Source organism: Nycticebus coucang, chromosome 16, assembly GCF_027406575.1.
Source record: "Nycticebus coucang isolate mNycCou1 chromosome 16, mNycCou1.pri, whole genome shotgun sequence".
In the NCBI taxonomy this organism is placed as follows: Eukaryota; Metazoa; Chordata; class Mammalia; order Primates; family Lorisidae; genus Nycticebus; species Nycticebus coucang.
The window spans coordinates 49,226,329-49,803,044 of record NC_069795.1 but is presented as its reverse complement, the minus strand read 5'-3'; the positions used below and the strand labels follow the sequence as shown (position 1 = coordinate 49,803,044).

Below are 576,716 nucleotides of genomic sequence, written 5' to 3'. Positions count from 1 at the left end.
TCTGCCTATCAGTCTATGTCTACATCAAACAGCAACATGAGAGAAGGTCTCTCTTAAGCATCATTACAACTGTTTCTAGCAAAAATCTTAATACTGACAAATGTTCAATTCATTTTCTAAAAAAATGTTAGTAGAACATTAAATTTTAGTTAAACTGATATATTCAGGAGTGGTGGCATAGATACGGAGTGTGTAATTAGGTTATTTGTAGAATCTTGTCTTTCTAAATTCTTTCCAAATGCCAGTAACCCAACAAAAGGACCCCCACACTGTGCCCTTGGCCTTAGCTAATGTCAAAAATAAAAAAAGACTATCTTAAATAAACTAGTACCATGAATTATAACTATATGAAGAAAGTTAACTAGAGATATTAATTTTTTCTAAGGCCTATGACATTTTATTTAAATTATTTTCCTTAAAAGGAGATAAAACTAATACATGACAAACTTCAAGAATATGTCCAGTGCTAAAATTCCCACTCAAATTTGCAATCTAAATTTAGTTTTTGGATGTAAGTTCCTCCCTCTCCTCTCTGTCAACAGTGTTCCTAGATAAAGCAGGACTTCTGTTTTGAAGTTTACAGTTGAAGAAACTAAGCACAGTGAAAGAAGAGAAGCAGGGGACACAGGCACAACATGTCACTTTTATTTAAAAAACTAAAAGTGCATGAACCAATCCTGGGTGTCTATTTACTTTAACATGACCCGTAGACAAGTTTCTACAGAATTATGCATATGTGACTTTTTGGGAGAAAAGGCATTTCTCAAAAACATCAAATATGGAATAAATAATGCTATAAGACATGAAATAAGATAGAAGGGGAATTATAAAATAATTGGAGTGACGTCAGCAAGATGGTTGGCTAGGAGTTTCCAAAGCTTGTTCTTTCCCAGCAACATTAACCTGAACCACAGTCTACAGATGCTGATCTGTGCTCTGCCCTTACACTGACTGTGGGCTTGAAACAGCTACAACCCCCACCTGGCTGGGGAGAAATGGAGAAACCCCAGAACGCATCTGGGCAGTGTCCTCCATCCTGTTGCAGGCTACTGTGAGATCAACTCTCAAGCAAACTGTGCTCCTTAGAGTTTCTTGCCAACGCAGCCTGCTGGAAAAGGGACCCACCCTCTCTGATCACAGGCCTAAGGCATGGCTTGCTAGTTTGAAGCTGGGCAGCACCTCCCCTGCTGAACACAGGCCGATGTAGCCCCACCAAGCTGAGGAGGGACAGCGGAGCCCAAGCTCTCCTACATACACCTAGGACAATTCCCATCATCCTGCTACAGCCTGCCCTGAGCCCAACATGTGAATGGACAGCATTCTCCCCATTCTGTCCCCCACTGCATCTTGCATGCATGGTTTGCTTGGAAGTGGCCCCCCCTCTGGTCGGGGGCCCAAGGTACCATATTGGGAGTTTATATTGCCACATTGGACAGTGCCGCGCTATCTGTCAGAGTTTACGGTGATGGCATTGCAGCTGCCACCCAGCTGAGGAGCAATGGGGAGCCCAAGTTCTCCTGCACACACCTCCTGGTACCAGTTCCGCCACCCTGCTTAAGCTGCAGTGAGACTGAGACATGAGTGGATAGCACCCCACTCAACATCTTGCCCATGCTGTTTGTCTGGAAGAGGCCCCATCCTCCCTGTTCACAGGCCCAGTTTAAAGCAGGGCAGCCCAGGGAAGGGATGTGGAGAAGAGGACCTCCCCATTTCCATACACTCAGTGCTGTGTACATGGCATGAACTTTTGGTCTGGTGAGGTTCAGGATGTCCAATTCTGGGGGTGGGGTACAGCTTACCACACCCAGGTTCTACACAGAGGGCAAGGCTACAGCCATCTTGGGCATCAGGGGATCCTAGGGTAACCATGTGTCTCCATTCAGGGCAGGTAGCTCTTAGCCAAGAAGAGACTACAGCAACCCAGAAGCCCCTCAGAACAAAGGGGACCAGGGCACCAGTACCCACCATCCAGGCTGTCTCCTCCTTCTCCTCCCCTCCCCCACCCACTGCTGCTGAGGCAGCCATGGCTGTCTCCATTCAGAAATGGCAAGAATTCCACCTGCCATAATTAAACCATGTCACCTGGGAGCAGCTGTTCCACCTTTAACAGAGTCCTTGTCATAGCCCAGGATTCCACAGAGCGTGGGGATCACTCCTTTCTCTCTAAAAAGCTTCAACAAGCAATTCTGTGTGCCCCAAGTATAAAAGCAACCCTGTCACTGGGGCAGGGCAGGGCAAGGCTAGAATTTTCTTCCCTGCTGCATGTTTCCTTTGGGAGGAGCCTTCCTTCCTAGAGGCAAGTCCCTGGTACAACCACTGGAGTATTTCAACAAGAAAAATATTAGCCTACTTTTAAAATGTGCAAGTAACTTGAACAGACATTTCTTAAAAGAAGACATACAGGATTTTTAACAGGTACGTGTATATGAAAAAATGTTCAACATCGCTAATCATGAAGGAAATTCAGATTAAAAGAATAATGAGGTATCACCTAACACCTGTTAGAATTGCTGTTATCAAAATGACAAAGACAAGTACTGAAGAGTCTGTGAAGGAAATCCTTGTACACTGTTTTTTGGGGATGTGATTGTATAGTCATTATGGAAAACAGCATGGAAGTTTCTCAAAAAAATAAAAGGAGAACTACCATACGATCCAGCAATTCCACTTCTGAGTATATATACAAAGGAATTGGAATCAGTATGCTTGAGAGATCTGCATGCTCATATTCACTGTACCATCACTGACAATAGCTAAGATGTGGAAGTAACATCAGTGTCTAGCATAGAATGATGGATAAAGAACATGGTGTGTATACATACACACTGAGGGCACTTTGTCATCTTTGGTAGAGTGCCAAAGCCTCAAATCTCACAGCAACCTCAAACTTCTGGCCTTAAGCGATTCTCTTGCCTCAGCCTCCCAAGTAGCTGGGACTACAGGTGCCTGCCACAGTGCCCAGCTATTTTTAGAGACAAAGTCTCCCTGTGGCTCAGGCTAGAACACTATAATATAATTCCTCTTTTAAAAAGAACAAAACTGGGCAGAGACTAGATGGCTGACTGAAGCCAGCTTTCTACAGAGGCTCCCGTCCAGAAGGAGAGTTAAAGGACAGAAATTTAGCAAGTAACCTGGCGGGTTAGAGCTGAGCCAGAGGGAAGGTTGAAGAACACACATCAACCCTGCTGAGGCCAAATGTGACCCCAAGGATACAAACCTTAAAAAGAAAAGCCTGGGACCAGATGGCTTCATGTCAGAATTCTACCAAACCTTTAAAGAGGAACTAGTACCTATATTACTTAACCTGTTCCAAAATGTAGAAAAAGAAGGAAGACTACCCAACATGTTCTATGAAGCAAACATCACCCTGATCCCCAAACCATGAAAAGACCCAACAAGAAAAGAAAATTATAGACCAATATCACTAATGAATATAGATGCGAAAATATTCAACAACATCCTAACTAATAGAATCTAGCAATGCATCAAACAAATTACACATCATGACCAAGTTGGTTTTATCCCAGGGTTTCAAGGCTGGTTCAATATCTGTAAATCTGTAAGTATAATTCAGCACATAAACAAATGAAAAAACAAAGACCATGTGATACTCTCAATTGATGCAGAAAAAGATTTTGATAATATCCAGCATCCCTTCATGATCAGAACACTTAAGAAAATTGGTATAGAAGGGACCTTTCTTTCTTTTCTTTCTTTCTTTCTTTCTTTCTTTCTTTCTTTCTTTCTTTCTTTCTTTCTTTCTTTCTTTCTTTCTTTCTTTCTTTCTTTCTTTCTTTCTTTCTTTCTTTCTTTCTTTTGTTAAATCATAGCTGAGTACATTTGTGCAATCAAGGGGTACAATGTGCTGGTTTCATATACAATTTGAAATATCCTCATCAAACTGTTCAATGTAGCCTTCATGGCATTTTCTTAGTTATTGTATGTAGACATTTGTAATCTGCATTTAGTAGGTTTCTTAAATTGATAGAGGCCATCTACAGTAAACCCACAGCCAATATCGTATTGAATGGAGTTAAATTGAAATCATTTCCACTCAGATCAGGAATCAGACTAGGCTGCCCATTGTCTCCACTGCTCTTTAATATTGTAATGGAAGTTTTAGCCATCACAATTAGGGAAAAAAAGGCGATTAAGAGTATCCGTATAGGGTCAGAAGTGGTCAAACTTTCGCTCTTCACAGATGATATGATTGTGTATCTGGAAAACACCAGGGATTCTACTGCAAAACTCTTAGAACTGATCAAGGAATACAGCAGCCTCTCAGGTTACAAAATCAACATTCATAGATCGGTAGCCTTTATATATACCAACAATAGTCAAGCTGAAAAAACAGTTAAGGACTCTATTCCATTCACAGTAGTGCCAAAGAAGATGAAATATTTGGGAGTTTATCTAACAAAGGATGTGAAAGATCTCTATAAAGAGAACTATGAAACTCTAAGAAAAGAAATAGCTGAAGATGTTAACAAATGGAAAAACATACCATGCTCATGGCTGGGAAGAATCAACATTGTTAAAATGTTCATACTACCCAAAGCAATATACAGTTTTAATGCAAACCCTATTAAAGCTCCATTGTCATACTTCAAAGATCTTGAAAAAATAATACTTCATTTTATATGGAATCAGAAAAAACCTCGAATAGCCAAGACATTACTCAAAAATAAAAACAAAGCAGGAGGAATCACGCTACCGTACCTCAGACTATACTATAAATCGATAGTGATCAAAACAGCATGGTACTGGCACAAAAACAGAGAAGTAGATGTCTGGAACAGAATAGAGAACCAAGAGATGAACTCAGCTACTTACCGTCATTTGATCTTTGACAAGTCAATTAAAAACATTCAGTGGGGAAAAGATTCCCTATTTAACAAATGGTGCTGGGTGAACTGGCTGGCAAACTGTAGAAGACTGAAACTGGACCCACACCTTTCACCTATAACTAAGATAGACTCTCACTGGATTAAAGATTTAAACTTAAGACATGAAACTATAAAAATACTAGAAGAAAGTGCAGGTAAAACTCTTGAAGAAATCGGTCTGGGCGAGTATTTTATAAGGAGGACACCCCGGGCAATTGAAGCAGCTTCATAAGTACACTACTGGGACCTGATCAAACTACAAAGTTTCTGCACAGCCAAGAACACAGTAAGTAAAGCAAGCAGATAGCCCTCAGAATGGTAGAAGATACTTGCAGGTTATGTCTCCGACAAAGGTATAATAACCAGAATCCACAGAGAACTCAAACGTATAAGCAAGAAAAGCACAAGGGATCCCATTGCAGGCTGGGCAAGGGACTTGAAGTGAAACTTCTCTGAAGAAGACAGGCACATGGCCTACAGACATATGAAAAATGCGCATCTTCCTTAATCATCAGAGAAATGCAAATTGAAACTACTTTGAGTATCATCTAACTCCAGTAAGATTAACACATATCACAAAATCCCAAGACCAGAGATGTTGGCGTGGATGTGGAGAAAAGGGAAGACTTTTACACTGCTGGTGGGATTGCCAATTAATGCACTCCTTTTGCAAAGATGTTTGGAGAACAGTTAGAGATCTAAAAATCGATCTGCCATTCAATCCTATAATTCCTCTACTAGGTATATACTCAGAAGACCAAAAATCACATTATAACAAAGATATTTGTACCAGAATGTTTATTGCAGCCCAATTCATAACTGCTAAGTCATGGAAAAAGCCCAAGTTCCCATCGATCCACGAATGGATTAATAAATTGTGGTATATGTACACCATGGAATATTATGCAGCCTTAAACAAAGATGGAGACTTTACCTCTCTCATGTTTACATGAATGGAGCTAGAGCATATTCTTCTTAGTAAAGTATTTCAAGAATGGAAGAAAATGTATCCAATGTACTCAGCCCTACTATGAAACTAATTTATGGCTTTCATATGAAAGCTATAGCCCAGTTATAACCTAATGTGTGGATGGAGAAGTGGGAGGGGGGAGGCTGGGTGGAGGGAGGGTGATTGGTGGGATTACACCTACGGTGCATCTTATCAGGGTATATGTGAAACTTAGTGAATGTAGAATATAAATGTCTTAACACAATAATTAAGAAAATGCCAGGAAGGCTATGTTAATCAGTGTGATGAAAATAAGTGAAATGGTTTATAAAACCAGTGTATGGTACCCCATGATCACATTAATGTACACAGCTATGATTTAATAATAAAAATAAATAAATAAATAAATAAATAAATAAATAAATAAAAGAACAACACTGGAATTTGTGACAATATGGGTGAACCTGGTCGTTATGCTAAGTGAAATGAGGTACTGAAAGAGCATCACTGCATGATCTCACTTACATGCAGAATTGAAAAAAGTTCAACTCATAGGAGCAGAGATAAAGTGGTTTCTAGAGTTTGGGGTTGAAGTGTGGGGAAAATCAGGAGGTGTTGGCCAAAAGATACACGGTTTCAGTTGGACAGGAGTAGATCTGCATTCTATAGATCTAAGGTAAACAGTGTTAACTATCGTTAATAATACTATAGTTTATATTTGGAATTTCCTGAATATTTTTAAAATTTCTAAATATTATGGATACATAGTAAATGTATATGAGATATAATTTCTAGTGAAGAGATCACATTGTAGAACAGTCTGTGTAAAGAAAGTTTAGAAGTATATAGAACACCAATCTAGACCTACAACATTTCTAAAAGGATACACAGGAAACTTAGAATTCTTACTTTTATGGAGGAGAAAAAAAGATAGGAAAGGTAAAGAAAACTTTTACATATTATTAAAATACTCTTTGATCCTGGTGAAATTTTTATGAGTACTATTTTTTGTAAAAATAAAAAAGGGACTCTTCCCATAAGTCCTAAAAAGAATAATACCTATGTAGGCCTGGTGTTCATTGGGGTATAGTGTATTTCCACAGGAAGCAAGATGAAACCGCAGCAGCAGCAACAAACACAAGGAGATCTGACCTGTTCCTGGTTGGGTTTTGATTTTTGATATCTTTATTTATCTGTGTAATTTTGTATATCAGCCCTTTTTGATGCCATCCCTGTCTATGCTTCTACCATTTCCTCCCTGAAGCAGCACAGAGAGTAAATCTTAAATATTCTCACCACATCACACAAAAAAGGTAACCATGTGAGGTGACAGATGTGTTAGTCAGCTTGATAGTGGTAATTGTTTCACAAGGTACGTGTATATCAAAACAGCATGCTGTACACCTTAAATATATATAATTTTTATTCATCAGTCATACACATATCTTACTAAAGCTGGAGGGACATAATAAACCTTTAAAAATGCAATAGGAAAGTAATTGTCCATAAGATATTTAACTGAAAATAGGGATACTCACCTATTTTTTTTTGTAGAGACAGAGTCTCACTTTATTGTCCTTAGTAGAGTGCCGTGGTGTCACAGCTCACAGCAACCTCTAACTCCTGGGCTTCGGCGATTCTCTTCTCTCAGCCTCCTGAGTAGCTGGGACTACAGGCACCCGCCACAATGCCCAGCTATTTTTTAGTTGCAGTTTGGCTGGGATCAGGTTTGAACCCACCACCCTCGGTATATGACGCTGGCACCCTACCCACTGAGCCACAGGCGCTGCTGGAATACTGACCTATAAAGAAGCTGTTGGAGTAATCTAAGCATGAAGTAATAGTGCCAGTCTAGACTCCACTCTAGACCAGTGGTTACTGAACTCCATTAACCATTAGAATCACCTGGAGAGCTTGCTAACAGATAAAATACAGATTCAAACTGACAGAGTCTGGGAGGGGACAAAGGATTTGCATTCCTAAAAGGCTCCCAGATGGTACTGATGTGATTGACCTACAGACCACACTCTGAGTAGCACTGCTATAAACTACTGAAGTAAAAACAAGAAAACCCAAACCAGTTTTCACTGAGAATCAAAATTATCTAAGGAAAAAGACACTAAAAATTCTAGGACACTATTGGTGTTGTTCACCTGCATGGAAATTGGGGGAAAACTTCCTTGTTGAGAGTGTGAAAGGTGAGGTCTTCATAAATGCTTGCTTTGAGATGACATCAGGGTACTGATGTTTGCTTGACTTGTAGGGACCAGGAAGTGTCTGTCACAGGTACATAGTTAGAATTCAGATTTAAAGGTAAAGATCCATGAGTTTCATTAATCCAGTAATAAATCTCAAGTGAGGAAAAAGATTGAGTTATGAGAAGAAAGCAAAGAGCCACTCACAGAACCTCAAAGCATTTCAGTATCATTAGGAAAGAGGGTGAGATACTCCAAAGGAAAGAGAAGAAGGCTTGGTTACCGCAGCAGAAAAGGAGTTGGCGGGTGAGTGTTTCGCACATTTAAAGTAGAGAGTTGTATTTCCTTTATTAATAAGTTGTCTGTGATGAATACTTTAAAGAGATCAGGGAAAAATGAAAACCAGGGAGAGATGTTCCAGGATTGATATGCTCACTGTAGTCATTTTATCACTACCATGGAGCAGAAGCCAGACAGGAAATAGTTAAAGAAAAAATGAGAAAAAAAGTGGGCAATTAGCGTGAATGAAAATTTAAATTTTGTTTACTGAACTAAGATTCAAGGTCATCTAAGATGTTTACAACTTCCATTTATTGTTTCTTTTAATATTGTCCAACAGTCACGTGTAGGTTGTGGTAGGCAGAAAAATGGTTCTCCAAAAGATACCCACATTCTAACTCCTGGAATCTCTGAATGTTGTCTTATCTGGGAGGAAAAGGGATCTTTATAAATGTGAATAATTTAAAGATCTTGAGATGCAGAGTGTATCTTGGATTATCCAGGTGTGTCCTAAAATGCAGCACAGGTATTATTATAAATGGGAGGCAGAGCAAGTTATCACACACCCAGAACAAAAGATCAATGTGACCACTGATGAAAGATGCTATGCTGCTGGCTCTGAGGATGATGGAAGGGGCCATGCACCAAGGAATGCAAGGAACGCTGCTCTGGAAGCTGGAAAAGACAAGAAAACAGATTCTCCCTTTGAGCCTCCAGAGGGAGCACAACCCTGGCAACACCTTACTTCTAGCACAATGAAACTGTTTTTAGAAATCTTAAGCTTAAAAACCGTAAAAGAATGAACTTATTATGTGACTTGAAGCTACCAAGGTTGTGGTGACTTGTTAAAACAGCCATAGGAAACTAATACATAGGTTAATAATTAATTGTACTTGGTCAATAAATTTAGTATATCAAGTCATCTGTTTACTCTTAGACAATAACAAGTGATTATGAAATATTACTCAGTGGAGGGTCATAATATTTTGCTACTCTATTTCGGCAATAAATTTAGTGTATCAAGTCATCTATCTACTCATGGACAATAACAATCACTCTAAGTGATTACGAAATACTACTCAGTGGAGGGTCACAATATTTTGCTACTCTTCTTACATCCAATTTAGTAAGAAGCAATTTTCTGTATTATAAGAACTTGTAGGATATCACTATTTAAAGAATTTGGAAAATTAGTTAAGAGAAATAAATTTTATCCACTAAAATGTTAAATTTATAAAATATAGTTTGGACTAGCCAAACTAGCCAAAGTGAGTTGTCCAACTAGCAAATAAATTAGAATACATTCCAGAAAGTACAGTCATCAGCATTTCATAACACAGATGCCAAGAAGAAAATACCAATATCTCAGTAACCATAAAAGTCCTTTGACAAAATCCTAAGAGGCATAGGAAGAAAATTCCAGAAAATCAACATTATGTGGCAGCTGGGAGCTTTGTCTACAAAGATACTTTGTATTCAATTGTGTCACTTTTTGAAAAATGCCTTACAGCATTGAAAAATGACATTCAACAGGATTGAAAGACATATCTCCAAAGAAACTAATGGATAATAAGCACATGAAGAGATACTCAGTGACTAATGGTTAGGCAAATGCAAATGCAAATCCAAACCACCATGAAACACAATTTCATACTCATCAAGATGGCTATTATCATACCAAAAAAAATGCCCCCAAACAGAAAATAGATGTTGGCAAAAATGTAGAGACATTGAACTCTCATGTATTGTTGGTGAGAATATAAAATGCTATAGCACAGGAGTGTCTGACCTGTGGCCCATGGGTTAGTCACATGCTGGTTATTTGAGGACCATTCTGCTTATCTGTAGTGTCAGATATGGTGAAAAGTATGCACAGAACTATTTTTTTTTTCTGTGCTCATCAGCTTTCATTAGTGTTTGTGTGTTTAATGTGTGGCCCAAGACACATTCTTCCAGTTTGCACTAGAGAAGAAAGAGATTGAATAACCTTGTGCATAGCAGTTTTGGAAAACAGTTTGGCAGTTCTTCAAAAAATTAAACATGGAATTAACATACAATCCAAATCTCTTTGGGGTACAGGAATACTCTATTTTGTTGTGCTTTGTTTTATTACATGTCACAGATAATCTGTTTTGACAAATTGAAGGTATGTGGCAAACTTGCATCAAGCAAGTCTACCAGCACAAATTTTCCAACTACATGTGCTCACTCCACGCCTCTGTGTCACATTTTGGTAATTCTCCCAATATTTCAAACTTTTTTCATATTATTATATCTGTTATGGTACATGATCATGATCTTTGATGTTACTGTTAGGATTGTTTTGGGGCATCACAGACTGCACCACATATGATGGGGACTTAATGGATAGATTTTGTGTGTGTTCTGACTTCTCTACCGACAGCCATTGCCCATCTCTCTTCCTTTCCTCAGGTCTCCTAATTCCCTGAGATATGACAATATTGGAATCAGGTCAATAACTCTATGGCGGTCTTTAAGAGTGATAATCAAAGAAAGAGTGGCACATCTCTCACTTTAAATCAAAAGCTGGAAATGATTAAGCTTATTAAGGAAGGCGTAGGTCTAAAGCTGAGATAGGTCAAAAGCTAGCCCTCTTGCACTGAACAGCCAAGTTGTGAATGCAAAGGACAAGTTCTTAAAGGTAATTAGAAGTACTACTCCAGTGAACACAAGGGTGAAAAGAAAATTAAAAGCCTTATTGATGATGCGGAGAAAATTTTAGAGGTTGGATGGAAGATCAAACCAGCTACAATATTCCCTTTTGCCAGAGCCTAATCCAGAGCAAGGCCATAAGTCTCTTAAATTCTATGAAGGCTGAGAGAGGTGAGAAAGCTACAGAAGAAAAGTCTGTAGCTAGTAGACATTGGTTCATGAAGTTTAAGGAAAGAAGTAGACCATGGCTAAAAATAAGTGCAAGGTGAAGCGGAAAGTATAGATGTAGAAACTGCAGTAAGTTTTCTAGATCCAGCTAAAATCATTGACAAAGGTGTCTACACTAAAAGAACAGATTTTCAGTGTAGACCAAACAGCCTTTCTGTTGGAAGAAGATGCCAACAACTTTCATAGGTAAAGGGTAAAAATCAATGCCTGGCTTCAAAGCTTCAAAGGATAGATTGCTTCTGTTAAGGGCTGACGCAACTGGAGACTTAAATTGAAGTGCATGTTCATTTACCATTTCAAAAATCCTTAAGAAGTTTGAAAAATAATTTCTGTCTATGTCTGTAAATGGAACAACAAAGAGTAGATGACAGGACATCTGTTTACAGCATGGATTACTAAATATTTTAAGCCCATTGTTGAGACCTAATGCTCAGATAAAAAATGATTACTTTCAAAAATGTTACTGTTCATCAACAATGTGCCTACTCACTTAAGAGCTCTGATTATGTTTTTTTAAGATTAATGTTTTTTTCATGTGTGCTAACACAACATCCATTCTTCAACCCATACATCAAAGAGTAATTTTGACTTTGAAGTTAAATTTCTGCTGAAATTTTCCTTTCCCTCTTAAGTTCTGTTTCTAATACAGCACACTAAACTTGTAGTTCACACGACTGTAGTATACTTTTTGGTATGTCTACTGCTACCACCAGTTAAGTTCTTATTTGTTTCAAAATCTGTTTAATCCAGTTCGCTTTTATTATAAATCTAATACATATTTATTATAATTATATTATTTAATCAGGCACTCTATAAATCAAAATAAATGTTTGAGAATTATTTCTATGAAAACTAAGGCAAACTCTTTGAGGGGTTGATAAAAATATGGCCCCATGCTCGCTGTGTAAAAAGGTGTGAATTGAGGTTGAGGTTGGAGGGAGGGGTCATACCACTCTAAAAAGTGTTTGTGCTCACCATACTTGATAAGGTACCCTGTTTTCTTTTCTGATCTGAGACTAATTAGAAATTTGAATGTGATATTGTGATAGTTTGCCTATATCTGAGGATTGTTAAATGAATGTATATTTATATATTTTAGTTAAAATGTTAATGTACTAATCAATTTTTGATTGTCTATATTAACTAACTTTTACTTTAACCAGCCATCTGCTGGTCCTGAGTATGTTATGTAAGAGGGAATCTACTGTACCTTCAACCTGTCCCATTACCTCTTTGGTGTGAGCTGGGAAAAAAAATAATAGGGCTAAGAGAGAAATTCAGTTTTCTCACAAGAGCTTTTCTAAAACGAGTCCTAGTGCTTGCTTTCTGTTTTTTAAAGAAGACAAATTTAACTATTTTGGTCCTTGAGGAGGTAGAGGAAGATCCAAATATGTTGTAGATGTAACATTGTTCTCTACTCACTGAAGATTGAATGTACAGACCAGATGGGCTCCAAATGGTTAGAGCCAACCCATTTGTTTTAAAATTTGTAAATGTTAATCAGTTTTTCTTATTTCTTTTTGAGGCTGAGGTTTGAATATTTGTATTTCTGTCCCTTCTTATTTTTCTGACTTGTGCCAGAGTGAACTGTCTGAATGGGAGGCTCTCTTTTTACATATTAATGGCCACAGAGAGATTGAAGCTGCTCTTGACTAAGGTCTTGGCCTTGAAAGAGATGCTTAGGTGATGTTTAGGATTCCATAATCACACTTGTCTTCTCAGTCAGCCCAGGCAGGTTTAACACCTGTGTAAGTATTTGAGGAAGTGCTGGCCTGTGATCTGCTTACGTAATAAACAGAAAGTTCTGTAGACTTGCAGCAAAGAGCTTTTAAGCATTTCTAAACTCTACTGAAAAATAAATATGCACATGATTCACCGTGTACAAATGCAAGGTACTTTTTGCTCATGTTGGAAATCAGTGGAGTTTCTCCAACTCCTTAGTTTACTTTTCATAAGCTATAATATCACAGTTTTGAGAGTTCCCAGTAACCCAAATTATAGCACAGCTGCACAGTTCCGAAAGCAGCTGCCAGACTGGAGTGGATCTTGTTATGCTTCTTTGAAAGGATGTTTGTGGTTATTTGACAAAATAAAGAGCTTAATCAAGGATAAAGCTTTTTATTCTGTCTCTCCCTTTTCTGTATGCCATCTAATATATTTTATGAGATGATTTATCTAATTGTTACAAAGAGTTGATTAATGATAAAAGTATTTTGGTACTTAGTTAAACAAATTGAATTTTTCTTTTCCTCCTCACCCCTCACTTCTTGTTAGTAAATTGAAGCAGCTTGAAATATATCCCTTTGCAATTAATGTAACTATTTTGTTGAATGCATTTTGTGGTAGTCATTATAATCACTTTGAAAAGAATTTTTTTAAAGCCTCTTTTGTGCGATTTTTTTTTTAAACTATTTTTAAGAGCAGTTTTAGCTTCAAAGCAAAATTGGGCAGAAAGGATAGAGTACCAAGATTTCCCTCTGTTTCCACATGTGCACAGTCTCTCCCACTATCCACATCGTGCACCAGAATGGTGTGTTTGTTATAGTTGATGAACCTGCTTTCACACACCATTATCACCTGAAGTTCACAGTTGACATTAGAGTTCACTCTTGGTGCTGTGTATACTGTAGGCTTTGACAAATGTATAATGACATATATTTACCATTATAGTGTCACAGGATAGTTTCACTACCTTAATATGCTCTGCCCATTCTTCCCTTCCTACCCATGATCACTGCTAGCCACTGGTCTTTTTATTGCTTCCATAGGTTTCCCTTTTTTAGACTGTCGTGGAGTTGGAATCATACAGTATGTAGCCTTTTCATCTTGGCTTCTTTCACTTAGCATATGTTATTCATTTAAGGTTCAGCCACGTTTTGTAGTGGCATAATAGTTCATTTCTTTTTACTGCTGAATAATATTCCATTGTATGAATGTACCACATTTTATTTGTTTATTTATCTACTAAAGAACATCTTGGTTGCTTCAAGTTTTGTCAATTATGAATAAAGTTTCTATAGACATTAATATACAGGTGTTTGTGTGGGCATAAGTTTTTGATTCATTTGCATAAATACCAAGAAGTGTGATTGCAAGACGGAATAATACAATTGGTAGAGTTTTGTAACAATGTGCCAAATGGTCTTTCAAAAGGGCTGTTCCATTTTACATTCCAAACAGTAAAAAAATAGAGTTCTTGGTGTGATCTATTTTAATATGCGTTTACTTCAAATTTTATAATAATCTCATAAAATGGATACTGATAAAGTTAATATGCAAAAGTGATCAGATACACAAAAGTGAGTGTAAGTGAGTGTAAGTCTCTCTCTCTGACCATCTGAGACTAAGAAACTAGTCTGAAGTCTATCCTTGGTCAGAAGTTTATACTATTTCTTCTTTTCTTCTGCACCATATTACCTCCCCTAGATACCAATCACAATGGAACAAATGAAACATTTATAAATCTATTACCTTGAACCATAATATAATCTTTCTAAACATTTTTAATTATTATGGGTACATAATACTTGTATATTTTTATATGGTACATGAGACATTATGATATAGGCATACAGTGTGTATTAACCAAATTAGAGTAATTGGGGTATCCATCACCTCACACATTTATTATTTCTTTGTGCTAGGTGAAAGGTTACAGAGCCAAAGATGAAAGATTATTCCAAGGTGTAAGATGAAAGGAAAACAGAGGCCTGGTTTGTGCAATTAAATGGCTTTATTTCACCTGGGTGCAGGTGGGGAGGATCTCCAACCAGGCCTGGAAGAAATCCACCTGTGAGTAATGGTGAACGGAGGTTTTAAAGATCAGGAAGGTGGGAGTTGGGACATTCCCTTTCCTGGGTTGTAAGGGTGGGGGTTGGCCCATTTACCTTTTCCAGGTGGGACATCCGGTGGGAGAGGGTAGAGGGTTGATTCTTTTAGGTGGGTCCACCCTATTTGGGTGGAATTTGAACCTATCACTAGGAAGATACCAATTTCCACTATGCTATTTATTTTTAAGCATACCATAACTTATTGTTGATTATAGTCATTTTGTTGTGCTATCAAATATTGCTCATTCTATCTATCTAACTCTATTTTTGCACCCATTATCTCGCTCTTTTCCCTTTCCCCTTCCCAGCCCATCATTCTACTGTCTCCATGAGATCAATTGTTTTTAGTATTTACCTCAAACATATGAATGAGAACAGGTGAGATTTGTCTTTCTGTGCTTGGCTTATTTCACTTAACATAATGTTCTCTAGTCTCATCCATGTTGTTGCAAATGACAGGACGTCATTCTTCTTTTGTGGCAATAAATATTCCATTGTATATATGTCCCATAATTTCTTTATATATTCATATATTGATGGACACTTAGGTTGATTCCAAATCTTGGCTATTGTGAATAGTGCTACAATAAACATGAGAGTAGATTTTTTTTGATATTCCAAATTTCCTTGCACTGAGTGTACACCTAGGAGTGGAGGTTAGTTGCTGAGTCATATGACATTATAGTTCTATTTTTAGTTTTTCAAGGAACCTCCATAGTGTTCTCCACAGTTGTTGCACTAATTTATGTTCCCAAAGTGTATGAGAATTCTCTTTTCTCCACTTTCTTACCAGCATTTGTTATTGTCTGTATTTTTTTTTTTATAAAAGCCATTTTAACTGAGGTGAGATATTTCATTGTCATTCTGATTTGCATTCTCTGATGCCTAATGATTTTAAACTTTTTTTCATATACCTGTTGGGCATTTGTGTATCTTGTATTTGCACTGCACACTGTTAAGTATCGGATCCTTTGCCATTTTCTAATCAGATCATTTGACTTTTTTCCTGTTGAGTTGTTATTAATCCCTTATCAGATGAATCATTTGAAAATGTTTTCTCCCAGGTGCCCCGTTAGCATAGTAGGTAGTGTGTCAGTCCCATAATCTGAAAATGTTTTCTCCCATTCTGTGGGTTTTATCTTCACTTTGTTGATTGTTTCCTATGTGCAGAAGCTTTTTAGCTTGATGTGATCCTATTTGTCCAATTTTGCTTTGGTTGCCTGTAACGTGGGGGTATTATGGAAAAAATCATTGCCCAGACTAATGTTCTAAAGCATTTCCCTAATATTTTCTTTTAGAAATTTTGTAGTTTCAGGTCTTAGACTTAAAATTTCAATCCATTCTTATTTGATTTTTATATATGGTAAAAGGTAAGGGTCTGGTTTCAGACTTCTGCATATGGATATTCCGTTTTCTCAGAACCATTTATTGAAGAGACTGCACTTTTCCCACTGTGTGTGGCCTTTAAGGAAATTAAGTTCACTGTAGATGTGGGAATTTTCTTCTGTGTCCTTTGTTCTGTTCTAAGTGTCTATGTGTCTGTGTTGCCTGCATCACTCCAGGCTTGCTCACTGGTATTTTATTAGTTTGGTCATGTTTCCTGGGAGTTCTTCATTCTATAGATGTGCATCAGTGTCTGGGCATTTATTTTAATCTTCAGAGTAAGGGCTTGTTTGAGCCTGTCCTTCTTGGGAAGGCTTACTAGATATTCAAAGAGAATTAAATGTTGTGAACAGCACTGAGGGTGCCCCAAGTGCAGTAATGCTGTGACTCTCACAGACTCCTGGTGGTACCACCTTAATAGATGTGGGTAAGTTATGGGAGAATCCCCTCGATTAGTGGGCAAAGTCTTCCACTCTTTTTCCCTCATTTTCTGTGCTGGGTTGCTAAAATTAGGGGAGGGGTGACATGGAGACTTTCTGTGGTCACTAGTGTCAGGTCATACCTGAACAGCCCAGTCGCATCCCAAAGTCCACCATGACTATTGCCTGACTACCAGTGATGTTTATGCAAAGCTCAAGCCCCCTCTCCCCAAGGGCTTTTTTAGTTAGCAGGTGGTGAATCTTTCCGGGACTGGGTCCTTCTCTTCAGGATAGTATGTTTCCCTCTGACCCTGGGTGGGTCCAGAAATGCCTCCAAGAATTATGGCCTCGGCTTGGGCTTCAGGAGTCTTCCTGGTACTTTATTTTACTGCGGCCGAGCTGGCATCCATGTTGTAAAACAAAGTTCTTTGAACCCTTCCCTTTTCTCTCCCCAAGTGAAGAAGACTCCCCAGGTTGCATTGCCTGTAGTTGGGCTAGGGGTGACACAGGCACTGGCAGGGCCACTAACTCTTGTGTCTCACTGGGTCATGTTCAACCCAAGTTTATTGGTCCTGAGCCAGCACAGCTATAGGAATTGCCAAGGGCTACAGCCTTTGTAACCTGCCTGCCATACAAATTTACTCCAGGCTCTGGGCTGCTTTTTGTCAGCTGGAGATGGGGCTAGCTACACATTGATTTTCAGTTTTAGGGTGGAGGATTTCCCACCGGCTATGTTGGTAAATGCTCTTTTTCTGGGCACTAGCAGACTTCTGTCCTGTGCTGTGTTCCTTGTGCCAGGGCACCCCCGACTTTCAAGGCAAAGCCATAGTCCCTTCATTTATCCTCCTGGCACACAGAGTCTTTTTCCACTGAGTGTGCTGGCCTGGCACTGGTGGGGAGTAGTGGGGGTGGGGGCATGGGCAATGAACGATTGTCTTTTCTGTTCTCTTCAGTGCCTCTTTCCTTGAAATTATGTTAAAACCAGGTAGCGTAATTGCTTTTCTGATTTGGGGTTCTTCGGACAGTGATGGCTTGTGTGGATAGTTGCTGTATTTTATTGGCCATCTTGCTCTGCCTTCCCCAGCAAATAATCTTAAAATATAATCAGCAATATCACACAATGGCTTTATATATGTTAAACCTGAAGTCCTCCTTGATGGTATGTTCCAAGTAACACAGCTGATGGTAGAACCAATTTTGTACTGAGGTCTCTTAACTTCAGATTTTAGGGATTTTAGGACTGGAAAGCCTGATTTTCATATGCTGTTTATGTCTTGCTGCATTAAATTTGCTTTCATTTTCAAGGAGTTTTATTCAGTCTGTAGTTTGTTTTTAAAAAAGTTTTGCTCTATTTGGTCACATATATTATTGAATTAACAGGCAAATTCAGACTTGAGTAACTTGGAAAACTGGAGTGTTTTAAAATGAGAACTCACACAGAAAGGTTTTTAGTGTATGTGTCATAAAATGAAGGGAATTTATTACAGTGGCCACAATGTATCCTTCCCTTTACCTGGAATTCCTCCAATGCAGCTAGTGCTTAAATAGCAACCAAATTCTCGCCTTTAACTCTCGTCCTGCTCTCTGCTCCTCACATCCAGGTTCAAGAAATATTTACTGAGGGCAGTGCCTGTGGCTCAGTCGGTGAGGCGCCGGCCCCATATACCGAGGGTGGCGGGTTCAAACCCGGCCCCGGCCAAACTGCAACCAAAAACTAGCTGGGCGTTGTGGCGGGTGCCTGTAGTCCCAGCTGCTTGGGAGGCTGAGGCAAGAGAATCGCTTAAGCCCATGAGTTGGAGGTTGCTGTGAGCTGTGTGAGGCCACGGCACTCTACGGAGGGCCATGGAGTGAGACTCTGTCTCTACAAAAAAAAAAAAAAAGAAATATTTACTGAGCATCTGCATGTGCCAGGCTGCAAGTGGGTGAAAGTACATGGCTCAGGGTATGTCTTACTCAGTTTCCATTGTAACCTGTAGAATGGACATTAAACACACATGTGTCCTCTCTTCTGATCCTTAACTGCTAGCTCCTCCTTCTCTTCTTGTTACTAGACTTTTAGTCAGTAGTTTCTGGCTAAATATAGCATCATTATCCTCCCATAAAATATATACCTACCTTGATTTTGGATTACTGAACCTCTAAAATACCCTATGCTTTTTTTTTTCTGTTTCTGTGTCTCTCCTCTCTGTCCTCCAAGCCAGCTTACTTCTACCATGTAGCATTTGATCAACACATTAGGATTATGACTTGTAGAAAAAACCTTCCATAATGATGATGGTCAATGTCATTTAAAAATGACTTTTAGAGAAAAACTGAAAAATAAAAGATTGTTGTGTCATCTAAGAATCTTCAAGTATAAAAGACTAATTTTCTGTTGGAAGAATGAGATAGGGAAGTTTAGTGGTCGTACCAACTCTATTCTCATAGAACAAGGTGTCCCAATGTAGGTGAGTTCCCCGCTAGATTGAGTACTAGTTAGGCAAGCAATAGTGTCTGAAGCTCATGTCTATTCTAACCTCAGCTTCTTAGTGGATGCTCCTTGGAAATAAGTTCTTACTGTCCCAGGTCCCTCTCTTCCTTCCACCCAAGTGTTGCATGGCTGTTACGCTATCAAAATCCAGGGACTTGAGATTCTCAGACTGGCCATGTGTACAGTTGAGGCAAACTGTAATGTGTCTGAACTTGCTGGTGAAATTGAGATAGAGGAGACCTGTATTTCTTGAACCAATGGTAGGTCTCCCTACAACTATATATTTTTCTAATTTCAAAGTATTTTTTACAGTGTTGTAAGAGAAAGAAATGTGGCTATTATTTCATAATCTAAGTAGATGATCCTGAAAACATAGTTACATTTCTATGAGTTTCTATGAATTTTTTTTAATTTAGAAAAACAGAAAAAATGGGTGTGTATTCATGCATGAGTGAATGACAGTATCTGTCTCAACCCTGTGCCTTCCCCTAAAAGGTTACACTCCCGGGCACCTTGGCCTATGATCCTACTATCTCTTTAAGTAGATGTCTTGTAAGGGGCTTTGCAGATCTTCAATCTCCATAGCCCTCACCCTGCCCACACTGGTGTCTCCCCTCTTCCCCATCCTCATACTGCTCTCCATTGGTCAGTTCCTTTCTATACCACATATTCTATTATATTACATCATATCTATTGATTTAGCCTAAATGGGCCTCAGAAGAAAAGACTTTCACCCTCCCTTATTCCTTCTGTTTTAGTGTTTGGCACAGTGTCTTGCCCAGAAACAGTGTAGGAGCCAAAATAATAGCATGGAGACTATCTCCTGTGAGAGCAGAGCCCTCACAATCTTCAAATGTGTGTGTATCCGCTGAGGATTTGCTCGTATGCATGTGCACACATGGTCCTTATCAACGCTAATGCCTTCTGGGACCAAAGGAAAAATGTTAAATTTCTTTCAAATTATTTGCAAAACATGAAACATCACAGCTAATCAAAATCTATAATCATATTTCAAATTTTTCTTTGTTTTGGTCGTTCTTGTGAGGTATAAAAAAAACTGAGTACTGCATTTACAGAGTCTCAAATTAGTATAATGGAAATAAAAAGCTAACACACCAAGTTAACTCAGATATGGTGCCTGTCTTAACATTTTAGAAATAGGAAACCATCCCATAGCATAGTAGAATGTTCTAGGTTTAAGGTTAATATAGGTGATCCCATAGTATATGATTACTGAATTGAAGACAATATACTAGGCTTCTATTGAGCATTAAATTAAAACCTCTCAGGAAGCCCCTAGTTAACCAGAGACTATTCACTTCCAAGGGGGTCATGCCACTGGTTCTGGAAGCTCACATATTTTCCCTGTGGGTCACAGCATAGGGCCTGAGCAGGTGAAGATACTGTACCCAATCTTGGCAGTGTTTCAAAGTGTTCTAGCTGGGCAGTGCTTTACAGGGAGTTCTTAGGCTTAAAATAATTTGAGGAAAAATATGGTACGGGGATGATTCTTAATACTTTATAATTTTAGACTTAATAAATAATTTTTGTAAATTAATTAGGCAAAAATGTTTTCAAGTGTCTTGTTTATTCTTAGAAGCAAAGGGAAGAGGCTGGTGACCTTTCTTTTCTTTTGTTTTTTAGAGACAGAGTGTCACTTTGTTGCCCTTGGTAGAGTGCTGTGGCATCACAGCTCACAGCAACCTCCAGCTCTTGGGCTCAGGTGATCCTCCTGCCTCAGCCTCCTGAGTAGCTGGGACTATAGGCGCCCACCACCATGCCTGGCTATTTTTTGTTGCAGTTTTGCTGGGGCTGGGTTTGAACCCACCACCCTCAATATATGGGGCTGGCGCCCTACTCACTGAGCCACAGGTGCTGCCCAAGGCTGGTGACCTTTCTATATTTTCTCATGAACAGCCATGAGACATTTTGATTTGAGGGGGATATAAAATCTGTGACCCAGTTTTGAACAATTGAGACTGATTAACCTCTGTTAACATTCAACTAACTTAAACAATCTGAAAATAAATTCTTTGACATTTTTCGGCAGGAAGCAAAGAAGGTAGTAGTGTAAAAAAGTGAAAAGAGGTGTTTACTGCATTGTTGCTGGTATGAATTGTTTCTTTTAAAAAATGTCCCTTTATATAGAGGCCTGATACTCTTTTGTGCTAGTTTCAACAATGGATTATGTTTGCACATGTTTGAAATTAAAAAGTGTATTAGCAAGTGAGTATATTTTGCATCTGTATGACTTTACAAGGAAAACACATAGTTGTTCTCTGTGGAAGTAGGAATATATTTCACTTCCTTCTCCAAAGTATAGCGAATCTGTCATAGTGCAAGATACAGACTAGGTGGACCAGGCTGATCTGAGAAGCTCGTAACCTGGATGCCCAGGGGCCTGAATTCTCTTATTGGAGGCATAGTTTGATTGTGTGCGGCATTTTTCATAGTGTTCTCGCTTGCACAGTTTTTGGCTACGGTGGTTTATAAACTGTCCTAGATCAGGAGTCAGGAGCCTTGACTAAGCTATTAACGAACTGTATAACTTGGGCAAGCTACTTAACTTCTCCATGTCTGTTTCTGTCAGAAAGTAGAAAAGAAACTGCCTTTGCTGGGGCAAAAGTTGGATATGAGAAAACATGTTTTAAGTCATATACTTCTATAAAAACTCAGGTAGAATTAAGACACAAACATTGAAGAAGTTGACTTAGGTAATGATACTACTATGAAATTCTATGGCAACACAAACATCCTAAACTTTATCTTTAAAAATTACAAGTCCATAATGATTCCCTTAAAGAAAAAAGAATTAATACATTTTGTTGATAGAACATAATGCATTTATAATTCTAAATTATTATGTATTTAGTGCTTATCAAATATCTAATTAATTTATTTAATGATTAGCATTTTATATCACTATTAGGATTGTTATTCTATTCCAGATAGTCAAGACTAGTTTCAGTTTGGAAAGAACTGAGACTGTTGTGTATTGAATTTTTTTTTGTCTTAAGTTACTCTAATTTTCCTTAGATGAGTATTGTTTTAACCAAGCCTTCTGTAGGCTTTTCTTCATAACTATTTAAAATGTAGTTCTGTTTTAAATCTGTTTGAAAGACATTTATACTCTACTCTTAATAGATTTGACATGTACCCTTGCAATATGCACCATAGGTGATAAATGTCTTAACACAACAATTAAGTAAGCAAGGTGAAGGCTCTGTTAACCAGTTTGATTAAAGCATTCCAAATTGTATATAAAATCAGCACATTGTACCCTATAAATGCATTAATGAACATGGTTATGATGTAATAAAAAAATAAAATACACTATAGAAGAAACTAAAAAAAAATAAATCTGTTTGGAATTTATCAAAGACTTTTGAAACATAACTCAACAACACATAATTACTTATTAGCCCTCACTTATAACAGAATGAATTATAGATTGATTTAATCTTTTGTAAAAAATTAGGTTTATGTAAAAGAAAGTAGAAAAGATGAAACAAGAATTGTAGATCCTTTAGAAACAACAAATTGTTTAACTTTCCTTGGGAAAGACAAGGATGAGCTGGCAGGGAGGAAAAAGAATTTTCCATCCACTCACGGACCTTCCAGAGGACCTTGGATCTTTCCCCATAACCTGTTGCTCGTATTGCTCTCTTTGTGAGTTTCATTAGCCCCTCTATCTTAGCTTTGCTAGGTGTGCATTTCACTTATCTTTTTTCATGACCAGTCACATTTTTAATGCACCCCCAGTAGTTGTGTTAATTTCCTATTGTCGCCGTAACAGATTATCACAAAATTAGTATGACAAATTTGTTATTTTAAATTTGAGTCTAAAATAGGTTTGTAGGGATGTGCTCCTCCTGGAGGCTCTAGGAAGAATTCATTCCCTTGTCTTTTCCAGTTTCTAGATGTTGCCTACATTCCGTGGCTCAGGATTACATCACTCTGAACTCCCACCCCTATTGTCACATTGCCTTCTCTGACTCTGATACTTTGGCCTTCTTATTAGAAGGATCCTTGCTATTATATTGGGCTTACCCTAGGATGTAGTTTGAATGTTTGTGTCTCTTTAAAAATTCACATTGAAACTTGATCTCCAACACAATCATATTAAGAAATGGGGTCTTTAGGAGGTGATTATGTCATGACAGCTTTTCTTTCCCTTCATAGTTGGAATTAGTGCCTTATGAAATAGCTGGGAACCCGTTTGCCCTTCTGTTCCTTCCACCACATGAAGACACAGTGTTTATCTCCTTTGGATGCGGCAGCAAGAAGCCATCTTGAAAGCAGAGAGCAGCCAGTCACACACTGACCTGCCAGTGCTTTGATCTTGGACAGCCTAGCCTCTAGAACTGTGAGGCATAAATTTCTGTTTTTATAAATTGCCCAGTGTCAGGTTGTGATACAGCATCAAAAATGGACTTAGATACTCAAATAATCCAGTTAATTTTCCCATCTCAAAATCTTTAATTTAATCGCATGGCAAAGTCCCTTTGATCATCCAGGGTGGCATAGTCACAACTTTCAGAGCTTGGGATATGTACATTTTGGAGTACAGGCATTACAGTGTTTGTTACTATAGCACATTATAAGACTCATAGTAGATATAGGGAGTTTCAGTGGTTATAATAATGCTCGTAATTAACCAGGCATGAAAACAAAAGTTCATGCTGTTATGACATGTAAGTAAGTAAATGATGACTATGTCTTTTATGATTAATAGTTTTAGGGTCTCTTGACAGCGTCATTTAAAAGTACAATGTCAACTTAATGTTGCAGTTCCAGTGAAATCCAGCAACAAGATTTTAACATGCCTTTATTTTCTCATGGGGATTTATTTGTTCACATGTACCTATATTTATTGATTGATAATTATAGCAAACTATGCACCAGAGCCTGTGTCCTAGAGGCTTACAAAGCAACGTAGAGGTAGATGTTGGTGAAGTTACTACGTGGGATGACTGATATGATTACAGATGCTAGTGCTAGGAACGAGGGGTCTAGAGGGCCTGGTGAGAGTGTAAATGGAGTTTCTAACCTGGTTTAGGGATTAAGGTAGATTTCAGAAGGCATAGAAATAAATGGCCAGAAGTTCTTGGAAAAGAACAGGTTCACTTTTAGGCATCCATGTTTTAGGCATTAATACCATGAGAATGCTAACTATAAAAACTGGTAATAGCTGTTTTTCTTTTTTTCCCTTTAAAAAAAACTTTAAAGGTATCTGACAGCCCTTCCATCAGCACACTGGCTTTCCAGCCTTTTGTTATGAGCATGTTCCCATCTTCCTTTGCCTGAAATACTTTCTTCCATAACAAACTGCACCTCTACATCCTCTTTTGTGTGTGTGTGTGTGTGTGTGTGTGTGTGTGTGTGTGTGTGTGTGTGTCTGGGATTCATTAAGGGTACAAAGAATTAGGTTACACTAATTGCATTTGTAATAGGTGTTTTTAACCACCCGGGACATTTTCTATCAAAAATGTTTGTTGTGAATTTTTCTTAGAAATTCATCTCTGGTGCCACTTTTAGACAATGCTCTGATGACCATAAGGGAAGGAAGAACTCTTAGCCCTTTGATGAGGATCAGGTAGTCTAGAGGGGAAACTATATCGTCATTTTTTAGGTTATTGCCTCAGTGATACTAGTGACTGCCTGACCATATCATTAAAAAAAAGGCTTTCAGTGTGATCATACACCAGAGATGGTGTAAGAAATTCTGGGCTTTCGGGGGCAAGAGCTTTCACACTGTTGAAGGCAGCCATTGACTGGCACAGGGATACCTTCCTTAATGCCCAGCAGCTATTGGATCCTGACCCTTGTTACATTTTGAGGAATGCAGACTGTTGGGCACTGATTCTCTTTCTATTTATGGTATTTGGACTATCATTGGTTACTGAATAGTAATAATGTTGGGGTAACTATTACAATACAACATGCCACCTGCAGAAATTAATAAGTCATAGTTATTACTTGAAATCCCATCTATCTCCATATTCATGACTTAAACTGTGCTGAGTACAATGTTCTTTAAGCATTGTTTCCCTCCCCCCCATGCCTATACCTATAATTTTGTTTTTTCACTATTCTGCAGCCCTTGAAGCTTTTGTTCTAGACTTCTGTCTTGTGCTGTAACTGGATTATAGATTTGGTGTCAGTGTGCCAGGAAGTTTGGACCATTACAAAACGTACCTAAATACTTCTTCAGTTGACTGCATTGTTAGGATTAGCTGCACTGGAGCTACTGGCTCAAAGAGATAAATAATATATGACAAACGAGAAAACTTTCATAAGAATCTAAGCTCTGATAGACCATACATTCTCATAGAGATTACATTTGTGGGGAAACAGCCTGTAGAATTCCAAAGGTGGCACTATATTGACCTTAGGTATTATTTCTATAGGCTTTGTTGTTAAATGCCTTTTAAAAAATCTATCTTTACTCTCTATGGTTGTCAGTGTTTTGGTTTTGATTATTCTACTATAGAATTTTGCTCTATTAAGAAACTACTGTTAAGGCATACCTATGTTCTGTTTAAGTCTAACAACCCATCTTTTTTATAGCCATTTTTTACTTTAAGAGGAAAACATTGCTTCTTTATTCTTTATTTTTAGCCCAATACTCTTAAATATATATCTCTATGAAGCTATAACAATAATTTAGGGGAAGAATTTAGAAGTTTCTAAAAAGAGAGTTATTTTAGGTTTTATAAACTTTCACACAAGTTACTTGCGATTAGACAAACACTCTAGAAGGTTATTTTTCTTAGATTATTTTGAGTTCTAACTTGCTGCTTTCTGGCAATCCTTTGGACACTTGAATTGACGTATTAGACCAAGTTATTCAAGTAAACAGGAAAATTAATAAATTTCTTAATTAAAATGCAAAACTTTTTTTCTCTATAGTTTGAACTTTCTTATAATAAAAGCAATTAAAACATACAATTTTGATCCCAGACTTATTTAGGATAAACATAGAAAGTTAATTTCTGGCAACCTATGTTGTTCTTTTTTATAAAGCTAATTATTGCTTTTCTTTGCTATACCATGAAAGTAAGCACATGACACTGCAAACACTTTTTTTTTCTTTCAAACACACATAACAATCTAAGAGATGGACTTAATTTGGGTATTGATACTCTCTCTTGATTTGCCTGTTCTCTTTCTCCAATCTTGCAATATTAAACAAAAAAATATTTTTTGTGCTGAGCTTTAGAATGAAGTGTTTATGTCCTAGTGGCATTAAGAAGCATTACTGAGCAGTACTTTGTTTTATCAACCCAGTGTCAGGTCCTAGAGAAACTAAGAACGATGATTCCTTTTAGCAGTGGTCTGTTTTGTAATGTCTTGTTTAAGATACTTAACCTGTATCAGCATGGAGACATGATGGTGGAGATTCTCTCAGTAATTCCCCAAATTAAAAGCCACGCAGATAAATTAAATGAGTCCTGTGGATTAGCTGATGATTTTTGCATATGAGAAGATATTTACTTTATGTAATTTTGAGATATGGGGCCAGATATTCTAATTCTTCCTTTTTTATTTCAGATTGATATGGATACAAATGTTTAGGTTTCATTGTTTTCATTTCTAAGGTAAAGTTCAAGTTGTACTTGAGCCCTTCACTCAGGGGGTGTGCTAAGCTTCCTCACTTTGTGCATATTAGGCGAGATCCCACCAATCATCCTTCCTCCTTTGTCCTCCCCCTCACTAGACTACACTTGTGTTTTTTGTTTCATGTGTATAGTTGTTTATATATTGGTTTCATAATAGCAGTGAGTACATTGGATACTCCCGCCCCCGCCCCATTCTTATGATACTTTACTAAGAAGAATGTGCTTCAACTCCATCCATGTGAACACAAGAGATGTGAAGTCTCCATCTTTTCTTATGGCTGAATAGTACTCTGTGGTACACATATACTGCAGTTTGTTAATCCATTCATGGGTTGATGGGCACTTGATTTGCTTCCACGTCTTGGCAATTGTGAATTGAGCTGCAATAAACATTCTAGTGCCAAAGTCCTTGTGGTAAAATACTAGGTAACTAGTTCTTTCAGAATAAGTAAAAGTCTGAATTTTTTATATTAAGTGTATTATTTAAGGTTAGCAATGAAGTAAATGAAAACATAGCAGAACAAATAATACACAAGGGCAGAACAGGCTGCCAGATTGAGACCTCTGAAGTAAATGACATCTAGCTAACATCTAGCTACAAAGCTCTAAGAAGTGTCTAGTCGGTGAAGTGCCATTTGCAGGCTTTGGACCACTTTTTGCAAAGAAAAAATATTTGATTCTCAACAAGCGAAAAAACACCTTTTACAATTTCATCACCACTCACTTTCCAGACTTCTTCATTGCAGGCATAAACAAGCTACTGTTAGATGGCAAAACTGTGTCAATAGCTTAGGTGCACACTTTGATCGATTGTACTGCCTCTTATTTGAGATATAATCAACTAAATGTTTGATTTGAAATCAAACATTTCCTCTTTGATGACCTAATATTTCCTGTTCCATTCCCTTTTGTTATTGGATCAATACAATTTCATTCATTAAATAAGATACCAGGGAAAGTTATATAAGTAACTTGGTTGTTTGGTTATGTTTTCCTGCCTTAGTGTCCCCAGATTGTTGGTTTAGTAACATGATACTTATGAATGGGTTCAAATTTCTGCCTAAATTATGCTAATTAGAGCATTGGGGTGGGTTCCTTTTGGTAGGATAATTTATTTCATTATCAGAATAGGTACAAATATGAATATGAATTTTTGCTTTTAAGTATGCTATTGTATCTAGCCAGGGAACCAGGTTTTCAGCTAATGCAGACCTAACTAATAAAATTAATCAGAAAGCACAGTGAGTTTTGTTTTAGGATTTTTTTGGTTACAGAAAACTTGGTATCTAACTCTTACAGGGACTGGTAACTCTTTAGGGAAGGTTTGTAATAAGGAGGGAAAAAAGATGCTGGACTAGAAGTAGCTCAAGTATTAAGGAAAGAAAAGTGAACTACTTCACCCAAGGGTCAAAGGGCAGAATAGTTTTCTGGGTGATATTTTTTTTCCACACAACCCTATCCAGTATGACATGGCCTACATTTCACACTCAACTTTCTGAATTATAAAATCTAGCTCAGGGTAATAGTATGCTATGTTTCATTACTATGTGACATACCATAGTATCTTCTTCCTTCCTTCCTTTTGCTGGCCCAAAAGCCATGTCTAGTAAACTTTGATTTTTCCTTTCTCAGTCAGTTTTTCTTTCTTTGAGTATTGTTTCTAAATAGCCATGATATTACATGTACATAGAATCATCAAATAAGGAGAAGCCACTCAAAAGAAAGTCTAACACTTTATAAAGTGAGCAGCAATGGCATTAGTTAAGTCTAGGTAATAGTTGAAGTACGTCTGATTCCTTCCTAGGGTCTTGCAAGCTACCTGCTTGCCTCCCACATCTATGTATGTGTCCTTTCCATTCTTCTTTAACATCTTCCAAAAGAATCTTGAACTCAATCACACTTACCTGTGAATGACTGATACTAAAAGAAATTTTCCAGGTTCTCAGTGCTTCTTCAAACAAGTATTTCCCATCCAGCAGTGAAGACTTAAAACTGATTAGGGAGCCATTTCTTTTCCTTTTTGACAGGAGTTTCTACAAGTTACTTTATTTCTAATAGAGAGTCCAATATAAGAGTTGAACATCAATATGAGATATTTTGAAGTAAATCTATAATTCTATTTTTGGATGCTGAAATTCTGATTTATTTTTTCTCCCAGTTATGTACTCTATCTTCTTATTTTTCCCCATGTGCACTTTAATCTTGTCAAATGTAACACCCTCTTACCTCCCCCGCCACTGAGTGACCCACATTGCTTCTCTGTGATTTCACAATGTTCCTTCTGAGAAGAGCTATCCACAGGTAATCACCTAAGGCCACCCAGGCCCAAGCTGCACCCCAGTCCTGAGACCCAAGTGAGTGCTGCCAGCCTACCTGGCACTGTCAGCTCTGGGATACTCTGTTGCTGTTGAGAAGGCAGAAGGTGCCAAGGAAGTTGCTAGCACTCCTTTTTGTCTGGGGAAAGTTTCCCATATCTGCCAGAGGGAGTTGGTGCTGGGTCCAGCCACCAATGCTGGAAGAGTGTATCCTGAAGCCACTATCAGAATGTCTCTCAAGAAAAGCTTTGTACCTCTGGACTCAAAGGGAAAGACACCAGTTGAAGGAGAATGATTTTAGGCTTACAAAAAAAATATTTATTCCGAAAGTACAGAGGAAGATGGTGATCTAGAAGCAGGCTGTGAGCACATCACTCCCAAGGAAAGTAGTGTAAATTACAGGCAAAATGTGGAAACAGCCTAAATGCCCACCAAGTCAAGAATGGGACATACCTTTCTACTTAAGTACTTCTACTTTCTACTTATACTTTCTAATTAAGTATAAGAGTTCCCAGCAAAGCATAGGTATCCTGCATCCCATCCCTCTTACCCCCAAAGCAAGGAAAAGGTTTCAGATGAGAAGAAACTAGCAAAAGAATTCTGGCAACTTAAAAAACCAAAATAGTTCAATATCCTGAAAGAATGATTATGGCACTACAGTAGTGAACTCCAATCACAAAGAAATTGCCAAAATGACATAAATGGAATTCATAATATGGATGGCAAGGAAGATGAATGGAATTGAAGAGAAATTTGAAAGACAGCAAAAAGAAGCCAAAAAATTATTTCAGTAAGTTAATGTAAAAGTCACTAAAGACCTAGACAAAACAAGAAAGGACATAATAGAACTTAAAGAAATGAGGCATTTAGGAAATTTCAAAATATAGCAGAAAGCTTAGCAACAGATTATAACAAGGAAAAGAAAGAATCTCAGAGATTGGTGACAAGGCTCTGAAACTAACCCAGTTGTTTAAAGAGGCAGAAACAAGAACAAAAAAGGCAAAGCAATAAATTAGATATGGGACTATATGAAGCAAATTAATTTATGAATTATAGTTATCCCTAAGGGAGAAGCAGAAAGACTAAAGGCTTGGAAAATTATTCAAGGGTTTATTGAGGAAAACTTTCCTGGTATTGCTAGAAATCCAGACATCCAGATACAAGATGGTCATTGAACCCCAGGAAGATTCATAGCAAATATGACATCCCTAAGACACAGTGTAATCAACCTGGTCAAAGTCAAAATGAAAGAAAATTCTGCAAGCATTTAGATGAAAGCAACATCTAACCTACAAAGGAAAAATCCATCAGGCTAATAGACCTTGTAAGGTCTCAGTGGGGACCTTACAAGCCTGAAGGGATTGGCGTCCCATCTTCAGTGTTCTTAAACGGAACAATAACCAGCCAAGAATTTTGTATCCTGCGAAACCAAATTTCATAAATGATAGAGAAATAAAGACTTTTCCAGAGAAGCAAATACGAAGAAATTTGTCACAATTAAATCTACCCCATAGGAAATAGAATAGCATTATACATGGATTAGCACCAGTGTAAAATCACCCCAAATCTAAACCTTACAGCTTATATAAAACAATAGCACACACACAAAAAAGCAATAAGGTACCACTCAACATGATGAATAGAACAGCATCCCACATACAAATTCTGTCATTCAATGTCAATGGTCTCAATGACAGACACCGGCTGAATGAATGAAAAATACAACTCAAGCATCTGCAGTCTCCAAGAGATACATCTAACCACAAGGCCTCACACAGACTCAAAGTGAAGGGATGGAAGAAAAAATTCCACACAATTGGAAACCAAAAGAAAGCAGGCGTAAGTCATTTTCATATCAGACAAAATTGACTTTAAATCAACAATAATAAAGAAAAAGATGGTTGTTATATAGTGGTAAAGGGGGTAATTCAACCAGAGTAACACTTAAATCTACATAAAGCCATGGAAATTAACCAACTGCTGCTGAATCAATGATGAAATTAAGATGAAAATTGAAAGATTCCTCACACTGAATGACATAGGGATCACAAGCTATCAAAATGTGTGGGATTCGGGCGGCGCCTGTGGCTTAGTCGGTAAGGCGCTGGCCCCATATACCGAGGGTGGCAGGTTCAAACCTGGCCCCGGCCAGAACTGCAACCAAAAAATAGCTGGGCGTTGTGGCAGGTGCCTGTAGTCCCAGCTACTTGGGAGGCTGAGGCAAGAGAATCGCTTAAGCCCAGGAGTTGGAGGTTGCTGTGAGCTGTGTGATGCCATGGCACTCTACCAAGGGCCATAAAGTGAGACTCTGTCTCTACAAAAAAAAAAAAAAAAAAATGTGTGGGATTCACCAAAAGCAGTCCAAAGGAGAAAATTCATAGCCTTAAATGCCTAGATCATAAAGACAGAAAGAGGTCAAGGCACAGCGTTGGCTCATGCCTATAATTCTAGCATTTCGAGAGGCTGAGGCAGGAGGATCACTTGAGGTCAAGAGTTCAAGACCAGTCAAGAGTTCAACATCTCTACCAACAAAAAAAAAAAAAAAAAAAGAGCTAGGTGCAGTAGTGTGTGCTTGTAGTCACAGCTTCTTGAGAGGGTGAGGCAGAAAGTTCACTTGAGCTCAGGAGTCTGAGGTTGCAGCAAGCTATGATGATGCCACTGCACTCTACCCAAAGCAACAGAGAAAGACTGTCTCAAAAAGTAAAATAATTAGAAGTATCATATATTACCCTCAATGAATCCCCAACAATAAAAAAAAAAATACAAAAAAAAAAAAAAGTTTGAGGACCCCTGGTAGACCACAATTTATTCACCTTCTGAAGGACATCTTAGTTGCTTCTAAGTTGTGTGGTTATTAATAAAACTACTGAAAACACAAACAACAAAAAAAGAAATATCATATATTAAAAACCTTATGTCTCATATCAAGAAACTAGAAAAGGAAGAGCAAACCAAAACCCAAGGCAGTTGAAGAAAAAGAAATAACTAAGCTTAGAGCAGAACTAAATGAAATGAAAACAGAATTACAAAGGATCAACAAAACCAAAAGTTGATACTTCGGAAAGATAAATATAATTGATAGAATTTTGCTGGATTAACTAGAAATAGAAGTGAAAAGACCCAAATAAGCTCAACTGGAAATGAAAATAGAGCTATCCCAAATTCTTTATATACATAAGCCAGAAAATTTAGTGGATATGGACAAATTCCTGGAACACACAACCTCTCTAGACTCAATCATGAAGAAATATAAAACCTGAATAGACCATTAACAAAGAGTGAGATGGAAGCCGCAATAAAAAAATTTCCCAATAAAAATGAGCCCTTGATCAGATGGCTTTACCACAGAATTCCAGCAGATCTACAAAGAACTGGTACCCATCCTACAGAAATTTTTCCATAACATCAAGAAGGGGGCAATCCTCCCTAAGTCAGTCTATGAAGCCAATATTACCCTGATACCTAAGTCAGGAAAGCACACAACAAAAAAGGAAAACTGCAGGCCACCATCCCTTATGAATATAGATGCAAAATCCTTAACAAAATAATAGCAAACCAAATTCAAAAGTACATCAAAAAATAATTCACCATGAGCAAGTGGGCTTCATCCCAGGGATGCAAGGTTGGTTCAACATACATAAGTTGATAAATGTAATTTACTACATAAACAAAAACAAAAAGAGATTATATGATCATCTCAATACATGCAAAAAGAACATTTGACAAAATTCACCATCCTTTCATGATAAAAACATTCAACTAACTAGATGTAGAAGGAACGTACCTCAAAATTCTAAAAGCCATATTCGATAAGCTCACAGCCAACATCATACTGAATGGTGAAAAGTTGGGCGGCGCCTGTGGCTCAAGGGGTAGGGTGCCGGTCCCATATGCCGGAGGTGGCGGGTTCAAACCCAGCCTCGGCCAAAAACCAAAAAAATAAATAAATAAATAAATAAGAAAAGTTGAAAGCATTCTCCTAAAAACTGGAACAAGATTAGGGTGTCCACTGTCACCATTCATATTCAACATAGTGCTGAAATTCTTATCAGGCAAAAGAAAGAAATAAGGGGTATCCAAGTCTAGAAAGAGGTGGTCAAAGTATTGCTTATCACTGATGTCATGATCTAGTATTTAGTAAATCCTAAAGACCACCAAAATACTGATAAAACAAATTCAGTGAAGTCTCAGGTTACAAAGTCAAATTCACACATATCAACAACATTTCTGTGTACTAATAACAGTTAAGCAGAGAGTCAAAGCTACAAATAAAATACCTAGGAATATACTTAACTAAGGATATTCCTTCAAAAATTCTATAAGGAGAACTATGAAATAATTATTAAAGAAATCACAGATGACACAAATGAATGGAAAAACATCTCATGCTCATTTATTGGTAGAATCAACATTTATAAAATGTCCATACTTACCAAAGTGGTTCATAGATTCCCCATCAAAATACCAATGTCACATTTCACAGACCTAGAAAAAATAATTCTGCTCTTTGTTTGAAACTAAAAAAGAGCCTAACTAGCCACAACAAACTTAAACAAAAAGAACAAATCTGGAGGCATCATATTACCTGACTTCAAATTATACTGTAAGGCTATAGTAACCAAAATAGCATGGTTTGATTTAAAAGTAGACATAGACCAAGGGAACAGAAGAGAGAACCCATATATAAAATCATCTACCTATAAGCAACTGATCCTTGACAAAGTCAGCAATATACACTGGGGAAAAGAAGGCCTATTTGATAAATGGTGATGGGAAAACTGGATAGCCACATGCAGTATAATGAAACAGCACCTTTATGCACCATATACAAAAATTAATTCAAGATGGATTAAAGACTTAAATGTCAGTCATAAAACCATTAAAATTCTGGAAGGAAATGTAGGAAATACTCTTCTAGACATCAGCCTAAACAAAAAATTTATAATTAAGATCACAAAGGCAATTGCAACAACAAAAATAAATAAATGGGACTTGATTAAACTAGAAAGCTTCTGCACAGCCAAGGAAATAATAAACAGAGTAAATAGACAACCTATAGGGTGAGAGAAAATATTCACAAACTATATATCCAATAAAGGGCTAATATCCAGGATCTATGAAGAATTCAAACAACACAGGAAGAAAAAAGCAAAGAAAAAGATAAGAACAGAAGCTTTTCAAAAAAAGAGAGAACAATAGCCAACAAATATATTAAAAACGCTCAGCATCATTAATCATCAGGGAAATTCAAATTAAAACCACAATGAGAGGGCGGCGCCTGTGGCTTAGTCAGTAAGGCGCCGGCCCCATATACCGAGGGTGGCAGGTTCAAACCTGGCCCCGGCCAAACTGCAACCAAAAAATAGCCGGGCATTGTGGCGGGCGCCTGCAGTCCCAGCTACTCGGGAGGCTGAGGCAAGAGAATCGCTTAAGCCCAGGAGTTGGAGGTTGCTGTGAGCTGTGTGAGGCCACGGCACTCTACCGAGGGCCAGAAAGTGAGACTCTGTCTCTACAAAGAAAAAACAAAAAAAGCCCCACAATGAGATATCACCTTACCCTAGCTAGATGTGTTTTTTAAAAAAATTCTGATTAATATGAGGGTACAAACTATTAGGTTATAATCCTAGTTAGATGGGGTTTTTTTTTTTTAAGTCCAAAAACAAAAGATGCTGGCATGAATGTGGAAGGAAAGAAAAGCTTATACACTGTTGGTGAGACTGCAAGTTAGTACAACCTCTATGGAAAACAATATGGCAATTCCTCAAAGAAATAAATGTAGACCTACCAGTCAATCCAACAATATCACTGCTAGGCATCTACCAAAAGAAAAAAAAGTCATTTTATCAAAAAGTGACCTGCACTCGAATGTTTACTGCAGCACAATTCTCCATGGTAAAGATCTGGAATTAACCTAAGTGCTCATTAATTCATGAGTGCATAAATAACAGGTAGTATATATACACTATGAATTGCTATTAAGTCATAAAAACGAATGAGTCAATGTCTTTTGCAGCGATTTGGATGGATTGGAAACCATTTTCCAGAGAAGTTATCTCAGGATGGAAAAATGCATACCACATGTATTCTCTAGTAATTTGGAACAAATTGATGGGTACACATAGGCATAAAGAGAAGTAAAATTCACTTAAAATCAGGCAGGGAAGGAGGGCTAGGAGTGGAGGGTAAAACCTACTTAACAGGTTTAATGAACACTATTCTGGTGATGTACACACTACTAGCTCTGACTGAAACATTATAAAAGCAATCAAGTAACAAAAGCATTTGTACTTGCTTAATATTTTGAATTTCAAGAAAAAAAGCTCTGCAGCATTTTACTTCCTTTCCTATACTTTAATAATTCCATATCTTAAAAATCTTGGTGGGAGAATCTACCCACAGTAGAAGCAAAATATTCCTTTCCACCATAGAAAAAGAAAATTCTCAGAAATTGCTTTTCTACCTCCCATGGGACTAGGTTAACTGAATATGGTGGCTGGAATTTTCAACCTGGACTTAATGAAGTGAAGCCAGAGGCACAGGTTGGGAGGAGTTTCCTGAGGGCAGCATCAGGAGTGTCTCCATGATGGATCTGGTCCTGCTTGGGGGCTTCAGTAAGGGGAGCATGTTACAGGAGGTTCTGTGCTGCAACTCAGGTTGTGACGGAAAGAAGAGCTTCAGAGCTTTCTTTTGTTTCTGACTATTTGAGCCTGATTTTCCAACCTTTCCCATGTTCATGAGATTCCAAAATCCTTCAGTATTAAATTTTTTGCTTAAGTCAGGTAGAGTTAGTTTCCATTCTTTACATTAATTAATACACAAGGGAATCACGAACCTTCCAATCAGCCCCTGAAGAAGAGAATGTGATGGAGTCTAGAGAACTAAAAATTAAATTGGGGTTTTAATTATACCAAGTTACACTCTGGGAAGGGAAACAAGAAAGAAAGGAGAAGTTAATTCTGTATGATAACTCAGGAACTCAGGAGCAGGGCAAAGTGCTGGAATCTGGATAAATAAGATTGCCTAATCACTTATCGTTACACATAAAGTTGTTTATATCTTCTCTTGTTTACCTTATGGCTCATTATGGCAGCTTTTTGCTTCTCTTATACTCAGTCTATTGTAAACTCTGGTTCTAAATGGGACCTGGCAAAGAGTAGTTGTTGGAAGATTTGTTGTATCCATTTTCACAGTCCTATAGTTTTTTGACTCTTAGAAATAAGTAGACAAAATAAAGTTTCAAAGAATGATATATGTTTTGTTTATTTCTTTCTAAATGCCATAAAATCACTCCCTAATTAGAAAGTAGACTATTACTTTTCACGAATTTCTAAGCAATTCCTTTACATTTCTTCTACTTTGGGGACAATCCTTTTGCTACTGCAAACTTGTTCCTTGTGGTTTGATTTTTGAGGGATCAACATGGGATAAGGGAGTCTTCATGAAGGATTTACTTGTGAACTCAGAATGTAAATGTGTCAATGCAAGAATTGCCACTGTGGGGAGAGTCCTAAAGCAAAATAAAGCTTGGAAACTTGAGAGCAAAATGGCAGGACTTTGTTTTATTTAAAAAAAAAGAGAAAAGAAAAGAAAAGAATTTTATGGCAACATAATTGGAGCTCATCGTGCTTGGAGCCAGACGCCTTGCCCTTGGCTTTGGAGTCCAGCAGGCTAATTTCCAAACATCACAGCCTAAGACAATCTTATAATCAAAAAGGAAAATAACTGAGGAAAATTTTGGAAAACCCCTAGTCTCTGTTTCTGTTTTTTCCTTTGCCTATCTGCTATTAAGACTTTTTCCATTCTTTTTGCAGTGTTTGAAATGGTTCTCCAAATCCTAACACTTATCTTTGTCCATATGCATATCAGATAAACTCCAACAAAAAGAGATTATAGACAATTAGCTTAATATTTTGCTTTAGGTTTGGAACATTAATCTGTAATTACAAGGGAGTTGGCAATTAACCTTCACTGAGGCCACTCTCAGACACATGTGACTCTTGTTTAAAGTCACATGTAATGTTATTGAAGTTTGAAGCATGGAGTTAAAAAAATAGCCAAAATAAGTATTTTTTTTCTTTTTCTTTGTAGAATCTTTCTCTCTCTCTCTTTTAATTAAATCATAGCTGTGTACATTAATACAATCATGGGGCATCATACACTGATTTTATATACCATTTGAAATATTTTCATCACATTAGTTAACATAGCCTTCATGGCATTAATTTCTTAGGTATTACGTTAAGACATTTATATTCTACATTTAGTAAATTTCACATGTACCCTTGTGAGATGTGCTGTAGGTGTGTCCCACCAATTACCCTCCCTCCCCTTATTCTCCCTCTCCTCCATGTCATTTTTCCCTATATTCTTGGACTATAATTGGGTTATAGCTTTCACATGAAAGCTATAAATTGGTTTTGGAGTAGGACTGAGTACGTTGGATACTTTTTCTTCCATTCTTGAGATACTTTGCTAAGAAGAATATGTTCCAGCTCCATCCGTGTAAACATGAAAGAGGTAACGTTTCCATCTTTCTTTAATGCTGTATAATATTCCATAGTGTACATGTACCACAATTTATTAATCCATTTGTGGGTCAGTAGGCACTTGGGCTTCTTCCATGACTTAGCAATTATGAATTGGGCTGCAATAAACATTCTGGTACAAATATCTTTGTTATAATGTGATTTTTGGTCTTTTGGGTATATACCTAGTAGAAGAATTGTAGGATCGAATGGCAGGTCTATTTGTAGATCTCTAAGTGATCTCCAAACATTGTTCCAAGAGGAAAGTATTAGTTTGCATTCCCGCCAGCAGTGTAGAAGTGTTCCCTTTTCTCCATATCCATACCAACATATCTGGTTTTGGAATTTTGTGATATGGGCTAATCTTACTGGAGTTCGATGATATCTCAAAGTAGTTTTGATTTGTATTTCTCTGATGATTAAGGATGATGAGCATTTTTTTCACATATCTGTAGGCCATGTGCCTGTCTTCTTCAGAGAAATTTCTCTTAAAGTCCCTTGCCCATCATGAGATGGAATCACTTGTTCTTTTCTTGCTAATACGTTTGAGTTCACTGTGGATTCTGCTTAGTAAATGTTTGTTGGAGACATAACCTGTAAATATCTTCTCCCATTCCGAGAGCTGTCTGCTTGCTTTACTTACTGTGTTCTTGGCTGTGCAGAAGCTTTTTAGTTTGATAAGGTCCAAATAATGTATTATTGGTGTTGCTTCAATTGCCCAGGGGGTCCTCCTCATAAAATATTCACCCACACCGATTCGCTGTACTTTCTTCTAGTATTTTTATAGTTTTATGCATAGGTTTAAGTCTTTAATCCAGTGAGAGTCTATTTTAGTTAATGGTGAAAGGTGTGGGTCTGGTAGTCTTCTACAGGTCGCCAGCCGGTTCACCCAGGTCCCAGTAGTGTATTTTTGAAGGGGATTCAATTGTCCACGGAGTCCGCCTCATAAAATACTCACCCAGACTGATTTCTTCAAGAGTTTTCCCTGTACTCTCTTCTAGTATTTTTATAGTTTCATGTCTTAAGTTTAAATCTTTAATCCAGTGAGAGTCTATCTTAGTTAATGGTGAAAGGTGTGGGTTCAGGTTCAGTCTTCTACAGGTCGCCAGCCAGTTCACCCAGCACCATTTGTTAAATAGGGAATCTTTTCTCCACTGAATGTTTTTAATTGGCTTGTCAAAGATCAAATAACGGTAAGTAGCTGGATTCATCTCTTGGTTCTCTATTCTGTTCCATACATCTACCTCTCTGTTTTTGTGCCAGTACCATGCTGTTTGATCAGTATCGGTTTATAGTATAGTGTGAGGTCTAGTAGCATGATTCTTCCTGCTTTGTTTTTATTTCTGAATAATGTATTGGTTATTTGAGGTTTTTTCCTAATTCCATATAAAATGAAATATTATTTTTTTGAGATCTTTAAAGTATGATAGTGGAGCTTTAATAGGGATTGCATTAAAATTGTATATTGCTTTGGGTAGTATGGACATTTTAACAATGTTGATTCTTCCCAGCCTTGAGCATGGTATGCTTTTTGATTTTTCGACGTCTTCAGCTATTTCTTTTCTTAGAGTTTCATAGTTCTCTTTATACAGATCTTTCATGTCCTTTGTTAGGTAAACTTCCAAATATTTCATCCACTTTGGCACTACTGTGAATGGAATAGAGTCCTTGACTGTTTTTTTAGCATGACTATTGTTGGTACATATAAAGGCTACCGATTTATGAGTGTTGATTTTGTAACCCGAGACGCTGCTGTATTCCTTGATCACTTCTAAGAGTTTTGTGGTAGAATCCCTGGTGTTTTGCAGATATACAATTATATCATCTGCAAAGAGCGAAAGTTTGATCTCTTCTGACCCTGTATGGATACCCTTGATTGCCTTTTCTATCCCTAATTGCAATGGCTAAAAGTTCCATTACAATGTTAAAAAGCAGTGGAGACAATGGGCAGCCTTGTGTGGTTCCTGATCTGAGTGGAAATGATTTCAATTTAACTCCATTCAATGCGATATTGGCTGTGGATTTCCTGTAGATGGCCTCTATCAGTTTAAGAAATGTCCCTTCTATACCAATTTTCTTAAGTGTGCTGATCATGAAGGGATGCTGGATATTATCAAAAGCTTTTTCTGCATCAATTGAGAGAATCATATAATCTTTGTTTTATAATTCGTTTATGTGCTGAATTACACTTATAGATTTACATATATTGAACCAGCCTTGAGACCGTGGGATAAAACCGACTTGGTCATGATGTATAATTTGTTTGATGTGTTGCTGGAATCTGTTTGTTAGGATCTTGTTGAATATTTTTGCATAAATATTCATTGGTGAGATTGGTTTATAATTTTCTTTTCTTGTTGTTTTTTTTCCTGGTTTGGGGATCAAGGTGATGTTTGCTTCATAGAATGTGTTGGGTAGTATTCCTTCTTTTTCTATATTTTGGAATAGGTTGAATAATAGAGGTACTAGTTCCTCTTTAAAGGTTTGGTAGAATTCTGATGTAAAGGCATCTGGTCCTGGGCTTTTCTTTTTAGGGAGATTTTGTATAATTGATGCTATCTCAGGACTTGATATAGGCCTATTTAACATTTCCACTTTATTCTGGCTAAGTCTAGAAAGGTTGCGTGTTTCCAAGTATTAGTCTATTTCCTTTAGATTTTCGTGTTTCTGAGAACAGTTTCTTGTAATATTCTTTAAGAATGTTTTGAATTTCTGAGGAGTCTGTTGTTATTTCATCTTTACCATTTCTGATTGATGAAATTAGAAATTTTACTCTTTTTCTCCTGGTTAGGTTAGCCAAAGTTTCATCTATCTTATTGACCTTTTCAAAAAACAACTTTTTGATTTATTGATCTATTGTATAATTCTTTTGTTTTCAATTTCAATTAATTCTGCTCTAATTTTGGTTATTTATTTCCTTCTTCTCAGTTTGGGATTGGAATGTTCTTCCTTTTCCAGTTGCTTTAGATGTCCCATTAAGTTGTTAACTTCCTCTCCTTCCCTTGTCTTGAGGAAGGCTTGCAGTGCTATAAATTTACCTCTTAGGACTACCTTTGTGGTATCCCAGAGGTTCTGGTAATTCATGTCTTCATTGTCATTTTGTTCCAAAAATTTGGTAATTTTCTTCCTAATCTCATCTATGACCCAGCTATTATTCAGCATAAAGTTATTTCGTTTCTATGTTTTTGTATGAGTATGCAGATTCCTGTTGTTATTGAGTTCAAGTTTTATTATATGATGATCTGAGAAGATGCGAGGAATGATTTCTATTCTTTTAAATTTAGTGAGGTTAGACTTGTGACCTAAGATGCGATCAATTTTGGAGTATGTTCCATGGGTCGATGAGAAGAATGTGTATTCAGTTTTGTTAGGATGAAATGTTCTATAGATCTCTGTTTAATCCAATTGTTGAATGGTTAAGTTTAAATGTCAAATTTCTTTGCTGAGCTTCTTTTTTTTTAATTAATTAATTTATTTTTTTTATTGTTGGGGATTCATTGAGGGTACAATAAGCCAGGTTACACTGATTGCAATTGTTAGGCAAAGTCCCTCTTGCAATCATGTCTTGCCCCCATAAAGTGTGACACACACCAAGGCCCCACCCCCTCCCTCCGTCCCTCTTTCTGCTTTTCCTCCCTCCCCATAACCTTAATTGTCATTAATTGTCCTCATATCAAAATTGAGTACATAGGATTCATGCTTCTCCATTCTTGTGATGCTTTACTAAGAATAATGTCTTTCACTTCCATCCAGGTTAATACGAAGGATGTAAAGTCTCCATTTTTTTAAATAGCTGAAGAGTATTCCATGGTATACATATACCACAGCTTGTTAATCCATTCCTGGGTTGGTGGGTATTTAGGCTGTTTCCACATTTTGGCGATTGTAAATTGTTTGCTGAGCTTCTTATTGGAGGATCTGTCCAACATTGCCAAGGAGTGTTAAAATCTCCGCCTATTATTGTGCTGGAGGAAATCAAGTTGCTCGTGTCTCTTAGAGTCTCTCTTATAAATTGAAGCAAATTCTGGTTGGGTGCATAAATGTTAATAATTAAAAGGTCATCATGTTGAGTGTTACCCTTAACAAATATGAAGTGACAACCCTTATCTTTCCTTACTTTTGTTGGTTTAAAGCCTATTGTATCTGCAAAGAAAATTACAACACTTGCTTTTTTCTGATGTCCATTTGCCTGAATTATAGATGACCATCCCTTCACCCTGAGTCTATGTTTATCTTTTAAGGTAGGGTGAGATTCTTGAATGCAGCGGATTCGGGCCTGAGTTTTTGTATCCAGTCAACCAACAAGAGGGTAATTTAAGCCATTCACATTAATGAAGAATATTGATAAGCCTGGTAGAATTTTGGGTATCAAGTTTTTTGAAAGTCCAGTGGACATTTTTAATCCTTCCACCACTGTGGAAGTTGGAGTTTGATCAAAAGTTTCTGAGTGAGTTTACTTTTGTGGTGGAGGATTGTGCTTGTCATTATGGGGAATGGGTCTGAGAATATCCTGAAGAGCTGGATTAGTTATGGCAAATTTCTTCAACATGTGAATGTCATTAAAGTATTTAATTTCTCCATCATAAATGAAAGTCAGTTTAACTGGGTACAGGATCCTGGGTTGGAAGTTATTTTTTTTTAGGAGATTAAAACTCGATGACTACCCTCTTCTGGCTTGAAAAGTTTTAGCAGAGAGATCTGCAGTCATTCTAATATTCTTCCCCTTGTAGGTTATGGTTTTCTTATGTCTGGCTGCTTTCAGAATTTTATCCTTCATTTTAACTTTGGTAAAGTTAATTATAATGTGCTTCGGAGGTGTCTTATTTGGGTTGAGTCATCTTGGTGTTCTGAAACTGTCTAGTATCTGAATTTCAGAATCTCTTGGCATGTCTGGAAAGTTCTCCTTCATTATCTCATGAAGAAGAGCCTCTATGCCTTTTGAAACTACCTCGTTGCCTTCAGGAACTCCTATAAGGTGAATATTAGTTTTCTTTGAATTATCCCAGAGCTCTCTGAGAGAATGATCTGTTTTTGCTCTCCACTTTTCTTCCACATTGAGTGGGAGAGTTCAAAAGCTTTGTATTTAATGTCAGAAATTCTTTCTTCTGCCTGCTCCATTCTGTTACTGAGGGATTCTACTGTATTTCTCAGATCTTTGAGAGCTGTAAATTCTTGTCTTGATATGTCAACATCTTTGGTGAGTTTGTGTTTGAATTCATTGAATTCTTGAGACAACTTTTGAAATGCTCCTCGAATTTATAATTCCAAGTTTACATCCATTCTATTAATCTTATTTGCAATCCAAGTTCTGAATTCAATTTCTGACATCTCGGCATCTGTTTATGAATGGGATCTTCAGTTGTGTTTGCCATATCATTCCTTGGGGGAGTTGATCTACTCTAGTTATTCATGTTACCGGAGTTTTCCCACTGATTCCACCCCATGATTATTTTACACCATTTGGCTAGATGAGCAGAGGAGGTGAAGTTTGGTTGGGGGCTCCTGGAGTAGTGATTAACCAACCCTTTGCCCAAGTGCTGGGACTGGTGTCTGTACTTTTTCCCCTAGAGCTTTGCAAAGGACCCGTACAGGGCTATGGCCTGAGAAACTGGGGACCTGCTTGGTGTGGTGGGGCTAAGTGGCTCTGTCTTGTTTTCAGCTGGTCTCTGTCCTACCCTATTGAATCAGTTACTCTGGGTTGAAGTCTCAGCTTTGGAGAAATACCAACAATTAAGTCACCCCACTCCCCCATGGGCAATAACTAGAAAAGGAAAATCAAATCTTCCCACAACCACGCACCCAGTGTACAACTTTGGATAGTCCTCAGGTGATTGGCCTAGTTCAAGTGTTCCAAATTGATTGTCCCTGTCAGCACTGGTCTCAGGTGGGAGAGTTCAAAAGGTCTCCAGCAACTGGATAGCAGGGGTCTGCTGGCAGCTCAAGTATGACTTTCTCTGGTGCTGCTTGAGGTCAGAAGGACACACTCAGCAAATGAATTAGTTTGGGAAGGTTGGTGCCTCCTCCCCACCTTGCAGCTCAGTCACACCCAGTTACTGGTAACCCCACAGGGCTGTGACCCAGTTTCCTCCAATGAGCTGATGCTCCATGGGTTTTCGCCTGCCTGAGTCACAGTGAGATCTATGTCTCCTTGGCCAGGCTGCCAGTCTATGCCAGTATCCTGCATGGAGAGCTGAGGCCCGACAATCTGGGGTGCTTAATGGAGGCTGGGGTGGTTCACTCAGTTCCAGCCCTGCCCCTGATTGATGTTGCTGACAGAACTGAACAGTTTCACAGAATTTGTTTCTGTACCGGCTGTATTCCCCTGTGCATCAGATGCTGTTTAGTTCACAAAAACTGTGACTCAGCTCCGGTCTGTGCCATTGCCTGCAGCTGGCATGTCTGTCTTGGCTGCAGTCTGTGTTGGGGTGGGTGCAGTTTGAGCTCACACTCAGTAGTGAGCCTGCCTTTGTCTCAGTTATGATCCCCTGAGGGCCAGGTGCTTCTTAGGCTCACTAGAGCAGTCCTTCTGGCTCAGCCCCACCCTGGGAGTATGCTGTCTCTGTGCGCGTCCCCACTGCACCCACCCAGGCAGGTACTGCCTTAGGCATACCCTTTACCCATGGGGCCTGTGTTTCTGTCCCATATCTGTTACGCTAGTGGGTGCCACTGGAAAAGATGCCCAGCTTCCTCTGGCTGCCCAGAGAGGCAGTGAGTGTCTCTCCAAAATATCCCCAGGGGTGTGCGCCCTAGGTTCCTGCCACTGCCACTGCTGCTCTGTGCCGTGGGGCACCACCTCTCCCTCTCCAGTATGGTTCCCTCAGTTCACCATCTTCTCTTTACCTCCATGCTGCAGAATCAGCACAGACCAGGAATAGTCCACACCTTGTCCACACCTCTCGAGAAAATGCCCAAGAATCGGGACTCCATGGGAGACTGGCCTCTAAACCTTGGTGTGAGATTGGAGGGGAGTGCTGAGAGTTCAGAACTGCAGGTAGAGAATATGTACAGTTTTATACAGTTTTATGCTGGTGGGAGAGTGCCATGGCACTCTTGTAAGTCCTCTCTAGGGAAGGAGTTCCGGTTTTTAGAGGGTTTCTCCCATGGGATAAAATAGGAGAGGATCTGAACTCTGCTTGCTTATTTATATAGAGTATAATGTGAGCTGTTCTCATGGGGGAAGGGACTCCCATCCACTTGGCTATGGATTTTGTACCTATTGCTTCTTTCCTTGGGGGCACAGCTCACTTAGCAGGGTTGATGTGTGTTCTTCGACCTTCTCTCTTGGCTCAGCTCCAAACCATTGGCTTACTTGCTAAACTTCTATCCTTTAACTCTCCTTCTGGATGGGAGCCTCTATGGAAAGCTGGCTCTAGTTAGTCATCTTGCCTCTGGCCCCCCCCCCCAAATAAGTATTAAATAAACAAATTGCTTCTGGTTTCCTTGAGATTACTCTCTGAAATGACCAGTTTTGCATTCCAGCTACTTAGTACAGGGTATAAGCCTACCTTAAAATTTTGCATGCAGCAATGAAGCATAAATGTTTTTCAAACTAACAGGACATATGAATTAGAAGATCCTTAGACATTAGATGTGGTGGAAAGTATATTTGTAAGTGAATATAAAATAAATTACAAACATAAATTTCTTCCTAAGTTGGTGATTCTTACCTTGGCTGCAATTGAAATCACCTGAGAAGCTTTAAATACTGTTGATACCTGCATCCCATCCCTAAGTCTGACATATCTAGTCTTGGGTGTATACCAAACATCAGGACTTTCAAAGGCCGCCTTTCTTGACAAACTGAAATGAATTAGAGTGTATTAACTTTCTTTAGGTGTTTTATAAAGTTAAACAATATTATAATCATATACAGTAATCAGTTGGTGAGAAGCAGAATAGTGTTTAATCCTTAATTTGTTGTTTCCTTAAATTCAATTACAGATTGTGTACTTTATTTAATGTCTGTCCTACCCTCAAAACTGTAAGCTCTCTGAACATAGGGAACACCCCTGTGTTAGTCTCTGTCGTTTATTCCTGAGGCTTTGTACAATGTTGGCCACACTGTAGTCCCTGAAATAGAATAGGAATAAGGAAATACTTATAAAGAGATCTGGGTAATAAATATCCACTGAAAAGCACCAGTTCATGCCAAAATTTCTTCTGTGGTCATTAATTGCCCTTTCTTCTTTTCAATTCAAAGCCCTAATTTTCTATTAAATAAACTTCTTCTTAAGAAAACAAGCTAAGCAATTGATTTTTCACACTTCACTGTCTTGTGAGAATGTAAGCTCCATGAAGGCATCCTTCATTGATGTATCTTCTATTCCCCTAACAGGAAGGTCTCAAACATTTGAACAGAGTGTATTATATATTGGCACATTTTATACTTGCATTCCCAGGAAATCCAGGACTCTCCAGATATACACCAGACTTGACAGTCACAGTGGTAAATAAGGGAGAGAAAGGCTAAGCAGTTGGGGTTAGACTCTATTGCATGTTCACATCAGTAAGAACAGCGTATTAATTCATCGTGTCTCCTCCTTTTTTTTTTTTTTTTAAAAGCTTGATAGTCACTGACATGCACTATTTCAGAGGGACATTTCTATAAAAAATTATGTCTCTGAAATTTTATTTTAAAAATAAAAAAATTTTTAACCTTGTAATTACATAGTATAACACATATACGTAGACATGTACATATGTAATATATTCATAAAAAAAAACAAATACCAACGTAAATGGCAAGGTCAGGGGACAGAAGACTGTCAGCATACCAGAAGCCTCTTTTTTTTGTCCCTTCTGAAACAATTGTTCATTACCCCCAAGGAAATCTTTATCCTGACTCCTAACATTCTAATTTTCCTGCTTAAAGTGTTATGTGAAAAAAAACAACAACAATACTCTGTATCTTCTTTTCATATACTTTTCTCAATATGGTTTTTTTCTTAGCATTGCGTTTAAAATAACTCCATGTGGTTTCATTTGACTCATTTTTAGCCTACTGTATTAAAATATCACAATTTGTATATCTATTCTACTGATTTATGATTATTGGACTGTTTCCAGTTTTTTTCATACTCAATTTTTGTTTATTATGTTTAAAAATGTATAACATAAAATTTGCCATCTTAACCATTTTTGAGTGTAGAATTCAGTGGCATCAGTTATATTCACAATGTTGTGTAACACCTATCCATGTCCGAGACTTTTTCATCATTCCAAACAGAAACTCTATTCCTATTAAATAATATCTCTGCCTCCCACACTCATAGAACCACTGTTCTACTTTCTGTGCCTACCTATTCTATTCTAGGTGGAATTGTACAATATTTGTTCTTTGGTATCTGGCTTATTTCACTTAGCATAATGTTTTCAAGGTTCATCAATGTTTTTTTGTTATAATTTATTTTTATTGTTACATCATAGCTGTGTACATTAGTGCAATCAAGGGGTACAATGTGCTGGTTTCATATGCAATCTGAAATATTCTCATCAAACTGTTCAATGTAGCCTTCACGGCATTTTCTTACTGTACGTAGGCATTTGTATTCTGCATTTAGTAAGTTTCACCTGTAACCATTCTAGGATGCACCGTAGGTGTGGCCTCACACATTACCCTCCTTCCAACATAACCTCCCCCCTCCCTTCCACTTCCTTGGTCCTTTCCCCATAGTCTTATGCTATAGTTGGGTTATAGTCTTCATGTGAAAGCTATAATTTAGCTTCATAGTAGAGCTGAGCATATTGGATACTTTTTCTTCCATTCCTGAGATACTTTGCTAAGAAGAATATGTTCCAGCTCCATCCATGGAAACATGAAAGAGGTAAAGTCTCCATCTTTCTTTAAGGCTGCAGAATATTCCATGGTATACATGTACCACAATTTGCTAGTCCATTCGTGGATCAATGGGCACTGGGGCTTCTTCCATGACTTAGCAATTATGAATTAGGCTGCAATAAACATTCTGGTACACATGTCTTTGTTATATTGTGATTTTTGGTCTTCTGGGTATATACCTAGTAAAGGAATTATAGGATCGAATGGCAGGTCTATTTTTAGGTCTCTAAGTATTCTCCAAACATCCTTCCAGAAGGAACGTACTAGTGTGCATTACCACCAGCAGTGTAGAAGCGTGCCCTTTTCTCCACATCCACACCAACATCTCTGGTTTTGGTATTTTGTTATGTGGGCTACTCTTACTGGGGTTAGGTGATATCTCAAAGTAGTTTTGATTTGCAGTTCTCTGATGATTAATGATGATGAGCTTTTTTTCATGTGTTTGTAGATTGTGCGTCTATCTTCTTTGGAGAAGTTTCTCTTCAAGTCCCTTGCCCACCCTGAGATGGGGTCACATGTTCTTTTCTTGCTAATATGTTTGAGTGCTCTGTGGATTCTGGTTATTAGACCTTTATCGGAGTTATAACCTGCAAATATTTTCTCCCATTCAGAGGGTGGTCTCTTTGCTTTACTTACTATGTTCTTGGCTGTGCAGAAGCTTTTTAGTTTGATCAGGTCCCAGTAGTGTATTTTTGATTCTGCTTCAATTGCCTGGGGAGTCCTCCTCATAAAATATTCACCCAGGCCGATTCCTTCAAGAGTTTTCCCTGCACTTTCTTCAAGTATTTTTATAGTTTCATGTCTTAAGTTTAAATCTTTTATCCAGTGAGAGTCTATCTTAGTTAATGGTGAAAGGTGTGGGTCCAGTTTCAATCTTCTACAGGTCGCCAGCCAGTTCACCCAGCACCATTTGTTAAATAGGGAATCTTTTCCCCACTGAATGTTTTTAATTGGCTTGTCAAAGATCAAATAACGGTAAGTAGCTGGATTCATCTCTTGGTTCTCTATTCTGTTCCAGATATTTACCTCTCTATTTTTGTGCCAGTACCATGCTGTTTTGATCCCTATCGATTTATAGTACAGTCTCAGGTCTGGTAGCGTGATTCCTACTGCTTTGTTTTTATTGCTCAGTAATGTTTTGGCTATTCGAGTTTTTTTCTGATTCCATATAAAACGAAGTATTATTTCTTCAACATCTTTAAAGTATGACAAAGGAGCTTTAATAGGAATTGCATTAAAATTATATAGTGCTTTGGGTAGTATGCACATTTTAACAATGTTGGTGCTTCCCAGCCATGAGCATGGTATGTTTTTCCATCTGTTAACATCTTCAGCTATTTCTTTTCTTAGAGTTTTGTAGTTCTCTTTGTAGAGATCTTTCACATCCTTTGTTAGGTATCCTCCCAAATATTTCATCTCTTTGGCATTACTGTGAAAGGAATGGAGTCCTTGACTGTTTTTTCAGCTTGGTTATTGTTGGTATATACAAAGGCTACAGATTTATGGGTGTTGATTTTGTAGCGTGAGACATTGCTGTATTCCTTGATCACTTCTAAAAGTTTTGTAGCAGAATCCCTAGTGTTTTCCAGATATACGATCATATCATCTGCGAAGAGTGAAAGTTTGATCTCTTCTGACCCTATGTGGATAACCTTGATCGCCTTTTCTTCCCTAATTGCAATGGCTAAAACATCCATTACATTGGTAAAGAGCAATGGAGACAATGGGCAACCTTGCCTGGTTCCTGATGTAAGTGGAAATGATTTCAATTTAACTCCATTCAATATGATATTGGCTGTGGGTTGGCTGTAGATGGCCTCTATTAGTTTAAGAAATGTCCCTTCTATACCAATTTTCTTAAGTGTTCTGATTATGAAGGGATGCTGGATTTTATCAAAACCTTTTTCTGCATCAATTGAAAGAATCATATGGTTCTTATTTTTTAGTTTGTTTATGTGTTGAATTACATTTAGAGATTTACGTATATTGAACCAGCCTTGAGACTCTGGGATAGATCCCACTTGGTCATGGTGTATAATTTTTTGGATGTGTTGTTGGATTCTGTTTGTTAGGATCTTATTGAGTATTTTTGCATCAATATTCATTAGTGGCATTGGTCTATAATTTTCTTTTCTTGTTGGGTCTATCCCTGGTTTGGGGATCAAGGTGATGTTTGCTTCGTAGAATGTGTTGGGTAATATTCTTTCTTTTTCTATATTTTGGAAGAGGTTTAGTAGTATAGGTACTAGTTCTTCTTTAAAGGTTTGGTAGAATTGTGATGTAAAGCCATCTGGTCCTGGGCTTTTCTTTTTAGGGAGATTTGTATAGTTAATGCTATTTCAGAACTTGATATAGGCCTGTTCAACATTTCCACTTCATTCTGCCTAAGTCTTGGTAGGTGGCGCACTTCCAGGTATTGGTCGATTTCTTTCAGATTTTCATATTTGTGAGAGTAGAGTTTCTTGTAGTATTCGTTAAGGATTTTTTGAATTTCTGAGGGGTCTGTTGTTATTTCATCATTACCATTTCTGATTGATGAAATTAGAGATTTTACTCTTTTTTTCCTGGTTAGGTTGGCCAAAGGTTTATCTATTTTATTGATCTTTTCAAAAAACCAACTTTTGGATTTATTGATCTGTTGTATAATTCTTTTGTTTTCAATTTCATTTAATTCTGCTCTGATTTTGGTTATTTCTTTTCTTCTGCTGGGTTTGGGGTTGGAGTGTTCTTCTTTCTCCAGTTGCTTGAGATGTCCCATTAAGTTATTAACTTCCTCTCTTTCCGTTTTCTTGAGGAAGGCTTGCAGTGCTATAAATTTCCCTCTTATGACTGCCTTTGCAGTATCCCACAGATTCTGGTAATTCCTGTCTTCATTGTTGTTTTGTTTCAAAAATTTGGTGATTTCCTTCTTAATCTCATCTATACCCCATCTATCCTTCAGCATAAGGTTGTTTAGTTTCCATGTTTTTGTATGGGTATGCAGGTTCCTATTGTTGTTGAGTTAAACTTTTATTCCATGATGGTCTGAGAAGATGCAAGGAATAATTTCTATTCCTTTAAATTTTTGAGGTTAGATTTGTGGGCTAGGACGTGGTCGATTTTGGTGTATGTTCCATGGGCTGATGAGAAGAATGTGTATTCAGTTTTGTTGGGATGAAACGTTCTGTGAGATGTCTGTTAAGTCCAGATGTTGAATGGTTGAGTTTAAATCTAAAATTTCTTTGCTTAGCTTCTTTTTGGAGGATCTGTCCAGCACTGCTAAAATCTTGGTGTGTGTCACACTTTATGGGGGCAAGATATGATTGCAAGAGGGACTTTACCTAACAATTGCAATCAGTGTAACCTGGCTTATTGTACCCTCAATAAATCCCCAACAATTAAAAAAAAAAATCTCCAACTACTATGGAAGTGGAGGAAATCGAGTTGCTTATGTCTGTTCGAGTTTCTCTTATAAATTGAGGTGTGTTGTGGTTGGGTGCATAAATATTAATAATTGAGATCTCATCATTTTGAGTATTACCTTTAACAAATAAGAAGTGTCCATCCTTGTTCTTAATTATTTTGGTTGGTTTAAAGCCTATCGTGTCTGCGAAGAGGATTGCAATGCCCGCTTTTTTTCTGCTTTCCATTTGCCTGGCATATAGATGACCATCCCTTCACCTTGAGTCTATAATTGTCTTTTAATGTTTGATGCGAATCTTGTATGCAGCAGATATCTGGCTTGAGTTTTTGTATCCAGTCAGCCAACCTCTGCCTCTTTAGAGGACAGTTTTAACCATTCACATTAATTGAGAATATTGATAAGCCTTTCGAGAGTCCAGTAGATATTTTTAATCCTTTTGAGACTGTGGAAGTTGGAATTTGATCAAAATTTTTTGGGTGGGTTTAGTTTTGTGGTGTAGAATTATGCTGGTCTTTATGGAGGATAGGTCTGAGAATATTCTGGAGAGCTGGTTTAGTTATGGCAAATTTCTTCAACATGTGAATGTCATTGAAGTATTTAATTTCTCTGTCATAAATGAAACTCAGTTTAGCTGGGTACAGGATCCTGGGTTGAAAGTTATTTTGTTTTAGGAGATTAAAAGTTGATGACCATCTTCTTCTAGCTAGAAAGGTTTCAGCAGTGAGATCTGCAGTTATTCTGATATTCTACCCCTTGTAGGTGATGGTTTTCTTTTGTCCGGCAGCTTTCAGAATTTTCTCCTTCATGTTAACTTTAGTGAAATTGATTATGATGTGTCTGGGGGATGTCTTATTTGGGTTGAGTCATGCTGAAGTTCTGAAACTGTCTGCTATCTGTATTTCAGAATCTCTTGGCATGTCTGGAAAGTTCTCCTTCATAATCTCATTGACAAGAGACTCTGTGCCTTGTGAAGCCACTTCATCGCTTTCAGGGATCCCTATAAGATGAATATTGGTTTTCTTCTAATTATCCCAGAGCTCTTTGAGAGAGAGATCTGTTTTTGCTCTCCATTTCTCTTCCTCTTTGAAAGTTTGGGAGCATTTGAAAGCTTTGTCTTCAATGTCAGAAATCCTTTCTCCTACTTGCTCCATTATGTTACTGAGGGATTCTACTGTGTTTCTCAGATCTTTGAGAGATGCAACTTCTTGTCTCAATGTGTCAAAATCTTTGGTCATTTGGTCTTTGAATTCATTGAATTCTTGATATATCTTTTGGTTACTGCTTGGAGTTCTAATTCGATCTTATTTGCTATCCAGATTCTGAATTCGATTTTCTGACATCTCAGCTATTTTTTTGTGTCTGGGATCTTGTGCTGTATCTGCCCCATTGATCTTTGGGGGAGTTGTTCTACTCTGATTGTTCATATTGTCAGAGTTTTTCTGTTGATTTTGCCTCATGATTGTTTTTCACCTTTGCCTCTGGCTGTCCTCAGTGTTCTGGTGGTGTCTCTCCAAGATTAGACCCCAGAAGGATCACTCTATTGTTGCTAGATCTTTGTAGGGAGTGACCCTGTGCAGTTCTTCTGGGGCTGCCCCAGCTAGGGAGTTTTGGTTGTGGAAACAGCTCCATCATGTGACACACCCGGATCCAGCGGCTGGGCAGGAGGTGGTTTGCACGGTTCTGGGAGTGCCTGGCACCCAGTGACTTTGGCACAGAGAGCCCAAGGCTCCAGCAGTCTTTGGCCAGGGGAAGGGCTTTTTGCAGAGGCAGGGAGGGCTTCAGAGGGCACGCAGCTACCAGTATCCCTGGCCAGACTAATGGGCTAGTGTGGAGACCTGGAGGACACAGGGTTGCGTGGCTTCTGAAGTTCCTGGTTAGGGCATGCAGAGGCCCAGTGGGTGCGTGTCGTGGGTCGGGGGTTGTGGTACAGCTCTTATGGAGGTCCTGGCAGAACTGAGCCCAGGAGTTTGCGGTTGCTATGAGCTGTGACGCCACAGCACTCTACCCAGGTCAACAGCCTGAGTCTCCAGTGTGCCAAAACCCAGTCTTACTCTTCCCCTGAGGATTAAGGCTATAAGGCAGCTCAGTCTCTGCCTTTAGGCTGCTCAGTCACTAGGTTACTAGGTTCCTCCTGATCCTTGCTCTGGGACCCTGAGGGCGGAGCTTGCTGGGGCAGTTCTCTCATAATGGCTCCCTGTGACCCAGCTCAGCAGCTCGGTCTGGGGCCCTAGACAATGCCCAAAGTTCTCTGCACTCCTGCTCAAGCTCTACCCTAGGCCGTTCAACTGAGTGCCAAGTCCAACAACACCGAAACAGTTCACAGGTAAGGCCTTTCTGGTTTGCAGTCACTGCTGCTTGTACTTACGGTTGCCGGCGGGATTAGGTTGATTGAACACATGCAACCACTTGCTAGTTTTCCACTGTTTTTGTCCTCCTTTTGGGGTCCAGAAGTCCCTTGCTGACTCCCTGTATCCTCAAAGGGATGATTATAGGCAGATACCACCAGCCAGCGATGCCTGGAGTCTTATCTTCCCCTGTTTCCAGTTTTGACTACTATAAATAGTATTGCTCTAGGGAGTATTTTTGTTCCTCTTTTTGATGTACATGTGCATGCATCTCATTGGGTCTGTAACTAGGAGTTAAATTGCTAATTATAAGATATGAATAATCCTATATATCAACTTTATTTGATACTGCCAAACAATTTTCTAAGTTTATTATTCTAATATCCAATCTCATGAGCAGCATATGAACATTCATAGACTTTCCATTATCCCTTCTATACACCAATAGTTTGTATTTTCAGTCTCCTAAGTTTATCCGTCCTGGTGATGTGTTATAGTATCTCAGCATGGTTTTTGTCCTTAGCTAGTGAAGAGTAAACTCCTTTGGTATCCTCTTTTTAAAGTGTCTATTCAATCTCTTGTCCATTTTACCCTTAAGTTGTCTCTTTGCTGATTTGTATGAGTTCACTGCACATTTTGGATATAAGCCCTTTGTTGATTGTATGTACATATTACAAATGTCCATTTCCATCTGCAGCTTTCTTTTTCATTCTCTTAGTGGTGTCTTTTGATGAATAGAACTTCTTAGATTTAATATAGGCCAATAGAACTTCTTATATTTAATATAGGCCAAAAAGAGATCATTCTTTTTCTTTATGATCAATTTTTTTGTATGCGTTCAGTTTAAAATTTTCCAGCACTGATATTATTATTTTTTTGAATTTACTTATTTATTCATTTTTCTTTTCTTTTCTTTTTTTTCTTTTTTTATTGTTGGGGATTCATTGAGGGTACAAGAAACCAGGTTACACTGATTGCATTTGTTAGGTAAAATTCCTTTTACAATTGTGTCTTGCCTCCAAAAGGTGTGACACACACCAAGACCCCACCAGCCTCCTTCCTTCCCTATCACCACTCTTCCTTTCCTCATCCCTCCCTCCTTCTTTCTCTCTCTCCTCTCCCCTTCCTCACCCCCACAATGTCCTTAATTGTCATTAATTGTCCTCATATTAAAATTGAGTACATAGGATTCATGCTTCTCCATTCTTGTGATGCTTTACTGTGAATAATGTGTTCCACTTCCATCCAGGTTAATACAAAGGATATAAAGTCTCCATTTCTTCTTAATGGCTCAATAGTATTCCATGATGTACATGTACCACAGCTTGTTTTTATTATTATTATTATATCATCACTGTGTACATTAATGCAATCATGGGGCACCATACACTGGTTTTATAGACCGTTTGACACATTTTCATCACACTGGTTAACATAGCCTTCCTGGCATTTTCTTAGTTATTGTATTAAGATATTTCTATTCTACATTTACTAAGTTTCACATGTGCCCTTGTAAGATGCACTGCACGTGTAATCCCACCAACCACCGTCCCTCCGCCCATCCTCCTCCTTCCTCTCTTCCCTCTCCCCCTTCGCCCTATTCTTAGCTTGTAACTGGGTTATAGCTTTCTTGTGGAAGCCATGAATTAATTTCATAGTAGGGCTGAGTACATTGGATACTTTTTCTTTCATTCTTGAGATACTTTATCAAGAAGAATATGTTCCAGCTCCATCCATGTAAACATGAAAGAGGTAAAATCTCCATCTTTCTTTAAGGCTGAATAATATTCCATGGTGTACATACAACACAATTGATTAATCCACTTGTGGATCAAAGGGCACTTGGGCTTTTTCCATGATGTAGCAATTATGAATTGGGCTACAATAAACATTCTGGTACAAATATCTTTGTTATAATGTGATTTTTGGTCTTCTGAGTATATACCTGGTAGAGGAATTATAGGATTGAATGGCAGATCAATTTTTAGATCTCTAAGTGTTCTCCAAACATCTTTCCAAAAAGAATGTATTAATTTGTATTCCCACCAGCAGTGTAGAAGTGTTCCCATTTCTCCACATCCATGCCAACATCTCTGGTCTTAGGATTTTGTGATATGGGTTAATCTTACTGGAGTTAGATGATACTCAAAGTAGTTTTGATTTGCATTTCTCTGATGATTAAGGATTGTGCGCATTTTTCATATGTCTGTAGGCCATGCACCTGTCTTCTTCAGAGAAGTTTCTCTTCAAGTCCCTTGCCCAGCCTGCAATGGGATTGCTTGTTCTTTTCTTGCTTATACGTTTGAGTTCTCTGTGGATTCTGGTTATTAAACCTTTGTTGGATACATAACCTGCAAATATCTTCTCCCATTCTGAGGGCTGTCTGCTTGCTTTAATTACTGTATTCTTGATTGTGCAGAAGCATTTTAGTTTGATCAGGTCCCAATAGTGTATTTTTGAAGCTGCTTCAATTGCCTAGTGGGTCCTCCTCATAAAATACTCACCAAGACTGATTTCTTCAAGGGTTTTACCTGCACTTTCTTCTAGTATTTTTATAGTTTCATGTCTTAAGTTTAAATTTTTTATCCAGTGAGAGTCTATTTTAGTTAATGGTGAAAGGTGTGGGTCCAGTTTAGGTCTTCTACAGTTTGCCAGCCAGTTCACCCAGCGCCATTTGTTAAATAGGGAATCTTTTCCCCACTGAATGTTTTTAATTGGCTTGTCAAAGATCAAATAATGTTAAGTAGCTAGGTTCATCTCTTGGTTCTCTACTCTTTTCCAGACATCTACTTCTCTATTTTTATGCTGTTTTGATCACTATCAATTTATAGTATAGTCTGCGATCTGGTAGTGTGATTCCTCCTGCTTTGTTTTTCTTTCTGAGTAATGTCTTGGCTATTCGAGGTTTTTTCTGATTCCATATAGAACGAAGTATTATTTTTTCAAGATCTTTAAAGTATGACAGTGGAGCTTTAATAGGGATTGCATTAAAATTGTATATTGCTTTGGGTAGTATGGACATTTTAACAATGTTGATTCTTCCCAGCCATGAGCATGGTTTGTTTTTCCATTTGTTAACATTTTCAGCTATTTCTTTTCTTAGAGTTTCATAGTTATTTTTATAGAGATATTTCACATCCTTTGTTAGATAAACTCCCAAATATTTCATCTTCTTTGGCACCACTGTGAATGGAATAAAGTCCTTAACTGTTTTTTCAGCTTGACTATTGTTCGTATATATAAAGGCTAGCGATGCATGAATGTTGATTTTGTAACCTGAGATGCTGCCGTATTCCTTGATCACTTCTAAGAGTTTTATAGTAGAATCCCTGGTGTTTTGCAGATATACAATTATATCATCTGTGAAGAGCGAAAGTTTGATCTCATCTGACCCTATATGGATACCCTTGATTGCCTTTTCTATCCCTAATTGCGATGGCTAAAAGTTCCATTACAATGTTAAAGAGTAGTGGAGACAATGGGAAGCCTTGTCTGGTTCCTGATCTGAGTGGAAATGATTTCAATTTAACTCCATTCAATATGATATTGGCTGTGGGTTAGCTGTTGATGGCCTGTACTGGTTAAGAAATGTCTCTTCTATACCAATTTTCTTAAGTGTCCTGATCATGAAAGGATGCTGGATATTATCAGAAGCCTTTTCTGCATCAATTGAGAGAATCATATAATCTTTGTTTTTTAATTTGTTTATGTGCTGAATTATAGTTATAGATTTACATATATTGAACCAGCCTTGAGACCCTGGGATAAAACCAACTTGGTCATGATGTATAATTTGTTTGATGTGTTGCTGGATTCTGTTTGTTAGAAGCTTGTGGAATATTTTTACATATATATTCATTAGTGATATTGGTCTATAATTTTCTTTTCTTATTGGGTCTTTTCCTGTTTTGGGGATCAGGGTGATGTTTGTTTCATAGAACATGTTGGGTAGTCTTCCTTCTTTTTCCACATTTTCCAACAGGTTGAGTAATATAGGTACTAGTTCCTCTTTAAAGGTTTGGTAGAATTCTAACGTGAAGCCATCTGGTCCCAGGCTTTTCTTTTTAGGGAGATTTTGTATGGTTGATGCTATTTCAGAACTTGATATGTACCTGTTCAATATTTCCACTTGTTTCTGGCTAAGTCTTGCAAAGTGATGTATTTCCAAGTATTGGTCAATTTCCTTCATATTTTCATATTTCTGAGAATATAGTTTCTTGTAATATTCATTAAGGATTTTTTGAATTTCTGAGGAGTCTGTCATTATTTTGTCTTTGTCATTTTTGACTGATGAGATTAGAGATTTTACTCTTTTTTTCCTGGTTAGGTTAAGCCAAAGGTTTATCTATTTCATTGACCTTTTCAAAAAACCGACTTTTTGATTTATTGATCTGTTGTATAATTCTTTTGTTTTCAATTTCATTTAATTCTTTTCCAATTTTGGTCATTTCTCTTCTTCTACTGGGTTTGGGGTTGGAATGTTCTTCCTTTCCCAGTTGCTTGAGATGACCCATTAAGTTGTTAACTTCCTCCTTTTCCGTTCTCTTGTGTAAGGCTTGCAGTGCTATAAATTTCCCTCTTAGGACTGCCTTTGTGGTATCCCAGACGTTCTGATAATTCATGTTTTGATTGTCATTTTGTTCCAAAAATTTGGCAATTTCCTTCTTAATCTCATCTCTACCCAGCTATCATTCAGCATAAGGTTATTTAACTTCCATGTTTTTGTATGAGTATGCAGATTTCTGTTGTTATTGAGTTCAACTTTTATTCCATGGTGGTTCAAGAAGATGCAAGGAGTAATTTCTATTCCTTTAAATTTACTGAGGCTAGACATGTGATCGATTTTGGAGTATGTTCCGTTGGCTGATGAGAAGTATGTGTATTCAGTTTTGTTGGGATGAAATGTTCTGTAGAGGTCTGCTTAATCCAAATGTTGGATGGTTATGTTTAAATCTAAAATTTCTTTGCTCAGCTTCTTACTGGAGGATCTATCCAACAGTGCCAAAGGAGTGTTCAAATCTCCAACTATTATGGATTTGGAGGAAATCAAGTTTCTCATGTCTGTTAGAGTTTTTCTTATAAATTGAGGCGCATTCTGGTTGGGTGCATAAGTATTCATAATTGAAATCTCATCATATTGAGTATTATCCTTAAGAAATATGAAGTGACCCTTCTTATCTTTCCTTACTTTTGTTGGTTTAAAGCCTACTGTTTCTGCAAATAGAATTGCAACACCTGATTTTTTCTGATTACCATTTGCCTAAAGTATGGATGACCATCCTTTCACTCTGAGTCTATATTAGTCTTTTAAGGTAAGATGTGATCTTGTATGCAGCAAATATCTGGCCTGAGTTTTTGTATCCAGTCAGCTAATCTGTGCCTCTTTAGAGGAAAGTTTAAGCTGTTCACATTAATGGAGAATATTGATAAGTCTGGTAAAATTTGGGGTATCAAGTTTTTCGAAAGTCCAGTGGACATTTTTAATCCTTTCAACACTGTGGAAGTTGGAGTTTGATCAAAAGTTCTGAGTGAGTTTACTTTTGTGGTAGAGGATTGTGCTGGTCATTATGTAGGATAGGTCTGAGAATATCCTGAAGAGCTGGTTTGGTTGTGGCAAATTTCTTCAACATATGAATGTCATTAATGTATTTAATTTCTCCTTCATAAATGAAACTCAGTTTAGCTGGATACAGGATCTGGGGTTGAAAGTTATTTTGCTTTAGGAGATTAAAAGTCGATGACCAACCGCTTCTGGCTTGAAAAGTTTCATCAGAGAGATCTGCAGTCATTCTAATATTATTCCTTTTGTAGGTAATGGATTTCTTCTGTCTGGCTGCTTTCAGAATTTTCTCCTTCATATTAACTTTAGTGAAGTTAATTATGATATGCCTGGGGGATTTCTTATTTGGGTTGAGTCATGCTGGGGTTATGAAACTGTCTGCTGTCTGAATTTCAGAATCTCTTGGCATGTCTGAAAAATTCTCTTTCATAATTTCATGGAGAAGGGCCTCTGTGCCTTGCAAGTCCACTTCATCAGTTTCAGGGATTCCAATGAGGCAGATATTAGCCATCTTCGAATTATCCCAGTGCTTTCCGAGAGAATGATCTGTTTTTGCTCTCCATTTCTTTTCCTAATTGAGAGTTTGGGAGCATTCAAAGGCTTTGTCTTCAATATCAGAAATCCTTTCTTCTGCTTGATCCACTCTGTTACTGGGGGATTCTACTGTATTTTTCCGATCTTTGAGGGCTGCACATTCTTCCTTCAGTGCGTCAAAAATCTTTGGTGGTTGTGTCTTTAAATTCGTTAAATTCTTGAGAAAACTTTTGATTTTTTCCTCAAATTTCTAATTCCAACTTTTGAATTGCTTCTCAAATTTCTAATTCCAAATTTTCTTCCATTCTATTAATCTTGTTTGCAATCAAAATTCTGAATTTGATTTCTGACATCTTGGCCAGCTGTTTATGAGTAGGATCTTCAGTTATATCTGCCATATTTTTCTTTGAGGAGGTTGATCTATTCTGGTTATTTATGTTACCAGAGGTTTTCTGCTGATTCTGTCCCATGTTTATTTTACACCATTTGATTTTTCCCCTGGGGCTTTCTCGAGGACCCATACAGTGCTATGGCCTGAGAAACTGGGACTTGTTTGGTATGGTGGAGCTAAGTGGTTCTGTCTTGTTTTTAGCTGGTCTCTGTCTGACCCTAGTGAAACAGTTACTCTGGGTTGAAGTCTGAGCTGTGGAGAAATACCAGCAATTAAGTCATCCCCCCCCCCACAGGCAATAATTGGAAAAGGAAAATCAAACCTTCCTACAACCACATAGCTAGGGCACCACTTGAATAGTCCTCGAGTGATTGGTTCAGTTCAAAAGGTCCAAATCAATTGTCTCAGTCAGTACCTGTCTCAGGTGAGAGGGTTTAAAAGGTCTCTGCCAACTGGATTGCAGGGGTCTGGTAACAACTCAGATATGACTTGTTGTGGTGCTCTGTGAAGTCAGGAGGACCCTCCCCAGCAAATAGATTAGTCTGGGATGGCTGATGCCTCCTTCCCCATCTTGCATCTCTGTCACACCCAGTTAGCCTGCAGGGCTGTGACCCAGTTGCCTGTAGTGAACAGATACTCCAGGAGTTTGCACGTGCCTGAATCACAAGGAAATCTTTATCTGCTCAGCCAGGCCACTGCGCTCTGCCTGTATACAGCAGGGGGAGGTGAGGCCTGACAACCTTGGGCACTTGATGGAGGCTGCGGGGCTTTCACTCAGTTCCAGCCCTGCCCCTTATTGATGTTACTGACAGAACAGAACAGAGGGATTTTGTTTCTGTCCCTGCTAAATTCCCCTGCAGAAGAGAAGCTGTTTTGAGTTCGCAGAGTCTATGCCTCAGGTCCTGTCTTTGCTCCTACAGGTTTGTATTCAGTTAATTGTCAGTTCTAGCCTCCTGCCTTCCTTTGTCTATAGGCTGATGAATCCCTGAGGGCCAGGTGCGTCTTAGGAACAGTAAAACAGTCCTCTGTGTCAACCCCACCCTGGGAATTTCCCGGCTCTGCGTGTGCATTTTCTAGTCCCCTTGTTCCACCCAGGCGGTTATCACCTCAGGCAAACCCTTTACTCACAGGGCCTGAGTTTCCATCCCAGATCTGTTCCGCAGTGGTTGCCACCTGAGAAGATGCCCGGCCTCCTCTGGTTGCCCAGGGAGACAGGTGGTGTATCTTTGAAATATCCAGGAGTGAGCCATATTGTTGCCCAAAACGGCTGCTGTTCTGCACCTTGGGGCACCGCCGCTCCGGTGTGGTTCCCTCTCAGCCGAACATCCTCTCCTCCCTCCCATGCCGCAGAATCAGCCCTGATCAGCTGCAGTCTAGGCCCTGTCTACATCTCTCAAGAAATCACCCAAGAATCTGGACTCCTGGGGGATAGGCCTCCAGACTTCAGAGTGAGAGTGGAGCAGAGTTCTGGGAGTTCAGAATTGCAGGTAGAGAATATATACAGTTTTATACAGTTTTATGCCTGGCAGGAGAATGCCATGGTACCCTAGTAGCAGAGGTAGGTCCAGTTTTTAGAGGGTCTCTCCGTGGAGTGTAGTGGGAGGACCTTTGAACTATGCTCGTTTGTTTATGGGGCACTCCGAGCTGTTCTCATGGGGAAGGGGACTCCTGTCTGCTTGGTGATGGATTTTGTACCTTTTGTTTGTATCCTCGCCTCAGCGGGGTTGATGCGCATTTTTCAACCTTCTCTCTTGGTGCAGCTCTAATCCACCAGGATACTTGCTAAATTTCTGTCCTTTAACTCTCCTTCTGGATGGGAGCCTTTGTAGAAAGCTGGCTTTAGTCAGCCATCTTGTCTCCATTCTCAATCCCATAGCTTGTTAATCCATTTCTGGGTTCGTGGGCATTTAGGCTATTTCCATATTTTAGTGAAACTTCAATAAACAGCCTAGTGCAAGTGTCCTTATGATAAAAGGATTTTTTTTCCTCCTGGGTAGATGCCCAGTAATGGGATTGCAGGATCAAATGGGATGTCTAGCTTGAGTTCTTTGAGGTTTCTCTATACTTCCTTCCAAAAAGGTTGTATTAGTTTGTAGTCCCACCAGCATTGGAAAAGTGTTCCCTTCTCTCCACATCCAGGCCAGCATCTTCAGTTTTGAGATTTTGTGATGTGGGTTAGATGGTATCTCAGGGTGGTTTTGATTCCAGCACTGATATTATGAACAGCTCTAGGAACTTCCTAAATAATGGAAATGGTCTGTATCTGTGCTGCCAAATGCTATTTCAAAGTGCTATTGGATATTTATTTTATTATTATTATTTTTTTTAAAAGTAGAGAATGTTTTTTATTTTTTTATTTTTTTTTTTGTAGAGACAGAATCTCACTTTATGGCCCTCGGTAGAGTGCCGTGGCCTCACACAGCTCACAGCAACCTCCAACTCCTGGGCTTAAGTGATTCTCTTGCCTCAGCCTCCCGAGCAGCTGGGACTACAGGTGCCCGCCACAACGCCCGGCTATTTTTTGGTTGCAGTTTGGCCGGGGCTGGGCTTGAACCCACCACCCTTGGCATATGGGGCCGGCGCCTTACTGACTGAGCCACAGGCGCCGCCCTGCTATTGGATATTTAAAATGTGGCTGGTTGGACTGAGAAACTGAAATGTAAATTAAATTTAATTAATTTAAATTTATGTTAAAATTGTCCTGTATGACTAGTGGCTACTATATCAAACAGAGAAATGCTAGTCCCCCCCACCCCATCTTCATTGTCTTAATCAATTATTTATTTCTTGCATACTATAATCTCTATATTCTCTTCAGTCTGTTCTTATATGTCATAATACTATTATATAATATTATATACAACAATAGTACAACAGTAAACAGTATTATTATCAAAGTAGTACTTTGATTAAAATATATTCTAGTATTTGGTTCGATTGCTTTCCTTTTTTAATATTACTACTTTGTTAAAAATTTCTTTTGTTTTTCTGACTGTTTTTTTCCATCCCAAATTAACCTTAGAATTGGTAAATTTAAAAATTCTCTTGTTGGGCGATGCCTGTGGCTCAGTAAGTAGGGTGCTGGCCCCATATACCAAGGGTGGTGGCTTCAAATCTGGCTCTGGCCAAACTGCAACAACCAAAAAAAAATAGCCAGGCATTGTGATGGATGCCTATAGTCTCAGCTCCCTGGGAGGCTGAGGCAAGAGAATCACCAAAGCCCAAGAGCTGAACATTGCTGTGAGCTATGATGCTATGGCACTCTACCAAGGGTGACAAAGTGAGATTCTGTCTCTTAAAAAAAAATTCTCTTGTTTATATTCTCAGCATTTGTTTATTTTATAGGATTTTATGTTTATTTTATAGAATTCATTCTTTGTCAATTAGACATGTCTGTCCATTCTGTGATTTTTTTTGTATTTCAGTGCTTTCTGCCCTTTTCCCCTATCTTTATAGATTTCTGCTATAATTTAATGGTTAACTAATTCTTTCTCATTTTTCAAGGTCAGTGCTTTATTTTTAATTTTAATAGAATGAGATGGTCTAAGTGTTGCTTGTTACATGGATAAATTGTGTAATGCTATAGCCTATAGGTTTTGCCATATTGGGATCTGATCTGAGTTTTATACTGCCTGACTAATCTTTGGCATATTTTACTTATTGACATTTTAACTATATGGGAAGTTGGGTTTTTTACATAGCTTCTATTTTATGTATCAACTGAAAGCCTGGGGTTTATACTGAAGTCCCCCCACCCTACTTTAGCGGGTGGTGAATTCTAATTTCTGTCTCTGGCATTGATAGACTGCTAAAATCTTGGCTTCACAGTTTGGCATCTCAGCTAGGTTTTTTGCTTGTTTTTTCTCATTCTGTATGGTTAAAATTTAGGAGTGTTAAAGGCCTCAGAGCAAATCTCTGTAACATTTCAGGATATTCTTTCTGTGTTCTCTCCACCCTGTTATGTTCTGGCCTCTTTGGTCTATATCTCCCCAGCCTGGGAAAACTGCTGACAGCCCCAAGTTACCATTTTCTGCTTAGAAGTGGTGGTTCCAAATCACCAGCACCTCCGAGAGTAAAAACGATCATAAAATTAGATTTTTCTTAGTCTATCCCCTTATGTATGGGACATTTGACCCTTAACTTCTGATAGTCTTGGTTGTTTTCAGACAGTCTTTCTTTGTCTTTTATTTGGCATTTTATAATTGTTTCTGATAAACAAATTGGTAATGACCAGAGCACAAGATTTTCCTCTGAATTTAATGAATTCTTTTCTGATATTGGTCAATTCCTTTTTAATTTTAATCTTAGCTTTTATTTTGGTTTATTTTATTTTAAACTCATCTCTTTAGTAACCTTATTATAACAGGCTGTTTTAATTTGTTAACATACAAAGTAGATAATTTCTAAAAATATCTTCAGTTTCTTTTGGTTAATTATTTTATGTGTTTATTCCATATTCCTAACTCAGTTCTTCCTTTCCTTAGGTTTTTCAGTATTGGTTTACTCATCTTTGAAAAAGAGAAAAAAAAAATCTGTCCAGGTTCTGTGTTTAGAAAAAATGAGCAATTTTAAATTTCTCTAAGTTTCCTGTTCTGTTCATTAGGGTGTGGAGTAAATCTCTCTTCTCTTAAACTGAAATGGATTGTTTTTATTAGACTTCTGCTAGCCAGGTTTCCAAGGTCAATGAATCATTGGTTTAGGATAGCTTTTCTAGTTTTCTTTTGCCATTCAGCTGAATTTACTGACTCAGAAGGGAGTTTATTCCTGCATAGTCTGAGAACAACTGCTGTTTTCCCAAAGGCATTGATTCCCTCTCCTCTTTCTTTATTTTACCTGTGCTTGTCAAAGACTTCACATCATTGTATACCTCCACTTACATTTTGTGTAAGTCCCAGCTACCTTGGGTTATGGTCGATGTGAGTTTGGGAGGAAGGATGTCTTGAAATGCCTTGAAAGTTGTTCTCATATTGTAGGCGAATGACTGTGAAGTGCGGGATAAGAAGAGGTCAGGGTTTCCATGTCAGGTAGTCCCTGAGCTTTAATCCTGCTAACCCTACTTTAAGCTGCTCAATGGTAGGAAAGAACATTTACCTTTCTCAGTAGTAAAACTGGTAAAAGTAGTACCCCCACTAAAGGATTATTGTGAGGCCAGGCATGGTGACATCTACCTGTAGTCCCAGCTACTCGGGAGGCTGAGGTGAGAGGATCACTTGAGCCCATGAGTTTGAGGCTGCAGTGAACTATGATTGTACCACTGCAATCCAGCCTGGGTGACAGAGGGAGATCCTGTCTGTAAAAAAAAGGATTATCATAAGGGCAAACATACATAATGTAATCAGTATATTCTTGGTACAAAGAAAGTGTTCCTGAATATTTATTATTATTGTTATTCTTATTTTCCTTTAAATAAAGATTTGTATTGTTTATTCCATTTAGGGGACCAGATTCTTTTGGGGAATCCATGTGTCTTCTGCATTAAGCAAGGTTTTGTAATGTTTCTAACTTGGTGAGGTGGGAGACAGGGCCAAGTGGAAACTAGGGTGTAGCCCTGAAAAAAGAAGTCAGGTGGGAGGTTCCTTATGCTAGTTTTGTAATATTAGTGATCCTGCCCAATTATTCATGGAGTGGGTTGGGAACTTCCACATTAAAGCCTGGGCAAAACTCCATTATAATCAACTATCTTACCTGCTTTCCTGAACTCTGGATTTAAAATGTCAGTACCATGTTTAAGGGTACTATGAGAAGAACACTAGAGGCGAGTTAGGAGAGCTCTGCTCTAGTCCTGGGCCAGTCATTCTTAAGCTACACAATCCTAGGTGTATCACATCATCTCTCTGTGCTTTGGTTTCCTCATTTGTGAAGTGAGGAGGTTGGACTAGGTGCTTTCTAGGGCTCATCTTGTTCTAAAAATGACAGTTCTAGGAGGAGAGGCGTGTATATTAACTTGAGTAGATCTGCCAAGGGTAACATCCTAGGGCATATTCTTAATTTACTGCTGTTCATTTTCTCTTCTTCTGACACCATTTCAACCACCTACTCATTCTGATATAAGGAATGTGATTTCAGAGTGAGACATTAATAGCTCATAGTGTCATAGTTTAGATATGTGATCTTGGAAACACATGAAGTCCCCACTACACATAGTGCACACAAAAAAGCCTTTAATTAAATATGCAAAATGTATTATCATATGCTTTTGAGAAAACTATAAAAAAAAAGACCCATCCCAGGCCCAGATGTGCCCTTGGAAAGAATTGGGCCAGCAAAAGAGATGGAGGAGTGGGAGTTTTCACTGTGATTACTCCCATCTGTTCTTCTTAAAAAGATTTCCTAAATGAACACTAGATGTGGGAAAAATTGTAAGAAGCTGATAACAAAGCTGGACCAAATATGTAGAGTTAATAGGTTAATAGTACTAAAATTTGAAATCTAAAATTCTCACTACTTGTTGCTTTTTTCCTCCTTGACTTTGTTCTCCCTCGACTTTGATACTTCTGGCATGATCCAGAGCATACCATTATATTATGGCAAATAAATCCACTCCATAAAGCTTTATGTGATCAGAATTTTCCACACAAACTTTTGGACACTTATTGTAGTCATCCAAACATGTTTGGAGGAAAGTGACATCAATTTTCCTAATTTATTTGAAGAATGGAGACTATCCCAGTTTGTTGGGGAGAACTCAGTTGAAGGTATATTAACCAATCTAAGTTTGATGTTCCACCATTTAATTTAACATGGAGACATGCTAGAACAATGGACAGATCTTACATTATTAGCTATTCTATTTTTCTAGATGATAGCAGAGTTTATAAAAGTTGACATTTCATGACTGTGAGTGTTAATAAATAACCAAATGAACTGATTAAAATCTCATAGATATGTTAATAAAATATACAGTTGTTGATGTTAGAGATTGTACTAAGGGACTAAGTGCAGATATTTTTACTCTTTGATTTAAATTTCTACTTTGTTACTGTCCCATAAAACTTGAGGTCTTACTATACATTTATATAATCTTAAGATGATAGTTTTATGATTGTAGTTAACCTTTTTTGATGTAATTTCATTCAAGGCAGTTAATGAAAAGTTTTAACTTATTTGTTCTACACAGTTGAAAAAAAAATCACCATTTAAAAGCAAATAATAGTTCTCCTGAGGTACTTTGAACCCTTAGGAAATGTGGAATCTCTGAATATTTTTTAAATGTGAAACTTTTAAAGATAAATATTGGGTTTTTTAAATTCATGTGATCACACACAAAAAATAATAAGCCAAAGGACAATACGTTTTCTTCTCTGCTGTTTCCAACATTCAGTCAGACTTAGAGGCCTCATTCATTACAGCTGTAGATAATCACCCTGAAGCGAAAGGCTGCTACATCAAGTCATGGGAAATGTGAACAATTCCAAGTGAATTAGGATGTTCTTTCCAAGGCCAGTTTATAGCAAGGGTCAGGGTCATAATTTAACTATTAGAACAATTAGGTTCTTGTTTGTTTCTTCTTTCTTTTGTATATCTGAGAGAAATGTGACAATTTATTTTTAATGAGTTTTTATGTGTTCCTAGTGGGTATCTTAACAAAGATTAAAAATCCCTGCATTTCTGGGGACAAAAAATATAAACACACTTGGCACTCACACAATTTGCTTAGTGAATCAGTAAGTGAACCAATGATTCGAATATTTTCCATTGTGCTAGACCAGTGATACCTTTCCAAATGTCATCTTAAAGTTGTCTGACATGTGACAAGCTGAGCTTTGAGGAAACATGGCTCCCCTAGCTCTCAAACATAGAATATTTGAGAAAAAATGAAAGAAAAATATGTTTCGAATGAATAGTTCAAAAAAATAAAAGGAATGCTTCAGGGAGAAAAATTAAAGGAAAACATACTCAACTGAGAGAGAGGAACACAGCTAAACTAAATTGAAAGTCAAAAGACTAATGGGAAAAAGAGATTTGCAACACAGATAGGAGAGATTAGGATTTAGAATACTGTATATGTTGAAATACAAGGGGATATATTTCCTCTGAAATGACCACTCAGATAAAAAAGGGCTTATCAGAGTTTTTCAAGTCTCTGAAACATATGGGCAGTCTGAAACTTCCCACTCACTGTTTCTGCAAATTTATAGAAGATCCCAGATGGAGTCAATAAAACATCAACCCCCCCAAAAAAGAATAAAAAGGAAATTAATATAGATCATTTATTCCTGGGGTATGACCTTAAATTGCAAGCATTGTATGCTCTGGCAAGCCTTCTGAAGATTACTTTAAAAGTATCAGAGTCAATTATAACCCAAGGAAAACCAGGAGCCACCAGGAGCTGGAAGAGGCAAGGAAGAACCCTTCCCTGCACCCTACCATTTCCCAATGGCAAGTTAATCACATGTTCACATTAGGATAATTCAAGGAGGGTTTATTAATCAGTACACCAATTATAAAGGTGTGGTTGGGTGGCAGTGGAAGAACGAGGACAGTGCAGGGACCTAGGGCTAGCAGACCAGAACTCTGACCACTCCTAAGTCTGCAAAGATAAGGTGAGGGGATGGATAGGTTTCTGGATTTGACACTAGAGAGTCATAAGGTGCAGTGACCTTGAGGGGATCAATGACTTCCTTAGTGATGCATCACTAATGTAGGGGTATATGGCACACTTAGTGATGTAGAGGTATATGGCTTATCCTTAGTGATGCAGGCAGATAAAGGTGACCTTTGAGAGTGTAATTCAGAGGAATAAATACCGCAACTTCACTGTCCTACCACCCTCTCATCTCCTGCCAGGGCTCCCATTGGCTGACTTTCACAGGAAGCCAGAGTTAACGGATCCTAGTGATAAAGCCCAGAGAGGTCAGCCTTCCAGAGCACAAAGCACAGTGGAGAAGAAAGGGGAGTGGATCTGAAGGGGTAAATGGAAGGTAACTGGCACATAAAATAACTTATCATGGGATCCTATTTTGTGACGATCATGAATAACCAATAGTACTTGGTAGCTTAGAACAAAGTTTGTGAGTATATCAAGTAGATTCAACATTTACGTGAATAGAAATAAAGGTGACCTACTCCGGAAAAATGTAAACAATGCAAAAAGTGGCTCAATGACAATGCATCTTTTTCATTTGTTTCTTTGGGGTGGGGGTGGCATTTAACATGAGGGCATATACAATTAGGTTACATTGTATTTGTAAGGTAAAGTCTGACTCCTGATTGAGTCTTTCACCCAGGAAGTGTGCCATATACCCCTACATTGTACCTGTTAGGTGGGAACTTACTGAATCCTCTCCACCCACCTTCTTGAAATTAATTGTGTTTTTCTCTTGTTTGGGCCAATAGTTGTTGATCTACTAGTTTCAGCTTAGTATTGAGTACATGGGATGCTTGTTTTTCCATTCTTGTGATACTTAGGAGAATGTTCTCCAAATCCATTCAGGTAAATACAAAAGATGAAAAATCTCCCTCTTTTTTATGGCTGAATAATATTCCATGGTATACATGTACCATAGTTTATTAATCCATTCATGGGTTGACAGACAGTAATGTCGTTTCCACATCTTTGTGATTGTGATTAAGTTTCTATAAACATTTGAGTGCAAATGTCCTTATAATAAAATGATTTTTTTTTCTTCTGGGTAGATACCTAGTAATGGAATTGCAAGAGCAAATGGAGGTGTACTTTTGGTTCTTTCAAGAGTCTCCATGCTTCTTTCCAAAAAGGCTGTACTATTTTGCACTCCCACCAAAAGTGCATATGTGTCCCTCTCTCTGCACCCATACGAGCATCTATAACTTTGGGATCTTATAATGTGAGCTATACTCACTGGGGTGAGGTGCTGCCTCAAAGTAGTTTTGATTTGCATTTCTCTTATGATTAGGGATAATGAGCATTTTTTCATGAGTTTGTTAGCCATTTGTCTGTCTTCTTGGGAAAAGTTTCTGTTCAAGTTTCTTGCCCAATAATTAATGTGCTTATTTGCTCCATTCTTGTTGATTATCTTGAGTCCTTTGTAGATTCTGGTTTGATGTTGGATATGCTCATTAGAAGTTTGAATAAAGGTGTTTAATGAAATGTGAGTGAGGGGGAAAGCAATGTTTCTAAAATAATTTATTATATAAAATAGGATTGTTTTTTAAGATAGAGTCTCCAGGGTGGCACCTGTGGCTTAGTGGGTAAGGGGCCAGCCCCATATACCAAGGGTGGCGTGTTCAAACCTGGCCCCGGCCAAACTGCAACAAAAAAATAGCCAGGTGTTGTGGCAGGTGACTGTGGTCCCAGATACTCGGGAGGCTGAAGCAAGAGAATTGCCTAAGCCCAGGAGTTGGAGGTTGCTGTGAGCTGTGTGATGCCATGGCACTCTACGGAGGGTAATAAAGTGAGAGTCTGTCTCTACCAAAAAAAAAAAAAAAAAAAGAAAGAAAGAAAAAAAAAAGATAGCGTCTCCCTTTGTCACCCCCAGTAGAGTACCCTGGCATCATAGTTCAAGCAACCTCAGACTCCTGGGCTCAAGCGATTATCTTGCCTCAGTCTCCTAAGTAGCTAGGCTTCCAGGCATCCACCACAGCATCTGGCTCTTTTTAGAGGTGGGGTCTCACTGTAGTGCAGGCTAGTCTTGAACTTGTGACCTCAGGCAATCTGCCTGCCTAGACCTCCCAGAGTGCTGGGATTACAGGCATGAGCCACTGTGCCTGGCCTAAAATATGATTTAAAATGTGCATGTGAAATGACATTAACATAAATTATGGTCACAAACATTTGATTATTTTATTTGTTTTTATATTCAAGGTATACACATTTTTTTGTATCTCATTTGCAACTGGGAGATAGTCTTACATCTGAAGCCACTTTGTGTACAAACACATGTAGTATATAAAGAATTCTGGAGAAAAATCACAGGTAACTATAAAAATGGATAAAATATATGAGCTAGCAGTTCAAAAAAAAGGCACACAAAATGAACAGTAAACATAAAAAGGACATTTATCTAGAAATCAGGGAAAGTTAAAATAATATCTCATTGAGATGTTGACAAGCGTCAGAGAGTTAAAAATGTTTTCAAGTATGTGTGTAAAAAGATCTTATCCACTATTGCTAAAAGGGGCAAAGGTTCCCACTACTTGTTGGGACATTTGTTAATATTAGTGAAGTCTCAATCTAGACTGATGTAAACTGATCTGAAACCTCTTGTTCATGTACACAGGAACATATATAAGATATATTCATTGCTGTCTTTTTGTAATAGTGAAAGATTGAAAGTAATCTGATATCAATCAATGGGGAAATGGATAAGAGGTGGTTTATTCATATCGTTAGAAAACTAACAGCAGTTAAAGCAGTACATACTACATATCAGGATGGAGAAATCTTAAAGGTGAAACAAAAAGCAAGCTTCAGAATGATTCATATTATAAAATAGTATTTACATAAATTAAACCCAAAGTATATATTGTTTTTATATTCATAAATGTAGGAAAAGTATAAAAGCTAAACTGGAAGGGACATGCCAATTTCCTCTGAGTAGCTGCCTTTGGATCTAAAGGGAGGAGAATGGAACTGGGTGAGTACTGGTAGTACCAACTCATGTAATGGCTTGGCTTGAAATACTTGAGTTTATATTCTGATTGGACTTAGATTCAGTTCCTTTTATGTCTGAACATATTTCCAAGAATTTCAACAGAGTTGCTTATTATTGGGAAGGGGAGTGGAGATTTGTGTTCTTAGTGTTTTCAGTGTTATGATTTTTTCAGGGCAAGTTATAAAATGGTTGATTGGATTAATGATACCTATTTTCTACATTTTGTTGCCCCATTAGTCTGTAGTCCAGGGGGGGATTTTTTAAATGAAATAATTTTATCCATAGCTAATGAAGGAGTAGGAAGACAAATATAGTCATGAATATGGCCAGCTGGGAGCAGATTATTTTTTAAATTAATGAGCCTATTGTTCACCAACTTGAAGGTGACATGTTTCTAAAATGGAAACAGTATATGGAAGAGAATATAAAACTTGAATAACTTTCCAATTTGTATCGTCAATTATATTATGTCACAATATTTTTATTAAATACTGGCTTATTTTATTTTCTGTGGTATCTTCAAGGTTTATCCATGTTGTAGCATATGTCTGAATTTATTCCTTTTAAAGGCTGAATCATATTCTATTTCATGCATATGCTTCATTTTGTTTATCCATTTATCTTTCAATGACCAGTTATGTTGCTTTCTCCTTTAGGCATTTGTGAATATGCTGCTAGGGGTGTAATAGACAGATGTCTTTTTGTTGTTGTTGTTGTTGTTAAAGAGAGTCTCATTTTGTCACCCTTGGTAGAGTGCCACAGCAACCTCCAGCTCTTGGGCTTAGGTGATTCTCTTGCCTCAACCTCCCAAGTAGCTGGGTTACAGGTGCCTGCCACAATGCCCGGCTATTTTTTGTTGCAGTTTGGCTGGGGCCAGGTTGGAACCCACCACCCTCCGTATATGGGGCTGGCACCCTACTCACTGAGCCACAGGCGTTACCCCAGACATGTCTTTATGAAATTCTGCTATAACATGGTCTCCTCGCCCCTGTACTCCCCCGAACAGTAGAATAAACTTGGTCTCTGGATCAAGTAAACCTGAGTTACAACCCTGGTTTCTCTTTAGGTGCTGTGCAATCTTGGGCAAGTTACTACTCTGAGCTTGTTTTATTTTCTGTAGTAAAGGAATAATGATATTTACACAGAGTTGTTTTAGGGGTTAAAAGAGACATCTTAGGAAGCCTTTACACAACGTTTAATACATAGTAAGAATTTGATAAAGGCATGTCCCTCTTTTCCTCTTGAATGTATCATCTCTTTTGATTGCATATGACTATCTCCTTCCTTAATTCTTGCTTTATTACAAGGAGATCCACAAACATATCCATTAGGCCTGCATTTGGTTTGTGCTGTTAACACTATAAAAAAATTTCCTCCCAATAGAATGTCCCAGTAGAATTGATCCAACATTGCTTAACTAAACAAATATTGCTTAGAATTTTTGGGTTCTTTTGAATGAGTATTGATGTATCTAAGAAGTCTTATGATTGTATCTTTAAGTTGCCTTTCTTAAAAGCAAGAAATAGTATTTGTTTCAAAAGTTTTAACAAAAACTTTGAGGGAGTGCCAAATCTGACCCAAATGTGTTGCCCATTGCATAACTCAGTTGAGTCCCCTTGTTTGATTTTGATCATAGTACAGGAAATAGGACACTTACATGTTCATGCTGGCAGCTAGCATTTGATATCATTTCCTTTGGATGGTATCATTGAGATAAATGCTTTCTTGTGATCCATCCCAAATAACATTATGGTATAGTGGCTTTAGTTGTAATAGTCTGTTTATTCAAACTTGATTTTTTTGTATAAATATTATAAATATCAGCAAAAATGCATTTTTAAATATTTGGAAAAGTGAACAGGAAGATTTTGTAATTTTAGATTTTGGCAAACACTATAAAGGAAAAAATGTGTGGAATTGGTTCTGCTGAAAAATTAAATTTAATGATTATTTTATTTTGAGGAAAAAATAAGAGAAGGACTTGAACTTTGGTTCAGAAAATACTGTAAAATAGAAGAAAATTTTGTATATAAGACATCAAAATTGGACAGACTCTCTCATACTTGTTTTTAGAATTCTGCACATCAAAAAAAAAAAGTCTGCACATCAGCCTGGGGAGTGGCCCACCCAGTCACTGGCCACAACCTCTGCTGATGTTCATGCATGCTGCTTTGGAATTCTCATGGAATTCTCATGTCTGAGGGTTGATGTGCCATGGCTATTGTCACTACCAACTGCCCATCTACCCAGCTCAATGCTGGTACTGCTGGCACCTGAGAAACCTGCCTGGAAGCCCAAGGATTGGCCTTCTCAGACATGCTCCTACCAGTGCCCACCCATACCACATGAATTCCCGGGGTGAACCTGGCCTGCTACTGCCACCACTGGTTCTTAAGGACCAGTCCACCTGGTGTTTCTGTCCCTAGCAAAGCCTCACCATAGCCTCCCCTAATAACCTCAGCCTAAACCACTGAGGAACTGACAGATACCACTGGCACTAATCAGAAGAAATCATATAAAGACTACACTAAATGCACCCATCCCAAAATCAAAGCCAAAGTGCCCTAAGTAGCTAACACTGTAGGTACATCTTTAGGAAAAAGTCTTTCCCTACAAAAACCAATCCATAAAATTGGAAGAAGTGACTGTTATACCAGATATGCAATTATCAACATAAGAAGAAAAGAATCATAAAAGGTGAGGAAACATGACATCTACCAAAAAACAATATTTTTCAAGGAACAAAATCCAAAAAATTCTATGAAATGCCTAAAAAAGATACTAAAGAAACCAAGTAAGCTACAGGAGAATACAGATATGCAGTGCAAATAAATCAGGAAAATAATCCATGATCTGAATAAGAAATTCAACAAAGAGACAGATATAAAAAAAGAGCCAAACAAATTCTGGAAGAGAAAATTCTGTAAATAAAAAATACAATCAAGAACTTCAAGTCTAGCCTAGATCAAAGTGAAAAAAGAATTTCAGAACTTGAAAATGGATCTTTTGAAATAATCCAGTCAGAAAGAAAGAGAAAAAGAAAAAGAAAACAAACAAAAAAGAAAACCAAAGAAAAAAGCCTACATGACAAATGGGACATCATAGAGTAACCAAATATTAGAAATTTTGGAGTTACAGAAGGAAAAGAGATAGGCAAAGGCATAGAAAATCTATGCAACAGGTGGCGCCTGTGGCTCACAGGAGTAGGGTGCTGGCCCCATATACCAGAGGTGGTGGGTTCAAACCCAGCCCCAGCCAAAGAAGAAGAAGAAGAAAAAAGAAAATCTATGTAACAAAATAATAGCTGAAAACTTCTGAGGTCTTCTAAAAGCTATAGACAGTCAGATACAGGAAACTCAAATATCCCCAAATAGATTTAACCCCAAAACATCTCTAAGGCACATTATAGTCACACTTTCAAAAGTCAAAGACAAAGAGAGAATTCCAAAACCAGCAAGAGAAAAGTATCAAATCACATATAAGAGAATTTCCATAAGACTAATGGTAGATTTCTCAGCAGAAACCTTACAAGCCTGGAGAGAATGGGATGATATATTCAAACTTCTGAAAGAGAACAAAACTTCCAGACAAAAATATACTCAGCAAAGCTATTTATCAAAAATAAAAAATAAATATAGTCTTTCTCATATAAGCAAAAGCTGAGGAAATTTATCACCACTATAAAAAATGCTCAAGGGAGTCCTAAATCTGGAAGTGAAAGAATGATAGCTACTATCATGAAAACACTTGGCTCATCCCAGTAATACTAGCATTCTGGGAGGCCAAGGCAGGTAGATTGCCTGAGCTCAAAGGTTTGAGACCAGCCTGAACTAGACTGAGACTTTCTCTCTAAAAATAGCCAGATGTTGTGATGGGCATCTGTAGTCCCAGCTACTTGGGAGGCTGAGGCAAGAGAATTGCTTAAGCCCAAGAGTTTGAGGTTGCTGTGAGCTGTGACACCATGGCACTCTACCAAGGGCAGCAAAGTGAGAGTCTGTCTCAGAATTAAAAAAAAAAGAAAAGAAAAGAAGAAAGAAAAGGAAAAAGAAAATATAAAACTCATTGATACAGCAAACATACATACATACAGCAAACAGGAAAGAGAAAGGAGTCAGACATTATCAATATATAAAACCACCAAACTGTAATGTTAAGCAACAAAAGAGGAAGAAAAAAGCCCAAGAATATATAAAACAGTCAGAAAACAATTTTAAAAATGACAGAAATTAGTTCTCACTGATGAATAATGAGCTAATGTGTAGGTAGGTTAAATTCTTAAAAGATATAGACTAGCTAAATTAATAAAAAAATTATGACCTAACTATATGCTGTCTACAAGAAACTCACTTCACTTGTAAAGACAAATAGACTGGAAGTCAAGGAATGGAAAAAGATATTATATGCAAATAGAAACCCAAATCAAGCAGGGTGGCTATATTTATATCAGAGAAAACAGTCTTTAAGTCAAAAACAGTGAAAAGAGATGTAAATGGTCATTATACAATGATAAAGAGCTCAATTCAGTAACAGAATATAAAACATATATGTACCCAACACCAGAGTAACCAGATAATAAAGTTAATATTATTAGATCTAAAGAGAGAGAGAGAGACTCTACTATAGTAATGTGAACATCAACAACACATATAAGTATTGGAAAGATAATCTAGACATAATGTCAACAAGAAACATTGGATTTAAGCTGCACTTTAGACCAAATGGACTCAACAGACATTTCCAGAACATTTTATTCAACAGTTGCAAATTATATATATTATATATATATAAATAAATATTTTTTTTTCATCAGCACATGAGATATTCTCTACTATAGACCATATTTTAGGCCATAAAACAAGTCTCAACAAAATTTAAAGAATCAGAATTATATCAAGTATCTTCTCAGATGACAATGGAACAAAACTAGAAATCAATGACAAGAGGAACTTTGGAAATTGTACAAGTACACAAAAATTAAATGACATGCTCCTGAAATGCCATTGGATACATGAAGAATGAAAGAAGAAAATCAAAACATTTCTTGAAACTAATGGAGATGGAAATACAACATAGCAAAAGCTATGGGATTCAGCAAAGCAGTGCTTAAAGGGAAGTTTATAGTACTAAATACATCACAAAAGAAGAAAGATTTCTTTTTTTCTTTTTTTTTTTTTTTTTTAACAGAGCACTACTTGTAGAGAATATTATTAAGAACTCTATGAGAAATGATTTCCACAGTCAACCAGATATGGGTAAGATAGGCTAAAGCTGGAGGCTTCTTTTCTGTAAAACTTCTGGAAGGTTACTAAGTTAACAGTGATAATTTCCATTTAGTGGTAGCTTATTATTAGTGAATGTATTATTATGGTTTAGCCAGTATCCTAAACATTTGGCATTCCAATAAGGTAGTTACTCATTACCTTCATTTTTATGAAATATCAAATAGAATCTCTAAGGGGTTAAGGGTTTGCCCAAGGTCACACAGCTGGCAAATAGCAACACCAGGCCTCAAACCCAGATTTTCCAACTCTGAATTGTCCTGCATTTTAGTTAATGTGCATGGTGAATTTCCAGGTGTTTCCTTAATTCACTGAGTCACAAAGCCAAGGGAAATACTGGATTAGGAGGAAAAGGAAAAGCTACAGTCTCTGGAACCTAGTGGTACCCACTATCCCCTCTCCTCTACCCATGAAATCATCTGGTGAGCAGATACCCAGAGCAGATGTCTGTATCATCTTTGAGTTGATGGAAAGAGTGTCCTCTGTCATGGAACTCTCAGCTGCTTAGGATGTGGCCTGGCTGCAGAAGATGTTGTTTTCATATAGCCCCATCTTAGAGAACTGGATGCTCTGGGTATCTCCATGGTCCCAGCCACTCTGTGGGTGTTTCTGTTTTTATTGGTGCTATAGGGAGCAGATCCCCTCTTGGGCTGCATGTATAGCTCTTCCAGGTGAGGCAGTCACCCACTGGGAAAGAAGACATTGTCCTGGTGATCAGCCACTACAGACCCTGGCCCCTGGCTGAGGCCTACACTTAGACATTTTTCTCTCTCACCCTTGGCAGAACCTGCCAGCTGCTTTGCCAACAGCCAAAACTGCCAGAAGCTGCAGGCCACAGACCACAGAGGCCATCCTTTTGTGGTGTGAGTTGACTATAGTGGGCACAGGAACCACTGCAGAAACCCAAGTGTGGCCCGGGCAGCAGCCAGCAGCCCCAGGAGGAAGGCCAAGAAGAAACATTTTATATAAATAATGCAAAAATGCACCTCAAAGAGCCGGAAAGCAAGAACAAGCCAAACTCAAAATTAGAAGGAGATGGTGGCATGTTAATTTATGCTCTTTTGGGAGACCAAGGCAACAGAATTGCTTGAGGCCAGGAATTTGAGACAAGTCTGAGCAACAAAGACTCTACAGAAAAACAAAACAAAAACAAATTTACACAGAGAAAAGAAAAGAATAAGTAGCTCGTTGTGGTGGTAAATACTTGTAGCCCAGATAATAGGAAGATTGCTTGAGCCCAGTCGTTTGAAGTTGGAGTAAGCTATGATGACACCACACTGCATTCTAGCCCAGCCAACAGAGCATGACCCTATCTCAAAATAAAAATCAGTAAAAGGAAATAAATCATAAAGCTCACAGTAGAGCTAAACAGAAACTAAAAAAAAAAAAAAATCAACAAAAATGGAAAGGTTTTTTAAAAAAGGATAAAAATGAATTTCTGTCTGTATTATAGAACCTGTTCCTTTGACAAGGAAGGTACCCTCCCTAACTCCTTCTGTAAAGTAAATATAACCCTGATATCAACAAGCAGGAAAGAATCCAACAGAAAAAGAAAACTATAGACCTATATTATTAATAAATATCGACACAAAAGTATCAGCAAACAGAATACAGCTGCACATTAAAAAAAAATTGTACATCATGATCAGGTAGATTTTATCCCAGGGATGTAAGGTTGGTTCAAAATACCTAAGTCCATATGTGTAATTCACCACATAAATAGAAGCAAAAAAAGACCATACCATCCTCTGAATAGACGCAGAAAAAGTATTTGACAAAATTCAGCATCATTTTCTGATAAAAACACTTAGGAAAATTGGCATAGATGGCACATTTTTTAAATTGACAGAAGACTTCCATAACAAACCCACAGCCAATATCATATTGAATGGAGTAAAATTTGAAACTGGAACCAGACAAAGATGTCCACTCTCACCACTACTATTGAACACAGTGCTGGAAATTCTAGCCAATGCAATCAGGGACTCAACCATAGGACTTCTGGAAGTGATCAAGAAATACAGTAACATCTTGGGCTATAAAATTAATGTCCACAAATCAATAGCCTTCGTATATGCCAATAGTCAAAGACAAACACCATACCAGAATAACAACAAAGACATAATACCCTTCACAGTATCTTCCAGAATATAAAATATCTAGGAATAAATCTAACAAAAGAAATGAGGGATCTCTGCAGAGAGAACTTTAAAACCCTGAGAAAAGCAATAGCAGAAGATGTTAACAAATCAAAGAACACATGCTCATGGCGTGGAAGAATAAACATTATAAAAAAGTCCATACTACCCAAATGAATCTACAGATTTAATGCAATTTCCTTTAATGCACCAACATCATACTTTGAAGACCTTGAGAAAATAGTACTTTTTTTTGTGTGTGTGATTTTTTTTTTGTTTTTGGCCGGGGCTGGGTTTGAACCCACCACCTCCGGCATATGGGACCGGCGCCCTACTCCTTGAGCCACAGGTGCCGCCCAAGAAAATAGTACTTTGTTTCATAAGGAACCAGAAAAAAAAAAAAAAAGCCAACACAATTCTAAGAAATAAAAATAAATCAGGAGGATCATGTTATCAGACTACAAGTTATACTGCAAGTCTACAGTGATCAAAACAGCATAGTGCTAGCACAGAAATAGAAACATAGATCTATGGAACGGAATAGAGAACCTACAGATGAAACCAGCCACATATCAGTATCTGATCTTCAATAAACCAAACAAGCACACGCTGCAGGGAAAAGGCCCTATTTAATAAATGTTGTTGAGAGAACTGGTTAGCCACACGTAAAAAATCGAAATTACCTGCTCCTCTCACCACTTATAAAAAACTGACTCATGCTGGATAAAAGATTTAAATTTAAGACATGAAACAATAAAAACTCTAGAAGAAAGTGCTGGGAAAACTCTTGAGAAAATCAGCCTGGGAAAAGATTTTATGAAGACCCCATTGGCAGGAACATCAAAAATAAATAAATAAAGCTTGACATGATCAAGCTAAGGGCACAACAACTAAAGCAGACAACTTTGAGAATGGGAAAAGACAATTGCATGCTATGAATCTGATAGCTAGAATCTACAGAGAACTCAAACTAATTAACAAGAAAAGAGCAAACAATACCATTTACCCATGAGCAAGGCATATGAACAGAACCATCCCTGAAGAAGACAGACAAATGACTAACAAACACATAAAAAATGGTCAAATTACAAAGTCTCAAATCTGCCAATGCTGGCCTGGATGTGGACAGAAGGGAACACTTTTACACTGTCGGTGGGATAATGTAAGGGTATATTACACATCTCGGGTGAAGAGGTTTGCGCTTTAGCTAACAAACACAAATAATGTAACCTAATTATTTGTACCCTCATATTAATCTGAAATTTAAAAAAGTGAAAAAAAGATCATCTTAATCATCAAAGAAATGCAAATCAAAACCTCCTTGAGATATCACTTAACCTCAGTGACAATAGCCCACATCGCAAAGTCAGAAAGCTGCCAATGCTGGCATGGATATGGAGAAAAGGGAACACTTTTACACTGTTGGTGGGATTGCAAACTAATATAACCTCTATGGAAAGAAGTATGGATAATACTCAAAGAGCTAAAAGTAGACCTTCCATTTGACCCTGCAATGTCTTTACTTGGTATCTACAAAGAAGAAAAAATTTTTTACCTTATGGACATTTTCACTAAAATGTTTATTCAGCTCAATTCACAATTTCTAAAATGTAGAATCAACACAAGTGCCCATTAACCCATGAACAGAATAATAAACTATAGTATATGTATACCATAGAATACTATTCAGCCATAGAAAAGATGAAGACTTTATATCTTTTGTATTTACCTGGATGGAGTTGAAGAATATTCTCTGCAGTAAATTATCATAAGAATGGAAAAGAAAGCATGTAGGGGAGAGGAAAGGAGGGAGGGAATTTGGTAAGCTCTCACCTAATGGGAATAATGTAAGGGTATATTACACATCTCCTGGGTGAAGAGTTCAAGTACAACTTGGACTTTAGCTAACAAACACAAACAATGTAACTTAATCATTTGTACCTTCATATTAATCTGAAATTTTAAAAAGTGAAAAAAGATAAACAAAATTGATAAACTTATAGCTAAACTAAACAGAAAAAAGGTGATAAGGGCAAATAAATAAAATCAGAAATGACCAAGCAAACATTGCTGCTGATGCTACAGAAATACAGGGGATCATTAGCCACTGTTAATACAATCAAGATATTAGAGACTATTATGAACAAGTATACACTAACAAATTGTAAAACCTAGATGAAATGGATTAATTCTTGGGCACATAAAACTTATCAAGAAGAAGCAGAAAGAAATAGAAAACCTAAACAGACCAATAACAAGCAATAAGATTAAATCAGTAATAAACTCTTCCATCAAAGAAAAGCCTAGGATTAGATGGCTTTAGGGTTGAATTCTACCAATTTTCTAAAGAATAATTAATGCCAATTCTTCTCAAGTCATTCCAAAGAATTGAAGAGAAGGGAACTTTTCCTAATTCATTCTACAATGTCTAGTTTACCCTGATATGGAAACCAGACAAAGAAACAACAACAAAACTGTAGGCCAGGGCGGCGCCTGTGGCTCAAAGGGGTAGGGCGCCAGTCCCATATGCCGGAGGGGGTGGGTTCAAACCCAGCCCAGGCCAGAAACTGCAAAAAAAAAAAAAGAACTATTTAAAACAACAACAACAACAACAAAAAAAAACTGTAGGCCAATATACCTGATTAACACTGATGTAAAAACTTCAACAAAATGCTAGCAAATCAAATCTAACAACATATCAAACAGATAATACATCACAATCAAGTGATATCTATATCCTAAGGATGCAAAGATATTTCAACATATGCACTTCAATAAACGTGATACAGCATATCAACAGAATGAAGAACAAAAATCATCTTAATAGACACAGAAAAAGCATTTGATAAAATTCAACATCTCTTAATGATAAAAGCCTCTCAATTAGGCATAGAAGGAACATACTTCAAAATAATAAAGGGCATGTGTGCAAAACCACAGCTAACCTCAAAGCAAATAGGGAAAAACTAAAAGCCTTTCCTCTGAGAACAGAAACTACATAAGAATGCTCCCTTTCACCACTCTTATTTTACATAGTACTGGAAGTCCTAGATGAAACAATAAGGCAAGAGAAGGAAACAAAAGGCATCCAAATTGGAAAAAAGGAAGTCCAATTATTTCTCTTTGAAGATGACATGATATTATATATAGAAAACCTAAAGACTGTGAAAAAATTCTTAGAACTGATAAATTAAGTAAAGTTTGAGGATACAAAAATCAAGATAAATCAGTAGCATTTCTATACACCAATAATAAACTAGTTGAAAAAGAAATAAAGAAAACAATTCCATTTTGTCTTGGTCTATTTGTATTACTATAAATAAATGTTTGAAGTTGGGTAATTTATTTTTTATTTATTTATTTTTTAATTTCAGGTTACTGTGAGGGTATAAACAACGAGGTCACAATTTTTTTTTTCTTTTCTTTTTTTTTTTTTTTCCTTCTTCTTCTTTTTTCTTTTTTTCCTAGGTCACAATTTTTGAATTTGTTAGATAGAGTTGCTCTTGTATTTGTGTCCCACACCCAAAAGATGTGCTGTTCACTCTATCTTGTAACCTTTAAGTGGGAGCACACTGATGCCCTGTTCTCCTATCCCCCTCCACCCAATTTGAATAGAATTAAGATTTTTCTACTATGTGGGCATGTGTTACATCATACTGGCTTCATGGTAAAATTGAGTACATTAGATACTTGCTTTTCCATTCTTGTGATACTTTACTAAGAAGAATGTTTCAACTTCAGATTAATGCAAAAGATGTAAAGTCACCATCTTTTCTTAAGGCTGAGTAGTACTTCATAGTATACATGTGCCACAGTTTGTTAACTCATTCCTGGGTTGATGGGTATTTAGATTGTTTCCACATCTTGGTAATTGTAAATTGAGCTGTGATAAACATTATAGTTATGATAAAATGATTTTTTTTCTTCTGGGTAGATGCCCTAGTAGTGGGATTGGGGGATCAAATGGGAGGTCTACTTAGAGTTCTTTGAGGACTCTCCGTACTTCTTTCCAAAGAGGCTATATGAGTTTGCAAGATCACCAACATTGTAAAAGTGCTCCTCTTTCTCCACACCCATGCCAGCAACTGCAACTCTGGGATTTTGTGCTGTGAGCTATTCACACTGGGGTTTAGGGATATCTCAAGGTAGTTTTGATTTGCATTTTTCTGATGATTAGGAATGATGAGCATTTTTAAATATGTTTGTGAGCCATTCATCTGTCTTCCTCATAGAAGGTTCTGTTCATCTTCTTGCCCAATGATAGATGGGATTGTTTGCTTTTTTTGTTGATTAATTTGAGTTCTGTATAGATCCTAGTCATCAAGCCTTGTCACATTTGTAATATGCAAATATATTTACCCATTCTGAAGGCTGTCTATTTGATTTGCTTATTGTGTCCTTAGCTGGGCAGAAGTTTTTCAGTTTAATTAAGTCTCATTTGCTTATTTTTGTTGTTATTGTGACTGCTGCTGACAGCTTCTTCATAAAATCTTTCCCCATGGCAACATCCTCAAGAGTTTTTTCTTCTAGGCATTTTAACATTTCATGTCTTAGATTTAAATCTTTTACCCATCTTAAGTCAATTTTTGTCAGTGGTGAAAGATGCGAGTCTAATTTCAGTCTTTTACATGTGGTATCTGGTTCTCCCAGCACCATTTATTGATAGATGTTCTTTTCCCCAGCATATGCTTTTGTTTGGTTTATCGAAGATCAGATGGTTATAAGAAACTGGTTTCATCTCTTTGTTTTCTGTTTGGTTCCATATTTCTTTGTCTCTCTATTTTTGTGCAAATACCATGCTGTTTTGATCACTGTGGACTTGTAATATAACCTGAAGTCTGGTAGAGTGAATCTTCTAGCTTCATTTTTATTACTAAGAATTTCCTTAGCTACATGTTTTTTTTTTCCTGGTTCCATACAAAATGAAGTGCTATTTTTCCCAGTTATTCAAAGTATAATATTGGCATTTTAAAGGGGATTGCATTGAATCTGTAGATTGCTTTGGTTAGTAAAGACATTTTAACAATGTTGATTCTTCCCAGGCAAAAGCATGGTATATTCTTCCATTTGTTGATGTCAATTCACTTCATAGAGGTCCTTCAGCTCTTTTGTTAGGTATTTAATTTTTTTGAAGCTACTGTGAAGGGAATTTGTATTGTTGATTAGCTTTTCAACTTGGCTCTTATTGGCATATACAAAGGCTTCTGATTTGTGGACATAGATTTCATACACTGAGATATTAGTGTATTTCTTGATCACTTCTAGGAGTCTTGTGCTTGAGTCTCTGGGGGTTTCTAAGTATAAGATCTTAAGATCATATTGTCACAAAAGAGCAGCATTTGCACTGGGTTGAATAGTAGCGGATGATAGAGGACATCCTTGTTTGGTTCCCCTTTTAAGTAGAAAAGCTTTCAGTTTTACTCCATTCAGTATATTAGCTGTGGGTTTGTCATAGGTGGATCCAATTGTTTTAAGAAATGTCCCACTTATACCTATATTCTTAAGTGTTCTTGTTAGAAAAGGATGCTTGGCTAGGTGCATTGACTCACTTTTGTAATCCTAGCATTCTGGGACACTGAAGCTGATTACTTAAGAGAACAGCCTGAGCGAAAGTGAGACCCTGTCTCTACTAAAAATAGAAAAAACTAAGACAAGAGGATTGCTTGAGCCCAAGTTGGAGGTTGCTGTGAGCAATGATGCCACAGCACTCTACCCAGGGCAGCCGCTTGAGACTCTGTCTCAAAAGAAAAAAAAAGAAAAAAGATGTTGAATTTTATCAAACGCTTTTTCTCCTCTATTGAAAGGATAATATAAGCTTTGTTTTTCTTCTATTAATATGGTGAATTACATTGATGGATTGTGAATGTTAAATCAGCCTTGCATCCTGAGATGAAGCCTACTTGATTGTGATGTATAATTTTTTTGATGTATATATTTTTAATGTGTAATCTGTCATCTATTGGCTAAGATTTTATTGAGTATTTTTGCATCAATATTTATTAGTGAAATTGGCCTGTAGTTTTTTTTTTAAGTTGGGTCCTTTCCTGGATTTGGAATGAGGGTGAAGTTTGCTTTACAGAACATGCTGGGGAAGTTTCCTTCCTTCTCAATGTTTTGGAATTGGTTCTGAAGTGTAGATACAAGCTCATCTTTGAATGTTTGATAGGATTCTGGTGTGAAGCATCTGGTCCAGTGCTTTTTTTTTGTTGGAAGATTTTTTTTTTTTTTTTTATTGTTTCTTCAATCTCAGTGCTATTGTTTCTTCAATCTCAGTGCTTGATATTAGTCTGTTCAAGAGATCTATTTCTTTCTGGTTAAGTCTAGGGAGATAGTATAATTCCAGATATTGGTCTCTTTCCTCCACATTGTTAAATTTCTTGGAGTAGATTTTCTTGTAGTAGTCACAGGTAATCTCTAATTGTTGTATTGTATCGATGTACTGTTTCCTTGATCAATATGAAGTGACCATCTTTGTCTTTCTTTAGTTACTTCAAATCCAGTTGTATCTGAAAATAAGATTGCAACCCTCCTTTCTTATTGTTTCCATTTGCCTGAAATATTTTTTCACCCATTTACCTGGAGCCTTGTTTTGTCATTCAAGGTTATGTGTGTTTCCTGGAGATAATGTATGTATGGTGTGTGTGTGTGTGTGTGTGTGTGTGTGTGTGTTTTATCCAATTGGCCAGCCTGTGTCTCTTCAGTGGGGAATTCAAGCCATTAACATTTATTGAAATTCAATTTTGATATGAGGACAATTAATGACAATTAAGGTTATGGGGGGGAAGCAGAAAGAGGGATGGAGGGAGGGGGTGGGGCCTTGGTGTGTGTCACACTTTATGGGGGCAAGACATGATTGCAAGAGGGACTTTACCTAACAATTTCAATCAGTGTAACCTGGCTTATTGTACCCTCAATGAATCCCCAACAATAAAAAAAAAAAAAGAAAAGAATTGCTAAGTATGGTAGAGGTCTAGTCATCTTATTTTGTGAAGGTTTTTTGCTTTGTTTTACCCTTTGTGTCATTATGGAAGTTAGGTTTTGGCCTTTAGTTTGTGGGTGTTTACTTTGCTGGTGGTCCATCATGATGTTCAGTGTGGAGAAGAGGTCTAAGTATTTCTTGTAGAGATGGTCTTGTTATGACAAATTTCTTCAGTGTTTGTATATCAATAAAAGATTTGATTTGTCTATCAATTTTGAAAATTAGTTTAGTAGGATACAAAATTCTGAGCTGAAAATTGTTTTGTTTAAGATGGTTATGGGTATCTCCCCATTCTCTTCTGGCTTGGAAATTTTCAGCTGAGAAATTCGCTGTTACCCTGGTTTATCTGCCCCTGTAGGTCAATTGGCACTTACTCCTGGCTGTTTGCAGTATTTTCTTTTTTGTCTTGACTTTGAACAGGTTTGTTACAATGTGTCATGGAGATGCTCTATTTGTGTTGAGATGACCCATGTTTGATATCCCTCTAAAAGGAATATTTTGGAATCCTTAGTGATATTTGATCAGTTTTTGTTTATGATATCCTCCAGTAGGCCTTCCATTCCTTTGAGGTATTCTTCAGGAATACCTATAATTCATATGTTTGAATGCTTCATGGTGTCCCATAACTCTCTGAGTGAATATTCTTCTTTTTCTCTCCTCTTTTCTGCCTCTTTAACTGCCTGGATTAGCTCAAGAGCTTTACCCTCTATCTCTGAGATTCTTTCTTCTCCATGCTGTAATCTGTTATTTATACTTTCTTACTGCATCTTTAAGTTCCCTGATTGATTCTTTCAATTCTTTAAGCTGTGCCATTTCCTTTCTATATTCTTCACATCTTTCATCCATTTGGGGGTTCTATTTTTCCACTTTCTCATTAACTCCCCTTTTTTGACATCCATATTTTAAATTTCCTTTCTGTCATTGCCATTATTATTCTATAGGTGGAATCTTCTGTGTTAGCTATTTCATGATCCCTTGCATGGGTTGCTCTATTCTGGTTTTTCATGTTGCCAGCATTTTTCTGTTGGTGCTTCCTTATGTGTGTTTTCTTCTTGTTCAATTCCTTCCCCCACTTTTTCCTTCTCACTACCTCCTTTGATTAAAATTAGCATATGTCAGAGCCTTGGGATTGAAGTAGCCTTTTAGTATCAGGCCATAAGGAAGATAAAGGTAAAGAGAGAGAGAGGGGAAAAAGAAAATAAAAGATAAAGAGAGAGAGAGAAAAAAAGAAGAGTGGAAGGAAAGAATTAAAGAAAAAGAGAGAAAAAGTATAGTGTAGGGATTACACTGAAACCTACCCTTTTCCCTTTATTGGCTTGTTGAAAGATCAACTCACAATTACAGTAGATTAATAAGAGAAACACTTATTTCTAAAAACCATACATATGGGGGGAACCATAAGAATGATTACTCAGGCTTGGAGCCTATGGCTCAAGCAGGTAAGGTGCCAGCCACATACACCTGAGCTGGTGGGTTTGAATCCAGCCCGGGCCCACCAAACAACAATGATGGCTGCAACCAAAAAATAGCTGGGTGTTGTGGTGGATGCCTGTAGTCCCAGCTACTTGGGAGGTGGAGGCAGGAGAATCTCTTGAGCCCAGGAGTTGGAGGTTGCTGTGAGCTGTGATGCCATGGTACTCTACCCAGGGTGACAGGTTGAGGCTCTGTCTCAAAAAAAAAAAGAATGATTACTCAAAGTCTCAGAGACTTTTTATAGATGGTCAGAGACCTTTTGTAGATGCCTTTTGGAAGGGAGAGGGGAGAAGGTGGATAGTATAGGTGCAGCAAGTTGTTGCTAGGGGGGATGTCTGTAGACACAGGGAAACAGATTGATTTGTTGATTAACCTCAGAGACAGGTATCTGCTTCAAATGCCCCTGGGGCCAGGTCTATTAGCATGTAATAAGGAAGTCAGTAGCTCCTTTTTGATTCTCAATTAGGGTTTTATGTAGATAGAGGAAAGGCATCTTCCAATGCTTCCTGATCATGAATTGCCTTTAATTCAAAATATTCTTTATGCCAAAAAGTCATATTTTGGAGCAAAATTTCCTTAGCTCCTTCACAGTAAGCAAGAAAGGAAATTTCTCATAACTAAACCAGCTCTCCAAGAAATACTCAGACCCATTTTCCATAATGACCAGAACAGTGGTCTACCATCAAGGTAAACTCACCCAGATTTTATCAACAAAACCAAACTTCCACAATGATGAAATAATTAAAAATGTCCACTGGACCTTTATTAAACATGACAGCCAAAACATTACTATACCTATCAATTCTCTCAATTAATGTGAATGGCTTAATTGTCCTCTAAAGAAGCACAGGTTGGCTGACTGGATGTAACAGTTCAGGTCAGGTATCTGTTCCTTACAAGAGACTCATCTTACCTCAAAGGATAAAAAAAGAGTCAGAGTAAAGGGATAGATATCTATAATATAGGCAAATGAAAATCAAAAAAGCAGGGGTTGTAATTTTATTTGCAGATACAATAGAATTTAAACCAATAAAGATAAGGAAAGAGAAGGATGAACACTACATATTTGTCAAGAGAAACATTCAACACAAAGAGATTTCAATAATTCACATTTAGATGCCCTACTTAAATGCTCCTAAATTTATAAAGCAAATCTTCACAGATATGAACAATTTGATATCTTCCTGCACTATAATAGTTGAAGATTTCAGTGCCCTTTTGTCAGTTCTGAAAATATCCTTAAAGAAGTAACTAACCATAGAAATAATAGACTTAATTTGACCCTAGCACAAATGGACTTAACAGACATCTATAGAACATTTCATTGTAATAAAACTGAATATACATTCTTCTCATCATCACATGGATCATCCTCCAAAATTGATCATATCTTAGGACACAAATCTAATCTTAACAAATTTAAAAGAATAGAAATTATTCCTTGTACATTTTCAGACTGTCATGGAATAAAAATAACAGCAACAGAAATCTTCACACTCAAACAAAGTCATGGAAACTAAATAAATGTAGGCTGAATGACAGCTGAGTCAAATACAAGATTAAGAAGGAAATCATCAAATTTTTGGAAAAATATAATGATAAAGACACAAATTATCAAAACCTGTGAGATACTACAAAGGCAGTCCTAAGAGGGAAGTGTATAGCATTAGAAGCTTTCATCAAGAAAACAGAAAGATAGAGCTAGGAGCAAGATGGCAGCCGAGTAACAGCTTTCCTGAAACTTGGCACGGTGTGTCTGGGGAGATAAGACTCCAGGCATCTCTGGCTGGTGGGATCTGCCTATAATCATCCCTTTGAGGATACAGGGAGTCAGCAAAGGACTTCTGGACCCCAAGAGGAGGACAAAAACAGTGGAAAACTGGCAAGTGGTTTTGTGTGTTCGATTGACCTAATCCCACCGGCAACCATAAGTATAAGCAGCAGTGACTGCAAACCAGAAAGGCCTTACCTGTGAACTGCTTCAGTGTTTTTGGACTTGGCACTCAGTTGAACTGCCTTGGGAAGAGCTTGAGCAGGAGTGTGGAGAACTTTGGGCATTGTCTAGGGCCCCAGACTGAGCCGCTAAACCGGATGGAGCTAATAGTATTTGGCTGTGGGCCGCAGGGAGCCATTGTGAGAGAATTGCCCCAGCAAATTCTGCCCTCAGGGTTGCAGACCAAGGATTGGGCAGGAGCTAGTAACCTAGTGACTGAGTAGCCTGAAGGCAGGAACTGAGCTGCCTTACAGCCTTAACCCTCAGGGGCAGAGTGAGACCAGTTTTGGCACATTGGAGCCTCGGGCTGTTGCCTTTGGTAGAGTGCCATGGCATTACAGCTCATAGCAACCTCAAACTCCTGGGCTTGGTGCCGCCTGGACCTCCATAAGAACTGTGCTGTGACCACCGACCTGTGATCCGTGCCCACCAGGCCTCTGCATGCCCTGACCAGGAACTGTGGGAGCGTGCAACCCCACATCCTCCTTTCAGTACCCTCCCTGCCTCCACACTGGCCCACTCGTCTGGCCGTTGACACTGGTAGCTACTTGCCCTCCAGAGCCCTCCCTGCCTCTGTGTAGAGCCCTTCTCCTGCCCACAGACTGCTAGAGCCTTGGGCTCTCTGTGCCAAAGTCAATGGGACCCAGGCACACCCAGAACCGTGCGCACCACATCCCTCCCTGTTGCTGGATCCGGGTGTGTCACACTCCGGAGCTGCTTCCACAACCAGAACTTCCCCCCAAAGGAACTACACAGGGTCACTCCCTACAAAGATCCAGCAATAATAGAGTGATCCCACTGGGGTCTAATCTTGGAGAGACACCTCCCCAACTCTGAGGATGGCCAGATGCAATGGTGAAAACATTCATGAGGTGAAATCAACAGAAAAACTCTTGCAATATGAATAATCAGAGCAGATCAACTCCCCCAAATATCAATGGGGCAGACACAGCACAAGATCCCATGCACAAATAGCTGAGATGTCAGAAATCGAATTCAGAACCTGGATAGCAAATAAGATTGAATTAGAATTCCAAGCAGTAACCCAAAAGGTATCTCAGGAATTCAATGAATTCAAAGACCAAATGACCAAAGATTTTGACACATTGAGACAAGAAGCTGCAACCCTCAAAGATCTGAGAAACACAGTAGAATCCCTCAGTAACAGAAGGGAACAAGCAGGAGAAAGGATTTCTCACATTGAAGACAAAGCTTTCAAATGCTCCCAAACTCTCAAAGAGGAAGAGAATTGGAGGGCAAAAACAGATCATTCTCTCAGAGAGCTCTGAGATAATTCAAAGAAAACCAATATTTGTCTTATAGGGATCCCCAAAAGCAACGAAGTGGCTTCACAAGGCACAGAGTCTCTTCTCCATGAGATTATGAAGGAAAACTTTCCAGACATGCCAAGAGATTCTGAAATTCAGATAGCAGACAGTTTCAGAACTCCAGCATGACTCAACAAAATAAGACATCCCCCAGACACATCATAATCAATTTCACTAAAGTTAATATGAAGGAGAAAATTCTGAAAGCTGCCAGATGAAAGAAAACCATCACCTACAAGGGCAAGAATTTTAGAATAACTGCAAATGTCTCTGCTGAAACCTTTCAAGCTAGAAGAGGATGGTCATAGACTTTTAATCTCCTAAAATTAAATAACTTTCAACCCAGGATCCTGTACCCAGCTAAACTGAGTTTCATTTATGACAGAGAAATTAAATACTTCAATGACATTCACATGTTCAAGAAATTTGCCATAACTAAACCAGCTCTCCAGGATATTCTCAGACCTATCCTCCATAAAGACCAGCATAATCCTCCACCACAAAAGTAAACCCACCCAGAAAATTTTTATCAAATTCCAACTTCCACAGTCACAAAAGGATTTAAAATGTCCACCGGACTCTTGAAAGGCTTATCAATATTCTCAATTAATGTGAATGGTTTAAACTGTCCTCCAAAGAGGCACAGGTTGGCTGACTGGATACAAAAACTCAAGCCAGATATCTGCTGCATACAAGAATTGCATCTTACATTAAAAGACAAATATAGACTTAAGGTGAAGGGATGGTCATCTATGTTCCAGGCAAATGGAAAGCAGAAAAAAGCAGGCATTGCAATCCTATTCACAGAAGCAATAGGATTTAAACCACCGAAATAAGGAAGGATAAGGATGAAGTATTGCCTTCATATTTGTTAAAGGCAATACTCAATATGATGAGATCTCAATTATTAATATTTATGCACCCAACCACAACACACCTCAATTTATAAGAGAAACTCTAACAGACACGAACAACTTGATTTCATCCAGTTCCATAGTAGTTGGAGATTTTAACACTCCTTTAGCAGTGCTGGATAGATCCTCTAAAAAGAAGCTAAGCAAAGAAATTTTAGATTTAAACTTAACCATTCAACATCTGGACTTAGCAGACATCTACAGAACATTTCATCCCAACAAAACTGAATACGCATTCTTATCAGCCCATGGAACATACTCCAAAATCGACCACATCCTAGGCCACAAATCTAACCTCAAAAATTTAGAAAAAATAAAAATTATTTCTTGCATCTTCTCGGACCATCATGGAATAAAAGTTGAACTCAATAACAACAGGAATCTGCATACCCATACAAGAACATGGAAGCTAAATAAACTTATGCTGAAGTATAGATGGGTTATAGATGAGATTAAGAAGGAAATCACCAAATTTTTGGAACAAAACAACAATGAAGACACTAATCATCAGATCCTCTGGGATACTGCAAAGAAAGTCCTAAGAGGGAAAGTTATAGCACTGCAAGCCTTCCTCAAGAAAACAGAAAGAGAGGAAGTTAATAACTTAATGGGACATCTCAAGCAACTGGAGAAGTAAGAACATTCCAACCCAAAACCAGCAGAAGAAAAGAAATAACCAAAATCAGAGCAGAACTAAATGAAATTGAAAACAAAAGAATTATACAACAGATCGATAAATCCAAAAGCTGGTTTTTTGAAAAGATCAGTAAAATAGATAAACCTTTGGCCAACCTAACCAGGAAAAAAAGAGTAAAATCTCTAATTTCATCAATCAGAAATGGTAACGATAAAATAACAACAGACCCCTCAGAAATTCAAAAAATTCCTAACAAATACTACAAGAAACTCTACTCTCAGAAATATGAAAATCTGAAAGAAATCGGCCAATACCTGGAAGTACACCACCTACCAAGACTTAGGCAGAATGAAGTGGAAATGTTGAACAGGCCTATATCAAGTTCTGAAATAGCATCAACTATACAAATCTCCCTAAAAAGAAAAGCCTAGGACCAGATGGCTTTACGTCAGAATTCTACCAAACCTTTAAAGAAGAACTAGCACCTGTATTACTAAACCTCTTCCAATATATAGAAAAAGAGGGGGGAGGTTAAGGTGGAGGGAGAGTAATGGGTGGGGCCATACCTATGGTGCATCTTAGAATGGGTACAGGTGAAACTTACTAAAGGCAGAATACAAATGTCTACATATAATAACTAAGAAAATGCCATGAAGGCTACGTTGAACTTTTTGATGAGAATATTTCAGATTGTATATGAAACCAGCACATTGTACCCCTTGATTGCACTAATGTACATAGCTATGATTTAACAATAAAAAAATAAATAAATAAAGAGAGACAGAAGAAAAAAGATCAGTGAAGTTTTCAATTATGAGGGTCCCTTTTAGGTCAAATAAAAAAATATAAATAAGAAAACAGAATGAGAGGAAGTCAACAACCTAACGGGTCATTTTAAGCAACTAGAAAAGGAAGAACAATTCAACCCCAAACCCTTCAGAAGGAAATAAATAACCAAAAGTAGAACAGAATTAAATGAAATTAAACACGAAAGAATCATTCAGAAGTTTGACAGAACAAAAACTTGAATGAATCTTTGAAAAGATTAATGAAATTGATAAACCTGTGGCTAGCCTAACCAGAAACAGAAAAGTAAAATCTCTAATAACATCAATCAGACATGATGAAGGAGAAATAATAACAGATTCTGCAGGAATTTAAAAAGTCCTCAATAATTGCTACAAAAAACTATTCTCAGAAATATGATCATCTGGGAGAAATGGATCAATTCTTGGAAGGATACCACCTTCCTGGACTCAACCAGAAAGAATTAGAAATTTTGGATAAACCTATATCAAGCACTGAAATACATCAACTATACAAAATCTCCTATAAAAGAAAAGTCTGAAACCAGATGCCTTCACATCAGAATTCTATCAAACCTTCAAAAGGAACTAGTACCTATATGACATAACCTTTTCCATAAAATAGAAGAAGAAGGAATTCTCCTCAAGTCATTCTATGAAGCAAATATCACCTTGATCCCCAAACCAGGACAGGACCCAACAAATAAAGAAAACCACAGACCAAAATCATTAATGAATATCAATGCAAAAATATTCAATAAGATCCTAACAAACAGAATTCTATGGTACATCAAAAAAATTATACACCATGATCAAGTTGGTTTTATCACAGAGTTTCAAGGTTGGTTCAACATATGTAAATCTTTAAATATAATACACCACATAAATAAAATAAAAAACAAACACATATGATTCTATCAATTGATGCAGAAAAATCTTTTGATAATATCCAGCATTCTTTCATGATCAGAATACTTAAGAAAATAGGCTTAGATGGGACATTTTTTAAACTCACAGAGGCCATATACAGCAAAAGTACAGCCAATATCATATTGACTGGAGTAAAATTGAAAACATTACCATTCAGATGTGGAACTAGACAAGGATGCCCACTGTCACCACTGCTATTCAACATAGTAATGGAAATCCTAGCTATTGCAATCAGGCAAGAGAAGGGGATCAAGCATATTCAAATGGTATCAGAGGAGGTCAAACTCTCACTCTTCACAGATGACATGATTTTATACTTAGAAAACCCCAGAGACTCACTACAAAGCTCTTGGAAGTGATCAGGGAATACAGCAGTGTCTCAGGATACAAAATAAATACTTACAAATCAGTAGCTTTTATATATGCCAACAATAGTCAAGCTGAAAATATAGTCAAGGACTCTATCCCTTTTACAGTAGTGCCAAAGAAGATAGAATACCTGGGAATTTATCAAACAAAGGAAATGAAAGATCTCTATAATAAGAACTACGAAACCCTGAGAAAAGAAATAGCTGAAGATGTTAACAAATGGAAAAACATACTATGCTCATGGCCAGTAAGAATCAAAGACTCAACATTGTTGAAATGTCCACACTACCCATAGTGATCTACAGACTTAATGCAATACCTGTCAAAGCACCAATGTGATAATTTAAAGAGCTTGAAAAACTAGTGCTTCATTTTATATGGAATCATAAAAAACCTCAAATAATAAATACATTATTTAGAAATAAAAACAAATTAGAAGGGATAATGTTACCAGACTTTAGATTATACTATAAAGCTGTAGTGATCAAAATAGCTTGGTACTGGCACAAAAATAGAGATGAGATATATGGAACAAAATAGAGAACCCAGAGATGAACCCAACCACATACTGTCATTTGATCTTTGATAAGCCTAACAAAAACATACATTTGGGAAAATGTTCCCTATTTAACAAACAATGCTAGGAGAACTGGCTAGCGACCTGTAGAAGACTGAAACTGGACCCTCACCTTTTACCTGAAAAGGTAAAGGTTTCAATTACTAACAGAAATTGATTCTCACTGGATAAAAGATTTAAACTTAAGATATGAAACTAAAAATACTAGAAGAGTGTGCAGGTATTGGCCTGGGAAATTATTTTATGAGGAGACCCCCCCCCCCCGGCAATTGAAGCAACACCAAAAATATATTACTGGGATCTGATCAAGCTAAAAAGCTTCTGTACAGCTAAGGGCACTGTAAGTAAAGCAAACAGACAGCCTTTGGAATGGAAAAAGATTTTTGCATGTTATGTTTCTGACAAAGGTCTGATAACTAGAATCGACAGAGAACTCAAATTAATCAATAAGAAAAGAACGAAAAACCCATTTCTTTGTGGGCAAGAGACTTGAACAGAAACTTCTCTGAAAATGACAGGCAAATGGCCAAGAAACACATGAAAAAAATGCTCATCATTTTTAATCATCAGAAAAATGCAAATCAAAAGTCAAAATCACTTTGAGATATCACCTAACCCCAGTAATATTAGCCCACATCACAAAATCCCCAAATCGCAGATGTTGGCATGGATGGGAGAGAAAGGAATACTTCCACACTGCTGGTTGGACTGCAAACTAACACAGCCTTTTCGGAAAGAAGTATAGAGAATTCTCAAGGAACTAAAAGTTGACCTACCACTTGATCCTACAATATTATTACTAGGTATCTGCCCAGATGAACAAAAATCATTTTACAACAAAGACACTTGCACCAGAATATTTATGGTGGCCCAATTCACAATAGCTTAGTCATGGAAGCAGCCTATATATATCCATCAACCCATGAATGGATAAACAAATTGTGGTATATGTATACCATGGAATACTATGCAGCCATAAAAAGGATGGAGACTTTACATCTTTTATGTTCACATGGATGGAGCTGGAACATATTCTTCTTAGTAAAAAGAATGGGGAAAAAAGTATCCAAAAAAGTATCCAATGTACTGTATACTATTGAGAAGCCAATCTTCACACATTCTTTACACATTCATACAACAAAAAGAAAGTTGATAAAACAAAAAGAAAGTCTAGAAAGCAAGAGGGGACAGGAGGGAGAGGGGAGGGAAAGGAGAGGGAGAAGGGAGGGCGAGTGGAGGGACGGTATTTGGTGGGGTCTCACCAAATGTACACAATGCAAAGGTACATTTCAAAACAACTAAGAGTATATTATAAACGTCCTACCACAAAAATAAGTAAGAGGTGATGGCTATGTTAATTAGTGTGATTTAAGCATTCCACATTGTATATCAAATCATCACATTGTACCCCATAAATGTATACAGTTATGATTTAATAAAAATTAAGTAAAAAGAAAAAACTGTAGGCAAGAAAGAGAGCAACAGAAGAAATGGTGGTGCTTGGCAGGGTGTTTTAACCACACCTGCAGGCTCTAGGACTTTGGGGGGGCCATGCTTGGTGGGTTGCTCTAAGTCAGTAGCTCCTTACCATCCTGGCAAAAGCAACACCCTACCTCTACCAAAATTAGGGGCCTACCAATCAATACCTTCTTTCCAAAGGCCAAAGCTAGAAGGACACCCAAGACTGTGAGCTCATGGCCTCCTTGAGCCAGATGAATGCCGTGACCCTCCAACCCTCAGAGAAGAGAAAAAAATGAAAAAAAGATTTAAAAATTAAAAATATGATCATATATGTTAAAGAAGGTAAAAAGGGAATACCTTAGCTGTTGTATGGGAAATTTATGTGGGAAATACGAGAAAAGTAGAAAAAATACTTACAAAAAGAGAAAAAGGAGAGAAATAAAAAAGAAAGAATAAAAGGGGCTGAAAGACTGTAACAAAAATGAAGGAGCCCTTGGTATTGAAAAAATAAAAGTGAAAAAAATAAAAATACAACCAAACCAAAAAATAAATTAAACAAATAAATAATAAAAACAAGAGGGGAGGGGAGACAAGATGGCGGACTGAAGCCAGCTTTCAACAAAGGCTCCCGTCCAGAAGGAGAGTTAAGGGACAGGAATTTAGTAAGTATCCTGGTGGACTTGAGCCTCACCAAGAGAGAAGGCTGAAGAACGCACATCAACACCGCTGAGGCAAGTTGTGATCACAAGGACGCAAACAAAAGGTACAAAATCCACCACCAAGCGGACGGGAGTCCCCCTCCCCCATGAGACCGGCTCTGGAGCCCCACAATTGAACAAGTGGGCAGAAATTAAAGCCCCTCCCACTACACTCCACGGGAGAGACCTTCTAAAAACTGGACCTACCTCCCCTACTGGGGTGCCGTGGCGTTCTCCTGCCGGACATAGGGCTGAATAAAACTTTGGGAATCCTTTGCCGGCAACCCTGAATCCCTGGCGCTCCCCTCCCGCCCACTGAGGTCTGGAGGCCTGTCCCCTAGGACTTCGGATCCTTGGGTGATTCCTCAAGGGGAGTGGACAGTCCCCGAGTTGCGACTGGTCAGCATTGACTCTGAGGCGCGCTGAGTGAGGAGAGGGCACCGGGCTGAGGGGGAGTCACGCCTCGCGGCACTTCCCTGCGGTGCAGTGCACCAACCCTCCCCGGGCATAGGGGGCCCAAGACTGAATAAGACTCTGGCCTCCCCGCTGAGAGCTGAGAACCCCTACTCTCACTCGGGGTCTGAGGGACTATCCCCCAGGAGTTCGAATCCTTGGGTGATTTCTCAAGGGGAGTGGACAGTCCCCGAGTTGCGACTGGTCAGCATTGACTCTGAGGCACGCGAGTGAGGAGAGGGCACCGGGCTGAGGGGGAGTCACGCCTCGCGGCACTTCCCTGCAGTGCAGTACAGCAACCCTCCCCGGGCATACGGGGCCCAAGACTGAATCAGACTCTGGCCTCCCCGCTGAGAACTGAGAACCCCTACTCTCACTCGGGGTCTGAGGGCCTATCCCCCAGGAGTTCGGCTCCTTGGGTGATTTCTCGAGGGGAGTGCACAGTGCCTGAGCTGCGTCAGGTCAGCGCTGACTCTGGGACACGTGAGCGAGGAGAGGGCACTCTGCTGAGGGGAAATCAAGCCTTGGCAGCACTTCCCTGCGGTGCAGTGCAGGAGCCCTCCCCGGACCGTAGTATTGCGTGAAACTGAATGAAACTCTAGCTTCCCCCCGCCCCACTCCCAATCCGAGTCTGGGGGCCCATCCCCCAAGAGTTCTGATTCTTGGGGGATCTCTTAAGGGGTGTGGACCCAGCACAAACTGCGGCCGCTCAGTGCTGACTCTGGGGCGCGGGACAGAGGAGAAAAGGGTCGCCCGAGTGCCCACACCAGAGCAGCAGTTCCCTGGAGGTAGATCAACAGCCGTTTTTTCTTTAACGGCAGAACGCTCACTTCTGGATATTCTGAGGCCACACCCCCTGTCTCCCTGGGCAACCAGAGGAGGCCACCGGTGACACGGCTCACAAACCCAGAAGCCTCCAGGGCGGGGCCGACCCAGAGAGGTGTTCAGACGCAATTCTCCAGCAGCAAAGACGTTTGAACTCAAAACAGCCCGTCTCCTGTAGGCGACGACAGGAACAGAGACAGAACCTCACAAAGTTGTCTGTTCTGTTCTGTTCTGTTAGCAGCATCCATCAGGGACGGGGCTAAGCCTGAGTGAACACCTCCTTCCCATCACCTGCATCAAACACTCAAAGATGTCAGGCCCCATCTCCTCCTGCTAGATAGCGGCAGTCTGCGGGGGCCTGGCAGACTTCCTCGCGATTCAGGCAGGTGCAAACCCCTGGAGTGTCTGTTCACTGCAGGCAACTGGGTTAGCCATCTGCAGAGATACCAGTGACTGGGTCCGACGGAGGGGCAAAGTGGGGAAGGAGACGTCAACCTTCCCAGACTGCTCTGTTTGCAGGGTGGCTCCTCCTGACTCCACGCTGCACTGGGGTGAGCTGTCTCAGAGGAGTCACCAGGCCCCTGTGATCCAGTTCCCAGAGACCTCTTGAACCCTTCCACCTGAGACAAGTGCCGATTGAGACAGTTGATTCGGACCTTTTGAACTGGGCTAATAGACTGAGGACTTTTCAGGTGGTGCCCTGGGTGTGCGATTGTAGGAAGGTTTGATTCTCCTTTTCCAACTGGGGCCAGAGGTGGGCAGGCGGGGTGACTTAATTGCTGATTTTTCCACACAGCTGAGACTTCAAGCCAGAGTAGAAGTTGCAATAGGATCGAACAGAAACCAGCTGAAAACAAGACAGAACCACTTTGCTCCACCACACCAGACAGGGCCCCAGTTTCTCAGGCCACAACACTGTACGGGCCCTCGATAAAACCCCAGGGGAAAAACCAAAGGGAGTAAACCATGGGGCGGAATCAGCGTAAAAACTCTGGTAACATGAATAACTAGAATAGATCAACCCCCCCAAGAAAAGATACGGCAGATGTGATTGAAGATCCCATTCATAAACAACTGGCTGAGATGTCAGAAGTCGAATTCAGAATTTGGTTTGCAGACAAGATTAATAAAATGGAATTAGGAATTCGAGGAGAAATTCAAAAACTGTCTCAAGAATTTAACGAATTTAAAGACAAAACCACCAAAGACTTAGACACACTGAAACAAGAACTTACAGCCCTCAAAGATATGAAAAATACAGTAGAATCCCTCAGTAACAGAATGGAGCAAGCAGAAGAAAGGATTTCTGACATTGAAGATAAAGTCTTCGAACGCTCCCAATCTCTCAAAGAGGAAGAGAAATGGAGAGCAAAAAAGGATCACTCACTCAGAGAGCTCTCAGATAATTCGAAAAAAATTAACATAAGAGTTATAGGAATTTCGGAGACTGATGAAGTGGCAGCCAAGGGCACAGAGGCCCTTCTACATGAAATTATGAAAGAAAATTTTCCAGACATGCCTAGAGAATCTGAAATTCAGATAGCAGACAGCTTCAGAACCCCAGCACGATTCAACCCCAATAAGCCATCTCCCAGACATATCATAATTAGCTTCACTAAAGTTAACATGAAAGAGAAGATTCTCAAAGCAGCCCGGCGAAAGAAAACTATAACGTACAAAGGTAAGAATATTAGAATAACTGCAGATCTCTCTGCTGAAACTTTTCAAGCAAGAAGAGGCTGGTCATCAACTTTTAATCTCCTAAAGCAAAAAAACTTTCAACCCAGGATCTTGTATCCAGCTAAACTGAGTTTCATCTATGATGGAGAAATTAAATACTTCAATGACATTCATATGTTGAAAAAATTTGCCATAAGTAAACCAGCTCTTCAGGATGTTCTCAGACCTATCCTCCACAATGACCAACCCAATCCTATACCACAAAAGTAAACTCAATCAGAAACTTCGGATCAAACTCCAACTTCCACACTGGCGAAAGGATTAAAAATGTCCACTGGACCTTTGAAAAACTCGATACCCAAAATTCCACCAGACTTATCCTTACTCTCCATCAATGTGAATGGCTTAAACTGTCCTCTAAAGAGGCATAGGTTAGCTGACTGGATACAAAAACTTAAGCCAGATATTTGTTGCATACAAGAGTCACATCTCAACTTAAAAGACAAATACAGACTCAGGGTGAAAGGATGGTCATCCATATTTCAGGCAAATGGTAATCAGAAAAAAGCAGGTGTTGCAATTTTATTTGCAGATACAGTAGGCTTTAAACCATCAAAAGTAAGGAAGGACAAGAATGGTCACTTCATATTTGTTAAGGGTAATACTCAATATGACGAGATCTCAATTATTAATATCTATGCACCCAACCAGAATGCACCTCAATTTATAAGAGAAACTCTAACAGACATGAGTAACTTGATTTCCTCCAGCTCCATAATCGTTGGAGATTTCAACACTCCCTTGGCAGTGTTGGATCGATCCTCCAGAAAGAAGCTGAGCAAAGAAATCTTAGATTTAAACCTAACCATCCAATATTTAGATTTAGCAGACGTCTACAGAACATTTCATCCCAACAAAACTGAATACACATACTTCTCATCAGCCCACGGAACTTACTCCAAAATTGATCACATTTTAGGTCACAAGTCTAACCTCAGTAAATTTAAAGGAATAGAAATTATTCCATGCATCTTCTCGGACCATCATGGAATAAAACTTGAATTGAGTAACAACAGGAATCTGCATACCCATACAAAAACATGGAAGTTAAATAACCTTATGCTGAATGATAGCTGGGTCAGAGATGAGATTAAGAAAGAAATCACCAATTTTTTGGAACAAAACGACAATGAAGACACAAACTATCAGAACCTCTGGGACACTGCAAAGGCAGTTCTAAGAGGGAAATTTATAGCACTGCAAGCCTTCCTCAAGAGAACGGAAAGAGAGGAAGTTAACAACTTAATGGGACATCTCACGCAACTGGAAAAGGAAGAACATTCCAACCCCAAACCCAATAGAAGAAAAGAAATAACCAAAATTAGAGCAGAATTAAATGAAATTGAAAACAAAAGAATAATACAACAGATCAATAAATCAAAAAGCTGGTTTTTTGAAAAGGTCAATAAAATAGATAAACCTCTGGCCAACCTAATCAGGAAAAAAAGAGTAAAATCTCTAATATCATCAATCAGAAACAACAAAGACGAAATAACCACAGACTCATCAGAAATCCAAAAAATCCTTAATGAATATTACAAGAAACTTTATTCTCAGAAATATGAAAATCTGAAGGAAATAGACCGATACTTGGAAGCACGCCACCTTCCAAGACTTAACCAGAATCAAGTGGAAATGTTGAACAGACCCATATCAAGTTCAGAAATAGCATCAACTATACAAAACCTCCCTAAAAAGAAAAGCCCGGGACCAGATGGTTTCACGTCAGAATTCTACCAAACCTTTAAAGAGGAATTAGTACCTATATTACTCAACCTGTTCCAAAATGTAGAAAAAGAAGGAAGACTACCCAACACGTTCTATGAAGCAAATATCACCCTGATCCCCAAACCAGGAAAAGACCCAACAAGAAAAGAAAATTATAGACCAATATCACTAATGAATATAGATGCAAAAATATTCAACAAGATCCTAACAAACAGAATCCAGCAACACATCAAACAAATTATACATCATGACCAAGTTGGTTTTATCCCAGGGTCTCAAGGCTGGTTCAATATACGTAAATCTATAAATGTAATTCAGCACATAAACAAATTAAAAAACAAAGACCATATGATTCTCTCAATTGATGCAGAAAAAGCTTTTGATAATATCCAGCATCCCTTCATGATCAGAACACTCAAGAAAATTGGTCTAGAAGGGACTTTTCTTAAACTGATAGAGGCTATCTACAGCAAACCCACAGCCAATATCATATTGAATGGAGTTAAATTGGAATCATTTCCACTCAGATCAGGAACCAGACAAGGCTGCCCATTGTCTCCATTGCTTTTCAACATTGTAATGGAAGTTTTAGCCACCGCAATTAGGGAAGAAAAGGCGATCAAGGGTATCCATATAGGGTCAGAAGAGATCAAACTCTCGCTCTTCGCAGATGATATGATTGTGTATCTGGAAAACACTAGGGACTCTACTACAAAACTCCTAGAAGTGATCAAGGAATACAGCAGCGTCTCAGGTTACAAAATCAACATTCATAAATCGGTAGCCTTTATATACACCAACAACAGTCAAATTGAAAAAGCAGTTAAGGACTCTATCCCATTCACAGTAGTGCCAAAGAAGATGAAATATTTGGGAATTTACCTAACAAAAGACGTGAAAGATCTCTATAAAGAGAACTATGAATCTCTAAGAAAAGAAATAGCTGAAAATGTTAACAAATGGAAAAACATACCATGCTCATGGCTAGGAAGAATCAACATTATCAAAATGTCCATACTACCCAAAGCAATATATAATTTCAACGCACTCCCTATTAAAGCTCCACTGTCATATTTTAAAGATCTTGAAAAAACATTACTTCGTTTTATATGGAATCAGAAAAAACCTCGAATAGCCAAGACATTACTCAGAAATAAAAACAAAACAGGAGGAATCACACTACCAGACCTCAGACTTTACTACAAATCGATAGTGATCAAAACAGCATGGTATTGGCACAAAAACAGAGAAGTAGATATCTGGAATAGAATAGAGAACCAAGAGATGAATCCAGCTACTTACCGCTATTTGATTTTTGACAAGCCAATTAAAAACATTCAGTGGGGAAAAGATTCCCTATTTAACAAATGGTGCTGGGTGAACTGGCTGGCAACCTGCAGAAGACTGAAATTGGACCCACACCTTTCACCATTAACTAAGATAGACTCTCATTGGATTAAAGATTTAAACTTAAGACATGAAACTATAAAAATACTAGAGGAGAATGCAGGGAAAACCCTTGAAGAAATTGGTCTGGGTGAGTATTTCATGAGGAGAACCCCCCGGGCAATTGAAGCAGCTTCAAAAATACACTACTGGGACTTGATCAAACTAAAAAGCTTCTGCACAGCTAAGAACACAGTAAGCAGAGCAAGCAGACAGCCCTCAGAATGGGAGAAGATATTTGCAGGGTATAACTCTGACAAAGGTTTAATAACCAGAATCCACAGAGAACTCAAACGCATCAGCAAGAAAAAAACAAGGGATCCCATCGCAGGCTGGGCAAGGGATTTGAAGAGAAACTTCTCTGAAGAAGACAGGCGCAAGGCCTTCAGACATATGAAAAAATGCTCATCATCTTTAATCATCAGAGAAATGCAAATCAAAACTACTTTGAGATATCATCTAACTCCAATGAGACTAGCCTATATCACAAAATCTCTAGACCAGAGATGTTGGCGTGGATGCGGAGAAAAGGGAACACTTCTGCACTGCTGGTGGGAATGCAAATTAATACACTCCTTTTGGAAAGATATATGGAGAACACTCAGAGATCTAAAAATAGATCTGCCATTCAATCCTGTAATTCCTCTGCTGGGCATATACCCAGAAGACCAAAAATCACAACATAACAAAGATATTTGTACCAGAATGTTTATTGCAGCCCAATTCATAATTGCTAAGTCATGGAAAAAGCCGAAGTGCCCATCGATCCACGAATGGATTAATAAATTGTGGTATATGTATACCATGGAATACTATGCAGCCTTAAAGAAAGATGGAGACTTTACCTCTTTCATGTTTACATGGATGGAGCTGGAACATATTCTTCTTAGTAAAGTATCCCAAGAATGGAAGAAAAAATACCCAATGTACACAGCCCTACTATGAAACTAATTTGGGACTCTCACATGAAAGCTATAACCCAGCTACAACTTAACAACAGGGGGAAGTGGGAAAGGGGTGGGTGGGTAGAGGGAGGGGAATCGGTGGGATCACACCTGTGGTGCATATTACAGGGGTATTTGCGAAACTTGGTAAATGTAGAATATAAATGTTTTGGCACAGTAACTGAGATAAAGCCGGAAAGGCTATGTTAACCACTCTGATAAAAAAGTGTCAAATGGTTTATGAAGTGAGTGTATGATGCCCCATAATCATATCATTGTATACAGTTATGATTTAATAAAAAAATTGAAAAAAAAATAAAAATAAAAATAAATAATAAAAACAAAAGAGAAAGTGAATTCTGGGAAGATGACCGACTAGTAGGAACCCTTGGGAAAGGGATCCAGAGGAACAAATACTAGACTGAATCAGACTCTATGAAGCCAAACACATGGATGTGAGCCAAGAAAGAAGTTTGGCAAGTGGTAACTCCAAGAAAGAGCATTCAAGAAACCAAATTACGCATACAAAGCCTATCATCTAGAGGACGGGAGACCCTTCCACCAAGCAGGGGGCCTGCCACAGGCTATCTGCAAACAAGCAAGGAACCAAGACCTGAGGGCTAGGGCATGGCCCACTGTCTCCAGTGGGGCTGGTGCGCAGCGGCTTACCAGGTGAGGACTGAGACCTGTGGGCAGAGTGCGGTGCCTTGACTCTAATAGAACCTGCAAACAGAGGCTTGCCAGACAGTGGACTGAGACTGGCAGGCAGGGGCATGGTCCTCTGACTCAAAGTGGTCTGGCAAGCAGAGGCTAGCTGTGTGTGGACTGAGACTGGAGGCCGGGGCTGGTCCCTGACTCCAGCAGAACCTGCAAATAGAGGCTTGCCATGCTGTGGACTGAGACTTGCAGGCAGGGGCATGATCCCCTGACCCCAACTGGTCTGGCAAGCAGAGGATAGTTGGATGTGGACTGAGTCTGGTGGGCGGGAGTGGGAATTCCTGGCTCCAATTGTGCTATTGGAGACCCTTGAATCCATCTCTGTTGGGCAGGGTTTCCACTCCCTAAGACATTTTGGTTGGAACCTGTGTCTGGGGCTGTCCACTCGGGGACATTCTGAGTTTGACCTTTGAGTTCTGTAGCAGAAAAGAACTGAAGGTTGGGGGCTGGGTGCTGCAGCTATTTGTATCTCTTCACAGTCGAGATTTAAACCTAATACTGTGGTTTCTTAGGATAGGATAGAGGTTGGCTGATATCAAACAGAACTTGCGCTATCTCAACAGGTCCTCAGAGTCTCTGGCTAAAACTCTGAAAGGGGCCTTTGTAAAGTTGTAGGAGACAAGCCACAATCACAAAGCCTAGCGCTTTGGTAAGGTGCTATATCTACCACCTAGGAACCCCAATTCAATCTCACCCTACCAGTTCTATAACCAAATGGTGGAAAATAAACATGGTATGGATCCAACAGAAGAACTCTGGCAACATGAATAACTAGAGTAGATCAACCCCCCCAAGAAATGACAAAGGAGATACAACTGAAGATGTCATGCATAAACAAATGGCAGCAATGTCAGTCAGAATATGGATTGCAAATAAGATAAATAGAATGAAAGAAAAGATGGAAATTGAATTCCAAAGAGTAGTTCTAAAGTTGTCTCAAGAAATTAATGAATTCAAAGCCCAAAGATACTGACATAATGAGAAAAGAGATAGCAGAACTCAAGGAAATGAAAAAGTTAGTTGAGAAGCTCCAAAACACAGTAGAATCCCTTAGTAATAGAGTTGATCCGGCAGAAGAAAGGATCTCTGAAACTGAAGACAAAGCTTTTGAACATTCCCAAACGCCAAAGAGGCAGACAAATGGAGAGTAAAAACTGATCATACCCTGAGAGAGTTGTGGGATCACTCCAAAAGATCAAAAATCTGTCTTGTAGGAATTCTGGAAGAAGAAGATGGTCCTAAAGGTATAGATGCTCGACTCCAAGAGATTTTGGAGGAGAATTTCCCAAGCATTGCAAGAGATACAGAACTTCAGATAGCAGACAGTTTCAGAACCCTAGCAAGACTCAATCCAAATAAAGCATCTCCTAGACACATTGTGATTAAGTTTGCCAAAGTTAAGATGAAGGAGAAAATTCTGCAAGCAGCCAGACATAAGAAAATCATCGCCTACAAAGGGAGAAATACCAGAATGACTGAAGATCTCTCAGCTGAAACGTTTCAAGCCAGAAGAAGATGGTCATTGACCTTTAGTCTCCTAAAACAAAACAACTTCCAGCCCAGGAGCCTGCATCCAGCTAAAGTTAGTTTCATTTGTGATGAAGAAATCAAATACTTTAATGACATAGACATGTTGAAGAAATTTGCCATAACTAAACCAGCTCTCCAGGATATTCTCAGACCCATCTTCCTCAATGATTAGTGCAATGCTCTACCTCCAAAGTAAACTCACCCAGAAATTTGTGAACAAACCCAACTTCCACAATGGTGAAAGGATTAAAAATGTCCACTGGACATCCGAAAATCATGACACCCAAAATACAACCAGGCTTATCAATTCTGTCAAATAATGTGAATGGTTTAAATTGTCCTATAAAGAGGCACAGGCTGGCTGACTGGATACATAAACTCAAACTGGATATGTGCTGTATACAAGAATCTCACCTTACCTTAAAGGATAAAAATAGCCTAAGGGTGAAGGGATGGACTTGTATAATATGGGCAAGTGGAAACCAGAAAAAAGCAGGGGTTGCAATTTTAGTGGCAGATACAATTGGTTTTAAACCAACAAAGATAAAGAAAGATAAGGAAGGTCACTACATATCTGTCAAGGAAAACACCCAACATGAAGAGATTTCAATAATTAACATTTATGCACCCTACCAGTACGCTCCTCACTTCATAAAGCAGACCCTAATGGATTTGAACAACTTTATATTTTACTGCACTATAATAGTTGGGGATTTTAACACCCCTTTGACAGTTTTGTATAGATCCTCCGAGAAGAAACTAAACAAAGAAATATTAGACTTACACCTGACCCTAGATCAAATGGACTTTACAGACCTCTACAGAACATTTCATCCTAATAAAACTGAATATACATTCTTCTCATCAGCCCACAGGTCATCCTCCAAAATAGATCATATCCTAGGACACAAATCTAACCTCAGCAAAAAGTGTAGAAATTATTCCTTGTATCTTCTAGGACCACCATGGAATAAAAGTTGAACTCAACAGCAACGGGAATCTTCATACTCATACAAAGTCATGGAAGCTAAATAATCTTAGGCTGAATGATAGCTGGGTCAAAGACAAGAGTAAGAAGGAAATCCAAATTTTTGGAACAAAATTACAACGAAGACACAAATTACCAAATCTGTGTGATATTGCAAAGGTAGTCTTAAGAGGGAAATTTATAGCATTGGAAACCTTTATCAAGAAAACAGAAAGAGAGGAAGCCAACAACTTAATAGATCATCTCAAGCAACTAGAAAAGGAAGAACAGTGCAACCCCAAACCCAGCAGAAGAAAAGAAATAACCAAAATTAGGGCAGAATTAAATGAAATTGAAAACAAAAGAATTATTCAGAAGATCAATGATACAAAAAGTTGGTTTTTGGAAAAGATTAACAAAATTGATAAACCTTTGGCCAACCTAACCAGAAAGGTAAAATCTCTAATATTGTCTATCAGAAATGATAAAAGAGAAATAACAACAGACACTTCAGGAATTCAAAAAATCCTCAATGATTACTACAAAAATCTCTATTCCCAGAAATACGAAAATCTGAAGGAAATGGACCAATACCTGGAAGCACACCACCTTCTTAGACTCAACCAGAATTAGAAACCTTGAATAGGCCTATATCAACCACTGAAATAGCATCAACAATACACAATCTCCCTAAAAAGAAAAGTCCAGGACCAGATGGGTTCACATCTGAATTCTATCAAACCTTTCAAGAGGAATTAGTACCTATATTATACTATGTTTTCCAAAGCATAGAAAAAGAAGGAATACTTCCCAACACATTCTATGAATCAAATATCACTCTGATCCCCAAACCAGGAAAAGATCCAACAAAGAAAGAAAATTATAGACCTATATCATTAATGAATATTGATGCAAAAATATTCAATAAGATCTTAGTAAATAGAATTCAACAACACATCAAAAAAAATTAGGCACCATGATCAAGTTAATTTTATTCCAAAGTTATAGGGTTGGTTCAACATATGTAAATCTATAAATATACATCACATCAATAAAATAAAAAAAGACCATATGATTCTCTCAATTGATGCAGAAAAAGCCTTTGATAATATCCAGCATCCTTTCATCATCAGAATTCTTAAGAAAATAGGCATAGAAGGAACATTTCTTAAACTAATAGAGGCCATCTATAGCAAACTCACAGCCAATTTGATATTAAATAGAGTAAAATTAAAAACATTTCCCCTCAGATCAGAAATGAGGCACGGATGCCCACTGTCTCCACTGCTTTTTAACATTGTAATGGGAGTCTTAGCCACTGCAATCAGGCAAGAGAAGGCAATCAAGGGGATCCAAATAGGACCAAAGGAGATCAAATTGTCACCCTTCACAGACGATATGATTATATATCTGGGAAACCTCACAGAATCAACTACAAAACTCCTAGAAGTGATCAAGGAATATAGTAACATCTCAGGATACAAAATTAACACTCATAAATCTGTAGCCTTTATATACACCAACAATAGTCAAGGGGAAAAAACAATCAAAGATTCTATTCCCTTTACAATAGTGCCAAAGAAGATGAAATATCTTCTTTGTAGAGTGTATCTAACGAAGGACGTGAAAGACCTCTATAAAGAGAACTATGAAACTCTGAGAAAAGAAATAGCTGAAGATGTTAAGAAATGGAAAAACATACCATGCTCATGGCTGGGAAAAATCAACATTGTTAAAATGTCCATACTACCCAAAGCAATTTACAGATTTAGTGCAATCCCTATTAAAGTAGCATTGTGATACTTCAAAGAACTTAGAAAAATAGTACTTCCTTTTATATGGAATCAGAAAAAACCTTGAAAAGAAAATACATTACTCAGAAATAAGAACAAATCAGGAGGTTTCACATTACCAGACTTCAGGCTATATTATAAATCTATAGTGATCAAAACAGCATGCTACTGGAGTAACACAGAGCAGTAGATTTATGGAACATAATAGAGAACCAAGAGATAAATCCTGCTACTTATCACCATTTGATCTTCAACAAGCCTATCAAAAATATTCAGTGGGGGAAAGACTCCCCATTTGGGTCATTTCACCCAAATGGTGCTGGGTGAACTGGCTGGTGACCTGTAGAAGACTGAAACTGGATCCCCACCTTTCACCATTAGCAAAAATTGATTCTCACTGGATAAAAGATTTAAACTTAAAACATGAACCTATAAAAATACTAGAAGAGAGTGCAGGGGAAACACTTGAAGAAATCGGCCTGGGTGAGGAGGACCCCATGGGGCAATTGAAGCAACACCAAAAATACATGACTGGGGTCTGATCAAATTAAAAAGCTTTTGCACAGCCAAGAGCACAGTAAGTAAAGCAAACAGACAACCATCCGAATGGGAGAAGATTTTTTCAGGTTATGCTTCTGAAAAGGGTCTGATTACTAGAATCTACAGAGAACTCAAACTAATCAATAAGAAAAGAATAAATAACCCTATTTCTATGTGGGCAAGAGACTTGAACAGAAATTTCTCTGATGGAGACAGGCGCATGGCCTACAAACACATGAAAAAATGCTCATCATCCTTAATCATCAGAGAAATGCAAATCAAACTACTTTGAGATATCATCTAACTCCAAAAAGATTAGCCCAAATCACTAAATCCCAAAACTACAGATGTTGGTGAGGATGTGGAGAGAAGGGAATGCTTCTACACTGCTGGTGGGAATGCAAGCTAATACGACCTTTTTGGAAAGAAGTTTGGAGAACACTCAAGGAACTAAAAGTAAACTTACCATCTGATCCTGCAATTCCTCTACTAGGTATATACCCAGATGATCAAAAATTATTTTACAACCAACACATTTGTACCAGAATGTTTATTGCAGCCCAATTCTTAATAGCCAAGACATGGAATCAGCCCAAGTGCCCATTGACCCATAAATGGATTAACAAGTTGTGGTATATATACACGATGGAATACTATACAGCCATGAAAAGGAAGGAGACTTCACATCTTTTAAATTTTAAGTTTACCTGGATGGAGCTGGAACATATTCTTCTTAGTAAAGTATCTCAAGAATGGGGAAAAAAGTATCCAATATACTCAATACTACTATGAAATTAATATATAACCACCTACACACTCATATGAATGGCAAAACATAACTATAGTGCAGAAAGTAGAAGGGACGAGGAGAGAGAGGAGAGGGGAGGGGAATTTGGGAGTAGGGAGTGTATTTGGGGGGACATCAACTAATGTGCATGATGCAATGGTACATTTCAAAACTATTAAGAAATGAGTATAATTGCAATGGATGTGTTAGTTCAATGTAAGCATTTCATATTGTATATTAAAGCAGTACCCTGAACCCCATAAATGCATCAATGTACAAAGTTATGATTTAATAAAAAAAATTAAAAAAAAAGAACAAACTAAAGATAACTAACATTTTATATATTTTTTCGACCTTTTCAAAAAACCAACTCTTTGATTGGTTGATCTGTTGTATGATTCTTCTGTTTTTCATTTCATTAAGTTCTGCTCTAATTTTAGTTATTTCTTTTCTTCTGCTGAGTTTAGGGTTGGAAAGTTCTTCCTTTTCCAGTTGCTTGAGATGACCCATTAAGTTATTGACTTCCTCTCTTTCCGTTCTCTTGAGGAAGGCTTGCAATGCTATAAATTTTCCTCTTAGGACTGCCTTTGCTGTATCCCAGAGGTTTTGATAGTTTGTTTCTTCATTATTGTTTTGTTCCAAAAATTTGGTAATTTCCTTCTTAATTTCATCTATGACCCGCTATCATTCAGCATGAGGTTATTTAGTTTCCATGTTTTTGTATGCGTGTGGAGATTCCTGTTGTTACTGAGTTCAACTATTATTCTGTGGCGGTCCAAGAAAATACAAGGAATGATTTCTATTCTTTTAAATTTGCTGATGTTAGACTTGTGACCTAAGATGTGATCAATTTTGGAGGATGATCCATGGGCTGATGAGAAGAATGTGTATTCAGTTTTGTTAGGATGAAATGTTCTATAGATGTCTATTAGATGCAAATGTTGAATGGTTAAGTTTAATTCTAAAATTTCTTGGCTTAACTTCTTTTTTGAGGATCTATCCAACACCGCCAGAGGAGTGTTAAAGTCTCCAACAATTATGGTGCTGGGGGAAATCAAATTGCTCATGTCAGTTAGAGTTTCTCTTACAAATTGAGGCGCATTCTGGTTGGGTGCATAGATATTGATAATTGAAATCTCATCATGTTGAGTGTTGCCCTTAACAAATAAGAAGTGACCATCATTGTCTTTTCTTACTCTGATTGGTTTAAAGCCTATTGTATCTGTGAATAAAATTGCTGCAGCACCTGCTTTTTTCTGATTTCCATTTGCCTGAATTATAGATGACCATCCCTTCACCCTGAGTCTATGTTTATCTTTTAAGGTAAGGTGAGATTCTTGAATGCAGCAGATGACTGGCCTGAGTTTTTGTATCCAGTCAGCCAACCTGTGTCTCTTTAGAGCACAATTTAAGCCATTCACATTAATTGAGAGTAATGATAAACCCAACAGAGTTTTGGGTATTGAATTTTTCAAAAGTCTAGTGGACATTTTTAATCCTTTTGCCACTATGGAAGTTAGAATTTGATCAAAAGTTTCTGAGTGATTTTACTTTGGTGGTGGAAGATTGTGTTGTTCATTATGGAGGATAGGTCTGAGAATTTCCTGAAGAGCTGGTTTAGTTATGGCAAATTTCTTCAACATGTGAATTTCATTAAAGTATTTCATTTCTCCATCATAGATGAAACTCAGATTAGCTGGATATAGGATCCTGGGTTGAAAGTTATTTTGTTTAAGGAGATTAAAGGTCAATGACTACCCTCTTCTAGCTCGAAAGGTTTCAGTGGAGAGATCTGCAATCACTCTAATGCTCTTCCCCTTATATGTAGTGGTTTTCTTATGTCTTACAGCTTTCAGAATTTTCTCCTTCATATTAACTTTAGCAAAATTAATTATAATGTGTCTGTGAGAATTTTTATTTGGGTTGAGTCATGCCAGTGTTCTGAAACTGTCTGCTATCTGAATTTCAGTATCTCTGGGCATGTCTGGAAAATTCTCTTTAATTATTTCATGAAGCAAAGCATCTGTATCCTTTACAGCAACCTCATCACTTTCAGGTATTCCTATAAGGCAAATATTAGACCTCTTCAAATTATCCGCAAGCTCTCTGAAAGAATGATCCATTTTTGTTCTCCACTTTTTTTCCTCTTTGAGTGTTTGGGAGCATTCAAAAGCTTTGTCTTTAATATCGGAGATCCTTTCTTCTGCCTGCTCCATTCTTTTACTGAGGTATTCTACTGTATTTTTTAGATCTTTGAGGGCTGCAAATTCTTGCTTTAATGTGTCAAAATCTTTGGTCATTTTGTCTTTAAATTTGTTAAATTCTTGAGACATCTTTTGAATTTCTGCTTTAAATTCTAATTTCATCATTTCCTCCATTTTGTTGATCCTATTTGCTATCCAAATTCTGAACTCAATTTCTGTCATCTCATCCATTTGTTTGGGAATAGGATCTTGTGCTATATCTGCTTTATCGTTTCTTGGGGAAGTCAATCTACTCTGATTGTTCATGTTGCCAGAATTTTTCCACTGATTCCACCTCATGATTGTTTTCACTGTTGGCTAGGTGGTCTGGTAAGGTGAGATTGGATTGGGGTTTCCTGGGGTTGTGGTTAACCAGCCCTTTGTTAAGGATCTGGGACTGAAGATTGCAGCTTTTTCCCCTTAAGCTTTGCAAAGGACCTGTACAGTATTACAGTCTGAGGCTGGGGAAACCTGCTTGGTGTGGTCCAGTATCTTTTGTATACATGAACAACAAACTAAAGAAATGACTGGAGAACCAAGATGTTGTATTCTTCCAACAAATCTTTTTGCATGTTTATGTTTTTGAGAATGCCTAAAAGTATTGGCAAACTGGATTAACCTAAAACAGGTTAAGGGCACAATCCAAATTCTGAAGCCCATTTAAACTTCATTGCAGACATTTTGGTTCTAATGTTACTCTTAATGTACTTCATTCTTGAACATTGTTGCTCATAAATGTAGGCACTGCCAAAAAGTGATTACATGAATAAGCTGTGACTGTGAGGCCAGGGATGTTTGTCTCAGGAAGAGAGGACCTGACTCCTAAATGACATTAAACTCCTAATGTTGCATTGTTGGGATAATTGCTGCCTCACTAAGTCACCACGAGCACATGGAACCTCTGACACTGTCAATTCAAGTGTCTGCACTAGTAAGATGACACACTGGACACACGGTTCTGGCACAGTGTAGAACCGAGGCTGTTCCTCTGCTTCTTTTTGAATCATAAATTCCATCTTTAGTTGATTCCTTTGCTGCCATATCTGATTGTAAGCTATTAAAAGCAATCATTCCACTTCTTGAATTTCTTCCACTAGATACCCACTAGGTTATCACTTTTAAGTTCGGCCTCCCACAAAGCCCCAGGACACAGACATGATGAAGCCAAGTTCTTTACTACCCCACATCAAGGGTAATCTTTGCTTCAGTTTCTCATTTATATCTGAGACTTCATCAGAAGTAGGAAGCGGACAGGATAAAGTGAGAATAATTAATGGATCTGAAAATATAGTCAGATAGATAGAATAAACAATATTTGATAGCACAACAAAGCAATATAAATAACAATAAGTTAGAGAATTCTTTAAAATAATAGAATAGAATCAAAATGTTCATAACACAAAGAAATGATAAATGATTGATTTATATTATATACCTGTATCAAAACATCACATGTGCATATAAAGATAAATAACTACTATGCACCCATAATAATAAAAAAACATGCAAAATAATATTAAATACTTTTAAAAACACTTACTAAATGAATCAAATATGCAGATAATACATTTGCAAATAGAAAATTCAGAATAGGTATTTACTCTGGGAAGGGAAGAAGAAGAATGGGCTTAGGGAAATTATCCTTAATGTTCTATTTAAAATAAACTTCAGTCTCCCCTATCTGTCAGTGCTGGATCCATGGATTCAACCAAGTGTCAAATGAAATATTACTAAAAGAAATTCCACAAAATTCCAAAAACCAAAGCTTAAATTTATCATAATCTGAGTCCTATGTTGAATCAATACAAATGCAGTGATGTGCAGGATTATATTAGGTATTACAAGTAATCTAGAGATGATTTAAAGTATACAGGGGGATGTGCAAAGGATATTCAATACTGTGCCATTTTATGTAAGGGACTTGGACATCCATGGATTTTGGTTTTTGTGGGGGGTCCTGGAACCAATCTCTCAAGGATAACGAGGGATGACTATACAATAAAGACACTTAATTACTCTGACAAGCAAATGATACTAATTAACCAGACTTCTAGTAGTATTGTATACAGAAGAATGAGAATAAATAATAAAAATTGAGATTGAAATAGTAAAAAATAAAAATGCATTATTGGAAGGTATGAGGACAGAGTAAACTCAATGCCTTATGTAATTATGGGTGGGCACTTAAACAATTTTTGGTTTTGACTCATTCACAAAGACCTTTTGGCTTTCTCTGCTATCAGAGAAAGTGTTGAAAACACTGTCTGCTAGGACTTCCTGGCTGTGCCCTATTGTAATAGTGCCATGTAAACAACCTCACTGGCATTTTCAAGGAGTGCTCTAATACCAAGGCAACCTATTACACAATTCCCTCATGGTCCTTTGCTAACTCATTCCTTTTCTACCTGACCTTTAAATGTTTTAGTTTCTCATGACTCCATCCTCAGGGCTCTGTTTCTTTCCTAAGTAATTCCATCTATTTCCACATTTATATCTCAAGTTCAGATAGCCCTTTTAAGCTTCATACCTCAAATTGGCCACTGCTCACTTAATACCCATTGGACATCTCACAGAAAACTCAGTAGTGTCAAAGTCTAATACTGAATTCATGCTCTTCCCATGCCCCACCTCCAAAATATTTCTGCTGTGTTTTCTTCCCTCGGGTACAGTGTCAGCATCCAGCCAACCTTCCAGAAACTAAGGAGTCATTTTTGACACCTCCCTCTTCTTTATTTTTATATCCAATACACAAGTTCTATTGATTCTGTTGTAAACATGTCTTAAATGCACTGACTTTCATACATATTTATTGCTACTTATCTCCTAACCTTTGCATCTTCATCGTCTTCTCTATAGTTATCATCCCTACCTCCCCCTCATATTTAATTAGCCCCCACTGCATTAAGCCATTTTCCATGCTATGTCCAGAGTGACTCCTTCAAAATGTAAATCTGAATGTATCACCCCTGTTTAAAATGTCTCCTTACTTGCCATTGCTCAGGAGTCCATCCCAGAATTTCACAAGCTCTGCAGGATCTATTCTCTTCCCATCTTGGAAGCCTCATCTCAATTCAGCTTTCTCCTCTTCTCACTCTTCCCAAATGCAGCTCCTGATCACACTTAACTCCTCAAATGTGTCAAGCTCCTTCCTCCTTCAGGGCTTTGCAAGATCCTACTCACTCTGCCTGTAAAACTGACTCCCCATTCACCATTTCTTAATCCCTCCACCTAAGACATGTCTCTTCATTCTGTAGCTCTTAGTTCAAACATGACTTTCTCAAGAAATCCTTCCATGATCACCTCATTATAGGTTCTGTAATAGCCCAAATCTCTACTTGTCAAGAACATTTGACAAAAAAGTAATTAAATTCTCATATAATTGTTTGTTTGCCCCACAAGACTGTGAATTGACAGGCAAGTCCTTGCTGTTTCCCACTGTGTTCACAGCACCCACCCTGTGTACCCAAGTAGTACTTGAGTGAAAGGCTGAGCTTCTGGAATGGTTACAGACAAAGAGGATGGGTCACTTTCTACTTCCAGAAGCTACAAGATACTCTACAACATTTGGAAATCAGTTCTTTTTTATTATTTCAGAAAATTGGTCTGGGATAACTGTTTTAAATGTTTTTAAAATTTCTAAGGATTGAAGGGACATTTCTTAAACTGATAGGGGCCATCTACAGCAAACCCACAGCCAATATCATATTGAATGGAGTTAAATTGAAATAATTTCCACTCAGATCAGGAACCAGACAAGGCTGCCCGTTGTCTCCACTGCTCTTTAACATTGTAATGGAAGTTTTAGCCACCACAATTAGGGAAGAAAAGGCGATCAAGGGTATCCACATAGGGTCAGAAGAGATCAAACTTTTGCTCTTTGCAGATGATATGATTGTATATCTGGAAAACACCCAGATTCTACTACAAAACTCTTAGAAGTGATCAAGGAATATAGCAGCGTCTCAGGTTACAAAATCAACGTTCATAAATCTGTAGCCTTTATATATACCAACAATAGCCAAGTTGAAAAAACAGTTAAGGACTCTATTCCATTCACAGTAGTGCCAAAGAAGATGAAATATTTGGGATTTTATCTAACAAAGGATGTGAAAGATCTCTATAAAGAGAACTATGAAACTCTAAGAAAAGAAATAGCTGAAAATGTTAACAAATGGTAAAACATACCATGCTCATGGCTGGGAAGAATCAACATTGTTAAAATGTCCATACTACCCAAAGCAATATATAATTTTAACACAATCCCTATTAAAGCTCCACTGTCATACTTTAAAGATCTTGAAAAAACAATACTTTGTTTTGTATGGAATCAGAAAAAACCTCGAATAGCCAAGACATTACTCAGAAATAAAAACAAAGCAGGAGGAATCATGCTACCAGACCTCAGACTATACTACAAATCGATAGTGATCAAAACAGCATGGTACTGGCACAAAAGCAAAGAAGTAGATGTCTGGAACAGAATAGAGAAGCAAGAGATGAATCCAGCTACTTACCATTATTTCATCTTTGACAAGCCGATTAAAAACATTCAGTGGAGAAAAGATTCCCTATTTAACAAATGGTTCTGGGTGAACTGGCTGGCAACCTGCAGAAGACTGAAATTGGACCCACACCTTTCACCATAAGCAAAAATTGATTCTCACTGGATAAAAGATTTAAACTTAAAACACGAACCTATAAAAATACTAGAAGAGAGTGCAGGGAAAACCCTTGAAGAAATCCGTCTGGGCGAGTATTTTATGAGGAGGACTCACCAGGCAATTGAATCCCCTTCAAAAATACACTACTGGGACCTGATCAAACTAAAAAGCTTCTGCACAGCCAAGAACACAGTAAGTAAAGCAAGCAAACAGCCCTCAGAATGGGAGAAATATTTGCAAGTTATGTCTACGACAAAGGTTTAATAACCAGAATCCATAGAGAACTCAAACGTATAAGCAAAAAAAGAACAAGTGATCCCATCGCAGGCTGGGCAAGGGACTTGAAGAGAAACTTCTCTGAAGAAGACAGGCATGCAACCTACAGACATATGAAAAAATGCTCATCATCTTTAATCATCAGAGAAATGCAAATCAAAACTACTTTGAGATATCATCTAACTCCAGTAAGATTAGCCTATATCACAAAATCCCAAGACCAGAGATGTTGGCATGGATGTGGAGAAAAGGGAACACTTCTACACTGCTGGTGGGAATGCAAATTAATACATTCCTTTTGGAAAGATGTTTGGAGAACACTTAGAGATCTAAAAATAGATCTGCCATTCAATCCTATAATTCCTCTACTAGGCATATACCCAGAAGACCAAAAATCACATCATAACAAAGATATTTGTACCAGAATGTTTATTGCAGCCCTATTCATAATTTCTAAGTCATGGAAAAAGCCCAAGTGCCCATCGATCCACGAATGGATTAATAAATTGTGGTATATGTACACTGTGGAATATTATGCAGCCTTAAAAAAGATGGAGACTTTACCTCTTTCATGTTTCCATGGATGGAGCTGGAAAATATTCTTCTTAGTAAAGTATCTCAAGAATGGAAGAAAAAGTATCCAATGTACTCGGCCCTACTATGAAACTAATTTATGGCTTTTACATGAAAGCTATAACCTAAGAATAGAGGGAAGGGGGAAAGGGAGGGGAGCGAAATTGGTGGGATTACACCTGTGGTGCATCTTACAAGGGTATATATGAAACTTAGTAAATGTGGAATGTAAATGTCTTAGCACAATAACTAAGAAAATGCCAGGAAGGCTGTGTTAACCAGTGTGATGAAAATGTGTCAAATGGTCTATGAAACCAGTGTATGGTGCCTCATGATCACATTAATGTACAGAGCTATGATTTAATAAAATAAATAAATAAATAAGAAAATTTCTAAGGAATCAAATATGTGGCTATGTTAGCATTTTGTGCTTGAGATTTCCTAAGCTGGAAATGCATTCCCTTGAAAATTGATCAGATCCTTGTGCATGTTAGATAGGTTTGGTTTCAAATGCTGTGGAATTAGTGACTGGGAATCTTTTGAGAACACTTCAAAACCCTCAAAAAATCATTAGCCAAACAGTCTTAGAAAGAAAATGATTTTTCCTATGAAAGCGTGAATAGAGTGTCTTTGGTATAGAAAGAATGGATTTTGGATTCAGCTCTATAGTAGAATCTCAATTCTTTCACTCTAACTTTGACCACATTTTTTCTTTACTCCAAACTTTAGTTTCTTCATTTATATAATTGAGATCAGATAGACTCAATTATATAAATTGAGATACCTTTACATAAACACAGATATCTTCGATTCATCAAGATGACATTGATCATGCTTTTAGCACAGTGCTTGTTGCTAGTGGAGACTTGATAGACTCTTGTTCTTTTCACTTTTCTGCCAATATACATAAACTGCTCAGTTGTCTTTGATATGGAATTCAGGCCCTCAGACAATTGAAATTAGAGTTTTGACAGTCTAAAACTTCCCCTTCCTAGAGCTTATTCATAGAAATTATTTTGATAGACTCGAATGAAGAATTGTATGATTATAGTACCCACCAGTCAGGCATTCCTTCTGGAAAAAGCTGATAGCAGAGCAAGGAAAAGGGAAGAAATTTTATATGTAGAGGTAGTATATGCTAGCAATATACTACCTCATTACAACAGGGAAATAAGCAAAGCTTCTCTATCAGGGAGGGGTGCCATACCATCATGACTTTCCAGGAATATGTCAGTAGATGTGTCCTGAACAGTGCCTGGGAGAAGGACCAATGTGTATTTCCTTGAAGAAGAGATGGTTCATCCATTCTTCAGTCCATTCATCTGATGGGTGTTTTGAACTGACTCCCCCATCTGACCAAGTGTCAGGCACTGTCATAGCTCCCATAGTCCAACAATAAATAAGATACATCTCTATTCTGGTGGAGGAAAGGAGAGTAGGGGACTAAAAAATACTGGTTCAGTATCTCTTATCAGAAATATTTGGGAGAAAAAGTATTTCAAATATGAATCTTTTTTAATTTTGGAATATTTGCATCATATTTACTAGATAGGTATCCCTAGTCCAAAAACCTAAAATCCAAAATGCTTCAATGAGCAATTTCTTTGAGCGTCATAGTGGCACTCAAGCTGTTTCAGATTTTGGAGCAATTTTGGATTTGGGGGTAAATCCAATAAGCAAATATATATGATGTCAGGTGGAACTAAATATAATAACATATAGAAACCAATAAGGAGAAAAAGAGGGTGTATGTGTGTTGGGGGTGCAGTGGTGTACTCTTTTACATAAGGTGGTCTGCACAAGTTTTTAGCAAAGAGATTAGAATAGAGGATTGAATGTCATGAGGGACCAATGCTTAGAGGTCTTTGAGGGATAGGCTTCTAAGCAGAGGTGACAATAAGCATGAGAGTCCTAAGAAGGATGTTTGGTGCATCTGAGGGATGACAAGGGAGCTGGTGCAGGGAGAGCAGAGTGAGTGAGGGGGAACAGGAGGAGGCAAGGTCAGAGGCATGGTGGGGTCAGAGCAAAGGGATGAGCATATCATGGATGAGATTTTGGCTCTGAGTCCAAGAGAAATGGGAAACGATGAGGCAGTTTTGAACATGATCTTATTTACCTTCTAACAGGATTGCTCTGGCTGCCATCAGCAAATAGTTTTCAGGGAGTGGGAAGGATTGACAGAAAAGGCCTAGACTAGAATAATAATAGTGGTGAAGAATAGTGGGATGTTGGATCTACTTCAAAGGTGCGGTGGACAGGATTTGATGGTGGACTAGATGAGGGGTATGAAAGGAAGAGGAACAAAGCGTGACAGAAATTGGGCCTGAGCAATTGGATGTGTGGAAGAGAAGGCTAAAAGAGAGGCCGGAGCTGGGAATACTGTAAGGTCTTTTTAATTATCTGAGAATCTGACATTCCAACACAGTTTCTGGAAGGAATCCTACCTCAGCTTATCAGGTCTCAACTTCCTACAATTCAGTTAATTGCTGAAGGTTGACTTTGTGGGATATAAGAGAATGTCCTGGCATTCTCTGAAAGAGAATGGTATTCTGAAAGAGAAATTGGAAGGAGCATAAAACACAAATTGAATGGTATTCAATGAATGGTATTCTGAAAGAGAAATTGGAAGGAGCATAAAACACAAATTGTACCTAGTTGTCTGCTTAGCCACGGGCTAGCCCTGTTTCTTAAGAACTGATCCTGATTGTCTCCCTAGAAGCCCAAAGCTGGAGTAACATCTGTAGGTAATTCCCAACTTGGCAGAGGTTGCAGTGGCTATTAAGTCTTCAAAACTGAATCTTGCACTTTTCCAAGTCTTAGTCAAAGCATAGGGCTACTAGAGGGAAGGACTCGGAAGTTTACAGCTGGAAGAGACTTTAGCTAAAGTCTAAGCAAAAACTCAGAGAGAGATATGAGACTTGGGAGAGGATATATGACTTCTGAAAGTGATGTGAATAGTAGCTGGAACAGGTCTAGAACCTCGGTCTCTGACTCTCAGTCCAGAGCTCTCTTTGCTGTACCATGCTGGAGGGAATTTGAAAGTCCTGAGTATGCGCTGTAGCAAATCATAATTTACTCTAGGAAGACTAGAGATCAACAAAGACTTCATAGTACACTACTTTGAATCCTGAGGAGGAAACTGGTGTTTGGTTTGGTTTTCTGGACTAAGCAAAGAAAGAATGGCAAAAATAGTTCTTACTTTCCTCGAGAGATAGAATATTACTTTCATGTTCAGGAAGTAATAGATTGCAAGTATAATGGCTGAAAAAGGACAGTGGTGTAATGAGCAGATGTTACCACCATGAGTGTGGGGATAATTAAAATTCACCTACAGATAATTACTATGTATTACAGATAATTACTACAGATAAATAATATTATTACTATGAAAATAAATTTGTGATATTGACTTTTCAAACTGGCAGTTTAAGGCAAAATGGCTTGACCTGAATTTCATCCATTTTTTTTCAGAATGCTGAGGTAAATGCTGAGAGGTAGTAAAAGATCCAGAGTAAATTGCTAGAGAGAAAGAGAGAGGGAGAAATGAAATTCAAGGAGCCAGCCCCTCAAAGATTGAGATTTGGCTGTTTATTTCCACTGAACTATTTTTTAAAATACAGGTGGAGGATTGTTGACACTTCACACTGGGATCAAAATTATCTTTGAACTGATCAACAACAAATTATGTGAGTGTGTGTGTGTATGTGTGTGTGTAGATAGGTAGGTAGGTAGATAGATAGATAGATATAAAAGATTTATCATAGAAATTGACTCATGATTATGGAGACTAAGAAGCTCCCAATTTGTCATCTGCAAGGTGGAGAACCAGGAAAGCTGTTAGTATTAGTCAGCCCAAGTCCAAAGAACTTGGAGACCATGATCATAGATGTCTGAGGGCAGGAGAGGTTGGATGTACCAGCTCCAACAATCAAAACAAATTCTCCCTTTCTCTACTTTTTTGTTCTATTTGGGCCTTCAACAAATTGAATATGCTCACTCACCTTTGTGAAAGTAATTTTTTACTCAGTATACCCATTTAAATGCTAACTTCTTCCAATAAAAATCATCACAGACAGACCCAGAAATAACATTTTCCCAGCTATCTGGGCATCCCTTAGCTAAGTCAAGTTAACAGATAAAATTAATCATCATAAATCTACTCCTTGTCCACTTGGCAACCATGTTCATCTCCTTAAGCCATATTTAATATTCAAATAAAGATGAAAACAAAATCATAATTTCACCTAACATGATATAAGTATTCTGTGTACAACCAAAAATATAGTGACCCTCTTCCCCAGAAGAGAAAGTAAAGTCCTTGAGTAATGTTTATTCTTCTCCTGGTATTTTGTAACTTAAATACCATGATGTAATATTAACAATACTTAAATACTGGTACACAATTAACACATATTGTGTTATATAATAAAGGGATAATAGAAGAAGAATAATAAAAGTATTTTCATAATATATGTACTATGTATATATACAAATGTATTCACAACAAAATAAGAAAATGTTCATAATAATTATAGTTCTTTATTTTACAACATGTAATCATACCTGGTATTTACACCTACCTGCTTCTGCTACCCAATCTGTCTTCCCTTTACTTTCAGCAAGAATCACCTCAGCTGGTTGTGATGTTTTACCTGGTGGGGTGACCCCAAACTTCATTCCTGCAGAGGCTGGGCCATTCTTAGTCCTGTCTGGATTGGGTTGTTATAGTTTTCCATTGACCTTAATCACAGGCCATGATAATACTAAGAGATGCCCTAAGCAACCTCCTGTATTCCATACATACTCTTCCTTATTTCTACTGTGCAGTAGTAGTCCTATTTTCCCTTAGTATTCAGCATCAGTCACCTCAGTCAGCATGTAACTCTCTTCTCACCTGTTTATTCACAGGCACAAGGAGCCCAAAGTGTCCAGGTGGCAGGCTTAACTTCCAGTTCAATAGAATCATTGTTGTATCTCCTGGTGGAAGCATTTTTCCTTCTGGGACTAACATCTCTAGGCCAGCGGAGCATAAAGTCTCAGAAACGGGAAGCAAAAATTTTGCTAGTGAGTTACTAGGGGTAATACCAAATGGAGCCCCTCCCATTTCCATTCCTTGATTCCTAGACCCATGAACTCTGGCTATGAGAGAAACAGCTCCATGTATCGGATGCTGATTCAGAGCACACACAGCCTCCTGGAGACCGGTACACCAGACTTGCAAGGTCTTTCCACCTGTTGGGCAATCACTAGGTCTTTAAAGGGCCATTCCACCATCTTATCAAGCCAGCTGCATCCAGATGGTGGGGAACATAGTAAGACCAGTGAATTTCAAGAGCCCATCGCCACACTTATTTTATGTTCTAGAATGGAACATTTAAAAAAATTCATCCTGGCTCACTGCTCTGAGCTCTGAGGTTTCTAAGATACCAGTCCCCAAGGATTCATGAAGAGTCAATACTTCTGTGGAAGCTGAATGCTAGATTTTTGATGATTAAAAACACTGACCTACTTTTCTAGGAAGTCTGACTGTTATTTCCCTCCTTAATCTGGTGGTATCTGTAGGGTGAGTTACATAAAACAACTCACAGGTTAAAGTTTCAGTGACTTTTCTCCCTGTTTTATCTACCTGACTTTATTCTCTCTCTTCATATTTGACTATTGTACTAATTGATTTAGCTCCTACCCTCTGCACGGGAGTACACAAAACAGATAAGTATGACATATTTTCCCAGTGCTTCAGTTTTGTTCTGAGATATGGGATTGGGGTCTGTTGAATTTTTACATTCCTAAAAAGTTTTGTGACTCACATGTGGGGAGGCAAAACCAATGGAATTCTGCTTTCCTGTGGATGTGTTATGGACTAAATTAAAAAATTCACTTAGGATATTTTCTTTTTTAGACAGAGTCTAATTCTGTTGCTCAAGCTAGAGTGCTATGATGTCAGCCTAGCTCACAGCAACCTCAAGTGACCTACCTACCTCAGGGTTCAAGTGACCTACCTCAGCCTCCCAAGTCTCCTGGGAGACTACAGATGCTTGTCATAGCACCCAGATATTTTTTTCTATTTTTAGTAGAGACTAAGTATCACTCTTGCTAATGCTGATCTTGAACTCTTGTGCTCAAGCAATCCTCCTGCCTCAGCCTTCCAGAGTGCTGGGATTACAGGTGTGAGCCACTGTGCCCAGCTGAGGTTTTTAATATAAAATAAAAAACTAGAGAATTCTGAGTCTGTGGCAAGTGCTTCAGTTAAGGCCAGGCTCCCTGCTCATCATGCTGGGCCTTTGGGTCCTTCATTGGAAACGGAGAGCTTTATCATGTCTCTTGCAATAACTTGCCACACGAATGAAGGGATACTATAATCCCAATTTTGTGCTGAAGTAATTTATTATTTTCTTTGGAGTCTGTTTGTCCATTTGACCTTGGTCCCATTGTCACTTTTTCTCCTTGTTTAGAACAGTTACATGCATTTGGTTGGAAGTGAAACAAAACATGGATATCAATTTTTAAGGCATTGTGAAAGTTATCCTCTCAATTCATTATCCAAGTAAATGAGCTGCATTGTTCGCTGCATTATAAATAATTTCTTCTGCTGCGCTTTAAAACTCTCTGTGTTCTAGAATCAACTAATAATAAACACATGGTTTGGCAATTCTTTCCCAAGATGAAATTGATCCTGTGCCAGCTGAATGACTGTTGTGAGAAAGGCAGTAATGATGTGGCTAGGGGTGTAGAACCTGATGAGATTTAGAAGCTAACAGCTGAAGCCACCACTGCTCTCCAGATTATGCCATATCAAATCTATGTTTCCATGTGAAAGCAGAGAGGAGATGTTGCTTAGTCCACTGTTGCTTCTAAGGCAGCCTCAGAACCAGTTAGATAGATGCTTGCACAGGACATGGTTGCCGAGGATCTTTTCCTCTTGGTGAAAAAGGTCTTTTGATGCCTAAACTGTGCTCACTTTTAGGGAAGTTCTGAGAGGCATGGTGGATTATCTATAGATCTTTTAGTCATTATGTGGAATGCATTATAGCCATGGTCTTTGTATCATTTTGTAGTTTTGCACATATAACAAAACTATTTACTTTGTATACTTTACTGAGCTAGGGGACATTGTTGTCCAGTGAAAGCTGTTTCATGCTGCCAGACTCACATAGGAGTAGGTTTCATTACGTGTGTCTGTGTGTGCTGTGTGAGATTCTAACACATATACACATATACAAATGAAGAAATCAAGCTTACCTCACAGTTTTATCACTTATTTGAGGGAACGTGTTAGAAAAAACTACTTGAAAAATGAAAACAAAACTACAATCAGAATGATTCTTGAGGAACAGGGAATCTGAGAGGAGAGAATTGAGATCCTTGTGCAGTTCGGGTGACTTGGTGACACACTTTTCCCCAGCCTGGAGACCCTCCCCCTTATGAGGAATTGAATCTACATTTCCCTGCCCAGGCAGGCTCACTGGCCCAAGATAGCACTCCAAAATCTCATTTATTTCTGTTTCGACTATGAGAGACTTTTAAAAAATCTTGATCTTCGGGTGATGTCTGTGGCTCAGTGGGCAAGGCACCGGCCCCGTATACCGAGGGTGGCAGATTCAAACCCAGCCCTGGCCAAACTGCAACAAAAAAATAGCTAGGTGTTGTGGCGGGTGCCTGTAGTTCCAGCTACTCGGGAGGCTCAGGCAGGGGAGGAGCCTAAGCCCAAGGAGTTGGAGGTTGCTGTGAGCTGTGTGATGCCACGGCCCTTTACCGTGGGTGATAAAGTGAAACTCTGTCTCTACTAAAAAAAAAAATCTTGATCTTCATAGCTTACCATTTTCACAATTCCGTGAATTTTTATAGCAAGGTCTTGATTTGTTTCAAACCCATTAGTGATTTATGTAAATATCTAAGGAAGCAATCTAATCTCACCAGCCTTTACTCTCTGGACTAGGTATTTATTTATAATTATTTTGCTATAAGCCTTCTTAGTAATATTGGTGGAAGCAATCCTATCTTTAATTGATTAACCTTGAGTTAAACCAGGTGTTCTGCTAGGCTTAGGTTCCCTGACTTCTTTTCCTGAGTTTTCTCTACATCAATGGTTTTTGTATTATACAATATTTTTACATGCAAAAATATTGTTCTGAAGCAAATATATAATGAATGTTTATGAATCTACTGTCAAATTTAGAACTAGAACATTAGCAATGCATGCATATACATATTGTGTACGCATGTGTGTTTTCTCTCTGTTCATCACTTTGCCTCTAATAAGTGATGACAACTATCTTGAAGCTTATTTTACTAATGCCATCCTTTTAAAAAAATTATTTTAGATTTCTTTTTGATACATGTGGATGCACACATGTTTGGAGTACATGTAACATTTTGATTCATTCATATAATGTATAATGATCAAATCAGAGTTATTGGGAGATCCATCATCTTAAACACTTTTTCTTTATGCTGAAAACATGTGAATTATTCTCTTCTAGCTATTTTGAAATATACAATAGGTTATTGTTATAGTTATTCTAATCTGTTGATAGGTCAGAATAACTAGTTCTTATTTCTTCTATATAACTGTATTTTTGTACCTATTAATCAATCTTTCTTCATCCTCTCCCCTTCTCTTTCTGGCCTCTGGTAATTACTAGTCTACTCTTTGAAGAGATCTATTTTTTTTAGCTCACACATGTGAATGAGGACATGTGATGTTTATTTTTCTGTGTCTAGTGTATATCACTTAACACAATGACTATCTATGTTATTGCAAATGACAAGATTTCATACTTCTTTCATCGTTGAATAATATTCCATTGTGTCTATTTATCCTTTCATCCACTGATAAACACCGATTCTATATTTTAGCTATTGGGAAGAGTACTATAATAAACATGGGAGTGCAGCTCTTTGAGGTGTCGGCTGATTTCCTTCCTTTTTGATATATACCTAGCAGTGAGATTGCTAGATCATAGGGTAGTTCTATACTTTGTTTTTGAGGAACTTCCATACAATTTTACATAGTGGCTATTGTAAGAAGAAAATAGCATAGATCATTCATTAAGGAAAGTTATTCCATAAGCGAGGACATGCAAATTATTCCTATTCCTATGTCTACCATAGATACTTGCAAATTATCCATCTGACAAAGGATTAATAACCATAATATACAAAAACTCAACTCAGTAGCAAAACTAAAGCCTATCCCATTTGACACTAAGAATGAATTACAAGTTTATCTCACAGGAAACAGAACTAGAGATAAGACATAATTAGACATTGTTCCACCTACCCAGGGACATCTACATAAATGATGCTTCTTTCACTCCCTTAATTTATGTAAAATGTGGCTTTCTTGGGCTTCACAAGAATGAAGCTACTACCTCATCAGCTTTGCCCACGTCCACCTTTTTCCTTCCCTCTTTATGCCTTTATAATGCTGGAGGTCCCAACCTCTCCTTTGGAAAAACAACCACAGGTTGTCTGTGGTTTGTGTTTTTCCTGGGTCAGTCTTCAAAATGTTGGCTTACTAAACCTCCATTGATTGAGATTTTTGCTTTATTCATTTATTTGTGTTGACAGTGTACTAATTTACATTCCCATAAAAAGTGTATGAAGGTTATCCTTCTCCACACCCTCCTCTTTAGCATTTCTTCTCTATTCTCTTTCTTTTTGATAAAAGCCATTTTTAACTTGGGTGGTTTGACTTGTGTTTCTCTAATGATTAGTGACACTGAACATTTTTTCATATACCTGTTGGTCATTTGTATGTCTTCTTAAAAATGTCTATTCAGATCTTTTGTCCATTTTATAACCAGATTGTTTATTATTTTGCTACTGAGTTGAGATTTTTGTATATTATGGTTATTAATCCTTTGTCAGATGGATAGTTTGCAAGTATTTTCTCTCATTTTGTGGGTTATCTTTTCACTTTGTTAATTATTTCCTTTGTTGTATGAAAGCTTTTCGGTTTGATATGATCCCAGTTGTCTATTTGTGCTTTTGTTGCTTGTGCTTTTGAGGTCTTACTCAAAAGATCTTAGCCCAGACTAATGTCCTGGAGTGTTTCTCCAATGTTTTCTTCTAGTAGTTTCATAATTTCATTTCTTAGATCTTATCCTTTTTTTGCCGTTTTCTTTTTAGCAGTTGTTATATATGTGTAATCTTAAAAATATTTTTTTGAGCTATGTTTGAGCTTTGTTGAGATGCTTTAATTCTCAGTATAGCCTTTTTCAACCTGGTTTTGTCAATCAACTTTACAATTCCTCTGTGTTATTCTTACCGGAATTTCTTCTCTCTGCTAAGTCCTTGATCTTGGAGATTCAAAGAATGAACGCATAGACCATAGGGATAAGTGACCAGACAGAGTTTATAGACAGAGAAAGGAATAATGAAGGAAAGAAGGGCAACAGAACCTTTAGAAGCTGAGGGGAGAACCCAAGTGGAAAGCCTCTCTCCCCACTTCCTGTCTTCAGTCTAGACTCTAGACTCTAGGGGTTTAAATACTGCTCTTAATAGCCTACAGGGAGGGGTTTGGCGGAAGTATGCTACAATTGGCTAAGAATATAACGGCAGAAAATAATCCTAAAATTAGCACAAGAATTTGGTCCTTGCAGTTCTTGCCCCAGGCATTAGGGTGTGAGTTCCCTATTCAAGCAGGAACCACCCAGAACTCATCTGGCTGTATTTTCATGACCTTGTTTGACTATGGCCTGGAAAAGGCCTGTTTGTGCCTCAGGATGGGAGTCTATTACAAGACTAATTTCTGAACTCACCCAGGCTTAGAAAATGGGGGTCCCTCTCTATCCCTGAGCAGGGAAAAACCCTGTATCATTGTTGCATGGCATTGTAGTTCGCTCATATTAACTGTTGTACAATATTGCTTTTAAGACTATACAAAAATGTTTCTATATCCTATTGATGAACTTTCAGATTATTCCCATGTTTTCTTTTTTTTTTTTTTTTTGTGGTTTTTGGCTGGGGCTGGGTTTGAACCCGCTACCTCCGGCATATGGGACCGGCGCCGTACTCCTTGAGCCACAGGTGCTGCCCTATTCCCATGTTTTCAAGTTATGAGCTTAGCCACCATGAACATTCTTATATATGCCTTTCATGGTGGATGTGTAATTGCTATTGCTAGGTCATAGTGTATGCTAATATTTAACATTGTAGGATAAGGCCCAGTTGTTTTCTGAAGTGGTTCTTCAAGTTTATAGATCTATGAGCATGTATGTAATGATTCCTTTTGATCCACATCCCTGCCAGTACTTGTATTGCTAAGCTTCATAGGTTTTGCGAATCTAATAGGTATAAAATGGCATTTTATTAGTAGCCAAGAAAATGCATAGTAAGACGCCAATGAAGTCAGGCATTTGCTATATTTTATTAGCTATTTCTCATTTTTCTTTTGAGAAATAACTAGTCAAATCTGTTGTTCATTTTTTCCTAATGGTTGTCTTTTCCTTATTGAGTTGTAAGACTTATATATTTTAGTTAATCAAGCTTTGTCAAATGTATGTGTTGCAGTTAACATTTGGTTTGTAACCTTTCACTTTGTTAATGGCATCTGTTAAAGAGCAGACATTCTTAATTTTTTTTTTTTTTTTTGTAGAGACAGAGTCTCACTTTACTGCCCTCGGTAGAGTGCCGTGGCGTCACACAGCTCACAGCAACCTCCAGCTCTTGGGCTTATGTGATTCTCTTGCCTCAGCCTCCCGAGCAGCTGAGACTACAGGCGCCTGCCACAACACCCGGCTATTTTTTTTGTTGTTGTAGTTCAGCCGGGGCTGGGTTTGAACCCACCACCCTCGGTATATGGGGCTGGCGCCCTACTCACTGAGCCACAGGCGCCGCCCAGACATTCTTAATTTTAACATAAATGAATTTAATAATTTTTTTCATGGTTAGTGCTTTTTATATCTTAAGAAAACCTCTCCTGTCCTGAGTTTATGAAGATATTCTTCCATGTTTTCTTCTAAAATCTTAAAATTTTGCCACTTAAAAAAAAGAAAAACAAATTTTTGCCACTTAAAATGGTGTCCTTAATCCACCTGGGATTGACTTTTGTATATGGTATGAGGTAAGAGGTTCCAATTCCAATTAGTTCTCTCAGCACCATTCATTGGGTAGCTCTTTTCTTTCCCCAGTGATTTGCATAGTAATATTTATAGCATTTCAAATTTCTGTTTGTGTCTCTCTACCTCAGGGCTCTGTTCCATTTTGAGAAAAATGTTTAATTTCAAACAAACAAAATTTCATATTTTGAATTGATATCAGATATTATTGAGAGATTTTTTTCCTTGCAAAGTTAAAATCATATGGTTTTTCTCCGTTAATCTGTTAATACTGTAAAAGACGTTTATAGACTATTAAACCACCCTTGAATTCCTGAGATAATCCCAATTTAGTCATGATGTTATTTATACTATTTTAACTGTGGGGTTTGGCTTAGTAATATTTTACTTAGGGCTTTTGTATATGGGTTTCTGAGTAAACTTTCTCTATTATTTTCCCTTTCAACTGTCCTTTTCTGATTTTGGCATCAATAAAATATTAGCCTCATAAAAAGCATTGGGAAATGTTCCTCTTTCCTTCTTCTCTAGAAAAGCTTGAAATGACCTGTTCTTTGGAAGTTTCATAGAATTCACCTTAGAAATTTTTTTTTTTTTTTTTACTGGAAAATATTTTAAATGGCTGATTACATTTCCTTTTTTTTAATTTTTATTGTTAAATCATAGCTGTGTACATTGGTGTAATCAAGGGGTACAATGTGCAGGTTTCATATACAATCTGAAATATTCTCATCAAACTGTTCAACATAGCCTTCACGGCATTTTCTTAGTTACTGTATGTAGGCATTTGTATTCTACACTTAGTAAGTTTCACCTCTACCCAGTCTAAGATTCACTGTAGGTGTGGCCCCACCTATTACCCTCCCTTCACCAAAACCTCCCCCCTCCATACCCCTTCCTTGGCCCTTTCCCCATATTCTTGTGCTATAGTTGGGTTATAGCCTTCATGTGAAAGCTATAAATTAGCTTCAAGTAGAGCTGAGTACATTGGATACTTTTTCTTCCATTCCTGAGATACTTTGCTAAGAAGAATATGTTCCAGCTCCATCCATGTAAACATGAAAGAGGTAAAGTCTCCATCTTTCTTTAAGGCTGCATAATATTCCATGGTATCATGTACCACAATTTGCTAGTCCATTCGTGGGTTGATGGGCACTTGGGCTTCTTCCATGACTTAGCAATTATGAATTGGGCTGCAATAAACATTCTGGTACAGATGTCTTTGTTATCTTGTGACTTTTGGTCTTCTGGGTATAAACCTAGTAAAGGAATTATAGGATCGAATGGCAGGTCTATTTTTAGGTCTCTAAGTATTCTCCAAATATCCTTCCAGAAGGAACGTATTAGTGTGCATTCCCACCAGCAGTGTAGAAGTGTGCCCTTTTCTCCACATCCACACCAACATCTCTGGTTTTGGGATTTTGTTATGTGGGCTACTCTTACTGGGTTTAGGTGATATCTCAGATTGTTTTCATTTGCATTTCTCTGATGATTAAGGGTGATGAGCTTTTTTTCATGTGTTTGTAGATCGTGCATCTGTCTTCTTTAGAGAAGTTTCTCTTCAAGTCCCTTGCCCACCCCGAGATGGGGTCACATGTTCTTTTCTTGCTAATATGTTTGAGTTCTCTGTGGATTCTGGTTATTAGACCTTTATTGGAGGTATAATCTGCAAATATTTTCTCCCATTCTGAGGGCTGTCTGCTTGCTTTACTTACTATGTTCTTGGCTGTGCAGAAGCTTTTTAGTTTGATCAGGTCCCAGTAGTGTATTTTTGATACTGTTTCAGTGGTCTGGGGAGTCCTCCTCATAAAATGTTCACCCAGGCCGATTCCTTCAAGAGTTTTCCCTGCACTTTCTTCAAGTATTTTTATAGTTTCATGTCTTAAGTTTAAATCTTTAATCCAGTGAGAGTCTATCTTAGTTAATGGTGAAAGGTGTGGGTCCAGTTTCAATCTTCTGCAGGTTGCCAGCCAGTTTACCCAGCACCATTTGTTAAATAGGGAATCTTCTCCCCACTGAATGTTTTTAATTGGCTTGTCAAAGATGAAATAATGGTAAGCAGCTGGATTCATCTCTTGGTTCTCTATTCTGTTCCAGACATCTACTTCTTTGCTTTTGTGCCAGTACCATGCTGTTTTGATCACTATCGATTTATAGTACAGTTTCAGGTCTGGTAGCATGATTCCTCCTGCTTTGTTTTTATTGCAAAGTAATGTTTTGGCTATTCGAGGTTTTTTCTGATTCCATATAAAATGAAGTATTATTTTTTCAAGATCTTTAAAATATGATAATGGAGCTTTAATAGAAATTGCATTAAAATTCTATAGTGCTTTGGGTAGTATGGACATTTTAACAATGTTGATTCTTCCCAGCCTTAAACATGGTATGTTTTTCCATCTGTTAACATCTTCAGCTATTTCTTTTCTTAAAGTTTCATAGTTCTCTTTGTAGAGATCTTTCACATCCTTTGTTAGGTGTACTCCCAAATATTTCATCTTCTTTGGGACTACTGTGAAAGGTATAGAGTCCTTGACTGTTTTTTCGGCTTGGTTATTATTGGTATATATAAAGACTACAGATTTATGGGTGTTGATTTTGTAGCCTAAGACATTGCTGTATTCCTTGATCACTTCTAAAAGTTTTGTAGTAGAATCCCTAGTGTTTTCCAGATATACGATCATATCATCTGCGAAGAGTGAAAGTTTGATCTCTTCTGACCCTATGTGGATACCCTTGATCGCCTTTTCTTTCCTAATTGCTATGGCTAAAACTTCCATTACGTTAAAGAGCAATGGAGACAATGGACAACCTTGCCTGGTTCCTGATGTAAGTGGAAATGATTTCAATTTAACTCCATTCAATACGATATTGGCTGTGGGTTTGCTGTAGATGGCCTCTATTAGTTTAAGAAATGTCCCTTCTATACCAATTTTCTTAAGTGTTCTGATCATGAAGGGATGCTGGATATTATCAAAAGCTTTTTCTGCATCAATTGAAAGAATCATATGGTCCTTATTTTTTAGTTTGTTTATGTGTTGAATTACATTTATAGATTTACGTATATTGAACCTGGCTTGAGACCCTGGGATAAATCCTACTTGGTCGTGGTGTATAATTTTTTTGATGTGTTGTTGGATTCTGTTTGTTAGGATCTTATTGAGTATTTTTGCATCAATATTCATTAGTGATATTAGTCTATAATTTTCTTTTCTTGTTGGGTCTTTCCCAGGTTTGGGGATCAAGGTGATGTTTGCTTCGTAGAATGTGTTGGGTAATAGTCCTTCTTTTTCTACATTTTGGAAGAGGTTTAGTAGTATAGGTACTAGTTCTTCTTTAGAGGTTTGGTAGAATTCTGATGTGTAGCCATCTGGTCCTGGGCTTTTCTTTTTAGGAAGATTTTGTATAGTTGATGCTATTTCAGAACTTGATATAGGCCTGTTCAACATTTTCACTTCGTTCTGGCTAAGTCTTGGTAGGTGGTGTACTTCCAGGTATTGGTCGATTTCTTTGAGATTTTCATATTTGTGAGAGTAGAGTTTCTTGTAGTATTCGTTAAGGATTTTTTGAATTTCTGAGGGGTCTGTTGTTATTTCACCGTTACCATGGGTAATGGTGAAATTACCATGGGTAATTTCTTTCACCGTTACCATGGGTAATGGTGAAATTACCATGGGTAATTTCTTTCATGGTTATGGTAGTCTTGTTATTGTTTAATACAGTAATAAGTTGTATTTTTTCCCCCAGGAAAATGTCCCTTTAGGATATCTGAATTTGTTGCTATTCCAAGGCTTCATCTCCTGGTTTTAGAGCTACATCCTCCAAAGACAATGCTTTTTAAAATAGTGTGCACAAAGACATTGTTTGATGCTTTTACAGTATATTTGCAGTGTCCTTGTAGATCATACAGCTGATACTGGGATTTATTCTATAGGACAGAACCTCTATTCTAACTTATAACACATAGCTCATGATTTTCAGAGATATCTGGGAAGATTCTGATTTTGGTTTGTGTGATTTCCAGATGTCCCAATTATAGGAGCAGCATTCTCCTCTGTTTTGTCCCTGGAGGGAAAATTCTTCACTTGGCCAGCTTCTCTCTCTTGTATAGCTTCTGGGATGCCACCCAAATGATGAACATCTCACTAGTTAAGAAGCATTGTGTACTATATGTGAGCATGAGGGTATTTGGTGGATATAAGGAATGCATTTCCTTCACTATAAGAACAATAAATTCATGGTTATTATTTTTTACAAGTACTTATATACCAAACTGGTATATTGTACATCTGAAAGATATCTGTGTTGCTCAACTGCTGCATTTGCCAATAATAACCATGTGGGGAAACCCAGCAGACATTTCCAGCGCCACATATCTATTGCAGCCTGTGCATGCTTCTCATTTTATTAACAATCTGCTAACATTAGAGGAAGACTCAACAAAAAAGCAAGTTGATGTTTTTGAGGAGCTAGAGCTAGGCTGCCAAGAGTTTGACAGCTTCCTTCCTAAAGGCCATTTGCCTTACTGTGTCTCTTATTGCAAACTTTAGCAAGTGGTGGTAACGGAGGAGTAACAGGGTCTGCCTGACTCAGAAGGTATGACAGGCTATATTCACAATATGCTGAGTGAAGAGGCTTCTAGGGAGGAAAGAGCAAGATCTGATTGCTGAGCTTTTCTTATCCCATGCCATCCCTGCCTGCATCTGCTCTTTCCAAAGCCCTGAACTCCTTTGTTTCATGGTATCTTGCCAGCAAAACTCATTATTTGTTCCCAGGAAATACTTCTTCTAGAAGACTAAATGGAAAACCTAGAAAATAACTTCTAACTTATCCTATATCCATGTTTTCTGCTCTAAACCATAAATGGTATGTCAGTTGGGAAATATTTTCTTCCCCCGGTGCAAGTCATAACTGAATATAATTTCTTAAATCTTAAGATCAGGAGAGTAGTATGAGTATTTTACATCAGGATTGGCAACTTTCTCTGTAAACAGCCAGATAGAAAATATTTTAGGGTTTGTGGGCCAGATGGTCTCTTTTGCAACTACTCCTCTCTGCTGCAAAAGCAGCTGTAGGCAAAGTGGCAATATGTAAATAAATAGGTATGGCGATACTCCAATACAATTTTATTTATAAAAATAGGCAGTAGGCCAGATTTGGCCCCTGGCCCATAGTTTGCCAAATTTGTTTTAGCAGCGCTATTTTAAAGGGATTTCCCTCAGGGTTTGCTGCATATAAGTTATTATTATTTATTTATTTAAAGTAAAACTTCTCAACTATTATACTATTGACACTTAGGCTGATTAATTTTGATGTGAGGGGTGTCCTATGCACTACAGGATCTTTAGCAGCATCTGGCCTCCGCCCAGTAAGTGCCAGTAGCACCTTCCGAGTTATGATAGCCAGAAACGTCTCCAGATGTTGCCAAATGTTGCAAGGGGCAAAATTGCCCTCAGTGGAGAATCACTGATCTGAAGCCTTGGGATGACAGAGCACAGGAGGGAGTATCAGGGATTAAGGTGAAAAGGTAGTGAAGGGAAGATTATTCTGAGCCATTTAGACTTTTGTTTGAAGGTACTTGGATGATGCTAAAGGGTTTTATGGAGTGGGATATGGAATGTTCAATTTTATGTTTTAGAACAGTCCCTTTTGCATCAAGGAAAAAAAAATGAGTCGGGCAGAACAAGATTAGAGATAGGAAGATCAATAAGAAGACCCAGCTTCCAACATTTTGACTGTTAAATCATTTAATATTTGACTGTTAAATGCTGGTCTGGTTGCTGGTTATTTTCATGTATGTATTTTTTTTAGAGACAGATTCTCACTTTGTCGCCATCGGTAGAGTGCTGTGGCATCACAGCTCACAGCAACCTCCAGCTCTTGGGCTTAGGTGGTTCTCTTGTCTTAGCCTCCCAAGTAGCTGGGACTATAGGCACCCACCACAATGCCCGGCTATTTTTTGCTACCGTTGCCACTGCTATTTTAGCTGGCCGGGGCCAGGTTTGAACCTACCTCCCTCAGTATATGGGACCAGCGCCCTACCCACTGAGCCACAGGCACTGCCCTAGGAACAAATTTTAAAAGGTAGACTAGTCAAGTTAACTGTTAGCTTAACAGTTATGAAGAAAATTTACGTTTCCTTTTTGTCTGCTGTGCTCCCTTTTAGATGCTGTAAAAACAGAACTCTCTGGGGTGCCTGGCAGCTGGTCAGTTAAGGAAGGGGAAAAAAAAGCAGAGAGAGATTTATTTTAGCTCTTCATAAAACTGAGTTAATAATTTTTCTGTTATTTCACTATCAACCAACCATTCTTTCATTTCCCCCCTTTCTGTTGTTAAAATTAAAATATTGATTTAAATGACTCAGGAGCAGGGAAAATGGGTAGAGTTTTCTTCTTCTATGGCTGCTTTCCACTGAGAAGGTAATTAAGAAAAAAAATTGATGGAGTGAGTTCATTTCAATTATTAAGAGGTAGGGGTTGGAAACAGACAGTCTTGAAACTAGATTAGAGGCAAGATGGAGTTTTCAGTCCAGAGAAATAGCAAGGGACTGAATTCAGTTTTGCGTGAATGTTATTAGGTAGAGAAAAATGCAGGGTCTGGGAATGAGAACCCAAAGCAAAAATACTAGGGACCCAGTCAGAGGGGCGAACCAAGAGAACTGGAATAACACATGGATTTTAAACTCCCACCAGTCAAATTCAACAGAAATTGCTTGTTCATGACATGTATTAGTCTTTTTTTTAGAATTTTTTTTTTTTATTAAATCATAACTGTATACATTGATATGATCATGGGGCATCATACACTCGCTTCATAAACCATTTGACACATTTTTATCACAGTGGTTAACATAGCCTTTCTGGCGTTATCTCAGTTACTGTGCCAAAACATTTACATTCTACATTTACCAAGTTTCGCAAATACCCCTGTAAGATGCACCACAGGTGTGATCCCACCGATCCCCCTCCCTCTACCCCCCCCTTCCCACTTCCCCCTATTGTTAAGTTGTAGCTGGGTTATAGCTTTCATGTGAGAGTCCCAAATTAGTTTCATAGTAGGGCTGTGTACATTGGGTACTTTTTCTTCCATTCTTGGGATACTTTACTAAGAAGAATATTTTCCAGCTCCATCCATGTAAACATGAAAGAGGTAAAGTCTCCATCTTTCTTTAAGGCTGCATAGTATTCCATGGTATACGTATACCACAATTTATTAATCCATTCGTGGATTGATGGGCACTTGGGCTTTTTCCATGACTTAGCTATTATGAATTGGGCTGCAATAAACATTCTGGTACAAATATCTTTGTTATGTTGTGATTTTTGGTCTTCTGGGTATATGCCCAGCAGAGGAATTACAGGATTGAATGGCAGATCTATTTTTAGATCTCTGAGTGTTCTCCATATATCTTTCCAAAAGGAATGTATTAATTTGCATTCCCACCAGCAGTGCAGAAGTGTTCCCTTTTCTCCGCATCCACGCCAACATCTCTGGTCTTGAGATTTTGTGATATAGGCTAGTCTCATTGGAGTTAGATGATATCTCAAAGTAGTTTTGATTTGCATTTCTCTGATGATTAAAGATGATGAGCATTTTTTCATATGTCTGAAGGCCTTGCGCCTGTCTTCTTCAGAGAAGTTTCTCTTCAAATCCCTTGCCCAGCCTGCGATGGGATCCCTTGTTTTTTTCTTGCTGATGCGTTTGAGTTCTCTGTGGATTCTGGTTATTAAACCTTTGTCAGAGTTATACCCTGCAAATATCTTCTCCCATTCTGAGGGCTGTCTGCTTGCTCTGCTTACTGTGTTCTTAGCTGTGCAGAAGCTTTTTAGTTTGATCAAGTCCCAGTAGTGTATTTTCGAAGCTGCTTCAATTGCCCGGGGGGTTCTCCTCATGAAATACTCACCCAGACCAATTTCTTCAAGGGTTTTCCCTGCATTCTCCTCTAGTATTTTTATAGTTTCATGTTTTAAGTTTAAATCTTTAATCCAATGAGAGTCTATCTTAGTTAATGGTGAAAGGTGTGGGTCCAATTTCAGTCTTCTGCAGGTTGCCAGCCAGTTCACCCAGCACCATTTGTTAAATAGGGAATCTTTTCCCCACTGAATGTTTTTAATTGGCTTGTCAAAAATCAAATAGCGGTAAGTAGCTGGATTCATCTCTTGGTTCTCTATTCTGTTACAGATATCTACTTCTCTGTTTTTGTGCCAATACCATGCTGTTTTGATCACTATCGATTTGTAGTAAAGTCTGAGGTCTGGTAGTGTGATTCCTCCTGTTTTGTTTTTATTTCTGAGTAATGTCTTGGCTATTCGAGGTTTTTTCTGATTCCATATAAAACGAAGTAATGTTTTTTCAAGATCTTTAAAATATGACAGTGGAGCTTTAATAGGGAGTGCATTGAAATTATATATTGCTTTGGGTAGTATGGACATTTTGATAATGTTGATTCTTCCCAGCCATGAGCATGGTATGTTTTTCCATTTGTTAACATTTTCAGCTATTTCTTTTCTTAGATTTTCATAGTTCTCTTTATAGAGATCTTTCACGTCTTTTGTCAGGTAAATTCCCAAATATTTCATCTTCTTTGGCACTACTGTGAATGGGATAGAGTCCTTAACTGCTTTTTCAATTTGACTGTTGTTGGTGTATATAAAGGCTACCGATTTATGAATGTTGATTTTGTAACCTGAGACGCTGCTGTATTCCTTGATCACTTCTAGGAGTTTTGTAGTAGAGTCCCTAGTGTTTTCCAGATACACAATCATATCATCTGCGAAGAGCGAGAGTTTGATCTCTTCTGACCCTATATGGATACCCTTGATCGCCTTTTCTTCCCTAATTGCGGTGGCTAAAACTTCCATTACAATGTTGAAAAGCAATGGAGACAATGGGTAGCCTTGTGTGGTTCCTGATATGAGTGGAAATGATTCCAATTTAACTCCATTCAATATGATATTGGCTGTGGGTTTGCTGTAGATAGCCTCTATCAGTTTAAGAAAAGTCCCTTCTAGACCAATTTTCTTGAGTGTTCTGATCATGAAGGGATGCTGGATATTATCAAAAGCTTTTTCTGCATCAATTGAGAGAATCATATGGTCTTTGTTTTTTAATTTGTTTATGTGCTGAATTACATTTATAGATTTACGTATATTGAACCAGCCTTGAGACCCTGGGATAAAACCAACTTGGTCATGATGTATAATTTGTTTGTTGTGTTGCTGGATTCTGTTTGTTAGGATCTTGTTGAATATTTTTGCATCTATATTCATTAGTGATATTGGTCTATAATTTTCTTTTCTTGTTGGGTCTTTTCCTGGTTTGGGGATCAGGGTGATATTTGCTTCATAGAACGTGTTGGGTAGTCTTCCTTCTTTTTCTACATTTTGGAACAGGTTGAGTAATATAGGTACTAATTCCTCTTTAAAGGTTTGGTAGAATTCTGACGTGAAACCATCTGGTCCCGGGCTTTTCTTTTTAGGGAGGTTTTGTATAGTTGATGCTATTTCTGAACTTGATATGGGTCTATTCAACATTTCCACTTGATTCTGGTTAAGTCTTGGAAGATGGCGTGCTTCCAAGTATCGGTCTATTTCCTTCAGATTTTCATATTTCTGAGAATAAAGTTTCTTGTAATATTCATTAAGGATTTTTTGGATTTCTGATGAGTCTGTGGTTATTTCGTCTTTGTTGTTTCTGATTGATGATATTAGAGATTTTACTCTTTTTTTCCTGATTAGGTTGGCCAGAGGTTTATCTATTTTATTGACCTTTTCAAAAAACCAGCTTTTTGATTTATTGATCTGTTGTATTATTCTTTTGTTTTCAATTTCATTTAATTCTGCTCTAATTTTGGTTATTTCTTTTCTTCTATTGGGTTTGGGGTTGGAATGTTCTTCCTTTTCCAGTTGCGTGAGATGTCCCATTAAGTTGTTAACTTCCTCTCTTTCCGTTCTCTTGAGGAAGGCTTGCAGTGCTATAAATTTCCCTCTTAGAACTGCCTTTGCAGTGTCCCAGAGGTTCTGATAGTTTGTGTCTTCATTGTCGTTTTGTTCCAAAAAATTGGCGATTTCTTTCTTAATCTCATCTCTGACCCAGCTATCATTCAGCATAAGGTTATTTAACTTCCATGTTTTTGTATGGGTATGCAGATTCCTGTTGTTACTCAATTCAAGTTTTATTCCATGATGGTCCGAGAAGATGCATGGAATAATTTCTATTCCTTTAAATTTACTGAGGTTAGACTTGTGACCTAAAATGTGATCAATTTTGGAGTAAGTTCCGTGGGCTGATGAGAAGTATGTGTATTCAGTTTTGTTTGGATGAAATGTTCTGTAGATGTCTGCTAAATCTAAATATTGGATGGTTAGGTTTAAATCTAAGATTTCTTTGCTCAACTTCTTTCTGGAGGATTGATCCAACACTGCCAAGGGAGTGTTGAAATCTCCGACGATTATGGAGCTGGAGGAAATCAAGTTGCTCGTGTCTGTTAGAGTTTCTCTTATAAATTGAGGTGCATTCTGGTTGGGTGCATAGATATTAATAATTGAGATCTCATCATATTGAGTATTACCCTTAACAAATATGAAGTGACCATTCTTGTCCTTCCTTACTTTTGATGGTTTAAAGCCTACTGTATCTGCAAATAAAATTACAACACCAGCTTTTTTCTGATTACCATTTGCCTGAAATATGGATGACCATCCTTTCACCCTGAGTCTGTATTTGTCTTTTAAGTTGAGATGTGACTCTTGTATGCAACAAATATCTGGCTTGAGTTTTTGTATCCAGTCAGCTAACCTATGCCTCTTTAGAGGACAGTTTAAGCCATTCACATTGATGGAGAGTATTGATAAGTCTGGTGGAATTTTGGGTATCGAGTTTTTCAAAGGTCCAGTGGACATTTTTAATCCTTTCGCCAGTGTGGAAGTTGGAGTTTGATCCGAAGTTTCTGAGTGAGTTTACTTTTGTGGTATAGGATTGGGTTGGTCATTGTGGAGGATAGGTCTGAGAACATCCTGAAGAGCTGGTTTACTTATGGCAAATTTTTTCAACATATGAATGTCATTGAAGTATTTAATATCTCCATCATAGATGAAACTCAGTTTAGCTGGATACAAGATCCTGGGTTGTAAGTTTTTTTGCTTTAGGAGATTAAAAGTTGATGACCAGCCTCTTCTTGCTTGAAAAGTTTCAGCAGAGAGATCTGCAGTTATTCTAATATTCTTATCTTTGTATGTTATAGTTTTCTTTCGCCGGGCTGCTTTGAGAATCTTCTCTTTCATGTTAACTTTAGTGAAGCTAATTATGATATGTCTGGGAGATGGCTTATTGGGGTTGAATCGTGCTGGGGTTCTGAAGCTGTCTGCTATCTGAATTTCAGATTCTCTAGGCATGTCTGGAAAATTTTCTTTCATAATTTCATGCAGAAGGGCCTCTGTGCCCTTGGAGGCGACTTCATCATTCTCAGAAATTCCTATAATCGTTATGTTGCTTTTTTTCGAATTATCTGAGAGTTCTCTGAGTGAGTGATCCGTTTTTGCTCTCCATTTCTCTTCCTCTTTGAGAGATTGGGAGCGTTCGAAGACTTTATCTTCAATGTCAGAAATCCTTTCTTCTGCTTGCTCCATTCTGTTACTGAGGGATTCTACTGTATTTTTCATATCTTTGAGGGCTGTAAGTTCTTGCTTCAGTGTGTCTAAGTGTTTGGTGGTTTTGTCTTTAAATTCGTTAAATTCTTGAGACAATTTTTGAATTTCTCCTCGAATTCCTAATTCCATTTTATTAATCTTGTCTGCAATCCAAATTCTGAATTCGATTTCTGACATCTCAGCCAGTTGTTTATGAATGGGATCTTCAATCACATCTGTCGTATCTTTTCTTGGGGGGGGTTGATCTATTCTGGTTATTCATGTTACCAGAGTTTTTCCGCTGATTCCGCCCCATGGTTATTTTACTCCCTTTGGTTTTTCCCCTGGGGTTTTATCGAGGGCCCGTACAGTGTTGTGGCCTGAGAAACTGGGGCCCTGTCTCGTGTGGTGGAGCAAAGTGGTTCTGTCTTGCTTTCAGCTGGTTTCTGTTCGATCCTATTGCAACTTCTACTCTGGCTTGAAGTCTCAGCTGTGTGGAAAAATCAGCAATTAAGTCACCCCGCCTGCCCACCTCTGGCCACAGTTGGAAAAGGAGAATCAAACCTTCCTACAACCGCACACCCAGGGCACCGCCTGAAAAGTCCTCAGTCTATTAGCCCAGTTCAAAAGGTCCGAATCAGCTGTCTCAATCAGCACTTGTCTCGGGTGGGAAAGTTCAAGAGGTCTCTGGGAACTGGATCACAGGGGCCTGGTGACTCCTCTGACACGGCTCACCCCAGTGCAGCGTGGAGTCAGGAGGAGCCACCCAGCAAACAGAGCAGAAGGTTGACGTCTCCTTCCCCACTTTGCCCCTCCGTCGGACCCAGTCACTGGTATCTCTGCAGATGGCTAACCCAGTTGCCTGCAGTGAACAGACACTCCAGGGGTTTGCACCTGCCTGAATCACAAGGAAGTCTGCCAGGCCCCCGCAGACTGCCGCTATCTAGCAGGAGGAGATGGGGCCTGACATCTTTGAGTGTTTGATGCAGGTGATGGGAAGGAGGTGTTCACTCAGGCTTAGCCCCGTCCCTGATGGATGCTGCTAACAGAACAGAACAGAACAGACAACTTTGCGGGGTTCTGTCTCTGTTCCTGTCGAAATCGCCTACAGAAGACGGGCTGTTTGGAGTTCAAACATCTTTGCTGCTGGAGATTTGTGTTCGAACACCTCTCTGGGTCGGCCCCGCCCTGGAAGTTTCCTGGGTTTGTGAGCTGTGTCAGGAAATCCCCCGCTCACCGGTGGCCTCCTCTGGTTGCCCAGGGAGACAGGGGGTGTGGCCTCAGAATATCCAGAAGTGAGCGTTCTGCCGTTAAAGAAAAAACGGCTGTTGATCTACCTCCAGGGAACTGCTGCGCTGGTGTGGGCACTCAGGCGACCCTTTTCTCCTCTGTCCCGCACCCCAGAGTCAGCACTGAGCGGCCGCAGTTTGTGCTGGGTCCACACCCCTCAAGAGATCCCCCAAGAATCAGAACTGTTGGGGGATGGGCCCCCAGACCCCGATTGGGAGTGTGTGGGGGGGAAGCTAGAGTTTCATTCAGTTTTACGCAACACTACGGCCCGGGGAGGGCTCCTGCACTGCACCACAGGGAAGTGCCGCCAAGGCTTGATTTCCCCTCAGCAGAGTGCCCTCTCCTCGCTCACGTGTCCCAGAGTCAGCGCTGACCTGACGCAGCTCAGGCACTGTGCACTCCCCTTAAGAAATCACCCAAGGATCTGAACTCCGGGGAGATAGGCCCTCAGACCCCGAGTGAGAGTAGGGGCTCTCAGCTCTCAGCGGGGAAGCTAGAGTCTTATTCAGTCTTGTGCCCCGTAATGTTGCCCGGGGAGGGTTGGTGCACTGCACCGCAGGGAAGTGCCGCCAAGGTGTGACTCCCCTTCAGCCCGGTGCCCTCTCCTCACTCACGCGCCTCAGAGTCAATGCTGACCAGTCGCAAGTCGGGGACTGTCCACTCCCCTTGAGAAATCACCCAAGGATCCGAATTCCTGGGGGACAGGCCTCCAGACCTCAGTGGGCGGGAGGGGTGTGCCGGGGATTCAGGGTTGCCGGCAAAGGATTCCCAAAGTTTTATTCAGCCCTATGTCCGTCAGGAGAACGCCACGGCACCCCAGTAGGGGAGGTAGGTCCAGTTTTTAGAAGGTCTCTCCCTGGAGTATAGTGGGAGGGCCTTTAATTTCTGCCCGCTTGTTCAATTGTGGGGCTCTTAGCCGGTCTCATGGGGGAGGGGGACTCCCGTCCGCCTGGTGGTGGATTTTGTACCTTTTGTTTGCGTCCTTGTGATCACAGCTTGCCTCAGCGGTGTTGATGTACGTTCTTCAACCTTCTCTCTTGGTGAGGCTCAAGTCCACCAGGACACCTACGAAATTCCTGTCCCTTAACTCTCCTTCTGGACGGGAGCCTCTGTTGAAAGCTGGCTTCAGTCCGCCATCTTGTCTCCCTCCCCCTCTAGAATGTTTTGAATGTTAGTTTGTGTTTTTCTTCAGTTGGTTGACAAAGAAACAGTAATCTTCTCCCAGCATGGCTCAGGTGCCTCGGTGACTGGCAGTGTAGAGGTCACAGCTCTTCTGTAAGACAACTCCTGCCAGGGAGTTTAGCTGTTGTTGTAATATAGTATTTGTTAGGTTGATGCTATGGCACATTGGCCTATTTCTAAAGACAGTCTCTGTGCCAAAAAGATTGAATTAAGTATATCAGTGGTGCCAACAGATAGTCCAGCTATTACTTCAATTACTGCCAGGATGACAGAGGCCTCGCACTTGGTTTGGTGCTATGAGGGACAAATGGAAAGAGGCAGAGTCTTGTTGGCAAGAGTGAGGCCAAAGTGTGAGTTCCATATAGCTGGCCAGGAGGCATAGATATGCATTTGATCCACAGAGAAAACAAGTTCAATTTTGGGGATCTAGACAAATATCTATGGATATATTTGAAATAAGCCCTCATAAAGTAGTCTGTAAAGTGGAAGCTAGAGTCAGTCCAGCCAATGGGAAGGAAACATAAGATATCCCCAGGAACGGTGGAGGGATTACATGCCCAATTTGAAAAAGGAATAATAGGGTTCCTATCTCATAGGCCTGAGGGGTTTTTAGTTTCCAGCATTCCTGGACATTACCATTACTGGGTCAAAACCAAAAGTTATGTCCCTTATAGGGGCATCAATGTGGAGATAAAGGACAAATGGGATTTTCTGAGCTATAGGTTTGATCCCAATTGGTGGCAACATGATGGGGTTTAGGAAAGTATATGCTGTGAAAAGGAAAACACGGTCAATAGATAACTAGAAAGTGTGATTGCAAATCTGGGAGCCCCTGGAAAACTTTCCCACCAGAGGCCTGGGCGAGATGAACTAAGAAGGCAGAGCGGAGTGTGGTACCAATGAAAGGTGAACATTGCTCCCTGGAGGTTAAGGTTATGCTCTTATACAGATGACTTAGGAGAAGTTGATCTATTTTGAGTCAAGATATGGGTTCATAGTCCACCCCAGGCTATCAGAGAAGAGGGGATTACACAGGACTTTAGCTGATTCCATTCACGAGTGAGACAGGAATGACAAACCCCTTTTATGGAGAAATAGTGATGCATATCCAACAACTTGAATAGGATTGAGAAGGGTCTGCAGTTCTCAGAAACTGGAGGTCTCTCTTTTGTCTGAGTTGTGACAATAGCCTATCTTGCCCTGCAATGACCATCTTGAATGCAGCCACCCCTGTTAATGTAACAAACATGATCTGGGGAAGGGAATGGGGAATCAGAGGTCTGGTCTTACTGTAGCCAATTCCTCCTGAATCTCTAGACAAAAATGTTCCAGGAGCTCGGGAGAAATGGGAAATACGGTAGCAGGCTTTAAGGCTGAACACAGAGGAAGGGTGACAGAAGAGTTATTTATAAGGAAGGCTTGATACTGGATAATATGGTTGGAAGTTGGGAAGTAATGAGTTGTGCTGTTTAAGATCCAAGAGCCCGAAGAGGGGCATAAACCCAAGTTGGGTGTCTGTCAGTCATTTTGTTAGCTTCTTGGACAAGGAAGGCTGTGGCTGCTACGACTTTCACACAGGAAGCCAATCCCTTGGCAGGGTTATCCAAATTATTAGAAAAACAAACGACAGACTTGAAATCAGGTCTTGACTTTTGTCATAATATTGTAAGAGCAACTGCCCACCTTTCATGTATATAAAAATAGAAAAGTTTGTTAAGGTCAAGGTTAGAAAGGGCTAGAATGGGAGCTTCTACCAATGCATGATCAAGCTTTTAAAGGCTTACAGAAGAGGGGACTTCCAATCTAAGGCTTTCTTTTCTAGGTCTCAGAGCCGGGGTGGTGGGGTGGTGGGGAGTTCATCAATGAGCCGGTATTGGGAAATCTGTATATGAAAGTAACTTGTTTACCCAAGAAAACCCTGCTTTTGGTTGCTGGAGGGATCCATAGAAAAAATAAATTGTTTGTGCTGGGTTGTTATAGCTCACTTTCCTAGAGATAACCCCAAGTAAATGACTGTGGGTTGGTTAATCTGAGCCTTTCCCAGTGAAACCTGGTATTGAAAGACTTGGGACAAGACCCCCACTCTGTCCTGGGCTAACACGACCCCCAATCAACCGCAAGAGACAACACTTGATGCAATCAGCAAAAGGGTTTTTATTCCAGCATGCTGGGGCTTATCTCGTGACTCTCTCAGGAGCAGAGGAGTGAAGCCCCGAACAGCAGATTTTACAAGCTTATAAAGGCAAAAACCACAAAGTAAGCAGGAGTAGCAGACATAGCAGGGGCTTTAACCATAAAGTAAGGAGGGGGAGCAGACATAGCAGGGGCTTTCTAGGTAAGAAGAACTCTGGTTCATTACTCAACTGTCTTAAGACAAGATTAACAGTTAAACATTTGCTTAGTCCTTTTATCTGCTTCAGCTCGGGGCTATCTCCTGGAACAGTTACAAAAGGTCACATTCTCATGGTAGGGGGTGAGAGGTGGTCACATTCCTATGGTAGGGGGTGAGAGGTGGTCACATTCTCATGGTAATACTTTCTTTCATTCCCCCATTTTTTTTTTTGGGGGGGGGGAAGTTCTAATCATGGAACTTCTGGCTCTATGTATTCATTCTTATGGCTATCGTCCCAGCGGAGAGACTGGTAATGCTGTCTGAGCATTAACACTTGTACAGCACTCACTCTCTCCCAGACAAAGGTGACTATATGGTTGAAAATGTAGGGCCCAAAGGTAAGAATTAGAAGCAGTATAATAAGGGGGCCTATTAGGCTGGAGACGAGAGTGGTGAACCAAGGGGATAGGCTGTACCAACTCTCAAACCACCCTTGATGGGCCTCCCGGTCTCGTTGTCTTTTTTCTAGTCTCTCCCTGAGTTTAGACATGGAGTCTTCTACCATACCAGAGTGATCTACATAGAAACAGCATTCTTCTCTCAGTGCAGCGCATCTTTTAGGAACAGGAGATCGAGTCCCCGTCTATTCTGCAATACTACTTCTGATAAGGATGTTAGTGACTCTTCTAGTTTTGTGATCGATTGTTCTATGGCTTTTAGGTCCTCATCTACGGCTGCTCGCAGTTCTTTGAGATACTGTGGGGTCTGGACAAGCGCAGCCGTTCCTGTTCCTACTCCGGCCACCACCCCTATACCCATCAGGACAGCTAGGGTAATAGAGACTGGTTCCCTCTTCTGTCTACGGGGTCTGAGATCGAATTCTGCCTCGAAGGAACTCGCCTCGTGGTAGATAACTCTAGGTATTAATTGTACGAGGATACAGTAGTCTGCAGTGGAGTTAAACACTGATGAGGAAATGCACGGGGTTAGCCCGGTGCTGCAAGCCCACCATCCTCCTTTAGGGGGCACTAGATAATAATTGGTAGTGGTTGACGGGCTTTTAATGGTCTGATTACACAGATGCTGGCGATTTTCGGGGATCGTGCCTAGGCAAATGCCTTGCCCAGAGACTGCTGTAAGGGTGATCTTGGATCCCCAGTCACAGGAATTATGGGAGGTGGTATTTTGGAAGATACCTGAGAAGGCGATCCCTTCATAATAGGGCGGGCCTGAGGCTAGACACAACCAGCAAGATTCAGTAAGATTAGGGTTGGAAGTATTGAGGACATTGAAAGCCCCTGTATTAAGTTAAGAAGTCTCTGTCCGGTGCTTGGAGTCTCTGGGGATGTTACCTGGGGAGACAGTTTCGCAGGCGATGGGGCTGTGCTGGCCTCAGTTAATTGGGTGCTCCCCGGGGTCTGGGGCATACGGGGGGAAATAGGCGGCCTGGCTGGCGGCTGCTGTCCTGAGAGTACGATGTTGGGTCCTATCTGGACAGCAACGGGGGTCTCTATTTTTAATTTGATGAAGAAGGTAAATCCTTTATCCCACCCTGACATATAGAAACGGAATCCCCATGTTCTTCCTTTTATCCAATCTTGGGCTTGTTTCCCCACTCCGTGAAGGAAATATTTAGGGGGTTTGACCCTGCCCCGGTACTGCTCCTCTTTACGGTTATTAAGTCCCAAGAGGAGAAGGGGTGCCAGAAGGCCTGCCCAGTCGTCTCACATCCCCATTGTTTACAATAGAAATTTTCTACCCCCACCCCCGCATCTGTTGGCTTGGCTTCTCATTCTCCCGTCCCGGGGACAGATATAGAACTCCGTTTGTCGCATCCGGTGCTGGGCGGGCAAGTTGCCACAGCCAGGGGCGTCTGCAACGTACTGGCCTTGGGATGTGGAGCCTTGGGTAAGCGAGCGCTTTGCTAAATGGTGATCAAGGCTCGATGGAACCTCCTTAAAGGTCTCATCGGAGATATCCCAATTATCTAGCCCTGCTATTAAGGCGCAAATATCTGGGGTGAGGGATGGCCACCAGGTCCAAGGAGGGTCCTCTTTTGTAGTACTCCATACTACATCACCAGTCTGAGAGAGAACCTGCCAGGTTAACCTCTGGGGGGCATGGGGGTTGGGACCGGAGCTACTTATCACCGGGAGTTGTATCAGCAGGAGCAGGGCTACTGTGGTGCATGCGGAGCTTGAGGGGGTTGTCCGTCTTTTCCACTTCCCACCTGGAGTCTGGCAGCGGTGCTGGTTTGACATGAGACGCGTGGATCCAGGCTGCGATGCCATCAACTTTTACTGCGGTCGGGGTTGTGAGCAGTACTAGGTACGGTCCTTTCCACCGTGGTTCAAGGTTGGCTGTCCGGTGGCGCTGGATGTACACCAAATCTCCAACCTGGAACTGGTGAGGTATTTGCAGATCCCCAGGCTTGTAGGCCTTGATCAGCCAGCTCCACACCTCCTTTTGCACAGTTTCAAGGGCTTTTAATCTGGTGTGTAGAGATTGAGAGGAGTAAGATTCTGGGGAAGGGAAGTGCTGCATGGCAACGAGCGGGGGGTGAGCTCCATATAGGATTTCAAAGGGGGTCAGCTTGAGAGTGCTAGGGGTGTTGTGCACACGGAACAGGGCAAAGGGAAGGAGGACTGTCCAGTCAGTAATGCCAGTCTCTAAGGATAATTTAGTCATGGCCTCTTTTAGGGTTCTATTCATCCTCTCTACCTGCCCTGAGCTTTGGGGCCGATAAGCACAATGTAATTTCCACTCAAGCCCCAGGATTTTGGCTAAACCCTGATTAACCTGGGCAACAAAAGTGGGACCGTTGTCCGATTCGATTACCTTGGGTAGCCCAAATCTTGGAAAAATCTCTTCTAATATTATTTTGGCTACAACTTGAGCAGTCTCCCTTTTTGTAGGAAAAGCCTCGACCCATCCTGAGAAAGTATCTATGAACACCAGCAAGTACTTGTATCTGTATTTGGCCGGCTTAATCTCAGTAAAATCTGTTTCCCAGTAGCTTCCAGGGTGATCTCCTCGGAGTCGTTTTCCCTAAGGTAATGTGCTAGGCTGGGTGTTTACTAATTGGCAAGGTCTGCACTCTTTTGCAGCTGCGTCAACGAGTTTACTTAATTCCGTAATATAGTATGGGGAGGACTGAACAATAGTTCTTAGATGCTTGGGGCCCAAATGGGTTAATTTATGAAGTTGTCTGAGAAAGGTGATCGCCTGCTTCTCAGGGAGGATGATTTTTCCTTCCGGGATTTCTCGGATCCCCTCTGGGGATTCTAAGTGGAGGCCTAATCTGTCCATTCTCTCGAGATCCCGCTCCGAATATTTAAAGTGTTTGACAAGGGGGGGTGCTATTTCTTTAAGGCTAGGCCTTAAAGTGTTTTCATATAGTGGCAGGATGTTGAGCCTTTGAGCCACTAGCTTAGCTTCTCGGTCAGCTCTTTGGTTTCCCTCGGCAACTCTGGACCCCCCTTTCTGATGTCCAGGGCAGTGGATAATGGCCACTTTCTTAGGGAGGTGAACAGCCTCCAGTAGACTTAGGATTTCTTCCTTGTGTTTAATTTCTTTTCCTGCTGAAGTCAGCAGTCCTCGCTGCCTGTAAATGGCCCCATGAACATGGGCTGTAGCAAAAGCATACCTGCTATCGGTGTATGTGTTAACCTTTTTTCCTTCTGCCAAACGTAAGGCCTGGGTCAAGGCGACCAGCTCGGCCTTCTGGGCCGACGTCCCTTCAGGCAGACTACTTGCCCAGATGGTCTGCTTATCGTCCACTACTGCCGCCCCGGCCACCCTTTTACCTTCTATTATGGAGCTGCTCCCATCAGTGAACCAGGTCATTTGGGCATCCGGCAGGGGCTGATCACAGAGGTCCCTCCGAGTTCCAGTCTCCTCAGCCAGTACTTCTTGGCATGTGTGTAATACATCCTCCTGGACAGAGGTATCAGGTAGTAGGGTAGCTGGGTTGAGGATGACAGGCGGGCCAAACTGGACTCTGACTCTGTTTAATAGGAGACTCTGGTAATGTGTCATGCGGGCATTGGACAGCCACCGGTCAGGGGGCTGTCTGATGATGCTTTCTAAAGCATGGGGGGCAATGACTGTCAACTTCTGCCCCATAGTCAATTGTCTGCATCTTTTACCAGTACCGCTACTGCCGCCACAGACCTCAAACAGGCTGGCCAACCACCAGCAACGGGGTCCAATTTCTTGGAGAGGTATGCTACTGGTCTTTTCCATGGCCCTAAAGGCTGCATCAGCACCCCTTGGGCCACTCCTCTCTTCTCATCTACGTATAGGACAAAGGGCTTTGTTACATCTGGTAGAGCCAGGGCCGGGGCTGATAATAATGCCTTTTTAATGTTGTCAAAGGCCCGCTGTTGGCTGGCACCCCACTCGAAGGGAGTGCCTTCCTTGGTCAAAGGGTAGAGGGGGGCTGCCAGAGTGGCAAACCCCGGTATCCATAAGCGGCAGAACCCCGCAGTCCCTAAGAATTCTTGCACCTGGTGGGGCGAGCGGGGAACTGGAATCTGAGTCACAGTATGCTTCCTGGCTTCTGTTAACCATCTCTGCCCTCCTCCTTGGGTGTAACCCAGGTACATTACCTCTTTCTGGCAGATCTGGGCTTTCTTGGTGGAGGCTCGATATCCTAAGCGGGCTAGTTCTTCTAGCAACAGTTCTGTGCCCCGATGGCACTCTTCTTTTGTTGTTCCAGCTAGTAGTAAGTCATCTACATATTGTAGGAGCGTTACCTGAGGGTGGCTGGCGCGAAAGTGAGCTAGGTCTTGGTGGAGGGCTTCATCAAAGATGGTTGGGGAGTTCTTGAACCCCTGTGGAAGTCGGGTCCATGTCAATTGCCCCGTTGTTCCAGAGTCTGGGTCTCTCCATTCAAATGCGAAGATGTTCTGGCTAGAGGAGTGTAGTCGGAGGCAGAAGAAGGCATTCTTCAAATCCAGGACGGTGTACCAGATATGGTCCAGAGGGAGAGAGCTTAACAGATTATAAGGGTTAGGCACGGTGGGGTGGATGTCTTGCGCCCGCTCGTTTACTTCTCTCAAGTCCTGCACAGGGCGATAGTCTCCTGTGCCGGGTTTCTTGACAGGTAATAAGGGGGTGTTCCATGGTGACTGGCATTTTACTAGTATGCCCAGCTGTAGGAGACGCTGAATGTGAGGCCTAATTCCTTCCCGAGCTTCCTTAGTCATAGGATGCTGACGCACTGCCACAGGAGTGGAAGTAGCTTTGAGTTCTATGACTATAGGCGGCCTTTCTGCGGCCAGTCCCATTCCAGCAGTTTCGGCCCATGCCCCGGGATATTTTTCTAGCCAGTCATGTACGAGACTAGTCCCTTTCTCCCACTGCTTTTCAAAGAGTCTATGTTCATCCTCTAAATGCATGGTCAGGGCTGTTACTCTCTTATTTTGGGTTACCTCTGGGCCTTCAGGAGTGAAAGTGATTTGGGCTTCCATTTTGGTGAGTAAATCTCTCCCAAAGAGGGGCACAGGGCACTCAGGGATAATTAAGAACGAGTGGGTTACCCATCCCACTCCCAGATCTACTGATCTTCGGGTAGTCCATGAGTACTGCTGATGCCCTGTGGCCCCTACAACCCAGGATTTTTTCTTGGAGATGGGTCCTGATGGTTCGAATAGGACTGAGTGTTGAGCTCCGGTGTCTACTCTGAACTCAACTGGCTTCCCCTCCACCTTAAGTATTACCCTAGGCTTGGGGAGGGGTTCTGAGCCCCATCCCCGCTAATCTTCCTCTAAGGCCAGTACTTTCTTGGAGAGTTCTTTCTTCTTTTTTTTTAGGACATTCCCTGGCCCAGTGCCCCTTTTCCTTACAGTGGGCACATTGATTTTTATCTAATGGGACGCGGTTGCCCAGGCTACCTGACTTCTTAGTTCTACCTTGGGTCTGTTCCTGGCTCTTTTCCCCTACTACTGCAGCTAAAATCCGTGTTAAGTTTTTCTCCTGTCTTCGGTCTCTCTTATTTTCCCTTTCCTCTCTCTCTTTCTCCTTTCTCTGCTCTTTTTCTTCCTCAGTTTCTCTTTTATGGTATACTTTCTCAGCTTCCTTAACTAAATCCTGCAAGGTATAGTCCTGCAATCCTTCAATCCTCTGCAGCTTTCTTTTAATGTCTACAGCTGACTGCCCTATGAAAGTCATAGCCACGGAAGCCCTCTGTCCTTCAGAGGCAGGGTCAAATGGGGTGTTGCGCCTAAAAGCTTCCATTAGGCGCTCAAGAAACACGGAGGGGGGTTCCGTGGCCCCCTGTATTACTTCTCTTACCTTAGCCAAATTAGTAGGGAGTCTTGCCGCCCCACGGAGGCCAGCCACTAGAGCCTGGCGATAGACTGACAGTCGCTCCCTACCTTCTGCCGTGTTGAAATCCCAGTCAGTTCTGGAGAGGGGAAAGGCAGCCTCGATGATGTTGGGGAGCTGGGTAGGACGCCCGTCCGCCCTGAGTACATTCTTCCTAACTTCTAGTAAAATCCTCTCCCTCTCTTCAGTAGTGAAGAGAGTCTGTATGAGCTGCTGGCAGTCATCCCATGTGGGCTGATGAGAGAACATCAGGGACTCTACCAGCCCAGTCAGGCATTGGGGGTCTTCTGAAAAAGGGGGGTGATTAGTTTTCCAGTTATACAGGTCTGCAGAAGAAAATGGCCAGTACTGGAGGGGCTGGAGAGGAGGTGGTCCCTCATCTGTTGCCACCGGCGGGGGGCCGTATGCCCTCATGGGTAGGGCAACAGTAGTATCAGGAGACATTCCTCCCCGGCGGTGACTCCCGGTACCTTGTGCGGGCCCCAGTGAAGGTTCCCCTGGGGGTGCAGAGGGGGCAATCGCCAGATCCGGCAATGCTGGTCCTCCCTGCCCCCCGACAGGAGCCAAGGCGGGAGGGTATGGGGGAGGAGGGGGTGGAGGGTCGAGGAGAAGATGATCAGTCTGGATTTCTGGGTAGATCTTCTTAGGGGGGTCCAAGCTGTCGCCCCCTTTTCTGGGACCGGAAGATTGGACAGCGAGCACCTGAGGATTAGACAGGGGCCTGGATGTGGCAGTCCACGGCCGAACCCAGGGGGGCGTATTCTGCACCAGGTCCTGCCAGACTATGATGTAAAGTTGTTGATCCAGATGGGCTCCCGGTCCTCTCTGAAAAACAATCTCTTTAATAGCAAAAATAAGAGATAAGTCAAAGGTTCCTCCTGAGGGCCAGCCGACGTTAAAAGTAGGCCACTCCGAGGAGCAGAAAGTCTGCCATGGACCTTTTTTAACCTCTACTGACAGATCGCGACCTCTTCTCTTCACTTCAGTCCAATGATCTAGAGTTAAACTCAGAGGGGTTGTCACAGTCTGTCCCATCATCAGTGGATATGTCAGAAACACAAATAACAGGAATAACAGACATATTACAGATACAAGGACCCACCTACCACACTTGGTCCTTCACAAGCCTATAACAGAATCAGACGGGCGCGTTTCCTGTAATTTTTGATCGAACAACCGGACTCGATCAGCGCCCTTACAGCAGGAGACAACCAGGCGTCCCTGGTTATCCTCAATTCCTGGGGCGTCCCCCAGGGTTTCAGCCTGTGGTCCTCCGGGCATGTCTACCGACCACTGTCCGGCCACTCTCACGAGGTGTCGAACGGCTGCAAAATCGAAAGCGTGCACACAAAGTCAAACAAAAGGACTGAAGACACAGACTAGACAGTTTTCGGGGTACCCCTTTCTTACCTCCAAGGTCGACTCTGCAGGTGAGGGGTGGTCGTTATCTCCCGGACGAGCCCCCAAATGAAAGACTTGGGACAAGACCCCCACTCTGTCCTGGGCTAACACGACCCCCAATCAACCGCAAGAGACAACACTTGATGCAATCAGCAAAAGGGTTTTTATTCCAGCATGCTGGGGCTTATCTCGTGACTCTCTCAGGAGCAGAGGAGTGAAGCCCCGAACAGCAGATTTTACAAGCTTATAAAGGCAAAAACCACAAAGTAAGCAGGAGTAGCAGACATAGCAGGGGCTTTAACCATAAAGTAAGGAGGGGGAGCAGACATAGCAGGGGCTTTATAGATAAGAAGAATTCTGGTTCATTACTCAACTGTCTTAAGACTAGATTAACAGTTAAACATTTGCTTAGTCCTTTTATCTGCTTCAGCTCTGGGCTATCTTCTGGAACAGTTACAAAAGGTCACATTCTCATGGTAGGGGGTGAGAGGTGGTCACGTTCCTATGGTAGGGGGTGAGAGGTGGTCACATTCTCATGGTAATACTTTCTTTCAGTATCCTTTATCCTAAATGTGTGAGGAGAGTGATAGACTTATGAAGTGAAGTAGAGAGATCAGAACTGCAAAGGAGGAGATTAACAACATACAGAAGTGAGCTACCGGTAGAGAAAGTGTGGACAGGTCCTGGGCTAAAGGCTGTCTAAAAATGTGGGGGCTATCTCAGAACCCCTGGGACAGGTGTCCAGGTAAGTTCTTGTAAATGATTTGTCAGAGTCAGTCTAGGTGAAAGCAAAAAGGTCTTGGGAGTCAGGAGAGTGAAGTAAAGTGAAAAATCCATCTTTGAAGTCAAGAATAGTGAAAACTTGAGTATCAAGTGGTATAGTACTCAGCAGAGTGTAAGGAATGTCAGGGGATAACAGCTTCATTAATAATGCACAGCTTCTGGACCAGGCATAGGAACTGCCAGGCTTCCTCACAGTAAGGTGGAAGTGTAGGGAGAGTTGCTAGGGTGAGGAGATCAGACCAGAGACATTAGTAATGAGGGGCTCGAGTCCCCTGAGGTCATGTAGCTTAAGAGGGAATTGAGTCCTCCAGGGGAATTGGGTAAGGTCTTTGAGGGAGATGGAAATGGGGTATTTGTGTTGCATTTTCCCTGAGATGCTAGTGTCCCACACCTCAGGTAGACTTTTTGAGATACCTTAATAGGTACAGAAATGCGGAAGGGGACAAGGGAAGGTCTGATAATGCTTTTCTTAAAAACCCAAGGAAGGAAACTGGAGAAGTCAGGAGGAGGTGAGTGCCTAATTTGACCTTCAGATCTCTTCCTCACAGTGGAGTGTGGCAATTGGGAAGCGCAAGAAAGGAGGATATAAGAACTTGATCTCCCAGTGCACAAGGGAGTTGCATAGCATACGGGGTTTTTGTATTTTTACTTTCCCCTCTGATAATGGAGATAGGAGAGGGAAATAGGGGTCATGAAAATTCATGAAGAGCAGAGTAAGTTGCCCCTATGTCCAGTAAGAATTTAATTGGCTTGCCTGCTACAGGGAGGGTTGCCCTAGGCTAAGCCATTTTGATGTAGTGAAATGGGGCCAAATCTGGAGCTAGGGCCTGTCAGTTGGACTGAATCAGTCCCAGAAGATCCATGAGTATGGAGTGAGCTGGTTCAGGGTAGGGGCAAGGGATCCAGAAGGCAGTGCAATTTCCTTTCTTAAGAAGAAGGCATCTGTGTTTCTAATGCCCTTCCTTATTGCAATGGGAGCATGTTCCCAGCAGCAGTGCCTGCTTCCACCCCTTGCTCCAGTGCCCCTCTCATTTGCTGTTAAAATAGATTATAGTTCTCAGAGCAGGCATTCTCCAAATGCCTTCTTGCCTGAACCTCCAGGGTGTTCACATCTCTGAAAAATTTCTGCTGCAGTGATTGCCACCATTTGGAAAACTTCCCTCTGCTGGAGGGTCTGTTGTCCGTCCCTCCACCTGTTTTCCTCCCTCTTCTCTTCATCCTGTTGTTAGAGATCTTGAAGGCCAGGTATAAAACCTCTACTCATGGGGTCTGGGGCTCCTTTCAAGCTTTTGAAGTTTGCAGTGAATGTTAGGGGCTAACGGGGAGATGAAGTGCATGGCTAAGATAATTTTTCCTTCCCTGGTATCATGATCTAGATTAGTAAGGTGGTGGAATGCCTCAGACAATCATGAAAGAAAGAGCTGGGTTTTCATTCTGGTTTTGAGTAATTTATTTAACCTTATCATAATTTATGGGTTTAGCACTGGTCCTTTTCATCCCTCCTATGAGTGAGGAAAACATATAAGAGTAAGGTGAGAACCTTACTCTATGAGGAGACCCTACTGGTAATCTCAGTTTGGGTGCTGTTGCGGAACCGCCATAGAGCTAACTGAATAGGCATCAGGCTGCCTTTGATTAAGATCAACAATCTAGCCAGGAGTGGTGGCTCATGCCTGTAATCCTAGCACTCTGGGAGGCCTGAGGTGGGTGGATGACCTGAGCTCACAAGTTTGATACCAGTCTGAGCCAGAGATCTCATCTCTAAAAAAAACAGCCAGACATTGTGGCAGGTGCCTATAGTCCCAGCTATTTGGGAGGCTGAGGAAAGAGAATTGCTTAAGCCCAAGAGTTTGAGGTTGCTGTGAGCTATGACACCACAGCACTCTACCAAGGGTGACAAAGTGAGACTCTGTCTCAAAAAAAAAAAAAAAAATCAACAATGTACTCCCTAGCTTTACACCAAATACAAGCCTCTCCTTAGTAGTAGTGCAAGTGGAGAAAATTACATGGATAGCTCTCCATGACAGGTCATAGGAAAGGGGGAGATATTCAAATTCTTTAGAGAACTTTGAGAGATCAGCCAAGACGCAGCCCAGTTTGGTTTCCATTTGAGACAATCAAGACATAGAAAAAGGGACATGAACTCGTAGAATGCCCTCTGTGCCAGCAAGTTCTGGAAAAAAGGAGTTGGTGAACCAGGCAGTAGGGGTTCTGGAATGGCCGCCAGGTCAGGTGTGGCCAGGTGAGAGGGATAGAAGTGGAGAAGAGGAAGGAGGTGGAAAGGTAGAAGGAAGCAAGGAGGGGAGGGTGAAGAAGTGCAGAGGAGAGTCCTGGTATGGAGGAAGAGCAGGGGGAGCTGAAAGAGAAATGTCAGCTTGGTCAGAAGAGGGTGGAGAAGTGAAGCAAGGAGTAGCGTGTAACAGGTAGTGAGTTCTAAAAAAGTCTGTATGTAGGGGACTTTGGATCACTTGCCTTGTCAGTGATAATATGATCAAGTTGCAGTATCGTGTTATAATTAAGAAATCCATTCTCAGGCCAAACCTCCTGGTCATCTAACTTGTACTGTGGCCAGGTGGTATTGCAACAGGACACTGAGTGTTTAGGTCAGAGCTCAGAAAGTTCCAAAGTTTTCAAGTTCTTAAGAAGACAGCCCAGTGGGGAATCTTTGGGTGGGTTGGACTGAACATGGCCTATGATGACAATTAGGAGAAAGAAAAGGACATTTTAGACATGGTCATATGTTGGTAAAAAAAAAAAAAAAGAAAGAAAGAAAAAAAAAAAGAGAGAGAGAGAGAAATCTGAGGGGGCATCCCTGGCTCACATGCTTCAAAATTCTGCTCAGACATCAGCTATCCCCAAATCGGAGTCAGACCAAAACCTAGTCACCTAGCTAGAAAACGGTTGTCCCTGAGTTCTGACCCAGACTGAGACCTAGAGATCGGGCCAGAAAAATAAATAAATGGGCATTCCTGAGTTCTGACCCACATCAGTACCTAGAGACCTTCTCCAAACTCCAAATACAGGTGTCCCTGGGTCTGGGGAAAGACTGATGGGGGTTCCTCCACCTCCATCCCAGAAAGGGTGATTAGAGAGTGTCCCTCCTGCCATCCTCTCAAATGGTAGGCCCAGAGCTGAGTTTTGCTTGATCAAACAAGGAAGCTACCACCCACACCCTTGGGCACATGACTATTTCCAAAGTTTCCATACCGAAAGATTTCACCAAATCTTAAGGATATTGAAGGCACCAAGAGGATGTCCTATGAACTGCACCTGAGAAGGGAGCAGCTTGGCACAGTGAGACTGAAGCAGATCCCCATCAGCTGAAGAAAGATGTCCCCTCACAGGGAAGAAAAGTGACTTCTTGTGTAGAAGCAGAAGTGATTTTCTTAGTCCCCTTGGGGACCACCAGATAATAGGGTGGAGAGCTCAGCAGACACTCAGAGGGTTTTGAAAAATTTCTTTAGGCAAAGATTAGGATAGACAGAAATTTGTTTTCTTCTCCAAATGGAAACGGGCCAACACAAAGGTGGAAAAGGAAGGCCAGTTATTCAGACTTTTTATTTGGGAATGGAAAAGAAAAAGGGATGAAAGATAAATCATGGCTATAGTCAAATTCACAGAGTGCTGTAAATATTCATTCCTTCTACTCTTCTTACCAGCAGGCAGATAATGGAATCAGCTGTGTGAAACTGTTTTTATCCTTGAGATCTTGTCAGTGATCTTGCCCTAAGGATATGATTTTTGGCAAGTTTGAGGTCTGGAGTTTGTCCCCTCTGTTGTCTGTCCTGGAGCTTTTTAGGAACTGTTTGAGGCTAGGAACAGATTCTAAAATGTGAGTTAATAATTTTTCTGTTATTTCACTATCAAGACCAACATCCTTTGACTTTTTGATTCTAATTCTACTTTCTCTTTTTTTTTTTTTTATTGTTGGGGATTCATTGAGGGTACAATAAGTCAGTTACACTGATTGCAATTGTTAGGTAAAGTCCCTCTTGCAATCATGTCTTGCCCCCATAAAGTGTGACACACACTAAGGCCCCACCCCGTCCCTCCATCCCTCTTTCTGCTTCCCCCCCATAACCTTAATTGTCATTAATTGTCCTCATATCAAGATTGAGTACATAGGATTCATGCTTCTCCATTCTTGTGATGCTTTACTAAGAATAATGTCTTCCACTTCCATCCAGGTTAATACGAAGGATATAAAGTCTCCATTTTTTTTAATGGCTGAATAGTATTCCATGGTATACATATACCACAGCTTGTTAATCCATTCCTGGGTTGGTGGGCATTTAGGCTGTTTCTACATTTTGGCGATTGTAAATTGAGCTGCAATAAACAGTCTAGTACAAGTGTCCTTATGATAAAAGGATTTTTTTCCTTCTGGGTAGATGCCCAGTAATGGGATTGTAGGATCGAATGGGAGGTCTAGGTTGAATGCTTTGAGGTTTCTCCATACTTCCTTCCAGAAAGGTTGTACTAGTTTGCAGTCCCACCAGCAGTGTAAAAGTGTTCCCTTCTCTGCACATCCACGCCAGCATCTGCAGTTTTGAGATTTTGTGATGTGGGCCATTCTCACTGGGGTTAGATGATATCTCAGGGATGTTTTGATTTGCATTTCTCTAATATATAGAGATGATGAACATTTTTTCATGTGTTTGTTAGCCATTCGTCTGTCGTCTTTTGAGAAAGTTCTATTCATGTCTCTTGCCCATTGATATATGGGATTGTTGGCTTTTTTCATGTGGATTAATTTGAGTTCTCTACAGATCCTAGTTATCAAGCTTTTGTCTGATTGAAAATATGCAAATATCCTTTCCCATTGTGTGGGTTATCTCTTTGCTTTGTTTATTGTCTCCTTAGCTGTACAGAAGCTTTTCAGTTTAATGAAGTCCCATTTGTTTACTTTTGTTGTTGTTGCAATTGCCATGGCAGTCTTCTTCATGAAGTCTTCCCCCAGGCCAATATCTTCCAGTGTTTTTCCTATGCTTTCTTTGAGGATTTTTATTGTTTCATGCCTTAAATTTAAGTCCTTTATCCATCTTGAGTCAATTTTTGTGAGTGGAGAAAGGTGTGGGTCCAGTTTCAGTCTTTTACATGTAGACATCCAGTTCTCCCAACACCATTTATTGAATAGGGAGTCTTTCCCCCAAGGTAAGTTCTTGTTTGGTTTATCGAAGATTAGGTGGTTGTAAGATGTTAGTTTCATTTCTTGGTGTTCAATTCGATTCCAAGTGTCTATGTCTCTGTTTTTGTGCCAGTACCATGCTGTCTTGACCACTATGGCTTTGTAGTACAGACTAAAATCTGGTATGCTGATGCCCCCAGCTTTATTTTTGTTACTAAGAACTGCCTTAGCTATACGGGGTTTTGTCCGGTTCCATACAAAACGCAGAATCATTTTTTCCAAATCTTGAAAGTACGATGTAGGTACTTTGGTAGGAATGGCATTGAATAGGTAGATTGTTTTGGGAAGTATAGACATTTTAACAATGTTGATTCTTCCAATCCATGAGCATGGTATGTTCTTCCATTTGTTAATATCCTCTGCTATTTCCTTTCTGAGGATTTCATAGTTTTCTTTATAGAGGTCCTTCACCTCCTTCGTTAGGTATATTCCTAGGTATTTCATTTTCTTTGAAACTATGGTGAAGGGAGTTGTGTCCTTAATTAGCTTCTCATCTTGACTGTTATTGGTGTATACAAAGGCTACTGACTTGTGGACATTGATTTTATATCCTGAAACATTACTGTATTTTTTGATGACTTCTAGGAGTCTTGTGGTTGAGTCTTGGGGGTTCTCTAAGTATAAGATCATGTCATCAGCAAAGAGGGAGAGTTTGACCTCCTCTGCTCCCATTTGGATTCCCTTTATTTCCTTGTCTTGCCTAATTGTATTGGCTAGAACTTCCAGCACTATGTTGAATAGTAAAGGTGACAGAGGACAACCTTGTCTGGTTCCAGTTCTAAGAGGAAAAGCTTTCAGTTTTACTCCATTCAGTAAAATATTGGCTGTGGGTTTGTCATAGATAGCTTCAATCAGTTTTAGAAATGTGCCACCTATGCCTATACTCTTCAGTGTTCTAATTAGAAAAGGATGCTGGATTTTATCAAATGCTTTTTCTGCATCTATTGAGAGGATCATGTGATCTTTATTTTTGCCTCTGCTAATATGGTGGATAACGTTTATGGACTTGCGTATGTTAAACCAGCCTTGCATCCCTGGGATGAAGCCTACTTGATCATGATGAATGACTTTTTTGATGATAAGCTGTAATCTATTGGCTAGAATTTTGTTGAGAATTTTTCCGTCTATATTCATGAGTGAGATTGGTCTGAAATTCTCCTTTTTATTTGGGTCTTTTCCTGGTTTTGTTATCAGGGTGATGTTTGCTTCATAGAATGTGTTGGGGAAGTTTCCTTCTTCCTCAGTTTTTTGGAATAATTTCTGCAGTACAGGAATAAGCTCTTCCTTGAAGGTTTGATAGAATTCTGGAGTGAAGCCATCTGGACCAGGGCATTTTTTGGTTGGAAGCTTTTTTATTGTTTCTTTGATCTCAGTGCTTGAAATTGGTCTGTTCAGGAGCTCTATTTCTTCCTGGCTAAGTCTAGGGAGAGGGTGTGATTCCAAATATTGATCCATTTCCTTCACATTGTCAAATTTCTGGGCATAGAGTTTCTGGTAGTATTCAGAGATGATCTCTTGTATGTCTGTGGGATCAGTTGTTATTTCCCCTTTATCGTTTCTGATTGAGGTTACTAGAGATTTTACTTTTCTATTTCTAGTTAGTCTGGCCAATGGTTTATCTATTTTATTTATTTTTTCAAAAAACCAACTCCTTGTTTCATTAATTTTCTGAGTGATTCTTTTGTTTTCAATTTCATTGATCTCTGATTTGATTTTGGATATTTCTTTTCTTCTACTGAGTTTAGGCTTAGATTGTTCTTCTTTTTCCAATTCCATAAGATCTCTTGTGAGATTGTTGATGTGCTCTCTTTCTGTTTTTCGAATGTAGACATCTAAAGCGATGAATTTTCCTCTCAAAACTGCTTTTGCAGTATCCCACAGGTTTTGGTACCTTGTGTCTTCATTGTTGTTATCCTCAAGGAAGTTAATGATTTCCTGTTTTATTTCTTCCTGCACCCATCTGTTATTCAACAGAAGATTGTTTAATTTCCATGCCTTTGGGTGGGGTCGAGCATTTTTGTTAGAGTTAAGTTCCACCTTTAGTGCCTTATGGTCTGAGAAGATACAAGGTAAAATTTCAATTCTTTTGATTCTGTTGATATTTGTTTTGTGTCCCAGGATATGATCAATTTTGGAGAATGTTCCATGGGGTGATGAGAAGAATGTATATTCTTTGTCTTTGGGGTGGAGTGTTCTATATGTGTCTATCAAGCATAGTTGGTCTAAGGTCTCATTTAAATCTCTTATATCTTTGTTTAATTTCTGTTTAGAGGATCTGTCCAGCTCTGTAAGAGGTGTGTTAAAGTCCCCTGTTATGATGGTATTATCAGATATCATATTGCTCAGACTGAGTAAGGTCTGCTTCAAGAATCTGGGAGCATTTAAATTGTGTGCATAAATATTTAGAATTGAAATGTCTTCTTGTTGTATTTTTCCCTTGACCAATATAAAGTGACCATCTTTGTCTTTTTTGACTTTAGTTGCTTTAAATCCACATGTATCTGAAAATAAGATTGCAACTCCTCTTTTCTTCTGAATGCCATTTGCCTGAAAAATTGTCTTCCAACCCTTGACTCGGAGCTTTAATTTGTCTTTTGAAGCCAGGTGTGTTTCTTGCAGACAGCAAATGGATGGCTTGTGTTTTTTAATCCAGTCAGCCAATCTATGTCTCTTCAGTGGGGAATTCAAGCCATTAACATTTATGGAGATAATTGATAAGTGTGGTAGTATTCTATTCGTCTTATTTGGTGAGAGTCCATTGCTTAGTTTTATCTTTTGCATCAGTGTGGAGTTTAAGTTCTGTCCTTTGATTTCTGAGTTCTTACTTTGCTGCTGATCCATTGTGGTGGTCAGTGTGCAGAACAGATTGAAGTATTTCCTTTAGAGCTGGTCTTGTTGTGGCGAATTTCCTCAATGTTTGTATATCGGTAAATGATTTGATTTCTCCGTCAATTTTGAAGCTTAGCTTAGCAGGGTACAGAATTCTGGGCTGAAAATTGTTCTGTTTAAGTAGATTAAAGGTAGATGACCATTGTCTTCTTGCTTGGAAAGTTTCATTAGAGAAGTCTGCGGTCACTCTGATGGATTTGTCCCTGTAGGTCAACTGGCGCTTACTCCTGGCAGCTTGCAGAATCTTTTCTTTTGTCTTGACTTTGGACAGGTTCATCACAATGTGTCTTGGAGAAGCTCGGTTAGAGTTTCTCTAAGTTAGAGGCGACCTGGGGTCCGATATCCCTCTGAAAGCAGTGTGTCAGAATCTTTGGTGATGTTTGGGCAATTTTCTTTTATAATATTCTCTAGTTGGCTTCCATTCCTCTGGGGCATTCTTCTTCTAATTCTACTTTCTTAATAGCTATTCTATTTGAGTAAATTGTTCTCTTATTGGCTAGAGTCCAAATTTGGACAAAAGGGAGAAGTCACAGCATTCTCGACATACTCATAGGAGAGCTGGTCACTCCAGTCATATGCCACCACCAGAGGAATGTCATTCTCCTGATCACTTAAACTCATGAAAACCCTAAATCAGGGAAACCTCAGGGCTGAAGGATTTCAGAATATATGGATCTGACTTTAGCAAAGTGGAGGATGAGCTTAAAAATGAAACAATGGCCTTGGTTTTGAAGGGGAGTCCCAGGGAAACTTGCTTTTTCCCCCTAGGTTGGTTCACTAAAAAGATCAACTCACAGTTATAGTAGACTAATAAGAGAAAGGTTTATTTTCAAATACCATGTGCATGGGGGGTAACCATAGAATGATTTCCAAGTTTCAGTGATAGTGGCTTTTAAAGATGCCTTCTAGAAGGGAGGGGGGAAAGGAACTGGCAAGTACACACACAGCAACTGGTTGCTAAGGGGGGGGTGGGTAGATGGAGGGAAACAGATGGATTAGTAAATTAACCTGAGAAACTTGTATTGTGCTTCAAATGACCTTAGGGCCTATTAGCATGTGATAAGGAGTTCAGAAGTCCCTTTTCTGATTCTAAATCAGGTTACTCATTTATAGAGGAGAGGCTGGTGCTTTCTAGTCAAAAATGGCCTTTTTGGGGCTGCGCATGTGGCTCAAAGAAGTAGGGCTTGGCCTCATACGTTGGAGGTGGTGGGTTCAAACCCAGCCCCGACCAAAAACTGCAAAAAAAAAAAAAAAAGGCTTTTTCGCTGAAAATATTCTTTATACCAAGGAATAATATTTTGGAGTGAAATTTCCTTAGCTCCTTCTGTTTCTTATGTAATACAACCTGAAATCTGAAATGCCCACAAATCTGAAACTTTTTTTTTTTTTGCAGTTTTTTTTGGCCAGGGCTGGGCTTGAACCTGCAACCTGGCATATGGGGCTGGTGCCCTATTCCTTTGAGCCACAGGCGCCCACTCCCAAATCTGAAACTTTTTGAGTGCCAAGAAGATACTCAAAGGAAATGCTCATTGGAATATCTTGGATTTCAGATTTTTGGATTTGGAATGTTCAACTGGTATAACGCAAATATTTTTTTAAAGCCCTCCCCCCCCACCCAAAAAAATCAAAAACCCTTTTGGTCCTAGTAAGTTCAGACAAGGGATACCCGATCTGTAGTTTAATTCCTTTTTTTCATGTGCTCAAAATCACACCTACCATTCTCATCATCTGTATTTTGATAATCCAGTGAAGTAATCCAAAGGGCCCCTTTAGGTCTACTGTGCACATTTGCTCAAGCATTGAAACACAATTCTGTGCATCTTCCACTAAGAACAATAAATGAAGTACTGTAAATGGGGAGACAGATAAGAATTGTGAAATTTTTTAAACATTTCCTTTCCCCCACCATGTGCCACAAATCTTACTGATAGTGTAATGCTTTGGATAAAATTCAATGAGTTTAGTAAATTTAAGGGAAACCAAGGTAATAACTTTCTCTTTTAAACCACTATATTTTTCAGCAGTGAAGAACTATTATATTATAAACAGGGTTTCATAAAGGCATAACTTTGCCTCTAAAGACACAAATATTATAAAATTTAGTTTGGGAAACTTAAGAGCTCTGGATTTTTTTAAGTCTGAAAGAGTAGCAATTCATATGCTGGCAGGCATTTTGTTTGACCTTCATGAAACAGAAGGAAGGGTATAAACTGGAAAAATCGCTTATTTCCACATATATAAACATGCTCTTCATCTCTAAACTGAAAAATGGTATTTGTTGCACTAAGAAAAATACCACATCTTTTTTCTAGTAAGAATTCCAGGAAAAACAAAAAAAATTATTAAAATATTTAATCCTTCTTTTGAATGTGACTCACAGTTTCCTTTTTGCTCCTGACAAACTTAAGTATCTTTGTATCAGCCTGCTTAATGCTTCCTCCTTCCGTCTCCCAAAGACAGAGCCATGGGGACACTTTCAGGAGTCAGTTAAGGAGAATGCAAACACTTAGAACCCACACCTGTTAATCCCCTATCTTTTCCAAAAGGGTTTCTTATTCAGTTTGAGACTGAGAGCTTTTGTGTAGGAGTCCAGAATATTTTAACATTTCCTGCTTCATCTGCAGCTCAGAGCCAAAAGCATAGCCCTAGTCTCTTCCAAGATGCTTTATGAGCAAAGAATCATGTGCTCTGCAATCATTCTTACTTAAAGATGCTTCAGGTTTCACACTTTAGGGACAGAGAAGGAAAGTACATTTTCTCCTGACACTCTAGTTCACTTGATATATATTCTGGAATCCTCATTGTCAGCTGGATCATGATTTTCCCAATGCCAAGTTGGAAAGGCATGTTAAAATGCACAAGTCTTTATTTGGCAAATGACTGTGGGCATTAGTATGTCCAAGGACAGTTATAGCACTGTGGTATAGCTTGTACCTTCCTTGCCTCTGGCTTCTGTTTCCTCTGCCATTTCCTATCTTGATGCTGCCCTTCTGCAGGCTTCAAAATGTTGGTCCTGTAGACATTTTTTTGGTGTGTTTTTCCCTCCTCTCAAAATGAATTACACAGAAAGTATTTGTTCACTTACACTGACTAAAAATAGCTGAAAGCTCCCCCTTTCCAAGTAAATTCACATTTAAACAAGGTCTTCAACTAAATACTTGTGTTTTTCAGTAGATGGAGGAGCTGGAAGACAGAGCTTTGTGCTGTGTGGTTCTACTTTGACCCTAATTAGACCTTTCGTGGTCATCACCAGGCTGATACCACGTTAAACATATTTCTTTTTTTTTTGATCCTAACCCTCCTATAATGGATGATGTAGAGGGGGACCAAACAATATAAGGAAAATTCCTCTTTATTACTCCAAAAGTCATTACAGGTTACTTAAATATCTATATACCTGTTGCAATTGCAATTGCAGATGGTTATAGCAGGCATGATGTTCAATCCTCTATACATACCTAGTATCCAACAATGAATAACAAATACTTACAGTGACAAGATAAAAAATATAGCAGGTTTTAAATACTAGTAAGTGAAACAGACACCAAGACTTTGATCGGGGAAGGAAACAGCAGACTAGAGTAATGGGGGGTTAGGAAACTTTTATTAGATTGGAGATGGTAGAGGCCAAGTAATTGACTATAGTTGAGAAAATAGGCAGTATTCCACGAGCGAGAGAGGCTACACACATACAAACACACGTGCAGACACACACGCACGCACACACACACAGACTCTGGAAGTGACTCTACAAATAACAGCGTATCTTCCCTCTCTTTGCTGCTTCTGCATGTGATAGCTGGAAGATGGTGCCCCCTGTATCCCAGTAAGTCTAATCCAGTACTGATGTTTTAACACACTCCATCCATTCATAACATCCATAGGCTAGATTTCCTTGTATGTCATGAGTCTGAAATGGTTAATTATCTTGTCACCATGATTTTGGGAAACTTCACTTCTTTGGGGAAATTTTATAAAGGTAGTCACATCCTAATCCTTCTAACCTTGAAAAAGGGAATTAAGGTAGCAGATGGAATTAAGTTTGCTAATCCACTGATTATAACAAAGAGAGATTATCTTCATTATCCAGGAGAGCCCAATGTAATCACAGGTACCTTAAAAATAGAAGAGAGAACAGAAGGAAAGTCAGAGAAAAAACCATGATGATGAAAACAGTGTTGGAGAGACACTTTGTTGACTTTACAGGTGGAAGAAAGGGCCAAAGCCAGAAAAAGGCAAGGAAACAGATTCTTTCCCAGAGCCCCCAGTAAGGGAGGCAGCCTAACTAAGACCTTGATTTTAGTACAGTGAGACTCATGTCAGATTTCTGATCTACAGAACTGAACTGACAGATATTAAGTTTGTGTTTTTTATATTAAATTTGTGTTTGTTTGTATCTGCCAAGGACTGACAATCTGGATGACAGGGATCGATGACTATAGATATTGAGAGTCTAGCTTATAGCTCCATAGGTGATAGGCTGGTGACCAGATTGCCTTCAGAGGCTTGATTCATGCAATGCATCTGGTGTTGGCAGGTGGGGTAGGTCATTTGGAATGAGAAATACCAGTCTTTTGAGAGGAATTCAGAACCCTATGAACATCATATTATATGATTGGCCTTCTTTGACCCAATTTAATATCCTCCCTGAGCACAGGTGCTAAGAACAAGGCATTACATGCATCCAAGTCCACCAATTTTCAGTTCAGGCTGTGACAGCTGATAATACATTGAGTGAGGAATTTCCACATCTCATCTCATGGACACCCTATTGCTTTCTACACATTTTTGTATTTCAAGCCTTGTTCCTGGAATTAATGTCTGATGTTTCTGGTGAATCATACAATTTCAAGGAAGGCTGTTCCCTTTCACTTCAGCATGGGGAAGTAGAGAAAAAATTTTCCCAGCATTTGCCTGGGATAGTAATTGAGAAGAAGAAATTCTCTGGAGGATTCTAATCCTTTCTTCCACTAGGTCTGAGGTCCTGCTTGGTGGCAAAGCCATGTGTGTGGCCTCTGGGGAACATATTTCACTATGTAGACTGTGACCAGGACAAACTGATGAACCTCAGAAAGTTGTCTTGGTCCATAGGTGGTCCTGAATTGGAGTTAATTCAGGGGTGTTTGGGTGGTTTTTTGTTCCCTTAAGTTCTTGTGGCTCTCGGGGTTGAGGTTAGAAGAATAAGGAACTGAAAACAAGCCATAATGAATGAATAGTGAGATGAATGGATATATTTGAAAAGAGAAGGGGATGGGAAAGGAAGGCCCGCCATAGATTCTCAAGTCCTTCAGGATAAGCCCAGGCCTGGATTCTACTTAAACCCTTAGTATGATCCTGGTTTCACCTTCTTACATACCATTCCATCTTCTTCCACTCCTCTCAAGAGCCCAGTCTTCTCTTGATCCATCTTCCAATCTATATTGAACATCTTTATGAAGTTTAAGGTGTGATGGCTAGTCATATGTGCATATATGTGTACACTTGCTCACAATGTTGCCCTTCTAAAGGACTTCTGCATTTTATCCACCAGAAAAAAAAGAGTCCTCTAAAATATAATTTCAATATAAGATAGTTAATGAGGAGAGAAATTTTGTGGTTTAAGTCCTCAGGAGATTATGTTTGTGATAAATAAAGTTTGTGAGCTGCACCACTGACTGTGTTCCTTGGGCAAGTTTCTCAAATGGTCTGAGTCATGCCTTCTCCATCTGAAAACTTTCACAGGGTTGTTAATGAGGATCAGACAATGTAAAATGTATGGTTTGGGAACAATTGAAAAATTGAATACCACCAGGGGAATGCTAGAAGAATAATAAATCACTTAGATTTTTTTTTTTCCTGAGTGGATTTTGCAAGTGTTGAAGAGAGGATGACCAACTCTTCTAAAAAAAGTGAAGAGAGAAAAAGCAGATTCAAAAGTCTCTGTGAGGAAATGGAGTTTATATCTTCTTTAAAAGTGGATATTTTGGATGCTTTTCTCTGTGAGAAAAGTTTTTCTCTTGAGTTCCTTATTCTTCTAACTTCAACACTGAGAGCCACAAGAACTTAAGGGAACAAAAAATATTCCCTCCACCTGTACATGTCAGCTAGGTACTCAGCACCCGATGAAGAAAGCAGAATGTAGACAAAACAGGAAAGGCACACTTCCCAGCTTAGCTGTGTGCAGCTCAAGCTGTACAGAAGCTTGTTTCTAGACCAATAGAAAAGATTCTTTACACTTTTGTATAAGCACCAATTGTTAATTACCTTAAGATTACGAAGTCAAAATATCTGGAGGTCAGGATGCCTTTAAACAAATTGATGAATGACCTTTAAATATCAGGCATTTAAGGGCAAGTAATTCTCTGTGCTATAAAAAATATTGTGGAAGAGAACTTCATGCTTTGCCAAGTATACCACCTTTGGAGAAGGATACTTATCCAGTTGGCTTATGGTCTAGTTCGGGAAAGTAACTATAGAAACAAGATTTGGGATAAAAACCTGATGACTGGGTCTCCCATTTCAAATGAGTCATGTTAAAAATTATTTTCTTAGCATTCCCTAAAATAAACCAGGCATGCCTTTGAATAAATTGCATACATGTAAGCTAGTAAAAAGATCTCCTAGTATATATCACCTTAGGTAGAGACTGAAAAATGTGAACTGATAGGAAAATGACTGCACAGAATTTACTTCTAAGATTTGAGAGATTTATGCGTTTTAATAGAAATCTCTTTTGAGAAAACAGAATTAATGTTGAATCTTTAAGTCATGTAGGACTAAAAATATGAGCCTTACTTAGAGCAGTGTTCTAGATGTCTTCTGGTCTCGTGGACTTTATCCATTTCCGCAAGGAGGAAATGTATATAAAAAATGATGTCATATGGTCACTGAACCAAAGTTCTAGCAGGGTCTACTGTTGTGCAGAGAAGTAAAGCAGAGACCAGATTCTCAGATTCCCATTTCACATATTTTGACACGTGTTTTTGACACAACTTCTGTCTGTGGGGTTTGTTTGTTTTACCTCACCTTGTTCCAGAAACAAATTAAAACAACTTACAAAATCACATAAATTAAGCCTCCAAGTAAAATAAGCAAGAAATAAGGGTGGGAATGAAAAATGAAGCCAGGAATGATGTCAAAAAATGCACATCACAAAGACCTATACACTTCGTATGGGTGGAGTGTGCATTTGGCTCTGATTTTCTAGCAATCAACGCAGAAAGAAAAACCTGGTTACAGTGTTCCAAAATAAACAGGGGTTCAGAACAAAAGTCACAACTTTTTTACTTTGACACAGAAAAGAGAGGCTTTCTCAAGGACTTTTCTTTTTTTTTTTATAAGATACTATATGACTTAATAAGGAATGTCCAGCATCACTCTTACTATTTACAATAAAGTGTTTCATGACTGATGTTTGGCATTCTACCAAATACACTAAAGCATACTCTAATAAAATATTTTAAGGTGGGCCAATATATTGTCATGAACTGTGAAAGGTCTGAGATTTTACCCTATGTGCAAGATACCATGCATAGCTAATGGATGTTGGCAGGCAACACAAGACACCTGGGCCCAAGATGAAGGCTGGTTTATTACTCAAAGCAATAGCAGTAGCCTGACTATCAAGCATTTGCACCAGTCCTAGGAGCCCTAATTTCCACAGGGCAAAACTGGAGTACGGGTGGTACTACCCATGACATGGATTGTAATACAGGAGAGGAATGACAACTTTAAGGAACTTGATCCCTTTCTATTTTAAAAGATTCATGTTTTCCCTTTGCCTCAGAGGGCGACATTACTTTTACTATAAGGGAGAGCAAAAAACATTATAAAAATGTTTTTAGAAATGCAATCAGTGTAAAAAAAATGTTTTTAGAAAGATAGTCTTCAGTGCAGGGAATTAGAGCCTCACTCATAAGATATGCAGAAACAAAAAGACACTTGGAGAATTGTCTCTCATCAACTGTATATGGAAGGTCATACTCAAGTGTTCTCTGGCTTAATCCAGAACGAATCTGTAGATTACTCGAAGGAACTGTTGAATTATGTTTCTTTTGACATTTATTCATCATGTACTTACTGCATTCTTACATCCTAGGCACTAGGGAGTGTAGCAAACAAAAGAGGCACGGCCATTACTCCTCCCTGGTGTGAGGAGAGCTCTAACACTTTCACCACCTGCCCTGAGTGCTGTTTGTCCGACTAGCTAAGGTAATGTAAACATCTTTTTTTCTGACAAAAGAATCAGTGACTGGCCCTTATTTATTTAACATCCAGTCATTCCCAAACTGCAAATAACAATCGCTAATGCAAATGGGATTTTTTTGGCCAAACAGAGGCTGATTCCAGAATTCCATGACCTAACTCTTGTACCAGCCCCTCATACTGTTTTGAAGAACCAGCCTTCTTTTCAGTATTTCTGCTGGATTTGTTCCCCTCAGAAAACCTGTCATTTCCTACTAACACAGTGGCCTTGCTGACTGAATGTGATGGCAATGGTGTATAGTAGCAGAACTAGCGGTGCCAGCTGGGTAAAGGTCCTAACTCAGGGTTGAGCAAGCTGTCTATTCAAGTAAAAAAATCAAGAGATGAAAAAGACCTGTTAAATAATTCAGTCCCTTCCGTGGCCAGTGCCAGAGCATTCCTATGGTGAGAGCTTAGACCAAGCCAGCTCTAAATGACTTTAACAATGTGCCTTCTCACACTTTATTTGTAAGACAGGGCTGTCTCATCTTTTTATTTTCTTTTGGTAAGTTTTCTAACCAGAATTTCATTTGGCCAGCATTATTACATTTCTCTCTTACTGTTTTGGTTCAGTTATAACTCCCCAACGAAAGAATCTATTTTCAAAGTGTTGGTATAAATACACAAACAGTATTTAAAGTACTTTTTAACACAGCCATTCTGGCAATGTGACTATATGTTTTGAGCAATGTGATATAGGGGAAGAGGGCACACACCAAGACTTTATTTATTTATTTTTATTTTTTAATTGTTTTTTATTAAATCATAACTGTGTACATTGATGCATTTATGGGGTTCAGGGTAGTGCTTTGATATACAATGTGAAATGCTTACATTGAACTAAGAAACACATCCATCACAATTATACTCATTTCTTAATAGTTTTGAAATGTAACATTGCATCATGCACATTAGGTGAGGTCCCCCCAAACACTCTCCCACCTCTCATATCGCCCCACCCCTCCCCTCTCTCTCCTCTTCCCTTCTACCTTCTGGAGTATAGTTATGTTTTGCCATTTGTATGAGTGTGTAGGTGGTTATATATTGATTTCATAGTAGTATTGAGTACATTGGATACTTTTTCCCCCATTCTTCCGATACTTTATTAAGAAGAATATGTTCCAGCTCCATCCAGGTAAACATAAAAGATGTAAAATCTCCTTCTTTTTCATGGCTGCATAGTATTCTATGGTGTTGTTAATCTATTCATGGGTCGATGGGCACTTGGGCTGTTTCCATGTCTTGGCCATTATGAATTGGGCTGCAATAAACATTCTGGTGCAAATGTCTTTGTTGTAAAATAATTTTTGATCATCTAGGTATATATCTAGTAGAGAAATTTGCAGGATCAAATGACACACCAAGACTTTAGAGGTAAATACCCCAGATTAGAAGTATAGTTTAATTTGGGGCATGATTATTATTGTCATTATTGTTGTTTGTGGTAACTAGCACTTAGTAAATGTTTTTTGTGTATTAGGCACTGTGGTAAGTACTTTCTAAAACTTCTTGCTAGAAAACTTATGAAATTGGTACTGTCATCTTGTTTTAGAATTTAACTTTTAGTAACCAAGAGTGGAAGTGTTGTGGTTAAATGACCTGCTTAAAATGTCAACACTGTGACCTGGGTCTTTACCTTACCTCTCTGTGCCCAGTTTCTCTCTCTGTAAAGTGGGGATGCTGACAATGTCTGCCCTATTGATTGTTTTGAGAAATAAATGTCTTAATATGAGTAAATTGATTAGATCAGTGCTTGGCATGAGGCGAGCATCTGTATTGATAATATATAGATGACGTATAGATGCACTGACAACATCTATAGATGAAGTTTGTCCAAGGACATCTTGCTAATAAGTAGCATCCTAATTTAAACCCTGGTCAGTTGTATCCCAAAGCTCATCATGTTATTAACCATTGGAACATTCCAGTTTAGTCAGGGACATTTAACTTGTCTGAGCCCCACCCTCTCTGGTTATTCTCATTGTTAAAATGAGGATATCACCATATGTCTTGCACAGCCACTATGCTGATTAAAACGCAGTACAGTAGGTAAAGAACCAGGCCCAGAGCCAAAGATTAAATAGTATTAGTGCTCTTTGTATTTCTACATCAACATCTCCAGAATATATGTATGTATTATATGTGTATCAGGCATATACGTATATAGTATGTTATACATAATGTATAGCTGTGTGTCCCAGGACTGACTTGTAATTTTTTCTCATAATATCAGAGCTGCAGACTGACTCAAAGTGTATTTTTATGTGTTTACTCCCCTTTAAAAGAATTGGGTTGGTTTACTAGATAATTAAAAACAATTTCCTTCCTAATAAGGTTTTATTTTATATTTTTAACATTTTGATGGCTTTAAGGAGGTCTTTCCTGAATTCCCTAAAGTAGTGCATCCAATGTTTCAAAACCGTTGAAATGCTTTTTCTTTCACAAATACAAACTGGCCATAATTTCAAGTTTTCTATCACAGAGGAAAGGGAAGAAGCAGACAGTTATAACTTAGCAGAGGGAAATGTGATGATATGTTTTTGCTGTTGTGCTTTTTTCCACCCCCCGGTGTGTGTGGGAAAGGGTGTGATGTCATCTTGTCTCCACCCCCTGTGAGTAAGCCCACAGCACAGCTGAGTGCAGCGCCCGCCTCTGTCACCGGGAGACAGTCCACTTAAATGCAGCTCCAGGGTTGCGAGGCACCCACCAGCATCTTTCCCCGTGTGAGGTGGCAAATGCAACATGCTCTCCAGCTTGGGGTGTCTACTTGTCTGTGGAAGTATTGCACTAGCCCTGGGAAATGCACAGAAATTGCCAAAAGGCAAGTAGCCCTGATATTTTATGTTTTAAAGTAGTTTTAAGATAGACTGGCTTTTAAATGCTGATAGTAAATATGCTCTGCTTTTCCATGTGGGGGGAATAGAGTTATTCTGCAGAAAGCCAAAGTTCAGGTGTGGGAAGGGGGTGTTTGAACTTTTATTTTCCCCTTCTCTGTTACTTGCTTTTCAGTTGCAACTCTTGATGGCAAAACTGAAAATCAGCTTCTTATTAAGCTGAGCAGATGTTCCCGGGAACTTGAATGGTATAGTTTCAAAGTGTAGTATTTGTATATTGAATCATAACATGTAAATAGCTGTGGTACTCTATTAAAATTAGTTGTTTGGTATTTTTAATCACCCTCCCAGGATTAGATTAAGGTTCAAAAGAAGCTAGTACTGAAGCTTTGAATTTTTGGTGTGAACTTCAAACATACCTGTTAACTGTGAGGCTGAGGGGGTCCAGGCTGCTCAGCCCAAAGTGCAGTCATGTGCTAATTTGTAGACACTTCTGTCCAGCAGAATTTGGAAGAGTGTTTGATCTGCTGGACAAGACACTCCCCCTTTTCCTGGCTATGTCCCTCTCATTTTAGTGTTGGTGTTTTGTTTACAAATGTTATCAGAAGAAAATTAAAATTTCTATATTTAGACCCTAAAAAAAAATCCTTAAGCCCATCAGAACCCAAACGAGAGGTTCCTGCCTCTCTCCTATCTTTGAACATAAATGTTATAAGTACTTTTGTTCCTCCTCAGAGGCACTTTTCTAAGCCAACTCTAGGTCTGTGAAGGCTTTTTATGGTTGCAGACTGCTGTAGTCAGCAGGATTATGAAAAACAGACTGGAATTTGCCGTACAGTTATGATGGAAAATACTGGAGGTAATGCTGAGCCACATGCTTGTCAAAAACCCGGTATGCCTTCAGTCAGAAAGAAAGGCTTGATAGTGTCTGTATATCCAAAAGATCATTCTTAGGTCCTCTCTCTGAATATTTTATTTCAGGATCATCTTGACCTAAGTAAAAACTGTTCCTTCCTCTGTGGGTAAAGTGAAACTTGAATCCAGAATGTGAAGGCTGAAGCATTTTGCTAGTTGATATTTCACACGATGTGAAAAGTAATAAAAAAGACTATGTAAGCCTCAACTCTGAGGAAATAATTATGCAAAGGAAAATTGAAAAAAAAAACTACCAAGAGCTCTTTTCCTTCTACTAAGAATTTTATTCCTTGATCACAGTAAAACCGGGATTTAAACAAATCAATTATGAACCTCCAACATTCACAATGAATTGTTGCTAATACTTATGGAATATTTAACTATGATACACCATTTAAGCAGAGTCTGGGGGTTTTTCTCAGGGTCAGTGCCTACAGATGGCTTTATTTTACCTTCTGTCCCCTGTGTAGGGATGATAGCCTTAATTTTGTTACTGTAAACTTCTACAAATTCCAAGTGCCTTCATTATCGTGTTGCAATTACTGGATACAAAGCTCTTGACATAATTTTCCTTTATTTTTAAGGGCAAAGAAAAAAACTCACATGGTTGTCAAAAATGGCCAAAAACCTTTTGTCTAGTTCATTGCACATTAGTCTGAAGTGTTTTCACCCAGGTTTCTTTTTTAAATTAAAAAAAAAAATTCATAGTTTTGATAATTTTAAAATAAAACCCATTAAATTTTAACTACAAAATAAATGGCAAATCTCCTTGGTTTTAATGCTATGTTTTTTCTTTAGTATGGCATTTATTGGGGAACTTTCTTTTAGCTAAAGTCACCTTTCTCAAACTGTGTTCCAGGCAGGGGTACACTGTCCCACAGTGGGTGGGATTAGGGAGGAAAGGCAGCCACTTTCTGTCAATAACTTGGGGTGCCTTTGCTGCTTTGTCTTTTTGCGGGGAGTCACACTAATTGTTGAACTTTTTTAACCCATTGTTTTTTAAATTAATTTAACAAAGAATCCTCTTTCAGTAGAACAGCTCTGATACCTTTGATACCTCTCTGATACCTTTGACAGATAAGGGGCTATCTGTCAAAGAACATATTTGGGGAAATGGGAAGCTAAAAAACAACAAAAAAAAAGAGATTAAAAAGTTTTTTCTTTTCTTGTTTTCTCCCACTTTAGAATTAGTTAAATAGTGTTTGTGATTTAAGAAGAAATTAGAGGGCGGCACCTGTGGCTCAGTGAGTAGGGCGCCGGCCCCGTATACCGAGGGTGGCGGGTTCAAACCCGGCCCCGGCCAAACTGCAACCAAAAAATAGCCAGGCGTTGTGGCAGGAGCCTGTAGTCCCAGCTACTCGGGAGGCTGAGGCAAGAGAATCGCTTAAGCCCAGGAGTTGGAGGTTGCTGTGAGCTATGTGAAGCCACGGCACTCTACTGAGGGTGATAAAGTGAGACTCTGTCTCTACAAAAAAAAAAAAATAATAATAAATAAATAAATAAAAAGAAGAGATTAGAGTTTTAGAGCTAGGAAGGACATTCCAGATTACATAGTTTGGTTTACACATTTGGATTTATGGATCAGTAAAAACACATACATATTTTAATATCAGGGTTTTATTATAGAGAACATACTTGAATCTTGCTGTGTGAGGATGCTCAAAGCTGGGGGGATCTCCATTGTTCATAAAAGCAAGCCATTTTATCAGATTTATAAAATAAATGAATTTAACTTCATGAAGAAGTCCATTGTCCTTATTTTTCTCATTTTATCACAGACTTATGAAAACTCTCCCACAGGCCAATATTTAGAACCCACTGAACTAGATAAACCATTTATTTTACTAATGAAAACACCCAAAGGCAAGGGAGATTTAGTAACTTTCCCATATTAATGGCAGAGCCAGGACTAGATGCTGAGCTTCTGCTTCAAAATCCATGTTCTCTCCTGCTTTCTGCCAGGAGCAGACTCCCCTGCAGGGCCCAGTGGGAATCATGTTCTGCAGGTGTACATGTTAAGGCTACCCTCCCCTCTAACGAAATAGCTTCATGTAAAGTTCTTAAACATCCTCTTCATTTTTATATTTTCTCAAGAACATATCTATATTTGATTATTTATGTGTTTATGTATATACATTATTATGTATTTAATTATTTATGAGAGGTCACTTGTCACATGTCATATGCCTATTTTCATACCTAGTCACATACCTTGTTATAAAAAAATGTTATTAGGGGCGGCGCCTGTGGCTCAGTGAGTAGGGCGCCGGCCCCATATACCGAGGGTTCAAACCTGGCCCTGGCCAAACTGCAACCAAAAAATAGCCGGGCGTTGTGGCGGGCGCCTGTAGTCCCAGCTACTTGGGAGGCTGAGGGAAGAGAATCGCCTTAAGCCCAGGAGTTCGAGGTTGCTGTGAGCTGTGTGAGGCCACGGCACTCTACCGAGGGCCATAAAGTGAGACCCTGTCTCTACAAAAAAAAAAAAAAAAAAAAAAAGTTATTAGGAAACTCTGGCTTACTTTTCAAAAGCTCGAAGTTAGAGACTTATTATTGAGGCTCTGTTCTCGCCACTACTCAATGACTATATATTTTTTGCCAGTTATTTATCTTTGTTAAACCTCAGTTTCCTCATCTGTAAAATGGGACTAATGATAACTATCTCATAGCATTTTAGGATTAAATGAGATTAGAGATACAGAGCTTTTAGCAGTGGAACATAACAGGTATTTAATTAACGCTTTAATTAATGCTTACATCATAGAAAGGGGATCAGTGTCGAAAAAATATGCACACCAAATTGTGTACAGTTTTATGTTCAGACAGATCTTTTGTAAGGTAGCAAATGAGTGGCATGTTCTTGATGGAAAGGTGGGGTAAGTGTTCTAGGTGACAGTGAAGGGAAGCCTCTATTGCATTCTAGCCTGATCATTATCTGCCCACGTGGCCAAACAGTATTCTGTGAAAAGCTGCACCTTTGCCTTAGGATCAGCTTTTCCATGGAGATTGGCAAGATGTCCTGAATCTACCAGGTGAGATCCTGTTAACCTTGTTGTGTAGGAGGATAATTAGATCATAACACACAAACACTAGAGAAGAATCACCACATTGTTTTATACCTTTGGAAGCCCCTGTGTTCTAGCTACCTCTCAGAATATTTATTCTTTGCAACATAGAACATTCCCACCCCTGGCAAACAGGCTAAAATAAAAACCACAGGGAATCATATGTAATGAAGGGAGCCAACAAAATTCTATAATGGACATCAGGGCCTTGACACATCTCTGCATGAAAATGCCAGCATACTTCCGTATTAGTAATTAATACTGTAATTAGTCCAAAGGCAAAAGGCTACTATTTCTAGGCAAGTCTATCATACCTACTGAGGCATGTGTGAGGAAATTCACTGAGGAATATTCAAGATAATTCAAGTGTAAACAGATGGCCAGGGAATACGAGGACCTTGGGTGTGGCTCTTGGCATATGGCAGAGGAAAGAGGCAACTGGCTCTTTGCCTTGGATCTTTATCTGACTGAGTAGAAATCTCTGACTCCAGGAACAAAAATATACAAAGGCAGGTGATAATCATAATAGTAACCACCATAGCTATTCCTAATGTTATCATAGATAACATTATTTGTAATGTAGAGAATCTAATTAAATTCTTAAAGCTCCCCATTGTCTTAGTCTATTGTCTGCTGCTATAACAAAATACCTGAGACAGAATAATTTATTTATTTTTTATTTTTTTATTTTTTGTAGAGACAGAGTCTCACTTTATGGCCCTTGGTAGAGTGCCGTGGCCTCACACAGCTCACAGCAACCTCCAACTCCTGGGCTTAAGCGATTCTCTTGCCTCAGCCTCCCGAGTAGCTGGGACTACAGGTGCCCGCCACAGCACCCAGCTATTTTTTGGTTGCAGTTCAGCCGAGGCCGGGTTTGAACCCGCCACCCTCGGTATATGGGGTCGGCGCCCTACCGACTGAGCCACAGGCGCCGCCCGAGACAGAATAATTTATAAAGAACAGACACTTATTTCCCACAGTTCTGGAGGTGGGAAGTCCAACATCCAAGGTACTGGCATCTGGTGAGGGCCTTCTTACTGCACATACAGTAACAGGCAGAAGGACGAGAGAGAGCCAATGGCCACTGCCAGGCCCCTTTTATAAGAGCAGCTAATCCCATTCATGGGGAAAGAGCTCTTATGACCTAACAGCTTGTAAAGGCCTCACCTCCTAATGCTATCAGAATGGCAACACCTGAAGTCTGGAGGGGACATAGCCAAACTAATAAAACAGGTATCTTATTATTCCCCTTCACAGAGCATAAAATTGTGCTTCCAGGTATTTGAGTAATTTACTCCAAGTCACATAGCTATCAAGTGGCAAAAGACCATACCTTCAACTCTGACATAATATTATTTCCTTCTTCTATGTAAAGATGCATTAATTTTTTTCACGCAACAAATTATATTCCAGGCTTATGTAGGGCACTGAGGCTGAGGAGACAAAGCTTGGCACTTGCTTTTAGGGAACGGAGCAGTTAATGGAGGAGAAGGGTGGGAAGAAATGATTACAATGGAGTGAGGTCATCCTAAAATTTGGGTCAAGACAAAGGGTTTTAAGAACAACTAGGAAGATCCAATCCAGACTGGATGTGTCAAGAATTACAAGAGAATAAGGCACCCACGTAGAAGTCTGAAGTAGAAACACAGGTTAGGGCAAGGAAGAGGATGGCTGAGAGATGAGGGGCCCTCCCAACAAAGGTAGCATCTGGGCCAGAGCTCAACGAGTGGCAAAATACTGAGAGGGGAAGCCAAGATTGAGAAATCTACTCAGGTTACAACTGTGCCTTGTGTCTATCTGCCCAGACTCCTCAAGATTGATTACAAAAAGGAAATAGAATGTTGTCTTTGGAGAGGCATGCTCTTAGGTCTTGCTCTGTAAACTTTCCAGCCACTCACCTAGGGGCTGGTTCTCACTCTCCATGGAACTCTCCCAACCTCACTGGGACAAAACAAGAATGTGTCACTTCAGCAACCGCATCCATTTCTCCAAAGGGTGGTTGATACTTGTAGGAGGGTCTTTTTTGTGTGAGGGCAGGGACGTTGGGAGGATAATAGTGGGAGTGCAAAGCCCAGTGAGTGGGGTTCTGCTTTAGAGTAATATAGATTTATGTATTGCTGGGACTGTATTAAAGAAGATATTAGAAAAAGTGGTTCTTTTGCTAGAAATAAAGTTTGAAAACCACAGGAGAATTATTTTAGAATCTTTTTAGCTCTAAAGTTTCTTGACAGTTTTATGAATGTGATTTTCCATTGATTATTAAGAATTAATAATCCTTAATAATTTAAAAAAATATAACAGACATACTGCCCTATATCAGGCATGATGTGTAATGCTAAGTGATTATATGAATTATCTCATTTTATTCTCATACTTGTGAAATACATATTATCATTTTCTTCATTTCACAAATGAAGAACTAAGCTTTAAGAGTATTTTAGTTGTCTGTTTCTACATAACAAATTTCCACAACAATGTTTGATTATCAACAACTTTTAATAATCAATAAATATATTAAATATTGATTAATAAGCTTCTACTAGGTAAAACTGAATGAAATTTTGCCTGTGCTGTAAAATAACCTTATATTAGGAATGTAAAAATGGATCAAGCATAATTTGTTTTCATGCTAATATAGGGTGGTGCCCATAGCTCAGCGGGTAGGGTGCCGGCCACATACACAGAGGCTGGCGGGTTCGAACCTAGCCCAGCTAGCTAAAATCAACAATAACAAATGCAAAAAAAATAATAAGGCATTGTGGCAGGCACCTGTAATCCCAGTTATTTGGGAGGCTGAGGCAAAAGAATCGCTTGAGCCCAAGAGTTTGAGGTTGCTGTGAGCTGTGACACCACAGCACTCTACCGAGGGCGACATAGTCAGACTCTGCCTCTAAACAAATAAATACATAAATTTAAAGCCCAAGGTTTACAAATAAAGCTTACCCGTGTTAATTATACATTCACTGGTTTGATTTTATAGACCACTGTATAGGGCTCATTAGAGATTTTAGTTTCTCTCTTTTTCTTCAAGTTAATGGCTCACAGAGAACTTTTGAAAATAACTAAGAACAACTGAAAATACAATTCATCAATACTATATTATAGGCAAAGACAGTTAAAGTTTATTTATAAGTTAATGTGAGTTGACAGAAAGTTTGTCTAAGAGAAAAGTGAGGTATCTAATGAAGGGAGGGACATTCAAGAGATGTGACCAACCTTTCTAACTGGGCCATCATTCCCTAAAAATTTCCTTTTGCTTGTTTCCTGATTGCCATTTACAAAACTGGATATAAAAGAGAAAGAGAATATTGAAAGTAAATAGGTAAACTTAAAGTTATCTAGGAATTAACAAAATTTAAAAAATAAATAGCATAATAACGTGAGAGATTGCTAGAATAGTAAAATAAAAACATAATTGTTAAACAAAAAAGTAAAAATAAATAGTATCAGCTAAAGAAGTAATATGCTTAACTTAAAATCGAAAAATAAAGGTTTATATACATTTACTCATTAAAATAACATTAAAAAAAAATAAGACAACTGGGCGGTGCCTGTGGCTCAAAGGAGTAAGGTGCCAGCCCCATATACCAGAGGTGGTGGGTTCAAATCTTGCCCCGGCCCAAAATTGCAAAAAAAAAAAAAAAAGAGAGAGAACCATATTATTATGTATCTGGCATAGTGTTTGATGTAAGTGATTATAAATATGTAAAGATACATATATATATTATTTCTATTTCACAGATAAGGAACTAACCTTAAAGAGTATGTTAGTTGTTGCTGTATTAAAAATTTCCACAAAATGTTGGCCTAATACAACACACATTTGTTATTTCACAGTTGCTATGGGTTAGGAGTCTAAGCCCAGCTTAGCTGGCCACTCTCCTCTCCTCCAAAATCTCCTCCAATGCAGTTAGGGTATTGGGCAGACCTTTCTGAAGGTCTGCCTGGGGAAGGATTCACTTCCAAGCTCATGTGTGTTTTGGCAGAATCCAATACCTGGAGGATCGTTGGCCTAAGGAATTCCTTTCTTTTTTCTTTTCTTTCCTTTTTTTTTTTTGAGACAGAGTCTTCATTTTGTCACCCTCAATAGAGTGCTGTGGCATCACAGCTCACAGCAACCTCCAACTCCTGGGCTTAGGCGATTCTCTTGCCTCAGCATCTTGAGCAGCTGGGACTATAGGCACCTGCCACAACGCCTGGCTATTTTTTTTTGTGTGTGTGTGTGTTTTTTGGCCGGGGCTGGGTTTGAACCTGCCACCTCCGGCATATGGGACCGGCGCCCTACTCCTTGAGCCACAGGCGCCGCCCACGCCTGGCTATTTTTTGTTGAAGTTTGGCTGGGGCTGGGTTCGAACACGCCACCCTCGGTGTATGGGGCTGGTGCCCTACCCACTGAGCCACAGGTGCTGCCCAGGGCCTCCTTTCCTCTCTGGCTAATAGAAGGTCATGGAATGACAATGGTCACCTCAATTCTTTGACACATGGGCATTTTTATTATGGCCAGTTGCTTCGACAAAGTATGTAAGCCCCCTAAGTCTGAAGACAATGTGGAAGTCACAGTCTTGTGTAGCCTGATCCTGAAGTGACGACCCATCACTTTTGCCATATTCTATTAGTTAGAAGCAACTCACAGGTCTATCAGAAAAATTGTCTAATCAGACAAGTTGATTACACACCTTAACTGTCTTAGTGTCTATCCACCAAAAATGCTCAATGGCTGCTTAAAGACACACAGCTAGTAGAACTGTAAATAGAGGAAACCCAACTGCAGAAAATGGACTGGTTTGAGTATTAACACTCCATCAACGTCCCACAGAATTCAGTTTTTTGTAGTAAATGATGGTAGGCAAAGTGATCATTTCTTCCTCCATGATTGACGTTAATTCTAAGAAATCCCTGAGAACTGAGATAAGTATCTTAAGAATTCCACAGTAAATATCTGGCACCCAATATGGGCCTTATTTTTCATATACAACAAACCCATCAAGGTCTACATTTCTTAGCTGATTTTCTCTGTGGTTCATCAAGTGTGATTGATCCGATGTAGAGAGACGCAGAAAGCAGACTCTCCCAAATATGTAGAAAAACTTCTTTCTGTAATGCCACCATCTCTCAAAGGTAAAGAGAAGACATAAGATAAAAATGAACAAATATTAAGCAATTGACTAGGAACTTGACAATACATTCCTCTAATGGACGTGCCTCTGAAACATCAGTGGGGTGGCTTTTAGAGTAAATGCGGGAGTTACTGTAAGGTCTAAGTAAATTTGGAGAAAGTGATGAGAAGATGGCAGCTAGAAAAAGCAAAGGAGCTTCTCTCAGATCCTGGTTAATGTTAATAAAACAATGCTTCCATGCACTGTCAGGAAACAAAATGAACACAGGTTATGTAAAGAAAATATTCTAAATGTGATGCCCAGAAGGCCATAGAGTGTTTAATACGGGAATATCCTTTGTGTCTTTTCTCTAGCCTACTGTCTCTTCTTGGGATGGTCCCAAAGGTGCTGGAGGCATGTGGTAGGAAAGGTTGGCTTCATGGTCTCAGGCTGCTCTGACGAGAACCTTCAGCAGCAAGATCGTTATAGTAGGTTGCAGGCTTCCCTAACATACCAAAGCCCTAACTTAAATATTCTGTGATTTCGATAGAATTTTGGAGCCTTCAAGCTTTTCTGAGGTTTGGGGCCCTCTCAGTAACAAGCTGTGACATCAACTAATGTTCCTTCCTATGGAATTCTGAAAGAGAAGGTAGACAATGTAATGTTTTCATGGAGAGGTGGCTATTATTCTCCAATCAAGTATTACACATTGAAAGTCTATCCATTAGAAAACCAGGACAAATTTTGTCAGATTAGAAATTGGTTTTAGAGAAATTAATTAATTTGAGGCCCAATTTGAATCTCACCTATGATGTAGCAATTCCATATTTTCTTCTTAAATGTAAATTTACATATGCATTTTTAAATACTATAACATCTATCCCAATAGTGCTAATCCTAGCTGCATGTGAGAATAATCAAAAGTTTTTAAAAATATATATGATGCTCCACCTCACTCGATGATGATTTAAATTGATCTAGGGGCCAGCTACAGTGGCTTAAGCTATAAACTCAGCACTTTGGGAGTCCAAGGCAGAGGATTGCTCAGGAGTTTGAAACCAGCCTGGGTGATGGAAAGACCTCATCTCTACAAAATATTTAAAAATTAGCTGGATGTGGTAGTCTTAGCTACTCTTGAGATGAGAAGAGAAGATTACTTGAGTCTAGGAGTTTGAGGTTGCAGTGAGCTATGATGATGTCACTGCACTCTAGCCTGGACAACAGAGCAAGACCCTGTCTCAATATAAATAAATAAATAAATCTAGAGTGGGATAGTTTAAAAAATTCCTCAGGTGATTCTAATATAGCCAGGGTTAAGAACTGTTCATCTACAGATTTTGAAAATTTTTATGTGTAAGTATAAATCTTTCTGGGATTTTTTTTTTTTTTTTTGAGACAGAGTCTCACTTTGATGCCCTTGATAGAGTACCATGGCATCATAGCTAATGGCATCTTAGGCTCGAGCAATTCTCTTGCCTCATCCTCCCTAGTAGCTGGGACTACAGGTGCCTGCCACAATGCCCAGCTACTTTTAGAGGTGGGGTCTTGCTCTTGCTCAGGCTGGTCTCCAACCCCTTAGCTCAAGCAATCTACCTGCCTCAGCCTCCCAGAGTGCTAGAATTACAGGTGTGAGCCACTGTGCCCAGCCTTGATAAATCTTTTTGGATAGGTACAGAGTGAAATTTAAAAGTTGCAAGTAAATTATTTTGATATTTAAATTTTAATTTCTATCAATTTAAAAGTGATTTTTATTTTTTTATTTTTGGCTGCATTGTTCCAGGATTTTAAAACATCATGTGGAAAATTTTTCAGAGTACTTTCTGAAGCTATATACAAAGGAAATGTTTAAGATTGAGATGAACATTTGTTTTTACTATTAGAACATAAGTGCTATTCTCTACCTCTATAAAATATCAGAAACTGTATCTGATCAGAAGCTATAGTGGTGTTTTTCAAGACTGGACTTACATTTATTCACTTTGTCATTCAATTAATATTTTTAAAGATCACATTAGGGGCGGCGCCTGTGGCTCAGTCGGTAAGGCGCCGGCCCCATATACCGAGGGTGGCGGGTTCAAACCCGGCCCTGGCTGAACTGCAACCAAAAAATAGCTGGGCGTTGTGGTGGGCGCCTGTAGTCCCAGCTACTCGGGAGGCTGAGGCAAGAGAATCGCTTAAGCCCAGGAGTTGGAGGTTGCTGTGAGCTGTGTGAGGCCACGGCACTCTACCGAGGGCCATAAAGTGAGACTCTGTCTCTACAAAAAAAAAATAAAGATCACATTAGAATTACAAAGATGAGGTTGGTTGCGGTGGCTCACACCTGTCATCCCAGCACTTGGGAGGCTGAGGTAGGTGGATTGTCTGAGCTCGTGACCAGCCTGAGCAAGAGCAAGACACCATCTCAAAAAAGATAGCTGCGCACTGTGGCGGGTGCCTGTAGTCCCAGCTAAGGGAGACTGTCTCAAAAAAAAAAAAAAAAAAAAGAAAAGAAAAAAGTAGAATTACAAAGATGAGTAAGACATTTTTTTGTCAAGGAGTTTGAAATCAGTTCTATTTAAAAATATTTAGCCACACAAAAGTAATTTTCTTTCATATGAAACCATTAGTGTCTTAATTCTTTATCTTCATTTAACATTCAGCATTTGTAGGAGTTAAGCTAGCCTACCATGTATTGAATTTAAGTGATATATATAAAGAAGAAAAAAATGAATTCATATGTTAAGAAAAATAAAGGATCTCATAATCCCAGTCAGTGCAAAATGCAGGAGTTACACATTTATGTAATAAATATTCCTATTCGCAAAATCCAGGTTATGTGAATTATGGAAACTTTGGAAACAGCCTCTTCAACAGCACACATTCCCATGCACATTCCAGCTCATCTTTGTGTTTTATGTTAAGGATAATTTTTCAGCATGTATCATGTTTTATAATCTGAAACATCTTTGAAATTTATTCCACTGGCTTTCCAATAAAATGAAGATTCCCTCCTCTCTGAGTGGTGAATGACCCTTGTTAGAATTCTGAACACAAGCTGCCTTGCTTACAATGTGATGCCAAGGTGGTTTCAGATTTCTTTTTCACTTTAAATCCCACCTTTTGATTTTTCCATTCTGTTAGCTGATAAGAAAACATTCTGGTTTTCCAAAGGTCCAGAGGCCGCTGTGCACACGTGTGTGTGGGTGTGCAGGATCTAACGGAGAGCAGATCCTCTCCTCCTCTGAGAGCAGTGGACTCTGTCCTTTAAGGAAGGGGCTGGGGAGGGCTGCCTAAGTCCCACTGGCAGAGAGCTCTGGAATTCAGTCGTGTTCCAGATATGCCCGCAGGAGACCCAGGGCAGCTTCCTTCTCCTTTCACTTTCCCAGAGTGAGTTAAGGCTCTCTTGCCAGTTAGTTTGAACTAAGGTCCTAGATGACTTAGAGAACAGCCCCTCCGTTCCTCTCTGGGCCATCCTCTTTAAATACACCTAATGATCCTGCTATCGTGGGATTCTTCCCTACTGCTTACATTTTTACCACCTTTAGAAGGAAATGATACTGGGTGTGCTTTCCCATTGTGATTTACCCTGATCTGTAGTTTCATCATGAACTGGAAAGATGAATATTGAGAATTAGCAGTATGTGATGGTGGGTCAAGTGCAATGGTACATATGAGCCTGGGCAAGTTATTGAACCTTTCTGAACATCAGATTTCTTCCTTTGAAAAAAGGAGAAAATAAAAAATATTAGTCCTCAGTTTAGCTCCTACTGATAAATGACATTAGTGTGTTTTTAATAGCAACTTCCTTACCTAAGTAAAAGATGTAAAGACGCGGTATGTTTTTAAAAACTATTTACCTGCTGTGGCAACAAGAGGGAGACCTCTTCCACACTCCAGTGGCCTGGACACTTCTTGAAAAGATGCCGAGTACAAAGAACACTCTCTTGCTGGGTGCCAAAGTCTAGCGTGTCTGGGCCTGTGGGGTGGCAGCCGGTCAGTGAAACGGGATCTGAAACAAGGGGCTGAGGCACTGAGAGTGTTTTAAGCATGATTCTGCCATCGCCGTCCCACTCTCACTCCCTTGTCATCTCTCCCTGCAAGGGTTTAGAAGGTCCTGCTCAGAACAGATTTATCTTTTCTCGGGAAAGATCGGGAGGCACAGATCCTGGCCCTTGGTCATTTTTTTCCACTTCTTGCGAGGCAGTTCTGTGTGACTTGGCTTTCTCTAATGCCACTGCAGTCCGTCTTATTGGTTCTCAGGTGCCAGGCTGGACTGAGCAGGTGATGGGACATTTTCTGCCCTCCTTCTCCTGCTTCGCCTCTTCCCAGTTCTCTCAGCACCAGGACAGTCCTCAGAGCATTCTCCTGGCTTCCAGCCCACCACTCGTGCTGGCCGCTTTGGCCCACATTCTCACCTCTCAGCTGATGCTTCCGCCTTTTGGCTACAGAAGGAGTCATCCCTTTGGAAGACAATACACACTTTATATTTTTCTCAAGGCAGGAGTGTTATTTCTATGTTATGCTAAGTGTTCCACTCGGTTGAAAAAATATCATGATTTCTTGCTCATTTATCTTTGTTTCAGTAAGCTTGAAAAAGCATTCATTCACAAATCATTTGATAAGCCCTCTGCATATGAGACTGCACAACTGAAATATTCACACTGCCATTCATTATCAAGTGACTTTGAATATAGATACTGCAAGTCAATGTGCCCCTTGAAGGATGGCAACAATATACTCGGGATAAAAGCCAGGTACAAGGTACAAGGCATTGCACAAGATTGGTTTTCTATTGGTGCCTGAATGTTGGATTCCTTGTAGTGGTTGGAGCTTGATGTTTTGAAGAACTTGCAGAGAATCTTGCTGTTTTCCAGTAGCTCACTGAGTGAGATCTTAAGTTCAAATGCCATGTTTTTCTTTTATTTATTTATTTTATTAAATCATAGCTGTGTATATTAATGCGATCATGGGGCACCATACACTGGTTTTATAGACCGTTTGACACATTTTCATCACACTGGTTAACATAGCCTTCCTTTAATTTATTATATAATAATGGGTTATTGATACAGAGAATGAATTTGCTGCCTTTATTAATCTTGAAGGGCTATTTAAGCAGATTAGAATGAGAAATTTTTAAGAAAGAAATATGTATTCCATGGCGTACATATACCACAATTTATTGGCTTTTGTTTTTTGGTTGTAGCAGTCATTGTTGTTTGGCGGCCCTAGGCTAAATTCGAACCCTCCAGCTCTGGTGTATGTGGCTGGCACCTTAGTCTTGAGCTACAGGTGCCAAGCCATATATACCACAATTTGTTAATCCATTCATGGGTTGATGGGCACTTGGGCTTCTTCCATAACTTGACAATTATGAATTGAGCTGCAGTGAACAATCTGGTGCAAATATCTTTATTGCCAAATGATTTTTGGTCCTTTGGATATACACCTAAAAGAGGAATTGCAGGATCAAACGGCAGGTCTACATTTAGATCCCTGAGTATTCTCCAAACTTCCTCCCAAAAGGAACATGCTAGCTTGCATCTCACCATCAGTGCATAACTGTTCCCTTTTCTCCACATCCACACCAACATCTGTTGTTTTGGGATTTTGTGATGTGAGCTACTCTTACTGGAGTTAGATGGTATCTCAGAGTGGTTTTGGTTTGCAATTCTCTGATGATTAAAGATGATGAGCATTTTTTCATGTGTCTATAGACCATGCACCTGTCTTCTTCAGAGAAGCTTCTAAGTTCATGTCTCTTGCCCACAATGAAATGGGATCACTTGTTTTTTTCTTGGTATTAAAAAAAAATGGAGACTTTACCTCTTTTTATGTTTACATGAACAGAGCTGGAAAATATTCCTCTTAGTAAAGTATCTCAGGAATGGAAAAAAAATATCCAGTGTACTCAATACTACTGTGAAACCAATAATCACTCACACTTGCATAGGAAAAATGAAACACAACTATAGCCTAGGATAAAAGAGGGAAGGGAAGGGAGAGGGGAAGGAAGGGGGTGGGCAGATAGAGGGAAGGTTAGTAGGGGGACGACACCTATGGAGCATATTGCAAGTACAAGTTGGATCTATCAGGTGTAGGACACAAATGTCTTAACGCTGTAATTGGGTAAATAAGGTGAAGGCTATGTTGATTAGTAGGATGTAAGCACTCCAATTTGTACAAATAATCAACACATTGAATTCCATAATAGCATAAATGTATTCATGATCTATGTACAAATGAGTTAATAAAAAAATGACACATAAAAAAAATGAGAAATACGTGTAATCTTATTTATTAGCTTATGGCTTTGGGAATGTAGTTTTGCCTATGGGCCAAAGATAAGTGGAAATAAATTCTGGAGGAATATTGTCGGATCAATTACTTATTCCAGGACCACACACACACACACAAAAAAACTGGGCACAAGTGGTAATTAAGAGTGATTGGAGAGGGTGGCGCATGTGGCTCAAGGAGTAGGGCGCCGGTCCCATATGCTGGAGGTGGCGGGTTCAAACCTAGCCCTGGTCAAAGCCACAAAAAAAAAAAAAAAAAAAAAAAAAAGAGTGATTGGAGAAAATAAATAAACAAATATCCCTTCAAAGGAAACTCGTAGAACATGTTCGATAGTATAGACCAGTTTATGGACCATGTCCCTGTCCTTCTCTAGAGGCCATCTCAGGACTTACTTTAAGCCAAAGGTGTGGATCTGTATTGGTTTTACAATCATTCCGAAGAATTGACCTGTGCCCAAAATAGCTTAAGGAAAACCAGATCTAACACCCATCCTGTAGCTAACCTACATCCCTGTATTCCCTGGAGGAACAAATGGACTTCCTGAGACAAACTTGGATCCTCCTAGACTCTCATCCTTTTGGCCTCAGCTTTGACCACATGGTGAAGTCTGTGCCATGGCATTCTAGTATAATGACAACTCTAGGGTAGGCATTGTAAAATTTCTTAACTTTTTAGAAAAAATAATTTTCTAAGCACCTAAGCTCCACTCCTGTCCCATGGGAGTTTATATCCTAACCAAAGAATAGGCAGACTAAGAAATGCAATGCTACAATTGAGGAATGAAGAAAGCTAAATTGGGCATGGAGGAAAAAGGGATTTGTTTTGCTTAAGGGAGTTGGGAAGGCTTTCAACAGGGCTTTCTCTGACATTCTGCAAATTTTTGTGTCATTTCCATAAGTGTTTTAATTTTTTTAAAAAAGCTTCATGTAGAGAATTTCTTATATGTGCTAACAGGGCGGATAAGCAAGTTTTTCTAACCCTAAACCAGAACACATGGTAAATGTAAATATGAATAAACAGTGTGTCCCAAAAGTCACCTCTCAGGTTGCCTACAGAGGGAAATTAGGAAATTGTAGCTAAATGTACCTTTATTTATAAAATATCCATTACTAAATTTTACAAACAAGTAGCCAACACATAGAGAATATTTTGTAAACATTCTGTAAAACTGAGTAATGAATATTTGTAAATGAAGATACATTTAGCTACAATTTCCCATTTTCCCTGTGTATAGCAACTTTAGGGGTGACTTTTGGGATACTCCGAATTTTTGAAGACACAGGCAATGTGTTTATAAACTAGAGCTCTCTCAAAACATTAAATATACTCTAATTCTATATTTTACCTATAGTATAGCTTCATTAGCAGATGCCATTATTGCTTTAAGCTGAACACATTTCCTCCCTTCAAATATGCCATTACTTACATAATGATCACAAAGAAATATCACAGACCCTTATCATCTGTTACTAAGACCTTATTAACAAAGCATATTACAAAACATGAAACTGGGTAAGAAATCCATCCAATTGGGCAGTCCTTTGGCCAGTCAATATTTGGGTCACTTGGATGACACAGGTCCCAAGGGACAAGGAGTCTTCCTGCTTAGCCTCTCTCAGATTGGATCCTGACTCTTTTTTACTAATATGTATCATCATTCCAGGAATCACAAGGTCCCATGTGGTCTCTTGCTTTTGCTCAGATTCAAGGCACCTTGGACTTGACCATCCCAGAATGTCTTATCATGGTTGCCAGGGAAAAGCTGTTTTCACAGTAAAAACAGCAGCTCATTTCCTACCACTCCTTTGTTCGCCCTCAGTAAACACGCCTAATTAAGCTGGCAAAACATTCAGGCTTTTGAAGCAGACACTATTTGTGCAGGATGCTATCAACAAAGAAAAAAGTCATAGAAGGTAAAGAAAAACGAGTAAGGTCTGAAAACATCATCCAGACAGGCAGAGTGCCACCAGAAAAGTCACAGCTGTGACTAGGGATCAACAAGTGCATCGTCCATTTCCCATCCTGTCCTTGGAAATCTGGGACCCCCTCATCTCACCAGCCCATCTCCTCCAAGGCAGGTAGATCACAGAGGGGCTCCCTCCTAAGTGATTTATTTGCTCATAGGACTCACTCATTAGAAGCAGGGGCAAATTGCTTTTAGGTTCAATTTTGTGATTTAAAGTGGAACTGCAGTATAACAAAATAAGAAGAAATCTTCCACAGATTAAAAGCTTTTTATCTACATTCCAATATAAACAAGTTCCACTTTTGCAATATTTTTTTTCTAAGACAGGGAAATTATAATGATTTTTTTTTTAATTTCCATCTATTATTCCTAATATATTATTAAATAATCTGGAGATTAATATATTAAGAAAGACTAACTTCTTATCAGATAGGAGAGCTCTTTTGCCTAGTCTGTCCATAAACAACTCACCTGGGGGCTCTTAGAAAGAGAAGATTCAAAGCAATTTTGGAACTTTTTTCCTGGAATAGCCATGAGAGCTGTTGTCATATAAGGTCTGACAATAAGTTTGTGAAATCATCCTAGAAAAAGTGTTTTGAAGGATTGTCTAGCTGCTGATGTCAGTGCCTGGAGTCTAGCTTCCCAAGGGGAAGACTTCGAAGTTGACCATAGTGACAGTCAGCAGTGAGGTACGTAGCACTTTTTCTAGGATGAGTTTGTGAACTTAATTGCCTGACCTCATATGGGTTGTTTCCCATTGGGGGAAATTATAAACAAAATTCCTATAAACATTTGTTTATAGGTCTTTGTGTGAACATACATTTTTTATGTCTCTTGGGTAAATATCTTGGAGTGGGATTCTTTGACATAATTAAGTACATGTTTAACTTTATAATAAACATCAAATTGTTTTCCCAAGTGGCTATATCATATTTCTATAGCAAAGTAAGAAGGTCCCAGTTGGTCCATATCCTTGCCACAACCTGACACTGTTTTGTTGTTTTTTATTTTGCTTTTAATTTTAACTGTTCTAAGAGAAATGAATCAGATAAGTTTTGATTTCCTATCTCTATTTCTTAGAGATTTGTCCACACTTGTTAAGCATCTTTTCTTAAAAAAATAGATCCATTTACTTAGAAACCACATTTTTTCTAAAAGATAATAGGCAAATTTGCTAAAACCCACACTGGTTGTAGGATGAGAAAAATTATGGAAATTGGCTACATTTGTCTGACATAGAGGAAACATTTAAAAAAGTTCAGCCTTAACTTTTTCTCTGCCTGTATCTTGTATGCATGAGTCATCATAAACCAAATATTAAAATTCTGTAACCTAAATTGAACTGTCATACAATTTTTGCCTCTTTTGGCTTCAACTTGAGCCTGTTGTAACCACTTTGAAATACGGTGCTATAGAGAGGAAAACGCTAGCTAAATCCGGATATCTCATGTTACAAAGAAATTAAAGCCCTTGTCTTTATTCACAAGTAAGATATTTGGTGAAAGGAGGAATGAGACAGAACAGTGATCACTAGATTGGAAACAAAATACCTGTATTTTAGTCTTTATTCTGTTTCTAACTGGATGGATAACCTTAGAAGAAATTACTTAACCTCTTTGTATCTTGACTTTCTCATTGAAATAAACATAGAACATGATACAGTCCATTCTCATTATTCACAGTAGGAATAAGAAGAAATCTTATTACTTATTGCCTGACCTCATGTGGGCTGTTTCCAATTTGGGGACATTATCAATAAAATTTCAAACACCAAATTGTATGAAGTTGCTGTAAACACCAAATTAGCTAAGCCGTTTCCTCTGAGGGAGATACCGGGTTGGTTCCTGTGAGCCTCTCGTCAAGACATTTTTATCAATGGATCAGTACATAATCTTGTTTTTTGTGTGTTTCTGTTTAAAGACACTATAACGTATGTGGTGAATTCATTAGCATGGGATTCATGGCTGAGCGCAGTACAACTCATGCCTAAAGGAAGCTTATCTAACTCATGTGTTTTTTCTTTCACACGCATATCACAGCCTTTTTGTGCATGGAAACACTAGCCAACCTTTCACCACTTAGCTGCCATTTGAAACAGTGAAATCACCAAGAAAAAGCATAACAATGGGAAAAGCCTGGCACTAAATATACCATGAAAAAGACACCTGTTTACAGGGTGAGAGCTAAAAGACTAGGCAGAGTGTCTCTTTGTTCAGCCTCAGCTGGGCACAGGCACATTGGGTGACTCAGATTTTCCTTCATTCTGTGCATCACGTTCTCAGATAATCGTGGAAGTGTTTTGGGTATAATTTGGGGGTTACAAAGGAAGTTTAGTGAGTAGAGAAATTCTCAGATATGTGATCTTCTAATAATGAGGCTAGACCCTATTTGTTACTCCTGTTCCTTGGGGTGAATCATGCCTCTGTTGATGTGAAAGGGCCTGGTGGTGCTGTTATTATTGTTTAGCCTGGGCATTTCCCCAGCCAGGGGCTAAGTAATCTAGAGCATTCATTGGGAAAACAAAGATATCTCAATACTTAAATATCTCACTCACTGGGTTCCCAACATCATAAACAAATTAGGGAAAATGGAGAGCCTGATGGAAGTGCTTATTTACCTTTAAAAATATGTATTAACATAGAAAGATAACATCAGGATGAAAAGGCTGGCAAAAATAATAACTCAGTTGTTTGATTTCTTTAACGTGGGTAAGGGCTTTTTGGAACCTGGTTGTTTTGGGCACATTTGCAGATGCCTGCGGGATCATTTTTAAGCTAAGTGGTCATCTATCACTTCTCTGCATGGGCCAGGGAGTCATTTTCACATCTTAAAAAGATGTTTTATAAATATTTGCCATTGTCAATTTACTTGCAGATTCCTTTCTGTACAGATAGTTTTTTCACATAAAAATTTGATTTTTCTTTTCAGTTTAAAAAGCACTTTTCACATAACTCTCACTTTAATTTCTATAGTGTAAGGTTAATTTTTTTAAACTATAATGCTGATGTTTTAATGGCAATGGTAGCTTTATTAAATAAAGGAGACTGTAAATGCTTTTGTGCATTGAGCTATTAAGGTGAATTTACCAGGTGGCTGAAAGGTTTTTGTGAGACTCTGGTGCTAAAGGGAAGGATGGATTCCATTTCCAGTCACCGGCTTTCTGCCCCTCCTTTGGAAGGCACACCCTTCTTGTTCACATTTCTGTGATTCTTCTGCTGACAAAGTGCATGTTGATTTGACTGGCAAGACCTCTCACACCTCCTTTCTGTTTTAATTTCCATTTTAAAATCTATTTTTAATGACCTTGTTCCTGATCCAATTAATTTAAAAAGATGTGTTTTCATTGGGACAAAGATAAAAAATACCCCGATAAGCAGATGAATGAAACTCAACTTTCATCAACATCTTTTTTTTTTTGAGACAGAGTCTCACAGTGTCTCCCTTGGTAGAGTGCTGTGATGTCACAGCTCACAGCAACCTCAAATTCTTGGGCTTAAGCGATTCTCTTGCCTCAGCCTCCCAAGTAGCTGGGACTATAGGCACTGCCAGTACACCCAGCTATTTTTTGTTGCAGTTGTCCTTGTTTAGCTGGCCCGGGCTGGGTTTGAACCAGCCTCAGTGCACGTGGCCAGTGCCATACCCACTGTGCTATAGGTGCGGAGCCATCATCATCTTTTAAACATCTGCCAAATACCAAGCTTTGTCCTTGCAGTTTCTTTCATTTCTGTCATGTGATTGAATTCTATATAAGGCAGGTTTGATAATTAGGGAGAAAAATCCAGAACAACTATCAGGCATAAATGTAGAAGCACATTTTGCCTTTGGGGTCCACCCTACCTTCTCAATGTTCTTCTGGAGCCCATGACCCTAATAACTAAAGTCCCAAACTGGCCCATTCTAGATGTGCCTTCCCCTTGTAATGCTGTTAGATCCAACATTAATAGCTGGATTAAGACAGTTAAATGTCTTATTTCTGTAAGATACATGCATTGTATCTAAAGATGCTTGTGTGGATAAAGCCTTAATCCAAGAGAGTTAGGTCGTTCTTCTCTAATGGGTAGATTTCAACTATCATCTGGCATCAGAGGGGAAGACTTTATTAAAGCATAAGATTCCTTCTTATGTGACTTAAAAGTCACATCAACTGAGCGGTCATCTATTCTGCTTACACGTCGGTGTGTTCAGGAAAAAGCACCAAGAAATGTCTTCACTGCAGAAAGTCTTGATCAAAATACAAATGTTTGCCTGACACCTGGAATGCTGGGGTAAGGTTTTATGTTTAATCCAGAAAATGGTGTCAAAAGCTATTAAAATTTTTTTTTTATTATTAAATCATAGCTGTGTACATTAATGCAATCATGGGGTGCAATGTGTGCTGGTTTTATATATAATTTGAAATATTTTCATCAAACTGGTTAACATAGCCTTCATGGTACTTTCTTATTGTCTTAAGACATTTATATTCTACATTTTGTAAATTTCACATGTACCCTTGTAAGATGCACTGTAGGCGTGGTCCCACCAATTACCCTCCCTCTACCCATCCTTCCCCATCCCCTCTACTCCCTCCCTCCTTTTCCCTTCTTCTTGAGCTATAATTGGGTTATAGCTTTCATATGAAAGCTATAAATTGGTTTCATAGTAGGGCTGAGTACACTGGATACTTTTTCTTCCATTCCTGAGATACTTTGCTAAGAAGAATATGTTCCAACTCTATCCATGTAAATATGAAAGAGGTAAAGTCTCCATATTTCTTTAAGGCTGCATAATGTTTCATGGTATACATATAACACAATTTATTAATCCATTCATGGGTTGATGGGCACTTGGGCTTCTTCCATGACTTAGCAATTATGAATTGGGCTGCAATAAACATTCTGGTACAAATATCTTTGTTATAATGTGATTTTTGGTCTTCTGGACATATACTTACTAGAGGAATTAAAGGATCAAATGGCAGGTCTAGTTTTAGATCCCTAAGTGTTCTCCAAACATCTTTCCAAAGGGAATGTAATACTTTGCATTCCCACCAGCACACTTCAACAGAATTTCTTAAAGCAGTTATAATCACCAACAAAGCAGTTTTGAGATCTCTTTGCTGGACAGATGTCTTGAAATAACTCAGTTTTAGTTAGGATTTAAAGAAGAAACTCTTGGCAGGAGCATGTGATGTGGGGCCCTGGGAGAGCCATTTTCCCAATCATTTCATTCTGATGCTTAAATGGAGTAACACTAACTGGTGGGAGCATTTCCATCCCCCTTAGGCCACTTGAATGCTTCAACCTCTCCTATCCTCCACGGAGAAGGAGAACAGATGCCGCAAACACAAAGGAAAGCTTTCAGCACAAACCAAAGAGTTGGTTTGGGAACAGCTGTGGGCAGGGGAGGTAATGAGCCAGGAACCCATGGGCCTTGTCCTTGAGGAGCAGAAATGGGGGTCAGGTAGCTGCACCTGGATGGCACCAAGGAGCAGGGCTAGTCGTATGAGAGACTGGGGACTCTCTCTAGAGTGAGTGAGAGCAAGTAGATTTAATAAAAGTTGCTGCATTCCAAGTTCTTGGGTTCATTTGCATATATGAGCAAGGCAAGAATGAGACCCCAAATCCTAGTCTGGTCTGCGCCTCTAAATGTCACATTACTCTGCAGTTGTATACCTGGGAGTTGGGCTTCATTGTCATATCTTTTAGTATGTTCCTTTTGGAAGAAACCATATCACTAACCATCACTCCTTCCTCAGATGTCCAGCTAGGCACTCTGCTTTTTATAGAAGCAAAAATCAATGCATTTCAAAGCCAAACAGATATTTCTGATTTTACTGTCGAGTGTTCTTATGGAATAAGAAGCCTAAATGCTGCTTCAAATCAAAATCAGAAGTCAGTCATTCTTCTAACAGGCACTTATTCATTGCTTGCTGAGGATCAAGCTGCAGGAAGGAAATGCTATAACTCTTTATGTAATATGAAATGCTGTCAATAAAGGCGATTTAATAATTATTTCATTTGAATAATACTTGTAAGATAGCTTGTTGATTAAGGCTAGCTACACAACCAGGAAAAAAGGTAAAGAATGCATTTTCCCCTAAACTGAAGGAAAAAAAGCAAACAAGCATTTCTCTGCTGACATTACTGGGGATTTCCTCTAACTCTTGGCAGATGAATTACAAAAAAAGAGTTAACACCCTCAGATGTGGACTCTTCCTACTCCACCCTGACTCCATTCCAGCAAAATCTGTTCTTCCTTTTCAAAAAAGCATGATTTTTTTTTCTTCTTGATGACATAGATCTACTTTTCCATCTGTTTAGGGCTATGCCTTGAAATTGAAAGGTCCTAGAGTTTTTCCTTCCCTTCTTTTCAAATATACATTTTTGATTCAAGATGCTTTTCAGATTATAGCTTTTATTATTTATGTTAACGACTGATGGAGAATTGTGTCAAGTTTATTTATAATAAAATCCAAAGTCAAGAACCTGCTGCTGGCTGTGTTTGTGAAGTGAGCCCATCCCTTTAGTACTTGGCCATTGTTCTCTTTGCATGAAGCAGCAGGGGGTGCCTAGAGTGGGGCTGGGTTGGTAGGCAGGAGTCCAGAGTTCAAATTCTGACAATGCCAACAGTTAGCTCTAGAGTCCCACATATATCACTTAAGCTCACTTGGCCTCAGTCATTTCAGCTTTAAAATGAAGAACTTGATACATAATCTCTGAGCTCCTTTGTCTCTAAAATAAAGGGTGGTGCCATCTATAAGTGAGACCACTTTGGGAATTGCCTTGTGGCTCACTGTGGGCTGTGTGTGGCTGCCTTGGCTCTGATGTGAGTCTGCAACTTTCTTGCTTCATGATTTACATCACTTAGACCATGTCTGTGCCTCCCCACCCTTTGTTTCAAACACCGGATCTGAGTAAGATGGGGCAACAGTGACGCTATTGGTGAACTGGGAATTGTTTACACCTCAGGTTTAAAAAAGCTCAGCAAATCCCAAAGGACCCATGCCTGAAGGGGGAATAGTCACAGGATGATCTGTATTTTTCTTTTAGGACCAAATTATATTTGAGATATCTGAAATGGATCATTCAGGATTTACTTTTCTTAACAGGATTCTGGGATTCAAAGCCGGGTACAGGTATAAGGCTGGAAGTAACTTTAATCATATACAGGATATGGGTCAGGCATGACCAGATGGATGGTTCTATTTGAACTTCCCAAACTCATCTGTGCTATTTCCTATCTGTGTCCTCTGACACCACAGAGCCCCTATTTTGTGGCCACTCCCAATTGTTGGATAGTGGTCCCTTCCTAATCTCATTCACTTCAGTTTTTGGCCGGGGCTGGGTTTGAACTCGTCACCTCCAGCATATGAGGCCAGGGCCCTACCCCTTTGAGCCACAGGCACCGCCCCACTTTAGTTGCAATTATTCTACCTTATTGAACTGTTTTTACATTGATTAAACATAGAAAATTCAAAGAGACATGGGTAAATCACCATAAACTTGAAATCCTTTTTATTGCATATTCACAGGTTGAGTTGTTCTTTGTAATATTGAAGCTCCTAAAGGTTGAGAGGCTCGACACATCAGAAGCATGGTTACTCTCAAATCATATTTGATTTAAGAAAATTTTAATACAATAAAAACTTGATCTGGCCTTTGAAATTGACGAGAATCATATGAGATTTACCTTTATTAATCAGAGTTCAGAGACAAAAACCCCAGGGAGTATACAGTTCAAGACTTTCCTTTCACAGATAAGAAAATTGAGGTTTAGGAACAATAGCTAATTAGCCAAGGTCACACTGCTAATCAAGAACAAAACTGGAAATGCCAAAGTAAGTCTCCCATACCTCCTGAATAATCTTCACTTTGAAAAATAAAAGGTTTACAGATTTGAGAGCTTTAAAAGTTATTGCACACATAACATTTGAATTTGTTAGTGTAAGACCCTGTGCTCATCCATGTGGGGTACGGAGATACAGCATATAGTCTCCCAGGAATATAACCATGAAAATCGTGGATGTAAAGCCACCAAGCCTAATGCCTAAAATAATACCTTAAGTCTTGGAAGAAATAGAACAGCATTCTCAGATCAATCTTTCTTACAAGTGATGGACCAGACTATAATATTTGAGTCTTTACATTCATAGAATTCCTATAACTTAACATTATAACCTTAATTCCTATAATTTACAGCACAGTCTTTCATAGATTCAACTAAGTAAGAAACCGTATTTTAAAAATCATCTTGACTTCTCATTTGCAACACAACCTTGTGACAATAAATAATCTGCTTACATTTTTTGTTATTGTTTAATTATTTTACTTTCAAGCAGGGGTCAGCAAAATTTTTCTGTAGAAGATTGGATAGTAAATACATTAGGCTTTGTGGGCCATATGGTATGTGTCATACGCAACTCTGCTGTTTTTACAAAAACAGGTGGTGAACTGGATTTGGCCCATGGGTCATAGTTTGCCCTTTAGAACATGAAATTTAAAGAGAGCATTGCTCACTTGCTCCACTTCACCAGAGAAAAGTTGGCAAATCTAAGGTAACAATAGAGAAAGGACTTACCCAGTTTTCTAGATGATCAAGTTGGAGACTGGGTTTATTGATAACAGATTTCCTGTCTGCACTCATAGTCCACACATGAAGTCATGGTTCTCTATTTTCAACATAACAGCTGTGCACTATGGAAATAATTAGCGTTGTGAATCCAATGTGACCATTCAGGTTGGAGGAGGGAGGCAATCTCAGGATGAAGAAGTCGATCGTGCTTTCATGTAGCTCTTGTAGGATTAAATTAGGAGGAAAACTAAGCCAGTCACAGAACTGGACCTGATTCATGAACTTTTTGCAGCACATCCTGTCTTTGGTTGAAGTTCTCCCTTATCCCAGGGCCAGAACAGATGCATACATTGATGCTTTTCAGACACCTCTACACTAATGATAGTATTTATCATTCATAAAAATCACCTAAGGCACAAAATCGAGCATGCTGAGGATGGGGATTTTGTTTTATTCCCAGCTGTGGCATTTTGGCAAAGTCGCTTCACCAAATTGGCCTATGATCCACTAAGTTCTCCTCCCACTAACGCACCAGGATTCCATTCTTCACACACCCAGAGTAATGCCTGTCACACAGAAGTTTCTCAATAAACTTATTTTTCTAAATTAATGACTTATAAACTCAGTCTTCTCCTCACTAAAACCTCTTTTTCTGATGGTGAATCAAACATTGCCTCTGTTATATTTTTATTCAAAGTAAAAGCTTCTCATATTTTCATGTCATCGCTGTAGTAACTCTAATAGGATGTGCTTTGGTCCAACAATAATTGCCCATTTTGAAGAACATTTGCTAAAACTGTGGAGGTTTTTTTTTTTTTATGACCCCTGCTGTTTAAATAAACTGGAATGTGTAATGGGTTGAATGACTCAGAATTCTGTTACACTATCCATAAGGTTTCCAAATTTTCTTTAAACTTGAAGTAGATAAAACTTGAAAAAGATGGCATTTGAAGTAAGTTAGGGTCACCAACCGCTCAAGTGGATTTATCTTAGATTAATGATTCAACTAGTTCAGATATCCAGGGTTTGGTTTTATACTTATCCTGAAAAGAGTTGTCTTATGTGTGGAAGGGGAGTTAGTCTTGAGAAGGGAATGCAAGTGACCAATAAGAAGCCCTTATCCCTGCAGTGATGCCTGTGGCTCAAAGGAATAGGGCGCCGGCTCCATATGCCAGAGGTGATGGGTTCAAACCTGACCCTGGCCAAAAACTGCAAATAAATAAATAAATACAAAATAAAATAAAGTAAAGAAGCCCTAACCCCAAGCTCCCTCTGATCACACACATGACTGGAAAATGCAGTTTGGTTTCCCTTGGTGATACAAAATTTACCTTAAGATAAGATACTCCTTGATTCTTTATTTTATTTTTTTTTTTCAAATTAATAGGAGGGTACAATTTTTAGGTACATTGTTCTCACTTCCAGGGTAAAATTCCATTTGTAGAAGAGCCCCTCACCCAGGGGTTGTGTGATCCACCCTCACAATGTGCACATTAGGTGAGATCCCACGTCAGGTCCTCCGTCCTTCTGCCATATGTCCTCCCCTGTTCCACCTCCCACTTCCCTCTTACCCCTCCCAACTGGACTATAATAGTGTTTTATTGATCTTATGAAACATGTAATGGTTTATATATTGATTTCATATTAGTATGGAGTACACTGGATATTTATTTTTCCATTCTTGTGAAACTTTATTAAGAAGAATGTATAAGATACTCCTCTTTATCATTCTTTGCACATGAATATGAGCTGGCTTTTCAGACCTTTTCTAGTGTTGACAGTTAACAAACAAAAGCTTTAAAAAAGGGAGGCTGGTACAACCAGGCTAGAGAAGTTAGGACTTTCCCTGAGCAAGGGGAAATGTCCAGAAATTAGAGGAAGGAGGACACTGAAATTTTTGTTTGTGGAATTCTTCCCCCTAAGAGCAACTTGGGGAAGCTTGCTGCAAACTATCATTCTTTTAAATGATTTAAATGTCTCAAGTTCTTTCTCATTAAAAATAAAACAAATGGAAGGAAAGAAAAGAAGGAAGGAAAGTTGGTTGCATCAGAGCCAGAAATCTCTAGGAGTGGTACTTGGTTAAGTGAGATTTTGGGGCTACTGAATACTTCTGTGTAACAGGAATTGCACATTAGGAATACTAAAGTGAGTAAAAGCAGACTGTTGTGCTTTTATGTAGCTGCATTCTAGTGGGCCCAAAAGATGTTAATGGCCCAATTGTACACAGAGTAATACAAACTAAGATGAATGTTTTTCATGAAGGAGAACCCAAAACGGAGAAACCAACTCCAGCCAGGGAGTCAGGGGAGGACTCCGTAGGAAAGGGACTTTTGAGTCAAGTCTGAAGGATGAGCAGAATTATCGTGGTGAAGAATGTGGGGGCTGGTTAGTGAATGGCTTTTGGGAGTGGAAGCTCAGCTCCTCCCTGGGAGAAGGACCAGCTCGGAGCAGACACCCTGCTGTGGATGGAGCAGGTGAGTGGCAGGAAGTCAAAGTTGGCCAGTGTAACTGGAGCACGGCAACCAAGTGCAGAGGACTGAGAGATGAAGCCAGAGAGAGGTGGGGGCGAGATATTTTATCATGGGGTCAACTACACTGAAATTCTAGGTCATCATCCTGCGAGCAATGGAGACTGTTGAAATGTTCTAAGCACAAGTGATGTGATCAGAATTATATTTTAAAAAGATGCCTCTGAAACTGGTGTGGAGTCAATGGTAGTAGCTGAAGTAAGAGGTTGTAGTGGTTTGGCTAATAATGATTACTAGTGCTAATTTAGTGGTGTGAAAATATACAGATTTGATAATCAGGCATTGGGAAGAAAAGAAGAAAACACAAAATCAACTCCTAGGTTTCTAACCTACACATATAGTGAGCATCAAAAAAATAGTGATAGAAAATGTGTACCCTAGCCTTGCCTTTGCTTAAATCCCGGGTTTGTCACTAATGGTGTGATCTTGGGCTGACCACTTAACTACGCTATGCCTCTATTTCTCATCTTTGAAATGAAGGTGACACTAGTAGCCATATCATAGACCTGCAAGGAAGATTAAATTATATTTAAACAATACCTGACCAGAATAAGTGTTATCAGTAGTTAGTTATTGACATCATGGTACAGTGATGGTCATTTCCTGAGAAAAGGCATACTGGAAAAGAGTAAGATGTAGGGTTAAAGAATAGGGATTCTGTATTACACTGCGGCTAAGGTGACTTTGAGACTTCTTAATGAACAGTCTTGAGTAGGTTTTATTTACAATAAGCCTAAAACTCAGGGATAAGGTCTACAATAGAGTTATAAATTTAGGAGTCCTCAGTGTGTAAGTGATAGTTTAAGTTATGGAAATGAATTCAGTGGTCATGATTTAATGATCAGGCAGAAGCATTTGCACTGACAGAGACAAAAGGGCTTCCAGAAACCTATGAGAAGGATTGAAGGAGGGTGTGGCCATCCATTTGGGAAGCTAAAGTTCAAGTAAGTTGAAGGGACTACTCGCAGGGGTCCTCAAACTACGGCCCACGGGCCACATGCGGCAATGTGATTGTATTTGTTCCCATTTTGTTTTTGTACTTCAAAATAAGGTATGTGCAGTGTTCATAGGAATTTGTTCATAGTTTTTTTGTTTTTTTTTTAAACTATAGTCCGGCCCTCCAATGGTCTGAGGGACAGTGAACTGGCCCCCTGTTTAAAAAGTTTGAGGACCCCCAAATCTGATGAAATCACTGCTGACGTTACAGAGTGCACCTAATTTGTGTAATTGACACAGAAGCTAATTCAGGGTGGCCTGAGGAGAGAGGGAAATAAAAAAATGGTGAGTAAGGAGAAGCTTGGCTATGAAGGAGTGAAACAGAAGCAGAAAATAGAAGAGACTGTGAGATCAGCTTAGAACAACGCTCTGTTACTATTGTTTTTATGATGAGAGAGATTTGGGTATTTTAACTATCAAAGATCAAGTTGAAAAAACTGATTGAATAGTGCAATTTCCATAAAAAAAGAAAAATGATGCAGAATATAGATAAATATCTTTGGATAAGAGTAAAGACAATTCCTATTATGCAGAAGAACAGAGGAAATGGACGAGTGCTGATGTAGGCAGGTTTACAGGTTTAGAAGTGGGGATGTGAGGGAGTTTCTGTCCAATGGCTTCAATTTCCCTAAAGAGATAGTCTGAGAGGGGAGACAGAGGTCAGGGGAAGGGGAGAAGAACCGGCCAAAGTAATAAGGACCCTCTTGAGATTAGTGCTTATGAATTTATAGAGATGCCATCTACCCAGGTATGTGATTCTCTAGTAGAGTTTTTCTTGTGCAAGCAGGTGCAGTGAGAACAGATTGTTGAATTCATCTGGAGCTAAGATATCACCAGAAGATGTGATGGCTGAAAAAATGAGCTTGGTGGTTTGGGATTTGGCAAGAACATTGTTGCAGTGACGAACCATAGAATGTAATGATGTGCCGTGGAAGAGGCTCCTAATTTGTGAATAAGTAGAAAGATCCATAAAGGCTGTTTCTAATGATGTCTAAGAATGGCCACAGTGGGGGCAGTTTAACAAGCAATTATAAGAGGTTGCAGTTACAGATGAGGCTCCTTGAATTAGTGGTTTGGAGTTAGAATAGATTTACCAACCGCAATTTTAAGGCTTACTTCTATAGGAATGTCTTTAACAGAAAGTCATATTTTTGGTTAACACTTGGAATTTTGCAAAGCAAGAGTTTGACCTTTTTGCGTCATAAGTAATAATAGTGGTAATAATGCCTGGATCTAGGCTCCTGATTTGGTATGCCCTGAACTGCAAATTAGAGTAAGTTTTCTCCTTCTTGGTCCATTTTATGCTCACCCTTATCTATCAACTCGTTTCCAATCATCCCCCTCATGCTAAAATTTCTCTTCTCTTACAATCCCTTGAGAGTGTTTACTGCTGTCAACCTCACCCCTCCCACAGTGAACTGTCACTTCCTAGAATATGTCTAAATTATACCAGAGCCTTGGAAGAAAGCATGCCTTGTTCATCTTCTGTTTGTTACTAACACAGGTAACATCTGTCTGTAAGATGGACTGCACTTCAAAAGTGGAAATTCAAGTGTAGTGGTGAACAGCTGGGGTGGGGTCTGTTTGGGGGTAGCCTTGTAGGGCCCGAAATCAGACTCTTACTCACCTAGTTGGTCCCTGCTCTGCCTTCACAGATCCTTGCTATTTACAAAGCATGCCTTTAAGTGGCCTGACTTAAAGACACCGTATTAGTTTTTTACTGTGCCATGACAAATTACCACAAACTTAGCAGTTTAAAACAATACAAATATCTTACAGCTCTGTAGGTCAAAAGTCTACTCCAAGTGTTACAGAGCTAAAATAAAAACTTTAGCTGGTTGAGCTCTTACGGGAGGCTGGGGGTGAACGTGGGGAGAATCCACTTACAGGCTCATTCAGGTTCTTTGCAGATTAAGTTTCATGTGGTTGTTCAACAGAGGACCTTCCTTTGCCTCAGATCTCCTGCCTCCAGCCGGAGAAACTTCTCTGCTTTTAAGGAGTCAGATGATTAGATTGGGCCCATCCAGATAATCTGTGAGAATCTCCCCCATTTTAAGTCTGTAAACGTTTGCAAAGCTTCTATTACCATCTAGCATATCTTTGTTCTTCTGTCTGTAATGTGCCCCCCACTTCAAATTTTTGTCTTTCATTTTATAGCAGTGTGAAGGAGGTGCGTCCAGCTCTTGTTTGTAGTTATTGGTCAACAGGCAGCTGTTCCTCACCATCCAGTGCTTATTAGTCTGCTGGGAGGGAGCGCAGAGGCTGGCTCAGTTACTCTGACTCAGATTGGGTCCTAAGCAAGCAGCCTGCACTGGGGCTGAGAAGTGGGGTCTACTCAGTGATCCCACATCACCCCAGGGGAAGGTCTAACAGGCTGGCCCTAGGAGGTGTTCTCGCCTTTCCCGCATGGAGAAGGCATATTTTCCTCTTCCCTTCTCCCAGGGCTAATAGATCTTCACCTGTGCCTGGGGCAACAGGTGGTTGACCTTTTTCTTCTGTGGGCTGTGTTCGGTAGAAATGATAGGAGGGAAGGATCTGGACTGCGCTTTCTGATTTTGCCTCCCCCAGGCTTGCACCCCAAGGGAGGCTTTCTTGGGACTTTCTTGCTGCTTCCAGTCTTTCCTGCTAAGTAATCATGAGGTTCATGGAGGAAGCCTGCTAGTAGGTGAACATTCACCTTGTGGCCTGGGCTTCTCGGATCCTATGTTTTCATGATAGACTAACCTAGGCCTTTAGAAGGTCATTAAAATTTTTTTTTTTTTGTTTTAGTTCATGTCTTTTATTAATTCATATATAATTACTTGTCTTCTGGTTTGTTGAAACAGTAAGTAAGACAACATTTGCCACAATAATGTCTATCAAAGTGGCTGGCCATAAAAACTCCAGCACCACACTCATCTGAAGGACACTCTCGACGAAGGCGACTTATTTTGCCATTCTCATCCACCTTATAGTATTTCAGGACAGCAAGCTTAACCTTCTTTCTCTTATGCTTATTCTTCTTGGAAGTGGTATAAGACTTCTTCTTCCTTTTCTTAGCACCACCACGAAGTCTTAACACAAGATGAAGAGTGGACTCCTTTTGAATGTTGTAGTCAGACAAAGTACATCCATCTTCCAGTTGCTTGCCAGCAAAAATGAGTCTTTGCTGATCAGGAGGAATCCCTTCCTTATCCTGGATCTTGGCCTTCACATTTTCTATCGTATCCGAAGGTTCAACCTCGAGAGTGATGGTCTTCCCCGTAAGGGTTTTTACGAAAATCTGCATCTTGGTGGCGGTCCCACCGCGATGGCGGATCGGAAAGGAAGAGCGCCGCGCCGGCCTCGGTCATTAAAATTTTTAAGCAAATCCTCTTACTAGCTTCTATGGCATCCAGTAGCATCTCCTTTAATACACTTGCCTTTCTTAGATTTCAGGGTCTCAAGTCAGTTTTAGAAATTTGCAGATTTGAAGATTGCCTGGTGAGTTGTTCTTTGAGAGGGGAACGGGGGTGTTGTTGTAAGGGTTAGAATGATTTTCTTTCCTCTTTTTTACATTTTAAGTAGAAAACAGAAGATTGCTATTTTAGAGAAGTTTTAGGACACTTTTTCATTATATCCCTGTTTTAGAACTGCAGGTATTCGTCACTCCTGTCACTAGTTTTCCCCATATAACATTACAGGATATCTGTCACAGAGTAAAACTATCCTAGATGAGAGCCCTGTGCTGCTTGTCCCTCTGGGCAAGCACACCCTCAAAGTGCATTCTCTGTAATGGTGCGAGGCTGTCAAGAAAACGCTTGTTCCAACTTTGCCTTGCTTCTCTCCATCTCTCATTTCTCCGGTGTTTTCTTTTCCATTTGCTGGCCAATTTCTTTTCTGTAGCAGCAGCCACATGTTCCTGAATTTGGACTATTGTTATGAGAGATTCCGCAAACAATAATAAGCAGTCATGCTGAGTCCCAGTACAATTTCACCACATTGGGAGCTGAGCTGTGAGCAGGGAGCCCAGGGCCGGAGGTAAGGTTTGATGCTCCCTTGGCAAGAAGCTCAACACCTCTGGGCTCCAGTTCCCTCTTTTGTCTGGTTCTCCTTTCTCTCCGGCTGCTTCATTCCCTTCTCCTAAATTGGAGCAACCCAAGCCTGAGTGCTTGGATCTCTTCTCTCTTCCATCTCCTCTATCTTGGTGAGCTCATTTAGTCTTGTGACTTTAAATATTATCCAAACACTAACAAGTTGGCAATTTCCATCTCCAGCCCTGACCATTCCCCTCAACCCCGGACCCATTTATCCAACTCCCTACTTAACATGCCACCTTGTTTTCTAATAGAGACAACTAGGAATTAGCATGTGCGAAGCCAAGTTCCTGAATGCCTCGGCCCTGACTTTCTCCTCCCACAGTTTTTCTCAACTCAGTTAAAGACAGTTCTAGCTTTCTGTTCACTCAGCTCAAAAGGGCTGAAGACATCCGTAACTCCCTTTTACTCGAGTTTGAGTCCTCAGTAAAGTTTTCAGTTTTACTTTCAAGTTTTGTCCAGAATTTTGAAGTCTCTGTTTTCCTCATGTTCTCTCCCACCTTGATTCCAGCTACCATCACCTCTGACATGGATTATTACTACAGTTCCTGAGCTGGTCTCCTTGGTTTTGTCTCTTAGATATTCTTTAATACAGTACCTACTGTGATCCTGATAAAGTGGAAATCAGAGATCTTCATTTTTCTGCGCAAAATCCTCTGATCACTTACCGTTTCAGAGCAAAGGTCTAAATCCTCCTGACATCCTGCAGGCCTTGTCCATCTGGCCTGGTTACTTCTGGCTGCTCTTCTTACTATTTCTTCCTTGCTCATTTTCCTATAGCCTCTGTAAGCTTCCTTTCCCTGGGCCTTCATACTTGGTGTTCCTTCAGCCTAGACTGTTCTTCCTCCCAGTATCTGGATGACTCTCCTCCTCCCTTTCTTCAAGCCTTTGCCCTAGTGTGAAGCCTCCTCTGTTCTCTCCATCACAGATGGCCCCCTCACCCAGACCCTTCCTGCTTCCCTGCTTTACCTTGTTTGCTCCTCAGTGTTTACTGGCATCCGTATTATTCAGGTTAGACTAGATTATGCCTCGGTGGCAGATCACCAAATCTCAATGGATAAAAATAACAAAAATACATTTTTGCTCAGTCACATGTTTCCTGAATATTAGGGGATCCTTTTTCTTTGCACTCACTCAGGACTCAGGCTCTATCTGGCCAATTGCCCTCCTGAAAGGGAAAGAATGGACTTGGAGAGTCTTGCCTCAGTAATTAAATGCATTGGCCTGGGAGTGGCACAGGTCCCTTCTGTGTACGCCTAATAATGACAATTCTTAAATACCTTCAAGGAACTAAATATATATACTCCCTTTATGTGCCCAGAATAAGAGGGAAACAGACATCAAGAGGCTGCAGTGATATCTGCCTCCTAATCTCAGATGCTACATGTCTGACTTCTTATTTCTTTTTCTATCTCTTCTCCTAGAAAGTAAGTTCAATAAAAGCATGGCTTTTTGTTTGTGATGCTCCAACTTGTAGGAGGCAGCTGGGCATATTCTAAATGCTCAATAAAAATTTGTTGAATGAATGAGTGATTTTCTATGATAATTTTAAGAAAAGAAAACTTACCTTCCCTACAGATTTTTGTCTATAGATACAAAAGATTCCACATATAAAGTATTGTATAATTCTAATTAAAAGATGTCTTTAAAATGGGAAATGCAAAAATATACAAGTAATGTAAAATATAGGCAGAGAACAGTCTAATTTAAAATCTTATGAAGAAAAGAAACACAGATCAAACACCTAATATGATTGTGAATACAGATGATAAACATATGGAGGTCTTCCAGTATCATTTATAGGGAGGGAAAAAGGTCATACAGTGAACATGTTCCAAAGGGAAACTGGGTCAGCACAGTCATTTGTGACGGTAAAACTTATCTTTATTTTTGTTAAAGTCCACCCGTCTTCAAGGAAGGAGAGTGTCTAGGGCCAGCCCTGTACCCTGCCCTGCTCTGATGATGCTGTTGTAACACCCATCTGACATGCCTTGAATATCATACTTGGACCTCTGTCAGGGACACCAGAGTGTTTCTTTCTTGGGCCAGATCTGTGTTTTACTGGGCAGACAGCAAGCCCCTCATGCTAGAAATATGCAGCTGGTATTTCTAACATCAAAACCACCACTCTTGCCTAACGACATGTTGATTGCCTCTGTGTCGTTATGGAGCGCCTATGCTGGTTGTAGGAGGGGAGACGTGTCTTAGTTTTCCTGCCCACTCCCTTGCAAACCGAGTGTTATGATTCTGTAAAAAATAAAAGTTAAAAAATGAAAGGAATGACAAGCACATTTACCCTTGCCTTGGGCTTGGTGGAAGCACGCTGTTTCTGATAATAACTAGAGCTGAAAGGCATTTTCCACATGTGTGCCTTTGGTACTGTGGATTTATGTGGCCTCTCCCTATGAGAGGGAGAGAGAACAGACACAATTACTCTTAAGTCCCTCCCTATTCCACGGTTCCAAGTATCTGTGAACATGACCCTTCCATTTTTAACTGACGCCGCAGTTGGGGCCCAGAACCGTGAAGGAAGTGGGTTTGCAACTCCACATGACTGATACAGGTGGACTAATCCCATGCCACTCAAACAGATAAGATTTTCATGCACATTTACCAAGATCATCCATGTGCAATGTACATGTCTGTGAAACTTTTGGATCTCGTTTGGTCTCATACCATACGTTTTCAAAGAGAGTGTCTAGAACTTACATTGTAAAGGATCTGTACTTCTTTAACATTGTTTATTGCTTTATTTATTTAAATGAATTATAACAGTAAATTGCAGAGGAGGGAATCAGGAAAGAGAAGATGCTGCCAGGGAATAGCACTTTTAAAAATAAATGTAATAAAGGGAATTTAGGGAGAGCGTGTAAGTGAAAATAATCCGTAAGTGATTACAAGCGATTCTGTGACTAGCCAGGGAAATTCTATCCAAAGTGCGGTTCCAAAATTTCACGATTCCCTGTACTCTTCATCCTTTTTATAATTTTGCCAGAAAAACTCAGAGTTGTTGCTTTTTTGGTCTGAAGTTAATGCTTCTTGTTTGTGATGATGATTCCAAGTTTTGGTTTATTATGCCACACTAGAAAATAGCAGTAAGTCTTTCAGATGACTACTGAATTATTTCTGAAAGACAAATATTTAGTGTATCTTTTGAAATGCCTGCGTTTGAAAGGAAAATGTTCTGATGAACACCAGATATGTGGTACCTGGGATCACTGTATCTGGGCTTTTGTTCAACAAACTAGTGTTTAAGAGGGAGAAAGATAATTCATTCTGGGAGTAATCTACAGTCTGGTCCCAGTGTATCTGTCTAGTGTCACTATGAGAGGGAGAGAGAACAGACACAATTACTCTTAAGTCCCTCCCTATTCCACGGTTCCAAGTATCTGTGAACATGACCCTTCCATTTTAAACTGGTCTGTTTGTATTTTGTAATTATGTACCAAGTTTGCAGTTTAAAATAGGCTTCTGTTTCTACCATTTTTCACCTACAATGCTCTTCTAAATCCTGACTCTTCTTCTTTTTCTTTGACTCTGTTTTTCAAAGCTAAACTGAAATCCTACCTTCCCCATGAAACTTTCCTGCAGAATAATCTCCACTCCCTCTAAATTCAGTAAATGTCAAACATTGCTTTGTATAGCAATAGGCTCTCCAACTGTCTGATAATCTCCTCCAGGCAAAAATAGTATTACTGTTCCTAAAAGCATCTCCTTCTGTGCCTCAGAAAAATATTTTTCTTCCTTTGAAAATGTAACATTTTGCTCATAACCCTTATTGTGTGTTAAAGTTAAGTTTTAGAGATCATTTTCCCTAACTACTGACAGGTGAGGGTAGGAAGTGTCTTAATCATCTTTGCGTCCATGGTATTTAGCCTGTGCCTATATTATTTTGTGATAGCCTATTTCCCCCCCAATGATGAATATAGCCTATTTTAACCTTTATTCTGTGAGCATTAGAGAGGCATATACGTTTTTTTGTACCCTAGAAGGGGTAAGAAGTAACATAATAATGTAGTATTGTACAATAATTAACCTGGGAATAGTGGAAAGAATGAATTGGAAAGGTGATGAGTTTGGCAAGTATTAAAAATAGGTAAGATTGGCTTGTCTTTTCAGGCCAAGCACTGTAGATAATATTCAGGCACAGAAGACACTTGGCCCAGAGTTTAGGGGCCAGGGGTACATTTCCCCCAAAAGGGTATGAAACCCTACTACAAGGCTTTTTGGGTGAAGGGCATTTGGGGAGTGAAAAGAATCAAAGATGACATAAAGAAGATGAAGGATGACATTTCAGAAGTTAGAAATAGCGAAATGAAGGAGGAAAAAAATTAGCATAAATAAGTAGCTGAGGGAAGCTAGGTGGAATTTTGTAGAAATAAAAGGAAAAATAGTGTAGAAAATGTATCTAGAATGCATCAAGGAGAAACTAGACACTCACAACTAAAGTGTCTTGTGTAGAGCCTTGCTCCCTACAAATAATTTTCTTAATTTATGAAACACTTATTTGCTTCCTTTAATTTTAAAACATCTAACACATGTACATATTAATATATCAAATAGCATATTCTACAGGATTTTTATACCAAATTATAATTAGGGTATTTAATTTTTTTTCTAGCACAAAAGATGCAGTATACAGTAAATGTCCATATACAAACATCTTGTTTCTTATTATTTATTTTCTAATTGATGAAATTTATATATATATTTATGGTATATAACATAAGGTTTTGAAATATTTATGCATTTGTAGAATGGTTAAGTCAAGTTATTAACCAAGTTCATTACCTCGCATACCATTTCTTGAGAATACTTAAAATCCACTCTAATTTCCAAGTATGCAGGACATTGTTATTAACTATAGTCACCATGTTGTGTAAGAGATCTCTTGAGCTTTAAAAATAATTTTTTAGATGAATTAAATCAAAAGAAAGGCAGTTTTGAACAAAACCTAAGGGATTATTTGTAAACAAGAGATACATGCCTTTTTCCCTTCAAGACATGAATGCCAATGGGATGAGCTGGGATTCTATTCAGTCATACCTAATGGGGTGGACTAGACATAATAAGCAGTGGTCTTATTGGAGGGGGCTAAGAAAGAAGGTGAAATAGAAATTGCTGGAAACATGGATTCATCAACTCATTGTAAGTGATCAGAATGATATGAAACCATAATCTATATGTGGTTTGTACCTAAGGATATATTAATATATACATGTATTGTTTAGATTTTTTTAAATTAAAGGAAGCAAAATAGAATTACTGACCTCTAAAATGGCCTGCACTTTAGTATGCAAGACTAAGTAAAGAGAAGTGAGAGAAAATCCCTTTGTTCTCAGAAGTTTAGCCTTTCGGAAGAGAACCACTGCTTCACTCAGGATGACAGTGAAGTGCTGTCATGGGCATCTTTGCTTTTGTTCTTCTCTATGTTTTATGTCAATTTAATGGCAAGGTGTGTGAGAGTTGACTCTGCAAGTGTCACCTGGGTGCCTAGGACTGTGGCAGGTCAGGGAATGTAGAGAAGTAAACTATTTCTTTAGGAAAATGGTGATGATTGAGGTTTAGCATTGCATGTCAGTGGTTCAAGAAGCTCAGAGGACTGGATCTGAGTGGGTATTTAGAAATGGAGGTGCTCTACTTGGACCACCATGGAATAAAAGTTGAACTCAGTAACAACAGGAATCTGCATACTCATACAAAAACATGGAAGTTAAATCACCTTATGCTGAATAATAGCTGGGTCAGAGATGAGATTAAGAAGGAAATTGCCAAATTTTTGGAACAAAATGACAATGAAGAAATGAATTATCAGAACCTCCGGGATACAGCAAAGGCAGTCCTAAGAGGGAAATTTATAGCACTGCAAGCTTTCCTTAAGAAGAGAGGAAGTTAACAACTTAATGGGACATCTCAAGCAACTGGGAAAGGAAGAACATTCCAACCCCAAACCCAGTAGAAGAAAAGAAATAACCAAAATTAGAGCAGAATTAAATGAAATTGAAAACAAAAGGATTATACAACAGATCAATAAATCAAAAAGTTGGTTATTTTAAAAGGTCAATAAAATAGATAAACCTTTGGCTAACCTAACCAGGAAAAATAAAGTAAAATCTCTAATTTCATCAATCAGAAATGACAAAGACAAAATAAACAACAGACTCCTCAGAAATTCAAAAAATCCTTAATGAATATTACAAGAAACTTTATTCTCAGAAATATGAAAATCTGAAGGAAATTGACCAATATTGGAAGCACGTCACTGTCCAAGACATAGCCAGAATCAAGTGGAAATGTTGAACAGGCCCATATCAAGTTCTGAAATAACATCAACCATACAAAATCTCCCTAAAAAGAAAAGCCCGAGACCAGATGGCTTCACGTCAGAATTCTACCAAACCTTTAAAGAGGAATTAGTACCTATTTTACTCAACCTGTTCCAAAATATAGAAAAAGAAGGAAGACTACCCAACACGTTCTATGAAGCAAACATCACCCTGATCCCCAAACCACGAAAAGACCCAATAAGAAAAGAAAATTATACACCAATATCACTAATGAATATAGATGCAAAAATATTCCACAAGCTTCTAACAAACAGAATCCAGCAACACATCAAACAAATTATACATCATGACCAAGTCAGTTTTATCCCAGGATCTCAAGGCTGGTTCAATATATGTAAATCTATAAATATAATTCAGCACATAAACAAATTAAAAAACAAAGACCATATGATTCTCTCAATCGATGCAGAAAAAGCTTTTGATAATATCCAGCATCCCTTCATGATCAGAACACTTATGAAAATTGGTATAGAAGGGACATTTCTTAAACTGATAGAGGCCATCTACAGCAAACCCACAGCCAATATCATATGGAGTTAAATTGAAATGGAGTTAAATGGAGTTAAATTGAATGGAGTTAAATTGAAATCACTTCCACTCAGATCGGGAACCAGGTGAGGTTGCCCATTGTCTCCACTGCTCTTAACCATTGTAATGGAACATTTAACCATAGCAATTAGGGAAGAAAAGGTGTTCAAGGGTATCCATATAGGGTCAGAAGAGATAAAAATTTCACTCTTCACAGATGGTATGATTGAATATCTGGAAAACACCAGGGATTCTACTACAAAACTCTTAGAAGTGATCAAGGAATACGGCAGTGTCTCAGGTTATAAAATCAACATTCATAAATTGGTAGCCTTTATATATACCAACAATAGTCAAGCTGAAAAAACAGTCAAGGACTCTCTTCTGTTCACAGTAGTGCCAAAGAAGATGAAATATTTGGGAGTTTATCTAACAAAGGACGGGAAAGATCTCTATAAAGAGAACTATGAAACTCTAAGAAAAGAAATAGCTGAAAATGTTAACAAATGGAAAAACATACCATGCTCCTGGCTAGGAAGAATCAACATTGTTAAAACGTCCATACTACCCAAAGCAATATACAATTTTAATGCAATCCCTATTAAAGCTCCACTGTCATACTTTAAAGATCTTGAAAAAATAATACTTCATTTTATATGGAATTAGAAAAAACCTTGAATAGCCAGACATTACTCAGAAATAAAAGCAAAGCAGGAGGAATCACACTACTGCACCTCAGACTATACTATAAATCGAGAGTGATCAAAACAGTATGGTACTGGCACAAAAAGAGAGAAGTAGATGTCTGGAACAGAATAGAGAACCAAGAGATGAATCCAGCTACTTACCATTATCTGATCTTTGACAAGCCAATTAAAAACATTCAGTGGGGAAAAGATTCCCTATTTAACAAATGGTGCTGGGTGAACTGGCTGGCAACCTGTAGAAGACTGAAACTGGACCCACACCTTTCACCATTAACTAAGATAGACTCTCACTGGAGTAAAGATTTAAACTTAAGACATGAAACTATAAAAATACTAGAAGAGAGTGCAGGGAAAACTTTTGAAGAAATCGGTCTGGGTGAGTATGTTATGAGGAGGACCCCCCCCGTGCAAATGAAGCAGCTTCAAAAATACACTACTGGGACCTGATCAAACTAAAAAGCTTCTGCACAGCCAAGAACACAGTAAGTAAAGCAAGCAGACAGCCCTCAGAATGGGAGAAGATATTTGCAGGTTATGTCTCTGACAAAGGTTTAATAACCAGAATCCACAGAGAACTCAAATGTATAAGCAAGAAAAGAACAAGTGATACCATCACAGGCTGGGCAAGGGACTTGAAGAGAAACCTGAAGAAGACAGATGCACGGCCTATAGACATATGAAAAATGCTCATAATCTTTAATCATCAGAGAAATGTAAATCAAAACTACTTTAAGATATCATCTAACTCCAGTAAGATTAGCCCATATCACAAAACCCCAAGACCAGAGATGTTGGCATGGATGTGGGGAAAAGGGAACACTTCTACACTGCTGGTGGGAATGCAAATTAATACATTCCTTTTGGAAAGATGTTTGGAGAACACTTAGATATCTAAAAGTAGACCTGCCATTCAATACTATAATTCCTCTACTAGGTATATACCCAGAAGACCAAAAATCACATTGTAACAAAGATATTTGTACCAGAATGTTTATTACAGCCCAATTCATAATTGCTAAGTCATGGAAAAAGCCCAAGTGCTCATCGATCCACGAATGGATTAATAAATTGTGGTATATGTACACCATGGAATAGTATACAGCCTTAAAGAAAGGTGGAGACTTTACCTCTGTCATGTTACATGGGATGGAGCTGGAACATATTCTTCTTAGTAAAGTATCTCAAGAATGGAAGAAAAAGTATCCCATGTACTCAACCCTACTATGAAACTAATTTATGGCTTTTATATGAAAGCTATAACCCAGTTATAACCGAAGAATATGGGGAAGAGGGTGAGGGAGGGGAGGAAGGGGAGAGGATGGGCAGAGGGAGGTTGGTGGGATTACACCTACAGTGCATCTTACAAGGGTATATGTGAAACTTAATAAATGTAGAATATAAATGTCTAAACACAATAACATAGGAAGGTTATGTTAACCAGTGTGATGAAAATATGTCAAATGTTATATAAAACCAGTGTATGGTGCCCCATGATTGCATTAATGTACACAGCTATGATTTAATTAAAAAAAAAGCAAAAAAAAAAAAAAAGATTTGATATTGGCTAAAAACAAACAAAAAAAAGAAATGGAGGTGCGGATATCAGAGTCCGCTAAACTACTTACTAGGTAAGTAGCCAAATTACAACTGGAGCTTTGCTTGTTAATGAGTTATCTGGTGGATCCAAAGATGGAACATTAGTGTATTGTCAAGAAGTGAGGGCCAGAGGAGGAAGAGAAGTAGAGAGAGAGGTGGAGAGTTCGTAGAAAACTGAGAACTGGGATGCCATTGTGTATCATATGTTTTTTGGAGACAGGTTGGGTACCTCTTCACATCCTCTGTGGAATTTTCTATACTGTGATTAGTGTCATTTTCCCAACCAGGTTGCCTTAGCTCCATGAAACTGAACACCATGTTTGCATAATTGATTAGCGTGAGATGCCCCTACTGGGATGGACACTACAGAGAAAAAGCACATGCATTTTTTTAAGTCCCTAGAAATAATTCCCCACTCAGAGGAAAGATTTCCTTGTGAGAATGATATGAAAGGGTATCATATGATCTTAACATATTCTGAATTAGAGAGCGGATGAAAGAGTGTTTTGACTAACATGAGATTTTGGTAGTTCATTCTTTACATAATGTCTTGTAGAATGAAAGATCATAGATACCATATAGCAACACCTCAATGCTCATCTTTATTTTTCCTCAGTTTGACATTTCCTTCCTTCTGTTCTCTGGACCAGTGGCTCTTCACATTCAAGACCCAAACCAGATGTAAATTTTCTATGACACCATTCATGAGCCACCCATTTCTTTTCTTTCTTTTTTTTTTTTTTCACATTTATGAACCTCCATTTTATTTTTTTCTAATAATTATCTTTAAAAAATTGAGACACAATCTCACTCTATTGCCCTGGTTAGAGGGTAGTGGTGTCATCTTAGATCACAGCAACCTCTAACTCCTGTGCTCAAGCAATCTTCCCACCTCAGCCTCTAGCTTCCTGCTCAGTACCAAAACTCAGTTTTCTTATTTGAAATTTCTCATTTCCATTTACCTTACTTGAAACAGTTTACCAAAGAGGTTAAAATTATTAACCTTAGAACCTTAGAACAGTTTATCAAAGAGGTTAAAATTATTAACCTTAGAACATGAGCTGGGTTTAAATCTAGCTCCACCGATCACGTAACCTTGGACAAGCTCCTTGACACTCTGAAATTCAGTTTTGCCATTATAAAAATGAGGGTAATAACAGAACCTACATTATTGGGCTGTCATAGGTCTAAATGAGTTAACACATACAACCACTCATTACTCTGTGTTCCTCTTAATTATCTCAGCATGTGGCTCACTCCCCTGTGTAAATTTATTAATGGTATTGAGTAATAACTCTTACAAATCTATACCTCCAATACAATCCAATAGATATATACAGAGAATTCACGAAGACAATAGATATTTCTTAAATTCTCTTTTGCAACTCTTTAAATTTTTTTGTTAAAATAAATGTTTATAGCATTTATTTATTTGAGCATGTTAAATCTAAAAATCTGAAATCAGAAATAGTCTAAAATCTGAAACTTTTTGAACACTGACATTACTCTCTAAGGAAATGCCTATTAGAGCATTTCATATTTGGGTTTTTTAGGATTCGGGATGCTTAACCAGAAATGCAAATATTTCAAAATATGAAAAAAAATTCAAAAGTCAAAATGCACCTTGTCCCAAGCATTTTGGGTAAGAGATACTTAGCCAGTATTATCTGTATAATCTTTTAAATTAAAAAGTCAATGCAGTAATCAGTATTGTGATAGAGAGAGGGAGATGAAAGTGGCCCTAGGAGGGACAGTGAAATGAAGAAGTGATTTGAGAAACACAGAAATACGTTGTAAGCATCATAATTCTCAAGCTGTCCATGCAAATACAGGCAATTAACAACTGCTTTATTTTCATTTGGCTTTTGGCTAAACACAGTTAATTACAACTGATTTTAATAACACATTCTGTTTGATGGAGGGACCTGTATTGATGAATTCCATTTAAACTGTAAGCTATTGTAAAATACTTTGTAGTTTTTCATTAAAAACAGCATAAATTTTTCTTCTCAAGTCAAATTTTTCCTCAAGCATTTGAGTTACTTGTTGCTAAGAGATTGTGAGGCAACGTTTCTACCACATATATATTTTTTAATAGTCTGCGATATGAAAGTTGGCATTATTGATTTCTCATAAATTTGGGGGGTTGTGTTTGTACAGTTTAGTGGGGGGAAATGTGTTTGCTCTGAATATAAAGACACATTTCCTAATGCAGTCTGCAGGGGATTTCCTGATCCCTCTGCCTCTGTCTTCTACAGCTGCCTTGCACACCACTTAACACATGGCACCAATCACACTGACCTTCTTCAGAAGCTTCCAGTTCACCAACTACTCTTCCCTCAATGCTTCTGCTCAGGCTATTCCTTATGCCCAAGAACGCTGTTCCTGCCTGCTCTCCCCACCCCTATGCACACTTGCAATTTGGCTGGCTGATTCCTACCCATTCGTTAAGTTTGTTTCATTGGCAGGTCATAGAAGTTATGGAGCTATGGAAGGTCTGGGCACCTCAGCAGTGCGATAGCGCATGTTACTCTAGTGTTCCATTGCGTCTATTTCCTGCTACCCATAAGCTGCCTTGTCCACTATTTTTGTTTTTGCTTAACTTCATAACTGCTGCTCCATAACAGTTTTTACTATATCAACCTCAACCTTTTTCATTCCCTTATTCTGTCTCTGGTCCTCTCTTCCTTAATTTAAATTAATTCATCCCACATTATGGGACAGTGTGACCAACGGGTATTAAAGTATTCTCATTTTCAGCGCCTAAGAAACAGTCACCTGGTGGATAGTATTTGGAATACTCAAGGATAATCTCATTTTTTCTTTTCTAAGTTTAGAATTTTGAGTGGAGGAGGGAAATTTATTGCAGTTCCAAAGGTCTAAATGTAAGATAAAAGAAAAATAATTTTGTCAATCTAAAAAAAAAAAAAAAAGTGATGAGGCAGGGTTCTTCCTTACTTCTGCAATTTAAAGTCAGTAAAACTTGTAAATCTAAATGCTTATAAAATATTTTTAAAAATTAAGTCAGTAAAACTTGTTTTCAAATGGGTTTATTCAGTTAGATTTTCCTAACATGTTTTAAATATTATAAAATTCTATTTTAAGCACCCAGTCTTAATCTTAGGCCATATCCACTCCACAAAATGAGGAAATTTTAATAATGTCATACGAGTAGGTAATAATGCCAAACTATTTTGGCTTTGTTTTTCTCACCTAGAAAAGTTCAAATACTACATTGACCATATGCCATCAGAGTTGTTAGTAATGAAATGTTAATTTATACATGTCAAATACGTGCATAATCAGAAATTTCAATATTTTATTAATATTGAAAAACATTTTAAGCATTTAAAATATTTTAATTCTAAGTATGAAAAAGAAACAATGACAAATATTATCAAAACAGCAATAAATTTCTAGTTAGCTAAATAAGTAGATAGCTATTTATTTCCATAGTCAGAAGAGCCCAACTGAAGTATTTAGTTCAAAAGGTCAAGGTATACATAAAATTTCTCTTTAAGTTCAAATAATAATTAAGTCATTTTCTTCAGAACGTGGTACTTTTATAATGGACAACTATTCACATAATTATCATGTTTATATCCTAAAAATTGAAATGACTGGAGATTGAAAAGGTAGCTCAGCAATTTACCCTACACCATAGTTTTTTTCTATGAATGCCAGTGGTCATTGTACTGTTTTGCCAAAACCTTATTTCTTGCATTTCTGGCATATGGTAAATTAGAATTGCCATATTTTAAAATAATTATCATAACAAAATAAGTGATCTTACCTTCATTAAGGACTAAAGACAGAAGTCCCAGGGTTTAAAATAACCAATTTTAATTATATAATATATATTTAGTGATAGTCACAAAAAAAGCTCATTTTCTGAATGATCACAATTTTGAGTTGTCTTCAAGTAAGAGAAGTATTCACAATCTTAACCATTAATATAAATTTGGAAAAGTTTGGCAGTTTGTTCTAAAGTTATGCATAAACTTACCATATGACTCAGAAGTTTATGCCTAGATATTTATCCCCCAAAGTAAAAACATATGTCCACACACAGATTTGTACATGAATTTTTATAGCAGCACTATTCATAATAACCAAAAAACTGAAAACAATCCAAATATTCATCTGCTGAGGAATGGATAAACAAGATGTAACATATCCATAAAATGAAATGCTATCTAGCAATAAAAAAGGAATGAACTAGTGATTCAACAAGGGTGGATGAATCTCATAAAAATTATGCTGAGTGAAATAAGCCAGATGCAAAAGACTACATGTTCCATTTGTATTAAATTTCCAGAAAAGTAGAGAGGAGACCAGTGGTTGGTTGCCTGGAACTAGGGGTAGGAGCAAACATTGACCATAAACAGGTATAAAAGATCTTTTATACCTGATCTTTTATACTTTTTTTCCTGTGCCATACATTGGAAGAAGGGTTGTTTGGGGCCACACATTAAATACACGAACACTAATGAAAGCTTTTTTTTTTTTTTTTTTTTTTGAGACAGAGTTTCACTCTGTCACCCTTGGTAGAGTTCTGTAGCATCACAGCTCACAGCAACCTCAAACTCTTGGGCTTAAGTGATTCTCTTGCCTCAGCCTTCCAAGTAGGTGGGGCTATAGGCATCTGCCACAATGCCCAGCTATTTTTTTGTCGCAGTTGTCATTGTTGTTTAGCAGGCCCATGCTGGGCTCAACCCGTCAGCTCTGGTATATGTGGACAGCACCCTAACCACTGAGCTACAGGCACTGAGTCACATTAATGAAAGTTGATGAGAAAAAAAAGTCTGTATATAATTTTTGCAATATTCACCATCACGGATAAGCAAAACAGTCCTCAAATAATCTGCATGTGGCCCATGGGCCACAGGTTGAACACCCTGTGTGGAAATGTTCTCAGAATGAGTTGTGGTAGATTTAGTAAGTTCTATAAATGTAGTAACTTTTGTAAGTTTACTAAAAATCACTGAACTATACACTTACTGTGGGATAATTTTATGGTATATAACTTATATCTTACTAAACCTATTAAAAATTCTGTGTGACAGTCACATCATTTCTTCCATGTCCCTATGAAAATTTTGTTCTCTTTATATTTGAAGTGCAAATTGGAAGTCTCATGAAAAATAAGTATTATCTGGAAATTAGTGTTTCCATTAAAAAATTATTTTCTGATTTACTTGGAATTTCCTACATTTTAATAGGAAGATAGTATTTTATGTAGATGAGATGTTGGAGATATTCTTGGATATTAGATTGAGAATCGATTTGAAATTCTCTGATTCATTTTATAGAGGAGAAACATGAGCCTTAGATAGGGCAGGGCACCTAACATCTCCTGTTTTTTATAGCACATCATTAAAAAGATGTGTCCCACTGTGAGGCTGATGACAAATGGCCTTTCTGAGGGCCTCCTTAAGCCTCACTGCTCATTTTGTCTAAATCCATGAGGCTACCTGGCCATTTTCTCATGATGGTTTAGCTATTTTCCTCTAGCCTATGGAAGACTTTCAATGCTGTGAAATCTAAATTTTTTTTTTTTAAACCAAATGCCACATTTATTCATGCTGCTTTTAACTGTAAACATGCCATGGACATTGTCATGGTACCAAAATTAGCAACAGCAGGTGCAGAAAAGGTTGACAACAACTAATAAGTGTATAACGAATGATATTAGAAAAAGATCCTCTTCAATCCCAAAAGAAAGGTAGGTCTAAGTAATAATCCTTAGTGGATGGTAAAACCATTAGGTTCAACAGGGGTCAGTCTGGCTGACACCACCCAAGCTCTGGCTGGTGGCAGCATTAATTACATATCTTATGTGCATCCTAAGTGGAGATTTGTTTCAACGCTGTGAAATCTCAAAAGAACCAGCTGCATACCATCAGTGCTGTGTATTTATGAACTAAAAAAATTACAAAGAATTCATGAAGATTTCAAATGTCTAAGCAATGATGGTAGATGAAACCCTTGGTTCCAGCTCCGTATCATTTTATCTGTGAGACTTTGAAAAGAAAAAAAAACAAAAACAGGAGCAAGAGGTGGTAGCTTACACCTGCAATCCCAGCTAATTGGGATTCTGAGGCGGAGTTTGAGACTAGCCTGGGCAATATAATCTCCAAAAAAAAAAAAGCCAGCTTTAATTAAGAAAGTTCTTTCTTTTTTTCTTACTGTTTTGACAATGGTTTTTACAAGATGGCAGATTTTTTTTACAAAAAATCAGCAGAAAATATTTGTATCAAGAGTATTTCCAATTTGCTCCTTAGAACAAGTTTTCACAGTGAAAATATTTCATCTTACATTTGCAGCATATCTTATAGTATTGGTAGAAGTTAAGTATTTTCTGCTTTGTCCTATAAGAAGCACTTTGATTAAATTTGACTTCTATTTGGTCAATGGAATTTATTGTGTGCCCCAAAGGAGTTACTGAGAGAAGAAAAGATAAAGTAAAATCACCTTTTAGAAAACTACTTGAATACAGCGATATTAACAGATATTATTAATAATTAGAATGATATATTTTTTGTGGTTTTTGATATCTGATCATTCTGAGAATTGTAAGGACAAGCAACTTTTTTCATTTTCTTTTCTTTTTTTTTATTGTGGGGGATTCACTGAGGGTACAAAGAACCAGATTACACTGATTGTGTTGGTTAGGTAAAGTCCCTCTTAGCAATTTTTTTCTTATGAAACATGGTTAGACTTTTCCATTTTCATCTTGATGAAAATCATCCTTAGACATAAGAAAATCAATATTATACTTGTCAAAAGAAGCTTACTCATACCATCTGGAAGTAAATAGGAAAGGTTCCAGAGACTTGAGTATCAGTGTCTCATACTTTTCAGTGAAGATGTAATCATTGTATGGTTTTGTGTGTATTTACCATCAAGCACTTATTTAAGCGTATCATTAAGTGTCTACTGTCCATACACAAGTTTATAATTTTGTTCTCCTGGTAAATAACATTTTGTAAGTAAATATCTAGATAGAAAAATATACATATATAATTTTCCCTTCCTCTTAGAAAAATATTATTATAATATAATAAATATTTTTAAAAATTAGTACTATCAAGAGAAGTTGATTCTTGGAAGATATAAAAATGCTGATTCTTTGAAGATATAAAGTGTTAGTTTAATAACTATCTAAATACTATTCAGTGACAACTACAAAAATTACTGCAATAACATTGATAAATCTTCAAAACATTATTTGGAGTGCAAGAAGCCTTACATAAAATCTACATATTGTGTGATTCTATTTAATTCGAAGCCTAGAATAGGGAAAACTAATATGTGGTAGTAAAAATAAGAACAATAGTTTTTTCTAGAAGGATGGGGTTGGAATGAACTAGAAGGGAGGAAGTTTCTGGGTTGGATGAAGGTTTGAGTTACACAGCTGTACGTCATTTGGAAAAAATCAGCAGTGCATAGTTAAGATTTATGTATTTCATTGTATGTAAATTTTATCTCAAAAGAAAAGTATGAAGAAATATGAAACTCTAGTAATTATACACATACAAAAGTATTTAGGAGTGAAGAGTGCTAGTGCAACTTACTTTGAAATTCATTAAAAAGTAAGGTGGATTGAATGATGGCTAGAGGGATGGAGAGATGGAAAAATATATAATAAAACAAGTAAAGTAGACATTGATTTGTGCTAGTAGTTCTATGCCTGTGGACTACATAATTCAACCCTTCTGTCTGTTTGGAATTTTTTATGTAGTATAATGAAATTTTGGGGAAATAACTCACCTTTGCTTCAAAGTCCCTAAATAGATTGGTTGATTTAAAGACACATAACTGACATTCAGAAACCATAGTGACACATTTTACCTTATGTGTCTCCAGAAATTGTAATTCTTAAAAACCCTATTTTACAGAATTTGTTCAGAGACCAAAATATATATCAAGATAGGAAACTTGACAGAGTTGTAGATGAGGTCTTTTTTTCTCCAGATAGTCTAATGACATTGGGCCCATTCATTTTATTTTCAGTGCATTGAAAGTACACAGAGTAATGGTTCTCAAACCTGAGCGTGCCTCAGAATGTCAACCTCTTACTGAAATACAGATTATGGCCCCCACCCCCGAATTTCTGATTCAATAGGTCTTGGATGGAGTCTAAAAAGTTGAACTGCCACAAGTTCCTGAGTGCTGCTGATTCTCTAACTAAGGGCACTTTCAGAGCACTGGCATGGAGCCTGTCCCCCTTTACATCAGAAGCACCTCTGTCTTATATCTTACTTTAAATAGCAAGAGAATGTTAGCAAATCATCGCCACAGATTGTCATGAAAATTAAGCAAAGAACCAAAAGAAAGGAAATGAATTTTGTTATATGTACTACTATTCCTGAGCCAATTGGGTTTCTTCTTTTTCTTTTATATGTACTAAAAAAGTAGTAATTACTTTTTTTTGAAAACTACCAATTGTCCAAATTGGTATAGAAACAGTATTACAAAATAGGCTTTGACATCTCAGTATTTCCCCCTTACTTTCCTGTCTGCTTTCAGGCACATCCTCACAGAATAAAAACTATTTCAATGACTAGTTAAAACTAAAGGGACATTTTCTTTATACATTTGTTTTTGCTACTTTATCAGAGGCACTTTGTACTAATTGTATTGATCACGCTATACTGAAATGGGTGACTTATTCATCTGCCTAATTTACTAGAATGCACAGTTCTTGCAAACAGACATGTCACATTTGAATTTGCTTCACTAATGCCTAGTACCCAATAGTTAATGAACAGATAATATGAAAAGCAGATAAGTAAAAATACATATTCCCCAAAGGCCACTACAGATCTGATTTAGCTTTTTTGTTTGTTGGTCATTTGAAGTTAGCCATGTCACTGCCTTGCTTTCCTTACAACAAATACCTATATATTGATTACATGTGGTTGCTCCTCCTTATCTCTCTTTCTCCCACCCCCCAAAAAACCCCTAGGATGACTCCAACTTTAAAGGGTAACTTTAGCAGAATGAGATCTTGGGAATGTGTACAAGTAACATTTGTGTATGCCTTAAGGAGATGTCTTCCTGAGAATGAGAGACTGTCGACTTAGAAGCTGGTCTGGGAAAGTAAATTTCCTACTTGGCTGTTGGTTGAGTTACAAAGTAGGTAATGAAGTTATTGCTTCTTTGGTAAAACCATTAGGCTTGCCAAGTGGTGCTAAAATTTCAACACTGGCAGATTCAGTCTGTCTCATTCAGTCATCCAAAGTCACCAGACAGTGAAGTATTGGCCTGAGAAATCAGGGCACTGGGAATTCTGACCAATGTGGAAACTGTGGTTGTTTTAGCTGACATGGAATTCACTTACATAAATAGCTGGGCAAACAGGTATAAAGTGCCCCATTAGGAGGAAAAGATTTTCCCTCTAAAACTTTTGGTAAAATGACATTTCTTTCTAAATTCAATAGCAAATAGTGTCTAGGTATTCTGTGACCATAAAACCCTAATAAAAAGCTAACTAGTTGACTCCTAGGGGTGATGGATCTATGGGAATTGTTTAGATGTGGCTTTATAAGGAAAGCTCTTCAGGTGAACTGGACTTTTTATTTCCTGAATTCTGGAAGCATGTGTTGCAGGTGGAAACTTGTCTTCCAGCTGGCAGACTCATAACAAGGCAACTTGGGGAGCGAATATTCTATTCTGCTTGCCCTGGAGAGAAGACCCCAAAATGTTATAGTTAGAGCTCATTGCTAAGATATGATTGTGTGTGAGTAAAGTCACGTTCTAAATCTTTTTAAAGGCCCCATTCCCTGGCACTGAGGCTTATAGGAGTTTGACCACAACTTTTTCTTGTACAATTCTCTAAATATTGTTTTTCATGAGATTTATTAAAAAATTATTTGCTTTATTTAATCATTTTAATCAGATTTTTTCTTGTATTTTCAGATTTATGTTTATGGAACATAAATAGGGATTCCTTCTACCTTCCTCCAAACCTGTGTGCTGTTAAGTTACCATTTTCTGAATCCCCAGAATCTCTTTTCCTCTATTGTTCTTATTTAAATTCTTGATTCATCATCTGGGATGTATATGTGTGTGTATATATATATATACACATACATACACACACATATATATATGTCATACATACATGAATGATGATGAAGTAATTTCATTTGTAAATTGGGTATAACAATGTCTGAAGCATGTGTAATTGAGCTCTTCTCCAGCTTATACCAAGCATCATCTACCAATACCCCTCACTACTACTGATAGCAGAATTAAGATGTATAAGTAGCAATTTTTGTATGGCCTTTATGGATGTGGCTAATATATACAGCCACAAATAAAACATAGTTTGAATGATGCCACTTAAGAGTTTTGCAGTGCACAACCTAAACAACTGTCTATGACATCCCTCTTTCTAGAAGACATATGGTAGAGAAACTACATGTTTACTGCAGGTTACTATTTCTTTGCAAGCTCTCAGGAATTCCCTAGTGGGTCTTTTTTCCCAAAGAGTTGGGAAGAGAGTGATAGAAAATCTGAGATTTTAAGAAAGAATTCAAGTTCAGAAATCCAGAGAGCCAGAATACCATGATATATATGAAATTGATAGGTGGAATATAAGAGCTTGAAGTTTATAAAGGATTTACCTAGCAATAACATTACGAGTGTTTTTAATTATAATTTTGCACACATGTGCAGACAGGCATGCACACACACACACACACACACATCCCACCCCCACCGCCAAAGCAATTTCTTTGTTCTGGTATGTCATAGTGCCTCTGAAGAATGGGCCATGACATTCCTTATCTCTACAACTACCTTAGACAGACTCTCCTTGTGATAGAAGGTCATTCAAGAATCTTGTCATTTCAGCACTAGTGAAAGCAGTTTTAATAAAATCTAATATTATTTAATTAATAATAATATTTAATCTTTATTCTCCATTTTACTTCCTTAAAGTATTTAACTGAAGTTGCTGTGTTTTTTCTGTTATGAAAAATTTCCACTAGTGTCACTGGCTTTCAGATTGTTGGTAAGAAAAAGTCATGCTGTAGACTAAATAACACACATTTTTATGTAAAAATCAGGAGAAACTAAAGATACTTGTCTAATTGCCTTTGGCCACTCTCTTTATCCTGTGCTGTCACAGAAAAATTACTGAAACTTTCACATGCTTTTCTTTTTCCTTTGGGCACCTTTCCTTGCATCATGGGTACCAGGGCAGGGAGAGTCATTGGAACACAAAGGCTGTGTTACATGATCGCGTTTGACTCCCTAAGAATTACATGAAATGTTAAATTATTTCTAAGTCTTATGTTAAAATAGCATTGATGTTCAATTAAATATAATCTATGTCATCAACTATGATTTTTTGGAAGTTTTTGAATATGTTGACAGACAGTAACTGCCCTGCTTAATACATAAACTTGAGATGTGGCATCTTGATAGCTCCTTTATAAGATGATGTGCCCATAAAGGATTAGAATGTTTTTCACTTGTAATTCACTAAGAAGAGCATAGAATGTATTTGAAACATGGCATTGTCACAAAAATGACTAAAGAGGACCAAATGGTTTTATATATGTACCCTCGTTAAGTGGTGAATAATAATATTAGGCACTATATGAAATTACTTCCATCAGTGCTGTGAAGGGGAGTCTAAGGGAGACGTGGAGGTGAGGAAAGTCTGGCCCATTCTGCTGTGGCATGACAGCATGTCAGACTAGATTCAACCATGTTGTTGTATACATAGGTAATTTTTTCTAGAATTATTGCTGAGTCATCTGTCATTGTATGGATGAGCCATAATTTGTATATCCATTCAACTGCAGGTGGATATTTGGGTTTGTTCCCAGTTTGGTGAAGCTTTGAATATTTGCATGCAAAGTTTTTCACAGACTTATGTTTTCATTTCTCCTAGGTAGAAATGAAATTGATAAGTTAATTACTAACTGCCCTACAGTTTTCCCAAGTGGTCATACCATTTAACATTAACATTCTATGAAATATATGGACAACCCCACTTGTTATTGATAGTCTTTTTAATTTTAGCCCTTCTTACGTGTGTGGTGTCTCACTGTGGTTTTAATTTGCATTTTCCTGATGACTAATGATGTATGATGTTGACTAGAAGTTGGTAAACAATGACCTACATGTCAAATCCAACCACTGCCTATTTTTATAAGTGTTGTTTTATTGGAACACAGCCATTTGTTTGCATGTCTATAGCTACTTTTGTGCTACAATGGCAGAGTTGAATAGTTGCAGTAGAGAACATCTGTCTTGCCAAGCTTAAGCTATTTACAATCTGACCTTTTACAGAAAACATCTGACAATGTCCCCACTCCCATCCCCGAACCCTGTCAAGCATCTTTTCATGTGCTTCTTGGCTATCATGTATCTCCTTTAGTGAGGAATCTATTCATAACTTTTTCCCTTCTGAATGCAAGTCCTTTAACAGACACAGGTATTGCAAATATTTCCTCCCAATGTTTAGCTTGACTTTTCTTTTTCTTGTTATTTCTTTCATAATTCAAAACTTTAAAAATTTGATCTAATTTATTAAATTTTCCAATCTATGCTGCATATGCTATATCTCAACTGATGGGAATTCATTTAGTTATTTTAATGTCTTAGAAAATTTGATTTTATATAGCGAAATAAGTGGCTGACCAAGTATAGAGGTTGGGATTATAAGTGGAAAGCCCTCCACCCCCCAAAAAAACATGTTATGGGTAAGAATGGAGTTATAATTTTAATACTAAAATAATGAGTCATTATTTTATTGACATCAGTATGGTAACTATTCTTTTTCATAGTATCTTATAGAAATTAACACTGTACCTGATATGGTTTAAGCCTAAACTTTCTATTTAGAATATTTCTAATTTCTTCATTAGTGTTTTTGAAAATGGAAAGCATATACACATAAGCTAAGCTAATTGTTATTGTTAACATTAATAAGTATTTTTTTAGAAGAGAACTTTAATATTTTTCATTTTCTCCCTTTAAGTATTTATATAATCTTGAACAACATAATATCAACAATTCAGACTACATTCTTAAATATTTTGGAAAGTGTAAGATAACCTTATGAGAGATTAGATAGGAAAGAATTCCTCCTACTGAAGGGATGTAGTGATGACTCCTTTCTCACGGGCCCACAGAGATGTCCATGATCGCTAAGTGCCACTGGTCCAAGTGCCACGTGTTCAAGCTGTTTCTTTGTAGAGCTCAAATGCAACTGACCATAGCTACTCAGAATTTAGGGGTCAAAATTATGTCTGCCTAGAGCCTGTGCCTAGGGCAATAATAGTACTTTACTACCTTTTCTGGTTGGTTCTTTGAACTTACAGTGCTCTAACTTTTGTCTGATTCGCTAGTCTCACCATCTTGCCACTGTTTTTAATGCTGCAGGGCAAGTATTTACTAATTTTGTTTTGGAATTTTTTTTTTAGAATTTCACAATACCCTTTGTAGTACTTAGAGAAGCCTTAAAGGTGTTGCAATCAGAGGATTAGAAACCACTGTCATAGATCCAAGATTCTATTTTGGCAATATGCAATCTTTTTTTCTAAGGCCTATTGGTGTTGCTTTCCCAAAATGTTCACTTTTTATTTTCTTCTACTCCTCTTGATATGTACTTTGTTTCTCATATACAGTGCAATAAAGTGTTCTTCCACTACTCTTATCTCTGTATACTCCTAGGATTTTCTGGGTGACATATATATTATTTTACAGGTAGATTTGGACCTAGTAAAGCTCATATCATGTTGTATTATACTGAAATCACTCACCAGAGATGTTCACACTAACTGATGAAAGATAACAGCCATTACTTGACTAGTATTCCAAACCATTAAACAAGAATTATTCAGACTGAAAATAAATTTATTATCAAAGATTCAAAATTAATGTAGAACACATATAGATATACCCCACAAATACTGGAGGAATAAGAATATAAAATGTCATTGAATATTCATCCATATACTATTTAAAGGAAAAGTTGACAGATTTATTTAGACTGAAGGGGGAAAACTTGCTTAAACTTTTTGATGTCCACTGAAAAGGCAACAATTGAGTCAGAAAAGGGATATGGACAAAGCAAAACACAGATAGAGGGAATCCACACCAGGTGGATAAACTGAGCAAAGATGTAGGGCCAGGGCCTCACATGAACATGTCTTGCAGAATTTGAGAAATTTATATTGGCCCAAACCAAATGAGGTATGTGGACAAGTAATAAGAGAAGAAGTAATGTATGGTGAGGTAATGAAGATATTCATGTTACTAGTTCTAAATGAAGAACTAGGATGATATTAAAATGTTAAGTTTGTAATGCTATTTTGAAGTGAGATTTTTGCATGTGTATTTTTTTCAGAACATTTTAAGTTAGTTCTTGGGAGTAGTATAAATTGGAATTTTAGAGAAAGTAGGACAGCTAAATGGTAATGCATTTGAAGAGTTACATGATGTTGATGTATTTGTTGACATACATTGTTAGCTAAAAAAGAGACTAAAGACATTAAGAGGCCTATGCACAAGAGATATGATTACTTCCAGCTCTTTTCAGAGCCTTCCTGTTTCTCATTCAGTGTAGCTGTTACTTCCACTTTCCCGGGGAGGAATAATGTGGTATGTTAGACCAGAGTTCATGAACAAAGGTCTAATGTGATGCTGCTGTGATGCTTGGCCCTTGGTTAAACATGAGTACAGCCTAAGTGCCCTAAGAGTCCTTATAATCTTCTCATCTCAGTGTTGGAAACAGGCTGGCTGTGTTTTGATTGACTATAATACTTGATAACCTTCTAAAGTAGCAGAATATGTGCTTGACTTACATTTGTTCCATTCTATTAAAAAAAGTGAAGTAAGGGCCGGGGGCAGTGGCTCACACCTGTAATCCTAGCACTCTGGGAGACCAAGGAAGGTGGATCTCCTGAGCTTAGGAGTTTGAAACCAGCCTGAGCAACAGCAAGACCCTATATCTACTAAAAATAGAAAAATTATCTGGAGTTTATGGCAGATGGCTGTAGTCCCAGCTACTCAGGAGGCTAAGACAAGAGGATTGCTTGAGCCCAGGAATTTGAAGTTGCTATGAGCTATGATGCCATGGCACTCAACTCAGGGTGACTGAGTGAGGATCTGTCTCAATAAAACAAAAAACAGCCCCCCCCCCCCAAAAAAAAACGACAAAAAAAGAAAGGTTAAGTCTAGAGTTAATGTAGACACATTGTTAAAAAGAGAAAAAATAGGCTTGGAAAAAAAACTTTTTTATTTTTTTTATTACCTTATCAAAATCTGGTAAAGTTAGCACAAAGCTTCCGTGTTTAGCATTGACTTGCGCATAGTGGTCTGTGGCTTAGCCACACCTTATTCTGTTGGGTAATGGTAAAGTTCTCAACGAAAAGACAGCAAGGTAGTCAAGATCCAGCTTTGACCCTACGTTTAACATGCAGGATGACTTCATGTATAGAGGACCTCAAATTCTTCATTTGTAGGAATTGTTTTAGATAAGCCATAAGAGCCTTTCATGGGCTTTATATAAGCCACCCGGGATCTATGAGTTTCAATTTTTCCACAGGTGTAAGTATAGTAATCTGAGATTTAAGTGTTTATAAAAATTTCATCAAGTTCTTGGAAAATAGAAAATACTCTCCACATACAAGAAAACTATAGTCTTAGCTGCTGAGGTTTGAATAAGTCTCACAACGTAGTACACCCCCCCACACACAAATGGTTGTTTTTTTATTTTCCCAAGGCCTTATTGAATCTTTTAATGTAGCTTTATTGAGGCTATCCTGGCTGATTTTTGGCTGGAGTATAAAAAATTCAGTGTGATAATCTTGGTGAGCTATACAGATGTGATGACAGGTATTCATACAATATAAGCCTTTGATTAATAGGAGATGGAGGGCGGCGCCTGTGGCTCAAGGAGTAGGGCGCCAGTCCCATATGCCGGAGGTGGCAGGTTCAAACCTATCCCCGGCCAAAAACCACAAAAAAAAAAAAAAAAAAAAAAATAGGAGATGGAATGTGAATTATTAAATTGGTAAATATAGTCTTGTCTATAGGCAAAACATTAATCATTGGGAATAAAGAAAATAATTCAGGCTCACAATCTCTTATCTAAAATCCTTGTGGTCCAACATACCTTCCTCAGGCGGATCTTGATTGGTAGCATTTACATGTGAATGGTCAGTAGTAGGATTAAAGAAAGACTAAGTGGCCTCATGATGGTTCTGACTGGGGTTTGTTACCAAATGAGTTTGAGATGAACTTTCAAAAAAAACAAACAAACATTTTTTTTGAGTTTTGAATGGTAGCTAGAAGCATTGTTGAGCAATCACTCCATGCCAACTTTTAAGATTGTACTATTTACACTAACTAATCTTGATAAATAACCCAGCAAGAAGGCAGATGTTTTTCATCATTTATACACCAAGAAGCTAAGGCGCACGCCTGTGAGATGAGTTGCCAGGGGCCACAATAAGTCACAGGACTGGTGTTTGAACTAGGTTCCTTGTGACTCCAAAGGCAAAAGATAATGTGTTTCCTCATGGCTTGGTCAAGACCTTTGATTGGTGTGATTATTTACCCCTGCTGCACTGGTAGTTAAAAACGTCTGGAGTTTGAGTAGGGTTTCTCTTTTCAGTCTTCAGGTTACCTGGGAAAGTCCATCCAATCATTACTTACATGCTAATGAAGTGCCATGCATGGACCTGTACTCCAGTCCAGAGTATCACACTTAGATCATTCAGCTCACCGTTGGGTGTCTCTGTATAGCAGCCTAACTGACCCAGTGAGCTCCCAATGGAATGAATCATCTTTCTCCTCAACCCTTCTGTGACTTCCAGAATTCCCTGTTCTATACCTTCGCCGTTATCCATCCATAAGCCAGAATCCTTCTCTTCCCTTCCATTCTGACAGTACCAAAACACTGCAGAGAGGAGGCTTGGGGGTTTCAAGCTGTAGCAATTAGATTTTATCAATAAGGAAATTCAGGTCTTTTCATTATCCCCAGACAGTGTGTCTAAAGTGAAGGTTCTAGCCAACTGTGCCTAGCCAAATAGTCTGAATTCCACCTACCTGCTTGAGAATAAACTACCAAGTATTGAGCCCCTAAGATTTTACTTTTTATTCCAGGCTAATTGGTGCTATTAAGCCCATGTTCTTCGCTGTCAAAGACAATGACTACATTTTCGGCATTTGGAATTGTGCACTGAATACTGAGTGGCAAAGTCAACACATTTGTTTCAACAACGCTGTCTCTAGCAATCAATCCTTGCTGGGAATTTGCATGGGATACTAAAGAGGAGAAGTAACAGGCCCCTATGTTTTTTTGTTTCCATTGCTAGATAAAAGACCAAGCCTGAAGGTCCATGTCAATACCACAAGCGACTCTATACTCTTGAAGTTCTTGCGTCCAAATCCAAACGTAAGGCTTGAAGGTTTTCTCCTGGGATATGGCAGCAACACGTCTCCAAACCAGTACTTCCCTCTTCCTGCAGAAGGGAAATTCACGGAGGCTGTAGTCGGTAAGGTGTCTTATGCAGGGGTGGGGAATATTTTCACATTGGAAGGCAGCATTCATTTAGCTGTAATCAAATAAGGCTCTATTCTAGACACTTCAATCAGATATACTTAAAAATGTACATTATTTTGTAAAAATATGTTATGTACTTAATAATGTCCCAAAATGAAAACTATTTGTTAATTGTAAAGTTAACTAACCTTTTACTGACTTCATTTTGTCCCTTTTTGTTGGGAAGCATTTGAATGTTTGTTTGCAGCATGGGGACAGTTTCAGTTGATCCTCTAGATGGCATCTTGATTTGGGTTAGGTAGGAGAGGGTATATTTGCAGCAATAACTGGTTGGAAAGCAAGAAAGCATTTTATAGGTATGTTGCCACAGGCTTGGGTATTCTACTGCATTTTTCCATATTTTAATGCCACTTTTCTTAGCCTGTATCAATGACTTTAAAATGTCATCTACTGAGAGCTCCATCAATTCCGCTTTGCTTATATCAACTAGGTGAGGCTGGGAATGCTCACCTTTGAAAATTTGAGTGTGATGTCATGATTCTCAAAGTCAGTGAACCTTTCACTGTATTGTCCAATTAATAGGTCTGCATGTATAATTAGCTGCATATTCTTCAAATGATTCTTGTATATCATCCTGTTCATCAATAACCTTTGGGAAAAGGCTAACTGGAGAAAATGTTCATCTGAAATTTCCTTTCGGAGAAGTTTTTGAAAATAGATAGCTTTTTGTCAAAATGCTTGTGTGTGTGTGTGTGTGTGTGTATTTTACTACATATCATAAATATACTTAGTTTTACTGTGCAAAGAAATATTTAAGTCATTTTGATATGACATAGAACCTGCATTCCTTTAGAAAGCTTCCTTCTATAATTCACACTGCTGATTTCTGTTCTTCATAAAATTTAACTATTCATTCTTGCAGAGATAAAATTTTGGCTGACACCTGTGCCTGTGATAGGCAATACACTTTAGAATGATATGGCAAACCCACCTTGAATTACTTCATCATTCAACTTCAGCATGTCATGACAATGCTGTATTGCATTTACATGAATATGGTTATAAATACTTATAACTTGTTGCAAAATATCATTTAAAATAGTAGCTTTTTCTCAGAGATTTTGCTGATGCAAGATACAATGAAAAAGAAATGGGAGCATCTGGACCTGTTAATACTACTCTTAGCTGTGCAACTAACCCTTTATGTTTTCCTGTCATGGAAAGTGTGCCACCTGTACATAGACTCACTAAATTTACCAAATTTGGTCCAACTTCATAACTTTTATCTTGAAAGTTGATGAAGAAGTTCCCCATGTTCTGGTTGCAAGAGTGCCCATAGAGAGTAACTCTTTGTAGCAAAAAATCTTCTGTTACAATCCAAATGAAGTATAAAACCTCCACTGAGTCAGTGGTATCAGTTAATTTGTCCAAAGTGATTGAGTAGTATATATTTTCCTTTTGAAATATTGTGTAAAATTGTTCTGTTAAACTGAAGGCAATTCATGTTTCTGGTCTGTTATGGTTTTCCTTGAAAGAGGGAGTTGTTTGTACTTTGAAGCATTATCAGAACCTCAGCATCCTATAATTCTTTCACTATTTCTACATCACCACATGCTTCCCTTTTTTCCCTAAGTGTGTAAGCTACTTTATAAGTTGCTTCAATGACATTATTTCCAGGTATTATTGCTGCTTGAAAGAATTGTCTTTGCTTTTGCTTTACATCTGCTAATTTTTGCAGGACAACCTTTCATGCCTCTTCCTTTAATTTAGAATATTGTGGTCCTTGTGAGTGTTATAATGCTGATGAGCATTGAGTTTCTTTATTCTTGATACTGCAGTATCACAAAGCAAGCACATTGTCTTATCTTTAGCAGAAACGAGATAATGTTGCAATTCCCAATCCTCATTAAAAATCTGTTTTCTTCCTTCAGTGTTCTTGGTTGTCTTTGACATGATGGGTTGTTAAGCAGACAGGATTAAAGAATACTGTCAAGCCGTACTATTATTCAGAAATTTCACTTCAAATAGAAACAAGTGCACTATTGTCAAAAGCTGATCACAGACTCGACCCCCATAACTCTCACCCACCAGCCTCCTGCGATAGTGCACCAGGCAGGCAGGGAAAGTTAGAACGAGACTGTGGCAGCCGTCACTGTAGCCTCATGGTTTACTGATGTTCCAATTCTGCTGGCCAAACTTAGAGGATTATTTTTGTTGAAACTTACTTTATTCTTTGGTACCTTCACTATGTTCATTTAAAAAATAAAATAAAAATGTAAAAGATGAACAAATACGTATTCATAAAAATAAAGGGATTGGTTCTATAAAATTTGAGTTCAGTCAAAAGGCCACTCTGCAGGACCCAGAAAGCTACCTGGCCACAGATTCCCCACACTCGTGTTTGGGTATTAGGCATGGAAAGAAAGAAGGGAGGTGAGAGGAAATGGGTGTGACATGACATACAATCTTGATGGCAAGAACCATTTCTTCTACATCCCTGGCAGAACTGAATGCTAGAATTATAATTCATATTCATGATTGTTGCAACCAATAGCACAATTCTTTTCCTTGAAAAAATTTTATTGCATGCAGAAAAAATCATTTGTTGTCATCGTACTTACAATCCCCGACATATAGTTTAAATACGCATAAAGAAAAAATAGCTGAAATGCATAGGCTTACACCTCTGTAACGTGGTTTGTTTATATGGACTAATATTCCTTCCTGCTGTGTCTTTACTTCCTTCTTGATGAAGACAACTAGAGCTTTTTGGTGTCTTTTTAAGAGAAGTTACCTTTAAAAAGAAGAGAAGTGAGCAGTAACACCATGGCACTCTGCCAAGGGCGACAAAGTGAGACTCTGTCTCCAAAAATATAAAAAAATAAAATAAAATAAAAAGAAGAGAAAGTACATTACATTTTAAAAAATTAGAGTATTTCAGACAAAAAGATTGAAGTTTTTCTATACATTATTATATAATTTTATATTTCTTAGAAAATGTTTTTAATCATATTAAAATGTAATTTGAAGACAACAGTCACCTTCAAGCCTTTTCCAAAAAAAAAAAGTTTGCAAATAAAACCCTCTTAGAGAATAACATTTTAAAAAGAGCAAGGATCCTCTACTGCAGATGCTTTCAAAGGCCTTCTGAATGTCAAAGATGAGATTTGTGTTTTGTTTAAGTGGTGGATTATTGCTGAGAGCCTTTCCATGAACTTCAGAAGTTTAATCTGATAAATCCAGCCACTTTATTTCAGTTAGGGTGTTCATACCTACATGCGGGGAATGTTGAAGAGGAATCTATTTTATCTTGCACCTTTTGGTCTCTCAGAGAAGTCTCTGTTGGACACTAAGATCAAGCAAGAGAATAAAACTGTTCATTAACTGTCTTGACTAGATTTATACATAAGACAATCACTTTAAAGCAAACCTCCTTGTTTGTTACCAAAATACTGAGAATTAGATGCTTTCAACAAATGTAATTGATACTAACTTTGACCACATAAATCATAAAAAATTTCAAATCTTCCCCATTATATTCATTTTACTATAACAAGTGACTGGAAGCTGTGTGCTTAACCTCCACACAAAGAGAAACAGTTCACTGTCCATTTTTTTTCATTGAGCATTAGAAGTAACATTTTGTTTATGATACATTTTTTGGTTATGTAAACTGGGAATTCGGTCAATTATAAATTTTATTCCATATAAAGTGAAAGGCATTCACTTTTAAAGCAATAGAAGTCAAATTGCTCATGAGAACTATGCGAAGAAAGCTAAAGAAGCTTTCTAGCACAAATATTCTGACCTTGTGCTCTCTTAATGATGAAAGTTTTAAATGACTAGAGACTCTTTTGCACACTTATTATTGTATTCATCCTTTAATATTTTTGTTGTAGAAAATTTAAAACATACAGGGAGAAAAAATATTATAATGAACTCTCATGTCTCATCATACAGTTTGATACATCACTAATCTTAATCTGTGTATTCTACGTAGATTAGAAAACTGTACTCGGTTTAGATTTAGCTTTTGGGTGGGACATCATACTTTATAGGTAGTACTATGTATTTCCTACTAACTCACCAAAATAGGTACATCATGACTGGCTGTCCCTCCTAGTAATCTGAGATGGTGGGGTGTGTTTACGTTGTTTCAACCTGACCCCTCTGTTATAAAATCCCCCCACCAAATTTTCACCTGATGCTTTGAGCATTGCTTAAGGATCATCAGATCCATTATTTTATTCTGGAGTTATAAAATGGCAACTTACTAATTCTATCATTTCGTATGCTTTTTAAACCAATGATAAAGAAGGATTTTCTCTCATCTGCTTTTTGTATTTCCTGTATATAAAGAACATTTATGAAACATGGGATAAATTCTCATGTTCTAAGTTGGTGCCCTGATAACTTCCAGTAACAACCAGTGATACTGTTCATTATAGGGTCCATAAAAATGCCCTGGCTTTTATCTGATGGGTTTTTACCAACATGTCACTTATCCATCCCTGATGATTCTTCTCCTTGTCTAGCCTGAGTATGGTTGTTTCTTGGTTTACCCTGGTTAACTATTATACTGTAAGCTTAAAGTCAAAGTTTGTGCCTCAACCTTTGGGTATTCATATAAGAATAATTTACAGTGAGTAAATAGACAATAAATATTTGTGGCACAGAATTCAATAGACTCGAGTCTACATAGAATATTTAGGTTGGAGAAGGCCATGAAAGATTGTTTAAGCTCTGTCCTTAGGCAAAAAACAAACAAACAAAAAACCCCATATATATTCATTCTAAGCCATTCAAGATAGATAGGTCACTATGCATCTTAAAGAACCCTTGGTAAAAGGATTCTAGAACCACTAAAGGGCTGTTTCCAATTAGCATTTTAACCTCATCATTGATATCAATATGTTCTTTTCATTAATCTCCTTTCTGTTCTAGTGGAATTGACAGTCCTCTTACATATTTCCTTTCCCATCTTTCTTAAGCCAAGAAATCTGTGTGTTGCTTTTATTACTTCAAAAATGGAATTGTGTTCCAAGTTAAATGTTGTTTTTTGGTCGCTTAAATTGATTATTTATAGTCTTCTGTGATTGCATTTGCATTAATTGCTCCTAATTGATTAAGCTCCTGTTGCTGCTCTAACAAATTACCACAAACTTGGTGGCTTAAAATATTACAAATTTATTATCTTGCAGTTGTAAGTCAGAAGTCAACCTGGTCTCACTGAGCTGACATCAAGGTGTGGGCAGGGCTACTTTTTGTTTTGGAGGCTCTGGGGGGAGAATCTGGTTTTTTGCCTCTTCCAGCTTTTAGAGTCTACTGCATTCTTCCCCACCTCCAAGTGAACAACACTGGGTCAAGCTCACACAATATCACATCACATCACACCACATCACATAATACCAAATCACATCATCACATCACATTACATCACATCTCATCACATCATATTACATCACATCACATCACACCACATCATATCACATCTCACACGTCACGTCACATCACATCACATCACATCACATCACATCACATCACATCACATCACATCACATCACACCACATCACATCACACCACATCACACAATACCAAATCATATCATCATATCACATCACATCACATTACATCACATCATACCACATCACATCACATTACACCGTATCACATAATACCAAATCACATCATCACATCACATCAGATCACATCACACCACATCATACCAAATCACTTCATCACATCATATCACACCACACCACATCACATCACCACACCATATCATATCATCACATCACATCACATCAGATCATTACATTACACCATCACATCACATAGTCACATCACCTCATCACATCATATCACACCATCACATGACATCATATCACATCATATCGTATCATCATCACATCTCACCCTGGCCTCCTGATCTGCTTCCCTCTTCTACTTTTAAGGACCCTAGTGATTATATTCAGCCCACCTGAAGAACCCACGCTGTTCTCCCTATTTTAAAGTCAGGTGATTAAGAAACTTCATTCTATCTGTAGCCTTATTTTTCTTTTGTGATGCTACCACACAGGTTCATTCTGGGGATTAGGATTCTGGCAATCTTTGGGAAGCATTATCCTGCCTGCCAAAAATAGTATGTGTAAAATTTGTGGCTCTATTCCCTTTCTGCTACCAGCTTGCTGTGTGATCATTCTCAGTTGTATTCATCTGTAATAGGTGTAGGTTTCCACAGATATGCTGTGGGTGCTTAGAGAATATACCATCTCAGATGATGGATTTAAATCCCCTGAATAAAAGGTGCTATTTAAGAACAAAGAATTTTTATTTCTGTATGGAAAAAAAAGCATCACTTAACAGTTCCTCCTCTTTCTTTTGTAATAGGATAGTGGTATTTTTTGTTTGTTTGTTTTCATTTGCACCAAACCATACCCAAACACAATAAATTACTTTCATTTTCAAAAAAATATTAAGTGCTACTTTGACACATTTTATTTGTTAAATGATATGTTTGCCATCATTTCTCATTTTACCATTGAAATGAGAAGCTGTTGATTATTCTGAAATATTCAAGCTACGATGAAGTGTTCTGTGGGCAAAGACACCACTAAATAATCCTCTGTAAGCATTTGTATGTTTCTTTTAATATCTGTCTAGTAAGTATTGACAGAGGTATTTCCAAGTCATCTCACTGGTCTCCATGCAAAAGCAAAAAACATAAAATCCTCCTTTTGCCATTTTATAAATGAATAATCATATAAAATTTCTGTAAAAATTGATCCAAGATTGTAGTAGATTAATCATAACAGTAGAAAACCTGCAGTATTTTCCCAAGTGGCTATTAATAATATTAATGGCCACCAGAACCTGGCAATGATGTGATAAAACATGATTCACATTTAATAGAGTCGTAGATTCTCAGGGTTTCTATATCCTTTCTTTTTTACTCACATCATAAATATTCTCACTTCTGGTTTACATTAAGCTTTTGCTGCTTAGTGTTAGGCACAGCTGCTGATAATTTTGCAAGTGTCTAATAAAGTAAAAAATGAGAACTTTCTCAATATTGAACTTTAAAGATTCATACTTTATGATTTTCTGTTGACATTTGAAAACAATTTAATCAATGTCACCAGGGAAGGAAGAGTTATAGTGCATCAATTATGTAGTGGGACTTGGAGAGTTATTTTATTATAGTATCCTCACTGCAGGAAAGGCTTAAATGAATGTCTATCTATCTCTTGTATATTCACTACTACCACAAATTCTGACTGAAAATTTTGTCTTCCACCCAGGTGTTAGGGTACCAAAGGGATTCATGAGTGTGAATGTTTTAATTGTCATGTTCTCACAGCTGCTAATCCCCACACTCCTTCTCCTGAGCACATTTCTCACACTAAGTCAGGGGCCTGTTGTGAACCATCTTGCCTATGGCTCCCCCGAGCTGTGGCGAGGGGGAGGACAGGATGCTCAGACCCTGGAGATTCTCTCACCTGGGAAAAGCCCTGAACCCGAATAGTAACATCTGTGTTCTAGGAAAGACTGGCCTCCACCTGAGAGGCAGCATGATGTGGGGAAAGAGTATCCACGTACTTTGGAGTTGGATAGACCTAAGTTCAAATTCTACACAACTTATTATGGAGTAGTTTTATTTTTCTCATATATAAAATAGAGAATAATCTTTCAGAAGCATTATGTAGACTATGAATAAACCACATGAAGCAGTTCATATGGACTAAGTAGGCATGCTTTATAATTTTTTTCAGTTGCTGTTATAGTATATAACAAGCTGAATGGCCTTGGATAATTTACCTAAGCTTCCTGAGTCTCAGTTGCAGACAGGACTACATCATAAAAGTTTTGGTCAGCTCTGAGAGTTTCATGCCTAGGTTGAAAAACCTTGGTCTAAGTGGTAGTTCTTATGCTTTTGTGCTGTTTGTATTTCAGGGTGGGGAAGTAGTGTCAGTAAAATTATGAAAGTAGATTGTTTTGGCAGAGCTATTACCAAAAAACAGCCACACTTATTTCTCTATCATATTCAAGTATGTTTTCTTGGCAAGGACAACTCTCAAAACAAGATTAAGAAACAGAAAGCAAAATCTAAGATTGTGACCCAGCACATAGACAAACTTCTCCTGGGGTCATTATAATTCCTTAATTGTCAAAGGGAGACTCCTGTGGCAAAGCTGCTGATCTGGTGCCTGTAGTGAAAACAGTCCTCAGGTGGCTCTTTCGAGTTCCAGAGGTGTGTTTTTCAAAGGAGAATATGGTAACTCCCCAGAATATATATCCTAAAATGTTTTTCATCTCTAGATTTCACTTTTCCAATCTCTTGTATTCTAGTAAGAACATAGGAAGACTTTTGACCTTCCCTACTAAATGTAGATCAAAATAAGAACACGGCACTCTTTCTTTAACTTAACTGATGGCGATTTTATCTCAGCAAGTTTAGTCAAAGATTGCCTTGGTTTCTTATTCTGAAGTTTTTCACTTTCTTTTAACATCACAGGGGAGGGAAAATTTTCAAAAGTTTTTCACAAAGTTTATTTACAAAATTGTATGTTTATAAATTTTAATGCAACTTCTATTCTTATAGACTATTAATACTTCTTACCAATTTTACCCTTAATGTTTATATTTGTGTAGAAAACAGGAGGAAATGCATGCTTTTTCTTCTTTCATCGTGGCAACACCGAGAATTTCAGCTGTTCTTTTATATCTCTTTGTCATAAAAATGTTTAAGCATGCTTTGTCCATTTTTCTGGACATGGGAAGAAATATATAACAATGGTGATTGCTACTATTTATTATATAGAAAGATAAATGTCACAAGGGAGGCTGTTGCGGATTCATTAAAGAAAAATAGCTGAAAGTAAAGGTTGAAAATAACTGAAGGAACTACATAGGGAACTAAATAAGCTGAAAAAATAATTGATGAAAAAAGGAACAGTATAAACCAATAGGAGGAAATGATGTAGTACCAGCCATTGAAACCAGCGGACTGCCCCTCTTCCTGGCAGAGTCCTCAGAGAATTAGCAAGGAGCTAAGGGAAGAGAGAGATTACCAGCACCGAAAATAAGGCGGTCTCTGGATGCAGACAAGAGCCGGCAGTTGTGCAGGGGCAGGTAGTATTATTGTTTATCCACAAGGTAGCTGAAGCTCTCAGAGTTTAAGTAAACTTTTCAATGTTACTCAGCTAATACGTAACAGGTCTAGGATTTGAACCTGGAAGGTCCTAGAATCTGAGCTCTGAACCACTTTATTCTACTATTTCTGTTTTTTATTTTTTAAATTGTTTGGGATTCATTGAGGTACGAAGAATTAGGTTACACTGATTGCATTTGTTAGATAAAGTCCCTCTTATGTCTCACCCCCAAGAGGTGTGCCATAACACCGTGACCCTCCATCCCCTTCCCTTTTCCCCTCTTCCTACTCCCTCATTCACTATCCCACTCCTTGTATTCAATCATCTACTGCCTTCATATTAGAATTGAGTACATTGGATTTTTGCTTCTCCATTCTCCTGAGGCTTTACTAAGAAGATTATGTTCTACCTCTATCTAGGTTAAAACAAAAGATGTAGAGTCATCATCTTTTTAGTGGTTGAATGGATTAACATATACCACAGCTTGTTAATCCATTCTTGGGTTGGTGGGCATTTAGGTTGTTTCCACAATTTGGCAATTATAAATTGAGCTGCGAGGAACAGTCTAGTGCAAATGTTCTTATGATAAGATGATTTTTTTTTCTTCTGGGTACTCAGTAATGTGATTGCAGGATTGAATGGGAGGTCTAATTTGAGTTCTTTGAGAATTCTCCACACTTCCTTCCAAAAAGGTTATGTTAGTTTGCAGTTCCACTAACAGTGTAAAAGTGTTCTTAAAAATTAGGGAATTTTACCTGTTCTACAGGACAAAGACTATTTAACTTCCTGATATATTGCTTCTATAATGTCAGGTAAACAGTTGTTTTTTTTTAAGCTATGTATGTGGCTACCTCCCCATGAATGTTTGAATAAATTAAAATATATATAAAGCATTCATTTCATCCGCAAAACTTATTCTCCTCCACCCCTTCCACCATCACCATCTTTGTCATGTGGGGCCCATCCATCAAGTCCTACCTCATCTAACCTCCACAAGGTATCCGTTGATGGGGTAGTTAAAATTTAAGTCCTTCTCCACAACTGTCCTAGAGACTGAGCATTTTCTTTTGCTATCATCTTGATGTTAATCAATTGCTATTTGCTTTTATTTTTGTATGCCCTTGTCTGCCCCATGCTTTGCCCAAAGAGAAAACTCCCAAGATCTAAAGACTGTGGAGCCTTAGATTTCTTTATATTCTCAATGTTGTGAATTTAGAAACACAATTAATAAATGAATGAATGGGAGAGAGCAAGTAGGAGAAACCCAGGAAGTCTGAAACTGCTGTGGGTACCATTTAACATGGATTTTTCTCTCACTTAAAACTATTTCTAAATGTCATCTAATTCTTAGTTATTTCTCTGGAAATAGATTTACCACTTGGGAAGTATTTGGCTTTAAATCTTCGAATAAGTCCAAATTTATCATTAAAATATTAGAAATATTAGAATCGACGACATGATCTTATACTTAGAGAACCCCAAAAACTCAACCACAAGAATCCTAGAAGTCATCAAAAAATACAGTAATGTTTCAGGATATAAAATCAAGGTCCACAAGTCAGTAGCCTTTGTATACGCCAATAACAGTCAAGATGAGAAGCTAATTAAGGACACAACTCCCTTCACCATAGTTTCAAAGAAAATGAAATACCTAGGAATATACCTAACGAAGGAGGTGAAGGACCTCTATAAGGAAAACTATGAAATCCTCAGAAAGGAAATAGCAGAGGATATTAACAAATGGAAGAACATACCATGCTCATGGATGGGAAGAATCAACATTGTTAAAATGTCTATATTTCCCAAAGCAATCTACCTATTCAATGCCATTCCTATCAAAATACCAACATCGTACTTTCAAGATTTGGAAAAAATGATTCTGCCTTTTGTATGGAACTGGAAAAAACCCCGTATAACTAAGGCAGTTCTTAGTAATGAAAATAAAGCTGGGGGCATCAGCATACCAGATTTTAGTCTGTACTACAAAGCCATAGTGCTCAAGACAGCATGGTACTGGCACAAAAACAGAGACATAGACTCTTGGGATCGAATTGAAAACCAAGAAATGAAACTAACATCTTACAACCAGCTAATCTTTGATAAACCAAACAAGAACATACCTTGGGGGAAAGACTCCCTATTCAATAAATGGTGTTGGGAGAACTGGATGTCTACATGTAAAAGACTGAAACTGGACCCACACCTTTCCCCACTCACAAAAATTGATTCAAGATGGATAAAGGACTTAAATTTAAGGCATGAAACAATAAAAATCCTCCAAGAAAGCATAGGAAAAACACTGGAAGATAATGGCCTGGGGAAAGACTTCATGAAGAAGACTGCCATATAATTGCCATGGCAATTACAACAACAACAAAAATAAACAAATGGGACTTCATTAAACTGAAAAGCTTCTGTACAGCTAAGGAGACAATAAACAAAGCAAAGAGATAACCCACACAATGGGAAAGGATATTTGCATATTTTCAATCAGACAAAAGCTTGATAACTAGGATCTGTAGAGAACTCAAATTAATCCACATGAAAAAAGCCAACAATCCCATATATCAATGGGCAAGAGACATGAAGAGAACTTTCTCTAAAGATGACAGACGAATGGCTAACAAACACATGAAAAAATGGTTATCATCTCTATATATTAGAGAAATGCAAATCAAAACAACCCTGAGATATCATCTAACCCCAGTGAGAATGGCCCACATCACAAAATCTCAAAACTGCAGATGCTGGCGTGGATGTGCAGAGAAGGGAACACTTTTACACTGCTGGTGGGACTGCAAACTAGTACAACCTTTCTGGAAGGAAGTATGGAGAAACCTCAAAGCACTCAAGCTAGACCTCCCATTTGATCCTGCAATCCCATTACTGGGCATCTACCCAGAAGGAAAGAAATCCTTTTATCATAAGGACACTTGTACTAGACTGTTTAATGAAGCTCAATTTACAATTGCCAAAGTGTGGAAACAGCCTAAATGCCCACCAACCCAGGAATGGATTAACAAGCTGTGGTATATGTATACCATGGAATACTATTCAGCCATTAAAAATAATGGAGACTTTACATCCTTTGTATTAACCTGGATGGAAGTGGAAGACATTATTCTTAGTAAAGCATCACAAGAATGGAGAAGCATGAATCCTATGTACTCAATTTTGATATGAGGACAATTAATGACAATTAAGGTTATGGGGGGGGGAGCGGAAAGAGGGACGGAGGGAGGGGAGTGGGGCCTTGGTGTGTGTCACACTTTATGGGGGCAAGACATGATTGCAAGAGGAACTTTACCTAACAATTGCAATCAGTGTAACCTGGCTTATTGTACCCTCAATGAATCCCCAACAATAAAAAAAAATAAAAATAAAAGAAATATTAGAATCATTTGATTTTTCTCCAAGGTATAAAATTTAGCAGAACTTCAGCTTCAAAAAGGATTTTTAAAAGAAAAATTGGCCTAGTGGATATCAATTTCTTAATAAATGTATGCCATCTCTTAAACAATTCACCATGAGTTTATGTCAAGAGGTCTCATTTGATAACGAATGACCGTTCCATCATGTTTTGGTAAAGAGAACATCCTTTCAAATTCCTATTTTTTCCTAGTAGATTCTACTACAATGTTTTCATGTTCTTCTTGACCTCACCAAATGATAAACTATCTCTAAGTCTGTCTTTTCTTGGAAATACAATAAAACAAAATCACACGATTTCAATATAAAGCATGATACTTTTTTTCAAATGTATTATACAATGTACAGACTCAAAAATCTAAATTATTATAAGCCATTCCCTGATTTTCTTCTTCTTTTTTTTTTTTTTTTTGAGACAATCTCTCTCACTCTGCTGCCCTCAGTAGAGTGCTGGGCATCATCATCGCTCACAGCAACCTCAAACTCTTGGGCTCAAGAGCTCCTCTTGCCTCAGCCTTAGGAGTAGCTGGGACTACAGGCAGGTACCCCGAAACCCTAGTTTTTCTAGTTTTAGTAGGGATGGAGTTCAGTCTTTCCCAAGCTGGTCTCAAACTCCTAAACTCAGGCAGATTCATCTGCCTTGGCCTCCCAGAGAACTAGCATTAAAGGCATGAGCAACAGCACCTGCCGCCCCTATGATATATTAAAAGGTACCCCCAAGTGACTGATGATCTTTTCTGTCATGATTCATTTGTTCAGATTCATCTCAAGAGTTTCGCTATTAAGAAGGTCTTAAATGGAAAGACAGATGCTAATGGGATGATAAAAGTGAGAGGGTTATCCAGAACAGATATACGTGATAACATTTAGACTTCCGAATTTATTTTTAGGGATACATTTCCAAATCAAGGAATGTAGTCACATCAACTGTCCTAATCATACATACATTGTTTCCCTTTCAATGTTTACTGTCCTGGATACTCAGTGTCCTGTGGCACCTGTGGATAATACCAAGTGCTGTGCTGTGAAGGCCAACATTTGCTAATATTCTGCTTTATATTATTACCTAATTGTTTACATTCTGTTTTGTGGTGTTCTCTGATTGTTTTTGTGGTATGTGTATGTTTTATACATGTCCCGTCTCACCAGTCAAATGGTGAGCTCCCCAGGGACACCTGGTGGCTCTACAGTCAGGGTCCCTGTACCCATAGCTACAGCAGCTGACCACCCAAAGTTTGCTGAGAGATGTTCCCATCAAGAGAAAAAGTCTCTAGTTGCCTGGAGTGGGAACATCTAGGAGACAGATCTTACTCCTCTGGGTTAAACGGTTGAATCTCCCCTATTAGTAAAGTAACTATTCAGCCTGGCTTATCTAGCACGTCCATCCGTCCATGGTTTACATCTGTTGTTCTAGCATAATTTTTATTTGTGTTCCCCTTTCTCGGACTAGTATCCCGTTTGTTTGAAAAACCTATAGGCTTAATTCACATCTGGGAGAAAGTCTAGTATTCTTAGCATGAGGGTCCTCAGCACTTCACAATTTGATCTCAAGGCAGTAGCCCAGCCTTTTCCCCTGTGACTGGGGGTGGTCTGCAGCAAGAAAAGAAAGACAAAATCAAGGGGCAAGTAGCATGGGTTTGCCTCTGCTGTGCCACTCTCCAGGCTGGGTATGTAGTAGCTGGAGGAGAAGTTCTCATCAACCAACCTACCAGATGATGATTTAAAGTATTTGAGCATCCTAGCCGGGTGCAGGGCTTATGCCTGTAATCCTAGCACTCTGGGAGGGTGAGGCAGGTGGATTGCCTGAGCTCAGGAGTTCGAGACCAGCCTGAGCCAGAACTAGACCTCATCTCTAAAAAAAGGCTAGGCGTTGTGGCAGGCACCTGTAATCCCAGCTACTTGGGAGGCTGAGGCAAGAGAATCACTTAAGCCAGCGATGCCACGGCACTCTACTCTCACTCAAAGTGAGACTCTGTCTCCAAAAAAAAAAAAGTATTTGAGCATCCCCAAAATGTGTTGGGCAAAGGGCTTTACAGAAATGGGTCGTTGACTCCTTGCAGTGACATTGTACTACCATCACCCTCTTCATCCCAAAGACATAAAGACATCTGCAAGCAGCAGGCTGGCTCCAGGGCCTGTGTATTTGACCACCATGCCAAAGTACTTTTCCCCAGGGGATACAGGCAAAAACTCATTTTGTGAAACTTATTCCTGATGCTTCATCCTTACATAGCAAAGCTGTCTATAACATTCAAAAAGAAAGAAAAAGTCTTGCTAATTTGAAGGCTTTGACTTTGGATACCATCTGAGAGCTCATGTGTCCTAGCTTTATTCCTTGAGAGAAATATATCCAAATGACATCCTGATTTTTAATAGTATTTCCTGCAGAGATAACATTAACAAAGTGATGAATTTGCTGGAAAATGTGTGTGTGAGTGCACACAGGCTCCACTTCACATGCAAGCCCTTGCCAAACCTTAAACCAGTTAGCAGACAACATCCTGCACCGAACTTCTCTGTGGGGTGCACACATAAAACAGGCAAGGAAAAAACTACTGGCAGTACAGCCAACAATGTTAATGTCTAACAGGTCTGCCGAACTAGGAAAGGCTGTGCACTGGCTGTTGGGACAAGTGGGTAAGAGAATTAGTTTATTAAATATTTGCTAGCTCTGCCAGGGAGAGAATTTGTTAGAGCATGAGAGGGAATCAGGGTTGGTTTGGGACAGTGGCTGAAGGAGATGCCCCTGACTCTGTGCCAGGACCACAGGAAATGAGGTAACCTGGAATCTCAGAGTGGTGGTCAGTGTGCGGGACTGGGAGTGGAAGGGTCAGGGAAGGGCTGGCTTCATAAGCAGGTGACCAGTGCACCCAGAGGACCCTCCATTTGAAGTTTAATGCTTTGCTATCACTGTCATGAATTCTTAATTTTGTCTTTCTTTTAAAAAATTATTGTATTTTAAAATATTAAAGAGGAACAAATGTTATTGTTACACGGATAGCTTTTGTAATGCTTGAGCCAAAATGATGTCCTATGGGACATGAGAGCAGGTGCTGAGGCCTTGGGGCCTGGGATTTTGTGCCATGGTCTCCCACCCCCTTCTCTAGTTTGACTCTCAACTGTCTTGTCCCCCAGCCCTGACACCCCTGCTGCCCAGCTGGCCTGCCACTTCCCATCCCTCTTCGGCAATGTCAGCTGCCTTCCATCTGCATAGGACCTTGGATGTACATACCTACATGATAGCATCTGACAGGATGTGGTGGCAGCAATCCTGGCAAAGGCTGGCAGTGCCACCATGCATTTGGTGTAGGGGGGGTTGGCATGGGCAAGCCTGCCTCCGACTCCTATTCAGGTACACAGTATGTCCCAGTAATCTCTTGGGGTCCATGGGTTAGGGTGGGAAGATCCTAGGGGAGGGGCAGGTTGGCTGTTCTGTCCTGGAGACTAGATTGGGAGGAAGGTACTTTGATCTTGGATAGGTATTATCCGCTGGTGGGAGACAGTATGGTGTGAGGGGTGGGGTTAAAGGTTTGCACCCACCTGAGGAGTGCAACATTAAATAGGAAGTAAACACCATGACAGGTCAAGACAGAAACAGTGAAAGAAAGGAAAAGTTGTTGTGCTTTTAATGATACTCTTTTAGGGTCCTACCTTTTGATTTTGATTGGACCCTGCAAATCTACTGTCAGCCCTGAGTGAAGTGGAAGTTTTCAGTAGCATTTCCTGAATGAAAGTATTGCAAAACTCCAATACTTACTTCCTCAGTAAACTGTGTCTTTGATACAACACTCTGGAAAAAGAATGCATGCATCTGTCCTTCCAGACAGCTTGAGTAAGCCATGCAGTAAAAGAATATAGCTGAGTTGTTGGGGGAACACATTACTGTACCCCAACACTACAATATTCTCCTCCTTCCATCCCCCTTTCTCCACACACTCTCTTCCAATCAAAGCTGGGTTCCCATTTCAAATTTAGGTTCTCAACTTACTCTGTACAGTGCAGGGATGGGCAGGGGCGGGTGTTGCTTCTCACTGCTGCCATCAATTCCTAACAATTAGGAACAACTCCTCTTATAACATACATATCAGCTGTTGGCTCCCTTCAGAACAGGTCTGTGAACATGCTGGAATCCCAGCAATGGCTGCTGTTCTTAGGCATTTTTGCATTAGTAATTTGCTCTGTGGTATGGCTTGTTGCACTTGTACAGATGGTTTAACCTTCAATATCGGCCCAGCCTCCCAGGGGCCCAGGCCTGTGGACTGTATTTTAAAGGCTAGGAGAGGCCAGAATTCTCTTTGAGCCGTGGGGCATAACAAACTGGGTGTGGGTTCATTATTCAACATCTCTTGTAATGTTTAATGGAAGTAATTATGGAGTAGTGTAGGATTTGCTTTAAAGTTGCTTTCCAATTATATTTTAGGAGAAGAAGGAAAAGATCTGTTGGTTTGTGCAAAAACACATACTTTTTATAAGGAAGAAAAAGTTCTACAAATAGGCTAATCAAAGACTAATTTTCTATTAAAATTTACTAGCTTTTCAAGAAAAAATCCTAAAAAAACCTAAAAAGACTGCCTTCGCTGACACTGCTGTTTCCCAGCCCTCTGTTTTTTCCTTTCTTTAAAGTTTCAGATTCATCCATCTTTATTCCATCCCCAGGCATTAAAAAGATAGAATAGCAGATCCATTCATTCTTTCAGAATGTTGTTATTGAGCAATTACTATTTTCCCATTTTAAAGATACGTAATTGAACAAAGTATGAACTGAGCCTGGTTAACCTTCTACCTCTTTCTTCAGAAACTTAGAAATATTTTAAGACATGGAGGACTTACATTAGTTTGTGGGGCTTCGTAATTCTACAAACACTTTTGTAAATGTACAACTAAGTGCAACATGCTAATCATCTAATAAGTGATGTATTAAAATTTTATATTTATAAGCTTAGTAAACATAGTAAAGTTAGTGCCGTCTTAGCATTATCTGTGCCACTGCATTTTCTACTTGAACTTCTAGCCGCCATGAAACTCTGCACTGCTAAGACTTAGCACATGCCCAAGCATATAGCAGGATTTCTCCAATTTTCTATAAAAATACCCCATCGGTATTCGTATCGAAGAGATATTCCCCTTCCTAAAAGAATATGAGTGATGTTTCTTCCTGTGTAATTTCCTTAGGGTCATTTAATTATGATAGATATAGTTTCTGGTAGGTTTTCTATGATCATTATTAATTCTGTCCTCTGGAGTGATGTATCTTGCACAGCAATAAAATTGTAGTCTGTCATTTTCCAGTAACTGGCTTTTGAATGGATGTGGACTGCAATTCAAATATGAATCATTTTTATACTCCATTGCTAAAAGCAGTTTGCTGTTGTGGTGTCTACTTGTTGTTATTACTCAGTTCTTTGTCACTGGATTATAAGAATGGGTGGGTGACCCATTCTTATGATCATTTCAAGAAATGAGTAGACAAGTAGCATTCTGCCCTTATTTTGTGTTCCAACTCTGCCGGCACTGACTTTCTAGGCATCCGTCTCCCCTTCCCTCCTCTTGAACCAGCAGGTCAGTGCACCTGTCCTGCAGCAGGGGCAAAGACAACTCGCAGGGTCCTGCTGAGCTCTCTGCTTTCCTGCTCCATGGCTATGCTTAGGAGGTTCCTTTTTCCAGAATTGACTAATGAATGAGTAGAACTTCCTGCCTGAGCTTAAAAACCAGGAGACTTCAAGGGTGCTTTTAAATAGATATTACTCAGTGTCAGGGTTGATAAATGAGGCACAGGAACTGTCTGCCAGAGGCCAAGAGCTAAGGAGAATGCTTACATTTGGATTCCACCCATTCAGGTGAGAATATAGCCACCAGTGGCCGGTGGATACCTGTAGATACAAATTAGAATAGATAATATTTCTGGTTTGGAGATTTTCATGGGCATGGTTTTTTTTTTCAAGTTCTATAGGTGACTTTATTCAGATTAGGGGTCTCATGATATGCTTCTAATAAAAATAGTCACCTTATTTATCAAACTCTAAAGCACCTTTCACTATGAATCCACTATTTTATAAAAAAAACTAACTAAATAAAGCTGTTAATCAATGGCACTGCTTTTTATCCCCTTGGGACTTTTATTTTATGCTATTGAAAGAGCTTCCTTGGCTCATTTACACATAAATTTTAGGTTACTCATTATTTTTGCAAAAGAGATTTTCTTTTTTAATAAATTATTTTAGAAGAGTTTTAATAAAAAGTTGTAAAGATAGGAAAAAGAAGGCTTGTTTTCTTTCCACCCCAATGTTTCTGCCATTAACGTCTTACATCAGTGTGTTACATTTTTCACAACTAATGGCACATTATTCACTGAAGTTAACTATTCACTTAGTTTTTGCCTAAGGCCTCTTGTCTTTGTTCCAGGATCCTACCCAGGACACAGCATTGCGTTTAGTCATGTCTCCTTGGGGTCCTGTAGACTGTATCAGTTTCTCAGACTCTCCTTATTTTTTATGACCTTGACAGTTTTGAGGTCTCTTGGTTAGATATTCTGCAGAATATCTTTCAGTATAATTTTGTCTGACATTTTTTTCATGGTCAGATTGTGGTATGTACTTTTAGGGAGGAAATATCATTACTTTTGTGAAACATTGAAAGTAAAATATAAGCAAAGGTGAGGTTAAATTACTACCAAATTTCTTCACCTTGGGAGTCCAACTCTTCTTCAGCATTCAAGTCAGTGTTGTCCATAGACTTGTTTTTCCGGACAGTATTATTCTTTGTGCCAGCAAGAACATTGGTGATGCAGCATTTTAAAACAATTCTCTGCTGAATTTTCTTCCAAATCACTGACCCTCTTCTACCAGCTTTCAAGCTGTCACTTTCTTGACCTTACTAGAAGGTGTTAGGCAAGGACAGCAAGATCACAGTGCTCTTAGACAACTACGACTGTCAAATACCATCGGTTATAAAACACATTTGGGACATTTTCAAAGATGGGGGGGGATGTACCTTAGATTAAACGATATATGGAATTATGCATTTTCAACATGCCGTAAAATAGCTTTCAATTTAATATTGCTAAATTACTACTTGAAGTTTACACATAACTATATTGCTTTTTATATCTCCAAATCAAATTAAAAACAGTAACTTCCCACAACCAGATTAATATGAAATTGAATTTCCCTTTCTTAGGATTCCATTTCTCTCAAAATCTCAAGGAGCTAGTGCAGTCCCCATGGAGCTCTGTCTGTCTGACTTTCACACGTGTTGGAAGAGCTGCAGAGTCCACTCATTTACACCATCTCAATTTACACATTGAGACCTAAGTGTTAGTTCCCTACCATCCTCCCTACTATTGCTGGCTTGGGTCCCAGCATAGGCTGGCGCAGCTCCTGAGAGGAGACCCTTTGCAGCCACTGTCTCAGTCCAGGGTCCTTACTAGGATTCTCAGGTGGCAGCTCTAGGTGTCCACTCTTTGCCTCCCAAAGCATTATTTCTGAAGATCCAGCCACCCAAGCAGAGCAGTTGTGGAGGATTGGCTATAAGGTGGCAGGGCCCCCCACAGCCTGGGGAGACGTTCAGAGAACAATCCTCAGCTGGTCCTCCTTTAACAACAAACATTCTTTTCTACTCTGCCAGAAGTCACGTAGCCCCTGCATACTTTCCTTTTTAGTATGCTAGCTAGCACACAGCTTTTCCTCCTTAAAGTTAATCTTTACCCCATGTGCCAAGATTTATGTCATTTAGTAGCCTTGTTTTAGATACTATATAAATAAAGCTAGAACCACAGTTCAGTGCTGGCTGCAGTCTTAGCTGCTCTGGTCCTTCCAGTCCCATCTTTCTCTCTTTTGTGTACATCTCTCTTGTGTCTGTCCCTTGTGTGTCTTATTTCCTCATTCCCACCATTCCCCCTCTGGTTCGTTCTCCTTTGTGCTGGTTTGTGAAAAGCAGTGTAGGAGGCAATTCTGGCCTCTTCCCAGGAACCCATCGGGGACCATCTTCCTCTTGGGGTATGTGCCAGAGGTTAAGCCTCAATGTTCTTTTTTAAACCTCCAAATAAAGAGAGGGGGTAATCCCACTTCTTTCTCTTTCCTTTTAACATAAAAATAAACGTAATTACTGGCAAAGGTATTTATAGACTATCTTTAACAGGCTCAAAGCACCCTACATTTTGATCTTGAAACCTCTCTGGGCCTTGAGGAATTTCTGATCCTGATTGGATCCAGACCTTAAAGCAAAATAGGATGAGCAGAGGGTGCCTCCTCTTTCTTCTCTCAGAGTAAAACTACCTGCCCGCCACAGATCTGGTTTCTACAAAACACTCACAAGCCAGGCTCTCCATAGCTGACGGAGAAGGCAGCTCTCTACATCTTATGATTTCAGGGGTGAAGGAAAAGAATTAGGAAGGGCACTAGATCAAAAGATTGCCCTAAATTGTTGTTTGATATCCTATGTACATGGATGACTTACATTTTTCTGTTAAAATAAAACAGGCCATGAGTTAGTGGTACTGTAGTTTAGCTTGGCATGAAACCAAACTGTTGAAAAGATAGCAAAGGTAAATAATTATCTTATGTTTTTTGTTTTTTTTTTTCAGGCCATATTACCAGATTTCTTTTAGAATTATCCTGGTTTATTTTGTGTTTCTTTCATAGACGCTCCCATGGCAGAAACTTTGCATGGCACAGATAAGTTTCACTGTGACAGCATTCTGAAGCAGTGAGGCTTGTACTGCAGGAGTCCTCTCAGGCAGCAGTCCCCAGCTTTTTGGCACCAGGGACCAGTTTCAAGGAAAAATATTTTTCTAGGAGGGGGGTCAGGAGGAGGGACAAGAGGCAGAGGAGCTCCGGCAGTAATACTGTGTGGTCTAGTTCCTAATAGGCCGTGGACTGGTACTGGTCTATGGTCCAGGGGTTGGGGACTTCAGTTCTAATGGTAGCTGCACCAAAATGTGAGAATTGGAATTTATCAAACCACAATCATGGGAGGATTATTTGTATTACAGAAAAAAAAAAAAATCCAGCAAATTAGATTAATAAGTCTGCAACAATGTATAGGCTTAAGTATTAAGAATGGGAAGTTTGTTAAGGTAGCTGCATTCTATACAAGTGTTCTTACATTGAATTTTAATTATATATCCTCTCTATGTGAAGAAGTAATATATTTTGACAGAGTTTTTGATTAGGCTGCAATGTATTTATTTCCAAGATGCTACAAATACACACAGAATTTCATTGTACAAAACAAAAATGAAAATCTAGTTTTATTTTCCGTGCTTGTGTTTTCAGTGGAACATGAAGACTGGAAATAGGTGAATGATGGAAGTGTTTAATGAGCGGTGAGAGCCAGCACAAGCCCCCAGGTCCTGAATCTGTTCCAATTTGTAATTGGCTGTCACAGCCTATACTTTATGCTGTGATCATAACAAAAAGCATTTTTAAATTGCTCACATCACCTTATGTCTTGGATCATGGTACTATCCTTGGCTTCTGTTTGTGTTATTTTTCTAGGTCTTTTACAAAAAATTCACTAGGTACAGTTGATTTAATCGGTATCAAGAAAGGAACTAAAAGGTTACTTCTCTGCCTCAATGAGAACAATTTAGAAAAAGTAAGAATTTACCTTTGTTTTCTAGAACTGAATTCCTGAGATTTATTAAAAAGGCATTTTGTGGACTTCAGACAATTACATAATTTTCAGGGCCAACTACAAAATAAAAATGCAAGGCTCATTTGAAAAACTAGGAAAGAATTTTCATTAAAAGATACTAAAATATAAAACTTTTTCCTTTCACCCCTGGTCCCTCCTCTTAACTTGTCATGATGCTGTTGTATTCACTATTTAATGTCATTCTCAGTAAAGAAAAATTTAAAATTATTAGCATGAAGTTTATCTTTTATCTTTAAATTATGCAATTACAGTTTTGTTGTTGTTGTTTATTTGTTTGTTGTTTTTTTGCCCGAGGCTGGGTTTGAACCTGCCACCTCTGGTATGGGGCCTGCGCCCTTTGAGCCACAGGCGCCACCCTGCAATTGCAGTTTTAAACGCAAATGTGAAACTCCTAAGTGGAATTGCTGAAATTGCATTCAGTGGAGTAGCTCACCATTGCCCCATGAATGTCCCCACGACTCCTATTTTGTCACTCATATATCCTGTGTATTTTGTTCTTTCCAGAATAGTGGACATGCTGCACACAACTAGCTCCACTTCTTACCTCACTTCTTGATCTGTGTGTATTCTGACCAATACGCTTTTCAACTTATGAATGAGGAAGAACTGAAAAGGATAAGAACTCTGGGACGCTGTATCTCTCCCTTTGCTTACAGTCCTCAGTGCAGCATAAGTGGTTAGCTAACCCAGGGTAGCACCCGAGTGAGTGGTTGGCCAGTGTAAACTGGTGCGTCAGAAAGAAAGGGTTGTTCACATCTCTTAAAACACCATGCCTTCTTTCTGCATTTGAAGCAGGTTCTGGTTGCAGGGGAAGTGTGGCCTCTCACGTTACTGGGCTATGGACGTGACGTGCTTACTGTGTTCTGCCTTTGAGTCTTGCTGAGCTCCCACCCATACTGGTTCCCCTGGAACACAAGGCTAATGGACCGCCTAGGATGCCCCGAGAAAGCGGGAAGGCAGGGGCTGCGTATGGGCGCCGTGTTCCCGTCTCCTCCGCTCACCGCAGGCTCCACTGTCCCATCAGACTTCCCTTTCAAAACAGCAGCTGAAAGACCGAAGTATTAAGAATTCAAGATAGTGACAGCAGTGCGTTAATCCAAGCACGGAACACTTCTGACCCCGGCCCTGTGCGAGTCTGACACAAGCCCGCCCGTGGAGATGCCTCGCCTCCACCATCCATGTACAAGATGGGGCGATAATGTGACAGTGGCACCAGGCAGGAGTGCTCTGTGGAGTAATCGAGTTACCGTAGTCTGCAGAAAGCAGATCTCAGGACTAGTTTATCGCTCTTTATTCCCGCCCCCCAAATCATGAGACGGTGGTTGTATTTCCACTAGGGAACTTGCGTGTTCAACTTGGGTCAGGCATTCCCTGTATGAGCCCCACTCAGCAAGATAGGCTTTCACTCAAGAGACTCTGGAGCAGAATGAATGCTCCTTGTTCTGTGCTGTGGCAGGCAGGGAACTGTCGATCGTCAGCAAGGCTCTGAGCTGAGGTCAATGGTCTCCCTGGGTATCTTGGGTATCTTGGTGATCACTGAGGCAGTTTATAGCCAATAGTGCTGTGCGGGGTATTCAGGAGACCAAGGCACAAGTCATTAAAAGCAATGCAGTTGCGGGGTTGTCTCCCTCTGAAAATGAAGTCAGGTCGGTAGAGAAGACCTCTGCTCTAAAGTCATGGAGGGGTGATGGTTGAACCCAGAATGAAAACAAGACAAGGAATGACATCTGCTGGACTAAGCAGCAGCGTCCAAGTGAAATTTGGTATAGAATGAGTTCCATGGTCCAAAGTTCCTGAAGAAATATTATAAATAATACTCCTCAACTGGACTCCTCTACTCTTCCTGGTAGAGCAGCTTATAAAATGCTATTTGGTATGCATAAGGTGTATTTGTTTTATTTATAATATTTAACCAAACATTCAACTTAGAAATATCAATTTTTTTAAAAAATTACTAAATTTAGCCCCTTATTGAGTTAGTATGCACTGAGTATATTAACATAATTTTATTTAAAAGCCAAATATTTTAAAGAAACTCTATATATTTTACTGGTATGGTCTTTTTAAATTTTCAGATTAATATAAGGGTACAAATGATTAGTTTACATTGTTTATGTTTCTTAGGTAAAGTTCAAGTTGAGCCCTTCACCCATGGGGTGTGCAGTATACCCTTATTTTACTGATACGTTTTAAGTAAAAACAATGCTACCCTTTAAATTGTTCATTTAAAAAATACTGAATATGAAAATAGGCTGAGAGTTTATACAAACAAGGGTGGGCGGTGCCTGTGGCTCAGTGGGTAGGACGCTGGCCCCATACACCAAGGGTGGTGGGTTTGAACCTGGCCTGGCCAGGTAAAACAGGCAGTGGCAACTGCAATAAAAATAGCCAGGCATTGTGGTGGGTGCCTGTCGTCCCAGCTACTCAGGCGGCTGAGGCAAGATAATCGCCGAAGCCCAGGAGTTGGAGGTTGCTGTGAGCTGTGATGCCATAGCACTCTACGGAGGGCAACAAAGTAAAACTCTGTCTTGGGGTAGGGGAAATAAATAGGTAAGGCATTATATTCATGTTTCCAGAAAAGTGAGCCAGCCATTTCTGATCACACAACAGGTGAGACTTGGGTGTCTTGTGTCAGTGTGATTTTCCTTCTCTGACTCTGAAGCTTTGGGCTTGACCCTCTGTGAGGAGCAGGCTGACAGAATGGACATAGGATCTTAGTTTTAATAACTCTCTTTGCAGGGAAAAGGATTGATGAAAACGTGGCATAAAAATCCATGTCTAGTGGCATTCTTTTAAGGATTTTCCTTCACCCTGACCCATTTGGTTTTGAAAAATCTGGTTTTAATTTTCATTTCAAAAATTTAATAGACTTAATGGGCTTCTCAGGAAGCATTAACCTTTTGGATTCCTGGGTCCTCTCACTCACAATGCCACAGTTATGGAGGATGATTAACTCCAGGAATGCTGAGTCAGGACATGGGTGTGCTACCTCCAGTGCTGGTTCTCAAAGGATTTTTCTGATAAATAATGTTATTGTTTCCAGACGCAGAGCCGAAATATCTGATAGTTGTGCGACCTGCTCCCCCTCCAAGTCAAAAGAAGTCATGCTCAGGTATGGTCATTTTCACTGGCATATGTTTTTTCCTTTTATTAACTTTAAACCATGACTTTTCATCTTTTTTCTACCCATGGAGACCAAATGCCTTGCAGAGTGGGAGATTTAGGGCCTCAGTCAACAGTTAGCCTGTCAGGATGTCACACAGCCTGGCAGCCGGCACTATCAGGATCCAGCAGATCTTCCCCCTGCAGCACCACCTGCAAACTGCAGGGATTTAAACAAGTTATTGAATTATTGAACCCCCCCCCCCACACCCCCCAGGTTCTGCTGTGCCATCAGGTTGCTGTGAGGATTAGATTGAGTGGACGACGGCACCCGGCACATTGTGAGTGCTGTTTTGGTGCCAGCCGGTGCTAGCCTGTTCTGTTTTGCAGTGTGCAGACTCACACCCCCTATTGTGCCTTTCGGAGTTTAAGGGCAGAGTTTTATGTCTAACCTTGCTTAAGTAGACTCTCTACATTTTGAAAGGATACATTTTTGTGTGTTAAATGGATCGAAATGAAGGTGTTATTTACTCCGTATTTCTCCCTTCTAAAGCTGTTCTCTGTACTATTCAAACATAGTGGAAGGACTCTTTCATAATAACAGCAACAACCACCTTCCTAAGCCTAGGAAGACTTGAAATAGGAAAGAAAATAACCCAACAAAAGAAAGATTAAAATCCTACATCTAATTTTACTACTAAAACTTCTTAAGTACTTAGGGATCACCAAGGCAGGTGGATTGCTTGAATTCAGGAGTTCAAGACTAGTGTGAGCAAGAACAAGACCCCATCTCTCCTAAAAATATAAAAACTAGCCAGGTGTAGCCACCAGCTACTCAGGTGGCTGAGGCAAGAGGATGGCTCAAGCCCAAGAGTTTGAGGTTGCTGTGAGCTGTGATGATGTCCCAGCACTCTACCCAGGGCAACAGAGACTCCCTCTCAAAAAACAAACAAACAAACAAACAAAAAAACAACTTCTAAGATCAAATAAGCTGATTCCTCTCCTGCTAGGAGGAAGAATCCATAGCAACTATGAGGAAGAACCCATAGAAACCATTAGCTTTTCCATCTGACGTTGCATCTTCCTAACCGTAGATAAGTGTTAATCACAAAGGTTTGCTTTTCTTTATCTAATGTGAAGTCATTTATAAATAATTATCTCCTACTCACGTTTATCTCTTACAATACACTGATTATCCCACACACAAAAAAGAATCTTTTATGTTTGCTATATTTTTCTATAGGGATAAAACAGGAGAGAGAGCATTCAACTGTCTAACTCTGCTGAACAAAGGTGGCCTTTGTAGCTCTGTACTCAGTCTCCTGATGTGTGAGCCCAAATCTGGTTGTCAGCAGTCAGTTGCCACAATCCCCTCTCCTCTTCCTGTTGATTTCCACTTCTTTTAAAATCAGCATTGAAAGGCTAAGCATTTAGAAAAAATATACATTTCTTTTTCCTGGTCTCTTATCCCAAAGCAAAAGGGAAATCTCAATCACTGCCTACAACTTGTTAGTGAGAGTTATCCAGGCAGTTTTCCTTACCCTTTAAAATAAATACACTCTCAATATTTTAAGACTGTATTCCAAAATACTGAACAATAAAATCAAGAGGCATAAATATGGCTCCATGGGATCTGTTTTCATATGAATAGTAACTGAACTGTTTCTTGATGCAAGTATAATTATAATACAAATCTATACAAATATGTAAGAAAATCAAGAGCATTGTCACGCCTTAATCGCACTTAATAATTTCATTTTATTTTGAGGATTTTATAACACTGGCCTTAGAAATTATTTTTTAGTTTGTTATGGCCAGCTCAGGAAATTGTTTCATCTTGCTCAGGATATAATGCCCCACCTTTCCTTTCAGGCGACAGATAGAATTTTTGTTTTTGTAATCTGTATTTGGGAATAATGTAATGACTAATGGATTAGATTCCATTCTATATTTGCATCTGCCACATAAACTTTAATTATTTAATCATTTTTTTCTTTTCTTTTTTTTTTCTTTTTTTGTAGAGACAGAGTCTCACTGTACCGCCCTCGGTAGAGTGACCTGGCGTCACACGGCTCACAGCAACCTCTAACTCTTGGGCTTACGCGATTCTCTTGCCTCAGCCTCCCGAGAGATTCAAATTTAGTAAAATATATTATTTGGTCATGTAAGCCTTAAGTTCCCTAGGGAAAGAAAAGTGTATATTTTGTTTCTAAATGTCATTATCTTCACGCATTGTGAGCTAAGCAAGTAATACAGAAAAAATAAAACTAGATTATTCTTGAGGAGACCTGGATTTGAGTTTTGACTTTGCTCTTAGTATAACTTTGGACACCCTTGAAACTTCTCTAGGCCTTATTTTTCATCTGTGAAATGAATGAGATCATTGCATTACGTTTGTGAAAATCAAATCAGGGATTGAAAAATGAGTATTAGAGTCCCTCATGTTCAAACTGTATGTGCCAACCACCTTCCTTCCAGATGCTAAGCTGCCTTCCTCAGAGGCCTGACATAGACAATTTGAAGCACCATCCTAGGAGGTGCTAGATGTGTGGACTAGAAAAAATTTACAGAGAAGGATAAACACATATTTGCAACCAAGTAAACAAAAACTATCCTGTAAAATTGTTTTAAATATCTTTAAAAGATCATCTGTACCACAATGAGACAATTTACACCACTTGATTATGTATCTTCTGGCTCTGAATGTTTCTTACTAGAACAACAATTTATAGAACTTATTTCTAACAGAAGCAACATGCATGGCACGATTTTCAAGAGCATTTTATTCAGATAACCACCACTGGACTCGTGGGAGAGGAACTCTCCTACCCACCTTTATAAAGGTCACAGGCCACTTTGCCGCTTAGCCTCCCACTCCATTACATTAAGTTAGCACAAATTCTTCCTGTGGCAAATGTGACATAAATAGTCCAATGAAATAAAGAAGGGAATTCAGTGGAAATACAAAGCATGTAAGTTTTAGGTTCTATGTAGTTTTATTAGGCTTTCGATAGAATTTTTATTTTATTTACATTGATTTTTTTTTTTTAAACAAGTCAGTATTGGTTTCCATGGTTGAGAGTCTTCCTTTCTTTTTTTTCACTGTCCTCCCATTTTTATAGTTTTGAAAATGCAAATCTCTGTTCTTGTGTAGGTAAAAAGAATTTACAGTGGTTCATGTGCATAACTTTTGGCATCACCCGAATCCAATTGGTTCCATCTGAACAAATGTGCGTCTTCTTCAAGCACTGTTCAAATGTGTGTGCCTTTTCCATATAAGTACTCATTGCAAAACATATGCTGTTACATTAGTATCACAAGATATATTGCATTTCCAAATAGGTTGAAAAGAAAGACTATAACCTACTATCTAGGTGACAGGTTTCTTTTTCCTCTTAGATGATGTTTCACATTAATTCATGGTTGTTGGCGGAAAAAATAATGCTTGTAATTTATTTGTAAAAGAAATGAAGTGAATAATGTGCGTACATATACAATGAGGACTGTCTGGAAAGTAATCTGCTGTCTATGCCTCTATTTTTCATATAACATTGCTGAATACTTTCTGGACATCTCCTGTACATACGTACATATAGATATGTATCTGTATATTTATTTCACTGATTATAGCCAAGACCTCCATAACCTTCCACAACCCTCAACAAAGTAAAAGCTAGGTATAGTTGTATATTATTTATATTACAAATATCAATTATATTATAATCGTAATATAATTATAAATGAATTATGTATATTTTATATTTATATGAACACATATACATACACACACACATATATATACATAAATCTTAAAAAAGACATCTTATTTGATTCATGGTTAAATTCATGAGCAAAAATGAGTAACATTGTCGACATTATGGAAAGAAGAACTTGATGTTTTCACCCTTTTCATCATCTTGCCAAGTCATCTGTATTTTACCCAAATCATGATAATCTACTAAATGTTTCCAGATTAACCTGTATGCTACCTCCATAGGTAAAACCCGTTCTCGCAAACCTCTCCAGCTGGTGGTTGGCACCCTGTCACCAAGCTCGGTCTTCCTGTCCTGGGGTTTCCTCATCAACCCTCACCATGACTGGACTTTGCCAAGTCACTGTCCCAATGACAGGTAACCCACCATAATGGAAAACTTTGGTTTTCATCTGAAAATTAGTGCTTGCTTTTAATAGTATAATATCTATCTGTACATGCCTGAGAAGAATGTGTAAATATCAGGACCATTAGCCTTTACTTATCACTTGTTTGCTGTGCAGTCTGTTCTAGGTGTGAGGAGAACAAGGTATGTAAGTTGGGGGCCCTGCCCTTAAGAAAGTTACTATCCACCTGAAGGGAAGACAAAAATGAGTATTTCTTACCCAAATAATAAACTATAAGTGTGAAGGAGTTAAATAGCAAGTTGGCAATATCAATGATAAGTATAATAAAAGCTCAGAGGGGCCCACGCTCAGAAAGACTGTTAAAAGTTGGAAAGATGAAAAGAGTGAATCTTTGCTTTGACAATTGAAGAAGTGCTTAAAAAAGCACTTCCCAAAGTATAGTTTCTAAACCAAGCTGCATCACCATCACTTGGAAACTCTTCCAAAATGAAAATTCTTTTTTTTTTTTTTTTTTAAGAGACAGGGTCTCACTTTGTCACCCAGGCTTGAATGCAATGGCAAGATCATAGCTCACTGCAGCCTCAAACTCCCGGGCTTAACCCTTCCATCTTTCCTGCCTTGGCTTTCCAGGGAGCTGAGCCTACAGGTTTGAACCCCCAAGCCCAGTTGGGCAAATTCTCAGGTCCTCCTCTAGACTTAACTGAAGAGAAGGCTGGAGCCACTGGGTTGCATTTTAACAAGCCGGAAGGTGATTCTGCTGCCCACTGAAGTTTGGGAATCATGTCTTAGAAAACTGGAGATACTCACAGGGAAAGCGTGGGATAGAGAAAAAGCACAGGGTTAAAGACGAAGCTACCATCTTCTGTGACAGAACAAATAGAGAAAAAGTCTAATTTTTAAGAAAATTGCTGCCATTTATCTATCTGTTCATTCAGTACATGTATTTCACACCATCTGTGTTCTAGGCACTCTGTTAAATGCTGACCCGTAATTCTAAATTGGTTATAAAAGGTATTTACTTATGAAAATATTACTACATTGGCTTCAAAATTCAGAAATTTTCACCTGGACAAGCATTCAAAATTTTCGGGCTTCAATCAAGATGTTTTATTTTTACAGTTTATTTTAAACATGTTCAAAGTGATTTTTAAAGTTTATAAGTTTTATTTATTTTTTAATAAAATTTTATTGAGGTCTAATTTAAACACAGTAAAATGCATGGATCTTAGGGTACAGTTTGAGTTATGACAATGCACGCAACCAGGCAGCCTATACGCATCAAGAAATAGAACATTTTTATCACCTGAAAAGTACTTTCCTTCAGAAGCAACCACTGTTTTGGTGTCTATTATCAACTTGCCTACTCTTAAATTCCATATACATGGAGTCATATAGTATGGGCTTCGTGGATTTTTTTTTCTGTCTCTTTTATTCAGCATGCTTTTGAGATTCATTCATGAAATTGCATATCAATAGCTCATTCCCTTTTTATTCTTGAGTAGTTTTCCATTATGCAAAATTTTCTGTTTATTTATTCTCCTCCTGATGGACACTTGAATTGTGTTAAATTTTGATTTCTGTGAATACAGACGTTCTAAACATTTTTGTGTAAGATTCTGTATACATGTACTTTGATTTCTCTTAGATAAATACCTAGAAGTGGAATTAGGGGGAAAGGGGTTACAGAATGATGTACATGTAATTATTTTTTGTCCAAACTTTCATCTCCATTCCCACACACAGTGGGAGTTTTGTTTGTTCTACATCCTAACCAGCATTTTTTATTTTCCCTGTTCTTATGTAGTAGCAATTCATTAGTTTTAATATGTATTTCTCTTGTACTAAGGACACTGAGCAATTTTTCATGTATTTTTTTGGCCAGGTATATATTTTTTGTTTATTTTTGTCTAAATTGAACTAAAAAGAAGGGCCTTTAAAAGTGTTTATATGTTTCCAAAAGTACCTTTCATATGACTTTGATTAGAAAATCTAGACCAAAAAGGAAAAAAATCAAATTTTCCTTCATATGTCCATGTTTCTCAAGGGATAATACTTTGAAAAAGGCATGTAGAAGATATTTCCAAAACTCAATTTTTGGAAAAATAATTTTGAAATGTTACAAAGAATCTGAAATATTCCTTATTTGACCCACCACTAAACCCATAACTTGTTTTGTTTGGAAAATGGACTCTTGAAGGAACATGCTTTCTTATGAAGATTCCAGTTTCTAATGGGTTAGTCCAGGGTGCCAATGCTGAGAAAATAAACATTTAGGGATTGCTTTTCTTTTCCGTTAAAAAACAAATTCTCTTAAGAGTGGAAGAAAAGAAGGAAATTAATTTGGTAGTCTTACAGCAAAATATAACCTGCTTTTAATGGTTATTTCACTTTCCTGATAAGTCTTTGAGTCTGCTCATTTCAGGGATGTAAGTTTCTCCCCTGCCCTCAAGCCTTTCCTTTACTGTCACTTGGTTCTATTGAACTTTCCATTAAAGAATTTATCTGACTGATTCTAACTGATATCCTGTTTCCCCCAAAATAAGACATCCTCCGAAAATAAGACCAACTTACAGGAAAGATAAGACGTCCCCTGAAAATAAGACCTAGCGCATCTTTGGGAGCACACCTTAAAATAAGACACTGTCTTATTTTCGGGGAAACAGAGTGGATGTTGCCATAGTTTGATAGCACAGGAGATGATGAATAGAGAAGTGAGGACAGATGACCTAATGAACTTAGTATTTTTTTTTATTTTAATTTTTTTTAGCCAGCATCCCCCCTCACTCTGTTGCCCAGGCTAGAGTGCTATGGCATAATAGCTCACAGCAGCATCCAACTCCTGGGCTCAAGCAATCCTCTTTGGCTCAGCCTACTGAGTAGCTGGGACTACTGGCATAACCCACCTCACCGGGCTAATTTTTCTATTCTTGTAGAGACAGGGTGTCCTTCTTGCTCAGCCTGATCTTGAACTCCTGAGCTCAAGCAATCCTCCTGCCTCAGCCTCCCAGAGTGCTGGGATTATAGGTGTGAGCCACTCTGCCTGGCTGGACCTAGGATTTTAACCCAAGCAGCTGACTGTAAGGTCCAAACTATTCAGATCATACCAGATCTCACCATAGCCCTCTAGCACACACATCGAGGCTCTGTCCTTCTTATCAAATAGATGGAGTCATGAGTCATGTGTGTCAAATCACAATATTTGAAATCATTAATTCCATTTGGAACAGTGCTTTGAAAGACACAGTAATGACAGATCGGTGCAAGATGCTTGTATACTTTCAAACCTGAGCTGAGTGGGAGAATCAAGGTATTCTTAACTGAAGTAGGGAACTGTTCAGACTTAAAGGGAAGAATTAAACAGTAATGACTAAAAAGAAGCATTTGGAGTACTTGTGTATTTCATTTACCCACGTCTTCTTTCTTCCTAGTTAGCACAGTTAATAAAGAGTTGACATTTAAAGTCTTTGCAATATTTGAGGAAAAAAACAGTAGTCTTTATTTAAAAGCTTTGAAAATACTGTACACATTATAAGCACCCAGATAAATCTACCCAAACTGCAAATGAATAAATTAAAAACAGACTTGGAGAAATCTATCTTCGTATGTTTATGCAGATTATTTTTGAAAAGTTGAATCCAGTAGAACAGAAAAGCAACCATAGCTACAGGGAATGATTACTATTTAAAAACTGGAGGATTAATACAGCTGAAATATTCCTTCAGGAATATCTTCTTACAAAACCTGTGGGATCTGGATGCTCTTGTCACTACAGAAATACCATCTGGTGTCATTTTAATCCATTGATATTTGACACCCTCTATACAGTCTCTGAAGTTTAAAAAAAAGAATCATTTTGCATATGTTTGTAGAGCCTCACTTATCTTATGCAAATAATAGTGAAGCTTTTTCTTTACTCCAGGACATTGGATTTTCTGTATCAAAGCCCTTAGATAATAACTTTCCAGTGAGAAAACTCTAGCTTTGTGTTTTGCTTTAAGCTCTGAAGTATTAATGCAATGTCACTTTTTCCTTTGTGATGTGTTTCTATTCCTATTTCAAAGGGTCTTCATGGCCCTACCATGTTTTTACATCTTTTCTGAGTTCATATAGGAGAGCAGATGTGCCTCATTTATCATTTTTATTCTTAACAGGCTTTGAATAGAAGAGTGTACACACACATTTGTCTTCAATAGATCCTCAATTTGAAAGAAAGCTTCAAATTGTCCCTAATGAAGAGTAAAACATGTTTTAAACCAAAATTTATTTCACAATTAATGGCTTATATTTCCTTTCCAAGTTTCCAGTTGGTTAAAGCTTTCTTTTTTTTTTTTTTAACTTTTTTTTTTTATTATTGTTGGGGATTTGAGGGTATAATCAGCCAGGTTACACTGATTGCAGTTGTTAGGTAAAGTCCCTCTTGCAATCATGTCTTGCCCCCATAAAGTGTGACACACACCAAGGCCCCACCCCCACTCCCTCCGTCCCTCTTTCTGCTTTCCTCCCCCCATGACCTTAATTGTCATTAATTGTCCTCATATCAAAATTGAGTACATAGGATTCATGCTTCTCCATTCTTGTGATGCTTTACTAAGAATAATGTCTTCCACTTCCATCCAGGTTAATACAAAGGATGTAAAGTCCCATTATTTTTAATGGCTGAATAGTATTCCATGGTATACATATACCACAGCTTGTTAATCCATTCCTGGGCTGGTGGGCATTTAGGCTGTTTCCACACTTTGGCGATTGTAAATTGAGCTGCAATAAACAGTCTAGTACAAGTGTCCTTATGATAAAAGGATTTCTTTCCTTCTGGGTAGATGCCCAGTAATGGGATTGCAGGATCCAATGGGAGGTCTAGCTTGAGTGCTTTGAGGTTTCTCCATACTTCCTTCCAGAAAGGTTGTACTAGTTTGCAGTCCCACCAGCAGTGTAAAAGTGTTCCCTTCTCTGCACATCCACGCCAGCATCTGCAGTTTTGAGATTTTGTGATGTGGGCCATTCTCACTGGGGTTAGATGATATCTCAGGGTTGTTTTGATTTGCATTTCTCTAATATATAGAGATGATGAACATTTTTTCATGTGTTTGTTAGCCATTCGTCTGTCATCTTTAGAGAAGGTTCTATTCATGTCTCTTGCCCATTGGTATGTGGGATTGTTGGCTTTTTTCATGTGGATTAATTTGAGTTCTCTATAGATCCTAGTTATCAATCAAGCTTTTGTCTGATTGAAAATATGCAAATATCCTTTCCCATTGTGTAGGTTGTCTCTTTGCTTTGGTTATTGTCTCCTTAGCTGTACAGAAGCTTTTCAGTTTAATGAAGTCCCATTTGTTTATTTTTGTTGTTGAAATTGCCATGGCAGTCTTCTTCATGAAGTCTTTCCCCAAGCCAATATCTTCCAGTGTTTTTCCTATGCTTTCTTGGAGGATTTTTATTGTTTCATGCCTTAAATTTAAGTCCTTTATCCATCTTGAATCAATTTTTGTGAGTGGGGAAAGGTGTGGGTCCAGTTTCAGTCTTTTACATGTAGACATCCAGTTCTCCCAACACCATTTATTGAATAGGGAGTCTTTCCCCCAAGGTATGTTCTTGTTTGGTTTATCAAAGATTAGGTGGTTGTAAAATGTTAGTTTCATTTCTTGGTTTTCAATTCGATCCCAAGTGTCTATGTCTCTGTTTTTGTGCCAGTACCATGCTGTCTTGAGCACTATGGCTTTGTAGTACAGACTAAAATCTGGTATGCTGATGCCCCCAGCTTTATTTTTGTTACAGAGAACTGCCTTAGCTATACGGGGTTTTTTCCGGTTCCATACAAAACGCAGAATCATTTTTTCCAAATCTTGAAAGTACGATGTTGGTATTTTGATAGGAATGGCATTGAATAGGTAGATTGCTTTGGGAAGTATAGACATTTTAACAATGTTGATTCTTCCCATCCATGAGCATGGTATGTTCTTCCATTTGTTAATATCCTCTGCTATTTCCTTTCTGAGGATTTCACAGTTTTCTTTATAGATGTCCTTCACCTCATTCGTTAGGTATATTCCTAGGTATTTCATTTTCTTTGAGACTATGGTGAAGGGAGTTGTGTCCTTAATTAGCTTCTCATCTTGACTGTTATTGGTGTACACAAAGGCTACTGACTTGTGGACATTGATTTTATAATCTGAAACATTACTGTATTTTTTGATGACTTCTAGGAGTCTTGTGGTTGAGTCTTTGGGGTTCTCTAAGTATAAGATCATGTCGTCAGCAAAGAGGGAGAGTTTGACCTCCTCTGCTCCCATTTGGATTCCCTTTATTTCCTTGTCTTGCCTAATTGTATTGGCTAGAACTTCCAGCACTACGTTGAACGGTAAAGGTGACAGAGGACAACCTTGTCTGGTTCCAGTTCTAAGAGGAAAAGTTTTCAGTTTTACTCCATTCAGTAAAATATTGGCTGTGGGTTTGTCATAGATAGCTTGAATCAGTTTTAGAAATGTGCCACCTATGCCTATACTCTTCAGTGTTCTAATTAGAAAAGGATGCTGGATTTTATCAAATGCTTTTTCTGCATCTATTGAGAGGATCATGTGATCTTTATTTTTGCCTCTGTTAATATGGTGGATAACGTTTATAGACTTGCGTACGTTAAACCAGCCTTGCATCCCTGGGATGAAGCCTACTTGATCATGATGAATGACTTTTTTGATGATAAGCTGTAATCTATTGGCTAGGATTTTGTTGAGAATTTTTGCGTCTATGTTCATGAGTGAGATTGGTCTGAAATTCTCCTTTTTGTTTGGGTCTTTTCCTGGTTTTGGTATCAGGGTGATGTTTGCTTCATAGAATGTGTTGGGGAAGATTCCTTCTTCCTCAATTTTTTGGAATAAATTCTGCAGTACAGGAATAAGCTCTTCCTTGAAGGTTTGATAGAATTCTGGAGTGAAGCCATCTGGACCAGGGCATTTTTTGGTTGGAAGATTTTTTATTGTTTCTTTGATCTCAGTACTTGAAATTGGTCTGTTCAGGAGCTCTATTTCTTCCTGGCTGAGTCTAGGGAGAGGGTGTGATTCCAAATATTGATCCATTTCTTTCACATTGTCAAATTTCTGGGCATAGAGTTTCTGGTAGTATTCAGAGATGATCTCTTGTATCTCTGTGGGATCAGTTGTTATTTCCCCTTTATCATTTCTGATTGAGGTTACTAGAGATTTTACTTTTCTATTCCTCGTTACTCTGGCTAATGGTTTATCTATTTTATTTATTTTTTTCAAAAAACCAACTCCTTGTTTCATTAATTTTCTGAATGATTCTTTTGTTTTCAATTTCATTGATCTCTGATTTGATTTTGGATATTTCTTTTCTTCTACTGAGTTTAGGCTTAGATTGTTCTTCTTTTTCCAATTCCATAAGATCTCTTGTGAGATTGTTGATGTGCTCTCTTTCTGTTTTTCGAATGTAGGCATCTAAAACGATGAATTTTCCTCTCAAAACTGCTTTTGCAGTATCCCACAGGTTTTGGTAGCTTGTGTCTTCATTGTTGTTATGCTCAAGGAAGTTAATGATTTCCTTGTTTATTTCTTCCTGCACCCATCTGTTATTCAACAGAAGATTCTTTAATTTCCATGCCTTTGGGTGGGGGTCAAGCGTTTTTGTTAGATTTGAGTTCCACCTTTAGTGCCTTATGGTCTGAGAAGATACAAGGTAAAATTTCAATTCTTTTGATTCTGTTGATATTTGTTTTGTGTCCCAGGATATGATCAATTTTGGAGACTGTTCCATGGGGTGATGAGAAGAATGTATATTCTTTATCTTTGGGATGGAGTGTTCTATATGCGTCTATCAAGCACAGTTGTTCTAGGGTCTCATTTAAATCTTTTATATCTTTGTTTAATTTCTGTTTAGAGGATCTGTCCAGCTCTGTAAGAGGTGTATTAAAGTCACCTGTCATTATGGTATTATCAGATATCATATTGCTCAGACTGAGGAAGGTCTGTTTCAAGAATCAGGGAGCATTTAAATTGGGTGCATAGATATTTAGAATTGAAATGTCTTCTTGTTGTATTTTTCCCTTGACCAATATAAAGTGACCATCTTTGTCTTTTTTGACTTTAGTTGCTTTAAATCCACATGTATCTGAAAATAAGATTGCAACTTCTCTTTTCTTCTGAATTCCATTTGTCTGAAAAATTGTCTTCCAACCCTTGACTCGGAGCTTTAATTTGTCTTTTGAAGCCAGGTGTGTTTCTTGCAGACAGCAAATGGATGGCTTGTGTTTTTTAATCCAGTCAACCAATCTATGTCTCTTTAGTGGGGAATTCAAGCCATTAACATTTATTGAGATAATTGATAAGTGTGGTAGTATTCTATTCATCTTATTTTGTGAGAGTCCATTGCTTAGTTTTATCTTTTGCATCAGTGTGGAGGTTAAGTTCTGTCCTTTAATTTCTGAGTTCTTACTTTGCTGCTGATCCATTGTGGTGGTCAGTGTGCAGAACAGGTTGAAGTATTTCCTGTAGAGCTGGTCTTGTTGTTGCGAATTTCCTCAATGTTTGTATATCCATAAATGATTTGATTTCTCCGTCAATTTTGAAGCTTAGCTTAGCAGGGTACAGAATTCTGTGTTGGAAATTGTTCTGTTTAAGTATATTAAAGGTAGATGACCGTTGTCTTCTTGCTTGGAAAGTTTCATTAGAGAAGTCTGTGGTCACTCTGATGGATTTGCCCCTGTAGGTCAACTGGCGCTTACTCCTGGCAGCTTGCAGAATCTTTTCTTTTGTCTTGACTTTGGACAGGTTCATCACAATGTGTCTTGGAGAAGCTCGGTTAGAGTTGAGGCGACCTGGGGTCCGATAGCCCTCTGAAAGCAGTGTGTCAGAACCTTTGGTGATATTTGGGAAATTTTCTTTTATAATATTCTCTAGTATGGCTTCCATTCCTCTGGGGCATTCTTCTTCCCCTTCTGGGATTCCTATAACTCGTATTTTGGAACGCTTCATAAAGTCCCATAATTCTGACAGTGAACGTTCTGCTTTCTCTCTCTTCTTTTCTGCCTCTTTTACTATCTGAGTTATCTCAAGAACTTTGTCTTCTACCTCTGAAATTCTTTGTTCTGCATGGTCTAACCTGTTGCTGATACTTTCCATTGCATCTTTAAGTTCCCTGATTGACTCCTTCAGATCCTTCAGCTCTGCTATATCCTTTTTATATTCTTCATATCGTTCATCTCTTATTTGATTCTTTTTTTGAATTTCCTTTTGGTTATTTTCCACTTTATTAGCAGTTTCCTTCATTGTTTCCATCATTTCTTTCATTGTTTTCAACATGTGTATTCTAAATTCCCTTTCTGTCATTCCTAACATTTCTTTATAGGTGGAATCCTCTGCAGTAGCTACTTCATGGTCCCTTTGCGGGGTTGTTCTGGGCTGGTTCTTCATGTTGCCTGGAGTTTTCTGCTGATTCTTCCTCATGAGTGATTTCTTTTATCTGTTTCCTTGCCCTAATTTTCCTTTCACTTCCTCTTGCTTTTTAAGTTCTTGTGCCTGTGGACTAAGGGTTACAGGACCAGAAGGGTGAGAAGGTTGAAGGGCAAAAAAGGGATGAAAGAAAGGAGGACCGAGTGATAAGAAAAAAAAAAGAAAAATAGAGAAAGGAGAGGGGGTGGGTAAAAGGAATATTGACAAAAAGAAGAGAGGCAGAGAAGGAGGGAGACAGAGCAATATAGGTGTACAGTAGGGTACTTTGATACAACCTTAAAAAAAAAAACCACCTTCTGGGGGTGCCCAGTTGGGTGGTTCCCTTGAGGCCAGGAGCTCTTTGCTAACCTGATCAGACACAGTACCCCACCTCCACCAAGTAGAGAGGAAAGACAAAAATGCTATAAATCAAACCAATGCAAGCAAACAGAAAACTTTACGGGATAAAATTGGCTGGAAAAACCAAATAATAGCGGTAGAAATACTAGCAAAAATGAAGTTCTAGTTATTGAAAAAGGCAGCAATGGGAAATTATAATTAAACTAGAAAAATTGAGAAAGAAAAAGGATCTGTATGGAAAAGGTTGAAATTAAAAAAGAAAACAACATCAACAACATCAAAATAAACAAACAAAAAAAACCAACCAAAAACAAAGCAGTATGTATATGTTATTGAATATTTTCTGGGCAACACGTGGTCTTCTGAGGTATTAGATGTTAATCACAGTTCTGATACGACTGGTGGCTGCTGATTTCTCAAACCCCAGCAGGTAGACACCCTAAATCTCTCTTCAGCCCACTTAAAAGGCACTTTGAACTTGTAAACTTGCTGAGCAGAAGCTTTCCCAGGAATGTGCTTGTTGCTGGAATCACTGCTGAAGTGGCTATGCACTTGCCCAGTGTGCCAAAACTGGTCTCATTCTGCCCCTGAGGGTTAGGGCTGCAAGGCGGCTCAGACCCCACCCTTAGGCTACTCGGTGGCTGGGTTACCAGCACCCACCAGATTCTAGCTCTGCGACCCTGGGGGCGGAGCTTGCTGGGGCAGATCGCTCACAATGGATTCCTGTGACCCACAGCCAAACACTATTAGCTCCGTCTGGCTCAGTGGTTCAGACTGGGGCCCTAGACAACGGCCAAAGTTCTCTGCACTCCCACTCATTCTCTCCCCAAAGCAGTTCAACTGAGTGCCAAGTCCAAAGACACCAAAACAGTTCACAGGTAAGGCCTTTCCAGTTTTCAATCTCGCTGCTACTGAACTTACAGTTGCGGGCGGGTTTAGACGGATTGAACACACGTGACCACTTGCCGTTTTTCCACTGTTTTAGTCCTCCTCTTGGGGTCTAGAAGTCTCTTGCTGACTCCCTGTATCCTCACAGGGGTGATGATAGGCAGATCCCACCAGCCAGAGATGCCTGGAGTCCTATCTCCCCGGACTCACGGTGCCCAGATGCAAGGAAGCTGTTACTCAGCCGCCATCTTGCTCTGCCTCCCGGTTAAAGCTTTCAAGATTGCTTTAGTTCTCACTCCTTTCCCAACTTATTAAAGCTTTATAATTCATTTAGAAATAATTTTCACATTTTCTAACACTCACATTGTTTTTATTTGCTCTTACTGTAGAATGAGAGCTCTTTTTTTGGCCACTCAAGATCAGGCTCTTGCCTTTTATTTTTTTCACCCACAAATGCTTAGGAAGTAGATATTTTTTATGTCTGGATTCTTACTGGATTGAGCCTAATACCTTGTTGCCCACTTATCCTGTCGTGTGAATTTTAAGCTCAGTGAGGACAGGGACCATGTGTATCTTGCTCACCATTATCACCCCAGTCCCCAAGACAGCATCTGGCACATAGCGGGCCCCAAGGGAGTATGTGCTGATTGAATAGATAGAGAAATTGTCAACACTTTCACCCTGTGTCCCCATTAATTCAAACTCAACATGACAAAATTAAACTCATGCTTTTTCTCTTGAAATAGCACCTCATTTATCTCTTTATTACTTTCTGAAGTTCCATAATTGTAGAACTTACACATAATTGTGCCATTTTTTCTAACTCAGAACTTTATTTTCTATTTTTGTCTCCTACAGCTTATGAAGGCCTCAAGCTATATTGATTTCCTTTGGAAAATCTATGTAACCTGATTTTAATGGTTATTCCACTTTCCTGATAAGTCTTTGAGTCTTGTTTCATGGATGTAATTTCTTCTTCTACCATTAAGCCTTTCCTTTAATGTCACTTGGTTCTATTGAACCTTCCATGAAAGAATTTATCTGTCTGATTCTAATTGATAGATGTTGCCATGGTTTGATAGCACAGGAGATGATGAATAGAGAGGTGAGGACAGATGACCTAATGAACTTAGTATTTTTTTTTTTAAGCTAGTGTCTTACCCAACTCTTTTGAAGTGTGAAATAACTTGAAAACGTATCTGTATTTTCTGTGTCTCCATCTCCACACTGATTCCAATCTGTACATTTCTCTTCTTGCCCTGAATTCTGGCAACAGTATCCTGGCTACACCCCCCTCACTCTTTCCTTTATTCATGCAATGTTTTCTGGCTTCCAAGTACTGAGGAGCTCTAAACTCTGCACCATTGTTTCACTCTTTCTTCATCCCCAATCTATCTTTACCTCTCCCTCTCTTCTCTTCTTTCCAAGGAACACATCTCTGACTTCAGGTGATGCTGGTGATCCCATCCTTCCCCAGTGATCTCCCACTGCCATCAGTGCCTGGCTGCCTACTTGCTAACATGTTCAAGATGCCCTGACCCCAAACCACAGCCTGTTATTATCTTCCACACTACTTTCCAATCTCTTCTCTGAATTCCCAATCTTCTCAGAGTTTTCTGCTCCTGGGTTCTTGATTTCTACTCTAACCACATGGTCACTTTCCAACCCCTTCCTACTATTCCACTGGAATGTCTCTTGGTGGTTACCAATGATCAGTTAATCTCTAAATCCAGTAGAGTTTTCCACTCTATGGAATTGTTGGCCATCCCTATTCTTGAACTTTCTTCCTTTGCCATTTTTCTGTGGTTTTTGCCCCTCTAAACATTCCTCCTCTTCTTTGCTTATCCTACCTCCCAAATGTGGAACACAGTCCTACTCTTGGGTCTCTCATCTACAGTACCCTCTTTTCTCATTTGTGTCTTGTCATTAACTTTCACCTCTGTGTGGAACAGTGCTTCTCCAACTTGATGCATGCAACTCATAAAGTGTAGATTCTGGTTCAGCAGGTCCAGGGAATATTCCAGAAATGGCTTCAGTTGCTATTCTACAGAGAACAGGAGAAGTGGTGGTCAATTTGTAAATGACTCCCAAGACTGAACCTCTAATCTGGATCTATTTCCAAAATTCTAAGACTGTGTTTTCAAGTTGTCCATTGGATATTTCCATTAGAGTGACCAGGTAACAGTGATCACCTCACATTCAAACTAAATTCATATTTTCTACACTACTAAAAAAAAAAAAAATCTCTTTTTCAATTACTCTAACCCTCCTCTTCTCAAATTTCAAATCTTAGTTTTGGTTTTTATTTTCACTTTCCTTGGCAGACTTATTCCATAAGGAGTCTGATCTCATAAATTATTTCCCAGAAATATAATTTTTATCTGTTCCTTTTTTTTTTTTTATTCTGTTCCTTCTGTGATTCCTTGTTATCTCAGACCTAGGCTACACCTTGTAGAGATGCTTCCAGTTTTTCTGTGGGTGATTTTTCCACACGGTAAATCTAGCTCTCTTTGTCACTGAGACACGTGTTCACTGGCAGAGGCATGTCCACCAGCTCCCCACTGCCTGGTGAAACAAGTCATATAATATCTCAAAGGATATCTGAGTCATACTCCTAAAGTGAGGTATAAATCTGACCTAGTCTGTTTTTCCTATGCCTTGGTAGGATGCTCTGATTTAAATCACACTGCTGGGGTGGGATTTAAAATGCCACATGTCGATTCCTCAAGTTCAGGTTGGAGAGGGCCTCCCAGTCCACTTTCTGCACTCTCTGCCTTCCAGCTGCCTTCTTTAGTCATATACAATGCATGTCTGCCTCCCTTACTATTTTACGAGCCCATTTTTGATGTTCTGTAGTGTCCCTCTCATCTTCCATCTCACAGACCTAAAATTATGTTTTGCAATAGTAGGTCTCAATAAATATGTAAGTGAATAAGTAAGTGGAATGTCAAGAAAAGGTCTTAAAAATCCTTAAGCCCATCTATTCATCCCTTGAAACTTTCATGCATATCTCCCATCCAGAGTGCACAGTGAGCCTCTCTAAGGTTGGCAAATACCACAAATGCTGAAGATAGAAATTCCGGGTCACACAGACCTAAGTTCATAACTCTGCTCTATTGTTACCTTAGTGGCCTTGAATGGTTTACTTAAATGCTTTTAGCCTTGGTATTCCTTTTTTTTGAGGGGGGGGGAACAGAGTCTCAAGTTGTTGCCCTGGGTAGAGTGCCGTGGTATCATAGCTCACAGCAACCTCTAAATCAGGCTCAAGGGATCCTCTTGCCCCAGTTTTTCTCTTTTTAGTAGAGACAGTGTCTTGCTCTTGCTCAGGCTGTTCTTAAACCTGTGAGCTCAAGCAATCCACCTGCCTCAGCCTCCCAGAATGCTAGGATTACAGGCATGAGCCACCATGCCCAGCCTTAGCCTTGGTTTTCTTATCTGTAAATGGGGGTAACAATAGTAATACCATAGGGTTGTCAGAATGAGATGACACATGTTAAATGGTCAATATAGTGTCTGGTACATAGCAAGCACTCAATAAATGGTACTGTGTTGCCAGTCTGCTGGTTGCTTTTGATATAATTAACTTTATTTCACAACTACCACATCAGGCAAGCCATTCCACTTCAGATAGCAGTAAAGTTACTAGAAACTTATTTCTTTCATTGAATTGAACTCGCCATGAGTGAGTGATATTAAATGAAGAAAGGATATCTTGGAAATAGTTGACCAGTTTGAAAATTACCATAAGAGTCCAAAGATAAAAACCTAAACTGACTTACGTGCTACTTAGGAATAGAAGGGGAAAATGCAAGGGGAATCACAGAGAGAAACAGGCCTAGACTTGATGCTTGATGGCACATGGGGGAGAAAGGAGTGTAAAAGTCAACAGAAATGGGGCGGTGACTGTGGCTCAAAGGAGTAGGGTATCAGCCCCATATGCCGGAGGTGGCGGGTTCAAACCCAGGCCCGGCCAAAAACTGCAAAAAAAAAAAAAAGTCAACAGAAATGGGTATCACAAGAGGAATGGATTTGGGGGGAAGGAAGATGAAGAGTAGAGTTTAAGTTAGTTATGAAATTTTGGGAAGATTAAGTCATTTGATCATAAAAAATATTTTACTGTAAAGTAAATCAGTAAGTCAGAAAAAAGATTGAAAAGAGATTTAGAGATTTTGGGTGGTAAAGTGTGAGAAAGATTTCTGTAAAAATTGTGTTTTAAAAATAAAAACCAAAAATAGTGGCAGGGTTAAGAGAAGAATATTAGCTTTATTTTTGTTTTGGTGGAATGAAAAGTATTTTAAAACCTTTTAGACATGGGAAGGTCCTTGAAATTTCAAGAGAAAGGTTGGAGAGTTTATTCTATGGAGAACGTAGAATAAAACTAGCAAGATGCTTATTTGTTAGGAAGAAATATACTTCTCCCCTTGAAATCAGAGAGAGAATGAAGAAGACAGACTTTGAGAGAAAGGGGATGAGGGTAGAATTTATATCAGTGATTACAATCTCAATAAAGCATGAAGCAACCTTGAGGAAGGAAGGGAGTGTCAGGAAATGTTTTTGATGTGAAGAGAAGAAAAAGTGTGAAATAATGTTTTAGGAAATGTAATAGTAGTTAACCGTATAAAAATAATTGCTGAGAGAAAAAAGGTATGAAAAAACCCCAAAGATAGTCAACCATGTGCATTATGCTGAGGTAGTTCATGAAAGAACTAAATTAATTTTGCTGTTCAATTTCTCCAGTCAGTATAATTTACGAACATTTGCATTATAAATTTAATTTGTGGAGTTGCTACCTCTGTCTTAAGTACTTTATTAGAATAGAATATCTCAAATGTTGCTGAAATACATTTCTAGAAAAGGGATCTTAAATGTTGTCTAGTCTAATCTAATTCCCCTTTGAGAAATTAATGCACAAGTGAGTGAAAGTCTCCCCTATGGTCATGCTACGTACTTCTAGTTTTCAGCTGACTAGTATCCAAGCCAAGCCGCTATCTGTCTTTCCACTGCATTTTGAGAAGCTATGGATTTTCTAAAACTATAATAACAATTATCACTACTCAGGCGTCCCAACTACAGGGTAATGCCAGGTGAACCAAATACTATTTTCAACAGTTTATAGAAGGACTAAATTTAGCTTGCTGTTCAGTTAGAACGTGAGATGTTCTTGCTCTTAAAACCCAAATTTCTGGAGGCGAGTCTGATGACATTCACAGGCTGCTGTCTGTGTGGTTAGCAGATGTTTTTCCTCTCTGTAGACCAGTGTCCAGCTTTATTATTCACAGAAGAAGGTGCAACCAACGTGTGATGCTGGATGTCCTCAGACAATCATGAGAAGATTCTGACTATCTGTTATGGTAAATACACAATAAGACAGAAAAGGCCTTCAATAATGCTAGTGTTGATTCCTTTTATTTCCATTCTGGGTCATTTTATCTGTCTCTTTCCACTACTTTCTGCCAAGCAGCAGAGTAGAAAGAGCCCAGTGCAGTTCAAAGGCCCTGGATTGTGATCCAGCAGCATCTGCCTCCCAGCTCTGTCACTGATCAGGGCTTAGGTACTTCTTGGCCTCTTTTTCTTCCATGATAATTCTTGCTCTGCTCAGAGTTGTTATATAGATAAGCTTAAATAAGTAAATAAAAATCTTATGCCTTTTGCAAATGTACAATGTGGCTATTCATTGTATTTTGCTTCAGTTTGCATCGGATCTATAGGAATGGTGTATTTGGGCAAGTGAAGCCTTACAATGACGGGTTGCAAAATATAATTGCAGACCTAACAGCTCAAATCAGTATTTTTTAGTGATTGCACCTGTAGTTATTTACAGCAATTATATTCTAATTTTAAAACAACCCTGCAAGCCACTTCTGTATCCATTCTACTCATTCCACCAGTATGTATGGAGCAACCACCCTGTGCTAGGTTATAAAGTAGTTTGTTATCACAAGGCATAGATTTTGTTTTAAAACCAAGGAAACTTTACTACTTTAGGTATAGTGGTCTCATTTGCTCTCTCCTTGAAAAACATAATGTGCTATACAATGAACAAAACTTAGAACTTGTCTACATTTTACCAACCGAGGCAATGTTGACAAGGACAGACCCAGCTGCAGGAGAAGGGGGAGATGTGTACACACTTATTTTTCTTGGCAAACTTTGAAATACAACAGAGGGTATTTCAAATGCTTTGTGATAAAAATTAAAAAATATTATGGGCAGGAGTTTTTTAAAAACATGTTAAATTCAGGTTTTTGAAGAAGAACAGAACATTTCTGTTTCATTTTATTCATGGGGAGATGATACGAGATCAAGTCGATTAGAAAGGCTTGAATCTGGCCTTGGGTAATTCTGTTAGCAATGGGAGCCCTGGATCATGCAAGCAATTAAGTCCTCAGAAATGTATCCATTCTAGAGATATATAATTGTGGTAGCCCATCTGGTCTGGTTTTAGCTTTTCAGCTTTTCTCTAAGGTCCTGTAGGAGCCAGAGGACGGGAAAAAGAATTCCATGCAGTACACTTGTCAAGAAATATATTTCATAAATCAGCGTTGACACAAAGGACTTCTATTACAATTCTATAACATTTGTTCGCAGTAGCAGTTAGTGTTTTGGCTGGAATAGGCTCCTTTACTCATTTTGTCTTCTATTTTGGAAATGGGGGATTGGAGAGCAGCTTTTCCTGGAAGGCAACAAGTTAATGAATGACTGGGAGCCTTTCTGTGGTTGGTACCCAGGAAGAAAGCAGTCTGAATATACAAATGCATTTCCTCTCGGAACTCATTAAACTGTAAATCCCAGGCTGACTTCATGGGCACACCTCCCGTGCACAAGGGCTCCCCACTTAGGAGGACCAAGGCTCATTTAATGCTCTGCTGTTGCTATTTAAAAATGCTTAACTTTTGAAAAAAAACAAAAATCATCTTGTCATTTTGTCATCAGCACCACAAATGAGGTAGCCCACCCTGGGTCCTCATTTCCAGAGATTCTGGGTAGTTGTTTTTGTATCACCAAGAACTTGGACCTGGCACTTAGAGAGGGTGCCCAATAAATGTTTTTGGCATAAGTAAATGGGTGAGTTTGTAAGGCCTTAAATAAAAATAATGGATCTTAATTCATTCAGTTTTGCTGGTGTGAAGAAAGAAAAGTATTAAATTTTTGAGAAAAAAATTAAGATATAAGGAGGAACCTGAAATAGTATACCAAACACTTATTTTTCCATCATAACATGACAGCTACTATTTCATTTCTTTATTTATATAAATGATATGAAACTATATATATATATATATTTATCATTCTGCAATTGCTGTTTTCATTCAATATTTTCATTGTAAAATCTATCTTCAGTGATGCATGTGGCTCTAGTTCATTTATTCTCATTACTGTATACAGTAGTTCATGGAACTCCCGTTCCTTTTTCTTTTAGTAATATGGGTTGTCATTCTTTTTATTTCAGATTAAGATGAGGACACAAACAATTAGGTTACAATGTTCACATCTGTTAAGTAAAGCCCCTGTTGTAGTTATGTTCCACACCCAATAGGTATGCCATGTGCCCTTACATTGGCCTATTAAGTGGGAACACACCAGTCTCTCCATTCTTACCAGTCCTCTTTCCCCCAACTTGAATTGAATTGAGTTTTTCTCTTGTGTGAGTGGGTATTGGTTCATCTGTTGGTTTCATATTAGTATTGAGTACATTGGATACTTGCTTTTCCATTCTTGTGATACTCTGCTCAGAAGAATGTGTTCCAACTCAATCCAGACTAATACAGAAGAACAATGGGAGCCAAACAGTACTCCATGATATACATATGCCACAGTTTATTAATCCATGCTTGGGTTGATGGGCATTTGGGTTGTTTCCACATCTTTGCAATTGTAAATTAAGCTGCGATAAAAAATCTAGGGTGGTGTCCTTATAATAAAATGACTTTTTTTCTTCTGGGTAGATGCCTAGTAATGGGATTGTGGCATCAAATGGAAGGTCTATTTTGAGTTTTATGAGGATTCTCCATACTTCTTTCCAAAGAGGCTATATTAGTTTGCAGTCCCACCAAGAGTATAAAAGTGTTCCCTTCTCTCCACATCCATGCCAGCATCAGCGACTTTGTGCAACCCCCTTCTTGAGTTGCTAACACACTTACAGAGGAAGATCCAGAAGAGTCATTCTTTGTGTGCTGGTACTACCCCTGGTAAAAGTCACGGATAGGTGATGTTAATGTTCTGAAACTTAGTTTTCATGTTTGTAAAATGAGATGAATAATTTATACCATTTAAGATGTTTCTTTTGCCAATTAAATGAAATATGTAAAACCTAGCCTGTCATAAAGATTCAAAAAATGGTGGTGGGAATAATCTTACTTTGACGTATATAAGTCTGAGTATTATGAAAGCCTTAAGCAAATAAAGTAACAGTGATTCTGAATTTGAATTATGTTTTCTCATTGTACTTTTAGTTTGGCTACTGGTCTTAATTCTTTTTTATAATAAAAACATTTCATTCTTAAAATGCAGTACTGGATACATTTTAGTGTTAGATTGTCCCGTGTTTTTTTTTTTTTTTTTTTTACATAATTGAATAATATTGCCTTTAATGTACTTCCCATGAGATGAAAAGGTTTAAGTTATATAATTATGAAACTACAATATTAAGTACTTATAAACTTAGACCTATGTTCTACTCCATGTATAATTAAAAAAGAATGCCTAGTGTTTTCCAACTGTCATTTAACAAAATGGCAAATAATAAAACAGAGAATTCTGGAATTCTACCAAACCCTAACTGTGCTGCTAGGCAGACCCTGACTTGCAATTAGAAATTAAACACCTAAGCACATATTGAGCTATTTTTTCATGTTCCTTGCAAGTTTTTTTTTTTAAATTAACATTAAATATAGTCTTCTGAGTAGATTGAAGTCTATCATGTATTAAGAAGCTTGACAGAGCATTCTAAGTTTCCCTGTGATTTTAGAGAATTATATTTTGGTTATTCAACAGATTTTACACAATTCGCTATAGAGAGAAGGATAAGGAAAAGAAGTGGATTTTTCAACTTTGTCCAGCCACAGAAACAATCGTGGAAAATCTAAAACCCAACACAGTTTATGAATTTGGAGTGAAAGACAATGTGGAAGGTGGAATTTGGAGTAAAATTTTCAATCACAAGACTGTTGTTGGAAGTAAGTACCTGGAACTATTTGTTTCAGTAAACTTTTTGTAAATTTTTCTTTTTCTCCTACTTATCTGATTTTTAATTATTTTATTCATTGTATAATATGAAATATAAGTTAATTTATATATCCTAGTATTTAAGAAAATATAAAAGAGGGCATTTCATAAAAGATAATTGTTGATATTTCAGGATCTTATTTATAAGTGATTTTTTACATAAGTGATAAAACAGTATTTGATAACTCTATTAAGAAGTCATTGGCCGGGCGGTGCCTGTAGCTCAGTGAGTAGGGTGCCGGCCCCATGTGCCGAGGGTGGCAGGTTCAAACCCAGCCCTGGCCAAACTGCAACAAAAATATAGCCAGGCGTTGTGACGGGCGCCTGTGGTCCCAGCTGCTCGGGAGGCTGAGGCAAGAGAATCGCGAAAGCCCAAGAGTTAGAGGTTGCTGTGAGCCGTGTGACGCCACGGCACTCTACCCGAGGGCGGTACAGTGAGACTCTGTCTCTACAAAAAAAAAAAAAAAAAAAGAAGTCATTGGCCATTGTAGTGTTTTACGATAAACTCTTGACCTATGAACACCAACTGAACCAAAAAAACCCAATGATAAATGTCCAGAATGGAAACTGGAGCAGTAGAAGTGGCCATAAAAAGACTTTAAGGAAACTTGAGCTTTCTTCAAGTTATCCTTTCACTAAACTTCATTTGGATCAGTGTTTGAAGTCATGATAACTAAAATAATATGCCCAAGTTAGAGCACAGGTTGTAATTGTATTCATAAGGATTAACTAGAATTGACTTAAGAGGCAGAGAAATGAAAATAATGTCATTTTCTCTTGTTTTGTCAGGTAAAAAAGTAAATGGGAAAATCCAAAGTACCTATGACCAAGTCCACCCAGTGGTATGTACCAGTGCACCAGTTTATTTTCAAGAGTTTTTAAAAACTGCATCTGTATTGTATTTTCACTTATATGAGTAAATACTCATTGTGAGGTACTGCAGCTGGGTTAACTGACTGACTGTGAGGCATTGGGTAAAGTACTTGATGTTTTAGGAATCAGTTTGTTTTTCTGAAAACTGAGATGAAAGCATGTTTTTAGATCATCTTTAATCTGTTTGAAACTCTAAAATTCTGAGATTCACTTAGCTATTTTAGTATCTCAGTATTCTGGGTATTTTGAGGTTGTGCCTGTTCTGCCCTATAGATTGTTTTTGAATGTGACGTTTCAAGAGTGAAATGGTACATGACTAGGCACATTGCTGAAGTTCACATCTTTCCTCTCTGTTTTCTATCACTTCCAACTTAAAAGAGCCAACCTCTTCCACAAAGATGAAGCCACTGGTTTGATCTGGTGACATGCCAGGCTCTGTTCACTGCAGTAACTGTTTGTGTGTTGTACCAGGCAGGCATTTCTTCCCCTCTCCCAGACTAGACATCCCTGTCACCCTCACTTCAGCAACTCAGTCTCTAGTCTTCTTTTACCTTCTACTTTTTGAAATCTGTTCTGAGCAAGCATCATGTCAATTATGCACTACCTGGTGTAGTGGTAAGCCATGGTTAGAGCCATCACAGAAATATCTGAATATCAAATCAAATGCCCAGTTGTAATGTTGCTAAGTAGATTGAGGAGGCATTTTGGTAAAATGAAGGGAATCAGGTGCTGGCTCTGATCCGTCTGTGCTGAAAGTATCCAGCCAGGGAATTATCCTGCATCCAAGTAACTGTGCAAAGACTATTTGTGGGTGCAAATTTGCCCTCACAAAATTTGCTGTATTTGGTGTGTGCATGATGTATGTGGATGAGTCTCTTTTTATATCTAATTAAATAGTTCACAGGATACCCCCTTGATTATGTAGACCAATCTGGGGGGCAGGAGGGGAAGTAGTATGTACTTCATTAGAATTAAACCAAAAAAACTTTTTAAAAATTTATTATTAAATTATATCTGTGCACATGCAATCATGGGGCACCATACACTGGTTTTATATACCACTTGACATATTTTCATCACACTGGTTAACATAGCCTTCCTGGCATTTTTTTAGTTATTATGTTAAGACATTTACATTCTACATTTAGTAAGTTTCACATGTACCCTTGTAAGATGTACCATAGGTATAATCCCACCAATCCCAACAACCTCCCTCCAACCATCTGCCCCCTCCCCTCACCTCCCTCTTCCTCCTTCCCCATATTCTTAGGTTATAATTGGGTTATAGATTTCATATGAAAGCTACAAATTAGTTTTATAGTAGGGCTGAGTACATTGGATACTTTTTCTTCCATTCTTGAGATACTTTACTAAGAAGAATATGTTCCAGCTCCATCCATGTAAACATGAAAGAGGTAAAGTCTCCATCTTTCTTTAACACTGCATAATATTCCATGGTGTACATATACCACAATTTATTAATCCATTCATGAATTGATGGGCACTTGGGCTTTTTCCATGACTTAGCAAATATGAATTGGGATGCAATAAACATTCTGGTACAAATATCTTTTTTATAATATGGTTTTTGATTTTCTGGGTATATACCTAGTAGAGGAATTATAGGATTGAATGGCAGGTCTATTTTTAGATCTCTAAGTGTTCTCCAAACATCTTTCCAAAAGGAATGTATTAATTTGCATTCCCACCAGCAGTGTAGAAGTATTCCCTTTTCTCCACATCCATGCCAACATCTCTGGTCTTGGGATTTTGTGATATGGGCTAATCTTACTGGAGTTAGATGATATCTCAAAGTAGTTTTGATTTGCATTTCTCTGATTATTAAGGATGATGAGCATTTTTTCTTATGTCTGTAGGCTGTGCACCTGTCTTCTTCAGAGAGGTTTCTATTCAAGTTCCTTTCCCATCCTGAGATGGGATCACTTGTTCTTTTCTTGCTTATACGTTTCAGTTCTCTGTGGATTCTGGTTATTAAACCTTTGTCGGAGACATAACCTGCAAATATCTTCTCCCATTCTGAGGGCTGTCTGCTTGCGTTACTTACTGTGTTCTTGGCTGTGCAGAAGCTTTTTAGTTTGATCAGGTCCCAGTAGTGTATTTTTGAAGCTGCTTCAATTGCCCGGGGGGTTCTCCTCAGAAAATATTCCCCCAGGTCGATTTCTTCAAGAGTTTTCCCTGCACTTTCTCCTAGTATTTTTATAGTTTCATGTCTTAAGTTTAAATCTTTAATCTTTTTTTTTTTGTAGAGACAGAGTCTCACTTTTTCACCCTCGGTAGAGTGCCATGGCATCACACAGCTCACAGCAACCTCCAACTCCTGGGCTGAAGCGATTCTCTTACCTCAGCCTCCCGAGTAGCTGGGACTACAGGCATAAATCTTTAATCTTAAGTGAGAGTCTATCTTAGTTAATGGTGAAAGGTGTGAGTCCAGTTTCAGTCTACTACAGGTCACGAGCCAGTTCACCCAGCACCATTTGTTAAATAGGGAATCTTTTCCCCACTGAATGTTTTTAATTGGTTTGTCAAAGATCAAATAACGGTAAGTAGCTGGGTTCATCTCTTGGTTCTCTATTCTGTTCCATACATCTACCTCTCTGATTTTGTGCCAGTACCATGCTGTTTTGATCACTATCAATTTATAGTATAGTCTGAGGTCTGGTAGCATGATTCCACCTGCTTTTTTTTTTATTTCTGAGTAATGTCTTGGCTATTCAAGGTTTTTTCTGATTCCATATAAAATGAAGTATTATTTTTTCAAGATCTTTAAAGTATGACAGTGGAGCTTTAATAGGGATTGCATTAAAATTGTATATTGCTTTGGGTAGTATGGACATTTTAACAATGTTGATTCTTCCCAGCCATGAGCATGGTATGTTTTTCCATTTGTTAACATTTTCAGCTATTTCTTTTCTTAGAGTTTCATAGTTCTCTTCATAGAGATCTTTCATGTCCTTTGTTAGATAAACTCCCAAATATTTCATCTTCTTTGGCACTACTGTGAACAGAAGAGAGTCCTTGACTGTTTTTTCAGCTTGACTATTGTTGGTATATATAAAGGCTACTGATTTATGAATACTGATTTTGTAACCTGAGATGCTGCTGTATTCTTTGATCACTTCTAAGAGTTTTATAGTAGAATCCCTGGTGTTTTCCAGATACATAATCATATCATCTGCAAAGAGTGAAAGTTTGATCTCTTCTTACCCTATACAGATACCCTTGATTGCCTTTTCTTCCCTAATTGCGTTGGCTAAAACTTCCATTACAATGTTAACGAGCAGTGGGGACAATGGTCAACCTTGTCTGGTTCCTGATCTGAGTGGACATAATTTCAGTCTAACTCCATTCAATATGATATTGGCTGTGGGTTTGCTGTAGATGGCCTCTATCAGTTTAAGAAATGTCCCTTCTATACCAGTTTTCATAAGTGTTCTGATCATGAAGGGATGCTGGATATTATCAAAAGCTTTTTCTGCATCGATTGAGAGAATCATATGGTCTTTGTTTTTTAATTTGTTTATGTGCTGAATTATATTTATAAATTTACCTATATTGAACCAGCCTTGAGATCCTGGGATAAAACTGACTTGGTCGTGATATATAATTTGTTTGATGTGTTGCTGGATTCTGTTTGTTAGGATCTTGTTGAATATTTTTGCATCAATATTCATTAGTGATATTGGTCTACAATTTTCTTTTCTTGTTGAGTCTTTTCCTGGTTTGGGGATCAGAGTGATGTTTGCTTCATAGAATGTGTTGGGTAGTCTTCCTTCTTTTTCTACATTTTGGAACAGGTTGAGTAATATAGGTACTAATTCCTCTTTAAAGGCTTGGTAGAGTTCTGACATGAAGCCATCTGGTCCTGAGCTTTTCTTTTTAGGGAGATTTTGTATGGTTGATGCTATTTCAGAACTTGATATAGGCCTGTTCCACATGATTCTGGCTAAGTCTGGGAAGGTGACATTCTTCTAGGTATTGGTCAATTTCCTTCAGATTTTCATATTTCTGAGAATAAAGTTTCTTGTAATATTCATTAAGAAATTTTTGAATTTCTGAGGAGTCTGTTATTATTTCATCTTTGTCATTTCTGATTGATGAAATTAGAGATTTTACTCTTTTTTCCTGATTAGGTTAGTCAAAGGTTTATCTATTTTATTGACCTTTTCAAAAAACCAACTTTTTGATTTATTGATCTGTTGTATAATGCCTTTGTTTTCAATTTCATTTAATTCTGCTCTAATTTTGGTTATTTCTTATCAACTGGGTTTGGGATTGGAAAGTTCTTCCTTTTTCAGGTGCTTGAGATGTCCCATTAAGTTGTTAACTTCCTCTCTTTCCGTTCTTTTGAGGAAGGCTTGCAGTGCTATAAATTTCCCTCTTAGGACTGCCTTTGCGGTATCCCAGAGGTTCTGGAAATCTGTGTCTTCATTGTCGTTTTGTTCCAAAAATTTGGTAATTTCCTTCTTAATCTCATCTCTGACCCAGCTATCATTCAGCGTAAGGTTATTTAACCTTCATGTTTTTGTATGAGTATGCAGATTCCTGTTGTTTCTGAGTTCAACTTTTATTCCATGGTAGTCTGAGAAGATGCAAGGAATAATTTCTATTCCTTTAAATTTACTGAGGTTAGACTTGTGGCCTAAGATGTGATCAATTTTGGAGTATGTTCCTTGGGCTGATGAGAAGAATGTGTATTCAGTTTTGTTGGGATGAAATGTTTGGTAGATGTCTGTTAAATCCAGATGTTGAATGGTTAAGTTTAAATCGAAAATTTCTTTGCTCAGCTTCCTATCGGAGGATCTATCCAACACTGCCAAAGGAGTGTTAAAATCTTCAACTATTATGGACCTGGAGGAAATCAAGTTACTCATGTCTGTTAGAGTTTCTCTTATAAATTGAGTTGCATTTTGGTAGAGTGCATAAATATTAATAATTGAAATCTCATCATATTGAGTATTACCCTTAACAAATATGAAGTGACCATTCTTACCTTCCTTACTTTTGTTGGTTTAAAGCCTATTGTATCTGCAAATAGAATAGCAACACCCACTTTTTTTCTGATTTCCATTTGCCTGAAATATGGACGACCATCCTTTCACCCTGAGCCTATGTTTATCTTTTAAGGTAAGATGAGATTCTTGTATGCAGCAAATATCTGGCCTGAATTTTTGTTTCCAGGCAGCCAACCTGTGCCTCTTTAGAGGACAGTTTAAGCCATTCACATTAATGGAGAATATTGATAAGCCTCGTAAAATTTTGGGTTTCGAGTTTTTTGTAAGTCCAGTGGACATTTTTAATCCTTTTGCCACTGTGGAAGTTGGAGTTTGATCAAAAGTTTCTGAGTGAGTTTACTTTTGTGGTAGAGGATTGTGCTGGTCATTATGGAGGATAGGTCCGAGAATATCCTGGAGAGCTGGTTTAGTTATGGCAAATTTCTTCAACATGTGAATGTCATTAAAGTATTTAATTTCTCCATCATAAATGAAACTCAGTTTAGTTGGATACAGGATCTGGGGTTGAAAGTTATTTTGTTTCAGGAGATTAAAAGTCAATGACCACCCTCTTCTGGCTTGAAAGTTTTCAGCAGAGAGATGTGCAGTCATTCTAATATTATTCCCTTTGTAGGTAATGGTTTTCTTATGTCTGGCTGCTTTCAGAATTTTCTCCTTCGTATTAACTTTAGTGAAGTTAATTATGATGTGCCTGGGGGATATCTTATTCGAGTTGAGTCATGCTGGGGTTCTGAAACTCTCTGATCTCTGAATTTCAGAATCTCTTGGCATGTGTGGAAAATTCTCTTTCATAATTTCATGGAGAAGAGCCTCTATGTCTTGTGAAGCCACTTCATTGCTTTCAGGGATTCCTATGAGGCGGATATTAGATTTCTTTGAATTATCCCAGAGCTCTCTGAGAGAATGATCCATTTTTGCTCTCCATTTCTCTTCCTCTTTGAGAGTTTGGGAGCATTCAAAAGCTTTGCCTTTTATGTCAGAAATTCTTTCTTCTGCTTGCTCGACTCTGTTACTGAGGGATTCTACTGTATTTTTCAGATCTTTGAGGGCTGCACGTTCTTGCCTCAATGTGTCAAAATCTTTGGTGATTGTCTTTAAATTTGTTGAATTCTTGAGATAACTTTTGAATTGCTCCTCGAATTACTAATTCCAACTTTTCCTCCATTCTATTAATCTTGTTTGCAATCCAAATTCTAAATTCGATTTCTGACATTTCGGCCATCTATTTATGAATGGGATCTTCAGTTGCGTCTGCCATATCTTTCCTTGTGGGGGTTGATCTACTTGGGTTATTCATGTTACTGGAGTTTTTCTGTTGATTCCACCTCATGATTATTTTACACTGTTTGACTAGATGAGCAGATAAAGAGAAATTGGGTTGGGGGCTCCAGGAGTAATGATCAACCAGCCCTTTGCCCAACAGTGGGACTGGTGTTTATACCTTTTCCCCTGGAGCTTTACCAAGGACCCATACAGTGCTACAGCCTGAGAAACTGGGGACCTGCTTGGTGTGATAGGGTTAAATGTCTCTGTCTTGTTTTCAGCTGGTGTCTGTCCTACCCTAGTGAATCAGTTACTCTGGGTTGAAGTCTCAGCTGTGGAGAAATACCAGCAATTAAGTCACTCCGCTCCCCACAGGCAACAATTAGAAAAGGCAAATCAAACATTCTCACAACTGCACACCCAGGGTACCACTTGGATAGTCCTCAGGTGATTGGCCCAGTTCAAGAGGTCCAAATCAATTGTTTCAGTCAACACCTGTCTCAGGTGGGAGAGTTCAAATGTTCTCTGGCAACTAGATCGCAGGGGTCTGCTGACAACTCAAATATGACTCGTTCTGGTGCTCCGTGAGGTCAGTAGGACCCACCCAGCAAATAGATTTGTCTCAGAAGGTTGATGTGTCATTCCCCACCTTGCACCTCTGTCACACCCAGTCACTGATAACCCCGCAGGGCTGTGACCCAGTTGCCTCCAATGAGCAGATACTCCAGGGGTTTGCACCTGCCTGAATCAGAGGGAGATTTATGTCTCCTCAGCCAGGCCGCTGCTCTCTGCCACTATCCGGCAGTGGGAGGTGAGGCCTGACAACCTTGGGTGCTTAATGGAGGCTGGGACTGTTTACTCAGTTCCAGCCCTGCCCCTGATTGATGTTACCGACAGAACAGAACAACTTTGCAGAATTTGTTTCTGTCCTGGCCATATTCTCCTTCAGAAGAGAAGCTAATTTGAGTTCACAGAACGTGTGCCTCAGGCCCTGTCTGTGCGGCTGCCTGGTCTCGGCTGCATAGTTGTATTCACAGCACTGTTAGCAGTCAGTTCCAGCCTCTGCCTGACCTTCTTTGTCTCGGCTAATGATCCCCTGAGGGCCGGGTGCGTCCCGGGCTCAGTACAGCAGTTCTCTGGGTCAGCCCTGCCCTCGGAGTCTGCCGGATCTGTGCATGCGTATTATAGTCCCTGCTCTCTACCCAGGCCAGTACCACCTCAGGCAAACCCTTTACTCATGGGGCCTGCATTTCTGTCCAGATCTGTTCCACCAGAGGCTGCCACCAGAGAAGATGCCCGGCCTCCTCTGGTTGCCCAAAGAGACAGGGGGTGTGACTCCGGAATATCCAGGGGTAAGCCCTATTATTGCTGCTGTGGCTGCTGCTGTGTGCCTCGGTGCACTGCCACTCCCATATGGTTCCTGCTCAGCTGACCATCCTCTCCTCACTCCCATGGTGCAGAATCAGCACTGACCAGCAGCAGTCCATGCCCTGTCCACACCTCTCAAGAAAATACCCAAGAATCTGGACTCCTGGGGGACAGGCTTCCATACCTCAGAGTGAGAGTGGAGGGGAGTGCTGGGGGTTCAGAATTTCAGGTAGAGAATATAGAGAATATATACAGTTTTATACAGTTTTTGCCTGGCAGGAGAGTGCCATGGCACCCTAGTAGGGGAAGTAGGTCCAGTTTTTAGAGGGTCTCTCCCGTGGGATATAATGAGAGGACTTTGAACTCTGCTCATTTGTATGGAGTACTCTCAGCAATTCTCATGGGGGATGGGACTCCTGTCCACTTGGCAATGGATATTGTACCTTTGTTTGTATCCTTGGGGTTGCAGCTCACCTCAGCAGGGTTGATGTGCATTCTTCAACCTTCTATCTTGGCACAGCTCTAATCCACCAGGTTACTTGCTAAATTTCTGTCCTTTAACTCTCCTTCTGGATGGGAGCTTCTGGTGGCAGTAATGGGGGAGGTGGATTGGAATCATCTGCCTCCAAAGTTCCTCCTGGTGGCTGGGTGCCAAGAGGAGGTCAAGGCATTCCCACAACTGGAGCCCGGCCCTGCTGGTCTGTCTGTTTCCACACAGTTGCCTGGGCCAGAGCATGCCAGCCCTTGGATGGTTCTGCACTGCATGGAACTGAGCAGACCCTCAGTACCTATCTGCTCCCACAGATAACTCAGCTGCCCAAATCCAAAAAAAACTTTTAAAAAGGATTTTCACTGACAGAAAACGGTCATGGAGAAAATAGAACTGACTGAGATAATCCTTCTAAGGCAAATGTTATTTTTGTGATTTTCATTGGCAGGAAAGTGTATTCTTTATGAAATTATTATCAAGTCATAATTATCAGATTATTATGATTGCCAGTTAAGTATTTTGATGTATTTCAAATCTAAACACAAGAGAGGAAATTTTAGGTAAAACCGGGCCTGAATTTTTTTCTTTTCTTTATTTTATTTGTTGGTTGGTTTTTTGTTTGGGGGTTTTGCTGTTTTCCTAAATATTTAATACTTAAACATGCAGAAATTAAAAGTGGGAAAGGAAGCATTAACAAGATTACTGTAACAAAGCTACCTTTTAAAGCAGCAGAAAACCAGTCTACTATTAAAGCTTTCTTTTATTTTGTTTCCTAAACATATTTTCCTTACAAAATTAAAATCATACTATATGTACAATTTCATATCTTGCTGTTCTCAAACTATGGCATTAAATTCTCTTCATAAACATAATTTTAATTGCTATTTATTATATCATATAAATACGCTCTTCTTTACTAAATTGGTTTCCAATTAGCAAGCTTTTAAGTTTATTCTAATTGTTTTTTAATTGTAAGTGATGTTAAAATGAACACTTATAAAGCTTTGTTTGGATTCTTGATTGATTTCTTAAAATTAGGAGGGAAATTAACAGTTTAGATTTTTAACATTTTTTAGGCTTTCTAATATGCATGGCCAAATTTTTTTTCAGGAAGGTTGTACCAATTTATAATCTTACCAGCAATGTATCAGAATCTGTCTTGTTACAGTATGCTGAATGTCAACCTTATATGTTTTCATCACTACATTTTTGGCTGATATAATACTTTAACATAGTTATTTTAATTTCTATTTCTCTAATTGTTGACAAGGCAGTACTTTCTTCATTTGTTTATTACTCATTTGTATTTTCCATTTAATGGCATTTAGTTGTAGCTCTTTATTTATTGGGTGTTTTTTGGGTTTTTTTATTGAAAGATTTTATAGATTAAAGAAACATTGTCTGTGATACCATCTAGGAATATTTTTCTTACATTTGTTATTATTTAGTTTTGTTTTGGGGAATTTTTTAACTAGGCAAGTCTTGAAATTTGTTTAATCAAATGATCAGACTTTTCCATTGTTGTTGCATCTTATTTTATAAAGACCTTCCTTATCCAGAGAGCAGATAAATATTTCTCTCCCTTTTTCTTAGTTTTATGAAAGGCTTGATTTTATCATAAGTAAATGCTAAACTATGTGCATTTTATTTTACTGCATTATATAGTTAGATTCTATCTAGGCTATGCGGTAGTTTTTTTCAAACAATTAATCTGCTGGTTTAGCTCCATCTATTCAATGGTTCCAATCCCTAATGTCCCTTTGCCTCTGTCTGTCAATTCCATCAACATGGTGTAGGAAATGTAAACATGCCGTATTCACAGGCAGAACAGTGCACAGAGTGGATCTTCCATCCTCTTCTAGAACAATCCCTGTTCTTTGTTGTGGATGGTTTCCTAGGAAATGTATCTTGTATCCTACCCTCTTGGCTGGGCTGGCATACATGATCTTTCATGTGACTCAATGATGTCATTTCTTTCATTCCTTCTTTTCAGCTATCATGTCTCAATAATTCGTATTTCTTTTGGCAGAATATTTCATTTAGGGTTGAGTTACTCAGCAAGATTGGGAAAGATGATTGACGTTTTACTCCCAGGGAATTTAATTTCTTTTTACTCATTATAAACAGCCATGATAGAACTGGCTAAAAAGGAACTACCCCTGTCTGTGACACAGGGCCAGACATTTTATCACTTCAAGCTGTGAGGCGGAGCAGCCCCCAATCCTAGCCAGCTTTGATGAGCTGTAGTTTAAAACTCTTGGTTATTTCCAAAGGAAAACCCAAATTCATTGAAAAGATATTTTAAGGCTTTTTTTGAGAAGTTGTATTATTTCCTTCTAGACACCAAAAAAAAAAAAAAAAAGTCTCACAAACTGACATCTGACCTTTCAGGTAACTGTGGGACATGAGAAAGTTGAAAAAGAACCTTTGACCATGGGTGTGACCACACAGAATTGATTCTGCACAGTCCAAATAATGTCTATATCCAAATATTCACCATCTCTTCTTTGAAACTGATCTTAGCACGCAGAATTTCAAAAGATATGAAACTAATTCCAGATGTTTTGCTTTCAGGATTTCAAGCAAAAGACACATTGAAAAATGTTTTTCATTCAGATAGACGTAGTTACACCCTGAATCTTATAATCTTAACACCTTCCAAAAAGAGGTAAAAATGTACTGGAAAAAAAACAATTTGAACTTTAGGCTATCCTTTTTTAAAGATAAATAATATTTAGGCTAAAAATCTGAATATTAAGTGCAGCCTCATCATATCCTTCTTGTTGCCTTATGTTGTAAATCACATATCTAGGAGTGTGTTCTGCTGGCAAACCCCAGGAGAGCTATGGCAGGGGTGTGCAGCAGGGGTCTTTTCTGATTGGTTAATGCCTTTGTTCTACCAGTTGTTAAGTGCTTTCAATATCATTTTTAGAAAAATTAGAGGAAGGGTGTGTGCATAAACAAAACCACAATTATTGCCATATAATATCACTTGTATCATGTGAGACCCATGTAAGGCAGGCAAAAACAAATACACTTATCACGATACCTGTGTTGTTTTTTTCACAATCTAGTATACTCTTTTTGTGAAAGTAAAACCTAACATTTATGATTAGGTTTGCTATTAAAAAAACACACACAAAAAATAACAATGGCTAAAATTTTTATGCATTATTTCTATAATTTGAAAAATGTATTTAAATTCACTAAACAAAATCAATGTTTGAAGTATATATAGCACTTAGTAACAGATTTTAAAATGCAAATTTAATTATTCAATCCAAATTTCCCTAGAATCAATGTTTTCCTAAAATATGACATCTATTTTTATCATATTTTTTCCATCAAAGATCCACCCATATTTTAAGAAATCCTCATCTATATCAGTAAAAAAAAAAAAAAGAAATGGTGCCAATTTTTGAAGTGCAACAGTTATCAAATAGAGAGAATTACCTTTATGCCCCCCCCCCAACACTTTAAAATTATGTATAGTAAATGTATCAGGTATCCTTTTATTCTTAGTAATACTTGTCTTTAAGCAGAAATTTGAAAAATATATATGTAGGCCACTATATTGTCAAAGATGTATATCTGATACCTCTCTAGTTGACCAAAAATTTGAAGACTTTCAAAAGTAGGACGTTAGATACTCTTTTAGCCACATGTCAGATTGAGTCAGTATGATTTATAACTTTCATTAGAACATCCTAAAATGAATAAAGCCCAGAATCGAACATGCCCAAGTTCTCTTGAGTCATTGAAATCTGATTTTGAGCAATCCTTTGCCACTCCCCCATTGAATAGCTACTCTTTATTGCAAGGGCCTGGAAATAAAGTTAAATCTATAATGAATATTCTGACACCACAAAAATGTCACATGAGCAAACCTACAAAAAATAACATTCTTGTGTTATCACTGATTTTATTAAAGCTAATTTTCAAAATAATATCAGGAAGAAGTTAGTATCTTGCAGGGTAAATTACAAGTCCCTCATTCTGCGTGGCTGCTGCTGCCATGGGTATTTCCAAGTAAGTCTATGCTTTCCCTAATCCATCACCAAAAAAGCATGCTGGATTTGGCTCCAGGGGCATTGCCCCTACCATGCAAGCATTCTCTCCCCATTGAGTGCCATCAACTGTGAACCTGGCCATAGCGTCCCAGAAAAATGACAAAAATGAATTCTCTTAACTAAACATCCTGCTCAACGTATAGACCATCCTGGGTTCTTATGGGTGAAGATATCTCAAAATGAAGAAAAAATAATGTATCTCTTATAGAGCAGGAGGGAAATGTGCTTACTTCTGACATAACAAACATTTGAAACATATTCGCCAAATGAAAGGAGGCACGAGAATTGTGGAAGGAAGGAACAATTGGTTTCGCTGCAAGAATCTGGGGCTGACAAGCTGCAGAGAAAAGAAAGCCAGCAGGAAAATGGCTAAGAAAGGAAGTCGCTGCCAGGGTGGTATCCAAGGATCAGCCAGAACTACAGCAGCCTGTGGCGACCTTGCCACCAACTTACCCACTGCAGTCAGGCCTCGTGACTCCAAAGCACATTAATAGATGTTGGTAGTAGCAAGTCTAGGAGCACAAGGCAAGGTCAGTGGTATCTTCCTTAAAACATAGTATATAAAACAGTTCAGTTAAAATTGGGTTGTAATTGGTTAAACACTACGTTTTGGGAATTATCAGAGATTTCATTTTGCAGTGAGTCCAGATAACAGATGTTTCCCTACACATACTTTATAAGAAGACACAGGAAAAGGATTCCCATTGAGGAATAGGAATCTCAACGTAGCGGGGCTCTGCTAATGCCTTTTAAAAATCTACCTGTCGTGAAGCAGGTATTTGCTCATTAGTCCAATCTTGGTGTATTTTTGGATTGTGGATCAGGCAAAAGAGCAGATATAGGTATAGAAAAAATTTCATCTTGCACCTAAATGATTCCCCTATTTTTGGCAGTGCATATTATACATATATTCGTGTCATCATCTTAACAGAACATTGGTCTGTACTCAACTAAGAATTCAGAAGTTTGTTCCATTTGTGTGGAGAGGGGAATATTTTCTATTTGTCCTTTTTGAAAGGTTGTTCAAAACAAATCATTATAACACAGGAAATAAAAAGTGGTATAAAGCAATTGAAAGAGAACACAGCAAGTGGTAGGCATTTCCGCTAGCGTCAAGCATCTAGAAAAACTTCGTATTCTGCACAATGTGTGCCAAGTGAGAGGACAGGCCATTCAAAAACCTTTGTAATTGTAGCCAAAGGCCGAACAGAAACAATTGTCAGCACCTGGAAAGATAACATGGCTCTGCCACCAGAGGCTCCCATGTGGCTGCAGGTTGCCATAGCAGGCATATAATATTCTCCAAAATGCTGAACTCATGGAGGTAGACAGTAGGATTGTAGTTATTGGGGTTTGGAGGATGGAGAGGAAACAAGGTCATAGGGTACAAAGTTTTTAGTTAGGCAGGAGGAATAAGTTTTTGAGAGCTATTGCATAGTGGGGAGATCATTGTTACTAATAATATGGAGTTTAAATTTTCTGAAAATAAATTTCAAATGTCTCGGGCAATAAATACCTGGTGTCAGGAGTTTGGCGTGATTGTGGTGTCTGTAGTGTAGCAGCAATTGGGTACATCTCATTGATCTTTATTGGTTTTAAAGATTAGTTTGTAACTAAGCATATTTTTGAGAGAGAATATAATGACAGAATTTGGCTGAGTCACAGCTTAGATGTAATAAAAATCAACTAATTCCAGAGGATTCCTTTTCTTTCCTTTATAACTTCTAAGTAAACAGAACTAATGGGAGTTCTGAAGAGTTTGATTTTGTTATACCTTTCAATAGTTATGGGGAAACCAAGTGAGTCTAAAAAAACAGAGGTGGATCTATGCACTGAAGACCTATGAAGTGACTACTAAGCCAGTGTCACAGGAGACTTCATTGAAGACAAGAAAGGGCTGCTTCCTATTCTCTGATTTAAAGACAAACAAACAAATAAAAAAAAAAAAACCTTATTAACATTGACTCAGAAATTGATTTTGCCCCTGTCTTTTCAGCCGGCATATGTCCCAAAGAAGCTTATTCCAATAACAATCATCAAGCAAGGTAATTTGCTCTGGATATATGTTAAGAACTATTTTAAACATACTTTCTAACTAATATAATTAAATATAGCACATATTTTTCAATTTTTTTGACTGTCTTTCAGAAAAAAAGTTATTTCTAACTGTTGCTTTTTAGAAAGAGAAAATAGTACAGTCTAGTGAATTAGATATTAATAGGTAATTTGGCATCCTGTACCTATATGTCAAACTTTGGGCAAGTCACACTGATCAGACATCTAGGGTTAATGCAGTCAAGCATTGAACTTTAATGAGTCAGTTAAATACGTGGAGTTTTGCCCAGGATTACGTTATCATACACGCAGTAAATCATTCATAGAATAGTTGCAATAATGAAAATGAAAACTGATTTCGTGGTCACTTTAGGGAAAGTAAAGGTGTCCAGGTTGCAACGATTATACTGTATTATTTCTATATCTAGTTGTTTTTATTTTGGCTTTCAGCTTTTCAAATTATTAAATTATCTTTATTATTTCCAGGGAGATTTTTGGTAGGAGAGATAGGGCTTTTAAAATAGCTATCAATTTTAAGAGACTATGATGTCCTTCTTGTACTCTGAAAATAGGGTCAGGTAGTATTGAAATTACCCAAAGATTCTTTGCTTTGCAAATATTTATTTTCTAACTTCTGTGTTACTGAGTTATTGTCTCATTTTGTGTTACTTCTGATTAATTTTGGGAAAGGGTAGGCTACAGGGAATGGAGATGGAAGGAACTTTTTGATAATTGTAATGGAATATTTTATTATAGAATTATAGCCTTTCATTACTTAAAGGTCCCGGTTTTAAGGTAAGGTGTTTCTTCCAATCCTTCTGTTGACTGCATAGCCACCCCACAGAGTTGCTTTTCTCTTAATTGATAAAGTTAAATCAGAACTTTCCCTGAGCAGATGGCCTCATCTTGTTAGCTTTTTACTACTTCCCACGTTTTTTCCTTATCACACTACGGTCTTTTTGTGCTTCAACAGTGATTCAGAATGTTACTCACAAGGCTTCAACTAAATCCCCAGAGAAGACCCCCTTTGGAGGAGCAATACTAGGTGAGTCAATCTTGAAATCTATGTCTAGATAAAGCAAATCAGGCTATCTTTTGATAATAGGGCCTTTATGGAACTTTATACCATAAGCAGCTCTGTTAAACTGATGTTGGTTCATTTCCTTTCACTGTTTAGCATCCTGGCTTGTGTCCACTCCTGGCCAGGAGCCAAACAATGCTACCTTTATCATGGTATGTTAAAGAGAGAGCTCTAGCCTGTGCCCAAGGGGAATGATGGCACCCACCCTGCCTGCCCACAAGGTTGTCCGTGGTAATGAGAGGCTTCTTCATGTTGGACTACTCTTTTAAAAATCATTATTGTTGGTAATTATGTTCTTGTTCACCACACATCTTAAGCAGCCATCTTACAATTTTTGAGTCTATGGATTTAAAGCCAGAAGATTTAGTAGTTTGGTTCTAAATCTTTTTTAAAATGCTCTATTTTGAAGATATGGTCATATATTTTCCCATTTTAAAGCCTTAAGGCTGGGTGCAGTGGTTCATGCCTAGCACTCCCCAAGGCAGGGGAATCACCTGATCTCAGAAATTTGAACCCACCCTGAGCAAGAGCAAGACCCCATCTCTAAAAATAGCCAGGCGTTATGGCAGGTGCCTAGGCTACTTGGGAGATTGAGGCGAGGGGATCACTTGAGCCCAGAATTTGAGTTTGAGGTTGCAGTGAGCTATGACACCATGACATTCTACTGAGGGCAACAAAGTGAGGCTATGTCTCACAAATAAATAAATAAATAAATAAATTATTCTCTTCCTCTTATCTTATTTACATCTCTTTCCTTGCAGTTCACCTTATTATCCCAGGTCTTAATGAAACCAGTGTAAAACTTCCAACATCCATAATGCTTGAGATTTCGGATGCACTCAAGGCACAATTAGGTAAGTAGAAAAGTTCTACATTTGGACTTAGAATTACTGACCACTGATGTTCTTAGGATGTCCAGGGAATCTTGCAAATGAGATGTTTGAGGATCTCAAAGTAGAGGCACGGAGGTTGAAGTGTTGGAATCCATATAAATAACATTTTATAGAGCAATAGTTATTTTATATTTGCATAAAATATATTTTGTATTTATGGAAAATTATAAAAAATAAAAATACATATGCATATTTACATGCATAAAAGAAGAATAAACATTTATTATCCAAACAATAGACATATATAGGTATAATATCCAAATGGAATGATGGTTCTAAATTATATTTATTTTTCTTTTAAGAAGTCATTAGATATTTTTGATGAAAATTAATGTAAAGGTCAAGTCCATTAGAGACTGACATTGTTTCCTGCTTCCAGAAAGAACTGGGTATGATTTCAATGTTTATAAATCATAAAACACAACAATAATAAAAGCAAAATCCACATAAAAAGGGCCCAGGGAGTAAGTGTGATGGTCATTGTGCTAAGTTGGTTGCTGTATCTCAGCATCAACTTAGGCTCTGAATTGTGTCTATCTCTAACCTGATCAAGCATCAGACCTGAAGAACTTGTGGATGCTCAGACTGCCAGGACCAGTTTGAGGTTGCTGTGAGCTATGACACCATGACATTCTACCGAGGGCAACAAAGTCTGCATCACTGGTTCAGTAGGCTGGGGGTGGGGCCTGATCATTTGCATTTCTAATAAGTTTCTAGGTGACACTGACACTCCTGGTCCAGGGGCCACACTTTAAGAACCACCTCTCTAATGTCTCTGGAGAATGTTCTGGACTGTTGCTAAATATGACAGGAATCAGCATGATATGGTAGAAATTGAACAAGACTTTAAAGTGCAGAATGTTTTCCCTGAGCTAGGCACTGGCTAAGAACTTTGGCATTTAATAGATGATTAAATCATCACATTGTACAGATGAAGTAAGAGAGACCCAAACCCCTGTTTGGCAATATTCATTCCACAAATACTTACTAAGCATTTCTCCATGCCAGAGCTGCAAGTAACCCGGGGGCTGTAATGGTGACTTGTACATACATGGTACCTGCTCATCCTAGGACCTCAGACAAGGCAATTAATTCTTCCTCCCTTATCAGGGGCCCAACTTGGCCCCTTTAGGAGTTGTTACTTCCTTGTCTTTGGTTGAAGGAGAGAAAGAGATGTTTCCTTTTTGTTTTTTTTTTTCAAAATTCAACATGTTACCCTAATACCAATTGAGCCTTTTTACTTTCTTTAATTTAGGAAGTGGTTTTTTTTTTTTTATGATTTACTTGTGCTTCAAGACTGAATGGTTTTAATAAAGAAAAATAAATGCAAATAGTAAATATACAAATAATAAGAACTACGCAAATAGGAATTTGTTAATTTGGCTTTCTGAGAAAATATCTTAAATTTAACACAAGGAAAGTCTTTTGCACACTGAAGAAATTGTTTGAAAATGTCCAGTAAATCCAAGGAAAACCCTATCTGTCAAATATATCATCTTAATAGAGCGTGTTTCAAAAAAACATTTACAATTGAAAAAAATTTTATTGGATATACTTAAGGAATACAGCATGATGTTTTGATATACATAAGGAAAGAGTTACTATAGTCTAGAAAATTTTCATGTCCATTTTCTCAAATAGATTTCCTTTGTATATATGTGATAAGAGCACCAAAAATTTACTCTCAACAAATTCCCAATATATAATACAATATTATAACTATAGTCCTCATGTTGTTCTTAGATTTCTAGATTTATTCATCCTTCGTGTCAGCAACTTAGTCCCCTTTGCCCTACATTTCCCTATTTTCTACTTCCATTCCCTAGCCCCCACCCCCCATAACCACTCTTTTATTCTCTGTTTGATTTTTTTAAGACTCCACATATAAGTAAGGTAATACACTATTTTTCTGTCTGTGCCTACCTTATTTCATTTAGCTTAATGTCCTCTAGATTCATCCATGTTATTGTAAATGGGAGGATCTCCTTTTTGAAGGCTGAATGATATTCCCATGTGTGTGAATATACCACAACCTTTTTATTCATTCATCAATACTTAGGTTGTTTCTATATGTTGGTTATTGTGAATATGGGAGGAAAGATGATCTCAATGAGGTGCTGATTTCATTTCCTTTTGGTATATACCAGAAAAAGGATTGCAGGTCATATTGTAGTTCTATTTTTCATTTTTGGGGGAACCTCCATACTGTTTTCCATAATGGCTGCATTAATTTACATTCCCACCAACAGGGCAAAAATATCCTTTTCTCCACACTTTTGCCAATGCTTGTTATCGCCCACTTTTTTGATAATAGCCATCCTAACAGGAGTGAAGTGATATCTCGTTCTGGTTTTAATTTTGCATTTCCCTGATGTTAGTGATGTTGAGCACCTTGTCATATACCTATTATCCATTTTTTATGTCATCTATGGAGAAATGTCTATTCATATCCTTTGCCTATTTTTTAATCAGGTTATTTGGGTTGGGGGATTGGGTTTGTCTTTTTTTTTTTGGTTGAGTTGTATGAGTTCCTTATATATTTTGAACATCAAGCCCTTTCAGATATATGGTTTGCAAATATTTTCTTTCAAACCGTAGGCTAGCTTTTCATTTTGTTGATTGTTGCCTATGCTGTGCAGAAGAACTGTCTTTCATAAAAAGAGTATGGGCATAAATAGCCCTTTATATTATCAAGGGAGAAATAAACTCTCAATTATCACTGCAATTCAGAAAAGTCACATTTTTTGAGGTGACAAATCCTAAAAATAACATCCCCATTCCACCAAAGCCCATCACAGGACATCAAGAAATGTTAATAGCTTTGTTCTAAGAACACATGATATGAATAATAGAAATAAACAAGAAAGTTAATATTACACACACATCTCCAAGGGACATACAAAGGCCAAAGCCAAGAACTAGCATGCCAAAAATTAAAGGAAACAATTGTTGTTGAAAAATGTAGAGAATAAAGAGGAAAAGGAATTTCCTAGATTTTAGGCCATGTTCTGATGGCATTTTACTTTCCTGTTGCCAAGACTGCAGTTGTGCAATATGATAGGTGAATGCTCACGAGATGTCAAGAGTCCCCCATTCAAAGATCTTTTCCATCTAACAATCTCTGTGATGTCTAAAATGTCATACTTAGAAATATAATATGCCTTTATAAAGAATTAGTGATATATAAATAATACATCATATAAATAATATATCTTGGGAAGGCAGTTTCCCACTTCTCTTCATTAATGGCCTAGAATAGATTGTGATTGCCAGCTTAAGAGCGTGTTTTGAATATAAGAAGCTGAAGTTTTCAGATAATTGCATGTAAAAGTCTAGGAAGGAACCCTGGAAGGAGAAGAGGACATTGAATAGAGATCATTCAAAGAAAATCTTATCATTTTTATTTTTTTAAAAAGGGTACCTATGGTGCATGCTAAAAATAACAGGGCTAGAGCTTGTAAGAGATTCATAATCTTAATTTTTTTTTTTTTGTTTTGAGACAGAGTCTCACTATGTCACACTTGGTAGAGTGCTGTGACATCACAGCTCACAGCAACCTTAAACTCTTGGGCTTAAGGGATTCTCTTGCCTCAGCCTTCCGAGTATCTGAGACTCCAGGCACCTACCGCAACACCTGGCTATATTTTAGTTGCAGTTTTCATTGGTGTTCAGCAGGCTTGGGCCGGACTCAAACCTGCCACCTTCAGTGTATGTGGCCAGTGCACCATTCACTGAGCTATGGGAGCGCCGAGCCAATCTAAATATTTTTTTGCCATGTTTACCAATCAGAATAATTCTAAACAAAAGATGTCAGGAAAAAATACTGAGAAAATACAGAAATTTTAAAAGTATAGTTTATTGTAAAATTATGTTGGATCTTTTTTTTAAATTATCACAGAGTTCCTTTTTATGTCCACGCTAAATTAATTTGAACAATGGCATTAATTATTTCTATTATGCAAACATGCTTACAACTTCTGAAACACACATTTGGCAATCAGTGACCAGTGCACTAGCATTTATGACACTTATTTTCAGTATTTCAAATCAGTCCTGCAAATAATTAGATCTTTGTAGAAATCTGTTGTATACCTTCAGTAAGCAGAGATTGAAAATTGACTTGCTTCTATAAACATTGTGGAAGAGATGACTTTAAGTCCAAAAACAGCAAATAAGTATGTTGTGCCCACGTTAACTGAAAAGAAGAAAATGGTCTTTATAAGAGTTAAATGAACCACAGAAGGTAATAAAACTTTCGTGTTCAGAGAATGTCGAGAGAACCAATTATATCAGTAGGTCTCATCAGGGGGCATTTTTGTCCCCCAGGAAATACTTGGCAATGTCTGGCAGTATTTTTGGTTGTCATAACTGTGGGAGAGCTATTGGAATCCAATGAGTAGCAGGCAGGAATGCTGCTAAACAGTCTTCAGTAGATAGGACAGCCTGCCTCAAAAAATTATCCGGTTTCAAGTGTCAATAGTGTCAAAGTTGAGAAATTAAAGTTCTGGATAGCCATAAAATTCCAAACAATCTTATCTGGTTATATAATCAGCTCATATGGCATGATTAGGGTAGCTCAAAGGTGCATGGATTCTTTCATGCTACTGGACTATTTCAAAACATTACAAGCAGGTCACTGTTTCAAAGTGCCGAATAACTGAACAGACTTAATCCTAACTCTTCATTTTTTTGATAGGGAATATCATAGTCACTGGGAAACTCTTAATTTAGAAGCATAGTTTCTTTGAAAAAGAATATCTAAATTTTAGAATAAAATTTTCCAACTAGTTCCATAAGGAAAAAAATAAGGAAAAAAACAAAACTGATTTCATTCTTTACACTGAATTCCTACAGAGACCAAAAGAGAAGGTCTATTCGGTCTATGTGACTCGAATTTATTAATTGTTAGTAACTTTTTCCCATGACTATTTTTCAAATATCTTTTTTTTTTATTCACAGAGTCTCACTATGTTGCCTGTAGAGTGCAGTGGTGTCACAGCTCACAGCAACAACAAAACCTCAAACTCCTGGGCTTAAGCAATTCTTTTTGCCTCAGCTTCCCAAGTAGCTGTGACTATAGGTGCCCGCCACAACACCTGGCTATTTTTTTGGTTGTTGTTATAGTTCTCATTGTTGTTTAGCAGGTCGAGGCCGGGATTGAACCCATCAGTCCCAGTGTATGTGGTCAGCGCCCTAATCACTGACCTATGGGTGCTGAGTCATTTTTTTGTTTTGTTTTTTTGTTTTTTCTTGAGATAGTCTCATTTTGTTGCCCTTGGTAGAGTACTGTGGGGTCATTGCTCACAGCAACCTCAAACTCTCAGGCTCAAAGCAATTCTCTTGCCTCAGTCTCCCTGGTAGCTGGGACTACAGGCACCTACCACAACACCTGGCTATTTTTTAGAACTGGAGTCTTGCTCAGGCTCATCTTGAACTCCTGAAGTTAAGTAATCCACCCACCTCTGCCTCCCAGAGTCCTAAGATTACAGGAGTGAGCCACCGCACCCAGGCTTAAATATCTTTTGTATTTGTTTTTATGGGTTTTTTGAATTTTTGTGTCATAGCCTATTACATTTTGAAATTTACTAATCTTTAATTTTTTTACAAAAATGTTAGTGGTACTTGAATGTTAAATTCCAGGGAGCATTTGCTATAATACCTGTGCCCTCTAGAAATTCTATTTATGAATCAAAATGACTTGAAATTTATACAAATATTATGTTACAATCTTTTCCTCACTCTAATGCCAATTCAGATCTTAAAGAATTAACTAAATGGCATGATAGGGTATCTCAAAGGTGCATGAATTCTTTCACGCTACTGGACTATTTCAAAACATTGCAAGCAAGTCAATGTTAACATAGAATTTTGAAAACAGTCATATAATAGTCCCTGCTAGAAATGCTTAATACAGTTTCTGACTGGCTGATAGGAAGGAATGTGATTAGATTAGATTTTTTAAGTCTGTTAATTAGGTTTTGAATGAGGTACTTTTGGAGGCTATTGGGAGGAAGTGAAGTAAATTGTTTCTTCTCTTGACTTTTTAGCTAAGAATGAAACCTTGGCATTACCTGCTGAATCTAAAACACCAGAGGTTGAAAAAATCACAGCACAGCCCATGACAGGTAATGAGATCACTATGCTGTTGACCTTGAGGAAAGAAAGAACATATTTCTTATAATAGTAAATGATCTACAGTCTATAGGGTTTTTTTGTTTGTTTGTTTGTTGTTTTGTTTGTTTTTTGTTTTTCTTTAGTGAAGAGCCAGCAGTAAATTCATTTTGATCATAAGTAAGTCCAAAACAGTAGGAGGTTCCAGGTCTTTAATGTTTGGGAAAACAACAGATGCAAAGTGAATGATGGAGCTATATTTTTCACTCTAAACGAAAGTTATTACCTCAACAGTCTGAAATATTTTTATACTAAAATGTGATACCACAATTTTGGTGCTTTTTTTTTTTTTTTTTTTGTAGAGACAGAGTCTCACTTTATGGCCCTCGGTAGAGTGCCGTGGCCTCACACAGCTCACAGCAACCTCCAACTCCTGGGCTTAAGCGATTCTCTTGCCTCAGCCTCCCGAGTAGCTGGAACTACAGGCGCCCGCCACAACGCCCGGCTATTTTTTTTTGGTTGCAGTTTGGCCGGGGCTGGGTTTGAACCCGCCACCCTCGGTATATGGGGCCGGCGCCTTACCGACTGAGCCACAGGCGCCGCCCAATTTTGGTGCTTTTATATGAACATATGAGACCATTTTTGATTTCTTTATTTTCACAAGTGGTCAGTAGCAAAATGTGATATATCCCTCACAGATCATAGCTTGATATTTAAGAAAATACCTTGGAATGATTTAGAAATAAGTATCTCTGAAATGCTAACAATCCTAGTATAGAGAATATGTAATAGTTTAGTAAAAATCCTTCAAAGGATAAATGAAGTGAGAATTTTCCCCATAGTTTATTTCTGTGACTAACATTCAACATCTCTTCTCTGAATGAACTACCCAAGTCCAGTGCACAGGGGAAACATTAATCTCTAAGTTACAGACTTTCTACCAGCACAATGCCACCTTACCCAGGACTTCATGAAATAAGTATCTAGCAAGAATTCCTCCCGATCCACATTTAGCAAAGTAAATCTGAAATGATTTTGTTAATTTATAAAATTGCTATACCTTGGAATATTGGTGATATTTACTTGTACTAAACTTTGGGCTTGTAGCTGCTCCAGGGAAGATAACAACAGGGGGAGCAGTAAAACAATGTCAAGAAACTCTTTCAAGTAGGAACATTTCTGACAGACCAAGATGAATATAGTCTGTCCGCAAAAGTGAGATGAATCTTTCATCTCCACCTTCAAGGGAGTGGGGGCAGAGGTAGCCACTGCAGTAATCCATTTGGATGAAATCCCTGGGTGGTTCCTGATTTCAGTATACTTGATCAATACGAAGAAAAGCATAGGCAGGACCCAGTGGGTGACTCCAAGTCCTTTTCTACTGCAAAGATTCTACTCATTTTCTTCATTAGACTGTCTTCTCTTGGCACCGTGTCTGATGGGAGAGTCTACAGACTTTCTAGTCCTTTGTCAAACCCTCAGAATTTTCCACTTAAGAAATACTTAGACGAACACCATAATTTATTCTTCAGTGTTAATGTGTTTATTGCATGTTCTTATTCTGCAAAATTCTGGGGTTTTCTAGCTCCCAATTCCTTCCAGATCTCAGTGACCCTGGTTCTTATTTCTCCAAAAGTATTTACTTGAGGTTTTCATTACGTTTAATCTAGTATTTAGGACAACCCTGTGGTCAAGCACTTCAATTCTGATCATAATTTCAACTCATTCAAGCTTTGCATATTGAGTGCAATTTGAGAGAGAAATCTTATGATAGTTCTAAGTAAACCTCTTAGCCCTGGGTCTTTCTTTTATTTGCCCATTTATTAATTTATCTGCTAAACTATTATCATGTACTTGGCTACTCGGCCATAGCTAAACCCTGGAGATAAATACAAAGGCAAACAAAAAATTATGATTAACCTTATCAGCGTTTTATTGGTGGTTGATTCAGTGGTTTGGTTTTTTTGTTTGTTTGGTTGGGGTTTTTTTCATTCTTTTATTTATTTTTTATTTTTTGGAGCTTACAGACAGTGGACTAAACCCAGAAAGGAAGGTTTGGGAAGGAGAATCAGCTCAGGCACTGGGACAAGCTAAAGAGTCCTTAACATTAGTAACTTGTAAAGAAATGGGGTCTATAAGAACTACTTACTACTTCTGAAGGGAAACAAATCTTTCATCGCTTCATCATTTTATCTTCATTTGTAAAGTTGTCTGTTTTACTTTTCAGTGACTCCTGAAGTAGTTCCAAGAACCACTAAACCTACTGTGTCTAGTGCATTAGATGTTTCAGAAACAACCCTGGGTAATTCTAAGAACTTTTTTTTGTAAAAAATTAAAAATAAAAGCAGCAACACCACAAAAAACTCCCAAAACTCATAGAAATGTAATCCATCTCCTTAGCTTCTGTCCCTCTCCCCCTCTCTCCCATGCCTTCCTTCTTGACCGTGGTTAACCTTCCTATCTCTTGGACGGCTTCCATTGAAGAGTTAACAACATGCCTGATCAACTGAGCGACTGCCTGGCCACTGACCTTCCAGGCAGATCTGGATGCTGGATGCAACTGCATGCCCTTTTAAATCATCTTTTGATTGTATCTACAGAATCACAGCCTTTTAACTCCCAGATCTTGGAGGGTTGGGGGAAACCTGGAAGTCTTAACTTGCATTCTGCTCAGATTGGCTTTTGGAAGTCTTGCGCATACTAAACTTGGGGAGAATGCTCCCCCACCAGCTGTCATGCTTTTAAATAAGAATTTAGTATCATTCATGTCAGCTGTTTCTTGGCCCAAAAGAATCTAACTTGCTTTGTTGTTCCCTTCCCCTGAAAAAGAGCAGCAGCATATGTTTTGGTCTGTACTTTGATTTAATCTTCCCTGCCTCACCACAGCCTCTCCAAAGTATACCTGTGAATTTTACCAGCTCCGTAACTTTTCCAGGGAAAGCCAGCTATTTCCATGAAAGGCATCCACTGCTTGGCGCCCACATGAGCCTCTGTTATGAAGCATGCAGTGCATGATCCTGGTTAAGCTGTAACACCAAATCCTGAGCCAAGGAGTTGCTAACCACGGTCTTTTTTATTGTAGTTCTCAGCGGAAGGACCCCAGAAACATCCCAAACTGTTCTAATACCTCAGTTTGAATTGCCACTGAGCACTCTAGGTAAAAAAATTATTCAATGCTGCAGATTTATTATTACCTTGGGAACTGCACACATGCTTCAAAGAAGTCTTTAGACTTCTTCGTTCAAAGTCATCTCTTCATTGAAGGAAAAGAGACAAATGGCTTGTAGAACAGTAAGATTCCAAACGCCCGAGCCTTAAAACGTAAACAATCTTTAAGTTTAGGATCGACATAGTTATAAGAGGGACTTTACCTAACAAACGCCATCAGTATAACCTAGTTTTCTGTACCCTCAATGAATCCCCAGCAATTAAAAAAAAAAAAATGTTTAAGATTGAAAAGAGGATCTCTATGTGACAAATGTATAGTGTTTGGGGGGTTTTTTAGCGGTCATACTTTGATATTTGATACTTTTAATTCAGAATCATTCTGTTACTGAACAAATTGATATTTTATACATTTTTTTCTAAATTGTATGATTCTAATTTTATTCAATTGTCTCTCTTAACGAGAAGATCTATTTATATTTCAGAAGACTGCTTCTTAGAATTTGTTGAATTTCTTTGAGAAAAATGTCAAAAAAATTGAGCGATAAGCTTATAGAAAAGGCCATGGTTTGAGTTCAAATGAAATGTATCTAAAAGCACCTATTAAACATAGCTGAAGAAATCAGGAGGCTAGTTAAATAAGAGTGAAAAGGAGAGCTCAAATATAGTAATTTAAATCAGTGGTTTAATTATAAATAATTGAAAATTTTTTGTTATAATATTCAGCATTGAAACATAGAAGTAAGACATACTAACATGAAATAATTTACCCTTTTGTGTTTATTTTTTGTTTTGTTTTGTTTTGCAAGCTTGAGATTTTTAAAATCTTTTCTCTGTTTCTTATACCTCAGGTCGTAACTTTCCTTGTGTTTCATTACAGCTCCAAAAAGGCTTCCAAAATTTCCTGAAGCAAAAACGCCCTTCCCTTTTGAGAAAACTGAGGGCCTCTTGGGTAATAAGAGTACCTTTCATTTGATATTAAGAATGTTTGTGGTGTTTGTTTAAATCTGTGGGACACTTTTACTGGGTCCTATCCCTGCAGACCTCAATGAATTGATAAATTCAGTAAAATCAGGCAAACAAGTGGTTGATGTGGTTAAATAAAAAGGACCTATTTGATTGGATTTTCTATAAATTCAATGAAAGTTATCAGTCTTAATTCCGCTTAACTCATTTAGTGGAATGAAAATGTCCTTAAAAATGTTGACAGTATGAACACCAAACTCTGGCCTCTTTCTGACCACTGATCAAATGCTCTCTGGATTGACACATTATAACTTCTCATTATATGATGACTTGTGATTGTATCCATATGCTTTTGTTTTTGTTTTCTTGCAGGCTTCTTGTAGCCATTAAACCATAACAACCTATTTCCGTCCCCTTCACTTCTAAAAAAAATCTTCAGCAAATTCTGTTTCTTTTCAATATAGCTTCAAGTGAAAAGCCATGGATTGTTCCCACAGCTAAAACATCTGAAGATTCTAGGGTTCTAAAGCCTCAAACTGGTAATTGCATTCTTTTTTAAAAAATAGATTATAACAAGAATATTGAGTAATTTCTTGTTTTTATTGTTATAGGCTTCTTAACTGATTATCAATATACTTTGTAGTAAATGGAAAACCTATAATACATTTTTAGTGCTTAGAGTGAACCTCATTTTATTCCCCACTACAAAAGCAAAAAGGTTTTGAATTTGTTTTATATGCAGTAGAACCTTTGTAAGTTGATCACCCCAGGGATTGTAACAAACCAGTCAACGCATAGAGATGGTCAACATAAGGAACTAAGCCTACTGTACTGATACGTACATGTGGGGTGTGTCCAGTCTGTGAAAATTAGGTCAACTTAAGGAGGTGGTCAGTGTAGGGAGGTTGTCATCTATGGAGGTTCTGCTGTATATGCTCTTAATTTCTGGGTATGTTATTAGAAGTCTTCTCAGTAAAGTATCACAAGAATGGAAAAGCAAGTATCCAGTGTACTCAATACTAATCTGAAGCCAGTAGACGATCTAATTCATGCCCTCATAGGAGAAAAACTCAATTCAGTTCAAGTTCAGGGGAGGGGAAATAAGGAAAAGGGGAGGGGAGCTTGGGGTACTCCCACTGAAGGGGCACAAGGTAGGGGTATATAGCACATCTTTTGGGTGCAGAACATAGCTACAAGAAGGATTCTACCTAACAAATTCAAATATTGTGACTTGGTTGTTTGTTCCCTCACATTAACCTGCATTTAAACAAAAAAGAAGTCTGCTAGAATGTGAACTGCGAATTGGCTCACTGATTTTCTAGAGATCTCTTTAATGATATGAGAGGCATAAGAAAAATAAGTAGCATGGCAGACTGTATTTAACAATGTGAGGTTACTATTTCCCTTGTAGGTAGATATTTACTTCTTTTTCAGCAAAACAATTCAATAAAAATTTGAGATCTTACTATGTGCAATATATTATACCAAGTTCTAAAATTTCTCAGTATATCATGATGTAAAGGACAGACCATAGGTCTTCAAAGCTAGTAATAGACCTTGGTTCCATTCCTGTCTCTCCTTCTAACCACAGGACTCTTGTTTTCTCTACTTTTCTGAGACTTGTTTTCTTCTTTTGTAAATGGTGGCAATGTTGTTTTCTTTTTTTTTCCTTTGAGAATTCTTGTGTTCCTCCATTGAAACTGATTGAGATATCTTCTCTTTTCAAATAATAGACTTTTTATCAGCTAAAAAACTTTTCTTCTGTACACCTTTTCTCTGATGTCTAGCAGTAAGCTAAAGAAGAGCATATTCAGCATATGAGTTACAAGAAAACCTCAGAAACTATCTTTTGCCATTACTTCCATGATTTTCTTGTTTCATTTGTATTTTAATTTTTGTGAACCTTCTGGTTGTCGTCACTTTATCTTGGGTACATATCTCATAGTATATAATGTAGGAGTTCGTGTAGTGAAGTTAAATACACCAACATCTTGTGATATTTTTCAGAGATAGTCCAGCAGAGGACCGGGTTTGAGAAAGGATGAGAATGGGCCTTCAGATATCAGTAAAAGATAGAAGATGACATCAAATTAAGTGTATATATCTATTAGATCCTATCCCAGTTTCCTCAAGCAGGAACAAGATCTAAGATCAAGTTTCTAGGTAGAGTTTCATCCTGTGTCATAAGCACAATACAGGTGCCACCACAGCACCTGTATTGTGCTTATGACACAACAACTAGTCTGGTTGCATACATGACGACACAACAACTAGTCTGGTTGCTGTGGTGGCACCTGTATTGTGCTTATGACCCAACAGCTAGTCTGGGGGCATACATGATGGTTTATCTACTGCACCCTAGCAGATGTGGCTGTGACTCCTGCAACCCTCAGTGGAACCCAAATCAAACTGTTTTGTGGATTTGGGGAGCAGGTAAACTTTTAAATCCCTTTACTCCCTTGGCTTTTGTTTATAACATAAGGAACACAAGGTTCCCCTAGTTTCCCTTAAGCAGCATCTAGCTTTTGCTTTCTATGATTATTCAGGAGCAAACTGATCACAACCTCAAGGAAACCATTTTTGAAATTTGGATGCCTATAATATGAATTATTTATAAGGCCTGACGTGGACCAAGCATTGGGCAGATATGTTGAGGAGAGAAGGTTGCAGAGTTATGAGGAGACAAAAATAGATGATGTGGGAAATCCCAATAAAGGAAAGATTCCTTTTATCTTTAATCCCAGGAGAGGAATATTCTGGTCTTGCCCTGATGGAGTATGAATAGTGGCTAACGCAGCAGGAAACAGGATTTTCTCTCTCTCTCTCTCTTTTTTTTTTTTTTTTTTTTTGTGTGTGTGTGTGGTTTTGGCCAGGGCTGGGCTTGAACTCACCACCTCCAGCATATGGGGCCAGAGCCCTACTCCTCTGAGCCACAGGCACCGCCCGGAAACAGATTTCTTATTCAGCCACTTCACTGCTGCCAGAGCAACCTTGGGTTGCCAGAAAACACGCAAGTGAGAGCTTCCAACCCTCTCCGGATGAATTGTTGAGACTTGTCATGAGCTATAGCAACAGTCAATAGGTGATATGCAGGCATGAATAGAAGCCCCAGAAACTTCCCAGCCTTCCTTATAACATTTAATTTTTATATTCCTGTTACTTAGTGTGATTACAGGGCCAGCAGCATAAACATCACCTGGGAACTTGTAGAAAAGGCAGGACCTTGACCTCCGCTCTAGATCAATTGAGCTGCTTGCTATCAAGATCCCTAGGTGATCTGCGTGAACCTGAAGGTTTGAAAAGTGCTACTTTATCACTACAGTCTTATCAATAGCACTGGCAAAATTATCTTGTGTAGTCAGTTATAGGACAGTAGGCTTCCAATAAATATAAGATTCATTTCTCATAATGGCTGATCAAATATTTCTTGTTTCTGCAAATGTGCAATTCTTCCATCTACCCTCATGTAAATGTTGTATAGCCTTTTATATTAAAATTAAAATTTAACATGCATTATTTATAATTTAAAGACTTGTATATTCACATAATCCTTTCATCATCCCATTCACATAATCATTCATTCAGCCTTTGTTTCTTTTGATTGATTTTAAGCAAGTTAATACATGTACTAACGTTCTATTTGCTATTTAGTTTCAACAAATATAATTACTTATTTTTTCAATTACTCAGATAGCTTCCTGAGACAACTGTTTGGAGAATTAAGAGTTAGGCAGAGAGAGAGCGGTGCCTGTGGCTCAGTTGGTAAGGCGCCGGCCCCATATACTGAGGGTGGCGGGTTCAAACCTGGCCCTGGCCGAACTGCAACAAAAAAATAGCTGGACGTTGTGGCGGGTGCCTGTAGTTCCGGCTACTCTGGAGGCTGAGGCAAGAGAATCGCTTAAGCCCAGGAGTTGGAGCTATGTGATGTGAGCTGTGTGATGCCATGGCACTCTACCAAAGATAGTAAAGTGAGACTCTGTCTCTATAAAAAAAAAAAAAAAAGTGTTAGACAGAGATAATGTTTGACTGCTGGGCCACAAAACCATTAATCTCATTTGTAGTTGTTATATTCTTTGAAGAAACAATATATTTTCACTGGTATTAATGACATCATTGTAGCAAACTCAGTACATTTTGTTTTCTGTGTTGGGATATGATGCATCTGTATTTACTACGTCAATTCCCTTCAGGAAGAGGTCAGCAGAACACACCTGTAGGTGAACAAAGTTAGATCTACTCACTTATTGCAACTTGGGAGAACACAGAGTGTAAGGAACTGAGGACTCTCCTACAGAAGAGGTTAGAAAAGACTACTGTAGAATTTTGTCTGAGTTAAATGATTAGGGAAAAGGTCCACAGGTGTCAGGCATTGCTCTGGATTGGATGCAGTCAGAAAGTGGGAGTAATCTTGTGACTGGTGTCTGTACAATTCTTCACTAGAAAGCAGGATGAGCAGAGCAAAGCTGAAGCTGGGACTGATAACAGAAGCAGCACTTATTCCCATGAGCAGAATGTGGGGAGGGTGGTGTTTGTGGTTTAGAAAACACTCATGTGTTTGTCCCGGTCCCACATCATTACAGATTGGTCTTGTTTTTGTCGTGCTCCAGGATCTGATATTGGTGTTCTCTGGAGTTATTAATGTTCAACAGGAGAACGTCACAGCCTACCTGTGGCTGTCAGGCCAGCACCTGGATGCCAGGGGCTGCTCTTCTCTTTATCAACCATTAAACGCAACTTATCATGACCTTTAGCAAAAAAATTTTCTGCCTTGGCATTTATTTTCCACATATTCTGTATTAAAAATCAGAATGTGTGTTCTCAAAAAGATTTCTGTACCACTTTTGGATACAAAAGACTTCACAGAAATTCTAAGTTGCATGCTGACTACTGAAATTCCTGGGCCATTTCAATCATTTCAGCAGCAGTGAGACAGGATAATTTGGAGTTCAAAATATCCCAGGAAATCTGAGATGGGTAGTCATTGAATATATTCTTCCCTGCTTTCAGCCTATTTGCCCAAGTCTTTCCTTAGTGCTGTGTTTTGTGTTTTGTTAGTTGGAATTGTGTTTGTATTTAACCTTCTATAAAGTATTATATATTTAAGTAGGGTTGATCGATTTTGATATCTTTGGCAAATTTAACTTGCCTTAAAATATATAAAAGGAATTATAAAAATCTGCTCTATAGTTACATACCAGAATATAAAATTATTTATAAATTTTGTGTTAAAAGAAATTTGCCACACTTTAGAAATACTTAAGTGCTTGTGACAATCTTTCAGAAAAAGTCAGTCTTTCTGAGTGGCTTGAATTGGTCTTATGTTCAGCTGGAAGGTGGCCTGGCCAGTTAGCTATGATCTCAGTGTCCTTTTGGAAAAGCCCTTGGTATATTCCACCCTCAGATGATTTGTGCATTTGCACACATGCTTACTGGATCATTTCTCCACTGGAATAATATAAGTTGGTTTTGCATCATTTTCATCTAGTAGATTCAAAAGACTATGGATACACCATTGTACTGATCCTCCCAAAGCCCCTGGAAGCCAACAGAGTTATTTTCTTTTCTATTAAGGAGACACATGAGGAACTTAACTCTGAATGAGTAAAAGAACAAAATTTGACCGATTCATTGCTTTTTACTCTTCTGCAATATTTTAAAATTAAAGTGAAATAATTCTTTATAGCTTACTGTAAAAAATTGAAAACTGCTTTTACGACCAAAAGATTACATGTTTTTAGTGGCACCATGTGCCTTCCAGATATGCCATATAAGAAATTGTATGTGACCTGTTAAGAGTGTGGGGCTGGGCGGACAACTGAAGGGACTTGGTAGTGGAGGCTGCAGAAGCAGCGAGGTTCACTTTAGTCCCGGCAAGTGCTGTGGCCACGACTCTCTGCTTGCCACTGGGGTTTGTGCCGAGGAGGAGAAGGCCGCAGTGGCCGCAGCATCCCGAGTCACCGCGGCTGGGAGATTCCCGGGCGTGGGGTCGGTGCGTGCACCATCAGGGCTCGCGGAGCGGGTGAGGTGCGGAGCCTCTGCGGAGCACAGTCTACAGGCACGAGAACTTAAAGAGCAAGAGGAAGTGAAAGGAAAATTAGGGCAAGGAAACAGATAAAAGAAATCACCCATGAGGAAGAATCAGCAGAAAACTCCAGGAAACATGAAGAACCAGTCCAGAATAACCCCGCCAAGGGACCATGAGGTAGCTACTGCAGAGGATTCCACCTATACAGAAATGTTAGGAATGACAGAAAGGGAATTTAGAATACACATGTTGAAAACAATGAAAGAAATGATGGAAACAATGAAGGAAACTGCTAATAAAGTGGAAAATAACCAAAAGGAAATCCAAAAACAGAATCAAATCAGAGATGAACGATATGAAGAATATAAAAAGGATTTATATTCTTCCATAGCAGAGCTGAAGGAAATGAAACAGTCAATCAGGGAACTTAAAGATGCAATGGAAAGTATCAGCAACAGGTTAGACCATGCAGAAGAAAGAATTTCAGAGGTAGAAGACTCAGTTTTTGAGATAACTCAGATAACTCAGAGAGTAAAAGAGGCAGAAAAGAAGAGAGAGAAAGCAGAACGTTCACTGTCAGAATTATGGGACTTTATGAAGCGTTCCAACATACGAGTTATAGGAATTCCAGAAGGGGAAGAAGAATACCCCAGAGGAATGGAAGCCATACTAGAGAATATTATAAAAGAAAATTTCCCAAATATCACCAAAGATTCTGACACACTGCTTTCAGAGGGCTATCGGACCCCAGGTCGCCTCAACTCTAACCGAGCTTCTCCAAGACACATTGTGATGAAAATGTCCAAAGTCAAGACAAAAGAAAAGATTCTGCAAGCTGCCAGGAGTAAGCGCCAGTTGACCTACAGGGGCAAATCCATCAGAATGACCGCAGACGTCTATAATGAAACTTTCCAAGCAAGGAGACAATGGTCATCTACCTTTAATCTACTTAAACAGAACAATTTTCAGCCCAGAATTCTGTACCCTGCTAAGCTAAGCTTCAAAATTGACGGAGAAATCAAATCATTTATAGATATACAAACATTGAGGAAATTCGCCACAACAAGACCAGCTCTACAGGAAATACTTCAACCTGTTCTGCACACTGACCACCACAATGCATCAGCAGCAAAGTAAGAACTCAGAAATTAAAGGACAGAACCTAACCTCCACACTGATGCAAAAGATAAAACTAAGCAATGGACTCTCACCAAATAAGACGAATAGAATACTACCACACTTATCAATTATCTCAATAAATGTTAATGGCTTGAATTCCCCACTGAAGAGACATAGATTGGTTGACTGGTTTAAAAAACACAAGCCATCCATTTGCTGTCTGCAAGAAACACACCTGGCTTCAAAAGACAAATTAAAGCTCCGAGTCAAGGGTTGGAAGACAATTTTTCAGGCAAATGGCATTCAGAAGAAAAGAGGAGTTGCAATCTTATTTTCAGATACATGTGGATTTAAAGCAACTAAAGTCAAAAAAGACAAAGATGGTCACTTTATATTGGTCAAGGGAAAAATACAACAAGAAGACATTTCAATTCTAAATATCTATGCACCCAATTTAAATGCTCCCAGATTCTTGAAACAGACCTTACTCAGTCTGAGCAATATGATATCTGATATTACCATAATAACAGGGGACCTTAACACTCCTCTTACAGAGCTGGACAGATCCTCTAAACAGAAATTAAACAAGGATATAAGAGACTTAAATGAGACCCTAGAACAACTGTGCTTGACAGACGCATATAGAACACTCCATCCCAAAGATAAAGAATATACATTCTTCTCATCACTCCATGGAACATTCTCCAAAATTCATCATATCGTGGGACACAAAACAAATATCAACAGAATCAAAAGAATTGAAATTATACCTTGTATCTTCTCAGACCATAAGGCACTAAAGGTGGAACTCAACTCTAACAAAAATGCTTGACCCCACCGAAAGGCATGGAAACTAAACAATCTTCTGTTGAATAACAGATGGGTGCAGGAAGAAATAAAACAGGAAATCATTAACTTCCTTGAGCAGAACAACAATGAAGACACAAGCTACCAAAACCTGTGGGATACTGCAAAAGCAGTTTTGAGAGGAAAATTCATTGCTTTAAATGCCTACATTCGAAAAACAGAAAGAGAGCACATCAACAATCTCACAAGAGATCTTATGGAATTGGAAAAAGAAGAACGATCTAAGCCTAAACTCAGTAGAAGAAAAGAAATCTCCAAAATCAAATCAGAGATCAATGAAATGGAAAACAAAAGAATCATTCAGAAAATTAATGAAACAAGGAGTTGGTTTTTTGAAAAAATAAATAAAATAGATAAACCATTGGCCAGACTAACTAGAAATAGAAAAGTAAAATCTCTAGTAACCTCAATCAGAAATGATAAAGGGGAAATAACAACTGATCCCACAGAGATACAAGAGATCATCTCTGAATACTACCAGAAACTCTATGCCCAGAAATTTGACAATGTGAAAGAAATGGATCAATATTTGGAATCACACCCTCTCCCTAGACTCAGCCAGGAAGAAATAGAGCTCCTGAACAGACCAATTTTAAGCACTGAGATCAAAGAAACAAGAAAAAATCTTCCAACCAAAAAATTCCTTGGTCCAGATGGCTTCACTCCAGAATTCTATCAAACCTTCAAGGAAGATCTTATTCCTGTACTGCAGAAATTATTCCAAAAAATTGAGGAAGAAGAAATCTTCCCCAACACATTCTATGAAGCAAACATCACCCTGATACCAAAACCAGGAAAAGACCCAAACAAAAAGGAGAATTTCAGACCAATCTCACTCATAAACATAGACGCAAAAATTCTCAACAAAATCCTGGCCAATAGATTACAGCTTATCATCAAAAAAGTCATTCATCATGATCAAGTAGGCTTCATCCAGGGATGCAAGGCTGGTTTAACATATGCAAGTCTATAAACATTATCCACCATATTAACAGAGGCAAAAATAAAGATCACATGATCCTCTCAATAGATGCAGAAAAAGCATTTGATAAAATCCAGCATCCTTTTCTAATTAGAACACTGAAGAGTTATAGGCATAGGTGGCACATTTCTAAAACTGATTGAAGCTATCTATGACAAACCCACAGCCAATATTTTACTGAATGGAGTGAAACTCAAAGCTTTTCCTCTTAGAACTGGAACCAGACAAGGTTGTCCTCAGTCACCTTTACTATTCAACGTAGTGCTGGAAGTTCTAGCCAATGCAATTAGGCAAGACAAGGAAATAAAGGGAATCCAAATGGGAGCAGAGGAGGTCAAACTCTCCCTCTTTGCTGACGACTTGATCTTATACTTAGAGAACCCCAAAGACTCAACCACAAGACTCCTAGAAGTCATCAAAAAATACAGTAATGTTTCAGGATATAAAATCAATGTCCACAAGTCAGTAGCCTTTGTATACACCAATAACAGTCAAGATGAGAAGCTAATTAAGGACACAACTCCCTTCACCATAGTTTCAAAGAAAATGAAATACCTAGGAATATACCTAACGAAGGAGGTGAAGGACCTCTATAAAGAAAACTATGAAATCCTCAGAAAGGAAATAGCAGAGGATATTAACAAATGGAAGAACATACCATGCTCATGGATGGGAAGAATCAACATTGTTAAAATGTCTATACTTCCCAAAGCTATCTACCTATTCAATGCCATTCCTATCAAAGTACCTACATCGTACTTTCAAGATTTGGAAAAAATGATTCTGCGTTTTGTATGGAACCGGAAAAAACCCCGTATAGCTAAGGCAGTTCTTAGTAACAAAAATAAAGCTGGGGGCGTCAGCATACCAGATTTTAGTCTGTACTACAAAGCCATAGTGCTCAAGACAGCATGGTACTGGCACAAAAACAGAGACATAGACACTTGGAATCAAATTGAACACCAAGAAATGAAACTAACATCTTACAACCACCTAATCTTTGATAAACCAAACAAGAACTTACCTTGGGGGAAAGACTCCCTATTCAATAAATGGTGTTGGGAGAACTGGATGTCTACATGTAAAAGACTGAAACTGGACCCACACCTTTCCCCACTCACAAAAATTGATTCAAGATGGATAAAGGACTTAAATTTAAGGCATGAAACAATAAAAATCCTCAAAGAAAGCATAGGAAAAACACTGGAAGATATTGGCCTGGGGGAAGACTTCATGAAGAAGACTGCCATGGCAATTGCAACAACATCAAAAATAAACAAATGGGACTTCATTAAACTGAAAAGCTTCTGTACAGCTAAGGACACAATAACCAAAGCAAAGAGACAACCTACACAATGGGAAAGGATATTTGCATATTTTCAATCAGACAAAAGCTTGATAACCAGGATCTATAGAGAACTCAAATTAATCCACATGAAAAAAGCCAACAATCCCTTATATCAATGGGCAAGAGACATGAATAGAACTTTCTCTAAAGATGACAGACGAATGGCTAACAAACATATGAAAAAATGTTCATCATCTCTATATATTAGAGAAATGCAAATCAAAACAACCCTCAGATACCATCTAACCCCAGTGAGAATGGCCCACATCACAAAATCTCAAAACTGCAGATGCTGGCGTGGATGTGGAGAGAAGGGAACACTTTTACACTGCTGGTGGGACTGCAAACTAGTACAACCTTTCTGGAAGGAAGTATGGAGAAACCTCAAAGCACTTAACCTAGACCTCCCATTTGATCCTGCAATCCCATTACTGGGCATCTACCCAGAAGGAAAAAAATCCTTTTATCATAAGGACACTTGTACTAGACTGTTTATGGCAGCTCAATTTACCATTGCCAAAATGTGGAAACAGCCTAAATGCCCACCAACCCAGGAATGGATTAACAAGCTGTGGTATATGTATACCATGGAATACTATTCAGCTATTAAAAAAAATGGAGACTTTACATCCTTCGTATTAACCTGGATGGAAGTGGAAGACATTATTCTTAGTAAAGCATCACAAGAATGGAGAAGCATGAATCCTATGTACTCAATCTTGATATGAGGACAATTAATGACAATTAAGTTTATGGGGGGGGAAGCAGAAAGAGGGATGGAGGGAGGAGGGTGGGGCCTTAGTGTGTGTCACACTTTATGGGGGCAAGACATGATTGCAAGAGGGACTTTACCTAACAATTGCAATCAGTGTAACTGACTTATTGTACCCTCAATGAATCCCCAACAATAAAAAAAAAAAAAAAAAAGAATTGAAATTATACCTTGTATCTTCTCAGACCATAAGGCACTAAAGGTGGAACTCAACTCTAACAAAAATGCTTGACCCCACCGAAAGGCATGGAAACTAAACAATCTTCTGTTGAATAACAGATGGGTGCAGGAAGAAATAAAACAGGAAATCATTAACTTCCTTGAGCAGAACAACAATGAAGACACAAGCTACCAAAACCTGTGGGATACTGCAAAAGCAGTTTTGAGAGGAAAATTCATTGCTTTAAATGCCTACATTCGAAAAACAGAAAGAGAGCACATCAACAATCTCACAAGAGATCTTATGGAATTGGAAAAAGAAGAACGATCTAAGCCTAAACTCAGTAGAAGAAAAGAAATCTCCAAAATCAAATCAGAGATCAATGAAATGGAAAACAAAAGAATCATTCAGAAAATTAATGAAACAAGGAGTTGGTTTTTTGAAAAAATAAATAAAATAGATAAACCATTGGCCAGACTAACTAGAAATAGAAAAGTAAAATCTCTAGTAACCTCAATCAGAAATGATAAAGGGGAAATAACAACTGATCCCACAGAGATACAAGAGATCATCTCTGAATACTACCAGAAACTCTATGCCCAGAAATTTGACAATGTGAAAGAAATGGATCAATATTTGGAATCACACCCTCTCCCTAGACTCAGCCAGGAAGAAATAGAGCTCCTGAACAGACCAATTTTAAGCACTGAGATCAAAGAAACAAGAAAAAATCTTCCAACCAAAAAATTCCTTGGTCCAGATGGCTTCACTCCAGAATTCTATCAAACCTTCAAGGAAGATCTTATTCCAGTACTGCAGAAATTATTCCAAAAAATTGAGGAAGAAGAAATCTTCCCCAACACATTCTATGAAGCAAACATCACCCTGATACCAAAACCAGGAAAAGACCCAAACAAAAAGGAGAATTTCAGACCAATCTCACTCATAAACATAGACGCAAAAATTCTCAACAAAATCCTGGCCAATAGATTACAGCTTATCATCAAAAAAGTCATTCATCATGATCAAGTAGGCTTCATCCAGGGATGCAAGGCTGGTTTAACATATGCAAGTCTATAAACATTATCCACCATATTAACAGAGGCAAAAATAAAGATCACATGATCCTCTCAATAGATGCAGAAAAAGCATTTGATAAAATCCAGCATCCTTTTCTAATTAGAACACTGAAGAGTATAGGCATAGGTGGCACATTTCTAAAACTGATTGAAGCTACCTATGACAAACCCACAGCCAATATTTTACTGAATGGAGTAAAACTGAAAGCTTTTCCTCTTAGAACTGGAACCAGACAAGGTTGTCCTCTGTCACCTTTACTATTCAACATAGTGCTGGAAGTTCTAGCCAATACAATTAGGCAAGACAAGGAAATAAAGGGAATCCAAATGGGAGCAGAGGAGGTCAAACTCTCCCTCTTTGCTGACGACATGATCTTATACTTAGAGAACCCCAAAGTCTCAACCACAAGACTCCTAGAAGTCATCAAAAAATACAGTAATGTTTCAGGATATAAAATCAATGTCCACAAGTCAGTAGCCTTTGTGTACACCAATAACAGTCAAGATGAGAAGCTAATTAAGGAGACAACTCCCTTCACCATAGTCTCAAAGAAAATGAAATACCTAGGAATATACCTAACGAAGGAGGTGAAGGACCTCTATAAAGAAAACTATGAAATCCTCAGAAAGGAAATAGCAGAGGATATTAACAAATGGAAGAACATACCATGCTCATGGATGGGAAGAATCAACATTGTTAAAATGTCTATACTTCCCAAAGCAATCTACCTATTCAATGCCATTCCTATCGAAGTACCTACATCGTACTTTCAAGATTTGGAAAAAATGATTCTGTGTTTTGTATGGAACCGGAAAAAACCCCGTATAGCTAAGGCAGTTCTCTGTAACAAAAATAAAGCTGGGGGCATCAGCATACCAGATTTTAGTCTGTACTACAAAGCCATAGTGCTCAAGACAGCATGGTATTGGCACAAAAACAGAGACATAGACACTTGGAATCGAATTGAAAACCAAGAAATGAAACTAACATCTTACAACCACCTAATCTTTGATAAACCAAACAAGAACATACCTTGGGGGAAAGACTCCCTATTCAATAAATGGTGTTGGGAGAACTGGATGTCTACATGTAAAAGACTGAAACTGGACCCACACCTTTCCCCACTCACAAAAATTGATTCAAGATGGATAAAGGACTTAAACTTAAGGCATGAAACAATAAAAATCCTCCAAGAAAGCATAGGAAAAACACTGGAAGATATTGGCCTGGGAAAAGACTTCATGAAGAAGACTGCCATGGCAATTACAACAACAACAAAAATAAACAAATGGGACTTCATTAAACTGAAAAGCTTCTGTACAGCTAAGGAGACAATAACCAAAGCAAAGAGACAACCTACACAATGGGAAAGGATATTTGCATATTTTCAATCAGACAAAAGCTTGATAACTAGGATCTATAGAGAACTCAAATTAACCCACATGAAAAAAGCCAACAATCCCTTATATCAACGGGCAAGAGACATGAATAGAACTTTCTCTAAAGACGACAGATGAATGGCTAACAAACACATGAAAAAATGTTCATCATCTCTATCTATTAGAGAAATGCAAATCAAAACAACCCTGAGATATCATCTAACCCCAGTAAGAACGGCCCACATCACAAAATCTCAAAACTGCAGATGCTGGCGTGGATGTGGAGAGAAGGGAACACTTTGACACTGCTGGTGGGACTGCAAACTAGTACAACCTTTCTGGAAGGAAGTATGGAGAAACCTCAAAGCACTCAAGCTAGACCTCCCATTTGATCCTGCAATCCCATTACTGGGCATCTACCCAGAAGGAAAAAAATCCTTTTATCATAAGGACACTTGTACTAGACTGTTTATTGCAGCTCAATTTACAATCGCCAAAATGTGGAAACAGCCTAAATGCCCACCAACCCAGGAATGGATTAACAAGCTGTGGTATATGTATACCATGGAATACTATTCAGCCATTTTAAAAAATGGAGACTTTACATCCTTCGTATTAACCTGGATGGACGTGGAAGACATTATTCTTAGTAAAGCATCACAAGAATGGAGAAGCATGAATCCTATGTACTCAATTTTGATATGAGGACAATTAATGACAATTATGGTTATGGGGGGAACAGAAAGAGAGAAGGAGGGAGGTGGGTGGGGTCTTGGTGTGTGTCACACTTTATGGGGGCAAGACATGATTGCAAGAGGGACTTTACCTAACAATTGCAATCAGTGTAACCTGGCTTATTGTACCCTCAATGAATCCCCAACAATAAAAAAAAAAAGAGTGTGGGGCTGGTCCCTTAAGTTTATTCTTACTGTGAATGTGAGCACTAATCTGTGAGCCACAGGGTGAAACAGAGCTGGGTTAATAACCAATTCATATATTTCCCAGTTAAATAATTTAACTTTCCCTATCTATAAAATGGAAATAACATAAAAGTTTTCATCAATTGTTATGTCTTAGAAATAATGTGTAATTCTCTTAATGGAATGCACAGTATATAAGGGGTACCCTGCTGCCATTTCCTTGATACGACAGAATGTTGCACTTCCCGCATTCCCTGCATACCAAACTGCCCATCTACAGTTTGTAATAGCTTCATGCAGTCAGTCATAATAATAACAGCAGCAATTGAGTTTTTAAAATTATTAGAAAAGAAGAGGCGAGGGGAAAACTCATCATTTCATTTGTATGAAAATGTTTCAAAAGAATGGGCAGAGGTGTTAGCACAGAGGTCCTGCCACTCCTTGGGAATAGCCTGATGACCTATTAACCTGGAGAGGGATGGTGCCTCCATCACTCTCCGATCAGTTAGTGGCAGCCTGAATCACTCTGTAAATTGGTTCGGAGGGCCTGCCTAGGTGGAAGGAGAAAAATGATGCCACAGTCAACTTGCTGTGTTTTCGGTGGGCTTCAGGGGTGAGAGAAGTAGCATAGATATAGTGAATTTATCCCACAGGAGGAGCATTTGTGTGACTTCTAAAGACCCTGTATGGCTTGGGGATGGGATGGAAATGAGCTTTTTGTTTCTGGCTTGACAGTGCCATCAGGGTTAAGCCTCCTTAATTTACTTGATCATCTCCTTAAAAGACCTTAATTTTGTAGGAGGATTTCAAAAGCCAATGAAGAAAATGGGTTGCAGACCCACAATGATTCTGTGTTTGATTTCATCCTTAGATAATCCTCCTGCCCGTTCTCCCTCAAAGCATCCAGACAAACTCAATTTTCCTCCAGATTTACTGTGAAATTACTAAGACAGTGACTTTCTCTGGTATAATTATTTCCCCTTGCACCATGAACAGTTATCTTTTAGAGACTTCCCTTAACAGAGGGTCAGAACTAAGAATGGTGGGCCTCAGTCTTACCACTAGAATCTGCTTTGGGAGCTTCCTTTAGGGTTCATCACCTATATTTTCAGTTCTAAATTCCTTCAGTGCTCTCTGGAACTGTAGTGAATTACAATATGTCCTTAAGCTCTGTAAATTATTTTAAAGGCTCGAAAGCTGATGTGATCAGCATGCACAAGGAGCCATGTATTGGTTAGGAAGTTTTGACCACAGGTAGTTTGATCAAAGTGGTTGAGCAGAGGTAAACTCTACATTTGGACCTTGCTGCCTGCCCTGTGAGGTGTTGGTTAGCATGGATCTGGCTCACCCAACTGGATGAAGCCCTAGAGAGGAGAAAAAGTAGGAATGAGAGGAGGTGTTGATGCTTAGAGATCAGGAAAATAGAATTCAAACACAGCAGATGGTTTATAGATTTACTGGGGCCTCTTAGAGATTTATAGCCTCGGCCTTTGATTTTATTTCACAAACATTTTCTTCCAGGCAAAGAAAGATTTCAAGGCCAGCTAGAAAGGTACTTTGTTTTTCCATAACCTTAGAAATTATTAATACATTTAAGTGATACTTAGAAGTCTTTATGCAGTATTGTGGGTCCCCTCCCCCAGGTGCTTTTTGGGGAGATATATTTTTTCATTACTTCTTCATATGTATTTTTAGAATTCTATTTCTGTGGCAGGGCATGGCCCTGAAAGCATATTATGGGTATTTGTGTAATAGATGAAGAGATTTGTGTATCATAAAGTAATTATAGCACATGTTCATTTATTCTCCAAACTAAGCCAGAAAGTCATTTACTCTTAAGAAGAGCTTAAACTACCCAACCGTCAAACTCACTATTATTCGTTGTACTGAACATCTTGCAGATGAATTCCATTGAGTATGCACCGTGTACCAGGCTCTGGAGTAAATAAACCTCAGAGTGCCTAACAAGCAAGAGAGACACAATTTCTGTGTTAATGAGGTCTTTGGTCTAAGCATTGAGGTTTAAAAAGGGAAGTCTTTCATATAGTGAAATATTCAGAGAATTTGAATGAAGTAAAATGATGAAGTCTTGATGACTTGAAATACTTTGGGTGCCCTCACATATTTCCAGAAAAAACATCAGGTTATTTCTACTGCAGACTTTGCATTTAATCAGTTTTTCAAAGCAAACATGTACACTCAACAAAACATCATTTTAACAAAACATGGCTTTAGGAAATGATAAAACAAATGGCAGTAGAGATGATTTCATATTATTATTTTTCTTTTTTCTTTTCTTTTTTTTTATTAAATCAGCTGTGTACATTAATGTGATCATGGGGCACTATACACTAGTGTCATAGACCGTGACCGTTAATCACACTGGTTAACATAGCCTTCCTGGCATTTTCTTAGGTATTGTGCTAAGACATTTACATTCCACATTTACTAAGTTTCACATATACCCTTGTAAGATGCACCGCAGGTGTAATCCCACCAATCCCCCTCCTTCTGTCCACCTCCCCCCTCCCTCCCCTCCCTTTCCCCTTTCCCCCTATTGTTAGGTTGTATCTGGGTTATAGCTTTCATGTGAAAGCCATAAATTAGTTTCATAGTAGGGCTGAGTACATTGGATACTTTTTCTTCCATTCTTGGGATACTTTACTAAGAAGAATATGTTCCAGCTCCATCCATGTAAACATGAAAGAGGTAAAGTCTCCGTCTTTCTTTAAGGCTGCATAATATTCCATGGTTATTACTTTTCTTTGAACAATCTGAAAGTAAAATTTAGTTATCATAAAATTTAATTACTGGTTTTTGAAAGAAATTAATGCTGCCTTTTATAACCTTTGAATTAAATTGCTTATTTTACTTGGTGCATTTGATTCCTCCTATAACTTTTGGTCCCACATATGTTCTGTGAATGCAAGATCAAGACTACTTGATGTCAAGTACCTATAGCATTTATTTTACTGCAGGAAACATAGGTGACAGAGGTTTGCTTCTAAACAGTAATGTATGGTAGCATGTACACTGTCTAAAAGCAGAAGGGTTCACCCCAACTCATCATTTTCATAGCCTTTAAGAAATTTTTCTCTAGTATAGATGTACATATATAGAGTTTTATAAAAAATCAAGTGTTGTTGACTTTTAGAGAAATTTTCTAAGAACCCCGTGTCAACACTGTCCGATCTCCCCTGTCACCTTTCACTTCTGAGTCAAAAGATTTAAATCATGAATGAAAGAAGTAATGATATGCTTCTCAAACTGACCAAACATCAAACCTTGAATGAGTGGTATTTGTGGAGATTTAGCACATTTTCTTTACTTTTCAACTCTCAGGAATTACCAAAATAGAAACATCAAGGACCAAGTCTGCTGGCCAATGTGTTAGTTTAATCCTAAGTATGTTTGAGGATTTGTTTGAGAATTGGGAACTTCCAGGTCTGAACCACAATGGAAGTTTCTTTCCCCCAATAAATGTTGGGTGAAAATAACTTGAGGGAAGACAGCAGCCTGGCTTAGAACCTCCAGAATGAAGAGGAATTATAAATATGAAAAATAAGCTTTAAAAAAGGTGAATAAAATATCATCATCTCTTGGAATAAAAATACAGAATATAAGCTAATTGGTCCAATATCACTAGATAAAAGAGAGAGTTGAGAGTTAGGATAACATAAAAACAATCAAAAGCAATAATATAAACAAAAATAAAGCTAGTAAGTCATCATTTCTTTTCTAGTGTGAGGGGATTAAATACAAGCTGGCAAGTTCCTAATTTATTTTATAGTAAATAAAGCTGACTTTGCTAGATCCATGACTTGAAATTGGTTTAAGGCAAGTCTCAGATCAGAAACTGCCAGCATTCTTTGTCTTTTAAGAGATGAATCAGTGCCGGGCATGGTGGCTCATACCTCTAATCCTAAGCAAGAGCGAGTGCCTCCCACCCCCAGCCCTACCTGTAGTCCCAGCTACTCAGGAGGCTGAGGCAAGAGGATCACTTGAGCCTAAGAGTTTGAGGTTGCTGTGAGCTATGATGCCACTGCGTTCTACCGAGGGTGATAGAGTGAGACTCTGTCTCAAAAAAAAAAAAAAATTAATCATTCTTATTTTACCATTAAAATTACACCAAGGCTTAAGAAAATAGATGTATTTACAATGTGATAGATATATTCTCAGAAAAGATGCATACTTTAACTCACAATATTCTTTCTATTTTTGAAGATTTCGTAAAGCAGGAAATCACCTTCACAATTGCAATCTATTTCCTGCTTCTTCAGCATGTGGTGCAATATAAAATACTCTGCATTTTCAGAGTATGTCACACAATCTGATATTGTCTTTCCTATAGTTTCAACCACAATGTTTCACAGTCATTAGGTTGTCACTGAATTACAAGTAACTGGAGTGTGTAAATCTTCCTGTGAGCTCCCTCTTTCTACTTGATTTCTATACAGATGATTTGAGTGGCCAGGGAGAGTCCCATCTACCTCATACAGTTCATGTTTTCTCCACACAGCTCACGACTGTAGCGACAACACTTTTTGACGTTGTTTTTGCTTGCAGGTTCGACTCTTACGTGAACATGAAAATTATCCCTGTATTAAAATGATTCAATCTTTATGTTTACCCTCATCCTACTTTCTTTATGTGGAATAGAGAATTAATCTTTAAATCCACCTAGATGATAGAAGGGCTCTGGGCTCCTCAAAAGAACGCAGAAAGCTGCCTCTAGGTAAATGTCAGGAAGGATGGTGCCAGCAGAGTCCTGGTCTCAGCCCTGCTGTTCCGGGTCCTGCTGGCAGGGTGGAGAAAGCACAGAACCTGACAGTTTCGGTGTGTGACTGCTGGTGATTGTCTGCATGCTGTAAATCTCAACTGGATTATCTAGGAAATGGAGATAAGACCCCATTATCTGTAGGATGGGGGAATGGCCTACCTCACCTATTTCTCGGGCGTGTTGAGAGGGTTGAGTGGCTGACCTATGGGAAAGTGTTGTGCATACTACACAGAGCTGTCCAAACGTAGGTTGGGATAGAGATTTTACTAAGCTGAAAGACTAGGCAGTGGACTTTGGGCAAAGAGCCTCCATGTGACGACTGTTTCCTTCTTTAGAAATCTCTCTCCAAACTGCCATTCAACTTTATTTATATTTATCCTCTTGAAGCTCTTTGATTTCAGGCTGGCATTACTTCACTATAAACATATAGCTCTATGTTTACATGCAGGAAAAAGGACCAAAGGCAAGTCTTACATGTTAGTGACAAGGCCGGTAGGCCAGAGCCAAAATCTGTCCCTCCGCCAGCATTAAAACATGTCAGGAAATCTTTTAAAATGCATCAAAACTAACATCTCTTTTGTTTTACCTTTTTATTTTAAAGCAGCTTATGATGTTTTTTCAAGCCCTGCAGTGACAGATGTCCCTGAAATACCAGCGTCCCACACAGGTATCCCCAGCTTCTCAGTTTTATCTTTGAATCAGGTGTCCTGACAACACTTCAGGGTTCCCCTTTAGTTTTTGCAGAGTAAAAAAATATGCTCTCTAGAGCTCCACAGGGAAGAAACAGCCCTCTGTGTCAGGGAGATGAGTTCTGCTCCCTCCTCCCATGGAGTAATTAGATCTTTAGATCTATTATTAGTAAACAAGCTCTGTTGCACGAGGGAGCTGCTCTTAGATTTGGTTGCCATGGTGGAGAGGTAATACAATGGCCTATCATTCTATTGTTCAGAGTCATTCTAAATAGATTTTGAGAATCTTAAAGAAATAGCTCCCAAATTGGAATAATTTTGCCCTCCCTTAACCCAGGGACATTTTGTAATGTCTAGAGACATTTTTGGTTTTCACAAACAGGGGAGATGCCGCTAGTGTCTTAGCAGGCATCCTCAAACTTTTTAAACAGGGAGCCAATTCACTGTCCCTCAGACCGTTGGAGGGCCAGACTATAGTTAAAAAAAAAAAAAAACAACTATGAACAAATTCCTATGCACACTGTACATATCTTATTTTGAAGTAAAAAAACAAAACGGGAACAAATACAATCACACTGCCTCATGTGGCCCGCGGGCCACAGTTTGAGGACCCCTGGTATAGAGATCTAGGGTGATGCTAAACCCCTGTGATGCGCAGGACAGCCTCCCATATCAGGATTATTCAACCCTAAATGTCAGTAGTGCTGAGGTTAGAAATCCTGTCCTAGAATAATCCTATCATTCATCTATAGAAGTTCATTGCTAATCCTTATCATTCATTTACTGACCCATCTACAGTGAGTGACCTGAGTCTGACAGTCTCTCTGAGTAAGCATTTTGCCTGCACCTATGACCGTGGGTGCTGTAGAACAGTCAGACAGAGTAAGACTTGTCACTGCCAGGCAGAGATATGTGTCTGGGTTTTTTAAAACAGGTAGCTTTATTTGTGTCATTATAAATAAACATAAAAAATTTTAAACAGCAGCAGAAAACAAGGGGAAAAAAAGAACTAGAATGCCAATGAGGGGGTTCAGTTAACAATTATGCAACAGAAGGGAAGAAATCGGAAAAACCAGGTGAAAACAAGTTGAATGTATGAAGCGCTATTTTATCATGGTTTCTAGTATTTAAAGTTGTGTGTGTTTTTTAAAGTGAGCTCATCTTCAGCTCCTGATAAATCATTTTAAAATGTTGGTCAGCAATCCCTCCCTCCAGGATTCTTGATATTTTTCCCCTTATGAGGCATAATTTATTACTCATGAATTTATATTTTATTCCTGGGGCCTTCTACTCCTTTTATAAATGTTGACGTTTATTCCAACAGCAACAAGTGATGCTATTCTGGACTCTGTCCCACCTAAAACATCTAGAACTCTTGATCAGCCAAGGGCAACACTGGGTAATGTTTTTAACAGAAAAGTCACACTTTATTTTCCATCAAAAAAAATAAAATCCATGTAAATGCCTTTCTTCCAAATGACCATTTCATTCCATCACATCTAATCATTTCTTTCCTATTTATTAATATCCATGGATAAATATTTTAAATGTAGCCATCTTTTTTATTCTATTTTGGGCTCTTTTTTTTGGTAACCGTGATGATATTTTCCCTATCCTTATAGTTGTGAAAAGCTTTGAAAACTGCATGGACATTGTCACCTGCATCATGTGATGTCATGTCTTCCTCTCTGTCACCTTTCTTCCATGCACTGGATCTGCCTGGAGTCAGCCTCTGAGCAATGATCATTCTAGCCTTTTCCCCCACTTTAAATCATAATTTCATTCACCAGCTTTCAAGTTATGTGTTTTCCATCCTTAATCATCGTACTTCTAGCATGCACTTTATACCATCTAAAAGCATGTTAAGAGTCTTAAAATATTTCATATTAACTGGAATTGTTTGGTGGGACGGGATGTTTGTGCTTTCAGCTCCCAGTGAGGTAACGCCATTTGTTCCTCCAAAACTGGAAATCTTTCCCAGCTCTGAGATGCAGCCTACGCCGCCTGGTAACTAATGATATTTCTGTAGTATATACTTTGAAGAAACATGTAATAAGACAAAAAAAGTCACATTGGCTTTTCAGAATATTTTTATTACTAAGCATTTCCCTTTTTATCTACCATGAAATTTTTCAAAGAACTGAGTTACCCATCTTACTTAGCCTTATGATAATCCTCAAGAAATTTTTATGATCTTGATACCTATACATGTTGAAGAATAATTCCTTCTAATATTTATTTCAATTTTATCAATCAGAAAAATAGAAGAATTATAAGTGATAATTATTGTAAAATACATTGTTTTTTAGTTAGCACATTTACATACCACTTGATCATAGTATTTCTCCAAAGTAGAGTGTAAATATTTGTATAAAGAATCCCAAGTAGGCTCTGTAGTCCCGGACATGATGGAGAAAGATGGGTAAAGTGAGGTAATACAACTTCCATTTTATAATAGAAAGTTACTGGAATAGTAAAGTTCATTAACTCTCAGTGGGAAGAGTAATGAGCTACAGAATTAAAGAAGTTCCAAACTATCCATTCTCTAAATCACAACTGTTTTATTTTTGCTTCTTCCCCGCTATGCAGTGTCATCCTTTTGGGTTCTTAAATGGACCTTGTGTCCTGAAATGCCTCAAGTGTGCTCATTCTCTGGTACATTTAATTGAACAATGTAGTTTCAATTCTCATGTAGAAATGTAACACCTTTGACCCAGTCAACCCTTATTGAGAGTCTACCATGTATATAACGTATGGTGCTGCGCATTCTGGAGATACAAAGAAATATCACACAGTTCTTGTACTCAAGAAGTTCACAAGTTTACAGGTGCAACCGGATTGACTCCTGAGAAATGTCACGTATCGAAGCTATATTCAATCTTCTTCTTTCAGCTCCCCTACAAACTACATCTGTCCCATCTACAGCCAAACGACGTCACAGGCCCAAATTGCCAAGAACCAAACCTGGTAAATAAATGTCTCTTTAACCTTTTAGGAGGTTCTAATTCCAGACTGGTAATGTCTTCTCCTTTTCATAAAAAGGAGAGAGATGATGTTATAGGTTAATTTCTTTATACAATTTAAAATTAATTAAACATGTATTATTAATAATACAAAATGACAATTAAATGTCTCAAATAGGAGTTTACTGAAAATTATGTGGGTTTTGTTTTTGCATCTGAACTTTTGTATAAACCTAGAAACAAGTCCTAGCATCACAGCATTATGGACTGATAACCGTAGTATAACTCATTTTTATATGCATCTATATTTAAGTGTTTTGGGGGCTGACAGTTCTTATATTTTGGTGCCTAATATGTCTTCAGTTTTCCACCAGGGCAATAGCTGAGATGGAGAAGATGTGACTATAGCTTTCAAACAGCTTATAATCTTGAGAAAATAAGACATAACCATGAGAGCATAACATGAGATTATATGGCTTATTTCTGAGCCTCAAGGAAGAAAGAGTTGAAGATTCAAACCTCAAAATATATGTCGAGTCTGGACAGAGGAAAAGGAGAGGGAAGAACATATACCACAGTGCAGAGTCCGGGTGGTCTAGATAGCTTATTAACCTGAAAGTGATATTCTTCATTGTCCAAATATACTCAGAATCATTGTGGGTTCTGCTTATTCCTTTATAATATAAATACAATTTCATATGACCTTCACTGTTATGACAACTTAAAAATTCTTTTTCTCATTGTATACTTTGTTAACCCTGACTCCTAAATATAGCAAGATTTTAAGCAGGTGCTCAGTTGATCCTTGGAGGATATATTTTTATTTATTGTCTCTAGGATATCTCAATATTTCTTTTTTCCTTTCCATCACCAGAAAGAACCACAAGTGCTGGAACAATTCCATCTAAAATTTCTAAAAGCCCTGAACCCACATGGACAACACTGGGTAATAATGATATGTCCTAAGTAAACTGTGTTACTTCATTTTACCATGGAAAATCCTATGCCCTAGATGAACGTGATGTCTCAACAGCTATTTAAAAAGCCTCTTTTGAATGATGTGGAATATCTCATAGAGTACTCCAACTGGTGGCTGTTGTGGCTACGGATAGCTGGCCTACACTTCGTAGATCTGAACTCGGCCTTCAGACATCATCCTTGTCTTCTATCCAATTATTGCATTTGAAGTTGGATCTTATATATAGTGTTTCATTTTTTTGAGTAAGGCCCTCAAGTTCAACTTCAGACCTCATTTGAAGAAAACAACTTTTAATTTTGATGTGAGAATTTCTTTATGTTTCAGATCATAGCATTATCTCTATGAGTGATACTGTTAATGATTTTAAAACATTGTAGGTTTTTTTCTGGTGCTTAAACATTTAGATGCAGCTGAGAAATAGGAAGGGGGCAAATAACTAAGCTGATTTTTTTTTTTTTAATCACAGATTAATGTCACTATCTTTACTTTGAGGAGTTATTGTGACTTAGTAACAGTGTTGTATCTGTCAGGTTAAATGTAATCTTAAAATGTTTTACTAAACCAGATGAAAAGTTATTAACTGTATTTCCATTAAAGACTCCTCTGTGAATGGACCATCGAATATTTACAAAATATTCAAAAATAAGTTCATTCCACATAATGTATAGTTTATTCTTAGGTTTTCCTTCTGTGGTTTTAGACACTGAAATGCCTACATATCGGTTTATTGATTATTTTGTTTCTTTATTTTTCCAGCTCCCAGTAAAACACAATTTAGTTCTTTGAAACCTAAAATCCCTCCCAGCCCAGAAGTGACATACACCAGACCTGGTAATTACCGTAATCTTTTTTAATATTTCTGAAATAGGGTTGAAAAATTGTTTTTATGCAGTTCTTTAGAGCAAGAATTTCTGATTTGTGTTTTGATATTTGTTACATTTTTCCATGGAAAATGCCATCATGCAATGAACTGATCTCTCATCAACAGCCACTGTGACATTATCGTAGCGTTGCTCTCAGCTGTGTGGCAGATCCTTGTGTTCATGACTGTCACATAGAAAACATATGTAACAATACAAGTGATTGAGGACTCCCTTGTTGAGGACTAGGAAATAGTTTCCAATACCAAAGTGGACTGGAATTTCAATACACTGAATAATACCCTTTCAGCTGGAAAGGGAGGAATGGTTCCATCCTCTGAGAACTCTGCCTTAGTTTGGGGTTACACAGTTCTCAGGCTGTAAGACCAAAAAGGCGTGGATTTTCCTAATGCTCTGTGATTTCTAAGCTGGGGCTTTCTAAGCACTGACTTCTGTTTATCTCTTAGCACATTTTAATGGTGCTTTGTGAAAGGAAAGTCTCTTTTTCAGGAAAGAATTATTCTATATACAAAGGATGCCCATATATATGTATGTATATATATACACACATATACATACACACATTTTAAGAAAGAAAAAAAGTATTAAAATTGTAATGCTCAAGTCATATTTGACTTATGCCATTGCTAGAGGTGTCCAAAGATGACTTACGTTCATCTTTTGTCATCAGCATGTATTATTACAATTTTAACACATTTTTTTCCTTTCTTAAAATGTGTATGCACTGTTTTTTGCACCCTCTGTGTGTAATGAAAAACAGACAATTCCCTGCATAAGGACTGTGAAACAAATTGAATGACCAAACCTTTGCTTTTTCTGTCTGTCCAACTCCACACAACAGTCTTAAATGTTGACTGGTAAGTCTGGCTCTGGGAAACTTTCTCACTACTCATTGTCATCATCAGACGAATTTTAAACCCTGTGCTCTGGGAAGAATGTATTTTTCAACATGGTTGGTGGATTTTGAACTTGCATTTCCATTATTGGCATACTTTCAAAGTAGGATTATTAAACCAAGAGATTTGCAGCTAAAGTAGGCATGATTTATTTTTGCCATGAAATGGGTAAGGAAGAAAAATGCAGCTTCTCCAAAAAGGAATTCTCCTAACTCAATTTGCAGCTGTAGGTGCAGACTGAAGGAAAGTAGGGATTAGGCAAAAGGAGTATAGATGCTGTGACCATGGGTGAGGTCTCCAAGTCAGAGAGATGGAATGAAAACCTCCCGGTCAGAGAGGTTTTTTGGAGGAAGGAGCATAGCTAATAAAACTTAGAAGTCCTAATAGTCATATAAATCAAAGAACTCTGACAGCTGTACGAGAGAAGGGTTTAATGTACTTTTATTAAAAATTCATGTTTACGGGGCTTTAGAATCAGGGGGTAGTAAACAGAGGGCTGTTACCAAGTAGATCAAGACATATGACTGTGTGTTTGGGTCACTGAATTTTAGCAAATTTTCTTTAACGTAATTATTCCTATTATTATAAGGTAAAATTTGAATACATCAGAAAATATCCCTAAACGTGGTTTACAGTTTATACATAAGTTACATTATTAATTTCACTGGTTTATAAGCAAACATTTCCTGGAGGAAATTCATTCGTTACTACACACAAGGCTAGGGGGTATATGTTCTTATCATTCTAAGATGTTTGAGAGAGTTCTTCCTTTGATATTTCCCTTTAAGTTGGGAATAACTACTTGGAAGGTAATGTGTTTATACTCCTTTGATTTCTAAACCTTCTAATCACCTAGGAAAATTCACCCTTTTCGCCAAGCAGCAAGGATAAAGCACTTCAGAATCCACACCTAATCCTGTGCCAACTCGGGTTGGCCTTGGGTGGTCCGAGTCAACACGGAGTGATGAGTGGATCACTGCAAACCACGGCTTTGGTTTTCGCTTCTTAAATTTTATTTATTTATTTTTATTTAGGGAAGTCCACTTTTATGGCTCCAGCGAAGACTTCAGTTCAGAAGAGCAAATAAGCCACCCAAAGCTTTTTGATTTGAATAATTTGTTGCTTTTCCCAGCCTTCTGCTCCCTCTTCTGTTTTTCCATTTCACTTTCCATACAGGCTGCTTTTCCTTCAGCTTTCCTCATAGTCAAGTTAATGAATTGAAATCCTCATTGGGTTGCCCTTTGTTTATGTGCAATTCAGTGCATTTCTCACAGACTGCAGCCACCTGCCAAGATCCCAACTTGTCTACCTCATCCAATGGAAATTGTTTTCTTACAGTTTAATCTTTAAGGTGGTAATGACATTTAGCTCTTCCAGCTTCTAACAGACTGGGAAAAAATGGAGAGAGCCTCCAGTTACAGGTGTTTCCTTTAAACGGCTTTCTTCCCTAGTGAAGAGGATTGTAAATTGTTCTCATTATTAGCCAAACTTCTACGAGTGAGTTGATTTGTCTTTGTTTTGTGCTGAAGTGAGCAGCTAAGTCATTTGGTAGGCCACTCAGCTTTGTGATGGAACGTTTTATACCTTTAGCCCTAATACCTTAAGATTGTCAGATAGGGGAAATCTTGTCCGAAGATGTATTTGCTGATGTTTTTACTAAACGTCAACTTTGCTATGTTTATTATACAGTTGACTTTGAAGCTTAATGGATGGGGCTACTTACTTGGTCTCAGTCTTGATCAGGAACTCAAAAATGCAGATTTTTTTCTATATAAAATTTTTAAAAAAGCATTCTTTAATATTTGTGAAAACTAAAATATGCTATAAGTAGCAAAGCTTATAGATTTTTTTCACACTCCTAGGAGGCAACTTTATTTAAACAAAAACGTGAATTACAACCTCAAAGTTTCAAAATGTTTGCTGTTTGCTATTTTCGGGCATGGATGCTTTCTGCATGTTTGTTACATTTCACACCTTGGTGCTTATTTTCTCCTTTTCCAGTAGAATCTGAGACATTCAGACATTGTCACTCACATGCGTACAGAATTTTTACTTTGTTATAAGCACTTCAATCTGCTACATCATTATTGCTTTGCCGTTCATTTGTTTTTGTTAACAGGTTCTTGAGAAATTGGAATTTGGGGATTTTTTATTTTTAATCAATGCCTTTTAACTTTATTCTTTCACACCTGGTTGAACTCTTCTACAGTCTCACACAAAGGTTTTTTGGCCACAGACATGCTAATGAATGATGATGTCTTTCAATAGTCCCTTCTGCTATTAGGCATTGCCTTCAAAATATGTGAAAATTCTCTACCTACATTATTTGTTGTTATATTTTATTTTTCGGTTGCTACAGAGAAACTATTGTTATAGTTTCTTTTTCAATCACTAATTGTGTCCTCAAAAACTGCCATTCTGCCTGTCCAGTAATATCAGAGACAATTCTTGATAAATGTAATATTGGAAACGTATAAGAATGTTTATGTTCTGTTAAGATGGTCACTGAATGCCCTGTTAATTTCTTTCTATAAGAGAAAAAGTAAAAAAATCTTCACTTTTTCCTCTATTTCAAAAACAAATTGAATTCCTTTTTTATTTTCTTCTTGAAAATTAATTCTTATTTTTGTTTAAAGAATAACATAACCTATCAGTTGACCTTCTTTTTAAAAACGTATATAAATGTTGTAACCAAGCCACAGTCAGCATGAAGTATAATTTACTTACTGCCAGTTTAAATGAACATCAGAGGGTTTGTTACCTATTAGAATATTTACATAATCGTGTTCATTCAGCATTTCATGAAACCTGAGACTCCTTTCCTATTGATTGACTAACCAAAATGGATTGAATTCCACGTGTGAACTAATTTGTTTACCAGCAGCAGATGCTAGTCCATATAGGGAGCCCTAAATGAACAATTGTGGTCCCTCTTAAACTGGAAGTTTAATTCCTACCTTTCATGGAAGGAAGTCAGGTCCAGCCTTTTCTGACTCCCTGGCAGGAACCTGGTTGTTCTGCAGGGAGCAGAATAGCAGGGGACAAGACACTGAGAACAATCTCAGGGAGGCCACTCACCACTGGGTAACAGGGCAATAGCTAAAGATTACTTCTACTGTGTTTGTGGAGAAGATGTGGGGTCATGGGACTTCACTGTCATAAACTAGTAGAACCTAATCATTCACCAAGGAGAAAACACTGCTCATGATAATGAACTTTGAATTTCCATCTTAAGCGGTGTCCTCAGCATTGCTGTTGATATTACTTGCCTTTTTACAGCCCCTGAATCTCAGACTCTACCACTGAGTGAACAGTCAACATGGGAAATAGAAGGTTCTTTAATGACTGAAAAGGATATACTTCTTTAATACCTATATGTCCAACTTTGTCCTTACCTTGGGTTATAGATTTTTTTTTAATATCAGCTGTCCTTCAGATATTTTTCTAGCCATTTGTCTAAGCCAGTGGTTCTCAACCTGTAGGTCGTGACCCCTTTTTAACAATGAAAATGTATTGCGGCATTAGGAAGGTTGAGAACCACTGGTCTAAGCAGATACGCTGTCTGCCTGTGTTTGACTAAGCAGAGGCTCTGACACAGCCACAAAAGCTGTAATGATTTTGATTTGATGCATTCTCTTGTATTTGAGGAATATGTCCTGAGCTTGCTCTAACCTGGTTATTGCCAGTAGAGGACTTTGGCTTTCCTAGGACACATTTATGTCTTCACTTTTAGAGGTGTTTTTCCTACTTTTGAAACTCTAACATTTGCAGATTTTCTTGAAAAGCACTATGGTCTTTCCAGATCTAAATAACCTGATGTGTCACTAAGAAATCCATTCAAACAGAAAAACAGAAAAACCAATGGCAATCTTTATAGCTTCTTTTTCTTCAAAAGAGCAAAAAATACATTCTGGTGCCATCTCAACCAATTACCCATATTTTCCTTCCTAGTGTGTACTGCTGGTTACTTTATTATAGTCACATGTTCCAAATGAGGATCCTGCCTTTATTTTTTTCCATTTCTCTTTCCAAACTTAACTGACTAGCTACATTGTTATTCACTTTGTCTAAAAACACGGGAATCTATTGAAATAGGGAAGGAACTTCTTATGTCAATAAAAATTTTACCATTTATATTTGCTTAACCTAGTAATTAAAATTTAAGCATATTGCATGTTTAAATAAATGTCATCATTTTTCATTTGATCCTGATCCTTTTTTTTTTTGAAACTTTGCTTGACTTTTTTTTTAAAGTCTTTTGTACATAGATCATAAATACATTTATGCCATTTTCTTTCTTTTTTTTTTTTTTGTAGAGACAGAGTTTCACTTTATGGCCCTTGGTAGAGTGCCATGGCCTCACACAGCTCACAGCAACCTCCAAATCCTAGGCTTAAGCAATTCTCTTGCCTCAGCCTCCCAAGTAGCTGGGACTACAGGCACCCACCACAAAATAGCCCAGCTATTTTTTTTTTTTTTTTTTTTTGGTTGCAGTTTGGCCAGGGCTGGGTTTGAACCCATCACCCTCGGTATATGGGGCCAGCGCCTTACCGACTGAGCCACAGGCGACGCCCCATTTATGCCATTTTCAATGTGTTGATTATTTGTACAAATTGGAGTACTTACATCATACTAATCAACATAGCTTTCACCTCATTTACCCAATTATAGCATTAGGACATTTGTGTTCTACACATGATAGATCCAACTTGTACTTGCAATGTGCTCCATAGGTGTGGTCCTCCTACTATCCCTTGTTATCCTTCCTATCCCATCCTCTCCCTTCTCCCTCCCCTTCCCTCCTTCATCCTAGGCTAAAGTTGTGTTTCATTTTTCATATGCAACTGTAAGTGATTATAAATTGGTTTCACAGTAGTACTGAGTACATTGGATACTTTTTTTTCCATTCCTGAGATTCTTTCTTGATGATTTTTCATACAGTCTTAGGGCCTGAAACACTGGGACACAAACCTTCAACATCAGATAATACAGCTGTTGAGTGGCTGACCTTAGTTTTCTCTTTTCTTGTCTATGGACAGGATCCCATTAATGAATGAACATGTTAGTGTCTGTGTGTGTGTGTGTTCCTCCAGAAAAAAATACAAATACTTTAGATATACTTTCTAAACAAACATATCTCATTTTTTAAAAGTTGCCTCCCTTGGAATTTCTGAATTCAAAGTGTTTTTACACATATTGTTGATTTGTGTATTTCTTTTTATGCTAAATGAAAAACTTCTCATTTTCATTTTTATACCCAATGGCTTCTTAAAGCAACCTTTCTTATGTTCCTGTTGAACAAATACCTTCAATATTTTTAGGTGACTTTTTTCTCTAATTTATACAAAATATTGATAATTTCCATCTCAGATTGGAAGAATAAGGAAATCTCTTGAGTAGTTTCTTACTCTTTGACAAAAAAATTATTTGAGATCTAATTGAACTGGTAAATAATGATAGAGAGTTACCAAACAGATGGATATGTGTCCATAATAAATCAAAGGGCTTAAATATGCTTCTAAGATAGATATTTATTATCAGTTTGTAGAGCCACCCTTCCTATGTTAACTGGCTAATTTTCTTTCTTCAGCTCCACCAAAGACCAAACGACCAGGTCGTCGCCCCCGCCCTAAAACCACACGTAGTCCAGAAGTGCCCAAGTTCAAACCTGGTAAATGTGATGATGTTCAGAGTTCCACTTATCATAGAAAGTAGAATATGGCAGGTTCTGATTTAGTAGTTATGAGCTACTTAAGTAGCTGGGCTTTGGGAACCTGGGGTTGATTTTTATGTTGGAGAATCTGTATTCATTTTCTACATTCATATCATACATCTATTTTATCATATATTAATATTTTAGTTGTTATAATATTAGGTACACATATTTAGAAATCTGGCCCATTAAATGGATTATAAAAATAAGACATCTTAAAATCTTACTTGTGAGGCTGGATGCAGCAGCTCATGCCTGTAATCCTAGCATTCTGGGAGTCCAAGGCAAGTAGATTGTTTGAGTTCAGGAGTTTGAGACCAGCCTGAGCAAAGTGAGACCCTGTGTTTACTAAAAATAGAAAAACTAGCTGAGCATTGTGGCAGGCACCTGTAGTCCCAGCTACTTGGGAGGCTGAGACAAGAGGATTGTGTAAGCCCAAGAGTTTGAGGTTGCTGTGAGCTGTGATGCCACCACACTCTACCGAGGATGACAAAGTGAGATTCTGTCTCAAAAATAAAAAAAGGAACTTTTACATGCAATACATATTCAAGGTAGATGAGTGTGGGACAGCAATAAGGAAAAGGGGGTAAATGGGAAAAATAAAAGAGAAAATCACTTGGAGAACAAGTGCGCAGTTTAGGAGAGCAACCTAAATGCATGAGGCAAAATGTTTCCTTCCTCAAGGTGCCACTTCTTGATATAATTGGTGCTTCTGGTTTTTTGCTTCTGTAGCTCTGGAACCTGCCACGGTACCACCGGAGCCCTTGGTGCCCACGATTGGTAATTCTACCCCCCTCAATTGCTTTCACAGATTGTCACATTTGCTTTGCCCACACTGCACCCCAAGCATAACTGCTGTTCTGCCACCCATGACAATTTCATCCCATGCTTCCCTTCATGTTTCCTATCTGGGTCTGAAGACCATAAAGATAGGAGAGTTCTCTAGAACAAACCCATGTGTTCCTGCAGGGAAGGTCTGTGGTCTTGGACGGAACTTCCTGGTTCTCTGCTCACCACCTGTCTTTCTATCCCATGTGTCCCATCACAGTTGAGAAAGGCGTAGGCTCTTTCTCGGACTGGGACTTCTGTGCTCATCCTGGAATGAAGAAATGGCAAAATGATATTCCAGTACCATGGTTAACATTTCATTGCTTTACATTCAACTTTGTGAGACTTTCTCCCTTTCAAAAAGCTGCATGAAATGATGGCTTCTTCAATTGTTCTGTTTCTTTGAAAAGTATTTTTGACTGTGTTTGGATAACTAAAAACACAAAGACTGTTCTTGGTCTAGGGTCCAGTACAAAACTATCTATGATCTTTGCAACATGAGAAAAAAAGTCTGAAGATGATCTTATTGTTTTTAGTACGAATACTACTTGATTTTAATAATTTCATTATAATTTCTCAGCATTCACAATCAATCTGTCTCTGCTCTACCTTAGAACATTCCAAGTATCAGTAGCCATATAACAATTTCTCAAGTGTAATTTCAAGTGTTTATAGATTATTTTAATAATAAGTAACTTTCCCATTTCTAACTAACTGTTTTTATACTGGGAAAACCCTATCAATCAAAGAAATAGAATTAGTGTACTTTGTACCTTTTGGAATTATGTAGGAAAAAAATTTTATGATAGTTTTCATTACTTTTGCTCAAAGACACATTTTGAGCATTTCCTGAAGATTTTTTCTTTCAGGAAAAACTAATGATGCAAGTGTTGTAACTAAAATGGATATCTTTTGTACCCTCTCCATACCCCAGGAATTAATTTTTAATGTTCACTGAATTCATATAGTGTCTTCACTTCGCATATATATCCTTATTTTGAGCAGTCACAGCTATAAACATTATGCTAATTTTAATACCTTTTTCTTTAGCATCAAAACCATCCAAGAGACCTAAAACCACACCCAGACCAGACGCACCTCAAATCCAGCCTGGTAATCACTACTTTCAATGAATTGATCTATAAATAGGAAAACAGTATGTAAGTGAAATTAATCTTCACATTTGCAGCTAAGCTATAACACTAATCTGGGGAATTTTTCTTCTTCAGATTCAAAACCGCCAAAGCAATTGCTTCCTAAGCCCCAAACCACAGAAAAACCAGACATGCCACCAGCTAAATCTGGTAAATGTAATTTTCAGTGCTTAAGCTCAACATTTTTATTGCAAACATTTTCAGTGATGTCTCCAACCTGTCATGTCATATAATGCATAGAAACCCAAAGACCATGATTTTGTTCATTATCACATTGATATTTTACACATTAAATGAAGAAATCCAGTGTGGGAAATCAGGTGTAAAATTAACTTTTATACCTGATTGACAGATTCCATTTTCTTAAAGCATTTTCAAGTCTTGCTTTCTGAACTTATAATAAATAGAAGCCTGATTTTTCTGTATCTAAAACCTTTTTTAAAGTGATGTTAGTAACCACTAGTAGACAGTTCACACAGAAGGCTGACACTGGTCTTTCTTTATAGGTACAGCTTTAAAAAAGACCTGCTAGTTTGGATTGGCTCCCTCTAAAATACCCTATTGGCATTTTAAACAGTAACTATTGAGTTATTTTTTTTACCACATAACAAAAATTCTGAAAATTTAATTTACTGAATTGAACGATTGAAACTTTCTCCTAAGATTCCAATTAATATAAAATTTTAATTTGCTAAGAGAGCAAGCATCTCTCCTAAGCCTATCAAACAGAGAATTTATATCAATTTAGAATTAACCAGGCTCTGTATCCTCTTAGTTAAACATTAGCAAGTACCTAAAAGCTTAGCCTTTCTTACTTTATTATTTATGTCTGTTTATTGTTTATGACGCAGTCTTTGACCCTGTTCCATTTGAAACTGAAGCTCCCTCAGTGACCGTAGGTAATGACGTTTTCTTTCTTCTTGGCTGATATTTCTCTGGCCTTGCCCTTCTCATCTCTTGTATTCTCTTGTATGCACAATCGTTACTCATTTATTTTTCATTTGTTTCCAAAAATGGTTTACTGTTGTCAACAGGGATCTTTTTAACATCAAGTTAGGCATTCCTGAATCTGCTGCTCAGCTCATAACACCTGGATGTTATTCTTTCTTTGATCAGCTTTGGGGAAATACAGATTGCTCGCAGCATTGGGTCTATCGTGAGTCACAGATGTGCTGTCCACCCTTCAAAAAAAACATTTTTTAAATTTCTGCTACTGTGTGTGTAGCAAAGAAAAAGCTGGTTGGATCCTGTGATGCTACATAATTGTCTCTTTCTTGCAAAAGTCTTTTCTTCCTTGATTCTGTACTATTCCAATGCATCTGGAACTTTCTGTTGCCAAATTCGTCTTGTGATGCTAATTTGCAAACAAAATAGAAATTCACTGGTTGGTTTGAAGGCAATTGCTTATAAATATTGCTTGTGTCCTGTTGTCCTGGCTTCCTCTTCCTCTTCTGTATGCCATTAATTCAGAAGACGCTCTCAGATGTGGTTTAAACCAACTTCGTGCTATGATGTCTTGAGCAATCAGGGAAAGTCAGTCTCCGCATAAAAGCTTCAGGGTTTTTGGTGATGAGATGATTGAGGGTTACATTTAGTCTCCTGGATTTAATGAAAAATAAATGGAGACTAATTTAGTAGCAAAAAGTTCAGATTCTTAATTAGTTTCATATCCACGCATAATCATTTCAGAGTATTATAGAGATCCTATTCCTCCAAGCAAAAGGTTGAATTATTGTCTTTCAGTCATTTTTCTGGTCATCTTTTTTCCTTACTTGAATAATTATTTCATGATTATCCATTTGAAATAAATGAATAAAGAGTAAGAAGCAATGCCATGTTTATTAAGAAAAAGCACAAGTTTACCTTTGCATAACCGTTTCAGATCTCCAGTCAACAGACTGGCAAAGAACATTTTCTAATTCTCCTCACAACCACTACCCTCAAAACTAATAATGACAGTGAAAACCTTTCAAAATCCAGGAGAAGTTTTTGCAATAATCTTTTAGAGTACTTTAAAATTACATATCCAACAACTGAGACTTTTTGGAGTTAAGTTTTTGATACAGTCAGATAATCAAGCACAGAAAAGTACTTTTCATTGCCTCGAAGAGATGCAAACTGCAAAAGCTGTGGCTATTTTGTGAGGTAAATGGATATGAGAGGATGGCCAGTCACTAGAGAAAAAATTCTATTTTCCCAGAGTTTAGAAATGCTTTTCAAACATTATAGGCCTTACAGAGTTAAGAAGAATCATTTTCAAGATGATTTTCTTTTTCTATACTTCTTAATCTCCATCATTTATTGCCTTTGGTTAGTTCCTGCCACAGACATTGAACCTGTAACTCTGAGAACTGAGGCTCCAGCGACAACACTAGGTAATGACCTTTCACGTCTTTAAGCCTGTGCTGCTTTAAGCCTTCTGCTCATCACCCAGTCTATTCCATCTTTGTATGTGTCGAGGGGCGGGGGGAGTTTCTTTTTCATAAGATTTTTTCAACCTCTTGTTACTCAACTGTGTTCTTCATTTTGATGTATTGAAGATGCTTAAAACAGTTACTTGGATATAAGCCTATATACAGCTAGTGAAGAACATCTATCTGCCATTTTTCTCGTCATCCAGTTTTATTTATGCTCTACCCAGCCTATGATGCTGCCAAAGTGGTGTTCTATATGCCAGCTCAATTTCAAAGACAATTGAAAGTTTACGTCCCATAGACATGAATTATAATTCTATAGGCACCTCGCTTTCTGTTGTATTAAGATATGCAGGGCATTTTTATTGTCTCCCAACTATTCTTTTAATTAAGCACATTTAATTAAATGTGCTTGTCCTAATACTTTTAATGGAATGTATGCCCAGGCCAGGTAATTTCTAAGTACACTCTCCTAAAAGCACATGAGCCTGGATCCCTCTTTAATGTGACATCAACATAGTTCCCTTGGGTTTAGGCCCTCTTAACACACACACAGATACTCACATATATATATGTGTGTGTGAGGGTGTGTGTATATATGTATAGATGTATGTGTGTATATATGTGTGTGTGTATTTTTTTGCATATAGATGACCAGAAGAAAATTCTAAACCAAAGAGACAAATTTCTCAAGACACAAGAAAACCTAGGAAAATTGTAGAAAACCTAGCGTCATGTGTAATCTTTTCTTCAGTTTCTGGAGTCATAAGGGTCCAATAACCAGTTTCCTTTCTTTAGCTCCAAAAACATCACAACGAACAAGAACACGCCGTCCCCGTCCCAAACATGAAACCACACCACGCCCAGAGACACCTCAGACCAAACTAGGTAAATAATTTGTGGTTCTTGTTCCCTCTGGAACCTCATTGGATATGACCACCTAGTAACTCCTATAACCCTTAAGGGTAAAGATATAAGCTATGGAAAACACCTGGTACCAACACGATGCTAGCCAATACCTAAGAACTTCCTTAGCGCCTGGGTATTTTATTTGCATCTCTGAAGGTCAATTACATTTTTCACTTTGGTTCTGGCTCAACAAAAACTTAAGTAGTTAGGTCTCTGGTTACCATGTTTAGTTCAGTTTGTCTTGCATTTTATTAAATGCCACATTTGCATCTGTAAAAGACGTTTTAGAAATAACAAACCGCTCAGCTTAGTTGAAGAAGGAGGACGCTTTTGTATGAAACTGTTCGTAAATAGATATAAAAGAATATGGAGAAAAGTAAATATTTATTGAGTTTTACCAACTGTTATGCACATAGTTAATTCTTAGAGAAGAAAAAATCCGTGAGCTGATAAGTGTAATATGGACCTTGAAATTTGTGGAGTTTGTAGATTTGTTGGTTGCTAGGCAGGAATCTTACAGAGGCAAGAAGGTGTGTAGGCGGCAGCAGCAGGACAGCAGTTAGAAGGGCAACCTGGTTGTGAGAAAGGCAACATTTCTTTAGCTGGACTGTGGTGCTATTTTGGGGTGGAGCACCTCAAAGGCTTGACTTCAGTGACTGTAGCTGAGCCAGTGGGGGTAGGGTGCTCTCTGAGCTCCAGGGTCAGTCTTTTTCTGTCATGATAACAGAGAGGTACACCAACAAGTTCAGTGGGGCTAATGACCTTCTATGTCCAGCTTTCTGTACACCTTTGTTTGGACAAAAGTCTTGGCCTTTTTCCAAAATGGGCTCTCGACAAAGTAGAGTGTTGTCTATTTTGGTCATTCATCACTGTGTCTGTTTAAATACATCAATTGCATCTATCGTGACATAGTGCTTTATTTTGTAGTATATAGTGTTATACAGTGTTATTAGAAATTATGCTTTCATGTTCTTTTCTCATAATCATTAAATATAATGTTATTAAAAAATGTCTGAAGATGTTTCTAAGCAGTGATTTCTACTGTAACAGGAGATAATATAAAAACAAGAAACACTGGTAGCTAATAATGCTAAGGATATGTTGATTTCATACCTATGTACCCTCACCTGAGAACTCCAATGCTACAATGGTGATGTTAATTTTTTCATTTTTAAGAGAATTCGAGGACTTTTATCATGTGCTAAATATTTATTTATTAATTGCTTTTGACCATTTTTTGCAACAGACTTTGGACCTATTACTCCTGGAACTACTTTAGGTAATGACTCTTTATGTCCTTCAGCAAGTTTCCTTACTCATTGTCAAACTTAGCTATGGGGCTGTACAGATGATTGTCACCTCCTCTCTTCTTATCCTCTCCTTGTATTCATTTTAAAACATTGAAGGCTTTCTTACTATTTAACAAAAATGAGCATGGGCTTAATTCAAGATAGCTATCTGCTCTGTATCCCAGCCTAGCGTTGTATCATGTCAGTCTGAGTCTCTGAACAATACTGCTTGTTAGAGCCGCGATCCAACCATGGTTTCTCACATCCCTTGTTTAAACTGCCAATACAGTGTCAGTTTCTTTAAGCATCTGACTTTCTATATTTCAAGTCTATATAACTTTTTTATGTTTCAGTGAATTTTATAAAACTTATCCTAATAAATTAGTAAGTAGAAAATTTGCCCAAGCCTAATCATCTCAAACGATCCACTGCAGGGTGGATTTGAACCTCTCTCAACCATCAGACTTGATCAGTGATTTGTAACCAATTGGGGATTCAAGACACCTTCAAGAAAAGGATAGTCCCTAATCTTTATTTCTTAAATACAATTGTATGTATAATTTTTGTCTTTAGAAAACTTTGAATTATCAGAGAAAACCTATGAATATACCAAAGGAGAAAATTTCAAACCAAAGAGACAACGTGCCTTCAACTCAAACTCTAACAAGTTTTTAAAAACATAGAGCTGTGTTCTATCATCCTGTTCACAGTGTATGGAGCCATCAGTATCATATTAATGCTAAATTTTCTTCCTTTAGCTCCAGCAACAACAAAAAGAACCCGTCGTCCACGTCCCAAACCTAAAACCACACCACCTCCAGAAGTACCTCTCACCAAATTGGGTAAATATGTGGTTTTTGGTTTTAAAAAATCTGACTAGTCTCCTCCAGTTGGAAGTCTAAATTCTAGCCCATCTACGATATGGAAACATGTCCTATCTCTCTTATAGGAGTAAAAACTACTTGTTAGTGAGGAGAACGGGAGATAGCTGAGCACCTCTTCCTTCTTTCTTGGAAATTCTCAATTAATGATCATTTAATTCCATCTATGTGTTAAGATAAAGCTGTAAAATATTGAGCAAGCACATTTAGTTCACATCAACTACTTTTATTAAATCCCTTCTAATTTCCCAAAGCCATCTTAGTCCATATATCAGAAACAGGAGGTATGTTTTATTTTCCGACCAATTTGCACTATAATTGCAAACAAAAGCCATAACCAGGTAGAAAGCTACATAAGGCAGAGTGTTTGTGCAAATATAAAATGATTTCTTGCATAGTACAAGTGCTATATGCTAGGAGCATGGAAAATATTTAGAAGATGCAAGATTTGAGATACTTAAGAAGAAATCGGGATAGAAATTGGATGAGTAGAGGGATGCGGGAACTAACAGTGACACACGGGGAATGTGTTTTAGCTGGCTCCCCAAAGGGTAACTTCTTGACACACTTCTGTTTAATGGCCCTGCAGGATGAATTAAAGAGGGCTGGGATGTCTCAACAAGAGCTTATGTTTGATCCAGTGGGCGTTAGTGATTCCTACTTCTGCACAGGACCATGCTTTTGTTATTCTTAGAACCAAAGCTGTCCAGCCTTGTGATAGCAAACACGGAGAGGAGGTTCTTCATCTTATTAAGGACTGTGGTATTCACGGCAGAGTCAGCCTCTTCCTGAGTGTAGCTTCAGCTTGCTTTTGGCCATCTGTTAGTATGTGCGGTGGACCTACCCTAGTGTGAGCTCTACAGTTTCCCCTTTCTGGGGGTTAACACCTTTGTACAATCCATCCTCTCCCTCTCCTTTCGCTCTCCCTTCCCTCCCTCTCCCCTGCTCTAGCATAGCACACTCACACACATGCACGTGCACCCAGACACCTAATCCAGGCAGTGACAGCCCATCATCTTTGCCTTATTCCATCAGTTAGAAGCAAGTTGGAGGTCCAGTGCACACTCGGAAGGGGATTACACAAAAATGTTAACACCAGGAGGTGGAAATTCTTGGGGATCAACAAAGGGTCTGTCTGCCACATTGGATTTACATTCAAACATATGAACTGTTTGTTGTATCTATCATTATTGATCACTGTTTATAACTGATGTCTTTTGTTTTTAGTTTCCACCAAAGCACTAGTTGTCTTTACTGTGTGTTTTCCTAAGAAAATGACTAACCAGGTTTTCCAGTGTAGACATATTTATGTTAGCTCACATCAGATAATTAACCAACAATAGATCTTACTCTTGACTTTGGTGAGATGTTCCGCAGAGCTCAGAGGCTGTGCCTGCCTATCTTCTGAAAGAAATGAGTCTCTGGTTAAAGTTTGGAGAAATATTCAAAGAAAAAAAGTATATTCACTTCTTCTTGAGTTAAGAATATTAAAAATTAACTTTGCAGTCTTAGAAGCCTTATTTACTGGCAAGATGAATTTTCTGGCATTTCATTTATTCATAAAATTTCACTGGTTTCTTTTATTACTCTTTTGATCAGTTCCTGACACAATCCTTGAACCAGTTCTTAGAACTGAGGCCCCAGGAAGGACTCTAGGTAATGGCGTGTTACATCCATCAGCATGAGCTTCTCCTGATCATTTCCAACCCATCTTGTCATCCTCATAACCACAGCTTCTCCCCCTGCACAAGACTGCTGTGTCATCCTCTGTCATTCAATTACTTCTTAATGTATTGGAGAGTATTAAAAACAATGTCTTATTTTTTTAAGAGAGTCAAGCATGAACTTAGTTCAATTTACATATCTGTAATTTAACACCTTTGAATTTGTCATGACTTGCTCCCATGTAACATTTTCTTCACATTCTTTGATACTGAGTTTCAAACATAATCACTATGGGGGTGGGAATAAGGGTTTCTCTCCCTGATCTAGGCTGAGGAAATTGGCACAGCTATCATGGTGCAATATCTAAATTCCTGCGTTCTTACTATCTGCATAATTTTGTTTTTGTTTTGCCACTTTAGTTAATGATACAGTCTTGTTTTAGCAAGGAGTAAAGTAGAAAATATGCCAAAGCTGGTAAATTTAAATTATAAGCAGCACCATGGGTATGAAATCACCCGCAGCTCCACCCATAACTCAGCAAGGTTTGGGGACTTTTTTCTTCATTCAAGAATCCCTATGAGAAGCTCCTTCAAATATTTTTGGTGTATGAACTCATGTTTCTGTATGATTTTCGTTCTTTAGAGAACCATAAATGATATAAAGAGGCACATTATCAAAATAGAAGTGAAGATTTCTTTCTTTCTTTCTTTCTTTTTTTTTTTTTTGTGAGACAGGGTCTTGTTATGTTGCCCTCGGCAGAGTGCTGTGGCGTCACAGCTCACGGCAACCTCAAACTCTTCTGCTGAAGCGATTCTCTTGCCTCAGCCTCCCGAGTAGCTGGGACTACAGGCACCTGCCACAATGCCCGGCTATTTTTTGGTTGCAGTTCTCGTTGTTTAGCTGGCCTGGGCCGGGCTCGAACCCGCCAACTTCGGTATATGTGGCCAGTGCCCTACTCACTGAGCTATGAGCACCAAACCAGAAGTGAATATTTCTAACTTGATTTTCTGAAACTCAAGAAATTATAACACTATAATCTTTTCCACAGCTTCTGGAACCCAAAACACTTGTATTAACATGAGATTTTCTTCCTTCAGCTCCCACAGTGCCTCAACAAACTCGTCCTGTACATCCCAAACCTAAAACCTCACCAAGTCCTGAAGCACCTCAGACTGAACTGGGTAAATGTGGCATCTTGCTCTCAGACTCCCAGGAGCCCTGCTCCCAGGGGACCCAAAGAAAGCTAAGGGGCAAGTCAGAGACAGCTGCTGATTCTGTGTTTCTATAAATTTATAATGTTTCAGTGGGGTTCTTTTATTATTTTTTGCCAGTTCCTGTGACAATCTTTGAAGCAGTTTCTCCCATAAAAGAGGCTCCAGACACAACATTTGGTAATGTTACTTTCTGACCTTCAGCAAGGGCTTTTTCTGCTCCTTGTCCAGCTCATTCCATTCTCTGTTGCCATCCAGTTCCATTGTTCATTTTATGAAGGTTCAACATGCATGAAATGAGTTGCCTGGTATTCATAAGAAAGCCAGGCCTAAGTCTAGCGTGGGATGTCTTCCTGCCCTGTAACTTGCTGAAAGAGTGTGTGTGTGTGTGTGTGACTTTGTTTTGGGCTTCATCGAAGTTCTCTGTTAAAGTAAATTTCATATATCCCTGGTAGCAACTGACGCTGGTCTATACTAACCAGGCTGTACACAGAAGTTTCTCTATCTATCTGTACATATACCTTTTTTATCCGCCTTTTATTTTTGCTGTTCTGTTAATATTTGGTTAATATGTTTTTAGTGAATTATCTAACAGCCAATGTGATCAAGGCTAATAAGTTTAAATAATAAGCCCCATTCTTCATGTGATACTGATTCCCTCTAGTTGCCATCATAGTTTAGATGATTCTTTTTTGTGGTGGGGGGGAGGAAATAGTATCTCACTCTGTCCCTCTGTCCCCTGGGCTAGAGTACAGTGGCGTCATTATTGCTCACTGCAGCTCCAAACTCCTGGGCTGGGCTCAAGCAATCCTCCCACCTCAGACTCAAAGTACATGGGACTACAGGTGTGTGCCACCATGCCTAGCTGGTTTTTCTATTTTTTGGAATGATGAGGTCATGCCGTGTTGCTCAGACTGGTCTTTAACTCCCGGGCTCAAGATATCCTCCCAGCTCTGCCTCCCAAAGTGCTGGAATTACAGGTGTGAGGCACCACACTTGGCCTAGATAATGTTTAACCTTTTAAATCCAGGCAAGGAACTCTAGGAGAATGAGATAAAAATACCAATTCTGACTCTCTGAATTAATAACTTCTTTAAAAATGTCAATTGTGCGCCCAAGCTGTCTTCAATAACAAAAGAAGATAAAATAGCATAGTAAAAGACAACAGTTAGAAAGATATATTTCCTAGGGAAATTGTATCAAGAAAGACAATTTCACAAAAATTGTGTCAAGCTTTGGAAAACGTAAAGATTTTTTTAATGTCTATGATTTGTAGAACCATATGATTTAAAAGGGGTAGGGCGCCAGCCCCATATGCTGGAGGTGGCAGGTTCAAACCCAGCCCCAGCCAAAAAAAAAAAACTGAAAAAAAAAATAAAAATAAAAATAACTAAAGGTTATCTTTTCTTCTACCTTCAAAAATCTCCTAATGGGCATATCATTCCAGCACAAATTTAAAAACACGGCACGTCTTGCTGTACCTGAGATTGCACCAGAAACACACAGGGGCCTTTGGCTTAATAGGAGCCTGTTACTATTGTAACCCACACTCTCCCTAGTGAGGGAGGCCTGAGGGCTTTTTATACTCCAGGGTTGGCATGTACATGTTTAGAGGACACCTGTTGGCTCTTCCCTCTGACTGCTGAGTAGAAGGCTTTACTTTTCAGTCTGCTGACTAGTTGAGCACAAAATCGTTCTGTGCATGAATCCCTGATGTCTCTTCCTTTTCATATAAGGCCATGGGTCTTACCAGATTAGGGTCCTGCCCTTATGACCTCATGTAAACTTAAGTGTTTCTTTAAAGTTCCTGCCTCCAAATATAGTCACTCTAGGGCTTCAACATATGAATTTGGGGGAAAATACAACTTGTTCCATACTGCCCTTTACCCAGAAATGTTTTAAAAATTAGTCTAGAGGCAATGTTATACTAGCAACATTATTGTAGTACTTCATCCTTTTAAGGAAAAAACATTCTTTTTATTGGACAGGCACAGTGGTTCACACCTATAATCCTAGCACTCTAAGAGGCTAAGGCAAGAGGATTGCTTGAGCTCAAGAGTTTGAGACCAGCCTGAGCAAGAGCAAGAACTTGTCTCTACTAAAAAAAAAAAAAGAAAGAAAGAAAGAAAAAAAAAAAGAAAAATTAGTGTTGTGGTGGGCACCTGTAGTCCCAGCCACTGAGGAGGCTGAGGCAGAAGGATCACTTGAACCCAGGAGTTTGAGGTTTCTGTGAGCTAGGCTGGGGCATGCGCTCTAGCCTGGGAACAGAGTGAAACTCTGTCTCCCAAACCAAACAAACAAAAACCAGAAAACCAGAAAACCTCTTTTGCTTATTTTATTACTTCAGTTCCTGTTACAGACTTTGAACCAGTTACTCTTCACACCGAGACCCCTGGGACAACCTTAGGTAATGACCCTGCCGTTTCCAGTCTATTTGCCAAGTGCCTTTGCTGTTCGTTGTGAAATCTATTCCATCTCCTCCCCTATTACATTGCTGTTCTCCTCTATGAAATGGCGAACATCATCTCTTTGCCTTTCAATCATCTGAAAAATACCAAAGCCTCTTAAAAACAAGTTCCCTGTTGTTTTTATGAGCACCAGGCATGAGCTTCATTCAGAGCGTTGACCTGCCCTGTGTGTACTTGACATTGTTGTATCACCTTGTACTTCGTTTAGCAGTTTGGTGTAACACTAAATTAAAAACAAATTGGGATCCGTTTCTTATCAAGGCTGCACATCTATGTTTCTACATTTAGAAAGCTATTTGCATGGTATGTTTGTATCTTTGTTGGTGCTTTAAGTAATGATATGTCTTATTACTAATTTGACATATAGGAAGTTACTGAAATCTGGAATTTTAAATTCTAAGCCTCTTCCTTACTATGACTCTAACTTCTTCATTCCTTTCACTAGACACCGTCTCAATCGTTTTTCTCCCAGTGACGAGTTCTATAGTTTCTCAATATAAGTGTTAATCTTCATGCTTTGGCTGAGCAACTCAACTCTATACACATTTATGACTTGGTCCAAAGTACTTTCAACAATAAAAAGAAAGCACATTGGCATAAAAGAAGTGAAAAAGTAAAACTAAAAAGTCAATTTTCTGGAACTTTAGAAAATCTGACAAATTTGGGGAAAACCTCTCCTCAGTATCCAGTAAGACCTAGATTAACACAAGGCTTTTCTTTCTTCAGCTACAAAAGCATCTCAAAGAACCCGTCGTCCTCGTCCCAGACCTAAAACCACATCAAGCCCTCAGGCACCTCAAACAAAACCGGGTAAATGTGTGATCTCATGGTTTAAGGGTGAGCCCTGGCAGCCTGTCCTGGGGTACCCAAATCAGCACCCATGGTGGGTGGTAGGAGGAAGGCAGGAGGCCTGGGCAGGAGCCTCTCCTCTGCCCTGCTATCCAGGAGGATATGACTGGGTGAGACCTGACTGGTGCAAGAGTATTGTTTTTTTTTTTATGAGACTCTTCTTTGAAACTATATATGTAGTGCATTTCTTACTATCAAATTCCTTTATATCTTAAAAGTGAAACTTCTTTAGCAGAGCCAACATGTTCAGTTCAACAGTCTAAGTCCCTTGTACATTCCTGTTCCCACAATGGTGACCTAAGCTGGAGACTCATCCCAATTTGAAAATAGTAGAGTTGAGGATGTGCTTGCTGGAAACAAACATGAAGTAATTATTAGCAAAGGAGAAGATCAAGGTGGGCTGGACTTGGACATTGGACCCACTATAGGATTTGGGTGAATGGAGGGAAGAATGAACCGAGGCAGAAGGGCTGAATGTGTATGAGGGTCGGCTGGATGGCAGTCCAGTGTAGATGGACTACTTTCTAGATGGTCAGAATATGGCTGGCTGTTGGTGATGCTGCATTTGAAGGGGATGTCAAGACAGTTGAAGGAGGATTTTGAGGACCTGATTCAGGAACTTAGATATGATACAGAAATATCAGAAGTCTTTGATGGCCACTCTTTTGGGGCTGAGGGCAAACAGCTGTTGTACTGGGTGTTACAGACCGAGGCACCATCTTTATACTGCCCTCTTAGTACCATCGTTTGGACAGTGGTCTCAAACTCTGACCATAGATGACTTCCTGGCAAAGTCAAAATAGTTCACTTTCATTATTAATTTTTATATTCATTTCAAACTTATAAACTGTCCATTGCATCCATGTTTACTTATACATAACACTCACGTTCAGGAGTACATGGGTTTTGTACATAATTTCTTTTACATAATTTCTTTCTGCATGTATGTTAGGCAAATTCATTAAAATATTTTCCAGAGCCAAGTTTTCCATATTGGTTAGTATCCATTAGTTTAAAGCCATAGAGTATTTGAGAATTCTCGTTTAAGAATATTGAATTCTTTGAGCTAAGCCTAAGACTGACCATGTCTATGAGTTTGGCCAAATCTTAAAATAACAAACATGTATGCATCCCTTTAATGAAGAAGTTAAATTTTTTCCTTTTTTCTGTAGAAGAATTAAGACTATTAATTTTTTTTGGCACATGAATGCTCTAACTTGTCATATTTTAAAATCTCTTTGGCTTATTGTGTTTTTGATCAGTTCCTGCTACAGTCCTAGAACCTGTAACTCCTAAGCCTGATGCCCTAGGAACAACATTAGGTAATGACAATGCACCGTGTTTTCAATAAATCTTTTCCTGCTTATTGTCAAACCCAGAGTTTCAATTTGTTTCAGATGACACCAGTATCATTCTTTGTGGTAATTTGATTATATGATTCTTAAAATTATCTGTTGTTTTTAAGATAACTAGTCATGCATGAACCATGAACCTACTTGAGGAATTTATTTGCCATATAACCTACTTGAAATTGCATCATGTCCTGTATTTTGTTTAGGCAGTGTTTGTGATAAAGCGGTCTTTCAAACATATCACAGGTCGCTATCTCCTGTCTAGACAAGTGAAGTCATTACCAGCTCTCCCAGAGCCAAGGGGATCCATTGCTTATCTGTATTTCTACCATTTTTCTACCTGCATAGTATTTTATTATTTTGTTCCTATGAAGGTAGTAATACATTTTTAATAGTTGTATAAAAAAACATGCCAAAAGTCAAGATTGAATTGTAAACTCCAGACTAGTGGGGCTGTCCTTAATTATCCATTCAAATTAAGCAATGGCCTTTGTGATGCCCAGTCAAGCTGCCTTATGAGACTTTGATTATAATTACTCATCTTTATTTCTTGAATTAAAAAGTTATTTTGTTCTTCAAAGAATTGTCTGTGATAAAAGAAGATCTAAAGTGCTTTTATCTTAAACTAAAGAGGCAACCATCTAATAAACTGTACACAGTCCAGAGTCCTGTGTTCATCCCCCACAGATTCCAGGACCACAGATGATGAAGTTATATAGTAACTTGAGAATTTCTTCCTTCAGTTTCCAAAACATCACAACGGACACGTCGTCCACGTCCCAGACAAAAAACCACCCTGAGTCCTGGACCAACTGAGTCCGACAAACCAGGTAAACTATGTGTTCCTGGTTTAAACAGTCCCAGCAGCCTAACCCAGTGGGTCTTGAGAGTAATCACAGTGGTCAGGAGTAACTCACAGGCCGCCATGGGAGTGAAGATACAATTCATGTTCAGCAACAGATCCCACTGCAGAGGCACCCAATTGGTGGGACAGCAGGGGGAGGTCTGTGGAGCAACCGGATGCTCTCTTCCTCTTGAGTGCAATCTTCCCTATCGTTGTGCATTTTATTAACTTCTGTTTAGCCCTTGAAAATAAAACTACTTTAGAAAATTTAGGTATATTTGGTGCAAATCAACAAACATCTAGAAAATGACTTCTGTGGCCTCCAAATCCTTCTAGTACCTTTGGGTGTATACATCAGGTGTGAGAGACATGGTTTAGTCCTCACACCTGCAAAATAATTGACAGCAGAAGGCTTTCCTTTATAAATAAGGTACAGGATGACATGAGGTGGTATCTATGTAAACACAAGATTGGTTTGGGGATATCACCGACAAAATCTGCTAGATACATAAGTATTTGGAGCAGGTAAATAAAGATTAAGAGAGAGCTAGAACCTTGAAATCTCTGTAGAATGTGGATTAGTGGAAGGGTGAAAAGGATAAAATCAGAAAGTAGAGCTATAGGTAGATGCCAACCAGAGGAAAGAGTCTAACTGGAAAACTGACGTACAGATACCTTACTTTGAGGCAGTAGTCAAAACCTTTCTGCATCTCACTGGATCCACGGATACCCATGGTTGAGAGACTTAGGGGCCTGATGGAGCGGTGAGATTTGACATGGTAGACATCAGTAGGTTCTTCTTTCCCTTGAAGGCAAGCTGTTTCCTTGCTTGGAATGGAGGGACATCCTACTTGATTCATCATGCTGGGGCCTCAGGCTCTTTCCAAAGATGAGTTCTTAGCAATACCTATATGGTCCACTTTGGCTTATTAATTCAATAATCAAAAAATGAGGAATAAGGATATAGACACCTGATTTAGGTATGGCCCAATTTTAGGAAATCAACTGTCTTCTCTTTAAATTTAATAGTTTTTGATAGATTTATAGATCTATTGTTTTATAGATCTATAAACCATGTTATACTAGTAAGATTCATTATGAAGAAAAATTTTTGGAGTTTTTGTTCATTAAAAACATTTGGTTTATTTTAATGCTTTTGGTCAGTTCCTACCAGAGAGTTTGTACCTGCTACCCTCAGAACTGAGACACGGGTGACAACACAAGGTAACAACAGTGTGACCCTCAGTGTTCCTCCTTCTCATCGTCAAACCCATTCCATCAACATCATAGCCACAAACTCTACTGCTTCGTAAAACTATATTATAGGCATCTATTGTCATTCCATGATGTTCTTCATCCTAAACTCTTGGCTCTTAAAACAAGTTGCCCCTTGTTTTTGAGGGAGCCATGCATGGACCTAACTCGGGTTGTCTGTTGGGCATGTAACCACCCCAAAGTGTGTTTTCATCTTGTGTGTTTATTAACGAATGTTTTACTAAAAGTAGCTTTGAAAAGTAATTTTTGAACATAACAATTATTATGGTTACAGGGAGTTTCTAAAGTTCTGTTTCTGTGTGCTATCTGTGTGGTATTTGTTGCTTGATTGATGTTTTAGTTAATTATGTCATCTTATTTTAGTGGACTGTCAAAAAGCTTGGAACTGAACACTGCCAGCAGCAGCATGATATCTTAGCAGTGATTCTTAACCTTTTAATGTGAGGAGTCCTATTAACTATTCTTCTCTTCTTGAGTTAATAATTTCATTTTACATGTGACACATCCTTCCCATGAGGTTTCATCTGTAAAAGGAGACATGCAATTATAATAAAGGTGAACGTTTCTAATTAAATACTTAAGTCTCCTGAAATATCAGAAAATCTAAACAAGTTTTTGGAAATCTAGAGTCATGTGTCATGCTACCCTTAGCTTCTGAACAGGAGGCTTTGTTGTAACTGAAGGTTTTCTTTCTTCAGCTCCTAAAACTTCAAAACGAACCCAACGTCCACGTCCCAAACCTAAAACCACACCAAGTCCAGAGGCTCCTCAAACCAGACCGGGTAAATGTGGATTTCTAGTAAAAGGAGCACATCCTAGCAGTTCCTGGGAATCCGTGACTGATGCATGTATGAGAGTGGTGGCCTTTGTGAGCCTTATGTGGGTGAAGGCATAAAATGATCAGTTCCCACTATTGAGTTAGGATAACACAGTTGGGGGTTTGGCAGCTGAATTCCTGTGCTTTCTACACAGGGGTCTTTTATGGTATATCTTATTTTCTACTTATTTAATCCAATTCTTAAAGACAAGCTAAAACCAAGCATTTTTATTTCTAGAAACAAACATTAAGTGCCTTCTATCTTCCCACAGCCACAGCAGTAGTGAGGATATCACAGGAGGAGGGGGCAGCTTATTTTTAACGCCTTGCTTTGTAGTATCCTCAGGGCCAAAGCCTGTCCCGGGATGAAACATCCAAAGATTGAAGCAGGCCAGCATGTCTGTGCAAATTGGACTTGGTTTGGGGTGTGCTGTAAACATCTGTGAGCTTAGAGGAAGAAAAGTTTGTGAGGAACAGAAATAAAGAATTAGGAAGAAGTTGGGTTTTAAAGTTTGGAGATGAAAAGACGTGTAAAGGCCAGTTGGAGGGCACAGGCTGCCTGAGGCCTGCAAGGTTCCAAGTGTGATGACAGGGCTGCGTTTGGAAGAATCTGTAACAGCAGTTGAAGGAAGCCCTTAAAGATATGGCTCAACACTTTACATCTGACCCCAGAAGCATCAGCAATCTCTCCAGTTTAGGACACTGCCTTTTTGTAATTAGATCATGGAGCTGCTCTAATGGGTACCACAAAGCGATTGTTCCTTCCTTATCCCAATTTGTTGACTGCCTTTGCCTCCAGTGAGATCTCAGCCTATTTCTATTCTATTCTTTTTTTAAATTTTGCTTTCAAGTTCAACTGGCTTTCACTTAGCTTAGTTTGAAAATGTTTTGTTTTTTTTTTTAATTTTTTTTCTTTTCTTCCTTTAGCGATTCTCTTGTCCTTTGCCTCCCAAGTAGCTGGGACTACAGGCGCCCGCCACAGTGCCCGCCTTTTTTTTTCTTTTTTTTTTTGGTAGAGATAGGGTCTCACTTTGGCTCAGGATGGTCTGAAACCTCTGAGCTCAGGCAATCCACCTGCCTCGGCCTCCCACAGCACTAGTACTACAGGCGTAAGCCACCATGCCCGGCCTCAGCCTATTTCCAAATATGAGTTCCCAACAAACTGAGCCTAGTTCACTTTGCTTTATTTTTTTGCTGTTTCCTCTCAAACAGAAAAGCTACTGATAGTGTCCATGCTCATTTAGTGTCCATGCTTATTTTTTAAAGCTCCCACAGAAAAGCCACCCATTGCCAAGACAGATAAGTATATATATAGTTGGCGAAATATCTAAACAACTTTCTAAAGCAGTCTTCTACAGTGCTGAGAATTAGGAACTTAGATACACAGAAAAATAGTGAGTTGGTTTTGGGATACTTACCAGATTGTGTGAGTTGTGCCTGAGTGCCTCTTAAAAGATTCTTTACCTAGCTATAAGGTGACCAGATCTTCAAATAACAAATTTCATAAAATTTCTTAAAATTGATGTACACCTATTGAAGCATTAGACTGGTAAGGTTTAATTGACTGATTTTTGACAAGTGTTTATTTCCTTGCTTTTAATTAGTTCCTGCTACAGATCTTGAACCTGGTCCTCTTAGAACTGAAGCTCCAGAAACCATGGGTAATGAGAATGTGTCTTTCAAACAGAGCTTTTCCTGTTCCTTGTCATAGCAACGCAGTCACAGGTTTTTCTGTATCTTCCGACCATCCCATTGTCCTTTGTTGCCATTCCGTTAGTCCTTGTCTTGAAACTACGCTAGGCTCTGTGTCAAGTTACTAGTTACATTGAAGAGAGCTGCATGCACTAACTTCAGGACATCAAACCTCTGTGTAACTGCTCACCTTTGTCTCATATGATCGTGCGCATTTGTTTAAACAGCATTCATTAACTATTTTAAGCTGTATTTCAAATGTGACTCTCCATCTTCACCTCATCTACACTGCTTATCCCTCATCAACTGTGGAAATACAATGTTTCTTTGCTCATGTTATTTTTTGTTATATTAGGATCTGTGTGATATAGTGATGGATTTGTTGTTTCAAGGAATGATGTTTTCAGTAAATTGTCAAATTTTAAAATGTGCCCCAGTTTTGAAAGTATACATTATAGATTTCCATCGTAGGGTAGACTGACTCTTTCTTCTCCTGGAACAGGGCTTATACCAGCATTTCTTAACTTTTATTTAATCAAGAACTACTTTGATATTTTGATGAGCACAGTGCAATAATTGTTACTCTTTATACTTTCAAATATGTGAAATCTTTGTTTTGCCTGTAATAGCTGGCCAAAACAGTAGAAATGTTGTTGTAAGTGTGTAAACACCATGTCCAGCAGTTTTCTACACCAGCAAGGAGCAGATAGTCAAACATCTAGGACAATGCCATGCGACCCCTAGGGAGACGTAGCTGAGTACAATCCTGTCTTGGAAGTGTGTCTGAGATTAATGGGAACCCTGGCCACGGTTTGGCCAAATCTATAAAGGACAAGTGTCATTTTTCTCTCAGTTCTGAAGCTTAAAATTGACTTGTGCAATTAATCTTCAAGTAAATTTGTTAAATCTCTTTGGTTTATTTTATTATTTTTTGGCCAGTTCTTGCTACAGTCCGTGAACGCATCGCTTTTAGAACCGAGGCTCCAGAAACAACATTAGGTAATGAAATTCCATGTTTCTCAACAATTCTTTCCTGCTTATTTTCAAACCCATTCCATCATCATCATCACCACATTGTCATCAGCTATATGAGACTATCTTGTCATCTTCTGCTGTCCTTCAACTTTATATTGCTCCAACACCACTTGCACTAGAATAATCCAAAATTTCTTCCTTCAGCTCCTAAAAAACAACGAACACATCATCCACGTCCCAGACCTAAAACCACATCAAGTCCTGAAGTATCTCAAACCAAATCGGGTAAATGTGTGATTCTGTGGTTGAGGGGTGAGGTCTAGCAGCCTTTCCCACTGGGACCTAAGGCAGAGGCTGTGATGGGAGGTAACTGTCATCACGTTCTCTAAGAATCAAGTTATACGGCATGCTTAGAAGATGTTTCTCCTAGAGAGCTATCCTAGAGAACATGGGCTGGGGAAACTTGTGTACCTGATCGCTTAAACGACTTGGTTTGCATGAAGTTCTTGGCCTCTCTTTAAAGATATGTTTACAGGAAGACTGGCATAGTCACTCATGATGATTTATTGCTGTATCTGCATTGAAACATATAAGTTATTTGTTATAACCATGATTATATGTATAAGCAGGTATTTTTCTCAACTTCAAAGAAATGTGACAAGTTACTTTTATATATGTGTGTGTGTATATAGATATTTTATACACACACATATACATATATAATACACATATATAACATTCATATTGTATATATGCTATATATATGTATTCACATGATACAGGGCTTATACCAGCATTTCTTAACTTCTATGCATATTAAATCATATTAATATTTATATTAATAACTTAAATGCATATTAATATGCATTAATAACTTAAATGCATATTAATATTTAGTCCTTTAGTATAACATATAATACATATATAATATATTAAAATACATATATAATATGAACATTCATATTCACATTCATATTCATATATGAATATATATAAACATATATGTGTATTATATATTCATATTATATATGTATTTTATATACATATATATTCATATATGTTGACTGAACATATTTCCAAAACAAACTTCCATATTAGTTATAATCAGAAAACCAAATACGTAAGAAAACCTCGCAATACTAAGACACTTGGCAGAGTGTAAGTTTCGTGACTCCTTCTGTGATTATGTTTGGGCTAGGGTGGCAAAATCTTCAGAAAGCAACTACTTGCTTCCAAATTCCAAAGTATAAAAATATATATTGTGAAACTCATGTTTTAAAAGAAAAACTAGTAGTTTTCATGTATATTTCAGCTTTCTTGTGTTCATGTTGTTGCTTTTGGTTAGTTCCTGTTCCAGGCTTTGAACCTGTTATTCACAGTACTGAGGCTCCAAGATTGATATTAGGTAATGATTTTTGAGTCTTTCATTGAATGCTTTTTTTTACTGGTTAAAAACCCTACTCCATCCCAATCATGACCAGAGCTGCTCCTGCTTCCCGAGACTGTTGTGGCCGTTCTATTTTATACTTCATCTTATAAGTAGTCAGGAATCTTAAGTCAAGTGTTACCTGTTGTTTTGAACAGATGTCCCTGGATCCAGTGAAGGGCGTCCATCTGCCATGAACCCTCATTAAAACTACACCATATGATTCAGTGTTAAATATGGGGTCCAAATTGTGCCTCTTCTATTTGATATTTAGATCTATAAAGCAGCAGCAATTAAGGACCACAGAGTCCCTCTGAGTAACTTACTTTCTATAAGCTCTATATGCTATTCTCATTATTCTCTTTTATTTTAAAGAATAAGGTATCCCTATTAACAACAACAAAAAGTGTTCCCTGGAAGTTCCCGGCTCCCCAGTCACCACTGAGCTAGAGGGTTCTTCACCCCCGTTTATCAGGAGCTCTCCATCTTTACTAACTAGGGATCCTTCTGAGTACTATGCATATTAATATTTAGTCCTTTAGTTAACAAACTTTGTGATTTTGGTCTCTAAAGGAACCCTCAATGACAATAAGAAACAAAATAACATTTTTTTTTTAATTTAAGAAATAAACTCAAGAAAATTCTAACATATTTTAGAAAACACAGGTCCACGTAAAATTCTGTCAAGGGTTTCTTGGCCTAAAAATACTGTAGCAACCCAAGGTCTTTCTTTAGTTTCAAAAATGCAAAGGTGGATGGAAGGGAAGCCTCATCCACCTCCCCCCAATTTTAAACATCCTGAAGCTTCTCAGTTGAAATAAAGAAGATCTGTGGTACCTGGAGTCAGAATCCTTCTCGCCCATTGCATTTGGGTCCCAGAACTACAATAAGATGCCTTGAACTTCCCCTCTATGCCTTATGGTATCTATTAATCAGATAAATGACATTTGGGTACTCAAGTTGAAGGTACAAAGTACGGCTATGTTAATGGTAACCTACAACAATTAAAATATTCTGAGTCCAATTCAGTGATTAGTTTCTCTTGGTATTAATAATAATGTTATCCTGACAGTTGAGTGCTTACTCAGCACAAGGCATTTTTCTAAATCCTTTCTTTGTATTCATTCAATGCTCAGGACAACTCATCCCTGATCCTTTGTACTGTTTTGTGTTTTTTGCTAGCTTCTGATGTTCTGGAATCTGTTACATATAACCCTGAGACATCAAAGGAAACCATAGGTAAAAATGCCTCCTGGTGGGAAGTCAGGCACATGTGCTTTTCCATCCCATTACAGAGTCATCTTTGGATGTCCTCATGCTTTGTGTTACTTCATAGCCACCTGTCCCCGCTGGTTCAGTGGATCTTGAAATTCATGCTATGCAGCACCCTGTGCTAGTGTCTGCTGCTCTCAGAACTTCTTGATCAATTTCATTTTTTAATACTCTGGTCACCCTTTCAATAGGAATATAGGTATATATGCACATCCTATTTTTCATTTACGTGATTCATCCCCATGCTGTCCAATGACTTGACTCATTCTATGCCTTTTTCTTACCAGAATCCTTCTACCAAATACGCAAGGAAGTGAAATTACTTGCTTTGCTTCAGGTGGAAATTGCTGTATACTCTGCCAGTTACCGTGTGTGTGTGTTTCCCGCACAGCGTACTGCCTCCATTTCCCGCCTTCATTTCTGCCCTCTGAATTATAGCCATCTTTATAATCTACCAAAATGTTACCCTCAAGAATGTATCTGCTTAAGATAGCTGTCACCTCCGTGTTCAGATTATCCACAGCCTTCCATTACAGTATATTTTGGGCTGCCTGCCATTAATCAGCCACTCCCGGTTTCTTCCCTAGCACCTGCCGAAACAGATTATGTATATCCGACTGTCAAAGCACCGCTCAGGCCAGAGGAGCCAAAGACTGAAGATGGTAAAAGTTTACATGCTGTAATTCATACATTCAGCACATTTTTACTTGGCATATGCTACATCCATGGAACATGACAGTTCAAACAGTAGTACATAGTCTATGTTTGAATAGATATGAAGACCTGTCGCTTCCAACATTCTTCTTCAATTCTTAAAGCGATAAACTCTCTGAATACAGAAACAAATTCTTATTTCTCTGCTGCTATCTAAAGATTGAGGCAAATAACATTTGAAAGCCAGCTAATGACAGTTAAACATAAATATTAGTTGAAGGATTAGTATTTTAGGAATTTTCTCCTGATTCTCTTTTTTTCCTAAATACATTGTCTATCTGTAAATTATGATGAAAATTCTGTACAGAGCAGGTGTTTGCCTTCAAGAAAGAAGTAGTGAACATCTGATAGTTTTTGAAATTGTTTTCCTTTGTTTTGATACGGTTGTGGAATCTGTTACATATGGGTCTGAACCACCTGAGACCACATTAGGTACTAAACCTGTGTGCTTGCTGCCACCTGAGAACCTTCGGGTCTCTCTCATTGTGAATTCATGTTCCACCATCATTCTCCGTCATGGCAGTCACTTTTATTTCTAGGCACTCCTATTCACAACCTTTGTCCAAAAATGTCTCTTCTCCCATTCAGTTCTACATCAAGACCTCGCTTGCTTTCTCTACTTAAGTCAGTGAAAGTGCTGAATCTATAGCATCTTTTTCTCCTAACCTTGACCATGCTGCCAGCATGGTACTGTGTTGACCATTTCAGGTAATAATTGTTTTGTATGATGATCCCTTTATACTTTGACCTAGCAACATGCCTTCCATTAGCGATCATTCCATCACATTCATTGACATGTTTGATTTTTCTTCTCCATTGTTTAACTGAAATTCAATGTTTCTTAACTAGCTCATGCTATGACATTTTAATTTACCTTTTCCATGCATAATTCCTATGGAATATATCTTTCTAGCATTGTTGAGGAAGTAGGGCCCTAATGTGGCAGGAGGATTTCAAAAGTACTTTGTAACATGGAGTTTCTAAGTTTTTTTTAAAAAAAAAATGCCTTGTGAAGACATAGATCTGTGCTATTTTGCTGCAGATTTACAGTTTTTACTTTTAAAAATCTATTTGTTTTTATCCTGTGTGTCATCTATACTTAAGCTGTGTCAAGCACTATAGTAACCTAAGTACTTTCCTTCAGTTACCATAGAAGCATCACTTCTGCCTTCTCAACCTATAATCCTACCCAGCCCAGATGAGCCTCAGACTGAACCTGGTAAATACATTATTTTGTATTTCATGTATGAGGTGAGTGTTTGCAGAACAGCAATAAGGTGACTTTCAGATTAAAAGGCCCTGACTTCACTGCTCTGCTCACAGTCTGCGGTGGGTGATGCTGCTCTCTGCTTTCCCACTATCTTCAATAATCACTGAAACACCAGTATTGTGTTGTGGATTTTCTTTAGGATATGGCAGAAAAATACCTCTCAGCTATTCTGCAAGTGTTTAATTCAAGAAATACAAATGTTTCTGAGGAAGAACAGTAATATTCTGTTTACACATATATTCTAATTTTAATTACTTTATCATCCCTACTAGTTTTGCAACTTCTATGTTCATGTTGAAAGTATTGTAAGATATTTACTTTGTGTTTGAAGTTAAGAGAAACCTCCAGAAATAGGCTTAACTGTTCAATCATCGTAAAAGAGGGTGTAAATGGCCAGCCAGCTCGTAATTATTTAGGTATCATACTACTTTCTACTCTTTTCTGTAATGATTTGGTCATTTCATTATGTACAAGTAAAAGAAACTGACATCAGACCAATTACTTTTGCTGGTCATAAAGTTACAAGGTGGTAAAGCTGGAAATGAATGAATCATCATCATGGGAACTAAATATACCTCTTCTTACAAGGAAAAACTCTCTCATCAGCTATTGGTCTCCATGAAGCAGAAGTTTATCATGAAGAAGTCCAAACTTCTGTTTTGTTCTATCAAATTATTTAATACAGCACTATTTCCAAGGAAGATGTGAATATTAATTTTGCTCATTGTCCTCTGGAATATCCTACTAAACATTGCCTATAAACTCTACAGTTTAAATTTTATAGAAATTCTACATTAACTACATTAATGAAATCTGTATCAGTTGTATCTAACTTTTCAAGGTTTCATTTTTAATAGCTATAATAATATTTACTGTAATGTTTAATTGCAAATACTGCCACTAGTGATGCTCATCTCATTCTGTATCGATTTTCATGGAGTGGCTTTACGGCACACCTAAGGTGATTTTTCTTATACCCTGGGGAGAGCGAATACCATATCAAGTGGAACCTCATTAAAGCAAAGGAGTTGAGAATCAGAAAAGGCCATAAGAAACTCTAGAATCATCGAATTTTAGGATGGCAAAGATTCTTAAAAAGTGTGTAACTTTTGATGGAAGACCTGGGAGTGTAAACCCAGTTATTAACAAAGGGAGGTCTAAACGCCCCAGTTCCAGATTTCTAAACCAGTATAATTTCCAACATTTCTTAGTGTTTATCTCTTTGCAAACAGGAAGATTCCTCTGGAACGATTGCATATTCTGTGTATTTTGATTTAATATCAGAAAGAAGCTTCTGCAGACTCCTTCAGAAATTTCTGGTTTCTAAAAACTCTCATTTTCAGCAAGCTTGTCTTAAGGTATCTGAAACCACATGGCGTTAACACCATTTTCCCCTTTTTCATCCCAAACACTAGTTCAACCAAGTGAGGTGTTTCCACAAGCTGCAACCTTGCATCTGACAATGTCTTTCCTTCAACAGGATATACTTTTAATTTTCTTGATAAAGAAACAATTGGCTTTTACATTGAATGTCCTAGCACTTTTTTAGGAATTTCTCAGGAAAGGAATAACTTTCCATAGAAAAGGATCTATGGTGCTTAATTTTTCTTCCCCACTATAACCAACAAAAGTTATGTTTTGTTTGGTAGATTTATTTTTTCCATTAGCACTTGCTGTTAATACATTCTATATTTGGACTATAATGTAATTTTTTTATATACAAGACATTGTTATGTGTTTGCTTTTAAAATAATACATGTAGATGTTCTGATAAAAGGATGTGAACTTGTAATAATGAATTCTTGTTATGAAAGTTATTTTCAACCTATTTAAGAGGCATTTGAAGCAAATATTTCCGAAGTTCTAACAATTTCATTTTGCCAGCCGAATGAATATCTTGGATGTCATTTAGTGTTCATTTTTGTTTTGTTTCCATTATATAGAAAAATCACCTTCTTGTACTTTGCAGATCTTTAGGAGATATAATTGCATCAATTTCTATGTACTTACATCTTCAGTCACTAACAAATGTCTTTGAGCTCCTGGAGGTGTGGCACTGCCATTCTTTGGAGGGCTCAAGAGTTCCGAACCTTTATCCTTTCTTTTAGCTCCCAAGCAGACCCCACGTGCTCTTCCTAAGCCAAAAACATCAGCACGTCCAAGAACCCCACAGACACAACCAGGTAAATACATTATTTTTTACTTTAGCTTTAAAAGTTCAAGGTTAGTAGGATTACTCTGTTGAATGATATCAGATTGAGTTTAACCCTTATAAAACAAGTCTTTCTCTATAACCTAGTAAATATTTAAATTTATTTTTAGACATGATCAAAAAGTGCATCATTCTTCCAGAAAGCTTCCTTAGGGTTATATTACTTAAGATGGGAAAGACAGGAATGGCATTGCTTAGAATGAGGTGCCTGCCTGCTCCCTTTTCCTGCCCCAGCCTGAGACTAGACTCCTATCCCTCCCTTTCTGTCCCTGAATGTGATTCCTCCTGCCAGCCATCTAACTTGAAATTTTCATCAAAACATGGCCTGCTTACCAAAAAAATATCTGAGGCGTACTCACCAAGTATACCAGGAAAGAAATCCTTACTAACACTAATGGTCTAGAGGAAGGAAGATGTCTGAACCATCAAAATTATGCATGATCCAGGTAGTGATTCTGGGTTCCCACCACAAATACTTCAGTTGTATCTCAGAATTTCTGTTGATAAAGGGAAAAATGTTAAAAACCCTATGATTTTAGGTGTGGTGTCTAATATCTGATTCTGAGAGAAATTTTACTAATGACTAATTTTTTTCTTTAAAGGAAAATTCCCCCAAAGACTATTCCATATTCCATATCTAACTAATGATTTTAAATCTGCCTTATTTCACTTATTTTTAATTCTTTTCCGATTACTTAAAACTCAGCTAAAAAAATAATATATCCTGGCTCGGCGCCTGTGGCTCAAGCAGCTAAGGTGCCAGCCACATACACCTGAGCTGGCAGGTTCAAATCCAGCCTGGGGCCCGCAAAACAACAATGACAGCTGTGACCAAAAAATAGCCACCGGGCATTGTGGCAGGTGCCTGTAGTCCCAGCTACTTGGGAGGCAGAGGCAGGAGAATCGCTTGAGCCCAGGAGTTGGAGGTTGCTGTGAGCTGTAATGCCACAGCACTCTACCTTATGACATAAGTCATCGACAGCCCCAGATGACTTAAAAATTATCCAGGCTTCACAGCATTCACAAAGACTTCCCTGCCTTTACCTGCTCACCTGAAGATGAAGACATCAGGTGGCCTTAGGAGAAGTCAAGCCAGCATATCCACAAGAGAAGAGCACTCTTGTCTTCATTTCATTGCTATCTCCTCGGAAATGAAGATGTCAAAAAAGTTCTTCATCCTACCCGATGCTTTGTCCGATTTTACATTTTCTCAGAGTTCATTTTTCTAACAGTCTCTGGAGTTCTAACCAATCTATTTCTAGAGCTTGAGTTTCCTGCCTCCCTCCGGAGTCAGTCATGCTTTGCTATGTCAGTGTCAAGGCTGTGGGTTGTTGTGCTTCCTGTGTTGGGTGTGCCTGGGAAGTGCTGAAAACAAATGACTCGTGCTCTGACTTCTCTCTTGCAGTTCCTAAGAAGCCCCCGCATGTCCCTTCAAAACCAAAAATGTCACCGAGTCCAGAAGTGTTGTACAGCTCACCTGGTAAATGTTTTATTTTGTGTTGAAGCCAAATGTATTCTACTGTCACCCTCTGCCGTGGTGAAACATGAGAGCTGGTAGATGTGAGGTCCATATTTCACTTATGTTCAAATGCCATGTTACGTCACATGTGGTATGATTATTTAGAGGTTTCATGAGAATGTCCATTTGCTCATGTGGTAAAGCTATTTATCACAATGAAGAGGCACAGAATTATGCAAGGGGACAATCTCTTTCCTAGAACTCAAGTTCTCTCATGTACAAAAAATTAACCTCCCAATTCTAACTATACTGTACTCACATGTTTCACCAAACAAGAAGATAAAGAATTTGGTTTTTCCACAAAACTGATTAAATGATGTATTTTACAAATAGAAATAATGATATTTAGCCATTTACTTAGGTTTATAAATTTTACTATATCTAACACTAAGGCTTTCTTCCCTGTCACATTCTGCTTTACAAGTTTATGGAACAGTATCTTGGGTTAAGAAATTTGTTTCACAAAAAGCAAAAAAGAAATGATTTGTTTAATTACAAATCTATTTTTGTCTATCATCTTTATGTGGAAAGTAATCTCATGCTTATAGGACTACTCAGAGCTGGAAATTCAAGGGCCCAGGCAGTTCCTTAGTCTCACCACGACTACTATTTACATGAAGTCTTCGAGGGGCCTTAGGAAGACACTGTTAGCTGAACAATGACAAACCAAAACAAACTCATTTGTCACAAGAGAATCTGGGAAATGCTTTAAGTTTTTTCTCTTTCCTTTTAAAGATACAATTATTATAAATTCCTAGATGCTCCTAAAAGCATAGTACATTTCCCAGAACCAGAGGATTTCCAACTATAATCTGAAATGATGGTATTTTGGAAGCAAGCCTGAATTCCCTGGCTAGAATCCTTTCCAGGTTGCATAAGTGAAGGGTATTAATGCTGTTGTGGTACAGTCAGTGGCTGCTGGTGGTGGTGATAGGCTAGAGAGAGGCCCCTTTGCCCTGAAGTCTAGAATTTAAATTTATAACACTAAACATAACACCCAATATTATATATAAAGAGAAAGAAAAAAAGCTGATCTTCCCACTTGAAAAAGATCAATTTAATGTTCACTTGTGGAAACACGTAATAGAAATTAATTCAGTATAGACAACAGTGGATTTAAGTGACTTTACTTTTTAACTCTAGAAAAACATTATGGGTGTAATCTCATCACACTAACATATCTAATAAACTCTTTTCTTCTTTATTAACATTTAATATTTGCCTTAAGCCCCTCAAAACCTTATTCACAGAAACTAACCAATAAGCCTCGGCACTGACATAAGACAGAAACTCCCTCTCATTGGTCATCTTCTCCCAGTGCTCTCAGTCCTGAGTGTTCAGAGTTAGCAGTCCATCTCCAAGCCTAGCGTGGATCCCAGCATTGTGATCAGAGTCCCCTCATTGCTCCCGAAGTGTGATGCCTACAAGAATAATCAATCATAAAGCAACTGTTAACCACATTTCAGTTTCCTTAGAAGTGTTCAGACACTGGATTCTGTTGTGTGCAGACAACTTTTGGATTACATCTAGGCTCAGGTTTGCATCCTAATGAACCTAATACACCCAAGACCTGAAGGTTACCAGATTCTGAAAGTCTGACCACAGAAAACAGAAGGTAGATTACATATATTGTACTGGTATTTAAGAGAAATAGACTAGTCTGTAAAAAGTCTAAAAATGTAGATTACCATGCTGAATCAAAACAGAGTTATGTTTCATCATGATATTTATCTCAAAATTTATTCTAAAAGAGATCAAAAGCAACAAACTTGGATTTGCTGATCTGTATCAACTAGTAAGTCAGTCTGGGGTTCTTTGCACAGTTCCTTCCATTCTCTAGACTCCTAGGCATAACTTCATTCCACAAGGACGTTAGAGAAAAGTCTTTAGTCTGAGTGAAGACAAACAGCCAATACCCCAGAACTGGCTTTCTTCCACATCACCTTGGAAAAGAGCTTTAAAATAGATTTTATAAGATATGTAGGCAAGTAGCTATTGATGATTTATATGGAAGCAAGATACAGGGTTATGAAAAGTGGTCGGCACAGTTGAGGAGCAGCATGACTCAGAGTGATTAAATTGCCAGGCATGTGGGTCAGATTATCGAAAGATGAAGACTTGAAGTCAATTGAACTCATGTGGCTGAGGGCCGTTCCCATTATGCAAATTTTTTTCTACAGGCAATTATGAGAATTAAGATTGTGCATGTGTTTTTCTTTTTTCTAATCATGGGGTCATACAATTAGATCCGTATTTTAGAAAAATCGTTGTCCTTTAAAAAAAAAAAAAACTTGGAGTATTAACTGGCAAGAAGAGATTGGTGGCAAGGAATCACTTATGAAGTTTCTCAAGAGTCTAAAAGGGTATGTCATGTAGGAAGGGAAGCAAGGTAATGACACTAAAATTGCTTTGGGGGATGGAATTGCTGAGAGCTAGAGAGTGACTGACCAACTGTGTTATGGAGAGAAGAATGACTGTCATCCCAGGTTGGGCGAGTGGTAGGTGATGATCCCATTGACTAAGACGGGGAACACCGGGCAGAGTAAAGACTTGGGTTTGTACCTGCTGGGTTTGCAGGGCCAGTAGAACTTTCAGATGGGAATAAATAGCTTATGTGGTAGCTAGAAATACTTTTCCAGATTTCTAAACAGAAGTCAGGATTTGAGACAGACTTGGGAGTCACCTGTCTACATACAGATGGTTTTTAAATCTTGGATGAGATCATATAGGTAAAAGTATAGACTGAGAAAACAGGAAGTCAGAAATCACATACAGTAGAACCTCCATAGTTGACCACCTCTTTAAGTTGACCTGATTTTCATAGACCAAATATGCGCCACATGTACCTGTCAGTATAGCAGGCCTAGTTCCTTATGTCGACCACCTCCCTATGTTGACCAGTTTGTTAAAGTTTGTTAGATGGTCAACTTACAGAGGTTCTACTGTATTGGGGTGGCACAGTTACATTGAAGCAGTAGGCAGAGGGAAAAAAACCACCAGATGTTGTCAAAAAAAGATCAGAGGGGCCAGGTACAGTGGCTCGTGCCTATAATCCTAGCTCTTTGGGAGGTCCAGGTGAGAGAATCTCTTGAAGTCAGGAGTTCAAGACCAATTTGGGTGATAGCAAGACCCTGCCTCTACAGAATAATTTAAGAATTAGCCCAGTGTGGTGGTGTGTGGCTATAGTCCCAGCTACTTGGAAGAATGAGGCAGGAGGATCCTTTAGCCCTGAGTTGGAGGTTGCAGTGAGCTATGATGGCATGACTACATACTACCCAGAGTGACAGAGTGACAAAAATGGGAGGAGGAGGAGGAGGAGGAGAAGGGGGAGAAAGAGAAGGAGAAGAAGAAGACCTAAAAGAAGGAGTTGAGAAAGGAGGAGCAGGAAATAGTCTCAAGAAAGGAAGGGTGGCCAAGAAAGGTGGGGAGATTGGATGAATCTGAGAAGGCTGCTAATCTCACCATGCAGGTCTAGAATCTCACTATCTGAAAGCCTTGGGCCAGAGGCTTCAGAATTTAGCGATTATCAGATTTTAGACAATTAAAAGGGTACATACATCCTGCATTACAAACGTTAATATGTTTGCAGTGAGAAGTAAGAAACGTCTTATAAACCAGGATAAATAAAAACAATAAGATCAGTACGAGTTATGTTTTTCTGTTAAATCAGTTAAGGAAAAACTCAATTTTCTGAGTTTTTTGTCTCAATTTTTGTAATTCAGAATTTTGGATAAGGCATGTTGTAGGAGATCAGTGAAGTGGAAGTCAGACCCAAGTGCAGGGAGAAGACACAACTAAAAGACCAGAAAAGAGAGGGAGACACAAACATTTATGATTAGAGAAAGGAGAGCAAGAGAGGGGTGGCCTGAAGGAGAGGCCAGGTCCAAGGAATGATTGTTTTTTTAGGAAGTTAATGAGCTAATGGTGACAAATATAAGATAAAAAAAAATAGTGGAAAGTAAAAGTCCTCAGAGAAAGTGAGAGGTTGGGTGACCCAAGAGCACAGGGGAAATTTCGCCTGGAAAGTCGCCTCTGGAAGAACGGGAGACTGGCCTGCTTCTCAGACTGGACCTAAGCGTACGAAGTAAGAATAAAGGAATAGAGGACCATGAAGTAAAAAGGTACCTTGTCCACATATATTTCTTTTCTATGAGAATCAATTTTTTTGTAGCCTATTTTCAGGGTAAACCTCATATTCCACCCACTTCATCAGAGAGTAGCATGTTAATTCTCATCTAACTATTAAAACTTCACGCACATTCATTTACATGTTAGTTGAATTTTTCTTCGGAGTGCCACACTTCACTCAAAAAGACAGTTACTATAATTCACTGGTCAGCTAGTATACGTGGTAAATTGGGGTTAGTAATAATTGAGTCTAATATATAATAATGGTCAGTATTCTTATGCAGAAATAGAAACTGCTTTCATCCTTATTTACACTGAAGAGTTTCTCCCAGTCTGAAAGCTGTCGATGTTGGGGATCAGGCTCTTGTTCAATTTCATATATAGAGGAATGCCACATAGAGGAAAAAGGAGGGGAAAAAGAAACTTGAATTTCTTGGAGCAGTAGTTGACCAAGTAGGAGAATGATTCATATTCCTTTCCTGTAAATGTTTCTATTTCTTTCCTTTCCACTGATTTCACCTGCTTTAGGAAGTCTGCTACGGCAGTTTATTAAATCATCGCTTCACGGTTAAAAATAAAAGTGCCAATTACAGCAGCTGGAATCCACATTACCCCGGTCTAGATTCCTCAGTCCACTCGAGCAGCAGCCAGCAATGCATTGCAGAATGGTCTACTTATGAGTAGCGTTATCTCTTCTCAGCTTCTTCTTAATCCCAGCTTCTTTTATATACTCTAGTGCTATAACTCATTGGGCCATTTATAAACTACAGGCTGTTTTGAATGGTCATAACCTTCGCAGAGCCAAATCAAAATGCCTTCTCCTTTAAACTCTGGATAAACATTTAGTTTGATTTACAACTGTAAATTTCACATATTTTACCATTTGAATCCCCCCAAAAAATTGACATTGCAAAGCGAAATGTTAGCTGTTGTGGTGTGTTTTCTCCAGCTTTTTCAATTGCTGCCCTTTTGAAGTTTCCTTTTTTCTTAGAAAAAAATTCTAAATTTTCAAATTCCCTGGATGTCACCTTTTAGCTCATAGAAGTTCTAACTGAGTCACGTGTCTGGTCATTGTCAATTTCTACAACTACAATTTAGCTGGTACTTAGTGGCTTAGCCTAAGAACATATGTGGCATGCAATTTAAATATAATCCCCCAAAACAATAAAAAGAGAATGTTCATTTTATATAGTCTGTTTCTACACTTGGCACACCTCATCATACAAAAATTTTCTTCATCTTTCTTCTGAGGAAGAGTTCTGGTCTGAATCCTAATAGTTTGTTTTTTGTTGTTGTTGTTGTTGTTGTTGTTGTTGTTTCCAGAGTAATATAAGATGCAAAAAAGTTACTCTGCCAAAAGACACAGATATTTATGAAATCTTTTGTATGGTAGGAAAACCTTTCAGTGAGGGAATAGGCCCGAGGAAGTCCTCCTTATGGGGAAACTGAGTCAAAGAAGTACTATGTACTGCTCTCGGAATGAGATTTTGCCGTAGAAATCCGGTATTAACAGTAGGTAAATCACCCTGTTAATTTCCCAAATAAAGTACCACGTTTTCAATCTACTGTTCTATTTTGCCAAAGTAGAATATGAGCATTAAAAATATGCTGGAGGTCAGGGACTGGATATGAGTACACCTATTCTTTAGCAGCATTTTTGTCTTTTGTTTTCGTATTCTCATGTGTCAAGCGTGCTTGGCTCCTAATACACTGAACGTTACATAACTAAGGAAGACAAAAACAGCAACAGCTAGCATTTATTTAGCACTCATCAAGTACTATCATAAGCTTTACCAGTGCTATGTTCGAATGAGGAGCTGATTTCTTTTTGCTTTTTTCCTCCCCAAACAACTGCACTTTCAAGATTTTCGCCTATCTCATTTTCTTCAGTTTGTAGCCATTTTGCCTTTTCTCTAAGGTAACGTATTCTCTGTTGCTAAGCGGACTTTGGCATGCATATCCAATGGCAGCTAACCACTTCAGGCCGAGCTTTCTCTTCTGAAAGAGACCTACTTTCTTGTGTTTAATTATATTAGCTATTTCCTCTTTACTCTCTCTCAAGGAAGACTTCATAATGAACTGCGACAGAATTTGTTTCTGTTTTACTGCCCCCAGAATCTTCCCTACACAGTGACATTTTTCCATTTTGGAAAGAATAATTATCTTCTCAGCTTTGGTCTTTGACTATTGGGAAAATACTTTCACTTCATTCGTTTCTTGTGGGAATTTATATCTGTGAATTAAGGTCAACCCAAGTGGGACATTTAGAACCCACGGTCTTTTTTAATCTTTTTCTTTCAGCTCCAAAAGATGTGCTCCTGCCCCATAAACCAGACCCTGAGGTCTCTCAGCGTGAACCTGGTGAGTTATTTTCTTTTCCCAGCTAAGAAGTGTGTTTTTCAAAAAATATTTTTGAGATAAATAAATGTTAATGGTTGTGATATGGGAAAAATATGGAGAAAATATGGATACAAAATGTATATTTCTTTGGGGGAAGTTTGATCACATATCTGGTTAAAAATTTTTTGCCCTGGTTAAATGAAAGAATAGTGTATAATTAGTTTATTTTCCCTAGAAGTGTTTTTGTTCAATAGCAGATCATGATAAAATTATAAAACATAATTACTAACTTACCCAACTCTTTTATGTCCTTTCAAAATGTAAATGTAACTACACCTGTGGGTGTATGCTCAAAGTTACAACAAATGAGAACGTTAAAGTTTTAGTTAAACTAATTTCCCTAAATGGCATCTAATACATTTTCTTATATTTACCATAGTTCTGAAAAAATGTTTAAGTGATTAAATCAATGCATCTAGAAAATACAGAAGCTATTTGACTTCACCAGGTGGTAATTCTCACGGATGTGTTTCTTTGGTTTGTTTTTGGCATAGTTCTGCAACCTGTTACCTTTAGAATTGAGCCACCAAAGACAACAATAGGTAATGGTTTTTCCATATTGACCAGCTCTGTTTTTCTTTGCTACCATCAAGTTTGCAGGTCATTCTCAAGTGATCATATTGAAATATCATCTCTTCTCAATACATTTCATCATTTCATTCTCATTGTTATTATTCTTTCCAAAATAGAAAGAGATGGGTTCACTATTGTAAAGGCTTTGCTCTGAACACCACTTTAAGACAACCCATTACTGAGTCAATCTTCATCTACCTCATCTAGCCCCATGTTCACATCTCCCCCCGGTTCAGAATGAGTCCACCTTACTCATCCCATCCAGTTAATAATTTCTGCTGGTGTAGTGGTTCTCAGTTGTGCTGTTACAACATACTAGCATATGGCAATTTTGCAAGGTGCTACAAGTAATTATTATTAATATCGGTCAAATATGGCAGTGGCTTATTTATAAAACTTGAGCAGACTCAAGAAGATTTTCCCAACAATGATGATATTCTCACTCATTTTGTAATCCTATATGCTCTCTTAGATGGGACAGAGGGAGGGAGCTAACAGAGCTACAGCTAACTGTCCAGGACTGATTAGAGCCCACATCTCATCTTATCCTGCCATTCTCATGGATTATGTCGAGCAGAGAATGCCATTTATTATGTGTCCTGGTGGAAAAAACAGTTGAAAGCCATTATTATAGTATTCCACATTCATTTTCCAGAAAGTTCTGTGCAACATTTAACTTTCTTCTTTCTTTTTCCTATTTCAAATGAAGGAATCTCATGTAACATCAGTCTGGTCTGGTGCTGGCTTTAAATCTAAAAATTTACAACCTTGTTACTTTTGTTTTCAGCTCCTTTGGAGACACGAGACATCCCTTTTATACCTATGATTTCCCCAAGTCCTAGTGAAGAGGAACTACAAACCACTCTGGGTAAATTCTGTTTTGATATTTCAGTTCAATGAAAGACTACTTTTTAGGAATTTCCCTTAAAGTAGCCATGACATTATATTCGTGGGTTGTTTCCAAATAATAAAAGATTACTTTTTACCATTATAAAAAAAATCACTGCTTCATTTGATACTTTTACATTAATTGTATATTTGTTTCATAGTTATGCTGATTTTCAATATAAAATGAGAATGTTTTAGCACACGTTGACAAAATTTAAAATATTCTAAAAAGATAACATTCCCAAATCAGTATCATTCATTTTTGTTGCTTTTTTTGTATTTTAAACGGCACTTAAGAAGAAAAATCAGTCATCTAGTATTTATAAAGCTTTTCCCAGGTGCTAATAAGTACAAAGCTAAGTGATGTGAGTTCTAGTACAAAAAACTATTTTAAAGGTCAGGGTCTCCTAACCCCAGGGAGCTCACCCTCTAGTATGAAGATGGAATTTGGTAGCAAGACTGCTGCTTCTGTGCTGCCCACTCCGGGTACTGCACGTGTTTTTAATTTAAGTCACATAACAACTCTGGGAGGTAGGTTCCATTGCTTGCCCCATTTTACATATTGGAAAACTGAGGCATAGAAAGCTCTAACAACTTGACCATGGGGAAACAGTTAGTGTCAGAGCCAGGACTGGAATCCACACACCCAGTTAGCAGAGCTCCTAGGGCATTAACCCCAATGTTTTGCTACATTACAAAGAGTGTGGTAAAGAAACAAGCAACATGTTGAACAAGCAGACTACCTGGGGGCGTCAGGGATGGGATCTCAGATTAAGTGATGCTTCTACTGGGTCTTCAAGTTGGAATAAGAGTTCACCAGTTAAAGATGCAAATGGTCCTTTCAGGTTAAAGATAGATGGGAGAGAGGCACAGGGCAGGACACCTGTGCTAACCTGGTGGGCTGCCTGAGGAATGAGGGATGGTTGGGGGGTGAACTGGATGTGCCTTTGAGGAGTTCCACACAAACCTGTTCACCATGTGGAAAATTCCAGTTTTCTTGTCTCGGACTGAAAATGAACCAGAAAGCAAGATCTCTAGGCTTGTGTATGTTGGCACTTCTGTCCTATCCATGGTGCACCCAAACATAGCTGGCTTTAAATCAGTGGCCTTACTTTTTTTTTTTTTTTTTTTTTTTGAGATAGAGTCTCACTATGTCGCCCTCAGTAGGGTGCCTGGCGTCACAGTTCACAGCAACCCCAAACTCCTGGGCTTACGCGATTCTCTTGCCTCAGCCTCCCAAGTAGCTGGGACTACAGGCACCCACAATGCCTGGCTATATTTTTGTTGTAGTTGTCATTGTTTAGCAGGCCTGGGCCGAGTTCACCTGCCAGCCCCAGTGTTTGTGGCCAACACCTTACCCACTGAGCAACGGGCACCGAGCCCAGTGGCGTTATTTTCTTTAGCCCTTTTCAAATAAATCTATCCTTGGTGAGTGTCTGGTGAAAATAATTTACTGATCATATTTTAAAATGAAATACTTTGTGAAGAAAAAATTAAAATTGAATGAGCAAATATACTCTAATTACCAAATATTCATCCATTCCAGCCTAGGGCTGCAGAGTCAATGTCACCCAGGAAAAGTATCTTTTAAAAATCAGTACTGAATATGGTCATTGTTTACCTTCCACTCACTATCTATTTGTTGTGTCTTGGCTTATTGAAGCAAGAGCCACTATCTGCCAATTATCATAAGTATCTTCCTTGTAAGCAGAATCAAGAGAAGAAAGCAAAGCAGAGAAAAAGATGGCAGTGCTTTATTTACAACAAGTATGTCCTTGGATCCAGTACGTGGCAAAGTGAACCATATAATTTTCTCAGCCTGTACAATGTAATGATTTCAAGATAATAAGGGGGTGGAGGTGTTCCATATGTAATTTTCTTATTTTGTTAGGAGGAATCTGTCCACACGCCAGTGTATGTACACTTTGATTTTCACAGGAGGAGAATAGAAGAATATTTGTTCTTATGTGGTGTAAACACGTATCTTTGCCTATTGTATATTTACTTTACAGATCATCTAAGTAACTTGTGGAAATTATGAAGTAGGGAGGACACAGGATGGAAATAAACACATTAAGACAGGAGACTTTCATATATGAGCCACATGCAAGAATAGCTACAACCAGCATCATGAAATGATGATCCTGAGCTAAAAGCTCTTAGAAATCCTGATAATAATTACTAAAATAGTAGCACAAGACAGCAAATTTAACAAATGAGCCTTATTAAAATGCCTCACTAAATTTGAGTTGCTATGATTACTAGGCATATTTTTAAATGCAATTTATCCTTTTACCTTTGCATGGGTCAGAAAAGAGCATGGGATTTTTTGGTCATGGTCATAATGATAATTATTTTTAAAAAGCTATCATACTGTTTTTATTCTACAGAAGAAGCAAACCTATCCACCCAAGAACTCTTCACAACTCGGATTCCATACATAACTGAATTGGCAAAGACGACTCAGGGTAATATGAGTTCTCTACCTCTCGATAGTAACTTTTCCTTATTTACTTTTAATCAAGAAAACAAAAATTCTTTTCAGAATGTCATTTCTCATCACAGTGAATTGATTTTCCTCATTTCATCAGTGAAGGACATCAGCTAACCACAAATCTGAACACTCACGTGATTTTATTCGCATGGGAGGAGACAAGTTCTTTAGTCCGAGATTTGCATTTGGATATATTGTTGACTGCTGGATGCTAATAACTAAGAAGGAAAGCTCTTAGTTATTCATTTTTTCCCCTTTGTGTGACCTCAGTTTGCCTCATTTTCCACATTTGATTAAGAACCTTTATTATCTTCCCTCTCTCTTTTTCTCCTTTTTCCCATCTCCCCCACTTGATGAAACATTGATATTGTATACTGTGGGCTGAGAAATCTGTTAACAAGACAAATCATTTTTAAAATTAGCATAGTATTAAAACATGAAGGGAGGTGTTCTTGTGATTTTCTACTTTTATTTCTTCTTCTCTACTATTTCCAACTTTGGGAAAAGTACATTCATCTACACAAAGCTCTGTCTCATCTTCATCTTCTCTCAGAAGCCTTTTTCTTTTTTTGTTTTTCTATCCTGACAGAGTTATAACCAGTTGTGGATTTCCAATACTTTACCAGGGTTTTGGAATGACCCTTTGCCCATCTGTACATCCCTGAGATGGCAGGACTCCAAAAATAAGACAAAAAATAAAAGCAAATCTCTATGTTACCCATTATCGGTTCTAATTGGAGGGAAGACGTTTGAAATAATAACAAGAAATGATAACAAAAGAAATCAAATTTTAGGGTATATATTTTGTCAAGGGAGTCATATTTATTCTATAGGAAAATGACTAAGGAAGACTCGATGGTGTTGGACAGTTCCTTTGAATATTCTAAATTTTTTATTTGGTTTAATTTTTATTATGCTTTAGAATTGTAATTATTTTATTCGATTATTCGATTTTTATTCAATTTTCATTTATTTATGAATATACACAGAAGTTAGAGGCATGATACAATGACAGCCCTCCCACATCCCCTCACCAGCCTCAACCATTAACAGCATATGGTTAGTTGTGTTACATCCCAATCTTACCCTGACTTTTGTGTATTTATTATTTTGTCTTTTTGTAGATCTCTTTAATATCTGCATTTGTAGGAGACAGCTGGATTCTCATCATCCAACACAGTGTTTTTACAGCAAAAGATATAAATGTTTACATTAAGCAGGATAAGTAGAGACTTTCATCCACCTGAGGGTGTTTCTAAATGAAAAAAAGATCCAACATTTTAAAGCTAGTTGATGGATTTCAGAATTGTGGATAAAAGATCAGAGACCGACCCTTTCTTTGTTTTGCTATTTCTTACCTTAATGGAAATGTCAATACTGTGTCACTATTACTAGTGTATATGGAATTTTTATCAAATTCCTTCTGGAATGCTTTATTAGACATAGATTTCAGTTAATTATGTATATATGCAGGGTATTTTATTGTTACATGTATGTAGTATGGATTGTCTTAACACATTTATATATTTTAATTATTTTCTTATATTCTTAACGTTTTATGTTAAAATTGAAACCCTAGAGCATTTTTTTTCAAGGCCATGTGGTTTTGGTTGGTGATGAGTAATTCACAACCTAAAATTAAATTACATTTCAGCTCTTTTACAAGATGTTCTGTTCAGATTTAAGTAAATACCAGGGAAAAACTAAAATAAAAACACTGATCCCAGGGCCGATAATCATAATGAAAGTCGTGCTGACCATTTCTGGGCTGTACTCTTCGTCTTTCCTGTCCAAAATTATAAGATTCATGTATATTCTAGAATGAGATGAGAACCATTATCCCTGTATTTTTTTAAGCAAAGCAATCTAATATTCAAAGAGATTCATATGAAAAATCAAAATAGGTTAAATTGACAGGGAATCCTACCACTCTCAATGAAAATAGAAGAAAAATATTTGCAGATCATCATGAGGCATACCTTAGGGTATGTGGGAATCAATTTTTACAGCAACAGTACCTCTGTTCACTCTGCTTATGATACTTAGGAAGGCTCACACTAACCCTATAATGCCAGCACACACCTGCTGTTGGCCTGCGGCATGGCCTGCTCCTGTCATGGCAGTCTTTACATGGGAAATTTATAAATGAGAAGCTACCTTGTAACCTATTTCACAGGCACTTTTTTAACTTGGTGAGCAAGGCATTGCTGATCTATGGCTATATAAATACCACTCAATATGTGAACAAAATCATCAAAACAATGTAATCTGCTTACATTGTTTGCAAGAAAAAGTTTTCCAGTATTAGCTAACGAAGCATTACCAAGAAAGTTGGTGACCAGAGGCAGTGTCTGGCTTTAGGAGCAGGGGAGGAGAGCAGGGGTGAGGAGAACAAATTCCATGATGAATTCACACTTTAAAACCTTAGGAAGCAAAAAATTTTCAGCAGATTTTCATAGAATTTCTTGCATATTCTATTCACCCATTTATTCACTCATTCAGCAAGACTTCATTAGGAAAAAACAACAAGGTGGCCCCAGGGCTTATCTGAGTACTTTCTCCTTGCTTGCCCTTTCTTGGTGGACAAGGACCACAATGTCATTTTTTTTTCTCATTTCTACTGCGTTATGGATGGAACTGAGGATTTATTCATTTCAGGGTTCATGAGCAAAGACAATTTGATAGAGGCCACATATTTCTACTCTTTTCTTCTTACCTACCTTAACTTTTATTTCTCTTTTTACCTTTAATATTTCTTGTCTTCTTTGGCAAAATAATGTGCCAGAGTGACTCTTTACTGAGAGACATGGATGGGTAGATGGATGGACAGACAGATGGATGGACTGACAGATGGATTAATGGCCCATGTGCTTATAAGGTTAAGCAACAATGTGGCAAGATGCACATTCCTGCAAAACATGGACTACAGGATGATAATCCTTAACACACATTGCAAATGACCTACCTCACTTGGACTATGTGCATCTTTAATTTTCAGTCACAAATATTTCCACTTTTTTTATTGTCCTTTAGCATGAGTCTATAATGCATAATTGGGAATTTCAGAATATTATTTCTACTTCCATGCAGAGTGTACAAGTTGTTGATACCTAGGGTGCTAGGTCTCCATTCGGTGGACTTTAGAGTGCTGATTATTATTAAACGTGAAGTGTTTCCTCCGTTTCAGCACCACACAGATTGTACACTACTCCTGTGAGGCCCAGAACACCAGAAAGACCACACATCAGACCTGGTAAGTTGTTTCTCATTCTCTGATGACCTAAATAATCTGCAGGCTGGGAAAGATATGAATGAATTGAAACAACCAAATATACCAAAGGAGGGAGAAGATATATTAACTTGCAATAAAGGACATGAGAAATTCTTTAAGATAAGTGTAGGGATACTGATGAATCCATGGCAGTGACAAAACTTGACTAAGGTTTTTAAGGATGATCAGAATCAGAGACCATTATGAAACTTAATCAATATGAAAGTATGTTTAAAACAATGTTTGGGTATAAATCACACATACCCCTTTAATTCTCCATGGTGCTTACAGAGAGAGTATAAACTAAGCTATCATTTGATACTACTTGCTTTCAAATGCTATTTCTCTCTTAAGAAAAGATGGTCCATCTCAATATAAAAAGACTCTTGGACAATATTTTTAGTGATTTCTTTAAAGGATAAAAGTAATTTTCATGGTTTCTAAACAGCAAAAATAAAGTTATAATTATGTATTGGGAAATAATAGAAATTGACTAAATTCTCCAAAGGTCCTAGGATCTCCCTTACTGGAGCTCATTTAGGAAAATAATAAACTTGGAAGGATTGATTTGACTTACAGAAATCATTGCTATGCTAAGGCACAAGTTGCATCAAAGACTCTCGTGTTCTTTGTCTTGTCCTTCTTCTCTGTGATTTTAAGGCATCTCCTTAATGTTCTACATGATGAAACATTTAGAAATGAATGTTCTTGGTGAATGAAAGAACAAATTGATTTTTAAATATTCTTTGCTTTATGGAAAGGCCAGGTATTTTGCTATAATTCTCTGACTTCTAAAGGTAGTTAGGCACAGAAATCTTTTAGAAATAAGTGTATCTCCATGTTGCTTTTTGTATGGATGGCTACAGTAAACATTTCTACAAAATACTGAAGTAGTAACCAAGGAGTGTTTGCTAACTGGGGTGCAGCTGAGGAAACTGAGGTGCTGGGAGCAAGCAGGGAGTGGATTCAGAGGCACACAGAGTGACTGTTGTTTGCTGATTAGGAACACACTCTCTGAAGAGTCTTCTAACTGGAAAATAAGTGACCTTTCAAAGTCTGGGTGATGCTGCAGCTTTCTACAGAGTACAAGAGAAACTTAAATGCTTTCATCAAGTTCTGTGTTTGATACTGGCCTTGGGCAAGGACTATTATGATGAAACATCTGTACCTAGAGAGTCCTACAAAAGGACTGCCAATTTATGAGTTATGAACTGAGGCCTTGACAAATACATATGATTCGGGTTTTGGTTTTTCTTTAGACATGTTTTAGTCCCAGTCTTTCCTCTGTTCCACTTTGGAATGTATCTAATGCTCACATATAAATGAAGCAAGGGATTTGCCGCTTAGAAGTATAATTTTTTTTTTTTGTCAGTTATATTTTCAAGTCAAGTATTGAAGCTCAGCGGTCACCTCAGAGTACAAATTCAGGTCTCTCTTTCCAAATTCAGGTTTTTGATTTTTGTACCAGAACTTGGTTTATATTTTCTGAATAATATTTTTTTGGTAAGCAACCATTTTTGGTTATGCAGTTAAATGACTTTTAATTCTCTAGGAAGTTTTGTTTTCCATGACTGAAAATGTTTAGTAAGAAAATGTGTGAAATATTTATTTCTCACTTCATTGTAGTTCTGAACAGGACAATGACAAGACCCAGTCGACCCAAACCCAGTGGAATGCCCAGTGGGAATGGAGTGAGAATAGGTAATGATCCCAAATGTATTCCCTTTTGATCTTGTCAAAACTACAAGTGATTATTCAATATGTATAATTTTGTTGAATTCACATTTCAATTTCCTTTTTACCACTGTTGTAAACTCTTAGTAAAACTGCAATTGAAAAATATAACTTATTTCAAAATCAAAACTTCACATATCTCTGAAAATAAAGCTAGTCTATTAAATTAGTTACTATATGCAATCCTGCTTTTAAAAAAAATCCTGATTAAATATGAATTGTTGAATGAAAATAATAAAAATAGCTGTTTTCCCTGCTTCAAAATGCTTTCCACAACAAGCTGGTCTTTGAGCTGTAATTACATGGTTGAACTTTATAATTTCATAAGTACCATTATAATTTTTTTAAACTTGGATCTATTAGCAATCTGGAATATGAAATTCAAACAAGAACAAGAAGATTTAACCACAGCAATTAACAATTATTTACACTGCTTACAGTCATATTAATGTTTTCAAAGCACTCAGTTTAAATAAATGACATAGTCCTAATCCAGTCAGATCTACGGGAATAGATACCATTGTAGAAAAAGTAGGCCTGCTGATCTGATAAAAGTTCAAACACTCAATTTATTCCATGGTTAGTTAAACAGTAGTTATTAGATGCCTTAACACAGAATTGTATCATTCCCTTAAAATATTTTTAATAAAGCCCGGGGCTGTGGTTCATGCCTAATCCCAGTACTCTAGGAGGCCAAGGCGGGTGGATTGCCTGAGCTCAGGAGTTTGAGACCAGCCTGAGCAAGAGCAAGCCCAAGATTTCAAGGTTGCTGTGAGCTATGACACCCCAGCACTCTACCAAGGGTGACAAACTGAAACTTTGTCTCAAAAAAAAAATAAAATTGTATAAATTTTGTGCTTACAGAATGTGTTAAGAAGATGAAAAGTAAACTTCATTTAGTGCATATATATTTGGTCAACCCAAGATGATTCTCTAATGAGAAAGAGATGTGAATAATACCTAAAGATATTTAGTATAGATTTACTTTAGAGCGTGTATTTTTTGTACTGGTATCTGAAATTCTAGGAATTCTTTTCAAACTAAATAATGAGGCCAATGCTATAAATTTCTGTCTATAAATGCAAGGAAGCATTTCAGTATCCTTTTATTCATCCCAACTGCGAGATTAGGCATAATTTCTCTGATTGACATAAACAATCTGGCTGTCAACAAAGCCACTTTCTCTCAGCTCCTTTTGGGAGGAAGGCAGGTACAAATTGTTTAATATTCAAATAATGCAGTCCCAGCTACTTGGGAGGCTAAGGCAGGAGAATCGCCTAAGCCCAGGAGTTGGAGGTTGCTGTGAGCTGTGTGACGCCACGGCACTCTACCGAGGGCAATAAAGTGAAACTCTGTCTCTACAAAAAAAAAGAATACTCAAATAATGCTTGTAAGTTGCAAATACATAAAAATAGAGGCAAGTATTTATAAGTGAACAAAGCAAATGAAAGAGTAAGTAAAGAAGCTATGTAGCCTCTAACCTTCAGTACTATCAGACATTCTCACTAGGAACATGCTGTCTTTTAGAGGGGGAAATAAAGTATTGTTACATTTTAGCTTATCAACAATATAAACATTTTCCCAAAGCCTCTAGCATCACAAATGTATCTCTGTTACCTCTGTATACATAAAGTCAACTTATAATGATAACTTACCCAACTTAACTTTGGAAGAATACAATCTCGTATCAGAGCTTCTTTGGTTGACTGCTGGTAAAAATTGGGCTGGTGGACATAGGTAGACAAAACTGAACACTGTCCCCCTTGCCTTACTCTACCTCCCTCCCCAGCCAGACTTTGTTACACCTGGTCTGTATTCCATTGTCTATCTATCGCAGTCTTCTGTCAAGGAAGGATTGCTGCCCACTTGGGAATGTAGGGAATGTGGTCAGCAGACAGAATTCCATTGTCTTCTCCATCCGGGTAAGCCTCCACTGAGGAAGCTTTGAATGGAGGGAGATCTGAGTGGTACATCTCCACATTTAATAGTATATAATGACTAAATGCAATTTACCCCAAGAATGCAAGGTTGGCTTAACATTCAAAGATATTAGTACTATTCCCCACATTAATAGAATAAAGGAGAAAAATCGCATGATCATCTGTTGTTATTTGCCCCCATTGACATCCTTGGACCTTGGCTAGAACAGAGGAGATTGGTGTGATAAAGACTCTCACTCTCAGAGAGGTATGTACTCTGACCAGCATAAAGATGCACTGGAAGAATGCCACCCTCACCCAAGCTTCCACTAGGCTTTCTATTGTGTTTTGTCAATCATTTACAATATAGCATTAGCTGACTTATTACAATAATGTAGGAGCAAGGAAATTATGTCCCCACACATGACATATGGGTGGTCTTGCCTAAGACCCAAGGGGAATAACGTACAGGGATGAACAAAGGGTCTGAGTTAGAATAAACTTTTAAAGGGAGACATATTATAAGAAGGAGAAGATGTTACCTTTTAATCTCTATAGCTAATTTTTTCCCTTCCAGCCCAAGCAGCTGCTTCCTAATCTAATCTTTTAACTTGTTCAAAACTGGTTAAGCATTCTATTCTTGTGACTGTATTCAGCTTTCAAGATAAGAAGCTAGGAGGCTTTTGCCACTTGAACCCCTTACACTTTTCTGCTTTTTTTCATTTATAATTTTTCTAGCCTGTTCCCACAGTCATCTGAGTAGATGGCAAAACAACCATTAGACAAAATTTTAAATTTATTCATGATGAAAATTCTCAGTAAATTAGGAATAGAAGGAAGTTTCCTCAATCTGATAAATGGCATCTGTGAAAAGCCTACAACTAACATACTTAAAAGTGAAAGAATGAATTCTTTACTCCTGAGATCAAGAATACAGGAAGGATTCCTACTTTCATGACTTCCATTGAATATAATAGTGGATGTTTAACTAATGCAATAGTGAGGAAATGAAGTAAATGACATAAAAATCAGAAATTACAGATAACATGATCATGTGTGTAACATATTATACAGAAAAATTTAGCAGCTGTCAAATATTTGTCTAGAAATTGATGAGAAAAAAATGTTTTAAAACCTATTCTCACCAATTTTTAAAAACAGACTTACCAGAGTTACCTTTCCATTGATTCTACATAGTTTTGATTTGGCTTGTTTACAGAAATGTATCTGTTCACGTAAGGACATAAGTTTATTTTCTTCGGATGCAATTTTACATTCCCTTCCAGCATGAAGTGAGTCTCAATGAGAGACCGTATTTGTAGTAGGTGATTCCATATTCAACTTTGATGTCTTACTCATAATACTTATCTTTATTTTCCATCTCACATACCTTTTTCTGTAGTTTTTTTGTTGTTGTTTGTTTGCTGAAGTTTCCAACTAAAGATATTTTACATTAAAAAAAAAATAGTTGATAAAGAAAGTGTATAGGCTGTGTGGGACATATTCTTCCTGGCCTTAGGCCCCCTGATGTTGTGCCCTTGGATAACTAAAAACATTATTAGGCCTCAAGACTATAGAACATTGACTACTGGGATCTCTATAAACATCATTCAGTGATTCCATCAACCTCTGGAATCTCTTGAGCTCAATGTTTTACTTATTTTATAACATCAGCACAGATATTTTTCCAGACGTATGTATATTTCGTGCCTATATTTATAAATAGATATTTTTTCTCCCCAAGGTTAGAAAGTACTCTGCAGAGACTGAGATTTTAGGTGGGCCATTTTTCTAGCATTTTACTTTTTTTTAAGATTTTTGGAGAAACATCTCCATTGGCTGATGTGCTCTACGTATTGGAATCTCCTTGAGTCCTGCCTATAGACATCCTTGCTGTGCGTGCCCTAGATCAGAGTATTAGGCAAATGACAACACCAGGGGCCAAATCTGGCTTTCTGCCTTTTTTTGTAACTATGTAACTAAAGTTTTATTGGAATACAGCTTGCTTTCATAGTATAATGGCAGTGTCAAATAGTTGAGACACAGACCTTATAGCACTTGAAGTTAAAAATATTTTCTGTGCTGGACAATCTCTCTGAAGAAGGAAGCTGTGGAGCTGTGCTGCTATTCTTTCACTCAAACAATATTTATTGAAAGCCCATTATATGCCAGGCAAAGAGTAATTCTGAAACCACCTTGGCACATGTGGGGCTGAGGAATGTGTTTTTCTGGGCTGTGACTAAAGCTCCCTGTCTGCTGGCTCATTTTTAGTCAGGTGCTAATATTTGGGGACAAGGAGACCAATGATCCATAAACATCACCCCTTTTTGGTCACAAGGAATAGCATTGCTGGTTCATTTAAAAATTGATTCCCAGCTTTTACTGTGTGTGTTTGCAAAGTTTTTGTTACCATGGTTAAAAATATCCAAACGATTACTTCATTTTGGGTAACAGACTGCTAAGGGATGAACTATATTAATCCAGAGATTCTTGGAAAACTCCCACAGGGCAGTTGGACACTCAGGCTGGAACTCACCTCTGGGCGCTTACAGAGCTGAGCCTGCCCTTCAGAAGAAGTGTTTGTTAATCCTGCCTGAGGTTGGGCAACAGAATTCCAGTCATAGCCAGGGCCCAACTGTTAGACTGGGTGCCAATTCCTGAGGATTCCTTCTCTGCAGTATCCCTCTTCCTGGTTTCCTACTCTCTCTTCCCATCACTTCTCTGCTACCTTTGGTCTTCATTTGCTCTCCTTGGACTCAGGGCAACAGACACTCACTGGCCTCTCCAGTTCTGGCCCAGGCCATGTGCCCAACCTGTTGCTGGGTGTGGCAGAGGCAAGGCCAGAGCTAGAGCTCAGTCTCCTGTCCCAGGTCTTTCCACTGAGCCTCTGGCTGCCTTTAGCGGGTTCTTCCCAACGCTTTTCTATGCCACTGGTTTCTATCCATTCTAAAGACTGGAAAAAGTCCAGGTTAGTAGTTGGTTATTGATTTGGGTACTTATGTCTAATGATCATAATAGTTATACTGTTCTGTTTCCATCTACACAGAAAGTAACAGAAAATGACTAGTTTCTTTCAGTTTCCCCCTGATTAGAAAAGAGAGTGAAGGAAATGTATAGCCTTGGTATGCATAAAGTAACCCTGGAGAATTTCAGGTTCTCTCCAGGGGTCCTAGATCTCTAATTCACTAGCCCATTCAGGCACTTGCCCCTTGGCCTGGTGGACCTGCACATGCCTGGTTGGGACCCCTGTCAACCTTGGGCTGTTCCTGGGTCACACACACTGGTGGCACAGCTGGATGCCATGTGCTTGGCAGCCACAGCCATGTAGCTCTCACGTGGTGGGACAACTCAGCCCACCCACGAAACAGTGTAGAGGGCTCTAGGGCTGTAGTCACTTAGTCATTATGAATATTGGAAGGAGGAATACAATGAGGAGACAGTAAGTTCTCTGTGCTACACAAAATAGGCTTTGGGGCCAAGTGTATCTCCGCACGGAATCCCAGTGGCTATGAGACTTCGGGCAAATTGCTGAATTTCCCCTTGCTTTGGGCTTCCTCATCTGTGGAACACGGATAGCATCTCTTCCACAGAAGGGTGGTAAGAGTCAAATCAGGTAATATGTGAGGTGCTTTCACAGTATTGGATCAAAATACTTTATTTTTCAAGGGGTAGAAAGATTCGGAGAAAGGATTAGCTGAAGGCAAACACAGCCTGTCAGGCTTACAGAGCATAAACATTTTTTTTTTTTTTAATTTTCATATAGTGATAAATCAAACCTCACCAAGCCAAGTGATCCCAGTGACACAAGAGTAGTTTTCTTCACTATGCCATTCCCAAAATAACCACGCAAATGAGCCCTTTCCTGGCCTCATTACCACTGACTGCGGGACGCAGGAAGAGGACTAATGAGCCGTCTGTGCCATCCCTGTGGGATCAGCCACAAAACAGTCACCGTCCTGAAAAATACTTCTTTTCCTACCCCAAATAAACATGATTATTTAACTCATGATTAAATTCACGATTCCATATAAACATTCTCCGTGATTTTCTATCTTAATCTCTTATTCAAGCAGCAGAAGGTGTGGGATTGCAATATAAGTTTCATCCCCCAAATTTCATAAATTAATGTGAAAATATCATCTAATTTTTGCTAAGCAAAGCTTCTTTTGTATGTTCAGTCAATAAACCTGCCCACACATGAACTGAGATTGAGCACATAATGTCCCTGCCCAGGCCCTGGACCACAGGGTGCCCTCAAAACAGGATTGCTGTCATTATTGTCATGCGGTTGTCATTGTTCATGTACCAACTAGTATATTCATTAAATGTTTTATTATTTTTAATATGTAAATTATAGTCAAGCTCTCTAATTAGTATGGATTCTTTTGTAGGACAAGCCATTATATCTAAAGGGTTTTTTTACTATTTAGATTTTTTCAATGTCTGTTTCTATTCTCTTATAATATAGACTATCAGCCATATCAGGAAAGTTTTTTTTTTAAAGAATAATTTTTTAAAAATAGGATGAAACCAGGTGGCGCCTGTGGCTCAGTGAGTAGGGCGCCGGCCCCATATACTGAGGGTGGCGGGTTCAAACCCAGCCCCGGCCAAACTGCAACCAAACAATAGCCGGGCATTGTGGTGGGTGTCTGTAGTCCCAGCTGCTTGGGAGGCTGAGGCAAGAGAATCGTGTAAGCCCAAGAGTTGGAGGTTTCTGTGAGCTGTGTGAGGCCACAGCACTCTACAGAGGGCCATAAAGTGAGACTCTGTCTCTACAAAAAAAAAAAAAAAATAGGATGAAACCAAATTGGTTCACTTTGGTTCCTAGGATAGCTACCCAACATCTAAACCCTGGGTATTTAGGTAAATGGCTGAGTAGATTGTTTGAGGGTTCTAGGAGACAATGTCACAGGAAGTGATTTCCAGATCAGTTTCTTTCAAATGATAATTTGGAGTGCTAGGCCAGCGCAGGGCTAATTTACAGATCCCAAAGTTAAAGATCATTCCTGGCTTCACCAGCCTAATAGTCACTGCCTCCCCAGGAATATTTTTAAAGTCAATTCAGTAAGTACAAACCCAACACAATGGAATTCTAAAGTTTTTTTTAAATGAGAATGGAGGAGTTGGAGGAATTTTTTTAAACCATGAAATTTACCTATCAATGTTGTCCAGAGGTAGCCAATCAACACAGATGAAATTCTGCTTGCTGAGGCCCTGTCACCCAGGAAGGCAGTGCACAGTGATGGTTGAATGTTGCAGAAAATTGAGACAAAACCACAATGTACAATCAAATGATAATTCCACAGAGAAAAGATCACCCCAGTGAACGTAGGGATTTAATGTCTTTAATACCCAGATAGTAAAAGCCAATTAAGATGTCTGGACATAAGAACACCAGTGCCCTTGCTCTGTAAAGAATGCACATTATGGCTGGGTGCGGTGGCTCATGCCTATAATCCTAACACTCTGGGAGGCCGAGGCAGGTGGATCACTTGAATTTACAAGTTCAAGACCAGTGTAAGCAAGAGGGAAATACAATCTCTACTAAAAATGAAAAAAACTGAGGCAAGCGGATCCCTTGAGCCCAAGAGTTCGAGGTTCCCGTGAGCAATGAGGCCAGAGCACTCTACCCAGGGCAACGAAGTAAGACTGTCTCAAAAAAATAAAAAATAAAAGAATGCACATTATTACTGATAACTCTACCAGGTGTCCACAATGAAGAACATTTAGTGTATTTTTACTGCGTACTTATTCCCTCTCATTATCTCTGCTCATAGGGATCAAACAAGCACCTCAGCCAACAGGTCCTGATAGAGATATGTCAGTGGACTCTAGCCACACCACAAGAAGACCAGGTAAGGAACAAGAGACTGGCTCCCACATGGCAACTCAGCTCTGAAACTTGGATGGTAACTGTGGTACCATTTGTTACAACAAAAATAGCAATACCCATGCAGCCTCCTAAGTGTCAGGGCCATGGGGCATGAGTATTGCTAGAAAGACATTTGAAATCTTTAGGGCAATGGAAAGATCCCCAGGAAGAAATTAAATAAGATCGTCTAATGGGATACTAATTTAATAATTACTTTCTATATTGTTTTAATGGATTATAATGGATAAATTCTACAGAATCACTATGGGTTCTAGATTTTAATTATGTTTATGTTTTAGTCTTCTGTGATTCATTACAATATCCTTTTGCCTAAAATTATTTACTTTCCTGATTTAAGGCTATGCTCCATGCAAAAGTATGAAGCTGGAGATTCGGAAACCTTGGTATTGAATAAGGCCTCTGCTTCATAAAAGGATACTGTGAGACCTATTCTGATATATTAATGTCCCAAATGCCACTACTTCCCAAAACACACACACACTTTGTCATTTCTCTTTTTCTCTTTCTAGTATTACAGGAAGTACTTTTTGTGACAGGGCATTTTACTAGATTGATAATTTTATTTGAAGATTTTAAAACCAACATATATTATACAAAGAAAGAGAGAAATGTTGAAGCTGTAACACAAGACAAAAAAGTTGGGGGTTAAGGTGGACTATTCCTCTACCCTTGTCAATTTTTGCACCAAATATACAACTTTGTGCAAAATCTGCTGAGTCACCAGTTAGGAAAACATGTCCTCCCTCAGGCCTGGTGCTGGAGCTCAAGAGTAGGTGAGCAGAGTGGATACTAAACCTTGGCGCCCCTCGTACCTCCCGGGCCAGGTGCAGTGAACAACCAGCACAAGTGCTCATATTGACCCTGCTGTCCACAGACACCAGCTGGTTGTTTCTCCATCGGGGTTGCTTTGATGTAATCATTTGAGAAGTTCTAAAAGTGTTTGTTTAATTATAATTACATAATCTATTATGTAGGGGATGGGGTGGAACACCCACAAAAGACAAAATTATCAACTTTAACAATTTTAACAATTCGAGCTAAAATGGTGTGTCAACTTAAAATAATCAGAAGAGTCAGAATCTAGTTTAAAAAGAGTTTATTTGAGCTCACAGTTTAAGGAAGAGCTACCAAAGAGCATTGATTCCAAAGAACGGAATTCTAGGTTTCAAAATGTAGACGTTTGGAGCCACTCATATATACAGAGCTTTCAGGAAATTTTAACAGCATTTCAACATCTGGCTATTCAAGGCTTAATGTGTAGTTACAACTATGGCTTAGTTGAGGTAGTCTTTTTCTTCAGGGAAAGATATATGTAATATTCCACTCAAGAGTAACTGTCATGAAGTCTTGGGCACCATCTGGACTGAGTTAGGCACAGCACACTATAGAGAGGACTTAATCTATAATAAAGATCAGGGATTTGACCACACTGGGGGTCGGGGGAGGGTCCAGTTTCTGGTTTCTCCTAGTCATTTATAGAAAAAGAACAATGAGAAAGGGAGTTCATCTATAAGAAGCAGCATAGCAAACATGCTATGTGACTCGGTCTCCATGGATTAATTTCTTCCTTGGTATAACAAATTTAGAGGTCCTAAAATTTTATTTTTTTTAATAGATATAAGAAATTGCAGTCTCAAAATCAAAGGCAATTGGGGATAATGAAGTTCAGAAATGCTACTGTTAAATATATTTTAAAAAGCAAAAGATGTTAAATTCTATTTATCTATAGAGCCTTTCAAAGGCAGACAGGCCTCTATACATGTGTTCCTCCAACTCTGTGGGTTCCAGGAGTCCCTTCAGGTTCCAAAATCTGAGGATGCTGGAGTGGCTTATGTCATCTGTGTACATCTTTCTGGATACTTTAAATCATCCGTAGATTACCTATATTATCTAATCCACCGTAAATGCAGTATAAATGGTTGTAATACTATATTTTGGGGGGTTTTCTTTTTGGTATATTGTCATTTTTTTTTCCTGAGTATTTTTCATCCACTGTTGGCTAGAGAACCCACAGGATACAAAATGTCAACTGTGTCAATTATATTTCCATCTATAATTAGCAGATATGTTTTCCATCTATTAATGTGCTTTGGTATCCTTTGGTACATGACTAATATCAATATATTACATATTCTATAAAATATGTACTATTTTATAGAATCTATTCTCTATCATGCAACTGCTACTTAGCAAACATTTTTTTAATGAATAAAAGCCCATGATTTTTGTTCAGTGAACACTTAGGATGGCTTTATCTGTAATATAATCTCTTATCCACAATTCCAGGCACACGCCGCCCACCCTTGCCACCCAGACCTACACCCCCACGAAGAAAACCTTTACCACCGAATAACGTTACTGGGAAGCCAGGAAGGGCAGGTACGTTCGTGGTCCACCTTTCTTCTCCCTACATGGTTTGTCTCACTATTCAGCCACAAGCCCAACGTATTGTGCTAGTTCAGGCAGGGTTCAAACCACTGGAGTATGTGGCACGTGCTTGTGGTGACCTTGAAGACCCAGACACTGTAATGACAACCTGGAGGACTCATAACCCATCTTTGGAATGAGTGGGTAAAAGAAACCATTTCTCTGCATCTAGACCAGTGTGCTGCTTAGAAGTTTGTGTGCTTGGAATTTAGATTGAGGCTGACACAGGCCCGTCAACAAGTGGCTTATTTTGGGTGGGATGCTGTACCTGCCAAGGTCCCGGGGCAATGGAAAATGTGAAGCCCTGTCATCAACTATTATTCTGTCTCCTGAAATGAAATCCTATTTGTCTCACTGAAAGCTCCTCTATCCACCAACCTTCCTGCCCTACCCAGTATTACATACCCAGGGGGAGATTTGGGACTAAAATGTTCAGGGTGACTGAGCAGATCCAGCCTGTGCCACCAGGCAGGGGTGTGTTGGGGAGCAAGCTGCCTCCCACCTGCAGGCTTCACAACTGTTGTTTCACCTCCAAGAACGACTCCTCCCAGGCCTGGGTAGACACACCTCATCGTTTCTTAAAGGAACCTTCCCTAACTCCCCACAGTAGTCTTACCGTGGCTTCTCTGGTCTGCGTTTCCTTGATACACACCTATCTATGTGTGTATCAAGCACAGAGCAAAGTGTTTTAGACCGGGTTGTGTGCAGACGTGTCTTCCTTACCAGACTGAGCTCTGTGATGACAGAGCCCTTGGTATATTTTCTCTGACTTCCAGAACCCAATCCAGTGCTTAGCGCACAGGGAATATCTAACAGGTACTAAGTAAGTGAATAAATGGATAAAATTAAAAATCAGTGAAAATCAACCCAGGTCAGAGGAAAGCCCTCCCTCATTCATTTCTATCAAGGGCCCTTCCCCCAGAACCTGCCCGCAAACTGCTGCCTGTTTTCCATCTGTCCTCCCTCTCCCTGAATCTCCCCCTATGTGTTCTGTCGATGGAATGAAGATAACAGTGTTAAAGACAGCTGTGAAGGATGAACAGATGAGGATTTACGGGAAAGGGGGCGGAGGGTGAGAGAAGGGTATTGTGAGGGAACGTTTGCGATGTCTCGCATGCACAGTGAACTCTCACTGGATGGTTTTCCCCATGGGCTGGAGGAAAAATCAGCCCCTCACCCATGCGTCTGGTGCCTTTCTGAGTCAAAGCCCAGGGAGACATGGCCCCCTCCTCACTGGTTGTAACAGTTGTTACTTGAGCTCCAGTGGCCTCCAGGTCAGACTGGATGAGTCACAGACTGAGGCCTGAGTGTGCCCATGGAAAACAGGGCCACTACCACAGAGTGGCCCCTTAACACTGCGTGTCTTCAGCCGCAGTTTGACACCTTGGTCAGTGGGCAGCTTTGGTGTAACCAGCCCTACCTGAAGAATGTAAGCACGTTCCACTTCTGAGATGAGATCTGGTTGTGGCTCTACCCCCCCAGCCTCCCCCACCCCTAACTCAAAGGAACCCACTGCCTTGAGGAGACACAGGCAAACCAGGGCAGCTGAGAGATGTGGGCTGATGAGCATCACAGACAGGGTCTCCTGACCTCCAGCTGCGTGTCTGGGAGTCCTCAAAGGCTCTCGCTTGTGCCTGTGCACATCTGCCTCTTGTCCCTATCTCCAGCCCTGCCAAGGCCCCCGTTCTAGCTCTCCTTGCCAGGGTGAAACGCTCTGCCCGTGTTCCCTACTGACCAGGTCAGCTCTGCAGAGCTCATGTGGCTGCGATGCAACTTCTCTTGGTTCTCTCTCGCTCCCCTCTTCTCGTGGTGACTCCCACTGGAACCAGGAGTGCCCGGCCCTTCTGCTGGAACACAGTCCTCTGTCCAAGCTGGCTCCCTCAACTCTCTATTGCCTGGGAGTGACTGGAGTACAAAATCCAATCTAGCCTCCTCTTGAAACACCCAGACTTGCCTGGACCTTGGGACGGATCCAGTTTAGAGACTTAGATGCATTTCTAGAGCAGAGGAGTCACCATTGATGTAGAACCTGGGTAGCATCACACTGGCCACGAGGCCAGAATTATGCATTATTGCCCTACCCATCTTCTTCCTCCTTCTCTGGCCGTGTCCCATGCCAGTGAACCTTCTGAGCAGCCCTGTGTCCATTCCTTCCGTCCAGGCCCCCTGCTCCTGCCCTGGTTCACCTCCCTGTCCCTCTTTGCCCACAGCCAGCACCTCAGGCTTCTGACATCTTTCCCACCAGCCTAGTGCCCTAACCATCCATCTTGTCATCTTATCATGTCACTTTCCTATTGAAGTATATCAGTGGCTCCCTATTGCCTAAAAATAACATCCAAATCTGCAATATACAAGTTCTTTCATGATCTACCCTGTCCCTCCCCCTCTCAGCCCTCACTGTTTCAAATGCAACACACCTCTCTGTTTCCTGCTTCCCTGGCAGGGCCCTTGTTCCAGCCTCTCATCTGGACTCCTGATCACTCCTCCTGTTTATTGGCACACCTCCCTGAAGGCACTCCTGCCTACCCAACCGAATAGCCCTTCATCTCTTCCCATGGACAGAACCACTCCCTCTTCTTGCCTCCTCTGTGACCTTACCTAGTTCTTTCACAGAAACCATAAGGCTTCAATATACTTGGCTCATACATCTACCTCCATCAAGGAGCACATCTTATTTTCTCTCCAAGCCTGGCCTCTCGTACCATGCCACATGGTAAATGTTTACTAAACATTCATCAAATAAATAAATGGGAGACTTGGCAGTGTTCCTTTAAAGCCTGACAGCTTTGGCTCTACATTACAGGAATCATATCATCAGGTCCAATCACTTCCCCACCCCTGAGGGCAACACTCAGACCTACTGGAGCCCCCTTGGACAAAATAGAGCCCGAGATAAAGCAACCAACAGCCCCTGCCTCCGGAGAAGAACTGGGTTAGTATGATAGATGGTTCTCACTGGATGCCTAACTCTAAGGCATTAAAAGATTTCAAATGGGAGGGGAGAGTGTCAGGTCTGGGTCTTCTATTTTACTCAATTTTATAACTAACATGAGTTGGGTTTTTTTTTTATTGTTGTTTGTTTGTTTGTTTTGCAGCTTTGGCCGGGGCTGGGTTTGAACTCGGCACCTCCGGCATATGGGGCCAGCGCCCTACTCCTTTGAGCCACAGGTGCCGCCTCTATCATGAGACTTTTTAATTTTAAAATTATACTTCCTTATAGAGTACATTCTTTACCTTAGTAGACATAGACGAAAGTGTCTAAGTTTGGCTCCTAAAAAGACCTAGACTACCCAATGCTTACTACTAAATTACGTGTTATTACTAACTACACATATTTTAATTTATTAATGAGTATTAACCACTTGGTTGTAATGTTTATGATTTATTATATTCCAGAATACTTTGCAGTGGGACAAAGTTAAATGTCTTTTATTATAGATAAACACATATAATAATAATAAAGTAAATCAAAGCTGCAAGCAATTTCCTAAGGGGAATATTGACTATCTTTACTCTTTACTAGTTTTTCATTATATTGTGATGCTTTTTAAAATCTGTTGCCAAAATTACTTATCTTCTATTCTCAGGTAATACAACTGACTTTAGCTCAAGTCCAACAAGAGAAACTGATCCTCTTGGGAAGCCCAGATTCAAAGGTATGTATGATGGCTCCAAATCTCACTGCTTTTTTTTTTTTTGAGACAGAATCTCAAGCTGTCGCCCTTGTTAGAGTGCTGTGGCATCACAGCTCACAGCACCTCAAACTCTTAGGCTTAAATGATTCTCTTGCCTCAGCCTCCCAAGTAGCTGGGACTACAGGCGCCCACCACGACACCCAGCTATTCTTTGGTTGCCGTTATCATTGTTGCTTAGCTGGCCCAGGCCAGGCTTGAACCGGCCAGCTTTGGTGTATGTGGTAGGCACCCTACTAACTGAGCTACGGGCGCTGTGCCCAAATCTCACTTTTAACAAGGCTATTTTTGTGGGTGTATCAGTCAGCTATTGCTAGATCACAAACAACCACAAAACCTTAGTAGCCTGCTATAATAAGTATTTATTTTTCATTTTCCCATTTTAGGCAACTGGGAGTCAGCTGCTCTAGAACATGCTTAACTAGGTGTTTCTGCTTGAAGCAGCAGGGACAGCTGGGCTTCTTGTGAATTGGGCTCTGGTCCTGTCCCCCACACATATGTTCATTCTGATGCCCAAGATGAAGGACCAACAATGAATTGGAGCAGATGTGAAGCCATTCTCATGACAATACAAAGTCAAAGAAAACATTCAAATGCACAGCCACATTTCAAGCTACTTCCTGTCAATACACAATAGACAAAAAAGTCACATGGCCAAGTTCAAACAAGAAGTGGAGAAGTATACTCCCTCCATAGACATAAAGAACATTGTTGAGCAATAATATACAATATTAGGAGAGATACATTATAAAGAGCCTAGTATTTCCTTTTGTAATATTTTTTCTTAAGTGTAACATTTGATGAATTTTAACACATGTATACACTGATGAGAGACCATCATCACAATCAAGTGATGCTTAAAGTGTTTAAGCACTTTAAGCACTTCCAAAAGTTCCCTGATGTACCTTCGTAATCTATCCCTCTCAATCCTCTCTCTCAAACCCTAGTTCCTACATAACCACAGATCTGTTCTATTATAAATTACTTTGCACCCTATAGAATTTTATATAAATGAAAAATATAGTATGAACTCTTTTCTTATTTTTGTGTAGCTTCTTTTATCAACAGAATCATTTAGAGATCTGTCTGTACTGCTGTACCTACAGTCTATTCCTTTTTTATGCTAACTGATATTCCATTACATGGATATATAATCATTTGTTTCTTTACACATGTTAAACATGTTCGTGATATTTAGGTATTTCTAATTTTTTTACATTACCAATAAAGCTTCTATGACCATTCATGTAAAAGTCTTTATATGGCTATATGCTTTCATTCCTTTTGGACAAATAGGAAGAGAATGGCTATATGATATATAAGATATATTTTAACATTTTAATGGACTTTGTTTTCCAAACTAGTTATACTGTTTTATTTTTCTGTCAACAGTGTTGAGAGTTTTAATTCTTTCACATGTTTGCTATTTAGTATGGTCAGTCTTTTTAATTTTAGCCATTTTAGTTGGCTTAGAGTAGTGTCTGTGATTTTAATTTGCATATCTCTGATGACTAAGGATGTTGAATATTTTGTGTGCTTATTTGCCAACTGATACATCCAAATTTTTTTCCCATTTTTTAAAAAATTGGTTGCTTATTTACTTAATGTTGAATTTTGAGAATATTTATATTTTCTGGAAGTGTAACATAAAACCTTTTTAAGATAAATACTTTAAAAATATTTTTTCCTAGTGTATATCTTTTTAATGAAGCTGAGTGTATCAATATTTTTCACATAATTCACTTTTTTTTTTGCAGTTTTTGGCCAGTATCGGGTTTGAACCCACCACCTCCAGTATATGGGGCCAGCGCCCTACTCCTTTGAGCCACAGGCACCACCCCACATAATTCACTTTCTTAAACAGGTGTAGAGCTATTCGCATATTTTTTTCTTTAATGAGCCTTCAATGTATTAGTCCATTTCATCTAAGTTGTCAAATTTATTTGAATAAAAGTATTCATAACATTCCTTATCTTAATATCTATATTTTTGGTACCACATCTAAAAAATTATTCACTAATCAAAGGTCACAAAGGTTTTCTCCAATATTTTCCTTCTAGAAGTTTTATACTTTCGCATTTAAGTCTATAATCCATATTGTTTAAAATTTTGTATATCATGAAAGGTATAAGTAAATTATTTTGCTTATGACTATTGTTCTAGCATTATTTGTTGAAAAACTATCCTTTCTCTACTGAATCCCATTAGTACCTTGTGAAAAATCATTTGTTTATATAGATGAGAATGTGTTTTCAGGCTCTCTAGGCTGTTCTGATGATCTTTTTATCCACCTTTCCACCAGTACCACACTTTCTGGATTCCTGTGGTATCTTGCAATCAACTTGTGTTAGTCTCCAACATTGTTCTTATTTTTCAAAGTTGTTTTGGTGATTCTGAGTTCTTTTCATTTCCATATAAATTTTAGAAACAACTTGTCATTATTGAAAAAATAACTTGCTTAGATTTTGACTGGAATTGCATTGAAGCTATAGGTCAATTGGGAATAATTTACAGCTAAACAGTATTGTCTTCCCAGCAATGAACATGGTTATTTAGGTTTTTAAAATTTCTCTCACCAATGTTTTATAGGCTTCTGTATATAGAATACCATAGAAGAGATATTTTTATTTCAATTTCGAAGTATTCATTGCTAAAATGTAGGGGGGAAATTGTAGTGATCTTATGTCCTGCAACCTTATAAAAGCCATTAATTCTCATAGTTTTTTTTAGACAGAACGGATTTTCTACACACAAAATTATGTTATCTGAGACTAGTTTTATATCTTCCTTTCTGGCTTGGGTGCCTTATTTTTTCTTTCTTTATTGTGCTGGCTGGAGCCTCTAGTAAAATATTATATAGAAATTGTAAGAAAAAAATCCTTATTTCTGACCTATAAAGAATTCAATCTTTCACCATTAAGTATGGTATTACTTGTAGATTTTTTCATAAATTCATCTATTGGGATAAGGAATTTTCCTTCTTTTCCTACTTTGAGAATTTTTATCAGAAATTGAAGCTAGATTATGCTTGATTTATCTGCTTTTATTGAGATGATTGTATGGTTTTTATTAGTTCATATAATGAAATAATTGATTTTTTAATTTTAAACCAATCATGCATTCCAGGGACAAACCCCATTTGGTCATAATGTATTCTCATTTTAAATATTGTTGGATTTAATTTGCCCAAAAAAAGTTTAGACATGTATTCATGAAGGCTATTACAGTTTTACTATCAGAATTATACCAAACTTTCCTCTCTTTGTGGGAAGGTTCTTACATATAAATTCACTTTTTTTTCTAGATACAGTGCTATTTAGAATTTTTTTTCCTCCCTAGTGAGGTTTGGTGGTTAAGACACAAACCAAGTTCTAAATTCTTTATCTAAGTTCTTTATAACATCTGTAGAATCTGTGTTGATGTTACTTCTCTTGTCCCTGATATTACTAACTTGTATCTTTTTTTCTGTTGCCTAATCAATCTGTCTATAAGTTTATGAATTCCTTGGGTCTGAAAAGGCCAAGCTTTTCTTTTCACCAATTTTTTCTCTTGCTATATTTTCTGTTTTCTATTTCACTTATTTTTATTTGGATCTTACTTGTTTTTATCTGTTTAATTTGAGTTCAGTTCCCTCTTCTAGTTCTATTTTCTTAAGGTAAAAAGTAGCTCTTCAATCTGACACCTTTTTTTAAAGAAACTCTGACACCGAAACTCTCAATTCCCAGGTGGGCTCAAACCACCAGCCTTTTGGTTTAACAGAGCAGGCTTACCGATAGTGCCATGGAAACAAAGGTCTTTCTTCTTTTTTAATACGGCTTTTAGTGCTACAAATTTTCTCCTAGATACTACTTAAGCAGTACCCAAACTTTTTTGATATATCTTCATTTTTATTTTGTTAAAAATACTTCTAAATGTACCTTTTAATTTCTGCTTTGACCACTTGATTACTTAGAATTGTATTATTTAATTCCTAAATATTTGAAGATTTCTGAAAGTGATAGCTCATGATAGCTCATGCCTATGGTCCTAGTACTCTGGGAGGCCAAAGAGGGAGGATCCCTTGAGCTCAGAAGTTCAGACCAGATTAAGAAAAGAGAGATACCATCTCCACTAAAAAAATTAGAAAAATTAAAAAAAAAAGAAAAGAAAAGAAAAGTTAGCCAGGTGTTGTAGTGGGCATCTGTAGTCCCAGCCACCAAAGAGGCTGATTGCTTTAGCTCAGATGTTTAAGATTGCTGTGAGCTAGGCTAATGCCACTGCACTCTCCCCAGGGAAACAGAGTGAGACTATCTCTAAAAATATGTGTATTTGAAGTTTTTCAGAAACAAATCTCTTATTGATTCATAATTTAACTCTGTTGTGTTCTGATACTCTGTATTAATTGAATTTTTTTTAATTTGATGAATTTTTTATGGTCTAGAACAGTGTTTTTCAACTTTTTTAATTTTATGGCACAGTTGAACCTATTAAGTTTCTGTGGCACACATAAATTATGTTGATCAAAAAAAAAAAAGTAAAAAAAAGAACATACTTACAGTGCTTGAACTTCTTTTGTAAATAATTATTTAATGAACTATACAAATTTTCACGGCACACTAGCTGGAAATCACCTGTCTAGAACATGATCTGCCTTGGCACATGTTCTGTGTGTACTTGAAAAGAATGCATATTTTCCTCCCACTCTTACATGAGGTGTTGAATTAACTTGCTCGGGCTGCCACAACAAAATACCCCAGACCTGGTAGCTTAAACAGTAGAAATTATTTTCTCACAGTTCTGGAAGCGAGAAATCTGAGGTTGGCCGGTTTGGTTCCTCCTGAGGCCTCTCCCCATGGCTTGCAGACGGCCGGCCACCTTGACAGTGTCAGTGCGCCCTCGTGTGGCCTCTCTGTGCACACACTTCTCTGTTTTCTTCCTCTTCTTTTTTATTTATTTATTTATTTTTTTTTTTTTGTAGAGACTGTACCGCCCTCGGGTAGAGTGCCGTGGCGTCACACGGCTCACAGCAACCTCTAACTCTTGGGCTTACGCGATTCTCTTGCCTCAGCCTCCGGAGCAGCTGGGACTACAGGCGCCCGCCACAACGCCCGGCTATTTTTTGGTTGCAGTTTGGCAGGGGCTGGGTTTGAACCCGCCACCCTCACTCGGATTGGATTAGGCTCTACCCTTATGACCTCATTTAGCCATAATACCCTCTTCAATCCCTGTCTCCAAATACAATCACACTGGACATCAGGGCTTCAACACGTAGCTCTGAGAGGAACACAGACCAGTTCATAGCAAGTGCTCTGTCAATGTCAATTAGGTCAAGTTGTGTGGCTGTATGGTAGAGTTCTCTTATATCCTTATTGATATTCTGTCTACTCAATCTATAAATTAATGAGAAAAGATTACTGATATCTCTGACCATAATTATACTTTAATTTCTACTTGCAGCTCTGTCAGTTTTTACTTCACATATTTTAAAGGTCTGCATTCTGGCATAGCTCTAAATTATTTAGAATTGTAATAAATTCGTAACTGATGCTTTGTTACAAATGACCTTTTTTGTTACTGGTAATATTCTTTGCTCAGAAATCTAATTTGTTTATATATATATGTCTAGGCAAGCTTTTTTTGATTAGTATCATCTTTTTTTCATTATTTTATTTTTAATCTATGAGTCTTGATATTTAACTGTTTTTTTCATTGGCATCATACAGACGGGTCCTACTTTTGTCTATTTCTGCATTTCGTTTCAGGTGCGTAGAACCTACATTTAATATGGCTGTTGATAATGTTGGGTTTAAATCTTCATCTTGCTGTTTGTTTCCTATTTTTCCCATCTATTCTGTTCCCTCTTTTCCTTTTTCTAGCCTTTTTTGGGTTGAGTACTTTATGATTGTATTTGGTCTTTTTCATTGTCTTATTAGCTGTGACCCTCTGTTTTATTATTTTCATGGTTGCTTTGGAGCTTATAGTTTGTTAAATTATCATCATCTACCCCCAGTGATGATATGTAACTTCATATCCAAAAGAATAAGAACCTTACTTACCCCAGCATCACTTCTTTTCTTTCCTCTTTACCCCTGAGCTAGTGTTGTCATACATTCTACTTTTATATCTTACGTACATTATACTAAATTATTTTTATTTTAAGCACTAAATTATCACTTAGGAATAATAAGAAAATACTGTGTACATTTACCTACATGGTTACTTTTCCAGGCTTTTCATCCCTTTGTATGGATCCATATTTCCATCTGGTGTCATTTTCCTTCTACCTGAAAGGCTTCCTTTAGTATTTGTTACAGGGAGGGTCTGCTAGTAATGAATTCTTGCAAGTTGGTAGGTCTAACAACAGTACTTTCCTTTTGTCTTTTTAAAAAAGATATTTCCATTACTTATTGAGTTCCAAATGATGTTTTTTCTTTCAGTTTTTAAAGACATTACTCCACTGCCTCTTACTTTCCAATGAGAAAGCTGCCCCAGTCTTTCTGTTGGGCCAGAAGTGTCTTTTTTTCTCTGTCTCCTCTAAGGATTTTCTCTTTATCACTGGTTTTGAGACTATGGTTGGCATAGTTGGCAGATTTCCTGTGCATAGCTTTTTCTGAGCTTTTTGGATCTCAGAGAGATCTAAAAACATGTGTTTTATTTTTTAATTATTGTGGAGTTTTTTCCTGGGGTGCAGTAAAATTACTTGGAACCACTTGATCCTTGTGAGTCTAGCTTTTCAGGTTTATTAGGTGGGACAGACTATGGTTAGCGAAGAGCTTACCGCTAGAGAGGTAAGACCCTCTGCCCCATAAATTAAGAGGTTTAAACCAGGCATGAGTTAAACCTATTTATTATGGTAAGTAAATCAACCTCATCATCTGTATTATGTTTCTCCAAGGAAAGATTTTGGATTTTCCAAGTTTGAACTATTCACAACACTGCTTTCAGCCATCTGCTTATATGAGACCAGATGTCCTTAAACAATAATTACATTATGAGCTCCCTTCTGTATTCTTTACAAGTCTCAAAGTTGTTAAGCATCAGGGTCCTCTCTCTCGTAGGTCCTCACGTGCGATACATCCCAAAGCCTGATCACAGTCCCTGCTCCATTACTGACTCCGTCAAGCGGTTCCCTAAAGAGGAGGCTGCAGATGGAAATGCCACCAGCCCTCCCCAGAACCCACCCACCAACCTAACTGTGGTCACTGTGGAAGGGTGTCCTTCATTTGTCATCTTGGATTGGGAAAAGCCAGTAAACGACACTGTCACTGGTAAGATCATATTATAAGGTCTGTTACTACTATAGGAAGCTTTGATAACGGGATGCATCAGGAGTGGGGCACCCTATGACAAGTGAGTCAAATCTGAGAAGGGGCCAGTTCTGGCAGAGTTCTGCTGTCCTTGTGGTGCGTTATTGTAAAAGTGTCACAGGATGGGACAAACACCTTTGGGTTATGGGCTCCCACTTAATTTAGCACATCTCTTCAAGCCACATTCCCTCATCTCCTCTCAGAACTCTTTCTCACAATATGAAGACGTAGCTAGATTCCATTACCAAGAAAACTACAGAAAATATATGAGGGAATCGCCATTGCTGATATTTAAACTAATTTCCCATTCGCAACCTAGTTTCCCAAAGAACCTAGAACTTTCAAGCAGGTTGAAGTTATTTCAACTGTCTTAGGAGAAATAAAAACAAAACTTCTTTTCCTGGTCATCACAACAAAGTTAGATTCTACCACCATCTGCCCAATTCCTCTAAAAATGACTGAGAAATAAGAAATCCTGAGTCACTCTTTGAATTTGTTCTGACAGTTTGGTTCTCATAATGAACAGGATAGTCAGGTTGGGGGAAAGTCTACCCTAAATCAGCTAGAAGATAGAGCAAGTAGTGAATGTGAGGATATGAGGTCCCTACCACGTACCTGGTACAAGACGACGAGGAATACAGGAGTCAACTAAGAGGCTGTCAGGGACAGAGAGGAGTGCAGAGCCAGGCGGGGCATGGGGGGAGTCAGGACCTGCCAAAAACATCTCCTGTGTAAAACACAGCAGCTATTGCTCTTCAAATGGAGCCCTTTTGATCTGAGCAACTTCTAGTGTAAGCAGTTTATCATTACCTCGCTTGATTTTTTTACCATTTTTCTTTTCTTGTGAATTTCCCTTTCTCATGCAAAGCTACCCTTGGGTTTTTTGTTGTTATTGTTTGTTTCTCTGTCTGTTTAGAGACAATATTGCCCTCTGTCACCAACGCTGTAGTACAATGATGCAATTATAGTCTACTACAGCCTCAGAGTCCTGCGTTCAAGCAGTCCTTCTGCCTCAGCCCCACAAATTACTGGGATTACAAGTGTTTGCCACTGCATTTGGCCTAGCCATTTGGGAAAGAACCAGCAATTTCCATTTGGTTCCTGAAGGTTGGCCTCGTCCTGCTTTTTACTTGGGACTACCATATCAATATCTAAAAATCGATCTCCCAATATCTATTATCTACATGTATTAAAACATCCCAGACTCTCCAGTCACGTAATATATTTACAAGGAATTCCTGTGATAGTCTGAGGCTTAGTTCTCATACAATCAAGTGATCTGTAAAATTTCATTTGCCTTGAAGATGTGGAACACTAAGTTAGAACTGGCTCTTCAAATACATATCCATTGGATATGTCAATAATATTTGGTTTAACTTTTCAAAGCTGAAAGATTTTCCTTTTTGATTTTATAAATTTTTAACTTCAAAGAATTATGAGTATACTTTACCTACCAATTACTTTTGTAATTTTGTTACTAAATGTTAATTGGTTGCTTAGGAACTTTCACAAGATACAGGAAATTATAATAACAATTTTTACATACCAGGACCACCTCTCTTTACTATAATGTTTCCTAAATAGAAATAACTTCTTATTTAACCATTGCTCAGGTATTCCCTATTTAAACTGTCCCCTATTGGCCCTAATGCTCTGTTTCCAATTTTTTTTCATTTCAGTATTTCATTAAATATCACTTGACTTCAAATGTCTTATTTATAGATCAGCAGCTCAGATAATACAGAGGTTAGGTCTTACAGCCCCTTTATGTGAGTGGCTTTAGTACATTGTTAGTACCAAGAGCAGCACCATAGTTAGCAAAGCGTTTTACAACAGAATATTGAGAAATAACAAAAAGCATGAATCATATTCTTCATTCCTCTGAGGTGGCTGCTGGAAGTGATTTTCTTTGAGTTGATGGGCCCATATTCCCCTCTAGTGAATGCAGCTGCTTTTTCCCGTCCCTTCAACACTCAAGTGGAAATAGGTGCACCTAAAAACTAGCCATAGACACATTACAGTGATGTTAGTCATAAGTCTTTGCTATATGATATTCCAAGAGCCTCCTGGAAATGATGTAAATCCCAGGCCTGCTTTATTCTAGAAGCAACGTGGGCATATAATTAGCCTCTTTGAGCCTTAGTCTCCTTGTCTGTAATAATAATAATTCCCATTGTTATCAATTATCCTGAGGGTAAAATTAAATAAAGTGTTTGAATCTACAGCATCAATTAAGAATTATTAAATTGTTTGTCAGTAGTAGCAATAACAGAAACAATTTTTATAATGTTGGTGAATTTATGAAAAGACATTAGCCCTTCAAGCGTCAAAAAATAAAAGATATATTTACAAAGCACAAGGCAAATATTTTCAACAGCTATAATTCAAAATTCCAAATGTTCTTTTAATTAGGAAAGAAGCTTCTTGATCCATTTTGAAAACTCTAATCTTCCCAGAAAAGATATTATTAAATCAACTATTAAAACTTAAGTCAAATGAAAATTAGAGAAGATGTACAGTAAATTTTTAAGTACTAAAGCTAGTCCTTTGGCTGAGTTAGTATCAAGGAGGATAGCATACCGCTGATGAGGAATGTGCCAACCCAAAGATGTTTTCTGAATGTGGTTGCTTTGGCACATGACCAACTAGAGTGTCATATAAACTGTTTTCTTGGTGACTAAGCAGCATGTGAATCCTTCCAATGGGAATCTTGGAATTTTTGTGATGCTATTTTCAGAACACTATTCAGGGAGAATAAAGACTCACTAAAGCAACAGTAATAAGAAGTACCACCTGTTGAGTGAAATACATGCAAAATATTATTAGGAACTTTCCTCGTTCCTAATTTAACCCAACAGCAAGCCTATGAAGAGATATTGTTGGCATGTACAAATGGGAAGACTTGAGACTGAGTTTAAGGCAAGTGGCTTGGTCTGTCTCTTTCTGTTACGCCATGTGGTTTCCATTTTTTTAAACATTGATTTTACTTATTTTAATTTAAAATAATTTAATTTACTTGTTTTGATTACTTCCACTTTTTCTAATATGTATCCCTTTACAGCAAAGGAAAAGATACCATATGGACAGATTTGAATTTAAGATCCTCTCCCTGTGACTCCCTCCCTTTCCAATCTGCTAGAATGGACAGCCAATTGAGAGATGGGTTGGGATCAATGAGGGTACAAAATGTCAATCATTAGTCCTTTAATAGCTACAAAGAGTATCCAGATATAATGGCCACTGTCTTCCAGTTTAATTTTGAATTTTTGGAAGGATAATCATATACAGTTAAATTATAAAATTATTCAGAAAAATTCATCTTCCTTTTTAGATTTTAAAAATATACTATTAAGAATCCTCCCCAGGCTGGGCAGTAGCTCACACCTATAATTTCAGCACTTCGGAAAGCCAAGGCTGGAAGACTGCTTGAGGCCAGGAATTGATCAGCCTGAACAATATAGAGAGACTCTGAATCTATAAAAAGTAAAAAAATAAGCCAGATGGGGTAGCATGAGCCCAGGGAAGGCTGAGGCAGGAGGATGGCTTGAGCTATTGAGGCTGCAGTGAGCTATGATGACACCAATGTACTCTTGCCAGGGTGACAGAGTGAGACCTTGTCTCAACAAACAAACAACAACAAAACCCTCCCTACATATAAACTGGTGATTCCAGAACTTTTGAGGTCTACCTGTGTTATTCCAGTTTTCACTTTATTTTGGACATTTAGCTTGCACATTAATCTTAGAAATTCCCAGTATAACTTGCCAGCTCTTTTGCAGCCTTTCTACCTCATTTGAGGCCCAAAATTTGTGTGTTTCTTTGTATTAATGGAGCTGATTCTGAGTGGCACTGAGAGTGGGAAGAACCAATTAACAAATATGTAAACTGTATTTTCTTATTTTGAATGTCTTTCTTTCTGATGAGCCCTACAAGTTCATAGAAACAGGCCTCTGACTGAAGTTTATGCAGACCTCTATGCAGACTTTAAGGGCATGATTTTTTTTTTAATACAAAGAAAATGATCAAGGAAGCATAACTTACATAAGCAGTAGGTACAAAACCCCACTAATTTTATAATTTAAAATAACAAACAACGGGCCAGTATAATTTATTATTTAACTATTATTTCCTGCCATGAACTCAAAGGAGTGTTTGGCAGCACTACCACAGGCTCAGCAGACTACCCCAACTGTACTGCAAAGCTCATGAAACAGGAAACACAGCTTCTTCTCAGGCACCACTCCTCACACCCTGCTTTCCCCAAGCTGGGCTTTCCAACAGTGCTGGGCGATCTCTCTTACCAAACAAAATCAAAGGTAACACATCCAGAGCAAACACAGAGTGTTATCGGTCTTTCCAGTTACCAGGCCTTCCTCTGCTCCAATAAAAGGAAAGCGGAAACTGTCAGTGAGCAAATCCCCAAATGCTTCTAGGACCTTTGTCACCTGCTCACCACCCCTACCTGTAAATTGCTAATGTATAAGATCGATATGCCTCACAAACTGCAAACTCAATTGCTCACTTTTATGTGAGTGGCTTTATTAGGCTGTTAGCACCAAGAGCAGGGAAATCAGTGGGGAAATAAAGACAGGTATCTGTTGGCTTTTTTCACTTTTCAGAATATGAAGTTATATCCAAAGAAAATGGGTCATTCAGTGGAAAGAACAAGTCCATTCAACTTACAAATCAGACCTTCTCCACGGTAGAAAATCTGAAACCGGACACAAGGTAAGCCACCAGTGTATTCCAGGTGAATTCCGAGAGCTCAAGTCATGACCACAGCAACGAAATGAACTTATACATGTATCTTTGTCATCTTCTCTGTCTTTAAGAAGCTTCTAGCCTGCATCTCACTCTTTGGCTTTCCGTATGTGACAGTATATACCTCTGGAATCATATTTAGCAAATACGCATGGTACTGATGGGGACCAAAGAGCTGACAAGATGGTCTTGTAAGATAACAGTATAACAACATAACAAAATAGAGGGCCATTGATACTGAATGTTTATGTTAAATACCAAAGTTTAGAGAAGGAAAAGTCTGTGGACCACAGACAACTGGAGTGTGCATGAGGTAAATTAGATTTAAAGCACAAAGAAATCTGGCTGTGACGCTGAAAAGGGGAGGGCAAGGAAACAAAAGTCACATGACAAAATGTAGTTAAAGTGTTTAATAGTTAATTCTTGAGATAACTGCAAGTCCCAGACACACAGTCCTTTGCTTGGAACCCTTTATTACACATAAGGAAGGAATTCGACCGAATATTTACAAAAGAATTAGCACAAATTTTACATCATCTGTTCTAGAAAATAGAAGAGGCAGCGCGACTGAATTATTTACTTATTTTATAAAGACCAGTGATAACCAAAATATTACCAAATAGAACTTACCGATATAAACCAATAAGTATGCACCTTGACCAGGCAGAGGTGTAAGGCTGGTACTGTGTGTGAAAATAAATCAGTGTAACCCACCTTATCAACAGGTGAAAGAAGAAAGATCACATAACTATGGAAATTATTATATGGACGGATTTGACAAAATTCAACACCTATATATGATGAAAACTCTTAGAAAACCAAGAATAAGGGAGAGCTTCCTCAAACTGATAAAATAAAAACCTATGAAAACCTAAAAAAGAAAAAAAAAATAAGGAAGGAATTTGATAATAGAGTTACATATTTTTAACATTATCATAAACAACTCTTCTTAAGAACCCCTTATTACTGAGCCTGTGGCTCAAGGAGTAGGGCGCCGGTCCCATATGCCGGAGGTGGCGGGTTCAAACCTAGCCCTGGCCAAAAATAAAAAAGAACCCCTTATTACACACTGATACCATGTTATTCACATTGCTGTATAGTTTTATGATTTTTTTAAGTCTAAAATACACAATATCTTATCAGTCCATTATATTATTGATAGAAAAATGAGGGCTTTAGTTATTTCTAGAAATCTAGTAGGGAAGTTTCCTTTTTCTCATGAGTTTCACATTTGTCATCAATTGATTGAGTAGAATTGGGTACTGATAGTGACACTCGAAAGAACCTATTTTGCTTCTGAAAATAGGGAGACTTTTCTTTTTATGGCAAAGGAAGCATCTAATTCATGATAGATGGTTTGCCATATACACATATAAGCTTTAGTCCTGTATTACAAAAATAACACTTCTTACACAACTATTCTTTTCTTTAAACTTTTCTATTTTGAGACATAACATGGAAAATTTTGCAACTCCTAATTTTCTTAAAATATTCAAGGTCACCAAAATAAACATTTATTTCAGTAAAAGCCCATTTGATGATCTTGGTTCTGTTCCTTAGCAAGATGTTTTACCACAAAACATTTTTTTTATATATTTTAAGGAAAAGGCAAAAGAGAAAAGGTCATTTAACTTAGACTTATTAACAGGGGGATTTTTGTTTATAAAACACAGATGGTTTTTAGTCCTAGTTACTCAGGAGGCTGAGGCAAGAGAATCACTTAAGCCCAAGAGCTGGAGGTTGCTGTGAGCTGTGACACCATAGCACTCTATCGAGGGCGACAAAGTAAAACTCTGTCTCAAAAAAAACACAGATGGTTTTCTCTTTATTTTCCTCCATTTTATTCCACTGCACAGTATAACACCTTCACTAAAAAGTGCCCAATTTCTAAATGTTCATTGTGTTACTTTTCAGAATGTGGAACATAGTTATTCTAGTGACATTTTAAACCCAATTTGTTTGTGAAAGGTTTGCCTTTCTATTCAACTAACATTTGTTAAATACCAACAACGTGTCCAGTGGTAGGCTTGGTGCTATGGCCATAACGTGAATAAAGAGGGTTGCTGCGCTTGAGCTGGAGGCTAGAGGGAGGCAGGCAGCTAATTACCAGGTGTTCTGCCCAAGGGACCAGAGCACTGACAGAAGCACGCCCACAGTGTCACAGGAGCCCAGGGTGGTGACACTCCAAGTTTGGGGAAATGAGGAGACTCTCCCTGGAGGTGACAGCTGGACTGAGGCTGATAGGGATGTCAGGTGGCATGGCTGAGGGCCACAAACCATAGGCAATTTTCCCCAGTGCATGTGGTGAAAAGTGACTGGAGGCAGGAGCAGCAAAGAGAGGGAGAAGCCAGGTTGGAGGAGCCCTGGTGAGCCAGTCAGGAGCTGGGGCAGCCTGACGTGGGTGGTGACTGGCCAGGGACTTGCTTCTTCATTATAGTTTTTTTTTTTTTCTTTTTAACCCATAAAGTATGTTATTTTATTATAAACTCAAATGAAAAACAAAATTGGAGTTTAAAGAGACTTAGGAAATACTTTTTTTATTAATGTCTTGGCAAGAGTGCCATTTGGACATCTGATTTGGACATCTGACCTAATTGGTGAAGGAGATGGGGAAGAAAAAGCATCCTTGGACTGAGCTGCAACTTATTGTGTAATCACAGGTCATGGAGCCACGTGTAGCTTCTGGTGGTAATCATTTTAGGACTCATCCTGCTTCTGGAGTTGGCTCAGACTGGAGGACAGCATGACCAACCGCTTTAGTCCATCCTCCTCATACCTGTCTTGCTTTCCTCTCCTGTCCTCGAGTGAGCCTTCCATGGAGGCCCCTAAAACCTACCCTGACCTCGCCACTAACAAAGCCTAAGGAAGACCTAAATTTCTCTTTGGGAAAAAGCAATATTATAATAAATCAAGTTTAGGGCCCCTAAACTTGATCCTAAAATCAGGATCCCATGCTAAATTTTACCACTGGCACTAGTTTGAGGTATTTCAGTTTGTCTATATTTGGCTTACTTAAAGCTATTTTTAGAGTTTTGGTATCATCTAATGAAGTCCAGTAGGATATCAAGACCATTAATTATCACATATATAATTTAGCCAGATTTATACTGGTATCCCCTAACTAATGGCTCACAGTTTAAAACTGTCAATCAGTAGTTTGAAGTAAAGAACATTTTGCCACTTGGGAGAAAAAATAGTAATATACATGGATGTAACAGAGTCTGATGAAAACTGTGTAGTTTACATATATGAAACCTTGTAATGGTCAAGTAGTTCAATAGATCCTACTCCTCAGCGAGCCTGTGAATGCATCCCACACCTCTCCTTATGGAGGTATATCAGAAAATAATGTGTCTGTTTAATGGGCAAAACATATTTTCAGCTGAAATATTAAAATTACGTGTTGAAACTCCCAATAAAGTAATGTGTTAAGAAGAAGAAGGTGAAGTCAATTATGTTAATGAACATGATATTTCTGAAGCCTAAAAGTCTTTGGGAAAACACAACTGATGCCTGTGAAGTAACTGTAGAGCACAATCGACCATACCCAGCATAGGACGTACACCCACGCTCTGTGATTTAGAAGAAGAGAAAGATTCACGGAACACTTGACACTAGAACTTAACGGTAAAGAATAAGATGGAAGGGGCAGGCTAGCAAGAAAAGGAAAAGAAACCAGTGTTGTTCTTTCTAAGCAATTCCAGTAGGTGAAATACACGTAGTGCTCAGAGTTACTACTCACAGCTAGGCTACAGCCTGAAAAACAAAATTACAGTTCTCCAGTTAAGGTTTGTTGGCTTTTTTGATGTAAGCTTTTTTCATACTATCTTAAGTGGTCAAGGAAGGTTTCTTTCTACTGTATCTCTTCCACCCAACCCTGATGCAAGATGAATGCTAATAAAAAACACACTGTAGGCTCAGCGCCCTTAGCTCAGTGGTTAGGGTGCCGGCCACATACACCAGGGCTGGCAGGTTCAAACCCGGCCTGCTAAACAAGAATGACAACTACAATAAAAAAATAGCCAGGCATTGTGGCAGGTGCCTGTAGTCCCAGCTACTTGGGAGGCTGAGGCAAGAGAATTTGCTTAAACCCAAGAGTTTGAGGTTGCTGTGAGCTGTGATGCTACAGCACTCTACCGAGGCCAACATAGTGAGACTCTGTCTCAAAAAAAAAAAAAGACACACTGTAAAATAGAGGAAGTATCTATAAGATGCAGCCATCAAGTGGTTTTTACGCATATTAACCATAAAGAATAACCCTACTTATATTTCAGTGCTTGGGGGAAATTTGAATCAAAGTATATGGTCAAACTGAATTTCTAAAATAGGTAAACTCTGACCTATAGCTATTAACATTCCCCATTGAGATTCTGAAGTCCATATAACGAGAAGACGGGTAATAGCGTCTGAAAGAATTACTGTAGCTGTGTTCCAATACTAGGAGATACATGTCAATCACTTATTTTAGTAGCATTTTCCATCATTTGCCTTGACTAAAAATCACGATATCTGAAACCAGATGATAGTTACTGGAAAAGCTTTACACATGGACACAGGTGGAGTAGAGTTTGGTGTTAGAATGTTTAATCCAGGGGGAATAAGGCAGGGATTTGCAATCTGTAAAGTAGTTCTGGTTAAAAATTCTAAATGGTCACACGCTAATCCAAAAGCAGAATGTCAGAAGATTATGCTTTCCTTTCAGAATGAATGCTAAACTCCTCCTGCCTGTTTTTATGACTTACCCAGGTTTTTATCTACACTGCAGAAGCTCAAAAAATGGCCCACAGTAATGGACCATCCAGAAGCTGTTTTGCTGATGGGAAAATCTGGCTCCACGCCTGGGTCTGATGTTCTTGTATATAGAGAGCCACATGGGGTACCTGGGTGCAGCTCCAAAGGTGGCATGGCCTGGCCAGCAGCTGCAGGGGGCTGTGGTCATATATATGCACAGGGAAGGGGAGCCTTTTGTGGGGAGCCATAAGTGTCTTTGTCAAGTGAAGTTACAGAGATCTGTTAACACAAACTTCATCTCTTTCTTTAGAGCAGCATTTTCCGACCTTTTCTTTAATCTCATGGTACACTTGAACCTATAGTTAAACTTCCATGGTACACTTAAAAATTATGTTGTTCAAAAAAAGAGTCAAGAAAGGAATACACTTACTGTGCTTTTAATTTCTTTTGAAATAATTTAATGATCTTCATAAATTTTCACAGCATATCTAAGATCCTCTCGCGGTACACTGGTTTTCATACTATCTTAAGTGGTCGAGGAAGGTTTCTTTCTTTTCTTTTCTTTTTTTTTTTTTATTAAATCATAGCTGTGTACATTAATGCGATCATGGGGCATCATACACTGATGAGGAAGGTTTCTTTCTACTGTATCTCTTCCACCCAACCATGATTCAAGATGAATGTTAATAAAAGACACACTGTATGCTCAGTGCCCTTAGCTCAGTGGTTAGGGCGCCGGCCACATACACTGGGGCTAGTGGGTTCAAATCCGGCCTGGGCTCTGTTTTAGAGGCTCCCTCTCTTACTAATTCCCACTCCTAAGATAAAATGTATCAATGTTGGTGTCCAGCTGAATCCATTTCCTAAACATAATCTCCATTTATTCTTCCCCATAAAAACTCTCCTGCCTTTTAGGCTCTTGTTGAACTAAAAGAAAAATATTAAGAACAGCCTTTCCTATCCAGAGCAAAACACTTTGTAAACCACTATGATTACCTTTAGTTCCGTGAATAGAGCAACTGACAAAATATGTTTTAAACAGTAAGTCTTACACCACTGCTGACAGAGCCAGAAAGCATGGATTATCAATCTCCTAAATCTCTACCAACCCTAAAATGATACAATCCTATGATAGCAGAGCTCTGCCTGGAGTCAGTGAGAAAACTGGAACTGAAAATAAAACTCAAACCTAGGTCAGTTCCCTAACAAGTAAAACTGTCCCCGTAAACCATTTTTCTTTGAAATCTGTCTGTATCTGCCATTTCCAGATGAACTGTTTTTGGCACACATTCCGATAAGCCCTGATGGTCTGGGTTCTTCCTAATCAACTGGTTGGGCAATGTGGATGGACACAGGATCAAACACACAATAGAAGCCCTTTAATCACCACTCTTCTCAGCCCATTTCTCTCTCACGTTACTGAAAAACTGAAGAATCCGTCGTGTCTGCCACATCTACGTGGCCCAACAATTTCCTATGGAAAATGTACCCTGGTAATTACTTCATCTGTTCAAGTACTTCTGAACTCTGTGGCTTGGGAGGATTTTGGAGAACAGTTCTTCCCCTAAAACTAAAACCTACCAAAGTGTCCTATGGCTGACAGCAATGATCGCTTGGGACTGTTGTTTATGCGGTTTGATTAAATAAAATGTTGGCACTGATGGTTAGCTGGCATGGAGGCAGCAACTTCTTAAAGGCAGGCATGCGGAAGAGCCATTACGCCCTTTCATAGTGTTTCTGTGAAATTCTGACCTCTGCAGATTGCGTATTAACTTTTCAACATCTCTTCTCACGGGCTTTATAGAAAAGAGTAACATACGCTGCCAAAGCATCAGGCATTTTATTTAGTTTTATTGTAGGTGTGAGCAGTCAGAGCAATTCCTTTCTTATCAGTTCAGCAACTTTTCACTGGGCAAAATAACAGCACTCAGAGAGCATGTAACTCTGCTAGTCTATAAAGAGAACATTTCTTCCTCCAAATCACTGCCTACTTTTTATTAGTTTTCCTTCGAGTTCCTTGGTATCTAGGAAGGCAGTGGGAGTAGGTCATAGCAGCACTACAAAAGGAGAAGCGCCGCCCGACTCCCGAATTTCTGTGTCTGGACAGAAATCAGGGACACAGAACCATTCCGTAGGACTTCACGGGCTGCTAATTCGTGATCCCCGGAGCCTGCTGATGCCCTGCTCTTGTGTCTGTCCCTGATTTAAGTGTGTTTGTCCTCTGTGTCCCTTCTGCTCTGCCCTCTTGCTCTTTTCCTTGTATAGTCCCGATCTGCAGGATGATGTCACACGCGGCAGGTATGCAGAATAGCTTACCCTGACCCTTCAGTGTCCTTGGAGGCGAGCTTACGCAGAGTGATCAGATTTCCCTTTCCTTCTTCGAGCACTTGTCCATTTATTCCACTTACTCCCCTTTTCCATTTCTGTCTGTCTGACTGAAACGCCACCTGAATGGGGCTCAAAGATTTCGAGACTATACTAGGGGTAAAATCAGCTAGCCAAACAATAGCCAGCGTACAGCTACCGGGTGGGCTTTCTATGTAAAAAGGGAGTTTGCTTGAGGTGGATGGGTTTTTCTGTTAGAGTGAAAACTGCTTATTTTAACCCGAAGGGAGTATGTAACTAGAAAGTTTATCGAAATTGAAAACTTGTACTCAGCTCTATAATATGGGCAGAAACAGAGGGGAAAATTACAGAGAAGAACATCAGGAAGGGAGAGACAGTAGAAAGCATCAGCCCTGACCAGAACTAAATTAAAGGTTAACCTTGAGGCTATTACCACCTCTTCCACTGCGGAAGAAGTCAGTCCAAAGCCAGATCCTGCAGGTGGGTTGGAGGATCCCATGCTCTGACTCAAGTGATCCTCCTGCCTTAGCCTCCTGAGTAGCTGGGACTACGGGAGTGCTCCACCATGCCCAGCTAATTTTTAATTTTATTAAGTGACAGAGTCTCACCATGTGTGCCCAGGCTGGTCTTAAACTCCTGGCTTCAAGTGATCTTCTCTGCTAAGCTTCCTTACAGGCATGAACTAGCCACCCCTCAAATTCATTACGCCACTCTTTTAGAGCTTCCTAAACTCATCAATGAAATCTTATGTAATTTTTTTTTCTTAGCCTCTGGAGCTAAGATGAAAGAAAGATTTACTTCTTAAATTTTCAATCCTCCCAATAATGCCTCGTCTGTGCCCTTATTTATAACCTTCAAAACCAAAAAACAAGTATGTGGACATGGAAGAGCTCTGCTTTGAGAGTTTTATAGCAGTATTTGTCAAATTCCCCAATAAGAGAAATTCTTCTTTAAAAAAAATTCTAGAAATTCTTCTTTAAAAAAATTATAGCGATATAATACTAGTGAATATTTATAATCATTATGTGTAAGGTACCTTGCTATTACACATCATCTTATTTAATCCTCAAGAAAACCTCACAAACACTTTTATATCCTTGTGATGTTATAATTACTACAGAATCCTCACAAATAATATGCTTCCTATACATGAGGAAATTGAAGCTCAAAGAGGTTAAGCAACTTACCTTAAAATTACACATTGTGAACACATCTTTTGGTTCTGAACCCATGTCCCTAAACACTAGACCATGCTGCCTCCTGGTAGGGCTGTGTGGGAAGCAGAGGTTTTCTTAGGTTCGCACCTCTCCCTGGTGGAAGCAGGGATGACATTCTGCAAAGGGGTATTACTTATCTTCTAGCTGGAGCCAAAAGGCTTGGCTACAGTTGTCTCCTGGACTGCACTCTGCTTAACAGATACTAGTTTTGATGGAATGGTCTTATAAATTGGCTTTTTTAATTTTCATTTTTAACAGAAATATGTATATAGTTTTAAAACTCAAATATCATGAAAGCAGTTCCTCCTTATTCCTAATTTGTTTTCCCAGAGGCAATTTTTTAAAAATTATTATTTTAGATATTTTTTCTGTTAATTAAATCCCTATTTCTAGGCTGACCATTTCTGAAAATGGTCAAAGACTCTGGCCAACTCTTCCTTCGCTGTATTTTCCTAAATGGCAACAATGCTTCTGGAATTCCTTACCATTGTCTTTTGTCCTCTGTTGAATCTCTTCATTCCTGCATCCCGTGTCTTCTTATATATTCCCTCACTTTGTGGCATTTCTTTTTTTTTTTTTTATTTTTTTTTTTTGTAGAGACAGAGTCTCACTTTATGGCCCTCGGTAGAGTGCCGTGGCCTCACACAGCTCACAGCAACCTCCAACTCCCAGGCTTAAGCGATTCTCCTGCCTCAGCCTCCCGAGCAGCTGGGACTACAGGCGCCCGCCACAACACCCGGCTATTTTTCGGTTGCAGTTTGGCCAGGGCTGGGCTTGAACCCGTCACCCTCGGTATATGGGGCCGGCGCCTTACTGACTGAGCCACAGGCGCCACCCGTGTGGCATTTCTTAAGAAATGCATCTTGAGGAAAACGTTACGAAACATAGTGTTTTGAGTCCTTACATGTTGTAAAGTGTCTTTTACTTTGATACCATTGTTTAGCTGGCCATAGATTTTTGGATAAAAGGAAGACTTTTGAAGCCATTGTTCCATAGTCTTCTTTCAGTGTCACTGTTAAGAAGTCAAATATCAAATATCATTCTGATTCTAGATCCTTTGAGTAGGACCTATTATTTTCTTCTCGAAGGTGTTTAGAGCTTGCCTTTATCCCCCAATACTCCGTAATTTTGCAATTCATAAACTTTAGTACTTTTTCTTTCAATCTGGTAATTCATATGTCCCAGTTCTGGGAAATTTCTCACTGAATTCCCAGGGTAATTTCCTATCCTCCTTTCCCCCTGCTCTGTCTTCTAGAATTCCTACTAAGTGGGTACTGTGTTCTTTGGAATAATCCTCCAATTTTCTGATTTTGTCTTATCTTTCATTTGACTTTTTTGTTCTAGTATTTGTAAAATGTTCTCAACTCTATCTCCCAAAACTCCTAATTGAAGTTTTATTTATGTTTTTTCATTTTCAGAGAACTTTGTTTTCTGAACATTTTAGAAAGCATCTGATGCTTATCTTCTATGTACAATCAATATTTTCTCTGAGACATTACTCTTAGACCTATGGTATCATTCATCTTGTGACAAAATGTGCTTTCTGGGAAAAATCTTTTAAGTATTTTTTGTTTCCATAGGGCTTAATCAGCCCAAATCAAAGCATATCTTTTAGTTCCTATGCTATTACTTTAGTGTAAAATTATTTCTTCAAAACATGCCTTATCATTAAATGGCAGAAAAACAAAACAAAACAGAAAAAGTAGCTTTTGAATGCTTGTGGTTATGCTAAAAATGGGGCTTACATGTAAATAACTAAGAAATAAAAAGACATGGAGATGATTCCAGCAATCAAACTTGGCCAAAGCACAGGGCTTTTGAAATGGCCTGGAATGTGAAATGTGAAAGTCATTGCCCTCTTAAATCAAAGTCCAGATGCTGATAATTTCTTTTCTCCATTTTTGGCTTACCATAGTTTTGCAGGGGCTTTGATTTGTTTTTGTTGGTGGTGATTTTGTTTTGTTTTGAAGCCATTAGGCCTCTTAGCATGAATTTAATCTCTGGAAAATATTCCATGGGAAAACACTCCATGTATGTGTCATTTATTTAACTGTCATTTATTTAAATGACACAGGCATTTTTAAATCAACTATCTGTTATAAATGATAATGGCACCTTTTATCAGTTCAGTTTACAAAATGCTTTCATGTGTACTTCCATTAAAAATCCTATGAGGGGCCGGGTGCAGTGGCTGATGCCTATAATCCAAGCACTCTGGAGGCTGAGGCGGGTAGATCTCCTGAGCTCACCAGTTCAAGTCCAGTCTAAGCCAGAGTGAGACGTAGTCTCTAAAAATAGCCAGTGTTGTGGTGGGCACCTGTGGTCCCAGCTACTTGGGAGGCTGAGGCAAGAGAATCGCTTAAGCCCAAGAGTTTGAGGTGGTGTGAGCTGTGATGCTACAGCACTCTACCAAGGGTGACAAAGTGAGACTCTATCTCAAAAAAAAAAAAAAAAAATCCCATGAGGGAAGTACATTTTAATTCCCATTTCACAAAGTTTTAAAGTTTGGAAACACAAAGACAGTAATGGTATAAGGATTATAAGCCTCATTGTTCTCAACTGAAAATTAGAATGATAAAGTCATTTGTGTGTGTTGTATTATTTTATACAGATAGAATGACTAATGCATCTTACACACAGCACTCAAAAAGTGGTTGCCATTGTTATACCACTAGAACCTGCCCTCTTATACAAGATTCTAGCCATGTTTTAATGCAACACCTCAGTGATCAGGAAACTTCTTTTCTTGTGTACTTAGTACCATTCGTTCCAAACTGACAACTGTCATACTTCTGTTTTTCACTTGTATAAAATATCTTTTGTATATTCTGCACTCTTAATTACAAACTTATCAAAGATGGAAATCATCTTCCAAAAGCCTTGTACAAATCTGGGACTCATACTGTCAGCTAACTCAGGTTGGTTTAAATTTAACTTTCATTGATAAGCCTGCTTAATTTTAGGCAAATGGCAACTTGCTTTACTCTTCGAATTTCTTGCAAGGATTTGCTCCGTACATATTTTATAAATAAAATTTGTCAAATACTACACAATAACTCTTAAGGACAGAATCAAAGGTACTTACAATTCCAAAGGATCTGGATTTTTTTTAAGTAACGTGTTAAGGCTTAGCCAATATGAATCTGGTTTACAGAAAAAGAGAAAAATCTCAGTATTTATAATACTTCCTTTTCTGGAAACTTCACAGGTTTCTGTGATCCACAGATGACTCAAGCTCCAGGAACAGGATTCCTACCTGAATCCACTCAAAAACTGACTTAATAGCTATAGTGCAGCAAGGAACCTTTTAAAATAAATGTCACCCTACCACATGATTCTGAAATAGGGAGTTCAAACCCCATGATGAGAAAGATGGCCAAGTCCAAAGTTATACTCAGGGTTGGGACAATATGGAATAAAAAGGAATCTTTCCACTTCTTGGGCCCTGGAAGTAGCTGAGATGTTTGAAGGAAACTGAGGCTCCTTCTTGCTGGAATTAGCCTGGCACCACCACATACCTCTTTTCTATATGTCCATTACTAAGAGCCCAGTTATTGGTACTAATTTGGAATTTTTGAAAGGCAACCATCTTTTTTATTAATTTAATGCTTATATAAAACATTAGAAAAGCTGTCCAGAAAGTAAAATTTAAGAAAGCATTTTTCTTTCTCCAACCTGCTTCTGAATGTATATTATCCTTCACTGGCACCATGATTTCAAGGAGAATCAGGAAGGATGTCAATATAACAAGTGAATGTTGCTTCCTACCCCTCAAGAACTAATTACAATTTTTTTGTTGTTGTTGTTGTTAATTTTCTCCTACACAGCTATGAATTCCAGGTGAAACCCAAAAACCCACTTGGTGAAGGTCCGGTCAGCAACACTGTGGCATTTAGCACTGAATCAGGTAAACACATCAACAGTAATTCCCAGCAAGGACGAAAAAGGCCACAATGGAACAAGGATTTATACCAGGAGCTTATTTGAAATCAAGCTAAACACTGTGTATACTCAAAGAGTGTCTTGAATTTCTAAAAAGCCATCCATGAAAAAAGGCAAATTCATGAAGTTGATCCTTAGGGAAGCACCACTTACTTTTCCTCCCTTATCTTGATATCAGAAAAGTTAAGACATAGCAGCTAGAAAGAAAAATCATAATCTATACCCCTTCAAAAATCTAGTGAATATGAATGCCCCCTTGCATACTGAGGGTGAAAATATCACTGAGTATATCCAGAAAGAAAAGGAATTCACATGATAGTTTTTATGATAAGCAGCTCTGAATTTTTATTAGACCTTCCTAATGCCAATTCCTTAACAAGATACATCTATATATACAGCAAATTATTTGCATAATTTTTATACAAACTGCTGTTCATGGCATCTTAGTGATTTTGCCATGAATAACTTTTGTAACTAAAAAGAGCTTTTGAAATTGAAGTGAAAGAGACAAAGGCTCCAGAGCCAGGGGCAGTGGCTCATGCTTGTAATTCTAGCATTCTAGGAGGCTGAGGCGGGTGGATCACCTGAGCTCAGGAGTGCAAAACCAGTCTGAGCTAGAGTATGACCCCCATCTCTACCAAAGTAAAAAAACTAGCTGGGCTTTGTGGTGGGCACCTGTAGTCCCAGGTACTTGGGAAACTGAGGTAAAAGGATCCCTTGAACCCAAGAGTTTGAGGTTGCTGTGATACCACAGCACCTACCCAGGGCAACAGAGTGAGACTCTGTCTCAAAAAAAAAAAAAAAAAAAAAGGCTCCTAACTACTCAAATCACATCTAACAGATACAGCTAAATACCTATCTGACAGATTATTCAATCAAGAGCAATTTCCAAAACTTTCAAATTCTATCTTTAGGAAAAAGAGTGTTACCATTTTGCAAATATGAGTTCTTACCAGCCTTAAGCATCCATCTTCAACCATGCCCCTGGAATGTCCAAACTTTACCTAATTAACATCTGACTTTTGTGTTATTTCTCCTCAGCGGACCCCAGAGTGAGTGAGCCGATTTCTGGTAAGTACTTGTCTCAATAGGAACACAACCACATGCTTCTCTAAACTGATTCAAATCAACAGGTATGGCAGAATTTGAGCCATGATTTCACTTGCTTCCATGTAGTCTTCTTAGATTATCAATCAAGTGTGAATGTTTACCTAACATTCTGAATAACACTGACAGCATCTGGTGTTCTGGAAAGAAATTGGACATTTTGAAACTTGCTTTTACTTATATAGCAAGGCAACTCAAATGTTTTGTTAGTAAGTCAAGATATAACATCTTCATTTCTAGTTTTAATAACAAGTCACATTAAAGCATCTGCTTAAATTTTACAATATATGTTGCCCCAAACCGCCTGAATTTGCTCCTGAAGATATTATCTACATCTAGCACTGCAAAGGCTATTCCACACCTCAACATACTGCTTTGAGATTTATCTCACTAGTGACAGAAATGTATTTGGGGGGTTTACATGTTTAAACCTTTGCAATATTCTTGGCTCCAATATTTACCACTGGAAAAGACCAACTATCAGCCCATAACCCTTGCAAAACTCCTTTTTTAAAGCTTTTTTTGTAAATAAATAAATTACATATCACATAATTGAATAAATATCACATCCATTCACTTACATATTATCTATGGCTGCTTTTATGATACAATAGCAGAGTTGAATAGTTTCAACATTGATAACATAAATAACCTTTTCAAAGAACCAACTTTTTCTTTCACTGATCTTCTGAATAATGATTCTTGTTTTCTCAATTTCATTTCATTCTGCTCTTATTTTGGTCATTTCTTTTCTTCTACTAGGTTCGGGTTTGGATTTTTCTTCCTTTTACAGTTGCATGAGATGGTCCATTAGGTTGTTGACTTATTCTCTTCCTATTTTCTGGATAAAGGCATTTAATGCTATAAATTTCCCTCTTAGGACTGCCTTTGCAATATCTCACAGGTTTTGATAGCTTGTGGCTTTATTATCATTTTATTTCAGAAATTTACAGAACTGGACAGATACTCCAAGCAGAAACTAAACAAGGAAGCAAGGGACTTAAGCATGACCCTAGAGCAAATGGGCTTAACAGACATATACAGAATATTTTATCCTAATAAAACTAAATACATATCCTTCTCATATTTTAGGGCCCAAATCAAACCTCAACAAATTTAAAAGAATAGAAATTATTCCTTGCATCTTCTCAGACCATCACAGAATAAACGTAGAACTCAACACCAACAGCAGTCTTTATACCCACATAAAGTCATGAAAACTAAACAACATTGTGCTGAATGACATATAGATTAAGGATGAGATAAAGAAGGAAATCATTAAATTTTAAAGCTTTTAGGACACCTCTTTGGTACCCACAAGTCAGACACTGAACTCAAACCATGTGTTTTCCTTATGCAGCAGGAAGAGATGCCATCTGGACTGAAAGACCCTTTAATTCAGACTCTTACTCAGAATGTAAAGGCAAACAATATGTCAAGAGGACATGGTATAAAAAATTTGTAGGAGTGCAGCTGTGCAACTCTCTCAGATACAAGATTTATTTGAGTGACTCTCTCACAGGTAAGCAGGGCTACCAGCCCTGTCTTGAGTCTTTGGCTTCAGGGAAATGTACAGCATTCTCCTTTTCTACGGAGAGTTCCAGGCACTAAGGGGTGATGTAAATACAAGTTTTCCTCTGAGCAAGATGTTACTGAAATACTTATCCGACAAAATAAAGATTTAAGACATGCTATTAGGAAATTTAAAAAAAGATATGCTATTAGAAGGTAAATAAAAATGTAATTTGAAACAGTGCCACCTTAGCAAACCTCAATGTCCAGTAACTAAGCATGTTCAAGCTCAATTTTGTTACAATCATCCAAGGATCAAAGCCTACTAATAATCTAACAATAATCATGGAAGGCATACAACATCTTTAAGATGCTAGAAGGGCTATAAGCCCTTGCTCCATACCCAATGGGTTATAATTTTCTTATGTTCATTCATACAGTAAAACTTTTTAACAAACAAATATATAAGGTTGGCCCCACACAGAAAGGTAGGTATCTGTTTCGTTATTCAACAAATATTTTTATCTACCTTATTTATAGACACTGTTCCAGGTGCTGGAGACAAAGCAGCAAAAAAGATCTATTTCCTGCTTTCACAGTAGCAAAAGATAGACGTAAATTGGAATTTCACATAATTAGGGATTTTAGATAGGTACTCTGAAGAAAATTTTAAAAACAGAGAGTATGGTTGAGGATTAGATGCCTCTTTAGTTAGAATGGTTAGGGAAGACCTCTCTGAAAAGGTAATACTATGCTAAGAAGAAAATTTGAGAAGAAAACAACTGCACAAAGGTCTAGGGATAAAGCATTTGGAAGTAAAGAGAAAAAAAGCGCAAAGGACTGAGGCAGAACACACCTGCCCAGCTGCGCTATTATGGCTAAGACATAGTAAGGGGAGAAACAGACAAGCAGGTAAGGACTACTGCTGAAAAGATGCATGAAGTAAAAAACACCAATCTCTGAGAAGGGGAGGAGAGGAAGAACCTAGGGAGGTAAGAATAAAAGCAGAGACACCAGTTGGAAGACTTACCACTTAGTTCAATGAAGAGACATTGCTGGCTTGGACTAGGATAAGGAGAAGGTGGAAGAAAGTAGAAAGACAGGAAAAGATGATTATTTGAAACAATTTGATTTTTTCAGAACTACTGTATTAAAGAAAGGAAGATAAGGTATAAGAAAGTAACACTATTCTATCCTTTATCATTTTAATTTCTGGCTCTTCAGGAAAATTTTATAACATAGGTGATCAGAGGGGCCATGGAGAAGATCATTGCCAGTTTGTGGATTCATTTTTAGATGGACGCACAGGACAGCAACTCAGTTCTGACCAGTTACCCACCAAAGAAGGTATGTTTCTGATCCTCCTCATAGGCAACAGGGTTTTACAGATTAACTCAGGAAGAAATCAAGCTGAGGAAAGCAATCAGCTTAAAAAGAATTCGAAGGCGCTACTGCTGTACCTGTCTGGCTAGGAGAAAATGAAGACTTCGGTATAAGTTCCTCAAGTTAGAAACTTAGAGCCGGGGGAAATTATATAGACCTATATAAATGAATTCTACTTCAAGAAAATCTGAACTTGCAAAAAAAAAGGCAGCTATTAAAAAAGCAACATTCCCCAAACTTAAGTCACTCATGTATTACCTTTATGGTTTTTCTCACAGAGAGTACACCTCTGGTTTTGTACTTTATTCCCTCAAAATTTTTAACAAAAACTATGAATGTCAAAACAGTATTATTTGCCCTTTAAATCAATGTACAAATATAATTAAAACAGAAAAATTCTGCAGAGAAATAAACTCTTCAAGTGCCATTAGCGACAAGCTGTATAGTGAGTGAAAAAGACCAAAAGTTCCTGTCTAAGCAGTGTGGAAGAGGGCAACTTGTCCACATTACTCAAAATATCAGCAGGTGTACTTTTAATTATTTGATTGGATTTTTCGGTAAAGTAACACATTTTGTTCACTGGCACTTAAAAATACCAACTGCACGAAAAGATGACTTAGTTGAAACTGTTCTCATGCTAGTAACCATCCCATTCTAATTTGTTACAGAAAATGTTAACAAGTTTTCAGGTGTGCATGATTTTAACCAGCTGTTACTACCTCACAAGAGGGGGCCAGTTCACTGTCCCTCAAACCACTGGAGGGCCGGACTATAGTTTAAAAAAAAAACTATGAACAAATTCCTGTGCACACTGCACGTATCTTATTTTGAAGTAAAAAAACAAAACAGGAACAAATACAATCACCCCACCTCATGTGGCCTGCAGGCTGTAGTTTGAGGACCCCTGCATCAGGGCCTCTATTGCTATGAGTTTTCTAAAGTACCTTCCTTCACTCAGAATAACTTAGCTCTTCAATGACATCCTTCTATCTATGTATGAGCAGGGAGGGCAAAAATATTATATGGCAGCTCTCTAAATTAAACTCTATTTTCCTTCTTAGGCTATTTCAGAGCCGTTCGCCAGGAACCTGTCCAATTTGGAGAAATAGGTGGTCATACCCAAATCAATTATGTTCAGTGGTATGAATGTGGGACGACAATTCCTGGAAAATGGTAGATGCTACACCCATACTCAGAAGTACCTTCTGTTTCAACATGGCAAAAAGATCATTGGAAACACCATGGTATTTGTCACATTCATTTAAATCTATTTTGTTTACTATGTATAAAAGTCTACAAACTAATTAATAGCAATATTAGATGTTTATTATTAGAATAAATTACTGAGAGTATTTATCAGGTTTTACAAAATCATTTTAAGAAAGCAAGAGATTGACATTAACAGAATAACATTTTTGGGGAAGCTGGCTCCCTAACTCATGGTATTTTAAGAGATCATTTGTATATTATTTATCACATTGTTGTAATGATGTGTTGAGATACTTTTATAACAAAATTAACATCAAAAACTTATAATATACTTTTTAAAAAATATTTACTTTTATTGATGTGTATTCTTCCTATGGGTGAGTTAATTCCATAAGTCTCAACTTACTTTAACTTATTGGATCAAATTATCTTCAGCATAGAAAAGGTCCTAATATTCACGTTAATTTAAACTTCAATTTTTTAGCAACAGCTGAATAGATTTTCTGAGGAGTTTAAATAGTTATACCTTCACGCTAATATTCATTTCCTTGAAATATCTGTAAATTATTACAAAATTTTGTTTGAATCAGAAAATTACACTTCAGAAAAAAAAAGAGTTGAGAATTTGCTGTATTCAGTTTCAGAAGATATACTGTTATTTCTCAGTTATCTGCAATTACATTACAATGTCTTGAATAATCTTTATCAAACCATCCCTTTAAGCAATTATCTTCATATTGTTTTTGTGATTCTGATTAAGCTGTAGGTAGAGACTGAATGTGAAGTCTGAGCACAAAAAGATAATGCATGATGAGATCCTTACCATTTTATAAGATATTTACTATATATATTTATACATAAGACCTCTATGAATGAATGTATCAGAGGATGTTCTTGTAACTCTGTTTAAATCAATGTGTAATGAAAACCCGACTTATCTTCATTTACAAAGGTAGTTTTCCTTCACTGGTGGAGGGAGATAGGAATGCTTGCTGCCCTCTTTCTGAAAGGACCTTTTCCTGTGCTTACCTTTCAAGTGCTTTGATTTTATCAATGCAACATTTTGTATTTTTCAAATAAGTACAAATTCTGCAATAAAGAGATGTAGTATTTTTTAAGACTGAGTATTTCCTTTCTTTCTTTCTTTTTTTTTTTTTTTTTGTTTGTAGAGACAGAGTTTCACTTTATTGCCCTCGGTAGAGTGCCATGGCATCACACAGCTCACAGCAAACTCCAACTCCTGGGCTTAGGCGAGTCTCCTGGCTCAGCCTCCCGAGCAGCTGGGACTACAGGCACCCACCACAACGCCCGGCTATTTTTTGGTTGCAGTTTGGCCGGGGCTGGGTTTGAATCCGCCACCCTCGGCATATGGGGCCGGTACCCTGCTCACTGAGCCACAGGCGCCGCCCCTGAGTATTTTATTTCTGAACAGCTCATCAGTATATAACCTTTTTCTCTAAGAAGGAAAAGTGCAAAGTGATTCAGGATCTACAAACTCCTTTTCTATCTTTTCACAGTTTATCTATTATGTTTCTATCATAAGTTAACCTTTCTTCCTGTGAAGTCCAAAGTTTGTTTTAGACCAATTGTTAAATGCATTTCTTTCAAAATCAGGAAGGATAAAAACCAAACGGCACTGTGTTTCTCTGAATGAGAAAGTCTATACTTCTTTTTAAGACCAAATATCAATAAAGATTTCAGAAAGAACTTTTGTATTTTTTTACATATATTTATAATGTTAATGATTACATTTCAAGACCACTAATGGATTCAATCATGTTTATTAATCTATCAATGTTACATTTTATACATAATATCTAGTTGTCCTTTCAAAGGGTTCTATTTTAGTACATCATGTTAATAGTCAAAAGCCAAGTAAGAAGGCTAAACCTCAACCTAGCATTTTAATATCCTCTGGACAATGGAAGCTAGAAAATCAATCACTTTACACACATGTAAGAGTAGTGTTTCAAAATAACTAGGAAGCTGCTACATTTTTAAGCAGGGAGGAAAAAACTTTCATTTTGGTCTATGTTCCAGCAAATTATACTTTCAATTAACAGCAACAATGATATCATAAAAAATGCTCTGCTTTTTAAATTTCCGAACTTCAATACAAATTAAAATAGTATTGGAGTCTTTGGGGAGGGAAATAGCTAGCAGCTACATTAATCAATGTAGCCGAGCCTCCTTATCGATAACCAGGTCCAGGTTGGGTATAGCCCTGACCAAAGGGAGGACGGTTACGTGCGTAAGGGTTGGGGCCACTTGGAGGAAGAGTGGTCATGGTACTTCCAGGCACCGGAGTAAAACCTGGTCTTGGCTGATAGGCCCCAGGTTGGCTTGGAGCCATTCCAGGTTGAGAGGCAGGGGCCCCCGTATAATTGGCAGGCTGAGAAGTTTGGGTAGTATAAGTTTGTGCAGGATAGTTGCTCGCCTGGTACTGCTGAGGTGGCTGAGCAGGCAGCTGTTGAGGCTGACCAGAAAAGGCAGGAGCCGGTGCCTGTGAAGTTGGTTGCTGGCCATAGCCCTGGAACTGTTGAGGTTGCTGGGGTCCACTCTGTTGACTATAGCTGGCTAAAAAGGCAAAATAAATAACATATTATTTCTCTTTGAATGAAAGTCTTCCTAAGAATTAGTCTTAATGGTATGGACCAAAACTGATGAGAAATATAACAAATATTTATGTAACAAGTAGAGTGGTAGATTCCATCACATAATATTACTTCAAGGCCAAGTAGTTCTGAAAAAGGTATTTTCTACAATTTTTTAAGCCCTGTAATCTTAAACTGAAATCACTATATTTTACTAGATGTCACCACGAACATGTATCTTCATTATAAATGCTTCAATGCTATGTGATTCCTGAGAGCAAATTTCTGTTCTAGCATAATTCCTAGAATAAAGGAGATGCTCAAATAATAAATGAAAAAATTATTATACTTTCTAGGAAAACCAATAATGCAAAAGCTAAATCGTTGTTAACTAGGTTTTGAGAAACTTAACAATAGTCCAAGTAAGAACACATTGCAAAGAATATTTTTAAATCAAACAATACATTTACCACACTAATGAGATGCTTTAACATTTATTAAAAACTAAGTCAATAAATAGTCAATAAATACTAAGTGCTATTTTCACAATCCCTAAAATCTTTCATTTCTTTTAGATGTGGTATCTGTTAGTTTTGCCTTTACAACTCAAAATTTTGACTTAGCAACAGCATGACACATATAAAAAGCATACCATATTGTCCCACAAAAATCAACATCTACTATCATTATCTACTAGGATGTAATGGTTTTTAAAAGAAAAGTCTGCTTCACTGAAAACTTTTATCTCTACCATGAAACACACCTGCAGCTACTTGCAATGAAACCTCTCCATTGACTGGAATCCTGTCAGCATTAAATACCAGATACATAAGAAAATTATTAAAATATGTACAACCCTGCATTTAACAAAAAAAAAGGTTTGAATGAATTTGAGTATATTCTGAACTCACCTTGAAAACTGGGTTCAAAATTTACTCATGAAAGAAACCTTTATGACACAGTCCATGAACAAAACTGAAAAAGGTCACAGAGGGAAACTGGCAAATCAACAGTATCAAAGATGGTCCAGAGTTACTACCATCACCACCACCACCTCTTAGAGTTTCCAAGTATTTAGTTGACTATTTCCATATCTCTCAATCAAATTCAAGTTAATAGGACTAGTGGGATCAGAAATACAAAGATAATAATTTGAAAAAAAAAAAAAACTAACTTTTACTCAGAGTAAAGACCCTAATAAAATTAAGAGCAAGCCTGGTTATTAATAAATAAATATTTAAAGCATTTTACTCATAGGAGCATCTGATACTGAAATCAATTCATAAAAAATCTTAAATGTCATAAAATTCCTCCTATCCTATATATAAAACTTTTTTTAAATAGAACTTTTTAACATAAATTTTTGCTATAAATTTTTTGAGAAACAGATGGACTCAACTTCTTTATACTGAAAATACCTATTCAATTAAAACTGTGAGCAACAACGGAAAGAATAGCTGTCTTTTCATCCTAGCACCTGAGATCTATATATACATATCTTTTAACAGAATCTGGAACCAAACAGATCCTTAATTATTACTCAGGAGACAGAATAACCTTAAGGGCTGAAGATGCCATTTCATTAGCAGCCCAATAGTCTCTTGATCATAATGTGGCAATATTCTGTGTATAGTCTCCCTTCCACACATACCGTGCCCCAAAATAAATAACTTTCAGTGAGCACCACTAGAAATAGCAAGAAACGGAAATTATGTGGCTTCTGCCAATAAACAGTCTAGGGTCAAAGTCATATGGTCCACAAAGCCTAAAATATTTACTAATTTAACCTTTTACAGAAAAAAGTCTGCGAAGCCCCAGTCTAGGCTGGAGAACAGAGACTGATACAGAGGAATTACTTAATCACAAAGACATCAGAACTGAACCCCAGTGAATGGCTGTGTGCACTTGGACAAATCACCTCTTAGCACCTTTGTTGCCTTATTTATAAAATGAGCAGGTGGGACAAGATCAAAGGTCCACGGATGCACATTAGAATTATCTGTGATGCTTTCAAAATACCAAAGCCTGAGTCCCGCACCCCTAACTAAATGAAACAAAATCTCTGCGAGTGAGGCCCTAGCACCAAAAAGCACTCCAGGAATTCTGAAGCACCTTGAGGGCTAAAATCCCCTTGGATTAAATGATAACTACATCTCTTCAGCTCAGAAAGTCTATTTCTATGAATAATATAATTTATAACACTTTTTTTTGAAAGAACTACATCCTAAAAATAACTTTCCCCCATCATAATCCAAGCTTAAGTTCATTCCATCTATTTTATACAATTAAAATCTAATAGCTACATTTTAAATCACTCTACAGAAAATATGATCCAAAGAAAATTGCTGTGTGTTAAAATATGTCAAACTTTAATTAGTGAGATAATTTTATGGGCTAGGTTAGGAGCCAGCAAACTTTTTTCTATAAAGGTCTAAACAGTAATATTTTATGCATTATGGGTCTTAACAATTTCTGTTGTAAGTACTCATTTTTGCCACGATACTGCCAGAGTACAAATAGATGATACAAAAATGAATGAGGTGTAGAAGTGTTTATATAAAAGTTTATTTATAAAAGCAGGCAACAACCGTCCAGATTGGTCCTCTGACTATAGTTTGCTGATCCCCTGCTCTGGTTGGTAGTACAAAAACTCCATAAAATAGAATTTAGACAAGATCAACTTACATAAATTATTTTTAATTATAGCTAAAATTTTGATAATAAAAAATCTTCAGCTGTAAAATAAGAGCTAAATACAAACTTTAACATAAAGGTAAAAAAATATCAGAATTATAACCAAAGCTACATTAAAGAGATTTATCATATTTAAATACATATAATCTTCAGTGGACAAATGGTAAAACAAAAAATATCCAGGATGTTTATTTACAACAATTAAACTTAATGCTCTTAGCTGCTTGAATTACATTTTATACAATTTTATTTTTATGTATGCTTTTAGTATTCCTATTTACACTCAAGAGATTTAAAAACTTAAGTACCTTACTTGAGTTCTAATTTAGTAAACTCACTCTTACACATAGAAGGGAACTGTTAACATTTCAATGGCTGCTAAGAGTACAATGGAATTATGTGTTACAGATAAATGGGAGGAGGGAAAATCTCGCATTTTTTGTAGTTCTAAGTTACCTAAGGGGTATATTGACCATGTTAGTAAGAGATAGCTTTGTATTAAAAACTTTATTATGCTACAAGTTACTATCAAATCCTCTACTATTATAAATTTTATTTACCCAAGAGAAAATTAAAATGTTGATTAACAAAATATTAAAGTAAAATATTTAAAATAAGTAAAACAAATGTTTCCTCAAAAAATACTTATTACCTCTTATGAAGTCTTACAAATTAAGGTATGAAGATGAAGACCTTGAAGTTTAAGAGAAACAGATCAAAAACCATGACTCAACTCCCTTTCAACACCTGCTCACCTGAATACTGAATACCGTACTGTTGAGGTGGCTGCGGTGGAGCCTGTGGCTGCTGAGCTCCATAGCCAGCCTGTTGCTGGTACTGTTGGTACATCTGACCTAAAAAAAGAAAGAAAAAAGAACAAGGAAAAGAGGCAGCTTTAATTTGACGTATTATTATTTTTAAGGCACATTTACTTACATTCTCTCCCCATCCAAACACATGAACACACTAAGTATAAATATACAAGAATATGTCTGTTGCCTTTTAAATGTCTATGAAGAAGAGAATGAACAATTTAGGAAGTGTGTCATTAACTATGTGGATTAACTCAAAGAAATGGTAACAAATATTATGTAACACTAGCAGTTACTACTATTTTATAAAGTCCAGAAAAACAAATACTTTCAAACCCAACTGCCAACAGTTAAGTACTACTAATGTTTAATAAAAATCAAGTGAGTGGGGTGGCGCCTGTGGCTCAGTCGGTAAGGCGCTGGCCACATATACCGAGGGTGGCAGGTTCAAACCCGGCCCCGGCTGAACTGCAAACCAAAAAATAGCTGGGCGTTGTGGCGGGTGCCTGTAGTCCCAGCTACTCGGGAGGCTGAGGCAAGAGAATCGCTTCAGCCCAGGAGTTGGAGGTTGCTGTGAGCTGTGAGATGCCATGACACTCTACCAAGGGCGATAAAGTGAGACTCTGTCTCTGAAAAAAAAAAAAATCAAGTGAGTAGAACATCAATAAATAAAAACCCGAGAAAAGGGACAAACCACTAGTAACATTTAAATCTTTCTCATTATACTTGCCATCCAAAGGTATGGATGTCTGTTACCATATAAACAGATGCTTTTGTAGCAAGGAACTGTATAACGTCTTTTGCTTCAGAACTCAAAGATACCTTTGGAATTTGTTTGATTTTCTATAAATATCTAACACCTGAATATCCTGGCCAATCTTGTGGAATCTAACAAAGCCTAAATGATTCTCACTGCCCTTTTTAAAAATGGCAGACCTGTTCAACACTGGGGATGTATGTGTTTTTGGACATGGGAGTCCTGTTTGTCCTATTTGGGGTCAGCAGACCACAGTTCCTATGAAAAAACCATAGGTTATTGGTTTATGTCATTATCAACTCTTTTTCTCAGTTGTTTTAATGGTAAACTTAACTAGCTCTAATGTCTAGAGGAGCAATAAAACTTGTATTTTAAAATCTAAATGATGTTTTAATCTTTAAAATAATCATGCTGGGTCTCAACTTCAGCAGTTCCATCTCCTGGAGATACCAGTGGTCTCAGTAGCAGTCTCTGTCACGCTGTGACCTGCAGGTACCGGGAGATCTGTAGGGAGGACACCGGGACATTCTGAAGCTGGGAAATGTCCACAGGCACAAGAACTTAAAGAGCAAGAGGAAGTGAAAGGAAAATTAGGGCAAGGAAACAGATAAAAGAAATCACTCATGAGGAAGAATCAGCAAAAAACTCCAGGCAACATGAAGAACCAGTCCAGAATAACCCCGCCAAGGGACAATGAGATAGCTACTGCAGAGGATTCCACTTGTAAAGAAATGTTAGGAATGACAGAAAGGGAATTTAGAATACACATGATGAAAACAATGAAAGAAATGATGGAAACAATGAAGGAAACCGCAAATAAAGTGGAAAATAACCAAAAGGAAATCCAAAAACAGAATCAAATAAGAGATGAATGATATGAAGAATATAAAAAGGATATAGCAGAGCTGAAGGAACTGAAACGGTCAATCAGGGAACTTAAAGATGCAATGGAAAGTATCAGCAACAGGTTAGACCATGCAGAAGAAAGAATTTCAGAGGTAGAAGACAAAGTTCTTGAGATAACTCAGATAGTAAAAGAGGCAGAAAAGAAGAGAGAGAAAGCAGAACGTTCACTGTCAGAATTATGGGACTTTATGAAGCATTTCAACATACGAGTTATAGGAATCCCAGAAGGGGAAGAAGAATGCCAAAGAGGAATGGAAGCCATACTAGAGAATATTATAAAAGAAAATTTCCCAAATATCACCAAAGACTCTGACACACTGCTTTCAGAGGGCTATCGGACCCCAGGTCGCCTCAACTCTAACTGAGCTTCTCCAAGACACATTGTGATGAACCTGTCCAAAGTCAAGACAAAAGAAAAGATTCTGCAAGCTGCCAGGAGTAAGCGCCAGTTGACCTACAGGGCCAAATCCATCAGAGTGACCACAGACTTCTCTAATGAAACTTTCCAAGCAAGAAGACAATGGTCATCTACCTTTAATCTACTTAAACTTCCAGCCCAGAATTCTGTACCCTGCTAAGCGAAGCTTCAAAATTGACGGAGAAATCAAATCATTTACGGATATACAAACATTGAGGAAATTCACCACAACAAGACCAGCTCTATAGGAAATACTTCAACCTGTTCTGCACACTGACAACCACAATGGATCAGCAGCAAAGTAAGAACTCAGAAATTAAAGAACAGAACCTAATCTCCACACTGATGCAAAAGATAAAACTAAGCAATGCACTCTCACAAAATAAGATGAATAGAATACTACCACACTTATCAATTATCTCAATAAATGTTAATGGCTTGAATTCCCCACTGAAGAGACATAGATTGGTTGACTGGATTAAAAAACACAAGCCATCCATTGCTGTCTGCAAGAAACACACCTGGCTTCAAAAGACAAATTAAAGCTCCAAGTCAAGGGTTGGAAGACAATTTTTCAGGCAAACGGAATTCAGAAGAAAAGAGGAGTTGCAATCTTATTTTCAGATACATGTGGATTTAAAGCAACTAAAGTCAAAAAAGACAAAGACGGTCACTTTATATTGGTCAAGGGAAAAATACAACAAGAAGACATTTCAATTCTAAATATTTATGCACACAATTTAAATGCTCCCAGATTCTTGAAACAGACCTTACTCAGTCTGAGCAATATGATATCTGATAATACCATAGCAACAGAGGACTTTAACACTCCTCTTACAGAGCTGGACAGATCCTCTAAACAGAAATTAAACAAAGATATAAGAGATTTAAATGAGACCCTAGAACAACTGTGCTTGATAGACGCATATAGAACACTCCACCCCAAAGATAAAGAATATACATTCTTCTCATCACCCCATGGAACATTCTCCAAAATTGATCATATCCTGGGACACAAAACGAATATCAACAGAATCAAAAGAATTGAAATTTTACCTTGTATCTTCTCAGACCATAAGGCACTAAAGGTGGAACTCAACTCTAACAAAAATGCTCGACCCCACCCAAAGGCATGGAAATTAAACAACCTTCTGTTGAATAACAGATGGGTGAAGGAAGAAATAAAACAGGAAATCATTAACTTCCTTGAGCATAACAACAGTGAAGACACAAGCTACCAAAACCAGTGGGATACTGCAAAAGCAGTTTTCAGTGGAAAATTCATCGCTTTAGATGCCTACATTCGAAAAACAGAAAGAGCACATCAACAATCTCACAAGAGATATTATGGAATTGGAAAAAGAAGAACAATCTAAGCCTAAACTCAGTAGAAGAAAAGAAATATCCAATATCAAATCAGAGATCAATGAAATTGAAAACAAAAGAATCATTCAGAGAATTAATGAAACAAGAAGTTGGTTTTTTGAAAAAATAAATAAAATAGATAAACCATTGGCCAGACTAACAAGAAATATTAAAGTAAAATCTCTAGTAACCTCAATCAGAAATGATAAAGGGGAAATAACAACTGATCCCACAGAGATACAAGAGATGATCTCTAAATACTACAGGAAACTCTATGCCCAGAAATTTGACAATGTGAAGGAAATGGATCAATATTTGGAATCACACCCTCTCCCTAGACTCTGCCAGGAAGAAATAGAGCTCCTGAACAGACCAATTTCAAGCACTGAGATCAAAGAAACAATAAAAAATCTTCCAACCAAAAAATGCCCTGGTCCAGACGGCTTCACTCCAGAATTCTATCAAACCTTCAAGGAAGAGCTTATTCCTGTACTGCAGAAATTACTCCAAAAAATTGAGGAAGAAGGAATCTTCCCCCAACACATTCTATGAAGCAAACATCATCCTGATACCAAAACCAGGAAAAGACCCAACCAAAAAGGAGAATTTCAGACCAATCTCACTCATGAATATAGATGCAAAAATTCTCAACAAAATCCTAGCCAACAGATTACAGCTTATCATCAAAAAAGTCATTCATCATGATCAAGTACGCTTCATCCCAGGGATGCAAGGCTGGTTTAACACACGCAAGTCCATAAACGTTATCCACCATATTAACAGAGGCAAAAATAAAGATCACATGATCCTCTCAATAGATGCAGAAAAAGCATTTGATAAAATCCAGCATCCTTTTCTAATGAGAACACTGAAGAGTATAGGCATAGGTGGCACATTTCTGAAACTGACTGAAGCTATCTATGACAAACCCACAGCCAATATTTTACTGAATGGAGTAAAACTCAAAGCTTTTCCTCTTAGAACTGGAATCAGACAAGGTTGTCCTCTGTCACCTTTACTATTCAACATAGTGCTGGAAGTTCTAGCCAATACAATTAGGCAAGACAAGGAAATAAAGGGAATCCAAATGGGAGCAGAGGAGGTCAAACTCTCCCTCTTTGCTGACGACATGATCTTATACTTAGAGAACCCCAAAGACTCAACCACAAGACTCCTAGAAGTCATCAAAAAATACAGTAATGTTTCAGGATATAAAATCAATGTCCGAAAATAACAAATGTATATTTGTATACACCAATAACAGTCAAGATGAGAAGCTAATTAAGGACACAACTCCCTTCACCATAGCTTCAAAGAAAATGAAATACCTAGGAATATACCTAATGAAGGAGGTGAAGGACCTGTATAAAGAAAACTATGAAATCCTCAGAAAGGAAATAGCAGAGGATATTAACAAACGGAAGAACATACCATGCTCATGGACGGGAAGAATCAACATTGTTAAAATGTGTATACTTCCCAAAGCAATCTACCTATTCAATGCCTTTCCTATCAAAATACCAAAACAGTACTTTCAAGATTTGGAAAAAATGAATCTGCATTTTGTATGGAACCGGAAAAAACCCCGTATAGCTAAGGCAGTTCTTAGTAATAAAAATAAAGCTGGGGGCATCAGCATACCAGATTTTAGTCTGTACTACAAAGCCATAGTGGTCAAGACAGCATGGTACTGGCACAAAAACAGAGACACGGACACTTGGAATCGAATTGAAAACCAAGAAATGAAACTAACATCTTACAACCACCTAATCTTTGATAAACCAAACAAGAACATACCTTGGGGGAAAGACTCCCTATTCAATAAATGGTGTTGGGAGAACTGGATGTCTACATGTAAAAGACTGAAACTGGACCCACACCTTTCCCCACTCACAAAAATTGATTCAAGATGGATAAAGGACTTAAATTTAAGGCATGAAACAATAAAAATCCTCAAGAAAGCATAGGAAAAACACTGGAAGATACTGGCCTGGGGAAAGACTTCATGAAGAAGACTGCCATGGCAATTGCAACAACAAGAAAAATAAACAAATGGGACTTCATTAAACTGAAAAGCTTCTGTACAGCTAAGGAGACAATAACCAAAGCAAAGAGACAACCTGCACAATGGGAAAGGATATTTGCATATTTTCAATTGGACAAAAGCTTGATAACTAGGATCTATAGAGAACTCAAATTAATCCACATGAAAAAAGCCAACAATCCCTTATATCAATGGGCAAGAGACATGAATAGAACTTTCTCTAAAGACGACAGACGAATGGCTAACAAACACATGAAAAAATGTTCATCATCTCTATATATTAGAGAAATGCAAATCAAAACAACCCTGAGATATCATCTAACCCCAGTGAGAATGGCCCACATCACAAAATCTCAAAACTGCAGATGATGGCATGGATGTGGAGAGAAGGGAACACTTTTACACTGCTGGTGGGACTGCAAACTAGTACAACCTTTCTGGAAGGAAGTATGGAGAAACCTCAAAGCACTCAACCTAGACCTCCCATTTGATCCTGCAATCCCATTACTGGGCATCTACCCAGAAGGAAAGCAATCCTTTTATCATAAGGACACTTGTACTAGAGTGTTTATTGCAGCTCAATTTACAATCGCCAAAATGTGGAAACAGCCTAAATGCCCACCAACCCAGGAATGGATTAACAAGCTGTGGTATATGTATACCATGGAATACTATTCAGCTATTAAAAAAAATGGAGACTTTACATCCTTCGTATTAACCTGGATGGACGTGGAAGACATTATTCTTAGTAAAGCATCACAAGAATGGAGAAGCATGAATCCTATGTACTCAATTCTGATATGAGGACAATTAATGACAATTAAGATTATGGGGGGGGAGCAGAAAGAGGGACGGAGGGAGGGGGGTGGGGCCTTGGTGTGTGTCACACTTTATGGGGGCAAGACATGATTGCAAGAGGGACTTTACCTAACAATTGCAATCAGTGTAACCTGGCTTATTGTACCCTCAATGAATTCCCAACAATTAAAAAAAAAAAAAAAAAAGAGGGACTTTACCTAACAATTGCAATGAGTGTAACCTGGCTTATTGTACCCTCAATGAATCCCGAACAATAAAAAAAATAAAATAAACTAATCATGCTGACTTATTCTTTAAAAAAACATCCACACTACCTTTTATTCATCAAAACATGATGGGTAAATGGGATACTTATCCAAAAAATGAGATAAGTGCTGAAAAAAAGTAAATGCATTATCAAACGCCACTCAAACTGAGGTATAGTAGGCAGCTAGCACTTACAGGCTCCAATCAAGACACAGACCCAACTCTATTGTACTGGCTACTCAACTCTTAACAGTGTCCAAATAAGATGATGCCTCTATTATATTCAGCTTAGTTCCTGGTAAGCAGTTATGTGTTTTATAATAAAAATAAAACCTGCTGAACTACAAGCTATTAACCTTTTTTCCAAATATGACCTCCCCCGCAAAAAAAACCCACAAAAGTTTCTGAAATGGTTTCTTAATGGTTTTGGCTAATACCACAAAAGGTAGCACAGTAGTTAACCAAATTTAATACCACCTTAATCTTGAATTATATCTCATAACTAACTTTTAGAATAGAAATGACAAATATCTAAAATAAAAAGCTAACTAGCTACAGAAATATAATTAAGGGGAAGAAACATGTATAGCATATGACAAAGGATTCTGATTTTGAGAAATTAGAATAAGTAATTCCACAATACAAAAATAAACAGGAAATAGTTAATAAATACATGGGGGAAAAAGTCAAACTTCATTAGTAATCCTTACTGCAGATACCGAAAGATTAAGCAACTTACCTGAGTTCAACAGCTAAGAAAAGGAACATCAACAACTAAGAACCATCACTAAAACCAAGGCAAAACCACCAAGTTTTAGTTTACAAAGTAGTTTTGCACATATATCCTATTTAGGACTGGTGCCCACCTTGCATGAGCTGCTGGGATAGGGTACAACTACCTGTGACCCTGAACTGGGATAACCAGGTAAATAATTATCTTGTTTTATAACAATCTTTCTTACAAATCTAACTATAACACATATTTGTTTTGGGTCTTTATTTTGAAATCTGGTAACACGGGATACATGTGCAAAACAATAATATAAATACAGTAGAACTTACGCAGTTGACCACTTTCCCTGCACTGACCACCTCCTTCAGTTGATGTATCTTTTTTTTTTACTTTTGCTTAACCATTTTTTTTTTAAGTTTCAGAATATTGAGGGTGGGGGGGACACATTTTGTTTACATACTTTGTTTTTATACAGATTAAGTCAAAGTTGTAAGTGCGCCCTTCATCTAGATGGTGTGCCAGACATGCCCCACATGTACTCAAAGGAAGCTCCTCTGTTGACCAGTCTGTTACAGTCCCTTGGGTGGTCAACTTACAGAGGTTCTGCTGCTTCAGCTCATCACCAAAAAAGACTGAGATCAAGGTTCCATGTAGTAGACTATTGCCATCAATGACAAAGGAACTCCTACAACATACTTGTTCTTCTTAATAAAAATTTATAGAGCACAATTCCTCTCAATGTTTTCCTTTTTTTTTTTTGGATGTCTGGTCTGTCTTCCTAAACTGCTACAAACACATTTTGAAAATACCATTCCTAGCGTTAAAAATTTCAGAGGTTTATTTCTATCTCTGCAAAGTATTCCTTTTACAGCAATCATCAAATAACATGGTTTCAATCGATGTTATTTCATTATAACTTTGATGAGCAAAAACAAAAAAAAAATCAGTTTCCAGCCAAGGCTATGTCTGTGAGGAGTTCTAATATTCTCCCTATGTCTGTATGGTTTTCTCCAGGTATTCCCGTTTCCTCCCACCTCCCAAAGATGTGCATGTTAGGTTACTTGGCCTGTCTAAATGGTCCCAGTCTGAGTGAGAGTGCTTGTGTGCATGTGTGTGAGTGAACCCTGTAAAGGCATTGCAGCCACCCAGAACTGTTGCCCATCTTGCTATGAGCTGCTGGGATAGGCTACAGACACCTGTGACCATGGGTAAATAATTATCTTGTATTTATGAATCGCTCTTAAAAATGTATCTATCTCTCACATTTGTTTTGGGTCTTTATTTAGAAGTCTGGTAATGTTTTTGTGACCAGAAATAGGCTGTAAGAACTAAATTCGTTTATATCGGTTAACCTATCATAAACCTGGTTTCCTCACATTGTATATTGTTTCACTTAAAAGTCAGTTTCCACAAACCTCTCAACATTAAGTGATTCAAGTCCAAACGGGACTCTGTCTCAGTATTGCGATATTTAATTCAACAATCTGTTTAATTATTAAAAAAAAAATGAACATCTTTACATACTTGAAAGATGAGATCCATAGAATATACTAAATGAAGAAAGCAAAGTGCACTCATTATTTATAGTAAGTGATGTTTTGAGTAATAAAAAAATAAAGTCATGCATTGCTTATTGATAGAGTTATGTTCTGAGAAAAGTGCCACTGCATAAACATCATAGAGTGTAGTTACACAAGCCTAGACTGTACAGCCTACTACACACCAAAGTTATATGGTACAGCCTACTGCAGCTAGGCTATAACCAGTCCAGCATGTTACTGTAGTAAGCACTGTAAACAACAGAAACACAAAACTTACTAAGTATCTAAACATAAAAATATGGCAAAAAAAGATAAAAAAAAAAAAAAAACAGTACATCTATATAAGGGCACTTACCATGAATTTTACAGAACTACAAGTTGCTCTAGGTAAGGCAGTGACTGCGTGATAAGTGAATATGAAGGCTGGTACATTACTGCACACCTAGGTTACACTAAATTTATAAGAAAATCTTACTTATTCAATAAATTAACTGTAGGCATGCTTACTGCAACATTTTTACTTCATAAACTTATTTTTTAAAACTTTTTGACTCTTCTGTAATAACATTTAGCTTAAAACATATACATATTAACAGCATTACAAAAGTATTTTACTTTATATACTTATCCTATAAACTTTTTTCTTAAATTTATCTTATAAACTTTCTATTAAATTTTTTATTGTTTTTTGACTTTTTAAAAAAATTAAATTTTTAAACTCTGACACAAACAGACAGATTACCCTAGTCCTATCTAGGGTCAGGATGATCAATATCACTGCCTTCCATCTCTATATCTTGAATCTCTGGAAATCTTCAGAAACAGTAACAAATACGGAGCTGACACCTCCTATTGTAACAATGCTGTTGCCTTTTTTTTGGAGACAGAGTCTCATTTTGTCACTCTCAGTAGAGTGCTATGCTATCATAGCTCACAGCAACCTCAGACTCCTGGGCTCAAGTGATTCTCTTACTTCAGCCTCCTAAGTAGCTGGCACTACAGGTGCCCACCACAACACTCGGCTATTTTTAGAGACAGGGTCTCACTCTACCTCAGGCTGGTCTCGAACCTGTGAGCTCAGGAGACGCACCCACCTCAGCCTCCCAGAGTGCTGGGACTATACCGCGCCTGGCCCTGCTGTTGCCTTCTGAAACACATTCTGAATGAAGGATTAGTTCTACAGTTAACCTTTTTTTTGTTTTTAATAAGTAGAAGGCATACACTCTAAAGTAATGATAAAGTATAGCATAATAAATATACAAACAAGTAACAGTCATTTATTATCACTATCAAGTATTAAAAACTATATATAATTGACTGTGCCATACTTTTATGTGACTGATAGTGCAATAGGTTTGTTTATGCCAGCATCATCACACACACAGGAGCAACGGTGACAAAAAAATAGCCGGGTGTTGTGGTAGGCACCTGTAGTTTAGTGATTACATGTTGATATACCTAATATACTGGGGAAAATGAAATGCATTAAAATTAATTTTACCTTTTTTTGAACTTTTTAAGGTAGCTACAAGAAAATTTCAAATTACATGTGGTTTCCCCTGTTTTTGGACAGCACCGATCTAGAATTAGGTTATTAATCATTTGACTAATGTCGCGTATTAACAACCATACAATTTGATACCATACTGTATGTTTTAATGTAAGCCAAAAGTAACATTTGAAGCAAGGCATATAATTTATGCCACTCCAAAGGAATTAAATGCATATCAAATGGTATTGTTGTAATGGCTCTATAAAATGGAACTTAGTTGCTGGGGAACAGAGGTGGGAGAGAGAATTTTTCACTGTAAATCCTTTCATGTTTTTAAACTTTTATCTATTTTAAAAATTTTCAATGAAAACAAACCCCTAATTTTAGATACTGCTAGAGAAGGTTTAAATCCCGTTCCTTTGCAGCAAACATTATTTGGTACAAGTTTCCTTCCAATTACCATTTTACAAAAGTATGTACTTAAAAAATTATTTTCTAAAAATCAAATAATTCTAGTTTACCTGATATAAGGATTATACTCTCATGATATCCAGACTCTGCTTTTGCCCCTCTGTTCCAACTGTCATCTGCTTTGGTTCTAGTTTGTTAACAGTTTCAGCAGTTATATTTTGATACAGAGGTGGAACTAAAGTTGGTTGAGAAAAGGCTTATGCTGTCAGAAATTCTTCCCAAACCACTCATTCATCACCAAATTATTGCCTGCATTTTAATTCCTAATACTAGTATTCATTCCATGGACAACTCTGTAAGTATTACCACAGACAGGATTCTATTCCAAAAGTGGCCAGTATATTTCAGGCTGTGATTTTTTTTTAATTGATAATCTCAATCACGTGTTTCTGGTGCTAGAAATATATCATACCACCATCTGACCCTTTTATACAAAGTCAGAGTTTTAAACTTGATCCTAAAATCAGTATCCCATGCTAGATTTTACCACTGGCACTAGTTTGAGGTATTTCAGTTTTAAAACAGAATGGATAGTTTTCAAGGTCCTAACATGCATAGAGAACTAACAGAAATACTAGTTTTAATATCTGCAATATTTACTTTACTATCTGAAAGGCACCCTAGAGGTCACTAAATATTTAGTTACGTTCTGTAGAACACCAGGGATTTCAATGAGATACTTCAGGGCCTGTTATCTGAAACTTGTGGCCCTTCAGCCACAGCAATGATCCTTTTACCTGTTTTAAGTACTAAGCTTTCAAGTTTTATTTCATTCAGAACTAAAGACTCTTTTGAAACCACTTGTTTAGTCCAACTTTCAGATTTTACAGTGAAAGAGTATCAAAACCCAGAGAATCTAAATTACTCATCCAAGGACATATTATTTAGAGAAGTTTGACTTCAAATACATTGCTTTTTCCATTGAAGATATACTTATAACTGTACAAAAATATAAAGAACTATTAATCTTTCAAAAACAACTATACTTAACTGAAGTTACACTCTCCCTCTATTTGAAAAATCTTTTTGAATTATAAAACTGCACAGTTCCTGAAGGGAAGGGTTAGGGAGATCCAATAGCACCTAAGCATTATACAAAACGAAGTGTGAAGTCACCCTTCCAAATTTCACTCTCCCCAACGGTCCACCAGTGACCAGGGACTGTTAAGAATCCTTCCTGATTTTTCACTCAATATGTATATTCATTTAAACCCTCTTTTAGTTTTTTCTTTCAATAGTCAGAATAATACTGGACATCTTTTCTGTTTGTTTTTTAACACCAAGTCATGTCAGTAAATCAACATTTTTTACAACTATGTTCATGGCAAGACTGCGTACCTGAGTTGTTCACCATTACTAAAAATAGCAATAGACATTTCTATACACGTTACGTCCTCTAAACTCTATTTTACCTTCAATCTGACCTGCTTGTGTCTGAGCTCCTGTATATGGTGGTTGCTGTGGCTGAACCCCTGGTGGGTGAGCTGTTGATGAGGAGGAAGCAATGCTGTCAGGCGTTCCTGAACGGTCTTCTGCAGGAGCACTGGGTGGCCCTAAAATGGTCATGACAAATCAGTTTAGTGGCCAATACAAGGCTTTTCCTCAGCAAGCTCTATTAAGAAGTTCGGTTAAAAAGTCTAAAATATATCACCATAAATACAGCTTTTTACATTAAATACTATGTTCTTCCTTTTTTTCTTTGCTCCAATCTCTTAAGAATCCAAAGCTACACCTGGAAATCCTTCCCTGTAAATTGTGGAGTGCTATATTCCTAAATCCTAACCTTCCCCTGAAAAAACCAAAACTCTTATCTACAATACTAATATTCTTTCTGCCATGACATATACTTTATAGATCAGATGTATCACTTCATTCTTCGATGGGTCTCCACTGCCCATAAAGTAAGTTCAACCCTCTGGTTTGGTATTCAAGCATACACACATTCTTTCTCACAATTCCCATACTCACATGACCCCCCCCCCTTCAGCTAAACTTGTCTATTCCCTATTCCCACAATGTCTAAATGGTTTGGGCCTCAATTTCATTTATCACTGTCCTCTCCACTGTGCCCCCACATATTTAAATATGACATTCACATGTTTAAATACAACATTTTTTAAAACCCATCTATAATTCCACACTTCTTATAAGCCTTCTTGAACCATAAATAGGTTTTTGCACTAAACTACTACCCTAGTTTACTTTATTATAACTCATACCAATTTTTTTTTCCTTTCTGAACAGCTCCCATCTTGCCTCTTAAGACTGCAGGCCCTTTTGGCCAGGCTCAAGACTTTTGATTCTTTTTGTCTATTTCACCAAGTTTAGCACTCTATCTTATACATGGCTGCACTTGAATTCTTCCAAAATAATGAACACAGAAGTAAACAGAGAAAACATACTATAGTTCCAATGCTGTGACGGTCAAAAAGATATTCTGAAGACAACTGTAGATATGTCTTATTCCTTTTAAGTTCTTTTTGTTTGACAACATGGAAGAGTGGTTTAAAGCATGAGTTTTGGAGCCAGACTACCTAGATGCAAATTCCAGTGCTATCAATTATTAGCTATATCACTCTGGGCATGTTACTTAACCTCTTTTTGTGTTCAATTTCCTCATACATACAAAAGATGCACTAATTCCTGCTTTATAAGGTTACTATGAGTTGATGAAAGCTTATGGCATGTGCTTATAAAAGCGATTATACAGCAAAAGCTTGAAAAAGTTATTACCATTCAGAAAGTTCCAGTAAGTGCTTGCTATATTAGTAGACTAATTTCACTGAGGGCAAATCTCTATTTCTACTCTGGTGTATCCCCAGAACTTACCACTGTATTAGGCACATAGTTGGCAGCACACAGTTTAGGTTAATGAGAACCTAAACTAGGTTATAATAGTAGTAATCCAAGAAAGACCGATGACCACCGGGGTAAAAAAGTGGATGATGAATTCCATTTACCAACATTTTACATACATTTATTATATGCGTAGGTAAATACATGTACGTACAGAAATTCTTCCTACAAGAGACAATGTTCTATTACCCTTAAAATATATCACTTTGACTCTTCTTTCCTCCCTTCCTGTAATTTATTACAGTTCATATTGCTCATCCTATCTTTGTAATACTTCCTCCTTCCTTCCCATTTTCCACATTGGGATAGCCAAATTTTTTATGCTACATCACACCTAAAGAACTACAAAAGTATCATGACTGTTATCTATATATACAATTTTTCTTACTCCAATTCAACATACAAAAGCTATCAGAAAAATGGTCTTCAAATAATGTGAATCATATTGACTATAATATTCAGGTCTGACATATACTAAATTTAAATCAAAACTTTTAAGTCTGACCTCTCACATAACGTTCACGCCTGTATTTGGCATTTCCTAAAGTCTTAAATAATAAGTAGCTGAGATGTTAACTCGTATTTCAGTTGCTCTAAAAATGTGTTTTTTGTATATATCACTTACTTGATGTCTTTTTTTGCCAAGAACAAGCACGGTATAAAAATGTCTCTCTTTTTTCAGAATTTCACACAATTCTCTTTTGTGAATCATCATCCAATAAAAGCATTAAAAGAAATACCAAAATGAATAGATTGAAAGCTGTATTTCTAACTACTGATAATAAAGTAAATTGGTTGGGTAAATTCTCCCACTGGTAACAACTAAAAACCTGAACAAACTAGAAAAAAATAACTAGCAATCGATCAAATGTTGGCAGAACCAGAAGAGGTTCCCCAATGGAATTACAATAGATAAGAATTGCAAACCCTGACCCCTCATAAAAACCACGGTGTTAAAACATCTTGGCTGGACAAGTACCTGAAAATTGAGGAAAAAAATCCCTGGAGTGAGAGCACCATGAAAGGGTAGGGTAAGACCCAAAATCTAAGTATAAACTATGCCCAAATCCCTGTGAACAACAGGGTTGAGGTAGGGAAAGTAGATACCTAGAGGGCTCAGAAAAAAGGCAGCACCACCTAGAGCTCAAAGGACTGAGCAGGGTTATCAGCTGCCACACACCATGGGGAGAAAGAGAGTAATTCTCAGTTATGTGAAAATTAACAAAAATCAAAATGGAGTCACTAATGTCTAAAGAAAAAAAAACTATGACAAATACAGCCTAGAAAGGCCACGAAGACTGAGTCCTCATGCTTATATAACTAATAAAAGCTACTAAAAAGACAGTGAAAACCACAACCTTGCACAAAGACCACTGCAACCCTACATAAAAATACTTCTGCAAGGACATCTGCCCAGCAACTGCCTGTCCAACCTTGAATTGGTATCACCCTTGTTACTGATCTTGTAGCCAAGGATAATTATTTCGAAACAATTATGTAATCCTCCACATTTTTTTCCTTTAACACCCTTTGTCTTCCTTTATCTCCCTCAATACATACACAGTTTACTATGACACACATATTCCCTTTATTTTACAACTCCCTTTTCTCAAATAATTATCTTTTTTCTTTTAGAAAGAAAAGTTGGAAGAGCCCGCTTCTCTGTTACATAGCTTGACAAGTCCATACAAATTAATTCCCTGCTAGAGTAATAATAACAAAAAAAATCAAAAGAATAAAAAGAATCCCAAGTTACAACATATTAACCACTATGACCACTATTTAACCAAAAACTATCAGATGTACAAAGAAACAGGAAAATGTGACCCATACTGGGGGTGCAAGAAGAGGCAGCCAATGGAAATTGACTCCAAATAGGCCCAAATATTGGACATTGCAAACATTTCAAGCAGCTATTATAAATATTTGTAAAGACTCAAACAAAAGAATACTCAAAAGAATTAAAGGAAAATACATTCTTATTAAATGTGGAAATTTTTAAGCTGCTAGAGTTTATTAGAAATCACAGTGGGTCTTAAAGATAGTTCAACAGAAATCACCCAATATGAAAAACAAAGACTGAAGAAAAACGAACCTCAGAAACCCAGAAGACACTATTAAGCTCACTAATGTATCTGTAATTAGAATCCCACGAGAAAGTAGAAAAACTGTTGAAGAAAGGACAACCAAAAATTTCAAAAAGAGTAATATAAGTGCTATTTTAAGGTTAGAAGCTTATTCATATAAAAGCACTTTCTACACTAAAGAAAATTAGAAATCTATAGTTTTTATTTCTCTAACTTTTAATTTCTCTAAGATCAGAAGAGATAATAAGACCTATCAAATGTAATTTAAATCCTGCAACAAATGAAATAAGATCATAAAATAGTTCACATTTTTTAAAAACTTTCTAAATTTTACTTTCGATAAAATTTACTTGAACTGAATAGTGGTTATTCTTTAGGCAAAGGGTACACCTGACTGGGAGAGGGCACAAGAAAGCTTTCTGATATGCTGGAAATGATCTACTCCTTGACTTACAGAGTTTTACGTAGATGTATACAGAGTTAACATTTACTGAACAGAACTCTTATGACTTGTAAACTCTTATCTTCCACTAAAGAAAGATGGAAAGGAGGAGATCTGATATGAAAATAGATAGGAAGGAGGTACGAACTAACTTACCTGAAACCTGATCATCTGTTAAGCCAAATGCTGACATAACATTTTTATTGATTTCATCTTGGTTTTTTAACGGATCAAAAGCTGACATACTTGCTGCCATAACCTGAGTAGACTGTTTTCCAGAAGAATCAGAAGAAGCAGCTTTTTCTTCCCTACCATCTACAGTATCTACAAGAAGAACAGAGGAATAAACAAAAACTTGTTTCCATTTATCTATACTCAACAAGACTGAAAAATATAAGGTAGAGAAATATATATGTGCATAATTATAGTCTGAAATATTGAGAGTATCACTGAACACAGGATTATGGATCATTTTACTTTTGTCTTTATATTTTTACTTTTAAAATTGTGGAAAAGGACAAAAAGAAACACAAATAACAACTTTTCCAAATAAATTATTATCTACCCTCTTCCCTAAGAATTATTAGATGGGATTAAAAACAAAAACAAAACTCCTTAACAGAGAAAAATATTTTACCTTTTTCTTTTTTTAGAGCCCTGCAACCTGTATCCTAGTATCAGATACATATTGAGCACCCAGGAAGTAAGTTATAGGAACCAATGTTTTCCTATTTTAAAAAGAATAAGAAGCTAGGCCAGTGCAGTGGCTCACACCTGTAATCCTAGCATTCTGGGAGGCCAAGGTGGGTGGATTGCTTGAGCTTACAAGTGCAAGACCAGCCTGAGCAAGAGCGAGACCCCATCTCTACAAAATAGCAGAGCGTTGTCGTGGGCACCTATAGTCCCAGCTACTCGGGAGGCTAAGGCAAGAGAATCACTTGAGCCCATGAGTCTGAGGTTGCTGTGAGCTTTGAACGCCAAGCACTCTACTGAGGGTGACAAAGTGAACTCTGTCTCAAAAAGAAAAAAAAAGTGACAGTAGAAAGTGAATAAATAAAGGGCAGCACCTGTGGCTCAAGGGAGTAGGGCGCCAGCCCCATATGCCAGAGGTGGCAGGTTCAAACCCAGCCCCGGCCAAAAACTGCAAAAAAAAAAAAAAAGAATAAATAAATAAAAGAGTAAGAAGCTTAACCAAGGTTATAATCTCAACTTTTAGGTTTTATTTCTATTGTCCATTGGTCCACTATTAAATTACATGAAATTCAAGTCACCTAGAATTCATGCTTAATCTTCTACAAATAGCAAATTAAAAACATACCTTGAATTTGCTAACTCTCATTTTAAAATGCTTATTAAAATACTTGCTAAAATCCTCATGGATGAAATGATGTGTACAGGATCTGCTTCAAAATACCATGGGAAGAGCTGAAGTGTGAAGGAGTACAGATGACATATTGACTATGAATTAATTAACGGATAAAGTTGGGTGTGGGCTTATGGAATTCATTATAATGTATACTTTTATATATAAATTTTTCCATAAAAAATTCTTTAAAATGAGAAAAATAAAATGTTAAATATTATGAGCAGGTTAAATTTAAAACCATGCTTTTATTCTAAGGATATTAAGACTCAACAGGCATTTATACTATTCAAGAATAACCTACATTTTACAAACAGTAATCTAGGGCCAAATACAAAAAATAAATAAATAACTAAATAAACACAACCTAAACAAACAAAAAGAATGTTGCTAACCATTTACTCAATGAAGAAACAATGATTATCAATCTTTTTCTGTTACCAAGTTAGTAAATGGACATCAGTTATCAGATCACCCATCATCAGTAAAAAAAATCAATCCTGTGAAAAAAATGTTAAGTACCAAGTGGTTAAGTACCCTCCCAGCAAACACTGGCTGACAGTTGTCATTCATTCCTAACTTGCCATTCCAGGTTACCCAAATGTTTCCTAAGTTTCTGGGAATTAAACAGTCCTACAGATACTCCCTTAAAATACGTCTACCAGTTATCTACCTTCCTCACCAACTTCCATCCCAAGACTACATCCCAAAAGAATACTACAAGAATTGTGAATTATTCCACCTCACAACACTACCATTTCTCTCTACCTATTTCTTTTCACTTACTGTTACCTGTATCTATCAGGCAACACAATGTATGTTCATTTGCCTACTATTGGCTCCATAAGCTACAAAAGATAACTGCAACAGGTCAATCCAGTATGTAAGGACCATTGCAGAAGCAGAGCACTGAAGACCACAGGTGACCACATGTTTCTTGATGATAATAACCTGCAGGTTCTTAATAGTACTGACAGCTGACTGGCAGCTTTCTTTTGCACACTAGACTTCTCAGTGTCTGCTGTGGTTTTTTTGGTTGGTTTATTGATGCCATTTTTCTTGAGAAGATTATTAAACCAAGATACAGTCTAAGAGCTTAGAAGCTTTAAAACTTTCACATAAGCAGGTGGCCAAGTAGTAAGTTATCATACTAAGTGCGAAAGAAAATTTAAAAAGAAAACAAAAAACAAAATTATAGCTATCTCTAAAAATAAAACACAGAATGTATTATTCTTACATCACCTTATAAAATATGTCAGGTAGGACACAAAGACTAGGAAGATGGCCACACAAAGAAACAATACATAGCATAATTTCCAAGATGTAGAGAAGAAATGAATTTTTCTTTTATATGAACACAGGAGCAAAGCTAACAATAAAATATATAAAAATATAGAAATAAAGGATTAAAAAAAGAACAAAAACATCCAGGAGCTATAGTAGCAAGAAATAGGTAAGTTTCACCTAAACCAAAAGTACATAATTCTATTCCTTACAGCAGAATTCTACTGACCATGCCAGTTGCATTTTGATCTACATTTCATAATATTCTACAGATGGTTAAACTCTCTGAAATTACATGTAAATATTATTAATGTTAATAAATTTTTCCAGGAAAATAGTCTAAGATTTTCACCAGATTTTTGATTTAAAATTGGAGGTTTTATTTGAATAGGTAGGATTTAGGATAGGCAATCTAAAATATAAACAGTTTCATCACAAAGTGGCCAAGAGGTTCTCATTATAGTATTACAGCAATCTCCATTACATTATGAAATAGAGGTAGAGCTCTAGAAATTACTGGTCAATCATCAAATATTTATTGAACATCTACCATTAAGAGAATTCTACACAACTGGAGAAGAAAGAAAGAGGGAAATGATGAAAAATGTATCGTTATTTAAACCAACTATTAGGTTTAGTATGAAATGTCCAATTTCCTTGAGTACTAAGTTTGGCAGTTGATATTGCTGACATTTCATTGACACTTCTTTATTATTATTACACAGATATATCCTCATTCTTTTAAACACAAATTTTTGCTTATGTTTCAAATCAAAATTTTTTAGAGAAATTTTTGTGAAACCATGGGTAAGTCAAAAACATGTCATTTTCAAATACGAGTTTCCACAGTGAAACCAATGCATCTCAGACAGCTGGAAATAATGAAGTGTTTGGGAAGGATGCGGCTAATGAATGCAGTGGTTTGAGAAGTTCTGTTCTGGTGATTTTAACCTTGAAAATGAACCATATAGGTGACCAGAGATCAAGGCGGATAACGATGTGCTGAAAGCTGAATGCTGTAGCAGAAGCTAATCCATCTCAACCCACGTGTAAACTAGTATCAATATGTTTCAATGTGGGACCATGTGAAACAAATAGGCAAGACAAAGAAGCTGGATAGATGGGATTCTGAATTAAAGAGTGCTGAAACACATTTCAAAACTGAGTATTCATCAGAAGAACTGATGATACCAGTTTGGTGGTCCAGCCTAGATATTACCTATTGCAGCTTCATCAATTACAGGCATATCTACTATAACCAAAATAAGGATTCTTGCAATTAAGCAGCCAAGACCAGCCAATAGATAGGCCAATTCTCTTGCAAGACAACGCTGTTCAAACTATAAAAGTTGGACATGAAAACTCTGTTATCCGCCTTATTCACTGGACCTTACATCAACTATCTACCACTTTTGGATTGCTTCTTACAAGGAATAATATTCGACTCTCAACAAGCTGTGGAAAACACTTTTCACTATTTCATGGCCACTTACTCTCCAGGTTTCTTCACCGCTGGTGTACACTAGATGGGAGAACTGCGTCAATAGTTTAGGTGCATACTTTGATTAATCGTACTGCTCCTTGTTTGAGATACAATTAACTAAACTAAAAGCAGAAAACAAAAATCCCAAAATTGTTTAATGGCCAAAAATGAGTAATATATCAGAATCTAGAGGTTGCAAGGATCTGGGCACAGTGGCTCACACCTATAATCCCAACATTTTAGAAGGCTGAGGCACAGGAGAACTGGCTTGAGGCCAGTTCAAGATAAGCCTGGGCAACACAGGAAAATCCTGTTTCCACACAAAAATTTTATAAAATAGCCAGGCAGGGTGGCACACACTGATAGTCCCTAACTATTCAGGAGACTGAGACAGGATTGCTCAAGAGTCTGAAGTTATAGTGAGCTATGTATGATCAGGCCACTGGACTCCAGCCTGGGCAACAGAGTAAGACTGTCTTCAAGAAAAAAAAAAAAGTGCAAGGGATTATACATGACATTTTTCCACAAAAATCATTTTCTATTAAGACTTTTATATGCAGTCATCCACACTTGATTAAAAAAAATCACTATTTCGCAATATGGACAGTTTCAAACATTTGAAAATTATAAGCAACAAAAAAAGTGTGTTAAAAAATCAGGTTTTTTAGTGCAACATCTAATAATCTTAAAAGTTGAAGAAAACAGCTTTTTTAATCTTTTACTTCTAAGCCTTAATACATAAATTTCAGTCTACATTTTAAGATAAATTTGGTCCCCAAACCAAATCTATTTTAAAATATGTATGTCATTTCCAATTTTGTTACTGTATCTTGCTTTATCTTAACATAAATAGTATGTTATCTGTGAAATAGGGGGAAAATAGCTTTTATGATTAAAAACTGTTTAAAATAAACTTTACAGCATACCATTTTAATGTTAAGTACTAACCTGTAAGTACAGTACTGACCTATAAGCACAGTGCTAATTTGTAAGTTTCTTTTTTACCTGAAAAAAATTTTACTACACAAAATTCATGAAGTTATTTTTAATATCTAAGATTCATTAATTATCTACTGAAAACGGTTTATAAATCAAGAGAGTTTGAAAACTGATCAGTATCACAGACCCAGAAGTCTAAGGCTATAGTTGTATAAGAATCACCAGAAAGCATTTTAAAAATGGGATTCCCAGGCCCTACCCTCTAGTCAATGATGACATTAAGTAATATATAATGAAATCTCCCAGTAATCTTAATGAAGTTATGTTTGGAAACAGAAATGAACACTAGTTCAGAAGCAGAGGCAGGAACAAGAGTTACATTAAGGGTGCCATCCCTCTCCTACTGAAGATGATTTTTTAAAAGCCTGCAAAAAGACACAAAATTAAATCATAATAATAAGAATTCAATGATTTACCATTTTCAGGAATATTGGTGGAAGGTCCTGGTTCTCCAGGTGGTTCTAAGCTATCCAATAAGCGATTTACTTTGTTTCGAAGCTCTATCAGTTCTCGACGGAGGTATTTCACCTGACTTGATTCAAGGGGTCTTGGTTGGCCATTAACTGAAATAAAAGCATTAATATGCTTAAAGTTAGGAGATGTTCTTGAATAAGCTTATCGACAGAATAATAAAAAATAAGGAAAAATAAATACAATTAAAAAAATAAATAAAATACTAAATAACTTTTTTTAAGGAAAGGATCTTTACTGTTAGTAAGTTATTTTGAAAATCAAGAAACATTCATCAGTCTCTCCTGATGCCAGACCTATGGACTAAGCCCATACTGCTAATAAGGTTTATGAGAAAAATTCAATTCTAATAAATTAGAACCTACAAAAAGCTATACATTTTTAATATAAATTATTCAATTTAATAAAAATTACATAACTTCAAAAGTTCATTTTATTTTACACTATTTAATATTCTTGAAATAATAAAAAATTACCACATTCTAAACAAATGTTAAAAGATACAGTATGACTGATAGGTCTCTTACTCCTCCATAGACCTACCTACCGACCTACCTACCTACCTATCTTAGAGATAGGGTCTTTATGTTAGCCAGGCCCACTGTAACCTCAAACTCTTGGGCTTAAGCAATACTCCTAGCTCAATCTCCCACGTAGCTAGGACTACAGGAATGTGCCACAATGCCTGGCTTGTTTTTTTTTTTTTTTTCCATTATTTTGTATAGAGACATGGTCTCGCTTTGTCGTTCAGGCTGTTCTCAAACTCCTGGCCTCAAGCGACCCTGAATCCTGGGCCTCCCAAAGTGCAGAGATTAGAATCCTGCACCACTGCACCTGAACTTTACAGTAAAACTTTCACAGTTGACCATCTCCCTATACTGAGCACCTCAAGTTGACGTAATTTTCACAGACCAGACATGCACCACATGTGTTTATCAGTACAGTGGGCTTAGTTCCTTATGTTGACCATCCTGTTACAGTTAAGTGGTCAACTCAGAGGTTCCACTGCATTTCTAATTCCCATTATAATTTCTTTTTTGACTTACGTTATTTAAAAGTATATCTTGTCTCCAAAAAGTAGAAGAATTTGGGTTATACTTTTTGGTCAGTCGTTTTTAATGAGGCCAGAGAATATGATCTCTAGGATACTTCTTCTGTGTTATTTTTTTGAGATTTACTAGAAGACCAAGATATGGTCAACTTACATAAATGTCCCGTATGTACTCCGAAAAAAAAATCCTTCCTAACTGCTAGATGTACAAGATCAAGCCTGTTATCTGAGTTATTAAAATCTCCTCTATCTTTAGTAATTCTGAGTCTGCTTGATCTATTAGTTTCTGAAAAATCAGCTCTGTCATGATTGCAAATTTATTAATTTCTCCTTGTTCTATTTTTTCTTAGGAAAAAATATAAAACTATGAGGCGTAACTGCTCAGATTGTTATGTAGTACTTTTGAATTATTCTTTTTATCATTGTAAAATAACTACTACTAAATAAGTTTTTATGTAAGTCTGTTAATATTAACAACCAGCTTTCTTTGCATTTGTCTACTGCATCTTTTCCTAGTCCTTTATTTTCAAGCTCTGTGTCATAATCTTTTAATATGTCCCTTAGAAATGGCATATAACTAGATTTTTTTACTTTTTAACTCCAATAAGAGATTACTCTAACTGGCACATGTAGTCAGTTTATGTATCGTGATTGGTATTTTGCGCTATTTATCAAGCTTCCACTCTTCTTTCCCTCCTTCTCCACCTGCTAGTGAACTGAGTAGATAACCTTTTGTTTCCTTATTTCCCTATTCCTGCCTATTTTCAATCTTTCAATAATCACTCTTATATTTTATACATGCATATTTCAATTTAAACATTCTAAAGTTAATTACAATTCTTCTCCCAAACAAGTTTTTAAAATACTGATTCCTACCATCCTCTCCTGTCTTATGCATAATTAGTACTCAGTATTTTTGTCTCAACGTATTTTTATATTCCTAAAACTATTATTCTATTTTATGAGTGCTCAGTTAACATACATGTTAACCAGTGTATATGTTCACAATTGCTCCTGGCATCATTATCTGGACTCAATTTCCTTCTTGCTGAAGATCACTGTTTAAAATTCTTTTAATAGTTTGTGAATGGTAAATTCTTAGTCTTTGTTTGAAAATGTTTTTATTTCCCTTCATTAATGAAGTTTAGCAGACTAGAGAATGTCACTTTTCTAGTTTTTTTTATTACCTATTTGAAAATGTAATTCTATTGTCTTTGAGGTTCTATTATTACCATGAAGTTTACTAACTATCTAACTGGTTCACTAGTGATCAGTCTTATTCTATTTTTAAGATAGTCTCTCATATATTTTCCAGTTTCATGATAGTATTTCTAGTTAAGATTTACACTTTAACTTCATCCTGGTCACTCATTGTGCCTTCTGAATGTAAGGGTTTGTTTTTATCTTTCATATAATTCCAAAAGCGCCTTTATCCATTACCTCTTAAAATATTTCTACTCCTCCAATTCTGACTTCTTCAAACTCTTACTGGAAATATGCTGGACTTTCTCTTTCTCACCTTCTCTCTCATACTTTCCATGTCTGTGTTTTTGTGTTTTATTCTACAAATTTCTCTGGACTTCCTTTTCAGTCACTAATTTTCTTTTTGGCTGTGGCTAATCTGCTATTTAACCTACCCATTTAGTAATTTCAAGGATTATATTTTTCATTTCCAAAAGTTACCTTAAGTTCTTTTTAAAAGGTTTGTTATTTTTCCATAGTGCCTTGCTCTTAATACATGTATTCTTATTCTTTATGTCTTTTTTTTTTTTTTTGGTAGAGACAGAGTCTCACTGTACCGCCCTCTGGTAGAGTGCCGTGGCGTCACACGGCTCACAGCAACCTCTAACTCTTGGGCTTAAGCGATTCTCTTGCCTCAGTTCTTTATGTCTTTTAACAATTTTTACCGCACGTTGTGTAGACTATCACTTCTATTACCTACAATTGTTGAAAATCTAATCCTATTAGCTGTGTCCACTGTTTTTAGCTTACACTGTTTCATGTGGCTTACAGTTTTCAACTCTTACGTCATCAACAGTTGGGCTTTGTCCATGAGAAATCTGTGTGATCTGTATTGAGAATATATTCCTCCACATAGATTTCTGCCTATCTTTCTACTATTTTTTTTAATGGTAATATCTGGGTTTGCAAGTTTCTGAACTATACAGTTTATAAAGTAAAGCCCAACTCACCTCAGGACCATGATATGAATCCTCAAGGGAGACTTCCCAAAAATCCCGACACCCAGGGTATTACAGTCCTGTTTCCTTGACCTTTCCAGTATCAAGGGAGAGACCTGTTTTCCATTCTTTTTGAGAGTACAGCCCACCGAGAGCCTACCCCATGTAAAAACCAAATAACAAGTCCTTAAATCATGCAGACTAAAACTTTCACCAAGAGCATCCTAAAGTCTCAGCTTCTGGTACTTCAGCCCTTAATTTTTAGTTCCATTAATTTTTTTGGTGCTCAGATATTTCCCTTACTTTCCTACACAAGCTGACTTGCATAATTAAAAAAAAAATTGTGATTATTTATCTACCAGGTCATTACTTATTTTTAGAGGACAGATTTGCAGGTTACCTAATCTGCCCTTCGGACTAGCCAATAGTTTCAATATTGTAAAAGACAGCTCTTATTTAAAAAAATTTTAAATGGTTTTTGTTATTAAGATTTAAAAATATGGTTCATATTTATCCTTCTAGATGGAGATGAAATAAATAGAAATTACACCAATAGGCCATGATCATATTTCACAGAACATTAAGGTTCAGCACAACATAATTTTAAAAAATAAATGCTAAATAAAAATCAGGGAAAAAATGTACACGCTTTACTTTTCACATAATCATGATACCACTTTAACTCCGTAATTATTCCTATTTTGTCTTTGAAGAGTTCTGCCTTGCAAATCTATTTAAAATCTAAAAGAAAAATTCTAAATGATTAAAAAAATATGTCTTGTATTTGTTTTTATTGAATCTACTTTTAATCTTTAAGAAAATACTGCCTACGCCAGGCATGGGGGCTCATGCCTCTAATCCTAACATTCTGGGAGGCTGAGGCAGGCAGGTTGCCTGAGCTCAGGAGTTCGAGACCAGCCTGAACAAGAGCAAAACCCCATCTCTAAAAAAAAAAGAAATACTATCTAAACTCCTTAAAGCATCAGGCTTATATGTTAAGCTTTGAGAATACGTTTTAAAAAATAGTATAATATATAGGAAGATATCACAAATTCTTAGAAAACTCAGAGGTAATTTTAACCTGAAATTATTTTTTAATTCTGATACACCAGTAGCCTACATTAATATTTAGGGTAACAAGGCAGATGTGGAATTTAAAACATGCCTACTTTCTATCAATCTTACAAAAAAAACAAATAGCATGACATTTCAAAAATCTTTTTTTTTTTTGTAGAGACAGTCTCACTGTACCGAGAGTGCCGTGGCATCACACGGCTCACAGCAACCTCCAGCTCTCGGGCTTACGTGATTCTCCTGCCTCAGCCTTCCGAGCAGCTGGGATTACAGGCGCCCGCCACAACGCCCGGCTATTTTTTTGTTGCAGTTTGGCCGGGGCTAGGTCCGAACCCGCCACCCTCGGCATATGGGGCCGGCGCCCTACTGAGCCACAGGCGCCACCCGACATTTCAAAAATCTTAACACAGGCTAGTAGTTAGGGCGCTGGCCATATATACTGGGCTGGCAGGTTCTAACCCAGCCCTGGGCCCTGCCAAACAACAATGACAACTACAACAACAACAACAAAAATAGCCAGGCATTGTGGTAGGCGCCTATAGCCCCAGCTACTTGGGGGGCTGAGGCAAAAGAACCTCTTAAGCCCAAGAGTTTGAGGTTGCCGTGATCTGTGACACCACAGCACCCTACCGAGAGCGACACAGTGAGACTCTGTCTCAAAAAAAAAAAACATCCTAACACAGGTAAATTAAAGCTATAATACAGTTTTAGAGATATCTAAGTTATATCTCACTTCAAAAACAAAATAATCATAACATACTTTGTTCTTATTGAATTAAACTTCCGTCATTTTCTTAAAACATACATAGCCAGAAGCTTCAAATAACTTAAAACCACTCCTTGAATGCAAATTAATTTAAGTACCTGTTGAGTAAATTATTGCTTAATTCTAAATCTTTAAGAGGAAAAAAGCCAAAGTCTTTAACAAAAATACAATGAATAGTAAATGTCTCAGAAAGTTTACTACTCACCAAATAATGTCAGCTTCAGTATTCTACTACATTGAATTGCAAAGGAAAGGTCAGAACTATCAAAAATTGTTATAAGATCTCCATCTGGAATTAAAAAAAAATGAGTTTCAGATTTGTATCAGCAGTAAACTAGGACACATGTAAAATTAAGATCCAAAACGTAGACTGCAGAGCATAATTAGACTCTCCCATAAAACCCTTAAACCTTAAAGAATCACCTAGCAAAGATGTATTTGCTCAAAAAAAAAAAAAACAAAAACATTAAATCAATTTTGCTTATGATTCTTATGTAAAGTATATATCATATCTTCATGAAAAAATATAGCTAATTAACTTTTATTAGTTACCAGGAAGAGATTCATACATAGCGGCAGCATCAGCAATTATTGGTTTAGACTGAAATCTTTCCATTGTAAAAAATTTAAATATATTTATCAAGTTAAAGTAATAAAGATTCTCAAGGTTTAAATCCCAATACCATCAAACACTACTGACATACATGGAGGGGAAGCCATATACAATAACTCCAAGGGTTGCTAAAAAGGTTTTTGCAAAATTGCTTGGGAAACCTAGAGCATCAAAGGCCACATGTGGGCCTTTCAGATCCCCAAGTGTGACCCCTAACCCAAATCCAAACTTCACAGAACAAATCCCTTTACTAAAAGAATTTGTTCTATAAAATGTGGACTCAGTCAAAAGGCTACACTCAAAGTTCCAGATCCGTGTGTGGCCCTAAGGACGTAGGTTCCCCATTCCTGAGTGAAACATTTCTGGTCATTAACCATTTTGATACTAAGAGGAAAACTATCATCTTTCCCTAGAAAAATACTTATATATACAAATCAGTGCATATTTAAGACTGAAATCCTCCACATCTTTGTTCAGATTTGTGTTCCCCAGACTGTGTTGGACACTAGAGTGGAAGGAATAAAGAATATTATAATTACCATATCAATTGCATGTTTCAAAAGCTTCCAAAGGGCTGGGGAAATAATGTTCTATAGATAGAACAAGAACAGAAAAGCAGCCACAGACAAGGAGTTGGTCAGGAACCTCTGCAAAGTTATCTACACAGACAGAAGGTGGGAAGGCCAAGAGGCTAGACACTGCTACATCAATTTTAATGCTAACTAGGGAAATTTACTTTAGACAAGGGATGGCAATAATAGGATTCTGTATATGTTTTTAACTATTTATAATCATATTCGCTGCACAACATACATGTCTAAAGTTCAACTTTCTGGGATTCTACTCAAACACATTTTTAAAAGAAAATAAAGTATATATGCAAAAGAAAGAAACTTCTTATAACTGCCCTTTTTTCTTTTCTAAATTCCATAAAAGAACAGAGTATCTCTGATGGTAGGAACCTTACTGGAACCTTTCACTCTAGTGTCCAACAGTCTAGGGAACACAAATCTGAACAAATCGAACACTTTTAAAAACATCATGAAAAATAAATATAATGTTCTAACTAAATGTGTTGGACAAATTCCAACAATGAGTATACCCTAAGCCAGGGGTCCATAAACTTTGACCAATAGCCAAATCTTTGTTTTTATAGGACAATAAATTAAGAACATTTTGTTACATTCTTAAAGGTTGCAAAAAAAAGATTAGACAGAGGCCTTACATGACCTACCACCTTAAAGTATTCGTTATCTGATCCTTTATAGAAAAAGTTTGCTGACCCTTGCCCTTAACAAAACTAAGTGCATTAAGAAAAAGCCAGGCAGTGAGGTCTGTTTAAGACATACTAAGTTTCAGGTAAGAGCAAAGCATCTCATTTTCAAAAAAGACACAAAGATTTGAATTATAAGTGTAGAAGTCATGGAAGTCAATGTATTATAGGCAGATGAGATTACCAGGGAAGTGAACAGGAAGAAAACTGCTCTCCTTTATTGTTTTGTTTTGGTTTTTTTTTTTCTTTTTTTTTGTAGAGACAGAGTCTCACTTTATGGCCCTTGGTAGAGTGCCGTGGCCTCACACAGCTCACAGCAACCTCCAACTCCTGGGCTTAGGCGATTCTCTTGCCTCAGCCTCCCGAGTAGCTGGGACTACAGGCGCCTGCCACAACGCCCGGCTATTTTTTTGGTTGCAGTTTGGCCGGGGCCGGGTCTGGGCCTGAACCCGCCACCCTCGGTATATGGGGCCGGCGCCTTACCGACTGAGCCACAGGCGCCGCCCTCCTTTATTGTTCTTTAACACGGGCAACTCTTAAAAATTTGTTTTGGCCAGCCTTGGAGCCACAGCAACACAAGATGGTAGCCACCACGACCTCGGACAATTTATGAAAACCGAATATACAGCCTTAAAATAGAATTTGGACCTAAACACCCAGAAGCACCCCCTTTTGTAAGATTTGTAACAAAAATTAGTATGAATGGAGTTAATAGTTCTAATGGAGTGGTGGACCCAAGAGCTATATCAGTGCTAGCAAAATGGCAGAATTCCTACAGCATCAAAGTAGTCCTACAAGAGCTTCAGCACCTAATGATGTCTAAAGAACATATGAAATTCAAAAAAAAAAAAGGCTCAGTGTCTGAAGTATATTGGGGTGCCAGCCACATATATCGAGGCTGGCGGATTTGAACCCAGATCCGGGCCAGCTAAACAACAATGACAACTGCAACAACAACAACAACAAAAATACAGCTGGGTGTAGAGGCGGGTGCCTGTAGTCCCAGCTACCAGGGAAGCTGAGGCAAGAGAATCGCCTGAGCCCAAGAGTTTAAGGTTGCTGTGAGCTGTGACGCCACAGCACTCTACTGAGGGTAACATAGTGAGACTCTGTCTCAGAAAAAAAAAAAAAAGAAAATATGAAACTCCCTCAGCCACCCAAAGGACAGTTTTACAGCAATTAATCAAAAGGAAAACCACAGGCCCTTCTCCCTCCATTCAATTTAAGCAGTCTTCATTTTCCACAGTAATAAAATTTTTAGATACGTCTTGTAGACCTCAAAGTACTGGAAAGGAAACTCTCATTCAAAGGCAATTTATCTTAAGACACTGTAAATGATGTAATTTTTTGTCCATTTGAAATATATAAGTTGCTATAAAATAAAATTTGTTTTGCGTGCTTAGATCATACATCACAAAGGGAGAATTAAACCAATAGCTAGATGGCCGGGTCAAATGATCAGCAGTGATTTACAGTCCGCTCCCAAAGGGTAAATTGTACAATCTGCTACCCAGCAAGAGACATTTCCCAATCCATATGCATCTCAGTAGGGCTATGTGACTGGGTTCTGGCCAGTGTGTTGTAGGAGAAATGATATCTACCACCTCAAGGCCTAGCAGTAAAATCTCCCATGTGATTCTTCATACTCTCTCTTCCCCCACCTAAGCCATGTGTTAAACGTAACAAAGCTTCTGGATCCCTGAATGATTTCTTGAGTGTTAAACCACTCAGATTATAAGATTTCTACACTTAACAGCATCTGGCACTACTTTAAGCCAGCACTCACAGAGAGAAAAACTATTAGTGATAAGACGAAAACCAGTATATGCAGTGTCAGAGATGTTAAGGGTATTAATAAGGATGGTATGAGAAGCAGTGCCAAATACTAAGATCAAGATAAAAAAGACTACAAATTAATTCAATAGTAAAAAAAGATACAGGTAACCACCTAAAGAATAAATTTCAGTAACAATGTTAACAAAGCCAATTTAAAGAATAGAAAATAGAGTCTACTACTATACAGGCAGTCCCCAAGTTATAAACATCCAACTTATATACAACTCACACTTATAAATGGAAGCTATCAGACTAAGTCCCAGAGTTACAAACATCTGACGGATGAACAACTCGCACTTATGAATGAACGCTATTATAGGTAGTAAATGTACCTGCTCCAACTTACATACGAATTCAATTTAAGAAAAAACCTATGGAATCTATCTTTTTTTTAAATTTCAAATTAATATGAGGGTACAAATTGCTAGGTTACATTATTCTCACTCCCAAAGTAAACATCAAGTTGTAGACGAGCCCTTCACTGAGGGGGCGTGCTGAAGACCCTCACATCAGAACTTATCTTGTTCATAACCCAAGGACTACCTGTAATCCCACTGTGTCTATGAGTAATGAACATTTGTCATTCAAAACCCATCTCCATAAAAAGTTTTGTAGTCAAATGAGTCTGGGAACACTGCATACTATAAACTGACAATGTGTATCAGCATATTACACTCTGAAAATTCCTGCAATAAAGAAACATGTGTATCTTTGTTAGCCAGCTTTCCCATATCTCAACTGACCACAAAACCCTTTTTCATTCAATACATACTGGGGGAAAAAAAGAGTGAGAATTTTCATAGCAAAAAGAAACCAGAATTATATGAGAAGAAAAAATGCTTGTAAAAACGTACGTGAAAGTGTTCTAACACTTAAAACTCCCTTCTAATAATAAATCACTTAGCTATTTTTAACTTATAAGAGAATTATACTAACTACACGAATACCCCCATTAAGTAAAATGGGCACTGAACTACCATAAAAAGGGAAGACAAAAGATGGTCCAATAAAAATGGAAAGAATAACATACATAATACTTAGAATTTAAAAAGCTAGCTTTAATTTCTTACCTTCATCTTTATACTTTATTGTTACTTCATCATTACTCAGAAGTTTTCCTCTGAAAACTCGCTGCATCATTAGCACTAATTCATCGTAAGTAATGTCTTCATTATGAATAGGAATCCGCCGAATATCCTCCCCAAGTTGAGCTTTGATGATTAGCTTCCCACTTAGATCCAACTGTCCATTCATGGTGGACTCCAGGATGCTCTTTATATACAACTCTAAAGAAAGACTGATAAAAATGGTTTTGATGATTAAAAGACAACATATCTAAAAGTTGAGAATAGAGGTTCTACTAAAATCTAAGGAATTCTGACCTACAAGAGATTCACTGTCTCAATGTTACCATATTCATGTTATAATGGTCTAGACTCAGAGGCAACTTTATGTGCATAATTTTTTTTGTTTTAAACTGCTTATCTGACATTATCACTTAGATTTCTCATTTGACACATTTAAAAACAAAGTCCTAATCCTCCACTCAAAGCCTGCCTCTCCTTGCCTTTCCTAGCTCAGTTACTGACCACCCCTTCCTTCTAGTTATCCAAGACAAAAATAATCTTGGTGCCTCTCTTTTTCTCAAATCTTGCATCTAAATTGCCAAAAAAACATCTGGGTGCCACTAGCTTTGGAATCCACCCACCTCAGTACTAATTGCTCTAACTTGATCTCAGCCACTACATCTCTTGCCTAAATTATTACAAAAGACTCCTAACTGGTCTGCTTGGTTTTTACCTTTACTCTAATTCTCCCATTGAGTAAAATCTAATGTCACTCTGCTCAAAATCTTCCAATGGATTTACATCTCAACAAGCAAGACCTACAAGGTCATATATAATCTGGCCTCCCTAACCAAGTATTTAACCTCATTTTCTACTTTCCCTCCTTCCCTTACCCCTCCACACCCATATTTTAAATTGTTCTTCTCTACTCAAGATTTTGTACTAGCTACTCCCTTAGTCTTAAACCCCTCTGGCACTCCTCATACAATTCAGATCCCTGTTCAAATGTCAATTTCTTCCCTAACAATCTAATTTAAAATGGCTCCATCCTATCTTCTAACCCTTCTTTATTTTTCCTCAAAGCTCTTAACACTAACAGACATTAAAAATTTATTAACATTTTACTGTCTTTTCCATTACAGGTAGAAAGCAAACAACTTTGTTTGCTGTATTCCCCCAGCCTAAGAGTGCCTAGCACATGGTACTCAGTTATTCAATAGTTGCTAAATAAAGGAAGAAATAATGGCTTCAATTAAAACTCTATTAGCCTACTCAAATGCTAACCCTGAAAAGAATGCCTGAACACTAAAACAGAGCCTCAAATTTTTCTCTCTAAAACAAGAAAGATTTCCTGAGTATTTTCTCTAGTTTAGTATTTGGGGAACTTGTGGAGAAAGAGCAAATCCATGATACTCTTCTGAGCTTTTTAAAAAGACTGTCCACCATTATGCTACATACTTCGTTACCACTACTCCCCAACTTTGTTGTGTATGATTACACTGCATACTTTAAGAAGTAAGACAGTATCAGAGAACCAGTCACTAAATACTAATCTGCTACAGAATTTGCCAATATTGGCTTTTATTTTAATCCTTAATATTATTCAGTATGATTATCCTATAATGACTTTGTAATCTTAAATTCAAAATAATTTCTAAGGCCTCTAATAATTTAAATGGTTGCTATGTAATAAGGGAGAGTATACCTATGATCAAATAGTAGGTTAATATCTCTTCTTCACAAGGCCAAGATGTTTCTAAGTATGTTCTCCTACAATGCTGAGCATTTCCTTAGCATCAAGTCCTTCCTCCTCCTGCCCCCAGCAAATGCTCTCTCAAGACGGTGTCCTCAACTTCCTACTGACCACATTTTGGTTTCAATCTCATGCTTTACTAGTAGTTTTGTTTTCTCCTCTTAAATATGTTACTTCATTGACATCATTATTCTTCTCTGTAATTATTCTCGGTCCTTTTAGCATGTGTGAAAGCTTTCACTGCCCCCTCATCACACAATCCTCCAAATACTTTAAAACTTTTCATGAATCCTAATTCACTTCAAGAATATTACACTGGGGCAGTGCCTGTGGCTCAAAAGAGTAGGGCGCCAGCCCCATATGCCAGAGGTGGCAGGTTCAAGCTCAGTCCTGGCCAAAAACTGCAAAAAATAAGAAAAAAAGAATATTACATTATCAGTGCCCTAATAGTCTTTAAATAAATATCTCAGGTCCTTTGCTCTAGCCCTTAAATGAATGTCTCTAGACTCACCATCCTCTGGCCAGATTATATTTTATTAATAAATTCTAAATGAAATGGGGCATTAAAATTAAATACAACAATCTAAGGTCAATGTGGAACAAATGCAAAATAAGAACACTGTAAGGTTTTTATCTGCCAATTCTCACAATGAACGTCTCATGAAGACTGGTATTAACTGAAACCTCCACACAACCAGCTCTCTTCAGCTTCTGCATTCAGGAAACATTTACTAAATATCTACCATGTTACTTCAAAAAAATGGTAAGTATTCCATCTTGTCTGTATTTACAGCTTGAGAGAAATAAAGAACTTCAATAAACTGATGTGCTTGTTACAATCACCAACCTACAGCATACGTGAACTAGCAATAATGTACACAGGGAATAGTGCTCAGCTTCAGTATGACAGTATTATCTAGTCTCAGAAGCACCTAGAATAGGGCCTGACATATAGTAGGTATTTAAAGAATTGTTTTTGTTCCCCACATGAAAGATAAATAAGGGATAATAAAGTTCTGATAAAGGGACTGGGAGAAGAAAGTTGTAGTATCAGATCAATTCTTAAGTCAGACCTTCTCACTGTGCCTTTTTTATGGAGCTAGAAGTGACTCTCAGCATCAGCCATATTCCTAATTAAGAGAAAATCCCAACATCAAATATAATTGATAGTATGTTCTTTTCACTGTAGAGGGAGTCATGCCCACTTCCAATGGATCTAAAAACTTGAGTCGCGTACACTTTGTATCTGCCATGTTGGCAAGCAAATTCACTTTCGGTGTTTGCCACTCTCTGTGGTTGGAACTAGCGCTTCTTTTCTAAGGCTGTCCCCAGTTTGTGCAGTCATGTTACCAGGGTAAACACACAAAGAGTGCAAAACAAAGAAACTTTTTCCTTCCTGGTTCTTATCTTCTCCAACAAGTTAGAGACTGGTAAGGACAACCAGTTCCTAGAACCGCTGATGAGATTCCTACAACAATTCCTTCTCCCATCTTGTTCTTGCCCCACCCCCTCTGAAATGAAATTGGCCACTGATTTGTATAACTGTTCAACAGAACAATTTTCTCCACACTGGGAATAAACTGACATGCCCAAGGTTACATAAAAAGCTTGCCTCCAGAACCAGAATCTAGGTTCAATATTCAAACTTCCAACTCCACTAATCCTGCAGACCCTGCTCAAATTCAGAAGCTGCAGCTTAGGCACCTACTGAGGGTGGCAGTTTTCTTCAAGAAATCCTAAAGCCAGTCAACCCTTGATTATTCAAAACACCACAAGGGGACTCAAATCTTGCCTGACCAAAGGCAGTGTAGCTAGATTGTAAAGATTCGCACTACTAAGAACTACCTTAAGTCCTTCTGGAAGGTTCATTTTCATCATACTCAAAATGGGAATAATAATATATGGATTTGGATGGGTCCTTGGTATGATTACATGAGATCGTGCATGTAAACTAGTATACTACCTAGCAATGCAAAGTGGAAAAGTTAACTAGAATCATCACTGTAAAACCGGGTTGGGCCTCCAAACGGCGCTTAATTTAAGCAGTAACTTAGCCAAGGAACGAGGTTACTCTTAAGTGACCCCCCAATCTATCACCGGCGTTATTCTCCACCTCTCTCACGCCTTCGCGCCCCTTGGAGGGTTGGGACGCCGACCACCCCAAGCCCCCACCCCTCTTTCTGACGATCGAACCCTAGAGGCCAAGCAGAACTGCAAATGGCCCTAGCTAGCCCGAACGCCTCCCAGAGCCACCGCGACCCGTCTCCCCGCCACCACAGCCAGCGGCCGCTCCCTCTCCCCTCCCCCTCCGAGACCTCCTCTGTCCCTCGCTAGGCCCCGCCTAACGCCCCCTCCTCCCCACTCGCAGCCAACCCCTTCCCACGGCGTCTCCGACCCCACCCGCCCCGCGCCCGTCCGTCCGTGAACGACCCTCTCAGCGCTTCCTAGTCTCCGGCCTTCTCAGAGACAGCGGCCGTGCCCCCGACTCCAGCGGCCGTACCGGCTCTCCAAGGCCGCCGCCGCCCCTCCGCGGGTCTCCTCCGATCAGGCCGGTGCAAGGCCGCCGCTGCCTGCCTCTGGGACGTCGCGAGGAGGCTGCGGTCACGGCCCGCTCTGTTGCCCTTCCCGGTCGCCGAACCTCGCTCGCAGGCTCGCGCTGGCCCGGGCCAATAGCACGGACCCAACAAGCCTAGCAAGAGCTGGGGCCCAGTACGTGGCAGGAGGGGGAAGACCGGAGGCGGGAGCAAGAAAAAAAAAAAATCTTTGCGTCCCGCCTCACTGCGCCCGAGCCAACACAGAGCGCATGCGCAGAGACGTAGGGCGTGGGGCAGACTCCGCCTAATCCCTGCTTTCTCACTGGATGCCGCGGTGTAGGAAGTGCGAGCTGAACCGGTGCACGCGTGCGCGGGGCGGGACCAGGACTTCCGGTTTTCCTGAAAGCGTGTATTTCCAGTCTCGCCCGTGGGCGGGGCGTGGTGTGCGGTGCTAGACGTTTTTGAGAGCTAGTTGAGAACAGGCGTGCGTCCAAGTTTAAGTGGGTTTTGTTGTAGTTTTGTGACCGTTGTAGTTGCGCTAGTCACGTCTCGAAAAAACTCTTCCCGCTTTCAATTTACAAATCCATTCATTCATTGGGTTCAGGTTCCTACGCTTTGGCGTGCTAATGAATCAGTGTGGGAGTTTCCAAGTCAACAGGAAACCGACAGCGTTTGTGAGATAGGACGAATCTGTGTAACTGCGTAAAGGGCAAAGACTGAGAAATTAAGGCTAAAGACTCCAGAAGTGCTTTTTTGGAGGATAAAGCTTTTGGGATTGACCTGCATATCCTTCCCTTGTCCATTATCTGCTCAACTCGGAATACCGTACGGGCGAATGAGAATTTATAGCCAAACAGCAGGGTTTAGTCAGTGGATGAAAAACTACTAAGAGGAAACATTAGGGATAAGGGGGATTCTGGCCAAACTGAGCCAACAAGATTAAAGAAAGGCCTGAGTGATCAGATGTCACCTAGAGGATGGTGGAGGATGAGGACCCTCATCGAATATGGAGAGTAGAAAGTTCATACTAAACTTAGTGGGGTCATTTGCTAAAAACTGAATTTTGCAAGAAGATGGGCCTAGGAGAAGGTTCAGGAGCCTAACTAAAGTTTGGCCAACCAAAGAATCTTTGTCACTTTTCAGGTGGAGAGTAAACAAATAGGGAAAGCATTTTGACCCTACCGAGTCACCAGTCATTCACTGAAGTAAACCTGGAGTAAATTCCAAGTTTTTAGAGAGAGAGGTCACTTTTTTTGGTACTTAAATAGTGTGATCTTTTTTAGTGTAAGTCTCTGAAAATTTCCTTTTAGAGTGAAATAATGTGAGTTTAGAATGCTATTTGCCTCTAATTTGTTTTTTTCCAACAGTTGTATTGTCCTTTGAGTAAGTTTTTGCAAGGATTGGGGAGCAAAGGACTATAGAAGTTATGAAGAAAAGTTCCTTATGTTTCTCCAGAGAATATGGTTCACTGCTTGTTATTTAAAACTGAGTAATACAGATTGAGGGAAATGCACTGCTGTTTGATGATGGTATTCTGATGTCTTTGAGATGGTTTGGGATTGGGTAAAACCAGACTCATAGGGGCAGAGGTAAACATTGCCTGAAGGAAGTGAATAGTATTAATGTTCCTAAAAAGAGGTCAGACCCTGAGGCCAGAGATATGGATGTGAGCCTTGGCCTGGATTTCAGTGAATTTTTTATCTCTAGACCCCCAGTGAGGAGGAACCCAAGAGTCCTGCCACTTAGAAGAAATAAAACTGGGCCTGCGCCTGCAGAGGTCAGCTGCTGGCTAGGAAGAGAGGCACCCATAAGCTTGCCCATGGAGGGTTGTGGACTCTGAAAGCAACTTGAAGTTCTTTATGTTGTGATTCCCTCATCTTAACCCTCATACAATCATTAAAGTCTTGTTTCATGTTAAAACTTGTTCCCAGCTATCACAGATTGTGGTGATTCCTCAAGCCAGAAAGCTGACACACACCTCTGTACTTAAGTTCCCAATACATGTAGGCCACAGAGGCATAACCAGAATTGAACCATTTACCTTCCTTACCAAGAACATAGTGTGTAGACACTGATTTTAATTACTGCTGCCTTTTATTTGTGAACTCAAAAAAGGGTTAATTGTCATATGATTATTATTTACTAAGCATTTATGGTCACTCTTATTAGGAATAAGCATCAAACATGCCATTAGGAAGACTGTTATAAGTATTACATAAGTAATCACACCTTTAAAATGCTGCTAGCTAGAAAACATCTTACCCTCTTTTGTGTCTGAAGTTTAGAAAGGTACTAAACCAGAGTAAATTGAAATTCATGCTCACCTGGACTTCTGTCCTATATCCAGGTACATTTGAATGAAAACTGACAGTAGTCTTGAATCGGAAATTATCACTTTAATGGTAGTGCAGAACAAAAAAAAGATGAAAATATGTAAAGGGAGAAGAAGCAGTGTAAGCAAATACCTTTGACACAGCCAGCAGCAAGGGTTGATAAGAAGCTCTGCAGTTTAAAGTTTATTTTCCATGATTCATCTGAAGAAGGGTTAAGAGTTACCCTGAAGTTTTAAGAGAAGCAGTCAACGCACTTACATACCACCTGCTCTTTCTCCCCAAAGGTTTGTATGGCTAAAACTCTGAAAAAAGAAGAAAATCCTAAGAATGAAAATGGAAAATTCCAAGTTAGCTGGAAAAAAATTATTAAATAAAAAGCTTTTGGAGACAAAAACCATGAGTCCTGTAAGCAAGTTAGATAAAATCTGTTTCATCGTGTTCTCCTTCAGCAGTTATTAAAAAAATAATTTTCAATTTTGAAAATTTCAGTCATCTCATCGACCCTCAGGGGAACTGAAGAAAGGATGTGCCTACCTTGTTGGGTAAAAAATTTCAAAGAAGTCATATACTTCCCTAAGAATCACCTCTGTTGTGGGAGCAGTCAACTAAATAAGAGAACTCCAAATAGAAGAGAAATCATGAGGACCCAACAGGGGTCTGCTTCTCCACTCAGCCTCACCTCCTCTGGCCAAACTTAAAGATCTGTTTGTGTGACCAAAGAAAGCTGCTACTGGATGCAGAGATAATGGAAAAGGAGAAAGGAATGATAGTCTTCCTGTGTACCTTTGAGGAAGTGATTCTTAGCACCAGCTAAACTAACTACTTCGATCTGTTCTACCAACTGCACAGCCATAAGACCCTAAAATGGGGGCTGGGCACAATGGCTCACGCCTGTAATCCTAGCACTTTGGGAGGCCGAGGCAGGTGGATTGCCTGAGCTCACAGGTTTGAGACCAGCCTGAGCCAGAGCAAGACCTCATCTCTAAAAAATAGCTGGGCTTAGGTGCCACCTGTGGCTCAAAGGAGTAGGGCACTGGCTCCATAAACCAGAGGTGGCACGTTCAAACCCAGCCCTGGCCAAAAACTGCAAAAAAAATAGCAGGGTGTTGTGGCAAGCACCTGTAGTCCCAGCTAGTTGGGAGGCTAAGGCAAGAGAATTGTTTGTGCCCAAGAGTTTGAGGTTGCTGTGAGCTATGACGTCATAGCACTCTACTTCGTCTACCAAGGGCAAGAAAGTGAGGCTCTGCCTCAAAAAAAAACCCTAAAATGTTTTCATCTTAACCATGGTGCTCTCTGTCCAAGCTTTCTTTAGAGAAATTGCTCCTGAAGGCAGTTCTCCTAGATTATTTATCCTTTAATGGGTATTGAATAAAAGAATGAAAACTAAGTTCTCTGCCACTTTGTAGGGCAATCCTCCAGAAAAAGGAAGCAGCTATGTGGTGAGTTCTTGACTGCTAGCAGTGTAAGATTTTATCTGAGTAATTTAAAATCACTTACTTTTCTTCATTTATGTCCCCTGGGGACAGTGCTAAGTCACCTCTGTGCTGAGTTACCTGTCAGAGTTTAGGTTGAAAGGAATGCTATCATGGGCTGAATTGTGCCCTACCCCCCAAAATTCATATGTTGAATTCCAAACCCCTAGTACATCAGAATGTGACTTATCTAGAGATAAGGCCTCTAATAGATTTGATTCAGTTAAAATGAAGATGTTAGGGTGAGTCATAACTCAAGATGACTGATGTTCTTAAAAGAAGAGATTAGACACACAGAGAAACCAGGAATGAGTGCACATGGAGGAGGGGAGGATACAAGAGGGCATCCGTCTGCACGCCTGGGAGAGAGCCTTCAGGAGACATGATGGTCTTGGGCTTCTAGCCTCCACAAGAGAGAGAGGAGAAAGTCAATTTGTGGAATTTAAGCCACCAGTCTGGCATGTTGTTATGGCAGCCATAGTAGACTAACACAAATGCAAGAAGCTATCACAACTTTTCATTTACTTAAGAGTGGCTTTATGTAGGTCATTTAAGAAAGCTAGTTGACAGACTGTTGGAATCATGCCTGTCAGAGATAAAATCAAATTCCAGGTAGGGAAGCACTCACATCTCTAATATTTATGCCAATAATTCTGTGTTTAGTTCCTCCATAGAAAAGCATAATTAAATAGGATATTCTTACAAAGCTATTGCAATAAAGAGCGACTCATTCATAATGAAAGACACAAAGTAAAACCACACAGAGATGCCATTTTTCAGATATTTGTTGAATAAAGAAAGTTTCATAACACTTGAAAAATGTTTTTGCCTTACCCATGGTGCTGTCTGTCCATGGTGGGGCAAAATAAACATTTATACTTCATTGTGGTGACATAAATTGACACAAACTATATTTAAAGGATGGCATAGTAGTATATGCACCAACACCAAAAAGGCCTGTGACTGAACAATTTCATTTCTAATGGACCACAGAAACTTTTGCACATGAGAACATACCTATTAATGTTTTGTTTTCAAGTGAAAAGACTATAGAGCCATTAAAAGAAACACATGCATTCAGTTAGATCTCAAAAACGTTTCATTGAGTTGCAAAAACCAAGCTTTAGAAAGTATGTTACTATGCAGAAAAGAGCTAACATAGCAGCCTGGGATTGCTATCTGCAGGAAGACCTGCTTCCAAGTTTGACCCTTGACTGGTATCTGGGAAACTGGATTTCAGGAGCCTTCTTACCATTCTTTGATAAGAATTGTGCACTGTGTCAGTACATTGCAGACAATGTAGTTTATGCTGAACAATGTGGTTTATGTTTTCTAGGAGTCTGCAATTTTGGTATATGCCAAGCAATTGTTGCCTGTGTGACCAGCTCTCCTACCAAAAACCCATGTTTACTGAGGTTCCAATGAGTTTTTCTGGCAGCCAATATTAGACACATTGTCACAGTTTGTTGCTGGAGGAATGAAGTACATCCTGCCTGACCCTTCTGGAAGAGAAGCTTGCCCTAGTTTCTTCTGTACTTTTTCCCACATGACTTTTCCCTCCTCCTTGTTTTGCTTTCTGATTTATCTGTTTATGATAAATCACAGCTAAGAATATGGCTCTATGCTGAGTCTTCTTAATGTTCCTAGTAAATAGTCAAATCAGGGGATGATCCAGAAATCAGTTTTGTAAAAGACAATTTTTCCACAGATCGGGAATTGGGAGGCGGCAACCCAGATCCCTCCATGCAATTTATAGTAGGATTCATGCTTCTATTAGAATCCAATGCCCCTGCTTATCTGAAAAGAGGTGGCACTTCAGGCAGTCACGCAAAGGATGGGGAAAAGCTGTGAAACCAGATGAAGCTTCAATTGCTGGACTCCACTCACCTCCCAACGTGTAGCTTGTCACAGGCCATGAACATGTACTGGTCCATGGGTGGGAGGCTGGGGACCACAGGTATTAGGAAACACTGACAAAAATGGTTATATCATTTATGGAAGGGGAAAAAGTACACAAATGGGGATATAATTTTGTTTACACATATTTCTCAGAATATGAAGAGATAGACACAAAGTTTTTAACAGTGGTTAACCCTGGGGAGAAGAAGGGCCTAGATTTGGTAGTAAGGGTCAAAGGGGACTTTATTTGTATCTGGAAAATATTAACTTATTGTTTTGTTTGATTTTAAGGAAAATATATTCATGTATTACTTAGGTGGGAAAACTAAAGTTAATTTAAGAATAATTTCAGCCTGAAGTTAGAGTCACAAAATTTTAGACTCTTCCTGCACCATGCAGGAAATTCAGAGTTCACCTAGTCCTGCCAGTTCCTTTGCAGGAATAGGGCCACAGGGCCACAGGCCCAGAGAGGCAAATGTCTTTCCCCAAGTTAAATAACTTGTAGCTGAGACCACAACTCCTAGAGTCTAGAATGCTTCCCTACTCTGCCATTGCCCAGTGAGTATGGGGCCAGAAAAATATTTTGTTGTTGTTACTTCAAAGGTCCAGCAAGTCTCAATTGCTATCCTGGTTTCATAGTAACTTATATCAAAGTTCATCAAATTTTGTACACGTCATACTTCCACATGTATCAAAGCTCCACTGGAATAAAAATACAGATAAGAATTGAACTATAGTTCTATGGGAAACAATAAATAAGAGATATCAGCATTAGATCATACCACTCTGCTTTGCTTTTTTCCCCCTCCCTTCTTTTCTATTAAAATAAAGGGCTAACACATTCAGCAATGAAATTTTTCAGAAATATGATCAATGGCTTATAAAGAAGATTAATAACTTATTTTCACTTTCTAACGTAATTCACTAATCAAAACTTTAAAAATTAACTCCAAACTTTCATATGTTGCTGTTGGGAGTATAAAAGGCTATAATTGCTTTAGAAAAACTATTTGGCAGTTTCTTATAAAGTTAAATATACACTTACTCAATGACCCAATAATTTGACTAGGTATTTCAAGAGAGAAGAAATCACAAGTCTACCCAAAGACTTGTACAGTAATGTTCGTAGCAATTTTATTCATAATAGTCAAAACTGAAAACAACCAAATGCCCATAAACTTGTACATTCATGACCAAATTGTGGTATGTGCAAACTAGTGGACACTGCTCAGTAATAAAAAGAAACTAACCACGATATACAGAGCAATCCATGGTGTATATGAATCTCGACAACATCCCGCGTGAGATAAACCAGACTAACGAGGACACACTGTATGATTCCACCCATATAATATTCTAGGAACAGGCAGAACTGACATCTGGTAATAGAAAACAGATCAGTGGTTGCCTGGGGCTGAGAACAGAGGAAGGTTAATGGGGGAAAGCCCACAAAGACATGTTATGGGGCAATGGAAATGTGTACAATCTTGTGTGCGGCACTGTTTGACAGGTGTAAATATTTGTTAAAACTCATCTAATTGTACACTAAAAATGAGTAGATTTTATTCTATGTGAATTACACATCAATAAAGTTAATTTAAAATAAGAAAAAAAAGGCAAGCCCCTCTCAAACGAAAGGAAAACTATTAATAGCCAAAAGTAAAGAAAACCAATATAACATAAAAGAATTTTTTTTAAAAAAACACTCTTCAGGGCAGCACCTGTGGCTCAAAGGAGTAGGGCGCTGGCCCCATATGCCAAAGGTGGCGGGTTCAAACCTGGCCCCAGCCAAAAACTGCAAAAAAAACCACTCTTCAGTGGAGTGCATTAAATTTGTGTCTTTATGTATACATAGTATTGTGTAAATTTGAAGTGACATTGATTACACATACCTTTTTAGTGTATGCACTTAGCAAAGTGACAGGTATGGATGTGAACATGCTGAGTTTTCAGATGTATTAAGATCCCACATTGGTATCATTCAAAACAGTTTGCCATGGCTAGGTGCCTATAGCTCAGTGGCTAGAGCGCTAGCCACGTACACTGGAGCTGACAGGTTCGAACCCAGCCTGGACTGCCAAACAACAATGACAACTACAACCAAAAAATAGCCGGGCACTGTGACAGGCTCCTGTAGTCCCAGCTACTTGGGAGGCTGAGGCAAGAGAATGGCTTAAGCCCAAGAGTTTGAGGTTGCTGTGAGCTGTGATGCCATAACACTCCACCGAGGGCAACAAAAACAGTGTGCCCTCTGATTTGGTAATATACCCAAATGAACATTAAATATCAAAGAAACTTAATGCCAATTTCACATATTGTTACAGTAACTTTTTTTGCAAAGAAATTGTTTAATTGTTAAGAGATATGTGACTTGTGTGATCATGTTTTCCTATTCATGCTGCATGGTAGGAAGCTTATGGTCTAATGTATGGCACGCTTCTAATGAAAATAGGAGAATATTTTTCTTGGAGAATATTCTCATCCCTGGCTTCATACTTTTTGCTCCTATCCTTCATTTCCCTTCCTCCTTTACTTAATCAGTTCTTCAGCTCCTTTTATCATTTTTTTCAAGTACACATTATATATGTGTAAGTAACAGGTCTAAATAAAGTAATGGAGATGATGCATATGTAACATAACTTTGAACCTGTATGAGTTTTGGTAGGTTTGTTTTTTGGGGATTTTTTTGCTAAATAATAATTGCTAATAAAACTTCTCTTCTCCAAGATTTGTTGTTTTATTTTTAAGAAAAGGTAAATGGTCACATTCAGGGGGTTCCACAGAGCCAGAGAGCTTCAGTGGTTGACATACTGGTATAATTTAGTTGTCACTGTTGGCCCAAGTTTCCTAAATATTTACAAAGGATGCCAAGGTCTTCTGATTGAGGCAATGATAAGCTGATAGTAATGAACTTGAGAATGGTCTCCTTTTGTTGGTGACGGGGTGGGGGGGGTGGGGAAGGAAAGTTAAACATCGAGATGGGAAAGGTAAGAAAAAAAACAAGCCTGACTCTGACAATTGAACAATGAACTCTCTGAACTGTCTATAAAGAACTAAGAAAAGAATCCAAAAGCCGGGATGGTTTATTCCCCAAAGAAACTGTACATGCTACCCCAGCCAGAAAATGGCTAAATGGCACTGTTGTTATACAATAAATCAGAAAGTCAGAGCTAGCCATACATAATATATTGAAAACCAATTAGTTCTGGAATGCCCTGGGCCTCCCTTTCCTGCTGTTTTCTCTTTTTTAAGTACACTTCCCTTTCATTTCTCTATTCCTTTTTTTGCTACTCAACTTTTAAGATACCAAATAATTTCTTGCTCTCTCTGAAGACCCCATTCAAACCCTGCTCAGATAAAGGAAGTGAATTATGAGCCTTATAGTGGTTTTTTACGCAGAGGGTACTTGTATTTTTCAGAGGTTGTAGTACAGCCGCAACATTTTATTGTCCATTCTCCACTCCATGAGATCCTGTCAGTCAAGTCATCCTCCTTTGCCTCCACTTCACCATGAATATGTGATCCAAGCTGGACCAACATTGCCTGAACACAATGCATGTGGGCACACAACCCAAGTAAGATGTGCCAGTTCTGCTCCTGTTTGTTCTCAGGCCCTTTCCTCTCCCTTCCCCTGCTGTTCTCTCTATCACTGAGCCCCACAAGCTCCTGGCTCAGCTGGCTTCTGGCTGGCTGCAGCCAAGGCAGACACTGATGGGAAGCTGCAGGGCAGGTGGAAGGAGGGGCAAGGTTCTTTTCCACTCTATTTCTGGCTAAGGCAGGCTGCCTCTCTTTGCCTGCAGCTCCCACACAGACCTTGGCTCTGGCATTCTTCCTACTTTATGTCTCTGCCCTAAGAGAGGTTTCAACTTTCTCCTTTCGCTAATCTCTGGGTTTTTGCCGCATTCCCCATTTTGTCTCTGAACTTTTTAAGCACCCTAAAACCAACTGCTTGCCTTAAATTTCATCTATTTTATGTACTTGATGTAATTTCTGTTTTCCTGCAGGAACAATAACTAGAATTAGAGTCAATCTATGAGATTTGATTTGTGGATGCTAAGAGAAAAGAGGTCTCTTGCTATTAGATCATAAAGCTAAAAGACTGGAGAGGCCAATAGCCAATTGCCAGCTGCCGAAACCCAGTTTATGAATGACATCAGACATAGAAGCACACAGGGCCAGGAAATAGAGAAAAAGCTTCCTGACACATTCTTAGAACTCCTTGCTCTAACTAGACCTGAAGTTAGCATTATCATATACTTTCTGCTCCAAACCAGGATACTTGAAAGTAAAAAGGGCTGCCAGTAAAACTGAAGTCAGGATAGCAGACACAAATTAGGACTGGTCCAAATAAACCAGAACATATAGCCCCTACCTCAACCCAACTTGGTTTTGTACCAGTTAATTGAGACACTGTTTTCTATTATTAACTAAAATATTGCTGGTGCTGACCATTGCAAAAGATAAAGGTTTAAAGAAATTATTTCCTATAGCACAGTGGTTACGGCACCGGCCACATGCACCAAGGCTGGCGGGTTTGAACCCAGCCCAGGCCAGCTAAACAACGACAACCACAACAACAACAACAAAATATCCAGGCACTGTGGTGGGCACCTATAGTCCCAGATACTTGGGAGGCTGACGCAAGAGAATCTCTTAAGCCCATGAGTTTGAGGTTGTTGTGAGCTGTGACACTACGGTATTCTATCTAGGGTGACATAGTGAGATTATGCCTCAAAAAAAAAAAAAAGAAAGAAAAGAAAAGAAATTATTTCCTAGTGATAGTAGCACATCCATGTCTGATAATCCCTGTTTCAGTCTCCACAATTGCATGTGGAACGTACGTGGTTACGAAACAACTATTTCAGGAACATTATATAGAATTTTAGTTTCTATCTCCCAAGAGTACTAGAAAAAAATGCAGAGAAATCAACTGTAATCACCAAGAGAAACACACATCCTTACCATCAGGCTAAATACATGGCTTTTGATGATTTGCTGTCATTGTTGTTTGTTTTTAAGGACCCAATAAGGAAGGAGTGGGTTTTTTCACATTTAAAGCGGCCCTTACTCAGGTTTATTTTCATCTGAATACTAATTTTGGGTCAACCAGATCTTGTAGTTTTCCCTGTGTCCAGCCTCTATTGTAGGTTCAGCACTATGGCACCACTAAGAACTGCTTTTTTTCTTGATTCCCTTCCCTTTACTTAGACTATTCTGTAAAGCCTCACACTATAGATTATGTAGTCTCTGGTTGGCTTGCCTCCAAATCCAACAGTCATTTATAACCCTTTCTATAAAAACACATCCTTTCAGGAGTGGTAGGAAGGGTGCGTCAAGCCCACATGACATTCGTTAATTTCTTAGTTCACAGCAGCTGCCTCGTTTAGGCAGAACAGAAAACAGCAGCTGAAAGACTTTCAATCTCCTAAATCCAGTGGGAATGCTTCCCACTTCGATGAAAGTTATTTTTTATTAGGAAGACATAATTTAGGTGTCTAAAATTCCATGAGCCCAGTTATATCTTTTAAAAGCCATAAAAAATGATTGTGACTAATTTCATTTTTTTTGAGTCCTGGTGTCACTTCAGCAATAAAAAAGCAGAGACAAGAACTGGAAATAAATATCCATTTAATAGCCAATAATATGTCTCGTGCCCATTTGTTACAGAGCAAATTACTCTTGATCACAAAACATGCTTTAAAAGAAAAAAACAGAAATGATATGCCTTTCCAGAGGTTAAACTGGTGCCAAATTCTTCACTGGAAATAAAAGCACAAGCACATACAAACTATTCAGAGACCAAAAGTATGATACATATAAGCAAATCCCTACACACTGTTCATCAGGAGTCATTTTGTTCTGGAAGGTAAATTTTCCTCCTCATGTCTTCTTTGGTATTGTGAAAGAATTTGCTATGGGTTCTACAATTTTGTCAAAGCGTGTCACAGACTTAACGGTATAAGAAACAATGGTACTCTTGAAGGCTCTATGCAATTCTCCATCTCAGTCCAGTGAGAATCTATTGAATAACACAAAAACTACAAAGTCTGTTATCCCTAATGATATAAACCACAGGTTTTACCTAATTCTTAATCCTGAACAAAATATATTGAGGAAGACCTTCTGGGAAGACTAGGAAATGAAGGAGGGAAACAGATAGGATTCAACATGAGTTTAATAAAAAGACCAGAAAAGTTTTACACCCTAGATCCCTGAATTTTCTCCGTCACTGTAAGTAAGTGTCTCTTCCTCAGTAGTTGCAAATGGCTCCAGTAGCCTAAAGCGTTCGTGTAGGGCTGTAAAAGACGGGAGCATGTTGTACATTCTTACACGCAGCCTCAGCAGGGTCACGGAAGGCAGTGACGTCACTCTCCCTGCAGATGTGGACAGTGACTTCAACACTTGGGAAGCTCTACTCTGGAAGATTTTTGTTCTAACAGTGTAGAGGAGAAAAATTTGCAATCCCTGCAGATAGAAGTTTAACATTAGGTAAGTGCTGAGATACAATACTACATATCAAGTGAGAGGTGATATTAACCCATCTTTCTTCTTGTACACAGACAGCATCTCCCCAGCCTGTTTGCCAGTCAGCAGTCCCATGCTCTTTAAGAGAGTGAGCCAAAGTGCTTCCAATAAACAAGGCACTACACACGACAGAACAGAAGCAGATCTAGAAGATGAATTCAGGTCCAGGCTTGCCACTTAAACACACTGACTATAAAACTTTGCTTATGTCCTAATCTCTATAATCTTTGATTGCCTGAAGGAGGCATATTAACTATGGAACACTTCATTCTTTTTCCAGTTCTAACATTCTGTGATTCTATATTTCTCGGAGTTCTTGTAACAGAGCTAGAAAGTCGGTGCACTTAAGAACAACAACAAAAAAATTTAAAGCCCTCTATTTGCTGTTTTTGTATACTTTACATATGAAGACCAAACATGCATGAGGAATTGAGCTATGAACGGCTGAGTAATGTATTTCTTCATGTTTTAAATAAAAACTGTCATTCACTGACGTCAGATCGCTATTAGATACTTTTCATTTAATCTTCATCATTTCATCCTTCTCATTTAATCCTCACATCAACACTATACGATAAACTTTACCATTCCCATGTTGCAGATAAGGAAACTAAGGTTCAGATAAGTTAACTAGCTTGCCCAAAATTACTCAACCAATAATCAGTAGAGTTTGGAATTGAACTCTTAAATCCTTGGTTCCAAAATTCCTCTTCTATAATATACTATGCTGTCTATTGCTTGCAACTGTAATAGAGGGATACTGCAAAGTATATCACAGCTTCTATCTCCGTTAATTCCTCATAAATATTCTTTGTGTAAATAACAGATTAATGAGCGTCTGTAGCTAAGTTTATAATATTGTACCAATGTCAGTTCCTTAATTTTGACAATGTACTGTGGTTATACAAGATATTAACATTGGGGAAAGCCAGACATAAAATATGTGAGAACTGTACTATTTTTCCAAATTTTTAAATTAAACAATTTCAAAATACTTTCTTTTCTTCTGCAAAATCTGGGTTTGGTTTGCTTTTGTTTGTCTAGTTCCTTGCGGTGTAATGTTGTTAATTTTGATCTACTTTTTGATGTAGGCATTTGATGCTATAAAGTTCCCTCTTCATTTACTGTATCTCATAGATTTGGGGATTTTGTGTTTTCACTTTCATTTGTTTCAAAATTTTTAAATTTCCATCTTTATTCTTCTGTGTTGACCAAGTGATCAGGTAGGTACATGTTGTTTAATTTCCATGTATTTGTATAGTTTCTGAATTTTCTTCCTTTTCATATTGATTGCTAGCTTTATTCCACTGTGGTCTCAAAAGATACTTGATATTAGTGTGATTTTAAAATTTTGTTAAGACTTGGTTTGTGGCCTAAAATGTGGTCCACTTTGAAGAATGTTCCATGCACTGAGTGAGAACGTATATTTTGTAGCTTTAGGTGGAATGTTCTGCAAATGTCCATTAAGTCCATTTGGTCTAGATCACTTAAAAGTCCAATTTAAGTTCAATCTCTCTTGGCTGATTTTCTACCTTGGTGATCTGTCTAATGCTATGAGTGGAACATTGAAGTCCCATTATTATTTTGTTGTTGTCTACCTCTTCCTTGAGATTTAATAGTTTGCTTTGTGAATCTGAGTGCTCAGACTTTAGGAGCATATACATTTAGGATCATTATGGTCCTAAAGGGACCAATTCAGTAAGAGGATATAAGGATCCTAAATATACAAGGTGGCCATAATGCTCATGTGCAATTGTACCCTATATATTTAGGATTGTTATATCCACCCTGTATATGGACATCCTGTATAAGGGCCTTCTTTTTCATTTTTTACTGTTTTTGATTTAAAGTCTGTTTTATCAGATATAAATATAGCTGCTTCTGCTCACTTTTGATTTCTATTTGTATGGAATATATTTTTCCATCCCTTCACTTACAGTCTATATGCATCTTTATGAGTAAGATGAATTTCATGTAGGCAGCATATAATTAGATCATGGGTTTTACATTCATTTTGCCAAATTATTTTAAACAGTAAGTAATCCAATGATGTTCAAGATTAATATTGACATGTGAGGCTTTGATGTTGTCATATTGTTAGTTGATTTACAGTCATTTCATAAATTCTTTTTCCCTGTCTTTTCATCTTTGTGGTTTGCTGTATTTCTGTCATATTGCATTTAATTCAATTTTCTTCCTCCTTTGTGTCATTGTTTTATAAGACCTGTGAGTTTTTTATATTTGTGTGTTTTGGTGAATATTGACCTTGCATTTCTATGTTTAAGACTACTTTGAGTATTTCCTATAGGGCTGGTCTAGTGATAACAAATTCTTTCAGTGTTTGCTTGCCTGGGAAAGACTTCATTTTCCTGTGTTTTTGAAGCTTAGTCTTTCAGGATATAAAATTCTTAGATGGAAGTTTTTTTCTTTCAGCACTTTGAAAATGTCATCCCATTCTCTCTTGGCCTGGAAAGTTTCTGCTCAGAGGTCTACTATTAGTTTAATGGGGTCCCATTTATAAGTGATTGGATACTTTCCTCTTGCTAATTTAAAAATTCTCTCTTTCACTTTGACTTTATTCATTCTGAATATATAATGCTATGGTGAAGTCGTTTTGCAATATATTGGTCTGAGGATACTTGGTCCTCCTGTATCTGAATGTCTAGCTCTCTTGCTAGTACAGGGAATTTTCATTGATTATTTCCTTCAGTGGGTTTTCTAAACTTTTGGATCTCTCTTCCCCCTGAGGAATATCAATAATTCATAAGGTCATTCACTTTATGTGGTCCCAGACATCTTGAAGGCTTGGTTCATTCTATTTTATTCTCTTTTCCTATTTTCGTCTGACTGGGTTATTTCAAAAGACCGTCTTCAAGTCTTCAAGTTCTGAGGTTCTTTCTTCTGCTTGGCCTAGTTTATCTTGAGTATTTTAAATGTGTTTTTTATTTCATTCAAGAATTTTTCATTCTGGAATTTTTCAGTTCCAGAATCTATTTGTTTTTTATTCTTTTGATAATATCTATCTCCTTGATATATTGTTTGTTCATATCCTTAACTGATTTTTTTATTTCTTTGTATTAGTTTTAAGATTTCTCTTCCATCTCAATGAGCTTTTTTTAGGAGCAATATTTGGAATTCTTTATGTGGCATTATGAGGAATTCTTTTTTCTTGTAATTCATTACTGGACAATTATTGTAGTCCTTTGGTGGTATCATATTTCCTTGCTTTTTCATGTTTCCTGTGTCCTTCTGTTGATATCTACACATCTGATGTAACAGTCATCTGATTTAATTTTCTGAACTTGCTTTCAAAGGAAAGAATATTTCTCTGGAGGTGTATCTATAATGTTGGTTGAATAGGACACTTTGACATTCATTTTGGGTGCTTATAGTGCTGTGTGACTGATGTATGGTTTTTTTAGGCAATACACAAGAATAGAGGTCTGTGATTTCCTTAGTGGTTTAGAGAATAGTTATTAGTTGAAACTGTTGTAAAGTTTTTCTGGGGACTTGAACACCCATTGAGCTAGTCTTTGGGCCCTAGAAATGGAAGTACTGGGTTGACTATGCCTGATTTTAGGCCTTAGAGCAGCTTATGGTGGTAGTGGTGTTAGTGTGTCCTGGGGACAAGTTCTTAAGTCTTCAGGTATCTTGCTTAGAAGCTAGTAGCTGGAGCAAATGGCTGAGTGTGTAGGCAGGTTATCAGGCCCCTGAGCAGGTGGTGTGATGTGGAGGCAGAAGTAGCAGAGTCATCACTAGGACTAAGTGGCCCTCCTTAGAGCCACACAGTAGCTGCAGGTGTGTCTGTTATTTCCCAATATTTAGGCTTTCATAATGGCACCAGGCTCAAGCTGCTCTAGGCTCATATGCCTGTGGGATACCTTGTGAGCTCCCTTTGTGGAATAAAGTCTCCGTGCATTCTCCAATCTGCTCCCTATGGTAGGCTAGACCTGTATGGGTTAAGGGGTTCTCTTATGTCAAGATCAGAAAAGTTCATCACAGTAAGTTGATCCTTGGGGGCTTCTCTCTTACTATTTCTCCACATTCACGAGCTCTTCCACATCTGAACCAGTTCCCAGTTGAGTAAGTTGCTCTGAACTCTCTCCTTGCTCACTTTAAGTGCTACCCATCATTTCCCTGGTAAATTCTAATGTTAACTCCTGGATGATCTGTTCAAAATGTGAGAATATGCTTACTATCTTGGTTCCTCTCTGTGGAGGAGGCATATAGGCACATACTACCTGTGTCTGGTCAGCCATCTTGATCCTTTCTCTTCCTTGTTATATTTTAAAGTTTTGACATTCCCCATACATAATACATACAACAAAGTTTAAAAGCCCAAAACTTTCAAGTCAAACATATGAACTAAACATGTTAGTTTACCTTTATCACTATTTTTATAATGATAACAATCAGAAAGTAACCATATCCTTAGTCTAAATGTTCAGCTTTGTAAATTGATTTTCAAATGAAAAAATACATATATAAAACGTCTTTTCAGATTTTAAAACAAAGTGCAAATGGAAATTTTAAAAAGGTTTATGGTTATATACAACCTTGAGATAAGACTCAAGGAATAGAAACACCTTCAGTCCTATGAAAAATTATGCCACAGAAACAATTTCATGAAAACTTACTACCACATTTATTGACCCTCTTGCACAAAAAACATATGAATAGGGCAGACTCTAAGAAGCCCAGCTAAAGCTAAGCAGAGATGACAGCTGTCCATTAAAGGGAGACAGAGTTTTCAGTTGTAGTATAGCTAAGTTAATTTTCTGCTAAGTCCACTTTGGGTGAGAATATAACACAATGCAGAGTTGTCACACTGTATTAGTTATAATGTCCAGGAAATAATCATAATTACTACACATGATGAATACATAACTTAAACTGTTATGTGACGGGAGATGCAAAAGAACAGCAGCTTTGCTGTGGGTATAAACTTGCTCCTGCAATTATTAAGTCAAGAAACAGACTACATAGTATGGGATGGCATGTAGCGAAGTTCTTTATTCAGAGTTTTGATTTTATACCTTTCTAGTCACGTACACACTTAATCTATCATCTGTTAGTTTCACCATTACCTCTTTTTACCTATCTGAAATTAACTTGTAAGGAAATATCCTGTTACCATATCAACACAATCACTTCTGCAGTAAACATCTTCTTCTAGACACTGATTAATCTCTGGGCAGATATCTAAAAGAAGTGATCTAAAAGATCACAAAGAAGAAAGCAGCCGCAGGGGAACAGAGTTAATGGAAGAGTACCTTCAAGTGTTCACTCAGTTTACTCAGTATGAAGTAATGACTGTGTCTTTCCTCACGGCAGAGCACCTATAGACCTCTGACAATATGTTTTTAACATATGTCAACCCTCTGGCCTGTATCTCTGAGGAAGGGCGGCATGCCCTTTGATCTCAGGTTTCACGGGGTGCACAACTTCAGAGAAAGAGCTTATGGAATTTTAACTCCAGGCAAGCTAATTCTGCATGTGTCCCGGGGGGCCCAGGTCCCTTAAGCCTCTGGAAGAATAGCAAGTCATTTTAAACTCACACTGAGTTCACTTTGTGTGCTTGATGTAGGATATGTTTATTTCTAAATATTATCCTACATAAACTATAGGAAAAAAGATAATCAGTAGAAATTGAATTAAATGATTCATATATTAGATATATAGACTATAGGTGGAAAGCCTATTAATAAGCCTTTAAATGGTTCCATTTTGTGAAGGCAAGTTTGAAGTCTTTTGTGAATTAGAAAGGAAAAAACCTGGATAGAACTCCATATGCGGCTAAAAGTCTGGTCACATAGAAGTGATTAAAGGCCTGGCTTCCTGGGGGCATGCCTGCAGGCACATACCTATATATCTCAGGAATTTCCAGACTACTCCCTAAAGATGAATGACTGCCTCCAGATGGTCTGTTAAAGGTCAAGCATTCAAACAGCTTATTCCCCTAGAACCTTGTTTTGTGGTTTTGTTTTTGATTACTTAGCATAAGAATAGCTTTAGATAATGCTAGTGACGTGGTTATCTGTTAATCCATAGCCCCTTAGGCATCAAGCAGTGGGAGGCCTGGGGCTAAGGTTTAAGTAATATGTTTATTGATTAATTGTGTGTACATGTAGTATTGCCTATATAAGCTTTGGTGGAAGAAATAAAGTTGCTGCATGCCATGAGAGAGCTACAGCCTTCCTTATTCGCCATACAATTTCACTGCAGGTCTTAATCTCTGCGGTACTGCACCACGCAACTTTTGCACAACAACAGACAAAGTTTAAAATGTCATAACATGCTTAAGAATGTGAAGTAAAATGTAATGAATAAAAATGTGGAAATATCAGCAGTATTAAAACACATAAAAAAAGGGCAGCGCCTGTGGCTCAGTGAGTAGGGCACCAGCCCCATATACCAAGGGTGGCGGGTTCAAACCCAGCCCCGGCCAAACTGCAACAAAAAAATAGCTGGGCGTTGTGGCGGGTGCCTGTAGTCCCAGCTGCTCGGGAGGCTGAGGCAAGAGAATCACATAAGTCCAAGAGCTGGAGGTTGCTGTGAGCTGTGTGACGCCACAGCACTCTACCAAGGGCAGTAAAGTGAGACTCTGTCTCTACAAAAAAAAAAAAACATAAAAAAAAAAAAGAAGACAATTCTTAAACTAAAAGTGTGTAATACCTGAAATAAAAATCACTGGATACACTTTCCAACATATTGGAGGTAATTGAAAAAAATTAAATTACCTTGAAATAATAAATAATCTAGAATGACATAACATAATAAATAGCAAGAAGAAAGAACAAGGAAATGATCTAATATAATAAATAGCATGATGATCTAATATAATAAATAGCAAGAAGATAGAATAAGAAAAATGAGCAGAACTCAAGAACACGCAGAATAATATTAAATGGTCTAACATATATGTAATTGTTTTCCCAGAAGGAAAGAAGAAAGAGAATTGTAGCAGAAAGACCATTTGAAAAAATAATGGTGGAAAAAAATTATCAGATTTGGTGAATGACATAAATTAACAGATTCTAGAAGTTTAGCGATCTAAAGCAGAATAAATGTGAAGAAAAAATACCTAAATACATCATAGTTAAATTACTAAACATCAAAGATAATAAGTAAATCCTGAAAGCAACCGGAGAACACACATTACATACAATAGAACAATAATCAAAATACTGGGCAGTGCCTGTGGCTTAAAGGAGTAGGGCGCTGGTCCCATATGCTGGAGGTGGCAAGTTCAAACCCAGCCCCAGACAAAAACTGCAAAAAAAAAAAAAAAATACTAAGGGGGTGGCACCCGTGGCTCAAAGGGGTAGGGCACTGGCCCCATATGCCAGAGGTGGCAGGTTCAAACCTAGCCCCAGCCATAAACTGAAAAAAAAAAAAAAAATACTAAGGATCTGATTAGAAAATGGAGCCAGTTGGTGAAATTAGTTCATGATGCTGAAAGGAAGCAAAAACCAACTCTGTCAATCCAAAATTCTATATCCAGTGAAAATATTCTTCAGGAATGAAAGCAAAATAAAGATAATTTTAGATAAAATAAACAGAGACTATAATACAAAACATTCTTAGGGAATATTTCTAGGCTTATGGTAAACTATACCAGATGGAAATTAAGATCTTCAGAAAGTTATGAACACTGGAAATGATAGATTTTTGGCTAAATATAAGCACTCTTTTCTCTTAATTCCCTTAAAATCATAGGTCTGTTTAAAGCAAAAATAATAACATTGCATTGTAGGGGTTACAATGCAGAGATAATACATAAGAAAACTATAACTTAAGAGATTATGTTATAGTTTCTTACATTTTACTGTAAGTGGTAAAATATTCACTCTATATCAACTATGAAAAGTTAAGGTTGTATAATGTATTCCTAAATTGACCCCCCCCAAATGATAAGAAGTGTGGCTTAAAAACTGGTATATGAATTTAAATAAAATCCTCATAATATTAAATTTAGTTGAAAGTAGGAAGAAAAGAAGGAACAGAGAAATAGAAAATAGAGTGGCCACTGAAAACAAATAGTAAAATAGTAGGCACAAATTAACCCATGTCAATAAATACATTAGATCTAAATGAACTAAACACTCTGATTGAAAGATGAAGACTGTAAGAATGGATGAAAAGGTAAGACTCATGTATTTGCTATCAACATAATACATACTTTTTTTTTTTTTTTGAGACAGAGTCTCACTTTATCACCCTCGATAGAGTGTCATGGCATTGTAGCTCCCAGCAACTTTAAACTCTCAGACTCAAGTGATTCTTTTGCCTCAGTTTTTTCATTTTTAGTAGAGACAGGTCTCACTTTTGCTCAGGCTGGTCTCAAACTCCTGAGCTCAAGCAATCTGCCCACCTCTGCCTCTTAGAGTACTAGGATTACAGGCGTGAGCCACTGCGCCCAGCCATGATACATACTTTAAATATGAGAGCAGAGTAAGCTGAAAGTAAATGGATGAAAAAAATATACATCATGCAACCAGTATAAATGAGAAAGATGAATATCAGATAAAGTAGACTTTCTGACAAAAAGTGTTATTGAAGGTAAATATACCTTGTTATCTAAATGACAAAAAACATCAATTCATTCAGAAGACCTAACAGTCATAAATGTGTATGCATCTAATAGCAGAACCTGGAAATACATGAAGAAAAATGATAGAATTAATGAAAGAAATACACAAATTCATAATCAATGGGAGAGATTTTAGACTTACCTTTCAGTAAATGAGAGAAATAGATAAAAATATTGGTAAGGACAGAAAATCTGTAAAACACTAACAATCACTTTGATTCTACTTACACTTTTAGAACACTACATCCAATAGCTACAGAGTACATATTTTTTTCAAGGGTATATGTTTTGCTCACCAGTATAGACCCAATGTTAGGCCATATAACTAGTCTCAGTAAAGTAAAAAGAATTGAAAGAAAAACATTCAGCCAAGTCCACAGATATCCAAGCAGTAACTTCAACACTGTCTAACTATATACCGTGAACTCGTTCCATGGGACAAAAAGAAAATAGTTGTTCCCCAAGCCAGCTGCTTGACAAAATCTCTCCTACTCAGAGAAGAGGGACGGATGTGGCTAAACCCTACTGCAATTAAATTCTATGAGCTCCAGCCCAGGAAAAAACATAGTAGATAAGTCAGAAAGAGCTTTCCTCCCTCTTCCCACCAAGTGAATTAAGCATAGAATCTCTCTAGGCATAGTGACAGGTGCCTGTAATAACAGCCACTCAGGAGACTAAGGTGGAAGAATTTCTTGAGGCTAGAAATTTAAATTTGGTCTAGGTGACATAGTGAGACCAGCTCTTAAAAAGAGAGAGAGATTCCTAAAGGTATCTAAGCAATGAAATTCAGAGAGTTTTAAAGGGAGGTAACTTTGATCCGGGGTGATATCATCCCCTCTACTGTATAGTCTGCTACTTTCAGAGTAATCACATCATACCTGAGTAGTGTTGAAAACGCAGAATATGTAGCTGAATACGTTCCTGATGTCATTATTTTCAATTAGCATCAAGTATGCCAGAACCCAGGTAATTCCAAAAACAACTGCAATAGATAATGTGCTAACAGTCTTCTTTAAGAATGAAATCTTTTTTGTGCTAGGTAAGAGAAAACAAGAAAGAAGATATGGCTCATTAGGTATTACCTATTAATATCATTATCACTCTCCATATACAATGCATATTCATCTGACCATATTGCTTATTTAGCAGTATTATGCCTCAGGTGGAAAAACAATGCTAGACTTTATGTCACTCAGGCAAAAATCCAATTTTGAAGCTTTATTTAAAAATATATTATCTACTGGGTGCAACGTACACTATTCAGGTGATGGGTATGCTAAAAGCTCAGACTTAACCACTAAGCAATATATACATATAATGCAATTCCATTTGTACCCCCTAAATCTATTGAATTTTTAAAAAATTCATTGATGCCTCTTTAAAAGCTGAGGCAAAACAGTTCCTTAATACTATTGCAGGCAAATTTCACTAAGAATCAACTTTTTCATTGGAATGGAATTTTAATTTAGTGAGATTACTCCAGACCAGCTAGTGAAGAATTTCTTTCTTTTCTTTTTTTTTTTACTTCTGGGATCTTCTTATGGCTTGAGTTGATATGGGAGAGAAAGATTATTTAGATGCAGAGAGATTTTCTTCCCTCTCATGGGGAGTCTTACCCCTGGAATCTGGCTTTGGTCATAGGACTTATTTTGACCAGTGAGATATTAGCAAATGTTATAAGCAGAGACTTGGAAGTATTTGCTTGTTAAAGTTTGCCTTCTCTCACTGCTTTTTAGAATCCTCAGAGCGTTATGTTAAGAAACCTGGGCTAGCTCAATGGAGGATGAAAGACTGGGTAGAACAGAGATGAACTTTTCTAACTGATCTTACTAAGATCGATCAACCACCAACTGTCAACCATGAAAGGGAGTTATGCTAGATCATCCATCATCATTATTTGCATCAGCCCATATCAAACAACTACCCAACCAAGGCTCAAATTTGTGACAAATAGTAAATATTTGTCCTTCTAAGTAATTAAGTTTTAGGGTGATGTGTTATATAGCTAACTAATACATGGAAGATCATTTGTTAAACAATTAAATTATACCATGCTTTTCCTCATAATTAGGCCAATTTAAGAACCATGGCCTATCCATCAAAATTTAGAAATACAAATTTGTTTGGTGTCTCTGGCTAAAAATGTTAGTGTTTTATATAAGGGAAACATACCTTAATTTGCAATTAGCTAACAAGCCTTCACCAAGGTCTTTCTTCATTGATACTAAAACATAATTTTTAATGTTTATCAGTGATAGTTCATATTAAGGAGAAATGTGGGGGAAGCACTATCATTCATATGGAAAAAATTATGTTTACACTTGGTCTGTAGAGCACATATTTAAGATTAAATTCCCAGTAATGATGGTGGTTTCCACTCATCTGTTCATACCAAGTGGATTCAATTGTGAGATTACTATATGCTCATAGACGTGCCTGCTTATAGTAAGTCTACTTAATATATGAGCAGAGTCTTATAAAATTAAATATGAACTCATATCCTCATTGGCACTGTCTTTTAACCAATTTGTGCTGTGGAGATACAGTCAGGAAGGATGGAGAATATGTGTTTTCATAGTTTATGTTCTTTAGTCTATCCAAGTGAAAAGCTCTCATAATATCAGGGATGACAATGAAATACTTTTGGGAGGCAGAAAGTTTATAGAAAAAGGAGAAGCTGTCTAGATGGGAACTAGCAAATCATGGAGCACATGCCCATCTACAGGGAACACGAGCTCAGTGTTGCCAGATGTTCCATTTTTCCAAGAGAAGATTCGATTTTTTAAGTGAAATTTACAAACTGTTGTATGCTTTCCACTAATTAAAAAAATGTTAAACTTGTTGTATAATTTAAGCAATACATGTAAAATGTAGCCTATAGGTGATGGTTTATAAAATTAAAAATACAGGTGACAACATCTCCTCACAACCTTCTCATTTGTTTAATTGTTTAAATATGATTTCTTGACTATTTGGCATCAGGGAGAAAATTTTTTCTTGAAAGTCTTTGGGTTGAGTTTTCAGTTGGTCTCATATAATGCAAAATGTGTTATGTAATATAGTATACCCACATCGTAATACAGTCATCCCTTGGTACCCAAAGAGATTAGTTCTGGGACCCTGTGGATACCAAAATCAGAGGCTGCTCAAGTCCCTTGTATAAACTGACATGATATTTGCATCTAATCAATACACATCCTCTCATATACTTTTTTTTTTTGCAGTTTTTGGCTGAGGCCTAGTTTGAACCCACAGCCTCCGATATATGGGGCTGGCACCCTACTCCTTTGAGCCACAGGTGCCACCCCCTCTCACATACTGTAAATCATGTCTAGATCACTTATAACACCTAATAAAATAAATGCTATGTAAATTGTTATATTCTTTGTGTTATTTTTGTTGTCATATTGTTTTTTTTTCTGGATTTTTTTCTCCCAGATATTTTATTTTATTTTTTTAAATTTTGAATCTACAGATGTAGAAACCAGGTATATGGAGGGCTACTTGTACCGATGTTAGAAGATGAAAATTTCTGACCCTTTCTGAGTCAAAGTTTAAAAGAAAATTTCTCATGCAAAATACATACCCCTGTGATTGGCTCAGTTTAAAAATTCTTTCAGGAATGATAGATATATTATTGTCCTGTATTTCGTATTGAATGAATCTTGCTTGGAACCTTCCCAGCCATTGGGAATCTTACCTTGTCAGATTCTGATTATTCTTCCACAGCACTTTGACTGTGATTATAATAAATATAACAACGTTGCTGATGAGGATAATGGTTATAGGTATGAGGAATGACCACAACAATGGACTTTTTATGAAGTCGCTGCTTGTGGGAATTGCCAGCCAGCAGCTGTGGAGAAAAAAGAAATTATTTCAGCAAAGCAAGAAAGGTATACAAACTGATTCCATGTACTATTAACATTTTTGACATTAACTCCACTGAAAAATCTGTTCAAAATATATCCCATTGCATCCCATTGTATCCATGTCAGATGACTTTCAGAAATTCAACCCCCTAGAAAAGTAAAGAGTTGGTTTTGCCATGTTGTCTATGAGTCACTTTGCAGAAAGAAAATAAGATTTTGAGTCAGGCAGTCCTGGATTTAAAGGTTACTCTCTGTCACTTCTGAAGCGTCTGACTTTAAGCAAGTGATTGTTTTCATTTTGAATAAGTAGCATATCCAGATGGTTCAAAACATGAAATCGGGCTCGGGCTGAGGCGCCGAGAGCCGCAACTGCCCCCTCAGCAGCCTCAGCCGCGGTGGCCGCCACCTTGCCCGCAGTACCGGCTTCCCTCCACCGCGCGCTGGCCGCCGACCGCCCGGCACGGGGAGGCGGAGCAAGATGGCAGCCGAGTAACAGCTTCCTTGCATCTGGGCACCGTGAGTCTGGGGAGATAGGACTCCAGGCATCTCTGGCTGGTGGGATCTGCCTATCATCACCCCTGAGAGGATACAGGGAGTCAGCGAGAGACTTCTGGACCCCAAGAGGAGGACTAAAACAGTGGAAAACCGGCAAGTGGTCGCGTGTGTTCAATCTGTCTAAACCCGCCGCAACTTCCACAGGCACAAGAACTTAAAGAGCAAGAGGAAGCGAAAGGAATATTAGGGCAAGAAAACAGATAAAAGAAATCACTCATGAGGAAGAATCAGCAGAAAACTCCAGGCAACATGAAGAACCAGCCCAGAACAACCCCGCCAAGGGACCATGAGGTAGCTACTGCAGAGGATTCCACCTATACAGAAATGTTAGGAATGACAGAAAGGGAATTTAGAATATGCATGTTGAAAACAATGAAAGAAATGATGGAAACAAGGAAGGAAACTGCTAATAAAGTGGAAAATAACCAAAAGGAAATTCAAAAACAGAATCAAATAAGAGATGAACGATATGAAGAATATAAAAAGGATATAGCAGAGCTAAAGGAAATGAAACAGTCAATCAGGGAACTTAAAGATGCAAGGGAAAGTATCAGCAACAGATTAGACCATGCAGAACAAAGAATTTCAGAGGTAGAAGACAAAGTTTTTGAGATAACTCAGATAGTAAAAGAGGCAGAAAAGAAGAGAGAGAAAGCAGAACGTTCACTGTCAGAATTATGGGACTTCCTCCTCCTCATACGAGTTATAGGAATTCCAGAAGGGGAAGAAGAATGCCCCCAGAGGAATGGAAGCCATACTAGAGAATATTATAAAAGAAAATTTCCCAAACATCACCAAAGATTCTGACACACTGCTTTCAGAGGGATATCAGACCCCAGGTCGCCTCAACTCTAACCGAGCTTCTCCAAGACACATTGTGATGAACCTGTCCAAAATCAAGACAAAAGAAAAGATTGTGCAAGCTGCCAGGAGTAAGCGCCAGTTGACCTACAGGGGCAGATCCATCAGAGTGACCACAGACTTCTCTAATGAAACTTTTCAAGCAAGAAGACAATGGTCATCTACCTTTAATCTACATAAACAGAACAATTTCCAGCCCAGAATTCTGTACCCTGCTAAGCTAAGCTTCAAAATTGACGGAGAAATCAAATCATTTATGGATATACAAACATTGAGGAAATTCGCCACAACAAGACCAGCTCTACAGGAAATACTTCAACCTGTTCTGCACACTGACCACCACAATGGATCAGCAGCAAAGTAAGAACTCAGAAATTAAAGGACAGAACCTAACCTCCACAATGATGCAAAAGATAAAACTAAGCAATTGACTCTCACCAAATAAGACGAATAGAATACTACCACACTTATCAATTATCTCAATAAATGTTAATGGCTTGAATTCCCCCCTGAAGAGACATAGATTGACTGACTGGATTAAAAAACACAAGCCATCCATTTGCTGTCTGCAAGAAACACACCTGGCTTTAAAAGACAAATTAAGGCTCTGAGTCAAGGGTTGGAAGACAATTTTTCAGGCAAATGGAATTCAGAAGAAAAGAGGAGTTGCAATCTTATTTTCAGATACATGTGGATTTAAAGCAACTAAAGCCAAAAAAGACAAAGACGGTCACTTTATATTGGTCAAGGGAAAAATACAACAAGACATTTCAATTCTAAATATTTATGCCCAATTTAAATGCTCCCAGATTCTTGAAACAGACCTTACTCAGTCTGAGCAATATGATATCTGATAATACCATAATAACAGGGGACCTTAACACTCCTCTTACAGAGCTGGACAGATCCTCTAAACAGAAATTAAACAAGGATATAAGAGATTTAAATGAGACCCTAGAACAACTGCGCTTGATAGACGCATATAGAACACTCCATCCCAAAGATAAAGAATATACATTCTTCTCATCACCCCATGGAACATGCTCCAAAATTGATCATATCCTGGGACACAAAACAAATATCAACAGAAACAAAAGAATTGAAATTTTACCTTGTATCTTCTCAGACCATAAGGCACTAAAGGTGGAACTCAACTCTAACAAAAATGCTCGACCCCACCCAAAGGCATGGAAATTAAACAATCTTCTGTTGAATAACAGATGGGTGCAGGAAGAAATAAAACAGGAAATCATTAACTTCCTTGAGCATAACAACAATGAAGACACAAGCTACCAAAACCTGTGGGATACTGCAAAAGCAGTTTTCAGAGGAAAATTCATCGCTTTAGATGCCTACATTCGAAAAACAGAAAGAGAGCACATCAACAATCTCACAAGAGATCTTATGGAATTGGAAAAAGATGAACAATCTAAGCCTAAACTCAGTAGAAGAAAAGAAATCTCCAAAATCAAATCAGAGATCAATGAAATTGAAAACAAAAGAATCATTCAGAAAATAAATGAAACAAGGAGTTGGTTTTTTGAAAAAATAAATAAAATAGATAAACCATTGGCCAGACTAATGAGGAATAGAAAAGTAAAATCTCTAGTAACCTCAGTCGGAAATGATAAAGGGGAAATAACAACTGATCCCACAGAGATACAAGAGATCATCTCTGAATACTACCAGAAACTCTATGCCCAGAAATTTGACAATGTGAAAGAAATGGATCAATATTTGGAATCACACCCTCTCCTTAGACTCAGCCAGGAAGAAATAGAGCTCCTGAACAGACGAATTTCAAGCACTGAGATCAAAGAAATGATAAAAAATCTTCCAACCAAAAAATGCCCTGGTCCAGATGGCTTCACTCCAGAATTCTATCAAACCTTCAAGGAAGAGCTTATTCCTGTACTGCAGAAATTATTCCAAAAAATTGAGGAAGAAGGAATCTTCCCCAACACATTCTATGAAGCAAACATCACCCTGATACCAAAACCAGGAAAAGACCCAAACAAAAAGGAGAATTTCAGACCAGTCTCACTCATGAATATAGACGCAAAAATTCTCAACAAAATCCTAGCCAATACATTACAGCTTATCATCAACAAAGTCATTCATCATGATCAAGTAGGCTTCATCCCAGGGATGCAAGGCTGGTTTAACATATGCAAGTCTATAAACCTTATCCACCATATTAACAGAGGCAAAAATAAAGATCACATGATCCTCTCAATAGATGCAGAAAAAGCATTTGATAAAATCCAGCATCCTTTTCTAATTAGAACACTGAAGAATATAGGCATAGGTGGCACATTTTTAAAACTGATTGAAGCTATCTATGACAAACCCACAGCCAATATTTTACTGAATGGAGTAAAACTGAAAGCTTTTCCTCTTAGAACTGGAACCAGACAAAGTTGTCCTCTGTCACCTTTACTATTCAACGTAGTGCTGGAAGTTCTAGCCAATACAATTAGGCAAGACAAGGAAATAAAGGGAATCCAAATGGGAGCAGAGGAGGTCAAACGCTCCCTCTTTGCTGACGACATGATCTTATACTTAGAGAACCCCAAAGACTCAACCACAAGACTCCTAGAAGTCATCAAAAAATACAGTAATGTTTCAGGATATAAAATCAATGTCCACAAGTCAGTAGCCTTTGTATACACCAATAACAGTCAAGAGGAGAAGCTAATTAAGGACACAACTCCCTTCACCATAGTTTCAAAGAAAATGAAATACCTAGGAATATACCTAACGAAGGAGGTGAAGGACCTCTATAAAGAAAACTATGAACTCCTCAGAAAGGAAATAGCAGAGGATATTAACAAATGGAAGAACATACCATGCTCATGGATGGGAAGAATCAACATTGTTAAAATGTCTATACTTCCCAAAGCAATCTACCTATTCAATGCCATTCCTATCAAAGTACCTACATCGTATTTTCAAGATTTGGAAAAAATGATTCTGCGTTTTGTATGGAACCGGAAAAAACCCCGTATAGCTAAGGCAGTTCTTAGTAACAAAAATAAAGCTGGGGGCATCAGCATACCAGATTTTAGTCTGTACTACAAAGCCATAGTGCTCAAGACAGCTTGGTACTGGCACAAAAACAGAGACATAGACACTTGGAATCGAATTGAACACCAAGAAATAAAACTAACATCTTACAACCACCTAATCTTCGATAAACCAAACAAGAACTTACCTTGGGGGAAAGACTCCCTATTCAATAAATGGTGTTGGGAGAATTGGATGTCTGCGTGTAAAAGACTGAAACTGGACCCACACCTTTCCCCACTCACAAAAATTGATTCAAGATGGATAAAGGACTTAAATTTAAGGCACGAAACAATAAAAATCCTCAAAGAAAGCATAGGAAAAACACTGGAAGATATTGGCCTGGGGGAAGACTTCATGAAGAAGACTGCCATGGCAATTGCAACAACAACAAAAATAAACAAATGGGACTTCATTAAACTGAAAAGCTTCTGTACAGCTAAGGTGACGATAACCAAAGCAAAGAGACAACCCACACAATGGGAAAGTATATTTGCATATTTTCAATCAGACAAAAGCTTGATAACCAGGATCTATAGAGAACTCAAATTAATCCACATGAAAAAAGCCAACAATCCCTTATATCAATGGGCAAGAGACATGAATAGAACTTTCTCTAAAGACGACAGACGAATGGCTAACAAACACATGAAAAAATGTTCATCATCTCTATATATTAGAGAAATGCAAATCAAAACATCCCTGAGATATCATCTAACCCCAGAGAGAATGGCCCACATCACAAAATCTCAAAACTGCAGATGCTGGCGTGGATGTGGAGAGAAGGGAACACTTTTACACTGCTGGTGGGACTGCAAACTAGTACAACCTTTCTGGAAGGAAGTATGGAGAAACCTCAAAGCACTCAACCTAGACCTCCCATTCGATCCTGCAATCCCATTACTGGGCATCTACCCAGAAGGAAAAAAATCCTTTTATCATAAGGACACTTGTACTAGACTGTTTATTGCAGCTCAATTTACAATCGCCAAAATGTGGAAACAGCCTAAATGCCCACCAACCCAGGAATGGATTAACAAGCTGTGGTATATGTATACCATGGAATACTATTCAGCCATTAAAAAAAATGGAGACTTTACATCCTTCGTATTAACCTGGATGGAAGTGGAAGACATTATTCTTAGTAAAGCATCACAAGAATGGAGAAGCATGAATCCTATGTACTCAATCTTGATATGAGGACAATTAATGACATTTAAGGTTATGGGGGGGGAAGCAGAAAGAGAGAGGGAGGGAGTGGGGTGGGGCCTTAGTGTGTGTCACACTTTATGGGGGCAGGACATGATTGCAAGAGGGACTTTACCTAGCAATTGCAATCAGTGTAACTGGCTTATTGTACCCTCAATGAATCCCCAACAATAAAAAAAAAAAGAAAAAAAAAAAAAAAAAAATACAGTAATGTTTCAGGATATAAAATCAATGTCCACAAGTCAGTAGCCTTTGTATACACCAATAACAGGCAAGATGAGAAGCTAATTAAGGACACAACTCCCTTCACCATAGTCTCAAAGAAAATGAAATACCTAGGAATATACCTAATGAAGGAGGTGAAGGACCTCTATAAAGAAAACTATGAACTCCTCAGAAGGAAATAGCAGAGGATATTAACAAATGGAAGAACATACCATGCTCGTGGATGGGAAGAATCAACATTGTTAAAATGTTTATACTTCCCAAAGCAATCTACCTATTCAATGCCATTCCTATCAAAGTACCTACATCGTACTTTCAAGATTTGGAAAAAATGATTCTGCGTTTTGTATGGAACCGGAAAAAACCCCGTATAGCTAAGGCAGTTCTCTGTAACAAAAATAAAGCTGGGGGCATCAGCATACCAGATTTTAGTCTGTAGTACAAAGCCATAGTGCTCAAGACAGCATGGTACTGGCACAAAAACAGAGACATAGACACTTGGAATCGAATTGAAAACCAAGAAATGAAACTAACATCTTACAACCACCTAATCTTTGATAAACCAAACAAGAGCATACCTTGGGGGAAAGACTCCCTATTCAATAAATGGTGTTGGGAGAACTGGATGTCTACATGTAAAAGACTGAAACTGGACCCACACCTTTCCCCACTCACAAAAATTGATTCGAGATGGATAAAGGACTTAAACATAAGGCATGAAACAATAAAAATCCTCCAAGAAAGCATAGGAAAAACACTGGAAGATATTGGCCTGGGGAAAGACTTCATGAAGAAGACTGCCTTGGCAATTACAACAACAACAAAAATAAACAAATGGTACTTCATTAAACTGAAAAGCTTCTGTACAGCTAAGGAGACAATAACCAAAGCAAAGAGACAACCTACACAATGGGAAAGGATATTTGCATATTTTCAATCAGACAAAAGCTTGATAACTAGGATCTATAGAGAACTCAAATTAACCCACATGAAAAAAGCCAACAATCCCTTATATCAATGGGCAAGAGACATGAATAGAACTTTCTCTAAAGACGACAGACAAATGGCTAACAAACACATGAAAAAATGTTCATCATCTCTATCTATTAGAGAAATGCAAATCAAAACAACCCTGAGATATCATCTAACCCCAGTGAGAATGGCCCACATCACAAAATCTCAAAACTGCAGATGCTGGCGTGGATGTGGAGAGAAGGGAACACTTTTACACTGCTGGTGGGACTGCAAACTAGTACAACCTTCCTGGAAGGAAGTATGGAGAAACCTCAAAGCACTCAAGCTAGACCTCCCATTTGATCCTGCAATCCCATTACTGGGCATCTACCCAGAAGGAAAGAAATCCTTTTATCGTAAGGACACTTGTACTAGACTGTTTATTGCAGCTCAATTTACAATCGCCAAAATGTGGAAACAGCCTAAATGCCCACCAACCCAGGAAATGATTAACAAGCTGTGGTATATGTATACCATGGAATACTATTCAGCCATTAAAAAAAATGGAGACTTCACATCCTTCGTATTAACCTGGATGGACGTGGAAGACATTATTCTTAGTAAAGCATCACAAGAATGGAGAAGCATGAATCCTATGTACTCAATTTTGATATGAGGACAATTAATGACAATTATGGTTATGGTGGGGGAAGCAGAAAGAGGGACGGAGGGTGGGGGGTGGAGCCTTGGTGTGTGTCACACTTTATGGGGGCAAGACATGATTGCAAGAGGGACTTTACCTAACATTTGCAATCAGTGTAACCTGGCTTATTGTACCCTCAATGAATCCCCAACAATAAAAAATATATATATATTATAATAAATTATCAAAAAAAAACAAAAACATGAAATCGGTCACAGAGGGACAAGACTACCTCCTACATCTGTCTCCAACTACTCGGTTTCAGTCAGTGTTTCTTGTATATCCCTGCAGATTTAAGCTATGTGTACACCAGCAAAGGCATTTTTCCTTTGGCTTTTAAACAGATGGTAATATAGAAAACATACCTCTGTTAACAACATATCTTGGAGATCATTCCATATTGGAATATTTTAAAAGTCCCCATTATTCTTTATAGGTATATATATTATTCCATTATTTTGACATATCATAATCTCTTGTGAGGGACATTTCAAAAATCTTAAATGTTGATGTTTAAAGAGTTTGAGGAAGTTGTGTAACCTCATTGAACCTATTTTTTTGTTTGTTTCTTTTTAGTGGTGGTGGTTGTGATGGAGTTTTTTTCTCATTTGAAATCAGAATAATAGTAAACACCTCCTGTTGAAGAATTAATTTATTCATTTAGTAAGTATTTACAGAGTATATACTGTGTGCCCGACACTGTTTTAGAGCTGACTCCAAAATCTCAGTGCCTGGAAGGGGTAGTTACCATTAACTGAGATGAGGAAGACCAGGAGATGAGTGGATTTCAAAGAAAAGACATGGAGATGCCTGTTAGACAGCTGAGTGGCAGCGTCATAATGTGAGAAGCCCTGACACAGGTTTACTTAATTAATGCTTGTCTTCATTGCCGTGGAGGTAAAATGTCACTATTATACATGTACATGCCAAAGGATTTCTTAATTTTTTTGCATTGGATGTTGTATCATTTAAATTACTAGAAGTCATATTTCTTTTTCTTTTTTTTTTTTTTTTTTATTGTTGGGGATTCATTGAGGGTACAATAAGCCAGGTTATACTGATTGCATTTGTTAGGTAAAGTCCCTCTTGCAATCATGTCTTGCCCCCAGAAGGTGTGGCACACACCAAGGCCGCACCCCTCTCCCTCCTTCCCTCTCTCTGCTTTTCCTCCCCCCCCATGACCTTAATTGTCATTAATTGTCCTCATATCAAAATTGAGTACATAGGATTCATGCTTCTCCCTTCTTGTGATGCTTTTCTATGTAGAAATCATATTTCTAATCGGAGTGACCCAGGAGGAAACTGAGATGGTGGCCATGTCTATAATGAATTTAAAATGAAAAGCTACATCTGCCTCTAACAGATAGACCAGATCCATCTCTAAATCAAATGGTGGTGAGAGTGAGCCAAGTGTATTGTCAAGACTTCCACGCTTCCTTTACTTTGACCTGTGACTGGAGGACAAAGTCCCTGCTACCTCCCGCCTCACAACCCCACACCCAGAGGAAACAGGAGGGCCTGACCTGAGAATTCAATGAAATCCTGCTGAGAGCTACCTGTTGAGACTAAGCAAGTGGCCAGAAAATTTTTCACTGAGAAAAATGCACCCATTTCTTAGAGGGGGAAACATGAAATTTTAACTCCATTGGATAAAAGCAGACTTGCAAATTATGAAACAATTAAACAAATACTTATCTATGTGAGTCTTGAGTTATTTAAACTTCAGAAAACACAATTTCTGGTAATCACGGTTTGTACTCTGGATGGGTGTGTGTGTGTGTGTGTACACAGGGACAAATGTCTGTAAGACCCCTCAGTTTGCTCACACCAAGGGGGGACCTAGCAGGTGTACACTCTGGGGTACCCATGTCCATCAGAGGTGCACCAGAAGGGGATTTCATTCCCTTTGTCCTTTGTACCACTTGGAGCTAGAAGTAGTCGATTTATTCTTATGACATCCCTTCTTTTTGTTTTCTTGAACTGTTAACTGAGATTTTGAGAAGTAGACTGTTGAGGAGAGCAATAGATCCTATATGAGAAACAATCTTAATAGTTAAGATACGGGATTTCTAAAAATGAGATTGAAGAATCACATGGAGGAAGAGACCGAGCTGACAAGTACCTATGGACTTGAGGTCTGGAGAGCATCGTGGGCAGACATGGATGAAGTGTTTAATGCAACGGTGAGTTTGGCATGGAACATCAGAAAAGATAGCTCCAGCATATCAACATACAATTGAAAAATCTCTCCCTCACCCTGATGCATTAAAATTTCCCATGGTTGCCTCAACCATTTAGGAAACTCTGAAACAGGCTATGTGGTGATGGTGCAGAGAATCAGAGGGCAGAGCAGGAAAGAGTGTGGCCTGCCCTGCACTCAGCCCATACCTGGGTCCCTGCAAAGACAGCCATCCAACAGGGAACTACACCAGAAGTTTCAGGTACAACCCACAGACCTGGGAGCACGATCTTGAGAAGCAGCTGCTGGGAAGATAACTCAGGAAAACCAGAAATAATACCTCCTCATTCTCAATAATCCTGAAGAACTGTGACCCTTAATGGCATACACACAGGATGAAGGTGAGGGGACAGGGGCCAAGAAGAAGGAGAGATTTATGTTACACATCATTTCCTCTCTTCTCAATTTCTGTTAGTGTCTTCTCCAACATCTAACCCTGTACTCAAGAAAGGATCTGCTCTTGATTATTTATCACTCAGTGTGATAAATTTAAATCAAATTTAAGTCAGCTTTTTTCTTCTGAAAGTTTTTATAGGAGTGAGTCTAGCCCTGTGCCTGGGTTAGGGTAAGAAATTAATGCAGATTAAAGTGAACTACCTCCCCCATGAGATATTTGTATCTTATGTATCTCTAGTGGAGATTAAAATCTTAAAACTCAAAAAGATATTTAGTAATATTATAGTTAAACAGAGAGAAAATAGTGTCTGGGAGTCTGATATCAAGCCAGGCTGTAAGCCTCCTCACCTATAGTTGGGCATGGTCACCCTGGGAAAGAGGTGACCCCACAGCTTCCCTTGGGCGTCTTTGCCCATTTCTAAGAGTTTTGCTTTCATTTGAGTTGGCTTGGGACTTAAGGTGAAATCCATGGATGAAAATGGCTTGATTCATAAGATGAGAAGGGAAGATAAGCCAAAGTACAGTAGCAGTTTGACAGCAGAAATACAAAGGAAGAGTTGAGTCCCAGTTCAGCTCAGCTTTCTTTTCCCCACTAAAAAGCAAACACCATAGAGTCAAGTACTTTGGTTATTACCAATTAGCTATTCACAGTGGAGTCACCAGAAGAATTTGTTTTGTGTGATAAATCATCACACAATATTCATTATAATCACATCAACTTACAATTGGTTCATATGAGTGAGACATAGGGATTGTGCTCTTCAAGTTATTAAATGTTTTCACACTTGCTTGACCCTATACAGTAACTCTGGGACAGGTATTACTATTATTATTGTTCTCATTTTTCATTTTCCAGATAAGTAAACAAAGATACAAGGTTACCAAAGATCATATTATGTCATGATTTTTGGACTTAGTGAAAGAAGACAAATTTAACCCAAGGAAATTCAGAAGGTCATTACTAATTTTACAAAAGGATTTACTACAATATGTAGGAAATTTCCATGATGCCACCACATTTAAAATATATGTCCTTTGAGAATTTGAAATACTCACCACTATGACAACATTAAAATGAAATGTACAGTGACACTTGGGAGTCAGTATCACTGAATAGTTACAAAGAAATAGATATTTTTACAGATATAAACTCACATTGCTTCTTGCCGGTAGACTAACTCCCATGATAAATCTTTGCTATTTTGAGCATAAACAGCTCCCACTGTTACAGCCACTATTATAGCTGGGACTCCTAATGCGATAAAGAAGAACAGAATTAATGACTTATTCAAGACTGGGATTAATTGTCAAAGACCATGAGTAAATTATACATCTGACCCTTTTCAGGATGTATTGTCTTTCCACTGTGGACAATACACTAAATGTATTGTCCCACAGATGTGGGTTGACAGTAAACATCATTTTTCCCTTAGCGTTCTCTTTCCCCTCTTGGTGTCAGGCTCTATACATCAATCTTAAACTATTTCTGATTTATTTGTAACTCTTACTACAATTGCCTTTTTTTTCTTTTTCTTTTTTTTTTTTTGAGACAGAGCTTCACTTTGTCACCCTTAGAAGAGTACTGTGGTGTCATAGCTCACAGTAACCTCAAACTCCTCTTACCTCAGCCTCCCAAGTAGCTGGGACTATAGGCCCCTGCCACAACGCCTGGCTATTTTTAGAGACAGGGTCTCAATCTTGCTAAGGCTAGTCTTGAACTTGTGCGCTCAGGCAATCCATCCAGCTTGGCCTCCCACAGTATGGGATTACTAGCCATGAGCCACAATGCCTGGCCAACAATTACCTTTCTTAAATGGCATAGTTCCTTCTTTACTTGAATACATTTAAATTTAGATATCCCTAAAACAATTCTTCCTTTGCTGGAAACTCAATAAATTGTTCAAATAATTTGTTTTAGGGAGTCACTCTGTTGTTCTTGAAACATTTCTTTTGAAGTAGCTTGAAGTTAATTATCTCTGATCTAAATCTCAAATCAAATTAATGAAAAGAGATGTTAAAGAAAATTAATATCTTTAAGTTATTCCGTGATGTGTCTACTATAACTGTCGTGATCACCTCTACCTCCTTCACTAGAGTATAAACTAAATAGGCAAAAAGTATTCTTAGGTGGCACCCGTAGCTGAGTGAGCAGCCACATACATGCAGGCTGGTGGGTTCAAACTCAGCAGGGCCAGCTAAAAACAATAATGACAACTGCAGCAACAACAACAACAACATCATCATCAACAAAAAATAGCTGGGCGTTGTGATGGGCGCCTGTAGTCCCATCGACTTGGGAGGCTGAGGCAAGAGAATCACTTAAGCCCAAGAGTTTGAGGTTTCTGTGAGCTGTGATGCTACAGCACTCTATCCAGGGTAATAGCTTGAGGCTCTGTCTAAAAAAAAAGTATTCTTAGTAATCACTATACTTTCTATCTTCTCTACCTCAAGGCCGTATGCTATTAGGCCTTCAACAGATGTTTGTTTAAATTAAATGATTTCAGTGAAATTAAATTCCTAAGTAAGTGGAGATGCAAACACGTACCCCATCCAATTAATGAGATGAAAAGAATGAAATGTTGAGGAAGAGGCTTCATGGTCCTAACTAGAAGGAAATAGAGCTGGGCAGCGCTCAGCCCGTTCCAGGTAAACGTCACTAACAGGAAGTAGTGCAGGAAGGCGGCAGTGGCAGTGCAGGCGGGATTTGGGGTGTTAATGATGTCTTGACTGCCAACTTCGTTTTTACCAAAGTCAATATTGTTTATGTCACCATCATTCGTCTTCAAGTTCTTATTGGAATTTTCAATTCCAAACATAAAGAGGAGGTTGAAAATCAAAATTGATGTGCATAGACTGACTAACACCCACGTCACTGAGGTTTTTCTCACTTTCCTGAAACAAAACAGTAAATTCATTTTTAATTTCAAGATATTTTCACATTAGTAATTTATTTTCATGCTGTGAAATTTAAATGCAAAGTGAGAAATACAGCGCAATGTTATCTTATAATTTGGTTGAGTGAATTCTGCCCAGATTCCTAGTTAAGAAGAATACTTTTGCATACTGCATTTTTGTTCTTGGAAATTAATGCATAGTTTCAATTTAAAGATAATTTTTGTTAAATACAAGATTAAATAAACTTATATTTTAGATTTTTTTTCAAGGCTAAGTCTCAATACAATCTTTATATCCATTTTTTTCTCTTAATTTTTTTATCAAATCATAGCTATATACATTAACGCATTCATGGGGTACAATATGCTGATTTTATATACAATTTGGAATTCTTACATCAAATCTGTTAACATAGCCTTCACCTCACTTATTTAGTTGTTGTGTTAAGACGTTTATACTCTACTCTTTGACATGTACCCTTGCAATATTAAAAAATATGGAACAACTGCAAAAAATAAACTCCAGTGAAATTGTAAAGAAACAAAGGAATACTGCCACCCCATGTAAAACCATCTTACAGCCCAGTGGGGCCAGCTGGTTAGTCTGTTTTCCCAGTTACATTAGAAACTCATATTCTGATCTCATTTCCACAAATAAGTAGGAAACATGTTAATGGATCTTTACTTGAAACTTTGTTCTGATCCATTAGTTCCCAACCTTTTTGGGACCAGGGGCCATTCTCATGGAAGACAATTTTTTCACAGAAGGGGATGGAGAGTGGGACAGTGAGGAGAGGGGGACAGGAGGTGGAGCTCAGGCAGTGATGCTGCGTGGTCTGGTTCCAAATAGACCACAGGCCACTATCAAGTCCATGGCCCAGGGGTTGGAAATGACAGTTCCAAACAGAAGTGATAGCTAATCTCCATAGATAGCCCCTAGTGAACCCTACTTCCTGGTATTTATACCACATGTAGTTCTCTCTGGGGGTGCAGCTTGTTCCTTAATTTAACTCATAGAACACAACAGAAGGCCTGGTCACCAGGGCCGACTTACACATTAGACACAATAGTGCTTAGGGCCCACCATATTTTTATGGCCCACAAAAATGTTTCAACTTCTTTTAAAATTACAAGGAAAAAATAATTTTTAGGTCAAAGAATATTATTATATTCATCTTTATATCAATACAGTCATAAAATATAATTTTTAATCTTATTTATGGATGAAAGGTCCCACAAAGACAAAAGTGCTTAAGAACCACAAAAGTCATAACACAGCCCTCCTGGCAACTTTCTTTCTTGTGCTTTTGGGAGTTTTGAACCACCAAGTAAAGAGTCCAGCCGTTCTCCTAAAAACTCCACATAGAAATGCTCGGAGACTACATGGAAAGTGAGAAAGATGGACCTGCCCCAGCATCCTAGGGGAGCCTCCAAATGACTCTAGTCCCCAGCCACCATCTGACTACAGTCTCTGACTCCAGGAAAACCAGTAAAAGAATGACAGTTGAGCCACAGAATCATTAGAAATAATAAATTGTTGCTTTAAACCAACATGTAGGGCAGTTTTTTAATACAGCGCTAGATAATAAATTCTACTCTAGATTTGCAAGCATATACAAAGGCCATCTGTATATGAGGTCTTAAAAGGATTTTGTAAAATATTTAAACAGAAAACTGCACGCTAGTAGGTAAACTCATGTTTGAATGTAGAGAAAGACTCAAGTTTTTAAATGTAAATCATTTTTAAAATTCACTTAATAGGCTCAGACGGTGGCTCGCACCTCAATTCTAGCACTCTGGGAGGCCCGCGTGGGTGGATTGCCTAAGCTCACAGCTTCAAGGCCAACCTGAGCCAGACCTAGACCTCATCTCTAAACATAGTTGGGCATCGTGGCCAGCGCCTGTGGTCTCAGCTACTTGGGAGCCTGGAGGCAAGAGAATCACTTGAGTCCAAGAATTGGAGGTTGCTGTGAGCTATGACACCATGGCCCTCTTCCAAGGGTGATACAGTGAGACTCTGTCTCCAAAAAAATAAATAAATAATAAATAATAAAATTCACTTATAAATTTTAAAACAATAAGGTCAAATGTAATTTTAAAATAATTTTACATAGCAATGTAATAAATTTTAGAACAAATGATACAGCATTTAGCTCACATTACATTTAAAGAATGAAGCTTCCATGAACATTTTAAATTAGGTACAAATATTTTTAATTTATTTCATAGCCTATTGCCATTGATGCCATTCTTTATAATTTGAGTAGTGATTATGATCTCTTTAAATAGCTTATATAAAACAAAACTTCACGTGTTTTCCCTGCAAGACTCCTCAGAATCCTGTTTGCACATGCATCTCCCAAGGATGAATGTTCCAAGCATTTTGGAAAATGCTTGCTAATTGTCAAATGGCCAAGATATTCTGAGCAGTCCTTTTAACATAAAATATGCCCAAGGAATGTTCCTTCATTTGAAGATGTAATTTTCAAGTATATGACCAACTGTTCTTTAAAATTGCTTATTTTTTCTCCTCTTACTTACCTCCTATCTTTTCTCTATAACAGCGGTTCTGAACCTGTGGTTTGCGACCCCTTTTTAACAATGAAAGTACATTGCGGCATTAGGAAGGTTGAGAACCACTGCTCTAAAAGAATAGCCTTTTCTTCTGATTTTGTTGGAAGGCTTGCCTTATTCACCAGTAATGCAATATGAGAGAGACACAGAGAGAGTGTATGTGTCTGTGTGTGTGGTGTGTGTGTCTGTGTGTGTGGTGTGTGTGTGGTGCGTATACATGTTCTGTGCTGGCCCACAAATGTGTATCTTCAAACTGGCAGAAAACACAATATTTCCCTTAATAAAGTTGACCTCAGAAATGAGGCACGATATCCTCTTTTCTGTACATGTATTATTTTCCTTATTGTTTAAAAGGCAGATATATCCTTATATTCCCTCTAATAACATATTACAGTTCTGTGTATACTCTCCATTCACTTCCATACTAAGGAAAGTTATAAAATCTCTGCTCACTACCATTCAGACTGCGAGACCTCGGGGGATAACCATTTCCCCATGTTATTACTGTGCTTAATGTTCTAACATCTTCAAACACCTTGCTATTCTTAATAACCCAGAATTGGATGAACAAATCTATTTGCCTCATTATATATTCTTTTTTATGACATTCCATTGTGACCTCTCTCAGTCTTTCAAGTTCCACACTGAATAAAAAAGCTTACATTCAAATAGAAATCAGTACATCCTCTTGATATTTCAGTTGAGATTTCCCAGACAATTCAAAATTTCTTTGTCTATTGAAAGTTTTAAAGACCAGAATGGCAACAACTTTTCAAAAGAATCTTTTTATGTAAGATTAGATACCAATTTTTGTCTGAATTTGAACATAAAAGGAGCCGAGCATGGTGGCTTACGCCTGTAATCCTAGCACTCTGGGAGGCCAAGGCAAGTAAATTTCTTGAGCTCAGGAGTTCGAGACCAGCCTGAACAAGAGCAAGACCCCCTCTCTGAAAAATAGCTAGGTGTTGTGGTGGGTGCCTGTAGTCCCTTGGGAGGCTGAGGCACAGCAAGAGTTTGAGTTTGCTGTGAGCTGTGACGCCATAGCACTCTACCAAGGGCAAAAAAGTGAGACTCTGTCTCAAAAATAGATAAACAAATAAAAATTAAAAAAAATAAAAATAAAAATGAATTTTAACATAAATTATGACCTACAGCAAGAAGAGATTAATATATTCAAGTAACCTGGACCTTCTTACAGAAAATTATTATACAGATGTTCCTCAACTTATGAAGGGATTGTGTCCAGATAAACCTATCATAAGTTGAAAATATCATTAAATTCAAAGTTCATTTTCAACTTTTGGATGTGATCAAAAGTTAAGATTGCTTAATCTTTTTTCTAATATAGACAGTCCCTGAATTGTCATTTGGGTCACATCCAAATGTGAATGCAAGGACTGTCTGTATTTCATTTTTATTATGTAAGAACTTGCCTATGAACAAAGAAACCTATATGATTTAAGATTTAAAGGTCAATAAAATTTTGTCTTTGTTCCTATTTCCTAAGGAATTTTAGTGCTAGGAAACATGTTGATAAAGAAGGGGAAAAAGTCAGATGACAAGTGGAAGGAGTGAAATTTTAGAAAAAACTGCAACTTATCCCTATGAGACCAAATAATTGTCAATGTAACTGTGGCGATGGTAGAAAGACAAATGAAGAGACAAATATGAGAAGCATGTAATTGTACACAACAAACTTGTAATTACACAACATTTTCCCTCAAGGCACTTACCACAGTTTGTAATTATATATTTGTTTGTGTGTATATTTGTATGATGTCTGTCTTCTCCAGGAGAATGTAAATTTCATGACAGATGGGAACTTATCTCTCTTGTTGATAGTTTTATATTCAGCTCCCCATATAGTAAGCACTCAATATAAAAATTTTAAATGAATGACAAGAGATTCATTTAATGTGGAAGGGAAAGAGGAATCAAAATACTTTCTGGCTCTTCGGAGAAATGTCCAGTTGCCATATAGGGCAGAGAAAGTGAAAAATGAGCCCAATCATCTTGCTGTGATTGAAATAAGGAAGTGCTTAAAGACTGACCATGACAAAACAATGTGAAGGACTTCCTCTGACTACATTGGGAAGTACACTTTTTACAAAAGAATATTAGTAGATAAACATAAAAAGAATAATAGATTAGAAAAGCATCATTTTTCAACCACTGTATAATAATTTGTTCTAGTAAGGATCATCAGTGGATGCCAAAATTGAGTAAAAGATTATTAAGAAACAAGATACCACACATTCTGAAAGTAGCACCCCATATTTTTGACAGACGAGAAACATGAGCCATTACAATTTGGAAATCTGGCAGACATCACTTTAAAAGAAGGACTCAAACTTACAACCATTAATGAGACAAACTGATATGCCCTTCTTGTTGTGTTACTCTAAAAAAATCTCAATAATGTAGTATTCCCACTAAATATAGTTAACCTGCATCTATCTAATCATGAGGAAAATTTCAGGCAAATCTTAAATGGTAGAACATTCTTTAAAATAACTGGCCTGGGCACTTCAAAAATTTCAATGTCATGAAAGACCTGAACAGACAGAGGAAACCTAAAAAAGACAGAGGAATTCTTCTACGCCAAAGGAAACAAAAGAGACGTGAAAGCTAGATGAATTGAGAAAAAAATAGCTATAATGGACATTATGGGGACAATTGGAGAAATCTGAATATGGACTGTACATGATCATAATATTATACACACATTAATGTTAAATTTCTTGTGTTAGATTTCCTGAAGGGAGATATGGTATTATGCTATGTAGGAGAATGCCCCTGCTCATAGGAGATCAATACTTGAAGAATTTAGAGGGGGCAATCATGATGTGTACAATTTACTTTCAAAATTTCAGGAAAAAAATTAAAAAAAGATTAAGCAAAATATTAATAATTGGTGAATCAAGGTGAAGAGAATATGGGTGTTCAGCATTCTCATTCAACTTTTCTGTGTGTTTACAATTTTTTAAAGTAAAACATTCAGAAAACATTTTAAATAGCAACACTTTCAAAATAAAAAACTCTGATTCTACATATCTGAGAACATAAGTGTAGTTGTGAAAAATTTCAGAGACTCTGAAGGAAAGATGAGTTCATCTCGAGATGTCTTGAGCATGAAAAGAGAACTACCCAGGAAAGTGCTCGCTACACCCATTTACTCAGGGATATTCCTTTACCATGGACCAGGCACTGTGCTCAGCCCTGGGGAAACAGTGGTGAAAGCAAACCAAAACAAATCCCAGCAACAAAATCAGGGTAGGTCAGAGTCCTCATAAAATTTCATGTTGAGAGGGAAAACAGTAAATAAGTAAACTAATAAATGAACAAGCTTCTAAAAGATTATAGACTGTTTAAAATGTGGCAGGTGACAAAAAAGTAACAAATGGGATGCAAAATTAGATCCTGAGTGAAGAAGTCAAGGTGAAGAGAGGTATGTGTTTAGATGTAATTATTCAAATTCGATTTTTTTAAAAACCATGAAATTTAAAAACTTTCACTACTTGAAAACTTCATATATTTTTGAAAAAAGTTTCACCATTGCAAACACCATATATATATATTTTTCTTTTTTTTTTTGCAGTTTTTGGTCGGGGCTGGGTTTGAACTCACCCCTCCGGCATATGGGGCCAGCGCCCTACTCCTTTGAGCCACAGGCGCCGCCTGCAAACACTATATATTTTAAAAATTTTTCTCAAAAATTTGCTGGTTACCAACATTTCTTTCTTTCACAAATGCAAATTAATAGGCATGGTTCTATTCACCCCTAAGGAATTATAGAATTGATGAGCTGTGGGACCACATTAATTTTACATGACAAAGTTATAATTACATGGCATATAATCTTCTTTCAAGACACTTACCACAATTTGTAATTATATATACATACATCTATATATATATATATATATATTTTTTTTTTTTTTTTGGAGACACAGTCTCACTATGTAGCCCTTGGTAGAGTGCTATGGCATCACAGCTCACAGCAACCTCAAACTCTTGGGCTTAAGTGATTCTCTTGCCTCAGCCTCCCAAGTAGCTGGGACTACAAGCGCCTGCCACCACCCCCAGCTACTTTTTGTTGCAGTTGTCATTTATTTTTTTAATTAAATCATAGCTGTGTCCATTAACGCAGTCATGGGGTACCATGTGCTGGTTTTATATACAATTTGAAATATTTGCATCAAACTGGTTAACATGGCCTTCATGGCATTTTCTTAGTTATTGTTTAAGACATTTATATTCTACATTTAGTAAGTTTCACATGTATCCTTGTAAGATGCACCATAGGGGTGGTCCCACCAATTACCCTCCCTCCACCCAGCCTCCCCACTCTCCTCCCCTCCCTTTCCCCTGCAGTTGTCATTTTTGTTTAGCTGGCCCAGGCCGGGTTTGAACCCACCACCCTTGGTGTATATGGCTAGCACCGTAACCACTGTGCTATGGGCGCTGAGCCATAATTATATATTTATTCGTGTGTAATCCTTAGCCTTTCTAGGCTGGAGTCTTCCTCTGTAAAATGAGCACATTCAACTAAATCTCTGAGTTCTCTTCAAGTGAAAATAGACCGTATTCTGATGAGAATATGCTGAGAGTACATTATATCAGGACAGCAATTTATGTTATGAAAAGAGCCTTCTCCTCTTACCTGGTGACAATCTGAAATATTATTGTAAAAGCCAGACAAAAAATGGAGAGTGCACATCCAACGTTGGATAACGTATCTAGTGATGCCGGATACTGATAATTCTTTTTGAAAGTCTGAAAAATAGGTTAAAACTCATGTTTTAAAATAACCATTCCTGAAATGTCAATGGAAGTCATGAAGAGTTACATTGGTCAAAATAACCAGATTGTTATCATATATGTCTTCTTTTTATAAAGCTCTTGCTATATTTAAAAATGAAATAAATTAGCCCCTTATCTCTAAGCAGCTTACTAATGCAGTTAGGGAAAATATGCAGATACAAAAATCTGCACACACTCAAGTCCCCTAGTTGGTCCTAAGGAACCTGTGGACACACATGGGTTTCACCTCCTGCGATACTGTATGTCAATCTGTGTTTGGTTGTGGACGCAGAATCCGCCCATTCAGAGGGCTGGCCATTTATTCCTCTGTAAGTAGACCCATGCAGCTCAAACCCTTGTTGTTCAAGGGTCAGCTGTTTATACATTACCTCAATAACTAAAATCAAAGTTGTTTAAGTTAGGTCTAAATTAGCCAAGTATCAATTTCATTATTTTTATGAGTAACTGTTGATATAACCCAAGCACATCTAAGCGTATGCACTAAAAATGGAGCTGCAAGAATAATTTTCATAGATGTGGAAAGATGTTCACATGATTCCATTAGGTTTTTTAAAAAGGAGGGCTCATTTTTGTGTAATATATCTGTATCCCAGTATGTTTGTATATGTGCATAGAGCAGCATATTTCTTTTTGTGTGTGTGTGCGCGCGCGCGTACACATTTAGTTTTATTGTAACAAAGCAACTTGTACACGTTTATTGTAACAAAGCAACTTGTACACGTTTAACGTTTAAAACTGAGCGTCATCTTTCCTTTCCAGTGAAACAAAAAGAAAATTTAAAAATAAACAGGAACAAAATTACAATAGAGAATGTCGATTCCAAATAAGATCCTACAGGTTCTGCTGATTCTCCCATTTGAGTGGCAGGGCTCAAGTCATCATTAGGAGAGAATTTATTTTAAAAGCGTCATCTTAAACTGCAAGGATGTCCGTTGAACATCACAATTAAACATGCCAAAGGAGAAGCCGTGTTGTCAAAATGCCCACTTAACCCACCCAAACATCTCAAACCCACCCTCTGCTGACCTTCTACACCCCATTTTTTAAAGTTTTTTTTTTCTTTTTTTAAAAAAGAGAAAGTAGACAGATACATGTTGGTAAATGCTAACTGTCCATATTCACATAGAGACACAGTGCACTCTCTGAGCCCAATATACAGAGAAAGGAGAGAAAAAGCTAGAATTCTATGCACTACTACACAGGGGCCTAGCACCCTCCAGCTTCCAGCAGAGCGAAGGGAGCAGGTTTTTCTTTTTTCCCACAGAGCTCGGTGGTGTTGCTTCCATACAGTTTTTGTTGAGACAAGAAGGGATAAAAATGAATTTGGAACAGAAACGAGTAGAGATTCTTTTCCCATTGTATTCTGCTCAAGGTATTTCCCCCCAAAATAAGTTGAGAATCATGGTGTAGAGAAAAGAGACCTCAAGAACAGGGCGACTGAGCACAAGAGGGGGAAAAAAAAAAAGACTGCAACTTGCTCCCAGGGACTGGAGAAAAATTTTTCAAAGGTTGGAATCCATCAGTGTTCTGTTAGTCATCTTCTCCTTCATCCTCCTCTCCTTCCTCCCCTTCATCATCATCTCCATCTCCTTCACCTTCATCCTATCCCCTTCTTCATCGGTATCTTCCAAACCTTCATCATCATCATCTTCTTCCTCTTCTTCCCCTTCTCCTTCTTCATCATCCATATCAGGAACCAAGTAGTACTGTAATGGATTTGGCCAAATGTCATCTTTGATGGCCTCTCCTAATCCATCTGCACCTGCATCAGAATGGTCAGTAAACCAGGTACAGAAGCTCTCTGGTTCCTCACGCTGCCTCTTCCCGCTGGCTTTATTCTATGTTTGACTGGAACATTTTGTCAAATCCTTTCCAGATTTCCATTCGATTTCAGTGGACTTTGAAGATGGATCACCACTCTCATTCAGATGAAATTCTTTGGAGAGAACTTTATTTTCAAAGTAAGGGTTTTTTTCAACATAAAAATCTATTCTGTAACCTGGTTTAATATCTTCAAATTCTGTCACTTCAACTCTGATCAAATAATGCAGTACCTCTTCATCCTCCTCCCCAGGCAGCGTGGACACTTGTGGATGGTTGACAAATGTTGTTACCCCCAAATTTGGGATTTTTGGCAATCAATTCTGACCCCTTCTGAAAAAATAGTTGGTAGAGTTTGTTATATTTCTGTTCTACGTTCAAAATCTCCCTGTTCATTAAGTCTGTCTATTTAATTTTGTACGGCATCAATATGTTCAATTGCTTCCTGCTGTTCTTTTTCTTTCTTTTTTGGCAATCCCTGAGATCCTGAGGTGTCCTCCGGTCTGGGAGCAGTAGGCAGTCTTGGTTTCTTCTTCTGATGCAGGAGCAGAGACTGGCGTTTGGGGGCCATGCTGCTGGGAAACTCCGAGAACCTAACTGCAGGTCTCCTAGCTCGGCAGAAAGACTCTTTGAAAACTGGAGAGCAGCATATTTCATATGAGTGTGTACTCTTAGGAATCTGTTAAGTAGTAGCAATGGTCACTGGGTGGGTACAATATGGAGAATTCTTTTTGCTTGTCTGTACTTTCTGATTTTTTCAATTTTTAAAATGAGAAATTCAATGTATGCTTATTTATAAAACATGAAAATAATATAGAAGCATAAGAAAAGCGTATGTTCCTCTATACTTCCAGCTACCCCACACTATACTCTACCTCTTGAAATATTTTTTTTCCATAATTGACTGTTTTGTATTGCTTAAATTATTATCCAGTTCTCCTACACAAATATATAGGGGTTTGTTAAATAATAGGATTAATAATAATAGGATTGACATTGTGATTTTTCATAAGCATTTTCACGTAAGTGTATTACTGTTTAGCAGGTAAAATTTTACACTTTATGCAATGCATATATACTGTTTTTATAGAAATAGAATAAAAATAAAATAAACATTTTAAAAGTAATAAAAAAAGTTCATGTTTTTTGTGTGTAGTACACTAAGAAGCTACACAAGGAATCATCGAATCCATAAATTTTTGGATTATAGAAATAATTTATTTACTCAGAGCCCATGGGCTCTTACCTTATATATAATTCTAATTAGCCTTTTTTAAAAATATTGCAATCCAGGGCAGTGCCTATGGCTTAAAGGAGTAGGGCGTTGGTCCCATATGCCAGAGGTGGCAAGTTCAAACCCAGCCCCAGACAAAAACTGCAAAAAAAAAAAATATATATATATATATATATAATCCCAAAACTAATTACAAATGTGGGTAGGCATCACTGAGGCAGACTCAGATATCAGTGAGAAGACATAGTCAAAAGCCTGACCTCAAAAAATAAAGCTTTACTTTGTGACAAAGTAGGCTATCTAATTTAACATACATAGCAACCTGAGCTGTACACACTTGATCAATGTTACTATAATTTTAAGATACCCCCCAAAAGTTAAAGTTTTATCTTTAGTATCTTCTAATTGCAAAAGTGGATCCCTCTGTAAGTTAGAAAATAAATAGTTTAAACCAAAATAAGATGGCCGGGCATGGTGACTCATGGTAGGTGGACTCAGGAGCTCAGGAGTTCAAGACCAGCCTGAGGAAGAGGGAGATCCGGCCTCTAAAACTAGCCAGGTGTTGTGGTGGGCATCTGTAGTCCCAGCTTCTTTGGAGGGAAGGCTGAGGCAAGAGGATCACTTGAACCCAAGAGTTTGAGGTTGCTGTGAGCTATGATGCCATGACACTCTACCGAAGATGACAAAGTGAGACTCTCTCTCAAAAAAATAAATCAAAATAAAAGAGGTTTGGTAATTAAAAAGAAAACTACAGTTTCTTTTTCAGAAAATAAATCTAAAAAGCAAAGTTCTATATTCAATAATCCAAGCTGTCCTTGTATATTTTACTGATCTCTGTTGGCTTCCCAAATACTCTACATCATAGCTACTGAGGAATGAAAACAGCTATGATTTGTAGCATTAATAGCTCCTTAATAAGGGGGAAGAAACGCTGCATATCTCCTCATTCCATTGCGTACAAAACCACATATAAACTGACATTTTGGTTTTCACTAGAATAACAGGTTTCTAGAATTGGAACACACAGAAGCTCCTCTTCTTAAAAGAGTCCCTCTGAATGCTACACATACAGCTATACAGCAGAGCTACGTGTCATCAGTTACTTGCACAGCGTGGCTCTGGAGGCCAAAGAGGTAAACAATACACAGAGGAAGTATGGGACAAACTGAATGAATTCAAGAGCTCTTCCTTTTATATCTTCTAACAAAAACTCAGTAATTTGAATGATTTCAGTGGAAAAAGCTTTATGCAACTGATGTAAGCTGTTCACATAGAGCTAAGTATGGAAGCCTGTCTCCAATACACACAGCTTCACTCTGGTTATGACTGCACACTTTAGAACACTGGTGTCCAACCTGTGGCCCATGGGCTGCATGCTGATTTTTCTGAGGATTGTTTTGCTTCCCTGTGGCCTCAGACATCTAAAAAGTTTGCATGGGACTTTTGTTTTGCTCATCAGCTGCTTTTAGTGCTTGTGTATTTAATGTGTGGCTCAAGGCAACTCTTAATCTTTCAATGTGAGGCGCATTAAAAAAAAAAAAAAGGTTGGGCACTCCTGCTTTAAACATCCGGGTTAGTTGATGGAGTTTGGCAGCTGCTTTTTCACACATGGGCTCCCTCCCATTATTAAATATGTAGTGCTGACCTCTCTTTCTTATGACGATATTGCAAAAAACTCTATTCTACATTCATGTCCCTTTTTAGTTCTATCACTCCATTCCTTGTTGTTCTACTTAACGTGAGCCAAGAATCAAATTAAACTTGAAAATCAAACTACCCTGTTTCCCCAAAAATAAGACAGTGTCTATTTTAAGGTGTGCTCCCAAAGATGCGCTAGGTCTTATTTTCAGGGGACGTCTTATCTTTCCTGTAAGTAGGTCTTATTTTCGGCAGATTTCTTATTTTCGGGGAAACAGGGTACATCCATGATTTCCCCCCATGAGCATATACTAGAGTTGTGAATAAGGAAAATTCTCCCCTAGAACAAATTATTGTATACTTCCTTACCATTAATACAGCAAAATTAGTAGTATGGTTGCAGTGGCACTGCAAGAATCCATCAGGGCCCTTGACTTTGTCACAGCCATATGTGTCCCAATCATTCATTGAAAAATTCCAAAAGACACAGGCATAGGAATGGAGTTGAAATTCTTCTAGATTGTACTGTGAAATGATAAGACAATTACAGATTTTTTTAATGTTTAATTGGGTAAAAAGTCAAATAGAATAAGACTCATATGAGAGATCGGTTAGACATATACTAAGCAGAGTAGTATATCTTCTTTATTGTAGATTAAAGAAGGGGAAAAGAACACAAAATGCAAATTAGTTAATTTTGCATTTAGTTTGACTGAATATGTGAGTAAGAAGAACATTTAAATGAATACTTCAAAGAATCTTTTATATGGATTTATTTTACCCAAACTATTCCTGCTTTTGTAATCAAGAGTGATCTGAAATTTTTATTTCTGTTCATGAAAATACTCACCCTTGGACTAAAGACCATTTCAACAGAAGCATGCTGAACTTCTTCATTTTCATCAGTTTTGCTTGAGATAATTTTTTGACTAAAATTTGACTTAGTTATAAATGTTTTTGATTGGAAAAGCTTGTTGTTTTGATACACGACAAAGCCACATGCCTTGGTTGTACCTGTGTGTTGTAGGGGAAAGACATTAAAATCAATAAATGAACCCGAGAGAACAAAGTCCCATGTCATTGTTGCTTCATATTCTAGTAAAGTACAGTAAAAAGTGATTTGCTGGCTGAACCCTAGCTAACTTGCCATATGTAACTAACATATATGATTGGCCGTTCCACCCACAGCAATTTTTTCCCCAAGGTTCAGTGTCCTTACTTTCTACATGAGAACAATAATTTCTAGCTATTCCACCTCCAGAAGGTATTACAAGGATCTCAAGAATAAGTGAACGTCTAGGTCTCCACACAGTGAGGAGTGTAGGTAGCCCAGTCCATGAGGCTTCCCTCACTGATAGAACACAGAGCAAGAAACAGCAAAGGGTGAATATCAGGATGGCTGTGCCAAGAGGAGAGCCCTGTGAGGTCTGTCTCCGGTTCCAAGGGCAGAGACCAATCATGGTAAGTCCCAGAGCCAGGGGCTCAAATGATTCCTTCAGCAGAGCTGTGGAGTCAGGTACTTGTCACCATCTCTTGAACTATTTATTGGCCTCTGCAATATCATGACAATCACGGCCTTTTCCCAAGGCTGGAAAACTGTGAAATATTCTTCCTGACATTGGTAAAAGTGGTCCACTATTCATCAAAGATCCTGGAAGACCAGGGTGCTGTGGAGGGTTTTGTACCGGGCTTGGCCATGGCATGGTCAAACAGCACCACCTGAGGGATGCCTCCTAGCCGCTTGTACAATGGTCAACCAGATTTAAAGTTGCAAAAGAAACAACAGTAAGTACACATTTTCACTGAATTCATTCCCTGTGCTGTGTTTGTTAATTGATATAAGGAAAACGGTCGCTATGAAACCAGCTTACTCAGTCATGTGATAAGGGAGGCAGGCAAGGCTCTAACAGTCCCCAATTGTCCTACCTGCCAGGGACAGCTACCTGCCATTCTGTCTCTGCCTCTACCTAGAGAGGAAGGTGTGGGCTGCTGGCTTTTGTTCATGGCACACTGCCCACACCGAATGGCTCCTCCTGGATACTAGATCATAAAGTTCACCTTAGTAAGTTAACTTTTTATTCTTTTTTTGCAGTAAGTCTTTTATTTTATTTTATTTTTTAAGGAAAGGATGATGTAAAATTTAAATCCATAGAAGTATATTGATTTTTTTTTTTGTAGAGACAGAGTTTCACTTTATGGCCCTCGGTAGAGTGCCGTGGCCTCACACAGCTCACAGCAACCTCCAACTCCTGGGCTTAAGCGATTCTCTTGCCTCAGCCTCCTGAGCAGCTGGGACTACAGGCGCCCGCCACAACGCCCGGCTATTTTTTTGTTGCAGTTCAGCCAGGGCCGGGTTTGAACCCGCCACCCTTGGTATATCGGGCCGGCGCCTTACCAACTGAGCCACAGGTGCCACCCTGATTTTTTTTTTAAATGAAAGTCCTGCTTGCCCTCTCTTCAATCCTACAGTATTATAGTATTTTGGTTATTTATTTTTTTAATCATCAATTTCATAGATATTCAGATTTGTTAGAAGCAATTACATTTACTATTATCTTGAAATTTAAAGAAATCTTCATAATCCTAAATATATGTCCTTGATATTTCTGTATTTATATTCTTTCTTCTCTTTCTCGCCTTCCTTCTCTAGTCCTTCCCTTGATCAAATTTGTCAGAAGCTTATTTATATCATTAGTCCTTTCATGGAATCAATTCTTTGCTTTGTTAATTCTAGCATTTGTTAATTTCTATTTGCATTTGTTTCTACCCTTATATTTATTAATTTCTTCCTTCTAGTCTCTTTACATTTATTTTATTTTTATGCTTCTTTAGCTGAATGCATGGAGTTTTTTAAAACAATTTTTTTTCTAATAAATGTATTGAAGGATATACATTTTCCTTTAAATGCTTTTTTTTTGTCCACATCCCACAGATTTTGATATGTGGTGTTCTCACTGCCATTAATTTTCAAATAATTTTTAATCTGCACTTTAGTTTCTTCTCTAAACTAGTGTTCTAAAATTTTCTAATTGGATAGAATTTTGGATATTCTTTCATGGTACATTTCTAGTTTTATTACATGATGGTCAGGAATTATGTCCTATATAATTTTCTATTCACAAAATGTATAAGCTTTTCCTTGTGGCCTAATAAATGGTCAGTTTTATGTACTCCATGTATATTTAAAAAGAATTTTTATTATCTGTTTTCTACCAATAAAATTATACACACATGCAATAAATTAAACATCAAGTTTATTCATTATTTTTGTCTACTTGATGTTCAATTTCCAGGATAGTTGCATTAAAATTTCTCCCTATGATAGTATTTTAGCCAATTCTCCGTTTTAGTTCCAAAAATTTTTATTTATGTATTTCAATGATGTCTTTTTAGAAGAACAAACAATTAAAATACAGATATTTGGAAAGATTATTACTTTTTGTCACGCCTGTAATCCCAGCACTGTAGGAGGCTGAGGAGGGAGAATCACTTGAGCTCAGGAGTTCGACACTCGCCTGAGCAACAGTGAAACCCCGACTCGTGAAAAAAATGGAACTCGCCCAGCCAAGCGCTGCGGCGAGTGCCTGTAATCCCAGCAGTTTCCGGAGGCTGAGGCAGCCCGAGTCTGAGGTTGTGGTGAGCTACCACGCCCACTGCACTCTGCTCAGGGGCATAGGGTGGGACCCTGTCTCAACAACAACAACAAAAAAAGTACTTTTTGTCAATATAAAAAAAATTGTCCTTTCCAGTCCAGAGTCTCTGTCTCTTAATAGTGTTTTAAACCCATTTGACTATATTGATTATTAATATGGAATAAAAAATTGGGTCTCTACCTTTCACCAAACAAAAAATAAATGCCAAGTATGCCAAAGACCTAAATATAAATACAAACACTAAAAACATTCAGAAAAAAGCATAACAGACTATCATGATGACTTCAGAATAGGGAAGGACTTCTTTTAAGAAGGCAAGTACCAACTATAGAAGAAAAGACTGAAATATTTGGCACATTGCTACACTATAAATTAAACTTCTGGTATGATAAAACACTTCAAAAAGACAGCAACATCTTTTTTAATGGCTGAATACTTTATATCTTTTATATTAACCTGGATAGAATTGGAACACATTCTTCTTAGAAAAATATCACTAGAATGGAGAAGGAAGAATCCAAAGTCCTCAATCCTAACATGAAGCCAGAAGATCATCTAATACATACCCACATAAGAGAAAAAACTCAAATCAATTGAAGGTGGGGGAAGAGGGAACGAGGGAGTGAGGAGAGGGGAGGAGGGTGGAGGATGGGGGGTTATAGTGTATGGCACACCTCTTGGGGATGGGACACAACTATAAGAGGGACTTTACCTAACAAATACAAACAGTGCAACCTAATTCTTTGTACCCTCGATGAACCCGAACCAATTAATAACAATAATAATAATAAAAAAAGACAGCAACAGACTAAAAGGAAGATGTATGTAATTTATATAACAAACAAATATTAATATTCAGAATTTATAGAGAATTTAATGACCAGGAAGGAAAAGACAAACAATCCAATATAAAAATGATCACAATTTGAATAAGCAAATTACAGTATGGGAATCTGAATGTCTAACAAACATATTGAAAGATGCTCAACTCAAGGGAGAGAAAAATTAAACAACAACATCATACCATTGAGCTTCCAAGATGGGAAAGGAAAATAACACGATACTTAACCGAATTTGCAAAAGTCAACAAACTTGACAACACCCATGGATAAACCTCCCAAATGAGATGTCAAGTTAAACAAAAAAGTTCTAAATAGCATGATACCATTTGTGTAAATGTTTAAAACGTCACCAACAATAGGATATTTTGTGTATGGGATACACAAACATGCAGCAAAACTTTAAAGACAACCATGAAACTCATACACATCAACTTCAGGAAGATGTACTTTCTGGGGAAGAGGGATGGGAAGGAAGAGAGAGGGTTTCAGGTGCAGCTGAAATATCATCTGTCTTCTTTTCTCATGAAGGTCTGAAGCAAAGATAGCCAAATTTGACATCTATTTACCTTATTGGTTGTTACCCAACTGCTGCTTGCATTATTTTCTAAAATATAAAAGACAAGCCAGGCGCGGTGGCTCACACTTGTAATCCTAGAACTCTGGGAGGCCAAGGCAGGTGGATTGCTTTAGTGCAGGAGTTTGAGATCAGCCTGAGCAACAGCAAGACCCCATCTCCAAAAACAGCCAGGCGTTGTGGCAGGCACCTATAGTCCCAGCTACTCGGGAGGCTGAGGCAAGAGGATCGCTTGAGCCCGAGAGTTTGAGGTTGCTGTGAGCTGTAAGCCACAGCACACTACCAAGGGTAACAAAGTGAGACTGCCTCAAAATAAATAAATAAATAAATAAATGTAACAGTAGTGTATATTACTATATATATATACACATATATATATATGACTTAGTCTGTACCCTCACAAAGCATATGGCCAAAGCAAATGGAAGCAAAATTCCCCAGAATGCCAGACCCAAAAATAACATCTCTCTTCTTTTCCAGTGCTATTATCAATTTATTCTTTCTAAGATATGCACTTTGTGGCACTGAATTTTTTATTTAGGGAGAGAAGGTATACATGCATATGTTTTTAATTTGTTTTTTTTTAAGACATTGAAAATTATAACCATTTCAAATTATACATAAGAATTTCTGAACAGCCTTATGCAAGACAATAGGGAGCCCATGTAGGCATCATAATAAAAAACATAACCTAAAATTGATCTTACTAACTAAATGATGACTGTGCCAATTACATGAACTGTTCCAAGGGCAAGTCTGCAGGCTGAATGTGAGCCTGTGAGTGATAACACTGCTAGTAAACATGGGCAGAGCCTGCGTGACTGGATTTTTTTTAAGTGTGTAAGCATGAGACAGAACCACGTTAAGGAGATTTTTGTACAGTGACAGATTTGTGTTCAGGCTCTAAAAACTTTGATTCTGCTGTCCTTCAAAGGGTTTTTGAGAAGAAAAAAAAATCATCTGTACCTCTTACCTAGAATAGAGAGTAGAGTTGACATTACCACAATACGTCAGATATACACAAATGCAAATTATTCAGTGTACAACTAACTACACATTATTTCTCATTCAGCAGATTTTGTTACAGATTCCATGAATTTGAGTCCATACTTTTTAACACAACAAAGCTTGAGACTTACTTTTACTGGTGTTAACCAAGATCTGAAGTTCAGTCTGTCCATCTGGATTAAGACTGTCCACATTTGTATCGATAGAGGTTGAACCAGAAACTAGAGAATCACTAGTTCCTATGAGAGAGGAAAAAGTAGAATTTTGAAAGTCTACATTTTCATGGATAGAGCAGTATTCATAATTGGTAGCAGAATGCTTTTTGCTGTTGTAAGTTACACGACAAACAGCTTACCTTTATGCACGGAGAAGCGAACACTTGCAGGCCCCACAGTGCCTTCTGAAGTGAAATTAACTGACTGTATTGCTACATTAGGTTCCACCACTAATTCATTGCCCAAAGACAAGGAATAATTTTCCATTTGCTCAATAAGCCTGCGTGGAATAACATAGACCTTAACATGCTGGAGATGTCATAACATCAGAGGTATAAAAAAGGCATAAATATACAACTCATTTGGTCAAAATAACATTGACCAGCACCTAGAAAGAATTGCTTTTCTTTGCCAGAGTCTTTGTTTGTTTTATATAATACTTAAAAAAATAACTTTCTCATGGACCAATCTCACCCAAGGCTACCTTGGACATAGATGCCAGAAAGCTGGAATTCTAGAATGACAGATTTCCCAGTAGAAGTAGTCATTATTATATGCACATGACACTCTTCACATAGAAGGATGGTGTTGCCAATGTTGGCCAGGCATGTATTTCTACTTGTTACTACAAGGGTGAGAATTGGCACCCAAAGCATGTCTGGTAAGTTGCTGGTTCCTGAGGTGACAGTTGAGACAACCACAGAAAAGCAGAGTTCAGAGCTCATTGTCTCAGTTGTGAATGAAACACGGCAGGTTTTCACAATGTTCTTTTCCACTTTGGCCAAGTTCAAAGATAGTCTAGATGGAAGGTGGGAAGGGAGAGGGGCAACCTGTCAATTTGATGTTCTCCAAAGAAACGTCTTAAGACCTTTATTTTTTCTTGTTTCCTATACAAAATTGAATAATTTCTGTACTTGACAAAACAAACTTCTATATCTAAGCGAATAATCTAGTTTTTCCAGAAATGAAAGGATTTCATCAGCATGCAGTTGTTCTGTATTCCAAATGTTTATTTCTGCCACTAAAGTATCTTTTCGCTTTCTACAAGTGAAATTAAAAAGCGAGAAAGTTTAAAATAAGTGAGGATTACTTTATAGAGCATATAATCATCATTCATATGGGAACATTCAAGTTGACTCCTCTGTTTCAAATGTTTTCCTTTAGTAGAAATATTTTCTGAATTTTCAGCAATTCAGACTATATATATCCTAGGTAATGGATAACAATCATGCCCTAGAGCTTCTGTCAATGGGATGAATGCCTAACAAAACCCCAATCTGCTAAGAGCACCATTCACCAAATAACACCAGCTGAGTGCCTACCAAGACAGAGGTCAGCCAGCTGTGAAACATTGAGGATGCCAGAAGCTGCTCCCTGGGCATCTCCCCAAAGATGTGCTAGGTTCATGGGGGTGTTTTCCATGTTCACAGATACTTTTAAAAGGTTACACTACCCATTACTACTTCTAAGGTCATTTTTAATTCCATATGATTCTTCCCTTCTTTTGCCATAACTGATTAAATGAGAGATGGACACCTAGCCCAGAATAGCCAATCCAAAGGCTAGCCATCCACCTAGCACAAATCACTAAAAGGTGTCTTCAAACGCTTTGGTACAGACATTTTCCAATTAATGCAGAAGTTATATTGGCAATGTCATGATTTAAAGGGTACCAGGGAGGTTATTATAACATATCTTTGTAAAGAGAAATACAATTAAAAATTAGACGCTAATTCTTCTTTTTGAAAATAGGAGAAGAACCATAAATTCCTTTACTAAGACCTGCAAAGCCACCTTGGATCCTTAGTCAACTCCCTAGTCCAGGGTCCACAAAGCTGTAAAAGAAAATAACATTTGTAACCAACTAAATTTTTAAATTTCTTAATTTATTATGCCAAGGAGAAATTAAGCCCTTAGTGTGTCACATAGGGTGTTTGCAACTTCTGCTTCATAGATTACAGATTAACTCTCTTCTTCATTGTTCTTGTGCTGTAAATGACTAGGACAGGCCAGACACCCACCCACCCCCCATCCATGATCTTTGTTAGGGATTAACAGCTTCCTTTATTGTTCAGTATTTAACACAGTCCAGATGATGAAAAACACCCCAGGACTCTTAGATCTTCAGTGTGGAATGTTAAATATGCCTTTCCTGAAAGAAAAAGACCACCTTCACTAATCAGATCATTATAACTATACAGTAAGCCTTATATGTATATTAATAGAAAGATGTTGAAAATTTGTTAAGTTTCCCTAAACTTTGTCTATATAAATGATCCCAAACTTCTATACTTTGAAACACTGATTCCCATTCTTTGGAATTTGTGCTTCCTGGGCAACCATTCTCAAACTTTGTGCTTGAATAAACTCTCTCTTTAAACTACATTCTGACCCTTTTGATTATTTTAGGTTGACAAGGCCCAGCTATACTGTGAGCCTATTCTTGAGTTCCCATGAGATCCCATGTGCCTCTTTATAACAAATCTCTGGCCAAGATACTTTGAGTGGCTGTCTTATAACCAAAGGTTACTGGCTGGAACAGAAAAGTGAAATGTAAATGTGCAAGGTGGTTAGTGTTAGGGAGGCAGTTTGTGTTCCCAAGGTTAAGTAAACCAGAGCAATTATGACAGCAAAGTTCTAAGGTTACAGATCAGCCTTTGCCACCATTATTCAAAATGGTGAGATGAAGCCCTAAACTTGCTGACTGTACTATGATGCCCCCATCAGCAGAGACCCTCCCCACAGCTCCACAGCTCCAGAGCTCCGTGCACTTTAACACTCTACAATTTAGAAAAAGAGAATAGGTGCTAGAGCACTTTACTATGACAGCTTGAGACGGCTAAAGCTGAGGCAGAACTCTCCTTCCCTGTCACTCTTCTCCTTTTTATTCTTACCCTCTCTCCAATTCTCCTTATCAGAGTAGCAGGGGAATTTAGTAGCGGAGAGATGCAAAAAGGAAACTGTGAATGAAAGGAGGAGGAAGTCAAGGTGAGATGGATGACTGTTGCCTGGTCCCTGTCAGGAGACCTTGCACCTAGTCTGGGTTCAAAAGTGGAGTTTGGAAAGCAAGAGTTGCCCTGAGCAACCAGTTATTTGTCTCCCTGTAAAGTCAGGAGAGCGGGAGGTGATGTCTGTTGGCATCTCATCAAGATCATTCTCCGGAGGCAAGCTAAGACGTTGGCGACCTGACCTGGGGGCTAGAGGCAGAGGTAAAAGCCTTGCCTAAGTGAATAAAGGAAGGATCAGAGTCCACAAGAGCTTTTGCAAAGGATCACACAGTAGACGAGAAACTGATGGACCATAGAAAATAAATACGTGGACTAGAAACTCAGAGTGGGGCAAGGAGGGATAGAATGTGATTGTATCCTTTTATAGTTCAAAGTGTTCTATATTTTAAATTTTTATTTATCCTCCAAACACCTCCTTTGAAGCCATTTGTACAATACATATAAATCCCCCAGAAATTGTTTTTTCTTATATCTTAAGCCATTAAAATTCTTAATTGTTTATTGAAGTGTTTGCATCTGCATTGTGACTTGTGATATGGTCAGCCAGACTCCGTGACTTCACTTTCCTCAGCTTTCTTACTAAAAACATTCACTCCTGGGCGGCGCCTGTGGCTCACTGAGTAGGGTGCCGGCCCCATATGCCGAGGGTGGTGGGTTCAAACCCTAGCCCTGGCCAAACTGCAACAGAGTGTTGTGGCGGGCACCTGTAGTCCCAGCTGCTCGGGAGGCTGAGGCAGGAGAATCGCGTAAGCCCAAGAGTTAGAGGTTGCTGTGAGCCGTGTGACGCCACGGCACTCTACCCGAGGGCGGTACCGTGAGACTCTGTCTCTACAAAAAAAAAAAAAAAACATTCACTCCTCCCTTTTCCTCTAGGCAGACTCTGCAAACGCGAAGTTTTCAGCTCTGCAGGGGCCCACTCTGGCTCTCAGCCTCCATGTTCACTGAACACAAACTCTGGACCCCATGGGCGCTTTCTTCTCTTACTTCAGGAAAAATGAGAGACGTCCACACTCCCCATGAGAAGGACCCAGACTCTAAATGAAAAGCCAAAGTCGCAAAATGTGCCAGTAAGAGTGTTCACACAACCTCTACCACCACCTCTCAGAGTTACAATTTTTTGAGTGCTCTATTTTGTGCCTTTGTGCTTTTTTCTATTTTGAGGATTCAACACTGAATCAAAACTGGTTATAATCATTAGAAAACTGAGAACTACTTGTAGGAGTTTCTCCTTAGGAAATAATGGATCACAGAAACAAAGATGATATGTAAGAATGTTGATTGCTTGCAATATTAAAAGACTTTAAGCAATGTAAATGTCCAGCAGAAGAGAATTGGTTAAATAAAAATTTATTAATACTATGCAGTAATCTAAAATTATGATGTAGATGTACAGCTACTTACGTAATAGGTGTTGATATAAAAAAGAGTTTTGTAAGGTATTAAGCGACAAAATCAAGTAATGAATAAATACAGTATGTTTTATATACAGGGTGGCCATAAAGTTTGTGTGTAATTTTAAATTGCACACTATTTTAAACTGCACATGAACTTTATGGCCATTCTCTGTGTGTGTCATACATATATATGCACATACCAAAGAAAAAATTTGGAATATATACCAGCAGGTAGGGTAATTTTTTAAATTTTGTTAATTTTCTTATTTTTCTACAATAAGTATGCATGTTTACTTAAATTTAGAAAGGATTTTAAAAACTGTATATAAGGTAAAAATACAGTGATTCTTAGCCGGGCCTTGTGGCGGTGCCTGTAGTCCCAGCTACTTGGGAGCCTGAGGCAAGAGAATCACTTAAGCCCAAGAGTTTGGGGTTGCTGTGAGCTGTGACGCTATAGCACTCTTCTGAGGGCAACATAGTGAGATTCTGTCTCAAAAATAAATAAATAATTTTTAAAATATGGTGATTCCTAGTGAGAAGCCCATGTGAAAAAAAGTACATGACTTTTAGTTCAAATATACAAGCAAAAGTAATCCAGAACATAGGAGTCAATAAGAGAAAAAGCAGATGGAGTTGGATTTTTTTTTTTCAGTGCAGTGCTGGGAAAGCTAAAGAGAGCTTAATCAAAATATACCAGGGTTCTAGAAAGGGAGAGCCGAGGTGTGCTTTAAAGACCAGCGTGTCCTGCAAAGTGAGCTGTTCTCTGCAGCTCTGTGCATTGAGAAAGGAATGGGAAGAGGTCCTGCCCTGCACGGAGATGGGCTGGGAAAACAAATTCTAATCTGAATCATCCAAGTTACTCTCTATCTCCCAAGCCATGATCACCCTGGAGCCAGGAAGCAACACAGACCACCTCATCTAGTTCATGGAACTGAAGAGCATGTGGAAAGACAAAGCTTCTTTGTGCAGTCCAGAGGAATCAGCCAGTTACTGCATCCATGAGAGAAATAAAAGACATCCTTGTTCATTTTTATCCTAAGAAATTAAGCAGCACTTTGTCCAGTTTTCTTTCCAAACTAAAATTGTGCTTACATTGTAAAGGCTTTATCATTACCAGCAGCAGCAACAGCTCTTTGAAAAACATCTTCGTGGGCATCTAGAAGCTGACTCACTGTTGTTACAGCAACTTTTTTTGCCTGCCAAAGGGAAGGCACCAATTGTCAGATAAGATACATACAAATTATCATCATCACCTTCATCATCAATTATTATAGCAACAAGTGGCACCACAGGTATGAGAGTCCAGAGACAAGCATTTTACAAAATTAAAGGTTTAGTTTTTGATCAGCATGAGATGGCAGAGAGAACCAAGATAAGGCGAAATGAAAATAAGAATCAAGGGAGTGAATTAGAAGGCTTGTGTCTCTGAATTTGACCAAATAGCAGAAGCCTTACCAGACCCCCAGGAACACAGAGGCAAATGCTGGGATACAGAAGCAGAAGCAACATAACAAGACTGCAATGCTCGGCTTGTTAATACTTAGTGATACTTAGTACAACTGTTAATATTATTTTTAGTAACTAATAGACCTAGTAAAACTTTTTTTCATTTACTTGCAATCAAAAGCTCAGGAGTAAGTCAGAGAGATGATCTCTTGGCATGTGGTTACTATTTAATGGCCCTCTTGAGGGGTATTGATATCTTTTTGTTTTTCTTAACCAATCTGCATTTGGTAGTCAATATTTTTCTCTTTCTATTCGATTTTTACTTACTTATGATTTGAATCCCACCTACTTTCCAAAGTGCCTAGGGGAACATAAAATTGTTTGTTTGTTTTGAAATTAGACATTTAAAGGGAATGGAAGAAAAGAATAGCTATTTTCAAGGCACTCTGATACTCAACTTATAGACACTGGGTCAATCCACATTTAGTGGTTTATGTCCCTTCTTGACCATACCCAGGCTATCCCAATTGGTAAATGGCACATATACTTCTTGTTTTCAGGTACCAGAGTTTAGCAAATGATAATATCAGAAATGTAAACTAGACTTAAAGCCCAGACCAAAATGCAAATACACTTAACAGAAAGGGATCACAGTTTACTTACTTTAGCATGTTCTAAAGTAAGTTCCTTGAAACACTATTTACTTGGAATAGAATAAGAATGATGAGGACAAATGTAATTGGTAAGTATACCAATATGGTGAAATAGATATATTCACTCCAGGATGTCTTAGAAGATTTAATATAATGACCATCACAAATATACTGAAAGAAAATATTTGGACAAGAAACCTTTTTATATTTCTTAGAGCATCTCTTAGAAGGACTGTGCTGCAAAATAGTTTTAAAGCAACCTAAGTCATCCCCAAATCCATACGATGGAATAAGGAGTGGTGTTCAGGATGTCTTTGTTTGTTTCACAATTGTCTTCAAAAATAAATAAATAAATAAATACATAGATGGTTCTTGAGGTTTACCTCAGGCGAAGCATTTTTGGATGTGTTGAAGATTTGTGCAACCACTCTAGTAGCAGAAGTGACATCCTCGGCAGTTAACTTTTGGCCATCAGATGTTAGAATCTGGGCTTCAGTAGAAATAAAATTAAACTCTGTGGCATTCTCCACCTGTTTAAAAAAATTTTTAAACCACGAGGTTTATGTTTAAACACATTGCAAGCAACAACTGCAGGTGAATAAGCTGGAATTTAGCTAAGTTTCAATGTCCCAAAAGTCACACCGCCCCACTTTTTCAGGTTTGCTTCTTTTCTCGCCTAAAGGACAAAGTATATGCAGGCCAGTGGCTGATTGATAAACTATTATGGGCTGCCTGAGCTAGATCCCAGCTACTCAAAGTATGTCCACGGATCTGTGTTAGTGCAACCGTTTGCTACAAAGTCCATAGAGAGATATGTGCTGAAACCCAAAGCGAGTGGTCAGAAATTTACATAGCATCCTAGGCTATAGTTGTGTTTCATTTTTCATATGCAAATGTGAGTGATTATAAATTGGTTTCACAGTAGTACTGAGTACATTGGATTTTTTTTTTTTTCCTTTTTCCATTCCTGAGATACTTTACGAAGAAGAATATGGTTGAAGGGTGGAAGGGGAGGGAGAGGCGAAAGGAGGGGGGTGGGTTAATGGAGGGTTAGTAGGGGAACCACACTTATGGAGCACATCTCAAGTACAAGTTGGATCTATCAGGTGTGGAACACAAATGTCTTAATGCTGTAATTGGGTAAATGAGGTAAAAACTGTGTTGATTAGTAGGATGTAAGCACTTCAATTTGTACAAAGAATCAACACATCAAATCCCATAATGGCATAAATGTATTTATGATCTATGTACAAATGACTTAATAAAAAATATATAAATAAAAAAAGAAACTTACATAGCAGTTTTATGCTGTTGAATTTAATACTTTTAAAAATTTGGTTTGTATTGTATATTTCAACTTCCTACTAATTTATTTTTATTATATTTCACAAAATTATTGGTCTCCAATGGGTTATAAATTTTTTATATATGTAACAATGAAGAAAAATTTAATTTCTTTTCACATTAAACATTGTTTACCACAATCAGGAATTGCCATAACATTGGTCAAGATGACTTCACAAAACTAAAAGGATAAATGTTAGTTATGAAAAAAATCTCACTTAATGTGAATGATAATGTTAGATAGGATATTTTTCAGGATAAGGTACAACTTATCTTGAAAAGAAAGCAAATAATTCAGATAAAGGAGACATGCTGAAGCTTTAATAAAGAAGAAAAGCTTTGCCTTGTCCTGAGCACTGAACAAAGTCTAGAACTTTAGGTAAAAGAGATGAGTTAGATACCAAGCACTGGGCAGGGCCATAGGCTCATAATTCAGGCTTTATTTATATCACTGGATCTATGCAGCTCTCACCTGTAGGTAAGTGAGCTGCTATTTTTGGCAGAGGAATCTTCAAAAGTAGACTTGGATATGATGAATCATATTTTAACCATCAGGCAGTCCAGAGATTATTTTTAAAGGGATAGTTGAGTATTTTCATGAATACACTATTAAGGGATCTAAATTTTTTGCAGCATAGATACTTTGGGAAGCATGGGTCAGAATAACTTTTCCAGGTACCAAGTGGTCCCAGGGCTCTGTGTGGTGATGCTAATCCATATCGTCAGCAGAGATGCTGGGTGGCAACTTGTGTGTGGGGAGGAAGGACAGTGAGTTTTCACTAGATGGCAGCAATGTTTCAAAAATCAAACCAATGTCACAAGTTATTCGCACTTGGGAAAGAGAAATCATATCCAGTTAGTAGACAGAAACAAATAATTCTTGTTTAATAGCCAAGTCCTTGCTACATGCTAGGCACTTTGCTAGATGTTTAAAGATGTTATCCCATTTAATAGCTAAAAAATCATTTTAGGGTGGGCATGATGGCTCACACCTATAATCCCAGCAGTTTAGGAGGCTGAGGTGGGAGGATTGCTTAAAGCTGGGAGTTCAAGACCAGCCTGGGCAATAAAGCAAGACCCTGCCTCTACAAAAAATAAAAAATCAGCCTGGTATGGTGGCCTGTGCCTGTAGTCCCAACTACTCAGGAGACTGAGGCAGAAAGATTGCTTGAGCCCAGGAGTTTGAGGCTGCAGTGAGCTAAAATTGGGCTGCTGCACTCCAGCCTGGGCAACAGGGTGAGACCCTGTCTCAGAAAAACAAGACAAAAACAAACACAAACAAATAAAAAAATAACATTGTGAGGTGAGCACTCTCAGTCCCATTTAAAGTCTCAGAGAGGTGAAATTTCACACAGATTGAAAGTAGCAGAGCTAAGAGTCAAACATCGGTTTGTCAGATTCCAAAATCTATAATCTTTCCTCCACTCTGTGTGGGTGTCACAAGCTGTGTGTTTGACAGTCACCTCCAACCCCAGCTCCCACCCTCACTTCACCTTCACACTGCCCATCCCTGACTAGGGAGCAAGTGTATACAGTGTGGACCTTATAATCAAGATCAGCTCCATCACTGAGCAAAACATTACACCTCTTAGAGCCACATTTTCCTCATCTGTCAAATGGGTATATGAATACTTATCTATGGCATTATAAAAGTTAAATGTGATAAACCAATAACCTAAGTAAAATGTTCAGCACAGCATTTGCTGTGTAAGTGCTTAACAATTAGTAAGTATTTTTAGCCATAATTATATATGGTAATAAAATCCAATTCACAGAGCCTTTATAAGGATGAAATGAGATAACATATGTATCATGCCTGGCACAGTAAAGGACCTACATAAAGATATATGCCCTCTTCCTTCCCTGGCTTGGCCAGGTGTTAGGTCTTCCATGCATAGACATTTGCATACATCCTTAGTCAAAATAATTTAATCTGCATGAAAAAATATCTAGTGACATGTACTTTCCATTTCACCTGCTCATGGATACAGCCCTGAGGCCAGAATCATGTTTGGAGTTTCCTGTGTCAAGGGTCTTTGGTTACAGTTTTTTTTTTCCTCATTCTGATCTGGGAAACCATCAGAAGACCTTCCTTTGGTCTCACATTCAGGGATCTATTTTCACAAAACTTGACTAGTCTACAAAGATGAAGCCATTTAAAATGTATTTAGAGAGGGATGGGCAAGATGGCCAACTGAGAGCAGTTTCCGAGGAAGGCTCTTGTCCAAAAGGAAAGATAATGTCCAAAAACAGCCCAATTAAACTGAAGACTGCGAGCCCAGCCAACAGAGAAACGGTAACTGCAGGTCACCTCTTCTAAGGCAAGCTGCGACTCCAAGAAACCAAACTTCAGGTACAAAATTCATCTGGATGGAGGAGTGTCCGTCCCCTCCCCCAAGAAAGCTGTGGTTTTTCCTTGTTTTTCTGTCTCCTTTCTTTTCTCTTTTCGTTTGCTCCTGCGGGTTTTCTACGGACAAGCAGTGAACTGTGGAACTCTTGCCTCGCCCCACGGGTGAGTGCTGTAGGAAGTGGGGACTACTTCCTCAGAGGGACCTTGCCATGACTCTGAACACTCTCTTGCTAGGCAAAAATATCAAACTAAGATCTTCCATGCCATTCTGACTTCCAGTATACCCTTCCCCCCTTACCTGATGAACCAGAAGCCTAACCCCTGCTGAGACTAAGGGAGGAGGTTCTTGAGCAGTGCTCTACCCTGCCTGCCAGACCAAGTAGCCCCCCAGCAAGAGACTCCGGGGGCCACGCCAAGCCCCCTCACAATCAGGATCTCTACCGGCAACTGCGTGGCCTCACACCCCATGCCCCGTGCCTGCCCAGGCCTCCATGAGAGCAGCGCTGTGACCTGCAACTCATGACCCACAACCCATGCCCACCTGGACCCCCATAGGCCCGCTCCAGCCAGGATGCCCCGGCCAGGGACTCACCGGCGGCTGAGTAGCACTGTGACCCGATGTGACCCACGCCTGCCAGGCCTCCGCATGTCCTGACCAGAAACTCCAGGAGCCACGAAACTCCACGTCTTCCCTCTTGTACCCTCCCTGCCTCCAAACCAGCCCACTCTACTGGCCAGGGACTCTAGTAGCCGTGTGCCATCCAGAGCCCTCCCTGCCTCTTCTCAGAGCCCTTATCCTGGCCAGAGACTGCTGGAGCCTAGGGCTCTCTATGCCAAAGTCACCATGCACCAGGCACTCCCAGAACCGTGTGCACACACCCCCGCCCTGTTGCTGGATCTGGGTGTGTCATACTCCGGAGCTGCAACCACAACCAGAATTCCCTGGCTGGGGCAGCCCCAGAGGAGCTACACAGGATCACTCCCTACAATGATCCAGCAACAATAGAGTGATCCCGCTGGAGGTCTAGATACCTCCCCAACTCTGAGGATGGCCAGACCAATGGTGAAAAACAATCATGAGGCAAAATCAATGGAAAAACTCTGGCAATATGAATAGTCAGAATAGATCAACTCCCCCAGGGAACAATGGAGCAGACACAGCACAAGATCCCATGCACAAGCAAATAGCTGAGATGTCAGAAATTGAATTCAGAATCTGGATAGCAAATAAAATTGAATTAGAATTCCAAGCAGTAACCCAAAAGATATCTCAAGAATTCAACGAATTCAAAGACCAAATGACCAAAGATTTTGACACATTGAGAGAAGAAGTTGCAGCCCTCAAAGATCCGAGAAACACAGTAGAATCCCTCAGTAACAGAATGGAGCAAGCAGAAGAAAGGATTTCTGACATTGAAGACAAAGCTTTCGAACGCTCCCAAACTCTCAAAGAGGAAGAGAAATGGACGGCAAAAACAGATCACTCTCTCAGAGAGCTCTGGGATAATTGGAAGAAAACCAATAATCGTCTTATAGGGATCCCCAAGCGATGAAGTGACTTCACAAGGCACAGAGTCTCTTCTCCAAGAGATATGAAACAGAACTTTCCAGACATGCCAAGAGATTCTAAAATTCAGATAGCAGACAGTTTCAGAACGCCAGCACGACTCAACCCAAATAAGACATCCCCCAGACACATCATAATCAATTTCACTAAAGTTAATATGAAGGAGAAAATTCTGAAAGCAGCCAGACAAAAGAAAACCATCACCTACAAGGGCAAGAATATTAGAATAACTGCGGATCTCTCTGCTGAAACCTTTCAAGCTAGAAGAGGATGGTCATCAACTTTAAATCTCCTAAAGCAAAATAACTTTCAACCCAGGAACCTGTATCCAGCTAAACTGAGTTTTATTTATGATGGAGAAATTAAATACTTCAATGCCATTCACATGTTGAAGAAATTTGCCATAACTAAACCAGCTCTCCAGGATATTTTCAGACCTATCCTCCATAAAGACCAGCATAATCCTCCACCACAAAAGTAAACCCACCCAGAAAATTTTGATCAAATTCCAACTTCCACAGTTGCGAAAGGATTAAAAATGTCCACCAGACTCTCGAAAGGCTTATCAATATTCTCAATTAATGCGAATGATTTAAATTGTCCTCTAAAGAGGCACAGATTGGCTGACTGGATACAAAAACTCAAGCCAGATATCGGCTGCATACAAGAATTGCATCTTACATTAAAAGACAAATATAGACTCAAGGTGAAGGGATGGTCATCTATACTCCAGGCAAATGGAAAGCAGAAAAAAGCAGGCATTGCAATCCTATTTACAGACACAATAGGTTTTAAATCAACCGAAATAAGGAAGGATAAGGATGGACACTTCATATTTGTTAAAGATAACACTCAATATGATGAGATTTCAATTATTAATATTTATGCACCCAACCAGACACACCTCAATTTATAAGAGAAACTCTAACAGATATGAGCAACTCGATTTCCTCCACTTCCATAGTAGTTGGAGATTTTAACACCCCTTTAGCAGTGCTGGATAGATCCTCCAAAAAGAAGCTAAGCAAAGAAATTTTAGATTTAAACTTAACCATTCAACATCTGGACTTAACAGACATCTACAGAACATTTCATACCAGCAAAACTGAATACACATTCTTCTAATCAGCCCACGGAACATACTCCAAAATCAACCACATCCTAGGCCACAAATCTAACCTCAGAAAATTTTTAAAAATAGAAATTATTCCTTGCATCTTCTCAGACCATCATGGAATAAAAGTTGAACTCAATAACAACAGGAACCTGCATACCCGTACAAAAACATGTAAGCTAAACAACCTTATGCTGAAGGATAGATGGGTTATAGATGAGATTAAGAAGGAAATCACCAAATTTTTGGAACAAAACAACAATCAAGACAGGAATTACCAGAACCTCTGGGATACTGCAAAGGCAGTCCTAAGAGGGAAATTTATAGCACTACAAGCCTTTCTCTAGAAAGCGGAAAGAGAGGAAGTTAATAACTTAATGGGATATCTCAAGCAACTGGAGGAAGAACACTCCAACCCCAAACCCAGCAGAAGAAAAGAAATAACCAAAATCAGAGCAGAATTAAATGAAATTGAAAACAAAAGAATTATACAACAGATCAATAAATCCAAAAGTTGGTTTTTTGAAAAGATCAATATAATAGATAAACCTTTGGCCAACCTAACCAGGAAAAAAAGAGTAAAATCTCTAATTTCATCAATCAGAAATGGTAAAGATGAAATAATAACAGACCCCTCAGAAATTCAAAAAATCCTTAACGAATATTACAAAAAACTTTACTCTCAGAAACATAAAAATCTGAAGTATGCCACCTACCAAGACTTAGCCAGAACGAAGTGGAAATGTTGAACAGGCCTATATCAAGTTCTGAAATAGCATCAACTATACAAAATCTCCCTAAAAAGAAAAGCCCAGGACCAGATGGCTGTACGTTAGAATTCTACCAAACCTTTAAAGAAGAACTAGTACCTATATTACTAAACCTCTTCCAAAATATAGAAAAAGAAGGAATACTACCCAACACATTCTATGAAGCAAACATCACTTTGATCCCTAAACCAGGGAAAGATCCAACAAGAAAAGAAAATTATAGGCCAATATCACTAATGAATATTGATGCAAAAATACTCAATAAGATCCTAGCAAACAGAATCCAACAATACATCAAAAAAATTATACACCATGACCAAGCGGGATTTATCCCAGGGTCTCAAGGCTGGTTCAATATAGGTAAATCTATAAATGTAATTCAGCACATAAACATACTAAAAAATAAAAGACCATAAAATTCTCTCAATTGATGCAGAAAAAGCTTTTGATAATATCTAGCATCCCTTATATTATTCAGTATATAATCAGAACACTTAAAAAATTGGTATAAAAGGGACATTTCTTAAACTGATAGAGGCCATCTACAGAAAACCCACAGCCAATATCGTATTGAAAGGAGTTAAATTGAAATCATCTCCACTTACATCAGGAACCAGGAAGGTTGCCCATTGTCTCCATTGCTCTTTAACATTGTAATGGAAGTTTTAGCCATTGCAATTAGGGAAGAAAAGGCAGTCCAGGATATCCACATAGGGTCAGAAGAGATCAAACTTTCACTCTTTGCAGATGATATGATTGTATATCTGGAAAACACCAGGGATTCTACTACAAAACTCTTAGAAGTGATCAAGGAATACAGCAATGTCTCAGGCTACAAAATCAACACCCATAAATCTGTAGCCTTTATATATACCAACAATAGCCAAGCCGAAAAAATAAGTCAAGGATTCTATTCCTTTCACAGTAGTGCCAAAGAAGATGAAATATTTGGGAGTATACTTAACAAAGGACGTGAAATATCTCTACAAAGAGAACTGTGAAACTTTAAGAAAAGAAAAAGCTGAAGATGTTAACAAATGGAGAAACATACCACGCTCATGGTTGGGAAGAATCAACATTGTTAAAAAATGTCTGTACTACCCAAAGCAATATATAATTTTAATCCAATTCCTATTAAAGCTCCGCTGTCATATTTTAAAGATCTTGAAAAAATAATACTTCATTTTATATGGAATCAGAAAAAACCTTGAATAGCCAAAACATTACTCAGAAATAAAAGCAAAGCAGGAGGAATCATGCATGCTATCTGACCTGAGACGGTACTATAAATCAACAGTGATCAAAACAGCATGGTACTGGCACAAAAAAACAGAGAAGTAGATATCTGGAACAGAATACAGTACCAAGAGATGAATCCAGCTACTTACCGTTATTTGATCTTTGACAAGCCAATTAAAAACATTCAGTGGGGAAAAGATTCCCTATTTAACAAATGGTGCTGGGTGAACTGGCTGGCAATCTGTAAAAGACTGAAACTGGTCCCACACCTTTCACCATTAACTAAGATAGACTCTCACTGGATAAAAGATTTAAACTTAAGACATGAAACTATAAAAATACTTGAAGAAAGTGCAGGGAAAACTCTTGAAGGAATTGGCCTGGGTGAATATTTTATGAGGAGAATTCCCCAGGCAATTGAAGCAGTATCAAAAATATATTACTAGGACCTGATCAAACTAAAAAACTTCTGCACAGCCAAGAACATAGTAAGTATAGCAAGCAGACAGCCCTCAGAATGGGAGAAAATATTTGTAGGTTATACCTCCAATAAAGGTTTAATAACCAGAATCCACAGAGAACTCAAACATATTAGCAAGAAAAGAACAAGTGATCCCATCTCAGGGTGGGCAAAGGACTTGAAGAGAAACTTCTCTAAAGAAGACAGATGCACAATCTACAGACACATGAAAAAAAGCTCATCATCCTTAATCATCAGAGAAATGCAAATCAAAACTACTTTGACATATCACCTAACCCCAGTAAGAGTAACCCACATAACAAAATCCCAAAACCAGAGATGTTGGTGTAGATGTGGAGAAAAGGGCACACTTATACACTACTGGTGGGAATGCACACTAATACATTCCTTTTGGAAGGATGTTTGGAGAATACTTAGAGATCTACAAATAGACCTGCCATTCGATCCTATAATTCCTTTACTAGGCATATAACCAGAAGACCAAAAATCACAATATATTAAAGACATCTGTACCAGAATGTTTATTGCAGCCCAATTCATAATTGCTAAGTCATGGAAGAAGCCCAAGTGCCCATCGACCCATGAATGGACTAGCAAATTGTGGTACATGTATACCATGGAATATTATGCAGCCTTAAAGAAAGATGGAGACTTTACCTCTTTCATGTTTACATGGATGGAGCTGGAACATTTCCTTCTTAGCAACGTATCTCAAGAATGGAAGAAAAAGAATCCAATGTACTCAGCCCTACTATGAAGCTAATTTATAGCTTTCATATGAAGGCTATAACCCAACTATAGCACAAGAATATGGTGAAAGGACCAAGGTAGAGGAAGGGAGGGGGTAATTTGGGGTGGAGGAAGGGTAATGGGTGGGGCCACACCTCCATCTTAGAATGGGTACAGGTGAAACTTACTAAAGGCAGAATACAAATGTCTACATACAATAACTAAGAAAATGCCATGAAGTCTATGTTGAACAGTTTGATGAGAATATTTCAGATTGTATATGAAACCAGCATATTGTACCCCTTGATTGCACTAATGTACACAGCTATGATTTAACAATAATTGAAATAAATAAATAAGCCAAAATATAAAATGTATTTAGATTATCACCTGCTGAAATTGGCTTAACCAACATATCCAAATGTCTTTCTTATAAACAGATATCAACTTAAATAATGATAGTTTAAGCTACTAGTTTTTCTTATTTCTAATTTGAGAGTTTTAAAATCATTAATCTGACCATCAGGTATCTGAAGAACAGAGATTTTACACAGAGTCAGAACTTCTCTCAGTTGCCCATCAGATGGATCATATGGCATACCTGCTTTTCCAGGGTCTGAAGATTCTCATCACAGTTCCCATACATCACGTTTTGTAATTGTATCTCTCCATATTCAGAGACACTGCACAGCCGGATTGCCATTGGACTGCCCGCTTTCATAAAAAGAAAAGTGAAAAGATACAGTGTTTGCAAAGATGACCACAGCAACCAACTGCACCTGTACTATCCCTTTACAATGTGACTGCTGCTCCTTCTGTCAAGAGGTAAACTCTATTCCTCTACTTCCTGAATTTGTGCTGGCCTTCTGATTCACTTTGACCAGCAGAACATGGTAGAAATGTGTACATTCCAGAGCCTACACCACGAGAAGCCTTGAAGTTTCAGCCTTCACCCTCTTGGGAGTGCCGTCCTGATGCTGACATTCAGAGAAGCAGGTCTAGCCCACTGGAGGATGAAAGGTCCAGAGAGGAGGATTGAGGCCTCTAGCCAACAGCCAGAATCCATGCCCTAGTAACATGAGTGAGGTTGCTGTGGACTTTCCAGCACAGCTGAGCTGGTCAATCACAGACCTGAGAGAAATGTAAATCATTATTCTTCTAGGCCAATAAGTTTAGGATAGAAAAGCAAATTAGACAGTTACTATGAGAATATCTTAGGTAGATACCACCCGTTTTCTTGATTCTTAAATCTAGAGTTCAAAAGACCAATTGACTATTTCCTTCTTTGGGTGTCTGCAAGGAAGCTTACCTTCCAGCAACAAAGGACATGATAGATTTGAATTGATGTGATGAGGGATTACTAGGCTGAGAGACCTGTGAAAAATTTCTATTAGATATTGAATTATATATTAATCTGTCCTTCTTTATGCAAATCTAGGTAACACCCGATTTATTACACCTAGTTTATTTAATAGGATTTAATAACACCTAGTTTATTTCCTAGGATTATCACTTGAGCCTCCCTACCTCCCTGTCCTCTTAGAGCTAATGCTTAAGTAGCTGATACAGATAAAATCATAATTGGAAGGACAGCTGGATAGAAGGTGAATTTTTCCTCAAGACCAATTTTGAACATCTGCCTCATCTTACAAGCAGAAAAAACACAATTAGAGGTTACTTAACAGCACTTAAAGTAGAAGACTGAAGTCACCTTAGTTTATATGATGGTTCCACCTCTACTCCATGACATAGTGAAGTTTTCTAACATATCTATAGGATATAAATAACTTTTAAGTAAGTCACCACATGTCAATTGATCTTTTCTTCAATGTTACTTACAAGTATAAATAGCCCTACTCAAAAATCATTGAAAAATATTGATTATTTGCTATACAAAATTGTGTAATTAGAAGAAATTTTTAATATAAAACTGGATGTTAATTTGACAACAGTTAGATAAGTAAAATTATACAATGTATTATGGGCTCAATCTGAAATTCAAAGGTAAATATTAATATATAAACTTGTTTTAATTATAGGTGCTCAGAAAAGAAGAATAACCAAATGAAAAATAGTGATTCTCTCATCTCAAAAAAGTAATGTGTATCAAACAAGTGTGACTTCATGAGTATATTGCTTTCACTTTTACTCTTCCCAATTCAGTAGCACACAGTTATGTTCTGTAAATTATATCTTTCATAAATCATTATGAAATATATAAGACATACAAGACATATCCAATTAAGACAGTAGGTACCCATAGCATACCATATAGTATAGCATGGCATATACAGTATGTATACTAAGTACCAGTAGGATTGAAGCTTATCTTTTACCCTATGACCTCTTAATCAAGAGGCTGGAAGACTTTACGTAAAGAATAGTATCATGGGCGGCGCCTGTGGCTCAGTGAGCAGGGCGCCGGCCCCATATACCGAGGGTGGCGGGTTCAAACCCAGCCCCCGCCAAACTGCAACAAAAAAATAGCCGGGCATTGCGGTGGGTGCCTGTAGTCCCAGCTACTCAGGAGGCTGAGGCAGGAGAATCGCCTAGGCCCAGGAGTTGGAGGTTGCTGTGAGCTGTGTGACACCACGGCACTCTACTGAGGGCGATAATGTGAAACTCTGTCTCTACAAAAAAAAAAAATAAACAAATAAAGAATAGTATCATGAGAGCTTGGCGCCCATAGCATAGTGGTTACAGTGCCAGCCACATACACCAAATCTGGTGGGTTCAAACCCAGCAGAGGCCAGCTAAGCAACAATGACAACTGCAACAAAAAAAATAGCTGGGTGTTGTGGCAGGTGCCTGTAGTCCCAGCTACTTGGGAGGCTGAGGCAAGAGAATTGCTTAAGCCCAGGAGTTTGAGTTGCTGTGAGCTGTGATGCCATGGCACTCTACCGAGGGTGACATAGTGAGACTCTGTCTCAAAAAAAAGAAAAAAAGAATAGTATCATGAGTACTTGAGTAAGCATAACAGATGTGGGTGGAAGCCATTTGTATTCTGCACATGGAATGCAGGTCTACATCATCTCTTGGAATAAATAAAGAAGCATATAAGAAAGACCAATTCATGTAATTTATTTAGTGTTTCAAAGAGCCCTTGATATACACAGAAATACCTAAATAAAATGTGACATTCTCCCTGGAGTCATTACTGGCCTTAGTTCTGTCAAACATTTTTGTAAATAATCTAGATTTGGAGGTATTATTGAAGTATTATCCAGTTCTGTTAGAAATGGGTAATTACCTACAGGAAGATGTGAGGGGTAGGAAAACTGATCAGATAAAAGTCAAGGCAAACAAGGAATAGTCAAAACTTTTTGGGGAAAATTATATGGCATTAGATGTTCTAGCTATCAGGAAAGCAATCCTTGAATTTCTAAAGGCTATTCTTTGAAGACATTACCCAAAGTGCCACTAAAATAAATCATCAAAATCCTAGATATTATCAGGGAAAATACTAGAAATAGAAAATATTATTTGTTCCTCTACTCTTGGAATGGCTTTATGCAATAAAGGTAGTTATGTTCAAGGTTGAATGGAATGAAGCTAGAAAATGTTCCAAGATGGATAAATACAATGACCACAAAGAAGATGAAGGTCTACCGACTACAGACTTAACTGTGCATTTCTACATGGAAAGATGAAGTCTGAACCTGGTTATAGTATAAGCTATAATGTAAGCTAATTATGAAAGCTGAGACAAATTATATAATTCAAAGCTGAGACAAATTATATAATTCACAGAGTAAATGTTAACCTGATCCAATGCTAGCAGACAGAGTAAACTGGAAAAATAAAACAAGAAAATAATTAAGAATTCATAAATAAGTAATCCATACTGAGGTTTTTAGGAAAATCCGGATTATGTAAACTACCATCATACACTTTGAACACTGGCATCATGAAAGGGAACCAAGTCTTTGATGCCTCTTTCTGTGATTTTACACTAGCTGGAGGGATGATAAGTATGACATAGCATGGCAATTCTTGTGCCCAAATAGAAAAGATGTTTGAGGAAACCATACCATTTGCAGTATTGCTGCCACATACTTGCAAGGAAAGTCCATATCTTCCCACTGGAATTCTGCCAAAAGTTAAATTCATGTAGGTACTATTTTCACAAAAATTAGCTGTAATGAAAAGAAAAAAATTTTTCATTATAAATTATACTTTTCTTTTTCAAATTTTAAACCATATAAAAGTTAAAGTTGAAAAGTTATGCAGTATAATTTCAAGGGTAATAGAAGGCTAATAGAATCCACTGGCCTGTGAAGAACTTCAGTACTTCCCTATCTGGCTACATTACTGCCATTAGAATAACTAGTATGTTAGGTAACAGGTTCCAACAAAAATGTTCATAATAGGTATCTGGATAGAGGTGGAACATGAGCACTAACACATCAGCAAGGAGGGTGTATCAGACCAGTTGGAATCTTGAGAATTAAAAACATAGAGCCTACAGTGGCATCATGAGAATGTGAGTCAAAGTAAAAAGGCCAAAGTCATGGGGGTGTGTGGGATATACTGGTAGTATAAGAAATGACAGGCGTGGGCTTTGGGGCTCTGGGTTCTAAGCAGGCGGCATGAAGTATGCAGAGTGTTGGGAAGCACACCTCAGATCAGGAAATGCCCTTGAACTTTGACCCCAAGACACTACTGATTGATATCAAATGAGTAATTTAATAACAGTTCTTCAAGGAAAAGGAAGAAAAGACAAAAACTTAATATAAGTATATTACTTGGATAGGAAGATGCATCTTAATTTCAGAGTATTTAAATATGTTAGAATGGTGATGTCTGAAATAGGGTAATATGGAGTATCACCAGTTGGAAAAACCTGAAGCAATTACCCTGGGTTAGACATGGCAACCAGAAGGAAATACAATATGAATTTTCAGAGACACTTGAGAGTCAGAAAACGAAGAATCGTGAATATAATGGGTAAATCGCCCAGAAGAAAACTCAGCTTTTTCTATTAAACAGATAGATAAACAGATCTTAAAGCCATCATTATTAAGCCTACTATTTCTGTAATCATTAACTGAAGTTGCCAGAAGCTTTGCTGCTGTTCTTAACAACAGGAGAGTCATCTAAATCTCACATCTTAGTAACTTACCAATCGTACATCTCAGTCCTTTCCACTCTTCTGTACAAATACATCTGCCATTGCTCCAGGTCCCACCATTCCTGCAGAACTCTATAGGGGTGCTTGACGGGGGAGCCCATGTTTCTAAAGAAACAATAAATAACAGAAAAGTATGTGTACTGGCTGATAAATTTCTCCTTTTCTGCCTGTGGCCATTTAATTTCCATACATAAAACAACTGCTTTGAGCATCTTTTATTTATTTTTCTCATTCTTGGGCTCAAGCAATCCTCTTACCTCAGTCTCCCTGGTAGCTGGGACTACAGGCACTCACCACAATGCCCGGCTATTTTATTTGAAAAGATGGGAGTCTCACTCACTTGCTCAGGCTAATCTTGAACTCCTGAGCTCAAGGAACCCACACAACTCAGCCTCCTAGAGTACTAAGATTATAGGCCTGAGCCACTGCACCCGGCCTTGCTTTGAGTATCATTGCTGAGAAATATCCTTTTCAATATCATTGTCAACAAAATATACACTGAGAATCAATACAGGACAAACCATGCTTACTAGATGGTATGGATACCATAAAAAGACATAACACTTTGATCGAGGACATTAAAACCCCCTGAGAAAGAGGATATGATATAGATAGTGGATAGGTGATATATAAATAGATGATACATACATAAGTGATAGATAGATAGAAGATAGATAGATAGAAAGATAGATAAATAGACAGATGATAGAAGAAAGATAGATAGATAGATATAGATAGATAGATAGATAGATAGATAGATAGATAGATAGATAGATAGATAGATAGATAGATAGATGATAGATAGATATCAAATCAACACAAAGACTTACAAGTACTGTAAGAACACAGAGGAGAGATATTAAAGACAGAGGTAGCCTAATCAGGGAAGACTTTCCAGAAGAGATTGTATTTGAATTTCATTCTAATATTAAATCTGCAAAAGCCAGATGAAAATGGGTGATTCAAGTAGGCAGAATAAAAAGTGCAAAAATGACAAAAACCTGGGAAAAGGTCATATGTGTCCAAGGAACAGAGAAGGGTTTAACATACAAGGTTGGGCAGATAAGTTCACATACTCATTGTAGAAAAAGTGCTACACACCTCATTGCTGAATATCACCACAGTCACCAGATGGCCAAGCAGAGTACTTCAAAGGTGACTGTAGTGATAGTCAGCAATGAGGTACCTAACACTCTTTCTAGGCTGAGTTCATGAACTTAATTGTCCGGCGTCTTATAGCATTGGTTCTATGGAACAATAGCATGACATAGATTGAATTGTGAGGGGCTCAATAGACCAAGCCATTATTCTTCCATGAGACTTTCATGGATCCTATTTGTGAAAATATTTCTATAGGAAAATTTCACAATTACTTCTTGTATGATCCTGGGGCATCATCTGTAGTAGTCTTGAACTAGTTTTATGATAATTTCTTACTGGGTGTTTCTATACTGTACAGGTAGGACAAATTCAAATTTTAAACCACTACAAGGTTTAATTACTTGTAGCAACTTTTTTTTTTTTCTTTTACTAGTGGCCCTGAACAGATGATAATGTTATGTATTGCCTTTTTGGGTTAGTGAGAAGAATTTTTTTTTTTTTTTTGGAGAGACAGAGTCTCACTTTATGGCTCTCGGTAGAGTGCTATGGCATCACACAGCTCACAGCAACCTCCAACTCCTGGGCTTAAGGGATTCTCTTGCCTCAGCCTCCCAAGTAGCTGGGACTACAGGCGCCCGCCACAACGCCCAGCTATTTTTTGGTTTGCAGTTCAGCCGGGGCCGGGTTTGAACCCGCCACCTGGGTATATGGGGCCGGCGCCTTACCAACTGAGCCACAGGCGCCGCCCATAGTGAGAAGAATTTTTCTAGTCTCCTTTTCATGGTTAAAGCTACTCCTTAACATTTCAGATGTTAGGCTGGTGGCTCAGGTCCACTTTCCCCAATTCTCACAGGTTGGAAATCATGCCTCTTGCACCCATGAATGCATTGAAGCTCAACTTCTAGGGCTTACGCCAAGGCCTGCTCAACTTTAAGGTATTTCATTTTCTCTTTGTTTTTGCCAACTGGGATTTCCCTTGAAGAAAGCAAGCCTGCTTATATACAGGGTGTCTCAAAAGTCACCCCTGAAGTCACCATACATAGGGAGAAATGGAAATTATAACTAAATGTACCTTTATTTCCAAACTGTTATAAAATTTTACAAAGACACGGCTAACACATAGAGAATATTTTGTAAATATTTTGTAAAAGTTTGTAATGAATATTTTTTTATTATTTAATTATTTTTTTTTTTATTGTTGGGGATTCATTGAGGGTACAATAAGCCAGGTTACACTGATTGTAATTATTATGTAAAGTCCCTCTTGCAATCATGTCTTGCCCCATAAAGTAATGAATATTTTTTAAATAAAGGTACATTTAGCTACATTTAGGTACATAAATAAAGGTACATTTAGTACATTTTCTTATTTTACCTGTGTCTGATGACTTTCAGGGTGGCTTTGGGGACACACTGTATTTGAATTATTGCCTTATTTTATTCATAACTTCTATATGTTTGTAAGCAGGAAAGAGACCTATCCATGTCTGCTCACTCTGGCTTTTTGCTATAAGTCAAGAGTCATTTCATGTAGTTAGGATTTTGATAACCTTTAGAACAAGGATCGTGGCTTGTATCTCCAGATCCTAGCATAATGCTGCAATTGAATAGGCGGTACCCAACAAATACTTGCTAACTGGCTTCTTTGCTATTTGCATTTTGATTGAGGATATCTAAGGATCTACTCTGTCATGATCACATATTCAACACACTCTGCTACCACTTCAAGATACTAGCTTCCAAAATATGTAAATTATCCACAAAATATAGCTAAAGTAATGTTGTTCATATCATATAACTAATTTTAGAATTATGGACTAAAAAACATGACATCGCTTTGTTAACTCAATCCCCACATTCTACATAAAGGCTGAGTGGCTTGTTTCAGATCAATAATTAATTGGGAGCCTAGCAGGTTCTGGACTCAGATCTCCTTGTTATTGATCAAAGCTCACAGGGAGAAGCAGCACTAGCTTTGTTTTACTCGATCCAATACTGAAGCATATTTAATAGCAGTATTTTTTGTATAACACCTGTATGATAATATCTTCCTACATTCTTTTAAATTATAGTAAGTAATATTTCAAGAAATATTAGCCTTTGTGTCAGTGTTCTTACTACACATTTTGAAAGATTAAATACAGACTGTATATGACAAACACTCACACTGTTTGAGAAAGTAATGTAAAGTAATAGTAAAAATTCCAAATGGAAAATACGAATTTCTTCTCCTAAAATAAAAAAATTTTAAATCTACCTTGAAGAATGTAGTTTGAATAAGTGAAAAAATAAAAACATCTTTCCTTAGCCAAAGAAATGCCAACTGGAGACCTTTCTAGTATCTGGGTCAGTTTTGAGGAGTATAAAATTCAAGCATCTGTCATTTGTCCCAGACCAGGAATTTGAAATAGTGGAGTGAAGATAAAGTTAACTTTTTAATCAGAGGACAAGACCGTGAGAGAAAGAAACTGAAAAATGTATACAAATAAAATATATAAAGTATAATCCTTATTTAAGGTAGAGTTTATTCAGTATTAACTAGTTGGTTAAATCTTTCAATAAAGTAGTCAAACATTTAAATAAACTTTTCCACTAATGGTGCAGTGTAATACAAATGTTGAAAACCAAATGCAGGAAGATAAGGTATAAAGGTTTCTGTTCTGAGCTAGTCAATTGAACTTAATGATTAAACCTATTGTAAATCTTTGCTTTGAAAACTTGAGTCTCAATCCAAAGGTCCAGTCTAGGTCAATGGTATGTGTAATTCCAGGTAAGATTCAGGTAGTGGGGAAAACTATGCTATACTGAATGATCTAAAAATTCATAAATCAGAGAATAGTAGCCAACATTTATTGAGTGTTTACAATGTACCAAGCATCATCTTAAAACTTTCAATGTATTAACTCATTGAATCCTTCCTATAAGATAGACTCTATTATAATTCCCATAATAGATATAAAAACTGAGACACAGAATACTGAATAACTTGCTCTTAAGTACAGGCATTGGGATTTAAACCCAGGCAGTCTGGCTTCACAGCTTTCTTTCCCCAATGTACATACTTCTCCCCCCACACTCTCAAATGCCCACTCTAAACCATTATGTTCTATAATAGATTTCAAAACATATGTCATCAAGGACTTACAGGTGGTGGTCCAGAATTTCAAGTAAAAATATTGAATACCTGGAATTTGGGAATAATGCACTTAGGAAAGATTCCAGCCTCTTAGTTCAATCAAATGACTTTTGAAATGAGATCAACTCTTTAAACACCATTGATCTGATGCTAAAATAATCCACATCCAAATACATAACAAAAATTATTTCTCAAAAAATAATCCCTTCCGGGGGGGGAACCAAGACGGCAGCCGAGTAACAGCTTCCTTGCATCTGGGCACCGTGAGTCTGGGGAGATAGGACTCCAGGCATCTCTGGCTGGTGGGATCTGCCTATCATCACCCCTGAGAGGATACAGGGAGTCAGCGAGAGACTTCTGGACCCCAAGAGGAGGACTAAAACAGTGGAAAACCAGCAAGTGGTCGCGTGTGTTCAATCCATCTAAACCCGCCCGCAACTTCCACAGGCACGAGAACTTAAAGAGCAAGAAGAACTGAAAGGAAAATTAGGGCACGGAAACAGATAAAAGAAATCACTCATGAGGAAGAATCAGCAGAAAACTCCAGGCAACATGAAGAACCAGTCCAGAACAACCCCGCCAAGGGACCATGAGGTAGCTACTGCAGAGGATTCCACCTATACAGAAATGTTAGGAATGACAGAAAGGGAATTTAGAATACACATGTTGAAAACAATGAAAGAAATGATGGAAACAATGAAGGAAACTGCTAATAAAGTGGAAAATAACCAAAAGGAAATTCAAAAACAGAATCAAATAAGAGATGAACAATATGAAGAATATAAAAAGGATATAGCAGAGCTGAAGGAACTGAAACAGTAAATTAGGGAACTTAAAGATGCAATGGAAAGTATCAGCAACAGGTTAGACCATGCAGAAGAAAGAATTTCAGAGGTAGAAGACGAAGTTTTTGAAATAACTCTGATAGTAAAAGAGGCAGAAAAGAAGAGAGAGAAAGCAGAACATTCACTGTCAGAATTATGGGACTTTATGAAGCGTTCCAACATACGAGTTATAGGAATTCCAGAAGGGGAAGAAGAATGCCCCAGAGGAATGGAAGCCATACTAGAGAATATTATAAAAGAAAATTTCCCAAATATCACCAAAGATTCTGACACACTGCTTTCAGAGGGATATCAGACCCCAGGTCGCCTCAACTCTAACCGAGCTTCTCCAAGACACATTGTGATGAACCTGTCCAAAGTCAAGACAAAAGAAAACATTCTGCAAGCTGCCAGGAGTAAGCGCCAGTTGACCTACAGGGGCAAATCCATCAGAGTGACCGCAGACTTCTCTAATGAAACTTTCCAAGCAAGAAGACAATGGTCATCTACCTTTAATCTACTTAAACAGAACAATTTCCAGCCCAGAATTCTGTACCCTGCTAAGCTAAGCTTCAAAATTGACGGAGAAATCAAAACATTTACGGATATACAAACATTGAGGAAATTTGCCACAAGACCAGCTCTACAGGAAATCCTTCAACCTGTTCTGCACACTGACCACCACAATGCATCAGCAACAAAGTAAGAACTCAGAAATTAAAGGACAGAACCTAACCTCCACACTGATGCAAAAGATAAAACTCAGCAATGGACTCTCACCAAATAAGACGAATAGAATACTACCACACTTATCAATTATCTCAATAAATGTTAATGGCTTGAATTCCCCACTGAAGAGACATAGATTGGTTGACTGGGTTAAAAAACACAAGCCATCCATTTGCTGTCTGCAAGAAACACACCTGGCTTCAAAAGACAAATTAAAGCTCCGAGTCAAAGGTTGGAAGACAATTTTTCAGGCAAATGGAATTCAGAAGAAAAGAGGAGTTGCAATCTTATTTTCAGATACATGTGGATTTAAAGCAACTAAAGTCAAAAAAGACAAAGATGGTCACTTTATATTGGTCAAGGGAAAAATACAACAAGAAGACATTTCAATTCTAAATATTTATGCACCCAATTTAAATGCTCCCAGATTCTTGAAACAGACCTTACTCAGTCTGAGCAATATGGTATCTGATAATACCATAATAACAGGGGACCTTAACACTCCTCTGACAGAGCTGGACAGATCCTCTAAACAGAAATTAAACAGATATAAGAGATTTAAATGAGACCCTAGAATAACTGTGCTTGATAGACGCATATAGAACACTCCATCCCAAAGATAAAGAATATACATTCTTCTCATCACCCCATGGAACATTCTCCAAAATGGATCATATCCTGGGACACAAAACGAATATCAACAGAATCAAAAGAATTGAAATTTTACCTTGTATCTTCTCAGACCATAAGGCACTAAAGGTGGAACTCAACTCTAGCAAAAATGCTCGACACCACCCAATGGCATGGAAATTAAACAATCTTCTGTTGAATAACAGATGGGTGCAGGAAGAAATAAAACAGGAAATCATTAACTTCCTTGAGCAGAACAACAATGAAGACACAAGCTACCAAAACCTCTGGGATACTGCAAAAGCAGTTTTGAGAGGAAAATTCATCGCTTTAGATGCCTACATTCGAAAAACAGAAAGAGAGCACATCAACAATCTCACAAGAGATCTTATGGAATTGGAAAAAGAAGAACAATCTAAGCCTAAACTTAGTAGAAGAAAAGAAATATCCAAAATCAAATCAGAGATCAATGAAATTGAAATCAAAAGAATCATTCAGAAAATTAATGAAACAAGGAGTTGGTTTTTTGAAAAAATAAATAAAATAGATAAACCATTGCCCAGACTAACAAGGAATAGAAAAGTAAAATCTCTAGTAACCTCAATCAGAAATGATAAAGGGGAAATAACAACTGATCCCACAGAGATACAAGAGATCATCTCTGAATACTACCAGAAACTCTATGCCCAGAAATTTGACAATGTGAAAGAAATGGATCAATATTTGGAATCACACCCTCTCCCTAGACTCAGCCAGGAAGAAATAGAGCTCCTGAACAGACCAATTTCAAGCACTGAGATCAAAGAAACAAGAAAAAATCTTCCAACCAAAAAATGCCCTGGTCCAGATGGCTTCACTCCAGAATTCTATCAAACCTTCAAGGAAGAGCTTATTCCTGTACTGCAGAAATTATTCCAAAAAATTGAGGAAGAAGAAATCTTCCCCAACACATTCTATGAAGCAAACATCACCCTGATACCAAAACCAGGAAAAGACCCAAACAAAAAGGAGAATTTCAGACCAATCTCACTCATAAACATAGATGCAAAAATTCTCAACAAAATCCTGGCCAATAGATTACAGCTTATCATCAAAAAAGTCATTCATCATGATCAAGTAGGCTTCATCCAGGGATGCAAGGCTGGTTTAACATACGCAAGTCTATAAACGTTATCCACCATATTAACAGAGGCAAAAATAAAGATCACATGATCCTCTCAATAGATGCAGAAAAAGCATTTGATAAAATCCAGCATCCTTTTCTAATTAGAACACTGAAGAGTATAGGCATAGGTGGCACATTTCTAAAACTGATTGAAGCTATCTATGACAAACCCACAGCCAATATTTTACTGAATGGAGTAAAACTCAAAGCTTTTCCTCTTAGAACTGGAACCAGACAAGGTTGTCCTCTGTCACCTTTACTATTCGACATAGTGCTGGAAGTTCTAGCCAATACAATTAGGCAAGACAAGGAAATAAAGGGAATCCAAATGGGAGCAGAGGAGGTCAAACTCTCCCTCTTTGCTGACGACATGATCTTATACTTAGAGAACCCCAAAGACTCAACCACAAGACTCCTAGAAGTCATCAAAAAATACAGTAATGTTTCAGGATATAAAATCAATGTCCACAATTCAGTAGCCTTTGTGTACACCAATAACAGTCAAGATGAGAAGCTAATTAAGGACACAACTCCCTTCACCATAGTCTCAAAGAAAATGAAATACCTAGGAATATACCTAACGAAGGAGGTGAAGGACCTCTATAAAGAAAATTATGAATCCTCAGAAAGGAAATAGCAGAGGATATTAACAAATGGAAGAACATACCATGCTCATGGATGGGAAGAATCAACATTGTTAAAATGTCTATACTTTCCAAAGCAATCTACCTATTCAATGCCATTCCTATCAAAATACCAACATCGTATTTTCAAGATTTGGAAAAAATGATTCTGCATTTTGTATGGAACCGGAAAAAATCCCGTATAGCTAAGGCAGTTCTGTGTAACAAAAATAAAGCTGGGGGCATCAGCATACCAGATTTTAGTCTGTACTACAAAGCCATAGTGCTCAAGACAGCATGGTACTGGCACAAAAACAGAGACATAGACACTTGGAATCGAATTGAAAACCAAGAAATGAAACTAACATCTTACAACCACCTGATCTTCGATAAACCAAACAAGAACATACCTTGGGGGAAAGACTCCTTATTCAATAAATGGTGTTGGGAGAACTGGATGTCTACATGTAAAAGACTGAAACTGGACCCACACCTTTCCCCACTCACAAAAATTGATTCAAGATGGATAAAGGACTTAAATTTAAGGCATGAAACAATAAAAATCCTCCAAGAAAGCATAGGAAAAACACTGGAAGATATTGGCCTGGGGAAAGACTTCATGAAGAAGACTGCCATGGCAATTGCAACAACAACAAAAATAAACAAATGGGACTTCATTAAACTGAAAAGCTTCTGTACAGCTAAGGAGACAATAACCAAAACAAAGAGACAACCTACACAATGGGAAAGGATATTTGCATATTTTCAATCAGACAAAAGCTTGATTACTAGGATCTATAGAGAACTCAAATTAATCCACATGAAAAAAGCCAACAATCCCATATATCAATGGGCAAGACACATGAATAGAACTTTCTCTAAAGATGACAGATGAATGGCTAACAAACACATGAAAAAATGTTCATCATCTTTATATATTAGAGAAATGGAAATCAAAACAACCCTGAGATATCATCTAACTCCAGTGAGAATGGCCCACATCACAAAATCTCAAAACAGATGCTGGCGTGGATGTGGAGAGAAGGGAACACTTTTACACTGCTGGTGGGACTGCAAACTAGTACAACCTTTCTGGAAGGAAGTATGGAGAAACCTCAAAGCACTCAAGCTAGACCTCCCATTTGATCCTGCGATCCCATTACTGTGCATCTACCCAGAAGGAAAGAAATCCTTTTATCATAAGGACACTTGTACTATACTGTTTATTGCAGCTCAATTTACAATCGCCAAAATGTGGAAACAGCCTAAATGCCCACCAACCCAGGAATGGATTAACAAGCTGTGGTATATGTATACCATGGAATACTATTCAGCCATTAAAAAAAATGGAGACTTTACATCCTTCGTATTCACCTGGATGGAAGTGGAAGACATTATTCTTAGTAAAGCATCACAAGAATGGAGAAGCATGAATCCTATGTACTCAATTTTGATATGAGGACAATTAATGACAATTATGGTTATGGGGGGGGACAGAAAGAGGGATGGAGGAGGGGGTGGGGCCTTGGTGTGTGTCACACTTTATGGGGGCAAGACATGATTGCAAGAGGGACTTTACCTAACAATTGTAATCACTGTAACCTGGCTTATTGTACCCTCAATGAATCCCCAACAATAAAAAAAAAAAAAAGAATTTGTTAATAACTACTGACTTTCCCCCAACAGCATATGAACAGCAAAACACATTTTATATACTGTTGGGAGGAATTCACAGGCTCCTTGAAATTCACCCAGGGACTCCAGGTGAAAGCAGCAAAGCCAGAGAAGAAGATATTGGATAACTCTGATTTTAATTAAAACCCCCCTAAACTTATGTCAAAGTTAATCTTGTCCAAATGCTGTCATGTCTTAGGGGAAGCAGTGCAAAACGCAGTTGTGGTTTAAACGTCCATCTGAAAGGGCCTCATTCTACCAGCGTGGGACATTTGATCCACAATCTGTCTGAGACACTTCCAGCTGCATTAAGATTTTCTTTCCCTGGAGTAAATTCAACAAAGATTTGTTTTTAAAAAAAGTATAAACAAACCCAGGCTATCTGATTCCAAAGCTGCGGTTTTTTCCCATTAAGCCACAAGCACTAAACTAGGCAGGTCTTTACTTATTTAATAACTATGATTAAACTGTTGAACTCTAGTCAAATAAATAAATAAATAAATAAAATAATCCCTTCCCTCGCAGAGACGTTTTCTTATTTAGAGGGTGGTTATGTGAGGAAGCAAGAAGGGAGACTGTGAAGAAGCAGCAAAGAGATTTATGACACCAGGCTAAGACTAAAGAACACCATAGCTGCCTAGGACCCAACTTCCTCCATCCAGAAAACACTTCTCTGGACTCCCTTTTAAGAACAAACCTAAGGGCGGCATCTGTGGCTCAAAGGAGTAGGGTGCTGACCCCATATGCCGGAGGTGGCGAATTCAAACCCAGCCCTGGCCAAAAAACGCAAAAAAAAAAAAAAGAACAAAACTCATTAAAACAAAACCAAAACAAAACAACCCAGAATGCAGTGATCCTCTAGGAATAGTCGCAAGAGGTAGGTTTATTACCAACTTTCCTCTGTCACTGAGTGAAATGGAACAATAAACTCGCATTGTCCTTTCCCAACAATCCTCATTTTCTACTTTGCAAGAACCTTCAATGCTATGAAATCTGACCTTGGGGGTTAGGAATATTTCAGCCTCCTTAAGTTGCTTGTCAGGCTGAGGAATGTATGTGTCCTGTGACAGAGAATGAAGGTTAGACTATGTGGGGAGAGGTGGGAAAACGATCCTGATGGCAGAGAGCAGGAAATTCTGTGAGCCAACAGAGGTGTGGCATATGGTTGAGTAAGGTGCAATAACTTTTTTTTATGTGTTTTGAGGTTAAGATACTTTCCCACTGATAAGAGTAAAGAAAACATTTCCTACCACTGTGATCATGAACCTCATCAGGCCTAGAGCAAGTTGAGAAATGTCAACAGAAAGAAATACAATAAGGCTTAAGCTTAATTATGTTGTCGTTTTACTTTCATCATCAAGTGTGATGGTATTCAAAATCCATACAAGCCTCTTGCTATCAGAAGCATGAAGCCAACAGAGATGGAGCACAGTATGTCTGTCCATCCCGAGAACACAATCAGACAAGGTGGATGGTTTTTTATGAAGAATGTCCAATGGGAAAGGCGGCCTGACAAAACTTAGATTTGCTCCAACATAAAAGCACCCTACAAGATTGCTTATCCTACAAAAGAGGCTGCACACAACTGGAGGTAAAAATACAGCCAAGAGTCCCAGAAATGTTCTTGTGGCAGGTGGCAGGGATCAGAATATAATGTCTTTCTTAACTTAGAGAGTCTAAACTCTCCTAAAATCATGTCTTTCTTAACAAATCCAGAATTACATGTCTTTTTTTTTTTTCCTTTTAGACAGAGTGTTACTATGTCACTCTGGGTAGAGTGCTATGGCATCACAGCTCACAGTAACCTCCAACTCTTGGGCTTAAGCAATTCTCTTGCCTCCACCTCCCAAGTAGCTGAGACTACAGGCACCTACCACAACACCTGGCTATTTTTTGTTGCAGTTGTCATTGTTGTTTAGCAGGCCTGGGCCAGGTTCAAACCTGACACCCTCCGTGTATACGGCTGGTGCCGTAACCACTGTGCTACGGGCGCTGAGCCTACATTTCTTTATTTTGAAGAAAGTCAGAAGGAACTTGTAGCTATAGGATATTTCATTTACAATTACAAGTATTTGACAAGTCTTGCTATGGACTGCATGTTTGTGTCCCTACCCCCCAAATTTGTCTTTTGAAACCTAATCCCCAATATGATTGTGTTAGGAGATAGGGATTTTAAAAGATGATTAGGTAATGAGGGTAGATCCCTCAGGAACAAAATCAGTGCCCTTACAGGGCTGAAGAGAACAGAGTTTGCCCTTTCTGCCACATAAGAATGCAGCGAGGAGACGCCTTTGCTCTAAATCAGGAAGTAGCCCCTTACGGACGCCAGATCTGCCAGTGCCTTGATCTCAGACTTCTCAGCCACTATAACTGTGGGAAATCAGTTTCTGCTGTGTATAAGGTACCCAGTTTGTTACACAGTCCTAAGGAACTGAGACAGCCCAGTTTCTGGTTTCCACATGATTCTTTCATTTACTCACCAACTGTGTATTGGCAAATATCTTTCAAGCACTATTCTAGGTGCGAGGAACACAGAGAGAGTACATGGTGAAAAATAGAAAGTATATAAATGTCAAAGACTTAGGAGGAGTTGCTTCCAATCAATACGAAACATAAACCTGACCTTTCTGAGGGCTCAGAAAGGAGCCAAAAAGAAGTAATAAATATTCTGTTTCTAACAGAAGAAGCATATCAGCTCCTCAGCAACGATTAACTTTCCCTTTGCTTTTCCCTTTGGGAAAACTCACTGACTCTTTACATAAGGAATATTCCTTAGCTTTTGAGTAAACCCAATGGTGAAGGATATCATTTAAGGAAAAAGATAGAAAGACTGGCAGCGTTCACTACAACTGTCTTGCCTTGTACTTTCTATGAAGAGCGTGTTTCAGTTGGTAACCTCTGTTCTGTCTCACTTCACTCCCTTTCACTCTCTCCACTCTACTCTGCCTCTTCCATCCCATCGCATGTCATTTTTAACAATAAGGCAGGTCTGTGTTTTCTTGGAGTTTTCATCTTAGAAACAGGGAGACAGACAGCCAGCAAACAAATAAACAAGAGATTAGCAGTGGTAATGAAAAAATACATGTAAAAGAGAGCAAATGAGAGAATAACTTAGATGGGTTTGAGAGGAAAGTCTCTTTGAGGAGGTGATCTTCAACATAAGACCTAAATCATCAAAGGAGATGGTCATGTGACATACATCACTGGAAAAAAACTTCAAGTCTTGAGCTCCAATTGAAAAAGTTATCAACAGTGTGAAAATTTTCACTACAAAGCAAAACTTCAAATGAATAGGAAATCTTATTCCAGGGAAAATGGAGAAAGTGTCATACTTGGCAATACAACTCATTGTGCTACTCCGGTGAAAAAAAGATCTTTGCTATTTAATGGTTTCATGAGCAGCATATAAAAATCACCGAAGACCATTTCAGAAATCCTAAAAGAAGTCTCGTCTACGCCCATGAAATGCTGTTAACTTTACCAAGACCAGAGCCTTAAACTGTGACCTTTTAACAAGCAAACTTACTGAGAAGTAGGAGAAGAAGACTCACACCTGTAATCCTAGCACTCTGGGAGGCTCAGGTGGGAGGAACCCTTGAGCTCAGGAGTTTAAGACCAGACTGAGCAAAGCAAGACCCCATCGGTACCAAAAACAGAAAATAAACCAGGTGTTATGGTAGATGCCTAAAGTCTCAGCTACTCCAGAGGCTGAGGCAGGAGGAGCACTTGAACCCTGGAGTTTGAGGTTGCTGTGAGCTAGGCTGACACATGCTACCCTGGGTGACAGAGTGAGACTCTGTCTCAAAAAAAAAAAGAAAAAAAGGACCAAAATTAAAAATCTGTTCTATACTACACAAAAGATCACTAACATTCCAGCGGCCATGTCTTTTTTTTTTTTAGAGACAGAGTCTCACTTTATGGCCCTTGGTAGAGTGCTGTGGCATCACACAGCTCACAGCAACCTCCAGCTCCTGGGCTTAAGCGATTCTCTTGCCTCAGCCTCCCGAGTAGCTGGGACTACAGGTGCCCGCCATAGCACCCGGCTATTTTTTTGTTGCAGTTTGGCCGGGGCTGGGTTTGAACCCGCCACCCTCAGGCATATGGGGCCGGTGCCCTACTCACTGAGCCACAGGCACCACCCCAGCAGCCATGTCTTAAACTGCTTGTTTAATATTTAAACCAATGATTAATTTTAAAAAGTAAAAGGAAATTCACACTTAAAATAATTGGATTTAAACAGATTCATGGCTTGTTTGATGGCTATAATACGTTAGAGACATTGTGAATATAAGAAATATTTCCATTAAAGGCCATCACCAGGATGAATGCCACTTGAAAATGGAGTCTCTTTTGCTGTTCAGTATTAGAATACCAAAGGCGGGCTCGGCGCCTATAGCTGATGCGGCTAAAACGCTAGCCACATACACCAGAGCTGGCAGGTTCAAACCCAGCCGGGCCCTGCCAAACAACAATGACAACTATGACCAAAAAATAGCCAGGCATTGTGGTGGGTGCCTGTGGTCCCAGCTGCTTGGGACGCTGGGGCAAGATAATCACTTAAGCCCAAGAGTTGGAGGTTGCTATGAGCTATGACACCATGACACTCTACCCAGGGCAACAGCTTGAGGCTGTCTCAAAAAAAATAAAAAATAAAAAATAAAGAATATCAAAGGCAGACAACCATTTAACAGCAAAGCTGTGGGAGCTCTTTCACAGAACCTAATAGAAGACAGCAAAGCCAAGACAATACTCCAGAGCCAAAACCTACAGGCAACATTTGAAAACTCAGAAAATCACTAACAATCTAGAGGCCATGTCTTAACATGCTTGTTTAATATTTAAAGTCATGGCATTACTCCACAGATGAAATCTACAGACAACCATTTGAAGACTCAGAAAACCTTAAAGTTTAAGTGTGAATACTAATCTACATATAAGCAGCATTCATAATGTAGATCTTACTGTCTTAAAGACTACATAACTCCTGTAGAGTCCAACTTTGCCCAGCAAAACAACAGCATGCTCTGATTCTACTAATAACTGCATATCCTTGTGAATTACGGTTGTTAGTCACTGTTTCCTCAAAAATAAAAGATGAATGAATTAGTTTGTGTTGCCATCATCTTCCCTATAGGAAGGCAAAATGGTGTAGGAGTTAGACCACAAATACGGAAGTCAGAATGATCAAGGTTCAAATCCAGATGCACTATTTCCTAGCTATATAATCTAAAAATATTTCCTGAAAGTCAGTTTCCCCACTTATAATATAGATATAACAACGTCTGCCTCAAAGGTGCCCATCAGGATTAAACAAGATAAGGTATGTGAAGTTTTAGCAGAGTACCTAGAACATGATAAGGATTTTTGACATTGTAGGTATTATAATAGCTAAATGCATACACAAAGCATAAATATCATTACATCAATATTTACTCTATAGCCAAATAACAGTAACTTCACATTGAAGCAGAATCTGGGTTTTAAGAGGCCATTACTTTTATATGAATAATAAAAGTGAGAGAGACATAATTTTTGTTATCTATTTATGTTGACAAATGTTGAATACTATAAAATTATCCAAAATTGTACGTGTTCATGTATATTTTATCCTAAGACATTCACAGTTTTCTTCAGTTTCTCAGAGATGAATGACTTCTCTCTCCCTTTAAAAAAAAATAAAAACAATTTATTGCTACCGGTGAGAATAGCCTACATCATAAGATCTCAAAGCTGCAGATGCTGGTGTGGATGCAGAGAGAGGAACAAGAATGCATGCTTAGTGGGATTGCAAACTAATACATCCTTTTTGGAAAGAAGTATGGAGAATCCTCAGGGAGCTGAAAGTAGACATTCCATTTGATCCAGCAATTCCATTACTAGGTACCTACCCATAAGAAAAAAAATTATTTTATCATAAAGACATTTCCACTCGAATGTTTATAGCAGCTCAATTCATAGTCACAAAGATGTGGAAACAACCCAAGTGCCCATCAATCCATGAATGGATTAATAAATTGTGGTATATGTACACCATAGTATATTACTCAACCATAAAAAATGGACACCTTTCATCCTTTGCATTTACTTGGATGGAGTTGAAGAACATTCTCCTTAGTAAAATAGCACAAGAATGAAAAAGCAAGTATCCCCTGTACTCAATACTAAGTTGAAACTAATAGATTAACAACTATAGGCCCACACTAGAGAAAAACACAATTAAATTCAAGAAGGGGGTCGGGGGTTGTGTAGTTCCCACCTAACAGGCACAATGTAGAGGTATATGGCACACCTCCTGGGTGAAGGACACAACTACAACTCAAACTTTACCTTGCAAACACAAACAATGTAACCTAATTGTATGTACATTCATTTTAGTCCAAAATTTTAAAAAAAATTAATAGCTATATCTGAGGGAATGGACCAAAGAAAGAATATTTAATAATTACAGAGGATGAGGGGAAATAGGAGAGGGAGGCGAGGGGAGGAGGGAGGGTAACTGGTGAAAACACACCTATGGTGCATTTTACAAGGGTCCATGTTAAATTTACTAAGTGTAGAATATAAATGTCTTAACACAATAACTAATAAAATGCAGTGAAGGCTATGTTAACCAGTTTGATGAAAATATTTTAAATGGTGTATAAAACCAGCACATTGTACCCTATAATTGCATTAATGTACACAGCTATGATTTAACTAAAAAAAAATTACAGAGAATGGCATAGGATGGGAGAAGTGGGCGGAGTGGAGTGAGTAGAAGAGAGTAAAATGGAACAAAATAGAGTTTACCAACTAAAACACACTCTGAACAAAACGCACAAGGCAAAACAGTAGCAGCAAACAGTGGCAGTCATTCAATCTTTTTCTTTAAATTATACCTATAACCTTCTCCTTCGCCACTGGGTTTACCCAAAAGCTGAAGAGTGTCCAGTCTATGAACAGGCAATTGCAAAGTTCTGCTCAGAAGAGGGAACAGTTTGTCCTTTTGAGGAGCTGGTATGCTTCTACTGGTAGACATGAGCTCTGTATTCTTACTATACTTTCTTTTGGGTCTTAGCCCTCAGGAAATTCAAGGGTATGTCATATATTTATTTTAAGCAATTCCCCCTATCATTCTGCACTCTTTCTTATGTTGTTTTTGTACTTTGGTCCTTGTTTTAATGGTTCTATTGTAACGGTGACCTTCATAAATTCCCACAAATTTCCCTTTAAAAGCAGATGCCATAAGCTTGGCACCCGTAGCACAGTGGTTATGGAGCCAGCCACATACACTGAGGCTGGCAGGTTCGAACCTGGCCCAGGCCAGCTAAACAACAATGACAACTGCAACAAAAAATAGCCAGGCATGGAGGTGGGTGCCTGTAGTCCCAGCTACTTGGGAGGTTGAGGCAAGAGAATCACTTAAGCCCAAGAGTTTGAGGTTGCTGTGAGCTGTGAGGGACACCACGGCACTCTACCCAGGGCAACATAGTGAGACTCTGTCTCAAAAAAATAAAAATGAAAACAGATGTCATATAAATAAGGGAAGGAAAGGGAAAGAAAGGGGAGGGGAGGGGAGGGGGAGGAAGGGTGGGGAAGGGATGAGGAGGGGGAAGAAAGACTTCTTAAACGTATCCCTTTAAATAAGATCTTATAAATTTGTCAGACTTGGGGTAATATTTTTATAAACCTGAGCTGAAACTGTTTCACAAACCTTAAACAAACAAAAATATATTTTTCCCAAGTTTATGTTGTACTGTTTTTGTTCTATATTTTCTCATTCTATTTCTTGAAATGCTATTAATATAATATTCTCTAAACACTCTTTGGGGCAGGGTAATTGTGGGGACAACAGATCCATTCCCAGTTGCCAGTCCAACAGCGGCCAGAAAATCAGAGCCTTCTGGTCCTCCACAGGGGCTGTCTGTGCCATGCTCTGCACTCCTGCTATCTGCCCACCCTCCATAGCCACCTGCTAGGGGGGCACACTGCCTTTCTCCATTTTTCCTTACTTATTGTGTTTCATTTCTCTGTTTTCTACAGAAGGGTGCGTTCAGAACATCTGACTTTGGATCACTGTATGGAGAACCCCCGTGGCCAGGGAACTAGCATTAGGATTACTGAAAATGAAAGTTTCTATTCTGAGTTCTGGGGGCCTTTTCTTTGACATCACTGTTTTTACACACTCCTGCCCCTCCCCAAGTCCCTTTCCCCAGGTCAGCTCTGGCACACAGTAGGTAATTACCAAATATTGACTGAATAAAGAAAGTCCTTTTTTAACTAACCTTAATATTTTAGTAGTTTTCTGTACCTCCAAAGTGGGATATTGGTGTGTAAGCCATGAGATCATTTTATTTATACCCTTAATGATCACATTCTTAAACTTCCTTCTTGAAGTGAAAAACTGATCTGTGTATATTTTTGTATATACAAAATATACGCGTGTGTTTCTCCATAACTATTAACCTTTCTTGGATTTAGTCAAACAAATCCAAACATGATCGTATTAGTGATTTTACTTGTAATTCTGCTACCAATTCAGCCTGGAGTTAAAGAGCAAAGGAGGCCAATTCAACTCCGTCACCCTGCTCACTCCCGCTCACACATTCACTTGTATACAAGCACCTGCTTGCCATCAGTTGACCCAGTCTTTTATACTCCATAAATGATGCCAGAGTGGGCAGCCTCAGCCTGGCCAAGGCACTTCCCAGGACTGGTGTGTCAGGTGGCAAGGATAAAGGCTCAATGACTTCTCTAACTCTGAGTTAAAGGTAGCAGTATGACATTACCTTGCTGGATCCTGATGAAAATCCTCCAGATGCCCAGTCCTATGACAACGGCCGTCAACAGCCCACACACAACAGCCACCAGCACCCTGAGGTTACAGGTGTGGCAGGAAGCCATGTTGAAGCCCAGCCACAAATCTATTCCTGGGTGAGAGACAACTAGCTTCTTTTCTTCTTGTGCTAAGTTTAATCAGAAGCTATTCTAAAACATAAAAATAATTCTTCCTTTCAGTGAGCCCTCAGGCAGACATCTTCGTATTTTAGGATGTTCGAAGTAAATCCAGCAGGATGCAGTTTGAGTCACCTAACGAAAGGTGCACACTTAGCTCACAATTTCCTCATCCTTCACAGGAGAACGTGAAAAAAGTGATTAGTGTTATGGGAAGAGGAAGGTAACTTAGGGCAGTAAAGGAGAAGGGAGGGACTAGCTGGGAGGGACTAGTTGAGAGGGCCAAAGGGCAAATGTGCAGACAAGTCACAGGAAGAAGGATGGGAACACAGTGGAATAAACCAGAGAGGCAGTCATGGAAGCGACGTCCAGTGGCCACCTCTGTCTCAGCTTCCCACGTTTGTCTTAGGAGGGGCCAGCAGAGGCAGACTAATTGGTGCCTCGGGCCACACAAATACCCTCAGGAAAATGAATCAGGTTATCAACAAGAGGAAAAACTGATTCTAGTGCTTGCATTTCTTCGAAGAGCTGCAGTTGGTGAGTGGACATCCTGGCATGGTATGAGTCTTGAAAGCAGCAAAGCCCAGCATTACGATCCATCTTTTACTATGCTCCCCCCCCCAAAAAAAAACTTCATATGTTGGACTCCTACCCTCTAATACCTCAGAATGCAGCCTTGTAAGGAGATAAGTTGTTACAAAGGTAAACAAGTTAAAAGGATCAGCCCCAAAGGACGGGATTACTGCTATCATCAGGGAATCCCTAATTCAATATGTCTAATGTCAGTCTAAGGAAAGGAAATTAGATGCAGATTTGCATAGAAGGAAGAAGATATGAAGAGACCCAGGGAGAAGGTGGCCATCTACCAGCCAGGGAGAGAGGCCTGGAACAGACTCCTCAGGGTTCTCAGAAGGAACCAACCCTGCTGAAACCTTGAGTTTGGACTTCTCACCTCAGAATGAGGCAGTGAGTTTCTGTTGGTTAAGCTGCCCAGTCTGTGATGCTTTCTTACAGCAGCTTTGACCTTAATATACCTTCTGAGTCACAACAAACCCATCTCTCTTTGCACCAGCAGCTCTGCGACTCTCCTGAACAGAATCACTTGTTCTTCGTCCCTATCCCTTCTCCACCCTCAACTGAAAGGATGAATGAATGAATATTCACCTCAGTCAGAGTTCTGTTTCTGCTGTAGTGAACAGATGGATGCCCTGGTCTGTTCTGGATGCTTTCTCAAGTCGACCCATATTAAGCGCCTTCAAGAAGTCAGAATTGGTATGAGACATGGACAGGGTCCTTAAAGAACTCCTATTTTCTTGGGGATGAGATACCTGGATATAGCTACTATAGGACAAGTAGTACTACTAAAATAAAGCATAATAAAATTGAATAATCACAGAGTACAGATGCTCTTTGAATTACAAAGGGTTGAATACAAAGGGTAAATCCATCATAAGTTGGCAATAGCCTAAATTCAAATGCATTTAATATACCTAGCTCACTGGACATCACAGCCTAGCCTATCTTAAATGTGCTTGGAACACTTATGTTAGTCTGTAATTGGGAAAAATCATCTAACACAAAGCCTATTTTATAATAAAGTTTTTAATATCACAAGTAATTTATAGAATACTATACTGAAAGTGAAAACAGAACCCTTCTATGGGTCCTCAGTGAATGAGTTTCTGCTGAATATGTCATTTTCTTGCCACTGTGAAGTTGAAAAATCTAAGTCAAATCACCAGACTTCTGAAACCAGAAGTCGAGGACCTCTGTACCAGACCATTAATTGCTTCAGGAAGAATTAAGCCAGTTCCACAAGAAAGTTTCACATTTCAGCTGACTCTTTGTTAACTCTTAAATAACTGTATTTTTCCCTAATTCTTTTTTTTTTTTTTTGAGACAGAGTCTCATTTTGTCACCCTCGGTATAGTGCTATGGCATCATAGCTCACAGCAACCTCTAAGTCTTGGGCTTAAGCAAATCTTTTGCCTCAGCCTCCCAAGTAGCTGGGACTACAGGTGCCTTCCACCACGCTGGCTGTCTCGCTCCGGCTCAGGCTGGTCTCGAACGTGTGAGCTCAGGCAATCCACCTGCCTCCGCCTCCCAAGTGCTAGGATTATAGGCATGAGCCACCGCACCCTTCCCCAATTTTTCGTAATACTCATTGTATCAATGTTTATCTTTGGGGGACATGAACACAAAGCCCTAACTTCATCTCACTTAGAAGTTTCAGAAAAACACACTGATGTACCATAAAATGGAAGCACTTAGAAATAGTGCTGTAGATGTACAGAATAAACTAAAGTGCTCCCATTATCTTATTTACTGTGAATGTATAAACAAATGTCTGTTTCTAGTATATCTGCATGTATATGCACGGAAAATGTCCAGGGGGGCACATAGAAAAGTCTTTTTGGAGGTCTGAGAGATCTGAGGTGGGAGAAATTGTTTTTCATTGTAGATCCCTTTTATGATCTGAAGTTTAGCCTTGTGCATTTATTTTTTGAATCATTATAAGGATAAATATATATTACTTTTAAAAATGGCTTTCAATAAATAATAAATCTAAGAAAAGGAATTAGCACTTATCAAACACCTAGGGTATACCAAGAACTGTGCTGTGTACTTTACCTACCTGTTTTTAGCTCATTCATTTCATATAAAAGTCCTGTGTAAAAGATGTTTGTGCCCATTGCATGAATGAGAAAGTAAGGCTAAGATTGAGATTACTCTAATCAGGAGTTCTGTGGTTAAGTAAGTCTGAAAGATAGCAGGTTACACAAGTGAACCCATTTCCTAGAGACTTTAATATGGCCATGTGTATTGTGAATGTCCAAGTTCTCAATGTTATTTGACTGCAGAATCCTTCAGAAGAATTTCTCAGAGATGTTTTTCTGGAGGAGTTACAAAAAGCATGAATTCATGGAGGCAGGATTCCCTGGGAGTTGTGAGGATTAACTTTAGGTATCAAATTTGCTAGGCCATGGTCTCCAGATGTTTGTTCAACATTATTCTACATGTTTCTGTGAAGGTACTTTTGAAATGAGAATTAACATTTAACATTTAAATCAGTAGATTTTGAATTAAGCAGATGACCCCTCAAAATATGAGTGCGCCTCTTCTAAGCAGTTGAAGACCTAAATAGGAAAAAACTAACCTTTTTCAAAGGAGTTCTGCCTTTGAACTTGAACTAGCATAGCAACACTTCCCAGCCTGCTGTCCTACCCTGCAGATTTTAGACTTGCCAGCCTCCACAGTCATGTGTACCAATTCTTTAACATCTCCCTCATATACATGTTTACATTTATATATAATAAGTATATATATATTTGTGTATGTATATTTTCTATTGGTTCTATTGTTCTATTTCTCTGAAAAACCAATATAGTGGCCATTTTGCAAGAAGCACTGTGCATTTTATAGAGCAGAGAGGCCTCAAATCCCCAAAAAGCTTACTAATAGTATGTGCTATTTGAAGATACTCAACAAGCTTGTGATCTAGTTAGAGAATGGGTACATAAGACATTGGAGGACACCAAAAACAACAGTGCAGACATCACTGGTTGATAAATAACTTACTAGCTTAAATACTGCCTACCAGAGGAATGGTTGAATGACAAAAAGACTGGTTAAAAAATCTTGCCCCAATACAGTGGGGCCATAAAACAGTAGAAATGTATAACCAAGCCACATCATCAGCAAGTTTCCTAACAAAGGTAACACATTTTATGGTTGATAATAAAATTTGGGAGAGATAATATCTTCATCGCTGTTATTTCCCATATTGTCTTCAGCATACCATTTTCCAGCTCAAATATGTGCATGATTTTGAATTCCAAACATTATGTTTAAAACTAATACATTGTATTAGTAATCAAAGTCATGGATTGTATTAGTTTGCTAGAGCTGCTGTAACAAAGTGAAGGCTCTAGCTTCTGGTGGTTTGCTGCCAATTTTTGGTGTTCCTTGACCTATAAATGCATCACCCTAATCTCTGCCTTTATGTTCACATGAGGTTTTCCATTTGTGTGTTTGTCTATCTGTCTGTGTCCAAATTCCCTTTTTTTTATAGGACATGTCATATTAAATTAGGACCTCCCCTACTCCAATCTGGCCTCATCTTAACTAATTATGTCTGGAACAACCCTATTTCTAAATAAGTTCACATTCATATGAATTTTGTGGGAAAGGTGGACACAATTCCACCCATAACAATGGGTTATAGTACTAGCAAATTAAAGTCTAAGGTATTTTTTAAATAACTCAAACTCTACTTGTAATTATTTTTGTGGTCTGACTTGCTATTTGGGTTAAGGAAGCTTCTGTTAGGATGTGAACCTGCTGTTTACTTGTGAGTTGCATTTCTATATTTGGTCACTAGAGGACAGTATGTCTTTTCTGCTGCTAACCCTATTTTACAATATCTTCAGTCCTCAGCCATTCATCCATAATGTAGGCACATTTCTTGAGGGGTAGGAAGTGGGAAATGTATCATGCGCTGATAAAACATGTGTGTCCGACCATCTCAGTCCCTCTTCTGGATCTCTTATCATCATCAAATCACCAAAGAGATAGGACATAGCAGGATGGAGGGCATTTGGAGCTGGATGGCCTTAGATGGATGGTCTTAGATGGATGGTCCATCTAAAAAGGCACTGAGTCATTCACTAGGCAGTAGCATAACCCCCAACGTGGAAAGAGCCTTCACTTCTGGTGTCTGGAGACTTACATCTCATCATGAGCTCAACCACTAACTGAATGCATAGTCTTCAACAAGTCACTAACTCTTTGGTCTCAGGGTCTTTACCTACAGACAACATCTTAGGACCTATTTTCTCTAAATAATATCTTCCTTAGATTTTCACTTCTCTTTCTACATCCACAGTTCACTATCCAATGCTACAGGTTGAGAAAGATTCCTTAGGTGCTACAATAGAGACAAAAGACCTATGGTCCTCTTTAGGGAATTATAATGTGATGAGAAAGAGGAATTTATATAGAGAGATAATTAGAGGACTGAACAGCATATGATCAAATGCACCCCTAGGCTCAATTTATAGATGGAAGAGAGTAGTATGAAATAGTAGGAAGGAAAGGTTTGGAACTTGGCCTTTAAAAAATCTTCAGAATTACCTGACAGATAGAGGAAAAAGTGGTTCATACAACATAGATAGGAAATTAAAGTCTTTTGGAGAACAGAAAACAAATTAGTCTGACTGATGCAGGGATTATTTTGAAAGCATGATATTAGAATGTAACTATACATTGAATTACTTTCAACTGAAGTGATTTGATTTGATACTCAAAAAAGCATAAGCTTTGAGTATAATGTTAATTTGGATTTGATCTCAGAGGCAACTTTTAAGCAGATGAGACAGGGTTTTTTCATCCTAAATGGCTAAGCCCCTTGATTACTTGAGTGAGCTTATTCTCACATGTTCTAAAGTCTATATATATTGGAACTTCAAGCATAAATCAGCAAATGGGAGGTTATTTGGGATAACCTTCAGGATATTTGAAAAAAGGCAGAACAACCTGAAACCACGAGAGGACCCAGGTAAGAGGTGCTTTCTCTCCTCCATTTTAACATTTCCTTAATCATAGTTATTCTTCCCACAACTCATGCAGGTACTGAATATATGTGGTGCCTGCTTTAAGGCATTAAAGGTTAAGAAATACTGACATCCTATCTCAGAGATGTTGGTTTAATCACCTTAAAAGAGCATGACCCAGAATTCATTAGGCTAACACCTTAATAACTACAAAAATTAAGAAGTCCTACCAGATAGGAAATGTGGGAAAACTGCAAGATGACATCAAGTTCAGAAGCCTTTACACTGAGAAGAACCTCTATCTAAATTTCTTAAGAGCTAAAAATAAAGAAATCTCAAGTGACATGACATCTTAGGTAGGAGTTGCAGATTTTCATGAGCAGGCAGAAAAGACAGGTAACTGTGACTCAAGAAGGAGCACTCCCTGTGCATGGAAGGCTGGGACCCAACCTGTATGTGGGGTTGGCTATGTGACTAGATTGGAGTCAGGAGTGTCATTAGGGCCAAGAATCCTGTCCCATTCCACCTCCCTTTGTTGGACTAGGCATTCCCCAATGTTGCCTGCCAGCAAAAAAATCACTTCCTTAATAACAAGCCAATTTTACCATGGAAAGATTTAGAATGAAGTATAAGTTGTTTAAGACAATCGAGACCAAAATATTGTTAGTTTATGTTAACGAATTGTGCATATTTAGTACTTTAGGTATTTATAATTTTCAAAATTATTTTGTCTATTCAGAGTTGCCTTGTAAGCCCAACTTATAAATGTACAATTGAGTAAACAAATCTAGGCTTATGATTTTATTTTTATAGGCAGTTTATACACAGTATTGGAATATGTAAGAAAACAAGTTTCCCTACGTTCTTAAGCTTAATAGATTAACTTATTTATAAGTTTAATAAATAAGATTTATAAGAATAATAATAATTTGGGAAGGTTTATCAGTTAGTTGAAGTACTTAAGAAGGATATTAAAAATATTTAATTCATAGATACAATTTAAAATATTAAAGGGAAATCCAATTACTTAAGTTTAAAATTTGCCCAAACATTAAAGACTCCTTAAAATTGTATGTTAACACATTAGAAACTAATCAGTGGGCACATGTAGGCATAGAGAGATGTAGTGGTTGCTAGAAATCAAGAAGGGGGAAGTGGAGGGACAGAAACCTACTTCTCAGGTACAGTGAACACTACTCAGGTTATAGACATACTAAAACCCTGACTTAAGCATTATACAAGGCATTCATGTAATAAAAACATTTATATATATACATTTATATAGATTTATTTATATGGGGTATAAATGTTTATATAAATATATATATTTTTTCTTTTTTTTGAGACTGAGTCTCAAGCTGTCACTGTGGGTAGAGTATCATGGCCTAACAGCTCACAGCAACCTCAAACACTTGGGCTCAAGCAATTCTCTTGCCTTAGCCTCCCAAGTAGCTGGGACTACAGGTGCCTACCACATCACCTGGCTACCCCTGAATATTTTAAAATAAAAAAATTGAATGTTAAAACTTGCTAAACTTAAAAATAGAATAAAAATATTCCTAAATTGAACATGAAAGTGTAATAAAGGACTAAGTTCTTAAATTTTTGCTGATTTACTCCAGCAATGTAATTACTCTATCACTGAACATCTCTTGAAAGCACCTGCCCGACAAGCTCAAAGTAAAAATCTCCCTTCGGTGACATTTATTTAGAGAAATTATTTTATATTATTTCATGCCTATCCTCTATTCTATCAATTTTCTGTATCTGGAATTCACAGAGAAAGAACATAGAATGTCTGGATACATTTTTCATGTGTTTTAACTTTTCCTTCATACTTTAAAAAAGGGTTTTTTTTTTGTAGAGACAGGGTCTGGCTATTGCCCGGGCAGGTCACGAACTCCTGGCCCCATGCTCATCTTCCTGCCTCTACCTCTCAAAGTGCTAGGATTACAGACATGAGCCTGGCCTTACATAATTTTTACTTATTGTTTCCTTGTATTTTGAAAGAATTCCCCACTTCTTAGTTTTTATTTTCATTGTTGTCTCAGGGCCCAGGGACTCTTATGTCATTTTATAAATCCACATCCAAGATACAATCAATACAGCCTTGATTAAGGAGCTCCTATAGTGGAGGAACAATGAGAAGGAATATAC

The 576,716-nt window shown here is 38.2% G+C and overlaps 5 protein-coding genes and 1 pseudogene across 16 annotated transcripts; 2 read left to right on the top strand and 4 right to left on the bottom strand.

Annotated features, from left to right (window-relative positions):
- The first annotated feature begins 174,153 nt into the window (after nucleotides 1–174,153).
- Nucleotides 174,154–432,388, top strand: ABI3BP (ABI family member 3 binding protein). 7 transcript variants are annotated; one of them, XM_053565779.1, is made up of 64 exons: nucleotides 174,154–174,345; nucleotides 234,335–234,514; nucleotides 259,802–259,870; nucleotides 263,858–263,990; nucleotides 283,662–283,843; nucleotides 284,682–284,734; nucleotides 298,986–299,034; nucleotides 300,018–300,089; nucleotides 300,887–300,979; nucleotides 307,066–307,143; nucleotides 309,357–309,431; nucleotides 310,212–310,286; nucleotides 311,175–311,246; nucleotides 311,725–311,799; nucleotides 331,294–331,359; nucleotides 332,706–332,780; nucleotides 333,311–333,388; nucleotides 334,274–334,348; nucleotides 335,219–335,290; nucleotides 336,080–336,154; nucleotides 342,691–342,771; nucleotides 343,546–343,593; nucleotides 344,692–344,754; nucleotides 344,871–344,945; nucleotides 345,647–345,694; nucleotides 347,111–347,170; nucleotides 348,008–348,097; nucleotides 349,365–349,397; nucleotides 350,166–350,249; nucleotides 351,888–351,944; nucleotides 353,051–353,134; nucleotides 353,285–353,344; nucleotides 355,512–355,571; nucleotides 356,359–356,442; nucleotides 357,744–357,803; nucleotides 358,577–358,663; nucleotides 359,842–359,901; nucleotides 360,651–360,734; nucleotides 362,374–362,430; nucleotides 363,401–363,460; nucleotides 363,641–363,721; nucleotides 364,782–364,841; nucleotides 366,045–366,101; nucleotides 366,722–366,796; nucleotides 367,993–368,067; nucleotides 370,227–370,301; nucleotides 371,736–371,810; nucleotides 378,279–378,338; nucleotides 378,872–378,919; nucleotides 379,738–379,818; nucleotides 382,229–382,306; nucleotides 385,520–385,585; nucleotides 387,230–387,304; nucleotides 395,034–395,111; nucleotides 397,436–397,528; nucleotides 400,380–400,508; nucleotides 401,164–401,232; nucleotides 408,306–408,515; nucleotides 413,174–413,282; nucleotides 425,437–425,516; nucleotides 426,593–426,622; nucleotides 428,019–428,180; nucleotides 429,395–429,517; nucleotides 430,615–432,388. In XM_053565779.1, the coding sequence occupies exons 1-64, from the start codon at nucleotides 174,267–174,269 to the stop codon at nucleotides 430,728–430,730; spliced, it is 5,166 nt and encodes a 1,721-aa protein (XP_053421754.1). In that variant the 5' UTR covers nucleotides 174,154–174,266; the 3' UTR covers nucleotides 430,731–432,388. The 7 variants fall into 7 exon arrangements, with proteins under 7 accessions (XP_053421754.1, XP_053421755.1, XP_053421756.1 ...); XM_053565780.1 differs by lacking the exon at nucleotides 359,842–359,901 and having other exon boundaries at nucleotides 174,197–174,345; XM_053565781.1 differs by lacking the exons at nucleotides 351,888–351,944; nucleotides 353,051–353,134; nucleotides 353,285–353,344; ... (2 more) ...; nucleotides 357,744–357,803; nucleotides 359,842–359,901 and having other exon boundaries at nucleotides 174,197–174,345.
- On the bottom strand, nucleotides 206,517–207,072 carry LOC128568112 (ubiquitin-40S ribosomal protein S27a-like). Its single transcript, XM_053565789.1, has one exon. The coding sequence runs from the start codon at nucleotides 207,019–207,021 to the stop codon at nucleotides 206,551–206,553; it is 471 nt and encodes a 156-aa protein (XP_053421764.1). The 5' UTR covers nucleotides 207,022–207,072; the 3' UTR covers nucleotides 206,517–206,550.
- A 139-nt stretch (nucleotides 432,389–432,527) lies between the features above and the next one.
- Nucleotides 432,528–473,057, bottom strand: TFG (trafficking from ER to golgi regulator). Of its 3 annotated transcripts, none has more exons than XM_053565786.1 (8): nucleotides 472,753–473,057; nucleotides 468,503–468,729; nucleotides 463,916–463,999; nucleotides 458,585–458,731; nucleotides 453,196–453,363; nucleotides 449,067–449,207; nucleotides 436,806–436,904; nucleotides 432,528–433,339 (listed from the first exon to the last, which is right to left on the bottom strand). In XM_053565786.1, the coding sequence occupies exons 2-8, from the start codon at nucleotides 468,684–468,686 to the stop codon at nucleotides 432,954–432,956; spliced, it is 1,209 nt and encodes a 402-aa protein (XP_053421761.1). In that variant the 5' UTR covers nucleotides 468,687–468,729; nucleotides 472,753–473,057; the 3' UTR covers nucleotides 432,528–432,953. The 3 variants fall into 3 exon arrangements, with proteins under 3 accessions (XP_053421761.1, XP_053421762.1, XP_053421763.1); XM_053565787.1 differs by having other exon boundaries at nucleotides 472,732–473,031; XM_053565788.1 differs by having other exon boundaries at nucleotides 449,079–449,207; nucleotides 472,753–473,031.
- LOC128568056 (ubiquitin-conjugating enzyme E2 variant 1-like) lies at nucleotides 464,596–466,779 on the top strand. Its single transcript, XM_053565741.1, has 3 exons — nucleotides 464,596–464,655; nucleotides 466,184–466,416; nucleotides 466,725–466,779. The coding sequence occupies exons 1-3, from the start codon at nucleotides 464,596–464,598 to the stop codon at nucleotides 466,777–466,779; spliced, it is 348 nt and encodes a 115-aa protein (XP_053421716.1).
- An 11,075-nt stretch (nucleotides 473,058–484,132) lies between the features above and the next one.
- Nucleotides 484,133–569,172, bottom strand: ADGRG7 (adhesion G protein-coupled receptor G7). 3 transcript variants are annotated; one of them, XM_053565797.1, is made up of 16 exons: nucleotides 568,842–569,172; nucleotides 550,183–550,296; nucleotides 549,092–549,196; nucleotides 545,662–545,774; nucleotides 535,850–535,996; nucleotides 534,460–534,563; nucleotides 529,106–529,245; nucleotides 528,882–528,989; nucleotides 523,524–523,687; nucleotides 523,043–523,198; nucleotides 517,820–517,932; nucleotides 510,234–510,580; nucleotides 508,844–508,940; nucleotides 497,309–497,464; nucleotides 494,487–494,643; nucleotides 484,133–484,955 (listed from the first exon to the last, which is right to left on the bottom strand). In XM_053565797.1, exons 1-16 carry the CDS (start codon nucleotides 568,954–568,956, stop codon nucleotides 484,695–484,697), a joined length of 2,397 nt encoding a protein of 798 aa, XP_053421772.1. In that variant the 5' UTR covers nucleotides 568,957–569,172; the 3' UTR covers nucleotides 484,133–484,694. The 3 variants fall into 3 exon arrangements, with proteins under 3 accessions (XP_053421772.1, XP_053421773.1, XP_053421774.1); XM_053565798.1 differs by lacking the exons at nucleotides 508,844–508,940; nucleotides 510,234–510,580; XM_053565799.1 differs by lacking the exons at nucleotides 534,460–534,563; nucleotides 535,850–535,996; nucleotides 545,662–545,774; ... (1 more) ...; nucleotides 550,183–550,296; nucleotides 568,842–569,172 and adding an exon at nucleotides 529,450–529,794.
- On the bottom strand, nucleotides 518,990–520,372 carry LOC128568124 (protein SET-like; annotated as a pseudogene). Its single transcript, XR_008374986.1, has one exon. The product of XR_008374986.1 is annotated as a protein SET-like (transcript).
- Nucleotides 569,173–576,716: the final 7,544 nt, after the last annotated feature.

Coding starts and splice junctions, on each gene's coding strand:
- ABI3BP (XM_053565779.1), top strand. CDS start 174,267: ATGCTCTCCAGCTTGGGGTGTCTACTTGTCTGTGGAAGTATTGCACTA. Junction 353,345..355,511: donor GGCTCCAGACACAACATTTG/GTAATGTTACTT, acceptor TTATTACTTCAG/TTCCTGTTACAGACTTTGAA. Junction 397,529..400,379: donor TGGGAAGCCAGGAAGGGCAG/GTACGTTCGTGG, acceptor TCTACATTACAG/GAATCATATCATCAGGTCCA.
- LOC128568112 (XM_053565789.1), bottom strand. CDS start 207,021: ATGCAGATTTTCGTAAAAACCCTTACGGGGAAGACCATCACTCTCGAG.
- LOC128568056 (XM_053565741.1), top strand. CDS start 464,596: ATGTGGACTCAGTCAAAAGGCTACACTCAAAGTTCCAGATCCGTGTGT. Junction 464,656..466,183: donor CCGTGTGTGGCCCTAAGGAC/GTAGGTTCCCCA, acceptor ACAAGATGGTAG/CCACCACGACCTCGGACAAT. Junction 466,417..466,724: donor CTTCAGCACCTAATGATGTC/TAAAGAACATAT, acceptor AGAAAAAAAAAA/AAAAGAAAATATGAAACTCC.
- TFG (XM_053565786.1), bottom strand. CDS start 468,686: ATGAATGGACAGTTGGATCTAAGTGGGAAGCTAATCATCAAAGCTCAA. Junction 464,000..468,502: donor AATAAAGTATAAAGATGAAG/GTAAGAAATTAA, acceptor TTTTAATTCCAG/ATGGAGATCTTATAACAATT. Junction 449,208..453,195: donor AACAGATGATCAGGTTTCAG/GTAAGTTAGTTC, acceptor TGACCATTTTAG/GGCCACCCAGTGCTCCTGCA.
- ADGRG7 (XM_053565797.1), bottom strand. CDS start 568,956: ATGGCTTCCTGCCACACCTGTAACCTCAGGGTGCTGGTGGCTGTTGTG. Junction 534,564..535,849: donor CCAAAAATGCTTCGCCTGAG/GTAAACCTCAAG, acceptor TCCCTTTGGCAG/GCAAAAAAAGTTGCTGTAAC. Junction 510,581..517,819: donor ATATTTCAGATTGTCACCAG/GTAAGAGGAGAA, acceptor GTTTTGTTTCAG/GAAAGTGAGAAAAACCTCAG.